General features: G+C 37.9%; 2 protein-coding genes across 14 annotated transcripts; both read left to right on the top strand.

The window, feature by feature from the left end:
* The first annotated feature begins 43,431 nt into the window (after nucleotides 1-43,431).
* CWC22 (CWC22 spliceosome associated protein homolog) lies at nucleotides 43,432-100,808 on the top strand. Of its 5 annotated transcripts, none has more exons than XM_046659156.1 (21): nucleotides 43,662-43,681; nucleotides 60,257-60,394; nucleotides 61,573-61,633; nucleotides 64,660-64,727; nucleotides 66,089-66,199; nucleotides 69,053-69,298; nucleotides 72,950-73,078; nucleotides 74,583-74,751; nucleotides 75,117-75,170; nucleotides 77,000-77,135; nucleotides 77,231-77,437; nucleotides 77,526-77,588; nucleotides 81,658-81,762; nucleotides 83,079-83,160; nucleotides 87,194-87,254; nucleotides 91,121-91,198; nucleotides 91,772-91,924; nucleotides 93,533-93,660; nucleotides 95,259-95,360; nucleotides 95,454-95,674; nucleotides 99,964-100,808. In XM_046659156.1, exons 3-21 carry the CDS (start codon nucleotides 61,589-61,591, stop codon nucleotides 100,548-100,550), a joined length of 2,745 nt encoding a protein of 914 aa, XP_046515112.1. In that variant the 5' UTR covers nucleotides 43,662-43,681; nucleotides 60,257-60,394; nucleotides 61,573-61,588; the 3' UTR covers nucleotides 100,551-100,808. The 5 variants fall into 5 exon arrangements, with proteins under 5 accessions (XP_046515115.1, XP_046515112.1, XP_046515111.1 ...); XM_046659155.1 differs by lacking the exon at nucleotides 43,662-43,681 and adding an exon at nucleotides 44,510-44,865; XM_046659157.1 differs by lacking the exon at nucleotides 43,662-43,681 and adding an exon at nucleotides 46,966-46,980.
* Nucleotides 100,809-168,554: 67,746 nt separating this feature from the next.
* ZNF385B (zinc finger protein 385B) lies at nucleotides 168,555-554,461 on the top strand. 9 transcript variants are annotated; one of them, XM_046659659.1, is made up of 11 exons: nucleotides 168,556-169,101; nucleotides 252,896-253,046; nucleotides 253,747-254,064; nucleotides 472,527-472,669; nucleotides 492,655-492,693; nucleotides 496,284-496,394; nucleotides 522,962-523,124; nucleotides 549,697-549,942; nucleotides 550,718-550,896; nucleotides 551,472-551,573; nucleotides 552,968-554,461. In XM_046659659.1, the coding sequence occupies exons 3-11, from the start codon at nucleotides 253,749-253,751 to the stop codon at nucleotides 553,184-553,186; spliced, it is 1,518 nt and encodes a 505-aa protein (XP_046515615.1). In that variant the 5' UTR covers nucleotides 168,556-169,101; nucleotides 252,896-253,046; nucleotides 253,747-253,748; the 3' UTR covers nucleotides 553,187-554,461. The 9 variants fall into 9 exon arrangements, with proteins under 9 accessions (XP_046515617.1, XP_046515615.1, XP_046515618.1 ...); XM_046659660.1 differs by lacking the exon at nucleotides 168,556-169,101 and adding an exon at nucleotides 203,697-203,861; XM_046659661.1 differs by lacking the exon at nucleotides 252,896-253,046 and having other exon boundaries at nucleotides 168,555-169,101.
* Nucleotides 554,462-576,716: the final 22,255 nt, after the last annotated feature.

Here is a 576,716-nt window from a genome sequence, read left to right as displayed (position 1 = left end):
TGATTTCTACGTTAATAAACTGTAAGACAAAATAATCTTATGCTTTGAAACTAAAGATTTGTTTTCCAGCATAATAACATTTTTTCTTTCATAATTAATATAGTCATTAAATAGGAAGAGTTGTTTCTTTTCATTTATCACCAAGAGGGCAAGATACTTACTTATAATTAATGATCAGAATGCTCTGAGGTGGGCAGCCTGCACTTTGCCTGAAGTGTCATTTCATCCGCAGGAATGCGACTCAGTTCATGAATCCACATTCAAACCATATGTTTCTTTCTTTAAAGACACCTGTTCCCAAAAGGCAATGCCAGGATAAAATTAAAATTCAAAAGAGATCAGGATGTATTACTAACGAAAGAGTGCTTCTGGATCATGGGTTTTTACAATATCCTAAACAAAGAAAATTCTCCCTGAAGCCTTCAGACTGGTCAAAGCACATCCCATGTCATAATATTTTCTTCCATAAATAATTCTTAAGCTAAACAACTAATTGTATGCTGCTCCTGTTTTCAGAAATTGTTCTATCTTTGGCATCCCAGTGTCAGTACAGTACAGTCTTAGATACTCCCTAACCTTCCTCAGCATTCTTGGCAGAGAGCACCTGTCAGTGTTTCCCCTTAGTGGCACTTGCACAATTTGGCTGGGGAAATTCTTTGTTATTCAGGACTGCTCCATCAACTGCTGTCCACTAGAGGTCTACAGCGTCCCTAGTCATAGAGACAACCAAAAATGTCCTCATTTTTTTGACTTAGAGAGTTCGTACACCAGGCTTCACCTGGGTTCCCCTCTAGCACACCGCGGCCTGGGTGTCTCTCACTGCCATATGTTGGGGCCATTGTAGGGCTCACCTCACTTGTTCCCTGTTTCTCAGGGATTGCTGTCCTTCACTCTCTGATGTCTTGAAGCCACTGTTTCATATATTTTGTTCAGTTTTTTGTTTGTTTCAGGCAAAGCAAAAGTCAGCAGTCAGTTATGTTTTAAGGTTAAGGTAGATATGATTCTGACTTCTTTTGAAAGAGATACAGCTTTGATGGAGATAAGAAAGAAAGGAGACCTAAGGTGCAGGGAGTGTCTGAGTGAGGGAGGGCATTGGGGGTGGAAACAAAGAACAGGAAGGCATTGGACACTAATCTACTCTACCTCCCATTTTTTTCTGGGGATGGCCTGGGAAAAAGAGTGCAGGAAACTCTAGACTCTAGGGTTTTGCCTATGATTCAGCATTTACAATAATAAAGAAGCAGTTCCTCACTCTCTAAGACTACCTGGCTTATGCCACACAAATAGGCAGCTTACGTAGAGCCACCTTCTTTATGACTGGTGCTCTGTAAATTGCCCTTAAGTCTACACCTGCTGATGGGTAGCTCTCTATAAGGCATCCGTATTCCAACATGGAGCTAAGGCCATCAATTCCCACAATAGACGGAATCCATAGGTACCCCTGTGTTCTACATCTTGACCCCCTACCATCTCCTCTCACCATCCTCCTCAGTCTTCTTCAGGTCACAGAATTTGTAACAGTTATCTGACCAAAACCAATCGCTGAAAAATGACTGTCATTCTAACCTACATAGTCTGTTACATTCCATCTTCTTGAAGAATGAGGGAGCTATGTGGATTAGTTTGGGCAAACCTGGCAATTTCAAAAGTAGACTCTTCCAGTGCAGTAAACAGAGGGGATACTTAATGAGATTTTTAACTAGTTCAGTGCAATTTCCCAATAATAAGAAATATAGTATTATTTCCACATCCAGTGATGTTTTCTTGATAAAGGTACCAGGACCCTGGACTAAATGGTTTGGCAGGCTAGATGGAATACCTTTGGTAAAATAACAGTCACTGATTCATTCATTTCAATGAGGAGATGTGAATCTATTCTAGTGCCTGCCTGCTCATGGTTAAAATGAACCAGTCCTTATCTCTATATTTGAATAAAAACTAGATGTCTGTCATCTGAATACTAATCCGTGCAAATCTCACAGATGTTATTTGAATGAATGGAAACTGTCAGCCTGGCTCCATTTAAACAGCATGTTGCTTGGACTTTTATGCATGACAGAGCAGGGCTGAAATGTGGCAGGTGTGGATATGCCAGATGACACACTGAGTCAGACCATGCTCGGGGGATGAGTCTGATGATGCAAGTCATTAAGAGGGAGGAAAAAATACCAAATAAATATGTTCTCCTTAAAGCACAGCCTCAATCACCGACTTAGAAGGAAAAAATAAGGTCATGCTTAAGAACTGGGTTGATACAGAAAGTCTGCTAGGAACCGGCATAATGAGTTCTAATCTGCCCTTCACCCAAGGAGAAGAGCAGTGCTTAAGATACTATTTCTATACCAAGTGACTTTATGTGTGGCTTTCTGTGTAAAAGGTAAATGCTACTCTCAAACCTTCTATATACTGTGGTCCAAGTTCATGTCCAGAAATAAAATGTACAGGTACCACTAACTCTTCCTCACATTTTCAGCCATCCTCAACTACAGTCTATGATACTCTTTATCCACAGGGTTCCACTCAGAAATTCCTAAGATAACTACAACCAGGGCATAAAGTACAAAAAAGAATCTCCTTGATGCTTGTAAATTTAGTTTGCTGCTAAAGGCATAGTGTTTGGCAAGCATAAGCCCTTAGTTCTCCAAGTAGCACATAGTATCCAAACCCTTACTGGGTTAGCCCAAGCTAGATTTGCCTCAATTGCTTGCTGAGTACTCTAGTCTGCTATGAGGGCTGCCCTTTTCAATAAGGAGTGTGAACCTGGTTAACTATTTGAAACTGCTCATTTATGGACAGATGGAGCCCTTTCCTCTCTACTCTTAGCTGCAGTCTGGAGCCTGGTTTGGAATAATGTGATGATCTGGAGAATTCTTTATGATGCCTCCCCAGCTTTGCAAGTCAGCACTGCCTAAATCCTCCTACTGCTGTCCACCATCTTCCAGACTGGACCACCATTGAGTCAAAGTTTACTCTGGGCATCAGATTGCTAGCTACCCAAACTTGAAGGCAGACTTTAAAGCAAAGGTCCACAGAACTCTGGATGATTCATGGATGAGTTTCAGACAACCTATGAACCCTCAACATTAATTTTATGTATAGATAGTTTGGGGTATATGCAAATGAATTTCCATTTCCATTTCAAAGGATTCGTAGCCCAAAAGAAGTTTAAGAACCATAATCCTGGAAGGAAACCTGTTTTTCCTGTCCAGCTTCCTCCTAGTCTTAGTTTCTTCTCTCTACTGACGAGCATGACTGAAATCCCGAAAAGTACAATAAATGAGCCAGAAAGAATAATAACAACTTCAGAGCAGGTTTTACAGGCCAACTACGTCATTCCAAAATGTCTCCTTTAGTCCAGTTTCTTCTTTACATTTCCCACTTGCAGCTAAGAAAAATCAGTAACTGCTATTACTTAATGATACAATATTCTGAGACAGCTCCTTAACGGATGTTTAATGGATTTTCATCCAATTAAAACACTTGTTTTCAAATTGCACAAGATACCCGTGGAAGGTATCAATTTCCAAGAATATTCTCTGCCACAAGTTTTTATGTTTCTTTTCCTTTGCTTTGCTGTTCCTGCTGTTTGGATTAACCTATCCTAGTTTAAAGGGGGAAAATAGCCGAACTTAATTGCAGTTGACAATAAAGAACTTGAACACATGCTAATTAGCTTCTTGCTTTGAACAGTCATTCTCATACTGACTCTGTGAGCTTCAGAAACTAAAGCTCTCCTCTCAAATCACAATTCGTAACTTGCCTCAGTTCTTACTGATTTTTTTCCAATTTTTTTTATTATGGCAAAATACACATAATATAAAACTTACGACCTTAACCATTTTTCAATTCTTACTGATTTCTATAAAATAACATTCACAGGTACAACGAAAAGCATACCATTTTTTTATTAAATTTCATTTTTACTTAGACAATAAACCTGTTCATTTCTTTTTATTAGACATTGTTCTTCAATCCATATCCAGCTCTCTCCCACTCCTCCCGGAAATGAAGTTAAGACAGCTCAGCGCTTGGTTGATTTTGCAGGGAAATTACAAAAAAGGAGAAAAACTCTTCTTAAACTGTTCTAAGTTCTTTTTTTTCCTTTCAGTGTTTGATTCTTTATAGTCAGATAGGCACACTATCCACAGAATTGCCAGTAGAAACCAGCAGTAAAAAGAAAATAGAATGCATTGCCAGTTACAATAAGAATGAGGTCAAGGTCTGAAATTCCTTAAAGTAATGCTTTTCGGTTTCATTATATTACAGATTACAGACAATGTATTAAGAAAAAAGATGTGTATCTGAAATCGTAATTAATAAACACTGTCTTTTCATTTACTAAGTAACACGTGAATAAATTAAACTTAAAACTACAACTTTCAACCAGCGAATTTCTTTTCAGTTGAGCTAGTTTTGCTGGAGAAAAAATCTCAAAGGTCAGGGTTATTTGGGTGCAAGTGTCAGACTTTCTTTTGCTCTATTTTGTTGTTAATGATTTTTCAAAAGAACAATAAATATATACATGTACATATATATTCTTGAAAGGAACTGCATTCAGCATTTTAGCATGAACACTGTCAGGACAGAGCAAAACGGGGGCTTGTGTGTGAAAGAAGGTAGACAGTGTTGGAGAATGTAGTCTATGGGACTAGCTTTAGAGGTGAGATTTTAAAAAATTAAAAAACAAAACAAACAAACAAAAATAGTTCTAGGGCATCAGATCAGCCTTTTCCCCTTTTCCCCGAGATCCAGCCATAAAAGGCCTCACCCTAAATAAGCCCTGGGAAGAAGTAAGAATACACCTCCCCATTCTCCATTTCCAGCCATGGAATTGTAATCAGGATCATAAATGTCTTCAAGATTGGGCAGCCAACAAAAATAACCGAAACTGTTCTGTATTTAATAACACTTGGTGATGCGGACTGTGGTAAACCGAAGACTCCACACCTGAAGGCCTTTAAATTTAAAGAAAAATAAGATACCATATTAGCCAAACAAAACACATCAACAGAGTAAACTCAGCTGTGATTCCATCCGTTTTTTCCTAAGACCTTCTCCTCACTCTCAGATCCAAGTTTCTGATGCAGTTCTCATGGCCTGGGGAGGGGCTCCAACAGAATATGGCTTGATGGGGATCTTGGGAACTGGAGTCAGGGCCTCCTGGGAGAAATGATAAATAAGACGACCATCATGGCCAGTGCCTTATCACCACCTTCCTGTCTCCTGAAAGCCTCGAGCATTAGCCAACCTGCTTCTACTCTTAGTACCACATCTTTTGCTTCTGTCTAGGGCTTTTCTCTGGCCAAATGAGAAACATAGCAATCTCACAGCATTTACCCTATTCTCTTGGCCTTAAAGCAAGCATGGAACTATTTTTGTGGGTTTTCTCACAGTTGCATTTTAAATAGTTAGAGATGAAATGTGATAAAGATAAAATGTGACTTACAGAATGTATATGTATAGCAAATCACTACAATGTACAATTTAAGTATCTTACAATTTTATTTGTCGATTATACCTCAATAAAGCTGAGAAGAAAATATATGAATGAATAAAAATGTGACAAAAGATTGCTTATGACATACCTAGTTTGTCTGTTTTCTCATTCTACCACTTCAACTCTAGCAGAAAAGATAAAGACGACATAGGCGATGAGGGCAGGTTTATGTAGTAAAATTGGCCTTGTGTTCAGAAGAATCCTGAAGCATAAGACCATATGGGGCATAGTCTCTTGAGAGGAAGCTGAATGGGGAAAGGGGTTTGTTTTGGGAGATGATGGAAAATAGTCTAAGAATCTGAGACTAGCCCTGGGGCTGTGAGAGAACAAGGTAGGAAAGAGAACAGCAGCTGCCTTAGTGGCTTATATGCTTACTCTCCCTGCACTTTTCTGTAAACTTTTCCCTCCTGTTTCCATAGAATCTACATTAAGAGATAGTGAGAGAATGAGCAATGGATGAGATGATTTTGAGAAAGCGCAAGCAGAAAGGAAAGACACAAGGGTGAGAAGATCTTAGACTAGAGTGGATAGAAGGAAGGGGGCAGCCTGAGCCTAGGGAGCTATGTCTGCGTGGCCATTCTCATGAATGGGAGATCCATCATCTGTTTGGGCCGAAGTCCACTGTTGCTGATGTCAACCAAGGAAATCTTTCATGGTCTCTTACCTGTATTCAAGGTGGGTACTCTGTAAACATCATAATAGTGATGTGAACTAAGCACTTCCAAAGAAATGTCCATGGTTAGCCACTATTTTAGCAATGGTTTCATCCTACTTCCTGCCTTAATAGCATAGCTCCAGTTGTCATATAATTCTAGACTCAAACAACTGAAAATAACATTTGAAATATTCATTTGGTTTCAAACACAAGGCTGTGTGTGTGTTTATTCTGGAAGGTTTATGTTACTGAATTCAAGCAGAGAATTTTTCTGTACTCCTTTAAAAAAACAACCAAATAACTGAGACTAACCAAAAGGTAAAACTCTGTTAACCCACAAACAAATGAATCCAGGAAAATAAAGAAAAAGAAGTAGCCGTTGGTCTGTAGTATTCATTTTTGTAAAACCAACCAAAAGTATTAACTGTCACCTGTGAGCTTCACTACTTCAACAGGAAAAAAGGAAGTCAACATCTCAGACTGACAATTTTTCCTGGACGCCTCTCTTAGCAATTTTTAACTTGGTTGGCACAAATGTTTTCTACCAATTAAAATTGTGCAATATTTGCACAGATTAAAATATTCCAAGAAACTACATATTTGTGGAAAAATAAAGTTAAGAGTTGGTTTTTCTAAGTGCTTAATTTAAGAATGTCTTAAGTAGGCCTAACCACTAAATACTCATTTTTAAAATATAATAAACATTCTAAATTATTATTTTGGGGCATTGATAATGAAGACCTAGGAATTTCTCCATTATCAAAACAAAACATATAAAACACTTCCTAATAGTTTACTACCTCATAATTTTACAAGCCTGAGACTTTCTAAAATTTATTAACGTCATTTCCTGTTGACTTACTACAAGTTGGTCTTTGGATCGTCTACAAGTTCAAGGCATTGGAAACACAAGAAGCATCACCCTGATTTAGGTAATGAAATTTCATTATCAAGTGGCTACGTAAATAAAACAAAGAGCAAAGGACATGAGAAATAGATCATTCACATAAGAAGAAATCCAAGTGGACAATTAACATATGAAAAAAAGTAACATAACTCATAATTCTTAAAAGCATGAGGCTCTAGACTCAGACTATCTAGATTCAAATCTAGGCTATCACTTCCTGGCTGTGTGACCATGGACAAGTCACTGATCTCTCTATGCCTTAGTTTCATGTGCAAAGCGATGATGATCTGATATCCTACCTCACAGAAGGAGAGAACTCATTGAAAGGATTTAGCAAATAATTGCCATGGTGTATGCACTCACTCTGTGTTGGCCATTATTACTATTATTAGAAAGTAGACAACCTCATTAGTCATCAGGAAACCACAAATTAAAGTAAGATTTCACTTTACCATATTAGAGTGGCAAGATTTTATAAAGGGATTGATAGTACCCAGTGTTGTCAAGAGAACAAAGAAAGTGGTACACATATATATACAATTAGTGGGAATACATATTGGTTTTGCCTTTCCGGATGGCAATTCAGGATGAAGGAGGGAAGCGGGTCGTAGGAGACAAGAGAGGCAAAATATGCAGATGAAGCACTCCCAAACTCCTCTGACGAGGTGACATTTTTTCATCTTCATCATCATCATTTGTGACACTCTAGTCTTTGCAAGGCATTTACTGAAGTTGCTCATTTAGGTATTTTATTTGACAAACCAAGATAAGATCAAAAGAAACTGAATACACAAAGATACTCCCTATTTGTGTGAATGCTCTTTTCTAATCCAATGACAGACAACACTTTGCTTTCACTAAGTCCCCATAGATGTTTAAATAGAGTCTCTATGTAATGAAACAACCATATGCGACCTATTGGCACTTTACTGTAAATAGTCTTTGATATATAATACTTAATCTACATTTTTTTCTTTTTCTCTTCCTCTCTTCTTTTTCTGTTAGGAAATGTTCCTAAGGCTTCATTCTTCTAACCTGAATCAGACTAACTTTATATATTATGGTGGGGAAATTTCCTCATCCACAGTCTTTAAAAAAAATAAAATAGAACATAAAATAAACTATTAAGTAGCAGCCATGGCATAATGGAAGAAAACTAGTGCAGTCAAAAAGCCTGAGTTGTGCCATTTTGAGACCTCAGGCAATTCTCTTAACCTGGCTGAGACTCAATTTTCTCATCTGCAAAGAATAAGAATACTGTGGTTTACTGAAAATTGTAATATGGGAAGAAACATAACACCCCCAAATTGCTCTTTCGTTAATTTTTGAAACAACTTTCTCCTCAGTTTCTATGACAATAGAGATAACGACCTTGCAAAGCCCTCCCTTGATCTCATCCCAGTCTAACAAGGACAAGACCTTCTCTGGATCAGTGCTAAAATGAGGTCCTCTGGTATTCAATATTATCATTATTGTAGGGGAGGACTAGGAGGAAAGAGAGGGTTGAAAGAGGGGAGAGGGTAGACTTTAAAGGGGATCAAAGTTCTTTCTCTCCATTTGACCTTTATTGAGAGAAACAAAGGGATTATAAATCAAGCCAGAGTTATCAGTTCTCTCTTTACTGCCTTCAGAAGAATAAAATCAAGAGAGACCTAAAAGGGACGATGAGATAAAAAGCCTGGAAGTGGAAGATGGAAGAAAGCTCAGGCCTACATCTACTTTAGACCTTAATGTAGCATAAAAATAATCCCTCAGATCTTGGATATGGGGAAACAGGAAGGGAGCGTGAGCAGGTGCAGTGATTGAGGATTTCCTGTGTCTTATTCTTGATGTTCTAAGCATGGTCCCAAGTGACTCAAAGGGCATTTGAGATTTTGAGATTGAGGATGTGGCTCTAACTTGCTCAATACAAAGGTTCAAGCTTTGAAGTCACACAACATCTGTAATTGGCTCCCTCCTTGCTTTCCTCTTTGCTTCTTCCTTCCAACACACACACACACAATACTACATTTCCACATGCACTTCCTGTGATAATCTTTAACTCCTTTGGTCTTAATGTAGGTTAGGACTCTGGGGACAATGCCTAGAGGCCTGGTCTTTCACTACTTGGGGTCTCCTAGATATGGGACAACCTGTTTTAGCAGAATTTGGGGCTTTAGGAACAGAGCTTTGGGTATTATTTTTACTTCTATGATCAATATCACCTCTCTGGTGATTTGGTGTGCAATTAGAGTCCCCAAAAGGACACTCCCTCCTAGAATTTTTGCTTCATTGGGTATTACAAGTGTCTATAAAGATTGCTAAGTTTCTAAAGGCTTATTTCTCAAACCAGGAAGTTCTACCAGCAACTCAAAGTAAGCGTTCTACAGAATCTCTGCATTCCCAAGGATTTATTCTGAGTAACCGTGGGGAACAGTATGGGAAGTACAGGGAGTGCTCATTTGGATCATTAAAAGTGACAAATGTCCATCATTACTTGCTGTCATGGGTTGATGCAATCTTAGAAAGTGTCCCAAAATAATAAATGGTGTTATTTAAAACTTAATTAGCTAATATATAACTTTTTGACTTTTATATGTCTTAAGATCCAGAAATTGGTGATGCCCAGATGCAAGTCAACAGGGCAGTATTAGCTATAGGCAAATTTATGAAAAAGTAAAAGTTTTCTTTGGCCCCCTCCAAATATCCTTTACTCTATACTCTGTCTCTCTGTGAAGACCCCTCAGCTCTCAAATGCCTCTAAATGCCTCCTGGTGAGCTGGCTACTCCCATGTAGTGTCCTCCTCTGACTGGCACACCCCAGGTAGGCCTCCACTATGTAGGTCCTTATATCACACTAACTTCTAATTAAAACTTAACTTGCCATACACTCTACTCTTACTAGACTTTTTTTTTGTAGTTTAAAAAATCATTTACTACTGAGAAGTTAAAGTCCATTAAGCATTATCATCACTGGTTCTAGTTATATTATTAAACACTAATATGTTAAAAACAAATTTATAAGGGGCCGGCCCGGTGGCGCAGCGGTTAAGTTCGCACGTTCCGCTTCTCGGCGGCCCGGGGTTCGCTGGTTCGGATCCCAGGTGCGGACATGGCACTGCTTGGCAGCCATGCTGTGGTAGGCGTCCCACGTATAAACTAGAGGAAGATGGGCACGGATGTTAGCTCAGAGCCAGGCTTCCTCAGCAAAAAGAGGAGGACTGGCAGTAGTTAGCTGAGGGCTAATCTTCCTCCAAAAAAAAAACAAAAAAAACCAAAAAACAAAAAAAACAAATTTATAAGATCCACAGTACTTTTCCACAGACCCCTTGCCAGAGTTAGTGGCAAAGCAATCTTCAGTAGCACCTCCACTTTAAATGCCTCCAGCAAAAGTTCTGTCACATATCAAGGCACAATGCCATGTTAAGGGCACATAGTAAGGCCAACAGGAAATGATGCCTCAAACTCACCCTGTTCCCCAGCATAAGCAGAGGAAACATTTTATAGACGGAATTAAAGGATCACAGAAATATGATGCAACATCCTGCATTTTTTCTTCTTTTTTGGTCAACATTTGGTAACCCAGCCTTTTTTGGGGACACTTTTGACTACAGTTAGCTAAAGGGTACTATCCCATAGAAAGAAAGGACTAAGCTTAATGCATAGACCTGTGACAATTTTTATGATATTTTTTAATATCATAATGATATTTTTAAGGGATTGTGATAAAAGAGATATCTATGTCTAATTTATCTGGGAAGAAAAGTGCAGAAAGATTCAGGATAGAAGCCCTGTTTAGGAACAAAGAGTGCCTTTGACCAGGGGCTTTTCGTTATTGCATCTCTTGAGAATCTAAAGACAGAAATAGCGACTAGAAGGTATATGGGTTTGACGCAAGTAAATACAGTTTTTGAGTGAATTACCTAAGGTTTTTTCCTTGAAAATAAATTACATTGTTCTGTCATTGTTTCTTGTTCGTTTCTTGTTTTGTCGCTTTCACACACAATACTTATGCAAGAAATCAGTCTCTCTTTTTACCCCTAGTTCACAAATGGAATTTCTCTTTGTTTTTAGCTTTTGGTAAGCTAAAAAACTTTTCTCTTTCTCTTCTTCTTGCAACCAGAATTTTTGATCATTGGAAATTAGACAACTAGAAATCCAGAGGTTTCGGTAGCAAATAATCTTCACAAAATAAATTCATATCTGTTGAAACAGACAGGCCTTGTCAGTGGAGACCTTTCAGCTTGTACCATTTTCTCATTGGGTTCCACAAGCACAGTGCTCTTGGCTTGTAATATCTGAGGGCCTTAGAAAACGAGATTATAAAAGACTTATTTACTGAAATTTATGAGGGGAAAAATAGATAATTCAATAATAATACATGGAGATTTCAATACTCAACTTTCAATAATGGATAGAACAACTATGCAGAAGATTAACAAGGAAATAGAAGACTGGAACAACACTATAAATCAGCTAGACTTAATAGATACGTAGATAATACTCTATCCAACAAAAACAGAATATACATTCTTCTCAAGTGTATAAGGAAGATTCCCTAGGATAGATTATATGCTAGTCAATAAAACAAATCTCAAAAAATTTAAAAGGGCAGAAATAATACAAGGTATGTTCTCCAATCAAAATGGAATGAAAGTAGAAATCAATAACAGAAAAAGATTGGGAAAATCACAAATATGTGGAAATTAAACAACACACTCCTAAATAACCAATGGGTCAATGAAGAAATCAAAAAAGAAAACAGAAAATATTTTGAGATGAACGAAAATGAAGACACAACATACCAAAACTTTTGAGATGTAGCTAAAGCAGTGCTTAAAGGAAAATTTGTATCTTCAAATGTCTATATGTAGAAAGAAGAAAGATTTCAAATTAAAAACCTAATCTTCCACCTTAAAACACTAGAAAAAGAAGAGCAAATTAAATCTAAAGAAAGCAGAAGGAAGAAAATAATAAAGATTAGGGCAGAAATAAATGAAATGGAGAATAATAAATAATAGAGAAAAGTCAATTAAAACAAAACCTAGTTCTTCGTAAAAATCAACAAAATTGACAAACTTTTAGATGGATCAACCAACAAAAAAGAGAGGAACTCAAATTACTAGAATCACAAATTAAAAGAAAAAACATTACTGCTGACTTTACAGAAATAGAAAGTATTATAAAGGAACACTGTGAACAACTGTATGTCAATAAATTAGATAATTTAGGTGAAATAACAAATTCCTAAAAAGATATAAACCACTGAATTAACTCAAGGAAATCGATAATCTGAATAGATCTATAACAAGTGAAAAGAATGAATTATTAACCAAAAAATACCCACAAAGGAAAGCCAAAGCCCAGATGGCTTCACTGGTGAATTATACCAAACACCTAAAGAATTAATATCAATTCTTCAAAAACTCTTCCAAAAAATAGAAGAGGAAGAAACACTTCCAACTCATTACTGTGTATTATCCTGATACTAAAACCAGACAAAGACATCACAAGAAAAAAACCCTACAGACCAGCATCTTTTATGAATATGGATGCAAATATCCCCAACAAAATACTAGCAAATTGAATCCAGAAACAAAAAATGTTATGCACAATGACCAAGTGGGATTTACCCCAGGAATGCCAGGTTGGTTTAACATCTGAAAATCAATTAATGTAATACATAATATCAATAGAATGAAAAACAAAAATCACATGATTATCTCAATAAATACAGAAAAAGCATTTGACAAAATTCAATACCTTTTCACGATAAAGACATATAGCAAACAAAGAATGCAAGGGAACTTCCTCAACCTGTTGAAAGACTAGGTGCCTTCCCCCTAAGAGTAGAGCAAGACAAAATGGCCACTTTCACCACTCTAGTCAATATTGTACTGGAGGTTAAAGCCAGGACAATTTAGGCAAGAAAAAGAAATAAAAGACATCCAGATTGGAAAGGAAGAAGTAAAACTATCTTTATTCACAGACAACATAATATTGTATATAGAAAACTCTAAGAAACCCACCAAAAAACTACTAGAACTAAAAAATGAATTCAGCAGGGTTGCAGAATACAAGGATGATATACAAAAATCAAACGTATTTCTATACACTAGCAATGAACAATCTAAAAATAAAAATTAAAAAAAAACTCCATTCACAATATCATCAAAAAGAATAAAATAGGAACAAATTTAACAAAAGAAGTGCAAAACTTGTACTTTGAAAACTACAAAACATTGTTGAAAGAAATTAAAGAAGATCTAAATAAACAGAAAAAACACCCATAGTCATGGATTGGAAGATTTAATATGGCAATATTCCCCAAATTGATCTGCAGATTCAAGACAATGTCTATGAGAATCTCAAGTGACTTCTTTGTAGAAATTGACAGACTGATCCTAAAATTTATACAGAATTGCATGGGACCCAGAATAGACAAAAACAAATCTTGAAAAACAACAACAAAGTAGGAGGACTTACACTTTCTGATTCCAAAACTTACTACAAAGCAATGGTAACCAAGACTGTGTGGTACTGGCAAAAGGAAAGACATATAAATGAATGGAATAGAATTGACAGTTAAGAAATAAGATCATGTGTCTACTGCCAACCGATTTTTGACAAGTGTGCCATGACCATTTAATGGGGAGTCTTTCAACAGATGGAGCTGGAATTACTGGATAGCTACATGCAGAAGATTGAAGCTGGACCCTTTCTCCACACCATATAAAAAAATTAACTCAAAATGGATCAAGGTCGTAATTGTAAAATTATAAAACCCTTAGAAGAAACAAAAGGTTAAGTCTCATGACCTTGGATTTGGCAAGAGTCTCAGAAATGACATCAAAGCATAAGCAACAAAAGAAAAATAGATACATTGAAGTTCCTCAAAATCAGAAACATTTGTGATTCAAAGGATACCAATGAAAGAGTGAAAAGGCAACTCACAAAAGGGGAAAAAAATATTTGCAAATCTGATTGCATCTATCTGATAAGGGACTTGTATCCCAAACATACAAAAAACTTTTACAACTCAACAATAAACAGACAAATAACCCAATTTTTTTTTAAATGGGTGAAAGATTTAAGTAGACATTTCTCCACGGAAGATATACAAATGGCCAATAAACCCATAAAAAGAAGCTCAACACCATTAATCAGCAGGAAAATATAAATTAAAACCATGAGCTACCACTTCATACCTAGTAGAGGTTAGGATCAAAAGCCAGATAATAACAAGTGTTGACAAGGATGTGAAGAAATCAGAACTCTCATATATTGCTGGTAAGAATGTAAAATGGCACAGCCACTTTAGAAATGAGTCTAGTCGTTCCTCAAACGTTTAAACATAGAGTTACCATATGATCCAGGAATTCCACTCCTTGTATATACCCAAAAGAATATACAATGGATATATAATTCAACCATGATAAGTAATGAACTACTGATACACGCTACAGCACAGATAAACCTTGAACACCTTTTTATCTACCATAAAAGAAGCCAGTGACAAAAGACTACATGTTGTATTATTCCATTCACATAAAATATCCAGAGTTGAAAAATCCATGGAGATAAAAAGTAGATTAAGGGTTGTCTAGGGCTGGAGAGGGAGTGAAGGGAAATGAGCTTGGAGGGTAACAGCTAAAGTGCATGAGGTTTCCTTGTGAGGCGATGAAAATGTTCTAAAATTGACTGTTGTGATGATAGCATATATCGGTGAATGTTCTAAAACTCACTGAATTGCACATTTTAAAAGGTGAATTTTAAGGTATGTGAATGATATCTCAATAAAACTGCTTTTAAAAAAGCATTGCTCTAGTTTGAAACACAGAACAAAATAGTTAAACGTCTAAAAAAGAAATGTTTATTTCATTGATCATTAAATTTAATATTAATAACAATTTTAATTGCCCTGGACAGCAATTTGTAGGTTAGATGTTCTCATTTCAAAATAATTCTCTATTAAGCATGATGACTCTTTAGAAGTTGGAGCTAAACATAAATTAAATAATTTCAAAGACAAGACTATAGGGCCGGCCGAGTGGCGCAGTGGTTAAGTTCACACATTCTGCTTCGCTGGCCCAGGGTTTGCCAGTTCAGATCTCGGGTGCAGACATGGCACCGCTTGGCAAGCCATGCTGTGGTAGGCGTCCCACACGTAAAGTGAGGAAGATAGGCACGGATGTTGGCTCAGGGACAGTCTTCCTCAGCAAAAAGAGGAGGATTGGCAGAAGATGTTAGCTCAGGGCTAATCTTCCTTAAAAAATATATAAATTAATTAAATTAAATAAAAAAACAAGACAATAAAAAGCATTTAAATTTTGTTCACCACACAGACATTACATTTAGTGTGACATGTGGGTACATTCAAGTGGTTTGATATGATATAAGATAGGATTTCAAAAAGTAAGTACTGGAGGCAAATAAAGACTTAAAATGTCCCTGTTTTTACCCTGACTTTCTCCACAGGCACATGCACAGGCATTGTCTGTGCCAGTAAAAAAGGCTTATTAATTTCAATGTCGTTCCTCTGGAGGCAACACATTTTGGTTTCCAGGGACTCAGCTCCAGCTTTCTCCTTCAGGTTTTTATCACTAATTCTTTGTCATCTTTCACACACTGAGGCTTATGCTTTCAGGTAAGGAATAAGGAAAATGTGAACAGATAAACCACTAAGATATTAGCTCATTTCATGCAGATGTCTTTATTAAGAGAAAATGTCTTTTTGTAAAGAAAGAAGAGTTAAAGTGCAAATCTCTGAATGCCTGAAGTGAAATTGGTGTGGTATATAAAATTATTCCTCCTTGAGAAACAATTGCAGTTATTTAGTATTTTAAGTTTGGCCATCATCAAGATGGAGAGCTAAGAGAAACTGGAGACAGAACGTCCTAGGTTTGGCTCATTGTCTTTAATTTACTGCTTGTGTGATCTTGAACAAAATACTCAAGTTCAGTTTTTGTATCTATATAAAACAGGATAATAAATCGTATATACAACATAACATTATATGAAGAAAAAAGACTATGCCTAGCAACAATGGTCACTCAAAAAAGCCTTCTACCTCAACAATCTGGAATCTCAACATAAAGTGCCATTATCAGTAATGGCACCCTTGGGCCATTCAAGAAACGTTGCTTGATGCTTAGTAACTAAGAAAAATTATTCTGTTTGTTCTAAACACCAGAGCAAATCAGAGACTACTGGTAGACTACACATGTAACCTTCCTACTCCCTCCTACTCTCTAACCTTTCATGATATCTAATGAAATAGTTCTAATACAGCTCCCTGTGCAAATTGAGAAGAACAGAGTCAAGAGCAGGACAATCACTGGCGTGTACCCATAATAAACAGGCAATAGGCCCTTGGGTTTGCTGACTGTAGAATAGCCCTGGGCATTCCTTTCTCTCTAGTGTAGCATTTCATCTAGAGACTGCCTTACATCACAGGGATGTTGTGAAGAATTAAAGACTTAATAGAAATTCATAAGGTGGTTGTAGGTGCCCAATGCCTACGGAATTAATGAATGAATAAATAAACCAGAAAATAACTAAAGGAAGGAAGAAGTTATCTTCAGTTGTAGAATAAAGAAAAAGCAACTTGAGCATGGTCAAGAAATATGTTAATAGAACAGTTGAGAGAAGTCTTCTAAACGTTTACATATCCCAGGTATATTTTGTTTCTCTCTCAACTTGCATTTCTTTCTAGTCCTCACTTTCTTTCACAAATCAACTCTTATGAAACCGTCCTGTACCTATAACGGAAGGGCACACACCTAGTGATAGAAATTTTCTAATGGGCATGGTGAGGAAGACAGATTCTGACCTTGTCATACACCTTCTCTGGGCCCTTTCAAAGTTAAGCTTAAAAGGACTAGAGTGAGGCAGAGCTGGGGCTTGATTTAGTTAAGTCCATTTCTAAAGCAGTCTGGAAATGGACCACATGGAAAAGAAAAGGATTTGATTGTTTGTTCCTTTGTGTTTATACTTTCCCTTCTGCAAAATTAAGGACTATATACTTCCTAGTAGTGGAATAAGGAATCAGATAAAGTTTTGAAATGTCTTTATGGCCACAATGATTTGTGAAATGACCTGTGGCATATCCTCAATCAATACATCAGAATCTCTAAGTAGGTTTTGAAAAACAACCTGATAGATTTTTTTTTAAGTTTTTTCTTAATTGTGATGAAAACACATAACATAAAATTTACCATCTTAACTATTTTTAAGTGTACAGTACAACAGGGTTAAGTATATTCATAATGTTGTGAAACAGATTTCCAGAATTTTATCATTTTGCAAATCTGAAATTCCATATCCATTAAACAACTTGATTCCCCCCCCCCCCCCCCAGCCCCTGGGAACCACCATTCTTTTCTGTTTCTATGAATTTGATTGCTTTAGATACCTCATATAAATGGAATCATATGGTATTTGTCTTTTTGTGACTGGCTAATCTCACTTAACATGATGTCCTTAGGGTCCACCCATGCTGTAGCACGTGACAACATGTAAAAAGGATTTCCTTCCTTTTTAAGGCTGAATAATATTCCATTGTATGTATATATCACATTGTGTTTATCCATTCAACCTTTGGGTTGCTTCCACTCTTGGCTATTGTGAATAGTGCTGCTATGAACATGGGTGTACAAATACCTCTTCGAGACCATGCTTTCAATTCTTTCAGATATACATCTAGAAGAGGGATTGCCAGATCACATGGTAGCTCTGTTTTTATTTTATGTTATTTTTTGGTGAGGAAGATTAGCCCTGAGCTAACATATGTGCCAATCTTTCTCTATTTTGTATGTGGGATACCTCCACAGAATGGCTTGATGAGTGGTGTGTAGGTCCACACCTGAGATCTGAACCCATGAACCCCGGGCCAGTGAAGTGGAGCACGCTAACTTAACCACTATGCCACCAGGCTGACCTCTATTTTAATTTTCTCAGGAATCTCAATACTGTTTTTCATAGCACTTGCATCATTTTACAATCCTACCAACAGTGCACAAGGCTTCCAATTTCTCCACATACTTGCCAATACTTCTTTTATTTTTTTTTTTAATAATAGGCATCCTAATGGGTGTGAGGTACTATCTCATTGTAGTTTTGATTTGCATCTTTCTGATAAATAGTGACATTGAGCATCTTTTCATATGCTTGTTGGTCACTTGAATATCTTCTTTGGGGGAATGTTATTCAAGACCTTTGCTTAATTTTTAATCAGACTATTTTTTGTTGTTGAGTTGTAGCAGTTATTTATTTATTCTGGATTTTAACCCCTTACCAGATACATGATTTGCAAATATTTTCTCTCATTTTGTAGGTTGCTGTTTCACTCTGTTGACTGTGCCCTTTGATGCACAAAAGTTTTGAAGTTTAATGTAGTCCTATTTGTCCTTTTTTTCTTTTGTTGCCTGTGCTTTTGGTACCATATTGCAAGAAATCATTGCCAAGTTCCACGTCATAAAGCTTTTCCTCTGTGTTTTCTTCTAGGAGTTTTATAGTCTTGAGCCTTACTTTTAGGTTTTTAATCCAGTTTGTATAATTTTTGTATATGGTGAAAGGAAAAAGTCCAACTTAATTCTCTTACATGTGGATATTCAGTTTTACCAAAAATATTTGTTGAAGAAACTGTTTTTTCCCCATTGAGTGATCTTGGCACCCTAGCCAAAGAACATCTTACTATATATGTAAGGGTTTACTTCTGGGTTCTCTATTCTATTCGATTGTTCTAGCCATCTGTCTTTATGTTTGTACCATACTGTTTTGACTACTGTAGCTTAGTAACACATTTTGAAATCAAGAAGTGTGAGTCTTCCAACTTTGTTCTTCTTTTTCAAAATTGTTTTGGCTATTCAAAGTCCCTTAAGAATCCATACAAATTTTAGGATAAATTTTTCTATTTCTGCAAAAAATGCTGTTGGAATTTTGATAGAGATTATATTGAATCTGTAGATCACTTTGAGTAGTATGGATATCTAAACAATATTAAGTCTTCCAATCCATGAATATGGGATGTCTTTCCTTTTATTTGTGTCTTCTCCAATTTCTTTTAGCAAGGTTTTCTAGTTTTCACTGTACAAGTCTTTCGCTTCCTTGGTTAGATTTATTCCTAAGAATTATTTTTTTCCTTAGGTGAGGAAGATTGGCCCTGAGCTAACATCTGTGGCTTATCTTCCTCTTTTTGCTTGAGGAAAATTGTTGCTGATCTAACATCTGTGCCAATCTTCCTCTATTTTGTATGTGGGATGCCTCCATAGCACGTCTTGATGAGCAGTGTGTAGGACCGCACCCAGGATCTGAACCCACAAATCCTAGGCCGCTGAAGCGGAGCACACAAACTTAACCACTATGCCACCAGGGCAACCCTAGAATTTTACTCTTTTTGATGCTATTGTAAATGGAATTCTTTTCTTAACTTCCTTTTTTGGGTTATTCATTGTTATATCTGATAGATTTTTAAATAATTTTCCATCAGCTGCCCTCCTCTTTGCCAAGATTCCCTTCTATGGTAGGTCCACATAATCATGAGGCAGAACAGGATGCCAGGGTGTGTGTTCCTCTGATGTGCACCCACTTCACTGTCAGCATTCTCTCTGCTTCCAACCATAGTGACTTCAACACTTCAGGATACCATAATCAAAATAGAGATGAACAAGATAGCGACATAGGAGGCTCCTGAGCACCCCTCATCCCACAGATGCACCAAATATACAGCTATATATGCAGCAATTCTTTTTGCAAAAGATCCAGAAACTAGCCGAGGTACCCTTACATATTGGGCAAATGAGAAGATACTCACACTGAAACAGGTAGGAAAGGTTGAGAAATTCTCACCAGAAATCCCACCCCCAGCACAGTGCTATACCATGAGGAAGGAACCCCTAACTGCCAGCTTCTCCCTGAGGAGTGAAGGGTTTGGACCCTGCATCTAGTGCTCCAACTTAAGACTTCCACTTGAAGGACAGGCCCCAAAACACTTAGCTCTGAAAGCCAATGGGGCTTACATTCACAAGACCCACAAAACTATAACAAAGAAGCAGTTCTTAATTGGCTACCCCCCAGGACTCAGAACAGAGGGAACATGCGCAAATGTCCATCTTCCAGTCTTTCCCTGAAAGGGGTTTAACTGCATACTTTAAAAGTGCTGCCTGAGGGTCAGGTTTCTAAGTTAGCATGTATCTATGGGCTGGCTGCATTCATCTCCAGAGACTGGGAAAATTGGCAGGCATGTTCCCCACCTTCTCCTTCCAGCCTGCTCCAAGTCACCAGTATCCCTCTGGAAGAAGCCTGTACAGATGTCTGCACTCTTGCTTTTACAGCTGCCACTCAAGGGATGGGTTCCCAGATCACATGGCTCTCACAGCCAGTGGGGCTTCCATTCATAAGTCCCACAGGACTGTAGCAAACAAAGAAGAGTTCTTCACTGGCTATTCTCCCAAGGGCTCAACATGGAAGGAGCAGGCAAAAAGCCTCATCTCCCCGTCTTTAAACTGCACCTACATACTTTAAGAGCTAATGCCTGAGGGTTAGGCTTCTAACTTTGGCACATATCTAGGGCCTGGCTGCAAGCATCCATGGAGACTGGGGAAGCCAGCGGACATCCCTTGCCTTCTTCTTCCAGCCTGCTCCAACAATAAATCCAAGTCGCTAGTACCTCCCTGGAAAGAGCTTGCACCCACCCAGCTTTTGTGGCTGCCCCCCGAGAGATGAGCCCCCAGATTGTTTGGCTCTGATAGCTAACAGGGCTTACATTCACAAGTCCCAAAGGACTGTAGCAAACAATCCCCTTTGGGACACTGATGGGTCTTGGTACATCCTCAACTACAGGGAGACAACAAGAACAGAGAAGGCAGTTTGGACAATCACAAAGGTTTGATAAATAAATGACAAGCAATAAGATATATTGGAGTATATAAAACTGATTCAGCCTGAACTTGTTTTTTCCAAAAGGGCCTGACATGGCTATTGAGCATGCATTGTACATCTGCTTTAAGTATTTACTATGTCCCAAACACAAGAACAATGCCCTTAAAGATAAGGATATAACTTCTCTCATATTGGCATTTCCTTAAGGATAAGCATCTCTCCCTAAACTAAGGATTGATTGCTGGCCTGCTGCACTCACCTTGTGACCACCCAGCTTGAGACCACAGACCTGCTATATGCTGTGTTCCTCAACTGCTGTGTGAAAGGCTGTGCCAGCAAAGCAATCTCGTGACTATTGTAAAAGGGACATTCCAATCATATGTGATAAATGCTCTGTGATGGCATATAGCCACTCTGTCAACCCCTACTTCTTTGGAGTGCTCTATTCCTTTGTGAAAGGACTCTCCTGGCCTATATGGTCCTCAGACCTGGCTCATAACAAAATCACCCCAATTTTGATTTATAGATTGGTTATGGATTATTTTCATTGGCAGGTTTGAGAGAAAACCAAGAGCTTGTCCGGGTTGATTAACAAGATTATCTCCTACATGACACCACTATGTCAAGACTGGAAGAGGTGGCTGTTTTACCTAATGTACAGAAACCAACACAGAGTGTCAAGGAAAATGAAGAAATAAAGGAATATGTTCCAAATAAAAGAATAAGATAAAACTTTAGAAATAGATCTTAATGATGTGGAGATAAGTGATTAACTAGATAAAGAGTTGAAAATACTGGTCATAAAGATGCACACTGAGGTCAGAAGAACAATTCAGTGAAAATTTCAGCAAACAGAAAATATAAGAGAGTACCAATCAGAAATCACAGAGCTGAAGAATACAATAACTGCATGGAAAATTTCAATAGAGGGGCTCAATGGCAAACTAAATAAAGCAAAAAGAAAGAACAGCAAAATAGAAGACAAGGCAGTGGAATTCATTCAATTAGAGAACCAAACAGAAAAAAGAACAAAAAAGAGTAAAGATAGCTTAAGGGGTTCATGGGACACTATCAAATGGACCAACATTCGCATAACAAGGGTCCCAGAAGGAAAAGAGAGAGAGAAAGGGGCAAAAGGATTATTCAAAGAAATAATGGCTGAAAACTTTCCTAACTTGGGAAAAGAAACAGACAGCTAGATCTAGAAAGCCCAGAAAGTTTAAAATAAGAGGAATTCAAAGAGACCCACACCAAGATGCACTATAAATAAGTTGTCAAAAGCTAAAGATAAGAAGAGAATCTTAAAAGCAGCTAGAAAAAAGCAAATTGTTACATATAGGGGAACCCCCATAAGACAACCAGCAGATTTATCAGCAGAAACTTTGCAGGCCAGAAAGGCGTAGAATGATATATTCAACGTTCTAGGGGAAAAAAATGCCAACCAAGAATACTCTGCCTGGCAAAGCCATCCCAAAGAATTGAAGGAGAGATAGCGTTCCCCAGACAAACAGAAGCAGATAAGAGTTTATCACCACTAGACCAGCCTTACAAGAAATGTTAAAGTGACTTCTTCAAGCTGAAACAAAAGTGACTTCTTCAAGCTGAAACAAAAGGATGCCAATTAGTTACATGAAAAAATATGAAAGATTAAACTCAGTAAAGGTAAATATATAGTTAAATTAAGAATATTCTAATCCTGTAACGGTGGTAGGTAAATCACTATTAACTCTAGTATGAAGGTTAAAAGACAAAAGTATTAAAAATAACTATAACTACAATAATTTGTTAATGGATATACAATGTAAAAAGACATAAGTTGTGATATCAAAAAGCAAACTGTGGGAAGGAGTGAAAAAATGTAGAGCTTTCATACGCATTAGAAGTTAAGCTGTTATCAGCTTAAAATAGATGGTTATGTAAGCCTTATGGTAACCACAAAGCAAAAGCAATAATAGATACAGAAAAGAGAAAGAGAAAGGAATCAAAGCATGCCACTACAAAAAATTATCAAATCAAAAAGGAAGAGCCTAAGAGAGAAAAAAAGATTTACAAAACAGCCAGAAAACAATCAACAATATGGCAAGAGCTAAAGTCTATACCTATCAACAATTACTTCAAATAAAAATGGACTAAAATTCTCCAATCAAAATACATACAGTGGCTGAATGGATAAAAAGTAAGATTCACCTGTATGCTGCCTGCGAGTGACTCACTTCAGCTTTGAGGACACATAGATACTGAAAGTGAAGGGATGGAAAAGATATTCCATGCAAATGGAAACAAAAACAAAGCAGGGGTAGCTATACTCATATCAGACAAAATAGACTTTAAGCCAATGACTGTAAGAAAAGACAAAGAAGGTCATTATATAATGATAAAGGGGTCAATTCTTCAAGAGGATATAACATTTATAAATATTTATGCACCCAACATAGAAGCATCTAAATATATAAAGCATATATTAACAGTTATGAAAAGAAAAATAGACAGTAATACAATAATACTAGGGAATGTCAATACTCCACTTTAACAGTGGATAGATCATCCAGACAGAAAATCAACAAGGAAATATTGGAGTTAAACTACACACTAGGTCAGATGGACCCAACAGACATATACAGAGCGTTCCAACCAAAGGCAGTAGAATACGCATTCTTCTCAAGCACAAAAGGAACATTCTCCAGGATAGATCATACGTTAATCCATAAAACCATCTTAATAAATTTAAGATTGAAATCATATCAAACATCTTTTCTCACCATAATGGTATGAAACTGAAAATCAATTACAAGAAGAAAACTGGAAAATTCACAAAAATACGGAGATTAAACAACACACTCCTGAACAACCAATGAGTCAAAGAAAAAAAGAAAAAAATATCTTGAGACAAATGAAAATGGAAACATAACACATCAAAGCTTATGGGATGCAGCAAAAGCAGTCCTAAGAGGGAATTTTATAGTATACATGCTTACATTAAGAAAAAAGAGATCTCTCAGGTAAACAACCTAACTCTACACCTCAAGGAACCTGAAAAAGAAGAACAAACTAAGCCCAAATTAGTAAAAGGAAGGAAATAGCAAAGGTCAGAGTGGAAATAAATGAAATAGAAACTAAAAAGAAAATAGAAAAGATCAATAAAACTAAGACCTAGTTTTTTTAAAAGATAAAATAGACAAACTTTTACTAGACTTACCAAGAAAAAAAGAGAAAGGACTCAACTATATAAAATTGGAAATAGGAGACATCACAACCATTATCAAGAAATACACAGAAACAAGAACTACTATGAACTAACAAATTTGACAATCTATAAGAAATGGATGAATTCCCAGAAACATACAACCTATCAAGACTGAATCATGAAGAAATAGAAAATCTGAACAGATGGATTACTAGTAACAAGACTGAATCAGTAATCAAAAACTTCCCAAGAAAGAAAAGTCCAGCACCAGATGGCTTCACTAGTGAATTCTACCAAATGTTTTTTTTAAAAAATAATACCAACTCCTTTCAAATTCTTCCAAAAAAACAGGAGAGGAGGGAACACTTTCAAGTTCATTTTATGAGGCCAGCATTACCCTGATACGAAAACCAGACAAGGACAGTACAAGAAAAGAAAATTACTGCCCAACATCCCTGATGAACATAGAGAAAAATCCTAGCAAAATATCAACAAAACAAATTCAAAGGATCATATACCATGATCAAGTGGGATTAATTCCAGGGATGTAAGGATGGTTCAACATCCACAAATCAATCAATGTGATACACCACATTAACAAAATGAAGGATAAAAATCATATAATTGTCTCAATAAATGCAGAATAAGCATTTGACAAAATTCAACATCCTTTCATGATAAACTCTCAACAAACTGGGTATAGAAGGAACATACCTCAACATAATAAAGGCGTATACAACAGGCCTACAGCTAACATCATATTCAACAGTAAAATTCTGAAAACTTTCCCTCTAAGATCAGGACCAAGATAAAGATGCCCACTCTCACCACTTTTGTTCAACATAGTACTGGAAGTACTAGCCAGAGCAATTAGGTAAGAAAAAGAAATAAAAGGCATCCAAATCCGAAAAGAAGAAGTAAAATTGTCTCTATTTGCAGATGACAGGAAATTATATAGAGAAAATCCTAAAGACTCCATCAAAAACCTGTTAGAACTATAAACAAATTTAGTAAAGTTACAGGCTACAAAATGAATATACAAAAATAAGTTTCATTTCTTTTTTTTTTTTTTTGAGGAAGATTAGCCCTGCACTAACATCTGCTGCCAATCCTCCTCTTTTTGCTGAGGAAGACTGGTCCTGAGCTAACATCCATGCCCATCTTCCTCTACTTTATATGTGGGAAGCCTACCACAGCATGGCATTTTGCCAAGCACTGTCAAGTCCACACCCGGGATCTGAACTGGTGTACCCCAGGCCATCGAAGCAGAATGTGCAAATTTAACTGTTGTGCCACTGGGCCGGCCCAAGTTTCATTTCTATACACCTCTGTCTGAAAGAGAAATTAAGAAAACATTCTAATTTACAATAGCATCAAAAAGAATAAAATATTTAGGAATAAATTTAACCAAAGAGGTGAAAGATCTATACACTGAAAATTTTAAGACACTGATGAAAGAAATTGAAGAAGACACAAATAAATGGAAAGATATTCAATGTTCATGGGCTGGAAGAGTTAATATTGTTAAAAAGTCAATACTACTCAAAGCAATCAAAAGATTCAATGCAATCCCTATCAAAATTCCAATGGAATTTTTCACAGAAATTGAAAAAAAATAATCCTAAAACTTGTGTGGAACCACCAAAGACCCTGAATAGCCAAAGCACCTTGAGGTATCACACTGTTGGAGGCATCACACTTCTTGACTTCAAACTATACTATAAAGCTACAGTAATCAAAACAGTATGGTATTGGCATAAAAAAGACATATAGATCAATAGAACAGAACAGAAAGTCCAGAAATAAACCACTGCATATATGGCCAATTAATTTAAGACAAAAAAGCCAAGAATATACAATGAGGAAAGGATAATTTATTCAATAAAAGGTGTTGGGAAAACTGGATAGCCACATGTAAATGAATGAACCTGGATCCCTATTTTACATCATACCCAAAAATCAACTCAAAATGAATTAAAGACTTGAATATAAGACCTGAAATCATAAAGCTCCTAGAAGGAAATATAGGCAGTAAGCTTCTCTACTTTGGACTTGACAAAGGCTTTTTGGATTTGACACCAAAAGCAAAAATAAACAAGTGGGACTAAATCAAACTAAAGAGCTTCTGCACAACAAAGGAAACCATCAACAAATCAAAAGGCAACCTACAGAATGGGAGAAAATATTTGCAAACAACATGGCCAATAAGGAGTTACAAGGAACTCATGCAACTCAACAGCAATACAACAAATAGCCCAATTAAAAAATGGGCAAAGGACCTGAATAAACATTTTTCCAAAGAAGATATAGAGATGGCCAAAAGGTATATGAAAAGATGCTCAACATCACTAATCATCAGGGGAATGCAAATTAAAACCAGAATGAGACATCATCTCACACTTGTTAGGATGCCATTATCAAAAGCACAAGAGATAACAAATGCTGACAAAGATGTGGAGAGAAGAGAACCCTTGTGCACTGTTGATAGGAATGAAAACTGGTACAGCCACTATGGAAAACAGCATGCAGGTTCCTCAAAAAATTAAAAATAGAACTACCATATGATCCAGCAAAGGAACAAAACCCTTATCTCAAAGAGATATCTTTACTTTCATGTTCATTGCAGCATTATTCATAACAGCCAAGGCATGGAAACAACCCAAATGTCCATCAACAGATGAATGATAAAGACAATGTGTCATAAGTATACAATGGAATATTATTCAACCTTAAAAAAGAAGGAAATCTTTCCATATGTGACAGTATAGATGAACCAGGAGGGCATTACACTAAGTGAAATAAGCCAGACAGAGAAAGACAAATACTACATAATATCACCTATATGTGGAATATAAAAAAGTCAAACTCACAGATAGAGATAGTAGAAAAGTGGTTGTCAGGGGCTGAGGGGTAGAGGAAATAGGGAGAGGGTGGTAAAAAGTACAAACTTTCAGTTATAAGATGAATAAGCTCTGAGGATCTAATGTATAACATTGTGACTACAGCTGATAAAATTGTCTTGTATAACGAATTTGCTAAGAGACTAGAACTTAGATGCTGTCATCAAAAAAAAAGTCAATATGTGAGGTGCTGGATGCGTTAATTAACTCGATGGGGAGAATCCTTTGACAGCGTATGTGTATATCAAATCATCAAGTTATATTTTAAATATAATAATTTTACTTGTTAATTATACCTCTATAAAGCTCAAAAAAATACTTTAGAATGAAAGCAACCCCTCCTCATCAAATATTTAGGAACCCCTCGTCCAGGGTCAAAATCAATATAAGAAGCTAATTTTAGTAACTATAAACAAAGTAAACCTCACCTCTTTTTCCTCCATTAATTTTTAAATGTAAATTCCTCTAACTGGATAATCGTCTTAAATCTTCAGTTCATAGTTTAATATACTACTAGCACCCATTACCACCCAAGAATCTCTTTGGTTCTTTCATCTCTGAAGAATAACACGATGATGATTACAGCTTGTAGAGGGCGGAAAGTCCTAGTTAATCCCTGAGGAGACTGTCATTACCCGGGAGGTTCAGACATGGTGAGGTGGAGACCGAAGAGGCAGGGTGACGCTGGAGTGAGGAGGAGTAAAGCGCACTGCAGGACTAGGTCTTCCAGTGGGAGGCAGTCAGCAGGCCAAATCCCAGTACCCAGAGGAGTTCCAGAAGCTTTCAGTCAGTCATGATAGCATTACCCAAGGGAGCTCAGCGGGTGGTTTGGCACAGCTGCAATAATGCCTTCTGTGAGCATTTTTGAGAGACAGGCAAAATGCAGTACTCCCTGGATGCCTGGTCAAAACAGTCCTCCAATTGTTGACATGACATCAGCGAGTGAGCTCCAGTTTCTGGGAAGAGGAAATTGCCAAGGGTCTAGGAAGGGCCTAGGAATCCCTGCCAAGGGGATGGAGTTCAAGCCAGTAATAAGAGTGGTTGGAGTGCAAAATCAGGAAACCAAGATAGAAGTGCCCTCATGTGGACTTTGCAGATACAATTAAGATTTGGGGAAGGGGGCATTGGAAATACTAAAGCTCAGCACTAAGACTCACCCCAGACATAGCAGACCTAGAGCAGAGATTTCTGGGTCTGGTGGCAGGGGTAATATGCAAAACATTTAACGACTGGGATAGAATGAGCCCTAACCATGAACACAGATGCTGGTTATAAATCCACTGTCCAGAGGTACCCATGCATACCCCCTGAATAGTATCCCTGCAAGGCAGAGAATCTTCAGTTCAAAATAAGTAAAAATTCCAATCCAAACCTAAAAAATTGAACATGTTTCTCACTTGGGGAAATGGTACTGCTACTGGCATTTTGGTAGGAACAATTCTTTATTATTCACAACTATTCTTTACACCACAAAATGTTTACCATCCCTAGCTTTAGGAAACATGCCTCGAGCAATAGCCTACCAACAAGAGCATCCCTCACAACTAAAGATCATCTTACATGTTTCCTCCCATAGCGGATAAGACAAACCTTGGTTTAGAAAAGCTGTTGAACAGTTCTTAAGTAGGCTTCAGGTCAGGCTTAATCTAGACATTTGTAAAGTCAATAGTGTATCTTTTCTCTTCAGTTTGTTCAACTGTTCCCTCCTTCACTGGCCAGCTTAGATCTCAGGTTGGCCCCCATAGAACAACGGCTGCAGTAATTTCAGACTTCACATTCCTGTCATGTTGTCCAGAAGGAAACAGCATCTTTGCCTCAGCATTCCCAACAGAAGTCTCAAGATTCACTATAATCAGACTGCCTTGGTCATACCCCATCCTTGTAACAATACTGACTCTAGAGGGATGCAATGCTTTTATTGACCTAAGCTTGATCATATGCTCCTCTGGTAGAGTGAGGGGATGGTGTTGGTTTCCCTAGGCTGAGGTGCAACCCCAAAATGAAAATGAAAGGCTATGTGACAGAGACAAGTTGAGAAATGGACACTGGGAATATAATCAACAAATGCATGCTACAAGCATGTGAACTGTTTGTTAGCAACTAAGGGCAATATAAAAAAAACTGCACCATAATGTAAATCAACTATGTCACTAGATAGATTTAGTTCAGCTGATATTTATTTCATAATAAGGTTTTCTCAATGAAATTGACATCATGTGCCTTCTGACATGATGCACTGAGAAAAAAATACATCATCACTATTGTGGCATTCCTACCAAAATGCACACATAACTTGAATCTAATCAAGACAAAACATCAGATAAATCCAAATTGAAAGGTATTCTACAAAATAACAGGCCTATACTCTCCCAAAATGTCAATGTTATAAAAGGAAAAAAAAAAAAATGAGGAACTGTTCTGGACTAAAAGAGACTAAAGACTTTACAAATGTCTAGATTAAGCCTGACCTGAAGCCTACTTAAGAACTGTTCAACAGCTTTTCTAAACCAAGGCTTGTCTTACGACTGAAAGCAACGTGTGATCTAGGTCTTCCTTTTGCCATCAAAGACTGGGAAATTGGCAACATTTGCATAAGGTCTGTAGATTAGATGGTAGTATTTTGTGAATGTTAATTTCCTGATTGTAACCGTGCTGTGGTTATATAAAAGAATGTCCTTATTGTTAGAAAATAAATGCTAAAGTATTTAAGGTAAAGAGGCATCATTTTTACAGCTTCCTCTCAAATGATTCTTATATATATGAGAAAGAGAGAAGGTGTGCGTGTGTGCACGTGTGCATGTATGCGGGGAGAGAAAGACAACGATAAAGTAAATGTGGCAAAACGTTAAATTTGAGAAATCTTGCTTAAGGGTATACAAGAATTTGTTGTACTACTCCTGAAAATTTTCTGTAAGCCTGAAAATATGTGTATTTAAAATTAAAGTAAAATAAAATAAAATATCACAATCTATAAATAGCAGCAATAACAAAGTTTCTATTAAAATATTCACTCAATTTGTTTAAAATTCATGCATTATTTGGCTACTGCCTCCAGGTGTTATTTTTGGAGTGTACAATTTCATATAAATATATGCATGTATAAAGAATATCAACTATTTGAGATATAAATGCTCTTTTTTTACAGGAAGCCAGAAAAACAGATACACCCTGGTGTGTGAAAAGGGAAAATTTTGTACTCATTTCATGAAACCTGGCATTCAAAAAGATCCTGCTCATACTTCCAAAAAATCTCCTGAAAGCTATTTAGAGATAACATTGACACTGTTAAATAACTAGTCCAGAAAAAAAAATGATTGTAAATTTATAGGAGTAAATTTGTACAGGAGTCTCGCCCAGAGCAATATCTCCAGGGAGGCCCCATCTGATCTTTGCTCCACACGGATCACGGCAGAGATGCACATCGGTACCTGACTCACGAGGACTGCCACTTCTGCGCCAGGCTTTTAAAGGCAATGAAATCTTTGCTAACTTGGGGTCCCATCACCTTAAGTGTAAAAGCAATCATTCTTCTTGCAGTCTTGCCATCTTACCTCTCCCCCACGCCAAGGCACAACCATTGAATGGGGCCCAAGTTCCCCCTGCTCACAGACTCACCCACCTTTGTCCCTGCAGCTTTCTCTCTGTCACTGTGTCAGTCTCTCTTCCCCTGCATTACAGCATACTCCCCTCCAGAGGCGCCTGCTTTCAGAAAACAAAAGAAAACAAAGTCTTAGGACAAGTGGCTTCTATTTCCAGACCTATCACCAACTTTCCAGAGGCAAGGGGGGTTCTCTATCTGCAGGCTTGATATGGGGGACATAGAAAATAGGGAAAACAAACTCAGTACATGACCATTTCACATATATGAGCAAAGAACTGCTTCTTTTTTTAGGAGAAAACAGAACATTTGTTTAGTAATTTTCCTGATACACTGTCCTAATTTCGTAACTAGTCTGCCCATTTTCAGCTAGTCTTGAATAGAATGGTGCCAGCTACTGTTTTAGGTGGTTGTAGTGAATGCTGTCGCTGCTCTGCCCATATCCCTTGGCCTCTACAGAGGTCACCTGCACCTTGGTGGACTGTTCCCCTAACGGCTTTGTAAGGTAAGCATTGGTATCTCTCTGCCTGAGGCCTTTCTCTGGCTGTAGGAGCAAGCTCAGCTGGAATGCCAGGCTTGCCAGAAGTGGTTAACTCCCCCAGGAGCCGCTCCCAGTCAATGAAGGACCATATCGTCCTGTGAGGGGCAGTTCCAAGGAATGTTCTCTATGTTGTCCAATATTAGCTACTAGCAAATGTAGCTACTGAGCACTTGAAATGTAGCTGGTCCAAACAGATATGCACTTTAAGTGTAGAATACACACTGGACTTCAAAGACGTACTATGAAAAACAAGGGTAAATATCTCATTAGTATTTTTTATTGATTATATGTTGAAAATATAATATTTTAGACATAGTTTGTTAAATGAAATATCAAAATTAATTTTATTTTCTTTTTTTACTTTACTTACTAGAAAATTTAAAATTACACATGTGGCTTGCATTACATTTCTGTTGGGCAGCCCTGTACATAGTTTATTAAAGCGTCTCCAGAAATGAACTGCAATTGCCCACACTAGCAACCTGATCATTTTGATTCAATATCTTCACTTTCCTCTGTACTGAAAATATTGAGTAATTGTGTTAGAGACTATGAACAGATTTTTTTGGATGGAGCTTAGCATAGATAAAGTCAGACTCAAATTTGTGCCTATCATTCTAGGGGTGGCAGAAAATTTATATTTGGGGAAAGATAGCTTTTCAGTAAAATAAATTTTTATGGGCCTTTTGTTTATGCAAAGCAAAGGAGAAAGTGGGAATGGAGATGCTTAAGACAATGAGAAAGGAGCCTGCTCTCTTTTCCTTGTGAGCATGTGATATCTCTGCAGAGATGATGACGATGTTGGACGGTTTTTGCTTTTTCTTGAGAAAGTTGGAGACAGAGTAGGTGGGGGCCCTGGACCCTGAGAGGGAGGGCCAGAGTGAGGGGACATTTATCTGGGGGAAATGAGTCAAGCCCTGGACCATGGCAGCAAGTCAGAGGCAAGGACGGAGATGGCCAGCCAAGGAGGCCCTCTGGAAGGGCATGACTAACAGAGTCTACAAGAAATGGCGCCTGATGCTTCGTCTCAGGTTTTCCTTCTCTGAATTGCAGCATCATCTTTTGTATGCTTCAGTAAAGTTTTATAAAATGCCACAGCTGTGCTTTGGGCAATTAAAGTTGGGAGCCATGTCTGTCTTTAGGGCATAACTAGAACGTGAAGGGAACAGCAACTAGATGGAATGTTTATAAGACAGTGATAAGCAGAAAAGGCTGAAGCAGTGATTTTGTGGAGAAAAGTGAGGTACAACTAGCTAATAATAATGCACATATTTATTAAGTCAGACACAGAACTAATAGGTTCTAAGCATTTTCACAGATTATCTCATTTCATTCTCACAACAACCATATAAGTAATATTATCATTCCTGCTTTACAGGTGGGAAAACTGAGGTACAGAAATGCTAAGTAACTTGATCAAGATCAAACAGCTAGTTAGTGGCAGAGTGAAGGCACAAATTCTGGCAGTCACTTTTGCCTTAGGGTCAGTCACCTTAACCGCTATGATATCCTGTCTCTTGGGACAAGTTTGTGGAACAAGGACCTGTGGATTTTCAGAAATCAAGAGGGAAATCTGATAAAAGACACTATGTCAAATCAGGCCTTTCACAGAAGCTCTCAGGTAGATAGGAAAAAAAAAAATCAGCTTTCACAAAAACTCTCAACTACACAGAAAATTTGAAAGGAGAGAACAATTTCCTAAACTTCATATTCCTCATGGTGCCTCTTACTGTGACCTGTGTTTAGTAATAATTCTTAGCTACTGATAAGACACACAAACATGAGAAATGGCCTTTATTTCTTTTATTCCTAAATGTCCCAATATATTGAACACTGACTCTTAAGCCATCCAGTCAGCATTTTTCCTGGCAAAGCTCTGAGTGTTTGACAGAATATTTGTAGTATTCTAAGATAACGTTAACTAATTTGCTGACTACGGATATGAGACTTTTAAAATACTACAAAGTGGTATTAAATTTTAACTCGATACAAACATAAACTTCAAGCAGTGGAGTACGCATCACTGCTTTTTCAGGGCACTTTCATTCTACTTAATGCCAGGATTACAAAACACACGCCCCAGGACTGAGAGACTGTGGCCCTTCCCTCTTCAGAATACAGTCCAGTCATTTTCTTCACCAAATTGTTTATTCAAATGTTCATAATTTTCACCAAATTGCTTATTCAAAAGAATTAGGAAACAAAGAATAATTTAAGCCTGATTTAATTGGGAGGCACTCTCCACTCTTCCTTCTGGGACCTGCTTTTTCCTTCCTGTTTTTCTCATATATTTGGTCCTCACTTCAAACTTTCCATTTCCATATGGATCTAGGCTTTTGGAAACCAAACCAGGAAGACCAGAAGGCCCTCAGCTTCTCATTCTGCCACATCTCTTTCCTGATAAAGGAGTCAAGGAAACAAACTGCTTGCATGGGGGAAAGGAAAAGAAGATCCCTAGGAGGAAAAAATGGTCAATATTTCAAAAATATTATTCTGTGGTACCATGTTCAGCATCCTGCATACAACATCTTAGTTCATCCGTAAACAACTAGAATTTGTTTATTGTGTTGCTTAATGTTGTAAAGGCTATTATTTATCCTCATTCTAGAGTGAAGGAAACAGGCCTGGCAGGTTGGGTTACCTAGGCGATGTGATAAAGCAGCCTCTGAGATGACCTCCTGGCATTCACAACCTTGGGCCTTCCCCTCCCCCTGAGTGTGGGATGACGCTAGTGACTTGATTTAACAAAAGGAATATGACAAAAAAAAAAATGAGACATCATTTTTGAGATTAGGCTGTGCCCTCTCTCACCCTTTCTCACTTGTTCACTCTGATGGAAGCCAGCCATCATATTGTGAGCTGCCATGGGGACAGGTCCACATCAGTGGCAAGGGACTGATGTCTCCAGCCAACAGACAGCGAGGTCCTGAGGCCTGCCACCAACCACATGAATGAGTCTGGAAGCGGATCCTCTCCCAGTTGAGCTTTGAGATGACTGCAGCCCTGGCTGACACCTTGATTGCAGCCTGTGAGAGACCCTGAGCCAGAGAACCTAACTAAGCTGCACCTGATTCCTGACTCATGGAAAATGTGAGGGAAAAAATATTGCTTTAAGTACCAAGCTTTAGAGTAATTTGTTATGTGACAATAAATAATACAGCTGGTAAATTTAAACTTAGATGATCTGGCTCTGGATACCTTGTTTTAGCCAGCATGCTCTACTGTTCCCTAGGACTTGGGATTCATCTCTCTGCTTCCCTCACTGAGGCCACTATTTGCAGCCAGGCCTAGCATGCTCCCTCCTGCCTCCCAATGACCTGGATGATGCTGAGATTCTAGCACACAGCACCCACCATCATCAAGTCCTTCTCTTGTAGTAAAGAAAGATTCTTTGTCCTCTTGCTTGTACCATAAGGTCATTATGGATAATTCCTGTTGGATTATGACTCAGAAATATCCATTCTTGTTACCATTTCATGTATTTCTCTGTTTCTCTACTTTCTCTTTTTTCACTAATTTATGCTCTTTTTTGCTCTTCTCTACTCTTAGACTCCATTTTCCTCTTCATCTCCACCTTCTTTCTCCTGTAAACTGTTGTTTCCTCCTTCTGCTTTTACTTACAGAAAAAGGCACCATTTGCCTTCTGGAAACTTTAACATTTGTCTGAAAAGAACAGCTTTCCGGAAATATCATCAGAAAGATAAACACAGGCAGGGGATGGGCTGGGGGGGTACAAGAGAACGTTCTTCTTCAGTGGATTTTTTGTTTTTGTTCCCACCCACCTGCCATATCAAAACATCCCTGGTGGCAGTTAAAAGCTGCTGGCCACCCCAATTACAGTGTTTTCACAGAAACTGTCAGAAATAGTTCCAAGAGCCCTTTTAAATTATTACATGTGGGTTACATAAGCACCGGAGGCTCATTAAAATGTTCAAAATATGATATGAATTGAGTCACACAACAGTGGGTCAAAGCTTTAGCTTTTCAGTGTGACTAACGTGATCATCTGAGATGTAGGCACCCACGACAAAAACTTATCTTAAGGAAAATCAATTAAAGAATACCTTTTGTTTTTTTCCAGGAATCTAGACTCCTAGCTTTTAAAAACATGGCTACAATTATTTTGCATTTGGATTAACTATGTTTTTAAGGATAGCTATAACAAGACCAATCACATTACAAATTGGATATGGGAAGCAAAAGTAATTTTTTATTTGATTTAAACTATGTCTTCCTCGAGAGCCATACCCACTGGGTTGTATGGGGGGGAAACAACAAAACGTTAAGCCACTCCTCCAAACCCAGATGGATAGTATGATTCAAACAACCCCTTTCTGTATTTCTCATGATAACTCAAGTGGCATGCTGAGTGGGACCGTTTTTCCCAGAGCTCTGCAGACATTTAGCACTCCCTGTCACTTCCTCATTCCTACCTCCTTCTTCTACAAAATACCAGTAGCAGCCTTTTTTGGCACAGTGACAACCTCATATGCCCTTATACATTTTAAAACATCCCCTTGCAGGTTAGTACTGCCCTTCTCCCCTAAAAAAAACAAACTTAAGTAACGCTCAGGTATTTAGGTAAAACTTCTAGCAAGCCAAATCCATCCCTCCCCAACCTCCTCTCCAAGATGGCGTCTGGCCTTTACAGGAGAAGGGATTGGTGAGGATCCTTAAATCAGCGCAGTGTTCTCAGGTCCTCTGATCTCCAAGGCAATGGTCATTACTCAGCTGGCTGGTCTTCACAGCTAAAGTCAACAGCTAGTACCATTCATGAGCTGCTCTCCAAATACAAATTGTTGACACATGATTAAATGAGTATTCTCAAACTGACACTTCAGGTACAACCTAGTTGCACAATTGTTTTGTCCAATTACACCCTGGTAAAAAAGGAGGAAATATTCTTATTGATAAAAAGTTACATTGCTTTGAAAGTAAGGAGACTCAGTAAAAATATTTCTCTCTCAATTCTTACATGTCAGTGAGAATCAGCTCCCAAAGGCAGAGTTTACTAAACTGAAGATCTGAAATAGCTTCAGAAGAAAAAGGAAGGGCTCTCTAACACATCTTTGAAAAACAGAACAGTAAAATATGCTGAATAAACGACCACATTAAAATTTCCCTCATTAGTTTATTAAATCCACTGTAACTAATACTTATTTCACTAGGCCTTGGATCAAGCAGTTAGCTTTGATGAAGTATGCCTGCTTTTGGACAGAAAAGAGTCCTGGAAATCCTGACTTGGTCCACTGGTACAATCTAAAAGTTTCCTAAGCAATGTTACTTTGGAAGATTGTACCCAAGACTATGTTCTCTGAACTACCCATAGTTCAGAGTAGCAGGTGCAGTCTTTTCCACAGGGCTCTGAGACTGGGTTTTGTTGAAGACACAATCACTAGCTTGTTGCCTATGCTAGAGCCTCAGGCAAGCTTCAGAGGGAAGCAGAAATCTGTTTAATAATGAGACTAAATTTCTGTGGTCAATTTATTACAGTACCATTAACATCAGAATGGCATACCAAACAAATCTAATTATTTCTAGTATCTCTTTAGTGCCAGTACCTACTGTGGCAGATAAAGAAATAAACCCTTCAGATGTTCAGATCCCTCTTCAAAAAAGGACTTGTGGCCTCCAGCTATCAACTCCTTCATGTTGGCCTCAACCTTTAAACTCAGGTCATGCTCTTCTTGGGGTGGCCCCAGCCAATGACCAAGCAAGACGTGCTACAAGGGTATAGACTTTCACCCAATGCAAGACTCTTCTAACAGGTCATCCTCACTCTGGACCTCTCTGTTGGGGTTTCAGAGACTTTGTCAGATCTGCATCGTGGTCTGTTGACTTCCTGCTCAATCTTGCTTCCCGCTTTTTCCTTTCACAGGTGTTACTCTCAAACAAACCTTTTATACTCCTGTCTCCATCTCAGTGTCCACTTCTCAGAGGACCCAACAGACAAAGTGGTACAAAGAATGACCCCAAAAAGCAAGTAGTAAGTTGGGATTTTGATACTGGATCTCTCACTGTCTGACCGTTGAAGAAGTCATACACTCATTGCATCCCAGGTGGTATACAGGGTACAATTAGTCCTTGACAAAATGTGGTAGAGCAATTACTAAAATTTTTCACTGGTAGAGAGCACTGGAACATAATACTAGATAAGAAGAGTCTACTGACTTTGGGGCACTCTCTTGGAATATAGGATTAAACACTCTGGAAAGGATCTGAGAGTGTGGATCAAATTTGCTGCTATGGTGACTCCCAGATACCTGCAGAAAGTGATGGCTCATGCTGAGGAAAATGAAATGCCTGAATTGTCATAGTTGACCCTGGAGAAAGGAAATAAAAACGCCAGGAAAGTGGACATGCTGGAGTGAATGTATTATGGAGGCCAGAAAACCTACCAGAAAATTGTTTTCCAGAGGAAGGCCCAGAGGACATATCATTCCCCAAGGCCAACAGGAATGTGCTAGTAAGAGGGGCACCAGCATCACAAAGATGTCCAGTGTTGGCTCCTCTTTACAGGTCAGGGCTGACTATAGGAGAGGCTGCCATGGAACTTGGCTCATTAATAGCAGTGAGGATAGTGGGGCCCTGAAGCACTAGACGCTGAAACAAAACTTAACCCTCAGATGCTAGGGGTTCACAATTATCATAGTGACCAGAATGTCAGAGCAGCAGCTCAGAGGGAGTTGTGAAGATGGTTAACAGAACATAGTGTCACTAGGGGCAAAATACACGGGGAAGCAATGAAATTGTTGCTTAACATACATAATTAAAAGACAGAATGGATGAGCAGAAGGTTAAGGGTGGCTGCTCCAATAAAAAATCACAATCTCTTGACCAGTTCCTGGACCTGTACCAGTTTTCAAACCAGGAACCGAAGATTTGGCTGAGTCTCAGGAAGAAGCACTCTGCAAGACCATGTCAAGTACATATTTTAATGATTCCCCTGGCCCTTCCCCAAAGGGACTCCTCACACTTGTCTGAATGATCGTACACTGGGAATGTATGGTCAAAGGGGAGTACCCACATATTCTGAGTACTATTAAATACAGGGTCAGAGTTGACATTGATACTTGAAGATCTGAAGCAACATCATGTCTCTCTTATTGGAATGAAGGCATATGGAGGCCAGGTAAGAAATGGAGTTACAACCAGAGTCTGGCTCACAACGGGTCCACTGGGTTCACAGATCAACTCGGCGGTCATTTACCAAGTCCTAAGTACATAAGCGGGTCTGACATACTTCACAGTTGGGGTACCCATATATTGTCCTTGGCCTTTGGAGTAAGAGCTATCATAGTAGGGGAAGGCCAACTAGAAGTCTTTGAAACTCTTCCTGGCTGAGAGAGTAAATCTAAAACAATATCACAATCCCAGGGAAATGGTGGAGATTAATGATACCCTTAAGGATATAAAAGACACAGGAGTAATATTTCCTATCACATCTCCACGTAGTTTGACCACCTGGCTCCTGCAGAAACCAGAATTAGCAGAATGATTGTAGGCTACCACAAATTCAACCAAGTAGCAGCCCCAATTGCAGCTGCCATGCCAAGGATAGTATCATTGCTAAAGCAGGATAATATGGCCTCAGATACATAGTAGGTGGCCAGTGACTTGGAGAATCCATTCTTTTCTATCCAATCAAGAAAGACAATTAGAAATTGTTAATGTCCACATGAAATAAACTGACAAGAATATGCGTGGCCACTTTAGCCCCAGGGCTATGTTAACTCTCTTATCTCTTTCATAATATAGTCCAAAGAGATGTAGATCATCTGGAAATTCTGTAGAACATCATATAGATCCATTATATCAATGACATCATGCAAGAAGTTGAGCGAGAAGTAGCTGAGCAAGGTGGCTAGCATGTTGGAGGTTTCTGCTCCAGAGCAGGAAATGAAGCCTAAGAAGAATCAGGGATCTGTCCCTTCATTAAAGGTTTTAAGGGCCCAGGGTTCTAGGTAGTGCTAGAACATCCTCTTCAAAGTGAAAGACAAACTGCTGCCTCTTGCATGCCCTACACGAAAGGAGATAGCACAGTGCCTAGGAGGCTGCTTTGGGTTCTGTAGGCAACATACCCCACACCTAGGAATATATTTCTGACCCATATACCAGGTGCCATAAAAACCTGCCAGCTTTGCAACCTGGCACAAGAAAGGGCTCTGCAGCAGGTCTGAGCTGTGGCACAAGCAGCCTTGCTTGACTCGTGGGCTAGTGGATCTGGCAAATCCTATGGTGTTAGAGTTGTCAGTTTCAGAAAAAGATGCAGGATGGAGTTTATGAAAATCTTTGTAGGAGGATCACATTTCAGGCTCCTGGGGTCCTGGATCAAGGATGCACAATTTTTGAAAAATAGTTCTTGGCATCCTACTGGTAAGGAGGAAATGCTTGACCATGGGGACACTAAGTGACACAAAATGAAATGTGTCTTGTTGAGCCTACCATGTCATAAATTTGGGGTAGGCCCAGTCACAATTCATCATAAGATGAAAGTATTACATTTGGGATGAAGCACAAGGAAGACCAGGGGGTACGAGTAATCTACACGAGCAGATAGTGCAGATCTTGATGTCACCCATCACAGTTGCATTGATATCCCTCTCTCAGCTCACACCGAAGACCAAATGGGGTAGGGAGTCGGGTATCGAACAACAAGCTGAAAGAATTAAAAACGGTTGAGCTCAGTTTACAGATGGGTTGGCTAAGTATGCGGATGAAAGCTGAAACTGGACAGTAGCTACATCAAAGCCTTACTCAGGAACAGTCATGAAGACAGAGGAAACGGACAATCTTTCTAATGGGCAGAGCTTTGGGTGGTGCACCTGGTCATCTACTTTGTGTGGAAGGAAAAGTGGCCTCACTTTAGAATATAAACCCTCTAGTAGGCAATGGCAAGTAGCCTAGCTTGCTAGTCAGATATCTGAAAAGAAAGAGATTTAGAAGATTACAGACAAGGAGGTCTCGAGGCTTAGAGGTATGCAGATATACACATCGATGTGGGCAAAAAGCGTGAAGATCTTTTCATCACATGTCAATGTCCACCAGAAGTACACATTATAGAAGAAGCACTAAACAATCAAGTAGAAAAAATTACTCAGCTAGTTGATGTTAACCTGTCTTTGTTAGTGGCCACCTCAGTGCTGGCATAATGGACACATGAATGAAGTGGTCATGGCAACAAAAATAGAGTCTATGCATGGGTCCATCAGCACAGAGCCCATTTACCACAGCTGACCTACTACTGCCTCATGTGAAGATTCAACCTGACAGTAAGAGAAACCAATGCTGAGCTCGCAATGTCATCACTCCTTTAGGAGATCAAGTCGTCACTTGGTGGAAAGTTGTCCACATTGGGACCTTTCCATCTTGGGAGGGGCAACAGTTCCATCTCATGGGAATAGATTACTTATTTTGGGTATGCATTTGCATTTCATACCCATCAATCTTCATCCAGCACCACTATCTGGGGACTCACACAATGCCTGATCCACAGGCATGGAATATAATACAATATAGCATCCAACGAGGAAAATCACTTCACAGCAAAGGTGGTGCAGGAGGGTTCCCATGATCATGGGTTCCACTGGTTGTATCACGTGCTGCATATCCCAAAAGCTGGTTGCCTAACAGAGCACTGGAATGGCCCACTGACAGTGAGGTTCAAGCACTTGCTAGGAGACAATACTCTGCAAGGAGGAGGAACTGTTCCCCAGAATGCAGGAGACTCTGATATGGCTCAGGGTCCCCAATAGGAACAACACATGGGTCCAGGAAACAATGGGTTAAAACAGGAATAGCAGCATTTACCATCATTCCCAGTGACCCACTGGGGACACAGCATTTGCCCATTCCTGCAACAACAAGCTTTGTGGATCCAGAGGTCCTAGTCCCCAGAGGTGGTAAATTCTTGCTAGGGGACACAGCAAGGGTCCCACTGAACTAAGCTTTATCTGCTTCCTGGGCACTTGGGATCTCTTGAGTTCAGTGACAAGTAGTCAAGAAGAGGAGCCAATGTCCTGGCAGGAGAAGCTAACTCTAACCATCTGGAGAAGGTAGGCTTCATGTTAAACAATGGGAGCAAGTAAGAATACAAGCGGTACTTGGGTGAGCCATTAGGGCACGTCTACCTTGCCCAATAGTGATTGTAAATGGAAAAGTGCAGCAACACCTGCCTGAGAAGATTATTACCAGGGGCTCAAATTTCTCAGGAATTAGGGGTTTTGACACCACCAGTTTAATCACAGAGACCAGCAGAGGTGGTAGCTGAGAGTAAAGGGGATTTAGAATAAATAGTAGACAGATGCAATGAATTCAGTTGTGGCTCAAGACCAACGGCAAAAATGGAAACTGTACTTCATCCCACTAATTTCTCTAAGTTTCTCTTCAGGAAGAGAGGCCACTGGAACCCTGGAGGAACTGTTCCCTGAATGCGTACAGACAGTGGATCTACATGGTACAAGGAGTGGACTATGACCAACACAGAGATGTGCTGCTCAGGTACCTCTTCAAGAAAAGGCTTTCTGTCTAGCTGTGAGGAGCGTGGTTAGGTGACAGCCTTCAACCATTAACATTTTCAGGTCCATCTCAGGTTTTGCGTCAAGGCCATACTCTTCTTGGGAAAGCTCCAGCTAATGACTGAGCAAGACTGTGTTACAAGGGCCTAGCCATTTTATCTCTGTGTGGGACTCTTCCTTCTTGCTCTGGAGCTACCCCTGCCCCATCCAGTTTCTTCCCTCTTCCTTTCACCTTTTCACACTTTTTTTTTTTTTTGAGGAAGATTAGCCCTGAGCTAACTACTGCCAGACTTCCTCTGTTTTGCTGAGGAAGCCTGGCCCTGAGCTAACATCCGTGCCCATCTTCCTCTACTTTATAGGTGGGACGCCTACCACAGCATGGCGTGCCAAGCGGTGCCATATCCATGGCACCTGGGATCCGAACCAGCGAACCCAGGGCCGCTGCAGCAGAACGTGGGAACTTAACCGCTGTGCCACCGAGGCGGCCCCGACCTTTTCACATTCTTAACTCTAGCTCACTGTTTGCTTCCTAGAGGCCCCAAATGGCAAACCTAGTCTTTTCCAGCTCCATCCAGCTCCCCTAGGTTCAGCTCTAACCTTTCTATTTCTACTGATAATTGTAGAGGTGGTATGGTACTTTCCTCAGATATGGATACAAATGTTTACCAGATTCACTTCTTGTGCCCTGTATTGGTACAAATGAAATTTATTCACTATCTATTCCTACCTAACAGATCAGGAAACAGGCACACAGTGTGCAGTAACCTGCCCAAGGTCCAACATCCATGAGTATATCAACAGATTCATGATTTAAACAAAAGTAGTCTGGCTCCACTGTCTTTATCTGTAATCCTTATACTCTTGCCACTAGGAAAGGGTTAGTAGCACCAGCATCCTAAAACTGTAATAGAGAAGTGTTTGGAGAAGCCAGGCCTGGTTCATACAAGGTTGGGGAACATAAAGATACAGTTGTTTTAGGAAAAGATAGTTCCCAAAACAGTAACAACTAGTATAAGTGTTAGGTTTTGTTACTATTGAAAAGTAAAGCTTAAGAAAACACTTTCATGATTACCTCTGACGTCTGTATAGACTGCTATTTCCCAGTTGGTCAGGCAATCTCCTTATCCTCACGATGTCTCGCCAGCTGGATCTTAACCTAAAAGAGGCATCATCTTCCCTACAGAATTAGCTTCTCTTCTTTACTTCACTCTGTTTATGTTTCAACATTCTCCCATTCACTTGGGCTTCATCTTGGAAATTAGTGGGCACTTTTTTTGCTTACAGGTTCTTGGTCTAACTATTGTAAAAAGTCTGAAAACCGTGTCTGCTCTTCTTAAGATTTTCACGAAAAAGCGACTACTAAGGTCTACTTTCTTGCAAACTGTAGAGAAATTATTTTAGATTAAAGTAAATTGTGGTAAATCCTAACCACTACCAGGTTTCCGTCGAACAGCCTGGATACACTCTCTGGCGCTTAACCAAAAGAACTACAATTGCCGTCGTACGTTGCGGCGTTCTCAGCCTAAAACTACAATTGCTCACGTCTTTTCCGTCCTCACATACGGTGGATGCTGGACTTTGTAGTTCCTATCTTTTGTCGCTGTCTTGAGAAGGGGAAAGCGTGGATGGATCGACTTCTCTGAATGTGCTATTAGCATACAGTACTTAAAACAAATTAACAGGATAACGTATCAAAGCCAGTGTAGGGTCAGGTTTTTATATTTCACGTTCCGCCTTCCTCCTACTGCCGGGGCCCGGAAAAGGGAAGTGACGTATTTCCGGTGTAATGGCGGTGCGGTGGCGCCTCAGGTAATTACCGACCTCCGTAGACTCGCGGCAGGCAGCGAACCAGAGTGGGGGTGGCGTGTTGCTGGGCCGGGTGGGAGGTGAAAGGGACCCAGGAGTGGGTGCGGGTTCGCTGGCACGGCCGTGGGCGGCGCCGGGGTGCGCGGGGCTCTCCGGCCGCGCGGCGGCCCGCGAGGTTGGAGTGTGAGAGCCGGTCGGGCGGAGCAGTCTGAGCAGGTGGGGAAGCGGCGACTCTGAACTCCCTTCCCGCCCGCGCGGACTGGCCAGCTTCCTGGAGAGGTTCTTGGGCTGTGTCTCCGCAGTGTCTTTGTTGCTTGAATCCGGCGTGGCTCATCTCTCTTTTCGTGTGCGGTGTGTTTCGGCCGCGGATCACTTAGAGCTTCTGGAGTCACTTGGGCTTCTTAAGGCCCCTTACTTAGTGCTCCGGCCCCAGGTCATGGGAGTGGGATTAATGAACTGTAGTTAATTAAAAAATAGTGCAAGTTCCGCTCTTATGCCTCTTTCCGACGTAATATCTCTCAGACTGCTTCTTTAAAATTTCCTTAGTCTTTTCTTTTTTCATTCATTTACTCTGTAAATAATGATGCTTCCTAGTGGTTACTCCTGGGGACTCGTCGTCCCTCTTTATGTGTGCTCATCATCTGTCATCCTTTATCCTTCCATAAGTTGACCTACCTCCGATAAGGTGATAATTTACAGACTTGGGTCTCCAGTCTCCGCCTCTGTGTCGAGCTCCGGGTTTTACAATACAGTTGCATATAACGATAGTGTATTAGTTAATTCACGGAGCCTGCGAAAACCGCTTTACCGCTTTTCACTTAATCCTCACAACAAATCTTTGAGATAAATAAAGAAGGAAAAAATTGAAGAAAGGCTATTCTAGATGCAAGAATTAGGTGATTGAAAGTGCAGTAGAGTTCCCTGTGCTTTTTTAGGTATCTACAGACTAAAAGTAGAAGATAGAAAATCAAGCGAACTTGGGATTTAGGAGTGCAGTTGCCCTGCCTCTTCTTTATCTGTTTAACCGTGTTTTGTTTTAGGATTGCCTGTGAACTCGGGAGTTAACTTCAATTATCATACTATGGAAAAGCGGATTTAGAATTGGCGTGAAAAGTGTGGGGTTTTTTTGGTGAGGAAGATTGGCCCTGAGCTAACATCTGTGCCAGTCTTCCCGTATTTTGCTTGTAGGATGCCTCCACAGCATGATTGATGAGTGGCATAGAGTCCACGCCCCAGATCCGAACCAGTAAAACCAGGCTGCGGAAGTGAATCCTACGGAGCTTTAACCACTTGGCTGTGGCCAGCCTGTAAAACTGTAGTTTTGGTCCCAAGAAGCGTTGCTCCAGGCAGCATCTGGAGGAGGAGGAGACCTTGTTGTGTTGATGCTGGGTGATGGACTGGTAAGCCAAAGATTCTAGTCTTGATTCAGCATTTATTAGGTATGTCACTTGGGGCGGGTTACTAACATCTCTAGTCTCAGCTTCCTCGTCTGAAAAATGTGGATAATAATAATACCTGCCTCAGTGGATTGTTTTCAGGATGAAGAAAAATAATGTATATAAGGCAGTGTGCACAGTGCCTGGCAGACAGTGTTAGCTATTACTATGTTACTATTACTACTGTGATATAGTTGGTGAATTCTCTCTGAGCCTCCGTTCTTTCTTTGGTTCTGAATGTTGCCCTTCCACTTTCAAGTGCCCATGACACTTTTACGGATCGTTTCCCACCTCATTTGCCTGGGGCTCTGAGACTTCAGTGGCCAAGAACCTTGATCTAATACTCTGGCCCAGTGGTTCTGAAAATGTCTCCTGAATCAGCAGCATCACTGTCTCCATGGAACTTGTTAACAATGTAAATTATTGGTCTTCACCCAAGTCCTGTTGAATCAGAAACTGGGTAATGGGGTGCCTCGAAGTTTCTTTTTTCCCAAACCATCCATGTGATTCTCATGGCAGTTAGTTTGAGAGCCACTGTTCTAGCCTGTCTCCGTGGGATCTGCTCTGGTTCACCCTCACCCCTGCCTCCAGCATCAGATTTGCTGCTTTCCTTGCTCCAAAGTATTTGATCTATGGCCAGCCAGTATTTCCTTGTTACCACGCTGCCACATCTTTCCTCCTTTTGGATAGTTTAGCTCCAGTCACTTCTGTAATTCTGATGCTTCCTAAACTACTTTTCTGTCTTTCCTCAACCAGCTTTTTTAGCTCGGTCAGCTTTCCTAGCTGCTAAATTGTTAGAGGTTGACTCTCCTCCTTGATGATTATACATTGCCAAGTGATCTACAGGGGCTTCTTGTACCTGAGACCACCTACGAGACACACAGTGACACACTGCGTATTTATAATGCCCATGCCTTAACTTGAACATTATTTTCTCTTTATTGCCCACTTGTCTTTAGACTGAATTTTGTACTACCTGGTGACTTGGTATAAGTCTTGGCTGGCCTAGAGCTCGTTTAAGAAAGAAGTAGTTATTGGTGATATAGTTGATCCCACTGATGACTTCGAAGGCTTCTTTGTTGCATTTTTCTGCTTTTCTGTTTAAGTCCGAGAATCCTAGCATGGGAGGGTGATGGTCAAAGAGGCCTCTGACATATTAGTTCCAGCATACTGCTAGACTTACTAAACCTGTAGCCTAAATATTTTATCTCAGTATATACATTTCCCAAGTGGACATTGGAAGAGACATTTCAATGCCTAAAACAAAGTGCAAACTTTCAAGGAATATTTCTTCAAAAATAATACATCAGGAGAGGAAGCAATGGATTAAAGCAAACCTTTGCTGTTTATAGCCAAGCTAATGAATCTTTCCCAGTGGACAGATATCAAAAAGATGGTATGGGCTTCCTTGGCCTCGGGACACAAGGGCTCCTGTTATTATGGAATAAGTTAGCTAATGGGAGAGAGAGACCCAGTGGAGATTTATGTTTAACTTGACTTTGAGCTTAACTCATAAATGGATCAGGCTAGACAGAGTTCAGCACTTCCACATGAAAAGTTACCCTGTGAGTCCTTCCCTGATAGTTTTTCTGGACAACTTTATTCTAGACTTGGTGACAGGAGCCTCTGTAGTGGAACGTAGTGCTGTTTCTAGAGACTACATAAATTTCTCTGTGAAGGCCAACACCTCTAAGTGTCTCTAAGACAGAATGTGGTTCACTAAGTGGCTAGAGAACTGATCTTTTTCATCTCAATAGGGAGTTTAATTCAAGCTGCTCTCCAGGTTAACCTGCGGTCAAGACAGGTAGGGGATGGTACTCTTGATACAGTTGATGACAAACAGCTTGGTCGTTCCTAGAAGTAAGCGTTGGTAGGTAGGACAAAGCTGTCTTGGTGAGCAAGTTGTCAAAATATCATTATAGGGAGTTCTATGTGGGAAGAAAGGAACAATCATCAAAAGTCCACACACACCCTTTTTAATTTAATTTTAGAATTGGAACCTAAGTGGCAGGCACTGTCCTAGGTTCTGGATGTGTAGCAGTGACCAAGAACTTCAAGGATCCAGTGTTCTCATCCAAGGTATTTCAGGCTCTAGCTTCATGGATCTCTCGTGTTTCATCTCATTTCTGCTCAGTTTTCTCTGTGTGCCCTTTACTCAACTTAGAATCCCCCAAATTCTTTTCTATCTTTGGGCCTTTTACATATTGATCCCATTGCCTGAGTGACCTTTTCCCCCTTTACGTATGGGAAATGACCTTTCTCCCCTTTCCTGCTTGTCCTTGAAGATTCAGCTTTAAGACCCACTTTCTGTATGCCCCAAACCAACTTAGTTGCACTGCTCTTTTCCAGTAGTGTTGTGTTTTTAACGTTGCTGTAGCACTTAGACTTTTCTTCCCTACCTGAGGATGGGAACTTCATCTCTCAGACCTCAGTGCCTTCTGTGCAGCTTAACATGTCTATCACCCCACCGTACACAGACACTGCCTTTAACCTCTATCCTTAATTTGTGTCCAAAGAATAGGGAGTAAAGTTAAAAAGTAGAAAGAGACTGTGACCATCCTGTTCATTCTCTTAACCTCATACTTTCTCATTTTCTCTGTAAGTACTTTTCAGAACCACTTCTTAATATAAGTATCAGTATGGTTTCAACCTCATCATTTTTTAGTTCTGTTTTCCTGTGCAAGATTTTTCAGTTTTTATAGCCTCACAAAGGAGACTTCTGCACAAACACAAACTTTAACACAAAATGATGGAGGAAGCATTCAGTGGGTGATTAGAAGCACTGAAACTATTTCTTTACCACAAGGCATGTATTAAGTTAGGTGACAGAGTTATATAGGTTTGAAATTTAAAGTTTTGCTTTCTCTTTGTTATTGTGAAAATGGGTTTAAATTTAGCTTAATCACTAGCCATAAGAAAACCCATAATGAAAATATTTATTCAATGAATGAAATGCTGGGTTTGGTGAGGAAAGTTAAATCTTGTTACCAGGCAGCTGAGCTGTGAACCAAGGGATGTATGGGGCAACTAAGGCAAGACAAAGTGGGCTGAGGAGGATTTGAGTACGAGTGATTGAGGGTATAGTAGCAGAGATGTCCCTTAGGACTTGTTTGTGTTCAGTAACTAGAGGGACTGCTACTGAACAACTTTTCTATTAAAGGATAATATATGGAGACAGATTGTTGATATAGTAGGCATTGAGACAAAATTTCCATTTAAAAACTTAAGGGAAATTTGGAAAGTATAAAATAGTATTGAATATATCGCAGTGGGATGTGCCTTTCATTTGAAGGCCTGGGTTTCCCTGTGGGCAGGTTTGCAGATATTTAAAGAATCCTTTTGCCCTGCATGGGTGGAATATAATGGAACCCTACCAGTTAGTAGTATTCATATGTAGTATGTATTTTTAGAGGCAAGTTGGGAAAGTTCTTATAGCCTAGAGATAAAGACCTTGTGAGAAATCTTGCTAGAAAGGTCAAAAACAATTTACCTTCTTCTAAAATGAAACTAAGTCTCTTTGTGGGATCTTCCCTAAACAGATCCTTCCCTCTACCTTCTCCTATATGTAATAGCAAAGAGAATGGGGGGGGGGGGGCGGGGGGGGGGGGGAAATGGGCAGATTTGATTCCGTCTCCTGTTAACTGAGAAGCTAGAATCAATAGGATTTGGTGACTGACTGGGAAGGAGGAAAAGGAAATTGACACCTGGCAAGCTTTATAGGTAATATCTTGGAGGAAGAGCTGGTTTGAGGTGGGGAGGAGGCAATGATGAGTTCCAGTTTGGACTTCCTAAGTTTGGAGGGCCTCTCGGACATCCACATGGAGGTTCCTATAGGCATTTAGACATAAAGATTTGGAACTCTGTAGAGAAGATTGGGCTGGATGAAAGTCTTTCTCTCATATATGTTGGTTGAAGCTGTAGGGGTGGAGATGGTCTTCCAGAGAGAATATGGAGAGAGAAAAGATAAGGACTATTCATTCCACCATTAACAAATATGTATTGAGAGCCTTCTGTTTTGTCAAGGTAGCAGTGCAAACAGACAAAAATCCATGAGCAAAGATTAAACTCTACAGGACACTAAATGTTAGAGAGATGAACAGAGGAAGAGAGATGGGAAAAAGCACATGAATGTGCTACCTGTGTAAGTCTAGAAGTGAGAACTTCAAGAAGAGAGGGTTAGCAGTACCAAATGCTAGAGCAATGTCAGATACAAGAAGGAAGTAACCCCTGGATTTAGCAACAAGGAGGTCATTGTGTAACCTTGATACTACTGTGGAGTAGTGGGAGTGGCAAACCCAATTGTGGTGGGTAAGAGGGGTTAACGGGGGTTAAGAATTGGAAGCATTGAGTGTAGACTCATCTATCAAAAAAATCTTGGCTGTGTAGGGCAAAAGAGTGAAAGTAAAGGAGGGACAGGATAAAGGGAATTTGCCCCATAAATGTTGTGATTTATTTTTAAATGAAGCAGTAAAGAAGTTCAACATGTAGAATTTTTCTCTAAAATCAGCTCAACTGGAAGTCACTATTGTAAATTTAAAAAAAGCTCATAGAAGGGCCAGCCCAGTGGTGCAGTGGTTAAGTTTGCTCATTCTGTTTTGGCAGCCTGGGGTTCATGGGTTTGGATCCCGGGTGCGGACATGGCACCGCCTGTCAAGCCCTGCTGTGGTAGACATCCCGCATAAAAAGTAGAGGAAGATAGGCACCGATGTTAGCTCAGGGCCAGTCTTCCTCAGCAGAAAGAGGATTGGCAGCAGGTGTTGGCTCAGGGCTAATCTTCCTCAAAAAAATCCCAAAAAACAAAAAAAAATAGCTGATAGAAATTGTAAAACAAATAAAACTTGACAAATTCTTGCTGTCATAGAGCCTGCATTCTGGTGAAAAGGAGCATATTAAAAGATCTTCCTATGTACCAGCAAAAGAATTAAAAAAAAAATTTAAGTAGCAGATCCAAAGGATCATAGCATTTTTTAATTTCTTTGGTTACCTAAATACAGACCAACATGGACTGACTTCATGATGTAGGAAATGAATGGGGGATAGTGCCTTCTCCCAATTTATAATGAGTAGTTTTTAGTATGGATGTTGGTATCACTGAATTCATTAAAATGATAAGAACTTTTAGATTTTGTCGTTTTTTTTCACTTATCTGAGCTTACTCTCTTAAGGTGTCCCAAAATTGTTGCTGTCTCTGAGGTGCAAAGAATCAGAGACATGTCAAAGGCTTTTATATTGTGCTTTTTCCTTATCACTTAAAAAACCCAAACAATATCCAGACAGTATCCGCACAGCTTCTAGCCCTGTGCTTGAACGTGGTAATCTTCATTCAAATGGTTCTGAGTCAAAGAGCTCGCCTGCTGTACAGTGGTTTACGAGGAACAACAGGGACAGGTCTGCACTTCTTTGTCATGTGTGGAGTCAGAACTGTTTTGACAGTCAGAATTTTTCAGATTTTAGAGAAGAAATACAGTGTAGGTATATTGATTAAAAATCCTCTAGTCAAATACATTAATATTTCTACACTGCATCAAATGAAGAGTCACATTGTCTCAAGCTGGTGTATGTCAAGTTTGGCTGCCAAATGAATTTACCATAAGCTTAAAAAAAATCTTTGTATTTTCACAGCTTTTCAGATTTCAGAACTGCAGATGAGGGATTGTCACTCTGTACCTGGTGACTTTTCCTGAAAGGGATAGGAGTGTTTTGGCCCTTTTATTTTCTTGAAATTGTGAGAACCTATGCTGAAATCAAATTACAACATCATTGTTCCTTATGTGACGTATCATGGGGCAAATTTCTCACCAGTATGTACGTATCCAAGAAAACAGCAAGATAAAAGTAAGAAAGCAGTTTTCTTAAACAAAGGGGTTTTCCTTCAGTACAAATAGGGAAACGCCATAGCACTCTTGTCATTAATGCTTAAGAACTGTGGCCAATCTGTCACTCCTCTCTGTTCCCTGGGAAGGACAATCACTATTTGGAAGGGTCAGGGGCTGCTTGGGTCCTGTTTGGGGATTTTCCAGAGGATCCCATTACCACCTCTCCCCATTACATTTTTGCATTTAGAACAGATTTAGCCTAGTTTTTGTTTCTGAAGACTGTTTAGTATTACCATTTTTCTCATTGGGCAACTAAGGGTTCTTTTTTTTTAAACTCTGTTATAATGTTTAAAGTTTGCCAAGCCTACTGTTAGTAGGTAGAATGCAGAGGAGCAAACTAAAGGGCATCCACTTTGTTAACTCCCTTTTAACAATTTCATGATAGTATGTTTTGGTGAGTTCCTCTAAGATAGGCTCAGGATACCTAAGGGTCAGTGGTAGAATTGTTCTACTGAAATAATTGAGAAAGCAGTATATGTCAGCCGTTAGTTGAATATTTTCTCATTTTCTGAATTTTTGAGATAATTGCAGAATTTACAATTTCATAGTTTCCAGTTAACAGTCTAAAGTGCTTCTTTCAAATTTTATTAAATATATTGTTTTCTGATGCTTGCTGAAACTGATGGAAAATCATCATTTTTAAACTACATCTCTTTATTATAAAATACTCTCCTTGCTCGGGAGAGCAGGTGCGGTTTTGCTGAGCTGCTTATTTGTGACAAGGAGAGAGAAATTTAATAATTCATCATAAAATCCACATAGTGATGCTAAGAAGAGCAGCGAGAGCTATAAACTCTAGATAAATTGCTCTCATTGCAGGAATTTCCAATTAGTCTAAGTGTCAAGCATGCACATGTTGAACTCTCAGAATTTCCCTACAGGCATATTCTGTATAAATCTGGACGATGATAGCACCTTGTGCATTTTTTTTAGAACTGCAGCAGCAATCTACTTTATGATATTGTCAATTTCACACTTACATTTTGGCACTTGGAAATGTAACAGATTGTACTTGATTGCCAGAAAATTATTTGGTGATGATGGTTGAAGGGTAGAAAAAGGAAAGATGACACTGATCAGAAAGAAAACTCATTAAATTTAAAAGTAAGGTAATTTGAAATAAAATACACTAAAAATTGCTTTGTGTGTTCGTGTGTGTGTGTGTGTGTGTGTGTGTAGGTTGGTAGGTAGGTTGAGAGGAGAAACCAGGTTTAAGACTCAGGAGGGATAGCTAAGGAAAATGCTAAATCTTGCACAGTAGAGTCAGGTGATTTGTTTGCTCCTGTTGTAGCTGGTCGCAGTGCATTCTAGGTATGCTGATTAAATAAAGGGATCCTTAAAATTGTTGTTAGGCACGTTTAAAAAGAAGTAGGGCCTCATTATATTAACATCAAAACCTTTGCTATCTGGATCTTTGGAAGAATGGATCAGTTTAGGATAGGAACTTTTGAGGGGTAGTAGAGACTATCTGTTTACCTTTTATAATTTACCATTTTGGCATCAGTTTTATAATTTACCACTTTGGCATCATTAGTAAATGTTGGCATTTTCATTGGGATGCCGTATCAGATCGTTTTGGCATCAGGTAAACCTTTTGAATTTTGGCTCTGCCGTTTACTAGCAGTAATTTACTTGGACACAGTGCTTTAACTCTTTGTACCTTAGTTCTCCCATTGAAAAGTCAGCCTTAAAAATCACCCAAATAGGGTAATTATGAGTATTGAATGAGAATAAATAAATGAAGTGCCTGGTATAGTGTCTTTGTGACTACAATAATTTATCATTTATTGTTGTTATTGTTATCTTATTCTAAACTACACATTTCTGACTTCTAAAACAGGAAGTGTCGTTAGTTTTTCTCTAGGTAGCTCAGGAACATCGTTACAATGTGCTGTAGAATCTATAGGTGTAGATGGTAAATTAGTTTGTTGGAGAGTAACTGTATACATTGACAGTCCTCCCATTGACTGTTTTGAACAGTGATGGTGAGCCTGTATTCACCGTTGCGCATCAGCTTTGGAACACTCGTTCTCTTATTTTAAAATGACTTGTCTCAGTGGAATACGTTATATAGTTGAGGAAAATGCTTTTTTGTTGTTTTAAAAAGATTGGCATCTGAGCTAACATCTATTGCCAATCTTCTTTATTTTTTTTCCTTCTTCTTCTCCCCAAAGCCACCCAGTACATAGTTGTATATTCTAGTTGTAGGTCCTTCTGGTTGTGCTATGTGGGACGCTGCCTCAGCATGGCTTGATGAGCAGTGCTAGGTCTGTGTCCAGGATCCAAACTGGTGAAACTCTGTGCTGCCGAAGCGGAGTGTGCAAACCTAACCACTTGGCCACGGGGCCAGCCCCAGAAAATGCTTTTAAAAAGTTTGTATATTACTGGCATTAGAGTTTATAATATCTCCTTCATTATCAACTTGGGCACACTATTTAGGTAACAGGTGATTTTATAATCTTATTTCAAGTACATACTAAGATAAGTTCTCTTGGGTAGAAAATATGTATCTATAAGGATTTAAGTAATTCCGAGAGTCCAAGTCCAACCCTGTTCTCATTCTTCTACCAGAAAACCAGACTGTGAATATGATAATTGTCAGCAAGTTCACAATCTTACTGGATTAGAAAGTGTTCTCTTCCATTATTTTGCCCCTCATGCAGAGATAAGAACTTCAGCCCACTTCCTTCTAGAAGGAAGGCTGGGTACAGGATGTTAGTCAATTGAATTAGTGTTGAATTCAACTTCACATAGGTTCTACTATATAAACACATCCCCTATTAGAGTTGGGCAGATTGTTCGACTCAGGATATAAAGAAGGTCCACACATTACACTTGTTAAGTCTGTTATTCTATAACAACTGTCCTCCCTTTTTTTTTTTTTTTTTTTTGTTCCCATGCCATTGAATTGTTGGGGAAACTGGTTCGTTTGTCTTGTGTTTTAAAGCCCACCAATGAAAAAATTACTAGTAACACAGCTAATTTGTAGTGAAAGTTAAGTTTATTATTTTGCTGCAGCAAGAGAGAAAGCATACTGTAGGGGATCGTGGGGTATTCTAAAAAGGGGGGTTAAGGAAGAGTGCTTAGAGAGTTTGTGAGACTCTAGATTTGTGAGAGTTTGTGAGACTAGAGGTAGACTGGCCAGAATTTGTAAACTAGAGAGTTGCAGGAACAGTAAATGGTCATATCTTTAGAATACATGAGTCCATGCAGACGTCATTTTGTGATCTTACTTTGGAACAGATGGATCTGAACTAACTGGAAATAAGAATTTGACCTCAGATAGTCCATAACATACATCATGACTTAGACTGGCATGATTTTTCTGTTTTGCAAATTATGGAATCCATTTTAGAAGTTGTGGTTTCTGTTTCAGTTGTTAATTCTCCCTTCATAGCTGCCATCAGGGCCATTTTTTCATTTTATTAGTACTTCTTCTGGTTACTCAGCCTAAGCTGAAGGATAGATTATCTTCAGGAGGTGTGACAGTCTGTAGCTGCTCTCTTCTTCAGTAAGTCATGATTGTCTGTCAAGTTTGTGATGGTAATAGTATCTCTAGTGCCAAGTTCTCTTGTTTATGTTAAATGATCATTTGGTATCATGGCAGCTGCATAGCAGCGTTTAAGACCCTGGAGATTACACACTGGTGATTACAACATAGGATGAGGATTATTATATTTTCCCTTATTTCCCATAATCTGAGTCTTCCACAGAAAATAACTAAATGACTTTTTCCATTAATTTGGATATGAGTTATTTTACTTTGCTCGTATCTGAAGAATTAATTAGTACCATATCCAGAGACTGTCAACGACAAGAGTCATGGGAGTACCGTGACAAAAAGGCCCGAGTGACTACATTTAGAATTGTGTTGTCCAATGAGGTAACCACTAGCCCCATGTAGCTATTTGTGTTTAAATGTAAACTTCATTAAAATGAAATAAGATTAATTTTCTCAGTTCCACTATGCACATTTGAAGTGCTCTATAGCCACCTATGGCCGGTGACTCTTGTATTGGTTTAGTGGCTACTGACAATACAGAACATGAACTTTTCCATCAATGCAGAAAGTTCTGTACAGTGCTGATTTAGAAGCGTCAACCAGCAGAGACAGGAAAAAATAACCAAGAGGATCAAGAACAAAAATATGCAAAGAAGTGCATGACAATCAGTGGCTTCTAGCATCGGGGGAAGGAGGGCCTTGTTCTGATGGTCTTGGTCAGAAATAGTCTTCAGTGTTTTCTGCTCCTGGACCAAAAAAGTCCCAGAAATCAGTCACAGGTGATGTGTGGTGGTGGTGATAGCAGCAGTATCCATCAGCTTATTCCCTGTAGATAGTAAAGAATACTAGCTAGAGTCTTTACTCAGATTCTTTTGATGTTCCTTCTGGATGATTCAGTTCCTCATGTTAGTTTATAGAAGGGGTCTTTAGCGAATATAAGAAGCACAAACTCCTGTGGACAGTAAGTGACTCTGATTACTTTATCTAATAACATTATTAGAATAGAGGAGAGTGGAATCCTCTGTTGAGGTGTAATACAGTGTCAGTTTGTAAGGACTTAGTCACTGATTATCCTGGGAGTAAGAACAAGTTATGGATAGTAACGGCATTAACATTTCTCTAGGCTTGTAATTTTCCATCAAGTATGTTTCAGATCTCACCAATTAATAAACGTATAGGCAGAAAATTTTTTATTGGAAGTTATTAAAATCTTTGTATATCAAAGTCCTTTTAACTTGAAAGGTATATAATCATTGATACATTTATTGTTATCAAATTTGTATCTAGTTTACCTAGGAAGGCTGAAGTCTCTGTTAATGTAGGTTTTTTTCTCTTCTTTCCCTCTCTCAATTTTTCATGTTTTATATTCACTTTAAAGATAATGAAAGCATTTTATGAACATATTTTGTCATCTGGACAGTCCATTTCTGAGCTTACATTTGTGTTTGTGATCATGTTGCAGTAGTATTATTTTAATTAGCATGGCATATGTCTTAAACACCAAAGAACCTGTGCTGTGCAGTCGGTGCATTACAAGTGAGAATTTGCTCCTTATAAACTGCACCCAGAATTTCTCAGATTTAAAAAGGACTGATACTGATAGTCTTGTACATGTGTGTATGTGGTTCTTACCAGTGAGTTACTAAGTATTAATACATTTGGAATTTTTATGTCCCTTTCCAAATAATTTATGACTAAGTTCTTCACTATTAAGTAGATGGACTGTGGAGTCTCTGTACTTTACCTGAGTGGCTCATGTTTTAAGACAAATTCAGAACCAAGATTTCTCATCTAGAATTGGAAAGCTGAGAAGACCTGGGGAAGAGCTGGATATTGGAATTAGCTTGGGGATGCTTTCATAAAACCAGCAATCCTAGGCATTTCCCCACCCCACACACGTCTCCTGATGTAGTCAGTCAGGTGGGCCCCGATATATGTACAAGTAATTCTCCTATCAGGCAAGTTTTCATAATTCAAATTATTTTTAACATAGTGACTTAGGGATCCAGTTTTACGCTATTAAGTAGTGCTCTGAAATTGGCATGTGCAAAAAAAGCCCAGCTAGCCACTGCTTGAGTGGCTTAGTGTTTTGCTTAGCATCGTAAAGTAACCTTTTATAACTAGAATGTAAGCTCCATGTGGGCAGGGGATTTTGTTAGGGGTTGTTCATTGCTGTCCACCCAGTGCCTAGAAAGATGCCTGGCAAAGCAATAGAAGTGCAGTAAATATTATTTGTTCTTGAATGCGTGTAGTATAAATAATATCGGGTGATAAAAGTGATAAAGATATATTGGAAATGATATAATGATTGTGCTAATAGTGATTTATAAAATACCATTACCTCTGAGCAATAGTTAGTTGAGTAAAGTTCTGAGTTTTGTGGCTCTGTATATTTAGAGCCATTAAAACAGAACTTTTGAAAAGGGTCGTGTAATTTGTTATGTCAGAGTCATCTTGCTGAGGAGGCAAGTGGGACCCGAAATCCAGCCAAGACAAGGTTGCGCCTTCAGAGTTGTATGACCTGAGCTGAGGGAGGAGTAGCTTCTGTTTTCAATCAGAGGTGTTTGTTCATTCATGTTTGATATACTTAACAGAGTTAGATTTATGTTTGCCATCTTATTTGTTTTCTATTTGTCCCCTCTGTTTTTTGTTCCTCTGTTTCTTCTTTCCTGCCTTTTTAAATTATTTAAATATTTTGTAAATTCCATTTAAATTTATCTATAGACTTTTTAGCTATATTTTTTTACATTTTTTTTAGTCATTGCTCTAGAGAACACAATGTATATCTTTAATTCTTCACAGGCTTTTTAGAGTTGATATTGTACGACCTCATAAAAAATTTAGAAGCCTTGCCTAATGTAGGTTCGTTTTGGTCACTCATCCTATATTCTATGCTTATCATATATATTCCTTCTGCATACACTGTATTCCCTCAAGATGTTACAATTTTTGCTTTAAACAAACCTATGTATTTCAGATAAAATAAAAAGTAGTTTTTTATGTTTCCCAAAAAAGTTACCATTTTCATTCACTGTTCCTCATTGCTTTCTGAAAATCCAGATTTCCATCTGGTATCGTTTCCCTTCAGCCTGGGGAACTTCCTTTAGCATTTCTTGTAGCACAGGTCTGCAGGTGATATGTTCTCTTAGTTTCTTGTTTGTTTGTTTAATCAGTAAATATATTTATTTTGACTTCATTCTTAAGATTCTTTTTGCTGGAACTCTAGGTTAACGGTCTTTCATCTTTTAGCACTTTAAAGATTGTTCCACTGTCTTCTGGTCTCCTTAGTTCCTGATGAGAAGTCAGCAGCAATTTGAATTGTTATTTTCCTGTATTAGTGCATTGGTTTTTTCCCTGCTACTCTCAGGATTTTCTCTTTATCTTTGGTTTTCAGCAGTTTGACTACTGATTACTGTATATGACTATGTGTGTAAGCGTGGTTTTCTTTATATTTATTCTGCCTGGGATTCTCTGTGCTTCATAAATCTGTAAATTTATACTTTCACCAAATTTGGGGAAAATTTGGCTGTTATTTCTTGAAATGTTTTTTCTATCCCATTCTCTCTTTCTTTCTTGGACTTTAATTATATATGTATATTAGACCGTTTGATATTTTTCCACATGTCCCTGATACTGTTCATTAAAACTTTTGTCTCTTTGTTCTTTAGATTGGATAATTTCTATCGATCTTACTTCAAGCTCACTCACTTGCCGTTATCTCCATTTTGCTCTTAAGTCTATCCAGTGAATTTTTCACTTCATATATTTTTCAGTTATAATTTGTTTGATTCTATTTTATTGTCTTTTTGTTTTGGGGGGATTGTGTGTGTGTGTGTGTGTGTGTGTGTGTGTGTGTGTGTGTTTGGCTGAAATTTCCTATGTTTTTATTCCTTGCAAGCATGTTTTCATTCGCACTTTTGAATATGTTTTAAAAACCTTGTATGAATATACTTTAAAACCCTAATTCCAACATCTGGGTCATCTTAGTGTTGGTTTCCTTTGATTGTCTTTTTTCTTAAGATTGGGCCAGTTAGTTTTCTGCTAAGTTGAGTTATTTTAATTGTGTCCTGGACGTTCTTACTATTATTTAGGACTTCGGATTCTGTTACATTCCTCTGAGGAGTGGTGACTTCTTAGGCAATTAACTTAATTGGACTTAAATTGCAAATTCTGTTTCTTGGGCAGCTGCTCACATCTCAGTTCAGTTCTTTGATCCTTAGCGGGACTCTGTTTTGTACGTGTGTTGGGTCAGAGGTGGTCAGATTTGGGAGAGTTTGTACTTAGCATTTGGGGCTCCCCTTCTCTGGCTTTCTCCCCTCTGGGACTCCCCCAGAGGCAGGTTAGTCTATTTTACTGCAGCTACAAATACATAAGTTGTGGGTTGTTTTAGGTTGCAGTTATATTTTATAGATTGATAAGTTTGTAAGGAATCTTGTGTATGTTGCTTTTACTGACCTTGACACCATGCTAGCTATTCTAATAGAAACTTTTCTTGACTTAGTGATTTGTGTGCATCCCAATCTGCATTAAATGATAGCAGCTCTACATCACTTTATAGTGTTAATTATTTGGTGTGTTGTCTAGTGAAAAGAATACTTAATTCAGTGTCTTTAGGCTAGGTTTCTAGTTATAGGTCTACCACCAACTGGTATTATAGTTTAGGACATCAAAGTGACTTATCTGACCTTCGGTATTCTTCTCTTTTTTTTTTTTTTTTTTTTTAAGATTGGCATCTGAGCTAACATCTCTTGCCAGTCTTCATTTTTTATCTTCTTCTTCTCCCCAAGACCCCCTAGTACATAGTTGTATATTCTAGTTGTAGGTCCTTCTGGCTCTGCTGTGGGGGACGCTGCCTCAACATGGCTTGATGAGTGGTGCTGTGTCTGCACCCAGGATCCAAACCAGGGAAACCCTGGGCTGCCAAAGCAGAGCTCACAAACTTGACCACTCTGCCATGGGACCGGCGTCCGGTATTCTTATCTTTAAAAAGAAGAAATGGGACCAGATAATCTGTAACGTTCTTTCTGACATTCAAATTAAAACTTCTTCCTAGTTGTATTCAATTATTTTAGTGCTGAGCACAGTTCTTTCTCTATATTCTCTACCTCTTTTAATTTTTTTATCTTCTATTTTATTTTTGTAATTTTTTTACCCTAACACCATATCATAAACCATTTAGATATGCAATCCCCATAAACCGTGAACCATTTAGATATGTAATTCCAGTAAAATACTTGAATGGCAGTTTCATGTGAACATACTATCAATTCAGCATTTTTCAAAAATTCACTTAATAGATAGATATTGAAAGACATGTTATTTCAGCGTTTAGTATTGATGACTAGGTTTATTCTGAGCCAAATACTTAGTTCTTGTACATACATATATCTGAGCCTTGTGTCTTTGATAGATCATGTTAAGACCTGATTATTTCAGTTTAGTACCTTGTATTTTCATGCAGAGTATGTCTGTTTCTGAGTGATTACTATTACAAGAATATTGGATATTTCATTCTTAGTTTATATAGAAACATTGGATATTTTATACTCAGTTTATATAGAATTTCTCTTATGTAATTTTTCCTCTGTTCACTTGTTCTTTATAATGTCACAATACTATTTTATGATACAGGTGTAGGTCTCCCTCACTGAGAACGATTTGAATAGTTATGTGGCATGAGTAACTAAATTAACTTTTGTTCCTCTAAGTCATTAGAATAAAATACTTTATGGTGCTTAATGAGCCCTTGTTATTATTTGCTTTCTTGTTCAGAGTCTTTTCTACTAATATATGTTCTTTATACATCATTATGTGGAACTATCTAAGGATTTACTGAATTTTTATTTAATTATTGATAGTATTTGTGCCTATTGATTAAGAAAAATGAGGTGGTCAGATGTTCAATATGTGGAAATAATATGTTATTTCACATACATTTTATCAGCGTTAACAAAGCTTTCTTTGGTATATTTTATAGGTGACATTTGCAGACAGAAAAAATAAGCTATCAAGGAATTCATACCATTTGGTACTTGTTATTTGGACCAGCTTAAGGAGTCTGATTTATTGGATCAACTGGCAATAGAAGATGAAAAGTAGTGTGGCACAGATAAAAGTAAGTGTTTGAAACTTATAATAAAGAACATAAATTTGTAGTCAATTAGCTGTCCTTTAAACAAGAATGCATGTGTATAATTAGGGCATTCGAACCAGACAATAGTGTGTACACACATCTAACTTACACAATTTCAAATGTAGATACTTGATCAGATGAGATTAATAGTGTGTAAGAGGGCAGTTGAGAGAACATAGAGATGTGTATGTTATACACATATATATGTGTGTGCACACACATGCATCAGTGCATGCGTGAATCAAGAAAGTGCATGTGAGTGAGCACATGCAAAAGAAAAATAAATAACAGGGCAGGAAATCTGCCATTCTTAAAGAACATGCTTTCCTGAGTAAGCATAAAGTAGGAGACAGGTATTTCCTTCCTCAGTTGGTCACAGTTCTTGCAGGTCTGTCTACAAGTGAGCCTTTTGTTGCGTGTTTCATATGCATAAATGAGCTCTTTATTCTATACTGTTCTTTACTTTAGACATTATACGTTCATTTCTTCATTTAATACTCACTGAATGGTTACTATGTCCTAGTGACTGCTCTGAGCACTTTGGGTAAAACAGTCAACAAAACAGAAATCCTTGCTCTCATGGAGTTTTCATTGTAGTGGTGGGAGACAGAAAATAAATCATAATACATAAGTAAATTATATAGTGTGTTAGAGTGTTAAGTGCTAGACTTGTGCTGTAGAGAAAAGAAATAGGGTAAGGTTGATCAGTAGCATTAGGGGTTGCAATTTTTAATAGAGAGGGCCCATTGAAAAGGTAGCCATTTGAGCAAGACTTGAAGGATGTGAGGAAGTTAGCTATGCAGATGTCTAGGGGAAGAATGTGCCAGGCAGAGAGAACAGTGAGTGCAGAGGCAGAGTCTAGTGTGGCTGGAGCAGGTTATGGGAAAGTCAGAAGAGTAGGAGATGAGGGCAGAGCAGTAACAGGAACCAGGCACTCCACGTATTTTCAAAACTGTTCCTCTGCGTACGAGTGGACTTAGTGGGAGAGCAAACCATTCCGGTTCCTTTTCTTTCAACTGCACGGACCTATAAGCAGGCACATCATTTCCTGGGTCCCCGAGTCAGTAAAGGGGAAGGTGTATTTTTATTTAATTATAAATCGAGGCACTTCTCCCTTCCTCTCTTTCACCAGCTCTGTATCCCTAAACCTCTTTCTTTAGAGAGAACCAGTAGACTATGAGCTCCTTAACAGCAGGCATCAGTTACAAGGCCTCGTGTGTGGTAAGTGCTTAATAAACTGAACCGATAGACTTACAGACTGAGGCAGGCTCTGCTGCCATCTTTTCTAAATTCTGTTGAGTTTGAGAAGACACTCTCCAGCCTCCCTGCTGGGTAGACATCCAGCCTGTGCTTGCATATCTCCTTTGGCAGGGGGCTCACTGTCTCCGAAGCTAGCCCCATCTGTCAGTGGATGTCTTCGTATATTGTTCTGCAGTCTGCCTCTTTGGGACTTACACTCATTGGTCCAGTGGCACTTAAACAGCTAAATTGTGGGCCCAGTAGTTGGCAGACTGTGTTAGCACCTGGGGACGTAAAGAAAAGGAGACGTGTGGAATTGGCTCTTGACTGAGCCACATTAGACAAGAGGGCTCAGATGTAGACTGATAACCTTTCACACAGAGGGAAAAGTGTTTACTATTTTTCAGAATCCTCTTCCTGCTCCTCTTAGACTATGCCTCTCCACCTTTCCCTCATTTAGTCCCGATGATGTCCTCCGTGACATCCTCCCAGCCTGGGAGTGGCTGTCTTCAGTCAACATGCCCTTCGTGCTTAGTGGTTCAGCCCTCCCAGCCAGTTCTCAGTTTAGTCCACTTCCCTCTCTCCATCCTGTTAGCCACAAGCAGGTCCACTCGCTGGGGGGTTGGGCCCATTCTGACCTCAAGTGAAGCCCAGCGCTTCCCTTGATGTTCTGAGGATGCATCTGTTAGGTTTAAGAGGCTTCAGTTGAGGATCCCTTGTTTTCTCATTGAGCCTTACTGTGGCTTCCTTAGCTAGCTAGAAGCAAGCTCCCCACCTCTTCCAGCCTTTTCTCTCCCTTGCTCTTTAACACTTGCTCTCTGAGCCTAATGATACCCAGAGCCTCTGGACTCCAGCTCCCTGTTCCACTCACCTCCTCATACAGCTCTTTCTGCATTGTTGGAGACTACTGGTGACTGCATGGTGTACCATATTTGTTTTGCTTAATGAGCAATTTAGAGAATTTTTAAAGATAATTTTGATAATCTGTTAGTCCCAACTACTGCTTTGATTTATAATCTAAACTCTATAATAAAGGAAATAGGGAAAGTCAGCTTATTATTATTTGGATCACACCTCAAAATGATTTTTCACGTAGTGAAATCTTACTCATCCACCAAGCCCAATTCAAGTCCCATGTTACCCAATGTCATCCCTCAGTACTCTGTACCACAGCGACTGTTCCCTACTCAAGATTTCCTATTAGCACATCCTGTGTGCCAGTCGTTTGCTAACTTGACCATATTTATGAAATCCTGATTCACAACTTCAGTATTTTTGGTTTCTCCCTCTTGATCACAACAGATGTTAGTGAGATGTGTTAAAATCATTAGCACAGAATTGAGGCCTTCCCTCTAATGTAATCAAAATAATTGCCATGCATTGTGAAAGTAAAGGTAGACGGTGCAGTTTTATTGTTCTCTCTCTCCTCCTCCTCCTCTTCCCTCTCATCTAATCTGGTATGTTTAATTGTGGAAATCTTTATAACCGTCTCTCTCCCACAAGAAAGTTCCTTAAAAGTTTGTCCTATGTTTTGTATCCTCCAGAGTGTCTACACAGGAGGGGCTTTGTCTTATAATAAATGATCAGTAAATACTCGGTTTATGTCGTCATGAGTTGAGCGACTCTTGTGTTTCATATTTGGCTTCGGATCTTGATGTCAAGTTTCACGGAAACCTGTATCATACATATTGAATAATTCTACTTCGTTGTATTGCTAAGTGAAATAACTTTTTAAACTTTCTTACACACATTAGAAAAGGGATTTTAAGATGATTGCGTTCATTGTAAAATAACAGCCAAACCATGGCTACTGTAAGTTATAAATTTGATCACATGCTTATTCACCTACGTAAATTAGTCTAGTTTGTGTATGCTATTCGAAAACTTCAGTAGTTAATGAGACTTTGGCAGTTTGCTTGTGATAATATTAGACTCAAACTGCTGTTAATTAGATAGTCATAAAGTAAGAGTAAATTGGAGCTTGTTTACATTTCTATACAGTATAATTTTCTGTTTTTAAATGTATCTTTTTCCCATTAATGAAGCAAGCATGTAAGTATGCCAAACAAGTTACTCATTATTTGATTTACTTTTTCTTAGATTTCAAGATGAAGGTACTTTAAAAAACTGTTTTTCCTTTCTTATAGTTATGTTAATTAAAATTATTTTAATTCTTAAAAAAAAGTTTGTCAATATGAATGTTGACCAGTGGTATAAAAAATTTATAGTGATAAATATTTTGGCTTCTTAAATATATTTGCATTTTTAAATTATCAAACTGGATAGTTCATATCTCTGTCTCATGTCACATGTCTCTTCGATCTCATGTTACACTGAAATTATGTATTTGTGTGTCTGTTATTTTTCAGAGGACCTGGCCTAGGAGCTATCTTACGAGTCATGTTTTTCAAATCCTTAGAGCCTAATTTAGTGCCATACTTATCAGACACTCAAATAATGTTTACTGAAAACAAAAGTGAATTTCGCTTCAGTTTCTTCTAGCTATTTATTTTATCTAGGTTTAGTAACCTAAAGTTGTGATTTTTACAAGCCAAAGGTGATAAGGAAGTATGAGCAGTATCATGACTTGAGCATAACCATAAAGGTGAGCTCTTGCTAGAAAACCTCTGGCCCTTGGTCTTGTTTTTCACCAGGAGAAGGCCTTTATAAAAATGGTATTCTATAATTTTAAAACTTACATAGGAATAAAATATCAATTGTGGCATCAAAAATCTGAGAATTATTTTCTTCTACCTTGAATTTTTTTGGTTAAAATATTTGGTTCATAGTGAAAACAGGTATCTGCCGTAGACATTTACCTTAGATGGCCTGCAAATTCTGTTTTATCTTCTGTACTGTTTAGGTAACATGAATTATTCTCATGATTAAAAAAAAGTTTTGAAATAATTTCTAAAGCTCTTCCAATTTTCCAAGATACATGTTTCATTGTCTATATGTTTTTTAACATAATTTTTAAATGCCCCCTCCCTCTTTTTTCCCTTTAAAAGCATTCTTCTGGTCATGACAGAAGGGAAAACTATACTTCATATCAGAGGACTTCCTCTCCAGAAGACAGGTAAACAGTTTTATGTGTTCCAAATGCAATTTAAATTTTTTATAGTAAGTTTGAAAAATTGTTTAGCTCTTAGGTTTCTAATTTTAGGATGAACAGCTTCTTTTTGATTTTATAAACAATATCACTTGAGTGGGCTTGGGGACGAATTGTCCTTCAATGACTGTTGTAGAATTTCTAATAAATAAATGTAGGTTTTATGTAATTTTTTAGATGAGAGGGCATAATTCTAATATCTCAAATCTAACTAGAATGACAGTTTATAAAATGGAAAACTGAGTCGAAATCACATTATTTTGAAGTGCTGCTTTTCCTGTTAGTGCTATGCTCTACATTTACATAACTCTATAGTTTTCAAAATATTTAGATATGTATTTATATCTTGACACAGTTGTATTAAGATGAATGATCTAGAAATGTTCCCGTTAATGTTCATTGTGCATTCAGTTGTTTCACTTAGTAAGCTGTGACCATTAAAAATAATTTTTGAAGGGAGAAGCATCCTCTAAACTTTCTTTCAGTTGTCTAATCTCTTCCTTATCCCCCCGTACTTTCTTCCAGTTCTACTCTGCTGTCTCTAAAAACCTTTGCTTTACGGACATTAAGTTAATTGTCCTGGTTTGCAACTACTTACTACCTTTCATCAATCACCTACTCCCTGTATATATATTAAAAAAAAAAATTCTCTCTCCACACACAGACACAGACATGAATGTGTGTGTCTATATAAATTAATCATAGATGTGTATATAAAATATGGATTGTTACTATATATATTTATTAGGTGTGTATGTATTTAACTTCTCTTAAGCTTCTCTGATTTTATTGACTTTTAAGATTCAAATAGCAGATCTTATGTTACCCATCTGTGTTTGCTAATAATTTCAACCCATAATCAGTGCTGTCCAGTACTGCAGTTTCAAGAATAACAGCTGATGAATGTAGTTTTTTGGAGTGAAGTTAAACTGGTTTTTATGGAGGCCAGCCAATGACATTGGTCTCATTTGTTCAGTGCTTTGATAAAATGAGCCAGCTAAGCAAAGGGAGTCGTTTGCAGGATAGCCTTTTTCATGCCAACTATAAAGGATATCCAGATACATATCTTTTACTAAAGACAGTGTGAGTCAAGATGAACATGTTTGGTTAAGTGAGTTTCAGGACTTGTTCTGTGCATAAGCTGAAAGCTTTTATAATCACAGCTGAATGAATGGATGTCAATAAAATAAGCTGTTTGTTAAAAGCAATTTGATAAAATATCGTTCAGTCATAGAGTTGCTTTAGCATTACTAATATATGATTTTCCTAAGTATTTATAACATAGTTGTTTTCGACTTATAACTTTGCTTTTCTTATTTATGTGTTAGATATGCAGAACAAGAAAGATCCCCTCGGGACAGAGATTACTTTGATTACAGCAAGTCAGACTATGAGCATTCAAGACGGGGGCGTTCTTATGACAGTAGCATGGAGTCACGGTTAGTATTGGACACTTTAACTATAGAAAAATTATATTTCTTTAAATTTTCTTTATGCCTTATAATAAAACAATAATGATTGCAGCTGGCGTTAAATGGATGTTCTTATGTGCCAGGCTGTCTAATAAGGACTTCATGTGAATTAACTCCTTGTAGTAAACATATGAGGTAGATACTGTTATGTCTGTTTTACAAATGTAGAAACTGAGACTTAGAGAAAGTAAGTCATTTGTTTGTGTTTTAGAACCATATCAGTGGCAAGTCCAGGTCTGTTTGACTGTAGAGCGCAAGCTCCTATTTGTTATCGTGTACTACGTGAGGAGCTGGCTTATGTGAGTTTCTGAGATGCTTTACCGAATGAAAGAAAGTAGTTTATATTATATGACATAGGGTGATCTAAATTTACTTTCCTGCATAATATCAGAGGGACATTGAGATTGAAGTTACCAATCTATAGTTTTTATTTAAATATAAATTATTCTTACTTGAGTCTTGGAGAACTTGACTACCCGCCTTAGTAGTGATCCAGTTTCAAAACCTTGTCTACCATGTTTTATCGTAGGCTAAGTTCTATATCCTTTTTAATGTCTCTCTCATATTATCCTCTCCATGACTACCAACATTAAACCCCTACTAGAATTTTGATCAAATTCCTCTGCAGTTTGGAGCTAAGCACATTATTTGAATCTGCTTCCAAACTTTCCTTCTCACTACTTACTTTCTAATGTGTACCCAATCCTAAAATGTCAGATTAAATTCACCTCCAAAAGCCAGGCTCATCTGCTGTCGCCTTAATGACACCTTAATAAGAACAACTGCTACCACCATAATTGGTGAGTGAGGCATTCTATATACTTTCTCAAATACTCCCAAAACTCTTACTACCTAGATATTATTTTTCCTAATTTACAAATAAGGAAATGGGTTTCAAGTGATTAACTTACCTGAGGTTTCAGTTGGCTGTCTGGTAGATGATGAAACTGGGATCTGAACTCAATTCTGACTCCAAAGCCCATGTTTTTTGCCATAACCCCTGACTCTATCACTTTACTGTAACTCTGGTTCAGTGTATGTATGTAAACTCTCATTTGATCCACACAGTCACATTGTGAAGTAAGCAGGCTATGTGTTACATAGAACATAAAGGCTAACAGTACAAAGCAGTTGAAGAGAAATGTTTTCTATTTAGACTCCAAGAAGACACTGGTACTTCTGTGCTCTAAAGGAACAAACACTATAATTATAAGGACATGATTTTATCAGGCAGCTAGCTGTCTTACCTGGTGTTTCTCAGAAGAATCATAACCAGTGTCAGTAAATCCCTGCTGTAGCTTCTGTCTTGGAACATGTTCCATTCACAATAACAAGCAGCTCACTTGCAAATCAGTGCCTAGATTTCAGAGCACCTGCCTTTGTGACTAATTGGAGTTTCTATTTGAAACCACTTTTTCCCGCTCTGTTCACTCTTAGTGTATGCAGACTGTCTATCATCATGGACAGTCACTTAGATCTCGTTATACTTCAGTTTCAAAACTGACTGCTTTTTTTCCTCCAGGTAGGTTTTATTACTATATATTAAGACAGACCATCTCGAGTATACCCTCTAGATTTAGTAAAATCTATCCAGCGGTTTCCTGGTAACACGGCACCTGCATTAGTATAATGATAATACAAAACTTGTTTTTATTTACTGTATATAACTCATGGTTATAATTCATATAACTCATGGTTGTACAAAGCCTGAGCAGAATGATCAGAGTTTCTAAGGCAGTATATGTAAAAATTAGTAAGTGGACAAAGTTCTCTTGGGAAAGATAGCAAAAAGCAAAGATTCACTCTTTCCTCTTAGTCCTTGATAGTTTCAGAGAAGAATACCCTGATTCTTTAAAAAGTGTCAGCTTAAGAAAGGATATTCACCTACATTAGAGAACAGTTATTGTGGCTAAAAATGGTTGATTTTTTTTACATTGTTTTAGATAACCAGAAGCTTCTGATATTCTGTGATTTCTAATAAAAATATCAGTTCTATCAAGAAAGAATTTCAAATATTATATTTTTTTATAACAGTCTTACTCCTAAACTACCTTTATTGGAGCTAAACTCTGGTTTCTCCTTTGTACAATTTATCGTGTACATCACAGGTCAGTTTGTCTTCTTAAAACACTATTTTCATGTCACTATCCCACTCAGAAACTATTAATGATTCCCCATTACTTCTACTATAAAAAACTTAAAAGTCTGGGGCCGGCCCCATGGCTGAGTGGTTAAAGTTCTGCATGCTCCGCTTCAGTGGCCTAGGTTCCTGGGTTCGGATCCCTGGCATGGACCTACTCCATCTGTCAGCCATGCTGTGGAGGCATCCTACATGCAGAGCGGAGGAAGATGGGCACTGATGTTAGCTCAGGGCAAATCTTCCTCATCAACAAAAAACAAACAAAAAAGAAGTTAAAGTCTGTTGCTTGTCTTTTGAGATTTTATAGTCTAACTTGAACTCATCTTTCCAACTACCATCATACATGATTCTTTGTTGTTTTCTGACTGTTGTACTCATTCTGCTCTGAACACCCTTGCTCAGTTTTTCAGTAGTTACTCTGTCTTCTGTTAGTTGTAGAATGCCATCCTCCCTTCCCCCTCCCCCCCCACCCCCCCCCCACTGTAAATCCTGTGAAGCTTTCAAGACCTAGTTTAAGTTACATTTTTTCTGTGAAGCACTTCCTCACCATTCCCAACCACTTTTCCTTGTCTGAATTTGTGGGACCCACCCACTCATGGACTTGCTCATTTGGTATGTAGTTTATTTTAAAAATGTCTTTTATGTTGTTTTTCTCCATTTTTAAAAAATTAATATTACAGAAGTAGGGACCGAGAAAAACGCAGAGAAAGAGAAAGAGATATGGATCGCAAAAGGTCCCGGAAATCCCCATCTCCTAGGAGAAGAAGCCCAGAACCGTCGGTAACCCAGAGCTCGCCTGCTCAGGATGAACCTACTGCAAAGAAGAAGAAAGATGAGCTGGATCCTCTCCTTACTCGCACTGGTGGAGCATATATTCCTCCTGCAAAGCTCAGAATGATGCAAGAACAGATTACAGATAAAAACAGGCATGTTGATATCACTGAGTATACAAGGCAATGATATCCTCATTGAAAAAAAATCAACTATGATCTAATTAACCTTGGTTGTTGGGAATATACTTTAGTCCACAGTGACAGAGATCTCAAATTAGACTTCTTTCCTTCCTTACTCCGTAAGCTCCTTTGGAGATCTGCGTACTATTTGCCCTGACATTACTCATAATTTTTTTTACTTTTTTGCATTAATGAATTAAAAAGTTTGAGGAAAGGTCACTTACTGTTTTATTACTATTTTCAAGCTATTCCTTTCATAGTTGCCTGCATGCCTATTAGTCATGTCCATTTTTCATAGATAATCAAGAGTACTATTGATACTTTAGACTTACAATGGATCTTTCCAGTTGCTCCAAAGCAGGAGTCAGCAAACTTTTTCTATGAAAGGCCAAATAGTAAATATTTTAGACTTTGTGCATTCTTCTCTCTCTGTTGCAGCTACTCAGCTCTGCTGTTAACAGTGCGAATATAGCCAAAGATAATATGTAAACACATGAGTATGGGTGCTTTCCAATAAAGCTTTATTTACAAAAACAGGCTGTGGGCTACATTTGGCCCATGGATATAGTATGATAACCGCTATACTAATGTATGAAACTAAGTTGACAATTTTCTCTTTTTCCTCCATTTCTTAGACTATAAGTTTTTGCTACAGTAAGGCAAACGATCACAATTCATATATGAACATTTACACTCAAAATACTTTCCTTCTGTTTTCAAAATAATTTTGATGGTGGGGCTGGCCCCGTGGCCGAGCGGTTAAGTTCCCGCGCTCCGCTGCAGGCGGCCCAGTGTTTCGTTGGTTCGAATCCTGGGTGCGGACATGACACTGCTCATCAAACCACGCTGAGGCAGCGCCCCACATGCCACAACTAGAAGGACCCACAACAAAGAATATACAACTATGTACTGGGGGGCTTTGGGGAGAAAAAGGAAAAAATAAAATCTTTAAAAAAAAATAAAAAATAAATAATTTTGATGGTAAGGAGCTATCTCGGAAAGTGCAACTAAGTTTTCAAGACCTTTTTCTCTCGTGGAATGAGATAATAACCAGGAAAAGTGCGTGCCAAGATTGAAATGGTCACTCAGTTGCCAGGTAGTTAGTAAAAAAGATTAGGATAGAGGGTAGCTACACTTTAAGAAGAACAGATTGTTGGTGAGCGAAGAAAGAGTATCCCCACGTCTTTCATGGGTATTTTAATGGCAACTTGAAAGTACTTAGGAACCTTATATAAATGAAATCTAAATTTGTTTCGAGAATTAGCTTGAAGTAGAAATGCCGTTTATATAAAATAAAGTATAAAGATTTAAAATAAATTAAAATTAAAAAATAATATGAACTAGAAAGGGACATTAGATGACATTACATTTAAAACTAATAAGTTTCTCTTTATGTGTCATATTCCAGCACTTGGTAGTAATGCCTGGTGTGTTGTGTTGAGAAGGGATTTGGGGGTGGCTTCTGTGGTTGTGGGAGCTTCATGATCGTGTAGGCATTCTTCTCCTTCGAAAGGCACTGGTGGGAACATCACTTTCACCAGTCTAGTCCAAAGCAAGCCTAATTGTAAAAGACTAGAAGCATTGTTAGTCCGAGTCTTATGTCCTTATAAATAAAGTAGGCAGAGGAGAGTCAGCAGTATATGGAATTTTAAGCCAGTTCCTGGAAGGTAATTTTATATACAATTGAAGTCTATTCGTAGGCTATATAGTGTGCAAGGAGGAGTAGATGTCTCCAAGAGAAGTTTATAGTCTTTGCTGTTAGTAGATACTTAATCAGGTGATCGTAGACTTCCTCATTAGGAGGTACAATTGTACTTGATAGAGTCTTTTGACCAAAGTTTAATAGGAGAGGTTGTGATTATGTATCAGCAGTATCTTATTCATCAGACTACTTGTTAAGCCATAGATCTCATTTCTCTAGCAATAGTGGCGTACTAAAGGGTTGGGGTTGGGGCAGTGAGCGTCGTCCACCTCAGGTGCAGGCCGTCACATGGCGCATGATCTGTAGAGAATTTAGAAACAATAACAAAATTAGCTGGACGTCAGTGTGCTTTTTATCTTCAGTGCCTGCCAAGGACGCTGTCAGTGATAAAATACTCTTCCCCACCAGGGCGGACTGTTCTTACAACCCCTCCTTGGTATGCTACTCTAGAACAGGGATTCTTAACCTACAGACCTGCAAGAGGTCTGTGAGTAGAATTCAGGCAATCTGTGAAGGTGAATGGGGAAAAAATTGAATCTTTATTTTTACTAATCTCTATAAAATTTAGCATTTCTTTCTACTGGGAATATAGTCGATAGATAATAGTATTAACAGAGTATTTCTTGCAAATATCTCAAGATTTTGTTTAAAGCCGTACTACTTGGAAATTAAAGAAGTTATTAGACCTACCACCAATTCTTGTTATTTAATATGTCAAGAAGCACATAAAATATTATGTGAAACTTTTGTTCTTTTCATGCTTTGGAAACTATATTTCAGTATGACTGGTATCCTTTGTAATCCTGTGTATTTGTGGCTCTTATTCCAAGAAGTCCATCAGCTTCACCAGACTGCCAGAGAGGTGTAAGGAAGGAAAAAAAGCTAAGACTTCCTGCAGCTTAAATCATATGCCGCAGGGAAATAATTATAAAAAACATAGACTTTTAGAGCTTTAAAAGATCTTAGATACTGGTAAGTTTAACCTAAAGAAACCCAATGAAGCTAAATATTGTACCTAAGATCTAAGTTAAAAAACAGTATAACCATCTAGCATTCAGCTGTGGGACTACTGTCTAAACACAGAAGTGTTCTTTAAAATACTTAGAACAGTCTTTCAACCCCATGATTTTATGTACTTTCCATTTTCATGTAATTATTACCATTTCTTTATAGTTTAAAACATTTAATTTTGTTTTCCTTGTCAAGCTTTTATAGGAAAGAACATAATAAAAATTTTCTTTTTATGGCTTATATTTGGGTATTTCATATTGTAATTTAAAATAAAGAATAATTAAGGCCAGCCCCATGGCCTCGTGGTTAAGTTCACGCTCTGCTTCAGTGGCCAGGGTTCGGTTCCCGGGTGCAGACCTCTCCCACTCCAGCAGTGGCCATGCTGTGGTGGCAACCCACATACAAAATAGAGGAAGGTTGGCACAGATGTTAGCTTGGGGCAAATCTTCCTCAAGCAAAAAGAAGATTGGCAACAGATGTTAGCTCAGGGCAAATCTTCCTCAGCAAAAATAAGTAAATAAATAATGGCTTTTATTTTAAAATACTTCCTTTAAAGACAAGTTTAAGTAAATGAAGTGTTATAATGTAAAATAAGCATGTGTTGAATCTGACTGAGTGTTGTAAATTGCAATATACATGGACATAAGAACAAAACATTATCCTTACATAATCTTATTATGTTATTAAAGGGAAGTGGTCTATAGATTAGCATCATATGTACAGAACATCAAATGTGGTTTAGGATGTAATCTGTGTATTCATATAGTTATATATTTTACTACACTATGGGGTCATTTTATGAAAAGTGTTAAAAATAAAGGAACACTAAGTATTTTTTTATGTTATTATAACCTCTTGTTATTTTAATTGTTGACTAAGTTTTCATCTTTATTAAAATCAATTCTTTTTAGCTTAGCATACCAGAGGATGAGCTGGGAGGCCTTAAAGAAGTCAATCAATGGTCTTATCAACAAAGTCAACATTTCTAATATAGGTATTATCATTCAAGAACTGCTTCAAGAAAATATAGTTAGAGGAAGGTAAGCAGTTATTTTATTTATAGTATCTCAGCAGTTTCTCAATGGAACATAATATCTACATGAACAACAATCATTTTTTGTGCTTTCTTTCAAAGATAATTGAGAATATTTATTTAAAATGCAGTTCTTGTAAAAATGTAAGCTACTAACAAATAACTATACTTCACTGTTAGAGGTTGTGTGAGTTTTTGATTTTTGAGAAGTTTTGATGTCATGTAATGATTTTTGCACAGACATTTGTTTACTGAATACTTTGTTAATTTAAACACATGAGGAATAATGGGTATTTTATTTATTTATGTATAGATAAAAGAGCTACCTCAAACCAGTTTAATTTCTAGTGAAAGCAAAGTGAGAATGTGAAAGAAATGAGAAAGATCAGTAAATTTTAGAAAAGCAGAAAGAAATGACTTACCCATTTTCTGTGTGGTTTTAAGTAATAGTGATATTATAAAGGGCCAGGAAATAGAAATATTCTGTATTCTATTTATTACTTTAAAATCTGAGGGCTGTTTTTCCATGTCATTTCACATGACCTTGAGTCATCATCTCAAAAACACTGGGACTATAAAGCAAGGTATAGTATGTTGTGGGGCTATAGAAAGTTGACCAGGAGGCAGCCATTGGCCTCAAAGATAGGTAGAGCTCCCCCACTTTACTCAGAGAGAAGCAGACTCAGAAGTTGTGTGGGTTGCTTAGGATCTTACAGTTTGTAAGCTGGGTTCTCTTTTCTCATTTTTATTCTAGTGATTCTGTTGTCATACCTAAACCTGATGACTACTAAGGCATTGTTTTCCTGCCTTTTGACACTCCAATAACTGTTTGTCGTTGCATTGTTAAAAATAGTTCTTCAATTAGCCCACTTCACTCTCTCCCCTTATCAACTGCATGTAGAAACATGGTCATTTCAAAATGAGTTAGAAGGGGAACCTTTTATCTTCCTGTCACTGTTTTAGCATTTTTCTTGTAGTGCTTTGATTGTGTCTTTATCTGTCATAGGAGTTTTTCACATCTTCATTTTTATTTCACTAAAAATAGGCTTAAAGATGGAAACCACCCAAATTTATCTTTAATCACAAAATTTTATATAGATGATGGACCCATAGCAGAAATTTTACATTGAGTCTAAGTTTAGTACTTTTGAAGGAGGTCATTTTTCCCTTCACTTTTTTGGAAATATTAAATATAAGGAATTTAAAAAGCTCAAATTCATGACTAGATATAACAAACAGGAGCAGGAAAAGAAGGATTATATTAAGAGAAAAAATTTGAAGAAAAAATTGTAAAATCTGTTTTAGAAAAACACAAATTGAAGTTTTGTTTTCTCAAAAGCAATTTTTATTGCCAAGACAAACTCTTCACCTGGCTAACGTGGTGAAAATTTAGTCCTGATTTAGCTTTTGTGATATTTACAGAGGAGTAATGTTGGATTTTAAATTAGGAGTTTTTTTCGTCTAATTAAATTGGTGATGATTGTTGACTCTTTGTTTTCTTTTTTAAACAGAGGCCTGCTGTCCAGATCTGTTTTGCAAGCACAGAGTGCTTCTCCAATCTTCACCCATGTTTATGCAGCATTAGTGGCGATTATCAACTCAAAATTTCCACAAATTGGAGAATTAATCCTCAAGAGGTTGATTCTTAACTTTCGAAAAGGCTACCGAAGAAATGATAAGGTATGTATGATGGGCTTGAAGTAAACTGCCACACAGGGGCACACTGCTAAACCAGTATCAGTGATAGTAAACAGTGTTGATTTCTACAGAGGAGTTCTTAAAAACTGTGTGTTTCATGGGAACTTTTTGTGTTCTTATGAAATATCCCTGCCTCTGACAATGAGCAACAAAAATGATGACTGTAAGTGTTGAATTATAACCATTTAGCCAGAAATGTATTAGTTTTCATCTTACTACTTTCTTAAAATATAAGAATTACCCTTGTACATATTTTAAATAGTATGTAAGTAAGCTGTAGATTCTAGAGAGAAATGAGAATTGGTTTTAGTTTATAGATTAACTTTGTCTCTGCCTTCACTTTTCAGCCACTTTGTCTGACTGCTTCAAAATTTGTTGCACATCTGATTAACCAAAATGTGGTAAGTAATTATCTTAAAACTTGGTGCCATTCAGTGGCATTAGACTGTGGACTTGATGCCACTTCAGTGACACTTCTCTATTTTTGTTTTGATTTAGTCCTTCAGAAACTATATGGGATAATATTTTCATCTTAAAGCTATAATAAATGCATTTAATGTTCTTTAATATAAAGAGGAACGCAAAATAATTTATCAAATTGATAACTTGGTTACTTAACTGCAAATTATTCCTTCAATGAATGTAATTTAATCATTTTTATTAAAAAATTAAGTTGCTATCTCTTCTACTCCTTTCCCCTGTACCTGATGTTTGTGAGAACCTAATAATATCTGATACTCTATAAAGAAATTCTATTCCCTGTAACTACATAGTATATATAGCCATATATTCTTAGAGTCAATTTATAAAATATAATAGATTACATAATTTTAATCTATTTTAAATGGAAATTTATCATTTTATTGGTTCAATTTGCATTTATTTTGTATTCATTTGCTATTTGAGAATTTTGATTTAGCTTCTGTTTAAATTTGAAAAAATTGCTCTTGTTCATACTCGAAGGTTTCTTTCACATATACATTTTATCATTTTTGACTGTGTCTATACATAAGAGGAAGTATTTTGAAATCACACAATCTTATTTCTCTAACATTAAATAATATTTTCATCCTTCCCTACACTGAATTCTTTCCAGTGTTCACTCATAGAAACCTTTTAGATTTTAGCCTAATTAGTTATATTATTACATTGATAACTTGCTACTTAAGACCATGGAAACTTAATTTCACGTGTCTATAGCAGCAGAGATGTTTCAGTTTTCAAATGTATATAACACTTACATTGGAGATGTTTTTGGCATTGCCACAGAACAGTTAAAATGATAAATATTTTACATCTTCCCCGTTGTGGAACAGGGCAGTATTATCTTGTCACTCATGCAAGACTATTAAACCTCCCCCCGACCCTCCAAAATAAGAGCAGTATGTATTTTTGATGTGCTCAATGTGAAGAGGGTATTTTCCTGAGTTGAGATTTATGTTTTTCTCTCCTCACCTCAAATAAGAGTCTGACTTTAAAAAGACATATGTAGAGTGTTGTGAATATGCTTCCTAAGTTCATTTTCTTTTACAGCAAAGCTTCTTGATAGAACTTTATTCCCGCTCTACCTGGCATTATTTATCAATATTAAATTTTGAACATAGCCAGTATACAGAGTTTGACTTAATAAAAAAAAAAAAAAATAGAGGGAGTATTCAAAACTGTCATTGCATACCAGAAACTACCAGAAAGATATTTCTCATAAAATTGGTACTCATGTAACTTAAGAACCATTTGTTTTCTAACAGAGTTGCTGATAGAATAAATTGGGAAATGGATATAAAGAGTTGTGGTCATGGGGAAGGGTATTATAAAAAGCATATTATTATTCTTCATATAGTGATTATGAAAATATCTCAGATTAAAAATTAGTACATGATTTTTTTAACACATTTTGAGGTTAATTTGCCTATAGATAATATATTTCCCATATATAAGTATAAGAAGAATATTTCTTCTGGAGATGAGTCAAATAATTATATTCAGTGGAGTAAATTAAGATTTTTGGAAAAGTCGTTGGGAAATTCTTAACAGATACATAATGAAAAGTGAGAGAAAAATTTTTTCCCGTGTTTGGAGTATTTCTATGTGTATTATAAACTTTGCACATCATATGTACAATATTATCACTGCAAAAACCAGATTTGCTACTTTTTAAAATTACTATCAATGGGAGGTTAGTACATGTACAAGCATTTTCTCTATTCTAAATGTCTTCATTCTGTTTAAGGCACATGAAGTTTTGTGCTTAGAGATGCTCACTTTACTCCTGGAAAGACCGACAGATGATAGTGTTGAAGTAGCCATTGGTTTTCTCAAGGAATGTGGCCTCAAATTAACCCAAGTGTCACCAAGAGGAATTAATGGTAAGTACGTATCCTTGGTTTGATATTGAGCTTTAACTTGCGTGTTATAACATTTATTGCTTATTTTATTGTCTTTTCTTTCTGTTTAACTTTAGCTATATTTGAACGCCTTCGAAACATCCTCCATGAGTCTGAAATTGACAAAAGAGTTCAGTATATGATTGAAGTGATGTTTGCAGTAAGGAAGGATGGATTCAAGGACCACCCTGTTATCCTAGAAGGACTTGACTTAGTGGAAGAAGATGATCAGTTCACCCATATGCTCCCTCTGGAGGATGACTATAATCCAGAAGATGTTCTTAGTAAGTCAGGAGGTGGGGGTTGGGAAGTGGGACACAAACAAATGTAAATATAGAAAATAAACACTTATTTAACTTTTATTTTTTTAAGATGTTTTCAAGATGGATCCTAATTTTATGGAGAATGAAGAGAAGTACAAAGCCATTAAGAAGGGTATGTAGGATTTTATAAAATAATTTATTTTTGATAAGTGGAAGCAATTTATATAGTTATATAATACTGAGAGAAAGATATAGATCACTGACCCCCACCTAATGAAATCTCTGGTCTTATGAAGCCGTTCTCTTCATTTTTTGCCCATGCATTATTTTTCTGTTTAGTGCTTGTCTGTGGTATTACTTCATTCTAAATTATTTACCTCATTGTCTCCCTCTTCTGTCTCTCTATTTAAATTATGCAACCCTTAAGTGTCGTCCCTCTTAGGAAATATTCATATATTACTAGTGGCCTTTGTTTTACTTCACTACTACTTAAGAATTACTGCCTAAATTGCCACCAATTTAATATTGAATTAAGTGCTATACTTTATTGTTAAGTGCTAGACTTTATTTCTTGAGAGCAGGTTGATACTCTTCTGGTACAGTGCTAGATACAGCATCAGTACTTAATAAATGGATAAATTACTATTATCATTTGTACGTCATTAAATATTGTAAGCACTAAATTTGGACATTGGTTTCTATTTTGTCTTTGCCATTTGTAGCTAAGTGACCTGAAACAAGTTACTCATTTGATCTAAGAGTAAATGTTACCTGTTTGTGTAGGATAAAGAAAACATAGTGCTTTGTATTGCCACAGAGCAAGTATTTAGACGCTGACACTATTTTTTTTTCACGTTTGTATCATTATTTTTCTTCCAAAGCCAATATTCAAGGCTACTTATGTGATTCTATTATAATTGTATTATACAACTATATAATAATTTTATGGGTTTATTTCCTTTGAGTTATGATTTTACCTGAGAAGTACTTTAGCTCTGCAAGCTCCTTAGGAGGAGAGAGCAGAGACGTAGAACTCTGCCATTGCCTGCATGCTGTGCTGTAGTCAGGCTTAGAAGTGGGATGTTGAAGTAGAAAGTAAAGGTGTAAGCAGTTTTCCATTTCTATACATTACCCTAAAAACCTGGTACAATAAGTAGGTTCTCTCCTTAGATGTTCATTTCCTAGGGGCATTTCACTGCAACAGATTCCTTTTTCTCTTTATAATTTAGTTTCCAAACATGGAGAACTCCTTGGACCCATTGTCTTTTTTTATGAACTTCTTTTTCTACAGTCTCCCTAAAAGATGCTAAATGATTTTGTGGAATTCTTCTTACACCTGATATGATGTTTTTTTAAAACTTGGGAATTCCCCATTCATTTCTTTAAGGTCTCGGCTGTTGGCCAATGGCAGAAAAGTAACACTCTCCCTTTTTACAGCACTTCTTAAACTCTTTGGCCTCAAGATCCCTTTGTACTCCTGAAAATTAGTGAAGACTCTGAAGAGTTTTTTGTTTATGTGGGTTATGTCTATTGATATTTACTTTATTAGAAATTAAAACTGAGAATATAAAAAATAGTCAATTATTTCAAAATAGCAATAATAGACCTAGTACATGTTAACATAAGTTACATATTTTTATAATACTAACTACAAAACACAGAAATTTAAGAAGAATGGCGTGGTTTATATATTTTGTACAGTTTAATGTCTGGCTTAATAGGCAACGGTTGAATTTTCATATTGTTTCTGATTTTAATCTATTGCAGTAGATTGTTTTGATTAAAGTATGTGAAGAAAATTTAGCCTCACACAGATATGTAGTTGGAAAAGGGAGGAATATTTTAATAGCCTTTTCATATAATTGTGTATATTTTGCTCCTTAATACTATGTTAATATTTAATAGCTAGTAGTTTCTTAAAGATTAAGTGTAATGTGAAACCTGAAACAACATCCATGAATTTTCATACTCTGTTACATTAAAATTCATTGGCCTATCACTGTGAATGGATCTTTTACCTCTGCATGACTTTGTAACATTTTATTGGTCATTTGGAAAATGCTGATTCACTGAGGTATGCACGTCTTCCAAGTGGTAACATGTTAACATTATCAAACTTAAATTAACGTGTTAATGCAATGTCAAGAAATAATGTTTATTAAATAACCACCTATCTTCTCAGAAAAGTCTAAGTATTGGGAAGCTATCAAGCTCACAGGAGTGGAATCAAGTTTTCCAAAATTCTAATTTTCTCTTAAAAACTCTTAATTTTATCATGTTGGCAAATACTGTTATTTTCCTTGAGATGACAATCTCACTTTGTTTATATTTGAGAAAATGTCTGCCAAATACCTAACAACTATAGTTTATCAACCATTCTTTCAAGTAAAAATGAAAAAAATAGCTAATTCATCATGTACCTTGAACAGTTGCACAAATGCTTTTCCTTGAGATAACCATCACCATTGTACATCTGTCTTTAACAGAAGTGCTATATATGAACTTCATATTTTGTTACTCAGATTATTATAAATGCCTATACTCAAGGGCTGAGATTTAATACAATTAATAATTTTCTACTTCTTCAAGGGTATTCTTAAGTGAAACTGGCTTATTTTCCTACTACAAGAGTGTGGCAGTAAAGAACACAATGACTGCTAGGTGCCTTGATTTGGCTCAGGTTGCAGCAATTCTAACCCCCATTGCTCTTGGACCATCAGTGCAGATGTCAGCACGGTGAAAAGACGGATAATGTTTTGGTATTATGATGAAAATAGTTTTGACCTCACGGACCACCTGAAAGGTCCACTGATCCCCTCAGGGACTCATAGACCATGTTTTGAAACCACTGGTTCATTCAGTTGATGAAATCCAATTGTCACTGCCTAAGTGATTTCAGTAAGTAGATTCTAAAGTGGAGAGATGAGGAGAGGATGATGTAAACGACTAGACAATTCATTTGACCTTCCTTCTTTCATAAAATGTTCTTCTAGAGTTGGCATAAAAAAATGGCCGCAGCAGGAAGTGGGCACAGCTTTAGTAATTAGCACCTTAGAGTGGCCCAGGTGTACCGGGCTTCAGGTCTTACAGCATTTGGGAAAACAGCAGGAGTGCCTGTCTTCCTACTTTTGAATACTAAATAGTTTCCTCTTTTAAAGGTCTAAGTCATGCTATGTAATAATAAACTAGACACTTCAGATTATTTCTTGAAGTCACATTTGTTAGAAATATTCTTGAGGAGATTCGTATGTCAGCTAAGGGCTGAATGACAGCTCTCCATTTTTATAAAACAATTTATTCCTCATGATATTAAGTTCTCTGCTAATATTAAATATTATAAATGACTCCTGACTTATACTTCTTGGTTAGATATAGAGAAATTAGAATTTTCCTAAAGAGGAGTTGGCCCCAAAACTTTGCATTAAAAGTTCCCTGATTATAATAGAGATGCAAAAGTAAAGTGTCGGCTGTGTTTGTAAAATCTTTTGTCAGGCTTAGAGCACAAACCATTGGGCAAAATATCAATTTCAGTTTTTGTCATTTGTTTACTATTAACGTGATGACTGGCTTTATGCAGTCTGTTTACATCACTGTGTTCATCCAGTTTTGAATGTGCGTTGTCCAGTGAGGTACTCATTTTACCAATTTTGTTAGAGGCTTCTGTTTCTCTTTTACGTATGGAAAGTCTTTGGGTTGATTATAATGTTCTATTTAATGGGTAAACATTTTAATAAAAATCTCATTTCTGTTTATTTAAAGTGAACACTAAATTATGCAAGTGTTTCTTCTCCCTGTTTAGTCTTTCAAAAAATGTTCTTAGCCTAAATTCTTATTTTCTCTGTCTAGCCTTAGCTTTTTATAATAGACTGTCTTCTTTCTGATGATGAACTAATATTTTTACTCCGATATGCTTGTTTCCATTCCTAATTTATTTTTCCATTGCTGTTGCTCTTTTGGAAAACCTTCATCTACTTTTTCTTTCTTCTTGTCATCCTTTCCTTGTTTCATAACCACTTTCTGTCTGGCAGAAGAATTACACGTGTGACTGTCTCTCTTCAAATTAATTATAATGTTATCTGACCACCTAGATCATAACAGGAGATCTCTGTGATTGTCTTTGTTGGTTGATAAACTATTACACCACTATGGATTTCAGTGAACTGAAAATTATCTTCTCAGAATGAGGTGCATGTCTATCACTTGCTTATTAATATTTTCCTAAATTTACTTTGTTCTTTTAGAAATTCTTGATGAAGGAGATAGTGACTCAAACACAGACCAAGATGCTGGAAGTAGTGAAGAGGAGGAGGAAGAAGAGGAGGAAGAGGGAGAAGAAGATGAAGAAGGTAAAAGTATAGCTTATTTAAATAATACTGTCAAATACTCTGAAATTAAATTAATTCTAATGTCATCCTCCAAAACAGTGTGAAATTAAATGAATTCTAATGTCATCCTCCAAAACAATGGTTCTCAATCTATGGGGAGTTGGGAAGGTTATTACTGGCATCTTGTGCGTGAAGGCTAGGGATGCTGTTAAACATCCTGTAAGTCACAAGACAGCCCCCCCTACCCCCACCCAGCATTATCTAGTGTTATTAAAGTATTATCCAGCCCAAAATGTCGGTATTGCCAAGGTTGAAAAACCCTGCTGTAACAGTATTAAACAAAGAAATACATTTTTTAACATCAACATAATTTTAATTGGACATAAACTATGAAAAATGTGCATTCATGTTGAGTGCACGTGATTTATGTAACCGTGGCATGAATGTGACAGATGAGAATGCCTAGATATTTGCTCTTCATTTTGGTGGAAATAGAGCAGAGTGGCCAAAAGCTATGTGCAGAAGCAGGCGTGATGTTCTTCCTCTTCAGCTTTGGTTACGTTATTTCACAGAAAAATAAGCTCAGAACTTTACTTTGATTAAGTCTCAGTTAAAACTGGTCATTATTTACTTGTATTATATATTTGAAAATATTAACAGTATATTTTTCCCTTTTAGGGCATAATGTATTTTAGTTCTGTCTTAGAGTGTATTGTTCTTTTGTAACATTTTATAAAAATTAATTTTTTTCCAGTGTCTTCCTTGTTTAAAACATCTTCTAACTATTCATGTACTACATTTAACTTTAGAATTTCTTTGTTTTATGTGAAAATAACTGTTCAAATAAAAACTATTAAATATTTATAAGGAAAGTTTTCATGCATTAGATAAAATTTTGACAAATACACATATTTGTATTGGACCCATCCAACCTGTCATGATGATCTATTGTTCTCTGAAACTGAATTTCTGCCCATAAGTTATAGTTCTTCTAAATTATCAAGATACTTTTTATAACTCTAGAAATAATGTTTTACCAAACAACAGCATGAGTGCAACCTTTTATAGTGTCTAACTGAGCAGATGACACAGAAACAAAAATAGTTTTTCTGATTTGGTTCTGGACTTCTTTGAGCTAACAAAACTTACTAAAATGAGATAGGGCAAAAGACTTGAAATAGTTTTGAATTCTCCAAATACTAATTTACACTGTAGAAAAGAATATTAAACTCATAGATTCTAAATGTATTTATGAAAATATTACTTTGAGATACATTTTCCGTTCTTCTCATTTATTTTTGTAGTTTCGTAATTTTGTTATATTTAATTTCTTTCAGGACAAAAAGTGACTATTCATGACAAAACAGAAATTAATCTAGTCTCATTTCGTCGTACAATTTATCTTGCTATTCAGTCAAGGTAAGATACTGTGGCTCAGTTGATCCTTAGTTCGGTAGGGAATGGGCAAGGAGGTGGGATTTTTAGAATCTAATGACAGAAAACTAGATACCGTTTCAAGGCTTCTCAAGCTACCTGCCTGTCTACCCCCATCGCAAACAAACTACTGTTGGCTCTTTGCTTCAAAAGCACATTGTCTTTACTTATTTGGAAGGTCTAATTGTGATATATAATGAAATGTTTTTTTATTGTTGTTGCTTTTAGCTATGTCATTTCTTAAAGTTAAATATCACTAATAAAAACCTGAAAACAACTCTATATAACAGAGCTAGCACAGTATTTAATTCTGTAGTGGAAATTTAATATTTTTTTTCTAATTTGGTTTCTCATTCTGGTTCTAAGCAGAGAAACACTGTTATGATAACTTTTGAACACTGATTCGTTCTGCAGATGGAAATGAATATAAATGGAAATAGGAATTAGGCTCAGGGAGGTTTTGAGGACTCTTTGAAGTAATGTTAAGAAGTGCTATGATGTCATGCAAACAAAACCTATTCCCTTTGAAGGCTGTGAGTTTGGTTTTGAAGAGAAATAAATGAAATTGTTAAATGCTTGGTACATCTGTTTTGTGTGCGAATCAACCTATTGATTTAGTGGGCACAGTGTTTACATTTCATAAGTGGAGGAGGAATGTTTTCTCAGTTTTGTTTTGTTACTAGGTTTTGTATATTTCCATTTAGTATGATGTAATAGCAATCATGATTCATAAGTGGGAGTCATCTTGTTTTCAGTCTGGCTGAAAACTTTTTGGCTTAGATTCATTTTCAGAAAGAGAAATATGAAACAGCAAAACATTGGTTAGAAATTTTTTTGGCTTGTTCTTACCTATTTTTTTGCCTTTCGCATGAAAGAATAAACTGTTAAATATTTTTTCATAACAAACATCAAGTGGAAGATGAGGAGTTTTTGTTATAGGTTACTTCTTAGAGTTTGGCCTTTCATTTGTTTGTCCTTTTTTAGCAATTCAACAGTAATTAGTTGTAAACAACAGATTCATTCTCTTAGCATTACTATTTAACATTAACTTGGAAGAGTTACAGTTGCAGCTCTTTGAAGAATTATTTAAAAGAAACCTTTTTTTTGTTAGTTGACCTAACATTGATAATCTCTGGATCACACAAAAGACTTGAAAAATTAAAGTCTTAAGAGATAAGTGACAGCCACTATTATATAGTGGTTCCAATCTTAATAGCAGTAACTACTGTCTTATGTGTTGGTATTTGTTAAGAGTTCTCAGCTTCTAAATGCCTGGTAAAAATAATTTGTATATGACAAAGATTACTTTACTTAAAAGCTGATACAAATTTTAGGAAAGAAGCATATATACTTTGCTAGAAAGGTATAAAGACATGGTTGGGGAATTCATGTAATGGGATTATAAAAAATAAAAACATGTTAGTTATCAAACAAATTTCACTCTAGATAAATAAATACTATTATTGGTCATTTAAATAGCTGAAATGGTTTACTTTATTTTTTTAAAGCAGTACTAATTTTTTCACTCAGTACCAGTGATGATTTTAGTGAGATACACATAAACATTATTGGTTGGAATTTAATTTGTTAGACTCTTTATGGAAAGCCTTTTGGTAATATGAATCAAGGGCTTAGTGTTCATTCCATTTGACCCTTTTTATTATATTTCTTAAAGATATACGTATTGACAGAGAATTATATACAGAATTGTTCAGTGCAAAAAATATAAAGGCAGTCTTCTTGTCGAACACAAACAGTCCAAATGTCCAGTTTATGCCACCACTGAAAATTAGGTTAATGGAGAATTGCTATTGATGTGGGCAAGTAGTCTGATAGGTGGGAAAAAAACGTACAGGAGCCAGCCCTGATGGCCTAGTCATCAAAGTTCGGCGCACTCCGCTTTAGCTGCCCAGGTTTGGTTCCCAGGCACACCACACCACTTGTCTGTCAGTGGCCATGCTGTGGCAGCAGCTCACATAGCAGAACTAGAAGGACTTACAACTAGACTATACAACTATATGCTGGGGCTTTAGTGAAGAAAAAAAAGAAGAAAAGGAAGATTGGCAACACATTAGCTCAGGGTGAATCTTTCCCAGCAAAAGAGAAAAAACTATATAGTACCGTGCCAGTAGTATTATCGTAATTATATAAATAGGTGGGCAGATTCTAGAAATAATACATATTAACTGGTTGTCTCAAGAGGAGGAGGATTACAGATTTTTTTAGTGTCTATTTTTTCCAGTGTTTTGTATTTTCCAAGTCTTGTGTTTATAGTATACCAAGCTAAAAATCAAGAATGGACTATAATCTTAAAATCAAGTGGCGGTTAGTGCACTTTATACAAACAGCTGACTTTTAGAGATCTTTTGAACAGAAACTAAGTTCTTGCAACTGAACTCTGGGGATTTTATTTTTTTAATTTCTTTCCCTTTAGACTTTTTGACTGATCTCACCAGTATTCTTTTCTTCTTACTGTTCTGGCTCCTTAAATGACCCTCTTTTACTTAAACAAAACATAAAACTACATAATTATCTTCGCTATTGAAAATTACAGATTTCTGTTTGTCTTGCTTTTAAATGATGTTGCAGTCTGATTTTGTGTTATTGAAGCTGTAGCATCAGAGGGAGGTGGGACTGTCATGTCCCCATCAATTTAAAGTGTCTTAGATTGGAGACATCAGCAAAGCCATTTGTAAACACAGCTTGAAAACCAACTTTACAAATCTTTTTTCTTTACCTTTCCCTTAGTCACTATTAATTTGTGTTAAACCTGAAATTCATTTGGTTTAGCAACCTAAGATAAGAACTAAAATCTCAATTAAATTTATTCATTTAATATTTACATTTAATGCAACTTCAAAACAATCTTGGTGTAGGGAATCACCAAATACTTTTAAATTAAAACAAGAACCAGGAAAATAGTCTGTTATACAGCTCACCTGATATTTCACTTATTACATAAAAGGAAAGTTGTAAAATTTCTCCATCAATTACTTAACTTGTTTTTCAGAAATTGCAGGTCTTTTTCCTAAGTACTATTTCTGTTTTAAAAAAATAAAAGCTATAAAAGAAAGTCACATCTTTTTAAATACTTTTTGGTATTGCTCTATTATCAAACTTTATCGAGTACAGTTTAGTGCTAGATATTGTTTAATATTACTTGTTATAAAAGCTCTTTCATTATATATTTCTTTCTTCATGTTAGTTTTTTTAATTCCATTATGCTATACCATCCTTACTCTGTTGTGCTTATGAAACCCAATAAGTAACAGAAGATGAGGAATACAGATGAGCTATAAAACTAAATTTATAAGCATTATATTTCAGTGGGTGATTATTTTATACTGCTGTTAGCAAAAGAATGAGGCTTTGAATATTGTACAAAAATGCAAATATGTTAGCATTATTCCTCACTCAAGTTCACATTGTGCTCGATAATTCTCTTAGGTGAAACATATTGAAGATATTTTTAATGCAACTTATATGAATGTTGTATAAAAACAAATTTTTTCCCTTGTAAGTGATTTTGGTTATTTACTATTTTTCTACTTAGTTTTTATAAAATGTAGAAGCCCTGTGTTTGGGTATGAATCAAGATAACTCGTAAAAGTGGTGATTAAGCGCTAGATGTCATGCTGGGCTCTTGGAGCATCTTTTACTGTGTCCTGACTTGGATCAGCGGAAAGTGGAAATACTTAGGAGTGCAATAAAAATTTGTGTACTTTCTGTGTCTATGGATTTGCCTATTATGGACATTTTATATAAATGGAATCATACTTCATGTGTCTTTTGTGTCTGTCTTCTTTCACTTAGCGTAATTCAAGTTTCATCCATGTTGTAATATGTATCAGTACTTCATTCTTTGTAGAGTTAAGAACTATGTCATTTTTATATACACAATACAATAATATGAAATTATGGTAAAAAATTATTTTAAGATTCTTGTATATAAAAGTGCTACAGTTTAACTATGCTGCATGTTTTTAACCTAACTGTTGTGATTATTTTATCTCTACAGTTTAGATTTTGAAGAATGTGCTCACAAATTGCTAAAAATGGAGTTTCCTGAAAGCCAAACAGTAAGTTAATACTTTTTTCTTCTATTAGGAAATATATATATTGGTTATAAAAACATTTAAGACAGTTAATAGGTTTCATGAATTGAAACCATAACTCAGTACTAAATATTCATTTTATAAATGTAAATTTTCCGAAATTTTAAAATAACTCAGAACTTAGGAGTCCTGGGGTACTTCATATATGCTGCTCATTCCAGTGAATTAAATCTGCTACTTGAATGGGATGTGGGAAAAGGAGGCAGTGTCTCTGAATCACCACACTTTATGTAAATTTCTGAGGGTTGCCTGCAAATCAAATTGTAACTTAAATACAATAGGAAGTTTTTTCTTTAGTGATTTACCTGGTCTGTCTACTTTATGCACTAAAGCGTTCTTTTGTGGTAGAAATTATAAAGATCACTATACAGGTTGTTACATTGCTTTAATTTGATATAGAGAATCTGTATCTTTTTTTCATTCATTAATTCATTCAGTAAAATGTATTCAGCCTATACTATGTGCCAGGCACTCTGAAAGGTGTTAGGGATTCAACAATCCATATAGTAGCTATTGCCTCCCTCTTAACCCATAGGACTCATAGTCTTATTAACTCAGTGTACTTCACTATTCAAAGTATCATAGAACCGTAATGCCAAGGATAATAAAGACTGGATTGAAGAGATTACCTTTGGTTTTTTTTCTAGTTGTATTCTTGTGTATATTGCTCCCTGCCCATCTGGATTTTAGATCCCAGGAACCTGAACAAGAGTTTCAGAGTTTTGTTTTTCACCCCTTGCTTTACATGTGGTAGACCCAGCACAGATGCTATAGTGAATGTGTCAGTTCTAACAGGCCGTTTGGTTTATAGTTCTTTTAAAAGATCTTGTTAACTATCTGAGCTAAGTTACCGTTAAGTCTGCTTCCTTTGTCTTAAGGCTTTCAAGATGATCTGTTACAGGTGTTGACCTTAAACACATAGACAACCAGTTATTTCTCCAGCAAAAATGGATTTATTCAGGATCAGCAAAGAATTGCAGTTTGAGGTCTGCAATCATGACGAGCTACTTACAAGTCCAAAGCAGCAAAGAGAGGAGAAGCTCTTTTATAGGGGGGAAGAGGACGTTGGGAGGGCTATGGTAAAAAAAAGAGTCTATTGGAGGAATTGAGAGTTCGAATACAGTGGCTTTTCATTGGGTTAGTTGTGACAGTCTCTCATTGGCTGAGCCGTTACTGGGCAAGAAGAAGAAATTTTTCTTCTTCTTGGGCTCTGCAATCAACATAGGATGTGAGAGTTCCCCCTTTTGGCCTTCCAACTCCATTTTAATGAGATTTCTGTTCATTAATTTCCACATAAAGATTGGCAGACTGTATTCCAGGCTCACCGCACATTTTTGTAAATAAAGTTTATTGAAATAGTCATGCCCCTTGGTTGATGTATTGTGTATGGCTGCTACAGCAACAGAATAGTCTAGATGCAACAGAGACTGTGTGACCTCCAAACCGAAAAGATTTATTGTTTAACCTTTTACAGAAAAAGTTTGCCAACCTTTGTTCTTCAATATAGATTTATTCTTGAAATGCCATGGTATGGGATTTTGAGGAAAAAATTATTCTTTTCAAATTTAAAAAATTCTTTTTTGCCGCTTAAAGTTGGTTTATTGGTATATTAGTAATAGTGTACCTTTGTGTACTCTGGGTTCACTTGATGTGTCATCATTGGAAGGAAATAAATTAGTGAATTAACCTTTATAATTGAAACTGAAATTAATGCATGATCTTGTCACATTATTTGAGGAGTATACTTTAGTCATTATAGATTTTATTAATATCCAAATGATAGTTGTTCTAGAACTAGTCTCAACGTGTTTTGATAATATTTGGAAGAGTGTCCTGGTGCATCTTTTTTCATGCGTTCAAAACACTCTCATAAAATCGCTGTAATATTTAATTAAAATGTTAAAATATTTAATTATTATAAGCCGCAGGGAATAACTCTTGTAATTGCATTTAGTCTAGGGAAGAAAGTAATTTGTTTTGCAAGTAGTGCTGACTTTATTAGCAATGCTATCAGCATATTACCACGTTATATTGTTTAAAACCTGATTAACTGTTATGTTATTATAAAATACAATGTTAGAAAAAGTTGAAATGCATTTTAATCTATCAAATTAACATAATATGGCAGAACTCAGAAAAACCTCATTTTAAGTTTTTAGTGCTATTAACAAAGTACATCTTTTCAGAACTTACACTTTTATAAATATTTTATTTAATAAGATAACTTGTGACTAATCTTAAAGAAAAATAATCTGGCGATATAATGACATCTAAAAGTAAACCTATATTGTGAAATGAGGCCATTGAGTAGATTGTTTTGTAAGTAGGTTATCAGCTTCTAGGACAGCTTTGTCCTATAGAACTTTCTGCAGTGGTGGAAATATTAATATTCTGCACTGTCGAGTACAATAGCAACTAGTCATATGTGGCTTTTGAGTACTTAAAATGTGGTTAGTGTTTCTGAAGCAGTAAAATTTTAACTTTATGTAATGTTAAGTAATTTAAGTCTAAATAGCCATGTGTGACTAGTGGCTATCATGCTGGACAGCATAGTTCTAGAGTGTCTGTTTTTTTGGTTCTGCAGGGTCCCCTTTCTCTCCCTTGCACATAGATAGATATATGCAGTGAATACTTAGTGACTTAATTATTAAAAATATTTACAATATTTGAGTTGCATCTCTTGTTAAATATGACAAAATGTCAAAATTGCTAATTGAAAATATAAAGGTAAAATTAAAGTAAAAATGAACTGAAAGAATGTATATTTTACTTTTATAGGCTTGCTTTCTATTTGCAGAAGGCAAATACGTTGCAGTTACTCTATTTGGCAAAACTAATTTTAAACTTTCCAATAAGAAATCTTGAGTACAAAAATATAGTCAGTTCTGCAGCAGTGGTCAGAGAATGAATTTATGCCTTTTTTCATTTTGTCTCCATTGATTTGTCTGTGCTGCCTGAGTTTCTTCATCTGTGAAATTGTCTAATCAATACATTTTCATTAGGATTATTTCAGGAATTAATAAATAATATTTGTTAATTATAAATCATTTGTGATGATGGTATTTCCTGACCCTGGATTTATTCATTCATTTATTTGAACAGAATTTTCGCAGAGGACTTTTAAAGGCATGTAAATAGCTGATTAGGCAATATATTATTCCAGCAATTATAGAATGATTCCATCTATTTGTATAGATCCATCTATAGACAGATCTATATGCATAACATTTATTTTGAAACTAGAAAATTCAGCCACAGAGGTGTTTTTTCTTTATTTCTTTAAATATATTTTTCTTTTAACAACCAGAGGGTCATTCAGGTTAATGTTGAACCTGTGCCCATTTATTTATGCTTCTGGAAAGACTTAGCATGTTTGCCTTTTCCATGCTAACTAAATGTATTCCTTAATAATTGAGTTTAAATCTTTGGAAGATATGTATACTGAATTGTTAGATGTTGTATTGGTGATCTGTATGTGAAAGAATTCTGCATAGAATCTCTTTAAAATACAATACATTCAGTCTCTCTTGGTGTATATTTCATATACTAGGTTTTGTTGCAGTGGTTCATACTTACATGAATTTAGAATTTTATCATCAATCTAATTAGCATAAATGACTATGGAAATTGTCAGCCAGACTAAAGGCTTTAAAAAACTAGGCTTAACATAGATTGAATTTTTTGTTTTGTCGTAATAACTGAAGTTCACAAAGTTTTGTGTTTTTAAAACCTTATTTAAAATTCAGCCTGTCTCTATCCTATTGCTAAATTAGCGTATAGCATGGATTCATTGTTTTTTGAATCATTAATGCAATTTTTTTTCCACATAGAAAGAACTCTGCAACATGATACTTGATTGCTGTGCCCAACAAAGGACATATGAGAAATTTTTTGGCTTACTAGCTGGGGTGAGTTCCAGCCTCATTTTTTTGGTTGGAATTTAATGGAATTACTAAGGGAATTCTTAACATGAATATTGTGAATTAATGTATCTGCTTGTGGTCTGATCTAATAGAATAACATATCTTTCTAAAAGCAAATTGTTCTCCCTTTCCTCAGGTTTCCCACCCTCTGCAGCTTCTTCCTTTCCCACATCATTTTTGGAGTCCCTTAACATTGCCTGTCACACTTCCAGAACTTGTTGAAATTCTGTGTTTTGTAATAGTTTCCCAAAAATAATTTTTTAAATCCAAACTCTTTCCACAGAGAAATGTATTTGTATAGTATACAAATATATGTGTCTGTGATTAGCTACCTGTGTAATTTTGTTTTAGCATTTAAATCCCAGGTGGATAGGGATGATACATATTAACTTCTTTTTTGAGTGTACCATTATACCACACAAAAAGGTTGAGTGATAGGATATCACTAAATAAGTTATTAATTTTTGATTTAGTAAGTTTAGGAGGATTTAATTTGCTTATAGTGGTTTTGACATCCAATTTTTAATAATATTGACGTTCAGTTCGTTTTATTTTTAGCGATTTTGCATGCTGAAAAAAGAATACATGGAATCCTTTGAAAGTATATTCAAAGAACAATATGATACCATCCATCGCTTGGAAACAAACAAATTGAGAAATGTTGCTAAGATGTTTGCTCACCTATTATACACTGATTCACTTCCCTGGAGTGTAAGTAGATGGGTCAATATTTATACTTCTTCCTAATCCCGTGTTATTCTCAAATAGATTTTAAGTATAGCATAGCCATGCTTTTCTTGTGTAGGAAATGTACTTTAAAATGAAATGTATTGCAAACTTTTATTGTAACAGCTATCTTTGAGGTTATGTTCATATAGCATAGGATCGAAAAGCTAAGTAAATAATACATGAGTGTAAGAAATACTATCCCAGATGATATTAACAGTCCAGAAATCACAGTGCTTTTTAATAGTGACGGCTAGGAGTGTTTTCAGGGAAAATATTACAGATTTTTTATCTTCTGTGTGTACACACATGTGCGTGCACACTCATATCCACATACACCAATGGTTTGATGGCTCACGCATCTCTGAGTTACTGCCCATTTCCTGAGGGAGTTAAGTTAGGTCATGAGAGAAATGATTGTCCTAGCAGGATGTTCTTTTTAGCAGACAGTGAATTTGGGTAAGCAATAGAGAGGAATTTCTATAGTCATAGTTAGAACAAGGAAAGATATTCTTGATGAGGAAATATACACTGGATTGGAATTTGAAATTGATTCGTTAACCTGGCATTTATTGTACAACTGCTGTTCATTCAACAGCCATTTATTTAGCCACCAACTATGTGCCCAGTCACTGAGAGAGATAGTGGGCATCCAAAGTGGATTATATATGGTCCCTGCTTTCAAGGAGCTTACTGTATAAGAGAAGAGGTAAGATATACCCATAGCAGTAATACAAAATAAAAAGTGGTAGGTTATAAGAAAAGCACAGTTGTTAAAGGAACTTTTAACGAAAGTAAGAAATTACATCCAGGAAGAAAGAAAGAAGAGGACATGTTGTAAAATAGCACAACCTAATGATAGAGTGAAGCAACAGCATTGAACTTATAAACAGTGGATAGATTTTTGTAATATTTTAAGTATTAAGTATGTCCATCTTGCGTTAAGAGGTATTTTGTAAGTTAACCTAAGAGCCTAATCATAATTTTTTGCTTCATTTTTCATCTCTTTGGGAATATAAAATCAAAATTTAAACAGGTAAGGCAAATGGGCTCTTGGAACACATAACTCATAAAAACTGGAGGTTACTTTTATTTGCCCTAAAACATCTCTCCATGAACTTCAGTTTTGAAGCCTAATCTTAGTATTCAGAACAAGCCATCACCCCTTCTGTCTTTCCCCTTATCGTGTACTGAATGTGCTATGCCAACTATAGTGTAATGTTGTAAGTGGCATTTTGCCCCAAACCCTCACAGACCCATATTTTGATGAGTGAAGATTAGGAGCTAGTAATCTTTGCTACAGCATTATATGCTCAAGACAGAATATATCCCTGCTATAAAAAGCACATTACTCAAGAAAGAAAGTGAACTCTATTTCTGTAGCATCTTAACATTTTGAAAATTAGCATAGAGAAGTAGTCTTAAACTTTGCCAAGAAATAATGCATATCAGCACAAGGGAAGATGTTCAGCAACAATTCTGATTGAAGATGAGAATACATCCTAATTTTATGAGACAGAGGTATAAACATTGGTCCCTTTGTCTTATCTTTCGAACAAAGTAAAATTGTCTTTTTTTTATTTTAATTTTCAGGTTCTCGAATGTATAAAGCTGAGTGAAGAAACTACTACATCATCCAGTAGAATTTTTGTTAAAATATTTTTCCAAGAGCTGTGTGAATACATGGGTCTTCCTAAACTTAATGCAAGATTAAAGGATGAGTAAGTTTATCATGAAGCACTTTTTAGTCTTACTGTCCTCAGAGGTTTTCTTCCACTTTAATGACATAAGTCCACCCCTGGTTGTAAAACCAAGAAGTAAACCTCTAGGACTTTCTTCATCATTAGTTACTACTCTGCATCTCATGTTCTGTGGCACAGGACAGCATGCAATTTTTAATGATGGTTTTTAGTTCAAGTAGAGGAAATAGAGAATTAATGCCTCTTTTGATTTAGTTAGAACACACAGAATTACTTTTGCATGTTTACTGGAGTTCTCCAGTGATGAATATTTGTAATTTTATTTTCATTTTTACCCTAATTTTGAGCCTTGGAATGATAATTAATATTTTTATTATCAATGGACAATTCGAATATATACAGCTGAATATCCATCATGTAATTGTTCAAATTATCACGCTGAACTAGGGTTTCATTCCAGGACTATTAGGTAATCCCTGTCCCCGCTTGCTTTCTTCTCGTTTATTCAGAGTGTCCTTTCCCACTGACTTTGGCTTCTACTCCATTCACACTACTGAAATCATCCTTTCAAGTTTGTTAGTGACTGCCTGCCAAATCAAGTAGTCTTTCTCAGTCCTCATGCCCCTTGACTTCTCTGCCTCACTTACACAGTTGACCACTGTCTCACTGTGGCTCCTCACTTTCTTCTCATTCTGCCTTACTTCTCTCAGTCTCTATCTTCTCCTCAGCCTGCCTCTCCCGTGTTCACCAAAAGACTATCCTGGCTTCTACTACACTCTCTGGGCAATTCCATCCACTTCCCTTGGCTTCATATACTTATTTATTGGTCCCTGTCTACTTTACCAGGCTCATCTACTCCCTCTCCAGCAAGCTGCACTCTAGCGACACCAACATTGCCCAGCTTGTTAAGCACATCTGTCCCGTTCATGCTGCCTTACCTCTCTTTCCAGAGCTAGGAATCCCCTCTCTGGTTCTGTCCAGCAAAAACTCTTAATCATTCTTCATATCTGTCACCTTTTTCTATGAAACAGTTTTTCCTGATTCTGCTGATTAGTCATTCAGTGTGGCACTCGAAAGCACTTGTCCAAAACCACATTGTATTGTTAATGTCTTTTGTTTGTTCCCCTTGCCCTAGAAATAGTAGTTATATGCAGTCTTCATCCATGATTGCTCTCTTTTGTTGATTATTTCCCCCACACCAGTGCCTCCACAGTGCTGTGTATGCATGCATGTAAAATATACAGCAGGTTTTTCCATTTTCTGTATATGCATTCACACACAATATATACATATGTATATAGATACATATGTTTGTATATGTTGTATTTGTATATCTGTTCTGCGTGTGTGTGTGTGTGGTGTGTGTATAAAACAGTTTAAAAACCTCCTCTGTTGAATGATTATGGAAATCAAGTTCAGTAAATTATGACTCAACCCTACTTATTTCATTTAGATAGCATGTAGCCTAGCCTAATAAATGATATAAATCACTTCCTTGGTTGTATTTCACTTATTAATTTAATACATATAGAAAATCTGAAAAATGACTGTATAAGAATTTTGCCTTTTTGTCTTTAAACAATCTGCTTTCTTTGGCTCATTTTTTTTTTCTTTTTTAGAACTCTACAGCCATTCTTTGAAGGCTTATTACCCCGAGATAATCCAAGAAACACTCGGTTTGCCATCAACTTCTTTACTTCTATAGGTCTCGGAGGTTTAACGTAAGGATTATTTTCAGAATTTTATTTTCAACTTACAGAATTATCTTACATTTGCCTTCAAAGCAGAATCTAACAGATAATATTTTTAATTAGGGATGAATTACGTGAGCATCTCAAAAATACACCAAAGGTCATCGTGGCACAGAAACCAGATGTTGAGCCGAATAAATCCTCCCCCTCCTCCTCCTCCTCCGAGTCCTCCTCTTCTGAGTCTGACTCCTCGGCCTCTGGGTCCGACAGCAGTGACAGCAGTTCAGAGTCGTCCAGTGAGGAGAGCGATTCTTCCTCCACCAGCAGTCAGAGCCCTGCCGCAGGTATTGAGACGCGTTTCTAATGGATCGTGCTCTCTCCTAACAAGTATATTGCCGGTGATGTTTACAATGAGAGAAGAAAATCATTTTACTGGTTATTTATTTTAGAGTTCAGTTGTTTAAAAGCCACAATTAATAATACAAATGATCATCTATCACTGCTGTAGTCGTAGTGAATTGCGACATTTATATTGCTAAGATTACCTTTGGAATCCTCCTTATAGAAATGAAGATATTTCATTGGCAAATATTTATTTGAGTGGTGATTGAAATACCATTCATAAGGGCTATAAACTAGTTTGCAGGAGCTCTCCTGAAGTTCATATTTTAAAGAAATTTTACTTTTTCACTTGTGGTAATGAAGCTTTATGTTGGTATTGAGATATACCACACATTCCACATTCTGCATACCTCGTAAGTGTACAGCTATATAAATTTTCATGAAGGGAACACAACCAGGTAGCTAACCCCCAGAACAAGAGCTACCAGTTACCCCAGAAGTCTTCCTTCTTCTCTCTTGCAGTTATTACCATTCCTCCCATCCACTGCCTCATGGCAGCCACTATTCCAATTTGTAATTCCATAAATTCGTTTTGCCTGTATTTAACTTCGTAATTATACATTATGAACTCCTTTATGTCTGTCTTATCTTTCAGAATTATTTTTGTGAGATTCATCTGTATAATTGCATTTAGTTATAGTTCATTCATCTTACTACTGTATCATTTTCCACTATATGAATATACTACAGTATACTTAGCATACTTATTACCCGATGGCAATTTAGATTTATAAATAGTGTTCCCATGAGTACTCTTGTATGTATCTTTTGGTGTCTGTACATTTCTGTTGGGTATGTACCTAGTGGTGGAATCATTGGGTTGTTGGTTGTGTGTATATTTATCTTTAGTAGATACAGCTATCAGTTTTCCAAGAGGTGATTCAAGTTTACACTCCCATCAACCATATAAGAGAGTTCCAGTAGCTCCTATCTTTGGTAACACTTTATAATTGACTGTCTTTTTCTTTTTAGCCATTCTGGTGGGTGTGTACTGGTATTGCACTATGGTTTTAATTTGCATTTTCTTGATCACTAATGAAGTTGAGCACCATTTTATATGTTATTGAGCATTTGGATATTTTATTTTTGTTAAGTGGCTGTTTAAGGCTTTTGCCCTTTTTCGTTTTCATTAAGTTGTCTTTTCTGTTGATTTGTAGGAGTTCTTTATGTATTCTGGATGTGTATCTCTTGCTGCATATATATATATTGCAAATAACTAGTCCCATTCTTGTCTCTCCAACCCTGTGTGGCCAGAGCTCTGCTGGTCTCTGTCCCTCAGCAGCAGCAGCTGAGTCAGCCGATGCTCGCAGGGAGAAACAGGCTGTAGAATGTCAGCTTACCTCTCCATGGTTCTGCCTTCTCTTGAATCTTGGCCCTTCTAGTCCTCATTTTTTTTTTTTTTTTTGCCAGCTTTCTGATGCCGTTCTTTTTTCACTTTTGAAATAATTTTCGACTTATAAAAAAGTTGCAAACATAGTACAGAGAATTCCCATAGAGCCCTCACCCAGCTTCCCCTGATGTTGGCATCTTACATAACCATAGTTCAGTTATCAAAATGAGGAAATTAACACTGGAACAATGCTGTTAACCGAACAACAGATCTTCACCAGTTTTTTCACTAATGTCCTTTTTCTTATTCCAGAATCCTACTTACACTTAATTGTAGTTTTCCTTCGTCTTCTACAACCTGTGATAGTTCCTTTCAGACTTACCTTTTTTTTTTAACAGCTTTGACACTTTTGAAGTCCTCTGGTCACTTATTTTATAGAATGTCCCTCAACATGGAGATCTGTCTGATGTTTTCCCATAATTAGAATGGAGTTAGGCATTTTTGACCAGAATACCATAGAAAAGATGTGTTCTTGGTGCATTTCATCAAGGAGTTGATAATATTGATACATCTTATTGTTGACATTAACTTTGATCGCTTGGTGAAGGCTATGGCTGCTGGATTTCTTCGTGGAAACTATTTTTCTCTGTAAATTACTATTTTATAGGGAAATGATTTGATGGTACGCAAATCTCCTCTTTCTCCTCTTTCACTGTCCAGTCTTAGCTTTCATCTTTGGGTCTTGTCTGCAGCACTTAGTACCATGGTGTTTGCCAAGTGTTGATTTTTCTATTTGTTTCTTTTCTTCTACTTTTAGTAATTGAATTTCTTCTTTAAGAAAGAGTGGTCCCTCTCCCCCCATTATTTATTAATTCAGCTGTATATTTATATCAGTGTGGACTGTGGATATGTATCTTATTCTGTCTGTTCAAGTCAAATACTATCATTTATTTTGTTCAAATCGTTTCAGCTTTGGCAATGAGTATTTCCTTCAGGTTGACTTCTGTGTTCTTTTGACCTACCCACATCCATTTTTTGAGCACTTCCTTTGGAGCATCTCAAGATTCCAGATCTTTAGTGCCTTTAAACAGAAAATTTTATATTTTTATCCAGCATTTCTAGTTGTTTTCAGCAGGACCACTGGTCTTTCACTGGTCTTCTCCATCCTACTTGAAGTGGAAGTGCTGTAGTAAAGGATTTTTTTTCAAATGTGTCATTTTCTGAAAAGGTCTGTGTTGTTTTCCCTAGGGTCAACTCTGCTGTCTTCCATCATAGTATCTTAGTCTGAATTACAGATAGTCTAATTGTCTAAAATGCATGTCATTTCTTGGTTTTTAGTGCATATTTCAAAGAGGCAGCACTTTTCCTGCAGCCTGAGTAAATTGGAAGGCTAGTCATTATACTCTTGTTCCCTGGCTTATTTCACTTCAATGTGTTACATAACTATGGCATCCAAAATTGTAGGACCCTCAGTGTTTTATATTATTAGAGTAAGATTCCATTTGCTCACAGGAAGTGTTATTCTTGAATTGAAACATACTAACATTGTTCATTTAACATTCACCTCTTTTAATTCTAAAGAATTTTTTATTTCATGATATCCGTTTTGAGAACAGATGATAACACAGCATGAATTGCTGCAATAAGGAAGCTTGCTGATTCAAAATTAATTTGCCTCATCATACAATTTCAGTAGAGAGCTTTCAATTTTATTAATAAAACATAATGTAAAAGCAGTACAAACTACCCCAAAATTAGAAAATGTTAAAGCAAACACCAAAGAGAGAGGAAACTGCATATTATTCTATGGCTCGGGTTTTAGAGTCAACACAGTGCTGAGGGTGGTGCAGAGTCGGGTCAGAGAGACGTTGATTTAGCACAGAGCCAGATGGTTTCTGCTTGGAGAGCTGCAGCTCAGCTGAGCTTCTTGAAAGGAACCAGAGAAACAAGTCCTAAGTGGCAAACCAACTGACTGTGCCAAGGGTAGGCATTTGGCAGGAGAAACACAGGTTGGTACAGTGAGATTCGGGTGGAGATGGGACGAGGGTAGGCAGTTTTCCACTATGTTTTCTTCTTTCCGTATACATATGAATTCAACAGAAATTTTGGTCATCTCAGCACCTTTGATTTATGTATTCAAGCTAAATAACACAGATAAAGTGATTTAATTTGTATTATAGCTTAAAATGGTAAGTTATTTCACTGCAGTTATTTAATAATTATATTCATGATTATATCAGTAAAATTAAATGTTCAAGGCCTTTTTAGAAGAGTTTTCTCAGAAATCAAGCCGTCATGACTCTCAGAGCCTATGATTGTCTATCTTAACATAGCTCCTCTTACTGGTGAGGCTAGTGCTTTTCTGGTAGCACTGGAGAGCACAGCAGTTGCTTTTGTAGGAAGAGGTTTTGATTTGAAACTGCATATTCATGCTGTTATGCAGACCCAGTCATCCCACTCCCCCCACCTTTAGGAAGTGGTGTTGCCGACACGTGTCGTCATCATATTTTGATTATGTACCAGATCTGACATAAAGTTCATATAACATAGTACATGCACATGGGCTGGAATTTCTGTTTTTGGATAAAATTTGTAACTGGAAACGTACCATTTTAGTCACTTCATTAAAAATTTAACGACATTTGCTATAGTGTAAAGTTACTGTTTATTGTTTTGAGTCTAAGGATCAAAATAGTACTTTGGTAACTAATGTTGATAGATTGTGATTCTTTAAAATTACACATTTTGTAAAATGTTCTGTCTTCAGACTTTCCATTCAGTCAATTTAACTTTGCATCCAGTTTATCTGAATTAGTAAACTTACAATGTTATCGATAAATGTTATTGTTAAATTATGAAATTAAAATTAAAAGCTCACTATATTTCATTTTACACGTGCAGCTAAAGATACAAGAAAGAAGGGACAAGGGAACACCAGACGTAAAGAAGTAGATAAATTGATCAGGAAACAACAAACAAATGATAGGAAACAAGAAGAAAGGAAACCAGAGCAAAGGCACCAGGAAACAAGGACCGAAAGAGAAAGAAGGTCAGAAAAACACAGAGATAAAAATTCAAGAGATCCAAATTGGAGGGACCCCATAACAAAATACACTTCAGACAGAGGGGTTCCTTCTGAACGAAATAGTTACAGTAGAGTCGTGAATGACAGAGACCAAGAAATGCACGTAGATTTGGAAAATAAGTATGGTGATCCCAGAAAGAAGAGAGAAGAGAGAAGAAATTCTTTTTCTGAAAATGAGCACAGACACCGAACTAAGGACAATGAAAATTTTAGAAGAAAAGATAGATCAAAGTCAAGAGAAAAGAATAAAAAACATTCTGGCTCGAGAAGCGATGAAGATAGGTATCAGAATGGTGCCGAGAGGCGATGGGAAAAATCTAGCAGATACTCTGAACAATCTAGAGAATCAAAGAAAAGTCAGGACCGGCGAAGAGAAAAGTCTCCAACAAAGCAAAAAAAATAATTCTACAAAATCACAGAAACTGAACATGCCTTATATTCAGTTGAAACAAATTATTTTTTACATTGACGAACTTTATAGAGAATTCTTGTATAAAGTACTGGTTTGTATTTGTACATTTAAAAAATGTTTTCATTTTAACATGTTTTGTAATTGATACATCTCAAGGCCCTCTACATAAAATTATTTGAAAAGTTTCACCAGAGAGGGATGTAATTCTTGCTTATATTTTGTTAATAAAATGATCAAATGCTCATTGAATCAGTGATTTTCTTCATTGACAATTTTTTTTGATAATGTCAATTGTTTATAAAACTATTACAATGAGTTATTAATGGCTTTTTATTTGTAACTAAAGACCAAAATGGATGGACCATTTCAGTTTAACAGTTCCGCTTTGTTAGTGAGATGCTATGAATCTTTTTTAGGAGTCACCCTCTTTTTAAAGTAGAGAAATTGTTCAAGTTTCATATTATGTCTTGAACAAAAAGGCATGTGTACTTTTTTTCACAAGTGTTTTGGTGAAGCTAGGTGTGTGTTAGTCTTTAAGCAGATACTCAGCTGTATTATTTACAATTAGGACTTCTCTCATTGATAACACTTCTCTCTGGACTGCAGTCTAGTTAATGTTGAATTCAAGTTCTTTGTGATTAGTGCTTTTTCTCAGCTTTGAAGTTGTATCACTGTTGGTGAGTTAATGTGTATTTAATTTTTAAATTGGATTAGTAGGTCGTTGAAAAACATACAGTCATGAGAAATATGAGCAGCATAACTGAAATAATTCTAATTTTTCATAAGAATTTTAAGGGTGTCCATCATTGTAATTCTCACCAATTAATATATGACCATATTATTTATTACTTTTGAAATAAAATATTGCTCTGAAATTTTAGATTTACTGACAGGCGTTTAACGTTACTAAATAGACTACTTGTGCTTGTTCACGTTCAAGTACATAAAATCCACCTTAGCTCCCATCTGGGTTCAAAATGATGGGACCACCATCTTAATGTTGGGCTTTCAGGCATACTCTGATTCAGATTGTCTTCTATTCTTGTGGTTTAAAAACTTGAGTATGAGTAACAATAAAATCCATGTAAATAAGTATTATCCTCTCTTCCTCCTATCCCTCTGTTCCCCCCACACACACACACACAAAAACGTGTTAATTGAATATGTCGGCTTAGAAAAGTTCTTTGAGCGTTTTCTCCTACTGTGGTGGTTAGAAGGTGGTGAGTTGTCGTTAGAAGGAACTATCATGGGCATTGTGCATTTCACAGGACTGTGAAGCTCAGCAAATTGGATGTAAGGAGCCCATAGGCCTCGAGCCCTAAAGGAAGTAAATGAGAATTTGTTTTTCTAACTGAACACTGATCTTCAGGAGTGGTAAAAAGGAAAAAACAGTGGACTCAAAATTTTAGTTTATTTTCTTCATTCTAATGTTAGTTCATAATTTCTCTCCTAAATGTAAAAATGGGCAACCATTCTTTTTATTTAGTACTTAAGACCTTAAAAAGTTATGAAAGTAGCTTACTTTTTTAAATGTAACTAATATGTATTGAGCTTCACTGTGCCCAGGCCTGTTCTAGGAACTAGGGATAAAACAATGAACAAAACAAAGTCTCACTTAGTGGGCTTATGTTGTGGTTGGAGAGAGAGTGCTGACAGACAATAAGCAAATGAATGGTTAATGTATCCGGGGTGATAAGTGCTGTGAAGAAGTTAAACAGTGAAAGGAGAAAGTGCCTGATATGGGGAGGGGGTAATTTTACATAGGAAGGTAGAGAAGCTCTGTGATGAGGTGATGTTTGCCAAGCTGGTTGAAGAAAGGAGGACTTGAGCCATATGGATTGCTGTGGGAAGAACTGAGGCAGAAGGAACTGCTGAGGCATAGACGTTTATTTATAGTCAATATAGCCTGGAAATTTGTTAACATTTCCTATTATACTTACTTGGATTTTTTTTTTTTTCTCCTCACTATTTCACTTTTAACAAAAGCACTTACTGGAAAACTAGACCAACTTCAAGCAGAAGCATTTGAGTGTCAGTGAGTTGTATCATGACCCAGAATAGGAACCTGGGTGAGGACCTGGACCGTCTGCCTTCACGATGCGTTCCTACAGCATCACATAGGATGCGTGCACATGCACTGTCTGCCACTCAGGCCTGTTTTTCACTTTCATTGTTTTAATATGTGGACAAGAAACATGTTGCCTCTGCTTGCTATTTCTAATTTGTTTACTTTCTAGGATTAGCGTTTCTTAAGGATCAGCTGAGTTCCAGATATTTTGCATGCATTACTCATTGTTTCCCCGTTTCTCCATTTCCTTGCCTCCGAGGTTTCTCCATCCCTACTACATCCCTGACCACCTGCTCCCGTGGTCATGCTCTTTGTCTTGACTTCAAAATCCATACCACTGAAAATTCTGCTTAAAGCATCACACTTTGACCACTGCCCGTCCTGCTCACCTGCTTTAGTACTGCTCTTCTAGGAATCTTTTCACTTCATCAAAACTTTGGATCTGTTGACTTTGTTATAATTAGTTATCCCCCTCACCCCATTTCTTCACTTCCCTCATTCTGTGGTCTCATTTGAATGGATGAATGAAAGAATAAACTAATTTTCATGAAACAATCCTGTGAAAATTGGTCTTGTCTCCCCGTATTACAGAAGAGGTGACTGAAGTCCGGAGAAGTTAATTAGGCTCAGGCCACAAAGCTGGTAAGTAACAGGACCAGGTTGTCACCCAGATCAGCTTCATTCCAAAGCACAGCTGGAGGATGGAAAGAAGCTCGAGATAAGTATTTGAGTACCAGCTCGGCTACCTAACAGCTGTGTGAACTTGGGCAAATTATTTCACCTTTCTGACCTTCACATTCATCTTTAAAATATTTATTGCGTCCACCTTACACAGTTATAGAGATGGTTAAATGAAATAATGCAGTCAAAGGCCCAAAGTAGTACGTAGCACAAAATGGGCATTCAATAAATTCTAGTTTTCTTTTTTCCCAGTATGCAGCAAAGACTTAGAAGAAAATTCAGGCTCACTGAGTGTCTGGTTATGATTGCTTTGTTTCTGTAGTAGCTCTTTGTAAAAATAATAATAATTGTGTTAAAATAGCTACACAGAAGACGAATGGATTTTTCTGGAGTCAAGGTGTGACAAAGAGTAATTCTCCATCACTTTTCTCATATCATAGTACTTCCCCAGATGTATATATTCTTTTAGCTCAAGCAGAGTGCTTCTTATACCCCTTATTTCACATTTCCCATATGTTGTCAGAAAGGAGAAAAGAAGTTTTTCTTATCTCTGATAGTTACGAGTGAATTTTTGATTCTTGACTTTAGTACTTGGTTTATGCCATTTTTATTTTGACTCGACTGATGTGGTTTTTTTTTCCTAATGCATGTCTGCCTCATAATTTTCTGCTTTCATACATCAAGATTTTTTACAACCCTGGTGCTGCCTTTCCCCAGTCCAACTCACTTTTTCCAATGTAATCAGGTGCCCTTTTTGATCTTTCATATTCTTTCATTCCGTTCCATATTTACTCCACTGAGTGTCTCTTTGGGCAAGCCAACTCTAACATCCACTGATAGTTTAGAGGAGAGCCCGAAGTGCCCAGTGAGACCTCTAGGAGACCTCTGTTCCCTTAACGTGGACATCTTCACACACACGCTCCCAGACCCTGACTCAAACACTTCCAAATGGTTTTCCTGGCTCTCCTTATTCTGATCTCATGTCCCCTCAGCCTGGAATATGTCCTACAACTTCTATTTATATCCACCCACATGTTCCTTTTCAAATATCCTTAAACACTTTGGGGTATGTTGCGTGTCTCCAGTTAGAACATAACATTTCTTGAAGTTAGTCCTGTCTACTTATTTTATATTTTTTGGAGATAAAAATGGGGACTAGTCTCTTCACCACCACCACCACCACTTGCCCTGCTCACCACCCAGAGGCCGTGTTTTATGGGGAGGGATCAAACTGTTTAGTTGAGCTTAGGCCGGCTCTGCACAGGTAGAAGAAGAGAGGAGATACCCAGCTACCCAAAGTCACATGGGGTGTGCGGGTCTGTGGGTACATTGCTGAGAAGAGCACAAGTCTTGGTGGCTGAAGTGGAAGTGCTTGCTTTTCGAAAAAGACTCAGGTTCATATTGAGTAATTTATTACCATTTAATTTGAACACTGTTTAGCTTACCACACATTTAAGTCTGTCTGGGCTTTTATCTCACCTGTACCTCTTGCTGGCTGTTAAACTGTGAGCAGGTCCTTTAACCTCTGTGTCTCAGTTCTTTTTCATCTGTAAAATGGTAGAAGACGACTAACTCCCTCATCAAATAGTGAGTGATCTCTGTGGCATGCTTAGAACGGGGCCTGACGTAAGTGCACTGCAGTGTTACTGTTTTTACTGTTATCATCATCATTAAAGCTGACATAGTACCGCTAGACCCGGAATTGCAAACTCAAATACCTACAGGGGCCAGATGGAGAGCACAAAGGAGACACATCGAATCGGGTAGTGCATTGGAGTCATTTAAAGGCAGCAACAGTTGCTCAATTCCGTCCAATCGTGCCTGTGGAAAACATGGCTGAAGTTGACCAATCTGCCTGGTTTTCAAGAGAATTAAAGAATAAGTATTTGCATATAGCTTCTGATTTTTAAATGTTGACAGTGATTTTTTTTTAGTTTAAAATGGCTGAAAGTTATTAAAAGTCCAAAAAGATCTCTACAGCTAAATTAACTTTTGAGTAGCTATTTTATGACTCCACTCTAGACCCTCAAAAACTGTTTATACTTAATTTTGAAATGATGCTATTTGTTATACAAAGAAGATTATTGTCTGAGTTTCTGCTCTTCGTAATAGTGAGAGGATTAAGCCTTGCATCCTCCTTTAGAAACCTCATTTGTTTTTCTAACCTCAGCCATCCTCGCTAGCTGAATTGCTCTAAAACTTTTGTCAAGTTTTAGTCCTGCGTTTCATTGCCCTACTCCCCATAATTTCGTGTGTCCGAAATACAATTCATTTTTTCTCAACTCTACACCATTTCTAACTTAACTGCAATTGATTCCACCAATCTACCATCACTTTTGAGTTTTCAAAGCTGATCACTAAATTCTATCAATGTTGCTTTTGAGAATCTTTGGTAAATATCCCTATCTTCCCACCCAAACTGCCACCACCATAATTCTGGCCCTTTTTGCTTTGTGGCTGGATTTCGACAATACTTTATTGATCATCTACTGTGTGTCAGGTACTGTTCCAAGGATACAGTGAAGAGCTGTAGACAGGGCACCTGCTTTTAATCGAACCTAACTTCTTGCAAGGGGAAACAGAAAATAAAGTTTAAGAAACAAAATCTTATACTTTGAAAAATATTAGCTATTCGGAAGAGCCAAAAGAATAGTGCAGTGACCACCTGTATACCATCTACCTAGATTCAGATTCATCTAAAGCATTATTTCATCCTGTCACTCCCTTCTGTGTTAAAGTCCAGTGACTACTCTAGCCTATAGGGTAAATGTAAATTTCTAGACTGTTAACTCTAGTTTCTTTAAGGTTCAAATTCAACCTTTCTTAATGTTTGTTCTAGGAACTGCCATCCTTTCAGCACTACTATGAGGCATGCATTTTAGAGTACCTAATTTTTACAGCAACAACTGTAAAGTAAGAGATGTCTCAAATGTACAGCTTGCATGATTGTGCAGCTACCCAGCTAAGATGTGGCAAAACCAGATCTACCACGTTATCCCACGTAACAGGTGAAAGTTTTTTTTTCTTAGGGTTGCCCTACTACACAAACCCTGCTGTAGCCAGGCTGGTGCTTGACTGCCCTGAAAAGATAATGCTCTTTCTCATCTCTGGATTTCTGCCTCCCTCCTACTTCACCTGAAATATCCTTTTCTGTTTGCCTATCCAAATCTTTCAAGATTCAACACACATCCACCTTGCTACTAACATGAAGGTTGCTCTGATGTAGAACCCAACAATGGCTTTTCCTTCTGTAGCGCTTAGGACAATTCAAGGCACACGTGGGAAAGGCCTTGTAGTTAACCCTTGTATATGGTACAGTGAGATCATTTTTGTTTTTTCTCTTACTCCCCTAAGTAGATTATACATTCATTAGGGGCAGGAATTTTGTCTTAAATATTGCCTTTCTCTCTGCACCTTGTATAGACCAGAGTATCTTAACCTCAGCACTATTGACCTTTGGGGTCAGTTAATCCTTTGTTGTGGGGGCTGTCCTATGCATTGTAGAATGTTTAGCAGCATTCCTGGCCTCGCTAGATGCCAGGAGCACCAGTCACCCATCATCTCTGGTTGACTATCAATGCCATAGACCTAGCACTTAGGGAATACTCTTTAGTTGGTCACAATGATAGTGCTTCTTCTGGGAGCATCACTGTGTCCACTCATGTGAAGTTGTGTCTACTTATACTGCCCTCTTATTTTTGTGAGGGCAAGATTTGTTTTAAATGAAGAACTCATCATTTAATAGAGTGGTGGACAGCAGTATTCCAACTGTTTTTGTTTGGCAAAATATTCTGATGTCTCATTCTAGGGAAGACATCTGGTTGACATTTTAAAAGGTAGGTTTTCTGCAAATGAAAGCGTGATTAGCCTGTTAATATAATTGTCTTGTATAGGTTCTGGTTTCTCACTGTAGCTGTTTATTATAACCAACACATTTAGGAATGGAAAACAACCAGCTATGACTATTGTATTATTCTTAATCCTATATTAGATGATTAGATTATCCAATATTCAAACACCTTGATTTTTGATCACACACTTCAGTGACAGTCAGATGGTTGTTAAAGTGAATTAGCTAGTCATTTAATCAGTAATTTCATGCATTATGAGATCTAAAAGATTGGATAAACAGGACTGAATCTCCTGCAAGTTAACTTCCCTCCTGGAAAAAATCCTGAAACAAGTTTCTGGTATAAATTAGGAGTCCTATGAGTCCCACACTTTTATAGCACCCTATTTTGCTTACCCAGAGATCTTCCCTTCCCTAACACTATTTTTATGACCAAGACATGTGAAGCCCGTATGAGGGCTGTACTGAACATTTACTGTTTTTGTCTGAGGATTATTCCTTCTCTCTGATCAAATTATTCTGATGAACCTGCCAATGAAAGAACTCCCTAACCAGCCATATGTAGTACCTGATACCCCTGGGCAATATAATTGGTTCAGAAGTGAGCATGTGACCTAAGCTGGGACACTCAGAGTCCTTCCCCAGTAGTTTTTCAACTTGGAGCATGACACACAGGACCGTGTCTAAGGGCACACAGAGCCAGAAGGGTGTTTATTGAAGCTGGAGCATCTGCTGCCCTGTGGAAAAAGTTGATCTGCAGTAGAGAGGATAGTGCAGCTCCAAAGCAAGCAGCGCCCAGATGGAGGAAGAGAGTCCTGATGACTTTGAGTCCCTAAATAAAGTGAACTGTGGCTGAAGTTACACTTCCCAGTTATAAGAGCCAATGAAGTCCCATCTCTATGTGATTTGGATTTGTACCACTTGCGCTAAAAGCATCCATATTAATTCAGGGTGATTGCTATTGATGGACAGATTGGAATCATTTGGATGGTAGGGACAGCTCCCCGTCTTGCTGTACTTTTGCTTGCAGCCCTTTCTTTTGAGTATAGATGGAAATAAGAATAGACCCAATAAAGATGACCTGTGAAAATACACAATTAAGGACGTTTGGGTGGCTCGTGATACTTTACAGAAACATCTAATGAGTGATTTTAAATGAGCTTAGTTTTATTACTAGTGATTTTTAATGAGTTAATTTTAAATGAGGCTAATTAGCAGTGATTTTAAATGAGGTTAATTTTATTACTAGTGCTCTATTTTTATAAATAGTAGAAGCTTATTTTTCCTACAGCACTTTTCTTGGGCTTTGAAATATATTGCACAGATGCAACAATTCAGTTCGCAAACAAGAACTGGTTTCATATTACCAGTGAAAAGGACTAACTGCAGCTGTTCTGGGAGCTATAATACCTCTTTTAAGCCACAAAGGTACTTGAACACGTTACCTTAACAACTGATGTATTTTACCGCTCATTTTACTATATAAAGTACCAAATAGTAAGAACACTGCGAACGTTTGCCGTCTTCTTACACAATATAAATGTAGTCTAAAAATCCCATTCTACACAAATACATGCCGAACCTCTTCCTCAAAACACAGAAAAAGCGTGTAAAGTAAATATTGCTACCATTCCTCAAGTTGTGAGGACAATTTTGCTCTTGTCCTTAATACTATTTTTTGTCCAAGAAGAGAGAAAACGAAACTCTGATGGATAATTATCCAAAGAGGGAAAAGAGAAGAGGGAAAATCGTGTTTGTGGTTGCTGAAAGGTCCTGCGTTGCTCACCTAGGCTGGAGGCAAGTACTGGAGAAGTAAGAGGACAGGTGGGAGGCCCTGGAGAGGAGCAGTCAGTTACCGATGACGAGTCATTTGCTGCTGTAGACACTTCTTGGAGGTCAGAAGTTCAGTTTTACATTCCTTTGTAGCCCCAGGTTCAAAGCTAAAACCTCTTCTAGGTGCTGAATAAGCATTTGATGAATGAATGGGGGACTGGTTAGATTATTTTGGCTTATTGCTAGGGAGAATGATACACTTTGGGATTCTCGGGATTTTATGAAATTTCAAGTGTAGGATCAATGACTACTAACCCAATTGGAGTCCAAATGCAAGTATTTTCTGGTAGAGCAAGAGAAAGTAGAAGGCAAGAAGGCATTAGCTTAAAACCTAGGACACCAAAATGAAGATAAAATGTATAAATAAAAGTGTGCTAAACGGGAAAATTGCATAGAAGTGGTAGGAGTATAAATGAATAAAATCAGTTTAGAAAATTGTGTGACAGTATCAGCTCAATTTGAACATACATGTTCCCTATGAGCCAGCAATTCCACTCCTAGGTGCTCAACAGAACAGTGGGCGCTGCATGTTGAATAGGGGGAGGTTGGTAAAGCCTACAAACTTTCAGTCATAAGACAAATAATGGCTGAGGACCTAATGTATAACATGGTGACTATAGTTGATAACACTGTATTGTATAATTGAAATTTGCTAAGAGAGTAGAACTTAAATGTTCTCACACACACACACAAAAGTAAATATGTGAGGTGATAGATGTGTTAAGCCAGACCTGATGGTTTTAGTGGTTAAGATCTGGTGCTGTCACTGCTGTGGCCCAGGTTTGTTTCCTGGTCAGGGAACCACACCACCCTTGTGTCAGTTGTCATATGTGGCAGCTGCATGTTGCTGTGATGCTGAAAGCTATGCCAGTATTTCAAATACCAGCAGGGTCACCCATGGTGACCAGGTTTCAGCAGAGCTTCCAGACTAATTCAGACTAGGACGAAGGACGTGGCCCCCCACTTCCAAAAAATTTGGCCATGAAAACCTTAAGAATAGCAGCAGAGCATTGTCTGATACAGCACCAGAAGATCGGAGGATAGCACAAGACCAGGCAAAAAGAACCAGAGTTCTGCTCTGCTGTACACGGGGTTGATGGGAGTCGAAATCCACTTGAAAAAATGCACTAACAACAGAGATGTGTTAATTACCTTGATGGAGGGAAATCCTTTCACTATGTACACATGCATCAAATCATCACTCTCTACATTTTAAATATCTTACAATTTTATTTGTCAATTATACCTCAGCAAAGCTGAACAAAAAAGAGCACTGCATGTTGGGTACTTAGGTACCTGAACAGTAAGAACACTGAGAACATCTTCAATCTTCTTCTTTCGTAACAGAAATGTGTACATTGTGCACTGAAAGATGTATACAAGAATGCTCAGAATAGCATTGTTCATAATAGCCAAAAATGGGAAACAACCCAAACATCCATCAAGAGTAGAATGGATAAATAAATTGGTGGTTTATTCATGCAATGGAATATACTGTAAAGAAATGAAAATGACAAAACAACAGCTATGTTCAATAACATGGATAAATGTAAAAAGCATAAATGTTGAACAAAGTAAGTCAGACTCAAAGGAACACACACTATGTGATCTCAACTATATGAAGTAGGAAAACAGACGAAACTAATCTAGTCTGAATAGTGGATTACCTTTGGGGAAGAGAGTGGGATGATGCTGGGAGAAGGGATAAATGGGACTACTAGGGTGCTGGTATTTTCCTATTTCCAGACATAGGTGTTAGTGACACAAGTGTCTTCACTTTGTGCTACTGCATTGACTTGTAAATCCTTAGGATTTGTGCACTTTCTGTTCAATAGCAAAGCAAATTAAAACAAATAAAAGTGTAAAATCTCCTACAGTAAACTGCTTTTGACCTCCTTTTCCATCTCAAAAACAGTGGGAATGATTGCCTCTTGTTAACTATAAATAAAGATGCATGATGTGAGAGATTGCATGATGGCCATGAATTTCTTTTTTGTTTTTTTTTTCTAAGATTTTATTTTTTCCTTTTTTCTCCCCAAAGCCCCCCGGTACATAGTTGTATATTCTTAGTTGTGGGTCCTTCTGATTGTGGCATGTGGGATGCTGCCTCAGCATGGCTTGATGAGCAGTGCCATGTCCGCTCCCAGGATTCGAACCAGCGAAACACTGGGCCGCCTACAGCAGAGCGTGTGAACTGGCCATGGATTTCTCTGATCTCTCTCTGCATGCCCCTTATCCTTAAGAGGTGTACTCTGTTTCTCCACTGTTGGAACCCAAGGAGATCCCCAATACTGAATCTGATTTTTTATCTGAACCCTAGTTAGAATTTCAGCACTTTACAATGGGAATATATTTTCACACCTTTGCAAGAGGTTTGAATGTGGATATATGACTTGCTTGGCCAATGGATCATTAGCAAATATGATGCCTGGGGAGGCTTGAATAGTTCTTGCGTGCTGGGGCTTGGCCTCTCCTGATACTGGAAATCCTTCCTCCACCAAGTGCATGAGTCCAGGCTAGCTTGCTGGATGATGAGAGGCCATGGTCATCTTCCTAGCCAACAGTGAGCCAACTGCCACACACATAAGTGAAGTCCTTCTAGACCAACCAACCTGCCAAGCACCAGACATGAGTGAACCCTGACCTAGCTAGTATAGATCAGAAGAACCACCCAGCCAACCCTCAGAACTTTAAGTACCAATGAATGTTTGTTCTTTCGAGCTACAGGTTTTGGAGTAGTTTGCTACACAGTGAAAGCTAACGGACGCACGCAATAAGGATCCCTGAAGCTTTTGCATAGCAGCTAGTATAACACCACATACTATTAAACACTTAACAAATATTTTTAATAATGATAGAGATTTCCTCTTGTTCTTCTAGTCTTTTCTCCTAAGTAGTCAGTGTTATAACAAAAACCCTCAATATTTAGCTTCACAAATGTTAAAATATTTAAAATACTTGTTGTATTGTTTTTGTCACTATCAGGTTTTTTTGTTCTGTTTTATTTTAATGTACTAGCCTTTTTGAAAGCTGCAGGAATGACCTTCAGATATGTTAAGATTTTCCCCACAAACCATGCTGATCGCAGTTTTCTGTTTAGAAGATAATAAAAAATGCGCTTCAGCAGCTACATGATTTTTTTTTTAAGGAATACCTTCCCTGTCAGAGAAATTGCACAAATTTACTATGAGGGTTATGGAATCTCCTTTCCCTTAAGCTTTGAAAGACCTCTCCCTTTTGGGCATGTGTAAAGGTCATCTCTCAAGTCCTTCCAAACCTATGATTTCAGCTTATGCCCCAAATGCACCGTAAAGAAGCAAGCCCAGGAAAAGTTGACATGCATCCCTTTGCAATGTAGTAGGACTGCCAATAATTTTTATAATGTTCCTAACTCTAAGAGATTTGTGGCTTGTAATCTTGTATTTTAGGAGAATCCTATATAATCAATTAGTTCTGTTGGCTGTACCATTGTAGGCCATACCCCTATCTCTTGACACCTGTCCTTCTGCTGTGCATTACTGATGGAGGTGCAGGATGATGGAGACTCTGGTGAATGATTGACACAACTATGTGGCCACAACAGGAAAACCTACCCAAGTCTATGCTCTACTGATAGAGGCTCAAAAGCACATCTTTAAACAACTCCTATGGATATGGCAGGGACGCTGCTATCTCTGTTCTCACTGTTTCTACTGGTCCCAATCACTTTAAATTTGAAAAGGACAAAAATGAGTTTATGTGGTGAATGTTTTGAAATATTAACTGATATTTTTCTCTCTTCACCTCCCTCCCATCACTTTCTTTTATCCAGTGCTCTCTTTTCAGCATTTAAGTCATTAGATAGGTGACCTATTGTCCTCAATGGGAGCTGCCCCAGTAGAAGCAGAGAACAGAGAGGTCAAGTATTGGCTTTTGAGTTTCAAAAGCTATAGTTGAAGAGTAAGGAAGAGATATTTGGAAGAATATGTGATGAGGAGAACTTAGTTTTTATCACCTCCATCTGAGATACAGATTCTTTGAACTTGTAGGGGAAGCAGAGGATCCCATATAAATTTTAAATTCTCAGAGTTAAGGAATCCTGTGCCCTGCTGCCCTTTTGGGTTCCCTGGGAAGATGACAAGCCCCAAAGAATTCTATATCACCACAGAACTGATGAGCACTCTAGAAATGTCTGAATACAATGAATAGACAAAAGAATCTTATGAAGCCTTATAGATTCCTTGAAAGACTCAAACAGGAGAGGAAAATATCCAAAAGATTTTTCTGTGAATATGACCCAGAACCTGTGGATTTGTGGTTTGGGACCTCAAATGAGGGAACAAGATGCCACAGCAACAGAGGCAGTGTGAAACTCACAATTAGAGGCTAGACAAGAACTCAGACATCACAGAATTTGCGAGGTGATTAGTGAAATGTTCCAAGATGGACCCATGACAATAAAGAATGAGAAACTCAATCTAAGGGAGAAAATGGGTAGCAAGAAAACCATGACTTCACTGGATTTACCCCAAATTGACTAGATTAACTTTTCTGCCAGTAAACAAAGTAGAGTTCAAAAGAGACATGGGATGAAAATAAAATTGCACATATTGTGATCTAGCATGGAGAGATTATAGACGTAGGCAGGGCCAGATCATAAAGAGTGTTGTCAACTGTGCTGAGGGGAGCCATTGCGGGGCTTAGAAGTTAGTTACACGATCAGCTCTGTGTTCCAGGAATTCTCTCTCAGCAGTGTGCTGAGTAGATTGGAGAACAAGCAAGATCAGAGGAGGGAACTTGGTGACAGAGAGGATGATTGAGAGGCACTGGGGGGAGAAGAGGATTCGCAGTTGAAGGACTTGCTTAGGGTAAGTTTCACTTATATTAGACATAATCCCTATGATAGTACATGAAATTTCTATTATATGGAAAGTAATTTCCTCAAGAAGATTGAGGCAGCTAAAGCTTTGCTTAAAGGTAAATTTATAGCTTCAAATGCTTATATTAGAAAAAAAGAGAAAGATGTAGATTAAATGACCTATGTTTCCAACTTAAGAAGCTAGAAAAATCAGAGCAAACTAAACCTGATATAAGTAAAGGAAGGTATCTAATGAAGTAGGAGTTGAAATCAGTGAAATAGAAAATGGACAAAAACAGAGAAATGAACAATGTCAAGAACTGGTTCTTTGAAAAGATTAATAAAATTGATAAGTATGTAACAGGACTTATCAAGAAGAGATATAAAGCACAAATAGCCTATATTAGGAATTATAGAGGGTACATCATTACAAATTCTGAAGACACTAAAGGACAAAAAGGGATATTATAAACAATTTTATACCAAACGTCAAACTACTTAGATGAAATGTCAAATTCAAAGTAGATACAAACTACAAAAACTGACATGACAATATACAGAAAACTTCGATAGCCTTATAACTGTTAAAGACCTCAAAATCTTGATTTAAAACATGAGTATAAAACTTCCCACAGTTCCAGAAAATACAGGAAGAGCAAACACTTCCCAGCTTGTCTTATGAGACCAGATTTCTCTGTTATCAAGACCAGATGAGAAGAACCACTTTGGAGAACTCTTTGGTAGTTTTTAAAAAAAGTTGAACATATTTTTACTCTATAACCCAGCAATTTCACACCTAAGTATTTAATCTAAGAGAAATTAAAACATATTTTTCACCAATGCCTTATACAAAAATATTAATAGCAGCTATATTTGTAATAGCTAAAAACCAAAATCAGCCCGGATAGACCATCAACAGGAAAATGAATAAACAAATTGTGGCATACGATAAAATAAAAAGCATGAAACAGTCTTTTAGAAATTATGCTGAATGAAAGAAGCCAGACACGAAAGAGTGAATGTTACATGATTCTTGAAAAATCAAATGCAATGAATGGTAATGGAAATCAGGACAGTGGTTGCATGGGGTTGTGGGTTGACAGGGTAGGGGCACAAGGGAAAGTGCTGGGGTGATGGAAATGGTCTATATCCTTATGTGTTTGGGTTACACAGATGTATGTATTCATTAAATTGGATTAAACTGTACATTTAATATCTGTGCATTTCATTGTATGTGATTATTTTCAAATATGGCTGGAAACCAAAAGAATACTTATGACAACTTAATTTAGGCCACTTAAAAATACTTAAAATAAAGGTTGCAAGCTAAGCTATCCTTTTCAAATAGGAAACAGTATTCACCCTTAAGCATATCATAAAATAACTTATTTTTTTATGTTAGAAAAACCGAAGCAAGTTTCAATGAGATTTTTAAACAATTTTATGTCATTGTTTCCCTTACATGATTTTGGAAACCGTAATTTTATAGTAAGTTAAATTCAGCACTTTAAAAAAGCCTTTTTCTTTTCTCTTTAGGATTTGGTTATTCAACTAGTTATTAAAAATGCTTTCAAGCCTAAGCAAATTCTCTATCTAAAAACCCACCAGTGTCATTGCTTCTCTTACCAATGGGCCTTATTCTAACCCTTTCTTTCTATAAACACATTAAATGAAAAATTAAATCTCTCTTATCTCTGCCACAGACTCTGTTTGAAACAAATTTAAATCTCAGCAGTCTTCTTATAATTTTACCAGTCCCAGATCTCTAATTAATTTGTCATTAAATATAATTAAGACACTGATGTAATTCAGTTTAAGAACCTGCATAAGTTCCAAAGAGTAATTAAAAAGCTTCCTTAATTCATTGGCAACTTGGTATTATGTTTTTTACTCTGGTGAGTAAAAAGGCTCCCAAAGGAGCCTTCCCACTTCCGTATATAGCATTTAAAAAATTTGCCTATTTATCTGTAAATAGAAGACAAGATCCTAGATAATAGGATCATCTGAGTTGCTATTTTATGCCAAAGATTTTATCATGTTGGGAAACCATATGCTTCCTTTTTTAGGTGTGTTTATTATTATATTTTTATTGTAAATTTAACACAGTTTCATGAAAGAAAATTTGAAAGTATCCAAAAAGATGGGAAAATAAAAATTCTCATAGTCTCATGACTCAAATGCAAATACAGTTAACACTGTGGAGTATTTCCTTTCAGGCTACTTTAAAAATGTCTTTTTATTAAATATTGACAACACAAAAAAGAATATTTATAATATATTTTAAGCCATAAAGAATAAAAATAAAAAGGAACACTTGTGTGTCCATCTCCAATTTTTTTCTTTTTTGCCACCATTACCACCTGTGCCCCAACAGACCAGCCCAAGTTAAGCCAGGCCACTGCCTCCCCAGTCCACTGCCACCACTGCTGCCCCTAGCAGCCACCACCACCATCCCCACTACCAATCTTAAGAAACAAAATGTTACCAGTATTTATAAAGCCTTATATGCCCCACATGAGCTGATGCTTTATTCCATCCCACAGGTAACTGGTATCCGAAATTTAATACTTAGCATGCTCATGCTTTTATTTATAGATTTACTACGTGTCCTCCCTAATCATTCTACCACATCTCTGAATCTCTCTTACATATTTGCCACTTTTTTAACAATTTTTGCTGCATTCTGGATACTTTCTTTAGATCTGCTTTCTGATTTTTCTAATGCTCTCTTCAGCTGTGTCTAATATTCTGTTGGACTTGTCCCTGAGTTTTTAATTTCCGTTGCTTCATTTTTTATTCCTAGAAGTTCTATTTGTTTCCTTCAAGTCTGTTTCTTTCTTCTATTTTAATAGATTCTCACTCAGTCCTCATATTTACAATTATTTCTTTTATTTCTTTAAATATATTAAACTTGTTTCTATTTTGTGCCTCACTTAAATATTTAAAACTTTTGCAGGTCTGATTTGCAATCTTGTTCCTTACTGTCCTATTTTCTTGGGTATTATTTTCATTATTTTAAATGTGAGCTAATATTTTTTACTTGTACTAATCTTTGAGACTGAGCTATAAGTATGTTTCCACAGAAAAGATTTGTATTTGGATCAGCCAGAAGCCTGGAAATACTACTAACTGGGACCACTTTTGAATTTTGGCTTAAAAGTTTGTGGGGCACATAGGTAGTATGAATTTTAGGTCCTAAAACTTTCATGAGGTTGATCTTTCAGGGAAGATATTTTGTCCCCAGCTTAGCACCAAGTTTGTTTCCTTGATGATTCCTTCTGTGGAGTAGGCTTATTTCTGCTTCTCTCTTGTTCTAAGTATGTAGCTCTTTGGGGTCCCAGCTTTTTGTGGGGTCTACAATTAGACTCTATCTTCTGTAGACCCTAGGATTTGTTTCCCAAACTTTGTGCTCAGTAATGTGTTGGTAAATGCTTAAGGACTGGCTCACTGGAAAAAAAAAATTCCTGATTTGTACCATTTTCCAGTTTCTGTGTTGTACATACTCACATGGCCGATTTCAGATGGCCTTTGAAAGGTGGTTGAACATGAAGTTGGGAAGAGATGTGTACAGTCAGCTCTTGGGGCTGGTGGTAGGCAGCTCCACCACTTTACTGCTTACACTCTACATGGCTCTGAAAACTGAAGCTCAATTCACCAGAATTTGGTATATCCCTCAGAGTAAAAGACAGTTGAGTACAGTCATACTCCACATAATGACATTTTGGTCAGTGATGGACCCAAAAGATTAATACCACATAGCCTAGGTGTGTAGTAGGCTATACCATCTAAGTTTGTGTAAGTACACTCTGTGATGTTCGTTCAATGATGAAATTGCTTAAAGACACATTTTTCAGAATGTATCCCCATCATTAAGTGATGCATGACTGTAATTGCCTGGGTCTCCTTTTTGATTTTGTTTTACGTTTGGTCTACCTCCATCAGCTTGACAATATGTTTTAAAAGGAAGGGTTTTATTTGTTTGCTTTATTTTTGTTTTAGCCCAAAAGTTCTTGGTTTCAGCAAAAGGCCTGTTGAGAGTGCCTGGACACCTCATTGCCAAAAATAGAAGTTCTCTTCATTTTCATCTTTTTTTTTTTTTTTGCTGAGGAAGATTATCCCTGAACTAACATCTATTGCCAATCTTCCTCCTTTTGCTTGAGGAAGATTGGCCCTGAGCTAACTTCTGTGCCAATCTCCCTCTATTTTGTATATGTGTCGCTACTACAGCATGGCTGCTGACGAGTGATATAGGTCGATGCCAAGGAACTGAACCTGGGCTGCTGAAGCACAGTGCACCAAACTTAACTACTAGGCCACAGGGCTGGTCCCTTCATCTTCTCTCTCTTTTTTTTTTTTTGAGGATGATTAGCCCTGAGCTAACATCTGCTGCTAATCCTTCTCTTTTTGCTGAGGAAGACTGGCCCTGAGCTGACATCTGTGCCCATCTTCCTCTACTTTATATGTGGGATGCCTACCACAGCATGGTGTGCCAAGCAATGCCATGTCCACAGCTGGGTTCCAAACTGGCGAACCCTAGGCCACTGAAGCGGAACGTGCGAACTTGACCACTGCGCCACCAGGCTGGGCCCTCCCTTCATCTTCTCTTTTAAAAATACAATGTATTGTTTTTATTTTGTAATTGTAAAGATCTTACGTGTTAATTATGGAAAATTAGAGAAACATACAAAAGTACAGGAAAGAATATTAAAATCATCCATAAGCTCATAACCTAGAGCCAAGTACTGATGACATTTTGGTACTTATCTTTCCCATCTTTATATTATGTCTGTGAAGTGAGTTTCTCTGTGTGTTTTTATCTAATTTCCATCATGCCATATCTACCATTTTGTAATCTGCTTTTTATTTCTTTATAATATTTAATGAATTTTTCTCATGTCATTAAATATTCCTCGGCATCCCATTTTTATGGCTGCATAGTGTTCTCTTACATGAGCGAACTGTAGTGGCTCATCATTTATATTGTTTCTAAGTCTTCGCCATTACAAATGATGCTGAAATGAACATAAAGATGTGCTTCTGGTCAGTTCCCTGGGGCAATGAAATTTTTTCTCCTATCTTGGAATTGAAACGGTCTTCCTCTATGGTATTAGACCATTTTTCTCTTCTCTTATTTCTGCCTTGCTCAGCTCTATCTCATTCTGCAGCAACTCACTTTTTCCTACTGTATCTCCAATTCTTCATCATTAATAATCCTGTATAGATCTATATTTTTATTTTGTCAGCTAAATATATTAACCATTTCAGAAATGGTACCTTGAAGGGAAATATAGTTAAATGCAGTTTTTATAAAAACCAAAGGAAAAATCTGCTAAGTTTTTTTTTTCCAGTTCTATATTCACCAAAGTCAATTTTACTCCTGGATATTGATGACTCTATTAATTATTGATATGGCCACCTTGTAAACTATCAAAAGTATTGCTTCCCAGCAGATAAAGATATTGCCAGTCCATTGTGGCCATCTTTGGCAAAGGTATAGAGACAGCAGAGCAGAAGTACTCAGTGAAGCCAGTGTTTGCAACAAAAGTGAGTCATCCGTTTATGAGAAAATACAATGTAGGTCAGTCCTTGCTCGCTGTACACTCTTCATCTCTCCTGCTGCCCTGTGACTTATTTTGATTGAATCTCTTGTGGGTGAATCATCTATCAGGAAAGGACAAAGTAAGAGGAAGTGAAGGATGGCTGCAGGTTGACCCCTGGGAAAGGATAAACTATTTAACATAATACAAACTTGAGGTAGGAAGAGTAGGTGATGTTTCCCAAGAGATTTCTGGTCAAAAAGAGTACATTTGAGATGTTATTTTTAATAATCCAATAACAATGGACTATGGGATATCTGAATATCTCTTATATTAAAGCTACTTCATCTCAAAAAATCAAGTTGTAAAAATAAAATAAAAGCAACTTCACTTCTCCAATAGAAATGGTTGACAATCTCATATGAAATCAGAAGCTATTTAAATGTCAGGCTTTAGTTCTAGAAGGATTACAGATAATATTTTTGACTGAATTCAATTTTCTCTCCTCCAGGTGAGTGCTACATCCAGAAAGACTCTCTTCTACCTATCTCTTTCTCTCCTACTCCACAGTAAGTATTAAATTATCAGTCAGCCATATCTCTGATATTCAGTCTCATGTACTCAGACACATGGTATATAATAATGATATATATTTTCTATTTGATCAATTCTTGTTCACCCTTTACCCAAAAGCAAAAATAATTTTGTTAATGTCACTTGCCCTTGCCTAGTGTAAGGACAATGTAACGGTGTAGTAGATAAGAACATAGATTTTTTTTTTTAGACAATTTGGATTTGAATTCCAGACTGCCACTAGTTGTCTTTGTGACCTTGGTCAAATATTTCAATATTTCTTCCATTTCTTCATTTGTAAATGGGCATAATGAATTCTACTTCACAGGTTACTGCCAGGATTAAATGGAATAATATATGTAAAGCACTTAGTACAATACTATGATAAATGTACCGAATACCTGATTAACCATCAACATCTATCTCAAATAGTCACACTCATTCCAATTCATCTGGTATTTATTGAGTACTTGTGTATGAGATAGTGGTTTAGTAAATTGGAAGAGTATGTGGTACATAATTGTATGGATTTATTTACTTTTTACAAAAATTATATATATATTTAAGGTGTGCAACATGATTTGTTATACATATATGTAGAGAAATGATTATTACAGTCAAGCTCAATAACATATTATCTCCTCACATATCATTTCCTCCTCTTTTTTTGTGACGAGAACACCTAAACTCTACTCTCTTAGCAAATTTCCATTGTTCAATATGACATTATTAACTATATTTATCATGTTGTTCATTAGATCTCTAGATTTATTCATCCTACATAACCGCAACTTTGTATCCTTTGACTAGCATCTCCCTATTTCCTTCACCTCCTGGTCCCTGGCAACCACCATTCTACTCTCTGCTTCTATGTATTTGACTTTAATTTAGATTCTACCTATTAGTGAGTGTTCAGCTTATTTCACTTAGTATAATGTCTTCCAGGTTCATTGCAAATGGCAGGATCCCTTTCTTTTTTAAGGCTGAATAATATTTCATCATATATATCACAATTTCTTTATCCATTCATCCATCAATGGACACTTTGGGTTGTTTCCATGTCTTGACTATTGTGAACAATGCTGCAATAACCATGGGAGTGCAGATGTCTCTTTGAGGGATTGATTTCATTTCCTTTGGATATATACCCAGAAGAGGGATTGCTGAATCATATGGCAGTTCTATTTTTAGTTTTTTGAAGATTTACCATGGTGTTTTTGTTAACAGCTGTACCTATTTACATTCCCACCAACAGTTTACAAGAATTTTCTTTTCTCTACATCCTCACCAATGCTTATCTTTTATTTTTTTGATAGTAGCATGGCACATATGAGACACAAGCCTACCTTCATGAAGTTTACAGTCTAATTGAAGCACAAAGTTTACACACTTGTACATAACAATAAAAGGCAGTATATAATCAAAACTTGATATACATGGAAAAAGCTTTGATTTAGAAAAGGGAACAAGATTTGTGTAGGCTGAGGAAGTGGGAAGATCTTTTGAAGGAGATTTAACACTTTTAATCACTCTCATAGTAGAATGAGTAAGAGCTCAGGCTTTTGAGTCAAATAAATATGATTTGGAGCCAGCCCTCATGGTCTAATGGTTAAAGTTTGGTGCACTCTGCTTTGGTGGCCTGGGTTTGGTTCCCAAACATGGAACCACACCACTCATCTGTCAGTAGCCATGCTGTGGTGGTGGCTCACATAGAAAAACTAGAAGGACCTACAACTAGAATATACTACTATGTGCTGGGGTTTTGGAGGCGAAATAAACAAAAGAGGAATATTGGCAACAGACGTTAGCTCAGGGTGAATCTTTCCCAGCCAAAAAAAAAAAAAAAAAAGATATGATTCAGATTCTGGCTCTGCCACCTCTAACTGTGTGATTTAGGACAAATTATTTGACTTCCTTATGCCTCAGTTTCCCCATCTGCAGCATACTGAGCACTTAACCATAGAGTTGTCTGGAATGCTAAGTGAGACTATGAAGTAGAGTGATTAGTGCAATTGTGCACCCGTGGAGGGTGCTGTGTAAATGTGGTGATGTGGTAAGAAATGCTGTAAATGAAGACAAGGATGAGAATGAATATGGAAGCTACACAAAGATCAATTTTTAATGCACTCCTATTTTGTTATTAATATACTTGATATGATTTTAAAGGAAGCAGACAGGAACTTAATAAATACCACTTGAAGATTGTAATGGTCCTGTTTTATTTCTTTGCTATTCATTATTGAACTTTTTAATAAAATACCAAAGATTTTTCAGGCTGAATTATTAAACTTATGTAAGTTTCAGAGCCAAAAGATACTCACGAATCATTTTAATTCTTTGTAGGGTATACAAATTTTTAAAAACCTTCTGTACCATTATTTTAATTTTAAAATCAATTTATTTCCTAAAGCTCTGTTTCTATTAATAATTTTTACTTTATTCCATTCCCTTTAGATATTCCACCTTATATAATTTGTCTGTTATAAAATTATATTTATTGTTCTCATAATAACAAATATACAGCTGAATACAAAACACAAAAGTCATCGACAGTGAAGTTATTAATGTACCTACAAGATACACATGACTGAATTAGAGGCATTTATATCTCTGATGGATAATCCAGAGGCAAATATGTTGAATAATAAAAACTTGCTTTGATCCCTACTAAACTATTGAAAATCTGAATGGTAAATGTTAGTATATTATAAGGCTTAAATATTCATTATATTCCCCCCACTTTTGTATTTTTCTCTCATTTGACAAAAATATTATCATTTCCAGAACCCTGACTATACCAAATATCATAAAGAAGTATCTTTGAAGAATAATTTCATCATCAGAACTCAGGCTGCTTTTTTCTAAAAAAATCAATTGATTCATTTTTTAAAAGTTTGAGTAATATCAGCATTTACTCCCCAATTAATAAAACTCCTACTTTGGAAACTGAGAATGAATTCATTAATCACAAGGTTATAAGTGGCACTTGAGCAGATAAAGGAAATTCAGCCAGGAGATGTAAACCAATGAGTCAAGGTTAAGACACAGCATGGATGAAGGAAAATGAAGAGAAATAAGCCACTCATAGGCAGGGCTTGAGCTAAAAGCTTTGAGTCCTAGAGGGTAAAAGTGACTCCTCGTTCAGAAGGGCAGCATCATGAGTAAGACGCATGGAGCCTCCTTGGTGAGCAGAGTCAACACTGGCCACAGAGCAGACCGTAGCTGGACCTTATAGGTGTTGCTTTCACAGGAATTCTCAGTGAAGAGCTCCCCTTTCACTGTGGCAGTTCAGATATTTCTTAGCCTGATCTCTAGTATTGGCTTTTAGGCTCTGACTGTTCCCTGACCTGGGATGGGATATTCACTCTCATAAAAGGAAATCTTTGATTTCAGGGTGAGTGTAGGGGTCAGAGGGAGTCCTTTACATCTAAGGAGTCTAGTTTTCTATAGACTAAGTACAGGCTGATTTCTTCAGCTCTTTATTATCTGTTGGGAATTATCTTTCTCTGAGGCAGGCCCTTTCTGGTGATAGCTGTGTCCTTGAGTTTGGCATTGACAATTGTTTCTAAAATCCTGGCTCTAAGATACTCCTTGGTAATCCATTAGACACACAAGGAGAAACATTACTCTTTCAGGTTACTGGGACAACATTTATTGAATTTCTGTTTTAAGGTATTAAATGCATAGTCAGTAGACCTTTACTGAGCACATATTGAGTATGCAGCACTATGTTAGATGCTGTGGGCAGGCAGAAAAGATACAATAGATGAGTTTCATGCCCCAATCAAATTTCAATATAGGAAAAATAAATTTAAAACACTAAAGAGCCCTTGAAATAAAACATAAAAATGTAAAAGTTAATATAGCGCACTGTGTATGTGCCACTGTCTACCAATGATCTCTGATATCATTCATTTAACAAATATTTATCACACACACATGATGTGTAAGACCCTAGGCTGATGCTATGATGTAAACTTTGAATATAGCACACATATAACTTTGAATTATATGATTGTAATATTTTTAGTGTACCAAGTAACTGGTACAGATCTGAGATTGGTGTAATAACTAAGAAAAACATTATTAGAATAGGTAATATTTTCTTGTGCCTTAAAAGGTGAGGAAGCTGCAATGGGAGACATATACAGAGGGATTTCACACAGAATAAAACTCATACTAGAAGACAAAAGCATAGCCTCTCTGTATTAGTTATCTAATGCGGTGTAACCAAGTCCCCTCCCCCTGCCCCCACAAACTTACTTTCTTAAATCTACGATAATCGTTCATTATCTAGTGTCCCTGGGTGAGGAATTCGGTATTGTCTTGGTTGGCAATTCTGCTGGAGATCTCTCATGAGGTTGTAGTCACATGCTGGCGAGGGCTGCACTCATCTGAAAGTCTGACTAGGGCTGGAGTATTTGCTTCCAAGGTGGTCAACTCATGTGCTGGTAAGTTGATGCTGGCTATGGCCAGAGGTTTCCATTCCTCTTCAAGTAGTCTTTCCATGAGCCACGTTAGTGTCCTTGTAGTATGGGGTTGGCTGGTGAGCAATCCAAGATACCAATGTGGAAGTTGAGATAACTTTTATGACCTCAGAAGTCACTTCTGCTGTATTTTATTGGTCATGCAGACCAGCACTGATTCAGTGTGGGAACGGGCCTTATAAGAGGATAACGATCAGGAGGTGAGGACATTGGAAGTCATCTCGGAGACTGGATACAACATCATTCAAAATGAGGATGATTTAAAAATAATATATAACATAGTTAGTTTTGGAAACATTTGTGACCTCTAACAGGGGTTTCTTTGTCTACTTTCTCAACTAGAATGTGAATACCTTGAAGGTAAAAATGGTGTCTCTTATCTCTGTTGTTTTCCTCAGTGCCTAGAACACCACTTGGTAAACAATAGACACTTCATACATGTGTCTTGAAGAAGTGAATTAATAATGATATGAATGAATATGATCTGATAAGTCAATTAAAAATATCGAAACCGTAGGGTGAAGTCTTGATTCAGGAGAATGTGAAAGCTACATAAATGAGTCAGGGTCTGCATGGAACCCAGAAAAGAAGGTAAGGCAGATAAAAAGAATTGTAGGTGTTAGCCCGTATGAACCAAGGCTTCGTCTGGCAGACATGGTTATTCCGGTTACTCAGAAAGTCTACTTTAGAGTGTACATGGGGGATTTGATGGATTAAATAGTCCTCAGAACAACCAGAGGGTTTAGATTATCAAGACAGATCTCTGAATCGCATCCCTGAATTAGCCATCAAACAAGCCTTGCCTCTAAATGTTGTCACAGGGGTAACTGCTCTGAGATGTTTATTGTGACAGATTGCTACTCTTCACCTTAGGATTTCTCTGGTGGAAATGACAAAGAATTTGGAGTCAGTATTCGTTCTCTTATTTGTTCTTCACAACCACAATAGGCCATGGCTGGGCCAGTTGCACTGAAGTCCCAAGTAAACCCTATAGCTCAACAAGAAGCAAAGGAGGACATGGGCAATAATGTAGTTGCACTGCAGCAAGATATCCTGAACCTGAAACCTGGGCATCAGGCCTGAGTGACTTAGGCTGCTCTGCCCCTGTAGCCCCTAACAATCCCATCCCTTTTATAAATGTGTAAAAGTCAATGAGCACACCTATGCGTCCTCTGACTTGGTGGATTCCTCACTCTGCATGGCTGCCAGGACTCAGATTTGGGGAATGCATCCTGAAGGACAGAGGAGCCCTGGGAGCCAAATCTACTCACACCATTGTGTATCCTTCATGTTGCACAGCGTGTTTGCTGGTTCCACACTAAAAACAAGAGAAAGCACCCTTAATGGGGCCTGAGTCAGCATCAGCCCAGCACTCAAATCTGGACCGACTAAATTAAACCCCATTCATGTACAAAGCGAACTGTAAAGCTTCCAGAAACAGGGAAGGCTATGTATTATCTTTTCTTTTTCCTTAGTTTACTTGAAGAAAGTGTTTACAGTAGTTCTTAATAACTCCATTAAAATGGGAGAGGTGAAATACTTGCCTTCTATGTATGAGCTGCTACTGGGAAGCTGGCCAGGATGGCATTTGACACACGAAACCGGGCTTCCCACTCATATGCCTCCCCCATAAGGTGTGCTAACGAGCCGCATCCGCTCACAGACGCAGCATAACCGAACAGAGGCAAGGCCAGAAAGAACGTGAATGCAGCTGTTCTGCTGGGTAGAGATGGGCCCAGGTTAGAGTAAATATGTGCAATCGTTAATACTAAAGCTCTATATTTTCTTCCATTGCTAACTGTTGAAATCTTTTCAAATAAAAGGGCTGAACTTTGGTTTTGACAGTATTATTACCACTTTTTAAAAGAAGGGAGTCCAAAAGCAGCGCTAGTAGTGTGCATTCCAAGGAGAGTGCATAACCAAACCTGGACGCAAGGTCAAAAATGGTTTCCTCTGAAACTGAAATGAACAGAATCAGCATCTGTTCCTCTACGCCCTCAGCCCGCGCCCACGCACCCTCGCTCAACTCTTCCCTGCAGCCCACTCCGCGCTGGAAATAGATCGATAGACTGCTCTGTCAGACTTATGCAAGCTTGCAGGCTCTCAAAGCTCTCTCACACTGATGTTCAGAGTGGGAGTTTACCCAAGGGGTTAAGAGTTGAGGTTTCACAGGGTTTCTCTGTACACGAAGAAAATCGATGGGGTTGAGACATTAACGAAACAAAGCAGATTCGGCACTGTTAACAGGCTTTGGGTTCTCCATTTCCTGAGTCACCTGTCAGGTGTGCGTCCCTAATCTCTCCCCCGACAAGTTCAGCTTTGTCCCAAATTTTATCCTGTACAGTGTTGGGAAAGAGCACCATTTAAATACCTCTGACTTAGCGCCGTGTCAGTGATGCTGTTGATCCTTCTCTGACTTTGGTGACCCAGCCTTGCAGTGACTAGGTTCCTGCCACTGCCTCTCAGCATCTCAGCCTCTGGCATGAGTTCCTGTCCTGGGTCTCCCGGAGTTTCCCGCCTGGCCATTGACAAGATGGTCTCTTCCGTGGCTTGCCTGACCCGCCTTAGCCTCCGGAACTTTCGCACTGGCTATCCCTGTCTCTCACCTTTATGGCATATCAGTATTGCCCAGGTTGTTTTTATGTTTATTTTTTGTATTTCCCCCTAATTTTATTGAGAAATAATTGACATACATCACTGTATAAGTTTAAGATAGACATCATAATGGTTTGATTTGCATATATTGTGAAATGATTACCACTATAGGTGTAGTGGATATCCATTTTTCATTTTTTATCATGGCAAAATATATACAACATAAAATTTACCATTTTAACCACTTTCAAGTGCATAATTCAGTGGCTTTAAATACATCATGGTGCAACCATCACCTATCATCTATCTCCAAAACATTTTCGTCTTCCCAAACTGAAATTCTGTACCCCTTAGACACTAAATCTTCCTTCCTTCCTCTCCCCAGACCCTGGAAACCACCATTTTGCTTTCTGTCTCTATGAATTTGACTATTGTAGGTACCACATATAAGTGGAATCATACAAAAATATTTGTCATTTTGTGTCTGGTGTTATTTCATTTAGAATAATATCTTCAAGTTTCATCTGTGTTGTGGCAAGTGTCAGAATTTCCTTGCTTTTTAAGGCTGTATAATATTCCATTCATTCCATTCTCTCTCTCTCTCTATATATATACACACACATATATATACATATACATATATATATATACACACACACACCAAATTTTGTCTATCTATTCATCCATTAATGGACGTTTGGGTTGTTTTCATCTTTTGGCTATTGTGACTAATTCTGCTATGAACATGCCTGTACAGATATCTGTTTGAATTCCTGCTTTCAATTCTTGCAAGTATATACCTAGAAGTGGCATTACTAGGTCATATGGTAATTCTACATTGTTATTGTTGTTTTAAGAAGGACCATGCTATTTTGCACAGTGGCTGTACCATTTTACATTCCCACTGGCAATGCACAAGGGTTACAATTTCTCCAATCCTTGCCAATACATATTTCTGTTTTTTTTGATAATAGCTATGCTAGTGGGGGTGAAGTGGTGCCCAGGGAGTTGAAAAAATTACCAGTGCCCATGGCTCGGTCCCAGAGACTCTGATTTAATTATTTGGAGGTGAGGCCTTGTCAACAATATTTTTTAAAGCTTCCCCAGGTGACATTAACATGCAGCCAGGGTTGATATCTCTAATATATTCTTGGCTTCTGCTACCTGACTTCTGTCCCATATTCCCAGGCTGCCTTCCTGATCTCATATGAAGAAACAAAAGCCTAGAGGGACTTGCCAAGTACTCACAGCTGTAACTAACAAGGTCTGTCTGACTCCAGACCCTGTGTTCTGTCCACTGTACCCCAACTGTGCCCTAAAGGGCGATTTTCACACGGTTCCCAATGCAGTCTGCCAGCACAGAGCACACTAACCCCTTGGATCTGGAAGGTGGGCTGTATTAGTTTCCAAGAGCTGCCATAACAAATTGTCATACACTGGATTGCTTAAAACTATAGAAATTTAGTCTTTCACATTTCTAGAAGCCAAAAGTCTGAAATAAAGGCATTTTCATGGTTGGTTCCTTCTGGAGACTCTGAGAATCCCTTCCATGACTCTCTCTTAGCTTCTGGTGGCAACCCTTGGACTTCTTGGCTTGTAGATGCATCACTCCAATCTCTGTCTCCATCTTCACATGGCCTTCCCTGTGTGTCTTTGTGTCTTCTCTCCTTCTGTCTCTTATAAGGACACTGGTCATTTAATTTAGGACCTACCCTAAATCCAGGAGGATCTCATCTTGAGATCTTTACCTTATCATATCTGCAAAGAACCTTTTGTCAAATAAGGTCACATTCACAGGTACCTAGGGTTAGGAATTGGACATATTTGGGGAGGTGGACACATAAAACCCACTAAAGGAAGTTTTCTGTTGGTCTTCCAAATTGTAATCAGTTCCATCATGAGTCAAAAGTTCAGCATTTACCACAGCTCAATCTGTTAGAAGCAAAGCTGGAACAGGACTTGCACTGGAATCAGAATACCAAAGTGGGCACATAAATCTTTTGCCTCAGGCCAAAGAGGCTGCCTGACATCTCTAATGGGCTCTGACAGCAAAGTCTAGTCCCTAAGATAGTTTCAAGACTGCCATGGAGCCAACAAAGTGGTGCCAAGACCCTAAGTTAAAATGCCTCAGAAATGCCCAGATGGAACACACAGCCTGCTTTCTCCCCAGCCTTGAAAAGACCTGCCAGGGCACAGGGCATTGAGAGTGCCCTAGGATGGAAGAGTCTGGGGCAAAAAGCTCAAATCATTGGAAGGGACTCTCCGGGTAGCATTTAACGCCTCCCTCATAGAGCTCGAAGTTGACCACGCTGCCATGATGTCCTCTCTCTCTGTCACCTTGCTCAAACTCACCCATCTATCCTTCAAGGTCCACACTGCCTCCTGAAGATTTCAAGCTTTCTTAGAAAGGAAAAAAAAACCAATGACAACAAAATAAACCTCCTTCTCACGGAAAGGCCAGTGCTGCTTGCTCTTTGGTGATTTGGGAGGGCTCCTTCCAGTGCTATCTCATGCTTCAGAGCATTTATTATCCTGTTTGGATCAGAAAGGTCCATCCCTAATGGCTAGTCTCTCCAGATCCTGTATAATCTGTAGGCAGTTTTGGGGAGAAGAAGTTGAATTTTGTCTCATAAACACTTCCACTGTGTGCCAGAATCAGGGCAGCCCCATTTTTCCAACTGTGCAGGCATATGGAACGTTGGGTGTAAAATGTTGGGTGAGCTGAATCATTTTCCGTTTTGGAACATTTGATAAGGTGTCTAAAGTGAGAGCATTTTGCTTCTCAGCTTTGCAGAGAATTGCATGCTTCTCACTCTCGTTTTCTTTTAATATTTGGAAGGATTTTATTACAAACTCTGACTCCTTTATGAGTGAATACATATGGGAAACCAAATGCAGTCTCCCAGTGGACTCAGCCATTTGTAAAACCATCAGAGAATCTACAGGCAGAGGTATTAAGAAGTGAGAGAGGCAATTCATCAACTATTCATGCATATTCTCCTGACTGCCAAGGAAATTAAATTTGTTTTCACCTACTGAAGCCTCAGCACATTTTTATTATATAAACCTAATATATGTTTAATGCTAACATGCAATCAATTTACCCATTATGGCAAAAATCTAGTGCTATGTTTTTTCTCATTGGAAGTTTTGCCTTAGCATATCCATTGATGATCTAACTTATGGGTCTGTATCCTAATGTTTTTGTAACTTTACAAATTTTTTATGGAGCTGCCAAGTTGGTCAGTTTTATATTTTAATTCTTCCTGTGAGGATGCTTCGCTAATTATACAGAAACACTACAAGTTCAGGGACAGGATCATATTACTCTTTGCCTCCAAGGGCTTAGAGGAGTCCATCGTTCATAGTAAGCATCCCATAGTTGCTTATTGAAATGCACATATGAAGTGGGTTTGTGCCTTATATACAACACAGAAGCTTAATCTCCCCCAAAGTTTCATTTTATCCAGTTTTAGTAGTTCTACCTGTGTTCTATTATAAACCCTCTCAAATCTTCATAGGGTATTTTTGTTTACATACACAAAACAACATGAGTATAAAAGTTGTCATTTACAAATGGCCAATGGATTCATGTAAAGATGTTCTATCTCATTAATAATTAAATAAACACAGGGCCAGCTCCAGCAGCCTAGTGGTTAAGTTTGGCATGCTCCACTTCAGTGGCCTGGATTCGGTTCCCAGGCATGGACCTACACCACTTGTCTGTCAGTGGCCATGCTGTGGTGGTGGCTCACATACAAAATAGAGGAAGATTGGCAATAGATGTTAGCTCAGGGCAAATCTTCCTCAGCACACACACACACACACAAAATTAAATAAATGCAAATTAAAATTGCAAGATAATTTTTGTCTATCAGTTTGGTGCAAATGTAAAGGTCTGATAATATTTTGAGAATTTTGAGCTGATGAGAGCAATGCCATACGTTGCTGATGGGAATTGAAATAGGTATATCAATTCAGGAATGAAAATGTTGATTTCACTTGAGAGTCATCTCAATATTGAGAATCTAGCCTACAAAAAATAATTGCACACACCTGTAAGTACACATGTACAAAGGACTTTGTAATAATAAATAATTTGAAATAATCTTGATACCATCTGTAGAGGCATGAATAAAGAAACTGTGATTAATACAATGGAATATAATGCACCCTTTAAAATAACAAGGTAAATCTACATAGCCCAGAAAGACTGGCCAGAGTATTTTGCTACGTGAGAAAATGAATTATGGACCAATATATATATAAAACGATCCTATTTTTTGTTATAAAAAAGTGGATGTTCATATACACATGTAAGTGTGTTTGTAAGTGTATATGTACAAAGAAGAAAAGTAGTGGAAGGTTGAGATAATATAACTCAAATTTTGTTTTCTTAGAAATTCTCTATTTCCCACCTTTCAACTTCAGTGTTAGAGAAATAGAAATAATTCAGAGCACATGGCTAAGTTGGTATAGTGATTATTTGATATTTGATATTTTAGGTAGTGATAAAACTTGTGAATAAAATAAAGCAGAGACGATGACAGAAGTGACTGAGGTTAATGGGATTTATGTGGCTACTTTAGACAGGTTGACCAGGGAAGGACTTTCTGGGAAGGGACATTTGCCCTGAAATCTGAATGCTGAAAAGGAGCTAGCCCTGAGAAGAAGGGAGAGAAGAGCATTCTAGGCAGAAGGAAAAACGTGAAAACCCTGAAAGTGTTGTGGTCAGATGCCATGAGCTGAACTGTGCCCCTCCCCCTCAAAAGTTCATATTTGAAGCCCTAACCCTCAATGTGACTGTAGTTGGAGATAAGGTCTAAAAGGAGATAATTAAGGTTAAATGAGGTCATAAGGGTGAAGCCCTCATATGCTAGGATCAACATCCTTATAAATGAGCTCTCTCTCTCTCTTTCCTGGCTATGTGAGGACACAGCTAGAAGGTGATTTTTTGTAAGCCAGGAAGAGAGTTCTCATCAGAAACCAAATTGGCCAGCACCTAGATCTTGGACTTCCTAGCCTCCAGAACTGTAAGAAAATAAACATCTGTTCCTTAAGCCACCCAGTCTATAGCATTTTGTTATGGCAGCTTGAGCTGACTAAGACATCAGGTTTAAGATATATTTAAATTAGAACTTACAGGACTTCCTGACAGATTCAATGTGCAGAGTTGGGAAAAAAGGATTAAAGATAACTTTGAGGGTTTTTGCCTGAGTGAGGGGGAAATGGCGATGCATTAATTAAGATGGGAAGATGGAGTAGGGTGGGGAGAGTACACAAAGGGAGGAAGCAGGATCAGGAGTTTCATTGCACACTTTAATTTTAAGATCTCTGCCTGTTAGACATTGTGATGGAGTTGGACATAAAAGTTGGGGCTCAGGAATGGGGATGCCAAGTTGGGTGTCATAAGCATTTAGATTGGGTTTAAAACTGTGAAACTGAGACGACCTAGCAAGATGTGTCAATAGGAAGCCCAGAGGCATTCCAACAGTTTGAGGGGAGTCGAAGATGGAGACGACAGTGAAATAAGAAGAAGCTTGTGAGACAGGTGGAGCACCAGAAACCAAGAATGGTCAAATTGCTGTCAAATGCTAGGAGGTTGAGAGAGATGAGAACAGAAATTGAAAGTTGGATTTGGCAGATAGAGGTCATAGGGCATCTGGATGGCAGAAGTTTCAGTGGAGTAGTGGGATGCAAAAAGCCTTATTGGAAAGGGTGAGAATGGGAGGTGAAGAAGTATAGACAAGTCTTATGTGAAATGTTGCACCAATGAGGAGCAGAGGAATGAGGCTGAACATAAAAAGAGATGCAGGTTCAAGAGACAATTTTTAAAAATATTTTTATGATGGAAAATTTAAAACATAAAAAAGTAGACCCGAGAATACAGTAGACCTCATATACCCATCAACAGCTTTAGGAATTAGCAATCTTGTTAATCTGTGCTGCTATGCATTTACCTACTCCTGTATTATTTTGAAGCAAATCCTAGATATCGTTATTTCATCTATAATATTGGAGAGTATATCTCTAAAGGATAATCTAGGACTCTTTGCAAAGAAATATAATCACAATGCTTTTATTACACCTAAAAACAACTGGTAATAATCCTTTAATATGAAATATCCAGAGTGTTCAAAATTCTAATTATCTCATAAATGTCATAATTTTGTAGATTTGTTTGAGTTAATTTTCAAAGAAGAGCCACACATTACGATGTTTTTTGGCTTGACATTGCTATGTATTTTAAATCTCTTTTAGTCTAAAGATTCTCTCTCCATCTTTTATCTCCATTGCAATTTATTTTTGAAGAAACCAGGTTGGTTGTTCTGTACAATTTCCTACAGTCTTGGTATTCCAGGTTGAACTTTTCTGGTTTGTTTAATATATTCCTCTTCTTTTGTATCTCCCCAAAATCAATAGTTGGATCTGAAAGCTTGTTTAGATTTAAGTGTAAATTTTTCAGAAAGATTATTTCGTAAGTGGTGGCATGTTTATCCATCAAGAAAGCATAATGTCTGGTTGTCTCTCTTCTTCTGATCCTAGCAGCCATTGATGCTCAATGCCTAGAAACATTAATTCATTAGAGATTGCCAAATGGTGACATTCTAATTCTATCCTTGCTTCTTTGTTTATTAGCTGGAATACTTCCCTCATCACTTACTTGGTTACTTACTTTACCATTGCTTTAGGAAATATAGAATAAAAGGTTGATTCTTTCTCTTTAACTGTTTTAAAGATAATCAGTTCTTTAGTATCCTCAAACAATGAATAATTTTTAAGATAATATTATGAACTCATAGATTTAAATATATTTAATATGTGTAGTTATTATCCTTACTGATGCTCTAATTGTCCCCATTTGTGTCCAGTGGAAGCTTCTTCAATTTGACCCCAGATTCCCTTTGACGTACCGTGGTAGTTTTTTATAGCTTATTTTGCTATCTGGTATAATATGGTATTCTGGGATCATCTTGTACAATCTCTACCTTACAATAAAATCAGCCACTTCTCCAAAGATGAAAATTTTTACTGTAAATGTGAGATATTGAAATATCTTTATACATTGATGGGGATAATCTGGATGGGAGGAGATAACTGCAGGAGCACAGTGATTGCGTAGGTAGGAGCGGATGGGGTAGAGGGAGGGGTTGGCCTTCAACTGGAACAGAGACAGTTAATTCACTGTACTGGTACACTGGGCAAAGCAGTATGCTGTAGAATAGAGGATCCAGAAGGGAGACCAGGAAATAAAACTTCACCTGTATGATTCTGGGTAAGTGGCCACATTTCCCACTTATAAATACTACACTTAGATGTAAAATTCAGCTAGTCATTTCTCCAATTGGTAGATATGTTGTACACTTTTGTTTTCCGGTAAGTAACTTCCACAATCAAGGAATCACAAAATATAAGACTAGCAATACACTAAACTTTTGAGATTTCCCATGGATTGTTAAGAATTATTTCAAACTCAAAAGAAAAATACTTAACTCTCAAGATTTGCAAATTGTTTATTTCCAATTATTTTTTCTTTTAATTTCCAAGCTGAGTATTCATTTACTCCCAATATATTTGAAATATTGAAAAATATTGATCTTGTGGTTTATTTGCTTTTGCTGGTTTGAATGATGACAATAGGAGGGTCTCACATTAAGTCACAATTTCCCAACTAATGAGAATTCCTGACGTGCAAACGGCTATCCCATCTTGTCTGACTTGGCTAGAGAGTTATCCCCCCTCTTTTCCTTCATAATCAGTGCTGCTGGCAGATCTATTCCATTCCTCTCTTTGCAGGGGCCATAGCATTGTCTCTTCTCCCCATTTCCTTGTCATATTTGTTTCACTACATTATTAATGCTGTCAAGAAATGTCCAGATATTGGGGGGGAAAAAAAGCGAACTCACTTCTGTCATCTTTAGGTCTGTTAGAGATGTGCTGCATGAGATTGGCAGTCGCTCCTCTTCCTCCCAGAGTCTATGCTCCCTACGTTCTCGGTTCAGCTGGATGGGAGAGCAATTTGGAAGAGAGAGGATGGTTTAAACCATCTTGAAGCCTAAAACACATCTTTGAATGCCATCCAAGCAAGACACTACAAAAAGAGAATCTTAGGGCAGGACCCTGAGGATGGAAGTGGATAGGAAAGAAAAAGAGAAAGGTAGGGAGTAGAAGATACTGATGGCAAATCCTACAGTTTTGAAATATTTCTTAGAACCACCCAGTAAAAATTGAAGAAGGAAACTGTTCTCCATTCTCTTCTTTCTTCCTATGACATCCAAGGCTCTCTGGTACCAGAATCGTGAAATTGATCTACTTATTAATGGTGCTAATGTGCTACAGGTCACCAGCATTAGTTTAAAAGTATCACTTTGAGGGAGCCAGCCCAGTGGTCCAGTGGTTAAGTTCACATGTTCTGCTTCAGTGGCCCGGGGTTCGCTGGCCCGGAACCTGGGTGTGGACCTATGCACCGCTTATCAGGCCATGCTGTGGCAAGCATCCCACATATAAAGTAGAGGGAGACAGGCACAGATGTTAGCTCAGGGCCAGTCTTCCTCAGTGAAAAAGGGGAGGATTGGTGGTAGATGTTGGCTCAGGCTAATCTTCCTCAAAAAAAAAAAAATATATATATATATATATATATTGCTTTGGGGAACTTGACTAAAATCACTTGGATGGAAAAATTTTATTCCAATTTTTCAGTAATCAATTTTCAAACTATCTTTGGAACCAAGTGTAATCATAAATTGCAAATACATACATGAGCTGTTTATGCAAAGTTGAATTTTCAAAGTACAAATTAGAATCTAATCCCCCAGTTTGCAGAAGTATTCACCCTAGGATTTCTTTATAACAGGAACTTTTTTAGTGTTTGTTTCTAGATCATTAATTACTTCATAGAGATTCTATGAATGGGTTAAGCAACCTAATGTTCAAAAGTTAGAAATTGTTAGACAAAGATGGATGAGAAATGAATGTTAAATAAATTATAGGGAGACAGGAAAATAGAATTGATTTATTGATCTACACATCTTACGAATAAATCTATTTGTAAAAGTGAGGTAGAGCCTTAATTGCTGCTCGCCAGGCCCATGGTATAATTTTGTTGGAGCTGTTACAGAGAGTAATCAAGTATTTTCTTCTTCCAAGTTGAAACACCTACCAATATTTTCTTATTCCATTCTATAGATTTATTTGCCTACTATTTTACACACTTAATTGAATTGTTTATATATCTGCATGTTGCTTGTGAAAGTGCAGTGTCGCTGTCACATATATCCCAGAGAGTTATTAGAATTTAATGAGCATCAGTTAGTGATAAATTCTAGAGTGATAATGTAGAACGAGATGGTAAAGTAAGGCAATTATCTAGGTAATTTGGGAAAATGCAGGGTTGTTTCATTTGATACTTCTAGATAGTTTTTAAACGTTCTTCTAGAATTTGATCTAATATTTATACCACTGAGTGATTTCAATGGGGCAGAATTTCAGCAACCCTGTCCACAGAGAGCTTTTGATCTAAGCTGACAACTGAATCACATGAATTGAAGGAAACCTCTCTCATTTTACATGACTCTTTGGCTAAAGGTTGCAAGCCATAAATACTTAGTATTATTAAATTCAACTCAACAATAGTGACCTCTTATCAACTGTGCTAAAGGCTGAGATTACTAAGTCTTTATAACTTATGATACGATATGCTCTAAAAGCAATGTCTAAATAAAATTTCATGGGTATGAATCAAGTGGAGTGACTTGCTCTAACTGAGAAGTCTTTGTGAAAGATGGAGCTTTTAAGGCTGGCCTTAAAGGATGAAGACATTTTCAACAGATGATGGAGAATAATTTTCTGAAGGAAGACTATGGAGGCAGGGAAACACGAGACATCTTTAGAGAATTCTGAAATATCCTCTGGGATTAAAATTTAGGCTATTGCAATTTGCTGCGTTATTTGGGAATATGGTTCAAGACCACAATTACAGGGTTTTCAAACTAAGACAAGAAGACTGAACTTTCCTAATTGGCAATAGTACTGGGGAAAGTTTTTGAGCATAGATTGTTCTGTTTAATGAAGGTAACTCCTGTACCATTTTGTAAGATTGGAAGGGGAAGAAACTGGAGGGTTGGAGATAACATAATGTGATGAGATCAGAAGCCAGATTGGAATGGGTTGAGGAGTAAACAAGAAGTGTTACCTTTGAGAAAAAGAGTAGAGAATTATTATTATTATCATTTTTTGCTGAGGCAGATTAGCCCTGAGCTAACATCTATGCCATTCTTCCTCTACTTTATATGCAGGTCAGTGCCACAGAGTGGCTGATGAGTGGTGTAGGTCCATGCCAGGAATCCAAACCAGCAAACCCAGGCCACTGAAACAGAGCACGACGAACTTAACCATTGTACCACGGGCCTGGCCCCGAGAATTATTTTTGAGAAGTGGTGATTAAGTATAAATGAGAAGGGGTTATAACTCTTTGAGGAGAATAAGATTGGAAAGAAAGTTTTATTAGGATAAGGCAAGCTGATTCTAAGGAGACAATAAAGAAGCGAGGTGGTCGTCTGTTAGTTTGGTGACCCCTCATTGAGCTATGTCTCCCAGTATTCATGTCCTTGTGTAGTCCCCTTCCCTTGAATCTGGGATGGCCCTGTGATCAACAGAATGTGATGTTCTTGGACAGGCTTCCAAGTCAAGGCATTCAGAAGACCTGGCAGCTTCTGTTTTTGTCCTCTAGATAAGCCAGCTGCTGTATAAGAGATCTGAACCTGACACCATCCATCCCCACATGGAAATGTCATATGGAGAGAAAGAGAGAGAGATTCCAGCCAGCTCTCAGCTGTTCTCAACATCCTAGCTGAGGCACCAGACGTGAGTGAAGAAGCCATTTTGGGCTATCTGAAGATGCCCTTGGATCACTGAGGAGCCCTGCTTTGGCCAAATTGCAGGCTTGTGAGCAAATAAATGATTGTTGTTGCTTTAAGCTCCTAAAGTTTTTGAGTGCTTGTTATGCAGCAATAGGTGACTGGAACAGGTGACTTTTTAAAAAAAATAATGTTAGACAGAGAGGTTTAATGGATGGAATAAGGCCCTAAGAAGATGAGGGGAGATAAGCTCAGTGGAAGAATTGGTCTTGAAAGTGAGTAGGGACACTTCTCTTTTTGAGGCAGAAAGAATGGAGGAAAGGATGGGTAAAAATTAAATTTAAAGTTAGATATGAATGAGAAGGAAATTGGACTGATTCAAGTTAGACAGAGAGGTGCTGTGTTGAGACTGAGGGCTGCACAAAGGACCTGAGAGCTAAAGAGGAGGATAAAAAAGTTTGATTGTGAATGGAATACCGATTCACCCTGGGAGGAATAAGTAAATGGCAGAGTGGCAGTAAGAGCTCCGCTGAATGTAGTGGTCAGGAATTTGTAACGAGGCCAGCAGCTCTGTGATTATTTGCACCCATCCTTGCTGAGATTGGCTTCCTTCAGCGATCAAAACTTACTGTTTAGATCAGTATTCTCATCTTTAAACTTACTGTTTAAACAGTCATTCCTATTTGGTTTAGGAGATTTGAACTCCAATATACAAACAATAGAAAAAAATGTAACCCAACCGGAATTTTCGAGTGTTTGAATTCTTTCAGAGACCCTTCCCACTTTTATAAAAGAATCCATGAAACTGCTGCTTGCCCATTTACGATACCGGAAATGATTTCTATTAGCAATTGCTGAATCGTATACCTGAGATTCCAGACAATGCTATTTATAGTAAAGAAAGTAAGTGTACATCTATTTTAGCTTCCTGTCCTATTTTCATACTTCCATCCAGTTGGATTTTTGTCCCATATGTTGTCCTCAGCACTCTGTCTTAAACTGCTGTCTAGTCACAGCTCAAAAAAGCTTCTGTTCTAAATAGGACTTTATTTCAGTAGGGGGCTATAGTTTCTTTTAGTGTATTACTTAACTGACAGACACTGTGAAGCTTAATTAGTCAATTTTTAAAAGCTCTCTGTGATGGAAAAAGAAAAAATTTGCTTTTTCATACCCTTGAATAGAACAGAGTGACACTTCTTTATGGCTCTTTATCTGAAAGGTAAACTACTGGTGGGGTTTGGAATGTGACTAGTGTGGAAAGCCAAAACTAAGCAACCTAATGACTTTGAGACACTAAAGGGAGTTAAGACACACCCGTGTCACTACTAAATAAAGTCCAGTTGCTTCCGCTTGGTCCCGTACCTTGTCTTGACCTCCAGGAGTCCCTGCTCCCTGACCTCTCATTTCTCTGAGCCTCAAATTATTGGTTGGCTTGAGGATTGACTTTGAACACCTGATTCTACTTATTTTTGTGCCAGGACTTCTTCTCTCTGTTCTGGCTGCTCAGTCTGACTCCGTGACACACTGCAATCAATGGGCTTGGAGTTTCACAATGTGACATACTTCCCACCAACTAGTATGTGGCCCCACAATAAGGAAAGAATTTGCCAACATGCAGTATCCATTGATCTGTGCCATTGCAATGCCTAGTGTTATGGCTGAACAGAGAGGGTACCCAAAGGCATTCAGGTAATTGTAGCAGCTACTAATTAGGTTTGTTCACCAGAAAGTTCCCAAAGGCCTTCAAAACATGATAAGACAGTATGGGTTGTCATGTCAGGGTTGATAAATAATGTTCCACTTGCTTTCAGTGAGAAGATCTGAGTTAGAATTCATTACTAGTTTTTCAATCTTTAGCTGGGAACTGATTTGGAACTGCCTTATATTCATACCTATGTGCTGGAATTTAGCACACATTAGGACAAGCACAGACTCACTACTAAGTTAAATGTATATCAGGCTGAAGGAAATGGAGGTTATATATCATGGGATGCACCATGGACAAGGAAACAACCGAAACAAAGCCACATTTTTGCTATCTCAGTCAAACTACACGCTAAATAGATTGGGAAGGAGAAAATAGAATCAAACAATGTATGGTTTGGAGACTGGATTGGCATCAACATAGCTGGGGAAATTCAAGTCAGGTTTGAGATGCGCTGAGAACTAAATTTCCTAAAGGCCCAGGAGACTGGCATGTCATGTTGAGCAGTTAAATTCTAGAGCTATTTCATTTGTGCCAGCTACTTACCACCACCAACATCAAACTTACATAACTACCCTGCAATTTTACTGCCGAAAATGAACTTTCCTTGGCTTGAAAATGTGCAGAGGGTAAATGGCAAGAAGAGATCCGAACTGATGTGCAAAAAGCTAAAGGGAAACATTCATAGGAAGAGGCTTGAGCATAAAGAACTCCTCAAAGACGTTTGCCAGAACGATTTCCATATAAAGGAGCACCATTACCTGGTTTAAAACAACAGGCTAAGCAAACTCACTCTGTGTGAGGTCTTCCAAAACAATAATTAGGAACAAAGATGTCCCAAAGTTCATAAAGTGAAGAGTGAGGATCATAGATAGCAACATGGGGACAGATAATTCCTGTTATCTGGTAGAAAAAGACCACTTTTAATGCCATGCTTGTAGTGGATGCTGTTACCTGCCACTAGATGCTCCTTCAGGGCCAAGGTTTCTTTCCCTCAGCTGCATGGGACACTGGCTGCTCTCAGATCATAGCTCATTTCCTAATCCTCTGCTGAAGAAAGCTGCCTTTCCCAAGGTCACGGCCCCTCCTGGGCAGCCCACATCCAGTGACTGTCAGTTAGGGGGTACAAAAACCTGGCCCCCTTGTCTTGGTTCTGGACCACTCTAAAGGGCCATCCCAGGTTCGTAGTTCCCTATAGGACTGTGGGGGGCCTCCATTATATCTGCCTCACATTCCTTCTCAGTCTCCCTTGTTGTCCCACCTTCCTCACTCTCTAACAGCTGTTGTTTCTGAGAGCTCTCCTCAATAAACATCTTGCAGGCAAATCTCTGTCTCAGAGTCTGTTTCCCCAGGAATCCAACCTAATACGATGCTAATCTGTTACGAACACTGTGTGATGGGACAAAAATGATCAACGTGCTTGTGCCCAGCCTTCGTTTCCCCTATTCCTCTACAGGGGAGTCAGACTGGACCTGTTTCATTTCTTGCCCCTTCAGTCTCCTCCAAACAGCATAAAGGGGGAAAAGTGGTGGGGAGAAGGATTAGAGGGCTGATGGGAAGAGAGGTAGGAGAAGCTGTGGCAAATAATGAAAGTATTGGGGATGCAAGAGGGATTTCAAGAAATATCATTGTGCTCAACATGGCCCCTTCACGGTATTTAAGCAATACAAGAAAAGAACTTGAATGGTTGGGAAATTAATTTTTGTGGCTTGACTGCCATTCCACTCTGAGGTTGGATTACGTGGGTCACAATTTTTAAGCTTTACATTTGAATACAGGCATCCTTATCTTTGGATGTCAATGATTATGCCAGTAAAATCCTATATTTTAGGCGTATTTTATGATGAGACATAGTCTGACTATAGTCCAATCCATATTCTTTAAATCCTATGAATTTAAATCAACAAAAATAGATTTATAGGGTCCTGGGCTTAAAGCAAAAGAATTTTTGATAATATAAAAATAATTAAACTATTGTTTCAGCCTTTGTCATGAGAGACATCTAAACAACTTTAAAACATTCTTCAAAAACATCTATGAAGTGTCATATATATCTACAACCTATCGTATGGGAGATAAAGACAGAAGACTCTAATGGTATAATGGTCTCTGGGAATTTGGGGCAGGAGGGTTGAGACACCCCACCAATAAGCATTTTAGATATTCTGTAAGTTGCAAGTTTTATTTTAATGCCCAGTATCAATAGCACATCAATAGAATTTATGAGCAATCTTGTTGGGCTGGGGCACCTGCAGAGATGACAAGCAGAGGTCCCTCTCCTGTTACACTCTCTCAGCCCAGACACTACGTCCTAACTAGACTCTCTTGAAGTGGTTTTGGGTTGGTCGTGAATCACAGCGCCTTGAGTTACAGGATGGATCTTCTATTTTCTTACTTTTTTCAATTAAGAATTGTCAGTAATTTTTCTCAAGGGTAAAAATTTCTCAAGAATAGGCCTTAAAAATATAAACAAGAGGAGCCGGCTCAGTGGTGCAGCGGTTAAGTGCACATGTTCCGCTTTGGTGGCCGGCGGTTCACCGCTTTGGATCCCAGGTGCGGACATGGCACCATTTGGCAAGCCATGCTGTGGTAGGCGTCCCACGTATAAGGTAGAGGAAGATGGGCATGGATGTTAGCTCAGGGCCAGTCTTCCTCAGCAACAAAAAGAGGAGGATTGGCAGCAGATGTTAGCTCAGGGCTAATCTTCCTCAAAAAAAAAAAAAATATATATATATATATAAATAAGTATCTTTAATGATAAACTTAGGACAAGTTTTCCAAATATATTTCCATTAGTATAGTTCAAAAAACTGGTGGTGATCATGAGCTGTTAGCAGTCTAGGAGTCAGATGTACTTATGCTCCAAATCTACCAAGATGCTCCAATCTGTCATCCTTGGACTTGTTCTCTCCAGACCTGATAGATAAGTTTTCCTCTTGAGGTTTTCTGTTTCTTAAGTTCAGTCAGTTGCGAATACTCTAAATCCAGGGACACAAGGCCATTTGGGGAAACTCAGGATGAGAAAATGAAACCTTCTTTAGAGAAAAGGAGAGAGTGTAGAGTGTGTGTTCAATTCCACATTGAAAGTTGTAGGTTGTTCTGAACCCAGTTGATCACATTTGTATCCTGTGCCCATGCCTCTGGCCACCTTTGAAGCTGATCTTCAGAAATAAATAACCTATGAGTTTTGATTTTATTTTTGTAATTTATTTTGGAATCCAAAATTTTAAAAAATCAGTCCAGAATCATTGACACATCATTTTTATAATGTTATTTGGTACACGATATGAGTTTGTGTTCCAGAACAGAAATATGTAGAGATTTGATCCTTTGAACCTTACTTTTCTTTACGAATTCTTTATATTGAAGTGTAACATATATAATGACAAGTAAAGATTTTGTAAGTGTATAGCTCAATGAACTTTCGCATGAAAATTGAAACACATCCAGTTCAAGAAACAGAACAAGACCAGCACCCAGAAGCTCCTCTTATGCTCCCTTCCAGTCACTGCCTTGAACCAAGGGTACTTGCTATCTTGACTTTTACTCCTTGGGTTGGTTTTGCCTGTTTTTGTATGTTGCAGGCAATTAGATGCGTGAAATATGTACTTTTTGTATCTGGCTTGTTTCAATCAATATTATGTTTACAAGACTCATCCTTATTGTTCCATGTAATTGTACATCATTCATTCTGATTGCCTAGTATTCCATCATATTATTAGACCACAACTTACATACCTTGTTCTAGAAAAATTGCCACTATGACCAGCTGCAAAAATTTAACTTCCATTGCTTTGTCTGAATCTCTGGGCCCAAACAATGCTCTATGGAGGGAGAGGCTGTCCTTTCTCAGTCTTTCTAATCCCTTCAGTGTCAAAAAGCCACTCTGGCCCTCTTTGATAGTCCAGAGCTGCACAGTTAATATAGTAGCTTCTGGCCATATATGACTACTGAGCATTTGAAATGTGGCTAGTACAAATTGAGATGTGCTACATGTGTCAAATACATATTGGATTTCAAAGACTTGGCATGAAAAATATCATGTAAAATAAGCCAATAATTTTATATTGATTACTTATTGGAACAATCATGATTTGGACTGAATGAAATATATTATTAGAATGAATTTCACCTGTTTGATTTTTTTACTTTTAAAAATGTGGCTACTAGAGAGTTTTAAATTATCTAAGTAGCTTTCAATTTATTTTTATTGGCTAGTGGTGATCTAGAACATTATCTTATACAGGTGGCTCAGTTATTCTTCTGTTAAAAGTCAGAATGTTAGACCAGGTGATCTCCCAAGTTTTTTGTCCAGAAAATTCTCCGAAGGTCCAGGTGTCCGTGGGAGCTGGTACCTGGACGCTCAATCCCGGGCAGTGCCCAGTTGCCACTTCAGCAATTTGAGGTTGGTCCAAGTGGGAACCAGTGCCTGCCTGCCCCGTGAAGAGAGTGTTGCACGTATGCCTCGGGTGGCCAACAAGCATGAGTATTGCATGAAGCGCTGACACCGCTTTCATTAAAAATGTGACAAGAGATGTTGGTTATGAAAGTATATGAGGCTAAAAATCATGAGAGATTTCACATTTCCAGCCGCCATAGGGAAACCACTTTTCACTTCACTTAGCACTGTTTATAGCTGCTGTTGGTTTATACGGAAAATGTGGCAGCTAAAGTTCAAAGGATTTATAGACGGCAATATCATTTATAGAGAGCCATTTTGGAGGCCAGCTGAATATTGAAAGTGTCAATTAATTTTAAAGCTTTTAACCACGTGTTAAGGTCTTATCATCCACAGACTACATTCTAGATCAATCCTAAGCATTTGAATTAACGTGGTCCTAGAAGTCCCAGAGCCGTAAAAAAAATTATGATGATCCCAGTGAAATAGGAATATAATATGTAAGAACTTTTTTAGTGGAGCTATGATTCCTAACAACTTTACTGAATCCCATATTCCACTCATATGTGAGATTTTATTCTGGCTGGAAGAATTCAGGACTGTTGAACATTTCATTGGATAGCTAGCTTTTTAAATTTCTCTGCACATCTAAGTTGTCATATTTTTTTACCCATGTCTTCCTATTCTTCTTCAATATCATTATTACTCATTGTTGGCAAATACACCCACATACCTCTTATCTTTAAAGTCATAAGAGTTTTAAATTATTAAAAACCTATAGAAATATGGCGTCTTGATTGTGTATTATATTATGTTTCTAAATCCCCCATTGCCATAATCCTTTAATTAAAACTGAAGCAATTTAAATCATTGCAATGATGTTTTTGGGATTATATTTTAATTGCATTTAAATGAAGAATATTTGATGCTGTATATTTGTCAGACAAATAGAAATAAGCACCCTAATTACCCAAAAGAAAGTTAACCATGATTTAAAGCTAGGAAAGCCTTGATTAAAAGAATTAGGAAATTAGACACACCTGTAAATGTGTCCAAGGGGCAAATTCAGGGACTTCATTCTAAACACCTTTATGGGAAAAAGAAAAACCATGCTGATTTCAGAAAGGATTAAAAATTGAACAGGCCCAGAGTTTTCATCAGGAAATGATCTGGTTTTAGAATCTCCATTATTTTTTAAGCTACTTTGGGGACTATTTTAGAAACAGCTCAGCTTCTGTAGAATGATCCTCTGAGTAAAGCACTGACTAGAATCTGTTTTTCTATCATTGGATCCTCACGTAAAATCAGCCCATTAAAGTCCTTCTCACATAATGCTGAAGAGGAATATAAAGCATTTCTTCAAAGCAAGAATGGGAGGCACGGAATAAATGTCCTGGGTGCCCCTTGGTACTTGTCACCCACAGAGCAGCCTGCTGTGCTAGTTAAGTTCACGCAAGGCCACTGAAGACAGAAAGCAAAGGATGCAGCCATTTGGCATTCTTCTGCAGGCATGAAAATGACTGTCCACATAGAATCCAGAAATGTTAGAGCTGGAAAGCGACCTTGAGGTCATCGAATCCAGCTCCCTCTTTTTATTAGGAAGCTGAGATCTAAAGGGGAGGTAGCACGCTCATTGCTGGCAGAGCATGGTCTGCTTAGAAAATACATTCAGACAAAGGTAGGAAAATGTGCATACACACACAGTCACACGCGCGTGCATACACACACACACTGTCACATGAGCATGCTCACACACTCCTGGCCCTCTGTCCTCAGTAAATTCTCCCTGGGTGATATGCTTGTGAGGAGAGGAGGGAGCTCTTTTTTCTTTGTATTTTTTCTTTGGTTTTTTCCCAGTTTTATTGAAGCATAATTGACAAACAAAAATTGTGTATATTTCTGGTATACAATGTGATGTTTTCTATACATATACATTGTCCAATGATTATTACAATCAAGCTAATTAACATATCCATCACCTCATGTAGTTACTTTTTTTGGTTATGAGAATACTTAAGGCGTACTATCTTAGCAAATTTCAAGTACACAATGCATTATTATTAACTATAGTCACTGCACCATACATTAGGTCTCCAGAACTTGTTCATCTTATAAACAAAATTTTGTACCTTTGACCAACATCTCCTCATTTCCCCCACCTCCCGGTAACCACTCTTGTACTCTTTGTTTCTATGAGTTGAACTTGTTTCTATGAGTTTGACTTTTTGAGACTCCACATATAAGTGACATCATACAAATACCGTCTTTCTGTGTCTGGCTTATTTCACTTAGCATACTATCCCCCAGCTTCACCCAAGTTGTCACAAATGGCATAATTCTCATGTTTCTAAGGGTAAATAATACTCAATTGTATATATATTATACACACACCCCCCCACATTGTTGGCAAGGATGTGGAGAAAAGAGAACCCTTATACTTTGTTGGTGGGAATGTAAACTGGTGTAGCCATTATGGAAAACAGTATAGAGATTCCTCAAAAACTTAAAAACAGAACCACCATATGATCCAGAAATCCCACTTCTGCATATATATCTGAAGGAAATGAGATCACTTGAAGAGATATGTGCACTCCCATGTTCATTGCAGCATCATTTACCATGGCCAAGGTGTGGGACAACCTAAGTGTCCACTGACGGAGGAGGAAGCTCTTCACATGGGTCTGGGCCTATCTTTGAAGAGTCACCCCTGAGAAATGCTTCAGGTCCACTGTGGCAGACTTGAGGGGCGGGAAACAGCTTATTTATCTTAAGCCCACGGTTGTGGACAAAGTGCTGTAAGCAAAGAAAGGATGTGTAACCTATTTAATCAACATTGTCTGTGGCACAGAGGACCCAGGTTTGCTTCATTTACAGCTTGTGCGTGGTCTCCTACCATATGGGCCGTGTGTTTGCATTTGTGTTGTCCTTCTCTTTACATACACACTACACACAGAAAAGGAAAGACTCACATAGAGGGTGAAGTCATTTACTCCAAGCAACCAGAGGAGAATACTCCAATTTTTACCAGCACTTTGATACTATTGTCTGATTCTGAAGTGAAATATTCGGTCAAAAATATCCTGCCCTATTCTGAAATCTTCAAAGCCTTTGAGGCTTGACCGAAAAGGCCAAACTTCTGCCACTATGGGGTCCTCTGCTGTACTTGGCTACCATGCAGTCCACTTCTCCTGTCTCCTAAATCTCCACAGCCTCGTTCCCTCCAGCACAGCGTTTCTCAGCCTTGGCACTATTGGCATGTGGGGTGGACCAGTCTTTGTTGGGGAGGGGGTTGGGCTGTCCTACGCATTGTAGGGCATCGAGCAGGATGCCTGGCCTCTACCCACTAGTTGCCAGCAGCACCCACTCTCTCAGTCATGCTAATCAAAACTGTCTCCAGACATCACCCCCAGTGGAGAACCACTGCTCTAGCGTGATCATTCTGTGGGGAGGGGCTGACTGTATAATCCATAATGTCTGCATACCTTTGCCCAGTGTCCAGGCGCAGCACCGCACACACCTGACAGGGGTCTGCAGCAACCCCAGACCTTCTAGATATGCCCACTAAGAAACTCGGCAAGTTTCTTTCCTGCTCTCTGTGGCTGCTGTGTTTTTCTGTAGCATGCTAAGGATTTCTGATTGGAGTTGCCCTCACTAAGGACAAGAAGAATCTCCTTCTTCTTCGAAGAGCTGGAGAGCATCGAAGGAACTGGAGCATTGGTGCCCTCCTCAGAGGACCTCCCTTCTCTTCTGCCACCGGCAGAGCACTTTTCAAGCAGGCTGAGCCCTGGCTCCCAATCAGAGGAGAGGAAGACTTCTTTTTGCCTAAGAGTCTAGTCCTTGATTCTCAGGGGGCGGCCCCACCTCCCTGATGGTGACACAGTTCAGTCCCATAAGGCACCGGGGACACATTTATAAAAACACAAGGTGTCCCCATATCCCCAATACCATGGATTAGAAATGTGTCACATACCAACATGTAAGGGCTGTGGATACTGCTTTGTTAAGGCAGCGTTGATTTCAATCATCCTGGGCAAATTACCGTTTCCTTCCTAACTAACTCCTTTGGTGAGAACAACCAGTTCAGAAACTGATGTGGCTAGAGAGGAGGGTGCGTGGGAACAGGAAAAGAGTGGGAGAGGCATTTTGCACTTTATTAAAATAAGGATGTCAGCACCTCTTTTTTTATAGACAAAAACAAAAAGCAATGTCTATACGCATACTTAAACTCTTCTTTCTCCTCAACCATTTCCCAGCAGTAAAGATGTATCATTTTATAGATTTTTTTCATCTCGGTGTTTATGTTCAAATTCATAGTGCTGTTGGTAGGTTAGCGGGTACACAGATGAGAAAAATATCAGCAGGCAGAATAGTTCTTTTTCTCTCTCTTTAATATCCTCCTTTACATGCTGGAACAGAGCTTAGTGCTTACAGAGAGATTCTAGACGCTATTCCAGGTGAAGAAATGGTAAGACAGAGGAACACCCACTGATACGAACAGGGAAAAGAAGCTTCTTTCTAAGACTGCTAAGCCTGTTTGCATAATTCAGTACTTCTCCTGGAACCAGGGCTCCTAGCAGGCTCACAGATATGCTGCCAAGGGGTCACAGAGCCTGTGCCCATGTTTGACAGTGGCATCTCCAAAGGCAGATGGTCTGAACAGGATGAACCCTCTCCTGATGCTGAATTGTGTCGCTAGCTCCCTTCCCCAGCTCCAGTCTCTGTCTGCTCTGATGTCAGGAGGAGATTAGATTCTGATTACTGAATTGTAAACTGTGGTGTGTTTATAGTAAATGAAGACGGTAGAGCTGTAACTCTGAAGTTTTAGGAACATTAGTGAATCTAAACATGAGATGTTTTTTGAAGAAGAAAGTTTTTTTTCTTTCATAGCAGATATTCGATGGGCTTCCTGGGGTTTATAAACCCCTGGAAATTGAAAACATATGCATTTTCCTGAGGCAGATTCCCTATGTTTCATCAGATTCCCCATCTTTCATCAGATTCCCCATCCTTCATCAGGTTCCCCAGAGGATCCATAATCGATGCAAAGTGAAGAATCACTGCCTCAGAGGCAGTCATGAAGGTGCTATTTTTCGTTTTGTCAATAATTTTTTTTTTTTTTTTGCTGAGAAAGATTAGCCCTGAGCTAACATCTGTGCCAATCTTCCCTCACTTTATATGTGGGTTGCCACCACAGCATGGCTGATGTGTGGTGTAGGTCTGCCCCTGGGATCCGAACTTGGGAACTCAGGCAACCAAAGTGGAGAGCACCAAACTTAACCACTATGCCATGAGACTGGCCCTTGTTTTGTTGAGAATTTTGACTTGTTTTTTAGTATGTATGTGTGCGTGTGTTTGGTTTTCAATTTTCTGAGCCCAGATAGTTTCATTGGTGTTTCTCTATAAGATGTTTTCCTAGATGGTGAGCCAAGTTGGGGTTGAAAGATCTCTGGAGACTCCATTCTTAACCGTAATTGGTGTAGGTCTTGTAGAAATTCAATGGTGACTTTCTGTGCGAGATGATGTCAGGCTGAGAAGAGATCTTGGGGGAAGAAAGGAATGGGGAAAACGAAATACTCAGGATGCACAATCACTTTGGTACCTTTCCTTAATTATGCCTATTGTTGTCTATTAAGATTACTGCCTCCATTCATCTTCCTGGAAGAAGTGTGTACATCAAATTCAACACTGAGAGCAAGGAGTGAGGACTGACGGTTACAAGGCTGAATCCAGACCTGGAAAACAGGGCTTTGCTCTCCCACACTGCTGTCCTTGATCACAGCATCAATACTTCCTTCTCTAAATGCCATGTCTTCCCATGCAGTCCTGAAACTCGGTTGGGAAGCTGGGTCATCTTCTCTTCTTTAAAATGAGAGTGATTTCTCATCACCCTGTTTTCTGATCTCAAGTCACAATGGCCTCATTACTGTTTTTAGACACCCCAGGCACTTCCCTGCCACAGGGCCTTTTGCCTTTGCTGCTCCCTTTGTGTAGAATGCTTTTCCCCCAGACAGCATCAGGGCTCACTCTATCACAGTCTTCAGATCAGTTTGTCACTTCTTCAGAAGTCACTTTCTCGGGGAGCCCTTCCCTAGTCACCTTGGTACATTGACCTCCCTCTATATTTCACATCCTTCTTCTGATTTATTTTTCTCTTTAGCACATACCGCTATCTTCCCTGTTCTATAGTTTACTTATTCATGTGTACCTACGGGAGATTGGGCTCCTGCAGAATGTAAGCTCCATGAGGGCAGGAATATTCCTCTGTTCCATTCGGTTCTAAAGGTATAGCATTTAGAACAGTGCCTGGCTCATTGTAGATACTCCATAAATATTCTTTAAATGAATAATCCCCAGAGATTTGGGGATAAAACTTGCTTATGAAAAGGAGTACTGTGTGACCTTTCAACACACTGATTTTGTGATCAGGCAGCCAAATTAATCAGAAAGGGTGGTTTAAGTGACCCAGTAGTCCCTATGTTTACATGTGTCAAAGCACTTGTCACCCCCATACTATAATCTATAAGGTGGATGTTCTCCTCAGCAGGTTAAGCTCTGCAGGGGAATAAGGACTATGTCTTTAACTCTGAGATGATGTCTGGAGCATAGAGCAGATGCTCTATAAATATGGAGAAAAATGAGTGAACAAAAGAAAATACAAAGACACTAAGACCACCCACGAGGCAAATGTGAATATCCAATCACAGGATCAAGCATTTCTTTGTGAAATTGTAAAGCACAGTCCCACTTGCTTTGATTTAAGAACTCTCTTGGAGAGTGGCTAGGCAGGGTAAGAAAGAAACTATGATCTCTGAAGAACTCTCTGGAAGTAAAATTAGCCACAACATATAAGCCACCTTGGATCAGGCTCAGACTCCAGGGAGCAGAAAGGGGCAGGGGCCTTCACAGGAGCCAGAGCAAGAGGTGGAAATGAAAGTGCTGGTGATTTGGTGGGTGTAGACCATCTCGGAGCAGAGTTCCTCGCTCTGGTAGGCAACAAGTTAGGCAAGAATCTTAAGAAAAACAGTGGCGGTGGGGGGGGACTCCCGTTTGGTTTTATGACAGTGGCTTCAACCTTTGACTTAGGGGTTTGGCTATTCCGTCTTTCTCATCCACATAGTGGTCTTTCAACCCCAGTGGAAACCACTGAGACCAGAGGGAGCAAAGCTGGTACATGTTCTCAAACCAATGTATTCTGTGACCTCAACCATCATCTAATTCAGCCTTACAGTCTTTTCAAACTGATTTTATTTAACCAAAATTTCTTGGTGATTTTGTTATAAATGTGCACCCATGATTAGCACATCCACTTTCCCCTACTCTCCTCAGCATTATTATTTATATCTTTGTAAATGACATTTCCTTTCGAAAGTATGAAGCTGTCTTTCACTTTCCTTCTATAAAATTGTCACTCGTGTTTAAAAAACTAACACCTTTTACTCTGCTCTCTTGGTAAAGAAAATATCCACCAGATGCAGAACCCTCCTAATCAAGATTTAGAAATCAGAAGGTGGGTATGTCAATCAAGAAGTTTCTGACCCAATACAGAAGGGTTTTTTTTCCTTCATAGTCTTCTTCCAAGCTTTCTCTTTTCATTAAATCACAATGCCAGGCAAAGTCAGGGGCATGCTGTGCCTGTCATTGTGGTTTATAGATCAAATGAAAGCCAGTATTAATCATCTTGCTTGATTTTGGAACCTATTAATTTTCCAAGAACAGTACCCCAATGACACAAGTCCTTTATTCTGTGATCTTATGCAGAGTCATTTGCCTTTCCTCCTCTGAGAGTAAACCTTAGAAATGTTAGTTACATAACAGCATTTTAAAGTAAATCTTTATCTTTTCACTGGCCAAGTAGATGAAAGTTCAGTTTAACAAAACTATACTGTGCTTCTTTTTTCATCAAGAATCTTTAAAATATAGTTGGTACTCTAGGACTAAGCCTACCAAGTAGAGATAAAATTGAGTCTCTTTTGTCCTTATTACAAAAGACTTTATGGCGAATGGACTAAGATCTATTCTCAGATCTGGGGTCTTCAACTTTTTGGCAATGAGAGTTCTTTTAAAGTTCTCCAAAGTCTTGAAGTTATGCACAGTAAATGAGGCTGACAGTGAAATCCTCAAGATATTAAAGTCCTTAGGAGAAACTCTGTATATGGTAGACACTCAATAAATATTGCTCAGTGAATCAGTGGAGTTAAGGGCAGGGCATACTCTCCATTCTCACCTTTATCCCCAGAGAGAAGAGGATGGTGAAAGAGCTGCGAATGCTACCAGGTAAGGCCTCAACATGTCCTGATCGGAACAATTGTATAACTAGATCAATACTAGCTCCTTCTGTTAAAGCTTATTTCTGGGTAGCATGTTCTCTGGTAACAAAATTTGTACCCTTTGACTTGACTCCAAATAATGTTATTAAATCAAATATTATATGGTGTGGCTTCAGAAAATATGAGTCAAATGTTTGTTCATTACATAGTTAATACAGCTCTTAAGTTAGACAGAGATTTAGATTAGAACCGCACAAACAGATCAGAGGCCTTCTACTTAAATATTTAACCTAAGGGCAATTCTTTATGCATTTGATACTGTATAAAGTCCAGTTTATTGAAAGAAGAGTCCATTTATCTTCCAGAGCTGTCTATGCAAGAAAAAAACTGTAGCTTTGGCTACGCTGCAAGTGTATTGTTTTGTTGAGGTGACCAAGTGGTAGAAGGACAAAATTATCTAATTATGCATCTGGTTTCCATTTTAGTTTTTCTGTCTCTTCATTTACTGTTATGTTTAATGCTAGGTTCCATTTTTAGCCTTGAGAGAGGGGAGAAGTGCAGAGGGTCCTTATAACATCTGCAGCAATGGACAGAAGAAGGAATAATAATGGGAAATGTCTACATACCATCTGGTATAAACACAGATGTGTGTTTTCTTTAAAAATCCTGTACTCTGAAAAGGGAAGATTTACAACACTCTACAGAAAGTCAAGAACCCGTTCTTGAGTGGCTCTTAATTAACAAGAAGCGATCCTCCCTGTTAGTTGCCAATTTATTTATAGAACTCCACTGGTAGGCGCTGCTCATTTCCCCTCCAAATTCTGAATGCAGAGGTCCTGGTGCTCTCCAGCCTCAATGGCAATACCAGATGAATTCTTTCAGGTCAAGTATTACATTTCTTTACCTCTTTATGCACCTAGGATGGGAAATCCAGAATTAAGATATTCTATGTTTCCTCCAAAACCTCATCCTGGAGTCTGAAGCCTTCAAAGAAAAAGGCCCAAGGTAGAATAAATGAGGAAGATGAGGCATATCTTATAAAGTTACATAATTTTAATTCTTAACTCCACAATAATCTGTACATAGTAAGAGAAGAGGATTCTGCAAAACCAACAAGCTACTCATAGGCAAGGTTGTCTTTCTTTAAGCATTTATACAGTTAGCACCAATAAAAAACTTACTAAACCTACTTCATTTTGTGGAGAAGAATTAAATTCTTGGTTTTAATTAGGCAACTCACACTGCTCAAATTCAGAGGGGTCCACAGTGTATCTTAACAGAATCAAAGTCTCTGAGGATGTGTTCTTGGGAGGTCATCAACAAGTCACATTATTCTAGAAATGAAAGTGTAGATATAGTTGTAACTATTGCTATGTTGAGACCATCCCAAGGGCAATCTGGAGGACTTCCATGGGCCGCTCTCTTTGAAAATCACAGTATGATGAAATGTCTGATGAGCATGGAAAACAACAAAAAAGAATTATGAAATGCTTTCTGCTGTGAATGTTTATAAGCTTCGCCCACCAAGGAAAGGGCAGGACCAGTCTTGTATGGATGGAATGTATGCTTAGGAAGGTGTCTCTGTTTTGAACCTCAAAAACTACCTTTCGGTGGGATGAATCCATTTGGCCAGGCCAAAATAAGTTTAACGTCATTTTCAAAGCCTCCTGATTTTCCTCCTCTCTTCCTATGAAAAATAAAAGATGAAATTGAAAAGCACATTCTAGTCACTCAGGTATATTAGCCTTAGCAAAGAGCTATATTCCTTGTACTATTTACTTCTAGCACTCTTCCCTGTAACAGATAATTGATATAATTGCAGCTTCATGTTCTGCTCGTTACCTACAGGAGCAGTTTCTCTGCTCACATGGGAGCACATGAAATCCAGTGGTACCTAGAATTCTCACTTAAGTTAGGAGATACTCGACAATGACAAAAATTGGGCACCCGTCTCTAACCTATTGGCCTGCTACTTTTTGTTGGCTCTGTATTCTAACTGATTCTTTTCTAGGTTGTTCTTCATTTGACAGATACCTGCTAACTATGTGCTCATTTAATGTATTCAGGATTGATCTGTAACACTGACCTTATCTTAGTTCTTGGATTGTCTTGTTTTGCTCTCACTAAAAAAAATGATGCAAGCAAACAAAACCAAATAAAGAACTAACCTAACCGGTCTCCATAGATAGAATTTGTTTATCCTGTTTCTTCAAAGATTTATTTTTCATTGTTTCAAGAACTTTTGATAAATGAGCATTAGAGGAAAAGTGCTGACAATTTCAACTTTATTAGTTCAAATATTATTTTCTCAATTCCAAAAACTTACAACACTTATCTAGAAAAGAAATGATGCAAGGCATTTGTTACAGAATAATTACAGATCGACTCTTAGAGGATGGCGTAATTGCCTATGCACCACATTAAATGAACATAAACTCCTTCTACATAGCGTGGTTAAAATAAACCACACACCTTTTGGAAATTATGAGATTCACTCATGTCTACAGGTTCATCTTGATATTCCTCTGCTAGACCAGGAACGCGAGAACAGGCAGGGGCAAGAGGATCCCCATATTACTGCTGAAGACCATTGCTCTAAGCTGAGTAGGCAGAATAAAGATTTGAAAGGTGGGACAACTTCTAAATTGATGGCAGAGCTATAAATATCTGGGAAGCCACCATCAGAATTCCCAGCCTTGCGAGTAGTTATAAGAAATGGGGGAAGTTCTTTCAAACACAGATTGCTGCCTGCCTGCAAATTTGCAAAGACTTCGCAACAAAGAGTGAGCCTATGAAAGAGTGACCAGAGCCTGGCCTTGAGGAGTTACCACTGTGTGTGTAAAGACAGAAGTGTGGCTGTGCTTGCACTGGCCTTTTCAGCTGGCCGCTCAATTTACTGTAGTATAAGAGCAGTGCTTTCAAATAATTTGGATCACTCCATAGTAAGAAATGTAGTTTATATTATGGCCCAGCACACAACTACACGTGTAAAACCATATAAAGTAACTGAAATAAAAATTTAATAAATGGACACATTTCCTAGTTTTAGTATATGCCATGCATGTACTCTATTTTGCACTTTATGAAACTATTCTCTTCTATTTATATATAGATGATAAATAAATAAATCTATCTAAATTATAGATAAAATTGAAGATATCTATCTATTTATCTATAGCTAGTATGTATATTTTCTATTTAAACAAATGTTGGTCATAACTCACCAATGGTCTGTGACCACAGTTTGACAAACAAGAAGTGGCAGTGAATCCTTCTGCAGGAGGAGAAAGCTCTGCCAGGAGCTCTACTGCTTCTCATCTTCCCAAGGGGCACCTGCTGCCCAGCCTGCGTCCTCTCAGCACCAATGCATACAGTTTGTGCAGAGGCAATTTATGCTTACTACTCCAAGCATTCTGACATTTTTCCTTCGGTTCATTTTGTATTCTCAGCTTGAATGAAAACTACAACAGCAGGGGCCATGACTGCTTGACTCGTCTATCTCCTTTCACAGCTCCTCTCCATATCTAGCACAGTGAGTCCATTCCCCTGGATGGCTGATAAATGCTGCTGACGGTTAACACATCTGCAGGGCAAAGCAGAAGGAATATAATTTGATTAGCTGCATGGAATTGCACATGCAGACATTTTTCTTAACTGAAGAATTTTAGTCTATAAAACTGTTTGAATTAAAGATTCAAATTTAAAAATATATACTTCGTCCATGACGCTCTCTACCATTCAGTCGTTCATCTGTTTATTCATTCACGACTCAAATATTTATCGACTGGCTGCTCTTTGTCAGATATTATTTTAGGTGTTGGGTGTACACAGTCCATGCCCTCAAAAAATGTGAGCTGTAAGACAGGTAACAGGTTTTTCTCATAATTGTGGTTTATTCAAACTACTAATTGAATTGTTTAATTTTGATTTGGTTGGTGCAGATTTCTTGTGTTACCTTTGTTTTCCTCAGTGTCATTCATTATATAATTTAATACATGATCTGACTTAAAAAAATGCTTTAACAAAAATTCACTCAGTAGCTTCCCATTTACTCCCTACCCACAGCAAACCTTGGACCTCAAGTGCGTAGAATTAGATTAATCATAATCCTAGGTTCATGAAAACTATCATCATTGGTCCATTCCACGCTAATCCATCAATCTACCTACCTGCCATATGCAAATTTATCTATAGATTTAATATTGTACCAAATATATCAATACATTATAATTATTGTAATTAAGATGGCATTTAAAAGTGTCAGTGGTCAGGGACATTACTTTTTAATTGGACAGAGGAACAGAACAGAGAACCCGAAACAAACTTGTGCAACTTTCAGTATATGTCAGCGGGGCTATGGCAGGTTACTGTGAAAAGGAAAGGTAACTGAATCAATTGAGCTAGGAAAAAGTGTGGATCACCAAGGTTGACTATAGATGGATTAAGAATTTAAATGTCAAGACCTAATCTTGAAAACTTTTAGAAGAACATATAGGGGAATACCTTTCTAACCTTGAAGTAGAGAAGGATTTCTTAAACAAGAAACAGGAATGCTAATCATAAAGGAGAAGATTGATAAATTTGACTACTCTAAAATTAAGAACTTGTACTCATCAAGCCATCTTTTAAAAAAGATAGAAGACAAGATAGAAACTAGAGGGAAATATTTGCAGCACACATAACTGACAAGGATCAGAATCTAAATTATGTGAAGAATTCCCACAAATTAAAAATGATAAACATCCCTCTTTCCTTCTACTTTCACCAACTTGCCCCCATGCTCATTTTGCACTGACTCTGATTCTTTCATCCAGCCAACAACAAATTAGATGTCGTCTGAATGAGTTGTTCATTTCTACCTCTGTGCCATTTCATCCAGGTGGAATCCTGCCACCACCAGCTGGACTGCTGACATCCTAAACACTTCCCTGAGCAAAGGCCATCTTGCCCAAGAACCTTTCTTGATGCCTCGACCTCATCACTGCTTATCCCCTCAGAATTCATAGAGTCTGTTTATACTTGGTTACTATATTTACATATTTTTTCTCTGATTTTTTATATATCCTATCTACCCTGTTACACTCTAATTTTCCCTGAATTTAGGGACTCTTGTATTCCATCCTTTTTTCATGGTCTTCCTTCTGCCTGGTTTTTCCATCCCACAGCTTAGCACAATGTTGTTCATGTAAGGGGTACCCAGCAAGTGGCTGACTGATTGCAAACATAAAGATTTTACTCAATTTCATCATAAGCTCTTCCAAAAACAGATGAAACACGATTAAGGTGGATTTATCCAAGGAAACAAAAAGAAAGAAAAATACAGAAGTTCAGACAAATAAATGCCTAACAAAGATCTTAGGCTAGTTATAGAGACATATGGAAGAGATTTAAAAATATCCATTTACGAAGAAATTGTGAAGGAGGAAGAAAGCTATGTAAACAAGCCAAATTAAGGAAAAATTACATATTGGAATAGAGAAAGACAGTAAGAGGCAAGTTTCAGAAAACATTTCAAATGGCAGTAAAATGTTCAAATAGGATGGCAACAAATACAAGTAAATGACTGGGCTAATTAGGACTAGAAGGAAGAGATTGTTTAGAAGATAAAAACCCAGATGTGTTTATATCTCTCACTTTAGAAAAAGCAGGTGGAAAGCTACTTTTATCAGACAACAATTTTCCTGGGACAACAGATGTAGGCAGTCAAAAAAACAGTTACCTGCGAACAAATTAGACGAGGCAGCAATTCTAGATAGTCTGTGTTCACAATTTTTATAGGAAAGAAGCATTGATTTAGACATTTTTAAATGCTACCAGGATCATAAGAGTTTCAGAGTGATTAGAATATAACAAGGTGGGAATTAATGCATTAATTAAAAGTTATGTTGCTTGGGAAATCAAAGTGAATTTATTTGGGTATTGAAGATGCTCCAATTTCTTTCATTACTCAAAACTACTTGAATGAAGGTGATTATTTGTAAATTAGAACCTCACTGAAACATTACTCTCTCGTAGTGAAATATGATAAAATGAGAGATCATCTGCTCTTGAGCCTAAGGCTGTTGAGTTACTCAGGCACTAATAGATCCTAATTATAAGCTGATTCACGTATAAGGTATGCTCGTGACAGGAATCCTGAGGACAGCATTTCAGTACAACTTGGTATCATCTTCCCCATCCAGGTGCCTAAGGTCGGCATGCGTTTTGTGTTGAAACCTACACAGCAACAATTACCGGACAGTAATTCCATGCCTAGAGCTGTCAGATTGGGTCAGAGAAACACAAATGTTTCCAACATTCTGCATCCTGTATGCATGCAGTTAATTAATATAGAAGCACCCAGTCATTCTTTAGTCAGTCATGGAAGGCTCCTGGGGATAAAGTAAGAAGCATAGAGGCTTTGGAATCTGAAAATATGAGATCAAGTCCAGGTTCTGTCATGCACTTGCTGGGTGACCTTAGGTAAATTACTTGCTTTTCCTGAACCTCGGCTGATAAATGAGGGTGGGAATTTGGGGTTGTGGTAGGTATCTCATTTACAGGGTTATTGTGAGAATTAACTTTGAGCATACATATGAAAAGACTTTGTCAATCACTAACGTCTTCTAAAATGAGAAAAGTTGAAGAGGATGAGAACTGAGAAGACTTGAGACTTAGGAATGCATAGATCATTGATTTTATTGGAAGTGGAAATTTGAGGAGATGATGGATCTGGTTGAGGAGAAAGTGAGAAAGTGCAAGCAGTGAGTGGAGGCAGTTTTTTCCAAGAAGTTTCTTCTGTATTTGCCTCCTGAAATAGACTGGGCTCTTAAATCAGAGATTGCATCTTATCTATTTTTATGTCTCTGGTTCCACCACAGCGCTACATAGCAGGGTATCGTGGACAAAGAGTCACTTAAAATATTCGTGAAGTAAATGTTGATGACAAAGCAAAAAATGAAAGAAGACAACAGCATTAGGTGAAGCAAAGTCAAGGGAAGTTTTTCTGTTTTTTGTTCTTATTTTGAAAATAGGAGACCCCTGAATATATTAATTATAAGAGGGCAGAGAGAGTAAAATAGGAGAGATTGAAGCTGTTTCAGAGATGCACGTGTTATCTCCAATGATGGAGCCAGGCAAGAGGAAATGAGATGAAGAATACAGAGGAGGGCTATACTGAAAAAAGCAAGAGAAATTGGCATCAAGTGTGCGTGGAGAGGGCCTCACCTTGGAGGGAGAAAAAGAAATTCTGAGGTGTTCCTTGTGGTGAGGAAGAAAGTTAACGATGCTCAAGTCAGATGGTTTCTGCCTTCCAGGAATGCAAGAGTTAAGCTTTTCCTGCTGGGTAACAGGGTGGGTTGGGGGGAGGGGGGTGTTCAGATGGTTGAATGTTCCATAAGAAGTTAATATGAGATGAGAAATGGATAGTTGAAAAGGACCTGGTGTAAGGATATCAGGATATCAGGAGTGATGAAAAGGAAGACTGAGTGTGAACTACAGGTTAGGAATACTAGAGAGGGAGGGCTCAATGGCTGGAGATTTAGTTGTTATTATTGGAGTACCCGCAGGGCAAGAAAGTGTGCCACTGCCTTGCCAAATTTTCATCTTGGATGGCCCAACCTGATGGTATTCTTTTTTTTTTTTTAACAGAAGGGGATAAGCAGGAAGCCTGGTATGCAACTTAAAAATTGCTTAGAGGAAACAATCTTTTGAAATAGAAATGAGAAAAATTAATATGTAAATTTGGAATTGCAATGAAGAAGAAACGCTTAATAATTGAACCTGTCTAGAGATGGCAGGGTTGCCTTGAGAAGGGTAAGTTCCCAGCAATAGAGAAGTTCATGCAGGTCAGGGAATACAATGATTGGGTGAGATTAAAACAAATGAAACTTAGTTTCATGATTCTTGGGATAAGCTTCAGTGGCATCCTATGCTAACCTAGATAGACTATGCCTCTTCAATCCTTGTCCAAATTGTGCTTAGCATTTATTATATTTTTATTAAGCAAAAGAAATACGTAGATTGGAACAGATGAACTTTAGGTTTCAAAAGCCCTCCTATTTCAGCAGATTTTGAGCTAGCTTGAGCATCACCACACTGCTAAAACTGAGTGTGCATTACTTCATCCTCTGCCAACTGCTTTTTGAAAAGCACTTACTACTTTTGTAACAAATGTTAATATCTGAAGACATTATGCCTATAAAACATTTACTTAATGGATAATAGGACAATTCATTTTACCATTCCTCTCTTGTTGGGCATTTAGTTTGCTTCCAGTTTTTTAAAATTCAAACTGTAATGTAATGAACATCTTTGTACATACTGCTTTGTTTAGGTGTGTCAATGTGTCTCTAGGATAACGTGGGGTTGCTGTGTTGAAGGATATGCACGCTAATAAGATAACTTCCTGAGAGATTATATCAATTTACAGTCTCATCAATAGTGCATGAGAGCATGCCCGATTCTTTAATAGTCTCATATAACATACAACTATGTCCTTAGTATGATAAAGAAAATAAAAGGTAAACGCTTTGTCTTCTTAGGCTTTTAAATTAGGAAAACTTAAGATATGTGAAAGAAATTTCAGATGGTATATGCCACAAAATGCAATCATGAAGATACAGCCACGTCTATATTATGTGACCCATATAGTGTGCTTCAAATGTTATGTGTCAATCAAAACTTTTGTAAATCAATTAATATGAATGGGTTTTGCATTTCCTTCAATCTTTTCCTGCATTAATTTATTTTGCTAAGTTTTGATCATGCTATATTACAGTTTCTCCTTTTCTCTCTCTGTTGCAATCAATAATTTACTGCAAAGTCCTAACAAACATCGTTAAAAATAGCTACATAATATTCCTTTAAATAGGTGTGTTTAATCATTCCCCTTCAGTCTTCGGTTTCTCCTCTCAGTAAAGCTAGGATAAACATTTTTTTGTGGCCCATTTTTTCCTCTACATTTCGCATTATTTTGATAAGATGTAGTCCTAGATGAAAATTACTGACTGAGTCAACAGGAATAATCATTTTAAGAGTTTGATAAATATGGCAAAACAGTGCTTGTAGAAAACGTTGCACCAATAAGATACCCATTTCACCACACCTTTGCCACATTGTTTTATTTTGTTAAAACTTTTTGAAAGTCTGCTAATTTGATGTTGTTGCGTACTGTTTTAAATAAATGTTTTTGATTTTTAGTGAGCACAAACATTACCTATACCTGTCCTTTGTCCACACAAAATTGTCCTGTAAATTCTCAATCTTGGCCATTGTTGGATAATTCTTTGTTGTGGGGGATGTCCTATGCATTGTAGATTGTTTAGCAGCATCCCTGCCCTCTACACATTAGGTGTGTGCAGCATCTGCAACTTGTGGCAGCCAAAAATTGTTCCAGACATTGCCACATTCCAGACATTGTCCAGAATGCCATCGGGGACAAAATCAGACTTTCTGAAGACTCTTATTTTTAGCAAATACACTTTCAATAATGTAGTATTTAGTCGCTCTGTTTGAGGTTTAGATGAGAAGTCTAACAGTCTTCTGTTGGAAGTTTAGATGTTTGTATCTAAAGTGAGAAACCTTCATTCATAAGTGCGAACTGAAGTGAGCACAGGCTGAAAAGTAGAGAGCTAACAGAGGCTCACTGAGGTCAACCCGAAAAGCTTCGGGTTGACCTCAGATATAATGCCAAAGCTGAACAAGTAGGGAAATAGAGATTCAGGGAATTTAATTCAACTGCTTAAGATAATTTTCTGAGTAGCTGGGGCTGGAATCAAGTCTCTGTCTCCCAGGCTTTGGTCTTTCCATAACCCCACACTATCGCTCATGCCATCTGTGTTCTCCATTACAATTCAGCTGGGTCTGTCTCCTTCAAGGTACCTTCTTTAGAAAACCACTTGAGCTACAATGATTTCAACACCGCCCTCCCCCACCGCACCCCATATGACTTTATTAGCATGGAGATCTTCAGCTAACGTTTGAGGTCTAAATGATTGTCACTTGTGCTCTAGGCTTGATCCCAACAGCTTGAAAATTTTGGTGGGTCTTTGGGTAAAGGACTCTGACCTCAAAGGCACTCACGAAATACTCTTAGCTAGGGCAGCTTCAGTAGCATCTTGGATTGTTTTCTAAGGATTATGATAGTCCCTCAAACTGGCCAAGTGGTCATGTCCCCTTCTAAAAAGGAGAAGAGTTTGGGCCAGTAGTAGGGAAGTGGAAAATGTGAATAGAAACTATTTTCGAATTGAGAAGGTTATTAGTAGATTATCTTTAATAAGAAGGAGAGATAGGAAAAAAGATTGACAAATTAGAAAATGAGGAGAGAAGTAGGGATCTGAGAGGCAAAGCAAAAAGGCAACACCCTAAAGGGAGAACAACAGGGGGTGAGTATTGGAGTGAAAGGAGAAGCAGCGACAGCCAGACCGCCGTTTGGTCTATAGGAAAACCATCTCATTTCTGTGGGTTGGAGAACTCCATGTTGTTCTCCGCTGCATCCCTGGTGGTGCCTTGAACATCAAATGCATAATATTTAGTGAAGAAATGACTGAGTGACTGCTTACACCTGGTTTCTTGAAAATCACTTCCCGTGCTGCAATAGAGTCAGGTCCCGCCCTTTGCACATGTGTAAATAAGAATGGAAAATCACTAGCTGCATTCAAGCTTGCATTGACTGCCTACAACTGGCTCAGTTCAGTCCTAGGCACTGCAGGTGGGGGATGAAGGCAAAATATAAGAAACGGTCTTTGGCTTTATTGGGAAGATAAGATATGAGACAGCTACCACCTATAAGGAGTTGTTTAGAAAGGTCCAGGTGGCTGTCCAAAATAGAAGGATATTGAGAGGTCAAAGGCTATGATATATTTGGAATTTGTTAAGAAATAGGCGTCTTCCTTCTCAGTCCTCTCAATCCCTTTCCCGAAACCCTGCCATAAGGTGACTAAGTTGAGAATGGTTTCAAATGCTATGGTGATAATAGTTGCAGCAAATGAAAAACAGAAAATTAGAAACAACTCATTCTGCAAACAGATATTGAGCTGCTCTTTGTACAGTACTAGATACTACGTATTACAAGCCACTAAAGAAAAAGTAGGATGTAATTTCTATTCTCAGTGGAACTTAACAGTGCAATCAATACTTTTGATTAACCTCAAGAAGCAGCATATAAAGAGCTGTTCAAAGATAAGATAAACTTGAATTAGAATTTTAGTTCTGTCAGTTTGTGACCTTGGGCATAACACAAACTTACTGATTCTCACTTTTCCCAACTGGGCAAATCTGGTGAAGGGGGTCAAGAAGTGCACACTTCCAGTTACAAAATAAACAAGTCCTAGGATGGAATGTACAGCATGGTAACTGTAGTCAAAAATACTGTATGGCGTATTTGAAAGTTGCTAACAGGGTAGATCTTAACAGTTCTTGTCCCAAGAAGAAACAATTTTTTTATAATTATGTAAGGTGATGGATGTTAACTAGACATTGTGGTGATCATTTCGCAATGTATACAAATATTGAATCTTTATGTTGTACACTTGAAACTAATATGATATTATATGTCAGTTATACCTCAGTTTATAAAAATAAAAAAATTAGAGTTTATCAGTAAAAAAACAATTTCTCTTTCATAGGATTCTTATGACAACAACCTGAGACAACGGATATACCGTATGTAGATCAAAACATTCTTCAATGAGGGCTAAGTGTTGGCTAGTCAGTCACTGAAGCTTTTAGAAAATTATTCAACACACTAAGTTCAACACTAGTAACTTATCTAAAGTTATGACATAAGTTAAAGTGGAAAACTTTTTTAAAAAATACAATTTTAAATCAAAAGCTTCTAACCATTGGAGAGCCTCCCCAGTTCCCAGGCAGTTGTGAGTTAAGAGCACAGGGAAAGAACTGAAGAACTGAGCCTCTGAAATAAATCAACATTTTTGAAAGGAGTATTACCACATGTTCAGATTTACAAAAAGTGGAAGGAAATCAAAATTGCAAATGCAGTTCAAAGAAGATTAATTATTTTATATCTATCTCAGAGCAAAGAGTCAAGCAGGGGAATACATGCGAACCAGGGTAATCACTTTGCAATCTAATCAGGAAAGGATTTGGGGGTATTGCGGAGTTGGTGCAACCTTCATCTTGGGGCCCAAGGCAGCACTGGATTAACTTTCAAAGGGACAGATGCATAAGAAGAGGCAGAGTTATTACTGCAAAGCCGTGGGTAGGTTCTAGAAGGAATACTTTTACAATATTGATCACCCCTAGACACAAAAGAGATTATTGCCATGGAGAGGGGGAACGATGTCACAGCAAAGCAAATTCCACTAGATCTCAAGAAAATAAATTTTTATGAGGAAACGGTGAAAACAAACAAATCTTGGTCACACTGGGGAAAAATACTTAAATAATTAATTTTAAAATATCAAGATAAAGAAATCATAATGTGCTCAGTGCAAAAAGGGAAGACACATATTAGTGACAGGGAATTTAAATACATGGCCATTCTCTGCTGAGAGTATTCAAATAAAAAAGGAAGATGAAAGGGAACTCAATCTCCAATTAAAAAATAATTGTAGGCAAGAGGACAATTCTTTTTCACGGAATACTAGTGATTCACATACAAACAATCCCCTAAGACAGGGAGGGAAAAAAAGACTAGCATAGCTCCTCAAGTAAGCTTGACACTTAGCAATGAGTTTTATATTCCTTCGCCTTCCAAATGCAAATGCTTCAGTTAGATTTAAAAGACAATACAGTTGGCTTAAAAATGCGACAAATGTAAAAAAGAAATTGACAGCTCAGAAATAGCCTTAAGATTTCCATTTAAAACAAACTTCCTATACTTTTTCATATTGATTTTTTTTAGATATAAATGTCTACGTCAAGTCTGGAATTTCTGCACAAAACCAACTCATTAGCCTCAAAGAGCTATCTATCCCATTATTTTTTCATCAAATGTATGAGAAAATGACAGTGGAAATTATGTGACCAAAAAACCCTTAATGTTTGTGTTTCATTTCATTGTTATCCATCTTGAGTAGACAGACATTCTTAAAATAATTAATATCAGTGGTTTTAAACAAATACAAAATTTTTTGCTGAACCTGAGTTGGGGCTTTTAAGAACAAATGTCACTGAAACACTCGTTCCATTAATTTCTCATAATATATGGACATCAATATAAAAGATATTCTGATATTTACAATATTCATGAAGCTTTGTAAACAAATATAATTTAATAGCCTATTGAAAAAATGTTGTACTGTATTCCATCTATTTCTAAGTTACTCTGAAAGTCCTAGATAGATTTTTTCTTTTGTATTTCTAAGACATTTCACATCTTATTGTTCAATATCGAGATAAACCTCCTATTTACTTCCAAGCAGTTGTTAAAGTAAATGACAATGAACATTTGTCAGGTATTTTATAGTTTGCAAAATATTTTCCCATTTGCTTCGGTCCTCAGGATAACTCTATGAAGACAGTATATTTACTTTTTCATATTACAGATGAGGAAACAAGTTTAAGAAGGAATGAAGAATATCACTCAGCTAATGAGTCAATGCCGAGTCAGGGCTCACGACCTGCTCATCCAACACTAGAGCTCATGCTTTCCCCATTATGCCACACTGGAACCATCCCAAAGTAGAGTTATTCGGAAGGATTCGTAGTGGAGATGATTTGAGGGAAAGTCTGCAGAATACCTCAAAAGCAAGGGAGGTAAAGCAAAATATGAGCAAGACAATTATCAACCAATGGTACGCGTATTCCTGTATAATTTCCAAAGTGTTTCATATACATTCTGTCTTTTGAGTATTACAGTAACCCATTGAGACAAGGCTGATACAATTAGTTCTGTCTTACAGATAAAGAAACAGAGTTTTCTAGGCTTGAAAGGGACAGCCGAAATTGGAATTCGAGTCTTCTATTCTTAGTTCAGTTTTCTTCCACCAGAATAGTGGTTTTCAAAGTATGACCTCCAGCCCTGAGACCAGAGTGTGGCTGATGGTCGCAGAGCAATCTAAAATGGCTACAGGACCTTGTTTTATAATATCTTTTTGTGTAAGCTCTTACCCATTTCTTATGGAGTAAAACTAAGTGACTTAAGAAGTCTTCAAATTTGTTGATGTTGTTCTTGTTATCTTCAAGTTCTTTATCCACTGGAAAGTGCGAATTTATGGAAATAGTTAAAAAGAGTTTGTTTAAGTTGATCAATGTTTAGGTACCAATGCGCCACACACCTCATAAACACAAATAGTAGAAAAAGGCTTAGATTAACCCCATTCTTCTACACTTCTCAATGTTTAGGGACCTCTTCTTGCTGCACAATCTGCCTGTGTTGCTGCTATCCTGACAACCCTCCCAGTGCTCCTTGCTTAGGGCGAATAGATCTCTGAGTTGGTTTACTCCTTTCTTGCCAGGAATGAGCAATAACGGTTCTAGGAAACCGAGGCGAGGTTTGAGGACAGGAGGACCCCCCTCCTGCCCCACAGCACCATATCAAACAGCACTGAAAGGCACAGGAGATGCCAAGTTATCCAATAGGCACAAATTTGCAATCAGAAAATCTAGAAAGAAGCTGTTGTTTTTATATGTTTAAATCTTGTGTTGTTTTAGTTTAACATTGTTTCCATGTTGAAGCGGATTTAGAAGGAAGGCACTGCAATGGTTTCAGTGCTTGTGCCTCTAGAGGCCTGAATCCTGCCTTGGCTAAGGACATGAAGGCACAGTTCTTAGTTATGTCGCAGGTGAAAAATTGGGAATTGTCTGCATGTATTTTATGCTTCTTTCAGCTGTTAGAAAATGCAGCCCTCAAATTATTCTCCACTGTAAGTCTTTGCTATAGGTGATTAAAAATAGACAGGGAGGAGAGAAGGACATAGTTGCAGTTTGCAGGACATAAAAATGCACATGCTGCTAAATTGTGCAAGCCACAGGGAACACTTCTCACAGGTGTTCCACTCTGCAGAGGTTACTTATTTGCCTCCAAGTGCAATCCAAGGTGTTGACTTGGGACTTTAAGGGCCCCTTCCCCTTTCCCTCCACCTTAGGTACCTGGAGATGCCAATACTTTGAGCTCAGTAGCAACCACGCTGTTCCCAACTCAGGAGGGCAGGGCACTGGGAGCTGGATGTTTTTCTCTTGAAAGACTTTGGCCTCTGGAATTTCCTGCCTGTCCCAGTCTGCCAGAGCCCCACCTTACTGACCTTCAAGGACTCATGAAAGACTTGTTTTCAATATAACCTGATGTTCTGGAAGAGACCTTAAGACCATAAATTTTTAAAAGACAGCTTAAAGCAACTGAAGCCATTACCATAGCTCATGTTCTTCCGGGTTATAATGATTTAATTTTGGTGCTTGCTTCCTATAGCTATTTCAGATAGGGTATGAAAAAAAACATACTGATAAGTGTCTATGCTTAGTGATGAGTAAGTGGGAATGCCTACCTGCATGTGAAGATATTTAGATTCTAAAAATACAAAATTATCTGACAGATTAATGCTCCTTCTCAGCTGGAACCTCAGGCACACCGGTACCTGCAATAACCCTAAATTCCAAGATAGGTAGTAGACACACCTGCTCCTTTAGGAAGCTTTAAGATGCTGTGCATGTGTGTTTGTCAAATCTCAAACCCACCGTGGAGAGCGGCACTGGCTTTGGCTGGGCGCTAAGATATTTAGTCTGGATGATTACGCCAGGACATTAACAGATGCTGGCTTAATTATTGATGGAGTCAGTGTCAATCTGAGAAGAGAACCAAAGAACAGTATTTTAAAATCATCTGGTCAAAAAAATCTCTGCTGTATAACGCAGCCCTCGGCTTGTCATTTATTACTCTGAACTTCTCCAGCCAAAGAAGTAATCTCAGAAAACTGCTCTTCTAAATTATTTTTCCCTTCCCCTTAAATGTCTTCTTTCCAAGTGCTCTCCCTTTCAGAACCCAGCACCCTGGGTCGGTGTGCAGTGTTTTCAGAAGATGCCCTACATGGGGGTCACCGATGACATCTTTTAGTTTTGCAAACTTAAACACGGAAAAGAAACCCGGAGGAGCCGGAGCCCCCACCCTCCAGCCTTCCAGATCCGCGGCGAGGCTGCGATGCCTTCAGCGCTGCGGGCCTCCCCGACACCGCCAAAAATGCCCAGGCTCTCGGTGTGGTCTTCGAGCCGAGAGCCGGTCAAAGAGGAAAAACAAATAGTTGGTCTGACGGTCTCCAAGAAGAGAGTTTCACTCTGGCTTGACCAATATTTGAAAGATCCGCCCCACCGCGCCGCTTGGCATCCCGGGTTCGGGACCTCTGCCGTTGCCAAGAATCTTTTAGGGACCGGAGCCCCGAGGACGAGGACCGCGAGGAACCCCCCGGGCGGCCGGAGCCTCCTCTCCCTCGCCGTGCGCGCACGCCTGGAAAGGCGGGATTTAAGGGCGGCGATGCTGCGGGAGACTCTGCAGTGGCAACGAGCCCCCGAGCGGTCCCGCCTCATTCGCCCCAGTGTGTGTGCCTCGCAGGTCCCTGCCTGGTAAACCGGCACCAGCCTCGGCGCGCGGGAGTGGCGTTGGCGTGTCCAAACCCCGGGGCGCTCGGCCAGGCCGGCGGGCCCGGCGGGCTCCGGGCACACCCCTCACCTGGGCGAGGCAGGGCGCGCAGGCGCTCAGCTCTGGGGCCGCGGCCGGGAGCCTCAGCCCCGCGCCCGCAAGAGTTGACAGTTCCGGGGCCGAGCTGTCGCCGGCGCAGCCGCCGCGGCCCCCGCCCGCCCGGGCTGCAGCCGATCGCCGGAGAGCGTCTGCGCCAAGCCCAGCGCAGCCCCGGCGGGACGCCGCAGCCGCCCGAGCGCGAGCCCCACGGCCCGGCCGGAGGAGCCGCTGCCCCGCGCGCCGAGGTAAGCTCCGGGCGCCCAGCCCGGCCCGGCCCGTCGCCTCCGACCCGGGCGCTGCCTGCCCGCCCGGCCCCCGCCCGCCTCCGCGGGGCGAGGAATGGCCCGGAGCCCCCTCCCCAGAGAGTTTGCACTTTGTCCGGCGGTCCCACTTGTAGAGGACGCCGCCCAGCCGCCGCCCGCCCGGGCTGTGCGGCGAGGCTCCGTGAGCCCTGGAGTTAGGAATAGGTCGTGGCAACCAGAGGAGTGGAGGAGTCCCCAGCGTGGGCTCCTGGGCTCGGATTCCCGAGCCCGGAGGGGAGAATGGAGAAGGGGAGAGGACAAAGAGAGTGCCCCTCTGTGGTTAGCCGCAGTGCCTCCGCCTCCTGGGCTGGGAAGTTTGAGGCTGGACGTCTCTGTGTTCCTTACAGAGAAATGGGTAGGTTGGGGTCGAAAGTGTGGGAGGAAGATAGTAGTCGAAGCTTGGGGTCCCCGGAGAGTTCTGCAGCTGAATGAAGGTGAAGCAGGGGCGGTGAGGCAGAAAGAAGGTCCCCAAAGTTTGCGCTTGCTGGGAGCCCTAAGGGGGTGCCTCGGCTACCAAGCGGTGGGTGAAGGTGTCGGCGCAGGATGTGAGGACACTGTGGGACTGCGGAAGGGACGAGGAGAAGGGGAGCGGGAGGACCATCTGCTTCGCCACTGTTATTTGCGGGGGCCCGTGGGGAGAAGGGAGAGCTGACAGGACAACGCTTCCCCGAATGCTTCCCCAGGCTCTGGAGGACAAACAGTTTTTATGGTGAACCTGGATGGGGAGTGTTGTGGTCCTTCAAGGAAAGCACATTGCCATCAAGCCCCCCGCCCCCATGAGTACAAAATAAACACAGTTTTGGAATGCTCTCAAAGTTCTTGGATTAGGGAACATCGTCTTCATTTTCATACAGAGATGTGGTTTGCAGTTTTTGGTTTTTGCTTTGCTTAGGAGCGTCACACCAAGGTGAATGCAAACTTTGTTAAGATGTAGCGAAAGATGCTCAAAGAAAAGAAATAAAATGTGTGTTCCAGGGTCCAGCCTAAAGCTTGGAAACTGGCAGCTTCCGAACAATGCGTAAAGGTTAGGAAATGCATTTATCAAATTAAAAAGACGCCTTTTCATGAAGTCAGTAAGCTACATCTTAGATAAAGTTATTTCGGGGCCTGATTTCACGGGTTTTCAGAGAGTCCTTTCATCTTATTTTGATACCATATGTGAATTAAGAATTTGCCACCCCTTTCCCTGTAATAAATACATGCCCTTAGAACGCCAATTCTACAAGTTCTGTTGTTACTTGAGGTTTTTAAGGTGGAAAAATTGTTCATTTGGTCAAAGTGTTGATTGTAGTTCAGGTTCTATATTCTTATTAATCAAATATTTGTGGCTTTATAATTTACGCTGCTACTCATCTCGGAAACTGATTTGAGCAAGCTTGGGATGAAAACCACAAATCAAATAGCTATGCTTGTAGATCTTGGCCTTTCTTGGATGGATTCGTAGTAAAATGCTTTTGAGAAGGTGAATTCTCCTAACAAAGGAAAAATTACCGTCCTTTCTGGAATCATCCTAGTGACATAAATGTCTTGCAGTATAGTTCCTTATGTACTTCATTTGCACTATAATATTTTACATTACATCAGTAATGATCTCTTTATAGAAGTTTAATGACCGCTAAGTAGCATCTATAGTAAAGAAAACAATGTTGATATTTTACCAACATACAGATTCACAGAGCAAAAAGAGCACAGTGAACTTAATGTATCCTCTTGAACTGAGGCAGAAAGGAAACCAAGGAAGGTGTCTCCTCTCCAGTCAAACCAGAGAAGAAACTGCCATTAATACTTGTCACACAAACGTGGCCAATTAGTGAGACCTGTCAGCATCTGGAGGATAACTTTACGAAGTCTAACCATTATTTGAGGCTCTATCAATGTATATCAGATGTCCTCAGCATTTTCTTTTTCAGACTAGTGACCTGGCTCAGAAAAAAAATCCTGCAAAACAAACACAGTTCCCAAAGGTGAATGTTTACATAAAATAAGGCTGTATGGAGCTTCCCCCATGGAAGACACAAGAATCTTAAACCCTTGGACACCCTCTCCCATTAGATTTTTTTTTCCAGCTGAGTTTGAAGATACCATTGCTTGATTTTTAACAGCAACAATTTATGTTTAAAAGAACAAGCAGTTACTTTATATCTCACAGGAGTGACTGCTTCATTTGTGAGAATCTTTGCTCATAGAAATAAAGAGCAAAATAGGCTTATGCTGCTCCTATAAGATCTGATGTCTTCGAAGATCTAAAGAACAATGAGCGTGTTTGTCCCAATTTCCCACTGCTTTTTATTTGCTTCTGGGTTTTTCTTGTGACGCCCCTCCTCCACTATCTCCCTGTCTCTATTTGGCCACCTACCCCACTCCTGTCTGTTTCCCATGTCTCAATATGGTCTTTTTATCCTACCACTTTTTTTTTTATTCTGCAGATTTCTCTTGAGGCTCTTTGCTTTATAGATGATCTCCTTTTTGCTCTTTTGCATGTTATTTTTTATCAGTGGTGTCCTTTTATTATTGCTAGATTATTTTCCTAAAATGACATTCGTATCTCTACTTTTCCTCCTAGATTTCATATTGACATTTTAACCACCTACAAGATGGCTTTATATTACTCTTAGGTGCTTCAAGTCTAACAGATCTAAACTCGAATCAACAGCTTTCTCCTTATGTGAACAGAGGTGATTCTGTCAGTTTCTGTATTTCTCCCAGTCACCCAGGCCCTCCCAATATATCTGCTTTCCACATGTAATTCACAGATAAGTCTCACAGACTCCATCTCCACGATGCCTCATGTTGCCTGCTTCTCCACTTTTTTATTCCCATGGTGACTGTTCAGACTTTTTCTCTCTTTTCAGAGGCTACTGTGATGTCTTCCTGACTAGTTTCCTGTCTCAAGTCTCCCGCATTTACAATCCCATTTTATACTTGGTTTGCAGAATAAGCTTCTTAAAGCAGAGCCAAGCCCAGTCACTGGCTAATAAACGTTTCCCCAGTGCCCTACCAAATTACGTACAGACCTCTCCTCGGACATTTAAGACCCTTTCAGTCCAGCCCCGAAGTAACTCCGCATTTTTCACTTTGATCTCATAGATAGATTGATTCACTCATTTATTAATTTATTCAGAGAACATTTGTCTGCTATATGCCAGGCACAGCTGTAGGTAATAATTTTAGAAGCACCTATGCATTGGCTCAGTATGTTTCAAATTTTATTTCTCAGTGGTGAAATCCACCATTAAGATATAATCTTACGTGGTGGAAATGGGGCCCCAGCAATGCCATCGGCCTCCCCTTCCTACCCTTAGCAGTCTCTGAGGCGTCATTGCAGAGTCATGAGTCGCCTTGAAACAATTCAAAAACCACTGCTCTAGGCTGAAGGCAGTGTTCCCTCAACACACAGCAGGCCTCTGAGTTCTGCATCTTTGCTTGCTTATGCTGTTCCCTCTGCCTGGAACAGGCCCTCCCACTTCGCCATAACCACTTCCACCTGTCAGAGCTGGTGCACTTGCTGCAAGCTTCCTGATCTCCTCTGAGCTCAGCTTTTGCTCCTCCAAACCCTGTCACATTTTGCTTGACCTCCTCTTGGAGCACAAGGCATCCTCTTCCTCATACATATGTGATTTCCACATTTTTCCCTACAGGCACCGCGCCAACCATGCCTAATGTCAGGCCTTCATTTCATCAAATACCCAGCTCAGGGCCTGGCATATCATGGGGCACCAACAAATAATTTAATTAGGCTGAATTCTACTTCATTTTGTAGTCCCAGCTTCCACCCGCAATAGCTGGGTTTTTTGTAACCCTGCAATTCGGTTCCTACAGTAGAGCCAGGGCTCCTCAAACTTGAAAAAGGATCTAAATCATGAGACCTTGTTAAAATGCAGCTTCTGGTTTGGCGGGTTGGGGACGGCCCAAGATCTTGCATTTCCAACAAGTTCCCAGGTCATTTGAAATAGCTGATACTCGAAGTAGCAAGGTAGTAGATGGTACTTCACCTCTGGCAGTTTGAAAGTTTCTGGCAGCCCCTGCCTCTCTACCAGGTGATTTTCCTACAGTTAATGTTTGCTTTAATATTACTTTCTCTTTTGCAAGTAGTTTAGGCCTGGACATGCTTCCCAAAGCTGAGGGGAAGGGGTGGTTATTCCCTTGCATTTTCCCCTTATTTTGCTGATGCAGTATTGCAATGGGCCAGTTCTGTAGCTTTATCTATTCCTTCTCATTTTCCTGTTATTTTCAGATTGTGGCTCTTCTCCTTTCTCGTTCTGCTATGACTTTTTTCCTTTCTTTTGCTCTCTCTGGTTCTTGCAGTTCTCTTCCGATGCCTTATGCCTTGGCTGACTCCTGCCCCAACTGTTTTCCTACTGCTTCCAAATTTTTCCTAGGAAAGGAGCACTGAAATAGGGCGCAGGAGACTCCAGCTCTCCTTCTGCCTTTACTGCTAGCAGGAGATGTCGGGCAAAGCTGCTTCTTTTCTGGGCTTGCCACTTCTAGATGGAGGATGTAGGTCACACAACATGCTGGGTCTACTCCCGCAGTAAGGCACCCAGTGGGATGCTCACCTGGGGTGGAAGGAAGGAGCAGGCTGGGGGAGGAGACAGGCCTCGGCTGGCGACACTGGTGGGGGTGGATGCCCCCATTCAGTGTTTCCGTTCTAATAAGCAATTTGAACTTTTGTTGTTCTCACACTACTCGGAGAAAGAGTCATATGTATGTTTTTTAATTAAAAAAAATTTTTTTTGAGGAAGATTAGCCCTGAGCTAACATCTACCACCAATCTTCCTCTTTCCTGCTGAGGAAGACTGGCCCTGAGCTAACATCTGTGGCCATCTTCCTCTGCTTTATATGTGGGATGCCTACTACAGCATGGCTTGACAAGCGGTGCCTATGTCTGCACCCGGGATCCGAACCGGCAAACCCCGGGCCGCAGAAGTGGAACATGCAAACTTAATCGCTGCACCACCAGGCCAGCCCCAAGAGTCATATTTTTTTATGAAAACACCTGTTCCTTGGCATTTGTTAATCCAGTTGTTTTCAACCCTGAATTTATGCTAAAATCACTTCAGGAGATTTTTAAAAATATATAGTGCCATTCTTGGCTCATCTGGAAGTCATGATGTAATTTATCAGTAGTTTTAAATTCTCCCCAAGTGATTCTAATTTCCAGGCTAGGTGGAGAACTGCAGTACCTGGTCTGTAAATGCCATGTGGGGTGCTGGTTAAGAACATAGCATTGTGCTGAGTCAAACCCTGACTTTGCTGCTCAGCAGCTTTGAGAACTTGGGAAGGTTGCTTAACTCTTTGGATCTCCATTTCTTCATCTGTGAAATGGGTTGACTTGGTTGTTGTGAGGAATATGTGAGAGCCAGCAGTGGAGAAGTGTGCACAGTGTGGTTGTTCAAGAAACAGTGGCAGTTGTTTATCATGACAATCCTCCTATTACAATTTCTACCCCCTGGATCACTTACGGATTATCTTGCCTCAGCAGAGTTAACACTCTCCTCACCCTCTGTTCGGCTTAAAGATGTTCAGCACAGTATCATCAGCTTGAAAAGAAATTTATGATTATATTTTTCAAAAGTCAAGGAAAAAAGACAGCAAATAACATATATATTAATAAAAACCAATCACCCTTTTATTTTTGATTCATTTGGTGCCACATCAACTCTATGATGTCGTAAGTAGCAGAGATGGATTAGAATGCATATAAACTGATACAAAAAGATGACCAGGATTTCTTACCTACCTCATGAAAGATGACTTAGGTTTTTAATGAAGACAATTCTATCATCAACAAATAGAAAGGATTAAAATTCATGGGTCTAAGAGACATTTTATTTTGGAAATAAATATGAATGTGCTAAGCATTTACATTTCTGAGTTTATAATGGGAAATGGAATTTAAAAATGAAAAAGCACACACAGAGACATATCCTGTCCTATGCAAGCTAAATGTAAATCAACTTTTTCTTCTCTTTTGGGCTGAGATTCTAGAATAGCCATTATTCTGTTATGCTATCATTCTATCAGCAAAGCAAAGTTTGGATGAATGGACATAACCAGTATTAACTGAGGGCCCACATCCCTTTTTTTTTTTTTCCTATACACATCTGAAAATAAATAAAAGGGGTGCTCAGTCATTCCAGTGGGCCTGGCGTAGGACCCAACCATGCTTATCATGGGTTTCTGTGCTGATGGCCTTCGCGTGTGAAAGAATTGCAAGTGGGCACTCTTTCTCACCTTTTTCTCTTGGAATAAATATTTCATTTCTGCATTATTTACTTTTTGATCAGAAAGGGTATTTTTCCATTATATCTTTGCTAATGTTTATTTTCCATATTGTGATGTGTACTCTTTTAAGGCAGTTAAGAAGATACTATGAAACTTTAAAAAAGAACTTTTGAGCTACACTAAGAAAAGGCCCATTGTGAGAGATGAGTAGCTAGTTCTTCTAAATCTTTGATTTAAAATACTCGTGTTAAGAGTGTATGAAATTCTGCAGGGAGCCGTGATTTTTGACGTGTCCTCGTTAAAGTGGTCAGTCTGATGGTTACTGGATTATGTAAGGTTTTCAGAGTCCAGAGGCCTGGACTCGTGGTCAGCTTATTCTGGTTGCAAACTGGGATTCAGATTCTAATTCATCTCAGGCTTAATAGATTGCTATTTTTGTGAAATATCAGTTAGGGAGAAAGAAATGACTACTATTCACTCAAGGAAAATCATTGTGTCTTTGGGGTTAAAAGGGATCTTTGTGCAAAATCCTCATTGATAAATTAGAAAAATGAAACCCAGAGAATTTGAAATTTGAGTCTAGGCAAGTTAAACATTACAAGTAAAGAGTAGAGACCTTCTACTGCTATTAACACTAGAATTTAAACTTTACATAGAAATTGGATGGACCCTCTGATGTCCTTAGATTTGATACTTTAGAGGTGGGAAAATTTTTCCTCATAGACCTGGGGAGAGGTATTACCTTATATGTTATGAAAAAATGTAATGCTGAGAATAAGAGTACAAAGCATAAAATGCCATTGTATGTAAATAAACATAGCTGTATATAAGCACAGGCATTTTGATTTTACATGTGTGAAATATTCATATATATATATATTTTTTTTTTTTGAGGAAGATTAACCCTGAACTAACATGTGCCACCAATCCTCCTCTTTTTGCTGAGGAAGACTGGCCCTGAGCTAACATCCGTGCCCATCTTCCTCTCCTTTATGTATGGGATGCCTGCCACAGCATGGCTTGACAAGTAATGCGTAGGTCCACACCTGGGATCCGAACTGGCGAACCCCAGGCCACCGTAGCAGAACGTGTGAACTTAACCGCTGGCCCACAAGGCCAGCCCCTGAAATATTTATATTTTAGTAAATTGGTCATTGTACATGGTCTTAAATAATTTCTGGAAATGATGGTGAATAAATGCATCTCATGCCCTGCATGTGTTGCTCTATTGAAGATGGGAAGTGGTACAGCCTAATGGTTGATTTCCTATTCCAGAGTCAGACTTTGTGAAGGCAAATTCCAGCTCTTCTACTTGTTAGCTGTGTGTCTTTGACCAAGTTACTCAATCTCTCTGTGCCTTAGTTTCCCAAGTCTAAGAGACAATGAGAGAACGATTCATAGGATTTTCAGGTAAAATGACTTAATACACATACTTAGCAAAGTTCTTGGTACCTACAGTACTAATAAATTTAGCCATTGTCATACGTTATACAGGTTAATAATTAATACCAAATACCTGATTTCTTTGCCAAGAGAACTTTTGCAACTCTGACTTTTGAACCTTCAGCTTGAAACTTACTTTGTACTTTTCAGTTATGTATTTTTATTTTCTCATCTACCTTTCCTTGTTTACTTTAGGAGAACAATAAAGTGAAAGGGAAAATAGAGGTGTGGAATTGTAAGCATTACAAGGACTCTTGAAAATTTGTAACCATGTGTAGCACAGACAAATTTTTAATAACAAAATATGTAACTTAGGCTCTAGGATTTTGGGGAAGACCAAGTGGCTTCCCATGTATCTCCTGCGTGAATGTGCTTTATGAACTCGGTATACATGTGTGAACCTGCGATGTCTGGAAGCTACCCAAATCAGAAAGCAATCCGGGTATAGCAACAGCTTATGTGACCAGGGCCCATGTAACCAGGGCCGACTCATTCAAGGACGGCCTCTTCTCAGGCAGCTGAATTAGAGTTGAATAGTCACCTTGATCCTCCTGGGTTCACGGGCATTTGATTTAACACCTGAATTGCATTCTCTACGTTGGAATTTAGACTACAAAATAATTAGCCAGAAAAAGACATAGTTGATTAGCTACATGCAATAGTACCACAGAGTTTAAGTCCAGATATACCTAATTACTACATGTATCGTTCTTAATGGTCAATCTCACTTCTAGAGGAGTAAAATCATCAAGACTCAGAATGTGGGGGTTAAAATCTTAGTCTTGTTCCTCTTTGCGTGCCCTTCTCCTTGTGTCCCATGCACATAGTCACCAGGCTGGTCCTAAAAACGTCTCTGGTACAGTGATTCTTGGACTTCAGCATGTAAAAGAATCCCCAGAGAGTGAGCAAAAAACTCAGATTTCTGGAATTCACCCTTGAAGTTTCTAACACCAGGTCTGAGGTAGGACCCAGTAATCTAAATATTTTATCTAAAATTTTATAAAGTATCCCAACTGAGTCACAGACCACACTTGGAAATTAGCACTAGCTCTCTAGAGTGGCACTAGCTCTCAACTCAGGGTGCATATCAGAATTACCGTAAAAGTTCAGTAAAACAGGCCAAGCTCAGTTCCTCCGTGCCACATTAACCACAGGACACTCCCTCTTTAAGCTGCTCTGAGTCACCCGTGTGGAGCCCGACGTGAGAATTCTAGAGAACCAGGCTGTCTTCTCTCATTGACAACCCACTGGCCCTTACCCACAGGTTTTAGTCCACCATGGTTCTCCATGACAGTGTGAACCACTGGCCGTCTGCCTCTGTATCCTTGTAAGCTCACTTGTGATGTTCGGATTCCAGGACCCAAACCTAACCCTGTAAAATCCAAAAGGAAGTGGCAGGAGGTGACGTCTTGGCTCCCCAGATGATGATTATGCCCTGATGAAGTTCTCTAGCCAGAGCTCTGTGGAGCTTCGCCTTTGTCTGCATGACTCACAGCTTCAGACAGGCCCAGTGGTTGTGGGAACCACATCGCCCGTAGTGGCCGTACGGCCGGTACGGAGACCACCATGACTGCTGAATGTCAGCAGTGTCTCTTCCCTCTCACGTCTCCAGGCTTCTCCTTTCTCTGCATCCCGGGAACAGCCATTTCTCCTGTCCTTGTGGTTTTTTGGTGGGAAACACAGGCTCCTTTCTCTCTTGTTTCTTCCCATCTTCCTTTTCCACAGCTGCCAAGCAGAGACCCAAATGACTGTGCCACATGTACAGATGTGATGGCGGACATTCAAATGCTGCTGTCCTGGCAGAGAGACCCCGTTAAGCCCTTTCACATCCTTGAAGTCCTCCTTGCCTCCCTGTGTATAGCTTACATAAGCAAGGTTTAAATTTGTCAGGAATTTCACAGATTCTCAGATCTGTTGTCTTCCTCATATTGCATTGGAAAAGGAATAGTATGTACTCTTGGCTGGTGTGAGGAAAAGGCCACTTGATCTTTAGAAATATTTGATTTCTTGAAATTGTGTTTCTGAATTATGGAGAACTACAGCAAGAAAAATTGTTTACTGTGTATGTGTGACGGTTCTAAGTGTTCAGGGTTTGTACTTCAAAAGACTTTTGAAAATGCAAATTATAGGATGTTTTAGTGTTGCTATATAAAATAATGAACAAAAAACATTAGAAATGATTATTATATTATGAACAACTCTATCACTGATTATTTTAAAATCCAGCAATAGTGTTCTACCTTGATCAATAGTGTTCTACCTTGTTAGATCACCCTTTGTTATCTATAAGACCTCAGAGAGTGATTGAGGGTAAGGTGGCATAAAAGTCAATAGTTTAGCGTCTCCTCATTGCGAGGTCGTGTCGGGATGGAACCCTGCATTCAGCCTGATTCAGCCCTCCTAGAAGTCAACTTCTTTCCTCAACTATAAGAAAGGCTTACTGACAACTGAAAGAGCAGGGGTTGGTGAAGGTAAGTGATTAGCAAAAAGATAGACCTCCCTGGAAAATGATATCACCAATCAAATTAGATGTGAGAGGGAATTATGCATATAGGACAGAGCAGTGTCAGACCTTACGGATCTTCCCAAGAGATAATTACTGGTCACAGGGCAAGTTTATTTTCTAACACTATGGAAAAAAATTGAAAAGGCAACATCTGAACTGTTCCATTGGGCTAATAACGGTGCTTGTTTGAGAGGCCCTCCATGGGATGGATTTTCAATAGTCTCTGGGGCCTGTGCTTAGTTGGGAAGGTCATACCGCTCCAAAGGCCTCTCAGACTAGCCCACTTCTTTGCTTCTGTCAAGCCTTATTATGAGAAAGTGCGCACTAGGAGCATGATTTCAGCACTGGTTGAAGCCACTCTAAACAGCCGGGCATGAAAAAAGACACAAAACAGAATCATTGTGAATCTCCCCAACCCCTGGAGCCATTGCTTAACCACCTTTTGCAACAGGTCGAGGCATGTGTCTCGCCTTCTGGTGTCAGATAAGACAGCTTTGAACAGACATGGCTACTGCCTGCAAACACTTGAAGGGATGACGTGTGGACAGAGAAGCGGATTCGTTTTGCTGAAGTTCCAGCAGGCACCGCCAGATTCAGTGGGTGGGATTGGAGGGAGGCAGCTCAATATGAGAGAGGACTTTCTAACAATTTGAACTATCCGATAATGGCCTTGAAGTTTCATGCTTGCTCCAGGTGAAAGTATGTGACAGATAAGAGGATCAGCCACCAGGACCAACATAGAAGGAAGTCTGACGTTGAGTGGGAGCTCGACTGGGCTGATCAATACAATCTGTCTTCTTCTTGGCATTATTGATTAAATAATTTGAAGGGTGACTGTAGGCAGGGGAGGGGGACAGATAAGAAAAAAGTTAGGTGAAGAGGTGTCCTAGACTCCTTACAAGATGGAAGAACAATGACTTCATCTTTTTTTCCTCAGCTTTTTAAGCACATTACACTTATTGAGCAACTACTATGTGGCAGAACATCGTCTCATTTAACAGCCAAAAAGCACAAAGCCCAGTCCATTCCCTCTTAGACAAAATTCTTCAGGTGTTTTCCTGCATCATCAATGACTTCCCACAGGCTGCCCAACGTCCCCCTCATACCTGAGTGAAACTCCCTGATAATCTTTGCTTTGTCTATCACTTTATCTGTTTCCCTTATGGTGCTTGCAGTATTAGATCATAATGATGTGTTTGTAATGATTGTATTGATTTTTCTCGCCAGACTGTAAGCTTTTTGAGAGCAGACCCCTTGATTCACTCATCTATTTAATGACTATTTGAATATCTGGCAAATAATGAAAGCTGCTGTTTGTGGCTGAATATGTGGTTGCCCTCCCATCACACTCCTACCTCAAAAGGAGTCCCTGGAATGGCTTTTTCCTCATGTTAAGGAACTAAAAGGAAAAATACTAGAATATTCTTTCTCCTACTGATCCTACCTTTCCAGTCCTGATCGCATCCTAATTACATTTGCCATTCATTCTATTTCAGGGGAAGGGGGGAAGGTAGTGAAGAGAATGAGAAAAAAAAAATCCTTGAAATTAGAAAAGGGAAAACTACCTCTCGTGTAACTCGTTCATCAACCTCACCAGCTGTGTACACTTCAGCAGCACTAGTGATAGGATGAGGAGGAAATCCTGCTCCTGATGTTAACCAGCTGAATGACCCAAAACTAGTCCTGTGACCACCTCATTATTTCTCTCAGTAAAATGAAGAGTTTGTCTAGATGATTTTCTGTGGCTCTTCAGGTCTGAAATACTGTAATTCATAATATCTTTTCCCTTTCGAGATTTTCTGAAGTCCCTTTCCTCTACGTAGTATTCTCCTGAATAACCAAGAATCCAGAATGATGATGAGAAACGAGGTTGGGAGGTGACATTAGGATAAAACTCTGTCCTTTGTGCTCTGACACATCTGGATCGAGTCCCTGCTATATGGCCTTCGGTAAATTGTAAACATCACCAACCTGATGATCCCGCTCCTGTAAAATGGGCATAATATTCTGTATCTCATAGGATTGCAAGAACTCAAAGAAATAATGTATATGAAGTGTTTATCCTGTGCCAGAAACATAATGAACGCTTGGAAGATGATAGCTACTGTTATTTAGAAGTAGTCCCTTCTCTCTTTCCTCTTTTCTTCAGCCCCTGAAAGACAGCCACAGACACGGAAGAAGTGTCCTGGGCGTGGGTTCTATTGTGCTCTTGACATCATTTCTCATCCGTCTAGAATTAGTATAGGGCAGTCGAGGTCCCTTCCTGCTGAGGCATTCTGCTCCTACATGTATAATGGCCAAAAGAACAATCCATTTCACAGTGATTCGGAATATATTTGTTTTAACATTTGCATAGAAGACGTGAATGTTACTGAGGAGACACTGGAAGTGGATGCGGGGTCGTCTGTCTTAATACCATATAATGTATCACACCCAGATCAAGATTCCTTTATTTGAAAAAGCTTTGAGTGAGTGACGGTGACACAGCAGCTCCCGAGTCTGACAATAAATAGACACCTTATAAAAATTTATGAAGTTCAGATTGTAAAGAACAGACTGCACATACCGAGTAGTAGCATTTCTTATTAAAATAATTTCATCTTGAAGTCTGTTGCCTCTACATTGCCTATAATAGAAGCTCGTGCTATGGCTAGATACCTCGACAGCCCGTAAACTTGTATATGGTCTTTTGAATAGGGATGATAGTTTTACAAGATGTGATTTTCTCATCTCACCAAATTAGATTATTTGAGATAGCGTCTCTGGATGTAAAATTTCAATCCTGAGTAAATCTGTGCCTCTGAGACTCTGTGCAGCCAGCTAGCAGAGTGGAAATGGAGCATAATAAATCTGCCCTGAGCCCATTTCTCTTCACACAACTCCATAATTCATTCTTTGCTTGGTACCCATGACCAGTTCTTCGCGGCTAATCAGTCTGCATCCAGGCTGCCTCCTTTCATGTGCAATAACTTCTCCTTGGTCCAGATCTCACCTCTTGGCATGCTCTACTGCTTACAGGCTTCTTTTTAGAGCTGTGTGCCATCGTGGACCCTGGATCCAAGCTGTTCCTGATCATATGGCAAGCAGTTACTCTAGTTACGTGGTGGCCTATTTGTTGCAGTATACTTTTAAAAAGATATTCTCTTTTAAATGGATTAAAATAGCTAACAGCATCTCTGGAGCACATCTGTAGACCCAGTGAGTATTTCAGTTTTTCTTTTCTGAGTCTCCTCTGAGGGGATAGAAAAGGAGTGACCTGCTACTAAAGCCACATGTTTCTTTATTCCAGTCCCTTCCACTTCATCTATGAGGAATGCTTCTCTGTTGCTCTGTTTCCTCGGGTTCAACATTGCTTTGGTCTAATGGCACCACCACTCTCTGCTGCCACAAAACCAAAAGTGGCTGCAGGTGACTTTCAAGGAGCTTAGAAAGAAAGAAGAGTTTAGGGATATTTCCTCCAAGGTGGAGTAGAGGCAATCATACTGAACTGGGAATTTAACACATGGTTTCCAGTCCTGTTTCCACCCTTAATTATTTTTGTGATATTGGGCAAGGAGTTTATTTTCGCCAGTCCTCACTTTTGTCGTGTGAAAAGCAAGCAGGTAGCAATGGAAAAGTTTTAAGAGAGAAAATTCTATAAATTCTGAATTATATAGACATGGAAAATTGTCCTCTCCTCCTCCCTACAATTTAAGTCAATAACTTAGTGTCTTGAGACTATGTTAATGGAACCTGGGACTTTGGAAGACGAGTTATCAAGAGGATTGTGTCATCTTGCAGGGTGTAGCGTAGGGGCCACTCGGAAATAACTTTGTGTGGATGGCCAGGTTATCAGCTGTACAGGGCAGGCACCTAGAGCAGCAGTGTGGTGCAAAATGTAAGAACTGAATGCTCACCGGGACACAAACTGGCAGCAGAAGCAATGGCATCCAGTGTGTTGATTTCAAGGGAAGAGTTATTGTTACGTCCACCAATGATTTTCAAGACTCTTAATTTAGTAGCTCCTTAAAATTTTTTTCAGAATGTTCTCACCTGAATTTATTCATTCACATTCTCTTCAACTCCCAGATCTTGCCTTGAGGAAACTGAAGCATGGAGAAGTTACCTAATGTGCCCCAAGTGGCACAGCTGAGTAGTGGCAGAACAGGACTGGGGTCTCACCGAGGGGAGTAGACTCCCAGCTGCTCAGCGTTGGTCCATCCATGGAGCGTCAGCAGGAACAGCATCTCTTGGAATCTTGTTAGAAATGCAGCATCTCAAGCCCTACCCCAGACCTACTGAATCTGAGTCCCGTTTTAAACCTCTAGATGTTTTGTTTGCACATTAAAGTCTGAGGAGGCCAGTCATGGAGTGGAGTCTCTGGGTTCACTGAGAGGCTGATCTGCAGAGGGAAACATGCCCGAGGCACCTCAGGACAGTTTGCTGGATTTTATATGTGAAATAAAAGATTTTTTCCCCCCAAAGAATTTGAGGGGTTATTTAGAACCACACAAATAGATAATCAGGAGATAGAATGCTTGCCTCAGTTAAAGGCTTTGAAAGTTATCTCCTGGACAAACTCCCTTCTAATATCACCACTTTATATCAGAAAATTCCTATTTGAAAATATGTAACTATAACAGGACAAGTGGGCAACATATCTGATTAGACATCTGAGTGATTAGGACAGTTTAAATTAAATCTTGTACCTCTGTTTCTGAAATGACATCAGGATTATAAGGCTGTTGGACACTGTAAGTTCCAAATACTGACAATAATCATTCTAGATATTTTACAAGAATATAGCTTTAAAATGTAAGCATAAGAGTAACTGGATAACAGTGAATTTGGGACATAAACATGCTCTAATTACTATTTTGATAGTCAGCAAGTCATTAACTCCTCCAAGAAAATGACTTTCCACAGTCAACTAGAAGTGTGTATTCAGTCACTACCATGTACAAATATGTCGTTGGAGAGAACATTGTATAAGAAGAGAATCTTTGACATGTTCCTTTTGTCTTGCATCATCTTGCAAAAGAACCAGTTGGCTTTGCAAAAGATCTGCCAGCCACACGACGTGACAACTCTTGATAGTGCCAAGATTATTGGATGGGAGAATAGCGACTCGTTTTGTTCTAAGATACTCAAGACCACCTTAACATACTGTGAATTCTGGGGCACCTGATATGAGGTTGCAAATATGGGATAATGGATGATTTAGTTCTTGCATTCCTTAGGAGGTTGCTAGGATCCCCAAAATAGGGAAACTCACGCCAGTTTCCTAGTGTGACCATCTGAAAGGGTCATTTGTGCACATGTTGCTTTGCACATACAAGCCCAGAAAATGGAACAAGAGCTGTAAATCTTTACAAATATGGTATGAAAATATGTTGCATGCGATCCAGATAGTTTTTTTATATGAGAGGCAGATGTGACATGCCCTTTGTATGATGACTTTATTTTTCATCCCTGACGCCATCAATTTTAGTGACATTTGCTTTCAGCTGTACAGGGAGAATGACATTTTTGTTCTGGCTACAGTACCCTGGGTGGACTGCCTTCACTAACTGGAGCCCATCTACTGCTGAGATTTTCCATCTCTTGAGGCTGGCATTATATTATGCCATATTATGCAGCACTGGTTCTTTTATTTTTTTCTCTCTCTTGCCTGTCTTACATTCTCTCACCTTCTTCAATTCATTGCATTGTACCCATCAGATCATGTGACTCACCAAAGAACTGAACTGTGATAAGGCTGAATATTTAAGTAAATCTATGTCAATATGTTGCTGCCAGAGCATATCATCTATGTAGAGAAAAATATTTTCTAATAGACATCCTAGGTTATTCTTCTGAGACTCTTAAGACATTACCACATTTAGGGGTGTTAGAATAGTTTCTAGATTGACAAAATCAATTAGATCTGAAATAATCAATCTTGTATGGTGTTGGAGTAGTGAGCATTATGTTCTTGACATAAGAAGGAAGGAATATCCTAGGTATATGGATATTGTACATGTCACCAAGACAAGCTTACAAAGAAAGATAATGGAAAAAATGTCTTCAACATGGTTCTTCAAGTTGAATAGTTTATGGACTTTAGCATTTACTAGTGAATTATGATTTTATCCAATGCTATTTGTATTTGGAGTACCCTTTGTTGTTAGATTTTTATTTAAGTTCTGAGAGTGATAGAGCTTGAGATAAATAGTGTTGCCTTCTATCCTTGGGCCACAATTAAACATAATGTACATTTTTACAGGATATTGGAGCATCATATTGATTCTTTTTTTTTTTCCTTTGGCTGAGAAACGTTAGCCCTGAGCTAACATCTGTTGCCAATCTTCCTCTTTTTTCACTTGAGGAAGATTAGCTCTGAGCTAACATCTGTGCCAGTCTTCCTCCACTTTGTATGTGGGCTGCCACCACAGCATGGCTGACAAGTGGTGTAGGACTGTGCCCAGGATCTGAACCTGCGAACCTGGGCTGCCAAAACAGAGAACATAGAACTTAACCACTACGCCACAGGGGCTGGTCCCATCATGTTGATTCTTTGTCCTGCCTCCCCCCCTACCTCTTTGCACTAATGATGAGCCAAATGGTTTGATCTTATTCAAATCATTCCTTTGACTGAACAATTGCAATGTTTCACCTTGGTTTCTTTGCTTTGTTTCTTCCTTCCTTCCTTCTTTTAAAATTATGTTTCATATAGAAATAACAACAATAACAATAGCAACCAGAGACTATAGGCTGCTTTACTGTGTCTGGTAGTGTTTTAAGCCCTTAACCCTTAATAACAAGGTATTCATCATCCCCATTTTACAGATGATGCAACTGATTCTTAGGAAGTTGAGGAACTTTTCTAGATCACAAGACTAGTGACTATCAGAACATGATCTTGAACCTAGGCCTCACTAATTCTAGAACACACTTTCATCATGAAAGCCACAAAGCAAGAGCAGAAAGGAAATTTAAACATCATCTAGTTCAGACTATTCCTTTTATACATGAAGAAATAGGTCAAGAGAGGTTAAATGCCTTACCCTAGGTCACATACCTAGCAAATGGAAGAGGCAATTTCGATTGCTGTCCATTTTTATGGAGTTTATGAAGGCATATTCCATTCCATCTAACTGGCTAGCTTGGATTAGATTTCCTCTCTGGACCGGTTATTGTAACAAGGAGTGTGAGCACACTGTACAAAATTGTTCAAAATGGCGGCTACCTCACTCAGCCATCTTGCTGGGGGTTAAGAGGAATCCTTGTAGCTGGAACAAAAGCTGTTCATTATATGGGGTTGTTATCTCCCAGGCTGGAAGCCCAGTTTTAGCCAGACTCTTGAAAAGCCAGGAAGCAAGTCCCTGCTTGGGAATTTTCCATGTTATTAGGACTCTTTCTTCCCTCAAAGTAGATCAAATCCGAGGTGAAACTTGTCTGCCTTCATTGTTCTTTGCTCAGTCCACTCTCCAGGCCCTGCCTCTGTGTTGAAGATAGATTGAGTTTGACAGATGGAAAACCAGCAGCAGTTCTGAGACTGACTGCCAAATGGGACAGAGGAGGAGGTGATGTGATGGCTTGTGGCATTGAACTGAAAGGGTATGAACACTGATGCACAAATGAAGACAATGAATGGTGACCCTCCTGAGGAAATAGCAGTATTTTTCTTAACTGAATGAAGTGAATTGAAGGTTTGGAAAAGGGAGAAGGCAGCTACTGGGCAAGGTACTACTTTCTGTCATATAACTATATTGTACTTTAACTTGGATAATAGGGCTTCAATATAGATGTATGTCTCAATTGGACTTTTTGTTATTGAGCTATAATTAACATATAGCATTATATTTGCTTCAGGTGTACAACATAATGATTCCATATTAGTAGATATTGCAAAATGATCACCACAATAAGTTCAGTTAAAATCCATCACCATACATAGTTACAAATTTTTTTCTTGTGATAAGATTTACTCCCTTAGCAACTTTCAAATGTACAATACAGTATTGTTAACTATAGTCACCATGTTGTATATTATATGTTTTTTAGTGTATTTCTCTGACTGTAAAACTAATCTAAACATATTCAAGAAAAGTATAAAGAAAGCAGTTGAGATTCACTGAGATGCGCATGCAGGTGGAACGGTGATTCACCGTGATACAGTTCTAGTTCCTTCTACATGTGCGTCTCCTTTTCCTTTCCATCAGGTAGCCAGGCCTCTGTGCTCCCCTTGCCTCAGGGGAGAGTTGTGTTGCACAGAAGTTGCTCGTACCAGAAGAAAGACTGGCTTTGGTGTTCTAGAGGTCCCTTGAGGGGATTATATCTTGGGAGGGAAGAGCAGCAGGGACCTTTGGGAAGGGTAAGCAGATATGCAAGAAGAGAAAGAGAGAGGTTGATTTCCTAAGGTTAGTAGATCCAGTGGTCTGCTCTTTAGCACCCCCGTGCTGTGGCAGGACTTTGTGGGCAGTGTGATACATCCAGGGAAGCTATGTATTATATCATAGGGATCCCCAGCCTTGGCAAAGAATCTTTTAGCGCATGAAGCAGGTCCCCCAGTCCCAGAGTCTGGAGAGGACTTCAGTCCGGGAGTTTTCTTTCAAAATGTAAATCTGAGCATGTTTCCAAGGAAAGATTCCTTCAATGACTTCCCATCTGTAGGAGACAGAGAAAGGTATTCCAGACAGATGAAATAGCATGTGCAAAACTAGGAAGTTAACAGCAAATGTGCTCTGTACCAGTGACTTTCTTCATCTGGATCATGAGGTTGTGTTGATGGATGAGCAGCTGGAGGGATGGGCGAGGGCTGCTCGTGAGCGGCCTTGACTGCCATCTAGTGGAATCTCTGTAGGCCAATGATTTTCAAACGTTTTTTAGGAGTATATATCATTTTTCGAATAAAATCTTACACAGAAACTCAATGGGCTCTGATGCCATGCTCTCCCCCATATAACCTCAGACTCTTGAGGCGTCTCTGTGTGACCATGGCTGTGGATAATGGGGAACACATTATCTGATCAGATTTGAGATTTAAGATGATGACTACAATAGTGGTGTGAAGATGCATTGAGGGGTGGGAATGGAGAATGTTAGACTGGATGCGAAGAGACCAACATAGTGAGGAGAAATTTCTGAACACAAACTGGTAATGTAAAAATAACTTCATTTTTCTGTGCATTTCAGTTTCTATTGTGAACCTTATTTGATTTGATGGTAGAAATTTCCTTATAATTCAGGGTTACACTCTGCTTCTCTGGCTTGGATCTAATTCCAGGGGGTGTTTATATACATTGTAAAGGCCACCAGTTATTCAAAACTTAATTATGTTAAGAGCAGGCACTTTACAAACTTTAGCTCATTCAATTACCATAGTAACCCTCTATGGTATTATTGCTATTTTACAGATGAGAAAACTGAGGCTCAGAAAGTTGAGTGATTTGCCAAGGTCAAACCGCTCTTAATAATTAGAGCTAGGATTGAACCCAGGCAGTCTGCCTCCTGGTATGCTCCAGTATCTTTGTTTTTAACCAATGCAGCCAGGATGTGGAGACATCCGTGGGGAGTGTACAATTTTGTCCTTGGGAATGATCAGTCCTCTCTGACATCCATTGCCATTGCATTTTCTTTTCTTTATCCCATCTGTTTCTAGACATCGTCCATGCAGGTTGCTCTGGATCCTCCAGAATGATTCACTTAGCTACTCACAACATTTACTACACCAGGAAGAAACTCTTTGAGAATGTCTAGGGCTCTACCTACCTAGACCAGTGGTTCTCAACTGGAATTTTGCCCCCAGGAGACTTTTGGCAATGTCTAGAAACTTTTTTGATTGTCCCAACTCGGGGTGGGGATTATGTTTCTGGCATCTAGTAGATAGAGGCCAGGGATGCTGCTAAACATCCTCCAATGCACAGGACAGTCCCCACAACAAAGAATTATTTGGACCAAGACGTTAATAGTGCCGAGGTTGAGAAACTCCAACATAGACATGAAATTACATTTCAACCATTTTAGTTACAAAGTCTTACTTTATTCCCAGGGCTCCATCTTCCCAGGAAAGCACAAATTCCCTTGGTTCTTAGCTCCACCACACCTCCTGGGGTTTCTGTTACCTTTCCCTCTATCAGGGGTCAGTGCAGGGCTGGTGAGTGGGCTGGGACCTGGGCCTTCCTTTCAGATGCTCACTTAAGCCTAAACTCTCTGCACCTACCCTTTGACTATTTCCTCTCTCTCTTTTACCTGGTGTGAATGTAGGAAACTTTGCTCTTACACGTCATATTCTTCCAAATCCATTGCCCATGAGTTCCCTTAATGTTTGAGACTCAAACTGCAAGAACTGATTACCTTTTTCTCTGCTTTATGCTATGTAATCTGTTTTCTGGAGACAATAAATGCAAAAAAGTCAGCAGACTGAATGAAGTTTTACAGAAATGCAAGGAAAACCTTAGTTTGTCATGTCAGCATTTTGTAATCTATACTCTGAGGTGCACCACTGTCCCTGGAGATGTCAATAGGCTTTCTATTAAAAGGAGGAAGTGCTGTATGTGGTCCCCCTTTCTGGGAATTCACAAGCCACATAAGCAAACTATTTAAATTTGTCTATTCCAGGACTTCCATGAAGCATTTGACTAGAAAACTTTTCTTTTTCATGGAATCCCCAAGAACAGTTTGTACATAATTTGAGAAATGCTAGTCTGTGTAAGAAATGCGGCCTTTATCAAAGAATTGCCAGAGATAAGAGGATAGGTTCTAGAGATGTTAAAAGTTAGACTCAATAGGACTTGATGAATGATTGGTCCTGGGAGGTAAAGAAGCGAGAGAAATCAATGAGAGAATATAGAAGCTTCAAAACTGAGGGAACAAATTTTGTATCATTCCTTATATATCACAAAGTATTAGGCACCAGGGATTTTTAAAAGTATAAACCAAACAATAACAGTACTGAATTTATCTCCTGGATTATTGTAATGGCTTTCTAGATAGTCTCCTAGCTTTCATTTGCTTTCTCTTCTAATTTTATCTCCACAGTGCCACCAAAGATATCTTTCTAAACAAAGATGTAATCATGGCATTGTTCTGATCAAAGAACTTCTGTGATTCAATTTTGCCCATACACAATCCAGGCTCCTTTGCATAGCGTTCAGAGGCCCTTGTCAAAATCTTCCTGAATATAGATTTCACTTGGTGTGGCAAAAAATGAGCAACTCTTCCTCAACAAGGTCTTCCCTTGCACTGCCGGTGCATACATGCTTGTGTGCCTTTTAGGGACCTTGGGGGACAAGACATGTTGTGCTGGGGGACCTTGTATCTGCTCCTGTCCTGTATGAATGACTTGATTCTGTAAGTTTTATAAATATGTCTGCAACTTAATCTACTAGAATGGGAGTGTGTGTGGTGTGTCTCTGCCTATGTGGCTATCTTCCATTTGTGTCTCTGGATCCACTCTCACCCTCATCCACTGGATTCCCTGCTCTTGGAGGCTGACCAGTGTGGAGTGAATGTGTGGAATCTCTTGCCCTCTGTGTGATGGTTGGGTTTGGTTAATGGAAAATGCTCGCAGGAGAGAGGAGGGAAGGAGAGTGAGATCAGAGTGTGTGTTTCCTAGATCCCTCCCTGGAAAGACACCACAGGCCGGCTGTGCCCTGTGCCGGTCACTTCTCCCCTAAACGTGGCCTCCTTCATAGTCTTTCCTCCGCTCCAGGTTCTGGTAACTGCCTTCTCCTCTGGGAGTGGTAACACCACTCCTGCTTTAACCCTTGGTTCCTGTGTATCCTTGTACGCTCTGATGCTATGCTTGTAAATAGTCCTTTAAAAATAAACCATCATCAAATTTTCCCAATTTGCATGTTGTATTTCTTTCCCACTGAAACCCTAACTGATACAGTTGGCCATCTGAAACCCTTAGATTTTTGAGTATCTGTGAATGGTAAAAATTTAAATAATAAAGAACTAAACAGAGATACATCACAAAATGTTCATTTTTGTGTTTTCCTTCATATCATTTCAAATGGTACTATAAATTTATGAAATAGAATATTAAATTTAAAAGTAACTGAATAAGGACAGTATTCATTTTCTGGTCAAGAAAAGCCATTCTTTTTGTGATCCATTGGCTGAAACATTTTCCAGTTCGTTGACTAATGATTGGCCATGACAATTAATGGAAGAGACATCTGAGTTGGTTTGGGTGGTGGGAGGGTAAGGTCCCCGGGGTTAGGGCTGTCTGGAGGTTAATGGGAGCAACAGACCCAGGGATCCCTGGATGGCTCAGGGGCTGCAGCTTTTGCAGCTGGTCTTTAACGAGTCCTGAAAGCATTTTCAAGTGTAAGTAAGAGGCTGTTAACTGACTACAGCTAAGCAATTCTCTTCTAGAGTCAGGCACAGATTTTCTTCAGGAAAAGAATTCTCCAGAAAGAATCTAGGTAGGAATGCCAATTCTAGATCGTTCTCCTCCTCCAGATGGTTTATAGTATCCTGTGTTCTTTGAATTAGGACAGAATATATAGCAGAAAGGGCTACACTTTTGCAAGGAACAGCAAAATGCCATTTATTTAGTCTATAGTAATAACTGATATTTAGCTCTTAGTCTATTTGTTATTGGTTCATATTATTTTTCTTTTAAGCAAAAAATATTTTAAGGTAGTTTTATATAAATTAATTTCACCTGCCATGATTCTAGCCAAGAAAAAAATTCAAATTACTGATTTTTCTTGAAGGAAGAGTGAATAGCACTCAAATATGACAGACTGGAGATATTGTGAAGCTTCCCTTATTCTCGTTTGCTAGTTTTTGCTTGCAGATCTAGCCATATAGATATTTATCTATCTATCTATATACAGATATATACATCCCATAGAAGTGTGTGCTCTCCTTTTCCTGAGGAATCCTTTGGAGATGGCGATGCAGCCAGCGTTTCCTTTGGAGTTGCAGAAGGCATGGAACCCTGGGTACTGTGACAGTGGTGTCGGAGTGAGGTGCAGCAAAGGAAAATAACCACACTTTCCGTGTGGTCAGAAGTGAGGCACTCCATGTGCATGAAGATTTTGGTATGGGGGTAAAAAGACAAATCTATTGTATAAGCAGGATTTGTGTGTACGTTTTCTTGTTTTGTATACACTGATGAACCAGTGTTGTTGTAATCAGTGGTTCATGCTTGGGATATATGATTAGGAAAGTCCCAGGTAATCTTTTGAATATGTTGTCCTCAAGCTGTGATTTCCTGCACCTCTTGTAGTTACTTTATCAGAGAGTGAAATGTGTACCATTTTATTTGGAGAGAGGATTTAAAACCAGGCACAGCTTTGGAACCCTGGTCTCTATAACCCATTAATTCCCACCTTGTTCACCTCTGTATTCAAAGAAGGAAACATTTTTTTTTCAACCCTGGGACTTGGACAGGAAACATTGGAGATTTATATTTTTCAGGAATTAATACATAAACTGTGGGTATATTTAAAATTTTAGTTTTTCTTAGCTGTGATTCTGAAGTACTATTAAAATTGATAAAATTCTAATCATAATGCAAGAACTCTGAAAATGCACCTTATTTTTGGGGGCTATTAAATTATAGTAATGATGCAAAGTTAGTACCTTTCTTCTGTTAAAAACCGTAACCTAATATTTATATCTGACTGTGCTCTCTCAAGGTGTTAGATCTCAAGCTTTATTTTATAACTATAAAGATCTTTAAAAGAAGGAAAATAGTCTTGCTATTTATGACAGTGTCTTAGTAAGATAGTGAGATTTTTTTCTAATGTGAAAGCTCTTTGTCATGAGGATACAAACATAAAATGCGTAAACTCGAATACCCTCAAAATACCTTTTAGATGAGGCAGTGTTTTTTGAGGAGGGAAAACCACGGAGAGTCAGCTGTCTCATCAGGTTTTGCTCTCAGAACAGTTACTGACTTGTTTAGTGACCTTGGCCATCTTAGTCCAACTCCATTTTAGTTTCCCCTCTTGATAAATGGGATTTCTTTCTGCTAACCTGCTTTCCCTGAACGTACTTCGGAAGAAAGATGTTAAGTGAATACCAATTAACAATAAGATTTCCTATCTCAAGAGTGAACTCCAACCTGAAAAGAGAACACAATTCACTGGTATTTTTTAACCTTGTACTCCTTACCCAAAAATAAAATTAAAATATAAGTATATTTTAATGAAGTACTCTGGGATAAATGACTGAAAGTTCATTACCATATAAGAATTATATTCAATATAGATGCTTTTAAATATGAAAATGTGGCTTAGCAGGTTGGCAGCTTGCAAAGCCTTGCTTTATTAGTTAGCAAATGATTCTGGGTTTTATCACATTTATTGTCAATCTCAGTTTTTGGGTGCCTAGGAATTCAAAATTATATGCTCAGCTGACCCTTAAATGAGCTCTCATTCTGTCTCACATGATTTATAGCCTGGCGGCTCACATGTAGAAATGATGTATGATTTAATGAAGTGGAAAGGCAGAAGAGGTTCCCACCTTCGGTTGTTTAATGCTCTCTTTTGGCTGGTGTCTGGAGCACCGGGGACAAACAGGCAGCAGTTCCATCCCCTCATTCATTTACCGTCACGGTGACAGGAAGGTCCAGTTGCTATGATTTGTGATTGTTTGCACGTATAGTTTTGTTTTACTAGAAAACACGAGAACATTGATTCAGGTATCTTGAAATTGTCTTTTAAAAGAAACATGAGAAAGTCCATTGTCTCAAATTCTCTTATTTTGCGTTTTTGCTTTATTGCTCTGAAGGCAAATATTGCAAGGGAAGCAATACGGCATTTAATCCTCAGGGCTGTGCAGGGTTTCAGCACCGCTGGTCCATGGAGTCCGTAAGTGTTTGTGGAGTACACCAGGAACTGATCGAGGCCCTGTGTTACAGCGGTGGCCAAGAGAGACAAGGCCCCTTCAAGGGAGGGCAGATAACAATGCATAAATAAATAAATGCATAAATATGATGCTTTCTGTCTTGTGCCACAGAGTAAGTACATAAAGAACAACTCTAAACAAGATGTGCTGAGGGAGCGTGCAGGGCATGAAGGCCACTCTAGAGCTGCTGCTGTCGGGGAAGGACGCCCCCGCCCAGGGGGAGCCCCAGCCAAGACCGACATGATGCGAAGGCTGCAGCGCACAGGGGTCTGGGATCAGAGCTCCCTCAGCAGAGGATGCAGAGAACACAAAGTTCAAGGAGGAAGGAGCTTGATGGTCATGAAGAATACAAGAGGAAAGTGGGGACAAGGAGTAAGATGTAAGGGCAAAAGAGGTAGGAATTGAGAACTGAGGGTGGCAGATAGTGCAGGGCCTTGAAAACCACAGTAAGGGAGGGGCAGTTCTAGCAAAGCTACATTCCAAAGATGTTTGTTGAGACTCTCCCAGCTGCCCCCCACCAGCACCCCTAGAAGCTGTGGCGCACCTGTTTAAGTTATACATCCCCCTTTAGGTCTAGGCCCCACCTCAATAATGTGGAGTATAGAGTTCTGGGGCCAAAGCACGCACAAAAATGTCCCATTACCTCAAGGGTCATCACCTTCCTCCACAATTTGTTATTTTGAAAAATTACAGAAACCCAGAAAAGTTACAAAAACTCTTCATGTGGAGTCACCAGTTGGTAGCAATTTGCTATCTTTGCTTTATTTCTTTTCTTTCTCTACATATTTGGTTTATGTTTTGTTTTGCTAAAGCATTTCAAGGTTAATTGCAGATGTCATGACATTTCACCCTTGAACACTTCAGCATCTCTCTGATCATGTCCTGGAAACAACAATGTGATGCTTTTATCTACTATACACCGTACACTGAAATTTCCCAAATTGTACCAAGCATGTCCTTTACAGCTGGTTTTTTGATGGTCATATTTCTTTGTCTCCTCTAATTCAGAAGAGTCCCTCAGCCTTCTTTATTTTTTAGATGTTGACATCTTTGAAGAGTACAAGTCAGTTGCTCTGTGGAATTTCTCTCAGTTTGGATTTGTCTGATGTTTCCTCATGATCAGATTTAGGTTAAATATATTTGACAAGAATGCTCCATAGGTGGTGTCGTGTCCTTCATAGTGCATAATATCAGGTGCCTTATGTGTTAGTGTGTCCTAATATTGGTGATATTAAACGTGATCAGTTGGTAAGGGTATATCTGCCAGATTTTCCCATTGTAAAGGTATCATTTCCCCTTTGTAATCAATAAATAATCTGTGGGGAGATACTCTGAGACTCTGTGAATATCTTGTTTCCTAATAGCCTTTCACCTAATGATATTAGCATCCACACATGCATCTTTCCAGAATTGGTTATTACTATGGTGGTTGTGAAAATGATGATTTTCTCCTTCTCTGGTTCCTTCTATACTCATGAATTGGCTTACTTAGGTAAAGAAAATTTTTCCTCTCTCTCCCCCCTTTTAACAAATCAGTATGGACTCAAGGATTTAAAAAAATTCAATATGTTATAATCCATTCCTGCCATTATACATTTTGATGCTGTCATTGTCCCAAATTTGGCTAGTGAGAGCCCTGTCAAGCTGACATTTTCAATCAGTTTTTGAGCACTTCCTTTTTTTCTGCCATAGAAAGAAGTTTCAGACTTACTTTGTACTTTTCCTTTTCCAGACCAGGAATCAGTGATTTCTCCAAAATGTCCTGGTTTCTTTTAGTGGAGAAGGATATTTAGAAACCAACATCTTGGAACTAGATGTGTTTTTTGCTACCAGGGTATCATTATTTTCAGAATGGGGGTATCTTTGCTTCTAGAATCTTTCAGTGTCCAGAGCTAGTAAATAAATACAAAGACACACACATGCAGAATTATGAATTCTTACTAATACCTCTAATTCTTTTTTTTTAGGGCATGCTTTTTGGTAAGGAAGGTTGGCCCTGAGTTAACATCTGTTGCCAATCTTTCTCTCTTTTTTTTTTTTCTCCCCAAAGCCGCGGTACACAGTTGTACATCCTAGTTGTGTGTCCTTCTAGTTCTTCTGTGTGGGATGCCACTGCAGCGTGACTTGATGAGCAGTGGGTAGGTCTGCACTCAGGATTTGAACCAGTGAACCCTGGGCCGCCCAAGCGGTATGGTGTGAAGTTAACCACCATACCTCTAATTCTGATCCGGTACCACAGCGTTCTGTTTCTCCTTCCCTCATTCGAGATCTGTATCTCCCTTCTCCCACAGAGAAAACCTTGCTTCCCAACAACATATTAATATTTACTCATTTATTCACTCTCTCCCCAAATTTTAGACTTGCTATACTAATACCGTTACCAACAACAGACTCATGAAATTCAAGATCTCTCCACACTTTTTATTCTTAGAATGCATTTCTATGGCAGCTTTATCAACAGGTCATGATGGAATCAATCCGCTTGTAGAACTTTACCTGCGAATAATAATATTCCTCTTTGTTTTGATTCTGGGATTAATACTTTCTCCTCTTAATTGTCAATCTTTTAACGTTACATCTGAGAATTTTATACTATTTTTTTTTAAGCAGGATGCTGTGTGTGTATGTGTGTTTCCACCGGGTGTTTTCATTCTTTTGTGTAGGTGTGCATCTTCTGTAGAGCAGTGTTTCTCATGTGTACTGCATCTTATTTGTGAGGTCTGAAATAGTTTCAAAGAAAAATAAAAAGATCTTTTTGTCTATATGATCTCCCTCTGTAGTCTCCTGAAATAGTCAAAATATGAGCACATTTGGGGAAACAAAAAACTGAAAAAATGAAAACTGTCTTCAAATATTCAATTGTGTCTAAATAAAATTGCACAAAGCATCTGAATGTTTGAAAAAATATATAAACTTCAATGTATCCAGGGTGGTACCAAGAGAAATGTACAATAATGAGTTGTGCGGCCTTTAGAGAAGGCATAAAATAACTTTGAAAAACTCTTTACATAAAACATTGTTATTTTAGGCCCAAACCAGAGAAGTTTCAAATGAAAAAAATGTTTCTTATTGAAGGTAATGTCAGCAGAATCACTTCTGCTCTTAGAGTGGTTCATTTACTCACGTAACAAAAATTATTTGCAGTTCTATCTTGAATATTTTCTCTAAGCATGTTACTTTAATTCTGAGATGCTTTGATTATTAGTGTGGAATGTGATAATTATAAAGTGGATACTTGACAGTTTAGGCTGGTAGATTAAGTTGTCAGCCTGGAGAACCCGCGGGCCTTGGCATCATGCAGGTGGCTCCGATTTGGATCGGCAATCTTTCAGAAGGGGGCAGTGGCTTGTTTGGTGTCTGGTTTTGTTTTTCTGATTTGATGGGCTAAGGTGGGGTGGGTAATATAGGCAGGGTGTCCGAGAACGGGGTGGGTAATATAGGCAGGGTGTCCGAGAACAGTGTTCTTTCCTTTCCTAAAAACTAGTCGGTTTTTTAAAAGCCCACAAAACTTCCTCTGACTTACCCAAATTCCACTTTTGAAAGGTTTGTGTATATTAGCATTTGAAAAATGCAAATACTGACTCCGGAAGAGTTAAGCTCCTTTCGGCTATTTATGCTATAGTCAGATTCATTTTAATCTGTTTGCTTTTAAATCCTACAGGAGCTGGAATGAGACTCATTTTTAAAAGAAGAGGTGAATATTTTGTAGCATACAGAGAACTTGAAGGAACATTTTGGGGTGGATGCCCAGTGAGGTGGGGAAGCAAGGGAGTAGGCGGCAGAGGAGCGCCTCGCTAGGAGGGAGATTCCTCTGCAAGCATAGCACGAGGTAGACTTTTTCTGTTTTTCAGTTTTGCATAGGGCCTTGGTTATGCAGCATCACCCAAGATACCCACTGGAACTCATCTTCCTCATTCTAACACAGTTTCATTCATCTGACTGCTACTCTGAGACATGTCTGTGGAAAGAGGCTCTGGCATGGAACTTCAAACCCACAGCTGGATGTTATACCACGGCAGTCTTGCCTAACTTGAAATGAAACTCCACACCCTCTTACAATTTGCTCATGTCTTATGACTAAGTTATTTTTCTCTGTTACAAGAATTAATAATCTGCAAGGTTCCAAGTGCATGAATCAGAGAACTAGAAGGTACTCAGATTTTCTCTATCAGTCTCTTTAAATCAAGATCCCAAGAAACAGGCATGCTTGGCACAGGAGTGGCAGGGCTTGGACCACAACTCTGGCCTCCTGACTCCAGACCCAGGGCTGGGCCCCTTTGCCTGCATACCTATTACTTGCTATAACCCAACAGACCTCTCTTTTTCTCTTGGAAAGAACGTTTGAGCAAACTTCTGGGCCATGAAAGCATTGGTACCTGCTAGCAAGGAAATCTAATTCTGGAAAATTAGAGATTATACTTCCATTTTATGCAAATATAGCCAAGTGTATGTAGGTCACAGATAGGTTTTGTTTTTTTTAAAATATAATAATTTAGATGATAGGCCCATTTTTACCTATTTTTTTCAAGTGACCTAATCTGATAAATTTGGAATCCTTGAGAGAGTTTCATGTAATTTTACTGGATCGTCACTTTGCAATACAATGCAATGTAGCTCTGTGGTTAAGAGTGTGGGGTGGGGCCAGTTAACCTGCTGACCATTTCCTAGCTCAGTGAATTGGGAAAGTTCCTGTTTCCTTATTTGAAAAACAAGGATAACAATACCTACCTCACAAGGTTATGTGAGGATTAAATTAGCTAATGCATAGAATCTGTAGCATAGTGCCTGGCACTTTGTAAATGCACAGTAACTATTATCCATTATCATTATTATTACGGTTACTGCCTGGAAAAGGAAGTCTATATAGACCAGGCATCTTAAGTTCAGGATTCAAATGCAATTTCTCTTGTTTTCCATTTCATGAGCATTATAGTGTGTTTTCAGATATTTTATAAAAATCAGTTTATTTTAATTAATAGACTTTATTTTTTAGAGCAGTTTTAGGTTTACAGAAAAATTCGAGGAGAAAGTACAGAGTTCCCTATGCTCCCCCTTCCATCCCCTTTCCCTGTTGTTACCATTTTGCCTTGGTGTGGTACATTTGTTACAATCGATGAACCTGTGTTGCTACATTACTACTAACTAAAGTCCATAGTTTACATTAGCGTTTACTCTTTGTGTTGTATGTTCTATGAGTTTTTCCAAATGCATATTGTTATCCACCATTACAGTACCATGCAAAATAGTTTCACTGCCCTAAAAACCCCTGTGCTCCATCCATCTCCCTCCCCTTTCTTCCCCAGCCCCTGGAAACCACTGATCTTTTTACTATCTCCTTAGTTTTACCTTTTCCAGACTGTCATATAGTTGGAATCATATGGTATATGGCCTTTTCAGATTGACTTCTTTCACTTAGCAATATGCATTTAAGGTTCCTCCATGTCTTTTTGTGGCTTGATAGCTCATTTATTTTTGTTGCTGCATAATATTCCATTGTCAGGATGTAACACCCTTTCTTTATCCATCCAACTCTTGAGGGACATCTTGGTTGCTTCCAAGTTTGGGCAATTATGAACAAAACTGCTATAATCATATGTGTGCAGGTTTTTGTCTCAACATAAGTTCTCAGCCAATTTGGGTGTATACCTAGGAGTGTGATTCCTGGATCATATGGTGAGACTGTTTCGCTTCATAAGAAACTACCTGTTCCAATATATTTGTACCGTTCTACATTCCTACCAGCAATAAATGAGAATTCCTGTTGCTCCTCATCCTCACTGGCCTTTGGTATTGTCAGTGTTTTAGCCATTCTAACAAGATTTTAGCCATTCTCATGGATATGTAGTGGCATCTCTCTGTTTTAATTTGCATATCCTTAAAGAAAGATGACATTGATCATCTTTTCATATGCTTGTTTGCCATTTGTATATCTTCTTTGGTCAGGTGTCTATTCAGATGTTTTGCCCTTTTTAAATTGGGTTGTTTCTTTTCTTATTGTTGAGTTTTGAGAGTTCTTTGTATATTTTGGACATGAGATATGTTTTGCAAAGATTTTCTCCCAATCTGTGGCTGGTCTTTTTATTTTCTTAACGCTGTCTTTACAGAGCTGAAGTTTTTAATTTCAATGAAGCTCCACTTAATAAATTTTTCTTCCATGGATCATGCTCTGCGTGTGGTATCAAAAAACTCACTGTCCAATCCAAGGTCATTGAGATTTTCTCCTGTGTTATCTTCTAGAAGTTTTATAGTTTTCTGTTTTACATTTATGTCTATGATCCATTTTGAGTTAGTTTTTGTGAAAGATGTAAAGTTACTGTCTAGATTCATTTTTTTGCATGTGGATGTCCAGCTGTCAGTTTATTTAATTTTCCTCTAGTAAATGAATTAACGTTATTCCTGAAGGCAATTATAAAGAGATATTTTAATCACTGAAGATCTGGGAGAATATTTAATGCTTTTTCAGTGAACAAAGTCTCTTCAACTATGTGGAGAAATATTAGGAGGAACATGGAATTGTTTATCAGTGAAGCATTTTGACATTTGTTCTTTTATTATATTTTAGAATGATTTGGAAAGACTGTAGAATGGTGTGTAGGATTTAGATCTGGTTGTATTTCTTAACTAAAACCTAGTCACTCGATAAAATGTTTTGTGTAGTATTGTTCAAGCGCTTCCACTCCTTTACGAGTTCTCCTTTATCTATCCTATCCTTTGAGTTACCGTTTGGAGGATTGTTAAAATGCTTGACTCCCTTCCTTCCTTCTTTCCTTTCTTTCTGTCTGTATCTGTCTGTTTGTCTGTCTCCCTCCCTCTCTCTCTTTTTAAATCACTATATTTGGCTAACAAGCCTTAACATCTGCCAACATTGTTGATCTTAGGAATAAAAACGTGAGATGATCCCTGGGAGAATTTCCAGGCACAGAGCCCAGGCAATCCATAAAACCCATGTATTTCAAATCATGCAAGTCTTATTAAATATTTTCAGAAATACAGTTGCCAGTGATTTGGTTACGTAGGTTTGTTTAAAGGAAAGTTCTTCCTGAAGTGATTTGTATTTTTAAAACTCTCAAGCTTCATGAAAACCAAGAGCTGTTTCTTCTCTAAATGTTTCCTTTTAGATACTCTTGGTACATTCTTGTTAGCAGTAATGTAGCCACTCACAGTATGATGGTTTGCTTAATGTTGAAGCAAATTATCTGAAGGATAAAATTGAATAAAAGATTTATTCTTTTTTAAGTTTTATTTAATCAAGGTACAAAGCAGAAATGGGTTCATGTTGTACTTTCAATAAAGAGTTTCTGAAAAAAAAAAGCCATTATCCCTAAATGATATGTGATATGGTGGACTCATGGTGAAAGAATTAATAAACAATTTAATAAACAGTGTTTAAATTTTGGTCCAGCTGTTCTTTGCAAGATGTATTTTTACCTCCTGTATTCTTCTGTGGCTTCCCACATATTCCTGTGTTACATTTGCTCTCTCTTTGAAAGTATCAATGCTACAAAGAAACAGTAAATAAGGCAGACCTAGCAGTTCCACAAGTAAGTATAGCTATGTCCTCAAACACAGGATGTTCATAGCAGCATCATTTGTAATGGACTTAACTGGAAAATACTTAAATGTCAATTTACAGGAGACATGATAAATGAATTGTTATATATTCATACAATAGAATACTATAGAGAAATGAAAATGAATGATTCACAAACACATACAACAACGTGGATAAAACTCACAAAAGGATAAATACTGCATAACTCCTCTTTTAGGAAGTTTAAAAACAGGCAAATCTAATTCATGGTGTTAGAAGCCAGATCGTGGTTACCCTAGAGGTGGGAAATGATTAGAAGGGGGCTTGAGTTTGTTTCTGGGGTTTGGATAAGATTCTGTTTCTTGATTTAATGCTGGTCACATGGGGTATGTTCACTTTATGACAATTCATAGATTGCCTACTTATGATTTTTGCTTGTATGTGTATATGTTGTGTTTTAATAACATGCTATGAGAAAGGCAATATTTACATCCACTTCAGCCCCAATAAAGGCAGCATTTAATAGGCAGCAGTTAATTTATAGGAGGCTAGGTAATGTGGAGCCATTCTGGTTATAAGATGTGTTTAGGGTTCGTTTTTAAAGAATATTTAATATTATTTAATACTCTGAATTATTGTTTATCTTTTGCATGTCAAAATTGTATATTTCAATAAATTATTTATATTTACAAAAATATAAATATGAAACACTCATATCCCACTGAATTATCATTTTCTTAAAATGACATACGTGCCGTTATGTATATTTACGCATTTTGACTGCCGTATCCGCAGTGCTTAACACAGTATCTGGCACACGGTGAGTTGTTAGTAAACTGAGGGCAGCTTGAAGAATTTATGCATCTCTTATAGTATGCTATATCATTTTATCTCCTTAAATAATTATATTTCTTTCTGTTTGGTTTTCACATCATTAAAGGTATTTGTCTTCGGTCTGCTGGAGTACTTAGAACACGGTAGGAACTTACTAAGTGTTGAATGCATGAAGGATTTGAATGTTTTGAATTGACACATAAACCCGAAGTCAACTAAATTTGTCTTTGATATATGCCTTATGAATTTTTAGCTTCAAATTTACCTTTCTTATACATTACTTATAGATGCAAGAGCAGTTGATATTTATTTTTAGTGTATATTTTGTGGGTAGATGCTAGGCAGTGAGAAGAATCTAGGCAAGAATTTTATCCTGGATAATTTACAAAGCAAATTTAAAAAAAACCCCACACCAGTTCATTTTGGATGCAGATGCATTGTGTGCATTGTGGAGGCATATTTTGCCACCGAGCCCCTGCTTTAAGGGAGGGTGCTAAATGTTTTCAAGGCACCTCTCAGGCATATTTTTACTTCTCAGCAGAACTATCAATAGAGTCCTTTGCTTCATAGAGATGGATGGGGCCGGGGAAAGTGGCCTCTGAGTATTTTAACAGGAATGAAATCAGTCATCGAGTTAGAGTAGAAGTGTCATCTTTTTGTTGTTGTTAACAAGCCCGCCTTCCACATCCTTCCCTGAAGAAAACCCATGAGTGCATCAAAGCCCTTGCTTGTTTTGTTGTTGTTTTATTTGTGGCTTTACAGAGCTGTCTTTATCAGTCTTTACGGATATGCTCTTTCCCTTCCTAATGCCTTTAGAAAAATTTCTCCCTTATTCATTTGAACATTGAACTTCATTTCTGCTTGACAATTCCAAACCCCAAACTCTGTCACATGTGAGGGTGGTAGCTACATTTTGGATAGCTGTTTTTCGTACTTCAGTTATTTCTTTATCTATCTATTCTCTTCTAATTTTAGACTCCCATTTCCGGGTCATGTGGCTCAAAGAGATGATGTAAACTTTAAAAAGGAGGATCCTCCAAATTTAGTCTCACTGAAGCCTGCAGAGCTGAGGAAGGAGATGACATCAGAATACTGACAGTGAATTCTAGGGTCCTGGGAGGACGGGGATGGCAATGAAAGAGAAGAAAGTTGGGGCTGGCGGGTGGTGAAGGCCATGAGCTAAGGAGGGGAGGAAGTGTTGCCACCAACCATACTTCACCCCCTCACGTCCTTGAAAATGGCACCCAATCTCAAAGGCTCATGGTGAAGCAGGACTTGACAACAGTGTAAGGAAATGGCAAAAGGCAGGAAGGCTCATTCCAGAATGGTTTGGTGAGTCGTCTTGTGGGGACTTTTGCTTTAAAATATTATTACAGCTTAACTGATAAAGTATAGGCACAGCTAACTAATCTGAGCTTCAAGATAAACTCTCAAGTAATTTAGAAAACAGGAAATGAGATGCTTTTAAAGCTTGACTTTATTCTTTTAGAATAGTGCGAGTAGTTTATTTTGTCAACCTGTATTCTTTAGAAGGAAAAGAATTGTGTTTTTGTAATAACGTATTTTAAACTATCAAAAAAGTGCTTTACCCACAGCTCAAAACCTCCAAATAGTTATTTTTACACTAAATTTAGACTGAGTGAATTTAAAATTTATTTTAATGTCTGTTACTTAAAAATTTTGAAAAAAAAGATAGCCATCAGAGACTGGACTGTCTTTGCTTTTGTAAATGGGGGATTAGGATTTGTCTGTTCTATAAAGGACATGCTGCATTTAGATTAGACATAATCTGATTATATTGCAATATAAAGGCCATTCAGGTCAGCTCAGTGTCCAGGGTCTGTAAATACCATCCAACCACTGATTGGTCCAGGGAAGGGTATTAACAGAAAGATAATGATGAGCTTTAATCCACATCCCTAAAGCACAACAGCTGGGGCTTCAAATGAGTTTTCTTTCAGACTTTAGAAGTGATGCTCTCCGTTTTACAACATGATAAATTGAACTATTTTTTTTTACTCATGAAAAAGTATGCCTATTTAACTTTACTTTTATTTAATTAGGTAGTATTCATGTCTCAAATTTCTTTTAGAATATAATATAGGTGTTTGACATTTATTTAAATTAGACTGACCATATTATTTATTGTCCAAAGAAGGACTCTCTTGAGAGTGAAAGTGAGTGTTATTAATAGTTAACCTAGAGACAACAGGCACAAACCAGGAATCTTCTGGGTATACCAGTATGTATGGCTACCTTATTTAAAAGTCATATTTTTAACTTTTATTTTTATCCTCCAGGAAATTTATAAAATCACAATTAAAATATTAGAGAAGCAAATGTTCTTTCCAAGTGTAATTCAAAATGTATGGTGCTTTAGAAGTGAAAAAACAATAATGCAAAAAGCAAAACATGGGTCTGTGGTCACAATGAGTTTTTTGAATGACAAATTTGTTTAAATATGATTCATAAATTTTATTTTCTTCTCATCTTGTGATTCCCAAATGTGTTGAGTTGGTCCAGCAAGCATATATTCAGCATGTATTCTCTGTATGTTTGTGTTTTACTAATATCATCGTTCAGATTGCACCTGCTATATAGAGAATGCTACGATATTCTGTGTGGGAGGTTATAAGGAAGAGAAAGTGCAGACGAATCATAACCTGATAAATATCAAGGATTTAGTTTTGTAGTCAACCTTTGTTGGTTGACTCCCAAGCATCCCTTCTCTCTTTCAAATACTGTATTCCAAATTTCCTGATCATGAAGCTCAGGTAACAAAGACCTCTCCTTCAGCTCCGAAAGAGCCCTGATTGGCTTAAGCAATCAGTGTTTCCCATCCCCTTAGCCTCAGTGATCTTTTTTAGTGATGGTCACGTGGTCCAGACGTATACAACTAGACTGGATACTGGCATTTTAATTAAGCTACTGAGAAAATAGGTCATGACTTTCCTATTGAAAGTAATTGAAGCTGTAGCTTGAGAAGGTACTGCAGATCATCTGAAGATCGAAACAAGCCTTAGGGCGAATACAACACCTAAAGTCCAAGGGATGGTGTAAAGATAGTCTTGGTGACATTGTTCAGCTGCTGGATCAAGCCAATCTTGTCACTGGAGTTTTTGGATACATGAACCAATAACTTCTCTTGCTTTTTCTAAAACTAACTTTTATTGTTTAAGCCTTTGAGTTGGTGTTTCGGTTACTTGCAGCCAAAGACTTCCTAACTCAAACAAGATTTAAAAATAATTGCAAACCATTTGATATGCAAATATTTGAGAACCATTATTTGAGAAGAGGAATGTCTTGCTATTTCTATGATTGATATAGGAAGGTCTTCAAGCCTGGGTGTTGGGTTAGGGAGATAGAGACAGGATGAACAGTAAAAATGCAAGAAAAACTGTCCAAGTCAGAATGCTCTGTACAAAGAGAAACATGGGAACACAGAGAAAGGAGTGTTAAGGAAAATGTTACAGACACACTTGATAGTGAACCAAATTTTGACAAAAAGCCAAGAAGTAGTTAAAAATGAACTCAGCTTTGTGGCCTTGGGTGGCCTGGAAGAGATAAGCGGATATAAAAGTAAACTTGCCTTGTTAAAGCAAGCATCTTTTTATGTATACTTAAAATTCACCAGTTGTGAGACTTGCCCTGCACCTGTGTAATAGAGCATAGCAATTCTATGCAGCATTTTATGGAAACTGAAGAACTTATGTGTGGGGACAAGATCCAAGCAGAAGAGTGAGTCTCCCTCTCATTACCTCAACCACTTCATCTCGCTTATGGAATCGAGGTTAGTAAATGGGAATATCTCTCTGGCTAGGACTGTATGACCAAGTGCAAAGTGACCTTTTGATTCATTATGAATTTTGAGCTCTTGAACACTAGATATTTGTATTGCTTTTTTTATTTCCTTCCCAAATTGAGAGAACCCATCTGTAGAGGAAATTTTCCATACACAGGCTGAAACCTGCTTTTTTCCCCTCACAGTCTCCAAGGTTATATAATCACTAACAGAACTTTAATATCTTCATAGCCCATTTTTCAGAATATTTTTACAAAAAGTCTAAGACTGGAATTATGCCTTATATGTAATGGATGGCGTACTCCCATAAGCCAAGAATTCCTGTTTTGATGTGTTCATTTTTGCGTGCAAGAGAATAATTCTTTAGAATGGAAAAGATATTCAAATGACTTAATTTTTTAAGCCTTGATGATCTGAGATCTTAGCTTTTCGCTTCAAGAGGAGACATCTAGATTCGCTCTGTCCTATTTTTATAGCCAAATGGTATTCACATGCCAGCCTTGGGGACAGATTTAAGTTCTAAAGTCTAGGGAAGTTAGGTTCAGGATGTGGAGATGGGATGCAGGGCACAAATGTCCTTCGTGGCTTGGGAGTGGCACCTTCCATGAGTGCAGGACTCCACCAAGCTCTCCTGATCACTGGTCTAAGTTGCTGCTGCTGCTGATTAGGATTGTACTGAGTCAGAGAGAATAGTACAGTTTTCATCATTATTACCTGTATGCTATTGTTGAACTTTAAAGTACTTTGCCAGAAGAAATTGGTTTTACATGTTAGTCTATTACGTTTAGTTAAAAGCTAGTTTTGAGAAAAGGGGTGCACTAAACTCTGTTAATTTAACTATAAACTGTGGAATGGCCTCACACTTGCAAAATGCGTGGTTAATGGGAGTGACAGGCATATGCCTATCTTTGAAGAGGAGGCATAAGAAATCAGGAGGAGGACAAAAAGCCAGTAACCACCCTTTCCCACGGTGCTTTGTAAGTCACTGTGCTCGCTCGGCTTTTCTTTACCTCATTACCTCAGGACAATATGTTTTAGAAATCTATCACGTAGGAAATTTTCTTTCATGGAAAACCAAGAATTTTAATTACTCCATAAGAATTCTGTAGGCTTCTTTGGAGGTAACCATTTTCCTCAAAAAAGGGGAATATAATGTATGTGTTGCTGTTACTTTTTTACAGGAAACCTTGTATGATTCAGCAACACAGTGAATTTTAAGCATATGTTCTCGCTAATGAATTATCTCAGCTTTGTCTTTTTGGACGTGATAGAGGCACTTTTTATTTTGCTTGCAGCCTATTTTGTCACTCCAGACAGATTAATGAATGATGAGCTATACCATTTCATTAGAATAATAAGAATTAAGAGAAGATGTTTTCCTTGGGGACTTCTGCTTGGAATATGTCATTAATCATTTCTGAAAGAACTCTAGTCAAGGCCGAACTGGGAATGCTAGTTTATCTGACACTTACCAAGGGGGAAAACAGGTTGTCATTTAGTCTATCTTGGGTAAAGTACATCTTAGTAAAATGGCTAGATAAGGAATGACATCTTAAGATTGCTTCTTGTTTTGAGCTCTGTCAGAGGTCTGAAGAATCGCTTGTGAAACTGTGAAATGTTCTCACGAAAAGTAGAAGTCATTTAGCAAGAGTATTGTTTTTAGTTTCATGTGTGGTTTTTAAACAAAGGGGTATAAAGTGTAAAAATAGCTGAAGTCTGAGTTGGAGGCTTTACTTATTTTCTCAGCAGCCCTTTCCCTGTTCCCAGCCTCCTGAACTCCTTCATCTTCCTTAGTTGGAGGAAACCCAAATGTCTAACAGGATATTTTAAATGATTAACATGAGCATTTCTGATACTAAATGAGTTTAAAGAATTTCAATTATAAGGATCTTCTTGGTTGCCCAAATGACTCAGTTTGCAATTACTGCCTAAAAAATGGTGTGGATGGGTGTAAAGAGAGGGAGGGCGTGCCAGAGGGAGAGGGAATGAGCTACGCTCTGACCACTGGGGATTTGTGCCCACTCACCAGCCCCGTGCAAGGACTTCCCGGAGAGAACCAGTCTTTCCTTCAAGAAGTACTTTTGAGTAGAAAAAGTAAAAAAATGTTTTGTAGAAAACTTTTGCTAAACGTTCCATTTGAAATCTTCTGTTAGTTTTGATAGGTTGGACTGGAGTGAGTGAGTAGGAGGTGTTGTATTTGTGTCTAGGATAGAAATACGGAAAAGAGGCGTGCAGTGATAAACTGAGAGTTACCAATAGCTAGTAACATCGTTAGGGTTTTAATGACTTAGATAGAGCCCCCATACACAAAATTCTTTTCCAGGCTTACGATCTTCACAGGAAAAAACAGACATTCCCCCCAGGTCAAAGAGGAAATAAAAAATACCACGAAAGACTTTTAAGAAAGCAATTAAAGAAGAAAATTGCAATCAAAGTTATACTTTGCAGCCAAAAATGTATTTATAGATAACTTCATAACCCTAAGAGATTTTATTTTTTAAAAATAAAGTTTGAAAATAAATGAGTGAAACATTCAACTCTTGGTATTTGGGAGGAAAAAAAAAATCCTGAAACAGAATAACAAAAATAAACGGAACTTAAGGAGTAAAAATAAGTTAATAATAAAAACAAAACAGGAATTTAATGTTAGAAAACAGGAAAACAGTAGAACTGATGAATAAAGTATAGTTTAAAACCAAACAATGAAATAAACGTTTGGTAAATGGAATAAAAAGAGAAAGAGAGAGAGAAATGCAAATAAGTACATTTTAGAGTGAGAAAAGGACTATGGCCACAGTCAGAAGAGATTAAAAGTTATGCCAATACCCTGTATAACTTGAGGCAGATATACTTGAAAATCTTGATGAAATCTGCATGTCAGTTCTCATTAACAAAACCAAAGCCACAGAGTAAACTGGAAAAGAGATTTTTAAATAACTATTATAAAAAAGTTTGAAACTTTTATTTAAAAAAAGCTGTTACAGCTCAGGAAAACACATCAATGGAAAATTTTGAATGATATATAGACTTAGCTACACACACACACACATACATACACATACGTGTACATATATACACACTCTCAGGACATTTGGAAAGTCTGGAAACATCAGATAAACTTATTTTCAACAATATGCTAGTTACATTTTTAAAAAATATTCTAAGTACATTTTTTTAACCTCTAGACACCTTTTCTAGAGACATACCTGGAGCAATATGTCCAATTGTTAGTCTGAAAAAAGGACAATTCATATACTACAGAGTCTCCAGAAAGTCTTTAAACACAGGCAGAAATAGTGTATTAATAGAATCTCAGCAATTTTGCCTGCTGTTGACTAAAGTGTACCTATTTTCCATTCCACCCAGGAAGAAGAGGCCAATTACTTTTTGAGTCTGAGCATCTTGCATTTCACTCCCCTCTCCAAGGAGAAAACTAAAGAACTTTTGGGTTTTATTCTCTGGGGGGGGGGGCATTAGATTGGGTTGCCCAAGAGAGAACGGGGTTTCAAGACTTGAAAAAGGTGGAAAAGTCCCACCTAGAGTTGCAGGGTTATTAAACAGAGCAGAGTGGCAGGGGCTCACCTCCACTCCCATGGGGGATCCTGGGAGGTGACAGGACCTGTGAGCGATGGATGGATGATATGGCGGAGGGGGAGGTGATGTCACAAGGGAGACCACTGTGTTCTAGGCACTTAAAGATTCCAGTGGCAAATGGATACTCAGAGATAGACTTGGATTTAGAAAAATAAAGCAAGGTGGCATTAGATTGTGGAACAAATTTTGGTGTGTGTATGTGTGTGTGTGTGTTTATAAATGTACATATATTTAGGCACGCGTATCTAGGAGATGCTGACAGCAAACACACTGAAATATTAGCTGAGTTCTAAAAAGAGAACCTGCCTTTGTTACTTTCCACCTGATGAAGAGGCTTTTGGAACTGGAACTTTGGGGAAGAGCAGCTCCCTTGGATGAATTTTATCCTCTCCCAGGTTTATCTTGGGGTTTGTGAAATCTGATGAGCATTGGGGCCGGCGTTGAAGATGAGAACATTTCTGTCCTTTCCGTTGACCTGTTCGTGATGCATTCCCACCCAGTCAGCTCCGGAGAGCAAGGCAGAGTGTGTTATAAAAATTAAAATGAAGTTATAATCCAGCATGCTGTGTCAATGCTTCATGGTAATTAGTTTTAAAAGTTGAAACATTTCTGGCAAGGGTGTATTTCATGTTTATGTATAACACTAACACACTAGCAAGAGATTTAATTGTGACCAGAAATTATCTGTTAAACCCTAATTTAAAATAAAGTGATGTTTAATCAAGAGACATTAATCAATTGCAATACTGATTTAGAGAGCCATTTAGTGAAGGAAAAAATAATTCATTATATCAGGTTATTTTAAACTGGAAGAAAAATCGCATTCTGCTAACATAAAGCGGTAACGTTAAATCGACTGAATTCTCCATGCCCTGCTGCTAAATCGTTTTAGGATATTTTTCACACCTAATTTCTATTGAGTTTAATTAAGACATTTAGAGGTACGTGCTCTTCTGTAGGAAAGGCAAGTTTTAATAAACTGTCGCTGTTTTCATAATTTTTTAGAAAACATTCCCATTTCACAGTATGCAGGGAAATGAAAAGCTCTAGTTCTTCCTGCCTGTTACATGCTCACACACACACATGCGCAATGCACATTCACACTCACGCTCATTTTGTCTGCCACACACCTATACAATCCTCTCCTTTCCTCCCACACACATTTGCTTACTCAAACACAAACACAAACACGCACTTTTTCTTGCTCTGGTGAATACACATACACACACACTCTCTTTTTAGCTCAGGCCAAAACACACACACACACACACACACTCTTGATCAGGCTAACATGTCCACATACCAATGCTGGCACACACACACATGACATGTGACCCATTCATGTCAACGCACACGTGCACACATGCACACACACACAGCGTAATGCCTACACATACACAGTTAAACTTTCTTTTTCTCACCACTCTTTTGTAGCCAACTTCTGACTTTTTTATCTTTGGTGTATATTCTCTTGATCTTTGACTTAGAGGTGGATGACTCAGACCAATTATTTTACGTGATTGCATTTGGAGTGAGGTTGCTTTTGATACTGACTCATTTTTATTATTTGCATGTAGTTTAAGAGAAAGAACTTCATGAACTTATTCTGCTTTCATATGCGAAAGTGAATGTTGAGGAGATTATGTAAGTAGATGAGAAAATTGCCTTTCATACGTTTGTTGAATCAACAGGGTCAGATGAGAAGTTGGCAAAGAATATATCATGAGATTCAAGAAACACTATTTTGCCATATTGCAGATAAATGTTCTTTCTGTGTTTCTTTGTGCCACTTGTTATTATTTGCTCTATTGATTATGATAATTGACTAATTAAGAAATAATACACAACAGAAGATTAATAAAATTTAGTATTTTACTAGAAGACTGAATATGAAGGTGGGCAGTTGACTTGCCATTTTGAAATTGAGAGTTTTGGCTTGTGAATGTATAAGGACAGATATGTGTCATTCTAGTGCTTTCCACAGAGTTGAAAATGCCCACTGTTCTTCACAGTGAAAGCTTCCTTTTTGTGTGTAAAAGATTGGAAAGCACCATCTGGGACACATCGTATGCTCATGTTTCTTAGGAGAATCTGGAAATCATACTTTTGGGATTTTGTTGCTAATAAAGAAGAGAAAGGAAAAAGAATCTTCCATAAATTACACCACATCTATTGGTGGCTTTCTTGTAAAAATTGAAATGAAATGAGAGAATGGCAATTAGAATATACTATATTATATCCAGAAGAGTACCATTAATATTTCTGAAACTTCATATTTAAAACTTTTTGGCTTTTACAGGCCCGCCCCCGTGGCCTGGTGATTAAGTTCAGTGTGCTCTGCTCCGGCAGCCTGGCTTCAGTTCCTGATCGTGGACCTACACCACTCGCCTGTTGGTGGCCATGCTGTGGTCACAGATCACATACAAAAAGAGGAAGATTGGCAGCAGATGTTAGCTCAAGACAAATCTTCCTCAGCAAAAAAAAAAAAAAAAAAGAAAACGATTGTGGGCCTTTATTTAGATAGATATTTTGTTTGGTCGCTTTCTTGGTCTTGCTACTTAGAGAAGAAACATTTGGAAAATGCGCCTAGGACAAACACTGAACTTCTATTTGGTGAGGCCCCTACTTAGTAGAGTCTTTAGAGACCTTCTTTGTCTCCCATATGGAAACCTAAGCAGAAGAAAGATCCTCTTGCTCTCTGCCTCCCTCCTTCCCTAATCAGACTGGGAAATCCCCATTGACTGTACCAATAACTTCCTTTTTAAAATAGATAGTCCAGATTAGTTTCTATTATTTATGGTTAAGAACCCCAAGCTACATAGACATTTTCAGAGCAAAATGCTTAATTTCCTATTCCAACACCCAGTACAGTAACCTGGTACGTAATTGGTACTGAAAAATATTTCATTCACTCTTCATTCAGCAGATATTTATGAGCATTTACTACATAGCAGGCAGATGCCGAGGTCCTGGGACTATCAAAGTGAACAAAACAGAAAAGTGTCTGGCTGTGGGGCTTATATTTGGGTGGGAAAATTTACAAATATACAAACATATTAATATATGAGATGAGGATATATGCTATGGAAAAATACATTAAAATAAATAAATAAAGGCCTTCCTTCTCAGAGCTGATGTAGGACTCCTGAGTTAATCTGGGGAAAGAGTGCTCTAAACAGAAGGAAGAGCAAGTGCAAATGCCCTGAAGCTGAGAAGCAGAAAGATGCTTGTTGTATTGAGTGAAGGGGAGAAATGTGGAAGACTCAAGGTTGAGCAATGCAGGGGCCAGACCCTTTGGGCTTTATGGATGCATAAGGACTTTGGATTTTACTCTGAGTGAAATGGGAAGTTATTAGAATGTTATGCGCAGGCAAGTAATCTGATTTGACTTTTTTAAATAAATGAATCCCTCTGGTTTCTGTGGGGAGAACAGACTGTGGGGAGTAAGAAATGAGGGAGGAGGCTCCTTGGGGGACCACAACATTCCAGGTGAGAGATGACTGTGGCTTGAACTGGAAGGAAAGTGGTGAGAAGAGATCAGATCCCGGTGTGTTTTGAAAATAGAGTAAACAGGATTTGCAGCTGTATTAGAAGAGGATAGGAGAGATGGAGACCTATTAATGATGACTTCTAGGTTTTCAGCCTAAAAACTAGATGAATGGAGTTTCCATTTAGTTAAATAGGATAAGTAATTTGGGGATGAGGAGCAGTTTAAGGTTTGCTTGTGGACAATTTGATAAACATTTAAGTAGAGTAGGCAGTTCTATATGAGTTTGGAGTTCAGGTGAAAGATGGAGACTACGACTGTGTGAGTGTGTGTAATATATATGTAAATTGTCAGTGTACAAAAGGTATTTGAAGCCAAGAGCCTCAATGAAATCACCTTGTGAATGAGTCTAGGGAAGAAGCACAAAGACTGAGCCTTGGAGCACTTTAATATTTATAATCTGATAGATGAAGGGGCACCAGCGAAGAAGTCTATAACGTTTACCCAGCGCAGTAGGAGAAGTATCAAGGGAGAGTGGTGTTCTAGAAAGAAATGAATTATAATTTTTAAGAATAAGGGATTCCTAAATGTATCGTATACTGATAAAGTGTCAAATAATATGAGGACTGTGAATTGACTGCTGGATTTGCAAATGTGGATGGCATTAGTGACCTGGTTATGGGCTTAAATGGTGTTAAATGAATCAAAAAAATCTCAATCAATTACTCAAGCAATCAATCAAGATATGGCACCGACATGTTAATAGGATTGTTCTCTGATAAACAAGATGGTGACTGCATTTGGTCCCCAGAACTAAATGATTTCATGATCCCATATGTATTTACAGAAATACCAGGACAGTTCTCTGTGCTACTTTTAATGAGCTCCCTCTCCCATCCCCTTTTCATAATCGTTATCATTCTTCTCAAGTTCCCTCATCACTCTCCACCCATTTCAGTCTCAGCTTATGAGCTTGACTTATGCTTGACTTAGGTAGTGAAAGTGAATATTTGTGAACTCCATGAATGTTCCATCCCCATTTCCTGCTTGTAAGTCTATCTGTGTTTGCCCCATCTGGTACTTCCTCCTCACAAGTCTCAGAGGGGAGCTATCCTCCTGGGCAAGCCTGTCCACGTGCTGCTCATGCCCTTTCCCCTCAGGCTCTGGAAGAAAGCATTCCTTTATTTTAAGCCTTCATCCTCCCCTCTCTCTTTTGCTTCTTACAGCTCATAAATGTGTTTGTTTATAATTTTCCCATCTTAAAAACACGGGCTATTCTCAAATTTATATTCCCATCTAGCTCATAAAAACAACGGAGACATGTTGTAATGTACTTTGGAAATAAGGAAATGAAGGATGAAGAAAATGATAATCACCCATAATCCCATTTCTCAGAGATGATCGTTATGTGTTTATTTTCAGTTTTTTTCTACATGTGTTTTGACTGATTAGGATGCAACTATATATAGACTTTTTAAATCTTCCTTGTTTTTTTTGCCAAACGTTATATCATAAGACTTTCTACATGCCATTAAACAGTTTTGGAAATAGCTATTTTAAATAGCTAGAATATTCCATACTGTAGTTGTGCTATGATTTATATATTCATGATTTTATTGGATTTTTACCTAGCTTCTATTTTGTGTATAAATAAAACTAGGGTAAATACCTTCGTACATAAATCTTTTACTACATTTCAGATTATTTTCTAGGCTGGAGTCTAAAGGAAACTGCTGAATCAAAAGATAGACACGACTTTATGATTCTTGTTAGATACTGCCAAGTCGTTTTAAAAAATGATTCTGTCCATTTACTGGGAAGTGTAAGAGTGCCTCTTAGATCCTTTTCAACTTTGAGAACTTTTTAAGAACTATTATTTTATGAAACAATCTTTGCTAATTGGGCAGTTTAATAAGTGTTATCTCATTTCTTAAACTTAGATTTATTTGATTACTAGAGAGATGAAAATCACTTTTTAATGTTTACATTAGACATATTTTTTCTTCTTTATGATTTTTCTGCTCATGTCCTGGCCCATTTTCCCTGCCCTCCATTGGAGTTTTGGTAGTTTCTTGTTGACTTGTATGATTTATCATCTTAATGCTATCAACCATTTGTCTTTCATATTTGCTGTAATGAATTTTTCTAATTAGTTGCCTTTTACTTTTATGCTTTTATTGCTTCAAAAGTTTTAGGTAGTCAAATGACCAGTTTATAATCTAATTAATTAAATAAATGGCAGAATGGTAAGCCCAAAACAACCCGAGAAGGTCTAAGAATTTGGTGTATATTCAAGGTATTTCATTCACTGGGGACATGTCCAAATTTGGGGGCAAACATTGTTAGAATTCTGTCTCATACCTCACACCAAACTAAATTTCAAGTAGGCTGACCACTCGAATATGCAAAAAACAAACAAAGCATAGGATCATATGAAAGTGCTTAATTGGATATTTACATAATCATGGGATAGTGATGATCTTTCTAAGCATGACAATAAAGGTAGAAACCATAAAGGTAACTGTTTAAAAATGTGACTAAATTTGAAACCTTCCCCACAGGAGAAAATTAATAAAGTTAAAACACAAATGACAAGCAGGTACAATTATTTATAACATATATGAAAACTATTAGATTTGTAAACATTATAGTGGAGATCTCTTACAAATCAATAAAGAAAATATTTCCAAGTCGGATTTTGATCAAAGAACATGAAGGGATAACTTAGAAAAGAAGAAACACCAATGACGAATAAATACTTAAAAAATCCAACTTCACTAGTTTTCAAAGAAAGTAAAATAAATGCATAGAGATAATATATGGAAATATATAAATGTTCTTTGCTTCTCAGCACTTTTTAGTACATGAGTGACTCTACTGAGCCAGAGTCACCCATTAATCTAAGGAGTTTTTAAATTATTAAATCTAAAAGAAAAACCAAAGAAGACTTCCAAAATTGGCTTTTGAAGTCAGGTAGTTGAAAGAGAAAGTTTTTGTTTGTTTTTAATTCCAAAAGGTACCTTTTCATGAAATAAGATATAGTTCAGTCATTGAATGATGATGATAGCAATGTCCATCAGTATCATTGACATGGAAACTTCTGCTTAATAAAGAAATTGAAAATTTTAGATTACAAAGCAACCATGATCCCATTTATGTAATAATAAAAGAGAAAAGCTCATATATATATATGAGCTTAGTTTTAGCATAACAAAAAATGAAGAATATACTCTAAAATGTAACAAAATCAGCAAGCTTTCTTATTTCATTTTCATGCATTTTAAGATTTCTGAATTTCACAAATATTACTTTTATAATTATTTTTAAAAAGATATTTACATTTTGAAAAAATATGCTTTTCTTTTTTTGAACATTTTTCTTTTTACTTCAAGTCCCCCCTCCATTAAATAAATGGAGACCTTTTGTTAAAGTTTTTTTTAAGTCTTCCTTTCTGAAATTGATTGAGTATATAGTTTGAGTTGGGAATATAAATTCCCCTCAATGGCTAGCATTCCAAATAGGTGACCAAGTGTTTCAGTACGGTTTATTAGATAATTATTTATTGATTGCTGATGCTGCCCTTCTCTAAGATCACTAACTTCTATTTCCTAGTATGTGTTTGGAGACAATTCTGTTCCATTAGTCTGATTGTCTCTTCTTGTCACGTTATCTCACTCTTTTAATTATTATTTCATTACACTGTGTCTTAATACTGATAGGACAAATCCCCTTCTTATTTTTTTCAGAAATTCCTACATACTTGTTTTTTCCAGATGAATTTTAGAATCAGGAGCTTAAAATTCATTTCTTACACTTCTAAATCAATGTATACTGAATAAATGTCATGTACTTTTTTCTTGAAAATTCCAGGCCATGGCTATGAATCATCGTAAACACTATAGCATTCTTGTGAGTTACTCAGATATGATGGATTCTTTGCTCATGTTGTAAATGGCTCTTGATTATTAGGTTTTCCAAACTTTCTGTAACAAATTTGTATTTTCCCCCCACATCTTCCTTTACTGATACTTCCAGATTTTATGTCTATGCTTTTTTAAACAACTTCCATCTGTACTAGTCTGGGATATAATATAATTAAATTTTTTAGCCTTCAGTGTAAAATAAGACTAAATTGAACTCTGTGCTTTGCAGTTTGATTGTTCTTCGGTTTTTTATGTATGTTTTTTGTGTTGGCCACATTTCATGTAGTTTAGATTGCCACTAATGACTTAGCTTAAGTATGGTGTTACTGTGTCAGCATGTGAACACAAAGACATATGATTTTGAATAAACTATAAAGGGAATGGGGATAATTCAATGGCAAGAAATGCAAAGATAGAAAAGAGAGTTTTTCCGAAATCTTGAGCTGTCTTCATGACATACTTCTTGATCTGTTCTTCCCTATCCCTGAGTCTTGGAATTTGTAACTAGATCACTGTTTATTCTGGAACTTAGGTGGCGGGATAAGAGTGCGCAGAGTAACGGACCGGAGAACTCATAGTCGGACACGAAGTGACTTTTCTTGTCCCTGAGCTTTTATCTTTTGATATTCCAGAGGCTTTAATCATAGCTTGAAGTTATCCAGCTGAATCAAAATCATTAACCCTGAGTGTTTTCTCTTCTGCATAGAGTAGAAACTACCAACTCTCTCTAATAAGGTGGTAAAAACATATTTTATTTTTGTATTTCACCTGCTGTTAACTGTCCTGCAGCATATTTTGCCAGATGAGGACAAACATATTGCTGATATTTTCATAAACATTTGGCCCCTAATTTTATTTTCCTGTTAATCATAATTTGTGTTTTGAGATTTCTCTTACTTTGTTGTTTTATGTAAAACCGTAAATGTCATTACTGTGGGAAAAACAATTTATTTTGTTAAATCTCTAAAGTGAGGGAGGGCCCATCAAAATTAAAGACGTAGACTCAGAGCAACAGATGCTCCTGTAAAGCAATGCATTTCTCAGAAAAGGATTTTGATGAAAGATATGTAAATCGCCTCTTTTGTTGTTTATTTTTAGAATATTCTCTGGCACGCCACATTTCATTTGTTTTTATATTTTTATTATGAGATACTTTAAGTGTAGAGACAAGTATACAAACTAGCTTACCACCATGCACCTGCCACCCAGTTTCATTAAATTTCAACATATTTGCCTTAGTTATGTTTTTTTGAAAGCCAGCACTACTTTACAGATACAGTTAAAGTTCCCATGTCCCCTTGCTTCATGCCTTTCTCTCTAGAGGTGGCCATGCCTTGGAATATGGTGTTTATCATCTCCATGATTGTGCACTTTACTATACACTCACATATCATTGAAGAATATATATGCTATTTTTTCATGTTGTTTAACTTTACATAAATGGTAGCCAGTTGTGTCATCCTTCAACTCACTTCTTAATTTGATGCTATTGTTTTAGGATTCATCTATTATGAAGCTAGTTGTTCCAATTTATTCATATCAACTGCTGAATAGTATTCCATTTTATGACTATACCAGATTTATATAGCTTTTCATTTATGGGAATTTATCTATGGTATTAAATACATATTTTTTACTATTGCAAACATGGTTGAAATCAATATTTCTCTGCTTATTTTCTTGGCAAATATTTTCTCTACCTATTTATTTAAAAGTGAAACTGCTGCAGCATGGAGAATATACATCTTCCATTTTACTAGATATTAGCAAATGCCCCTGAAAGTGTTTGTAGCAATTTCTAAGCCCTCGAGAAGATTATAGGTTACCACTGCTCCACATTCTCATAGTGCTTGTTGTTGTCAGTCTAGTAAATGTTTGTCATTCTGTATATGGTGTGAAATGGTATGTTGTAGTTTTGGAGTTCCCTGATTATTAGTGAGATTGAGCATCTTTTCCTATGTCATATGTTTAGAGTCAATAATAACATATGGTTAAGAGCCAGATGTTGGATTCTGACTCTTCTAGGTGACCTTGGGCTCATCACCATTTTGTAGCTCATTGGCAAAATGGGGATAATAATCAAACCTACCTCAAGGGGCTGTTCTAATATGTAAGAATCTCGTATAGCTATGTCCAGCCTTTACTAAGATGATGATGTTTTTCTTCTTGTTCCTGTTGTTGTAAAACATCAGCAACACATGGTATTCCCATATAACAAGTGGGATTCAAAGAATTCAATTATTATAAGAATGTTAGGTTACCCTACTGAAAAGTTAATGGCTCTAATCAGCCTGGTCTTGAAAGATTGGGATGGAAAAATTCTAGAGATTGGGGGACCTAACTTTCTCCTCTCATCTCCCTGATTCACTCACATCCTCCTCTTCCTATTCAGAAGATAACTTTAGCTCAGGGTCCAGGCAGAGGACTAGGAGCCAATTACAAAGCAGGTAATGTCCTATTTTTTTAAATTAAGGGGCATATTATCCTGGAGTTTTGTTGAATTATGTTATTAACCATTTGCATTTCCATTGTGTAAGCTTGTTTATCATCTTGCCCATTTTGTATCGGGTTATTTGCTTTTTATTATTGATTAGTAGGAGTTCTTTGTATTTTTTGGGCACTAATCCTGACAAATTTCTTTTCCCAGTGCCTGGCTTGTCCTTTAACTTTGTTTATGGTATTTTTTGTTTGTTTGTTTCCACAGAATTTTAAAAATTTAGTGTGGTCAAATTTAACAATCATTTCCTTAATGATTTGTCCTTTTTGTATCTGCTTTATGGCTTTTTCCCCTCACAAACCAAGCTATTAAAGACATTCTCCTATATATTTTTTCTTTAAAATGTTATGAAGTTTTTGTGCTTTATACACAAAATTTTCTGAGGAATTTATTTTGTGTCTAGCATAGGTTAGAGAGGTGATTGTCAAGTACTATTTACTGTCTAGTTCCAGTGGCCTCTTTGTCTTTCTGTGCTCTAAAATGACACTGTCTTCATTACTATGTCTTTATGATAGTAAAAGGAGGAGGCGGAGCAGGAGGAAGAGCAGCATCAGCTAACCAGTCTTGCTGATTGTCAGGCACCATTCTATGAGCTTTACATATATTGACTCATTTAATCCTTCACAGGGGCCTGTGCAATGGGTACTCTCATTATCTCCCTTTTATCCATAAGGAGACTGAGGCACAGGCAAGTTAAGTGAGTTGCCACCCAAATGTGTAGGTGAGATGCAAGCCCACACTGTGAAGCTGAAATTAAGACCCAGGCTTCCTGACTCCAGAGTCCACATTTATAACCACTCTGTGAGGCAGCCTCTAAAAAATTGTGCTGGCTAATAGAAGAAATTCTATCTCTGTCTTGATCTTCTTATAGAAATAAACAAGCAAAACAATCTTGGCTAACTTTGGGCACTTTCTCTGTTTCGTTTGTTTTTATCTTCTCTCTTTCTCTCAATTATCAGAAGAAGGTGGCATGTAAATAGAGATCTAGATAGAAATGATAATATTAATTCATCCGATCATTGTTTTGGGGTGACAAATCCTACCCTTTCTATAACTTACTTCAAATCTACAAAGGGTTAGGGATTGCCAAGATCATGGGCTGAAGGTGATTTCTGAATTTTTCTAGTTTGTTACACCTTTGTTCTACCTATTCTTGGAATTTATTCTGAATTTTTTTTTCCTTAAGTGCATAGTTATTAGTCTTGAGACTCTCAGTAAAGGAGACAGACATAAAAATAAATAATTACAATACAATTTGTTAAATTACAGAACAGAATTGTGAGAGCTTAGCCCAAGAAAGACTTAAGCTGTTCGAGAGTCTTGTGTATGATGTTTTGGTATTGCTGTAATAGACAACCTGCATTACTGCTGTAATAAAACAACCAAAACATAGCGGCTTGCGACCATTTTATTATCATTTCAAGCCAGTATCATTTTATTATTTTATTATCTCTTATGTTTCTACGGGCTGACTAAGCTCAACTGGGTACCTGGTGATGCCTAGGGCTGCAGTCATCTGGAGCTTGACTGTGCTGGACCATCCAAGATGGCTCATTTATGTGGCTGAGGGTTTGCACTGGCGTCAGCAGGGAGCTCAACTTAGGCTGTCAACCAGTGCGCCTTGGTTCCCCCCTATGTAATGGCTCTGTGTGGCATGGGCTTCTTATAGCATGGTGACTGGGTTCCAAGAGCAGGAAGTAAAGGCCTGGGTTTGAGAGTTCCAGAATGCACTTCTACCACATTCTGTGGCCCAAGCCAGTCCCAAAGCCAGCCCAGATTCAGTGGGAGGGCATTGCATTGCCCACCCTTGGCGTGAGGAGTTGTATAAGCATAAAGGGCCAGAGAAATTGTTGGACACCCTCTCTGGAGACTATCAACCAGAGAGGGCATTGCTGAAAAAAGAAAATTTATGCAGAACTTCGAGGGATGAGAAGCCTTTGCTGGAGGGAATTAGGGGAAAGATGATCCAGGCAGAGGGTAACAATAGAGATATGAAAGAGCATAATATGTATGGATAGAAGTTTTGTGCTGTGCAGTTATAAGAGATAAAATTGATAGGGTGTGTTAGAACTAATAAGAAAATAATAGCTAAAATTCATCAAGTGTTCACTCTGCGCCAGGCACATCTTGGAGCTCTTTGCGTGAATTATTTCTTTTCCTCATAACAACCCTATGAAGTAGGGACTACTATTATCTCAATTTTCTGGACAAGGAAACTGAGGTACAGATAGGTTAAGTAACTTGCACATGGTCACACACCTTGTATCGTGTGTACCATGTGAGGTATACTCTTGTATACCTCACGAAAGTGTTCTAAAAATTGAGTGAGTTAGCATGTGTAAAGTATTTATAATAGTACCAGCACGTAGTGAGTGCATGGGTTAGCTATTGTACTGTTGTCGTTGTTATTTACCATTAATTTCTAAGGCTAAAGAAGGCATTTTCATTTTAGCTCTATTTTACCACTAGGTTTATCTGTCAAAACTTGGGTAGTAGTGAATGAAAGTAGTATAACAAACGTTATAATAAGCAGCATTGTATTGTGGAAAACACTCTTGCTGGACTCTTTTCCCAGAACCAGTCACTTCACCTCCCAGAAGTGTTTCCCAGATTTGTAAGTTGTAAGCAGGGTTGTTAGAATTGGTATCATTCTGCTTCAGAACGGCTCTACCATTCCCAAGTATCAGAGGTGACATGATGGCAGAACACACTATGGAACACTTGTAGAAACAATTAAGGAATGATTTTGTGAGGTTTAATTTGTGCTAAAAATTCATCAGCACATCTTCAGGAAGACGAATCTTCCCAAGACATATGGAGGCTGTTTTAAGGTTGGTTTCATGATTTTGATTGGGACTGTTTTAATTTTATCATTGGACACTTCAAAACAAGAAATGAAATATAAGGTAAATTATTATTCTAAAATAAGCCCTTCTGTTAAGATGTGGAAAGCAGAATGTCAATTTGAGAGGGGATGAAGTTAATGTAGTAAATTGAACTGGAGACGTTAACAGAAGAGGCTTGGGGAGAGGTGAAGTTAAGGAATGTAGCAAAAATGGATGATTTAAAATGATGAATTACATAAAGCAGCATTCCTAACAGGATGCATAAGGAAGGGTGTGAAGAGAGCTGCATATTTTAAAGATTGGAATAAGCAGTGCGTATTTGGAGGGTCTCAGAGTATATAAAGAGATCTGCTTAGCATGGCAGCCAGCTGCTCACCTCTCATAATGGAATAAGAAGAAATGTACTAAAGCCGAAGTGTAAAGGATTTGTGTTTGACTTTCTAAACAATAAAGACTGTTAAACATTGATTTGAATTGTGTTATCTCAACCCTGGTAATACTGAAAAATGGCTTAACCATGAATCAGCCAGAGATGTCCCTGTGCAAAGACAAAGCAGAGGATCCGTGGCCTCTTATTAACTACAGTTTGGGTTGCTTTATGTTTTAGTATTTCAGAGACATTTCTTCTGTGAAAGTATAAAATTTTCCCTTCGACTCTTTCTCCCCACCACCCTTTCCCTTTGTTTCCTTCATATGCTCTATAATTTTGTGTATCCCCGCTTTCCATGCCTCCGTTCCTCTCTAATGCTGTGATTTTGTCGCGAATGCATTAGAGGGCTTCCTCTCGGATAAATGGTACACCTGCCTCTTAAACATATTCTAAAAGTGGGATGTGTAACCAATTCATTTCATTTCTTTTCTTTCCAAAAATTGTTATATACTAGGCACTGTGCTAAAGCCTGGAGATTCAAAGTTGAATAAGGGAGATTTTCTAGCCTGTTGGAATTTACCATGTAGTGGGTTGAAGGCAGATATGATTACAATTAAATTATGAGAAGTGATATAACAGAAATGTGACACAGCATCTTAGCAGAGAGAAGGGAGTTAGGAACTTTGTCTTGGGAGGATGTATCTATCAACCAATATGCCCAAAAATTCCCTTGCAGGGAGCACATCCTTAGGTGAGGGGACGTTACTGAGGGCATTTTTTCATTGGGCCCAATCTCTAGTCCAGGCCAAGAGAAACTTGGTCTAAAGCTCTGGGAAATGCTAAAACTAAAGACTTGACCCACCTGGCTCAGATGATCACTCCTTGGTAAGGCATCTGTGGGAAGCTGCTTCCCAGCAACAATTTCATACCATGGAGAGAAAGCTCAGATTTTGGTAGACAAGTCCCCGTATCTGCCACATTACCTCCTGAGGATATTTGGAGGTTAAATTAGATAATAAATACAAAAGCACCTAGCAAGAAATAGGCACTTAAGGAATGTGTATTTTAAAGAAAGGGAGGGTTTCTCCCACAAGAGAAACCCCATGTCAGTGGGATGGAGGAAAGCAGAGGAGGCACATTTCTGGATGAAAACAGGCTTTGGAGATGTGATGGAATGTGTAGACTTTGTTTGGATCCTAATCTGAACATACCAACAGGTGACTATTTTGAAGCAATTGGGAAATTTTGATTATGAACTGGGTAAGAGATGAAATCAAGGAACCATTGGCAATTTTGTTATGGCGAAATGACTTTGTGGTTGTGTAAGAAAACGTGTGTCCATTTTAGAATGCGTGTTGAAGTGTGCCTCAAGTCTGAAATTTGCTTTAAAAAGCAATAAAGGGAAGACGATGTAACTGTGGCAAGTTTTAGATATTGTTAAATCTGGGTAATGGAAATGTGGAAGCTCGTTGACCTGTTCTCACTGCTTTTGGGTGTATTTGAAAACTTACATAACTAGAATCCCCTGGCCTCCCTCCTGCAGTGAGCCGTTCATGGTTCATAAGTGGATTGGTGAAATAGACATGTAACTCTTGGCAGCGTGCAGGATTTAAGTAGAAAGAAGAAAATAATGGGCAACTATGAAATTTAGAGCTAAAAAATTTGTATACGGTATTGCTTTTTATTTTTACACATGAACTTAGATATATCCCTTCAACGTGCACTCTCTAAAGCAGATTTCTGTTTAAAAGCAAGCAGAGAAGCAGATTTCTTAAGCTTCAATTACAAACAGGAACCATACTCAGAGTTCATTGGCAAGAATGAACAATTTTAGTGAGTATGGTTTGAATGGCCAAAAAAGGCAACCATGAACATAGTTGATTTTTAATGCAGTGACATAAATCTCTTATTTATTCCTGTTGCTTTATTATTTGTTGAATCACATTTAAAAGGTTACATAGTATAATATTCTTTCTTTAATGAAATTTATATCAGTTTAAAAAGTTTCAAGAGAAAAAGTGATAAATTTCAGTGTTTTATTTTCCCTTAACATAAAATATAGATGCATTTTTCTCTCCAACTTAGATTATGTAAAAGCTTTCGAGGTGAATTTTCAGAAATGAATTTCTATCTGAAGATGTATTTTCTACATTGAATAATCAGAGTTGGAATTAAAAGTCACTTGAGATTAACAGGTTGCCTTTTTTTCCAAAATGTTTTATGTACTTTCAGAGTTTTAGCTCTTGGATGTCAGATTAACATTCTGAAGCATGTTCGATTCATCTCAGAATTGAATGTCAAATCCAAAGACAGATATTTATAACTGAGTTCTGTTCATGCAAAAAGTCAGCTTCCAGACGGCAGCTTGGATGATTGTAAAGCTCTCATTCATAGTCGGCTGTTGCCATCGTTTTAAACAAACAAATTAAAGCTTTAAGATTGGATTTGAGTAAACCAGCCATTTAATTCCCTGTTTATTATGCCTTACATTTGCAGAGTGCTGTGGGGTTTATATGTTGCATTCAAATAACTGTTTCTTTCTCACAACACACTCTGGCTTTGGCAATATTATCTCCTCTTGACTGATGAGAAAATTGAAGTTCTAAGAAGTGAAGTGACTTGTCTAAAGTCATCATGCTAGTTAGCCGCTTTGCTAAGATTTCTATTTAGTTCTTCTGACTCCAAATTTTTCCATTATAAAGTTTCTACAAACAAGAGCCTGGTAAAAAGAAAAATAACTTAGGTGCACTCTAGAGCTCTTTACAGATATATCAGGATTTTAATTAGTGGGATATTTGCTCTTACAAATGCCTAAAGGGGAGAAGAAAAATCATATACAGATTTTCAGCAGATTTTCACATAAAAGAATACAACATTGACTCTAAAAGAAACAGCCAACTTTTAAGAGAAAGAGCTTTATGATTGCTCCTTTTTAACACTGACACCTTAAATAAAAGTGTAAGGTATGCTTTAAAACTAATCATTAGGGGGCTGGCTCCGTGGCTGAGTGGTTAAGTTCGTGCGCTCCACTGCTGCGGCCCAGGGTTCGGATCCTGGGCATGGATATGGCACCACTCATCAGGCCACGTTGAGGCGGCGTCCCACATCCCACAACTAGAAAGACCTGCAACTAAGATATGCAACTGTGTACGGGGGGGGGGGGGAGGGGAGGTTGGGGAGATAAAGCAGAAAAAGAAATTAAAAAAAAAAAACAACTAATCATTAGTGGGTCTTTTGACATGAAGTGGGATCTTTCTTCATTAGACTACATTGCTGAATGTTGCATGGGTAACAGCAATGTCTGATAATCATTGCACCGTCTTAGGCAGCATAAGCAATTGTTGTAGTATAATATATGAAAGTTATATGAGGCAGGAACTATTGAGTGAAATAAAGAGGATGGACAAATGTACGTACAGCCTACTACCATTGTCATTCTTCTAAGGAGGCGTATTTGCTTATATTAAAAATAGAATGGGTAAACTATTAAATATAAAATATGATTCTTATAAGGGAAGATGAAGACAAGTAGATAAATTAGAATTCCCTGAATGTACCTTTTTTGTAGATATGAATTTGGAGCAAGTAAATATTTTAAATAATTATAAAACAGAATTAAATGTAAAAAGCAATCCCTAAAGGTCAAAAGCAAGTGAAACAAGAAACCTAACTATGTAACAAATTGGTGATATAACCACATAGAAAAGAACTTAAAACTTTAAACCATGGTGATTTCACTATATATATACTTAGAGGCATACACCCTAAGAACAAAAGAAATACAAAAAGAATTTAAGTTATTTACTATAAATATATTGTTGGAGGTAGTAATCATATTGTGATCCTGAGACTGGTATATGAGATATGGGAGAAGAAAAATAAAGATGAAGAACAGTGAAGATGAATGTGGTTAATAGAAACCCTGTAGTCCTGGAACTGAATTACAATATCCTTATGAATCTGTGATGTGTTTTATTTTAAAAAAAATTATTTCCCAGCTCTGTCCACTGAAAAGGCTTAACAATGCATAGCCATGAACACCCCTAGCAAGCAGACTGTGGTATCTAAATGACATTTCCCCCAAAAGGAGCTAGAGTCCTTGGAGAAATGGTTGATTCTCTAACCTGGGCTGAGGCAGAAAATAAAAGATGAGGTGGAGAGCAAGGAACCTATAAAGATGGCTAGGTTTGTGTAAAAAGGATTTAGGAGTCAATTTGAACAGCTTTTACTAACCAAAGATAGAATAATTTGATCATCAATTAAAATAGTATCTGTAATTGATTGAAACACATCAGATATGTTAAAATACACAAGTTAATAATGATACTTAGGAAAATAGACCCCTCAATGGCTGCCGTGCAAGATGCTAGTGAACCAACTCAGTATTTTGAAATAAATAAAGGAAAGCAACGAAGAAATTTTCCTGCCTTTTCTGTATGAGCTGTACCTCAGGATAATCAAGAATTCAATAACGTCCCTTATTCAGATCCTGATTCAACAAACCAGTAGGAAAAAAACCATGCATATGACAGTTGAGGAAATTTGAATTTCTACTAGATATTTGATGATATTAAGGAATTACTATTAATTTTAAAAGTATGATAACAGTATTATGTCTTTTTTTAAAAATCCACATCTTTTAAAGATATACTGAAATATTATGGATGAAATGATATTATTTCTGGGATTTGCTTCAAAATAATCTTGGGAGAGGAGAAGTGGCAGGGAGTACAGGTGAAACATGAGATGACAGTTGCCAAAACTGAGGATGAACTGTATAGTTCTCTCTACGTTTGTGTAGGCTTTAAATTTTTTAAAATAAGACAAAAGAAAGGAGTGTCACTTAAGATCGGTCTCAGAGATCATATTGTGGATATAAGTAGTTATTTCTGTGAAATAATTATTATATGAAGAAGGGCTTCAGCTAATCATCAGGGAAATGTAAATCAAAACCAAGATGAGATATCACCTCACACCTGTCAGAATGTTTGTTACCAAAAAGACAAGAAGTAACAAGTGTTGACAAGGAAGTAGAGAAAAGGGAACCCTCATGCACCGTTGGTGGGAATGTAAATTGGTACAACCACTATGGAAAACAGTACAGCGATTCCTCAAAAAATTAAAAATGGAACTACCATATGAGCCAGCAATTCCACTTCTGGGTATTTATTCAAAGAAAATGAAAACTAACTCAAAAGGATACCTGCACCCTCATATTCATTCCAGCATTATTTACAATAGCCAAGATATGGAAACAACCTAAGTGTCCATTGATGGACGAATGGTTAAAGACAATGTAGTGTGTGTATATATATACACATACGCACGTATACACAGTGGAATATTACTCAGCCATAAAAAAGAAGGAAATCTTGCCATTTGTGACAACACTGATGGACCTTGAGGGGATTATGCTAAGTGAAATAATTATTGTCAGACAGAGAAAGACAAAATACCGTATGATCTCACTTGTATGTGGAATCTTAAAAAAATAAAACCCCCAAAAATGGAACTCATAGATACAGAGAACAGATTGGTGGTTGCCAGAGGTGAGGGTTGGGGGATGGGTGAAATGAGTGAAAGGGATCAAAAGATACAAACTTCCAGTTATAAAATAAATAAGACATGGGGCTGTAATATACAGCATAGTAACTATAGTTAATAATACTGTACTGCATATTTGAAAGTTGCTAAGAGAGTAGATCTTAGAAGTTCTCATCACAAGAAAAAATTTTTAACTATGTATAGTGATGGATCTTAAGTAGACTTATGGTGATCATTTTGTAACACACACAAATGTTGAATCATTATGTTGTACACTTGAAACTAATATACTTTTATATATCAATTATACCTCAATAAAAAAATTATCGTATTAAAAAAAAGAAGAGCTTCAAGTTAGGGATTTTTTCACCCAATTCCCCAAAGCACATTCCTAATAGGATGTAGTTAACATTTATTAAATATCAAGTTGTGTGCCAGACAGTTGTTCTAGTTGTTTTACATGTGTTATCTTGCTTCAAATTTACCAGAATCCTATGAAGAAATTCTACTATCTTCACTTTTGAGATCATGCTGAGAGATTAAATATCTTAAATCAAGCCACAGCTAGTAGAGGGTGGAGCCAGACTTCAATGCATCCTTTTGGCTTTCAATGCTGGCATGTTCCCCCTGCTGTGTTTAGTCAGAACATTTAAGAGGAGTCAAGATTTTGAGTGACAATGTCTGCTGTTATATAGTTTTTTCCATTTTCTTGATCAGCATTCTTTGCCCAAATTCCAGCCTTTTGGGCGAGATTGTAATTTGCATTTTGGCTAGATAAGAGACTCCAAAACTAGTCAGCCTGCTCCAAGGCAATACTAGCCACTATTTGAATCTTTAATGAAGCAAGCTGTTTCCCTTCCTCACAAGATTGGGGGGTGGGGGGGAAGCAAGATTTTGTTTTAATATTCTCCTTAATCAGTTGTTCCAAGGCGGTTTTCCCTGGGGTAGTGTATTTGCATGGAGTGCTGCTGGTAGGAAGGGGAGGGGCGGCGCCTGCTAGGGTGAGACCTTCTCGTTGTCATGCATGTGCGCCAGGGAGAGGGGAAACCTAGGGCAAATAAGAAATGGCATTTTCAGTACTGAGAAATGAAAACAGTCCTTGCATCAAACTCTGATGTGCCCCCAGGGGAATAGCTCCCTCATCTAGGATCCAGGGCAATTTATAAAGTCTTTGAAAAGGTGAACGCTCAAGTCGTCTGGGGACTGTCAGAACGTTTTGCATAAGTAATCGCCAGGCGAGTAAATTATAAACCTCAAGTCAGTAGAATGTTTTGTAAGTGATCCTCTCCCTTTCTTGGAGCAACTAGAATTTGTGATAAGTGAAGCTTTCTTGGTGAAGTAGCAGCTTAGGAGGATGACTAGTTTTTGTGCTTCAGGGAGTTCGATAACTGATTCTAAACACATAAAACTGGAGATTTGAGAAGCCTCGGCTGAGCACGGCATCTTTTATCTCCCTCTTCATTGAAATGGAGGCAATTGGGACACTTTTCCCTGAAATTAACAATACTTTTAGAGCATAATGAAGCAATTCTTTAAGGAAAGTAAAAAGAAAAAGAAACAGGAAGTTCAGTTCCTAGTTGGCCAATTATTATTTAGAAATTTGCTACAAATTTCCCCAAGATTGGTATAAGAGTACATGCCCTTTAAACTTAAAATTAGTTGTTTCTCTCCCTTCTCTGTGGGTGGATTTTCCTGTAGCCCCAGCAAGGGTAACTAAGTTAAACCTTTCATAGTTTCTGTCTCCCGTGGAAAAGAGGGAAATAAGCTGTCCTAGTCTTTAGTAACCTGTCCTTTGGCTTAAATCCAAAAGTTACATTTATGCCCGGAGGTGCTTCTCCTCATTACGTAGTTGATGAACAGCTTCCTGATATATGGGAGGCCATAGAGATTTTCAATTAAACTACAGGTTGCTCCATACTTTAAAATATGGTTACTTTTAAGAAGTTAATGTTAGCTCTCTGTTATTATTTGTGAAATTTATATGTCATTTATTAAGCTCTGCCAACCCAACTCACCAACATCACTGGCTTTTCATTTCAAAACATTGTGTAATGACAACCCAAATTAGCAAATTTTTTTTAAAAAGTTGGTTGACTCATAGAATATAAAAGATTATAAAAGAATGAAAACTGGGATTTCTTGATCTTTAAATATACCTAGACTTTATTTTATTTACACTTATGATCTTGAAGGGGAGGCTGTTGCTATTTCTTTATATAAAATTTATAATCTCACTATGTAAGAATAATTTATGTAGGATTTAACACACATAGCATAGTGCAGCCATAGGCGATGAAGATGGCACTGACACCCTGTAAAACTCGCCACCACAGTTAACCAGAACATTCCCATCTACCCCCACTCCTTTGTTGCCTTCAGGAGCTGATCTCACCTCCCACACAATGAAAATGATGGGAACCATCTGGGGTAAGTTTCCTCCTGTGCCTCCAACTTTTCCCAACAGATCTCTGCATCCATATCCTCCTTCTAAGGCTTTTTCTGCCCTCTAAAGCTTTCTCGACCACTATGTTCTATGGCCCACCCCTGCCTCCTTCCTCTGGGAACGCACTGCCCTAGTTTCCCTTCTCTTCCTTAACTACTGACTCTTCGTATTCTATCTTCAAAGTCATTCAAGTCACTTCTCTCTAGAAAACATTTATCAATTGCCGGCAATGGCCTTTTCCTTTCTTAGCCAGAATCCTGGGATGTGAGATCTGTAACTATAATCTCCTCTTCCCTATTCTCTCATTCATTTTCTTTTTAAACTCCCCTCCACGCATAGTTTCCCCATTACATCCTGTCATGACTTTAAGTCCTGTCTAGGCTGATGAACCCCTGGCTCTATGTCCAGCCTTCACTTCTCTCTGTGTTTTAGCCCAGTTTCTTCTCTTTTAACCTCAATCAGATCCTGCCTAGCAGTGTTCCCATCTCATCCAAGATGACTTCTGAGGTCTCATTGATGCCTCTTTCCTCTATCCTGATTGCAGATTCAATGTAACTAGGCTTGAAATTATGGGCATTGGTTTTTATTTCCTCAATAAGACTTTAAATTTCTCAAGACTATATCTTATACTTCTCTCCTCCAACCCTACTCCCAACCAGATCAAGAGGAATAGCAAGAATCTATTGGTTATTGATTATTAGAAGTCTATAAATATATTCCTTGGGGAGAAAAACTCACTTCAGTGACAGGTGAGTGATGGCATTTCAGACACATTGTCCTACAAAATTGTAGCCATTTTATTATATTCTCTTCAGTAAGTGCTCATTGACCTTTTTCATGACATATAGCATTTTATAGGTGATAGAATTTCTGTAGTTAAGTTTTAGAATATTTAGACACCTCCAGAAACGGAAAGTCTGTTTACAAATCCAGCTATGATCTATATACATTATTAGGCCAAACAACACAGGCATGGGTACATAAATGATAAATATGCTATGTATTAAATGTATAAAGACAAGTGAAGGTTGGGTGGGCATATGGGATGGCACTGAGTTAACCAGAGCGATTTCCCTGGGGGAGCTGGATTTCAAGCAGGTTCTGACTTAAGAATATAAAAACAGAAGACTGGCCCAGTGAGAACAGCTTGAGTTCAGGATCAGAGACAGACGGCACAGAAAGGCAGAATGGGGATAAATCCAGAGATGCAGGTTTAAACTAGAAAACAGGCTCATTCCAAGATTTTGTTCTTCTCTCATCAAACTAAATTATTGTTATATCTATAAATACGTCTTTTGCTCATGTAATAGCTAGCATTGACATAATGGTTACACTTATTTTCAATTTTAAACTACAAAGTAAAACCATTACATGTGCAAAACCTTACTTTCTGCCCATCTCCTGAACTGTTCTGCACCCCACTCCAACGTTTCTGTTACTTTTTCCTTCACCTGTGCACACCTCACATGTGCACACTGCTGACGTCTGCCCTAGCTGCCTGTCACTGCAGCTGCTGACCACTCACATTTCAGCTGATTTAGATTCCTTGATACAATCAAGTGTCCCTGGTATGTGGTAGCGCTCATGGTCAAATGTGTCCCTTTCCTTTTTCATGAAAGTACAGTGGAAAGAGGCTGAAATTTGGAATTGGACAGATCTGGGTCGAATTCTCAGTTTTCCACTCACTCAACATGTAAGTTTGCAATGTTCTTACCATCTTGGACTTCTCCTCACATGTAAAGGAAGGAACATTAATTCTTACCCTTAAGGTTATTTAGTGGGGATTATGATAAAATACGTTCCAGATATGCAGCCCGGTTTCTACCAAAATGGGTGCTTCTCATCAATGTTTCTCAATGTGTGGTCCCTGGAACACCTGGATCAGAATCACCTAAAACGCAAATTCTGGTAATTGCCCTAGGCCTTATTTAATTCCAGTCTGTAGGGACCAGCCTGAGAGTCTACATTTTAAGCAAATTTACCAGATGAGTCTTTTGTACTCTGAGTTTGAAAATCCCTGGGGTATGTATTTATCCTCCTCTCTTTTTCCATGTCTTTCTCTCTCCTTCTTCTCTTTCTTTTCTTTTGTTCCCCTTTATCTCATTTAACAATACAATGTGCATGAAGTATATCCCTTGTCAGGTTATTTTCATCTTTCAGAGATTCCTTTTTCTCTTATGTAAAAAGAAAATTGCCGACTTCTCCAGTCACTGCCTAGAATAAATTATTAAAATGGTATCAATCACTTAGAAAAGGCACACACTGGGGCCGGCCTGGTGGCCCAGTGGTTAAGTGCGTACATTCTGCTTCTTGGCGGCCCGGGGTTCGCTGGTTCGGATCCTGGGTGCGGACATGGCACCGCTTGGCAAGCCATGCTGTGGCAGGCGTCCCACATATAAAGTAGAGGAAGATGGGCACAGATATTAGCTCAGGGCCAGGCTTCCTCAGCAAAAAGAGGAGGACTGGCAGTAGATAGCTCAGGGCCAATCTTCCTCGGAAAACAAAACAAAAGAAAAGAAAAGGCACACACACAAATGATAACTATAATAGAAATAATTAAAGTTGTTGTAGGGGGCCCCTGTTTATGAAAAACAAGATGCAGTACTGTTCATATATGGCTTGTAACAGAAGGTAAGTTATTCCAGGGCCGGTACTGAGGTGAAGTGAAGAAGGCACTTACCTCGGTGCAAATCTTAAGGCTTTAAGGGGATGTCCAAAATTCAATGATCAATATAAATAATGTTTTATTTCAATAATTCAAAAAAGTCAAAATCAATTAAAAAATACGTGATAAATAAAATATAAAATTTTTAATAAAGATAAGATCAGTATTAAAAAAGATTTTCCTTTTGTGTCAGATTCCAATAAGGCTTGCCATGGCACTGTTATTGATCTAAAATATTACATTAACATATTGTTTATCTTGATTATTGAGATTTTTGGTGCTCCCTTAAATTCCATACCTGAGCAAGTGCCCCACCCATCTCACTGTAGTCCTGGTCCTGGCTGCTCTCCTTGCTGAATCATTTCAGTGTTTAATCAGCTAAAACAGAGCAGTCCATTTCCATCCACTTTTTGCCAGAATCTCCACTTAATCTTTTAAGTGACATTTGTACATATACTCTATTTTTGATATAGATATTGGGAAATATCCACATTTTGAGAATGCCAATATGAATGTCCGGGATTCAGATAAGTCTCAGAAGGAAACATCATTTTACAAATGACAAGTGTCTCCTAAAGATTCTATTAGGTAGAAGAAGTAGTAAGACTATAAATCTACTGTTTGAGGCTTCGTTCCAATTGTTCTCGATAAGAATTGAAAAACTAGGAATCAACAAAAACAGAAAACTGTTCAAGTCGATCAGAATTAGCCTGGCAAGAGAAGTGATCGTGGAAAGAGATTTCTGTGTAATTAAATGTCAGTTTGCATTTTGAAATATTGCCTGCTGCATCCCACTCAATCATCAAGTGAGATGAGGAAATATTGTCTATGCAAACCCAGAACTGACAGCAGCGCTTGTGAGATTCTCCACGAAGGATGAGCTGCAGATCAGAAGGATCAGAGCAGATCATTTTCCCAAGGCAATAAAATGTTGCCAATAAATTAAGTTAGACGTTGTAATTTCCCCCATAAGAAAAGCAAATACACAACAGACAAAATGAAACCGTATAAACTTTTGGAATTTTAGAACAGGAGGAATTTTAGAGGTCATCTAGTTCATTCTCCTCCTTTACTGAAGAGGAATTTGATGCCCAGACAGATGAGTGGTTTCTCAGGGTCACTTAACTGTCAAGTGACTTACAGAGCTGTCACTTTCTTCCACATGATGCGCTGGGGGCGTGTGTAAGGTTGACAGGCAGGTGAGTGGGGCAATAGGAAGTAGTATTGGTCTCCTCTTCCTTGTAGGCAAATGTCTTGGAAGTCTTTAGATCTGGTGTGGTGGGACTGAGAAGTGGAGGGCCACCCTTGGATAAATGCCCAGGAGAAACTGAATACATAGGTTTCTTAGCATTTCAAGAAATATTTTACTTCTTTCTTCCCCATTCTACCAATTACACAAATGCCAAATTTAGAATCAGAGTCTATAGGAGTAGAGCTTAGACATGGATTTTGGTAAAAGCTGCCTGGGTATTTTTGCTGTGCACCTGTATTAAACAGCTCCATTGGAGATTCATTTCTTTCTGACAAATGGATCTTTATCAATTAATAACAACTTAATGTGGATTAATTCAAGGGTAGGCTTGAGTGGGGCTGCAGAATGAAGCATAAGAGTCCTAGAAAAGCAATCTCTCAAAAGGCAAAAGAGGGAGATTCTTCAAAATTGAATATTTCCTCTTTTCAATTTTGTCCAGTCAGTGTAAGAATGGGAGGAGCTTAGACCCATAGTTAGCAACCTACAGGGGATTTTCTTTCTTTCTCTACTCATAACCAGACTAATGTCTTGAATGCCCCTCTTGGAGCTACTCAAAAATATTATTTATATGAGCCTGTTGTCTTGAAACATATTACATTGTTTATCATCAAGGAGTGGTTTCAAAACAAAATTGTTTTTTCATCTTTTTTGCCAACCTTAGATGTAGAGAGTTGAGTTAATCACCCGTGTCAAGTCATAGTGCGTTAACACTCATCACTGGTTTATGAGAGGCTCCTTTCTTATATTTATTTATTTTCTTTTATTCCCATTTCTCCCCCTCCCATCTCTAAATAGGTAAACATTCTTGTGTGTTTGGCATGAGTCCTTTTTAAAATTATTCCACCGTACTATGAATATGTCTACTCTATTAGGCTAGTTTACATTCCTCATCTGGGTCACTGAGGTGAGAAAAGAGAGAAAGAAGAGAGAGCGCGATAGATGCTTCAATGCATCTTTCAACAGACAGACATTCATGAAGATTGAAGGATGTTCCCTTTCGAAATGCTTACAGGTCTCCCTGAATTTATCTTGTTGGTGTGAACGTGAATACCACATGAATTTCACTTGTTGATGTGAACGTAGTAAACTAAGAATTCAAACTGGCAAATCCAGTCTAGCCCAGGTAGTTAGTCTCCACCATGCCTTGCCCCATCCTGCCTGTGGCTTTCTCTGCAATCCGTAGGTTCATAGGGTGGTTGATGGCCAGCTACCTATAAACTGAAAACACCCTGTACCCATTTATGTATTTGAAAAACATGAAATTGGTCTACAGCCCTATGTAGTCACCAGTAAAGATCTATTTAAGTGGCTGAAGAAATTGTACACAGACTGTTCTTTTTCTGTGTCTTTTCTGAGTTTAAGTCAGAGTGATTTTAACAACTTCATAACTTTGAAATTAAGAATCTTTCTAAAAATAGTTGGGGGAATGTACTTCATCAACATTTTACAGAGTAAATTTAGCAATTACTCTTAGAAGAAACACATAAATTTGGTTTTCCCAATTTTTCCAGTTTTTTTCCTATAATAGAATTAAGTCAGAGTCAGGCGTTTCTTTCAAGAGGAAAGTGAGAAAATAAAGACTTTAAATGTCATCAAATGTAGCATCAGAAGCAGTGGAGATATTTGGCAAAGAAACATTTTTTAAAGATCAATTTTAAAAGGACAAAAGACCATTTAAAAGAAAATCAATTTGCAAAGAACAGGTGGCAATAATTAAAATTTCAAGCAAAATCAACTTTCTTGTCATCAGACTCTTATCCTGCTCATCCCTTTTCTAAGTCATCTTTACCTGCCTTCTCTATTTCATATTAATTCCAACAGCAGTGGGGTGATGACATAATGAACCTGGAGGTTCGTCTTTCGTTTGAAACCTGGAGGGTTGGTCTTTGCCCCCAGGAACATCAGAACACTGATTTTGAACAAGGCATTTTCTCCTTTTCTCTTCTGAGCAGTTTCTGATTTTGGCTCTTACAATCAAAATCCGACAATCTCAATTGCTCTGATATTTGAGTCTTTGTGGCCTGTTCTTCTCATCATTGTCCCTTATATACCTGACCTTCTCAGTAATTGGGTCATCTTCTGCCTGGAGTGCCTTTGGGATTAATTTCTCCAACAGAGCCAGCCGTGTCATTTCCTAGCAGCCATATCATACCTACCAAAGCTGTCAGCTTTGAGTCTTGACCGGGTGTTCTAAATTCTTAAGGGAGCCTTGGGAATTGCTATTGTATTCTCATGTTACTCTTGAGTATATTATACTTGCTGTGTGCTTTGACCCTCTAGAACACAATCCTTTGTCTAAATCTATCTTTGTTTCCTATTAGTGGCAGTGGCTTGTAATAGGGTAACTACAAGAGGAAGATAAGACCATGCCAAAGGACCAGATAAAGTTACTCATGGAAGCTCCTGGCTTCAAACTCACTGATCTCTCCATATTAACTATTACCTAAGAGTATGCGTATGTGTCTACACATACAGCATTGCATTTTCAATTATTCCAGACCAAGTTTTAAAACATAATAGAAGAAAAGAATGAAAATCACATTATTGCAGAAAGTTACACTTTCTGATATGAAAAAGTATTCATCAGGGCCGGAATATTTATAGGAAAGCTTATATTCTATTTTTGAATATGCACAGATGTTAAAACTTTGCATCTACTGCACAATTAATATAACTTCTTTGACTTTTGAAAGAACAAATGATAAATGATACCTAAGCTTTGTTCCAGTGAATTAATTACAGCACCATTCCTTTATCTGACAGTTGCATTCATTTGTTAGCCTTCAGAATGGTGATATAGACAAACCTGCAGTATCCAAAGTTTGTAGGTGGAGTAAAGAGAGAAGTTGGCTGAAAAGCTGAAAGGAAGTTATTTACTGAACGTGTGTTCTGCTCCTCTAGAATCAGAGCCCCAGAAGGGAAGCTGGGTAGTCCCATCCTCCTGCCTCTGATAAGATTAAACTGGAATGCTCTACAAGACACAGCCAGTCCCTTTCAACAAGTTGAAGAGGAAGACGTTCATCACCACAGTTTTTAGGAAGGAATATTTTACTAGTGTCTAACAAGAACCCTTCCTGCTTTATCTCATCTCGTCTTCCTTGATTTTCAAGGGAACCATCTAATAGTGGCCACAGCCACTCACCCAATTGTCACATCTGCCCTTAACCACATTAAGAGTGATTGTATTGGGTTTTAGGCTTCTATTCTTCTTCTATGTTTAAAACCATAATGACAATTATGAAATTATTTTTTACAATTAAGAATTTCTATAACGTAGGGCAGGAAAGGATTTTTCTAAGCTCAAGACAGCAGTCACAAATGAAAAGGTGGATAGATTTGATGACATAAAAAATTAAAAGTACCTCTGAAAATCATCATGAATAAAATGAAAAAGTAAATAAAATGGAAAAATATTTGCAATGTATGAGACAGAGTTAATGTGTTTAATACACACAAAAAATCTATGAAAATCAATGAGAGAGACAAGCTCTAAGTGAAAAAAGAAAAAAGCAAAGATAGTGAGTGGGAAATTCGCAAATAAAGGCTGTGCTACCTGGTCAATATGCATTTGAAAAACGGCACAATTACATTAGTAATCACGTAAGTGCATTTTAAAACATGCCCTGCTTGTCGGGTGGACTCGGAGTTCTTAAAGCAGCCTTCTCAGTGCTGTTGGGGCTGCGGGGAAATTAACATTCTCATACACAGCTGATTGAAGTGTCGATTGATCTAGAAGTCAAATTATCAATATGTATCAAAAGTGGACCTAGGAATTCTACTTTCAAGAGTTTATTCTAAGGGAGTAATCATGGATATGCATAAAGACACAGATAAAAAAAAAATCTTTTCCAGGAATATTTAAAATAGTTAAAAAGTGAAAAAAATAAAAACACAAAACCCGCAACAACCAACCATCCTCAGGTTCCAGCAGAATGAAACGGTTTTTGGTGGTCCTTGATCCCTTCAAATTTTAAGGTGTTTGGGAGAAATGGCTACCAAGGCCTTACAGTTCACTAAGATTCCTGACCTTGCCCTTGTCCACCTGGGGTCCTCATATCCCAGGAATGAGACTTCTGTTTGGCTAAATTCTCTCTGTAGGGTGAATATTTTTCTATCATTAGGACTAACATTGAAGATAAATATTTAATGTATGGAAAGATGTTCATGATATGTTAAGTGAGAAAGCAAGATACAAAATTGTGTGTATAGTAATCAGATTTTTATAAATATATAGTCACATTTTTAAAAACCCCCAAAAATATACTTTAAATTAAAAGGCATATCACTGGTAGTGGGTTAGAGGGGGCATTAATTTTTTTCCTTTTTTATGGTATTTCTCAAATTTTCTATGTTGAACACGTCACTTTTTAAACATTTTAAACATACTTTTATTGAAGTATAATATGCATCTAGAAAAGTATGTCTGTTATAAATGTACAGCCTGAGGAATTTCTGCAAACTGAGCACACCTGTGTAACCAGCACCCAGCTCAGGGCACAGAACACAATCCGTCCATTTTGTGCTCACTTTTAAGTCAGTACCAACCCCTCACCACTACCACCGCCTCCGGGATGATGACTAGGTTGACGTCTAACAGCATGGATTAGATAGATTCGTTTACATGGTTTTGTAGTTCATATAAATAGAGGAAATCATATGATTTGTAATCTTTTGGTCTCACTTCTTTTGCTCAATATTGTTGTTGAGATTCATCCATATTTTTGCATGTAATTATAAATCATTCATTCTTATTGCTATACATTATTCTCTTGTGGGAATTAATATATTACAATGTATTTGCCCATTTTACTGTTGATGGACATTTGCATACTCTTCAGTTTGGGTCCATTATGAGTAGTGCTTCTATGAACATTCTGGTGAATATTGTACATTTGGTGAACATATCTTCATATTTCTGTTGGACATATACCTAAGAGTAGAATTGAGTCTTAGGCTATGCATATGCCCAAATTTAGTAGATATTGCCAGTTTTCCAAAGTAGTTGTACTATTTTGTCCCTCACCAGCCACGTTTGTGTTTTCATTGCTCCGTGTTCTCATCAAACACTTTGTATTTTCTGTCATTTTCATCTTAACCATTCTGATGCCAGTAGTGGTGTTACAATGTGGCTTCAATTTGCATTCCTCTAATGACTAATAAGTTGAGTGCCTTTCCACATGTTTATTGACCATTTGAAGATAGTTTTTTGTGAATTCAGGGCTTTTGTTCATTTTGCTGTTGGGTGTCTTTCTTATTGATTTAAAGGAGTTTTCATATATATTCTAGATGTGAGCCATTTGTTGCATATAAGTATTACAAATATATCTTCCCACTCTGTGAATTGCCTCTTAAATGTCTTAATGATGTCTTTTGATGAAAAACATTTTTAATTTTAATATATTCCAATTCATAATTTTCCCTGTTATGGTTAATACTTTTTATATCTATGCTTACCCCAAAGTCATGAAAATATTCTTGTATCTTTTTCTTTAAAGGCTTTATTATTTTTCTAGTACTGTTTAGATTTGCAATCCTTCTAGAATTGTTATGTGGTGTGAGGTAGGGATCAAGATACATTTTTCCAATATAGATTTCCAATCAACGCATTCCATTTATTGAAGTGACTATCTTTTCACCACTACACTATCATCTTTATCATAAATCAGGTGACAGTATATATTTGGACTCTCCTTTCTGTTCCATTGGTTGTTTTTCTTGAACCCAAACCAGATTGTCCTAATTACTAGAGGCTCTTAATAGTCTATAATAGCTGGTAATGTAAATCCTCCAGCTTTGTTGTTCTTCAGAATTGCCTTGGCTATCCTTGGCTCTTTGAATTTCCATATCCATTTTAAAATCATGCTGTACGTTTCCAAAACATAATCCTGCTGGTATTTTGGTTAAGATTTCATTGAATCTACAGATTAATTGGGGAGAATAAACACAATTTTGTAATAATAAAATGCAAAGTAATTTTTAAAAATAAAATACTAAAATGCTACTAGGTCAAGATTTTTGATCAGTTTTGTTTTCCAAAAAGATGTCTCTTTTATATTTTCAATTATAGCTGTATTCAAGGCTTATATATTTTTTAGATGTACTATAGTAGATGTGAAACTAACAGTACAATCCAATTAGTCCTTTAGAGAAATCATCAGATTTCAAGGTTTATTTCTTCGTGTAAAAAATGTGGAGAAGGAACATTTGAGCAGCCTATGATGAATTTTTGTTTTCCTAGATTTGACTCGTCTTAAAGGCCTCACGTCATAAAATAGTCCATTAGAAGCATAGGGCAACCATATGCTCCATTTTCCCTGGGAAGCCCCACCTTACATCTGTTAACTGGGCATCCTGTCTGATTTAGCCTTTGTCCTGTGCAAAAGTGTCCTGGTTTGGCTAAGTAATCATACGATCAGCCTATCTAAGTTTGTTACTTTTACTACAAATGCCATGCCAATACATCACTTAAGAAAACAGTTTTCTTTGGGAATAAATTATCCTAAATTAAAATATCTCTAATATTTCTAAATCTCCATTTTAGAAAAATTATCTTTGCATATGCTTGGTTTTCCAAATATGTATTATTATGTAAGTTCCCAGGAAAGGTAAGGAAGGATATCCTATTGTGATGCTTAGAGTAAAAAGCTTTCCTAACTTGGCAAAAAGGGAATTAGTGGGGACGTTTCCTACGGTCAAGGATGAGGTCTAAATGAGGTTATAGCACACTCAGTTCAGTTCCAGGTAGGTGTTGGGAACCAAGTGAAGACTGCTCCAGGATGGAGGTGTGTAAGCCAAAGTAGAGGAGGAAGTAGAAGCAACGTGAGGTCATTCAAGGAAATTCTACAAAGTAGGGAATGAGAGCTAGGCTAGCTCCCAAGAATTGGATATGGGGCTCTAGCTTCCTGGCTGTGATGTGAGTTCAGAAAGCTCCATCCTGCTGGTCCTCTGAGACACTCATGCCCTGAAGCTGAGAGGGAATCATCCATGACCTGAGTAGAAGGTTCTGGGGCAGGAAGCCTGGACTTGTGTATCTATTCTGGGAGTTGCAGTCTAATGGGGCCACAGAAGTGCTAGTGCTTGCTCTCAGGAATGGAACAATCAAATGCTCTTTCCACCCTAGCTGCTGTCAGGGTAAAATCTACTGACAGCTGTGCAGCAGGTCCCCAGACTAGGGCAGAAACTACTTTCAAATAGCTGCTATCTTTAGAGCAGTGGTTCTCAACACTGGCTGCCTGTTAGAATCATCTGGAGAGGTTTACACTTTGGCCTGGACCCTACCCCAGATCAATTACATCCGAATCTCTAGGGGTAGGGCTCTAGCATCAGTATTTTTTTAAACTGCACCAGGTACTTTTTTTTTTTTTTTTTTTTGCTGAAGAAGATTCGCTCTGAGCTAACATCTGTGCCAGTCTTCCTCTATTTTGTATGTGGGTCATCACCACAGCTCCACTGACAAGTGATGTAGGTCCACACCCAGGATCTGAACCCATGATCCTGGGACACCAAAGCAGCGTGCGCCTAACTTAACCACCATGCCATAGGGCCAGCACCCCCAAGAACTTTTAATATATGATCAGAGTTTAGAACCATGGAGTCATCCTTGACACCAATCTCTCCCTCTGTTCTCAGTCCCATTTAACCCATCGCCATGTCCTGTTGATTTTTCTTCTCAAGTTTTTTGAATGTATCCACTTTTGTTCTCTGCTGTCACCATCACCTACCCAGGCCCATCTACCATTTTCTCTTCCTTGGATAACTAATAGTTTCTGGATTTGTCCATATTCACATGGTAACCTCTTTACTCTGCATCCCATCTTTTATCCACTCAGAAGGCCAGTGATCTTTTCACAAGTCAAATCTGATCATATCAGTCCTCCAGTTTAAAATGCTTCTGCACCTTCCCTAGACTGACACCTCACAGTGGCCTGCAAGGGCCCTCATTACCTGGCCTCTACTTAGCTCTCCAGACTTATTTCGTGTCTCATTCCCCCTTGCTCTCTCTGCTGTAGACACACTGGGCTGCTTTCCGTTTGTCACTTCTGCCAACTTTCCTCCTGCTTCTCGATCTTTGCAGATCTCCTTGGCCTGGAATGTTCTTCCCTTCCCTCCTATTCATTCTCTGTCTCTTAGTTTGAACATCACCTCCTCTCAGACTGCCTTGACGAGGCAGCCCCCTATTAAAGGAATTCATGGCACTGTTCCTCTTCGTCAGAACATTTGTTACAGGTGCATTTGAACCATACCAAAAGAAAAAAATACTGACTTACTGTTAATCAAATTGTAGATAAATATAAACAATCGAAGAGCTCAGCTTTAATATATTTGTATATTTGAAGTCTTAGCAAGTATCTCTTGTCTAACCAGAATTCTGTGAAAACAATATATGCATTTTAAAAGGCTGGAAATAAACGACAACATGTAGTTAACTTTGAATGTTAGGAATATGGAGGATTTTCTCCCAATCTTTTTCTGCTTTTTGTATTTTCCAAAATTTCCAGAATGACATAAATTACTTTTATAATGAGTAAAGAAATTGTAATAAATGTAAAAATGTGTCTAGATGATATAGAGAGAGACTATGATTGGAAATTTAAACTAGGCTGTGTAACATGGTCTCTTTCCTTTACTCTTGCTACGCTTTCCCACATAACAAAAGTCAGAAAATGCCGTTGTTATTTGTGAACTTTTTAAGATGACCTGAGAATTCAATGAACTGAGAGCATTACTTCCTTGAGGGCCGGGTCTGACTTGTGTGCAGCGATGTATCAAATCGCTCGCATTCCCTCTGGTGCCCGGAAGGTGCCATGGCAGGTACCTCAAGGAGCCAGGAAAGCTTGTTCCCACTCACACAAAGGCTCAGCTGTGGACCTGCTGGAGTGGCTCCAGGGCCTGCTCAGGACAGCGTTCAGGGTTGTACCTGCACCCTGGCAATGCCGTGGGAGGAACGGGGCTGCAGCATCTGCCCTTTCCAGGTCTTCACGCTCCGTTATGATGTGAAGGTCACTCTCCTGGGTTCTGCAGCTGTCTCATGCTGCACAGCTGTGCCAAGCAGGCCGGAGGGAAAGTGGAATCGAGACTTCCTCAGTGAGGAAGACGGTGTAGCCCAGTCAATAAGTATTGCTCCTTCTTATAGCTAGAGATGTGTAATACGTAGCTCGTGGTACAACACCAACAGCCAGTGTGAAAATCAATATTTGCCTAAGGCTAAAGCCTAATACCATCATTAAAAATAACTTTTGTGATATAGAAACAGAAAATTCTATCATATTATGAGTTTGAGGGTTACTTAACTATTATCTCCTTGAGGTAATAATTTTGAGGTCGCAAAGCCAGGCTTTTGCTTTTACTTCATCCTCAGAGGATGAGAAGAATTTCCAAATAGGTTTTTCCTAGAAATGTTCATGTCCTAATGGAATTAAATACATAAAAGCTATAATACTTAAAGGTTATTTGTTTAATGTCATGAAAGCTAGTACACTATATAATTCTACAAAGATTAGAATTATGATATAATCTAATTTCTATCCTAATATTATTGACTATTTATAAACATTTGTATCTCAAATAAGTATATGTTCTCTCTGTAGTTATTTAGCTAGTGCTAGATTTAGTTGTCTATCTATTCTCTAACTGATTGGAAATTTTTACTGGCTTTACACAAAATTAACAGCTTTTATAATTAATATTAATCATTGTAATTTTTATTCTTGCAACAAGAAACATACATTTTTCTTTCTACTGATTGAATCTCAATGTATTAAACATCTAATGATATTTTCAATCCCAGTTTTTTCTGAAATGCACATACATATTTGAAATTGATATTCTGGCATTAAGAATAAAATACACTCCTTGTTCTCATTATTGACATTGTTATTCTATTTGTATATGATGGTAATGTGGACTACTCAGAAGGTGAGGGGTACCAGAAAAAGACATTGATCTACATAGACATGCAACTATTGGGCCTTTTAAAAGCCAAGGTCAAATTAACTAGCAGCTGTGGGCTGAAGCTGACCTTCAGCTGAATTAGTTATAACAATTATTTCATTTTACCAAAAGTTTATGGAGCACCTTCTAAGTGCTAGGCATCTGGTTGGCTTAGGGTATATAATAATCAGTGAGAATAAAATAACCTTGTTTTACTTGTATTTAGGTAACTCAAATGCCCTAGCCTATTTACCCATCATATTACCTCATTTAAAATAATTCAGATCCCTCCTGTACTTTTTTTTAATCTTCTTTCTAAAATTTATTTATTTTTAAATTTTTATTGAGATATAATTGACATATAACATTATATTAATTTCAGGTGTACAACATGACTCAATGTTTGTATAAATTGTGAAAAAATCACCACAATAAGTCTAGTTCACATCTATCACCATAAATAGTTATATTTTCCTTGTGATGGGAACTTTTAAGATCCACTCTCTTAGCAACTTTCAATTATACAATAAAATATCATTAACTATAGTCACCATGCTGTACATTCCATCCCTCGGGCTTATTTATTTTATAACTGGAAGTCTATACCTTTGATATCTTTCACCGATTTTGCCCACCCTCCAACTCCACCTCCACCTCTGGCAACCACCAATCTATTCTCTGTATCTAAGAGGTTTTTAAAAAATATTTAGATTCCACATATAAGTGAGATCATAAGGTATTTATATTTCTCTGTCTGACTTATTTTACTTAGCATAATGCCCTCATGATCCATCCATGTTGTCACAAATGGCAGGATTTACTTCTTTTTGTGGCTGAATAATATTCCATCTACCCTACTTGATGCAAGAATTCTACTACTTTACCAGCTTGCCTTTCTTGCTCACTTTTTTGAATCTCTGAAATATCCCAAGTCTGTTGTTATTCGACATTTTAACCAGTTGTCTGGTTCTGGACCACTGTGTCTTTCTTTTGTGGGTCACTAACATCCCTCAGTCCCCTACTGCTGCTCCTCCATGTACGACTTTAACCCCAGGTGCCATTCTAGACTCCTTATAACATTATAGACTTCCTATAACCACAGTTATAGGAAGCTCAGTGTGATGTTTGCATGACTTCACTGATGGCTTTGGGATTAAAAAATAAAAAGGAGCTGTAAGTGGCAAACTCCACAGTTGTTATTAGACATAGAGTTTCTCTGAGTTTGCAAATCAAAGCTCTCTGCGGGTGTTCTCTGTTGTGCAAAGTCTTCTCTGCCCTGTCTCAGGCCTGTCTCCATGTTTCAGGGATCGATTTACCTTTCCACGATGGGAATGCCGGGAACAAGTCTCTCAGATCTGGATCACGGGTCCCCTGTCCCCCAGGCCTAGAGACAATCACAGGCTCATCCCTTGAAGAGTCTGTTTCCTGCCCCCTCAGTCTTTTAAGACTGACAGTGGAAAAATCTCTTCCTTTTGTGGCAATCCTGCACCCATCCACAGAGGGGTGGTCTTTCCCTTTAGTTCCTAAGATAATTTAGGACAACTTCAGAACTTTCTCCAAAGTTGGGTTTATTCCATCTGGAATGACGTCAAATATGGGACTTACACAGTAAAGTCCAGTTTGAGTTTCAGCAATCCCAGGCCATTCTTTGTAAGGCAAGATGTGTTCACATCCTTACTTATGGCTTCTAGGCTCTCCTGATCTCCTGTGGTTAACTGATTGAACAAGAAAACACACTCATCTCCCATTATCTAACAGAACTTTCAGGGACAATACAATTTAAATCCTCTTACAGGAAAGAAATGTTTTGTGAAAGAAAAGATAATTTGCAGAGATGCAACTGTGCCACAGCGAAGACTTTTTATATGATTATGAAAAGCAGATAAAGCTGTTGGAGCCGTATTATCTCCAAAGTCTCCATTATGGAAGAATCCATGTGTTACCTCCCCATCTTCACATGACCGAAAGGTCCTATAAGATGTTTTCCCCAAACAAAGGAGCAGTAGGCCCCCAAAGCTGAATGCAGATCTTTTCCTCAAGGGGAACAAACTGCTAGAGGCATTAAAATGTCAGTTTTTCTTATTCAGCAATTAGTGTCAAGATCTCTTGGGATTCACATTAGAACCCAGCACCCCATTTACAATCTATGTCACCAGCACTCAGCAAAGTGCCAGTAGGTGATGAGAAGAAAAAATCTGAGACGGATGAACGTCTAGTGAAATCAAATACTAAGCAGTAATTTCAATGCAATATAATAAAGCTAATATGCGGCAGAAGTACCCTCATAGCACTTTGGGGACCATTGTGCAAAGGATTCTCCACTGTCCCTCTCCTGAACAAGGAGCGGCAGAATGAGTGCTTCATCTAGTTTATTTTAAGCTCTTTATTTTTTTACGTTCTTTATTTTATTCATTTCTTTAGCCACCATTGGGCCAAGGATAGTGTGTTGTATATAGTCAGTGTTTAATAAATGATCATCTAATTGAATTGAACCAAATATAGCCTCCCATATTTGGATCCTGTTATGAAATAAATGTTGAAACATACAACAAAATGAATATGCGCTACTGACCTCTTAATTTTCCCCCAAATTCTGTATTTTAGGGAAGGATGTTGTTTGTAGTCTGGTACCCAAGAACTCACCTTTTTTGTGTGTTTTTGCTGAGGAAGCTTAGCCCTAAGCTAACATGTGTTGCCAATCTTCCTCTTTTTCTTCTTTTTGCTTGAGGAAGATTAGCCCTGAACTAACATCTGTGCCAATCTTCCTCCATTTTATATATGGGTCACCACCACGGCATGCCTGACCAATGCTGTATGTTGTGCCTGGGATCTGAACCTGCGAACCTGGGCCACCAGAGTTGAGCATGCCGAACTTAACCATTACATCACAGGGCCAGCCCCAAGAAGTCAAGAAGACCCCAAACTTTTTACGCTCCTTTGAAGTAGAAGTTTAGGAGTCAGGACCAGACATTGGCAGCATAGTGAAGTGAGCAAGAATCACTGTCAGAGTCCTGAATCTTTTCCATATGTCTGTTTGTATCTTGCCCAACCATTTCCACTACACCCAGTGCTCCATTCCCTGTGAAAGCTGATTGCTGCAAAGAGCGGATGTCACACAGATGTTGGCAAAAGTGTGCCCATGTTAGTGTGTGACCCACCCCAACAGAATTTGAACTTCAAGTTTTTTCTTCAATTAGAGGATGTAGGACTTTGTCCTTAATAACTGAGATTCTACTTTACAAATGAGTGGTGGTATTTTTTCCTTTGGGGAGCACACTACTATTATCATTCCTGAAATCTTAAGATGCAAACAGCTGTGTACTCAGCCTATCTGTAGGCTGAAATTATTGACCTTGGTTACTGAGTTCACAACCAGTGCTACACCCAACACACATAAACACACACAAGGCATTCATTTATTCAGCAATTATTTATTAAGTGCCTAGTTTGTACTAAACACAATCTTAAAAGCTGGAGATACAAAGACAAATAAAGCATAGTTCTTATCCTCAAGGGACTTGAAATCTAGCAAGGGAGGAAAATATAGACTTTTCCACAGCGTTTATCACACTCTGTTATAATTTCCTGTTTTCTCCTCTGTATTTCTCATTAGACTCCAGGGTCCCCTCAGGCTGGCATCTCATCCATCCTGTTCACTATTGTTTCCATAGCATCCAGCCCTCTGCCTAATGTCAATAAACATTTACTGAAATGAGTGAGTAAATAAATAAAATTACTTAAATAATTAAAACGATAATATGAGAGTTGGGTGCCAGGCTTCCCATAGGAATAAAAAGCTTCAGGAGTGCAGAGGTAGGAAGAGACCCTGGCAAGAGTAACATCATGAGGACTTCAAGAAAAATGAGGAGTGTGGAGAGGGCCGTCTTGGATTTGGCAGTTAGGAAGTGTTTATGATGACTTTTCAAAGAGAAGCACTAAATTTGGAAAGCAGTTGTGATCCAGCTTGTTAGGGGTTAAGGAATGAATGAGAAGTGGATAAAACTGATGGAGCTGAGCTGGAGAATGAGATAATAAATCCATGGAGTGGGGGCAGAGCCTGTCACACTTATATAGACGTGGGGAGATCTCCTCCCATGTTCTCCATCTGACGTGGCAACTCTGTCAAAGAATGTCTCTCTCCAAACGTGGAACAGAGATGTCTTTACCTCTGAATCATCTTCCTGTTATTTTCAATTTATTATAAAAAGACAATTGGATAACTATGCAGGTCAGGGCCAGTCCTAGAGAAAGTTGTTAAGTATAAATGTTTCCTGATGTGTTGTGTCCTGGTCATTTAAAAATCACTCCTTAGATAGTCACTGGCTACCCCATCAGTTTCTCAAAACCAGCAACTCAAGGGGCCAGCCCCGGTGGCTTAGTGGTTAAGTTTGGTGTGCTCTGCTTCAGTGGCCCAGGTTTGGTTCCCGGGCGTGGACCTACACCACTCATCAGTGGCAATGCTGTGGAGATGGCTCACATACAAAAAGAGGAAGATCGGCAACAGATGTTAGCTCAGGGTGAATCTTCCTCAGCTAACAAAGAAACAAACAAAACCCAGTAACTCAAGGACTAACTTTCTGATTCTTTGACCTGTACCAAAATATCTTATTCTCTCATGGATGTTGAATAGTTGTTCATCTACTCTGATAAAAATAACACAAAAAAGCATGAAGTACTTGGTCTAGTTGTCCTGACTTGTCTTCCCCTCAGAGAAGCCTGCATGACAATCAAGGCAGAACACTGCGTACCGCTCTGTTTAAAATTGGATACCCGTGAAGGCCCCTCTGTCGTATGCAAGTAAAACATGTAATTTAAGATAGTCTGATAAAAAGCCTTTAAGATAGAAAGTGATATTTTTCTCTCTACTTTCACTTTAGCTCACTGTTGCTTTCTCCTTAGCCAGAAAGTTGACATTATAAACATTATTGCTGCCATACATATTATAAGCCTAGAAATTATGTCACCTCAGGCCAAAAGTGGACGTTGAGACTCTATCTTGCCTCTCTACCACTTCTAGGTCCTTTTCCCAAGACCTCTGGAACTAAATATATTCTGGTTGCAAGTGGCAGGAGCGGAACTTATTTTTCCCCTGAGAGAGGAGGAAGTGTGGTGAAGCTGGAACTAGGACTGACAAATTGGGACCTGGTAGACAGAATCACCCCACCCCCGGGCGTTGCATCCGCCCTAGAATGCCCAGGAATGTGGTTTTGGAGGTGTGGGGGATCGTCTGTAAGTGAGAGGAACTCTGGGAGAAAATAGAATAGGGATAAGGGTTATGACGGGTGCTGGTATTCAGAGGAGGTTACAGGAGAATCCTAGAACAGCCATTCATTTCATTTTAAATATTTCTGTCTTACCACTTAAAATATGTATATTTAAATAAATCTAAACATAATTTATTTCTAGGACAAATGCCAATCAGAAAAGCACAAGTAAGCTGGCTTTATCTTTTATATGAAAATACAAAGAATTCCGTTTTTAGATTTCAAATTTAAAATGGAGCATTATGATGTATGGCCTGTTTCTGTGAAATACCATGTGTTAATTAGCAACATGGGGAAGGCCAGCCACCTCCAAAGAGGTTAAATTTTCAGATGAAAGTGTCATCATTCCTCAGCTTGGTTGTTTGAGTTGAAATATCACACTTAGATTTAAATGATTCTGTGAGATGGTATCTGACATAGCCTTGCAATGTTAAAAGTTATTGGTTTTCCTTATGTTTTTCAATGGATTAGTTTTCTAGACAGGACATAAGATATTAATGATAAGCTCATTTTAAAAATTATTTATCTCTTTATTTATCAATTAGTTCTGTTAATTCTGACAAATTTTAATATTTTAAGAGAGGACACAAAGTAATATATTTGAATATAACTTTTAAATGGCATTGATATTTTCTGAAGTTTTATGAGAAAAATGGCTTTGTGACACTGTGGTAATTTGGATTTAGGGAATAAAGGCAAAAATATTGATATATGTACAGTTAAATCACATTTCAATTATAACTGAATTATTTTCTGCAACTCACCTATAGGAATTGCTTAAACCTGACTTATGTATAGTTTGAATAAATTTCAAGGAAGAAAACTGCCTTTGTGAAGAGCTGAAAGGAATAGATTCATATGGAAAATTTTATGAAATAGAGTTCCTTAAAATGGTGGCATCAAGGTAAATTATTTATGGGACAAATAGGTTTTACATATCAAACTAGCAATTTTCTAACAACTCTCTGAAGGTTATGATTTAGCCTATGATACAATGCATAAAGGCACTTTGCAACAGGATATATGAGTGTAAATAATGAGTTCTTTTTGACATGTCGTACACATGGAATCAATATCTATCTTCATGGTCATACCGTCTACTATAACTCATTTTGTGATCAAAATTTTAAAGATTCAGCTGGTGAACACTCCAAATATGGACTGGTCTCTAGTTTCTCCTTCCTTTCCTTAGAGTCCAAGCCAACTTGGATCAACAGAATTGCTCAAAGCCAATATCTTTCAACCCCCTGAGTTTTTCTCATAGGCAGAAATCCCTCACAAGCCGTGATCCTTTCTTTATCTGAATTCTTCATTCCTCATGGCATAGTATTGGCCACTCAACCAATTCTTACTCATGCATATCCCTTTTCCCTTAGTTTTTGCCCAATTATTCCCTGAATATCATTCTCCTCTTTCTCCTCTGAGGGTGTCTTTTTCTTTATTCTGGTTGAGAACCAAAAGCATTGTCATAATCATATGGGTAAGTGTGTGTGAGATATTAGAAAGTACGTATTGGTCTTTGCCCCCGGTTTCTGGCACAGAGCTCCGAAAACCTTTGCAATTTCCTAAGTGATAAGAAGACTAGGAGCATCTTTTGTTGTAATATTTGGTCTTTGACTCCAGTTCCTGACACAGGGCTCCTGAAACCCTTGTAATTTCCTTGGCGATAGGAGTGTCTTTTGTTTTAATAAGGCAACTCTGGGTTCTTGGATGAGGACTAGTTACTGGCAAGACCAAGCCGTGATTAGGCGCTTGGAATTTTCAGCACTGCCCCCATTCTCTTGAGAGGGGAGAAGGGCTAAAAACGGAGTTAATGACTGATGATGCCTACATGATGAAGCCTCCATAAAATCCCAAAAGTATGGGCTTTGGAGAGCTTCCAGGTTGGTGAACACGTGGAGGTCTGGGACAGTGGAGTGCCCAGAGAGGCATGGAGCTCCACACCCTTTCCTACAAATCTTGCCCTACACATCTCTTCATCTGATGTTCATCTGCATCCTTAGTGTTTCCTTTAATAAATTGGTAAATGTAAAGTAAGTGCTTCCCTGAGTTCTGTGAGCCGCTCTAGTAAATTAATCAAAGCCAAGGAGGGGCACATTGGAATCTCCAATATATAGCTGGTTGGTCAGAAGCACAGGTGACAACATGGGCTGGTGACTGGCATCTGAATTGGTTGGGGGGCAGTCCTGTGGGATTGAGCCCTTAGCCTGTGAGATCTGATGCCATCTTCAGGTAGATAGTGTCAGAATTGAGTTAAAGTGTAGGACACCCAGCTGGTGTGGCAGAGAATTGCCTAGTGTGGGGAAAACCTCCACACATTTGATGACCAGAGTGTCATAAATGAAGTGTTCTGTGTGAGCAGTAAAGGAGACACACAGGAAAGAATCACACAATAGGGAAGAATCACATTTTTCCCTACACAGAAAGGAAAATTCTGAGTTTTTCCAATCCATTATGAAAATGCTGGTAATATTTGTATTAACTAAAGAAAAAAATTACATATGATAAAGTAGAACTGAACAAAATAGAAAGCCAAGTCCATCTTCATCATCCAAGGTTCTTGAGGTACTGAAAAGTCTCATTTAAAATATTCACTTGGGTTATAATCTATCATATACACATATCTAAATAAATGAAAAAAATCAGCGCTTAAAAATAAACAAAATTATATCTTAGTCTGTTTTACTCTTTTTATATTTTTCAATGACTAGTTTACTGTATGTTGTACTTCCATTATTTTTTATTTCAGATGTTCTGCATTGCAACTTCATCAAAGATTAAACTGATGTTTATGGGCTAATCTGGAAACCTAAATACAATTTGTTTTGCTACATCTATAAAAAATATGTTCAAATTCCCACTGGTCAACTTATAAAGGGGCCTTTGGAACACAACCCAATGTAAGTTGCAGACATACTGTGTCTTAGTCTTTGTTTCCCACCTCCTCTCCAGGTTAGCACGTGTCTCTGTTTGCAGGTGTGCAGGTGTGTGTGTATTATATTTACCTTTATGGCTACACATAAGCTTTTTCACAGTTTGGAGTTCATAACATCATTTCTTCCTTCTTTCTTCAATAGCTATTTGAATAGCTATTATGTAACAGGTGCAGTTCTAGGCCAAGGGGATATCCAGAAATGAGGCTACTTCCCCACAGAGCTCACTGTCTGTTGGGGAAACAGACATAAACCAAATAATTGCACAAATACATACAAAATGCACATGGTGATAGGTGCTGTGAAGGAAGGTCACACAGAGCTGTGTGAGCATGTAACCAGGGATCTGCCTTATCTCCAGGGTCAGACGCGTTCCCTGGACAGGGTGGTACTCCAGCTAAGATCTAAGGGGTGGGCGGGAGTTAAAAAGGGAAAGGACTTGAGAGGTGATGAGAAGAGGGGAGAGGATAGAGCAGAAAGTCCTCCAGACAGAGAGAACACATGTGCAACGACCATAATGCTCAGGTACTTTTGTTGGCTTTTTCCAAGAGTGACCACTGAGGAACTGGGAGACTTTCAGATTAAATCACACTATGAAAATGAATTGGAGTCATACTAGCAAATAAGAAGACACGCATTTCACAAGCACTTGTACTTTTTTCCCCAGGTATGAAGTACTCCTTAAGTCCTGACAACTACCCTAAAGATGGAATTATGAATATGGCAACTTTTCTACGGGGCTTTGAAGAAAAGGGGATAAAGAACGACAGACCTGAGGACCAGTTGAGTAAAGAGAAAAAGAAAATTCTGTTCTCCTTCTGTGAGGTGTGCAACATCCAGCTGAACTCTGCAGCCCAGGCCCAGGTCCATTACAATGGCAAATCCCACCGCAAACGTGTCAAGCAGCTGAGTGATGGGCAGCCCCCGCCCCCAGCCCAGGGCTCAGGGCCACTGCTGGCCAGCCCTAGCACCAACAACAGCGCAGGTAGGTGGGAGCGCTGGGGCTCCGTTTACCTGGGAGAAATGCTTCTGTTCTAGAAAATGGAGGATTTAGAGCAAGGCTTATCTTTTACCTTTAAACTACCACCACAGTAATATGTATACTTTCCCTACAGGTAAAATCCAAGATCTGTTTGTTACTTCTCAGTATACATTTTTTATTATTATTTATACATATCAGATTAGACAAATGTATGTATTTATATGTATTTTTGTTGGTGGTGCCGTCGAGTCAATTCTGACTGCTGGTGACCCTGTATACATCAGGGCGGAACGCTGCCTGGTCTTTTTGCACCATCCTCCCATCTTCTGGTGCTGTATCAGACAAGGCTCCGCTTCTCTTCACAAGGTAGTCATGGCCAGGTTTTTTGGAAGTTGGTGGCTGGGTCCTTCTCCCTAGTCTGTCTTAGTCTGGAAGCTCCGCTGAAACCTGTCCACCATAGGTGACCCTGCTGGTATTTGAAATACTGGTGGCATAGCTTTCAGCATCACAGCAACACGCAGCTGCCACAATGTGACAACCAACAGATAGGAGTTGCGGTTCCCTGACCAGGAAACAAAACTGGGTTTGTTTGATGGTGAGAGCACCAAATCTTAATCACTAGCCCACTAAGGCTGACTATATGTATATATAAACACACAAAATTTTATATATTATGCCATCGACTTGGTCCTGTATCCCTACAGTGCGTGAACATTTCCTAATGTATTTTAAAATGGATTAGTGATGTCACGTTTTTCCCCTCTCTGCAAAATGAAGCTTTCTTGGATTTCCTTCGTCTGCTTTCTGTTGGGTAGCGTATTACTTGATAGTATGTAAAAAGCTACAGCTTTATTTGTAACATCCCATGATGCAGGAAAGGAGCATTCATCTTGGATGTTAGAGTTGTTACACTCTTTCAGGGAGTTGGCAGTAGCCTGCCCCTGCCGGTGGTGTTCTAACGATAGGAACAGGCATTGCCACAACCAGCGAGACTTGCCTCTGGGCTCTGGCACCTCCACAAGCACTTTCTCTCGCCTCTCACCGCTTCCTGTGGGCTGAGTAGAGCCAGAGGCTTAGGAATTTCCACGTTCCTGTTTCTGCCCTAAATTCTAAACAGTCTTTCAAATCCTTTATCTTATCCTTAGGCAGCCCTTCCTCCACATTACTGGTCATTGGGTATCTTCACTGTGACACAACTAAAGAAAAATGTGAAGTTGACTGTTAGCCATGGTGAAGAATTCTGCAGAAAGGAGGCCTCCTGCCCAGGTTTACCTGGGAGGACAAGATAAACCTCCTCCTAAACATGGTGGGAGAGCTCCAGATTCCACTCTTGCAAGTGTTGGCTCTGGTCATGTGGCTTCAACCTGAAGGGTGATGAGGCAGGGCAGCCATTTGTGGGAATTTCACTGTGTGCTGTTACATATTTTTTGATTTTGTAAAGTTATACCATGATCCATCTTAAGCTCCAGCGAAAATTGTTTGCGCGTGCTGTAAATAAATAATTTTTATATTTCAAGCTAAACTTAACTACTTTTTACCCAGTATATAGTTTCATTTCATTATTTTCCCTCAAGCAATACTTATTCTGTGCAAGAACTCAAAGGAACCTATAGGAGATAAGATACATACTTATTATAATAATGAAAAATTACTTTTCCATTTTGTATTTGTTTATTGTGAAAATAGTTACAGATGCATTAATGTACTGTATTTACATATTAAATATATAGCTGGTGTTAGGTTAAAAACTAATTACTGTTTTATGTCTAAATCAGAGCGTAAACAACCCTAAGTAAAGGTTTGAATGGCATCTGTTAGAATCCAAATATCTGTGCCTAAATTGAGGTTAACCTGTGGCTTCTAATAAGTAGTACAATTAGTAGCTAACATTAATAGAACATTTTCTATGGGCCATATTCTGGTCCTAAGAACTTCATAGGAAGTTTCTCGTTTAATTCTCTCATCACCCCTGAGGTGGGTACTATGATTATCCGTAATTTACAGACTAGGAATGGAAACACACAGAGAGAAAATAATTTGTCCAGGTTTATACAGCATGGAAATGGCAGATCCAGAGTCCCAACCATATTTAATAGTGAAGCCATTATTCTTCATCACTACTTTGCTGCTGTCACCTCTCATGTAATAATAGCCCTCGAGTTAAATTCAGACCTATGTGCTGTAATGGATTTGTGGTCACGAATGGTTGTTTTTATGGTGAATTATCTCACTTTGATGGTTTTGGAAACAGACAGGTCTAGCTCCAATTCATGAATTTCTCCATTGTTCTCCCATGCTAATGAAATGAGCTGGCTGACATAAAATAAATTTAGCTAAGACATACACAGAATAGTATGGATATATGCTATATGTAACACAAGGCTCATCATTTAGTATAACACAATGTATTAATATATAGGAAAATGGGTAAGAAAACAAGACAGCTTTTCAAGTTGTACATTAGGCATAAAGGACAATTTTCATATACTGATAATATAGTCAGTGACCTATTCTCAGAAGACTTGGAGTTAGCACATGATGAAGGCAAGTCACTTAACCTCTGAAAGTGGTTAGCATTAATCCTCTCATCGGAAAACAAAAGTAGGTATAATAATGTCTCCTTCTCTTTGAAACAGAAATTAAAACATAGATGTATGTACAAAGATGATTATGGTGTGATTTATAATTCCAAAATATTAGATGTATCCTGAATGTCCAATAGGAGAAAGGTTAAATAAATTATAGTACGTTTATAAGATGAATGATAGAAACTGTAGTCATTAAAAATTATATTTCTGAAGAATACCTAATGGCAGGGAAACTCTCCATGATCTCATGCTAATGAAACAGCGGGAACTAAAGTGGAATAGACCTTAGTGCTGCTGCGTGTGCATGTGCACAGCGTCTACCGTGTAGCATCTCTGCTTAGCGAGGAGTGAGCCTGACGTGGTTTTATTTTTTCTAGTCCCTTTCTTCAGTTTTGATGTATCAAACGTCTGTTTCCTGCAGGGTAGCAGCTCCCTTTACACCTTCTCAGCCCATAACTTCTCACTTTTGTATATTCAGAGGGACTCTTTGATTTAGAGGATTCAGTTCTATTTATAAAAACATCCATCTCATAGAAGAATTAAGATTTGGCTAGAAGGATGCTTAGAGTGGAGGATGGGGCACAGTCAGCTCTCAGGCTACTACCCCTCCCTTGGTCTGCACTTCTGCCCAGGTAGTGGAGAATCATGGAGGGATGGAGGTGTGCTTACCTCACAGCCTTGGCAAGTGGCAATGCTATTCTTAGTAGGTGATTACTACACTGGTTGTCTCTGTGGGCCACAGGTGCTCCTAACAGACCCCGTGGATGAAGAGCCTGAAATGGTCTCTTACACATTGAGGGTCCCTCAGATTTAGCTATGTCTTCCAGCTTACCCTCAGTTGGTGGCAAAAGGCCCCATTCCAGAACCGTGTGTAGCAGTCCTTTCAAGATTGTGTCTTCTGTTCTCATCTGTGTACCAATTCTTTGGGCTTGAGGGCATGTACAGAGTCTATCTGACAACTAACATTCCTCTTGAAAACCTGGAGCTGCTGGGAGCTCAGGCAGGTAGACATGGAGCAGGGTATGTGGGCTTCTCCACATTTCTTTTCCCTGCTTAGTTACCACAGGTGACACTGGCAGGTCCACTGACAAAGCAGCTACCTAATCAGGGAGCAAAATGCCAGTCTCCCTTTTTCACCCCTTGCTTGGCTTTAAGGAGTGTTATTGGCTGAATTGTGTCCCTCCAAAAAAACATATGTTGGAGTCCTAATCCCCAATACCTCAGAATGTGACCTTATATTGAGACAGAGTCTTGATAGAGGAAATTAAGTTAAAATGAGGTCATTAGGGTTGACCCTAATCCAATATGACTGGTGTCCTTATAAACAGGGGAAATTTGGACAGAGATGCACATAGAGGGAAAATGATATGAAGAGACAGTTGGGAAAAAGGGCCATCTACATGCCAAGGAGAGAGTTTCAGAACAGATCCTTCTCTCACAGTCCTCAGAAGGAACCAACCCTATCACCACCTTGATTTCGGAATTCTAGCTCCAGAACTGTGAGGTGACAAATTTCTGTTTTAGACACCCAGTTTGTGGGACTTTGTTACAACAGTCTTAGCAAACTAATACAGGGAGGAAAAGAGTAGCTCATTTCCTCCCCAAAGGGGGAAAGATGGGTAGTAGAGTCAGCCATCCAATAACTGCTAATTGAAGAGGTAACTCCCCTCCTCTCTGTCAGTCTTAAAGTGTTGGGGTTGGCAAGGGTGGGAGTGGGGTGCACAGGGTAGTGGTTGAGACTTGAGCTGTTCCTCTGAGTAAGAAGTGACTGAGCCCTAACCACTGTCGGTTCTTCCACTAACCTCAGACTTCAGGGTAGCTAGAGGACCTTTAGATCTCAGTTCTGTAATAACAGGAAGATTCTTAGAGGGCACCTTAAAACTATTCTGCTGTGTGTGTGTGTGTGTGTGTGTGTGTGTGTGTGTGTGTGTCTCAAAGTACATCAGTCCCCTTGTTTGTGGGGGATACGTTCCAAGACCCCAGGGGATGCCTGAAACCATGGATAGTACTGAACCCTATATATACATATATATATATATACAGACATACCTATGATGAAGTTTCATTTGTAAATTAGACACCATAAGAGATTAACAATAACTAATAATAAAATAGAACAATTATAACAAAACACTGTAATAAAAGTTACCATAGATCTTAGCAACCTTAGCATATGATTTTTTTCCCTTCCTCATTAAGTCAAGAATTTTCAACTTTTCACTTAAAGGAAGCACTGTATGGATTCTCTTTGGCTTATCTGAATGGCCAACATCACTACTCTCGTGCTTTGGGCCATTATTAAGTAAAATAAGGGTTACTTGAACACAAGCACTGCCATCCCATGACAGTTGATCTGATAACTGAGATGGCTACTCAGTGATTAATGGGCAGGTGAGCAGCACATACAGCATGGATAGGCTGGACGAAGGGATGATTCATGTTCTGGGTGGGACAGAGAGGGACAGCATGAGTTTCATCAGACTACTCAGAACGGCATGCAATTTAAAACTTATGAATTATTTCTGGAATTTTCCATTTAATATTTTTGGACTGTGGTGGATCATGGGTAACTGAAACCACAGAAAGTGAAGCTGCAGATAAGGGGGGACTACCGTACCAATGTAATTTTTTTCCTGCGAGAGGGAGTTGTGATGAGTAGCAGCAAGATCCCTTTCCCAGCACTCTCCCTTGCTAAACATCGTAAGAACCCTCTCGGCTGCAAAATGAGACTCAGAGGGAAAGCAGCAGAGCTTAGATAACTCGCTCTGTGTGTGGAGGATCACCACTCCTTTCCCCATCCAATCCCAAGGGGTGGGTGGAAATAACAGGAACCACAAATGAGTCTTGGCTTCAGACAAAGTGGTGGCATGCTTCCATCCCTCCAAGGATCTACAAAGACAGTAAGATCCCAGTGTTCCTGGCCCCTAGCAAGGGTGGGCAGATGGATCCGAGACAGCCTCCTGATTTCCTGTGGGCTTAGTGAGCACTGAAGCTGCTGTGTGAGCCTGGTTACCTCCTAGGGGCATCTGAGAGGAACAGGAAGCGGCTTTTCCTGCAGCCTGGATTAGAGCAGTGGCAGGAAAATGTTCCCATGTGTCGTGAATGAAGTGCACACCTCCCTAAAGATCCCTCATAGTCGGGAACAAGGGAACACTCCATAGTATGGGCATGAGCTGATAACCAAATACCAGACAGAAATAGGAATATCTCAGCAGATACTTGTGTGTAGAAATGACAGCCAGGCCATAAACTCTCCTATCTGGGCCTTGGCACCACATAAGCTCATGAGCCCCCTCTGCGCCCCAGGCCAAATCTGGATGCAATTCTGGGGAAAGAGTAGGTTTCCATTACCACGTGGGGTGGAGTTTGTATGAGACAAAGGAATTTATCGTTAGCAGGTTTGCCTTTAAAGATTGGCTAAAGTTTTTCAAATAGAAAGGAAATAATAAAAGAATGAAACTTGGCGCTTTAGAGAGGAAGAGAAAAATGGAAAAAGCAGAAATATAGGTATATACAATAACCTATCTGTATTAGTCAAGGTTCTCCAGAGAAACACAATCAATAGAATGTATATGTGTATGTGTGTATTTATGTGTGTGTGTATACATATATAATAAAAAATATTTATTATGAGGAATTGGCCCACACATTTGTGGAGGCTGACAAGTTCTAAGGTCTCTACTCAGAAAGCTAGAGACCCAGGAGAGCTGATGGTGTAGTTCCCATCTAAAGGTTGGTAGGCTCAAGACCCAGGAAGAGCCAATGTTTCAGTTCAAGTCAGAAAGCAGGGAAAAATTGATGTCCCAGATCGAAGGCAGTCAGGCAGGAGGAATTCCTTCTTATTCAGAGGGGTCGGCCTTTTGTTCTATTCAGGCCTGTAACTGATTGGATGAAGCCCACCCACATTAGGAAGAGCAATCTGCTTTACTCAGTCAATAGATTTAAATGTGAAACTCATCCAAAAACAAACTCACAGAAACACCCAGAATGATGTCTGACTAAATATCAGGGCACCCTGTGGTCCAGTCAAGTTGACACATAAAATTAATCCTCACACTATCCTTTTCTGCATGCATTTTATAAATCATATTTGATGATTGAAACAAAAATTATAACCATCTGATACTCAAGACAATGATATTTAAAAGTAAGGAAGTTAAAGAGAACTTAATGGAAGTAATGTTTCTGTACTTCACTTGAAGTAGCTAAATGGTGATGCCAGTAGATTGTCATAAGTCACATGTGTAGATTGTAATGCCCATAGCAACCACTCTGAAAATTATACAAAGAGAGACAATCAAAAAGAATATAAATATATCAAGATGGAGTCCTAAGAAAGCGTTCAAGTAACCCAGAGAATGGCAAGAGAAGAGGAACAGAGAAAGGAGAACCAGAGGAAACAAATGAGGAAATGGAAGATATAAGCACTAACATGTTAATAATTACCTTAAATGACCCAAATATACCAATCAAAGGACAGGGATTTTTAGAGTGGATTAAAAAAATTACCCAACTATATACTGCCTACAAGAAACTCACTTTATAGTCAATGACATAAGTGGGTTGAAAGTAAAATGATAACAAGGAATGTCCCAGGGGCCAGCCTGGTGACACAGCAGTTAAGATCACACGTTCCTCTTTGGTGGCCTGGGGTTCACCAGTGCAGACCTAGGCACCACTTGGCAAGCCATGCTGTGGCAGGCATCCCACATGTAAAATAGAGGAAGATGGGCATGGATGTTAGCTCAGGGCCAGTCTTCCTCAGCAAAAAGAGGAGGATTGGAGGCAGATGTTAGCTCAGGGCTAATCTTCCTCCAAAAAAAAAAAAAGACTATGCCATGCAAACAGTAATCAACAACAAAAAAAAGGGCAAGAGTACCTATATTAATATCTGATGAGGTAGACTTCAGAGTGAAGACAATTACCAGAGACAAAGAGAGATATTACATTGTGATAAAAGGTTCAATCCACAAGGAACACATAATGATCCTAAATGTTCATGCGCCAAACAACAGAGTCTCAAAATATATGAAGCAAAAACAGATACAGCTGAAAGAAGAAATAGGTAAATCCACAATTACAGTTGAAGACTTCAACATCCCCATCTCAGAAACTGATAGAATTACTAGACAGAAAATCAGCAAGGATTTAGAAGATCTGAAAGCACAATCAATCAATAGGATTTAATTAATTTACGTAAAACTCCACCTAACAACAGTAGAACACATGGTTTTTTTCAAGAGTCCGTGGAACACTAACCAAGAAAAACCGTATTTGAGACCATGAAACAAACCTAAACACATTTAAAAGAATTATAATCATACACAGTATGTTCTCTGACCATAACAAAATTAAACTAGAAGCCAATAATAGAAAAATGACAGGAAAATTAAACAGCATATCTCTTAATCCAAGAATCAAGGGGTAAGTCTCAAAGGAAATAAAAAAGACATAGAACTTAATGAAAATGAAAACACAACATATCAAAAGATGTGGGATGTAACTAAAATAGTGCTGAGAAAGAAATTTATAGCACTAAAGGTCTCCAATAAATAAGTCCCTATGTCAAGAAGCTGGAAAAACAAAAGTAAATCCAAAGCAAGCAGAAAGAAAGAAATGATAAAAATTGAGAGCTTCTGCTATGAAAATAGGAAACAATAGAGAAAAATCAATGAAACAAAAAGCTGATTCTTTGAAACAAATCAATGGAAATTTATAAGCCTCTAGCAAGAGGTGAAAAGAAAGAAGACACAAATGGAATAGGTAATATTACTACAGAACTTGCAGCAATTAAAAATATAATAAGCAAATACTACAAACTTATATTCATAAATTTGATAACTTAGAAGAATGAACCAGTTCCTCAGAAGCCAGAAAATACTAAAGTTCTACCAAGATAAAATAGACAATCTGAATAAGCTTATAGCCATCAAATAAATTGAATTCATAATTGCAAAAGTCCCCAAAAATAAATTTCTGGATCCATATGGTTTACTAGAGAATTGTACCAAGCATTTAAAGAAAAATTAACATCAGTTTTACGTAATTCCTTCCAGAAAATAGAAGAGGAAGAAATACTTCTCAACTTATTTTATGAGTCAGTATTACCCTGATACCAAAACCAGACAAAGACAATATAAAAAAAGGAAAACTACAGACTAATCTCTCTCATGAACTTAGACTCAAAAATTCTCAATAAAATACAAACAAACTGATTCCAGTGATGTATGAAACAAATTATACACCATGACAAAGTTGAATTTACTTCAGATTTGCAAAACTGGTTCAACAATTGAAAATCAATAATTATAATCTACCATACAAATAGCTAAAGAAGGAAAATCATATGATCATATCACTTGATCTAGGAAAAGCATTTGAGAAAACCCAACACTCACTTATGATAAAAGCTCTCAGCAAGGTAGAAATAGAGAATTACCTAGATTTAGTAAAGAGCACCCACAAGAAGTCTACAGCTATCATCACACTTAATGGTGAAAGAATACTTTTCTCCAACAGCAAAGTAAGGATGTTCACTCTCACCTCTCTTATTCAGCATTGTACCGGTAGCTCTAGCCACTGTGATAAGGCAAGAATAAATAAATAAAAGACATACAAATTGGAAAAGAGGAAATAAAAGTCTCTCTCTTTGCAGATGACATGGTCTACGTATAAATCCCAAAGAATCTACAAAAGAAGTCATAGAACTAATGTGTAAGTTTACCAAGTTTGCAGGATAGAGAATGAACACACATAAATCAGTTTTATATCTATATGCTAAAAATGAACACATGGAAACCAAAATTTTAAAACAGTATCATTTACAATCACTCCCAATAAAATGAAATACCTAGAATATACACTTAAAAAAACATGTACAGGATCTGCATGCTGAAAAATTACAAAATGCTAAGGAAAGAAACCAAAGAAGACCTAAATAAATGGAGAGACATCTCATATTCATGCAATGGAAAATTCAACGTAGTTAAGATGTCGATTCTCTGTAGACTGATCTATAAACTCCAGGCAATTCCTATCAAAACCCCAGTGAGATTTTTTGTAGAAATAGACAAGCTTGTTCTAAAATTATATGAAAAAGCACAGGCCTTAGAAGAACTAAAACAGTCTTGACAAAGAAGAATAAAGTGGGAAGACTCTCTACCCAATGTCAGATCTTACTATATAGCTAACTTAACTGAGACAGTGCTGTTTTAGTGGAGGTATAGACACATAAATCAATGGAAAAAAGTAGAGAATCCAGAAACAGACCCACACACATATGCTCAGTTGATTTTTGACAAAGGTGCAAAGTAATTCTACGGAAGAAAGATAGCCTTTTCAACAAATGGTGCTGAAGATATTGGACATCTATAGGCCAAAAAAAAAACCCACAGAGAACTTTGAACTAGACCTCATACCATACACAAAAATTAACCCAAAATAGATTACAGATTTAAATGGAAAACATAAAAATATAGAAGAAAATGTCTAGGACCTAGGGCAAGTCAAAGAGTTCTAACTTGATACCAAAAGCATGATCCATAAAAGGAAAATTGATAAATTGGACCTCATTCAAAATTAAAAACTTTTCCTTTGTGAAATATCATGTGAAGAGAATGAAAATAAATATAAGCTACGAATGATGGAAAATATTTGCAAACCACATGTCCAACAAGGACTAGTGTGTAGAATATATAAAGAACTCTAAAAACTCAAGAGTAAAAATGAAATCCAACAATCCAATTATCAAATGGCCCAAAATAGGAAGAGATATTTCACTGAGGAGGATGTACAGGTGACAAATAAGCGCATAAAAAGATATTCGACATCGTTAGTCATCAGGAAAATGAAAAAGAAAACCACAATGAGATTTCACTATATACCTATCGAATAACTAAAGTAAGAAATAGTGACAACACCAAATGTTGGCTAGAATGATGAGAAAATGTATTATGGATACGTTGTTGATGGGAATGTAAAATGGTACAACCACTGTAGAAAATATTTGGGCTATTTCTTATAAAACTAAACATGTAATTACCATTTGACCCAGCAATTATACTCTCGGGAATTTATTCCAGAGAAATGAAAACATGTTCCCACAAAAATTTGTGCGTGAATGTTCATTGCAGCATTATTTGTAATAGCCAAAAACTATACACAACTCTGTATTCGTTTCCTAAGTCTGCTGTGACAAATTACCACAAACTTGGTGGCCTGAAACAACAGAGATGTATTCTCTCGAAGCCTAGAAGTCTGCAGTTTGGCAGGGCTGCGCTCCCTCCCGGGGCACCGTTCCTTGCCTCCTTCACCTTCTGGTGGCCGCCCTGGCACTCCTGGGCTGTGGCTGCATCACTCCCATCTCTGCCTCCACCTTCAGACCACCTTCTCCCACGTCTGTGTCTTTTCCTCTTCTGTCTTGTTTCCGACCTCCTTCTGCTTCTCTCTTGTAAGGACGCTTGGCTTTGGATTTAGGGGCCCCCCCTAGATAATCCAAGATTATCTCCTCATCTCAAGATCTTTAACTTAGTCTCATCTGCAAAGATCCTTTTTCCAAATAAGGTCACATTCACAGGTTCCCAGGATTTGACATGGATATCCTTTTTTTTGAGGAAGATTAGGCCCGAGCTAACATCCATGCCTATCTTCCTCTACTTTATATGTGGGACGCCTGCAATAGCATAGCTTGATAAGGGGTGTGTAGGTCTGCGCCTGGGATCCAAACCAGCGAACCCCGGGCTGCCAAAGAAGAGCATGCAAACTTAAGCTCTATGCCAGTGGGCCGGCCCTGACATGGATATCTTTTGAGGGTGAATTCTTAAACTAACTGTGGTACATCGATACCCTTAGAATACTAGTCAAATAATAAAAATGAATGAACTACTGACACTCTTAACAAGTTGGTTGATTCTCTAAGGAATTATGCTAAGTGAAAAAAGTCAGTCCCACAAGGTTGCATGCTGTCTGTTTCCATTTGTATAACACTTTTGAAATGATAAAATTTTAGAACTGGAGGACAAATTAGTGGTTGCAAGGGGCTAGGGATGGGGGCAGATGCCAGGAGGGAAGTTGGTGTGGTTATGAAAGGTCCACATGAGGGATCCTGTAGCAGCAGATACACAAACCTGCACAGGTCACACACACACACATACAAATGAATACAAGTAAAACTGGGGAAATGTTCTGAATAAGATTGGTGGCTTATATCAATGTCAATATCTTGACAGTGGTATTATTCTATAGTTTTAAAAAATGTTGCCATCATTGAAAGCTGGCTACAGGGATTCAAGGGAACTCTCTGTATTATTTGTTACAATCGCCTGTGAATCTCTAATTAATCTCAATAAAAATTTCAATTAAAAAATCATAGTAGAGCCCAGCCGCCTGGCGTACTAGTTAAAGTTCTGTGCTCTCAGCTTTGGCAGCCTGGGTTCGCGGGTTCAGATCTTGGGCACGGACCTATTCCACTCACCAGCCATGCTGTGGAGGTGTCCTACTTCCAAAAAAAAAATAGAGGAAGATAGGCACAGATGTTAGCTCAGGGCTAATCTTCCTCAGGAAAAAAAAAAAAAATCAAAATAAAGGTGACCACTTAAAATGCCCATCTTCTAATAGCATTATCAGAGATGATAAAGAACACAAATTTCAGGGTTTTGCTTCTTAAAAATTATCAAGTATCTACTTTACAGAGATTAATAAAACACATTCTATTTTCTTAAGTGTCAAGAGAAGAGAGATATCTAAATAAATGAATGACAATATGGTATGCTAAAAACAATGATTGATCCACATATAAGGTATATGTGGCAGAGAGAAAAGGATGGTTAACTTTACAAAGGTCAGGGAAGGCTTCCTAGAGGAGGTGATATTTGAGGTGAATATTCAAAGATGAGTTTCAAGTTATTCAAGGAAAAACAACATTTCAGGCAGAGGGGAGAGCAGTGCACATGCATGGAGGAATCAATTATAGTTTATTATTACTGGAGTGAAGGATGATTGGGGAAAAGGAGGAAGATTCCTCTGGCAAAGTAGAAAGGAGCTAGGACAGAAAGAAGAGTCTTCCTTGCCCTTTGGCAACAGAAGTGTAAGAAAAATACAGCTGCCCAAACATACATGTAAAAAAATATCAGCGACAGCTGCTGGAATTCACAGCTCTCACAAGTTCTCTTTCTATCCACTCTGGTTTATGTCAACCAGCAGCCTCCCTGTCAAGTCCAGACATCCCAGCTTAGGTGTTGCTTCCCAGGATATCACATGACTGCACAGAGATGATTTTCCATGGCCTACATACAGCTTCTCAAGTCCAGATAAAATTGGCCACAGTTATTCTCTATGTAGGGTGGCTAATGACCCTCATCCTGCCGTCTGCTATCAAAGGCTGAGACCTATTCTTTATCCTGGCTGCCCACTGCTGTAATATTTCCCCTCCAGCCCTATGCCATTCACCATTCTCATTTTCTGAGGTGGATCTGTACTCAAGAAATTTAAAGCAATTGATGTGTGATGACTGATAATCGAACCGAGTGGTCCTCAACATTTAGCATGCATCAGAATCACCTGGAGGATGTGTTCAAATACAGATTGCTGGGCTCCATCCCCCGACTTTCTGATTCAGTAGGCCTGGGGGGGGGGGGGGGGTGAGGGGCTGAGAATTTACATTTCTAACAAGTTCCCAGAGGATGTGGAAGTTCCTGGTCTTTGAGAACACCAAGCTAACCGATTGAGGAGGATTTATACCCAGAAAAGGAGCTTCTTACCTTAAATAAATTTGTAATTGGGAATTGGCCAGGAAGGAGAAACGTGGCCTTCTCGGGCTCCTTGTCTTCCCCTAGGGCATTCACTCACTCGTGGACAGAGAGGGATGATGTCATGGGAATAGAGTGACAGCCCCCCATCCCCGTCAACCAATCCCTACCCCTAATCCCAGCATCCCTGGGAACTTTACAAGCAACTCTGCACCTCCTACAGTATTATAAAGACAGTGAAGGCAGACCGAAAGGCTGTGGTTAAGTGGATGACTGATGCCTTAGTTTGTGCCAATATTGTGCTAAGAGGGTCATCTCATTTGAATCCTCACAACAGATTGACGAGGAAGGTACTGCTATTATGTACAATGAGAATGAGGAAGAAAGAGGTGAGATAACAGCTGGAAGAGGCAAGGCTGGGATTTGGAGCAAGTCAGTCTAACCTGTGGCCTGATTCCTCACCATGGTGTTATTGCCTTCCATCTATGGATATAAGTTGGGTGGGGGAGAAATTGCCTGGTTTATGCTTATTGATTCCTGCTCCATCAGTGTACCTGATGTGGAAGTTGAGTCAGAAACAGAGACTTAAGTTCTCTCTGGATGCAGCCTGTTTGTGTGGTCAGACTGGCTTTTTCTGTTCAGAGGCTTTCCCCACATATCAGTCAGTGATACGTGATGCTCTGTACCCTTCCCTTCCCATCAGAAGCAGGTAGCTCACCAGATAGAGTAATAAATGTTAATTTTACATCTTATTCTCCTTATATCCTCAAGGAACGTTTGTGCCTATCATGGAGAATCAAGTCGCCCCAAGTATGATGATGGGGAGGACTGATTTTATTCTGGAGATTTTGAGATCCATATTTCCTCAGAATGAGGAGGGCTGTCTCATAGGGGGTGACCTCTGATCCTGCCCTTGGCAGTGGTTTGGCACAAATAATGTTTAGAACTATGAAAGGTAAGGGCAAGAGCTTGGAGGTTCTGCTGAATTGTCGTAAGGGAGACACATCTGTACTTGATTTGAGGAGTCAAAAACCCCCTCCTTGATTGGAGGTTATCATGAAAGACTGAAATAATGACTTTAGGCCTCAAATCCCAACAAGATAAGTATGATTATCCTCACATTGTAGATAAGGAAGGAGAATGAGAGTGATTGAGAGGCCTTTCCGAAGGCCACACAGAGATTCCAAGTTCAGGATCTGTCTCACAGTCTACATTATCTCTCATTACCTCTCATAGCTTTTTACAACAAATTCTTCACAAAGTAAAAATGAAAAGAATTCAGGACTATTTCCTTATTATCAGTGTTTGGTTTTTCCAGTTACATACTGACTAACATGCCCATTTTCTCTCTCACCTTCAATTAATTCCAGAAGAATTTCTAATCTCATTGAGGTTAAGCTTTTAAGACTAAACAGCAGTTAGTCAAGCAAAGAAAGTGGAGAAAAGTGATTCGAAGGGAGTAAAGAGAAGGTGTAATATCTGAAACTGAGAAAGAGCTTGACATGTACAAAAAGCTGAGATGTCTGTGGCTGAAACTGAGTGAGAGAATTAGAAAGACGGACAGGAGAATTTGGGAAGGAAGCAGAAGCCTTTAGAAATTTTTTAAAAATTTTATTTTAATCATGATTCTGTGGGTCAGACGTTGGGGCTGGGCTCAGCTAGGTGGTTTTTGTCCTGGACTCACACAGCTGCAGGCAGCAGGCACATCAACTGGGTTGGAAGTTCTAAGTTGGCCTTACACACGTGTCTGGCATTTGGTGGTGGCTGTAGGCTGAACTGCTCTTGCCAGTAGACTGTCCTCTTCAAGGAGGTTACAGAGGTCATAGAACAGCAAGAGGGGAATCTGCAACCACTTGGTTCCGTTGGTCAGAACTAGTCACAAGACCAGTCCAAATTCAAGTGGTGGAAAAATAGGCTCTGCCTCTTGATGCGAGAAGTGGCATCTTTTATTTGACCTTAGGAATTTTGAACTGAGTTTGAGTAGATTGTGAGTTGAGGACACTTTAGGGGCAGAGTGGAGAGGATAAGGATGATAAAACCAGGGGATTTTGCAGCAGGAAGTAGAGGTAATGGTTTGGAGGTGTGAATGGAGAGCAAGATTGTAACATGGGTTGTCAGTTGGAGCATCATGTAGCATGTTCTTTTCTCTATTGCCATTTTCTGTCCTTCTCTTTGATGCCTCTTGGATCCTTCAGGATTCTCAGCTTTTTATTTTCCCCGTCACTTCTGAGGAGAGTCTTATTTTCATTCCTATTATCCATTCAAGGAACAGCTTCTAGGGTCAGCACCGTGATAGATAGGTAGTATGACTATTGAAATATGTGTGTGTGTTTTTAAATACATAGGCCAGATTTCTCATATTCCATCTCATTTATATTTAAAATGTAAAATTTGTGCTCAAAGACATTTTCTCAGACATGTTTGAACTTTAGAAATTAAACTTGAAACTGCAACACTATAGCATGGCCACGAGATGGTGCCACAAGCATATTGAAAGTAAGATATTTCCCTCATTCCAAATCCCACATTTTGCTGGAATTTATTAGTGAGAATGGAAAGCAAAGAAATACTCATAAAGGGGTGAGGATATGTGTGGTGGGTAAGAGTGTGTAGGCAGGAGCATGCTTGTTCGACAGACTTTTTAAGCATCTTCTATGCATTAAGCACAATCTATAGGGAAGATATTGGGATGTATGTGTGTGTGTGTGAGCATGTGAAAGAGAGAGAAAGGACTATGGGGAAAATTTTTCTCCAGTTTTCAGGAACAAAAATGACTATTTAAGTATTTTAATATTGCCCCCATTTGTGAAAAATTGTAGTCCATTTAAGAGATATTAGATATGAACATAAATAGTTAATGAACAAACAGGTTGGTGTGATAGATACTGAGAAAGGGCTAGAATTCATCAATATGATAATGTCTTTTACTTTTTCAGTAAAAACATATGGTTTTAAATGCTTGCTTTTTCTTCATTTTTGATGAGTCAGTTTGCCATTTATCATCTAACCGGGAAACATTTTGTAAAGTACAAGTACCACTGTGAAAGCATAACAACTCATTGATAAAGGACCAGTGAGTTTCTACCAGTAAGGGCTCTAGGTAAATAAAGCATTTCATTGTAGAGGCTGGTGGGTTAAGTTATTTAAAATTCACTTATTTCCTTAATTATTAGTCCATAAAAATCTTTTCATGGAATGATACTTATATAGACCATTCATTAGATAGTGCCCATATGACTTCCTATAGTTTTCCACGAGGGGACAGACACAGACGGGGAAAATGTCTTGGTCAGAATATGCCAGATTGGTCCTTGAAAAGAGGGCATGTGATTTCCTTGGTATAAATCTCAGATCCCTATGAAAGAGTCCAGGAATTGTCTTTTACTTGGAATAATTCAGACCCAGTGATGATACAGTAGAAGGATATTGATATACATTTCCAACTCTGTAAGTTTCCAAGTAGTTTTCAAAATCCTATTTTTATGCTTCCAAATGAGAATAGAGTTAGTGCCCCACATCCATATTCCCTAGGCTAATTTAATTGAGGTTTATCTTGTAGAGCTTATTGAGGTTGAGGTTTCTTATGAATGAGGGTAGAACAATTTGGAAATAGGATAGAGGCTGAAGTTCTAACTCCAACTCCCCAAAATGCTTGGATATAGAGCCCCAGCCATTTTGGATGCTGTCAGAAATCTAGAACTACACCAAAGGTACAACTGAAAAAGTCATTCTAGAACAACTACATATTCTGTGCATGTGGTTTAAAAATGTTAAACAGGAGTGTCAATTATATAAACACAGATCTCAAAGGAATCGATATATAAAGGAGTTTGAATGGAACTTTCAAAAAACAAAAGAATTAGGGGCTGGCCCCGTGGCCTAGTGGTTAAGTTCGCGCGCTCCGCTGCAGGCGGCCCAGTGTTTGGTTGGTTCGAATCCTAGGCGTGGACATGGCACTGCTCATCAAACCACGCTGAGGCAGCGTCCCACATGCCACAACTAGAAGGACCCACAATGAAGAATATACAACTGTGTACCGGGGGGCTTTGGGGAGAAAAAGGATAAAATAAAAAATCTTTAAAAAAACAAAAAAAACACAAAAGAATTAAAAGGAGTGTTTGGCCCTTTTCTGGTGAAGGACAAATAGACTTTGGATTTAAGAATGCTTTGGACTATGAACTTTTACATAAATCCTATGTATTAACAGATAAATGTTCCTTCATATCAAGTCTTGGTGTTTTTTCTTGAGGAAGATTAGCCCTGAGCTAGCATCTGCCACTAATCCTCCTCTTTTTTCCTGAGGAAGACTAGCCCTCAGCTAACATCCGTGCCCATCTCTACTTTATATGTGGGATGCCTGCCACATCATGGCTTGCCAAGCGGTGCATAGGTCTGCACCCAGTATCCGAACGGGTGGACCCTGGGCTGCCGAAGAGGAATGTGCGAACTTAACGGCTGCACCACCAGGCCAGCCCCTCAAGTCTTGGTGTTTAAAAACCAAGTACTGACACCTTTCAGTGTGGAAACTGAATCTTAGGCAATTATAGTAAGTGTTTGGGTGGCTGAGTGATTTGAATCATCAAAGGCACACTTAAAATCTTGGTGTTTTTTTTTTAGAAGTGTTACCTATTTTAAACTCATCTAGGGAAAAAGGCTTTTGGTAGCTGGCTCAATAGGAATTTAAAATTAGTGAATTTAGTTTCTCCCTATGAGATGAATGTGTTGTCTTCCTGACTGACCAACTTTCTTCTCACAGAAATTCTACTCTCATACCTTGACAGCATCACAGCCAAGGAGACTGCTAAACATTGTTCCAAGTTAGGCATTGCTGTGTGGAATGTTACAACTGACCAGGGGATTGGTGTTCATCCTTGGCACTTATGGTTTTTCTGGAGCTGGTTCTTCAGGTAGCTGTGAATCATGGTGGGCTGGTTATTGTAGTTTGTTTATGGGCTGTGTGTGATGGCATTCATCTCTTGTTGACCTACTTCATTTCAAGAGGCTGTCCTCTGGTAAGCCTGCCTTGTAACCCAGAGATCCTGGCCTGTAGATGCTGGAAGTTAATCTGTTCTTATGTAGACATGACGTAAAAGCTATGAGGAGATGTGGATTTTGATCCTGGGGAGTTATCCACTCTATGGGATAGTCAGTTACTTTTAGAAGCTGCCATAATTCTGTCAAACCACCAGGGCACTGGTGGTTTTCAGTTGTTAAAGAAAGTATTCACCAAATTGTGTTGTACTGTCAAAGTGAATTAATGTAGTTTCCTTCTTCACCTGGAAAATGACTTCATGATCATATTCTAGATACTAAGATTAAAGCCACACGTTCCACTATACTTTGTACAGAGAATAAGAAGACCAGTGTTCTCATAAACGCCTCTGGGAGGCCTCCCCATTGCAGTCTGGGCCCCAAAAAGCACTCAAGAAACACTTTTATTTTGGAGGAGAGTGCTTATAGTTTTTAATTTTTTAAAGAAAAAATGTGTATATTTAAGGTGATGCTTTGATATACAGAGTTAATGATTACAGTCAAGCTAATTAACACACCCATCTCATCATATAATCACCATTTTTGTCTGTATGTGTGGTAAGAGTACCTGAAATCTACTTTATTCGCAAATTTCCAGCATTCAATGCAGTATTGTTTACTCTAGACATCATGCTGTACCTTAGATCGCTAGACTTATTCATCCTGCATAACTGCAACTTTGTAGCCTTTGACCAACATCTCTTAGAAGATGGTGAATGTTTATAGGCCCAAAGTCTTAAGTCTCATATCAACACTTTTCTATGTTAACGTTCTTTAATGTACTTACTTCAAAAAGCATTTACTTGGGAAATACATTCATAGGAAAACTCCAAGTAAACACAACATAATATTCATGTTTCTTGGGAATAATCTTTTTAAAAATTGGTTTTAAAGTTAAACAGTTTGAATATCAATGGTAAAGAACATAACTACATTTTTTTTCTACAAGTGATTTTGAAGAATTCCTACATCAAATAGTATACAGCATATAAAAATAAAATACAGCCCTTTACTTTATAAGGTAGTTTATTTTTTTGTTTCTGCCATTCTCACATGTGATGTTTAACATCATTGATGTTTTGTTTTGGGGTACAATGAGAAGAGGGTGAGATAGCTCAATGTTTTATGCCTCATTCTGAAAATACATTTTTCCTTTTAAAATTTCCTTTTGAAAATTATCAAGTGGTTGCTAAAAGAAATATTTATGTCAAGTGCCTTTTACATTACTGGGTATAAAGTAGGTGATCAATGAGTGGTTGATATTATTATCATTATGTTTTATTTTCCTGATGCAATAATTCTGAATGGCTTCTTCTTGCCTTCCATTCCCATGCCCTAGTTTTGCCATCTTGCATTATCGCCACATCTCTGCTCTACTGTGTGTCTCAGTCTTCATAGCACCTTCTTTCGTACTTTTTGCCCATCCTATAAAGCAATGTTAATCTCCAAATCTCTTACCCAAGCAAGAGAACACTTCCTTAGGTACCATTTTCCAATCCATAGCCTTGTAACATTTAGGTAAACCTTTCTACAGGTCCACAATCTCTTACCTACAATTCCTGAAATCCATGAAAATAAGAAGGTTTTGTAATGCATATTGATGGCAAAATCTGACCTGAACTGATGTGAAGTTAATAATAGTCTTCATTTATCCCATCAAGTATGAATATGCACATGTTTTACTGCAGAAGTATTAGCGTGTCTAGTTATAGAGTGTTGCCCCAGACGCCACTGGAGGCATTATATAACTCATGGTGTATGCAGAGTTCTCCTTCTAAAATCTGAAAACATTTGAATTCTGAAGTGCATCTGGCACCACAGGTTTTAGATAAGTGATTGAGGACTTATAATCAAATATTACGGTTTCTTTTTAAACTTTTATCTTATTAGTAGGGAGCTGCCTATATGGGAAGAGTTTTAGGTACGTAATCTCTCATGGACGATTTTCTAAGACAAGAAAAGTACAGAGAGAGAGAACACTGAGCAATTGCTGAATCAGTCAGTAATGGCCAAAGCCAATGTTCGTAATACATTCAAATGTCGTCCTAGGGGCTTCATGAGGCACAAAACGAACGGAGTTCAGGCAGCGAAGGTAACTACAAAGGATAAGTGCATTTTTCTGTGACGTCGGTATACATACACACACACACACACACTTGCCTGTGTGTATATCCACTCATGCATTTCTATAACTGTCTCCAAGGAAAGGTGTCTAATTAGCAGACTGTAAGGTGTCAACTCTACACATAGGGACATGATGAGGATACCCATGGGAGTGCCATGTTTAACGTTGCTCTAGAATGCTGTGTTATGTGAACGTATGTTGTTGCATATTGCTTTCTTTTATACAGATGTTTTAGACTGTAGACTCTACTAAATGTGGCACCTAAGAGATAGCAGTGTTACTAGAACTGAACACGGTCATTTACAGAAGATCCTCAAATCAGGAATTGCCTTTCAATAAAGGCAATTTGCTCTGCCTTTAGAGTTTCACTGAGAACCTAAAACCCATTAAAAAAATCTGCATAGTACCTTAAATGTGTGCTTTATTAATGCTGCCTACTAGGAATTTCTTCCACTTATTTTTGTGATTTTTTGATAAATGTTTTATGTCCTTTTTGCTTTGCACTTTGCATCCACACATCAAAGCTCTACATCTTGTGATCTCAAATCATTGCTGCAACTTTCTGGGCTATAGCTACCTTGTGCCTTTTTAAGACTATGTCAACTGGCTCTTGCCTCTTATATTTCAGTAACAAAAGAGGAAAATTGGTGAAAGGTAAAGGTAGAAATCTGGGGGTGGCTGGGATGGGGATATATGGATCTAATGAGCTATAGACTTTTTAAAAATAATAAACAGTCAAAGACTATGATGTTAAATATATTCTCTACCTTGTATGTTTATTTTCTTGTGACACAGAATACATTTAAATCTTTATTGTTTAAGAATTTGTCTTAGAGTAAAATTGGTAATATTTTGCCCTGGTGCTAGCATAGCCCTGCACATTTTTACTGTCATTATTATTTTAATTTAAAAACAGGCACTTAGGGGTTAAAGGATATTTAACTTGCTCTTTAATGGACATCTGTGTCAAATATATGGAAATTTTGGGCTTATAATTATAACAGCCTCTAGTGATTTCATTTGTCTATGGAGAGGTCCCAGGAACCTACAGCTATTTTGATTTTTGCAGCTTTTATCATAAGTCCTTATAATATAGACTGCTGATTTCTTCTCTGTATCCTGCTCATTGTTGAAAAGCCAGAGCTATTTTTAACATTAACACAATTTCAATAGATGATTCTTCATTCCATAAGGTTTGGTGCTAAATCTGTGGAGCCTTTCATAATCATATCCTTTTTGTGGTTTGCTTGAATTTGATCACAGTGGCTGATTTCATGCATTGATAATGAAGGCTTAGGTTGCCTGTTTCTCGGCATAAATCCACCTCAGACTTGTAGGTTGACAGTGCTTCTGGTTTCAGCACACATGGAGATGTAGAATTGAAATTGCTCTGCTTTCTTTACAAATGACTCAGAGTGTGCTTGTCCTTCCCTAAAATGTTGCCAGCGTGTAAAGGATTTTCAATGAGCAGTGCAATAAGCCAGCATCTGGGAAGGTTCGGAGCTGCACTGATATAGCGTGCACTGTCACACACATAATCAGAGCCGAAGCCAAGTCTCGGTAGCACCGTGCTTTACACTGGTCACATCCTGGAAGTTTTGTTTATCCAACTTGGTTGCTCTTGAAGCTGGTGAAAGCCCTGCCAGGATGTGGAGTGGACTTCCTAGCAGAGGTGAGCATTTTTATTCTGAAACTTGGATGTTGGGATCTGGGCTGGCAGTAACACATTCTTTTGTATGCTGTGTTGAACCCTGTAGAGTTATCAATTGTGTGTATCACGTTGCGCTGACAGATCCAAAGGGACAACACTGAAGAGCAAGATATATGATTCTTTAATTTTATTGGGAAGTGAACTCCTTCAGTGGGTTTGATAGCATTCTTTTCTTTCTGTGCTAGCTGTTTGCCGAGGACATCTTACCAGTAGGTGACTTCCTTTGCATTTTAAACATTCAGAACAAGTCAGTGATATTATGTGATTTGCTATCATTACTGAAAGTAGGAAATTAGCAGTGTTATTATGTGCTTCAAGTATATAAAAAAGGCTATGAACTAAATATACTTTGTAGAATCTTTGACATGAAAAATATATAGAAGGAAATAAGTGGTGTTTATGAGATAACTAAGAAAGTAAGGAAATGGATTACATACTGGAGTTGACACCTTGTTAAGCTTGATTTAATTGTTAACAATTAAAAGTTATGACCTGTCGTGCACTGGACAACCTATAATAATTGCTTTCTAGAGATGGTAGACTGCATGAGAGAAGGAGAAAATTAGCAGCATTTCTTCATAAAGCGTTTTAATTAGACGTGACGTTTTAAATGTAGCAGACTTCATCATTTAAATGTAAATAAAGTACTGACACTCACCTGGGATGTTAAATTACTAGATCATCATGCCCAGAAAGATCTGATGTGGCATTATAAGTGTAGAGTATTTGAAAGCCAACTAGATAAGGGCAAGCTCAAAGTTAGCCTCCGAGTAGATGGAGTCCTATTGCTCAGGCTTGCTTATGCTCTTCTAAACTCTAATTCCTGCACGATGAGAAGCTGTTTCTAAAGAAGAAAGGACTGTGAGAGTTATGATGTATTCAAATAGCAGTGTGCGTATTAAGTGCATGTTTAGTATGTTAGGTCTGCAGAGAAATCTATTTTTATTTGATTGGAAGCTCACATGGCACATGGGGTGTGTATATATATATATATATATGTGCATGTGTGTGTGTATGTATGTGTTTTTCCTGCTAAATTTATTTGAGGCAGCTGTTTTATAGCTTTCAGCTCTAAAGTTATAGATAAGTGTGTATTTTCTTGACAGAAGATTCGAGAACCCCGTTTACTGCCGGTACATGTAAAGCTTGGCTAAGCAGACGCATCAGGAGTGAGCCATTTGTGTTCGCCAATCTGTCTCAGCAAGTCCCAGGGCCACTATCTTGCTAGAAGCCACTGTGTGCTTTTGAAAGCATGAAATTAGTTTTATACTGAGCACATGGTTTCTCATTTAGCAGCTCTTTTTATGGTAATGGTCAATTTATGGTTCACTGCCAGAATTTCGGTGTTCTGTCAAAGCTGATAGCTTGTGCTAAGGTGTCTCCATGAGATAAATTTTTTAAAAGTGGAGGTGGGGGAACCTAATTAGACCCTCAAGAAGAGATTCTTGCCTTTTACCTAGTCTACTTTCTGAATGCATTATCATTTGTCCAAAGTTCCTTTATATTGTTTAGTCTAGGACCTACAGGCTTAAAGTTGCTAACATTTACCACTCTAGACCTTACTTGATGTTGATGTAGGACATCAAAGAGCTATTTTCTTAAATGTAAAGTATCTGTTCGTCTTTTTGCAATGCATTTGTAGAAAACTACTCTATTAGTGCTGATCATATTGTGCAATTCATCATTAGGCTTATCTACTTGTTTGGTGATATATCCTAGAGCGCCCACTGTAGGAGAGAGTGCAAGGCTTTTGTAGATTTTATAGTTGATATAAACTAACCATACTTTATAATATATATATGTGCTATGAGGAGAGTTGGTTAAGGAATAAAATTAAACAGTCTGAAGATGGATTAAAAATGTTGAAAAATGTCTTCTTTCATACGACTGTCTCATCTTGAAAAGTAAAAGCTCTCAAATGCTAAAATTATAGAAATATTAAAAATAGTTTTTATTTGTTTCCACACAGTGATAATAGATGAAATGCAGTTGTAAATGTTGTAAGAATGATTTCCTTAGCTTTCTCTTTCCATCAGAAAATAACCCTTGTTGAAAATTTTGCTGGTCATAATGCATTTTGAAATAGAGGTGATCAAAATTAACTACCAGGACGTTTGATGAAGTATTTACTCATGTGTTTATTCTTTGCATGGTAATAATGGATATATACAGGTGGATTAGGGTGCATGTTGGAATGGTGCTATTATACTTTTTCTTTCATGTGGCTTTGACAATGGAACTGAAAACACTTCTGAAATCTTGAATTTCCTGATTGTTTTTTCTTGTTAATCCTTGGATCTTTGCCTAGGTTAAGTGATTTCGTATGATCGAGGATTCCAGGTAAAATGGTATTTATTGAAATGCAAGGATATAATATGTGCCATTATAATTAGAAGATTTTTCTGTTTTTAGATGAAGCATAATTTAAAAAAATCTTTTTTCAGTTCTTTTGGGAATGTCATGTCACAAGTCATCATCAGATTGTCTGGGGAATTTTGTTTTAGATTTTGCCTTACAAATAAGTATCTCATATTTCTCACTTTCCCAAAGCCCATGAAACAAATTGGGTTTATGGGTTGAGAATTAGAAGGTTAGAAGGTCATTGAGATTTTCTCTTTGAAATTTCTGAGGATGTGCTGTTTAGTAACTGAAACCTTTAAAGAAGTTTTAGAATGTCAGAATTCTCTTAGAATAGTGAGACTTGTCATATTACGTAGATCATAGAAAATTCACAAGAGGAAGCAAGGGGTAATTTAGTGTATCTGCCTGAAGTCTTAGCAGCAATTTCTCTTTCACAAGAAGAAGGATTTAGAAAGTTTTTATGAAGATGAGAGATTGATGAATCTCAGTGATTAACCTGTGTCTTTTCACTTTTATATTGAGATAGGAATCCTGAGTTTCCTTCAGCAGATTTTAAAAATGATTAGTTATGAAATGTAGCAGATGCAGTAAACCTGCTTTAACTGAGAAACATGATTGCCAAATCAAAGTACTCGCCAAGTTCATTGGGCTTTCCACTGTCTACTTTCGATGATCAGTGTGCGCTATTTGTATAGTTTGTAGTTTGTTTTGAGGTATGTTGCTGTAGTGATGAATAATTTTTAGCGTAAGTATGTCCTATGCACAAAATTCGAATTCAAGAATGTCCCAGCTGAAATGCAAATTTGACTGGATGTCCTGTATTTAATATGGAAACCCTACCTGGTTTCTAAGTAAGAAGGTGAGCCTCCAATAATTACCTGGGAAATTGGGTCTGCCAAAGCCAAAATGGAGGCTTCACATTCCTGTAAAAGCAATCAGTTTCTACTGTTAGAGTTTATGCCTGGAAACTCCTATGATAAGAAAGTTTCCATTTGAGAAACAAAATGGCATAAAAAAATAGGATTGATGGAGCAGAAATTATGAGTAAGGATATGAAAGCTTTCTGTAATTACTGAGATAAAACAATAAAGGCAGCACCTTAAATAATAGCTGTCAGTAACATTTTAAATAAATAATAAAGAGAATTATATAATTAATTTCCAATTGTTATCTCTTGCCAACTAGATCATTTTCAGGATTGTCCTCCCTCAACATGTTTGAGATGCTTATAAATTAATTTGTTTTGTTGTAGTTAACACGCATAATGAGAGGTCCTTCCCTCAATGCCCTGCTCTACCTCTCCATGTGGACTTTATTAAAATATTCATTGTCTTTTTGATCTTAAGACTCACATTTTTGACTCCCACTTCCTAGGTTTCTCAGAGAGGCAGAGTAACTGGCAAACTTGACTTAGAAGAAAATTTATGGAATCCTTTAATTATTCAATGCAACATAGTTGAGTAAAATAGAATAGAAACAATATTTATTGTTTACCTACTAAGCACCTCATACAAAATCAAAATATTTATAAGCAGGTTTTGTTGAATTCTCAAAACTTTATAATATATTAATGTAATACCCATTGTATAGATCTTAAGCTATCTATCAAAAACCTCTCCCCAGCCCAGAGTTACTCCAAGTTTACTCTCACTAGAAGAGAGTAGAACATTCTATCTTGGCTCTGAATGTCACTCTTACACGTCTGGGCAACCTTCCCACACGAGAATAAAGGAATAAAAGTTCATTTTTCTTCATTTCCCCTAAGGCTGTATTGTAAAATCCTCTTTGCTCACACAGCCTTCTGCGTTAGCTTTCTTCTCTCCTCTTACTTCCTAACATGTCCCTCCACACGCTATTTTTGTAAATATTCCCAACAGGAATGACTAGACATCAGTGTATAATTTGATTCTCAAAATGAGAAAAAATATATAGTGATGAACTACATTTACTGCAACAGAATTTTGAGTTAGGCAACCTTGCAGTTGATAGTGAATAATGTAGAGGAGATGTTTGGAGTAATTTATTCAAGCCAACTTTTTTGTACCCAGTCTAAAATGCCACCTCAGTTCTCTCTCTGTCAGTCATGTGACATGTCAAACCAGGAAACCTGTTTTTAACCCAAATTGATCAGTTGAATGTGAGAGCAATTAACCCAAGCTTTAGAAATAGATTAACTCTACCAACCCAATAAAGAACTGTTTAATAAGCCATTCTTTCAATTAAACAGTACCTTCCCAATCATCTAATTTATTTCTCAATGTCTATTGTTCTTTAGGACAATTCTAATTTACTTCCAATTTTTTCATGTCTATTAATGATGTACTGCTATTTCAATCTGATTATTTTGGATCTCAAAAGATATTATTTTTTGCCTCCCCTCATCAATCTGTTGTCCACTTTTGCTATTTACTATTTGTAAAATAAATATTACTGCGTTATGCTTTATTTCTTGTAACTGTTTAAAATTATATTGGTAGCCTTTTCTAGTATCTAAACTATGTTCTTTGGGAAAGGACTCTGATTCCTCTTTACATTAAGTATCACTCTATTCTAGTCTCCATGTCAGCTCCAATGTCCTCCTACTTACATCAATCCTATTTGGCTGTGTGATCTATTTGTTATGGCAAAATACCAATGTGAATCCATAATCTAAATTTCAATCACTAAATATCCTCAAAAAACATTTTTTTTTCTTTGAAATTGTCCTCAAATTTTTAGAAAAAGCACTGGTGGGTAAGTTAACATTGCTAGTAGTTTGAGGGACTCTATTTCTTTTAATTTCCCCAAAGACAAGATTGCTCAATAGCTATATTTTCTTGGCAAATGGCAATTGAATGATAAATAGATGCCTCCCACAGGGAACGCCTATTCTGTCAGAGTGAGAAGACGTCTGTCTTCTAATTCCGTCTGGGGAGTCTACCACACCACTGGGGCATTTACCCAAATGTCTTTTTGCTGACATTTCAAAATTGGTGTGTGAATTTCACTTGGAAATCTACGGTAATTCTAATTCTAATTATTTTTTCCTGTCTTATTCTCTCTTTGGTAGTGTTTGTTTTTAGAAGATAATAGAGGAAATGATTTTACATATAGAAACCTTCTGTTACTTTTAGTAAGTTAAGGTGGTATTTCTTTGTTCAAGGTTTATTGGGCGATACTGGAAAGGGGATCCCAAATTTTGAAGAAATTTCGAAATGTTAAGGAGTAAGCAGATTCTGAAATGAATCCACAGGGATTCTTTTCCTGGCACTTTTCTACATTTTATGTATTTTTATTGTTACACATTGATTAATACTGTATTCACGATAAATTAGTCAGTTCTTGCTTAACTGGAGCTTTCCGATTTTGTGTAATTTAGGTACACAACCACTTGTATGTAAATCAAGGGAGCAAGCAGTGGATGTCACTCTGCGTACACAGTAGTTAGAAATCCGGTAATGGGGTAAGGAGAAAATAGGGATGCCTTGGAAATGATTTCTAACACGTATGTCTTGCTTCACTTACAACTGATTTAACCAGCATTGGATCCCTATCTGCAAATTTTATCATCGTTCTTCTTTAATCAAGTGAATGCAGTAAATAGTGTATAATAGGCTTAGTAATAATAGCAGTGATAGCTAACACTTTCAGACTAACTGCTATACCAGACCCTTTACATGTAGAAACTCATTTAATCCATATAACAACCCAATGAGTAAGCAATATTATACCTATGTTAGAAGTAGAGAAACTGAAGTACAAAGAAGTTAGGTTACCTGCCTAACATCATCCAGGTAACTCAGCTGGGATTTGAATGCAGGCAGTCAGGCTCCAGAATCCATGCTTTTAACCACTGCCCAAGACTAGCTCTCTGTAAGACATTTAACAAAATCTTTGTTGATATCATTTTGTGAACAAAATAGAAAACTGTTGACTGAAAGATAATGTAATTTAGTAGATTTGTAACTGGTGGAGTGCCTATACCCAAGTGTACCTGGCCAATATTAAGTTAAGGTAAGGGTCTAGGACTCTGCAGTGACTTGGTGAGAACATTGATGACCTGGTCATTAAAGCTGTAGATGATATGAAGTTGAGATAATAAATACATAGGAAAATACAATTAATATAAATCTTGATACCTAGGCCACACTTTGTATTAAATACATCAGAATCTCTGGGAATGCAACCCAGGAATCAATATTTTTAAAGCTCCCAAGGTGGTTCCAATGTGTAGCCCCAGTTAGAAACTCTGTTTTTAAAAGGATGGACCAACTCCAACATGGTCAATTTCAACTACAGTAAATGGAAGAGAAAGCGAGAAAAGATGTAGGAGTATTGATGAACTATAAACTCATATATGAGTCAAAAGCATGACACGATTGCTCCCCTCAATCTTAATGGTATGTTAAATGAGATTAGAAGAAATAGAGTATCTGTAACAATTAAGTTTGCTCAACTTGTTAGAGCATGCCTGGAGTTTGGGAGAAATGCAGACCTTTAGGTGCTTTCATTTGAGAATGACCACCATGGGCAAAGTGCACTGAGTACTTTGTAAAAGAGAAGAGATCATTGGAGGATTTATTATAACATTTGAATATAGTTTTTCAATAAAGCTTTCAGGTAAAATTAAGATCAGTGTATAGGCTTTTCGAGAAGAAAGATTTGTGCTTGATATAAAGAATTTCCCAATAGAGCTGTCTGAATATGAAGGGATTCCTTCTTTGGACATAATGCATGTCCCCCATTGGTGGTCCTGAAGCAAAAGACAGAATGTGACTAAGGTATGTGATAAAAGAGGATAAACATTGTGTGGATGGTTAAAGCAGATGATCTTCCAACTTCAGACTCTAGGATTGGATGAACATGTTAAATTAATAAGGTAATACATCAGTGGCCATTCATTTGTTACATTAGTCCTGCAACTGGAAGAAGCAGCAGAGCACAGTGATTGTGGGAAGAGATTCTATGAGGTTCCAAGTCCATCTCCGCCACAACTCAGCTGCATGACCATGGGCAAATTACTTCATTTCCCAAGTCTCAGCTTCCTCATCTTGTAAAACAAGAATAATAATAGACTGCACTGGATTTGTTGTAAAGATTAAGTGAGAATAGTGTATTTAAAGTTCTTTACTTGGCAAGTTGAGGCAAAATGGGAGGAATATGATATAATCAGAAGTTATCATAGTAAAAACTGTAAGGTTGCCAATGATGCCTTTATGGTTTGGCATGCGGTGAGTACTCAATAAATGTAACCCATTATTATTTCCAAATTATTCTTTCTTCTTTTATAGCTGTCTTCTAGTAATACAGAATCTGAGAGACAAAACATAAAACAGATAAATATTGGAGGAAGATATGAGGGCGGAGCACGGGAGACCTCAATGAAGTGACACAGCATGGGAGGTTTTGGGTAGGTGGAGGCCACATAAAGAATTGGGCCTGGGTGGGAAAGAAAGGGAGGATCTGAAAGGGAATCAGAGAACCTTATTGCTTATAAGTCTTCATCCATTTCCAACTATTATTTCTTTTGATCCTTCCCATAATACTTGGAAGTAGATAGAGAAAGTAGTATTTTCTCATTATACTGGTAATCAATCAGCATCAACAAAAAGGTAAGCAACTGTCCAAAGAGAGCAGAACTGGAAATCGAACCTAGATCTCTTGAACCATGACTCAACAGCATCCATACATCTTCCATACTAGCCTCTTCTGCCTAGTTCTTTGCAGCCCAGCTTGAATGTTTACATTTGAGTGAGGACTTCCCAGTAGGCTACAAACAATGTGATGAAGTTTGGAAATAAAGGAAAGATGTTGAAAAGGGAGTGTGATCAGCGAGTTGCATTTAATCCAGGAATAAAGTTTTAAAGCTTTCCTGTTGGTTGGAAGACAGTTTTTAAAGAAGGTTGGAATGATCATTAAAAGCTCAAGTAGTAGCCTTACCAGTCAATTATGTTAACAGTATTATCACATTTTGTAGGTTCTGAATACTTAAAGGGCTTTCTGTGTAATATAATGAACTATCCTTGACTCTCCTCATACTAAAGGGCAAGCGTCTTCAGTGTGGTATAACAAATCCAACAGTTAATAAGAATCACTGTATATTAAAAGTTTAATGGTTCATTGAGTTGGGGGTGGAGGAAGGGCAAGAAACTAAAGTTTGTGCTTTGATTTTGTTAATCAAAAGAGGAGCTAAAAAATGTCTGCAAAATAGATGGAGAAAAGATATGCTGTAATTTATTTTTTAGACAAAGTTGTAAGTCCCCAAAACAAGTATCAAACAAGATGGAGAATTTTATACATTATTCTGTGTACTCGTATTTCAATGACTATAGATTTTAAGTATAGATGAGTCAGTAAAAATAGCTTTTCACCTAATCAAGACTTCTAATTATTAGCTGTAATTACCACAAACATGCTTCTTGCTCATCTAGGTATTGCATTTCTTTACATATCACACTTGAATGTGTTTTAAAAATGTTAAAAAATAAATTATTTAGATAAGTAAGGTATACTTAAGGAACAAACATTTTACCCAGAGTTAACCATTGCTACATCTAAACAGTATACATATTCTATTATTGTACTTATCTCAATATATATGAATTACTTTAAAAATATCTCTCTCTCCTACTAGACTGTGAGTACCTCGAGGATATGGACTGTGTCCCAATTCTTTTAAATATATGTATCTCAGTATAACAGCTGGCACACAATAAATGATATTCTTAAAACATTGACTAAAGGATAGCACACTTGAATACAGGATCTGTGATACTTATGCAGAACTCAATAAATTATTTGATATTACTGCTCATAAAAGATTAATTATTTAATTAAAGCTGCAGGAAGACACTATTTTTCTTACCTATCAGATGGGCAAGATAAAACTTTATGATAATACAGTGAGTTAGCAAATGTGCGGGCATGCAGGCACTCTCATACACTGTTGGGTGGAATGTAAATTGGTTCATGTATTTGCAAGACAATGTGGCAATAACTATCAAAACTTAAAATATGCATATCTTTTGACCCAGCAATTGTACTACCCCAGATTTAGTCAACATGTATGCTTGCATATGTATACAAAGATACATACACTAATAATTTTTTTGCATGTATCCATATACACATACACACAGGATTTTATTGTAACATTATTTGTAGTAGGAAAAAAAAATACCCAGCAGTAGGTGATGATAATAACTATGATTCATCCATGCTGCGTGATATTGTCTTACCTGTTCGGGCTGTTATGACTAAATACCACAGACGGGGTAACTTATAAATAAGAGAAATTTATTCCTCACAGTTCTGGAGGCTGGAACTCTGAGATCAGAATGCTAGCAATGTCAGGTAAGTGTCCTTTTCCAAGTCACAGAGTTTTTGTTGTATCCTCACATGGAGGAAGGGGCAAGGGATCTCTGTGAGTTCTCTTCTGTAAGAACGTGAATCTCATTCAGGAGGACTCTACCCTCAAGACCTAAGCACTCCCAAAGGCCCCATCTTCTAACACAATCACATTGGGCATTGGGATTTCAACATGTGAATTTGGGGGGCACGCAAAGATTCAAATCATAGCAGATATTATGCAGTAATTTAAAACGATAAGGTACTTCTATAAGAATTGATATGGAATAATTTATAAGATATTAGCAAAACAAACAATATGCAGGACAAAGTATATACTGTTTGTATATAAGATGTATATTTGTGTATTTGTATATGTGTGTAAATATGTACACAGAGAGAGAGAGAGGGAGGAGGAGAGGTGGAAGAGAAAGAAAGAGAGCAAGAAAGGATGAATGAACTTGATAGGGGGCCTGGGGACTGAGTCCAAAGTGGAATTACTTTTAGCTACGTACTCTTTGTACTGTTTGAAGTAGACTTTTAACTACTAGACTGTACTTTTGAATTTTTTAACATACACATGGTTTACTTTTGAGAAAACAGATATATTCATATAAAAAATAAAATGAAAGATGAAAGAAGTGGAGGGAAAATGGAAGGAATGTGATGTGATCAAAAGTTATCACAGTAAAGCTCACAGGGTTCCCAGATGATGACTTCGTGGTGTCTAGCCATGGTTAATGGATGGGAAAAGAGGTAAAGCAGAAGCCGTTGTGTCAGGTAATTGGATGATGATCCAGCCTGTTGCCCTTTGTCCTCCCAAGTGTCTATTCCCTACAAGTTCAAGGTGAAAAGCTGGTGTTTGGTCAAGTCCTGAGCAGGTGTTACATTGACCTTCTATGACCACTCCTGGTGTCCAGCCTTGGCCTGCCTGATGGTGGGTGTTTTTCCTTCCAGAACTTTCTGGAAATATAGTCCTCAAGTATTCATGCTTATACGCAGTCACTTGAGAGTTCCTCCCATAAAAGACTTCCACTTGTCTTACTCTGGAGTGTCCACATAAAACACCAGGGCTTGAGGGGACTTCAGCTTTGTGAAATGAAAACTCCCAGAGTACCTCAATGCAAGTCACACTACCGTATTAAAAGGAAAGAAAGACCAAAAACTACATTAAAATAATAGTAAGGCACGCCTTAAATCCATAAACATGACAGCATTCAGTGCCGTGCTGAGCTCACCCCGTTGTGCAGTGGGTTTGTTTTTCAGTCTCATACGTTTAGTTCTCTGTTTGAGAAACTCACAACACTGGGTGATCTTACCTTTAGGGTTGTAATACAAAGTCGTGATGAGATGATGGACGTTTTAGCATGAATTCCCTTGCTTCTAGGGTTTTAATGCTGAGTGTGAATATTAATTTAACTCATTATTTCTGTTTAATAAGCTCAGTATCCCAGATGGGCTTAAGTGGGAGTGATTTTATCTTGTATCAACTTGCAGAACTGTGGCATGAAGGACTTGATTAATGATATTATGATCAACTGACTGTTGATTAGACATTTTCCTTCTAACTGTCTTCTAATTGGTCTAAATTCGCTGTACTGCTGCTCTTAAAATACGTTCTTCTTTGCATTTGAAGATGATACTATTGGATTTTCACTGAGCCATATATATGTATGTATGTATATCCTTACCTATTGTGATCAGCTACATAATTGCTGGCATTTACGCATTGCCTACCCAGGACTAAGGGCAGAGTTTGTGTTTGTGAGTCCAGATAGAGCCAACTAGATGACGGGAAAGCCATGAAATTAGTCTCATTAACACAGTCCTCTAATTGGCTGAGCTAACTGGACATAGTCACTGTTGACCTAATGCTAACATCTTATGAATTTTCTGTCTTTCTGTGACTCATAAAAATGACCACAGAAAAAGAGCAGGGAAAGATGTTTCACAAACTTTCCCTGTGAGACAGTTTCAATATTTCAAAGAAGTGGCCAAGAATCAGGGATTATAATACCCAAACTACAAATGCTGAACATTTGTACAAGAAAGAGAGAGATCCTAATCCAAATAAGCAAGTTTCTTTCCTTTGATAGGCGTTCCTTCTTTGTGTAAAGATTAGTGCCAAGTGGTGCTCTGTTTGTGGTGTATCTGGCGGGGAGGGTGGCTGTGAAGAACTGTCAGGAAACAGGGTTTTGGTGAAGCTGACAAGCTGGTTGCCGAGGGCCCGGTATGCAAGTCTCCAGGGGCCCTCTCACCCCTGGCTGATCGTTAGAATCAGCTGGGGAACTTTTAAATAGTGCGGATGCCCAGGCTTCGCCCTGATCAGTTAAATCAGAATCACTGGCCATGGGTATTTTTAAAAGCTTTTCAGTATGTTCGAAAGCCACCTTTGAGAATCGCTGCTTAAAGGGGTTTGTGCTCTACTGTGCAGGTAACGGAGAGTCTTTGAAAGAAGCTCCACAGCTGAATTGATGTGAAGGAACTATTAAGAGTGAGATAATAGAGTACAGCGGCAAAGAGTTTGTAATCTGGCATCAGGCAGACACAGGTTCCACTCTGACCTGACTTTTATTAATCATGGGAAAGTTCTCTAATCTCTCTAAACTCAAGTGTTCTCATCTGTAAAATATACCTCATCGAGTAGGAGCAATGATCAAATAAATTTATGTGTGCTACAGAACCTGGTCCGACGCTTAAAAACATGCTAAGTGTGAAAAAATAAAAGCAGAGGTCCACCTTTCCAAGTTCGCAGTCTTGGCTAACTTTTTTGTGCAAAATGGGAACAATACTATCCAGATCTGAACATTACAGGTTGAAAGCCAATGTATGCATATTTTGCTTGAAGAAATAGATGCATTTCATTTTGCTAAGTGCATATTTCTAAAAACTTATTCCATTTTAAGTAGTGATTTCCTTCACAAAGTCTGTTACATTTTTACAGTAAAAATTTAAAAATGTCCCAGTAGACTGAGTTTATAATTTTTGGTGCCTTGGGACATGCTGGTCATTGTGGAAAACCAGTGCATGGCAGGGATTTTTTCAAACTTAATTATACTTTTGATTTTATGCTTCTTCTTTATCTTATTGCCACCCTGTCTCTTTCTCTTTGTAGCATAAGAATTTTTCTATTACTTCACACTTAATCCCCTGTCTATAAATTTTTTTCCTAACCATTCATTTAGGTGTTTATTCAATAGTATTTATTAAGTATAAATTTTGTTCTAAATTCTTTTATCAATACAGAAGCTGTACCTAATTTACAAATGAACTGTGTTGCAATAATTGATTCATAAGTTACTTAGTGGTTTTGAAGCATTTTCCTATAGATCTAATATTTTAAATCAGGTCTATGCTTCCAGGCCAGCTAAGCCCTCGGGGGGAAATGAGAAGAATAACCCACAAATTTCCATTGAAGAAGCAAAATTTGTATTAGTAATAGAAAGTATTAAAGAAAAGGGACAGGAGGTAGGAACTAAAAAGTCAAGGTGTATATTGAAATGTTTCTGTTATGGTGAGGTCAACACTTTACTCCTTGTCCAGCACTAAGTTACGTGGAAGGACGTCTTGGGGCCTAGGAGAGTAAGGGAAGAGGCTATTTAAAGTTCTTTATAGGTGGTGGTCATATGATTTATCATTAAAATAGGACCCTTTAAAGAATTATTAATGCCAAAGCCAGGACCCAGGCATGAACTCAGGTTGCTCTAATGGAATATGTGTTCGCTCTAACTAGGGGTGTGGTCAGTCTTGGAATTTTCCCAATGCAAGTGTAAATAGATCGAACAAGAATCCAGATATAGTTAGATTTAACAATTTAGAATTAGTAGTTAAAGCAATCTTAGCCTTGGAACACTGTGGTGTTCAATGCCCTATTTCCTGATTGCTAATAGTTACGTGACCCTTGGAATATTCAGGAAACTGGAGAAGACAAGTATTTCATATAAGCATAACGCAACCTAAAAAATAAGAATGAAATTGGGTAAGAAGCTGTACTAGTTAATAAGATATCTCTAAACTTGAAAATGTAAGGGTTACTCTTTTGGTTTTTACTCAGATTTTGTCCCTGTAGTCTTGAAACTGCTGGGGTTTACAACTGTTTACAAAATTCAGTTTTCTAAAACCTCTTTGCATTCATAAGAGTCTGTTCCCATGGACTTTCCGACTAGATCGGGTCCACCTCCAGCTGTCTCAAAATGTGCTTAATCACCAGGAACGTTCTGTTGATTGTCAATGATATTTGCTTGATTAATTCAGCTCTAGCTGTGTTACCTTTTTACCTATGTCTTTCAGCTTGTCCTAGAAAATTAAATGTTTCCTTTTGGGATTTTTAGGAAACAAACTAAAAAGAAAGTTAATTTCCCTTTTTGTTTTGAGTACAGAATGATATTTTCATTAGTTTTCTTTAACTCAAGTATAAATATTTTATGTGAACTAAATTTTCTTTGAAGTCCTGTTTTAACTCTACTATGTTGTTCGAACTTAGTCCATTCTCTATCTAATACTCTAAAGTGTAAAGTATTTGCATCTTTTTAGAAGGTATTACTTTAGGGATTGGATTTAAGAAAAATTTAAAAACTATTTGTGCTACCCCTGTTGTAATAATTTTTAACCGTTTCCTGACTTGATCTTTTATCAAGAACTCATAAATGGGCTTTAAAATTATATATACATAAAATGACAGGGCTGTTTTTGCAGAGTATTTTCACATGGATTTCTAACACTCATACATTAAACTAGGGTTGATTTTTGTTCTGTCCCAAAGTCTTCCCAACTGAGAGTCAGATATTATCTTTCACAATTAAGACTGTAGTCTGCTAACCAATATTAAGGATTTCTGATGACATCAGTTCTCTGGGAAGAAAGTGCAACATATTGAGACAGATAATAGTAAACTTAAAACAAAAGTTATTTTTTTAAATATTTACACATATGATAATGCTATTTTGTTTTGCTCCCCCCCCAAAATAACTATAAGAAAGATAAATTTTTAAGACCAAAACTTCACAAATGTGGATATTTCACACTGACTGCTCCCTTCTTTATAAAAGAGGTTGTGCTATGTGGGAAAACACACCAGATGAGAGTTGCATTTTCTGGAGTCTCATCTTGAGGCTGCCACTAATTGACTCTGAGACCTTGAATAAGTCACAGAACCCTCTGGGCTTCAAAGTCCTTATCTTCAAAATGAGAGATTCAGACTAGCTTTTAGTACTCTTTAAGAACCACCTACACTGGACAATTCCAGGGTTATTTTTCATGTGACTTCATTTCATAGCTGCTTTTTCACCTGTTCTCATAGAGTTTTGAAGATTGACTGCATTCATAGTTTTAAAAAAGAGAAGAAAATTTGTAATGTGTTTTGAGTGTTTCCAGAACTGGCTGCCCTAAGAACGTGAAGGATTCAATGAGAGAGTATTATTGAGATAACTATGCTGCAAGAGTTTAATCATGGGCGTTTTATTCAGGCCAATTTCTCATTGACTTTTGTCTGAAAGAGTCAAACCCGACGAAAGGGCAGTTGCTTTCTGTGAATGGGGATGAGCAGCATTTGTCTTAAGATTCAGGGCATTTATTGTGACTGTGATTCTCTTCAGAGTTGCTTGAAGTGCCCATATTGTTTGTTATCATCAATATGCATGCATTTTACTACTAAATATTCTTTTTATAGACTTCACAAAAATGCTCCAGTGATGTGATTACTCACCTAATGAAAACCTGCTGCCTCCAAGCTAGTCTAGGCATCTGCTCACAAGATTTCCTCAATGTTCAAAATAAATCTTTTCAGTCACTTTATGGTAGCTTTGATGTGCTCCATATGGCTTAAATACATAGAATTTAGGTGTGATATGTTTTCCATGGTGGTTATTCAAAACAGGTTTTATTTGGACATGTTCATTGGTTACATTTTTAATCATATAATTCTCAGTTTATCCTTGTTTTGTATATAATTCTAAGCTTATAAAAACAGAAACTGTATCTAAGCAGAAAGACTAAGTATAGTCTACTTAAATAGATTATAAATATTTTGAGCATTATTGCTGTTTCTCATGGTGTATCCTTAAAAAGCCAGAAGTAGTCATTTATAACTGTAGCAATCATATACTTTTCAGATATTATTTTCCCAATTATATAGGACTTTTCTCATGTGTTTCATTATACAAAAGTTCATGACGTAGGATCCTCATGTTCATTAGCTAACACAACTCCCCTCGAAAGTTCTGTGGACCAGAAAATAGATCAGTTGTATTTTACATTGTTTGGAGTATGACTTTTTGGAAAGGTAAAACTGATGGATATTTTAAGTAGAATAATTCAAGTTAGAGTCTATTTTAATATATTTTGAATTTATGAAAATAATAGTCATAGAAATTAAAGGATTATCTGGTAAATTATCTTTCTTCTGCTGCACTCGAACCATCTTTCAAGGCAGCTGTGATCTATTTTGGATGTCAAGTATTTGTTCATCTCATCTGAACTGACCACTATCATTCAGGTGTTCCATGAAGCACGCACATCAAACTCTACTTGCACCAAAGGACTAGTATTTCAAGATGGAATGGCATGCTTGTTTATATCACCCTTTGTGGTGTACTTGGGTTACTTCACACACAACTTGGGTTGAAGTAGTGTGGATTCTGGTCTCCATTTTGCATTAACTGACTCACTGTCCAGTCAATGTCCAGTTGGGCTACTTATTCAACCTCTCTGTGGTTTAATTTCCTCATCCTTAAAATAGGGAACATGATATCTGCTCTACAAAACTTACAGAGATGCTATGCGTGTTACATGAGATGATGTCTATGAAAAATGTTTGTAAAGCACAAAGGCACCATTATTACTGATATTATTTCCTCCTCCTCATTATCATCTTTATAATCACTTACTAAACGAACAGAAGTATCCCAGAATTTTCTGGCTACCTTTGTGCTATTTATATTGCACTTTGCCATCATGAAATAATGTAGAAAGTCTAGAAGAGGAGCACTAAAGAGTGACATAATAAAAATACTAAGCCACCACCAACCACAGTTTATTGAGGACTTACCATGTGTCAACTACTACGCTAAATGCTTTACATATAAAATCACATTTAATGTTTAAAAAAATTGCTGCAAGACAAGTGCTAACACTCCCATATTCTAGTGATCAACAGAGGTCCAGAGAGTAACTGCCTTAAATCACACAGCTGGTAAGTGGAAGAGTTGGGAATGTGATTCCAGGCTTGAGTTGTTAAAACAGTGCCTTGAATGGGACAGGAGGGAATCGAAGGAAACACAGAAAGGTTATGCAGAAGTACAGGACATGTATCTATTAAGAAGATGAAAGGAGGTATGAAGTGGTGACCTAACTCTGAGAACCCAAATAATGATAACTGATTTATGAGGGCAATGAATATTCAAGAGATTTTAATGAAGAGAAAGACACAGAATATCAAAGGTGACCTTCCACACCATTCCTTTTTTTAACTGTTATTTCATATTTGTTGTAAAGGAAGTTGAAAAGGTTGCTGTGGAGAAAGGGTTTGAAATGGCCATTATCTCATCCACACGACTGCAAAAGTGGGAACTGCAGCTTAAATCTAGGGAGACAAGCAGAGGCTGTGGCTGTAAGATTTAATTCTAGAAACACTGCACATCTTTCCCTGTAAAGCAGTGAAGATAGTGTGCTACTGCCCAGACCATCCTACTTCTGTTTTTTAAAAGTTTATACGTATATAAATGTTCATACATTTAGAAGAATCTGGGGTTCTTTGTCTGAAACATCTCATCAAATTAGAATATAGTCAATTGCTATCAAATATTTATTTTTTAACCTCTCTCAAACAATTTGCATAGTAATTTCTTGTTAAATTTCTGAGCTTCCAGTTGTCAGTTTTGCACCATTTCTTTCAATTTCACACTGTAGTGCAGTGTGAAACTGACAGTCAGAGCTAGAGAAATAGAGAAATTTATGACTACATACCAAAAATATATTATGTAAAAACCCAACACCTTAATTTATAGCATACAGAAAAAAATGTCTAAAATGACCTTTTTATGAATGTATAATCTCAAAAGAAAAAGGAAAAATATATATACTTACATACACATATATATAAATATGTATATATACATGCACACACACTCATATATGTGGCGGGTAATTTTAATGTAATTGAATCTTGCTTTTGTTATCGACTATACAGAGTATATCGTAGGGAAATGTAGTTAAAGGAGTATTTCATTTATGACTAACCTTTCACTGAAAATCTACAACTCTCCTAAACTAGAGTAATTTCACTTGACATTTCTAAATACTTAGGTGTTTAGAAATTAGATTATTTGATTGAACAGTGTACACTGAACCTTTAATCACAGAAGCCTTTTTTCTTTCTATCCTGAAGTTTTGAAAAATATGTCTGTGCAGTTCCCGATCTGATGAGTGAAATTAAATTTTTATTCTATAATTTAACTAATGTTTCATAGTTTCCTATAGATATATAGTAGTGATATTAATTCATTGTAATGAGCATTTGTTTACATGTATTGTGAAAATTCCCCCAAATTATCTATGTGTATATGCCTACCAATAGTGGCATAGATTTAGAACTTATTTTCAAAATACATATTGACCATTAAATGAGTTTATTTTCTAGCAAAATTATTAATTGTTTAAATTACAGAATCTCTCGTTAAGAATTTTCTGTAAAAATAGTTCATTCATGGGTGCAAGCACTGGTCTATGCATCAAGGGCGCTAGATGCGCTCCCTCGTCCCTAACTTCCCAGCTACAGTCTAATGAGGAGTTATTTATTAGAGTTTGGTTTAAAGGGTCAAAATAATTATCGACCTTTATAAAGGAGGCCCCAGTTCAATATTTCTATTCTGAAAAGCATTACCTTAGCCTCATCTGCAAGTCTGAAACTGAAGTTATGTTTGAATAATATGTTCACTAATTATGATTTCTAGCTTTATAAGCACAATGCTGAATCAATTTAGATGAATGGTTTTCTATTTTATAAATCCCTAAAAATCATTTCCTAACATGTTTGTGAACTATTTTCAAGGTTTATTTCTTAACGGGGCAAATTATAGAGTGATTCTACCACGGCAGGTATGTCTCTGGAAGAATTTGCATATATAAATATTTTTCGAGTACTAACTCAATTGAACCTTTAAACAATTTCGTACAGTATTATAGATTTTGCTCTTGATAACTACATTATCATATGTCCTTTATTCAGTATTCTGATGATTTTAAATTATTTTTCACTGAGACAAGATTACACTATTATAGGATATACTATTTTTTATATGATGTAAATATATACAGTGACATTTGTGAATCCTTGATTTTACTACTTTATTGTTTTGGTCCAAAATGATATCAAGCAAAGAAACTTAGCCTAATTAGTATGTTAAGGATATAGAGGATTTTTTAAAATAAAATATAAAATATTTTCAAAATGTATATAAAACATAGAAGTAGTTTTGAAAAAACAAACCAAACTCCCATATACCTGCCACGTAATTCAAAAATAAAACCCTACCTTAGATGCCCCGTATTTCTTTCTTACTGGCTAGAAGTAATTCATTTCTGGAATTGTATTCACTTGTTTTTCTTTACAGTTTACCACTAAAATATGCATGTGTCTTTAGAATAAGCTTAGTTTTTACCATTGTTACATAATCTTCCACTATCATAATTTTTGAGATTCATATTTTTTTGATATGTAGCTGTAATTCATTCAGTTTCAATGTTGTTTTATATTCTTTGGTATCCCATACTCCAATTTATTTATCCATTCAACTGATGGTACACATTTTGATTATCTTATTTCTTAGTTTGATTAGAGGAAGTACTGTTTGGAACATTTGCATATGTACATATGTGCAGATTTCTTTAGGTTATACACTTATCTTCTATAGAGCATATCCTCTTCAGAAAGTGAAGTTTAGATCATAAGAGATGTGGGTGTTCAACTTAAAATGATAACTTAGTATCTGTTTTGTTCATGCTGTAGCCCCAGAATAGTACTAGATGCGTAGTAGATAGTCAATTAATATATACTGAATGAATGAATGAATGAATGCCAAATATGTCCCTGAGTTGAGGTATCAATTTACACTTTGACCAACAGCAGATGAGCCTTCTATTGCACCACATCCTCGGCAATACTTGAGACTGACTTTTAAAAATTGTTGACAATCTGGTGGTTGTGAAATGCTATCTCATTGGGGATTTAATTTGCATATCTCTGATAACTAATGAGGTTGAGCATCTTTTCATGTTTATCAGCCATTTGTGTTTTCTCTTCTGTGAAATTCCTATTCATATCCAACGACTATTTTTGAGTCATTAATTTTTTTAAAAAATTTATTTCCAGCAGTTATTTATATGGTATGGATACTAATTTCTTTTCAGTTTTCTATGTTGCAGATATATTCTCAGTTTATATCTTGAGTTTTCACTGTTTCTGATGTCTCTTGATTAAAATTCATCCTTAGTTTTAGTGTAATTACATTTTTCTATTGCTTTTATGATTTTTGCTTTTGTATTGTTTAAGAATTCTTTCTCTCCCCCAAAGTGATACAGATCCTAAATATATTAATCTTCTACAAAGTGTTATCATGTAGCTTTAAATCTTTTATTTACCTGGGATTGTTTTTATGCAGTCCTTTTTATGCAGTTTTCTTTCTTCTGTCTAGATAACCAATTGTTCTAGAGTCATTTACTGAATATTTTCTTCTTCCCTACTGGTTTTCAATGCCCATTGTGGTAAAAATCCAGCTTCTGTATATGTCCAAGTTTGTTTCTGGACTCTCTGTTCTGTTCTGTTGGTTTATTTATCTTCCAACACCAATCACATGTGTCTTAATGTCTACAGACTTATAACAAGTCTTTATAGCTGGTTGTGCCAAACACTCCTCCTTGTTTTTCTTCTTCAGGAATTCTATCTTGGCCATTTGTTCTTCTGTACAAATATTGAGTCTTCTTATCTAAGAGTATGGTCTACTTCTCTATAAATTTATATCTTCTTTAAAGTCTTTATATAAAGTCTTATAATTTCCTTAAAAATGGCTGAAACATCTTTTGTTAGATACACTTCTGAGCATTGTACATGTTCTGTTGCTGTTTAAAGTGATATCTTTTTTATAAATTAGGTTTATTAATTGATATTTCTAGTATATAGAAATGCAATTGACTTTGTATGTTTATTTGTATCCATTCATCTTGCCATATTGTCTATTAATTCTAATAATTTATCTTTAGATTATTTCATATTTACATATAATCATATCATCTTCAAATAATATCTGTTTTTTTTCTACCTTGTACTTCTTTTTTTGTCTTATACTACTGGCTAGAAACGATTATTTAAACAAACAAACAAATTGGTAACTTAAATAGAGTGGTCAAAGTATGCTTTCTTGCCTTTATTCCTTCTTTTATTATAAATTGTTTAATACTCTAAATATTTTTTCAGCTTTACTGAGGTATAATTAACAAATAAAATTGTAATATATTTAAATTGTATGATGATTATATATTAGACACATTGGGAAAGGATTCCCACCACTGAGTTAATTAATACATCCATAACCTCACATATTTACCTTTCTTTTCTTTAATTTTTTTTGGTGAGGAAGATTGGCCCTTAGCTAAGACCTGTTGCCAATCTTCCTCTATTTTGTATGTGAGATGCCTCCACAGCATGACCTGATGAGTAGTGTGTAGGTCCATGTCCAGGATCTGAACCTGCAAACCCTGGGACACTGAAGCAGAGTCTGTGAACTTAACCACTATGCCACTGGGCAGGCTCCTACTTTTTTTTCTTTTGATGAGAACACAAGTTCTACTCTCTTAGCAAATTTCAATTATGCAATACAGTATTATAAACTATAGTCACCACGTTATACTTAGATCCTCAGACCTTATTCATCTTGTAAGTGAAAGTTTGGACACTTTAATTAGTCTCTCCTTATTTCCCCCAACACCAGCCCCTGGCAATCACCACTCTGCTGTCTTTTTCTGTGAGTTTGACTTTTTTTTTTAGATTCCACATATAAGTGGTATCATGCAGTATTTGTCTTTCTCTGTCCTGCTTATTTCACTTAGCATAATGCTTTAATGCCCTTCAGGTTTATCCATGTTGTCACAAATGTCAAGATTTCCTTCTTTTTTAAGGCTGAATAATATTCCATTCTGTGTATGTGTATAGACATAGACAGATAGATATAAATCTACCTATTGATCGATCCATCTATCTTAAACCTTCGTGATTGCCAAGCCACCATCTTTGTTCTTACTGTCTCCCAGTAGATGAGGGCGTACCAAGACTTGTCAATGTCTCAAAGAGGAGGATTGCAGTCACTACCTAGATGCAGGCTGTTTTAATGTGAATATTTTCTCAGGTGCCTGATGAGTAGGAATCACTCAGCTAGTTTCTGGATTTCTCTCAGAGGAATTTGCCTTCTGTGTAGCTGTGTATTCAGTACACCTGTGAGAGGGAGGGAACTTCAGCAGCCTCCTTTGTCGTCATCTTGGTCCAGACTCTCCTTTTACTGGTAGATGTAAAGAGGCAGAAGAAAGCAAATGCTGTAGAAATATTCCTTGCCTTTATTCCTGATCTTAAAGAAGATACTTTTAAATTTTATCAATAAGTGTGGTTTTTAATCTACATCCTATAAAATATTATGAAATTTCCCTTTCATAACTGGCATGCTAACATTTTATTATAAATGGTATTGCATCTTATGAAATACTTTTTTGTGTTTATTGAAATGATCATCTGCTTTTACTTTTATTTTTATGTATGCAATTAATTACATTAATTTTCTAATTAAACCAATTGTTATTTCTGTGTAAATCTGCCTAGCTTATAATGTTTAACTTGCTGAATTCAGCGTGCTAATAATTTTTGTGATTGTTTAATGTGTCTTCGTGAGTGAGAATGGACTAAATTTTTTTCTTGTATTATCCTCATGTGGTTTTGTTACAGGATGTATTAGCCTCATAAACAGAGTTGGAGTATATCTTCCTTTTTTTTTCTTTTGTAAGAGTTTGTGAGATTGAGTTTATCTGTTCCTTAAATGATTGGCACAACTTACTTTTAAAACCAGTCTTACACAAACTATTTGGTTTTTATATTTCTTCTTGAGTCAATTTTGGCTAAGATGTATTTTTCTAGGAATGTTCCCATTTCATCTGTGCTTTCCAAATGTGGTATAAACTTATAATTATAGCCCTTGAATAATAAGTTTAAATCTTTGAAACATGTCTAATTGTTGTTTTCATTACTAACATTGTTCGTTTGTGTATTCCTTCATAGTGTATTGAATTTTTTTTTATTGTGTACCTTTTCATCTTTACTAATTCTTTTTGCCTTGAAGTCTATTTTTTTCTGATATCAATATAATTACTGGGGGTTCTTTAGCATTTTCTCCTATGTCTCTTGTAAAGAGCATAAAGCTTGAATTTATGTTTTTATGTTTTATTTTTAATCTAATCTCTTTTGAACCTAATCTGGAGAGTTTAGTCCATTTGTGTTTATAGCAATAACTGATATGCTTGGATTTCTCTTCTACCATCTTAAAATGTGCTATATATTTCCTTTTTTGCCTCCTTTCCATTTGTTTTTTGTGCTTTTGGATGGAATGTGCTTTGTCTTTTCTTAAAATCTCATTTCAGTTTTCTACATATTTGGAAGTTTTAAATTCTGTATTTCCTCTTTTAGTGATCACTCCAGATAGTTTTAACATGATACTTAAAGTCTGAAATTAATCAATATCTTTACCATTTATCCTTAAATATACAATCACTCTGAAACTTATAGTCTGTTGTTGAACATATTTTAATTTCAGGCTATTTTCTTCCCACAAATTAAGGTATTATTTTTGTTTTAAATTGTTGATATATTTTTAGACTTACCCTTTCAGAAGAGTTATCAAGTCTAAATCTGTTTCACACGTCATGATAACCTTGGATTTACCCCATGTCAATGTTGTTTCCTTGGAAACATACTTAGTTAAGGTAAAGGTGGAATGTCATCTGTGTTCAATATTGTTTATTGTAAAGTCAACTCCTTATCAGGACTAAGAGAACTACAATGTATATTAGTTGACATACAAACCCAAGGCACTATGTGATCACAAGTATATGAAAATCTGTTGGAGAAAATAGAGCCTCAGCTTTCCTGGATGGTTTCCTCATAACTAAGTGTCTATCTTGTTGAAACTTGGAAAACACGCTCACAGTCAATTATAAGATGTGGTTCCTTCCTTGTGTAAGGCTTCCTTATGTCAGAGGAGCCTGCATTCACTTGGGAGATTTCATTTCTTACAACAGAGTTGAGCCTAATCTTAATGGGATCTGGGAAGCAATGCCTGGACTTCTGTAAGAACTTGTATTGAAGGTATGTTTGAGGCTATCACGCAGATGTGCTGTGTTTCCTCTTCTGTGTCTTTGTAATTAAACCTGTGTTGGTTAAAACTTTTTATATCCTGTAAGTGTGAAAGTCAGTCTGAACCCAAACCACTGCTGGTCATACGGAGTGGACACTTCAGCCCACATATTTACCAATAGCTTTGCTCGTCCCTTCTTGAAGCTTAGATGTCAGTAAGCTAGTATTTCCTTGTACTTCATCTGCCATTTGGCCTCTAGGGAAAAGGCAGTACAACATGCCACTTCAAGGAGAGGATGTCATGTATTTATAAGGGATGTATAATGAAAAAGGAAGTGGAAAGCCTGCTCCTTTCATTTGGGTGCAGTGAGTGGTGAAAGAGACAGACAAAGTTAAAGGAAGTGAGAGGTTCATGAATATAATGGTTTCTCCTTCACCATCTTGGTTGACTCATGGAATGGGAGTGGTAGTGTTGAATAGGTTAACAGGAAAGCCAAAACAAGGGGCATTATCCTTGATCCCCTTTGAAACCTGAGGTCAGATTATGGTTGGGGGCAGGAAGAGGTGATCCACCAGACGAGGCTGTCCATAGGCAATATAGAGAAGCCCAAGAAGGTAGAAATGCTGGCATGGTGTGGTTAGGAGTGAGAGACACACAGGAGTTCCTGATAGCTCATGATAAGCTGGTTAGTGAGGATTCCTGAGAAAGATCAGATCAGTTTAAAAAAACAAAAAAGCTACACTTTTCTTAACGCATTGACTTGTAAAGTGTGAGTAAATTTGTAACTTTCCCACGTCATCTCTCAGTTCTGTTATTGTGCGATTCTGTGATTGATTACCTTTAAAATGAAAACAGTGATTTTTAAAGAAACAACATACAGAACAGCCATAAAAGCCAGGCATTCATAATCCTCAATGTTTGCTTTGATGATTTAGTGTGTAATGAAATGTAAAAGCGCATTTAAGTCAGGCTCAATGTACAGATGTTAGAATTGCCCTACAATGGAAGAAATATGTATTTATCTTTGATCATGAAGTAGGAAAATACTTTTAAGACCTGCTATTCAAAACAAGTGCAGCTAAACCTCTCATTATTTTAGAGTTAACATGCTGTGGATAAATAAAATTTTAGATAAATGCCGTCTACATTAAATAACAATACCCTTTGTGTTAGTAAAGATCATTCTTTAGAAATGCTTACACTTTGGATCATATTCTATTTAAAATATTGCTAGAATAATGAAGTCTCACTAATTCAGCCTTTACTAATTAAGACATTATGAATGCCACTGGCTCAGCATAATGTAAGCATTAGACTACCTGTTAAGAAAACTATTTGCCCAGTAATTTGGTAGCAAAACTAAGTCTTCAAATGACAATATTAATCTGTGTAAGGGAAAGTTGCTTTCAAGGATTTTGATACATTTATGCAAATAATAACTAATGACAAATTAGACGTTTTAAAAAACATGTCCAGTAAACTTCCTTTTGGAAGCAGTTTGTTAAGTGGAGGTTCTCAATATTTGTGAAAGTTAAGTTTATAATTTAATATAATCAAAGATTTGTACTGGTTTCATTTGGAAATTCTCTTAGTCTGAATTACTGTTGACCATGGTTTTACGAAAGTAAATACCTAGGAAAAATTTTAATTCTTTTATGATTTTTTTTTTCTGTAGACATCGTTTGTTTCCATAAACATTAAATGACTAAAATCTCACAGTCTCCTCGTTTCTATTTTGGGTATGTGAACCTTTTTGAAAATGAATGGAAAATATAAGTGACTTGAAGCAAATTAGTCCATGAGCTTCCATGAAAATACTTGACCGTTAAGGGACTACAGAGTAACTAACTGACTGGTTTACCATCTCTTGCTGGAAAGATTTCGTAATCATGGTTCAGTTCAGGTGGACTAATAGCTATTGAGCACTCCCATGATCTGGCGCTGGGCTGGGCCCTGGGCCTGCAGAGATGAGCCGGGCACTCTTGAGGCAATGGCTGTCAGAGGAGATAGGTCATCTCAACCTATCATGGCGTGCTGAGAGAACAGTCTATACCGGACTCTATGACACCACGGATAAAGGATGTGGGTTCATTTAATTTAACAAAATAGTTAGATTGTACAAGTTTTCATGTTTGATTAGTTTTGTTTCTAAAGCATAATATGAGACAGGAACAGGTAACTAGTGCCTAAGGGTCCACAGAAAGAGACAACTTGGTTAGGATTGGGCCTCACTCTCTGCAGTAAATTTTCTGTAGATTATTTTTTCTTTAAGGTTTATTGTAAGCTTTTAGGTTACATAAACATTATTTGTTTTTTCTCATTACAAAAAGAATCCATGTTCAATCTTGAAAAACACAAAATAGCAAACTAAATTCACCTGTTATTCCACTATCCAGATATAGCCAACATTTTGATGCATATGGTATGTCTTTTCTAGTATTGAGGGGGAGAATTCCTCTCCTTTTTCCTTATTGATTTGCAAGAGTTCTTTATGTATTCCCTTTATTCTGTCAGACATGTTTAAAATATAATTTTCCAGCTTGTCATTTTTTTTCTAATTTTATATTTTGCCTTTTATATTTTTATATTAAATTTATATTTTGATATTTTTGATTTCATATAAGACATAGGAATCTCTGTTTTCATTTATGCAATTCTATCCTGATGTTATACTTCACCACTCCATAACCACATAAATATTTACCTGTATTTTCTTCTAGTCTTATTAGTTTTGACATTTAAAGGTTTAAATCATATGGAATTTAATTTCACTTCAAGTTTGAGTTTGCTTTCTCTTTTTTCCCTTACTTAATTACCCCGGCACCATTGTTCAAGTAATCTTTGGTTTTCTCACTGATCTTAAGTGCCACCTCCATCATGTAATTTTATGTGATTGATTCTATTTGGGGGTTTCTAATTACTTTTCTTTGATCTTTTGTCTGGTACTGATATCACATATTTTAAAACTATTATGCTTTTATGTTACTTTTTCTTTGATCAGATGATACAAATACCCTATAAAAATGACTTGGAGTTAATAAGATTTGTATTTTAAGTCTACCAGATCTATTTTAGCACAAATTATTCTGTGTTTTGTCTTATTTAAAACTTATTAGTTTAACACAATTACTAGTTTTTGTTTGTGTGTTTAACTTTTTTCCCTCTCCCATGTGCATGATATTTTCATGTTGGTTGTGTTGCCAGATCTGAGAAATTCTCAAAATGATGGAGATGTTTGTTAATTTATTTTTTATTAAAAGTTAAATTTTGTAGGACCAACCTCGGTGGCCTAGTGGGTAAGTTCAGGACATTCTGCTTCAGCAGCCTGGGTTCGGTTCCTGGGCACGGACCCACACTGCTTGTCAGTGGCGATGCTGTGGCAGTGACTCGCATACAAAAAGAGGAAGATTGGCAATAGACGTTAGCTCAGGGCAAATCTTCCTCAGCAAATTAAAAAAAAAAATACATTTTGTATAATTGCCACATAATACCTGAAGCAAAAAACTCTAATAGAGCAAAAGAAAGGATACATTACTCAAATCTATTTGGATTGTAAATGCTCGGAATCCAACTCAATTACCTGAAGTAAGAAGAGACTATATTGTCTATAACAACAGGCAGGAATTAGGGAGGGTGCGCAGCTAGCTCTAGAGGCTCAAATAATGCTGTTAGCTTCCATCTCACAGTAATGCCACAGTCCAGCTTTCTTCTCAGACGAGGTCTTTTCACGTAGGAAAAAGTTGGTCCTCAGCAGGCCCCAAATCCTTTACCGTTTGGCAACCCCAGTAGAAAGAGGATTTCGCTCCTTAAACAGCCTTACGTCAATCCTAGAAAATTCTCATTGGCCTTTTCTGGGTTACATGAATTAATTGATAAGGGCTGGGAATGGGTTAATCTGTGTAGCCAACCTGGATAGGACTGCCTTCTCTGTGGTGAAAGATAGGCATCAATGATACCCCAATGACTTGACCTGGAATGGGGAACTCCCCTAAGGGATCTGAAAACTCTCCATCAGGGATGGAGAAATATAAGAGGCATAGATAAGGTAGAGTTATGAGGAACCCAGTGAAACCTAAGCTTTAGAGAATTTTATGTGCATGGGCATCTTCAAAACTCGGGACAGCCTTTCAGTATGTTCATGTGAGCATGTATGTGGTGGATATTTTAACCATAATTGGTTAAGAACACTGTTTCCCTCAGCTCCAACTTCCCCTCCATCACATTTCCCCTTATGACGTGAGGCACTGGAGTGGCCATGGCATGTTTGGGGTCTAGGTAAGGAGAAGTTGTGTTGGGGATACTTTAGTTTCAGTTTAGGGGGATATCTTTGTGTGGTTCTTAGTCGCTTCCTTGCATAGCTAAATTATTATGAGCTATCCTGGTGTAGCAATGACTTCTGGGAATATTCATATTACCTACTGGGCCAAATCACTCTGTGAAGGGATATTACAATATGAATATATCTTATAGCAACAAACTATGTGTAAAATAGATGAAAGTAAGTTTTAAGTGTACAAAGTCAGAAGCTCCTCAGTAGAAAAGCCTTGTAGTCATCTAAAGTGCCAAATTTTAAGGGGAGGATTTGGTTTTCGCTATATATGAATAGACATATACAGACATAAGTATGCATATATATATTCAGTGATGCAGCATGTATGATTTTAAACATATCATATGACTTTTATAAACTATTGATCATAAAAAACTAATTTCAATCAACTATGCTAGAGGAAAGACATCTTTTTTTATCTATAGGAAATATTTTATAATTGTTGTCATATGAAGAAATAATCAATATGTAAATACAGCCAAAAAAATGTAGTTAAAAATATTACAGATTTGTGTTAACTGTAAATTGGCAGTTAATAATACAAATATATCTTTCCTGTATATTATGATGTTGGTAGTGTTTGTCAGATTTTCAAAATTTCTTTTTTGTTGTTGTGATTTCTTTTCTCAGTCTAAAGAAATATTTTCGTAGTTAGTCTTGTATTTATAATTTTAGGTTCCTTTTCTTAAAGAGAACCTCCAACTTCATGTAAGCATTTGTCTCCACAAAACTTGGATCTGCCCCCAACCATAGCTACAACACTCCACCACCGAGGGTGTGATTTGAAATTATACAGCATCCGTAAACACAACAGATATCTGCTGTCCCATGCTCTTCCCTTTCCTCACGCTCACAATTATTTTTGTAAGCATAATGAGAGTTAGGAAATGATTCAGCCTAAGCTGAAGCAGACAACCTGTTCATATCATAGTAGATAACACAATTCCTTTCAAATTTATGTCAATTATGCCATTCCCCTATCCATTCCCTCTCCCTATCCATCTATTTTTCTATTTTGGCAGAACAACATAGAAGTGGTGTCCTTAGGCAAAGGATAATATTTAATGAAAATCTTAAGAAAATTGATCGTTATCTCATCAAAAGTTTAAGCTTTAAACTTTGTAAAGATTCTTTTAACTCCATTCTCTTTCATGGCAGCCAAAAATGGAAACTTTCTTGCTTTGAAAAAATAGGTGAAAAACCACTTGGAAATAATCTTTTCTTATTTTATATGAAGAGTCCTGCTACTAGTCTATTTTTTTAAATATTAATTTTGAGAGCCTAAAACTTTAAACAGTTTGTTCCTATTACTATTGCTACATTTTAAATCACCCTCAAAGTTAGTAGCTTAATGTGTAACATCATTTAATTGTATCTCAGAGTTTCTGTGGATCAGTAATTCAGGAAAAGCTCAGCTGGGCAGTTCACACTCATCAGCTCTCATATGGTCATAGTTAGGCAGTGGCTGGAGCTGGAACAACCTAGAGATTGGCTGGGCATCTATGTCCATCAATGTAGTTTCAGGGATTCTCTATGTGGTCTCTCCATGAGGGCTGGTTTGGACTGCCTCACTGCATGGCGGCATTAGTGGAATCTCACTGTTTACACGCTGGCTCAGGGCCCAAGTATAAGTGTTTCAGCTTCTATTTCAGCTGCCTCACCTTTTAAGATCTGGCCTTAGAAAGATATTCACTGCCACTTCCACCACAGTCTATTGGTTAAAAGCGAGTCACAAACTCACCCATAATCAAAAAGAGGGAAATTAGACCCTACCTTGTGATGGGGGAATGTGAAGATTCTAGAAGAGCATGTGAGAGAGGAGGTAAAAGACATCTTTGGAATATACAATTTGCTACACAATATCTAAGTAAATCAGATCCATAACTTGTAGGCAATATTCTGATGTCATGAACATAATCTAACTCAAAAAAATTTTTAATGCTCCTAAAGTATTTTCTCAATGAAATTTGGAGATTCTCTAGGTTATCCTGTAATAGAACTTCAACATAAAATAGAAAAAAGATCAAGGCTTACACATAGTTTTATAAGCATATGAGATTTTTTGAGACATAGTTCCTCATAACTGAGATTTCAAGAATGGAAAAATATGACCCCTCAATTATTAAAACCATTATGCAGGCCAAAATGATGCTTTCAGAAAGCCTATCATCACACCTAAACCTTCTCCATTGGTGTGTTGTCACTAGAACGTTGACTGGTACAGTTCTTTAGATTAATTCGATTAAGGTAAAAGAAAATAGTGACTGATCTCTCCAAATATAGCCCCTAAAAAGCAAGACAATAAATATATGTTCACAACTTAGCAAAATCCCACTGAACTTAGCAAAATCAAGTATCTATTGGATTGATGTGGTGTTAGACAAAAATTCTGAGGTGGTTCTTACAACTTGCACTGCATCGTGTAGCTATTATGGGCCATGGAATTCAACAATATTGAAAAGCAGACAAAACGTGGGTGTAAATTATTTAAATGTGCATACCACTCCGACATTTTTAGTGAAAGAAAGAATAAAAGCAAAACTGAATAATAATTAACTCATTATTTACCCATCATAAACTAAAAGAGATTTTGCATATATCAACTTCAATTTAATATTTTATCATGCAGAGGGAAGAGAATTTGTTTGAGAATTTGTGTTCTAGCTTTTGTGATATGTAACTGCAATAGGCTCTGAACTAAATTATTTTGGTAAGTTTTAGGTGCCAGGAATACATTAGTGTGCATTCCCAACTCAAGGAACCAGCTATAAATGTATTTGTGATCCCAAGTATTCTTAGTAAATCCCTCTATCTAGAGGCACCTACAGTTCTCAGGCAAACTCTTCTAAACCTTATGATTGTGAATAAAGCTATCCATTTGTCGTTGTTTACTCTGTATGTGATATCTCAGACAGATAATCAGGCTAAAGAAGATAAACAGCTGGAAGTCAGAAGTGAAGTAATGATTCTGGGATTACCAGGTTAGAAGTGAGGTATGAATTTGGAAGTTATCAGTTACAATGGTGGGATGTGGCCAGTTTGGTGGAGTGATTGGTACACAATTGGTACACAAGAAGGGCAGGAATTTGGTATGAAGTGTTATTGGGTAAAAGTGATCCTTAAATAAACAAACACATGGATAAGGAGAACAGATCAGTGGTTACCATAGGGGAATGGGATGGGGGGAGGGTGAAAGGGGAAAGGGGCACATATGTATGGTGATGGAGGAAAACTAGACTCTTGGTGGTGAGAATGATGCAGTCTGTACAGAAACTGAAATATAATAAGGTACACCTGCAATTTACACAATGTTGTAAGCCAATATGACCTCAATAAAATAAAAATATAAATATGCATGGAAACAGGCTTAGTTGAGAGCCACTGCTGTACAGCAAAGTTTTTGGGGAAAAAAGTGATCCTTATTCTTCTGAATGATGTTATTTGTCTTCATGATTTGTATGTGTGTATGTGTTAATTATGTCAGTGATGATAACTGATGGCTTGGGTATGCATGGTTTGGGCAGTAGGTATACACAGAAAGGTTATAACAGATGTTGGAGATGAAGAAAACTGTTAGCATTAGACCATTTGTACATTCACAGAGCTCTAACTTTTCGAAGAACAAGAAGCTTTACAGTTTGTGGAGACCATAGATGTGGAGACCATAGACTTTCTAACTTCAATCTTCAGCAGGTTGGTCTGACTAGGCCTGGCTCCCTAGTCAAATGACAAGGCAGAGTACAGTACCTGTCATTTTGCTTGACTTTCTATAGTCATGTGCTCATCACTCTATCCCCTTTGCTTAGAATTTTCCTGGCATGACAAATATTTATCAAGAAATGTTATTTTATGATGTCTATTCTGGAGGCTAGCTTGTGAAGAAAATTAATATGTCCTAATCTCACCTAAGGCAGGTAGGAGGGACTAGGATTATAAAAGATTCTTATATTGTGAGTGGGCCAAAGTAAAAATTTGTGAATCAAACAAGAAACAGAGAAACATAGCTCAACCTTTTAGGTAACCATTAGGGGTCATCTAATCCCATCTTTCCACCCAAATAGAGGCATTCCTTTTATAATATTTATGTATTCAGCCAACAGTCACTAATATTTTTTGAGCACCTATTCTGTGCCAAGACCTATGTTAGGCACTGAAGATACATGGTAAGTAAAGCTAATTTGTACTCTACCCTCATAGAGCTTACAGTGAAATGAGTAAGATCAATATTAATTGAATAAGCTCATAAATATGGACATTTTACTGTGAAGGAAACATCTAAGTATAAATGAGAGTAAATAGCAGGTAGAATAGTTCTACATGATGGGGGGCAGTTATGGTGGTCAGAACGGAAGTTAGCTGAGGTTGAAGATTAAATAGGAGTTAACTGGTTGAAGAAAAAAAATGCATTTCAAGCAAAGACAGACAATGTGATGATGCATTTGAAGAACTAAAAGAAGCCCATTATGGCTGGAGCCAAGAGAAAAAGGGAGAGGAATTAGAACTGATGTTGAAAAGGAAGATACAGTTAAGGAAATAGTTCCATTTCTTCCAAGCCAGTCATCCTTTTTCCTACTTCTGAAAATGCAGTGGATTGGAAGGAGGGCACGAGGAGTATATAGGGAGACCATTAGGAGTATGATGTTTTCCAAACTTAATCTCTGGTTCACTATGTCTGGGGTGGGGCCTGAGGGTCTACATTTCTAACAAACTCCCAGTGATGCTGGTGCTTCTTGTCCGGAGATCTCACTCTGAGTAGTGAAAGCCCAGATGAAACTATGGTGGTGGTGGAAATAGAGGAAAAAGGACAGTCAAGAGAGATTAGGGAAGCAAAAGCAAAAGGACATGGTGAAGAATTAGATGAGAAGGATGGTGAAGGGGGAGACACCAAGGATGGCTTCTAGGTTTCTGCTTGTGTAACTAGCTGTGGGTGGGGCTAATCACTGTGGAGACATTGGAGGAGTGCCCCGGGTTGGAGAAAACATCATGAGTTTTGTTTTGGTGCTTAGAAGCTGAAGTTCTTTTGAAAATTCCAAGTGGAGAAGTCAGTTAGCAGTGAGATATACGGGTCTAGAGCTCAGAGGAGAAAATAACAACCCCCTGTGTCTCCACCACACAGCTTCGTTGTATCTTACCATTTGCCATATTCCTTCAAATATTCAAGAAATACAACATTACAGGTGAAACTCTTTGTAGACTTCTCTCTAGAGACAACCACTATCTTGAATTTGTTGTTTATTATTTTATGTATATTTTTACACTTGAGATGTGTGTTTGTGTATCTCCATCCATCCATGCAACCATAAAAACACAGTATTGTTTTCATGTTGTCCAATTTTATAATTGATATTTGTTATGCACTGGATATTTGTGTCCCCTCAACCTCTTCCCCAAATTTCTATGTTGAAGCCCTAATGCCTAGTGTGATGGTATTAGAAGGTGGGACCTCTGAGAAGGTATTTATGTTTAGCTTAGCTCATGAAGGTAGACCCCCCATGATGGAATTAGTGTCCTTATAAGAAGAGGAAGAGAGATCAGAGCTCTCTCTCAATGCACACAGAAAGAAGAGCACGTGTGAGCACACATCAATATGATGGTCATCTGCAAGCCAGGAAGAGGACCCCCACCAAGAATTGAATCCGCCAACACCTTGGACTTGCCCGCCTCCAGGACTGTGAGAAATAAACTTCTGTTGTTTAAGCCACCTAGTCTATGGCATTTTGTTACAGCAGCCCAAGCTGATTAAGACAGTTATTGATACCAAGAAGTGAGGTTCTGCTGTTACAAATACCTGAAAATGTGGAAGCAGCTTTGGAACTGGGTAATGAATAGAGGCTGGAAGAGTTTTGAGATACATGCTAGACAAAGTAGAGGTTGTCGTGAAGGGACTGCTAAAGGCAAGTCTGGTGAGAGCACAGAAAGAAAGGAGAGCTGGAGACAAAGCCTCCACCTTCTTAGAAAATACATAAATAATCATGAACAGAATGTTGGTAGAAATATGGATGATAAAATCTGACTTCATCTTTTGATGAAGTCTCAAATGCAAATGAGGAACATGTTATTGGACAACGGAGGAAAGACGATGCTTTGGGAGGTTTTAAGACAGTATTACATCATAGTTTTGCTTCTGCAAATTGATCCTATCAATCAGTGTTTTACCTTGGAGGTGTATCCACATTTGATACATGTAACTCCAGTTATTATTTGCCATGTAGTATTTCATTTGAGGAGCAAACAATGACTTATATATCCATTCTTGTGTCGATGAACATTTAGGTTCTTCTTTTTTGCTGCTATAAGGAAGGCGGCAATGTAAACTCTTATAAATCTCCTTTTGCACATATGCAAGTTTTTCTCAGGCAGACCCATTAATTGGATGTGAAATCAATTGAGTGGGTCTTGGCCAGCATAAGGAAAAATGAAATATTACAGAGTAGATAATATGAGAGTACGTCACATGTAGTAAGGATAAGTACTGTTTCATGAAACTTCGGTTTGAATTATATGTATAATATATAAATACACCCACACATCAAGATCTTTTCTGAGAAATCTGAGCACGTTAAAATGCTGGTGCGATGGAGCCAGTGCAGAAGAAGAAGAAAGCTGATGCACGGGTGAGTGGTGAGAAGGAGGCAAACGTCTTCCAGTAAGATAGGAGGGAAGAAAGTAGGGGTTCGGATGATTGCACATTTGGAGGTGGCAGAGCAAAACATTTAGGGAGTTTTCTTCTGACATATTCTGTCTTCTCTATGAAATAAGATAAGTAATAATACACTAGGAACTGGGATGCTGGTAGGGTAAATTTCTTGAGAAAAATGGAAAAGGTTTGAAGTTGCTACTGGAGAGAATAGAAGAAAAAACGGATTAAGGAAGTGTAAAAGTTTACTATGACGTGTTGAAAGTTGGGCATTGAAGACTAGGAATTATAGTACTAGCAGTGGGAGAAAGAATGATTTTCTCCATTAGCATGTAGCAACTGAGGAGTAGAGAATGCAGATGGTTAGATTAACCTAAGATTTGAGTTTTTCTGGGCAAGATGACCAAAGATAGTGTATCACTGGAGGTGTCAATGTTAATGAAAGAATGGTGGGATTGGAGACTAAAATGAGGATTAAGAACTAATCGGTAGATCGGGAGAAAGGAGAAAGAGAAGAGAAAGAAGGTCTGTTTCAGGGTCAGCAAACTATGGCTGTGGGCCGAACTTAACCCACTGCTTGTTTTTGTACGTAAACCTTTACGGGAACACAGACTCACCTGTTCATCTACTATTTGTTACTGTTTGTCCTCTGTGGCTGCTTTCGTGCTACAATGACAGAGTTGAGTAGTTTTGACAGTAGATCTGCAAAGCTTAAAATATTTACTATCTGGCCCTTTATGGACGAAGTTTGCTAAACCCTAGTTCATTCTGCTTTCTTCACTGATATCAAAGAATAGCCATAGTGTCCAAGAGAAGGGAGGCGGGGAAGATGAAGTAAAAGAGGACAGAGAAAGACAGTTTCCAGGGTTTGCTACGGCCCAGGGTGATCTTGAGGGAGTGGAGAGGTGAAAAGAAGTTGAGTGTCTGAAGTTCCTCAACTTTTTCTTCAAAAAAAGTCCTGAGTGTATCAAATGGGTTTCCCATATGGATGCTGAAATTACAAGGGATGATGACAGGTTTGGAGGTGGAGAGAAAGATGGCGAATCCAACACCAAATTCTTGGAAACAAAGAAAGAAACAGATGTTTGGTAAGGCTTTGGAATCCAGAAGCAAAGAAGGATAGAAGGAAATATGGCCTATTCGTATGAACTTTAAAGAAAGTGGGAAGTTGTGGTCTGAAGGTGGAACTGAGGAGCAAGGAGGATGGTGACCCGCTCCCAACCCTGAGAGAATGAACAGTGATCATTGAGAGGATTCAGGGGAGTGACGTCTTCAGAGGAGAGCTAAGTTTCATTTGGGGCAAGAGGTAGAGGAAGCATTTAGGATAGAGATTGATGGTAGCAGGGAGCTGTTTTCTTTCTTTCTTCATTTTAACTACGACATGGGAATTCTGGAATGAAAAATAGAATGATTTTAGAGTGAGAGAACTCTGGATTTAGGTCAGAGCAGAAGGGGAACAGACTAGTACAGGGATGAGAGTAAAGGAAAGAATAGGTAAGCTCACTGTAATAATAATTCATAATACAGAATGTATAATAAAGAATGTAAAATTATCTCAAATCCCAGAACCTAGAGATTACTATTATTAACATTTTGCTACATGTCTTCCTAGACTTTCTCTCCACAGAAATACATTTTTTTTTAATTTAGTGGGACCATATTATAGGTGCTCTCTTAAAATATGTTATTTTCTAAGTGTATCACTGAACTCTTTCTATCAGTAAATTCTTATCTAAATCCTTTTTTAATGCAGACTGAGTATTGTGTTACATGTGTTTATCATGGTTTATTATCCAATTCCATATTGTTGGATAGCTTTTATTTTTATTTGCTACTATATATAACAATATAATGAGCATCCTTATGTGAATGACTCTCATAAAACAAAAATCTGATCATGTCATAACTTTGTGCTTGAAATTCTTCAGTGGCTCTCCAACGTGTGACCTTCAGGATTAAATCCAGTCATTTAGCATGACAAATGAGGTCATTTGGAACCTGGTTTAGGTCTGGTTCCTCTCTATGTTGATTTCTCAATAGCCCCGCCCCTGCCACTCTGGTCAGGAGTCCTGCTTGGTGCCCCCAGAAGCCCTCCCTCACCGTGTGTTATCAATGAGTGCTGACTTGTTCATCTTCCCAGCTGCACTGCAAACTCTGTGAGGGACTCTCTGCTTTATCTTCCAGGAAGAGTTTACATGTGGGCACTCAATACTTGTTTGTTTGCATGAAAGACTGAATGACTGCACGCATACTTGCGTATTTTCTTCTTTATCTTTCATTCCCCTTCACTCTAAGTATTTTAAGGAGGATTCTCTTTTCTTTGTCACAGTTTATGTTTTCTGTTGATCTTGAGTTCATTCATTTATCCATTCATTCCATTTCACAAAAGCTGATTGAGCTCCCACTATATGCTGGTTATTGTTGTAAGTGCTGGGAAGTAGCGAACAAAACCACCTGGGCCTCACATTCTAATGAGGAGACAGACAATAAATAAGGTAAGTAAGTGACATGTATACTGTGTTACAGTGATAAGTGCTAAGAAGAAAGAATGAAGTAGGGAAGGGAGTTTTGACATGTGTGTATGTGGGGGGAGTAAGGGGGGGATATTGATATTGTGGTCAGGGTGGGAGGGAGATCCTGTCTCCTTAAGAAGGGAGGGAGCTAGTCATGCAGTTTCTGGGGAAGAGCATTCTAGACTGAGAAAAGAGCAAGTGCAAAGGCCCTGAGGTAGGAACATGCCAGACATTTTTGAGGAAGAGCAAGGAGGCCAGTGTTCCTGCCCCAGGGAGAACTAGAGGGAGAGTAGATGAGGTCAGAGTGGGGATAGCAAAAAAGATGGCCATGAAGTTGTCAGAACTTTGGCATTTGCCCTGACTGAAAAGAAGCCATTGGCAAGAGTGGAGGAGAGGTGATATAATATGACTTGTTTTAACAGAATCTCCCTGGCTACCATGTTGAGAAGAGGCTGAAGGTGAATAGTCAGGTGGCTACTATTTCAGACAAGAAATTATTGTTGTTTTGACCAGGATGGTGGCAGTGAGAGTGACAGTAAATGACTGAATTGTGGGTTTCTTCTGAAGGTAGTTTGCTCATGGACCAGATATGGGATGAGAGAGAAAGAGCAGAACCGCAGATAACACCAAGGTTCTCAGTCTCTCAAAACATAAAAATTCTATTCTCTTTGCCCAATAATTACTTACTTTTGCCCCACTGGCCTAATTTAAGACCGACACTTAACCCATCTGAGCTATATTTAATGGAAATTGTCGCAGAGAGAATTCTCTGTATTTGAACATTTTTGAGTTTGTTTACATGGTGTCACTATATTAAGGAGACTCGTTTGTGTATGTGGGTCCTGTAGGAATCAGTCTCATTATTTGATAAGCATATCATGTACAATACCCAAATCCAGTTTTAATATCTGTCATAAAATTTCTTGGACCATAGTGCTCTAGTAATAAAATTTCCCTGAATTTTGCAAGTGCATTTGCTGAGCACCTGGATCGCTCTTCAGCAAATGAGACCAGATGACTCTAAATGAATTAATAACTAAAGCAAGCCTGCCTCTTATTCGCAAGCTTTCTAGTGACTACATTAATAGCTATATTATATAATATAAATAAAGTTCTTCCAGTAATCTGATTGTTTTCTATTTTGATTAAATTATTCAGGACAGTCATATAGAGTTACAAATCTTAAACTATAGGGTAATATCAATAGATTTGCACTAGCTAGCATGAATTTTAAAATAATTTGAATGATATATTTAAAAATTAATGACAAAAATAATCTTAATGCAGGGAGCATCACTTTTTTTTTTTTTAATGAAAATGTAAAGAGTCTCTTGAGGCGGCAGACCGGCCTCGTGGAGGACTGAGAGCCACAACTGTTGTCTGTGCCCTTCCGCTCCCATTTATGAATAGAGGATTCATCTCTGGGAAGCTGACGATGAAAGGATCCATTTTTATTTGGTGCAGTGCCCCTTCTTTTCCATGGGATACTTTTATAATGACACATGGAGGAGTCAGAGGTGCACCCGTTTTCCAGGTATTTTCCAGAGGATTCTCCAATTTTCGCTTTAAACCGTTATTTAGGCAGGACTATACCTACAACTGTATAAGTTGTGGCACTTTTATGAGGTTCAGCAGGGAATTGCTTATAAAATGTGTGCCAAAAAACTGTTGAGATACCAGTTATGGAATTGAAATGTCCCCGGTGCCTAGCAAAGGCAGTCAGTGCCCTGAGATGGCAGAAACCTCTGGCATGACCAGCAAATGCAAGGGCTTTCAGAGAAATGATTCACACTGTCAATGACCTCTTTAAAGTCTTTTTATAAACAGGTAAAACTGGAAAATGGAAACAAGTTACATGTAGAAAAAAAATATTGACATTTAAAACAAGTGATTAGGAGTGCAATCTGGCATCTCTAGTGACCTTGGTTTAGGTGACTTTGGCTGAATTTCGTAATCTCTCTTTTACTTTCTTGACACAGTCTATTAAATGGAGCTGATAACTATTGCTACCCAATGGGATTGTTGTAAGAATTAAATGAACAGTTTAATGTAAAACTGTTGGGACGGCCCCTATCATATTGCAAACTCTCAATAATTGTTAGCAGTTATTATTTTCTAAGCGTATAATGGAACTCTTGAGTTTACATATAAATTGCATATTGAGAAGAGACTGTGTTAAAGTGAAGGAAGAAAATAATTCCAGAGGAATCCTTACCCTGGCTATGCTTGTACCATTTTATTTTCATCAGTGTGTGAGTAATATTCTTTCCAGAAGCCTGTTGGGGATGATTTCTAAACTGCATGTGAGATTTTCAAAGTTTGTGAGGCATAAGATCTTGTATCAATATTAATAACATACTAGAAAGTTAAGAAGGTGGCCAGTATTGTAATCATTTTTAGTTTGTTCTGAAAAATGAGGTAAACGTGATGCAGTATTGGATGATACCAAGAGGAGCATTCATGATCACCAGGAAAATTGGGCCACATTGTCTCTGCTTCCTCAGTCCCACTGTTCTTCAAACTGAAGTCATTCAGCATCCCACGAAAACTGACCATCTTCCTTTGCTAGCATCCTCCACTATCTACCATCATCGCTGAGTGTTTCTGGATTTTGTAGGCACACATATATAATCTGAAGATCCGGAGCTCAGGTTGGAAAAGAGCAGAATTTGCATGGGGGCAGGTAGTGCATGGCACTTGGCGTATTGATGTTGTAGTTTGAATTTGAGAGTAAGAATGGAAAAGCTAGGGTGAATGAATATGGACCATTCTAGCATCAGAAAATTTGGGTGGAAAGGGCTCCACAGCATGCCAGCAATGGAATGTGGATTGGGTGGAACAAATGTGCCCTGTGAAAATATTTGTTCATTATACAAGGCTACATTTTGGAGTCATGTGCTGCAGAATTTGAGGAGGAAGTGAAAACCGAGCAGGGTCATTTATGACAGACAGACCTGCAGCTGCTTCCTTCCCGTCAGGTCAGGTCATTGCAATCAGGTCCTTTTGAAAGTTTCTTTGCCTAAAATGGTAACTATTTTTTCAAGATCTGGTTTAATTTCCCCTCATTGACCTTTACAGGCATTTCTTTCTTCCTCATTTATTTTTTAAATTAATTTTAATGCTAATTATAGAATTTCCCTGTTTATACACCATTTCATGTATTCATCTACTCACAAATATATACCATTACCTGCCCACATACAGTATATGAAAACATAGATGGGTCTGGCCCTGTGGCCGAGTGGTTAAGTTTGTGTGCTCTGCTTCGGCGGCCCAGGGTTTCGCAGGTTCAGATCCTGGGCACGGACATGGCACTGCTCATCAGGCCACGCTGAGGCAGTGTCCCACATGCCACAACTAGAAGGACCCACAACTAAAATATACAACTATGTACGGGGGAGATTTGGGGAGAAAAAGCGTTAAAAAAAAAAAAACCATAGATGAATCCTTATAAATGCATAGCCATCCTTAGGAAAATTACACAAAACACTTCGCTGTTCAAGCTGATCAAGGTTGTCATGTGGGTGTACAAACGTAACATACTATTTGATATCCACGTCCCCTGTACATATTCTGAATCTTTTGTTAAAAGCCGGAATTATTAAATCATGTGAGAACTTATTATTCTATAATATTTACAGTATTTCCATTGACTTTTTAAAATAATTGCATAGCCAAAATCCAAAATATATGACTGCTCTATAGCATCAACAGATCTGCCTGCATTGTCATGTGTCACCCATGCTAGCAATATTTCAATAAATGACGATGTTCAATCATTATTTTCTAAAGTGCAAAATAGAACCTAGAGCCTTTTAATTAAGGGTTTCTGCCTAAGACTGCAATTCCAATTTATAAATATATGTTTTTGAAAAACATATTATTTAAAATTGTCTCCTCCATGGGGGAAGGTGGGGATAGGAGTTTAATGGATCCTGAGTTTCAGTTCGGGAAGATGAACAAGTTCTGGAGATTTATAGTAGTGATGGTTGCACAACAATTGTGGATATTAATGCCACTGAACTATATATTTAAAAATGGTTAAAATGGTAAATTTTATGTGTATTTTACCACAATAAAAAAAAATTGTCTCTTCCAGACCTAAAGGGCTTTCCAGCATATTTATAATGTTACTTGATAGTATTATTTTCCTTGAAATAACTCTAAATCAAATTAGAATATGCAAGTAAAAATTCATTAACATAAAACATTGGTCAAACTTCAATCCAGTGAAAATATTTCAGTAAACTGGTATTGGGATGAGAAGCAAAACACTAAAGCATTGGCTCGCAGTGATCTGAAGGATGTGTCTTGAGTTTATTCTTAACTTGATGACCTTGTAGTTTAATGTAGTGGTTTCTAGCTTCACTGAAAAGTTTAGAGATGACTTTTTATTGACTTTAGTCAAAGAAAGAGAAGATTATTCAATAAAGACCATAAACATTAAACTTCTGGTATTTGGAAGTTGTATTAGATTGAATTTCAGGTATTATGTGCAGAATAAAGTGCTTTTATTATGATCACTCCTCTTTTCAACTCTGTATATTTCCAGTTTAATGGCATAATAATAGTATGACTGGGATTTACCAGCCCGAGTTATAAATATGTAACATTCATTTCCAGGTAATAGATTACACTGTTCTTTTATGAAGAAGTAGTTGCCCTTGATGTAAAAATGGATATTTGATTTGAATAAATGATTCTAGAATTTATGTGATACTCTAAGTTATTCTGCCCTCTCAGATGCTGAAATGCTTTTGTGAGATGTCAAAGTTAAATAACAATTGCTGTCAAGAGTCTTTATATATATGGTGGTTATTTTTAAACCCAGTTTAAAACCTTCGTGACATAAATCCTTTAATTTTTACCATACCTATTACCTTAGCCTTGATTTCTTGAAAAATAGCTGTGTATTCTAATAACAAACTGTTTCCTTCTTAAAATGCTAACTGAAAACTCCATCTGTCTAAATGGTTCTCTGGTTAGCAAGTTCTTTTTAATGATTCCATTTCTTACAGAATTCAGCTGTACAGTTCACACATTTACAAGTATTGCTTCAATGTCCTGAACAAAGAAAAGAACACATAAATTCTTGTGATTATAATCATCTTAAAACCATAGCACTGGTAGGGACCTTACATTCTAATCTCCAGTTGGACTGTAGAGAAGCCAAAAGGCTTGGCTCAAAGTCATGGTTAAATGGACATAGGCAGTGAAGTGAGTATGAATTTTACCCCACAAAATCGGTTGTGCAAAAAAATGGCATATATGTTTATTTTCATAAACAAAGTTAAATCTAACTCCAAGGTGGTGGGGCCTTTAATCTCAGTTAATTGGGGGCTCCCCTATCCCAAGAGTCATTTTAAAGTACCAAGTTCTTACACTGACGGGAGCGGTGGGGATGGCAATGCTGCTTGAGTCTTTGGTTCTCCCTGGTCTTTGTTGTGACCCTCCTGTCTGTGCCTATGCAAATCTTGGACATTGTTCTTTGACTATTGCTGTCCACATATCCTTCTTCATGGGGCTGGATTAGGACCTGTAGATGTTCCCAGCACTGAGAATATTATAATTCAAAGTAAAAGTCATACTAAACTTTCAAAACCTGATATTTGGATGTTGAGTTTCATTGGATTTCGGGTACTATATGCACAATATGCATGCTGAGATGAAAACAGCTTCTTTCTATAGTTTTTTAAATGCAACGTGCTTGAAACGTTCATTGCAGCTCAACTTTTTTGGGGCGAGGGCCCTAGCTTTGTGGGTATCCTAAGCACGTGCATAATACACCTGTTAGATGGCACAGTGCTGCTGATTCAGGCTTACTGAGAAGTAGCCTAGAGCCCACCAGGCACAAGAATATCTCTAAATGAGCCAAGATTTTTTCTTCCTATCTGAAAATTCTTTGCCAGCCACTTCATTAGGATGCATTTTTTGACTTGTGTTTTCAAACAGTGTCCATGTAAGTGCAGAATTGATCAAACTTTTTCAGCAGCCCTTCTCCAGAAAGTGAGTTGGTCAGATACTTGATGAGATGAGAGGTAGGCAACAATGCATCAAAATTCTGCCAGGAGAGTCCCAGCTTGTACTTATTATCCCACTGCAATTTTTTTCTTTTTTTCTCTTTCAACAGATTTAGTGAGACATAATTTATATACCATATAATTCACCCATTTAAAGTATACAATTCAATGATTTTTATTCACAGGTAGATGCAGCCATCACCACAGTCAGTTTTTGAACATTTTCGTAATCTCAAAAAGAAACCCTGTACCCTTTAGCTACCACCCCTCTGTTCCTCCATCTGCCTTCCCCATGCCACATCCAGCCTTAAGGAACTACTAATCAACTTTCTACTTCTCTAAATTTCCCTATTCTAGACTTTAATATGAATGAAATCATATAGTACTTTTTTTTTTACTGTCTTCTTTCACTTGGCATAATGTTTTCAGAGTTCAACCATGTAGCAACATATATCAGAATTTCATTTCTTTGTGTGGCCAAATCCTATCCCATTGTATAGACATACCACATTTTGCTTATCCATTCATATATTAATTGACATTTGGGTATTTCCTCCGACTGAGTCTTATGAACAATGCTGCCATAAACATTCATGTATAAGTTTCTATGTAAACCTACGTTTTTACTTCTCTTGAATATATACCTAAGAGTGGAATTGCTGAGTCATATTGTAACTCTATATTTAATAATTGGAGGAACTCCCAGACTGCTTTCCAAAGTAGCTACACTATTTTACATTTCTATAAGCAACATATGAGGGTTCCACTTCTCTACATCCTTGCCAACATTTATTGTTATTCAGCTTTTTTATTTTGGCCATCCTAGTGGGTTTGAAGTGGTATCTCATTGTGGTTTTGATTTGCATTCCTCTGATGGCTAATGGTGTCAAATTTTTCATGTACTTATTGACCATTTGTATACTTTCCTTGTAGAAACATCTACTAAAATCTTTTGCCCATTTTTAAATTGAGATTTTTGTCTCTTTTATTATTGAGTAGTAAGAGTTCTTTATATATTCTAAACACAACTCCATTATTAGATATATAATTTGCAAATATTTTCTCTGATTCTGTGGATTGTCTTTTCACTTTCTTAATGATATCCTTTGAAGCATAATTTTTAAAAATTTTGATGAAGTCCAATTTATCTATTTTTTCTTTTGTTGCTCAGGCTTTTGGTGTCATAGCTAAGAATCCTTTACCAAAACCAAAATCATGAAGATTTCCCCGTTTTCTTTTAATAGTTTTTTAGATTTGGCTCTTACATTTAGACTTTTGATCTATTGTGTTAATTTTTGCATATGATGTAAGCTGGCATAAATATTAATTGCATCTCCTTTCACTGTCAAAAGTGTTCCTGGCTGAGGGACACAGGGGTAGTTCAACATCTACAAATCAATCAACATGATACACCACATTAACAAAATGAGGAATAAGAATCACATGATCATCTCAATAGATGCAGAGAAAGCATTTGACAAGATCCAACATCCATTTATAAAAATTCTCAATAAAATAGGCATAGAAGGAAAGTACCTCAACATAATAAAGGCCATATACAACAAACCCACAGCCAACATCATACTTAATGGTGAAAAACAGAAAGCCGTTCCTCTGAGAACAGGAATGAGACTAGGGTGCCCACTCTTGTCACTCCTACTCAACATATTACTAGAGGTGTTGGCCAGAGCAATTAGGCAAGAAAAAGAAATAAAAGGACTCCAAATAGGAAAGGAAGAAGTGAAACTTTTGCTACTTGCAGATGACATGATTCTATATATAGGAAACTCTAAAGAATCCACCAGGAAATTGCTAGAAATAGTCAACAACTATAACAAAGTTTCAGGGTACAAAATCAATTTTAAAAAATCACTTGTATTCCTATACACCAACAATGAACTAGCAGAAAGAGAAATCAAGAATACAATCCCATTCATAATCACAACAAAAAGAATAAAATACCTAGGAATAAACCTCACCAAAGGGGTGAAAGACCTGTACACTGAAAACTATAAGACATTATTGAAAGAAATTGAAGAAGATGTAAAGAAATGGAAAGATATTCCATGTTCATGGGTTAGAAGAATAAACATCGTTAAAATGTCCATACCACCAAAAGTGATTTACAGATTCAATGCAATCTCAATCAGAATGCCAATGACATTCTTCACAGAAATAGAACAAAGAATCCAAAAATTTGTATGAAACAACAAAAGACCCTGAATAGCCAAAGCAATCCTTAGAAAAAAGAACAAAGCTGGAGGCATCACAATCCCTGACTTCAAAACATACTACAAAGCTATAGTAATCAAAACAGCATGGTACTGGCACAAAAACAGACAAACAGATCTATGGATCAGAGTCAAAAGCCCAGAAATCAAACCACACATCTATGGACATTTAATCTTTGACAAAAGAGTCAAGAACATACAATGGAGAAAGGAAGTGTCTTCAATAAATGGTGTTGGGAAAACTGGACAGCCACGTGCAAAAGAATGAAAGTAGACCATTATCTTGCACCATACACAAAATTTAACTCAAAATGGATTAAAGACTTGAAAGCAAGACCTGAAATCATAAAACTCCTAGAAGAAAATAAAGGCAGTACACTCTTTGACATTGGTCTTAGCAACATCTTTTCGAATGCCATGTTTACTCAGGCAAGGGAAACAAAAGAAAAAGTTAAATTGGACTTCATCAGGCTTAAAAGCTTTTGCAAAGCAAAGGAAACCATGAAAAAAACAGAAAGACAGCCCACCAACTGGGAGAAAATATTTGCAAATCATTTATCAGACAAACGGTTGATCTCCAAAAAATATAAAGAACTCATACAATTCAACAAAAAAAACCCAAACAACCCAATCAAAAAATGGGCAGAGGATGTGAACAGACATTTTTTCAAAGAAGATATACAGATGACCAACAGACACATGAAATGATGCTCAACATCACTAATTATTAGGGAAATGAAAATCAAAACTATAATGAGATATCATCTTACACCGGTCAGAATAGCTATAATTACCAAGAAAAAAAACAACAAATGTTGGAGAGAAAAGGGAACACTCATACACAGCTTGTGGGAATGCAAACTGGTATAGCCACTATGGAAAACAGTATGGAGATTTCTCAAAAAATTAAAAATAGAAATACCATATGATCCAGCTATCCCACTACTGGGTATTTATCCAAAGAACCGGAAATCAATGATCTGAAGAGATTTATGCACCCCTATGTTCATTGCAGCATTATTCACAACAGCCAAGATATGGAAGCAACCCAAGTGCCCTTCTACACATGAATGGATAAAGGTCTGGTATATATATACAATGGAATACTACTCAGCTATAAAAAAGGCAAAATTGTCCCATTTGCAACAACATGGATGGACCTTGAGGGTATGATGTTAAGTGAAATAAGCCAGACAGGGAAAGACAAATACTGCATGATTTCACTCATATGTGGAAGATAAAAAATATATGGATAATGAGAGTAGATTAGTGATTACCAGAGGGGAAGGGGGTTTGGCGGTGGGTGAAAGGGACAAAGGGGCACATATGTATGGTGATGAATAAAAATTAGACTACTGGGGGTGAGCACAATAAAGTGTATTCAGGAATTGATGAACAATAATGTACACCCCAAATCACACAATGTTATAAACCATTATAAATCCCAATAAGGGGCCAGCTCTGTGGCCGAGTCGTTAAGTTCACGCACTCTGCTGCAGCTGCCCAGGGTTCCGATCCTGGGCGCGGACATGCGGACATGGCACCGCTTGTCAGGCCATGTTGAGCCAGCGTCCCACATCCCACACTAGAAGGACCTGCAACTAACACATACAACTGTGTACAGGGGCGGGGGGTGGGGGGAGGTTGGGGAGATAAAACAGGGGGGAAAAAAAAAAAGACCCCTCGGAGGAGAATTTAAAAATAAATAAATAAATCCCAATAAAATTACTTAAAAAAATCTTCAAAACAATGACATGCAATATTAAATGTTATTGAGAAGTAGAAATGTAGAATAAAATAAAAATATTCCTGGTTGGATGATAAATTATGTGGTCACCCAAGTTAGAGGTGCAGCCAATAAAATAAAGTAAATCTCCCTGACCTATGAGAATATCATAACTCTAGTTGTGATCTCAGTAGCATCATATTCTAACAGCAGCCAACCCAAATTAACCTCCTATAAAAGCAAGAGTCATATGGCCATAAGGAAATATAGAAAAAACAATTTTTTAAAAAAGATAGAATGAGTCAAAGGGTAAAAAATAAGCCAAAGCTCACACACGTCTTCTTCCAAAAGTCTACAGCTGCTGCACCTTAAAGGCCCAAAGTCCAATTCCTTTTCCATTCCCAAAATATTTTATTCAATTCCTACTGTTAAAACAGTGTCTCTAGGGGCTGGCCCGGTGGCACAGCGGTTAAGTTCGCACGTTCCGCTTCTCGGTGGCCGGGGGATTCATGGGTTCGGATCCTGGGTGCGTACATGGCACTGCTTGGCGTCCCACATATAAAGTAGAGGAAGATGCGCACGATGTTAGCTCAGGGCCAGTTTTCCTCAGCAAAAAGAGGAGGATTGGCAGTAGTTAGCTCAGGGCTAATCTTCCTCAAACAAAAAAGTGTCTCTATATGCCAACATGCTCAGTAGGGTGACTATTAATGTTAAAATACCAATTCATGGGCCATTTTGTCTTTTCTCTTACATAATTTAAATATGTATTTTACAAGTGAATTTCTTAACTTGCTGGAATTATTGGTTAATATTTACACAGCTACTTTAGTGATGCAAATCCAGGCTTTAAAAAAAACTGTTAATGCAGCTAAGTTGAGGGCTATTCCAAATACTCTATAGTCTAGCAATAGACTTGTCATCTCATCCTTTCTAAGGATACCAATTTAATTATCCTAACTGTGTAACTCTTTTTCAATGAAGGACAGTAGTGAACTTTAGATCTGATAAAAGATCTACATGGCTATAAGTTGGCTATCAGATCAGCTTAGTTATGAGTTGACAATGATGCATAGTAAACTCTTGCATAGAATTTAATAATAATGAAATTTGGATCTTTAAGAAATATTTTCTCATTTATCTCTTTTAACAATAATTGGATATTTCTTTGAGTTTTAATCCTTGAAGGTGATACTAAAAGGGATAAACTTTTATACTTGGATGTAAACAAGTCCACTAATCATTCTATTGATATTTTTAGCCTTCATATCTATTTGAACCACTGGATACTTTTTTGACATTATTCTTATAAGGGAAAAAGCAATGTGTTTTTATTTTCTAAAGATTAATATTACAGTCAGAAAAAAACCTAGATTCTTCACATTTGTTTGGCTTTGTCCCTTGGGGCTGAAGGAGATGTAATGAGCAAATATTTATTTACCAAGACAGGCACTTATGGCTTCGTTGGTTCTGTCAATCTTTTTGTACTGGTGATTATTTCATGGAAAGTTTTGAATGATGTTACACATTTATCAGTTTCAGGAACAGCTCTGTGGAGCAGAGCACAAACATACGAAATTTAGCCAGTGGAACTCTGGATTGTTTTTATTAGTTATCAAGCTCTGAGAATTTTGAAATTGTAAAGTGCTTTTAAATTATTCATTAAGCATCTGTGTATCAGAAATAATTCATTATTGCATTATTCTCTCCATTTTCAAAATGAGTCATTTATTTGGTCATATCTGACAGCCAGTAAGGGATGGGAGATCATAATTCATATTTCCCTGTTGCTCATATTCTTAGGGAACAGTGTTACAGATATTAAGATACTGAGGGGGTGTTTCTCCCCACCTCTCCCTGCAGTAATTCAGCATCCTCGCTAACGCTAAAGAGTGACTCACAAAAGGAGTGTGCAGGGTGAGTGGGATGAGAATCACTGTAGAGGTAAGCCTCTCATCTTTATGGGAGTTTGTGTCATCCTGTGGGTGGACCTTGGCAGAAACAAGGTTAGGAACCATTGCTCTTGGGATAGTCTAGTAAATATGGACCAAATTGAGCACTTCAGATATCCTGGGAAAATATGGAAAAATTTTGCCTGACTAGAGGTGTTCTAAACTAATGCTTCTCAAACTCAAAAAGGCAAGTTCTGGGGGCCGGCCCCTTGGCTGAGTGGTTAAGTTTGTGCACTCTGCTTCAGTGGCCCAGTGTTTGCTGGTTCAGATCCTGGGCATGGACCTACACAGCGTTCATCAAGCCATGCTGTGGCAGCATCCCACATAGAAGAACTAGAATGACTTACAACTAGGATACACAACTATGTGCTGGGGCTTTGGGGAGGAAAAAAACAAAAAAGAGGAAGATTGGCAACAGATGTCAGCTCAGGGCCAATCTTCCTCACCAAAAGAAAAAGTATACCTTAAAAAAAAAAAGGCGAGTTCTGGTTCAGTACTCTCAGATAGAGTCCAAGACTATTTTTAACAAGCTCATAGGAGATGGGATGCTACTGGTGCAGGGACCATACTGAATAGCCAGGGCCTTTGTGGTCCAGGCTTGCAGTGGGTCCCTCAGGGTACTTGAGGTGGAAGGTGAAGGAACAAGACCTGTCACAGGAGGAGGCAAGTATTGCTCCTGTGAACAGATGGGGCAAGGAGGAAGCTCCAGTGAATACAGAGGGAGAGGCACTAAAGATGGAAGATTGATACAGCCAGGATCCCTGGAACATCTTCAGAGATGACTGAGAGAAGTTCTCTCAGAAGGTTGCTAAGGTTCTCAGAGATAGTTGAGAAAGATTGTTTATGCAGTGGCATGAAGGACAACTTCAGCAAAACTTTTTGAATGGAACATAGGAGAGAAATTAATGTATCAAAATACAGTAATGTGTGTGACAGCACTTTGTGAGACGTAAAATGCTACTCAAATGTAGGGCATTTGGCATTAATACTAACAGCCTTAGTCAAGTCACTGAACAAGGGGCTGGGGTAAGATAAATGTTCTTACCGAGAGATACCGAGGAGAGCAGAGACTGGAGCAGTAGTGCCAGAGAATGGACAGCCCGTTTTAAGTCAATGAATAGAGGCGAGGGAGTGGATGAATATGATGACAAGATCTTTTGCTTAGGGAAGAAATGGAACCAGGGAGTTGGAAGGGACCTTAAATGTCCTTGGACCAGGTCCCTCATTTTATGTATAAGCAAACCGAGGTACAGAAAACCTAAAATACGTGCACAAAATCGCTCAGACCAGAGTGGGGACCAGAGCAATGACCCCTTAGGATTGCCAGATTTAGCCTATGAAAAGACAGGACGTCCAGTTAAACTTGAATTTCAGGTCAACAAAAATAATTTTTAGTATAAATATGTCTAATTAACACCTCTAGTTAGGCACGGTATTTGTGACATAATTATAATAAAAAGATTATTTGTTGATCTGAAATTCAAGTTTCAGTGGACATCCTATATTTTATCTGGAAACACTATATTTCTTGAAAATTCAATACTTTTTGGTAATGGTAAATAGAGGTATAGGAAAGATGAGGAAAATACATTAACTTTGTGTTTAGAATGTAAGCCCCATCAGGGTGTGAGTTTCTCTGTTGTATTTCCTGGAGATTCCCTAGAATCTAGGTCAGTGCATAGCACTCAGTAAATATTTATTGAATGAGTGAGTGAACGTATGGTAATGTTAAAAATACTGTGTCATGTAGGATGCTTAACGTACAAAAGAACAGAGTTAAGATTTAGACATTCGTTCATAAAGATATTCTCTGTGGCTGATATTTCTTTTTTTGGCAAAGCAGATCTTGAGCAAACTTCCCAAGAACGTTCATTATGGCAAATATGGTACAAAGGAAAGATAAGGTTTGAAAATGAATTTTTGAGTCATATTAGGGTTTGAAAGTTCTGTATCACTAGTTTATTAGAATTTTCTAGAGTAATTCTGAGGATTTTGATTAATAACTTGAGGATTTAAAGGGTGACATGTAGCACAGATTGACTTGATTTGGAATGCATTTCCGAAAAAATAAATACTTCAGGGCTCATTTTTCACGAAAGGGAAATATGACAGAGGTGCTGATTGCTGGAGCCTGGCCACAGCTTCCCTGCCAGCAAGGTGGGTGCAGGTGGAGCTGAGCAGAGTCATCTTCATCCTGATCCAAATCAGTGCTGAGGGAGCTGATTGGTTTCGTCCAGATTTAAGCACCTTTGATAAAACCACAGTCTTGTTAGATTTCTTAGACTGAGACTTGTGGTAGAAAAAGATTTGATGAAATACAAGAATAATAAGTACAGCTGTCATTTCTTAAGGATTTACTGTGAGCGAGCATGCATCCAGCAGGATTCCATTTAATCTCATAAGAACCCTGTGAAGAAGCAATTTTGACCCCCATTTTTCAGATTAGAAAATTGAGGTATAGAAAGAAGTAACTTGACACAATAAGTAGTGAAAATGGGATTTTAACCTAAGTCTCTTTATATTGTGCAACAATGCACATCAACTCATTCTAAGAATAACAGAATCCTGAAAATATTGCCTTATTATACCAAAAGATCATCAGTGAAAATAATTACAAATAGCTCATCTTGCTATGAATCTAGCTTTGGATTCAAACGAAGTTGATAACTTCCTCTAACCCAAAGTCATCACTCCAGGGTTTTGGTTCTACTCTCATGTCTGCTCCCCTCCTCTGCCTTCGTCAGGAGGGCGATGCGCTCCCTCTGCATTTTCTCACTGTGCAGTTATCATCCTACCTGGGTCTATCAGTTGGTGTCTGGGCAGGTAGCAGATGGTACACTCAAGTAGGGTCAATGAAGAGAGTCTAATGAAGGGACTATTTTCAAAGGTATGGGCAGGGTTAAGAGAACCAGTGGGAGAAAATGAAGGGCCAGGAACTAGCAACAGCTGGAATCAGTTACTGTCCCGAGACCCTGAAGCAGCAAGGGAAGGGAGCAGTCCCCAGAAGGTGGAGAGAGTTGCAGCTACAGGAGGGGGACCACAAAAAGTTAAGGAACTGCAGTCTTCCAGGAAGGGTATGGCCAGTTTGTTGTCACCAGGAAGGAGTAGAACGAAACAAAATCTAGGGTTAAAACAAACGAAGCAGCAAACAAACCCCTGCCTTCCCTCTTGTCTTGCAGTCCAGGCTCCTGCTGGTCCACAAAGGTCAGCCTCCCAGGGCACAGAGCAGGGTGAAGAACGGGGCATATTGGCTCTGGAAGGGCAGATGGAAAATATCCATTGCTCAGTGCCTTACTGCCATGGATGCACAAGCCGATAAGCTTACTTTCCCTTCTCCTGCATTCTTGTTTTCCATATTCTCTTCCTTTTCTCTCCCAAGTTCTCTCTCCTATAGCTGTCCCCTCCATGCACTGCTCTGCCCTTAGGTGATGTTATCCCAGTGCCAGGCCCAATTTCTGTGGATCTCCTGGTGCTTCCCAGCTCTATCTCCAGGTCCTCTGAGGGATGCATCTGGGGCAGGTCTCACTAAATGGCCCCTCCCTGGTCACCTGATTCCTTGGTTCTCTGAGTTTACTTGTGAAGCCTTTCTTCCTTGTCACATCATTGGGGAAACTCTTTATCTGCCTCCAGAAGCTCCAGAGTGTTATGAGTTCTAAAGGCGGTTCCCTCAAGTGGCCACCCTCCTAGGAAATCAGGTAGCCCCTGTCTCCACACAGCCTGATTGCCTGTGGAATTTCTGTCCTCAGGAGCAGCGGAAGTCCCTCAGCCCCCAGTATTATTACCCAGTAGAAGCCGTGACTCACTTGGCACAGCCTCGGAACACTGGCATTTAAAGAACATAGTCCAACAATGAGAGGCTTTTCTTTATTTCTTTTTCTTCTTCTCTCTCTCTCTTTTTTTTTTATTAAAATGAAGGCTTTTACTTTCCTTGAATATTCAGAAGAGGATACATACAACGGTATTTTGGGAAATTCCCCTCTCCGTTCAGCTAACTTCCACACCGTCCCTGGGCTCCTCAAGCATCTTTTCTCTAAGGTCTTTCTCAAACCCTTCCCCCAACTCTAACCCGCATATCTCCATTTTTTCTACTCTTCCCCCTTTCTTTCATTTCTAAACCACAGAAGTCCCAGAAAACTAGCCTGGAAGCAGCACCTTCCTCTGAGGCAGAGAAGGGAGGGATATAAGCTAGCAGAGGCACGACCTTTGTGAGTAGAGAATGAGGAAGGCTGGGTGCACGCCTGCCTGCGCAATTTTTCCTGCGCAGCCCTAGGATCGTGATAGAATGAGAACAGCAACACCAAAAGTATCAAAAGGCTTTTAAACTTTTAACAGTTTGATATTCATGGTACATGGATTACAGTCTTTTAACCAAAGGCACTTTTTATGTATAATTATTACAATGACTGCCATTCACTGAGTGCATTTTACCAAGGATTTTAATATTTTCATGTCTAATGTTGACACCAAATCTGTAAGGTGGTTGGTACCAGCTCCACTTTACAAATGAAGACGTTGAAATGCAGAACCGTGATTTGAACTAGTAATGGCTCTAAAGCATGTTCCCTTTTCGTTCATGGTAGCACTAATATAGTAGCTCCCAGCAGTTGAATAACTACTTTCACCAGTCCTTGTACTAAGTATCATGCACGCAGTATTTTTAATCTTCGCATAAACCCAATGAGGTAGTAGTGTTGTTAGCACCACTCTATGGTTGAGGACACTGGGGGTCAGAGAGGCTTGACACCTTCTTGGCCACACAGCTGGTATTCATCAGAGTCACGACTTGAACCCAGGTCCATAGGACTCCAGATGTGTTCCTCAAATCACTGATCTGTACTCCCATCATGCCTGTTTTATAATATTATATACCAGGAACATTGTGGTAATATTAATATGGTAGCTTCTTATTTAGCAATTTTCTGAGTAATTCAGTGGTGAGGGTATTATTTCTAAGAGATGAGAAAGAATCAACATGGCAGGAGCTGCTGAGATATGGCTTGAAGTGGGGTACATCAGTTAGTGAACGCTGCGGGGAGCAGCACAGTCAATGCCAATCATTTTGAAATAGAGAAATTTGGGATTCATGAGCTGAATCAAGGGGATCACAAATAGCAACTGACCCTGGGAAACAGCAACCAAGGGACAGATTACAATATGCAGGTCCCTCAAGTTGATGTTTACTAGTTAACTCATTCCTTTAAAGGTAATATAGTAATAGTCATCTTTCCCCAGGGAGTCTCCCAATAGTTTGGATCACTTCCGTTGTGATTAGCTCCCATCTAGTACAGGACTCAACTCAAGCACTCATGGTTATTTTTGATAGCTCTTAATCACGCCACATCATATCGGAGTGGGATGTGAGGGTAGTATGCTGCACCTAGTTGAGAATATGATTGGGATAGTTTTGTGGAAGATGCATCCTGACACTGAAACTAGCCTACGAATTCTTAAATGAGTAAAATATGAAGATGTTTTGATGAAACAATACAAATTTTGGCTTGACTAGTTGCCTCATGAGAGAATTGACCAAAAAGAAAAAATACTTGTGAAGTAATTCTTAGAAGCCCACAGATGAACTGGTCCAAGTAATTTTCCATAGGCGTCAGGTAATGTTCTAAGATGTATATTTTTAAACAAAATTTCAATTTTGTTAGATAAAAGCCATTCAGTTTTTAGGAGATTAAGATAATTTTTAATGTTAAGATTTAAATATTATACTTGCTTGGTGATTTCTGACATGGTTTCATGGAGTGTTTTTTTTTTCTTTCCTGATTTTAGGGGAGGGCAAGTTGAAGGGAGTATACTTTTTCTTCTTTTTGGTGAGGAAAATTGACCCTGAGCAAACATCTGTTGCCAATCTTCCTCTTTTTGCTTGAGGAAGATTGTCCCTGAGCTAATATCTGTGCCAATCTTCCTATATGTTTTCTATGTGGGATGCCCCCACAGTGTGGCTTGATGAGCAGTGTGTAGGTCCATGCCCGGGATCCAAACCTGTGAACTTCTGGCCATGAGGGCAGAGTGTGCGAACTTAAACATTATGCCACCAGACTGGCCTTGGGACTACACTTTTAGGATCAAGGAAAGTTGTCCTAAATCATACACTCAAAACATTGTCCTCTCTACCAGCCTATCAGCCACATTGTTTACCTTCTGATTCTCCTACAGCTGAGCTTTACAGGTGAAGAATTTGAGACTCAGAGACACAAGTGTGGAAAATAGCACTTAATAGGACCCAAATCTTGAGGCTTCCTTTCCCCAAGCCGATTTCTAATGTAAATCCTACTTTTTCCAAGCTAATGTTTCTTCAGTGTTATTTTTCTTGATTTTTTTATCAATCTGAGGCACTGTGCCAAGCGCTCAGAATACCGAGAACTTGAAGTACTGTGGAAGCTCACCATATAGGGCAGTTTTTTCTTGAAAAGTTGCCCTAAAATGACACCTCTCATCACTGCTGTGGCTGCTTGTGAAAAATTTAGATTCCTGGGTCCGAGTGGAGGCCTGAGGACTCTGAACCTCTGTGGCGGGCAGGGGAGTGGAGGCATCTCTGGCTAGAGCCATTAAGGGGAACACCAACACGAAGAGAACTGATGTAAGGAGATGAAGGCAGCAGTAGTGCCGAAAGGGAGGAGAAGGGAATGTGAAGAAGTGGCCCCTACTCCCTTTCTGATTATTAGAAGGCAGCTAGGCACTGTGTCCTGCTGGCTGGTGATATCAACCACAGTAGAATGTACATATGGTGATGCTAAGGGTGCTTCACCCTGGTTATCTTCATTTGGTTCGGTCTACCAGACCTATTTCTTGCTAAATATAATTTGCTATTCAAAAACATGTTTAACATCTAATGTTTAACATTAGAGGATGGATTAAGTTTTAGCTATATAGGCTAAGCCTAGCACTTTAAATGATTCATTTATAGGTAGTCAAATATTGTGCTGTCCATACAGTCAGGATGATTGCAATTATTACTCTCGAATTACACAGTCCATGAATGGATATTGACTTCCATTTCTCCTTTTGCAAGATTATATAACTATTGCGCTTTTAATTAGGAGGGCAATGATGCTAATACCAAGAAATTCGATGCAATGAACTTTTTACTATTAGAGATAAAAATTAATCCTCAATTCCTTTGGCCTTTTAATTGTTAACTGTGGAATCAGTCAAATGTAGAGGCTGAAGAAGCACCAAGGGATAATGTAATTGCAACTCTTCAAACAATTGTATCTGTCTGGAGAATGAAGATTGATGATCTGAAAAATAGATCTCATTGTTTCAGTAGTAGAATTATGGGCTTTGCCAGTGGCTATTAAGAGAGATTCTCTGGGAAACTTTTTACCAAAAGAAAAAAAAATGATACTTGTTAGATGAAGAAAATTTAATTCAGCCACTTTTCATTAGGCAAGGCCAGAAACTCTAATTCCCAAGTTCATAGTTGACGAGAGGCCCCAGAGCAGTAATTACCCATTTTTCAAGTTTCCTGATAGAAAGCTCTTCAATTAGATATAGACAAGGGGAAAATTATGGTAAAAGGAAGGATATTTTGTCCTTTCTAAAGAGCACTAGGAAGATAGACACTATATAACAATGTTAAGAGATAATTATATTAAATGAGTTAAGCACTTTGAATTCTCTTAGAAGACGTTAAATTACTTTGGATATTGCTATTTCACTTAAAGTGCCTAAAATTTTAGTTCAGAAAATAAGCTTGCATTAAGTATTCATTTACGTTTCCTAAATTCTCAGGGAGAGTAGGTTGCCTGAGGCATCTTTGGTCGTCCCTTTGGGAAATAGGTTATCCTGTGGATGGACTAGTTAGTATTTTTTGTTCAAAATGCCAATGAATGTTTGGAATATGATTTGGTATATTTGTCATGCTCTTAGGAAGGCTGGTTAGTTATCACTTGTTGATTCCAATGTTATTGGACAAGCATCATTTGCATGACCAGTATTTTTTTTTCTACCTTCCTCATTTGTATACAAAGTAGATGTGGATGTAAATGATTCACTGGCTATGGGGCTATGGGCAATCATGGATTATTATAAGCAAGAGGAAATGCCTCCCTCTTTGTTCAACCACATAATGGTAGCACATTAATATTTTATTTTACCATTTTAAAGTGAGGAAGCTTAGAAGGTGAGTTGAAGTGACCTCAGTCTCTCTCATTTTTGTTTTTGATATAGTGTTTCTTGTTATTTGCTGCTAAGCAGAGAGTGAAGATGTAACTGTTTACCTCAACAGGGTAAATGGAAGCAGCCCCACAACCGTGGTCCACCAACAAGCTGAACTCTGAGTATGTATCTGTCCAGGAACTATTTCTAATCTGAGCACAAAGGTGATACAGAACATACATGTAGAGTGGTTAGAAATAGTCACTGGCATTTTGCATGATTTTGGTCTGCTAATGGAGACTCCCGCTAGCAGACAGTGAACGTAAATGGAAAGTTTCAGAAACCTAGGGATTGGAAACCAGATTATATGTGCTCGTTGTTATTATTCTTAGAAAATTGTAAGGGCCATCTTCTAGAAATGTGAAAAACCATTCTTTCTTAACTCTATAACATTTCTGATCTTAGAGTTAAAAATAAGAGATTGTCATATGAGAATGGTACTAAAAGATGAAGTTGGGGAATCAGGGAAAATTGAACACAGAAAAAAACTTAGACCCTTAACATAGTTTGTTCCTGGTATTCAAGATAAAGTAGCCACATTTAAGGAAAGAAGTGAACATTAATGTTGTCTAATAGTAAAGCAATAAATGTTTTGGAAACCACTTCGAAAATGTAGACATGAAAAGATAAGAGAAATCAAGCCCCAGGACTGCCCACACTATGCTGCTTCCACCAGTCAGAGAGCTATGATGAGCCACGATGAGCCACTGGCTTGTCCCTTCTTAATTCTAAGTGTGGCTCTGGGGGACTTGTTTTTAAGCAAACTGGGATGCTTTTGCACCTACTAAAGGGTACTTGGAGGGTACTTTTTGTCTCGATTATTTGTCATTATTCGTTTGCTTTATAAGTCATTAAGACATTCAAAAAGAGAGAAGGGGAGAGAAGGAAGCTGAAATTCTGCTTACCGGGCTGCTTCTCCACCAACCAGTTGCTCTCCATCCCTTTAGGGATGACTTTCCTTCCTGATCAGGGACCTTAGCCTGTAGGACATGAGCTCTGATCTCAGCTATGACCTTCAGAGACCCAGAGTATTGATTTAGTCTCATGGGGCAGTGGAGTTAATAGTAACAGTAATACAAAAAAATAGATGATAGGATCAGGGCCTCTACTAAATGGGGGGGGGGGGGTTATATTTTCTTTTTTGGATTGAGGAGGAATAGAAACTCAGTGAAACTGTCACAAACCCAAGGCTAAGAAGGAGATTACACAGGCCTGTGCCATAATCAGTCTAAATTCTAGTAAATAGGTTTGTTCAGAGACAGTTAAACCATAGAGAGAAGGCAAAAAGGCTTCAGAATGTGGTAGATGAACAAGGAAACTATTGCTAGCATTTAGAATCACAGCATAAGGAAGCAGAAGTAAGGGATAAAAGAGATCAGTTTTAAAGATAAAAGGATATTTACTTTGTAGTTACAACAAGAACAGTAGGAAATGGAAAGAAACCAAGAGAAGGACACATAGACCCAACAGATCATGTTAGCCATGCACATGGAAATAGAGGGGAAAGAAATCATCAAATACAGCAGGACAGAAATTCAAAAGTTGTTCTGAACCTGCTTAAAGGGAGTAGTGTCACAAAAGTGGGAGAGGGTGAGGAAGTGGATGCTGTAATAAGTGTCAGACAGAAGCGTTTCTGCTGTCATTGAAATATTAGAAGTTACGGGAGCCTCAGCATAATGGATGCCTATGTGTGACCCTGCCACATGTGCATGTATGTCCTTTGATAGCATCACAGGTGAAAGGTGGCAGGTTGAGAACAGGATTTGAACATTACTGGTTTGCTCAGCCAAATACCATCTCACAACAATTCTTCTTTCACAATGTTATTTTTAATGGCTCCAAACTGTCCCCATTTTATGAATATGCCATGGGTAACTTAATAATTTTTTATTATTTGACATTTATGCCACAGTAAATTTTTTACTATTATAAATTATACTACAGCAAATATCCTTGTAAATAAATCTTTGTGTGTCATTAGTTGTTTCCTTTGAATAATTACCATAAATTGAGTTACAGGGCCTTAGGGAATGCCCGTTTTAGGCTGCTGATACAGCTTCCTTTGTACCAATGTATATTACCATCAACAAGGGAACAGCAGCCATTTCCCACATTCAAGGGCGAGACTCCGAACACATCATCAGCTTTATAAACCTCTGAGTTATGTTTTTTCTAACAGTGTAAGTGATGTCAATTAAGTCCTTTGAACTCTTTTTCCTAGTACCCATTGTAATCAAAGGCATGCAATTTTAAAATACCTCGTGGAAGTTAGAGCTGTATTCTATAGTGATCAAAGAATATTTAAGCTATGTAGAGTGATCATACTCATTTTATTAGCAAAGTATTCTAACCTATTTCTCTAACCACAGTCTAAAATATTTCTTTGTCTTTCCTCCTTGTAATTGTATAACCCCTAAAAGGAAACTAATAATTCTTCCTTTCCCTAAGATAACAAAAATCAACTGGAGAACTTCAGAATGTGAGAACCCTGAACAGAATATTGCTGTAGTTTAGTGTTAAAAGAGCTTCCAAAACAGAATATTACTTATTTTTGAATTTTTTTGCTATATTTAAGAAGGTATTGAAACATTGTTCACACACGTTATTTGATAGGGAAAAAATATAAATAAGTGGAAAATGTTGTCCTTCTGTTCTTGACCTCAGTAAATACGTTTATTTTTAAAAACAAAGAGGTTTGGGAGAAAATAGCAATGGCAGTTTTGAAGACTCACAACGAGTTTAGTTAAAATCAAATAGAAAACCCAATTATCTGAGTCATACATCATTTATTCTAGTTACGTAGTATTTTAGATGGCTACATGTACAGTAGAAAGAGCAACAATCTAGAGCTCAAGAATTGAAGTCTTAGACTGAATTCTGCGGCTTTCTAGATGTGTGAACTTGGGAAACAAAATTTAACCACCTCTGAGTTTCAGTTTAGACATCTATTTAAAAAAAAGTCTTTCCTTGCTTCTTATCTCTCACAAGGTTATTATGAATATTGAGATAATGGATGTGAAAATTTCTGAAGTGCTATATAGTTGTAACATTACTTACTACTTTCAATAATTATAGCAATATATTTTCTCTCAAGATCTTTGCTCTTAATATTTAGCACTCTAAGGTGAAAAACTAGATAGGTGGGGACATAAAAGAAGAATTGACAAAAGATGAATATTTCAAATAAAACATATTGAAGTATAACATAGCTCAAAAGAATTCATAATCATAAGCGTTTCCTTTAATGAATTGAAACAAAGTTAATACACTTACCTAACTAGTATCCAGGTCAAGAAATAGAACGTTACCAATAACCCAGAGGGCTTCCTTGTGCCCCGTCTTAAACCAATAGTCACCACCCTCCTTCCCAAAGACAAACACCATCCTGCCTTCTAATATTATAGTTTAATGTTGCCTCTTCTTAAATTTTATAAATGGAATCAAATAGTATGTAATTTTTTGTATCGGGCTTCTTTAGAGATGTTGTATATAGCTATAGTTGAGTCATCTTTATTACTGAATAATATTCCATATTCCAAATATACCATAATATATTTATCTATTGAAAAACATTTGAGTTGTTTTCACTTTGAAGCTATCACAAATAATACTACTATAAGTAAATATATATCCAATAGAATATATATCTCTCGTGTATGTATATCTATATCCACACATATGTACACATACATACACATATATATACATACATACATATACACATGTACACCCCTAGGAGTAGAATTATTTGATCAAAACCTATGTGTATGTTCAGCAATAAGAGATTTCTTCAAAAGTTTTTCCAGATTGGAAAATTCATAGTGTGTGAGAGTCCTCATTTTTCCATATCCTCATCAACATTTGGTACTGTTATATTTTTTAGTCACTTTTGTAGGTATGTTGTAGCATCTCATTTTGATTTTAATTTGCATTTCCGTGATGATTAATAAGGTTGAGCAACTTTTTATAGTTTCGTAAATATGTGGATATTTTCTTTTATGAAGCGCTTATTTAAGTCTCTTGCCCATTTTCTATTGGTTTATCTGTACTTTTTTATGATTTACAGAGTTGTTTATTCTCAATATGAGTCCTTTGTCAGATATATGAATTGCAAATATCTCACACTCTCTGGGTTTCCTTTTTACTTTCTTAATGGTGTACTATAATAAATAGAAGTCTTTAATTTAACGTACTCCAATTTATTAGTCTTTTTTTGTGGTTAGAACATTTTGTTCTTACTTAAGCTATCCTTGCCTACCCAAGGGACGTGAAAACATTCTCCTTTACTGTGTTACAGAAACCTTATTATTTTTCCTTTCGTGTGTAGAGCTACAATCCAGCTGGATTCAGTTTTATTTATGATGTGAGGCAGGATTCAAGAATCAATTTTGGGTTTTTTCCCCATATGCATGTACAATGAATTCAGCACTATTTATTAAAAAGACAGCTCTTTCCCCACTGCTTTGCTACCATGAATCCAGTGTCCATATATGTTAGACCTACTGTAACTATTTGTTTCATTGATTTATTTGTTTAGCCTGAAGCCAAAACCATACTGTGTTATTTACTGTAACTTTGTAATCAATGTCGATATGCAGTTGTGTGCTTCCTCCCACTTTGTTCTTCTTCAAGTTTGTCTTGCCTATCCTTTGTCCTTTGTTTTTCCATATAAATTTTAGAATGATATTGTCCACTAAAAAAAAAAAAAAAGAAAACTTATTGAATTTTTATTGCGATTGCATCAAATCTGTAGGTCAATTTGGGTAAATTGACATCTTCACAATATTGAGTTTTTCCAATCCACAAACACGATACATCCACGCTATTTGAGTTTTCTTTATTTCAGTAATATTTTAAAGTTTTTTGTATGGAGGTCTGGGATATTATTCTTGAGATTTATTCCTAAGAGTTTGATGTTTTATGCTATCGTAAATAGTTTAATTTTTTTGTTTCACTTTCCAACTGTTTTATAGACATTGACTTGATATTATGACTGACTTTATATTTAGTATCCTTGTTAAATTGACTTTATATATTTATTATTTATTTGAAAGTTTTATACATTCACAAATAACATCATCAGCTAATAATTACAGCATTATTTTTTTCTTCCCATTCTTAAAACCTTTCTTTTTCTTTTCCTTGTCTGTTGCATTAGCTAGAACCTACAGCACAGCATTAATTGGAAGTATAAAGTATGTTCCTGTTTCATTCCCAATCTCAGAGAGAATTTTTTCAATATTTAAGCTTTAATTATGATATTTGCCTTTTAAATTTTGTTGATATCATTTTTCTGTTATTTCCCTACTTCTGGCAAGGTATAGAGGTATTTGACAAATAAAAATTATATATATTTAAGGCATATGACATGATGGTTTGATATATATGTATTCACTGTGAAATGATTACCACAATAAAGTTAATTTATTAACATATCCATCATCTCACATAGTTAACTTTTTTTTTTTGGTGTGGTGAGAACGCTTCACATCTACTCTCTTAGCGAATTTCAAGTATGCAATGCAGTTTTAGTAACTAGAGTCACAATGCTGTACATTAGATCCCCAGAAGTTACTCATCTTATAACTGCAAGCTTGTACCCTCTGACCCACACGACTCCATTTTCCCCACCCCCTTCCCCTGGTAATCACCATTCTATTCTCTGGTTCTTGACTTTGACTTTTTTAGATTCCACATATAAGTGAGATCATACAGTTATTTGTCATTCTCTGTCTGGCTTATTTCACTTAGCACAATGTACTCCAGGTTCATTATGTTGTCACAAATAGCAGGATTTCCTTCTTTTTTGTGGATGAGTGATATTCTGTTGTATGTATATACTACATTTTCTTTATCCATGCATCCGTCGATGGACACTTAGGTTGTTTCCATATCTTAGCTATTGTGAATAATCCTGTAATGAACATGGGAGTGCAAATGTCTCTTCAAGATCCTGATTTCATTCCCTTTGGATATATACCCAGAAGTGGGATTGCTGGGTCATATGGTAAGTTCTATTTTTAATTTTTTGAGGAAACTCCATACTGTTTTCCATAATGGTTGTACCAACTTACATTCTTACCAACAGTGTACAAGGATTCCCTTTTGTCCACACCCTCACCAATGCTTCTCCCGTCTTTCTGGTGACAGCCCTCCTAACAGTGTGGGGCCATATCTTATTGTGGTTTTAATTTGTATTTACCTGATGATAAGTGATGTTGAGCTCCTTTTCGTGTACCTCTTGGCCATTTGTGTGTTTTCTTTGGAAAATGTCTATTCAGCTTCTTTGCTCATATTTAAATTAGTTATTTCTTTCCTTGCTATTGAGTTGTATGAGTTCCTTTTGTATTTTGGATATTAACTCCTTATCACATAAATGGTTTGCAAATATTTGCTGTCATTTTGTAGGTTGCCTTTTTATTTTGTTGATTGTTTCCTTTGCCGTGTAGGAGTTTTTTAGTTTGATATAATCCCACTTGTTCATTTTTGCTTTTGTTGTCTGTACTTTTGGTGTCATCCAAAAATTCATTGCCAAGACCAATGTCAAGGAACTTTTTCCTGATGTTTCTTCTAGGAGTTTTACAGTTTCAGCTCTTACATTTATGTCTTTAACCCATTTTGAGTTGATTTTTGTGTATGGTGTAAGATAGGGTCCAATGTCATTCTTTTGGATGTGGATATTCAGTTTTTCCAACATCGTTTATTGAAGAGACTATCCTTTCCCCATTGTGTATTCTTGGCCCTCTTCTCATAGATTAGTTGACTGTGTATGTGTGGGTTTATTTCTGTGCTCTCTATTCTGTTCTATTGGTCTATATGTCTGTTTTTATGCCAATACTATATTGTTTTGATTATAGATAACTTTTTCAAATTAAGGAACTTTTATTCTATGTATATTTTAGTAAAGTCTTTTGGTCAAGAATGGATGTTTTATTTTTTCAAATGCTTTTTCCACTTATTTAGATGGTTGCATGATTTTTTTTCCTTCTGTTAAAGAAGTAAGAGTTAGATTGATTTTAGAATGCTTAACCAACCTTGCATTCCTAGAATAAATACAACTTCATTATCAAAAGTAAATGGAATAAATCTAAAAGTAATGCAAAGTAAAAAATTTATTTTTTATTTGTTTTAATTTTTTTATTGAGGTAACATTAGTTTATAACATTATATACATTTCAGATGTACATCATTACATTTCAATTTCTATATAGACTACATCATGTTCACCACCCAAAGACTAATTGCCTTCTGTCACTGTACACATGTGCCCTTTTACTCCGGTCGCCCTCCTTCCTCCCCGCTTCCCCTCTGGTAACCACCAATCTAATCTCTGTATCTGTGAGTTTGTTTGTTGTTGTTGTTGTCGTTTTATCTTCCACTTATGAGTGAAATCATATGGTATTTGACTTCCTCCATCTGTCTTATTTCGCTTAGCATAATACTCTCAAGCATAAAACGACATGCATCCAAGTCGTTGCAAAAGGCAAGATTTTCATCTTTTCTTATGGCTGAGTGGTATTCAAAAGCTTATTTTCTAAAAAGAAAGGAAATGAGAAAGAAGGTGGAGCCATTTCTTGTCAGCCAGGGCTAATTGTAGTTAAAATTCACTTTTAAAAATCATCAGTTTCAAATAAAATTAAGGCAAAATGGAGAGAAATCAGGAATCAGGTTTAGACTGATGGGGTGGCTAAAAGCGTAAATAAGAAACATGCACAGTCAAAACTGTCAAGACTCAGAAGTTCAAAATCAATTAATAAGCCAGGATTAAGAAAGCTGTATACATAAGGCAGTGTAGAACTGACTTTGTTTCAAGCAGTTACGAGAACATACTTCTAATCTGGCAAATTCCATAAGAAGACTGAGCTGCTTAATCTCTGTCAACACCAATGAGAGACTATGTCCCAATTGAACCCTCGCTCATGGACGTCCCCTTGGATTGGTTTCTTGCTTTTCTTCAGATTCAGGAGACAGTTTCAGAACATAATCACTCTGAGCTTCCAGCAAAATTCTAAGCCTTTTTCAATTTTATTTCTTATCAACAGTTATTATTATTATTATTATTTTAGCAAAGAAGAACAGCGAAATGATTTGAGGAGGTTCTTATTCTCTAGATTCATGGGAAGTTATTATTTCAGGTTGAGTCACTTCCCACCCCTAAAGATTTCCACCCAATTATGCTTTCCAGAGTACTGTTCAGGAATGTTTTTTTAATTTATTTTTTATTGTTTTTAATTTTTTTTTTTTTGAGGAAGATTAGCCCTGAGCTAACTGCTGCCAATCCTCCTCTTTTCACTGAGGAAGACTGGCCCTGAGCTAACATCCATGCCCATCTTCCTCTACTTTATATGTGGGACGCCTACCACAGCATGGCGTGCCAAGCGGTGCCATGTCCACACCCAGGATCCAAACCAGCAAACCCCAGGATGCCGAAGTGGAACAGGCACACTGAACTGCTGTACCACCGGGCTGGCCCCTGTTCAGGAATGTTTAACCAGTAGGTGCTTAAATTGATCCTGTAATGTCCCATTGATGCCCACAGGTGTGGAAATGCAAAAGTTTTTATTAAATATATTTTGAGGCAAAACATCATTACTACATTGCTTTTAATCATTTGTGAGACTTTTTCTCTTTTTGACCCTCTCTGTTGCTTTCTCCTTTTCTATCTCTCCCCCCTCCTCTCTCTCCCTCCTTTCTTTTCTTTTCTTCCCCTTCCTGTATATTAAACTACTAGCAGATATCTGAGCATCCACTAACTCTTGCAAAGTATTTGGAATACAAAGAGATAGAAAGCACATTTCCTAGGCTTAAGGAATTTATCATCTAGTTGTGGGGCATAGAGTAAATTCAAATTAATAAATTTTTATACAGAAGGTTGTTAAAGCTCAAAATCAGGTGAAAACATGTAAACAAGTCCTAGTTCAATGTAGAGAAAAATTTCTGTGAGAACGGCAGTTGGAAGTGTTCCTAAAAAACACATAATCTGAACTACATTAAGACTGTATAAAAATTAGAATCACAGAGAATGACAGAAGATACAGCTGGCCTTTAACGTGGGGCTGCAAAGGCATTGCATTAGTTTGGATTAAAGTCATCGATAGTGACAGAAAAACCAAAATAACAGTGATTTAAGAAAAATAGAAATGTATTTCTTGTTCATTTAAACACAGTTTGTAGGCCATCCACTTCTGCTGGTATGCCATGGTGTCAGGGACCCAGGCTTCTACTTTCTTTTGCTCTGACATCCTCAGCACACAGCTTTCACCTCAAGGTCCTGTGCAGCATCTTGGGCATCAGTCATATCGACATCCCAGGCAACAGGAAGAAAGAAGCATGGTGGCTTCTTTTCCCTTTAAGGAAATACCCAGAAATCTTACTTGGCCTGAGTTTTGTCACATGGCCACATCTAGCTGCAAGAGAGTCTGGGAAATGAAGACTTTATTCTAGGTAACCATGTACCTAGCTAAGAATCTATTGATAGTCATCAGCACGGGAGCACAGCGTGAAGAGTGTGACACAAGTGTGAGGAGACAGTGACTGAAGCAAAGACTTTTTGCATCTCATGTGTCTAACACAGGAAAAGAACCTGGCCATGAGTGGAGGCAGTAATACGTATTTCTGTTAAAAGAAAAATCTAAGATTGCTTAATTTGACTTTAACTGTGAAGCTGCTGATTTTTTTTTCTTTTTGGTTCATGGCCCCCTGATAGAAAAAAACTATTTATGATCCTTGCTGTAGGACATTAATTCTGAATTCTTTCTGAGTTTGTTCTTCTGGTGGTAGGTATCTGCTTAGGTGATTGCTGAATGCAACAATTGAGAGTGCTTTACTAGAAGGAATATAACTTGAACTGAAATTTCAGACAAGAAAGCCATTTTAAAAATCTCAAACTTCGGGGACTGGCCCGTGGCCGAGTGGTTAAGTTTACATGCTCTGCTTTGGTGGCCCAGGGTTTCACCAGTTCAAATCCTGGGCGTGGACATGGCACCACTTGTCAGGCCATGCTGAGGTGGCATCCCGCATGCCACAACTAGAAGGACCCACAACTAAAACTATACAACTATGTACCGGGGGGCTTTGGGGAGAAAAAGGAAAATAAAATCTTTTAAAAAAAAATCTCAAAGTGCATTTTAGGTCTTGTGAAATGAAGTGAAAAAATGAATCTCTTTGAGTTAGTCCATCTGGATTTTTTTTTTTTTTTTTTTACTAAAAGAGAGATTAAACAGATAAGGTAGCGAGGCACAATCTTAATCTTTTCCCATTTTCAGTAAGAGGCCTGGCTCAGCCCTTCCCCAATTCAACTTTTATCCAAGTCACATTACAGGCAATTAGTAAATCTCTATTCAAGTAAAAGTGTTTATTTGCTTTTCTAATTGACCATTGTGACACTGGAACTCTGAGAGAAAGCATTTTAGCTTTTATAGTAAACAGTAAAAAACACTCGTAAAGCTTCTCACAAAACTTTGGAAGTTAAGATATATTCCTTATAAATGCCTCATTGTACTATTTGTGTTGCCAATTATTTTATCTAGAATCATTTGTTTAATTCCATTTCCTATTTTTTGGGACAACTTTGGAGAGGACATGTTTTTAGCAGACTATAATCACATGGGCAACAGGGATCTGGGCAAGTAGTTATTAACAGTACAGACAGAAACTTGGAGTGTGATGGTTTTAGACTTCCTGAGCTTCTTGACGCTATTTTAATGCACTAAGAGTATAAACTAAATTTAGATCCTGCTGACTGTTACCGGAGTGAAATGTGTGCCTCTTTTGCAGACTATGCTAGATTTAGTCACTGTGTATTTCTGTCAAGCTGGGAATGCAGTTTATAGCTCCCATCCCTTCTAAGCATTTTAATAACTCTACGTATGTATATAATGACTGCTTTGATTTGCACCTGTTCATTTAAATTTTGTTGTCTCTAAAGCAGTTAGGGACACTTGTGTTGTTTTTCTTGTGGTCATTCCATTTTATTTTGATAAATCTGGAATTAAAGTTAATTTGTGACACAAAGTCTTTGTTACTCCCTAAGTATTTCTCTGGTCCATGGTTTCTCAGCCTGGGCACGATTGGCATTTTGGGTGGGATAATTCTTTGTTATGGGGGACTATGCTGTACACTGTAGGATGGTTAGCAGCATCTATAGTCTCAACGCATTAGATGCCAGTAGCACTTCCCTCCATCCCAGTTGTATCAACCAAAACTGTCTTCACACATCTCCAAATGACCCCTGTGGAGCACAATCACCCTTAGTTGAGGATCGCTACTCTAATCTGTCTACTGTTCTCCATCTCCTTCACTCCTACCCCAGTCTAGGCTACTCATCTCTCAGCAAACCATTGCAATGGTTTTCTGGTGGATCATCCGCCATATGCCTCAACTGTTCTCCAGTTCATTCTCCATACTGTGGCCAGGGTGATCTTTTCAAAACCCAAATCTCATCATGTTACTTCATCTTTAAAACACCATCACTGCTTCCCAATGACTTAGGACAAAGATAGAACTCCTAAAAATAGCCTGCAGCATTCATCCTAGTCGGACTTGCAGTCCCACTTGGTTTCATCTCAACCCAGTTTCTCTTGCCAGTTCAGGCCCTTCTACCTGCCCTTCTCCCTGCTTTCACTTTGCTCTACCCCTCTCTGCCCACCTGGTCCACTCATACTCACCTATCAGTTCTGGCTTCAGTCTAGCCTCAAGCTGCCAGGATATTCTTATCTGATGACTTAGGACCAAGTCAGATTGACTTGCTATAGGTAATTCTAGGCCAAATGGACTAAAGCCAATCATCTAAAAACCAATTTACTAAAGGATCAAATTACTAAACTTAGTCACCAAACATACGGATTTAACAAATCCTTGTGTTTTTTTTTTAAACTATTTATAGTGTTTCCTATTATTAGTTTTTCATGAGTAGAGTTCAGAGAGCTATGAGGGCTGCAGAGAGTCAGTACTTGGGGATTCTGGCATCTTTGGGTTTCTCCCTATCTGAGAGCCCTGTCCCCCCATTCAGTTTTCCTCTCTGGGACTGGCAAACCAGCCCACACAATTTGTTGGCCTGTGTCTCCATCTTTTCTCTAGTAGACAGTTGAAGTTGAATCAAATTAAATATTTCCTAAAATGTAGTTATGATAACACATTGAAAAGCAGAAATTTTCAAAATCTATGAAAATATCCCATCCAATCTGTATTGCTTTAAAGTTTGTAAGTAAAGAAACAAAATTTGGTAAAATGTTGAAATTGATAAACTCAGCAATTTGTCATTTGGGGTTATAAGGAAAAGATCCTAAAAGTTTTAGAATACTGGCAAAATTGATAATGACTTTAAAAGGACTCAATAGGTATCAGTATTAAGTGAATATTTCCCATAGGAAATTTGGGTTATATTTATAAGAAAAATGTATCTACAATAACACCAAACTGCTCATTGGTGTTTAACTTTTGACAAATTAAATATTCTTTAAAAGAGTCTTAAGACCAATGTGTTTGTTTACTATAATCAAGAAGAATATGTCATAGTTGTCCGATTGCCATTCCCCATGTATTTGGTGATTACTCTAATAATAATTTGTGTCTCTTGCTTGATTCTAGGTTCCAGGAGAGCAGGAGCTGTGACCATGTTTGTTCATTGATTTTCTATAGAGCATATCCAAGTACCAAGCTCAAAGCAGCTGTTCATTTAAATGTTGTTGACTAGATAAATACTTTGTTTTAAAAATACAGTGTTAGCCTTCTAATATATAATAATGACATTGCAAGGAACTCCTGGCCTTAAGAAAGCTATTGATAATTCTGGACCTAATTCTGGGAAAGCAAAAAGAATATATAACAGAGTTTGTATATAGCATTTGCTGAAACACTGTGCATGTAAGACCAAGCCATTTAACTTAGTCTTTTGATAGTTATATCAAACAACATTTCATTTTTCAGATAAAAGTCTGTGTGGTTTTCACTTGTATAAAAAGCATAGTTCTTTGTTAAGTTTAAGAAATGTGCCATAATGAGAGTGTTTTAAAATTAATATTGTAAAATAATATTTTCAAATAAAACTAGAACATGAATATTGTCTCTAGATTATAAAGATTCCAGTTAATTGTTGGCAGCAATGCTTATGTAGTTAGGGTTGGCCTATATCTAAAGTTGGTCAGGGTGAACATTGCACCCTCTCCAAAGGGGATGGAGAAGAGGGAAGGCAAGCGGAGGTTGCAGAAGGAATGGGAGCAACAGGTGGACTTGAAGGAAAAATTGCCTTTTGAATTCTATTCAGTGTCTCCTTTGAAAACTTCCATAATTCGAAACACGTGTTCTCAAATTCTCTCTATATCCAACCTTCTTATGGAACATAAATACCACTCATCTGAATCACTTACTTACCATTATGGAATCCACTATCCACAATTCTTCAAATATTTCAGATATATTCTAACTCCAAGAGATCCGTGAAGAAGTTTAAAGTATGCTGTTTGTATCTGTCTCTTGTTCATGGTGGCTTACTTCGTTGTGTGTTCTGTAATTTCTGTTTGTTAGCTCATGTTTCCCTGGACTTTCTCTGTGGGCGCTCTGCAATGCCTGGGTTGAGGATGCACCCCTCTAGAAAGAATTATTTTACTTTCTTCTAGGTGCCCTAGGCTGCAACCAATCCTGGACCATGTATGCTACTTGTCTTGGTTTGAGGTTTCCTGGACCAGGCAAGGAGAGACTGTCTAAATCCTGAACCATGTAAGGGGAGGACTAAGGTTATAAATTCTCAGAAAGCCACCCCCTCTCCCTAATCTCTGGCCAGAACCGACAATTTTCCTTGCCACCCCCCTTTGCTGGTGAGCAGAATTTCTGCAGGGCTATTCTTCAAAGGCCTTGGCTTTGAGTTTCATTTTCCACTCCCCACCTTGAAGAGGAGCAAAGCCTTGATTTCTGCTCCCACTCAGTTGTCAGAACCCAAGACACTAGGATACCCACGCTGTCAAATGCCCTCAGGGCAGCCATGGCCGTAGGGGCATCTTCTGAAGCTGATTTTCCATTTTTGGCCTCTGGGGATTCTTCTCAGTTTCTTTCCTAAGAAAGGAACTTTCTTTCTTAAATCTCTTATGCATCTAAAAGGATTCTAAGAATAATTTTATCCATTTTGCAAGTGGAAGGTTTTTTAGGATATCTAATTAATTCATTATATTGCTTGATATAGAATGCAACAATGATTCTATGTTTAAAGAAGTATTTCTTTTAAGGAAAAGAAACAATTTTCCTTCCTTCTTTCCTTTTTTTCTCTCCTCTTCCTCCTTCCCTCCCTCCATTCCTCTCTCCTCTGCTTTCTTTCTTCCTTCCTCCTTCCCTTACATCTGTCTATATAAAATAATTGATAATTTAAATAGAATTGCAGAGCTACTCTTGGAAGGAAAAGGGAATTTATAGTCATATAGCTTCCTTCATTATACAAACAATATTGAATTGACAGGAGACACCAAAGGTATTCTTTTGCTGAACTTTGGATTTTTTAAATAATTATAGCAACTAGTTAAATGAAATTAAATACAACCAACATTTATGTGTCACGTAGTATGTAGCTGTATGCTATGCAGATACAAATATGTTGAAAAGCAATGCCTTTAAGGCTCTTCCAGAAGGAAACAGTGAAGACATAGAACTATGGTGGCTCTTAAGTTTAATAATTTTAACTTTAATACAAATTTCATTTTTGCACATAATACTTAGATGTCCCAAAACTTGAAGAACAAGGACTTTCATGTACTGAACAGATTTTTAATATATTGGTGGTCAAGGAGGATTTGACTGTCATCTGAGGAAGCTGCTCAGGTGTGTGCAGGTTCTGGCGAAGGGTGGTTGGCCCTTGAGGAAAAAGGATGCCAGGAAACAGAAACCCTCCCCTACCTCATGACATGCGTGCCTCTATTTTGCCTTCAACTCTTTGAACTTAGAACATGTTTTCAGGAACATATTAAGTACAAATTAAAAATAAATTAAGCATGTCCTTACAAAGGGCTACTGAATCATCCATGATGCAGGCTAATCAGAGAAAGTTAAGAGAAATAATACTTTTAAGCTGAGCTTAAAAAGACATGGCAAAAGCTCATCATATCATGTGGAAGGAAGCGCGTGAGAAAAGGCAAGTATGCTTGAAAGCTCTTTGTGTGTCCAGGGAACTTTAAGTAGCTAACTTTAAGTAGCCTTTTCAAATAGACGTAGTTTACATATTTGAAGGCACTTTCATGTGATGATGGTAGCTAACATTCACTAGGCATTTGCATTTTGTCAGGCACTGTTATAAGTACTTTACACATAACTCACTTAATTCTGTCCTTGATCCTTTGAGGTGGGTACTATTATCAACCCATCTTACACATGACCAAACTTTTTAAATAACTTTCCTGAGGTCATAGAGTTACATGAGGGTGAGCCTGGACTCCCAGGCATTCTGACCCCAGAGCCCACATTCTTAACCTTTATCTTCTATTGCTCACATGAAGGCTGGCTTTACTCTGAAGGATTTAATCAAAAGTTCTCATTCCTGAAAAAGTCAAATAAATGAAGAATGTTTTTCTCCCTTATAGACTCTGTGTTTCATAAAAATTGACTTATTCGTGTTCATTTTATTTAATTACATATTGCCTTTCTCTAAAAAAGAATGTGTAATTGAATGGCTGCCTTCTCCGTGGTGTGCTGGACCAGCTTGCAAGAGTTGATTATTAAATTTTCAGGAATTTTACAAGCCAGTTATTAAGAACAGTGCTGTTAAAAATTAAATTATGTAAATGTACATTAAATGAATTATATTTAAAACAAAGGTAAAAAATATTCAAAACCCAGTACTTCCTAATTATTTAACTACATTTTACTATTATCTATGCTCTTGAGTTTGTTTATGTCTATTGTACATTTCTGGTGGAAATACTATATAATGGTGTGCAACTGAGCATCTCTTCCTAGCTCCACATTCAGTAACATCTGTCACATTGGTAGCTCGAAATTGACAATGGTGGGAGTAGTTATACCATGATTTGGTAAATGCTACAAGCCAGGGCTTTTTCCCCAGAGAGCTGGTTGTTCAACATTTACCACACCATCTCTTTCATCCCTGCTTTAGAACATTTTGCCTTAAGTTGATTCTCAGGAGGCATCTGATTGTATATAGAGTTTAAATGGTGTAGCAGAGACTTCTGATGTCTAAATTATATTAGTGCTACAATACTTAATAAAGGGAGTTTGGAAATATTCATCAGTTTTTCATTAACACACATTTCCGAAAATTGAGGATCCATCTTAGTTTTAATAACCACCAAAAGAAATATCATCTTTCTTCCATGATCCCCAGTTAACTAATGCTTTTTGGTTTAAGAAACTCAAATTCATCACTCCAGAGTAAAACTTTATTTTGTTTTCTCCCTCAATTTGCTGAAAGTGGGAGCCACTCTGACACAGAAGAAAAGTCAAGATACCTAGATTCTGCTCTTGGCTCGACCACTAAATAGCCAGGTGACCTGGGCTTAGTAGTCTTGCCTCCCTGCACTTTAGAATCACCTGGCCCCTTTAAAAATATATAGATGACAGACCCCACCCTGATCCATTATATCAGAATCTCTGGGGGTGGAGCCTAGGTGATGGTATGCTTTGAAATGCTCTTGAGTTGGTTCTAATGTACAACCTATTTGAGGACTATTGGTCAAAGTATTTACCAAGAGGGTGAACAGCCTATGATTTAGGGTTCCAGCCACAGGGCCAGAACTCCTGCTTTCAATGCCCACTCTTGAACTTCCCAGCTATGTTACCTCAGATAAGTTACTTACTGTCTCTATGCTTCAGTTTCCTTGTGTATAAAGTTAGAAGAATAATAGGATATTAGGGGCTGGCCGATGGTGCAGTGGTTAAGTGCGCATGTTCCACTTTGGTGGCCTGGGGTTCGCCGGTTTGGATCCTGGGTGTGGACTTGGCACCGCTCAGCGAGCCATGCTGTGGTAGGAGTCCCACATATAAAGTGGAGGAAGGTGCGCATGGATGTTAGCTTAGGGCCAGTCTTCCTCAGCAAGAAAGAGGAGGATTGGCAGCAGATGTTAGCTCAGGGATAATCTTCCTCAAAAATAATAATAATAATAATAATAATGTAACATTAGTTAATACAGGTAAACATTGAGAAAAGGATCTGGCACTGAACACTGAAGTGTTTGTTGCTAATATTATTATTACTAAGGATACTCTTAGTAGTTCTATATGTCATCTCCATACTTTGTAACATGTAACCATTTACATACTTAAAGGCTGCATCTTTTTTTTTTTTAAAAGGTTGGCACCTGAGCTAACATCTGTGGCCAATCTTTTTTCTTCTTCCTCTCCTCCTCCTCCTCCCCCTCCCCCTCTCCTCTCCCTCCTCCTCCTCATCCTCTTCCTCCTCCTTCTTCTTTCTTCTTCTCTGCAAAGCCTCCAGTACATAGTTGTAGATTCTAGTTGTGAGTGCTTCTAGTTGTGGCACGTGGGACGCTGCCTCAGCATGGCCTGATGAGCGGTGCCATGTTCGTGCCCAGGATGCAAACTGGTGAAAGCCTGGCCGTCTGAAGCACAGCACACGAACTTAACCACTCAGCCACAGGGCCAGCCCCCTGACGGCTGCATCTTGATGTTCTTTTTACTATACTTTTTGTCTTTCCTACTGTTTTATAGCCTATAATCATATCAATATTGCCCCTTTGAACTGTCAACATTTTTCATTTTCCCTTAAGTTGGAAAACTCCGGACAATGTGAAGTGCTTCAGATGGCTCAAAGCCATAGCTGAACAATATCTGCTGTATCATTTTCATAAATCTCTTGAATTAAGGCATTTTCATTGACTGAAAATGATATTTTCTTTGCATTATAAAGAATAAAACTTTTTTCTTCTGGTATACGAGGTGGCAAAAATAATTTTTATAGACCCTGTTCCCAACCAAGCAAAACGAAAACAGGAGAGAAAGATGTGATAAAGATGAGCAAGAAGAGCAAAATCTTTGATCAAATCTTTAAAAGCAAAACAAAGGAGAAAAATGTGTTTTCTCATCCATCCAGTTTGAGGGGGCTCGATGACTAACTAGATGGTGAACAAAGGAGAAGATCCTTATGAATATGCTACTTTAGGAGCAAAATTCATCGGGAAAAATAGCCAGAAAGGACTTTGATAAAGAAGAATTCAGAACTCTGGCAAACCAAAGACTATTACTTACTGTGGTTTCCTTCGGTGCCTGTTTTCCAATGCCTTTGATAGAGGAAAGGAAAGAGGTGAGGTGAGTAGATATGATGAGTACAATCAAAAACTATTTTGAAATTGAAAGTTGGACAATATTAATCAGTACTGTGGTTTTCTGTAACCCTCATTTGATTTTATATTTAGAAGGTTATAGAAATTAACTTATTAAATATCACCATGTCATTAAATATTGATGACATAGTAACCAGTGCCCAAAATTGACTTATGGATGGCATGATCCTTCAGAGATTTAAGAGGAATGGAGCACCATCACTTGGGATTGACTTTTGCTCTTTTCTTCTTGTGATAAAAACTAAGTGTATTTACATGAAAGACCATTTCCCTTGGCTAGATTTGTCTGGTTGCAGGCAATGGACTCAGGCTAACTCAGGAAGGAGGAGGTTTGTTGTGAGGATATAACAGCGAATCTCAGGAAACCCAAGGCCAATAATTGCAGCAGCCTGGGCATTGTGGAAACTGGTGTCAATGAAGTGGAAAACTGTGGGGAACTGTCTTCTCTCAGAGGCAGTCTCTGCCTCTCATGGTCTCCTGCCTTCTCAGCTCTTTATGCTCTGTTCTTCTCTCGCTAGTGACCTGTCCTTCTTCTGCATAAACTTTGGCTTGAACCTGACCCCTAGTGAAGCTAGTGAGGGCTCGGCAGTCTCCACCGCTTACGTCACTGGTTTCTCATCTTCCTGATTCTGAAAGGATTGATTGGCACATTGTTTTGAACCAGGCCACCAATCATGTCTGTGATGATTAGCTGCCCCTAAATCAGTCATCTGCACCTGGTCCTGGTCCAACCAGCCGTGGCTAGAATGGGATAGAGTCATATAGTACAAAGAGGGGTCACACCAGACAGAAGAGACTGGGAGCTGGCAAGCCCTACAGGCATGTTTTGTATTCTGCCTTAATTACAAAATGGGGTTATCTAAGGCTTTTCCTGCTAAAAGTTGCAGTACATGTGCAGTACATAATTTCTGCAGAATATTAGTGAATAAAACCACAAGTTAGAATTCTTCCTGATCTACTGCTGCAGTTGCAGACTATTAAAAGGTCACTTGATATTATATAGATATTTCTCTGAATCATAACACAATGACTACTGAATGTTAATGGAGGAAGCTAATATTAAGTTGGGAAAGAAACAGCAAATCGTTATCTCTGAATCTCAGGATTTTTCCCTTTTTGGGGAGCACAGAGATAGAAAGTCGAAATCTCTCCAATTGTTATGCCATTACATCCCAAATATGTAACATAGATGTAATAAAAACTATAATACAGATGTCATTATGCACGCTGTTCATTGAAAGACACATAACATAATTATCTGGGGTTTTCTTTTTAATATGGATAAATGTGATCATTTTCAAGAAAACAACTGTGACAGATGAATCTAGGTGGAAAAAACAACATCAAAAGACCACAGGCATTTTTCTCAGACATTGAAGCCTCTTCGTAAGTTGTATAGATTAGCCCTTTCGGTGAGAGAAGTATGTGAGTGAATGAAAAGAGCTTGGTGATCAGAATGAGGAAACATGAGTCTAATGTAAACGCCCTGAGATCACAGCTCCTATAGCCTCAGCACTCAGAACAGTGCCTGGTGCGGAATGGGACTCAATCAAGATTTGGAGAATGAATAAATGTTCTCATGATTTTTCCTTCCACCAGCTGGGTGACATTAAGCAAAGTAATTTGTCCCTCTGGGTCTCATTGTCTCCATTAATAAAATGAGATGGTTTTGGAATAGTTTTAAATATTGAGATCCTATGATTGTATGACATGGATTCAAAATTTTAAAACATCTGTTTGTTAAATCTTTTCTTAAAACTGCATTTTAAAGCAAGTAAACTTATTCCCTGGACAAAGCAAAATCCTTTATCTTTTCCTTATTAATATGGTTTAGGGTTGATATATGTGAACTATCTTGGAAAAGTATATTACTGATAAAAATATTTTTATAGCTAATTCAACAATATAGATCAGATGTGGGGAAGCTGTACCGATACGCCTTTAAAACTATATTTCAGCAGTTTTGACTCCAGTGAATTCACCTTTTACAGAATATTTTAAATGATTTCTACTGTTGTTTTCAAACATCTACTGTACCCAGCTCTTTAAAGAATACAAAGCTGGTTGGTAATTTATTTACTTTAGATTTTATGTTAATGGAGAGCAAACCTTACAATCCCTTTGGGTTTCATCTCCCAGAATGAGAGGCACCTAAACACTTTTGTTTGCAGAATGCCATCTCGCTTCTAAATTGTCCAACTTGTCCAAGGTTTTGTGGTCTTGTCCATCTCCCTCCAAATAAACGCCGCAGGCAAGTTAGAAGCAGCACATCCCTCCAGGTGATGATCACTCACACGGGGTAAACAGTTGCAGAGCATTTTGCTGCCCTAGGCAAACTCTGTCTGAGAGGACAAGCTGGCTTTGCATAAAAATAAGCAAGGTAGGGTGGATGCCTATTAGGCAGGTAGAGATTTTTTAAAAAATTGGTAGCATTTCTGATTTAACTCTGTTGAAATACTTGATGCATCTGAGCATCTATCTTAAGAAAACTGACATTGCGTTATTTGAACATCTGTTATCCAGTGTAGGAGGGGAGCAGGCGCTCTCTCTGGTAGCATCGTTGATGACATAATAAGTCTTTTGATGTGTCCTGTTGTGAATAGATCTGATGTGTCTGAACCATGTTAATTGTATGTCACAAAGTCGTCATGGAAATCTTCTGATGACATTGATAGAGAATAAACAGTTTAATGAGGGCTGCATTATAAAAGGTTTCTAGGGAGACATATCTTTCCAGCATATAAATTATTTCCTTCGTGTAAGTTGAACACTAGGGTAGAAATGGCAATGCTACCATAGTGGTTAAAAAGATTTAATGCCTTGAAAGAAATGCAGGTAAGCCTATCCACAGGCTGGATCCCGCCATCACCTTTCCACAGCCTCTTGACGCTCATCTATATGGATGCAGATACTACAGGTGAGGAGATTGGGTCCCTGAGGAGTTGTGAGAATTGATGGCTGAAGCTCACTATAAATATTGTATTACCATTATCCTCATTCCCTTTTATCTTGTTTATTTCACATCACTTACTGTACATTTGCACTGTGACAGTGATCAATGCGAGCTTCCTGCATCTTTAGTCCGCTGGCTTGCCCAGGTCTATAACCTTACTCCAGTCGAATCAGAGGATCGTTAGAGCCCAAAAGAAATTTGAGAACTTGACAAATTCTCAACGTTTACTTACTTAAGGTTTCTAAGCGAGATTATCTAAATTAGCTAGTTCTGCCTCCGGGTTTTTGTAAATTGTCTTTTAAATGCCAAATCCCTTCCACTGCAATTTGTAAGATGAGTTTTTTCAGTACAAATTTTTAAGCTCAAATTTGGTACAATTTTTAAGATGAGTTTTTTAGTACAAAAAAATGTAACACTACAGAAAAGAGTAAAGTAAAATTTCCCATGCACTGGCAATGTTAACGTATTTTGTTCCAAACATGTTTCTGTAGATATGAACATATATGAAGATTCACATAGATATTGGATATGCTTCTTTTACATAGATGACCTGTGTAGTTTACCTACTTCTACATAGTTTTCCCCCACTTGTTATACAGAGAACATTTTCCTATATCACTAAATATATTTTATAATATTTCATAACATCAACATACCCATTCCTCTGCTATTGAGCATTTAGGATATTTCTATACAGTTATGACTATACATAATATAGTGAACATCTTCACTCATACAACAATTTTAAATCTTTTTATTCTTTATCTCTCTTTTCTGGGTGCGTTCTGGATTCTCAAACTCAGAACTCATGTAACTCCCTATCTGTTCACGGTATTCAAATAAGTGGCAGCCTAGTTAATCGTAATTATCTTTCGTCTACAGAGAGCTGTACTTGTGGAAAATTGAAAAGCTCATTAGGTTATAATTTTTCCTCAGTTAAGCCCATCTCACCGGAAATAATAGTAGTTAACGCCTTTAGGTGGTCTTAAGTAAAAACTAAGCACTAAGTGTTAAAAATGAATGCTGCTAAAGTATTTTACATATATTTTAGACGCTAATATAAGGACTCTTGAATTGATACATAGGATGTGTTAAACTTAATATTTAGCATGATAGAAAAATCTGAAATAATGATATAGTTCAAAGTAAAGCGATTACTCTCAGATGCTTCCATTCTCCCCTGAAGGAAAAAAAAAAAAAAATCAAAAAGAAACAAAAGGACCACTTGGTTTTTTGGAACAAATTTCCTTTGACTTAAAAATGATCTGGATTTTCAATTCCAAAAAATGTTAAATATTTTACGTTCTCTGGAAATCCTTAGAGAAAAGCTTTAGTTCAAGCCTGCTGTCTCAATTCACTGGTTTGTATAAGGAAGGAGCTCGGAAGGAGCACTGGGTGGGAAGACTTGTGACCTTGGGCGATTTGCTTATTCTCTCTTAGCCTGCACGTCTTCATCAGGACAAGGGTTGTTATGAGAATTGAATGTAAAGCACTGAAGAGTGAGCGCCGGCACAGAACTGGCTCTCAGCAAGTGCTCGCTCCTGATTTTCAATGATAATGACAGATTATTTCAAGAGAGGGGTTTTTAAAATAACTTCTCTCCTTTAATGAAAGTTATCAACTGAAACTGTGCTAGTAGGCTACTTTGCCATAGAATTATAAATATGTAGACAATTTGAGAGATGATTAATAGGACACCAAACAGAAATGAAAAGTTAAAACTCCAAAGTTAAGCAATTCTGATGTCCCCAGGCGCACTCTAATTTCTTTATGTATCGCTAATTGGTCAAAAATAATTAAAACAATGACTTAAATTTGTATAGCAATTTAGGATTTCAAATACTGTCATATTTAATTGGTTTGATCCTCACACAGCCAATATCACAGAAGCTGTTGAAAGACGAGCGATTGGCCTGAGGCCAAACTACCTAATTAATACTAAAACAGAATAAAAGATATCTTATTTCTATCTCTGTTAGTTCTTTTAACCATCAAGTAAAGGAAAAGAGAAAAATCAAAACGAAAATGATAGATTATCTAAATCTTAATGGAACAGGAAACGTCTTACCAAATCCGTGCTCTTGAGGCCAGCCCTGTGACCTGGTGGTTTAAGTTCGGCGTGTTCTGTTTCAGCTGCCCAGGTTTAGTTCCTGGGCACAGACCTATACCACTTGTCAGTGGCCATGCTGTGGTGGTGACCTACATACAAAATAGAGGAAGATTGGCACAGATGTTAGCTCAGGGCGAATCTTCCTCAAGCAAAAAAAGAGGAAGACTGGCAATGGATGTTAGCTCAGGGTGAATCTTCCTCAGCAAAATAAAAAAAAGAAGAAGAAGAAGAAGAAGAAGAAGCAGCTGTACTCTTCAGAGGTTTTAGTATCAAAAACCAAAAATTGAAAATAAATGAGCTGTGTATGCATTTTAAAAACTAGAAAAAAATGTATTAAAATCAAAGTAAGTTAGGGGGCCGGCCCAGTGGTATAAGTTCGCAAGCTCTGCTTTGGCAGCCCAGGGTTTGTGGGTCCAGATCCTCAGTGCAGACCTACACACAGCTCATCAAGCCATGCTGTGGCAGCATCCCACATACAAAAAAAAATAAAGCAAGTATGAAAAAAACAACAGCTAGTTCTTCTGTGGGGGACGGGGGAGTGGAATCTACTTAGACAAATACAAGACCAACTTGATTAAGGAAAAATTAAAGTACAAATATAAAACATCTGAGTTTTAACTAACTTTCCCAAAATAACTAGTCCTACTGCCGTTCAAAGGGAGTGAGTTGTAGTCATCTCTCCAATTCTGTTTATGGAGTTACATATACTTAATATCCACCACCTGGTAAAGATGCTATGTTAGTTTGCTAGAACTGCCGTAACAAAGTACCACAAACTGGGTGCCTAACCACAAATTTATTCTCACAGTTGTGGAGTCTAGATATCTGAAATCAAGGTGTTGGCAGGACTGGTTCCTTCTGAGAACTCTAAGGATCTCTTCCACACCTCTGTCCTTGGCTTGTAGATGGCCATCTTCTCCCTGTGTCTCTATGTGGTTTTTCCTCAGTATCGATCTGTACCCAAATTTCTCACTTATTTATAAATACACCAGTCATATTGGATTAGGGTCCACCCTAATAACCTCATTTGGGACCAGCCCAGTGGCTGAGTGGTTAAGTTCACATGCTCCACTTTGATGGCCCAGGTTTTCACCGGTTCGGATCCTGGACACAGACGTGGCACCGCTCATCAGGCCATGCTGAGGTGGCGTCCCACATAGCACAACTAGAAGGCCCTACAACTAGAATATACAACTATGTACTGGGGGGCTTTGGGGAGAAGAATCAAAAAAAGGAAAAAGGTTGGCAACAGATGTTAGCTCAGGTGCCAATCTTTAAAACAAAAACCCTCATTTTAACTTGATTACCTCTATACAGACCCAATCTCCAAATAAGGTCACATTCTGAGATACTGGGGGTTAGTATCTTCAACATTTGAATTTTGAGGGGGACACAGTTCAAACCATAACAGATGTCCTTTTTCTTTGATTGATCAGTCATTTACTTTCATGAGGTTTTTCCTAATAAAACTTTGAAAAAGGCCACACCCTTTTGTAAAAGCTTCTAAACATTACGTAATTTTAGAGCTGGAATGGACCATAGAAATCTACTCTAACAATACCTTTATCCGATTACTCAGAAAACAAGCTGAGCGATATCCGGGAACTTTATATCTTGGCTTTCTGGTATCACCTCTTGCAAATTTCTCACACCACTGGAGGGCTGCGCAGGGACTCCAGTCAGCTGTGGGCCTGTGTTGGAGTCTCTAATAGGAGAAGTCTTGCTCCTGTCTTCTTGTTCTTCCCGGTATCCTGCCTTGCTATCAACCACTGCTGGCTTTGGGCCTGGTCAAGTGAGCATCCACTGTTGCCTCTGACTTTTTTCCCTCTGCTTTCACAGAGCTCCACTGGAATATTTATGCAGTTTGGTGTTTTGGTTTTTAAAACTTCCTTTGGAGATAAACTGTCACAGAACTGTCTTCATATAGTTTTAATCATTGAGGCAACGACAAAGGTTTACTGTAATTGATTTGGAATCAAAAGTAGTTTTTTCAGAAACGTATTACACCACTGGCATTTAGGTGTCCTCCAGTGGTGCTATTCTTATTAAGTTGCTATTTACTTGAAGGTGAAATAGTCAATGGTTCTCAAACCAAAGATACTGCGTCAGTAGATCTCTGGTAGTCCCAGACATCTCCATTTTTAGCAGACATCCCGGTGATTTTTAGGTAGTCTTCACACCTCACTTTGAATAATAACAAAAACCTACTTTAAATCAACATGTTGATCATCAATTTTTAAATCACTGCTACTAGGAACGATTGTTTTATTTCCCAATAATGTATTTTATCAAACCTAAGATTTTTTTGTCACATTACTTTATATATCACTAAGAAAGAAAAAAACTGTCAATAAACTATGACACAGAGCCTTAAAGAGAGCCCCTTTGGACCTGTGAATTATTCACACCGACACCTCATCACTTTGAAATTTCTGTGCAGAGGAATTTGCCCACTTAGTTTCCCTTCAGTTGCGTTACTGGGCCTGTGATAGGCAAAACCTTTACCACAAGCACCACAGCTTCTTCCACTTGTGGTTACCTTTCTTCTATCCTCTAACACAGTGGAATGCTGCTTTCCAAGAAAATCTGAGATTGCTGTCATTCCTCCTCCACATCTGCTTCACTAATAAGAAATATAGACCCCATACCTGTTTATATGCCATCATTGTATACAATGGCTTTTATTTTTAGAGCCAAATCATGGTGTGGCTTTAAAAAAAAAAGTGTCAGTTTAAAAAAACATTGTTATATGGCAGTTAAACTCAGCACATGATATCACTCAAAAATATCAAAAAATATAAAAAATATGACCAAGTCCGTGCACACACTGACATGGACCGGTCCCGAGTGCTGCCTTTTGTATCGTTATCATAAGGTGTGATTAGTTGTAGACACAGTCTGTGAAAATGGTGGGGGGGGACAATCTTACAATCTACGTAATATGGTGATACAACAATTTACAATGGAAACTGTCCTCATGCTAACTGATGGAGTAACATAATGAGCCAGAGCAATGGTTCTCCAAGCGTAGTCCCAGGACTAGCAGCATCAGCATCACCTGGGAATTTGCTATAAATATAAATTCTCAGGCCTGCCCTAGACTGAATCGGAAACTCTGGGGAGTGGGCCCAGCAGTCTGTTTTAACAAGCCCTCCAGAGGATTGTGATGCTCAGTCGAGTGTGCAAACTGCTAGGTTAAAGTGAATGGGCAGTCCAGGGCAGGGAAAGAGGCCTCCTTCCACAATAGAGAGGAATGTTTGTTGATATGAACACACACGTCCCTCTAGTTCTATTGAGTTTACCCGATATAAGAATTTATGTATGTCATCCTTGAGACCACTACATTCAAATATATGGTTGTTATATAAAAGGCCTACATTTTCTAATGGCCAAAAATAAACAGACCTTGATATGTTTTACTGTTATCATCCTTAGCCGTCTCTCTCTCTTTGTTCTCTTTGCTCCAAACCATCCTTTCTTCCTAGTCTCTCCCCGCTTTCCTTTTATCATCTAGATTCATTTCCATTTTAGACTTTTCTTAGACTCTCCTTCACTTTTTCTGTTTTTAGCTTTTCAAACTTACTTTGAGCAAAATAAAAGTAGCTAGTCATATAAAAGTTGAATCCCCAAATTAAGGAATGGAGAAATACAGAACCATGAGCAAATGCCTATAAAACGTCACTGCTCAAGGATTTGGACCCAGGAACATACAGTTTAACTGCTGCCCTCTGTCATGTGAAAGGTAATGTTTGTTGCAGGGTAATATTAAAATAATTATTAAAATATGTAATATTTGGAAGTGTCATTTTATTTTCTATTTTAAAAAACATAGTCTCAGAAATCACATTAAACTTATTGGCTTTAGTGTTGGCTGGCATGCTGTGTGTTCTTCCTTTGGGCTCAGATAGGTTTTTCTTTTTAAATTGTTAATACACATCCAGTAGAAAAATAAAAAGAAATGAGATGTTCCTTTGCTAAATGTTCACTGCAGTATCCTCATTGCTTTAAAACTGTAAGGTTTGTTCTCTCCGGAGAAACCTATTTCAGAATAATTATCTTTGTATTGGAGTCAAACAAACAATCCATTGTGAAGCTGAAATCTCATTGGAGGTTCAAGCTCATAACACCGAATAATAAATAGATTTTTATTCTCTGATCCTTGATGAGTGATATAATTTTAATGTTCAGTCTTCCCTTAAAACATGCATATTATGCAGAGTTTATTTTGTGGCAGCGTTTCTTTCTAGTTTATAGTGAAATGGATTTTAAATTCTTAAAGAGGAAAAAAACATTGGGGAAAAAGAGGGGACTTATGTTTTTTTAAATATGATTTTATAAGCTTATTTACGTAAGTTAAAATTTTTTTTTTCATTGTGAACTTAGTAGAAAATCTTACTGGGAATTTTAGAGAAACAACATGATCGATTCAGAATTTATGTCTCCAACTCCAGTGAAGTAACCTACTTTTCCATCATTTTTTTTGGCTCTGTAGGCTGAGGAGGCAGCATCTACTGACAGTCACTGTATTGTTTGTTAGTTTCAACAAGGTACACAGTGAGCAAGTGGCGTTGGTCCAGTACTCCAGTAGCCTTAAGGTACAAGGAAGAGTTTGTGAAGGCTCACGCTGTATCTGTAATAAAACGTGTGGCAGGTTAGCGTACTTCTCGGCTCTTTATACCTTTGTTGTACAGAAATTACAGACTGGCTGGATTGACTATTGCAAAGAAACATGCTTCTCGGTAAGTAACATAACTTACAAATGGTAGATTTGTCCTAAAGTGATAGGAATAGAGAGAGAGAGGTATCCTTGGCTTTGGCTGTAGTTTTCCAGATTTATATAGGTTGCATATAGTGCTGAGCAACGCTGTGACTAGTATTATTTGACCTATGAAGCTTTTAGGTGATGTGGTTTGGCGACTCAGAATGATCTTGGAAATGTGTGTGTAAGTTAAAGAGGCAGTCATGACTAGAATAACTATACTTTTTTCCTTCTGTTAAGAGGAGTGTAATATTTTGGGATTTAATCAGTAGTTGTTATAGACAACAGAGTCTTCAAGATTTAAATGTTAGCATGACTTCTGGTTTAAAACGGTATGTTGGACTTCCGTGTGCTGTTAAAATGCTATGGTATATTTTCTAAAAAGCGCCGGTTCTACATGATTATTTTATTAATAGTTAAAATATATGAAAATGCCTAGATTGTCAGTTTTAAAATGAATTTCAAATAGTAGAACATTGAAAAGGTAAATTATTAGTATGCTGCATATTTTTAGTAATATTCACAATTATATCTTATACAATATAAAATATTTTTAAATACAGTGTTTGCATGCATTAGTCTTAATAGAAATTTGGCAAAACCATTCACAGAAGATCTGATATAGGAAGCTTTCTCACTTTATAGAGAAGCGTAATTAAATAAGAATTTCATTGGAAGCTATATAAACATTTTTAAACTGCTTCATTTACTGTCAAGTTAATATTGTGAATCACTGGCTGAATTTTATGCCTTGGATTATTTATTTGGAAAAGAACATTTTCCTAATAGGATATGTCAGTAAGTGCATGATGAGTTGAGGAATTTTCCAGTTAATAAGGGCTAAACAAACATCTGAAACCTCCAGGAAATTAAGTGAAAACATCTTTTATTGCAATGGTTATACTTTGACCAGTTGTACACATTACTTCACATGTGAGAACAATTTCAGCCTTTATTTTGGAGTTATTTATAATGTTACTATTTAAGGATGTTTGATAATCCATTTGGGACATAGTGAACATAGCTATGTTGGTAATTTAAAATGTAAATTATATTTTTACTTTGTTGTCAGTGCATCTAAATGTTAGGTTAGTCTGCACAGAGAAAATCTATTGTTGATGAGGTATCTTGGGGGTCAATTTTTGCTGTAATTTCAGATCTATTTATTATTCTACTTGGTAGCAGTGTACTGTTATGAAGAAAATACTGGTCTAGGAATTAGGAGACTCAGGTTTGGGCCCTGGCTCCTCAACACTGCTCCTAACCATTGGGTTACCTCCTCTATAGAATGACTTCTTAGAGTTTTACTTTGTTTTTGCTATTCCACTTCTAACGTCTTAGTTTTCATTATCCTGTCATGTCAGAGGTGATATATTCATATACAAAATACACTGGAAATTTTGAACAAGGGCCATCCTTTCACATGAGAGCTCCCTTCAAATCACAAGGCTCAATGCCATTGGTAGGGAATGAGTGATATAGACAATTTAGGACAGTGGTCCTGGCCTCTGGAAAGTGCACCTATGCTTGTGTGAAGTAGACACCATTTTGTTTATCCTAATACACACGCATATGTTTCACAACCTTCAAAGTCAGAAAATTCTGACCAACACCCATCTTGACAATCTTTATAAAGAAAAAAGTGATCCTTCAATTGAAATCATCCACACAGTAGCTTCTTACATGCAAAATCTCAAAATATTTACACGCCATATCCACTACCTCTCCATTTGCTCAAGATTTCTGCATTTGATTAGAAATGAAAAGTTTTCAGTCTTGAGTCTTTCTGTTATTTCACTGAGATAATTCACTGTGGCTGAGGTGGTAAGCAGGAGCTTCAGATGACAGTTTGAAATTCTCTTCCTCCACTTCTGAGCAGTTTAAGGAAGAACGCCTGTCCTTTCTGAACTCATCTCTGTAAATGAGGATACAAATATTTATCACATAGGATTGCTGTAAGGATTAAATAGATAATATTTATAAATGTCAACTGTGCTACTCGAGACTTTAAGTTGGTGATCAATAAAAGGTAGACAATTATTGTTTTGTTAAATTATTGACTATTGACTTCTGTTTGGATTCACCATACTTTCTAGGATTGCTGAAACAGTTATTTACTCCAGTGTTCCAATAAGATGAGTGAATTATTTCCCTGTGCGAATTTAGAGTCAACCAGAGCTAACTCTAAATTATAGTTGTGAGCTATAATTACTTCAATGGTTAAGACCATTTTGGCCCCTGGGAGTTAAAAGTTATATTTTACGGTGCATGTGAAAGAAGTATTTGTGAATTCATCTCTGTCTTCTATTCATACGTAGGTTAAAATGAGCCATGGTGTCAAGAAGTTTCTTTGGAACATTACATAAACTTGTTCTCGGCCACATAGCAAATGGGAATATGCAAACAGGACTCAAAGGAACCAAACAGAAAATCCTTCACAGGCAGGAAACCTAATATTTACACACTAATCAATAGGGTGATGGTCACTAAGGTGGAGTATGACTAAGATTTCTTGTTCATCATGAATGGGAGCTAGCATCTTAAAGGACTTTCTTCATGTTGGCATGTTCAACAGGACTAGATTGACAGGTATTTCGGCACCAGAGGCTCTTTGTTCTCCCCACTGCCCTGCTCCCTCACATTCTCCTTCCTTCCCCTGCTAAATCGGCTCTCCGCTCTTCTATTCACACTCAGATATAAATGGCCTCTAGTGGTTCACCAACATTTTCTATGTATTTGCATTTTAACACACTGAAAAACTTTAAGCTAAAAAGCTAACGCCCTAATCCCATGCAATTTTAAGTAATAGCCAGTGGATTGAGAGGTTTTAAAATAAGGAAGAAAAACAAAGAGGTACTTCCTCTAGATTATACATTCTTATTGCCCACTATGAGACAAAACTTCATTCTAGGAGGCAAAAAATTTTAACTCTTTTTATGTGTAAAGCACAGATAGATGTATAGTATATAAACAGACATAGGGTGTATCTGTGGTATTACAATTTTATGGAGAGTGATTAAGAAAAAGACATCAAGAAGACCCTTTAGGGATGCAATGATGAAAAAAGAAAGTTGAGAAACATGGTTCTAGATGAGGATCTCTAAGGGCTCTATAAGCCTATAGAGTACTGATTTTACTGAAATGTTTCTAAACGTTTGCAGTATGAAGTAGCTTATGTCTGACTTAGTACTTATATTTGAAGCCAGTATTTATGTTCTAATAAGTGAATTATGGTCATTTGTTGTAACTTTTGCTCTTTTTAGTTATAAGAGGAAATAGGAGAGATTTGAGAAGAAGACATCCTTGGATTTGAATTCCAGCTCCCTCTCTTTGTTCTGTGATCCTTGGCAGATCACTTACCCTCTTAAGCCTCAGTTTCCTTGTCTTTAGTTTACTTGGGGATCATAATGTCCACCTTGTAGAATTCCAGTATCGTAAAGATTAATCAAAATAATGTACATCAAACCTTCTGCACATTGCCTAGTACATGACAAGTCCATGCCAACTGGTAGCTATAATTTTATGTGTTGTGCCTTTTTATGTTGATTACTGTCTTTTAAAATTATTATAGAAAAACAGATTTAAATTTGGGAGACAAAAGTATTATTATCCACAAAATACAGAAGTCTCTCTAGGACAATGTTAATCCTATCCATAAAAAGAAAGATAAACTTCTAGTTTTTCTTTGAACCAGTGACTACACCTATTGACATAAACCAAAAACAGAATAAAATCTAAATTTAACTTTTTTCTTTTTTGCTCAGAGGCAACCCTTGGCTAAATTAGACATTTAACATCTCTAGATGCTAATGTAGTCTATTAAATGTAGAATGATTAATCCTTCTGGCAGTTCTATGGAAATGTATTTTCTTTGACTACTACATTGAACTTACTCAGCTGTAAAGTCATTGTTTTATTTTCCCCAGTACCATGAGAACTCAGTATCATTTGGAATTCGTATCTGTTTGTGACATCACTTTCGCCTACAATGTCACCATTCCCTTTGTCTATATAGATGATGTTTGCTTTTAGATATTTACCAACCTGCATGGAATTATAGGCTAAAGAAGTTGACTGAGAGGACATAATGAGGATCAGACAGTATTTCAAACTTATGAATTCCTGTGGAGTTGAGTGAATTTCAGCATTGATACATCTCTGTGGAAGATTTTGTTTCCTTGAAAGGAGCGTGCACAATTCATTCTCTCTCTCTTATTCTCTACCCCTCAAATGATTGTCCTGCTTTTGTGATATACTATTAAAACTCTAACCTGCCAACCTCATTCTCAGGTTATTTTGCTTTCTTTTACTTTGTAAGATTAATACTCACCTCTACAGGAGAAAACCTGATGGAGAAGGAGGAGTGCTTTCACTGTAAAGATTGTGATGTGGCAAAGTAGAATAGATGAGCGACTCTGAAGTATATGATGCGTTCCCCTTTGCCTTTTCGACTTATCTTCTTTTTAGGTAATCTATCTTGTCAACAATGTTTCCACTCTTCTGTGATAGAAGTCCTTTAATAACAAATAACTGTGGAGATGTGTTCTCTGTTCCCGGGCCTGCTTTGTAATTTATGGCTGTAACAGCAGAAAAAGGAGTTTGAGGAGCAGAGTTAAAAGAACGCTATAGGTTTCTTTCCTCTGTATGTAGGCAACACATTTCTCCAGCAGAAACAGTCCGCAAGTAGTGGAATTCAGAAAGCACCAATGATTCAGTAATTTAAGACTCTTCCTAGCTTTCCAGGGACCTGGGAGAACAGAATTTCACAATCTAGATGAACATCACATTTCAAAAGCATATGAGAAACCAAAGATCCTCACTTGGAATAAAATATATTGGCTCAGATTCGGTCTCCATATGCTTTAAAAATCATACTCTGAGATGATGTTGGAAGAAGATTTGATTTTCAGAAGGCATTGGGCTGCAAAGTTGGATTAAGAATAAATATGTGCTAAATGACACCCTGGAAGTTCTGATGTACAATAGGTATTCTCTAGTCCATACAGAATTGTCTCAAGTCCACTTGCTGCCATTCCAGTAGAAGAATAGGAGTGTTTTCTAGATAGTAGGAAGCAAATGTTTCAGTGCGAATAATAAGATTTGTAAAATAGACCCTTTGAGGGCTAACCAGTGAGATAATTTCCCCAAACCTGGAAATCTAAAAGTGTCATCCCTAAGAGGTTAGAATAATCTTCACATTCTTGGAACCATAGTTTCATGAAGAATTAATATGGTATTTTTCATCACCCTTATTTATTTTGCTTAAGACAGCCAAAGTGACTTAACCAAGATGTCTCATCTAGGAAAGATGGAATTAGAATCTAATCCAGTATTTCTTTCCGTTCATTCGCTATGCTTCCCTCTGTTCCAGTGAGATGGGCAAGAGCCCTGGCCCAGACGACAGGCTTCTGTCCACCTGTGCTAGAAGGTCATGTAATGCCTCCCACTCCATCCCTTAATTCTAGTTGCATCTTTAGGTCACCAAATACAAGGTCTTCCTCTGTAGTCTGCTTGAAAATTAGTGGAGCCAGGCCCATGACCTTTCTCCGTTAAAACTTTTTTTTTGCCTCCTCTCACTCACGCATTTCTCTGTTTCTTTCTACAGAAATATTTCAAAATAATTTGGAGAAGTATCACCAATTATTTTTCATCCCTTTAGAAAGCTTAAAGTGGCCTTGGCTGCTGTGAGGAAAGCACTGGCCAGTCCAGACTTCTTCACTAGTTGGGGTATTGTTGAAACGAGAGGATGCTTGCCACTATTGATCACATAATATCTTTGTCTTTTCCTTCTTTGCAAGTCCCTTGAGCCTTTTAGGGTACTTTCATGTGGTAGGAAGAAATAGAGATGGTTTGGTTTGATAATTAACTTGTACCTAATGTATTGGTTCTGAGTCTCAAACAAACTAAGAAGGACCCCACTGTATTCTATGGTATATCAGTCAAAGAGTTCTGATTGAACATAGAAAGGATAATCAGCTGGGATTTACAAAGAGAATTTAATGAAGGACCTGTTTGCAGAGGCGTGGTAAGGTTTAGGGGAGTCAACAATAGATGTTGAGGTTCCTATTGACCGACCGTTAGCTCCCCTATTCCTGAGGGAGAAGGGAGGTAATGGAAGTGTGTAAGTTTGGTGAGAGCTGAAATTGGAGGCTGAAAGGGAGACTACTCAACAGGAGCTGTTATCATGGAAAGATGCCACTTGCCAGAAGGGCAAGGAAGGAGACCAAAAGAAATACTTCAACTTCTCACTTCTTCCTACACAGAATGGGCAAAGAGTAGAGAAAAGATCTGGGAGCAGAGAACAAGCAGCACACATGATCTCCTGAACTTATTTCAGAACATCTTCCCCACCCAACATTTAATGTGAACAATAATTGATGGAAGTGTTCCTTTAGCTCATCATGTTCCTCTGTGCATTCTTTAATGTTCTAGACACTGAATGGCTTTTACAATTTTATTTTTGGGCCAGCGCCATGGCCTAGCAGTTAAGTTCATGCACTCCACTTCTGGAGGCCCAGGTTTGGTTCCTGGGCACAGACCTACACCACTTATTGACGGCCATACTATGGTGGCAACCCACATACAAAATGGAGGAAAACTGGCACAGAAGTCAGCTCAGGGAGAATCTTCCTCAAGCAAAAATAGAGGAAGATTGGCAATGGATGTTGGCTCAGGGCAAATCTTCCTTAGCCAAAAAGGAAAAAAAAGCTGTGCTCTTAAGTGGTTTTTAGTATTAAAAACAAAAGTTGAAAATAAATGAGCCATGTATGTCTTAAAAATTAGAATAAAATGTATTAAAATTAATCAAAATAAGTTAGGGGGCTGGCCCGGTGGCAAAGTGGTTAAGTTCACAAGCTCTGCTTTAGCAGCCTGGGGTTTGCAGGTTCAGATCCCAGACGTGGACCTAAACGCTACTCATCAAGCCATGCTGTGGAGGCATCCCACATACAAAATAGAGGAAGACTGGCACAGATGTTAGCTGAGGGACAGTCTTCCTCAAGCCAAAAGAGAAAGATTGGCAACAGATGTTAGCTCAGAAGGGTCAATATTCCTCAGCGAAAAAAAGAAAAGTTACTTTAGGGGCATAGTGGTTAAGTTCAGTGCATTGTGCTTCACCATTCCAGGTTCACAGGTTCAGATCCCAAGTGCAGCCCTACACCGCTTGTCAGCCATGCTGTGGTGGCAACCCACACATAAAGTAGAGGAAGATTGGCACAAATGTTAAGTCAGGGCTAATCTTCCTCAAGCAAAAAAAGAGGAAGATTAGCAACAGATGTTAGCTCAAGGCTAATCTTCCTCAGAAAAAAAACTTATTTTAACTCGGGATCCTTAATGCAAATATTAGTTTCTAATGGTTGTGCTCTGCAGTGGTAGTGCACAGGATGTAGTGCAGGATTGAGATCTGTTTGCTCCTAAAAGAAATGGTCCCAGCTTGTCATGCTTTGGCATTTTTGACCATGCTTTTTATGGTCTGCTGGTGTTCTACAATGTCAGCTGGCATGTGTCACAGCTGTCCATGTCTATAGCAGCTCCAGCTCCTAGTTCTGAATTCAGCTATTTTCATTCCTGTATGTACTCAGAAAAGAGATAACACTACTGTAGTCATTTGTCTGACACATTTTTATTGAGCATCTCTTATGCTCACAAAAGGCCCTGAAGATATCAAGGTGAGCAAAGCAGAAAAGGCTCCTCTCCTTAAGGAGATTATGTCTAATTTTTTTTTTTTTCTAAACTAAGTCTGAGACCTTGGGGACTTTCCTAAGAATCTTTAATCTTCTGATGCTTTTTGGGGGGTGGGGGAGAGGAGGCACATTTTCCAGTGCTTTGCTGAATTTTGAACTGTTGAAGTTACCAAATAAATAGGTGAGGTATGTGTGGTACTCTATTTAGTATCACTGTTGTTCATTCATTCAAAAAATAATTTCTGAGAATCTACTATATGCTAGTATATGTAGTGATTGAGAAATTAATAAGATACTTAGTGTCCAAGGTACTGCTCATCTAGTTGGGAATCAGATACGCAAATAACTACAAGGACAGAGTGTCAAGGGCTATGGGACTACCGAATGGTTCCATTGTTTTGGATGAGGGTGACCATGAGAGTTGAGTTAATATCCATAACGCCCAATTTCCTGGCTGCTCAGGCGAGCAGTTTAAAGCCTCACTGTTAGTAATGTGTGCTTTTATTTAGTGGGAGTCCTGTAAGTACTCACTTGTAAAAGCAGCATTTCCCAGAATCCATTGGCACAAACTGTTCAATTCTTTGAAACACACATGAAATAGTTCCAAGCACAGTGTTAACACTGTTTGGGGATAAACTACATGAATTATGGTTTTAGAGATCATTGAACATTTATTTACTACTATACTACTAGACTATATTTATATACAAATATACTACTTTATACTAGTAGTATAGACCTGTACTCTGGGAAAAATACTCATTGAAACTAAAAAATGGAACCACATAATCATGAAAAAGTTGTCCTAATAGTGGTTGACATTATTTATATATCTCAACAGTTGTGACTGCGGAGTCTAGAACTACTTAGGAGGTCAGAGCCCCTTGTCATGTTTCCAAATCTACACCTTAAAATGCTTTGTCTAGAGTTAGCTGATTCTCTGACCTGTTGAAAAGGAAGCTCGGAAGTTCTATTTTTCATCTAACTAAGACTAAGTCTTTTCGCTGACAATATAGGTTTGGCATGCTAAATAAGGCTCTTTCTATTTTTCTAAAACAATAGAAAGAAACACTCCTATGGAATGTATTTTTCATTTCTTCCTGACTCTCTTTTTCCTTAATGTTTTTTTTTTTTGAGAAGAGGTGTCCCTGATAAATAAAAGGGAGCCTAATCTTAGCCACTTTCCATGAGGGCTCCAGTCTTCTTTAGGTGTACCACCGTGCTCCCAGTGACGACGTTAACACCAGCCCCATACTTGTGGTGCCATGCTGATGGTTTAGCACTCAAAGACCTGGGGGGCTCTACAGAGCAATAGTCACATCCTCCTTTATCAACTTATAGATCATATTTGGAGTTCTCATAAAAACTTAGTCTCAAGGAGCATCTTACTGTACTTTTGTTTTTGTGTTTATTCGTTCATCCATTTATTTATTTATTTGTGGTAAAAGACGTTAAGCAGTTTATGTACTGTATAATGTAGTGTGTTCATGAGACTGGGAAAAAGAATAAGCTTATTTTTTATATTGTATGTTAGCTATATTTTAAAATTTAATGCTCAGTGTACTTTCTTCAGCCTCCGGACACGTTTTTAGGTGAAGGACCTCTAAATATAGAGCATTATGTCCAATTATTAACGTAAAAAACACAACAAAAATCTGATTTTCCCTGTGTTTCTAGACTTTTTGGACACTGTTAGTATATTTGTTGAGTAACTTTTTTTTTTCGGATGAACCGTTAAATGCGTTGCTTTGTACCTAGAGGTCCTTCACCTGAAAACACATTATTGAACTAATTGCTTCAAAATGTAGTTTACACACTTTTAAAAATGTTTATCCCTACAAATATTAAATCCACCTGAAACTTATATAATATTATACATCAATAATATCTCAATAAAAAATAACGATAATAAATAAGTTTATCCAATGTTAGTTACCTAACTTTGTAGACAACCTGTATAATTTGACCTTTTTGCCAGATTTTTCTCAAATGCTAAAAAATTTGGGAGAAAACATGCACTCTGAAGATACTAAACTCAGAATTATTTAAATGAGCCTATATCTTTCTTCTACATTATGCAGTTAAATTAATGTATGTCTTTGTTTTTCCATCCTTGCATATTGCCAATGGCAAAGGGAAAACAGTAGGCATTTTCTCCAAATATTTGCCATTTTGATGCTGAAGATAACTATCATGCTGTTATTTTGCCTGAATCACTTCTTACTTTGCACCAGGGTATGACTATATCAATTGTCTAGTGGATTTAATGCTTCTTAGTTAGTAAGACGGAAAGGTTTGGCTATCAGTCAACTGAGTCTTGTGCTATGACACGTCAATTCAAAGAAAGTTCATAACATTATATAGATAACCATAAAAGGCTTTGTGTCTTGGTTTCTCACCTTCCTACCTTATTGATTTTCTTTTCTTCTACTTCTGATAAAGGCAATGAAATATCCACTATGTGTGGAATAAATGTGAGTTACTGGTACAGCCAAATGACTGAAGAAGGCACAGTGCCACTCTCAAAATGACAGCTTGATACAGGATTCCTCTTTCAACAATAAAACCCGCAGGTCTGTGCACCAAGTTCAAGCATGAAGGATATCATGTTATCCTTTCAGCATTTAGCAATATCTATTACTTGGGCTTTCATTTGTCTTCTAGCATCCTTTGTCTTGAATAATGTATGTCACCTTCCCTCATTTATGCCCATTGTTTGTGATTGCCCCTGATTATATAAATGCTGTTTATCAAGCCAAATTCTCCGTGGACCAGTGTCCTAAACATAGGGCTTTGGTATAATGGAGCAAAATGTGAATTAGAATTTATTTCCTTTTCTCATGCTTCAAACACACTACCTTCTTTCAAAACATTACAGACACACGATCTTTCCGAGTGAAATCACTCACTTGCTTCTTTAGTCTTCTAGAATCTTCATCCAGAGGAACTTTGTTACTTTGAGTGTAGTCTACATGTTACAGACATGACAATAAACACAGGTCTTCTATGCCTCAAAAAAAAAAAACCACAATGAAATCACGTATTTGTGAAATGGCTATGTATATGAGTTACTGGCTCATGCATTTATGGAGCAGCATGTCATTATTGCTTACAATGTACCAGGCTCTGTGCTAAGCACAGAGTCTCTGGTGGTGATATTTCTTTTCACTTAGCCCAGCAAAGTGGAAAGGAAGGATACTAGCATTAAGAAATGCAAATAGATATTATGATCAGAATTACCTTTTAAAATTTTATTTTGTACTGACTTTATTTTATTAAGCTGAATATTTTAATTTTTAAGTTAAAGTAAAACATAACAAGGTAAAACTTAAGAATATAGAAAGGTAGATAAGATAATGAAAAGTAAATTTTTTTTCCTCTTTCCTAAACCCCTAATCCTCATTCCTCCAAACAAACTTTGCTAATGAATTTTTTGCTTTGTTCCAGAGTAAAACAAACAAAAAAACTAAAACAAACATACATACATATGTGTATGTGTTTGCATGCACACATGTAGTCATATGATATGTTCCATACCTTAATATTTTTCTCAGTACTGTATCTGGTGTATCTTGTAGTTTTTCCATAGAAAGACATGTTTACCTCGTTCTCTTTTTGGAGACATTTAAAAAATTTTTAAACAAGATCAAACTTACAGAAAATTTGTAATATAGTACCAAGAACATTTTTTTTCTGAGTTACCCAATTACCCTGGAATATCTTAGCATCTATTTTCTATAAACAGAACAATCTCCTACACAACTATAAGCCGATCACCTGAATTCGGAAATTAGACATTCCTGCATCTCCTCCTCAGACAACATTCAGGTTTTAGCAGTTGTCCTAATAATGTGCTTTAGAGTTACGGGATCTATTTCAAAACCACTCATCTCATTTAGTTGCCATGTCTATTTAGTTTCCTGTTGTCTGGAATAGTTCCTCACTGTTTTTTGTTTTCTTAATATTCATGATTTTGGCTCTTTTGAAGATCACAGGCCAATTTGGATTTTCTGATGTTTCTTCTTGATTAGCTTCAGGTTGTGAATCTTGGGCACGAATATCATGGGATGAATGCTCTGTTCCTCTCATTGGATCCTATTGTGCCTCAGGTGATTTTAATTTCTCTCATTAGTGATGATGTTCACTTTGATCTCTTGAGAAAGTTGGTGTTGGCCAGGCTCTTCTACACAGAGTTACTCTTTTCTTTCCCCTTTACAAGTAATAAACAGTTTGTGGAAGGTACTTTGAAACCATAAAAATATGCCATTCCTCATCAGACTTGCCGTTTGTTTACTTCCATCCACTTGGATCATGGTTTCCTATTTAATTTAATGAGTTATAATCCCTTATAATCATCATTTCTTTTGATGCACAAATTATCCCAGATTAGGCCAGAGATGTTCTTTCAAGCCAAATCCTATGTCCTTTTGACTCAGGAGACTTGTCATTTTTGAACACCTTCTTACTCTCTGGCACAGTAAGATATTTCAGGCTCGTCTTGTATTTTTCTTAGCCCAGCCCTGACTTGAGCATTTTCTTCAAGGAGTCTTGGTTCTCTTTAGTGGAGAACGGTCTTTGGAAACCACCATCTGGGTACTAGCCGTGCTCCTTGCCTTTGGGGATGCTGCTGCTATCAAGCCCTCTCAGTGGACAGTGCTAGGGAGCTTATACATGGATGTACATGTGCACACAACCACACATACACATATGTACATATGTCTACATTTATTTCTATATCTCCTTTTCCCTACTTGTGACTCACTTCTCCAGCAGTGAGAAACTGGCTCTCATTATCCTTAATATATTTACACATTTGATCAATTCCTCCATATGTAACCAACCTCCCATTGCTGCTACCATCTTTCCCCCAAGCAGATGCCTTCCTCACCCCACCTGGGTTCTGACACACCACAAGGGGCTGCCAGCACCCCCACCCCTACTCCCATGCTGCCTCCCCAGGTGGAAGTTGTCCTCACCCCACCCATCCCCAAGACCCCACTGCAGGCTGAGCCTCATGTCCCAGTGTAGACACCCTCCTCGCCACACTCAGGCTGCAACACTTCGTGCTGGGCTGCTGCCATGTGGGGACACCTTCTTTACCCTCCTGGGGCTCTGACTCCCCATGCTGGACGATCCTGGGCCACAGATACCTTGTTCGCCTATTCTGTTCTGACACTTTGTACTGAGTCACCAAGGCTCCCTCACTCCCACTCTGATGCAGACTATACCTTGCTCTGCTCCATCTAATAACTTTAGAATAAATTATCCAAGAAGGTGTAGGGTGAGTTGTTTTTAAAAAAATTATTATCTGCCAATATTTTAACTTGAATAACCATAGAGAAGGAATAAAAATATAATCACTAAATGTTTTTTAATACCACAGCTTAGACTACTTCACCTCTTTTCTGAATCTCTCCCTATCCCCTAACCTGTGATTACTGATGCTGTTATTAGCACATGTTTTGGCTTTTTAACATAGGTAATCCTTGACTTAGGAGCCTTGTATGAACACTGTGAGTACCTGAACATCTTTGTCTGGTTTCCCCCATCCGTAGGATCTCCTCAGTCACATGCCTGCTATTTTTTGTCCTCGGTATAGCTGCTATGGAAGGAAACCTCACTTCAATACTACTGCCACTACAGCAGGAGATTATGGGCCTCTTTGATCACTTCTTTTTGATTTAGAGCACAGTTATTTTCTGGGCCAGACTTGAGATTTGGCAATATGGGATGCAGGCCTGGGGCCCGGGAAGGCTGGCCAGCTCTCAGGAGCTCCAGGCTGGGAGCTTCAGGTTGGACAAGGCTTGGCTTGGCTTCCAGATTAAAGGAACGTTATGGCTCAGGGAACTTGAGGATTCTAGGCTACTATAGGGACAACTTCAGCCACCTTAGGGTTTCTTAGGCTCTTTTGTGCTAGTTAGGGAGCCTAGTTGATTTTCTCTGGGGAATGTTCCAGACCATAGTAGAAGTTTGCAGCTGTTTAGTTTTCTATACACACATAGATAAAACATAACATGGGGAGTTTGTATTTCTGGACTCTAAGACGAGCTTGTATCAGCTTGGCCTGGAGGGCAGACAGTCTGTTTCTGTCTAAAAGTCAAAGCTGTGACATCTGACACTGATAATTGAAAAAAATGTTTGTATGCAATGTTAATCCCTAAAAGTTTTCTATTCCTAGGTTGTAGCTTTGCTTATATCCATGATTGCATGTTAAAATAGTATGTTAAATAGTATATTCATCTAGGTAACAGCTCTTTGAAATCTTCTCCCCAAAGGAAGATATTCCTGGTCATTCTAAACAAACTCAATACCACATACCTACTGACCTGATTGTATTCTGTCTATCTGTGACAGTTAAACTAGGGGCGTGTTTTTGAAATGTACTCATTTCACAAGTTGAAGCTTGCGATTTTAATTTGGCACATTAGAGTGTATTTCATTATACCGAATATAGTGCCAAGCCCATAGGCTTAAAGCTCTTAGGGTGTCACAGAGAGCAAGTCAAGGTTTATTTTTGGGTCCTGAGCTGAAGACTCGTGGACTGTCAGCAGGAGTTTATTTATGCAATCATTTATTCAGTGGATATTTATTGACCAACTCTTGTGTTCAACGTACTGTTCAGGACGTAACAGGATACAGAGTTGAATATGACCTCAGGTTTATGTTTTCGAAAGATCACTCTGGCAGCATTGTGGGGGGTGGAATGCCGGAGTGGGAGACAAAGGCGAGCAGGCCAGAAAACATTGCAGTAGCCAGGGAGAAGATGCTGACGTGAGGCGAAGACAGCGGGATGGAAAGGAAGGAAGAGATTAGACCCAACGTGGTTCTTAAACTTCCAAGGTTTAGGTTCCCCTTTAATAACAAAATGAAAATCTTTGATCTTCTCCACAGAAAGAAAAATGCACTTAGGCATGTATATAAGTACAGTTTCACGAGCCCACCCTTCATGATCTGCTTCAGGAAGGTGGGGACAGGCCTGGGGCCCTAGAGGTCTCAAGGGACACTTGTCCATGAGCCCTACTCTGTAGGACTTCAAGAAGGAAGAACACGTGTTAGGCTGGGCTGATGAGGGAAGGCTCCACAGAGGAGGTGGTACGCAATTGGGACTTAAAGGAAGAGAGAGTTTCAACAGGCAGGGCAGGAAGCCATTTCAGATGGCATAAGCAGTCTGCAGGCTTTTGGCATTTTACCAGTTTTCATGAACTGTGTTTAGGGAACCATAAAGCTTGAGTCTCAAGAGTAGCTGCTACTCAGGGGCCATCTTAAAACTCTTCCTCTTATCTTATGTGATGGTGCATATGAAACCCCGAGCATATTGCCTGATATATAGATTTCAATCAATATCGGTTCTTCTTCTTCTTAAGTACATCAAAATACATAAAAGACAGTGAGATATGTTAACGTCTCTCCAGATTGATGGAGGGTTATTTGACTGTGATGCGTTACTTGTATCAGCAGTCCAAGAAGTAGCAATAAAAACTGGATCAGAACCAGTCCAAAAATTTCAGCATTTCTCAACCACGCTGTCAGAATTTCTCCTTTGTAAGATTGGGTGTCACAACACGTGTGGCCAAAGTCATTCCAGCCGCCATGCTGAGCCATCCTCAAGTCGGGTGGTTCTCCCAGTTCTTCCATGTGCTTTGTAAATCTAATAAAGTGGTAATGTGGGGTACAGCCATGGTATTTTAGTGTTTTCCGCAAACTTCTCTACCATTCAAATTCTGACATCTCATCTCTGACACAAATTATACAGAAGGATGACACTGCCTCAGGTGAAAACCATCCTCTTGCTAATAAATAATAATGGGAAATTATGGTACTTTACATTTTTTAAAAATGTCCCAAAAATGGGACGTTAAGTCAGGAAGTTTAGATAGTGAGATCCTAAATTACCATTTCGAGCACACTACCACAGGAAAGAGGCCAAAAGAAATGACTTTTAGGAAAATAAGGCGGAGGACATGTAGAGTATGATGGAGTCTATGAGTAACGAGCAGATTTGTTTGAGCAGTTGATGAGCTTAGACTTTCTTCATGTTTTATTTTAGACTAATGTTCCAATCCCGTCACCCCTAATCCAGGAAATGCTAGAAATACAAAGTTGCCAAAATTATCTGTGGATAATTTGACATCTTGATTTGAATTTTCACAATGAAAGTAAATCTTTCACCAGAAATTGTTTGGAATAGAAATCTCTCTTAAAGTAGGTTTTAAAAGATTTGTGACTTAGAGGATATAGGATAAAAGACAGCTTTCCTGTCACATCTATTTTTGGTAAATATTGGGCCTTGATGACCGAGGGGCAGAGCTTGCTTCACACAGTTGCTGCATGCGTGCATTTTGTGGTCTGACTGTGAGCTCTGTGATCTTGAAACGATATGACCTAGCTGGTAGGATTGTTCTGAGGTTTAAATGAGAGGACTGGGTATAAGTCTTGGCACAAGGCCTGGAGATAGCAATCGCTCAATAACTGTTAACAGCTATCATTACCTTTATCCAATGCTGGCAGCAGTAACAAATAGAGCTTTACAATATCTGGGACAGTGATGATAGAATGCATTATATCTGCTTTCCTCGAGTTAGAAGCAGAACTGGAAGAAAACTCCAGGATGTGAGCTTCCTTATTATTTTCACAAGAGTAGCAGTTCCCAAATCTGACTGAGTATGAGTATCACCAGGGGAAATATTTTGGGATTTGTTTTATTTATAAGTGTAGAATCTTCTCAAAGAATCAAATTAAGTAAATAGATTAAGAGTAGTGCTCAGGATTTTGAATCTCATATGTTTTTATAAAGCTGACATTTATTGAGTATCTTCCGTCAGCAAATGTGCTATAAGATTTTTTCTTTTTTTAAATTTTATTTTTAGTTAACATAAAATAAAATTGACTTTTTTTTGTTCTTGAAGTTTTAGTACCTATGTAGATTTATGTAACTACCACCATAATCACAATTCAAGCAGCTCCATCACCCTGAAAATTTCTTTTGCGGGGCTGGCCCCGTGGCCAAGTGATTAAGTTCATGCGCTCTGCTCTGGTAGCCCAGGGTTTGCCAGTTGGGATCCTAGGTGGGGACCTCGCTCCTCTTATCAGGCCACGCTGAGGTGGCGTATCACATAGAAGAGCTAGAAGGACCTACAACTAGGATGTACAACCAGGTACTAGGGGCCTTTGGGGAGAAAAAAAAACAAAGAGGACGATTGGCAACAGATGTTGGCTCAGGGCCAATCTTCCCCCTAAAAAAATTATCTTTTGTGCTGCACCCTGTAGTCACACCCTCTCTCTATCCCTAACTTTCAGCAGCCAGTGAGGTATTCTCTATCACTATAGGTTTGCCTTCTCCGGAATGTTATATAAATGGAATCATACAGTGCATAGACTTTTGAAACTGGTCTCTTCCACTCAGTGTAAAGTCTTTGAGATTCATCCTTCTCATTGCATGTGTCAAAAATTCATTTGTTTTTATTGCGGAGTTGTATTCCATTCCATTTGATATCACACCAGAATTGGACAAGTGGTAGTTTTTTAAACATTAGTAGCAACATAGAGTCTAAAACTGTATCAGTGAACTTTTCATACTATGTTGTAAGAAATGCATTGATTTCTCTGTACTTTGAATGGATCTTATAACTATGTATGATTCTGTAACATCCTGCGTTAGTCTTTGAAAAATATTGGTTTCCTGAGATAAGCACATCTTCCAAATATTGATACATTTGCTTATACAATATCAAAAAATCATATTTATTAGTATCATTATCAATCTCTCAGAAAAGTTTCTAAATATTAGGAAGCTATCAAGCTGACAGTGCTGAATACTAGTTTTCCAAAATCTTAACTTTTACTTAAAATCTTGAATTTTATTATTGCCAAAAATAATACCGTGAATTCCCTTTGAAGTGATAGATTCACTCATTTGTTTTTAAGAAAATGTCTTCCAAATTGCCAAGTCTGAATAACCAGTTTGTCTGCCAGTCACTCTTTCAAGTGAAAATGGTGTTCCATTAAAAAAAGTGGCTAGTTCAACTCACAACTCAATTACTCAGAGGCTTTTTTTCAAGACAACCGTGATATTTCAATACACAGCAGATGTGTTTTATGAATCCTTCCCATTTTGTCACACAGAATATTCAAAAGATGTTTACTGAAGGGTTGACTTAATGAAGTTAATCATTTTTACTGCTTTACCAAGGACGCTCTTAAGATAAATTCCTGTTTTTCTTTTAACTGTGCGTGTATAGTGGTGAAGTCAAGGACTAATAGTATAGTTGGTGTCACAACCTTTAGTCTTCTAAGGCACCAGTAAATTTACACACTATTGCTTTTGTACCATCAATGCAAACATCAACAAAGTGAAAAAGGAAAACAAAAAAGTCTTAGTGTCACTACAAAAATAATTTTGACCTCCCAGACTCCTTCAAGGTATCTCAAGACCCTTAGGGGTCTATAGACCACACTTGAAGAATCACTAGTTAGATTGTACTTCATATTGATTCAAAGAAGAATAACTAAGATCATTATGGGATGTACGTCCTATGAGAAAAAAAAAAGGAATGGGCTTGTTTAGGCACGAGAAGATGTGGGTGATGGGGAGGAACATTTTTGACCATTGGGAGCGAGGATGATGTGTCTTCTACCCTACAGGTATTCAAAGTAGGATCCTATTTACTGTCTTAAAACATTTACTGTTTCAAATTTCTGAAGGTAGAAAACCAGATCAAATGATTTCTTGACATTCCTCCAAGTTCTAATATTATGATTTTGTGGTCCCAAAGGATGTGTGGCTTATAATATCTCTAAATATAGTTGTCTTTGTTTCAAATATTTTTTTCAGACTAAAGTTTTCAATATCTCTGAAAACTCAATTTCATTCTAAATCAGTCTTCAGTTTTATATGGTTTCTTAGAGTCCCTTGCAAGATGCTGTTCTTAATAACCTGCAGGTTAGAATTGGATCAAATTCTTTGAGACTGTCAGTGCTGCTAAGGGAGCCACATGTTGCTTACACACATGCCAAGGATGAATGGGGGCAGATAAGCATTGACTGTTATGCATTCTTCCCGTCTACACTGACAGCATCCCAGGCCACCAGAGCCTCTGATCACTGTCCATTCTACACTGTGGCTCCTGGGATGAAAGGGCTTGGCCTTCATTTGGCTCACCAACTGTGAGGTTGAGCAAGCTTTGCTCTGGTTGGCAAGATTTCTCTACAGGGACAAGCTGGCTGTAAATTGATGGTTTTGACCCCCTCTCTACTTTTGAGTCTGGGGATTACAGATGGAATTAAAAGTATCAAAAGTAGATTCTGGGTGGCTGGCCTGGTGCATAGTGGTTAAGTTCGTGTGTTACACTTCAGCAGCCCAGGGTTCACAGGTTTGGATCCCAGGCACAGCCCTACATACCACTTGTCAAGCGGTGCTGTGGCAGCATCCCACATACAAAACAGAGGAAGACCGGCACAGATGTTAGCTCAGGGACAATCTTCCTCACCAGGAAAAAAAAAAGATTCTGAATATTTAATGTTTAGAGACCACAGAAGTTCAATTTTGTTGTGTACATGTGTAACAATGTTTTCAGGGGAGAAAATCTAAATTATATTTTATATTTATAAAATGGTAATTTCCAAGAGTCCGTGTCTGCTTCAAGAAAAGCCCTACAATTTGTCCCTTGAAGTTATAAGCCAAGGTACAGTTGCAAACAAAAGTTATCATTCATTAAAAAAATAAATAATTGCTGGACTTCATCAAAGTCTCAGAAATGAAACCATAAATTTACCTTAGTCTGTGTAAAGAGGTTTAGAGAAGTATATTCTCTTCCACTTGTTTTGCTTCTAGAAAAATATAACTAACTGCATGGGGAAGACAGAAGAAGGGCAATTAAAAGTGAGTGAGGTGACATCAAAGTGGCAGTAGCTAGACTGATTAAAAGAGTTAAGATGTCATTTCTTCAGGCTAGACAAACAAACGAATATGATGGCAGACTATAAAATTTTGTTGCATATGGTTAGTGTTGAACACACTTGTTTAAGAAATCCCTGAAAAGTACCACAAAGGGAAATCTTTGGAGTGCTAAAGAAGCAAATAAAATGTAATAAAAAGAATCACTTTTTCGTGCAGTAGTCACATTATAGAAATCACCGCCAAAGCAGGTGGTCAGACCTCTAAAAAAAAAGAAAAGATTCAAAGAGGACTTAGGAAAATTCATGTTTAATAGAGCTATAATAAAAGTTAAGGGAAAATATATCTTTTGAGGGATAAAATGCATTCATAACTTTTGAACTAGAAAATAGAGAAGAGAATTTTGGTCTAAGGTGATGGCTGTCATACCATTGTGTTCACAAAGAAAAAACTAAAAATTTGAATCCTAATCAAGCTCATATTAAAAAACATTATTTGAAATTTTTTTTCCAGTTTCCATTTTTTTCTCAGTTTACCAATTATAACACCAAATAGCACCTCCTGAGTTCACTTGGTCTATTCCACTGCTCACTCTAAGCTGTTTCAGAGAGGTGCTTGTCTTCCCTCCCATCATCTCCCTAGCAATATATTCCCCCCAGTTAGTAATTTGCTCATCATTTTTTTTTTTCTGAGGAAGATTAATCCTGAGCTAACTACCGCCAATCCTCCTCTTTTTGCTGAGGAAGACTGGCCCTGAGCTAACATCCATGATGCCCATCTTCCTCTACTTTCTACGTGGGACGCCTACCACAGCATGGGGGTTTTTTTGCCAAGCAGTGCTATGGCTGCACCCAGGATCTGGACCAGTGAACCCCAGGCCACCAAGAAGCGGAATGTGCGAACTTAACCGCTGCGCCACCAGGCCGGCCCCTCATCATTCTTTTCTAATTGAACCTAAATATCTCCCACTGCAATTTCCCCTAACTTTTTATTCTGATCAATTTCAAACCATATCAAACTGAAAAAATAGTACAAGAAACACCTATATACCCCCTCACCTTTTACTAAATATTAACTTTTCCACACTTGCATTAGCTCTCTTACTCTCTAAAGTATATAGAATGTTTCACATATTTATGTTCGTACGCTTAAACATCACTAAGATGCATATATATGTATATATACTCATGTTGAACTATTTGAGAGTTATTACAGACATCAAGACACTTCAACCCTAAATGCTTCAGCATGGATATTCTAAGAACCAGAACATTCTCTGCAAAATACCTGTGACTACTGATAGAGCAGTACTATTGATAGAGTGCTATAATATAACACATTCTACTCATGTTTCCCCAGTTGTCCCAATAATATCCTTTACAGTCATTTTCTTCTTTTTCCAATCTGGGATCCAATCCAGGATTATATGTTGCATTTGCTGTCATATCTCTTTAGTCTTCTTTAAACTAAACGGGTCTCCAGCTTTGTTTGGTGGTGTTGCTATTCTACATAATGTTGATATTTTTGAAAAGTCCAGTCTAGCTGTTTTGCAGAATGTGCTTCATTTTGGTTTTGTTTGATTGTTTCCTCATGATTAGATTCAGTCTCAGCGTTCTGGGCAGGATATCTACACAGGTGATGCTGTGTCCTTCTCAGGAGACAGGTTGTCCATGTGTTCCATTACTGGTGATGTTATGGTAAAGGTAGTGTCTGCATGATTTTTCCATTGTAAAGCAACTATTTTCCCCCTTTTACTTCAAATATAATCTACACAGTGATACCTTGAGATTGTGTGAATATCCTCTTCCCTAGTTTTTTGACCTAGTGGTCTTGGTATCCATTGATGATTGTTACCTTAATTGGTTATTACTATGTGGTTGTAAAATTCTGGTTTTCCATTTCTATCATTACTTTTACATTTATTAGTTGATCTGCCTTGCTTTTCCTTTCTCCTCCCTCTCCCCTTAAAAAAAATTTTTTAGCATCACTATGTACTTATGAATAGACTTTTTCAACTCAACATTGTTATAATCTATTCTTCTCATTATCCATTTGATGCTCAAATTGTACCAAATTTGATTAGTGGGAGCACTTCAAAGTTGGCTTCTGTTTCTTTTTGATGAGTCCTCATCAGTTTGAGCACATTCTCTGTGGCACATCCAGATACTTGAGGCTCAACTTGTGCTTTCCTGTCCTGAGAGGCCTAGTTCCTTTTAGAACTATGCCTAGTTCTAAAACCCAGATCTGAACACTAGATTTTCTCGTTGCTACTAGAGTGCCATTGCTTCTGGGTCCTTTCAGTGGATCCTAAAATACATACACATGCTCAAATATATATATATATATATATATACACACACATACATATACCTATATATATATATATATATATAGTACTGTTATAGCCATATAGTGTAGTACTGCTATGCTGCTACCATCAATTTCATTCCAGCATCACAGGATCCTTCCTTTCCTTTCCCAATTCCATATTTGTATTTCTCTTCTCCCAAGTGAGAATCCTTGTACCCCACAATATCAGTATATTTACTTATTTCCTCAGTCCTACAATGCATACAAAATAGTTTTCAGATCTGCTACACCAGTACCACTACCAACCACCATGTTACTGTGTCAGGTTCAAGATGCCCTACAATTCTTTTCAGCCTTAGAATATATGTCTCTGTATACATAGTCAGATTATTTTTTAAAAACAGCTTATATGTGGATTAACTCTTTTTTTCTTCTCTTCTCAGCTTGATATAGGTTTGGGTTTACTTGTTTTTTAATGTAATGGATGTAAAAATTTATTTTCCAATGTTGTTAGTCTATTTTTGAATATGCAAAAACTGCTGTTTTTAAATGCTAAGAAACCTAAATGTTACATTACTAATTATATGCAAAATCTGGTGTCATCATCATATGCAAGATCTGTTGAGAAACTAAGAGAGAGAAAACATAAACACTTTTCTTATGCTAATAAAGATTTAAGTTTTTATTATTACTCTAAACTCGGGATCAAGAGAGGTTTTGTCAAGCATACTAACAGGGCCAGGCAGAAGACAGCAGGAGTTGATGTATTGTCTCTGGACAATATTTGAGTGCCTGAGGGCAGATCCTAGTCCCCTCCACCCGCCACCCCCTACACTTCCTGGTTACAACCAGGTGGAGTTTATGGTCCTTCACTGTATCGTCCCCCTCAGGGGTAAAATCCGGATACTGCAGAGTTTAACGTAAGGCACTTAGCTCAGCACCCGATGCATAGTGCGTGCAAAATAGATCTTACCTGTGATTTTTGGTGGAGCTGATGGTGTTGCTGCTGTTAAATTTGAAACGGTGTCTTCAGAATATCCAGAGTTCCTAATACTAAATTTAAAGTATCTGGGTTCACTGGGTCTTTTGCAGGTTTTGTTGTTTTTGTTTTTGTATTCCATTTTTTTTCTCTCAGTACTTTTGATACCCAAGGAAAAGTTATGGCTTAGCTAGAAGTTCTGGCATTGGGAATGACCTTGTCCTTGTTTTGAAGTATCTGACAAATAAAAATAAAAATTCCTCCTGCAAAACCCCGGTCAGTTGCTGCTGCTGGTCCCCGGGCAGGCTGGCTGTCGGGATGCCGAGCATTATTGCGGCTGTAATCACCAAGGCATCTGCCAGAGAGCTCAGAGCTGAAAACTAGGTAGGAAAGTCTGTATTATATCTAATAATAGCTCTGGACATTTTCCTGAAATGCTAGCCAGCAACTCCAAGGCTTGACAGGCGCAGCATACTGTAACTAAAGCAAGTACGTTGTTCTCACCCTTGCTGGTGAGTGTGCTATAGCACTGACCAAAATAAGAGCTAGAAATCATTTGCTACCACTTTATGTTTTCACTTGTAGTACTCTTGGATTCCTGCCAAGAGTGGCCAGCTATATTTATATAGATGTCCTGGGTTTTTTTAATCCACAAACAGCTTCTTATAAACTATAGACTCTTATCGATTCTACCAGTGAAGAGTCTGGATAAGAGAAAAATTATATCTGACCCTGTTACTCTCATTACACATAGGGATTCCTTTCAAGACAATGCAAAATTATGATGCTTTTGAGTTCATGTGGAGGGTTTAGTGAAGAATATGTGATGAGCATAGAAAGCATTGACTTCTGTCTGTGTGCACTGAGGTCACCTGAGGATGTGGCCAGAGAGTCAAAGGATAGCTCCATAAATCCTCAAGGAACAGGGAAAAGTTTCTACACAGGAAGGTTAAAATGTTTTGCTTAATAGTTAGGAAAGAAAAGACTGAGCAGGGGGGTGATGAATTTCTCGGGACAGAGAATGACTGTGAAACCAATAAAGCTTAAACTTCAGGCTCCTCCCTTGTGTAGGCCCTCTCAAGGCCCTGGGAAGGTCTGAGGAGTGTGTTCAACCCGGGGTGTTTTTGTAATATTTGCTAAAGTAAGGTATTTTAACCGCAATTAGTTAAGACCACTGTTTCTTTCTGCTCCAACTTGTCCTCCACCTCACTTTTCCTCATGCTGAGTGGAATTGGAGATAGCTTGGGGCATAGAGGACAAAGGGGTGGAGCTATATTTACTCAGAGTTTAGTGGGCTCTATACAGGGTCTACAATCGCTTCTGTGTATAATTAAGTTATTGTCAGCCATGCCAGGGAAGGAATGGCTTCTGGGTCCTACACATACTCAACGGATTCACCCAGCAGGGTCAGAGGCTACGTTGTGTTATTAATGTGTCCTACAGTCCCCAGCCCTGGAAGCATATAGGCAGTAGAGGAGAAACAATGACTGAAATGTACAGAGCCAGAAGCTAATGCGTGTAAACGTATAGCTGGATGGTTTAGTTCTAATTGATACCTAGTCACAATACAATTTCTCTCATATCAAAAACATACTAAATAATATACTGGTGTGTAGAATTATAAATGTATCGTACCTTTTTCCATTTTTTAAGGGCAGTTGATTAAAATAGAATTTATCAAAATTCCTGAGTAAGGCACAAATCATAGTAGTCCTACAGATGAGAGTATGTTTTTGTGTTAAGTTTTTAAATACCCCAACTATTGAAAATGAAAAGAAAGTTTGGTCAATCAAACTAGAGAAGAGACTGAATTATCTTTCTGATGTCTCTATAGAATGATAATCACAAAATCATTATCATAGGGAAAGGTGATCAAAGAGTACGCAACCAAAAAATGTAGGAGTAAATTAATAAAAATATGTTATTTTTCATATTTTGTGATTTTCGTGGGGTTTTTTTTAGCTTTTTTGCATTTATAATTCGCAGTGATTTTTTTTCCCTCAACCTAAATATTCGCTTTCGTGTCTAATTTTGTATTTGTAACTTCATATTCATTTTCCCAAACAGAGGCCCCTCCCAATTGTTTAGACTTCAGGTCCTACAAAATCTGGATCTGCCCAGTCCTCTGCTAATGTGTGAAGCGTGTGTACAGTGTAGTCTTGTGTGGCTAGTCATTCATTCATATGCTTGAAGCAATCAATAATGAGTTAGGAGATGGTAAAGATTATATTGTATACATTTAACCTGATGGATCCTGTTATAAGATGGCAAATTTTGTTCTATGAAGTAAAATTTGAGATGCTGGCTGCCAGTTCTTCACACTTCATCTGTATCCTGTGAGTGTTCAGAGTATTCAGGTCGAGAATCTCTCCTGCGTGAGACAATCAGTTTTAATAGTGGGCAGACCCACTCCCCACAGCAAGAAATCAGGCTCCTCAGAAAAACGTCTATTTCTAGGACTGGGGCAGGAAATGTACAAGAGCCTGGAATAAACCAGAAAGCAAGGAAGCGATCAAAAACTACTGGTGTCATGTTGAAAAGATTAAAAAGCCAATTTGAAAGAATAAAAATAAAATTATGACTGAAATTTATTGAAACATCAAATATATTAAAGTCTGTGAGTGCATAATGATAGGAAAAAGTAAAACCCCAAATCCTCTTTGATCACTTTTGAAGGATATGAGGGCATAAACTCATTCAAAACACTGGTTGATAAAGGGAAAGAAATACACATTTATCCTGCCTTTCCTGACAAACTGTAATTCAGGTTAACCAAATAGTTGATAAGAAAAATGTCTGCTTTATGAAAGAATTCCAGCCAATACATGCAGAAAGAATGAAAGAACTAAGCGATCACTGTTTTGCAACCCCTAGTGAAATAATAAATCTAGGAAATGATCATCAACACTGCCCAAACCATTTGGTGAAATGTCGATGGGGCATCTTTATAAGAGATGGATTAGGCTGGGACACCAAAACTCACTAATTGCAAAAATAGAGACAACAGGCATTATGTATCTTCTAATGTGGTGCCGTAGCAGAGACACAATCCCACCCACGAAATATACTTGGCAAAAAAGGAGAACACAAACCCGTTCAAACCTCTAGGTCTAACTATCAATTTTCAAGAAATACAGAAGAGAGGAACATGTTATATGATACCATGGAATCAGAAAAATCCAAAATATAAGACATTCTACAGGACAAATGACTCAATTTCTTCTACAAATAACGGTAAGAGAAAAAATGGGAGGATAAGACCATAAAAATTTTAATTAATTAACCTCTTAAGATAAACTAAAATTTAAGAGACATTTCATCGAAATATAAGATGTGGACTTTGGTTCTTGATTGAACAAAGCAACTTTGTAGGAGACAGCTTTGAGGCAATCTGGGAAAGTTGAACATGGACAGACTATTAGATGATATTAAGGAATACTGTTAATTTTAAAGTGTGGTAATGGTATTATAATGTTTTAAAAGGAGCTTGTCTCTTAGAGATACAAAGTGACATATTTACAAATAAAATGATATACTATCTGAGATTTGTTTAAAAATAATCTAGCTGGGGAGAAAAAAGTGTTTGGGAAGTATAAATGAAATAAGGTTGGCATATGTCAATAATTATTAAATCTGAATGATGGAGACCTGGGGACTTATCTTATTGCAACTACTTTTAGATAACTCTAAAGTTTTTTTTAATGGTAGGCAAAGGTGCATAGGAAGTAAATGTGGGGAACATACTGAAAGATACTATACCTCTACTCTTATTATTTGTTTTCGAAAATAAAAAAAAAATTGACCAATAAAAACATCCAATCGTGACATTTGTGAAATATTAAATACAAACGTTATAGGTGGCTGTGTGCTGGTCAACGACTTTCCAAAGAGAAAGCCCTGATTTGTCGTGTTTGCCATTTGCACTGTATATATAGTCCCACTATTGATGTGCCATCACTGAATGTGGAGTTGGGATGAGATGTGCTCCCTCAGCTCTCGCGAGACTGTTCGCTCTGCTGCAGCCCACTGCTGGGAGAGAAAACAGAGAAGCGTTAGTTTCTGGAGTCGGACTCTCAGTGAGATCCCAGCTCTAACGTCCACTGTCTGTCCTTGATCAGCTTACTTTTTCTGAGCCTTAGCTTCCGCTCTGTGAAATGGAGATAATAATTCCTACTACATTAAGATGTGAGGATTAAATGAGATCACAGGTGTAATGGACCTAGTATGGTTCCAGTTACATAGTGAGCGATCTGTCATGCTAATATCCTTTCTTCTCTTCAAGTTAAAAAGAAGAGAGAACTCTTGGTTTGGAGTGATTTCAAAGTTTCAAAAGAAAGGAATGAAGCTGATCATCTTTTCAGAGGGCTTCCTGCCCAGAATTTCTATAATTAGTTAAAATTGCACGTTTCAGGCCCAGTGTCACAAACCTGCCAGAAGCTCACCAAGCTCTAATTTGGTCGGATATTAATAGGTAGGCTGGGAAGTTAATGTGATCTGATTGTGGCTAGAACAGAAGTATCTGTTAAAGGTAGGGATTTCTGTCCAATGTGATCCAGCACTGCAAATACACGATAAGAATTAAGTATTATCCTAGAGTTGACATGGTAAAAAGCCTATAACTTACTTAATCTTCTAGGGGATCTTAAGACCCAGGTGAGATGTTTCTGGCATGAATAAGCCTAAGGGTTATGTTGGCAAATTGGAGATGTTTCCATTCACAATTTTGACTATTGTTTGAGCAGTTATTAATAATAGTAACATTTTACTTTCCAAATTCTTTATTTAAGTTGGGTGATTAACCGTGATATCAGTTAATGAAAGAGGGTTTTTTTTCGTTTGGATCCTGAACAATTTATTTTTTCTCTGTAGAAATCTAAGATTAAGGTCATCACTGATTAGTCAGTAGTGATGCAGTTTTCAGAATTACTGAATTATATGCACATATAAAAATCTTCTTTAAGTTCATTATAACCAAGGCTAGAGAGAAGCTGGATTATAAGTCAAGCCCATATTTAGAATCTGGAGACACTAATACTAAAGGCATTTGAAATTTGATTTGCCTGTGTGGGTTGATGTGTTCCTACTGGGAATACAACGTGGGGACGTGTTTTCGTCCCTGAGGGAGAATTGCATGAATCATAACTCTACATATTTTGCATTTCTGAGCAAATACTTATGAGATAAGAAGCAGTATGCTGTATCATCCAACTGAAGTTGACTCAATCTCCTTTGATCTTTAAAAGAATAATTTTCCTTCAGAAAATTAAAACATTTGCCCCTTGAAAATTTGAACTTCCTTTTTCTTTAAAACAATGCTATTTATACTAAATTGAATTTAACAGGTCATAATAAGAATTTTTTAAGAAATAAAGTGGAACAAAATGGAGTAGAAAATGGGCTGTCGCACAGAAAGGATTGATAGTGTTTTCTGAAACATGTTTCAGTTGTGTGAGTGTGTGGACATTCTAAGTTGTGAAGTCAAATTTATTTCTTACTGTCACAGTAAAAAAAAAAACTTAAAATTTTAAAATGTTTTAAAATGTGTAATAAAAAAGTCCCTGAAAATAAAATAACTCTCCCTTTTGTGGTACATATCAAAATGATAGCTAGATTAGCAATCTTGAAATGTTGTTGTTGTTTTAAACAAACTCATCCTGGATTTAGAGGGGGCTGGGGAAAGTCTGAGTCTGCCTAGGCCTCACTGGGGACAGCAGAGATCAATAAGGAGGGGGGAGTTGCATTCTTGGGGGACATGGTTGTGGAGATGACCTTCTGTCTGTTTTAATTTCTTCCTCTCTTAAGCAGGAAGGATACTACTACTTGGCCTGTCCATATACACACACGCACATCTATATGTGTGTATATCTATATAATTTCTTATAGTATAGTATATTTATTATATTGTATTCTTATGTAGCAGCCCTATTATCTCAATTAGATCCCAAGACTCCTGAGGTCAGGAGCTTTGCCTTAGGCTCTGTTATCTTCTCAGCCGTCACATGCCTTGCACACATAGTAGTATATGCTTACTAAGTAATTACTGTTAATAGTGATAATGGCTAAAGTCCTCCCTAACATACTATTTGGCCACATTTTTAATGCTTATATATTTATTCATATTCTACCTTTCACAAAAGGTTTGCTGCAGCTTATAGCATGAATAAATCACAAAATAATGGCTGAATTAAAAGGAAAGAACCAAAATATATGTATAAATACACACATTTGTAAATGTATATTTATACACATAAACACATCTATCGTCAAGATGAGTAAGGCTAGAGGAAAAAAATACAAATACTTAGGCAATAAGATCCTTCATAGTTCTTTCTTTGAGTCCCATTATTGCATCTTAACTTCCCAGTAGGCAAAGGCAAAAGGCATATATGTCAGTTACAAATTCTTATTATTAAAGAGAAGAAACACCTTCTGGGAAAGCAAAGGTTTCTTTGTATACATGAGTACGTGGCTAAAAGGCATTTCTCACGTGAAGTTTCTTTTTTTTTAAATCAAGGTAATATGGTTTATAACATTATATAAACTTCAGGTATGCATCATTATATTTCAGTTTCTATACAGACTACATCATGTTCACCACCCAAAGTCTAACTGCCGTCTGTCACTGTACACATGTGCCCTTTTACTCCTTTCACCCCGCTCCCTCCCCACTTCCTTTCTGGTAACCACTAATTTATTCTCTATATCTATGTGTTTGTTTGTTGTTATGGCTTTTTATCTTCTACATATGAGTGAAATCATACAGTACTTGACTTTCTCCATCTGATTTATTTCACTTAGCATAATGCCCTCAAGGTCCATTCATGTTGTCACACATGGTAAGGTTCTGTCTTTTTTATGGCTGAGTAGTATTCCATTACATATATGTGTGTGTGTGTGTGTGTGTGTGCGTATACTGCATCTTCTTTATCCATTCATCCATTGAGGGACACTTAGGTTGTTTCCAAGCCTTGGCTGTTGTGAATAATGCTGCAATGAACATAGGGGTGCAAATATCCTTTCAAAATAGTGTTTTGATGTTCTTTGGATAAATACCCAGAAGTGGAATGGCTGAATCATATGGTAGTTCTATTCTTAATTTTTTGAGGAATCTCTACACTGTTTTCCATAGTGGCTGCAACAATTTAAGTTCCCACCAGTAGTGCACAAGGGTTCCCTTTCATCCACATCTTCTCCAACCCTTGTTATTTCTTGTCTTTTTAATAATAGCCATCCTGATGGGCATGAAGTGATATCTCAGTGTAGTTCTGATTTTCATTTCCCTAACAATTAGTGATGTTGAACATCTTTTCATGTGCCTGTTGGCCATCTGTATATCTTCTTTGGAAAAATGTCTGTTCAGATCCTTTGCCCATTTTTTTTAATTGAGTTGTTCATTTTTGTGTTGTTGAGTTCACATGAAGTTTCATTAGGAAGGAATGAGCATCTGAACCAGAAAATATCGACACCACCACTCCTGAAGAAACTGTGGTGATGGATTTTATTTCTGTTACTTTCGCCCCTCCATAAAGGCTGAAGTCTTTATGAAGCCAAAAGTAAATCTGTAAGAAGACAGAAAACTATGGTCCAATAAGGTAATTTTTTGCTTGTTCTAAAGATATCACTTAGAATATTTGGAAGAAATTGTTTAAACAATCCTCCCCAAATATCACCTGTCTCAACCAGATTTTTAACTAAACTGGATGGTAGAGGATGTAAGATTATATTCCCTGGCAAGGACCTAGATGGCAGGCATTTAGGAATGTTGGTTGGAAACAAATCCATTTGGTTTAGAAAAGTTTTGATTAGGGAATAAGTCAATATTCTTTGATGGAAATTGGCAACTTTACAAAATTTCCTATCTGATGAGCCATTCCACCTCCACACAAAGATGGGTTACTCTGTGACAAATGTTTTGAAGTCTTGAATCCACAGTATCATACCAGAACAGTTTCAAAATATAGGGGAATAATTTTTGTCTATACTTTTAATGTGTTTTTTCTCTATTTTACAGCTAATCAATTACCAGCTTTTGTTCAATCTAGTAGTACTATTCTTGTTTTGTGTATGTCAGAGGGTCCTATTAGTCTTCATGCTAAAATCAATAAGCGATTTGGGAGTGAACTGGAAAGACAGAGGATCCAATGTTTGGGCCACCAAACCAGAACCATCAGAATGTTCAGGTCTTTATGAAACGTCCTCTTCATGCAGTGGTAGAAGAACCGCTTCTACAAGGTGAAAATTCATAGTACGCAGTATCCCAGGTAGAGATGGGCCACAAAAATGGCAGTAACAAGGGAGGATCCAGACGCCTCTGGGAGGAATCACTGTAGGAGGCCTGTGATTAAACACAGGTGATGGGATGGAGGGTGTTGGACTGGGGCCTCAGACTAGGTTGGGGCAGCAGAAGAATGGCAAATACCTAGAGAAAAGGAATCAAGGAAGCCATACAGGAAGGATCAGGCGAATTTTACTCTTCACTTACTTGGAGGGAAAGTAGATTCTTAAAAATGAGAGGCGGGGAGAGTCAGGGAGAGATGAGGACATAGACGATCCTTGAGCTGATTTTAGTGAACCTAAGAGAGGTCATCTTCAGGAAAGCATAGAAAACACTACCAGGCGGCCATTTATTTTTAAAATATGGTTGCATATGAAAGCCCATTTAGAAGAAAGCAGAAGTTATCTAATTTGGGGGAGGAATCTAACAACTGTTTTGAGAAATAAATTTTTTGACTTTATTTTGTAATAATCAAGGAGTTTAGTTGCTAGTGGTAAAAGTGACTGGCTGTTTACAGCAGAAAAGAAATTTGTTGAAGAGGCATGGGGAGCTCAAAGAACCACCAGATAGCTAGTTTCAGGACATTGGAAGAAGCTAGAAACAGAGCCTAGATTCATGCCATGGAATCCATCTGGTAAAAGCAGAGCTACTGGTGCTGCTTAAGCACTGGGCACCAGAGCTGCACCCAACCGCTGGACACCCTGCTGGCCCCACCTGCTCCTGGAGATTGGATATAGCTGCTGCTCCTGCTACTGTCTCCAAAGTGGCTTCTCCCCTGTTCCTGCCTCTTGACATCACTAGTCTAAGATGTGGAGGCGAGGAGCAGGGAGGGGAGGTGGGATATGTCTGATCGGCTGAGTCTAAGCCATGTGCTCGTGTCTTAGCCTCAAGGAAGTTTAGAAAATGAGCATTTGGCAATCTTGGCTCTGTCGTAGTCCATTTGGGCTGCTAAAACAGAAATACTGTAGACTGGGTGGCTTATAAACAACCGAAATTTCTTTCTCAATGTTCTGGAGGCTGGAAGTCTGAGATCAAGGCGCAAACATTGGCAGGGTTCTGGAGAGAGCTCTCTTCTGGGTTGCAGACAGCCAGCTTCTTGTATCCTCACATGGTAGAGAGCAGAGAGAGGAAGCAAGCTCTCCTGTGGTCTTTTCAAGGACTCTCATCCCATTCATGAGGATTCTACTGTCATGATCTCTTCTAATCCTGATTACTTCCCAAAGGCCTCATCTAGTAATACCGTCACGCTGAGGCGTAGGGTTTTAGCATATGAATTTTGGAGGAACACAAACATTCAGTCCATAACAGGCTTTTCAAGTGACGAGTGGTCTTTGCCTCCCACCAAGACGAGTAAGATGTGAATTCGTCAGAGAGATATAAGGTTGAGATTCTGGGCACCCCTTGCCCCCCTAAAAAGTTTAGTGGACTGTCCACTAAACTTTCCTTTCAAATTTTTATCTACTCTTGAGTTCTTGAATGGTTTTAAAGCTAAATTCTCAGGGCACCCTACAAAAGACAATCCAACGAGTCTTCATTTTCTGTTCCAGTTTAAATGATGAAATTCAAACCTGCCCGGAGCCATGCCTGTCTGAAGAGCTAGCAAGCCTTGTGCATCACTTCTTAGTGCTGAGCGCCAACATTTTAAGTTTTCACGTCAAATTCATTTTGTTGTTGGTGCTTATATTTTAAATGGAATTATTGAACATAAATCTAAATGTTTGGGATTTTACCATGTGTATGCCTTCTGAGGGCTCCCAGGAAAGCCTCTGTAATGATAGTAGTGCACAAAGAGGCCCTGGCAGGAGCCAGCTGTGTAGACATGTCCCTCTCTTCACCAGTTGCTCTGCCAGCCACCTCAGTACCAGACTATAGGCCAGTCTCCTTTCTGTCTCTTGCTGGTTGATGATGCCAGTTACAGAGGATCATGCCAGCCCACACTCGGTGTGGCAGTTGTACAAGTGGGAACACGGAAAGATTATCCAACTGGGTTGTGATTAAAAATTCTTATTCTTATATATGTAGCTTAAAATGATACCAGATTCTGAAAATGCAAACTAGGAACATAAATCATTCCTCTAAGGTTCTAAAATATAGAGTTGGAACCAAAATAACTTTTATAACCCTTGCTGGGAGGGTGCTCTCCCAAGCCATTCTAGCTAAACTTAGAAAATAAGGTTTATTTTAAACTTTAGTACCTCTCTATTTCAGGAAGGTTTTCTTAGGGATTTTTCAGTGTTATTAAATGCCACAGGCAGAGTATGTGCTGCAAAAAGCTGGATTTCATCTGCATATCCTTGAAGATAAATCCAGGAAACTCCATGGGCTTATTGTTTATACCAGCCCAAGCAAGGCTGAAAGATGTCAGGGTGATGATGCATCCGATGGTGATGACCCTGAACAAGTTCCGGGCCTGGGCTGCTATATTACATTTTTATTAATAGTTGCACGTCTTGAGATCTGATTCATTCCTAGCCATGGGTCTTTGAGCCCTCACTAATTTGCATAAGTGCTCAGAACCATGCTAATTTTTTCATTTTATTTCAGCATATTTTGTGTTAAGAGAAAACAAGCACATAGATTTTTTATAAGCAAATGTTGGCTCAACTGATGAGCTGTAACTTGTAGCTGGAAAGTTACAGCTTAGTATAATAGTGGAGAAACTAAAATTCCTGACAATTCAGCGGCTTCAGTCTTTCTCATGTATAACTTTATAGTTTCTGTAAGATTCAGAGAAGCTAAACTCATGTCGTTTTCTTAAATTGAGAGGAACATTTATCTCGAAGCAAATCTTCCTAACATTTTCATCAGTGGCTTAAAAGAAGATGGTAGATTTTCATTTTATTTCTAAAGTGATTCTTGGATTTTCAGGTTGCACTGAAAAGTGATATGGAGCGTATGAATTGGAAGTAATCCATTGTCTCCAAAAGTCAATCCCAAAGGGAAACTGAGGAACAAAACTCCACATGGAGCCCTGCTCCTTGGCTGCCCTTTCCTCTGGACCTGCTATAGCTTCGTTCCTCCTTGTTGGAAGGAAGGTCAGGAGAGAGGGAACTGGCAGTCGTGTGATGGAACCAGCTCTCACTGGTTTGGGAGAGCCGATTGTGTGCATCTCTTCCCAAACTGACATTGAGTGTCATGTTGATAGCTTAAAATCAGCCGTGGTGGGAATATTTACCCCATAGAAGTTGGCAGTGCTATAAACCAGGGCTCCCTCTCCCCTGAGAGTAGGTTGTTAACATTTACTAGCATTCCACTGGTGACCTGCTCTTGAAAGGAACACTGTGTCTCACAACCTTACCATTATTATCACTTCCTGATTCTGACTTGTCAGTGTAGGTAAGATTTCTAAAGACCTTGATTATAATCTACCTTATCCAAACCTTCGTGTACTAAAGATATGTAGACTTGAAATAATATGTTCTCTATTTGAAAGTTATTCAGGATGCATTTGTTTCCTCTGTAATTTTGCCGTGTTAGATTTCTCAAAGCTTTGTTAGTTATCTTTTACCCCCTACCCTTTTTTTTACCCCATTCTCTATTATCCTGTCTTGATTACTTAGTCTTCTCAGTGGTGACTTTAACATTTTATGAAGAAGTATTCATATGCACACTGCCTGGTTAGTATGATCCAAGGCATCAAAGAGTACTAAAGGATCAACATCATGCCAGAGAAAATAAGGCTCAGTACCTAGTCTCAAGCAACATAAAATCTAGGGAGAAAATCAGACACGTACACAACTAAGACTGATGTAGAGCATATAGTGAAAGATGGTATTAGAAAAGTAAAGAGGGGCTGGCCCAGTGGCGCAGCAGTTAAGCGTGAATTCCGCTTCTCGGTGGCCCGGGGTTCATCGGTTCAGATGCAGGGTGCAGACAAGGCACCACTTGACAAGCCATGCTGTGGTAGGCGTCCCATGTATAAAATAGAGGAAGATGGGCATGGATGTTAGCTCAGGGCCAGTCTTCCTCAGCAAAAAGAGGAAGATTGGCAGTAGTTAGCTCAGGGCTGATCTTCCTCAAAAAAAAAAAAAAAGTAAAGAAAAATGCAAGCTGGACCACACAGATGAAATTATTTCTGACTGCAGAAATTAGAGAAGGTTCATGCAGACAGAGCCTTCTCAACTACGTCTTAAAGAATCGGTGTGCATATCAAGCTCAACTCTATTTATAGTTTTTATGAATAGATGACTATAAAGTTCATGTTAAAATAGTTTGTGAGTTAATTCATACTGTTTGCTGAACTACCAAAATTAGCTTATCGTCATGGGAGTCAGGAAAACTGAACAAAAATAAGATTTGAGCATCATAAATATATGGAATTGTTACTGGGTTCAGCAGATGCCAGTGCAGAAGATGTGTTCTGCTCATCCTTGTGCCCTCCATAGGTTATACTCAGAGCACTGTTTATAGAAGGTTCTTAACAAACGCTTCCAGTTACTGAGGGCCAATTCTGTGTTAGGCACTTTACATATATAATATCATCAGAGACAAAACCCAGAAAAGTAAGAAAATTGATTTTATTTGGGCTATTGGAGTAGGGAGAGCACCCCAGATCCAAATATCAGAGTGTGTCTCTACAGAATGGTTTTGCAATAGTCATGAAAGACTAAGGAAGGAGTAGACAAGTTCCAAATGGAGGATTTCTAGTGGGGATTTTGCAACAGGGAAAATCTCACATGAACAGGAAATGTTTATTTCTCTGTCTCGATAGTTTCAAGGGGAAAGCAGTTCTAATCTTAGCTAATCACTCATGAGACACGGAACAGGAAGTTGGATGACTAGTTAATATCTAAACCTTGCAGTTAACTCTAAAATATACTATTATCAGCATTCCTTTTTTAAATTCTTTTCTAAAACTCAGAAACTGACATGCAGAGACATTGAAAGACTTGCCAAGGCCACTAGCTGGTAAATAACAGAATTGGAATTTCATCCCATGTCTTTCTGGTTCCAACTCTCTTTTTATTATGCTGCAAATACCCACACTGTGCTGAATGAATGCTTTAATAGTAATTTTTTGTTTGTTTGTTTTTGGTTTTTTTGTGAGGAAGATTGGCCCTGAGCTAATATCTGTTGCCAATCTTCCTCTTTTTGCTTGAAGAAGATGGTCCCTCAGCTAACATCTGTGCCAGTCTTCCTCCATTCTGTATGTGGGACAGCACCACAGCATGGCTTGTTGACCAGTGCACAGGTCCATACCCGGGATCCAAATCCACAAACCTCAGCCACAGTAGCAGAGTATGCAAATCTAAATACTACACCACCCGACAGGCCCCAACAGTAATTTTTAAGGTTAATGGAACTTTATTTTCTATATATATATTTTCATACACACTACCTAGTTTGGACAGAATAGGCTTCAAGGAACCAAGTCTAAATGTTTAGAATTGATAGAAATCTGTTCACAGACTGGTTTATAATAAGTGTGCCTTCTTCCCCATAAATAAATCTAGCTTTCAAGTGAATGAATAGCGAAAAATTTGGGATTGTATCCCAGTGTCTTCATATTTAGTGATTTGCTCTTGCTGTTAATCGATAAGGTATCAGTGTTGCTTTTTAATCTCTGCTCTGTGGGGGCCATAGAGATTTGCAAGAGGTGCTTCGAGATCCTCACAGAGGTTCTTGGCTGGATGGGGAGAACAGGCCAGAAATCAGGCAGAGCTTGGTTACCCAGCTTCTGCCAGAGCTTTTGAGTACACAGGTTGAACATCAAAGGAAAAAAAAAAGGTTACTAGAGAAGGTAGTAAAAACGTAAACACCACGATCTAATAGAATAAATCATTCCCATAAAACAAATGCAGAATGTACTTTGCTCTTGGAAGCCTGTGAGCCCCTGAGTTTATTGGCTGCTGCCAGCTTCACGAGGACCCTTGCTGTGCTTTCGATCCTCAGAGCAATACAGTGTTAAGATGCACCCGACAGGTTCATCCGCGCAGCGGGGGACTCTAACCTGGCTGGCCTGAACCATTTGGCATCTATTCCACACTCAGATTATTGTGGTAATTATGAGTGTGAGGTGATAATTTGTGGTTGAGTTTTGTCTTGGGGCTCAGTCATCCAGTTCTTTTTTCTTTTTTAATTATGTTTTACTTTTATAATATTGTGTTAGTAAACAGACCAGGTGCTGTCTCACAGTAGCTGCATAATATGTTCTCTGAACGTGGAAGCAGAAATTAAGCACAATACGAAAGCAACTACCCTCTGGCTCTGCTACCTTCTTAAGCATGGTAATTGCGCTTGTTCTAAGTGGAACGGAAGAGAGAACAGGTTACTTTTGGGATCTGGGGGCCGCTGAAGCCAAGATATTTAGAGGTGTTCAGTCACTGCCGGAAATGGGAGTGTGGATGCTGTCCTGCTTCCCCTTGGTCTCTCATTCAAGGATAACCTGCTGTCTGCCACCTCCTGCATCCTTTGCCGAGAACCTTAGGCAATGAAAGGAGATGCTATCATTAGCTTTGATTCCCTGTAATTTGCTGGTTTTAGGGGAAGAGGGCTGCGGTCAGAGGAAGATGGCAAAATGAAAAACAAGACAAATTGGCCAGAAGATACTAGAAAATAATGGAAAATGAAGTAAAAGAACTATGAAATCTATTTACCCACCGGAAAGCAAAGCAAGTGAATTATTTGTATGAGTGAAAGTTTCTAAAGAAAGGCATTTTGGAGACATCGAATCCTAGAAAACTATGTTTTGAAAGAAGTTACGGACATGGATAGAGAGGGAACGGAGTGATGTTCAGGCCAGAGGAAGCTACAAGTGTGAAAGCCGAAAGTAGGGATGAACCATGGACACTGACCGTAGAAAGGTATGTGGGGATGAGAAATAAGTAGGCGAAAATACAGAGGTTGGGATCAGTAGAGCTAAATTTTACATTTTGCTGCTACGATTATAATCATTGGTAAACTAGTAATCAGTCTTTCTAGGGCAACAGAAATTTCTTTGATTCTTTGATGAGGTTCTCTGAAATTTACTGGGAATGGGAACGAACAGTTTCTCCGGCTGGAATTGGCAAATCTGAGTAATAATAAGCAGGAGAAGAAAAGAGAGAGAAAGAGAAACAGAGAAAAGAGTGACTGGAGGGCTCCTAGCATACCTAACACTGGCTTTCCTTCCCTTTTAGGGAAACCAAGTTCTCAAGATTCTCACAAATCGGTTCTCTAAGAGAGTAGTTCTCCGAATGAGGTTCCTGAGCCGGCAGCATCAGCGTCACCTGGGGACTTGTTACAAACGGCAATTCTCAGGCCTCATCCTAGGCCAACTGAATGAGAAACTCGGAGGTGGGGCCCAGCAGCCTGTATTTTAATAAGCCCTTGTCTTAGTCCAGTTGGGCTGCTGTAACAAAGACACCATAAACTCGGTGGCTTTTAAACAACAGAAATTTATTTCTCACAATTCTGGAGGCTGGGAAGTCTAAGGTCACTGGTAGATTTCGTGTCTGACGAGGGCCCACATCCTCATCGACTGTAACCTCCCGAGGCGAAGGGGCAGAGGGAGCGCTGGGGGGTCTCCTTTATAAGGGTACCAATCCCATTCATGAGGGCCCTGCCACCATGACCTAACCACCTCCTGAAGGCCCCACCTCCTAATACCATCACTTAGGGGCTAGGATTTCAAAATATGAGTTTGGGGGGGACACAGCATTCAATCTCTAGCAGCCCTCCAGGTGATTCTCATGCATGGAAAAATCTGAAAACTGCTGCCTTAAAGTATTTGTTTTCAATATAAAAGTGTTCCAGAAGTAGAAAGTTGATAAATCTTTCTCCTAAGCTCCTTTTCTCGATACTTTACAATTTTCTGATTAAATCAGGAGGAAAAATCCCAATTAGGTGCTAAGCCTTTGACACATACAAATCTCTCTTTGAAAAAGAGAAGTGTAGCTGGGTACCTACAAACAGCAGCTGCAGGAGCACCCCGCGGGGCTGCAGCAGGCACAGCATCGGTCCCTGCCCTGGATGTACAAACCCAGGAATGATTTTTTTCAAAAATCCTTTCTTAATCTGAGACTCGGACGTGTTCTATTTGATAGAGCTTCAGAAGCCCAAATCATTAATTATGTCCAAGATGAAAAAAGAAAACAACTGATGATGCTGAACTTTAGATCTAAGAGAATTTAGCAAAGCTTTTTTAAATGCACAGAAGTAAATGGCAGTTGCAATGTTTGGGAGTCAAAGAAATATGGTAAAGGTAACTGACATCACACTAAAAGGGGAGAAGTGGAAAAATGAAAGCATTGGTCACTGGATGGACAAAGGGCTAAGATATGGCTTTTTGTCAAGAGGAGGGAAAGTGAGAGTCGTGGCAGGGACAAGAGTCAGAGGAGAGGGGTGGGAGGCCAGGTGAGGCAGAAGAGTTACTATCCATGAAGAGGGACATCTTCCATCTAGAATTATGGCCAGTTTTTTTTAAGCGTTACAATAAAAATGGATTGATTGATTAGTATATGCTCCTACAGAAAATAGAGCTAAGAATAGCCATAAAACATAGTGCCATAAATATCCATAAAAGATAGATGTCCTTGTATTACTGATAGCTAATGGTTTGAGTTGCCACTATGTGCGAAGCACTGTAGTACATAATCTCATTTGATTCTCACAGCAACCCTATGAAATAGACACTATTATTACTCTTTCTGCTTAAGAGATGAGGAAACTGAGGCTTTAGGGAGAGAGATACACAAATAGTAATAAGGCCTCTAGGATTTGAACTCAGGCAATCCTACTCCAGAATCTAAGCTCCTCACCACTCTGACATTAGTAATAGAAGGAAAATACGTAAATCCCTCAAGTTCTCAGAACTTCAAGACAATTTAATGCTATTCAGTCTGCTTTTACCCTTTTAAAATGATTGCCTTGTTATTTTCTGATTATAAACGTAATATACGATCCTTGCATCCAACTCAGAAAATTCAAAAGTATATAGAAAATAAATATAATTCTTGGTCCCATCACCCAGAGATAACTGATGTTAATATGAGTTATACTTTATTCTATGGTCATCATACTTGGTGCCTCAGAACTGCCTGGAGTGCCCTTTAAGAGGCAGTCAGCACTGACCCAAACACTCTAGTTCACTAGGTGTGAGTGGAGTCAAGGCTTATGAATTTTTAATGAGTACCTCTCCATGGTACTATATATAGTTGAAGCTCAGTTCTGAAAATGCTGTTCTATACCTTAAATCTTCAATTATCCCTATGTAGACCATTCTGTACTCAGTTTATCTCTGGATTCTAGAGTACCTTAATATTTCTCATCAAAACCATCTTTTAGAGACAGGAAGATATCCAATAGAGAAGTGGTTCTCAAACTTTAGCATGCATCACAATTGCCTGGAGGACTTGTTAAATCAGCCTGCAGAGTTTCTGACTTAATGAGCCTGGGATGGGGCCTCTATTAGGGTTCTCCAGAGAAACAGAACCAATGGGATATATATAGATCTATATGAGGAGATCTATTATAGGAATTGGCTCACATGGTTATGGAGGCTACGAGGTCCCACAATCTGCCATCTGCAAGTTGGAGACCCAGGAAAGCTGGTTGGATAATTCAGTCCAGGTCTGAAGGCCTGAGAATCTCCACAGTGTCTGAGGGCAGGAGAAGATGAACATCTCAGCTCAAGAGGAGAGAGAGAATTCACCCCTCCTCTATCTTTTGCTCTATTTGGGCCTTCAGTGGACTGGCCTATGCCTGCCCGCTTTGGTGAGGGCACATCTTCTTTCCTCAGTCTACTGATTCAAATGCTAATCTCTTCTGGAAACACCCTCACAGATACACTCAGAAATAGTGTTTTATCAGCTAACTAGGTGGGTAAACCACCACAGAACCCCCAAATTTGCATTTCTAACAAGTTCCAGGGTGACGTAGATACTGCTATTACAGGGACCACACTTTGGGAACCACTGTAATAGGGAGTACTTCCAAATGAGAATTCTGGCTGGAAACTCTTCTTGTAGTCTTTGGAAATTCCATAAAATTCAAAGGCAAGAGCTTGACCTTGATGCTGTCATCTAGAAAAAATTTCAGTGACATATAGTAGCATAGTTACTATCAGCCCTTCAACAGGAACTCTATGTGAAAACACTATTCAACTGTTTCTGTGTCTCTATAATAGTAAAAGTGTAACAAGAAAAGAATAGCTGCTGACACTGTCAGCTAAAACGTCTTAAATGTCCAAATGATTGTTGGTAGCAATGGAAGGGACAGTAGGACAAGGTCAGTTATATCCAATAACAGGCATAACACCTATCACAAAAGTCTAACGTGTAACATCTCTTAAGTAGGACGAATACCAGAGGAGGATGTTGATGCCACTGGCAGTTTTTATGAATTATACATGATGCACTATTTTAAAATTCAGCAGAAAACTGCCATTTACCCTCTATAATAAAAGGTATTATATGAAAAGTGAAGTTCTGGATGAGTAAACATGAGATGCTACCAATATAATGGATCTTAAGCACGCTTCTCTTTGTTCTCTAGCACCTGACAGAAGACAACCAGGCTTTTAAAGGGAAGGTTGGCCTCTGGAAACCTAACAGAAGCTTTCCTGAACTAGACACCTCAGTACTATCCAACAGTGCTTCCAAACCAGCAACCATCTTCTGAAATGTAACTCTTACATTTAATTGGCTTTTGGCCTTAAACCCTTGATGCTGGGGTACTATAAATGCCTAGCTGTATTTGGCATTCAGCATTGCCTTAGTCCATTCAGGCTGCTATAACAGAATACCATAGACTGGGTAGCTTATAAATAACAGAAATTTATTTCTCATGGTTCTGGAAGCCAGAAAGTCCAAGATCAAGGTGCCAGCAGATTTGGTGTCTGGTAAGAGCCAGCTTTCTAGATGGCTATCTTTTTGCTATAACCTCGCATGACAGAAGGGGCAAGGGATCTCTCTGGGGTCCCTTTAATAAGGGTACTAATCCCATTCATGGGGACTCCACCCTCATAACCTAATCACCTCCCAAACCCGCCGCATCATGCCATTACCTTGGAGGTTAGGAAATCAACATACACATGTTGGAGGGATAGAAACATTCAATCCACTGCAAGCATTCATTTATCAGTCACCAGAAATACAGAAAACCCACTGCCAGACAGTGTAATTCACCCTATAATTTTGAATGTCCGAATTAGAAATTTTCATCAATACTGGGAGTTACTGAAGTCATCTGGAGAATTTATTCATTTATTATTCAGTCAACAAATACCTACTGAGCACTTCCTATGTTCCAAGCTCTGTTCTAGATTCAGGTGAAAGAACAGTGAAATATCTGTTTATAGATAAAGCTGTCTATCTATCTATCTATCTATCTATCTATCTAGGCAAAGTCTTGACCCTCTAGGAGCTTACATTGTAGTGATGATGAGTTCTGTCTTACTCTGTCTTCTAGAACCTTCCTATGTAAAGGACCAACAGTATGGGTGTCACTTGGAAAGTTGTTAGAAATGTAGCATCTCAGGGTTCATCCTAGATCTGCTGACACAGAATCTGTATTTTATTTTACAAGATCCTCAAGTGATTTGTACCCACATTAAAATTTGAGAATTGCTGCTCTAGAAAACAGAGCCTGAGGCAAGGATTAAAGTTCTGATTTTATTTGCGAATGCAAGCCCAGGAGAGTACAAATAAGGGGAAAAGGGAAGTCAGGCAAAGGAAGTTGCAAAGCAAAGAGATCTGTGCTGGCTGCCAAGTCAGAATGAATCTGCAAGGGACACAGCAGCTCACTCGGCAGGTGGATTTGCTGGGCGCGTGGGACTCCTTCTCCAGGCAGTTTGCAAGGAAGACTCACACCTGGCTCCTGCTGATTCCTGCTTTCTGCTGATTGAGGTTCACACCTGTGGCAGGTGCCGCCCCTGCAGTTCTGGGTTGCAGTGTCCACGTCTGAAAGCGGAGGAGTGGATGCAGATCAAGAAAGAGAAAAAGAAGGGAGCAGTTAAGTGTTTCTGAGAAGACACACAAAGTTCGTGTCTCAAAACACTATATATGGAAAATTCCATCCAGATAAGTTCGTAGAAGTGAATGGAAATGGCATTTATTTGTCAGTCACCAGGTACACAGAAACTCCTCTGCCAGACAAGGTAATTCACCCCATCATTTTGAATGTTAAATTTTGTCATCATGACTAGGAGTTACTGAAGTTTTCTTTTAACATTCACAAGTCACTCCCTGACTCTTTGATTGATGACTTACATCTCCTTTGAGAGCACTCAGGATTTCCATGTAGCTATTATTTTATTAGTTCCTCCCAATCCCTAGATTTCTAACCCTTCTTCTGAACATTTATTGATACCTGTGGTGTATTTATCAACACCTCCTGACTCTCAAATATTCAAATCCATCCTTTCATCCAATATACTGGCCTATACCACATCACATACATCTCAGCTTTGACATCATTGTGCCCACATCCTTGTCTTTGGACAAGCCAGAAACCAAGTCCACATAGAACCAAACAATCTGGGTCAGTAAATCTAGATAAGCAAAAGGTAAGAAGTATCAAAGAAATCACAGGTCCCAGAGTGAGATGGATCCGAGACCCAGCAGATACCACTGCACGTACTGTCCCAGGTGTGTGCCCTCCAAAATGCTCCCAGCAGGAGAAATTCTCATTTGGGTCATCCAGACCTCACTCTGTCTGGAACCCATGGAAATTATGAAAATGTGACCAGTATCGAAATGTCATAAGTAGTTATCCCCAAGCAATGGAAATATAAATTTTCATTTTTATTTTTATCACTTCCTGTGCTTTTCAAAATTTCTGTGATAAAGTTATACTGCTTTTATAATGAGAAAGAAACTCTTCAATTATTTTTATAAAATAATGTATTTTGTCAAGGCGACTCTTTTAAGAATAGAATAACGAAAAGCCAGAATGACATGGCAGCCATTAAATATGAAATTATTTGCATATTTTATAGACACTCAATATATCTTCCTAAACTGCAGTCTGGAGTTTAGAAAACTCTAGATTTCCACAGCTTCCAAAGCCTCAAGGAGAAAGTCTTTTTCCCAGAGCAAAAGAGAAGAAATGTATGAAGAATCAGAAAGCAGAAATTGTGCTTTCTGAAGGCAATGCTGTGCTGCCGAATGTCTAATGAGGCATTTCAAAAATGTCGGTAGCTCCCGTGTACCAGTGAAGCAAGACACTGTCCTGTCCAGTCCCGCAGTAATGAGAAGGGCCTTTACAAATGTCAGTGTGGGGTGGTGGCCAGCCCTAAACTCTAGACACCTTTTAGGGGGGTGCTCAGTGTCGCAGGGTACTCTTAGCCTTTTTAATTTTTCTCTGAACAAGGAGAGTCCTTTTCAACTTCGCACAACTGGCAAAAACATTTTGCACTATTTGATCAACTCTAATCAGCATGCCAGAGGTAATTTTGTATAAATGTTAACAGATACGGTTGCTTTATTCCTACGAATTTGTTGACTATCAGCTACTACTTATATTTCCTGTGCTATTACAAAAAAGTAATTGTGTCTATTCTGACTTGTGAAATAATGGCTCCTTGCTTTCCGAAGGTGGTTTGCAAATCAGTTCAGCGTTCCTTGGTACGGAAAAGCACTCCTCACTAGATATTAACGTTCAGAAGATTTCCTGGGTCTTGGGCTAACATCCCTGTGAGGAAGAAGGAAAATTTGATTTTCTCGTTGTATTTGCTGCCCTGGTTTCCTCTAATACCGTTGATGTTTGCTAGCTAGAACCAGTTAGTTCATTTGAGAATATTACACTTGAGGACGTGAATTCTTAATGGCCATTGGACTCTCTGTCGTTATTAAGGTCATCTGATGTTTGAAAATAAATGCATTTTAAGGGATAAGAATTCCTGACTGTTCACTTTTCATGTTGAACTGAATCACTTGGTAAGTATCACCCTAGGTGCCTGCCGGCACACATAGTTTACAAGCATTGGGACCTGCTGTCGCCCTGTTTGTTAGACAGTGGGCTATGTGTTCACTTTGGTAATACAAGGTGAGTGACTGCTTTCAGCTCCCACCTTCATGACTAACTATCCAGAAATACACTCCAAATCCAAGACCACTTCTTGGTCTCTTTCACTTTAAAAAAAAAAAAAAAGACTGCTTATTAACAATTGGTGATTCTAATGAAATTTTCAGTTGTTTCATGCTTAGAAAATGATTTTTCAAATGATAGATAACTTGGGTTGGTTTATAAACCAAAGCATGTGACACAGATGAATTAGCACAGGAAGCAGTGTGTCTTAAGGTCTTCTTTTAATCAGAAAGTAGACATCCCAGAAAGAAGAATCATAAAGTGTTTCTACTCAGCCTAAGAGTGGTAGGTAAAGTGGCATGTGGTGGAATTAAAAGATTGGTAGATTTAAAAAGAAAACCCATTACTAACATTTAACATGTCAAAATACAGCGTATTTTAAAAAATCATACTGTGTGTTTTAAACATGCTTCTATTAGGCCCTTGAAATCTTTGAGACGGGGAAAGGGGCTTTGTTATCTGAAAGATATAAGATACACTGTTTCAACAGATATGGAGCCACAAACAAAATAACATCATATGAGTACTTCTTAAAATATGCAATATGGAAAACAAATCACTTCACAATTATGTACCTTGTATGAGAAGAAAATACTTACTATTCCCTTGTGCTTCTGAACATGAAATGTTTTCGGATTCAGTTAAAAAGTGTGTGTAGGCACAGTAACATTTTACATTTTAAATGTTATAGTACTCTCTGGAAATATAGTTTGAGACATTTCCTCCAGAAACCACTTTGACAGGATGGCATTTATAAGCAGGCAAGAAAGTTTCCTCAAAAACAATCTTGCTGTTTCACTTTGCAACAAATTAAAATCCCCATAGAATAAGCCCTACAGGATAGTTATGAATATTTACAAGAAATAAAAATAGTTACCTCAGAAAAACTTCTCTAGATTTAAGACCTACTGGTATATTATTTGCATCTGAATTTATATAATGAACAGAATTCAATAAAGATTGCCCATATAAATATTTTTAAATTGTAGGAAAGGTTGATGGAAATTCTGGGTTCAAACTACAATTATCTTTTGTGAATTAATGTAGAAGTTCTAGAGAATACGACAATTATTGGGACAGAATTATTTTTATTGTTATTTCTTGTCAGTTCCACCCCTTCTTGAGATCACTTCTTTTTCCTGCTCATCCTTAGCCCTTTCTTAGGTTCCACTTTCTAAAAATTTTACTTCTGGGGCCGGCCCGGTGGCTCAGAGGTTAAGTTTGCACGTTCCGCTTCAGCAGCCCAGGGTTTGCCGGTTCTGATCCCAGGTGCGGACATGAGGCCTCTTGGCAAAAGCCATGCAGTGGTAAGCATCCCATATACAAAGTAGAGGAAGATGGGCATGGATGTTAGCTCAGGACCAGTCTTCCTCAGCAAAAAGAGAGGGATTGGCAGCAGATGTTAGCTCAGGGCTAATCTTCCTCAAAAAAAATTTTTTTACTTCTTTTTTATAGTCTGCGCTACACTTTTAGGGTTGGTTTTTTGTCAGTTTTTTTTTTTTTTGGTTTGCTTTTTGGCAATTTTTCCAGTTGGCTTTTAAACTTACTGAGAGTAGAGTCTCTGGGAACTCACTTTGCTCTCTCCCACGGTGCCAATCCTTAGAGAAGGCTTTTGATAAAAGTGTTCTAAATGGACTTGGCTTTAAAACGGATCACATATTACCACACAGGCGTTTTCTGAAGGGAGACTTGTGTTTAACTTCCAATAAATATTGGTGTATGAGGTAGCATTTTTTTAACTCTCCTATAAATAGAGAATTATTGTAGTTCATGTGGGGAGGGAGTGTGGAGGAAGTAAAGGACCCAGAAGAAGAACTGAATTTTAATCACAGCTCCATCAGGGACTAACCTTCTGGGCTTTTCAAGTCACTAGGCACTGTCAACCTCTCTTTACAGGGGTCAAGTGGAGATACCGTTTACTTGGCCTGCTGCATAGAATTGTGGCTACAATCACATGAAATAATGTATGAGAGAGCACTCCGAGTAGTAGAGAGTACCATAAAAATGCACAGTATGATTATACTGTGTCTTTACCGTGATACGCTGAACATTAGAAAATAATATTGTTTATTCCAAGGTCCTTGGCCATTGAGGTGTCATTGGGATTGAAAAGAATTATTTTGAAAATTTGAGATCCTGGAAATCCCATTTTAGAAGATCCAGGCTTTACCAATGCTTATACTCTGTACCAGACTCCAACACAACCAACCTATCATTTTGGGCTGCCTTGAAAGATTGTACTACCACCAGCTAACAGGTATTGAGTGTGTGTACTTTACTAAGCACGAGGCACACGGTCTCATTTAATCCTCCACACGGCCCTACAAAGGTGGGCAGCATTATTATCCTGACTTTGTAGGTGAGGAAATTGTGGCTTGGATAGATGAATGTGTCTAAGGCCATACAGATCAAAAGGGCAGAGCCAGACTTGAATCCACATTTGTCTAACTCCAGCACCAAAGCTCATTTCTTCTTTCCTGTCCTGGCAATACGACTAGCTAAGGCCCAATCAATTTTCTAGAAATGCAGACCTTTGAGGAAGAAAATTAAGTAGTAAGAATCACATTGTTTAATCTCAAATTGGTTTGAAGATACCTGTGGAATCAGGTTGATCTTTAGAGGTAGTTAAGGAAAACATTAGCATCTTTGCACATAAAGAATTTTTAAAATACTCATGGACAATGAGAGATAAATATCAAAGCATACTTCCTTAACGAGCTGTTGCTTAAGACATGCCTGTTGGCAATGCATGAATTTTCCAAATATGTAATTCACGTTATAATGTCAGGATTTTGTTCTCTGATGTAACATTTGAATTATGATAACTTCCATTTTAAAAAGTATTATTGCTCCAGTTGAAAAATCATACTGGTTTCCCAGACTCTCATTTTTTGGCAATATATATGATATTTTATCTTTAAAAATTACCCTTGTAGAAGGCAAAAAAAAAAAAGTTCACATATTTATAACTAGATGAGCTAATAGAGAAACAAACTCAGAAATATTTAAAAATGCAATTCCAATTTGGCAGTCTTACGTGATTTGCTGAGTAGAGTGTTTATAATTATTGTAACACTTTTAAAAAAGAAAAGAAAGCTTGCATGTTGTACTTTGGTTAATGAGACTCTGAACCTATAATTTTTCAGTGTCTTAAAAATAAGCTCATAAAAATAGTCTGATCTTAATTGCGCATTTTATTAGTGGACAGTTGCAAGTCTTCTCAGGGTATTTTCTAATGAAGTATCATACAGTTTATAGAATAAAATAACTACTTCTAGAAGGAGTCTAAGCAATAAGCCAGTGGTCAATAATCCTGAAAGTCCTGATATACCATACGGTTGTTATATTCCTTCTTTGTGGTAGAATCTACTATCAAGGAGGCATTTAATTTCATTTGATGCTACAGACGTTACGTGCCTCTCTCATCAATGTGATGAGAATTGTGGGTTAATCACTAAGTAGTAAAAATGAAGTCATTTTGATCCTGCCCAGGAAATCTCCTTCTTGCTGATTCTTTGGGTCTTGTCATAGTAAAAGGTACAGCAGATCACAGCTTTAAATGGAGGAAGAGAGAATGAAAAAGCAAATTGTCCTATGGCATATTTGGGGGAAAAGATGTTTAAAAACTGAAACTTTCTCTTTTGATCATGACATTTTAATGTAACAATATCACCAGCTCTGTTGATTCTAAGGGACCTTTTAACTATTGACTTCAAGGAATATTTGCAATGGGTGTATTACAGTTCAAACAAAATTTCAAGTAACTCGCAAATATGCTCATCGGTCATAACTGTGTCCCAGATTCAAGTGGTAAATGTGAGTTTTAAAGTAGAAAATTCTTCAGATCACTTGGGCACAAGACAAAATTAGTTTTTTATATCAGGTTCTATTTTTTACATAATGCCAGAGCAAAAATAGGATCAGCAACACAAAACTGCCAAACTGTTACCATACTTAGATGTAGAAACTTTTTACAGGTTACTGTTATGTTAAAAGTCAGAAAAATTGTTTACTCTGTACCTGTTATCCAGTTCCATAAGGCATTAAAGTGACAATCTTAGATTATAACCAAAAATTTTATACATAAAATTAATATTTTATTATTGCTTTGAGATATTTTCAGAATTTGCTTAGGAACTTCAAAATCTCTTGCTTTACCTAGCCCAAAACTCTTACTCCTCCTCCCTCAGCATAAAGTTTTCAAATGAGCTGGCAGCATCCCCAAAGCTAGATGCACTTTCTAGATGTTGCTGAAGAAATATACCCAGAGTCCCTAATGCTTTCAAAGGATTGCAAGAATATGCGGTTTTGTCTTGCATATTAAAGAAAACGGTGCTGACTGGGATACTCTAGTGGGTTATCTGCTCTCATTCATCCAAGAATGAAATGGCCTATGTGTTTATGATGTCACTTTCACCTTATCTTTTATTTTTTTCTATCCACATGTATTCATAAAATTTTTGAGAAACTCGGCTGCACTTCACCATTTCCTTCTCCCGTGGGAGTTTAAATGCTGCTATTATGTAGAGAAAGTGGGAGTTGGAAATGTTTTTCCTAAACAGAATGTGGGTCTCTCTAGAGAGTGATATAATTCTGGGAACTTTTGCCAGGCACTCACCATGCACTGGTTCCTGTGATGGGGAAAGAAAAATAAATAATACAGGATTGGGTCGTCCCTTTAAGGATTTCACAGTGTAGTAGTCAAGACTGCTGTGTAAATAAGCAGCATCGTCCAAAACAAGAATGCAGGACAGTCACTTTAGTTTTGTTAAGGAATTTAAACAGCTATACCCTCTGTAGAACCAAGATAAAGAATTACGTTAATTATTCTGTCAATATAAAGAAGTGTACCTGCTTAAAGATTTGAGAGAGAAAATATTTGACCCAAAAGATGTAGAAATGAGATGAGAACTTTCCCAGACTTATGTATTCAAATAAATATTTTCTCATTTGGTCCAGCCACCTTAGTAAGCTATGCAACACTCCTTTGATTAGATCATTATTATATTTCCTTTGGTTGACTTGCCTGAAGAAGTAATTTACCATATTGTCCAACTTGGAAGTGTCCAATTTACATTTGTGGTTTTTCAGTCAAAATGCTAAACTCCTTTATTTAATTGCATTTAATGGTATTTTAAAGAAATACCACGTTGTTTTTGATTGGTGTCTTTGGTGCCCAGTGCTGGATTAATTTCGTTCTTAAGACCATTATTAGAATTCAGATTGGATTTGTTATTCTATAACACTTATGGATGCAGACATTCACTAGTGATGATCGTTGGGCCTTACACTGAGACAGATCACTAAATCTGGTCTGGGCTGGAAGATTGGCACAAATGAAGACTCAGATTCCAATTAGAATTGTTTTCACTTAGGCTTTCTAATAAACCAACAAACAGCACAACAAATGTGATAACAAGCTATAGGCTAGTGAACACATTTCCTGACACCTCCCTTGTGCCTTTGGGGAGGCATATTCAAAGTGGTCAATGCGGTCCAAGCACCATGAGCAACCACCTGGACAGAGCAGCCCAGAACCAGCAGCTTTATCTCATAGTCCTTTAGGCTGGGGGAGAGGCGTTTACCTGTCACCATGAAAGAAATTTCTTCATGAATCCCGGTTGTATACTCTTATTTAGCGTCATCAAACCCAGCCACCACCAGGCTTCAGAATGGTAATTGAGTTTCCAGGAGCCTGATTTACTCTCCTATGTCTGTTCTACAGAATCCCTTGGTTGATCTAATCACTACTGATACACTTATTTGTGGTTTAAGAAATGCCCATGAATTGGTTTTATCATCCAAAGTATTTACTGGTTACCCACTTTGGGAAAAACACTGTACTGACATGTAACGCCATAACATTTAAGTCATACAGAATCTCCTTTAATGCAGATATTTTAACAGAGAAAAAGTTTAGGGAGAAAATAGTTCCACATAAAACTATGAAAGTATTCTTATTTTTAAATTATTTGGGTGGAAGTATTAAGGAAGTTTTAAAAGAAGTTTCTCTACATTTTGCCCATTAATTCAATTGTGCCTGAGAAATTTTGGCAATTAGTTGAAATGAAACATTCGGCTGTTCTTTCTTTGATTTGACAGTATGCAATATATGTTTATAAAGAATTCTCACTTTGTTTCTATTAATTTTCATTGTTTTAAATACTTTCCATCTACGTGAACTTAGCACTAAGTTGTATAAGAGGAGTGAATACCTCAGGTTTTTGGAATCAGAAAATCTGGGTGAGTCTCAGCTTTGGAACTCAAACAGCATAGTTTTGAGCAAATCTCTTAGCCTTCCTGGAATTCAGTTTCTAAATCCATAAAGTGGGTATGTTTTGAACCACAAACAAGCGAACTGGTAATTAGATCACTCAAGAGAATCTATAGAAGTGTAACAGCAAGGCAGTCTGTTAGAAAAGCCAAATGCCATCTGCTACTCAGAAGGGTCTACATACTTACTTATTCCTGCAGAAGTGTTCCGTTATCTACACACTTACACACACACAATTTTTACTAATACCATTATTTAAATATTCTTTTAGTCATTTATTTTCTACCTTTTGTCAAATAATGTGCTTTCCCTATATATGGATTAAACCATGATTCCTCACATATCTTAGAATTCTTCACCATAAATGTCCTCAGTTAGGAATCATTTCCTTCTTTACACTGTATATATCTAAAGCATTCAACGTAAAAATCTGTTGCTTATAGCAAAGTGTTCCACTAATTTATTTTAAAAAATGAGTACAAAATGCTTTTTTTTCAAATAAAGTTTCTCAACCATAGGGGTTTTCGTAAATTCTTCTTAGAAGGATAAGCACTAATTCTGAGGCTAATTTTTCGAGGTGCCAAATAATAGGTATTAGAAGACATCAGAATTTATGAAAGTTGTTATGCAGACAACCCCTCATTACAAGGAATTCATTATGGTATTTATTACAACTTTCTAATATGTTCAGAATCCAAATCCCAAACTGTGCTAGCGTATATGATTCATGCTGTTGATGCATCGTGCGCATTCCCACACCCTCCCCCGTGCGTACTTGTTCTGTTTTTTAATAAATACACACTAGAACTTTTCAGATTATGTAGATTGTAAATGGACTTCATCTTTGACACATTCAAATATATCAAATGATTTCCTCCTCAAAAGGCCCTAACATGTTTTGGACACTTAAAAGCAAAGTACATTAGAACCATGCCATGATGAGAGTATAGAACAAGGAAAATTCTGTGGTGAGCTCCATAATATAACTATTAGCATCACTCATGGAGAAGCCCAGTCCATACTCTACCCAAAGTGGTATCTCTCCCCACAGTGGAGCAGGATGCAGACTACAAAGCGCAGGAACTAGAGCTCCAGAAACAGCCATGTCGGGAGACGCAGTTGAGCAGTCTCAGTCATATCAAGAAAACAAGCTCATCTTAATGGATTTTAGGTTTGACTATATTTTAAATATATCTTCTTGAAAGCATTTCAAGATTTACTAATATTATTTTTGAGTTCTCCAAACTTCATGTTTACAGAATGTCCTTCATTCTAAAGAATCTAACACAGAAGCACTTTACTAACCACAGACTAGTTTGCAACAGGGTATATTGCAGTTACCATGGCAACTATATTATAAACCTTTCTTTGTGCTAAGTTGGAATTTTTTCAAGACTCTTTCTTTGGACTGACGTTTTTAATGCTTGAGTTTTCATGAGGATGATTTTTTGCTTCTTCACATTGTGAAAAGTTGAATTAATCTTTTCAAAGAGTTTTGTGTGTGTTGAATTTTTGTATTAGGACACTTCAACTTGGAACTTGAAGTTCAAACCAAGAAAATAAAAGGCCTCTGAAGCAATAATATTATCCAATTTTTCCCTAACTGTAAGACATAAATATGACACATACTTCATATCTATGTCATGAAATACTCCAGTGTTCCCAAGCCACATTAAAATGCAAAATAAAATGGTATTAGGATGTAGCTGGCATCAATGGGACCCATGAATGATTGGCACAAAGACATCTTTGTATCAATTGTTTGATAAGCTCAGATGAGTGACCACAGGAAAGGTGGATGGAAGGAACATAAAAGACTAAAGGAAGCTTAATTTCAAGAGTGAATCTACTGACTTCTGGGAGATAACTGTGAGGGATACAGATCAGCTTTGCATTTGCAATCATTGACATCATATTAAGCTATGTACGTATCCAAACATAGGGGCTAATATAGTACATCTTACCTGTAAAATGCACTCAAAGCAATATATACTTCATAGACTTTGGCTACTACTGAATTGTGTCAAAGTGTTTCTGTGCCTTTTAGGATAAGATGGTGTACTAAACCCCCCATAAAAATATAAACACAAAATTTGTGGTTAAAAACACAAGAACCAAGAAAAGAACAAGAACCAAAGGAAATAAGATCTCTCTGAAGAAGTAAATTAGGTACCTGGAAGTGGTGTGCTGTCATAACAAATAATTAAATAGGTAAGAATAGCTTTGGAATCAAGAAGTGGATGGAGGCTGAAAGAATTTTGAGGGGTGTGATAGAAAAAAATTCTAGATTGCCTTGAACAGACTCTTAACAGAAAATTTGTCATTAAAGATGCTGCTTGTTGGGGCTCAGTAGGAAGTGAGGAACTAGAAGAACAGAGGTCTTTGTTACATAGTGGCAAAGTTTAGTGGGATTGTGCCCTTCAGTTATGTGGAAAATAGATCTTGTGAAAGATGGACCGGGATATCTAGCTAAGGAGATTTCCAAGCAAAGTGTTGAAGATGTGGCCTGTTTCTTGCTACTTAGAGTAAAATGAAAGGGAAGAGATATATATTGTTAACAGTTAAACAAACAAACAAAACCACAGCATGATAATTTGGGAAATAGCTGATTCAATGACAAAAGATGCTAAAACTTTTCAGAGACTGCTTCTGAAAGCGTGGCCTGGAAAAAAAAAGGAAAAAAAAAAGCCAAAGGTGGCTGTACAACTTTTTGCTTTGAAAGATCAAAAGATCAGAGTGTTTAGTCACAAAAGATTAAGATTGTGCCTCATAGATCTTCTCAATTAAATCAGAGGGCTTCTAGGAATCTGTTGCCCTCAGCCATCTCAACAGGAACAGAAGATAGAGAAGGAATTATCTCACAAAGATTTGTGGATGTGGTTTCTGTCTAATGCAGAGCATTGCTGTGCCATCCACAAGAGACTCACAACGTTCTTAAGAAAATTATATTAGTAGAAACACTGCCAGCTTGGACTGAAGAGAACAAAGAAAGTACAGTGTAAAAGGAGACTTTGAACCCCAAAATTCTACTTACAGGAAGCAGGCTAATAAAAGTACTTAGTTGCAAACATATGTTACTGCTCATGAAAAAGAAAAGATGACTCAGAGGACAGAACTGAGAGCCTCTGCATAAGAGTCCAGCCCATTCAACACCTTGATTTTGGCTGTATGAGACCCTAAGCAGAGAATCCAGTCAAGCCCACTCAAACTTCTGACTATGGAACTGAGAGATAATAAATGAGTGTTGTTCTAAACCAGCAAATTTGTTGATAATTTGTTATGCAGCAATAGAAGTCTAACACAGGTGTTTATAACTAGAGCCACTAAAAGATTCTAAAGAATTTAGCTTATACAGTTTAAAAGAACAAAGGGGTTCCTTGAGATTTGTATATACCTTTACTCCTAAACTGTTTACAAAATGAGTGCTCTGAAAACAGTTTTTTAAATGCTTCATTCTCTATGTGGTTTCTGTTAAGTTATGAATGCATGTATTTCTGGCTCCAGGAACTCACCAGTTATTTTCTACTTCATACTCATCTCAGTGTACACTTACAGAAGTAGATTTTAAGTCTCGCCTTCAGAGCCATAGTTGTTCACAGAGCATTGTGGAATCTTCCATCTCTTACCTTTCTTGCATATCCATTAATATCATTCATTGAATTGTTTACTCTATATAGAAACCTGATACATCAACCTGAACTTGAAGTATCACTTCAAAGAGAAAGTCCATTTGGGAAAACTTTGTTTTTCTATTCTAGCTTTCATCGCATAAGAACATAATTAAATCTCCAAATGGAAGTAAATGGTGTGGCCCATATTTAGGTGTTTGAAACATATATGGGTAGAGGTGGGGGACTGGAAGAATGGCCAGGTCAACGTCCCAAAACATGCCAACTTGAATTATTTTGTTTTCTTTAATAGTGGCAAAGAAGGTACAGGGAGGTGGGAGAGGGAATTGTATGGTATGCTGAGAATTTGCTAAAATACTGGAGAAAGATAAGAGGCCAAGGTGAGAAGACTAAAACTCTATCCTAAGAAGAAATTTATGCTTACTGTTTTTTAAAGCTTTAAGTAAGGAAACTAGTAATTTTGTGTTCTCACTTTAAGGAATAATGCATTTGTCAGGGTTCAACTGCAAAGATCAAATCCACATTAGCTAATTTAATAAGAAAAAGATTTATTAGAACATATTAAATGACTTCTAGCATATTTGGAACAGCTGAAAAGCAAATAACCTTTAGCTTGACTTTCTGGATGTGACTCCTAAAACCCTAACACAGAACTGGGCTTCAAAAGGAGGCATCACCACCCTGAACCTCAGCTACGACCCATAGCATCACAACCAAAGGCCTTAGGCCCCGACTCTCTCCGTGTGACCTAACTGAGCATTCCGAATTGGTGGAACCTAAATCACATCTGTAACCCCGTCAGCAAGAGCATATGGGACATGTAGTTTTTCAGCTTTCCAGGAAGGAATATTAGAAGAAGTTTGACACAGCCCTTAAACAACCCACAGTGTCCCCCACAGGGCTCTAATATTTAAGCTAACAAAACTCTCTGTTTGGGAGGTAGTAATAAAAAGATCAGACACTTAAAGGATGATTTTTTTCTTTGAATCTTCCTAGTTTTAGGTCTTACTAAAATTTTTTAAATTATAGTTTTCACTTTTTACAGTACAAGTTTGATATTCAGTGATTAACCTTAAGTAAATGAAGATAAAAATCAGATTATTTTTCACTGGCATTTATTTTATGCTTATACAAAATATACTTTATCATGTTATCATAGATCTGCAAAGTCTGCCAGTCATTTCTAACTTATAGTAAGAGTTCACCTACATCACCTGAGACAGTGGCTTTGTATCATGGTTTGTATAAGATATTGTTGTCCTGAAATGAGAGTCCTACTTATCAAGCGTTTTTTGGCGTTGTGCCTCCTCTTTATCTGAACTAGCTTCAAAAATACTAGCGTCAAAAATAACATCAGCTTACAATGGGCTTACAGCAGTGGTCGTAGTTTTAGTAACTGAGTCAGCCTTCGGCCAAGGGCCAATAGCTGGCTCAAGTCATATGTTAGGGTATTATTTTCTGTGTCTTACACTCAGAACACTGGGGCTTAGATATAGGCAGTTACCAAGAAGACTAGAAACCAGTAGTGGTGAACAGTCTCTTCCCTGCTGTAACATACGCAAAAAAGTAGGTATTATAAAGTGTATGCTGATGAGTTGACGATGACTAAATGAGCATAGCTGTCATTTGAGAGCTCTGGACCCTTTACAACAGCTTTGAGCATTGTTCATAAATGAAACCTGATGGAATTAACCACTTCTTATTCTAATATTTATGTAAGACTTGTGTGACTGCCAAATTAAGTTGAAATTAGAGCTGCTTCATAATAATAACAAATTAATCTAAACAAACTACTAACCTGTACTAGTGGCTTAAGAGCCCAAAGGAAAGCGAGAAGCGAGTAACTAGGGCAGTGGACTGAAATTTTTTGAACCTTTGCCCTCTCCTGGTAACTGATTTTATTTTCTTTGGTCTTTTCTTCCTTTTGCCTGCTTTTCCTTTTCGAAGTTGAAGAAATCTGTCTGGTTGTTTTACTCCCACCCCTCCCTTTCTCTTCATTACTTACGTGTCCTGGAAGTGGAAATTGTAATTTAGAGAAGGTGGCTACTCCACACGTGCTTTTTTAACTTAATGACAGCAGAAAGATTGTGAAGGAAGAATGCTGTAACTAAGGTGACTATCTCTCCCAGTTTGCTTGGGATAGTCTCAGTCTATGCCTATTAATATCATCCTGTTTCATTCTCAAAACTGTCCAGGTTTGGTTGGTAAGTTACGTGGTCACCCTAGTTAAAACTAAGATGGGCTACAGGATGGTACAGAAAAATGTAGGAACTTTAAAAAAAGATGGTGACAGTAGTTTGAAATTTTGGTAGAACCAGGTTAATTTAGCATGCTAATTAATAATAGCAAGGACAGAATTGCCTTTCCTGACTCTGGGATCTCTGTGGACTCTTCAGATCTGTGTTATCTTTTGGGAGTGTTTTCAAATATATAAGCAATTATTCTTGTTTATATGCAGGAAAATTGAACTACCAAGATTCTTATAAAATTCTAGTAAATGAGAGAATATTTTCCATTTAATAATTTTTTAAATATTCCTAATAAAAATTCTTATTAAAATTATATTTTAGAAATATAAATGGAGATTTAATAAAAGGTATTCATGATGGATTTGTGAAAAATTCTTTTGAGGATACTGTTGTTGCTGATAATTTTGGGTAAAGAAAAAGTATTTAAATGGAAAATATTTGAAAGGCCCAGCAAACAGAACAAAATTAATACAGGGTGTCTTTTTCAGACACTTCAATATTCTTTTTCATCTATAACTTCTGAAAGCTATCTTCTGTTATGTTTCAGTGTTTATTATAGTTTAAAGAAAAGTTTCTTGCCCCAAACCAGGTTTTCATTCCCATTGATAACAAGTGATTCATTTTTATCATCATTGAAAGTGGTATTAATATTTGGGAGAAATTTAATTGAATCCCAGACAAGTTATTTCCTTTGTCTGCCCTATAACAGTAACATTTTCTGGTGAGTTGAGTAAATAAAGCTCATTGCAAAGATCTAAGTTTCAGAATCCCCAAGTAGGTTGTAACAGACAGTATTGCCATGTGAAAATTCGCAGTGTTCACTTATAATGTACTTAACATAAGATGGTAGGGATTTTCAAGAAGCAGTTAGAGCCTGCGACCAATAAAAAAAAGACACAGAGGAGTAAAACATCTAATGATTAGAGCTGCCAAATACCTTCCATAAGCAGGTTAGACATACGACTTGCAATTAGAGCTAATATCCTTTCAGTTTAATATTTTCTTACCTTCTTAATAATTAACGTAATGCAACAACCCCATCTGGACCATGAAATAGTAGCACAAAATTCCAAAAGAGTCTTTATTGTACACTTTTTTCTGTAAAAACATTGTCCAAAGATCTTCCAGTGTACTTTTGTTCAGTATTCTTTTTACCAATGCCTAAATATTAGCACTTTTACAGGGTGAAATTGGCTGTAGTGTTCTGCTACTGTAAAGATAACCTGAGGTTAATCACAATGTCATGCTTTCATTCTCAGTTTTTTCATGAGGTATACTTATGCCAGAGGAAAGCATTCTGTGAAAAAAGTGGAGCCCACATTATGATTGTTATGACGGAATTGATTTGTCTTCCCTATAACAGTAACTTTTTCTGGTGAGTTGAATAAATAAAGCTCACCACAAAGACCTAAGTTTCAGAATCCCCAAGTAGGTAGTAATAGACGGAACTAGCCATCCAGCTTACTGACGCCATCGTAGTGGTCAGTGCTATACTTATGAGTTAATAAAAATGGCAGTTAAGTTATGTAAGGAAACAGTTTTTTCTCGAGTAGACGTTATGTTTGCCTGTGTGAACAACTAGAGGAAGCGGGTGTGAAGAGCTCTTAACTGCATCACTGCTGGGACATCCACATGTTTTCTAGAAGACAATGAAAAATGGAGGAAGAGCAGAGAGAGACAGATCTGCCAGTCTCAGATTTGTCTCATTTTTAAGGGGATTCATGATTGTCTATTCTTTATAAATGAAATATATTCAAATTTCAATAGTTTAATTTTTGAAAATGTATTGTTCCTGCCCAATTTGTAATCACAAGACACCTAAGCACATTACTGCTAACACCACTGCATTTTCTCATTACGGACCACTGTGCAGGCTGGAGGCCTTGTTTTCTACTAAGAAAAAAGATAATAAGCTGATAATTAGAGTTACTGGAACAGAAGTGATTTTAGGATTCAAGAAACTTTATGGAATGGGCCCTGGAGGGAGACCTGAGGTTCAACCTACAGCTGCAACACTAGATAAATCGCTGAAAGGCTCTGCCTGTGCCTCAGTTTATCTATTAACGAGAACAATCCACACATTCCATCAGAACCAATTTATGAGGACGAGAGAGAATCTAAGTGAACCCCCAAGGAGAAACCATTCTTAGTGTTACAGAGGCAGGCAAAGTATAAGCCAAAGCAGAGAGAGAAGGGCCAGTTGCTTTACTCTCCACCCTAAAGCCCCACGAGGTGCTGAGGTCACACCATTTGGGTAGAACAGTGTTCAGGTGCTTTTGCAATTAGCCCTGTTTACAAGGGATTGAGTTAAAGTTTCACTAGGGGAGCAACTTTCTAGGGCTGGTTATTAGACAGAGTCTTTTTAAAAAGTATGTATGAAAAGAAGTAGTAGCCAGGACAATCCCCTGCCTCCCCCTGGGTTCTGATTGTCTGCTTGGGAGTCACATGCCCCAAAACCCTTCAATTGCTGTATTTTCCTAGTCAACAAAGGATATATTTTACTCAAAGCAAAACACCTTCTAATAAAAATGTTCACATTTTCCCTTAATCAAAGAACCACTGGGAAGCTGAAAAATTTCGTTGTGAAGCCACGCTATACAGATAATGTGGAAAGGACTGACTGAGCATTTTTAATTGTGTGCAACAAATAGGAAATGTACAACGAAAAGAATAAAAATTACTAGGATGAAAGAATTTCATATGATTACAAAGAGAGTTTCTATGAATTTGAACATATATGTATATGTATATGTATGTATATGCATACAAATATATGCAAAGTATAATTATATACTTTATATAAAAATTTTATATATATATATGAATGATACATTTATATTTTGTTTCTTGGAGGAAATGAACTACTCCAGGACTGAGATACTTTATCTCTGTAATAAGTAGCTACATAATTAGAGAATCTCTAAGGTCTCATTAAAACAACTTTCTACAACTGTTACTACCATGAGTCGTGATAAGTAAGTGTGAGTCAGGTAAAACATTTATCTAAAGGGAAAGCTGAAATAATCAAATAATATTTATGTAGTATTAAACATGTAAAATTTTCAGAATGGGGCAGGGAGAAATGAAGCCACTATATTTTGAGCACTGTCGCATTCTCAGTGGTAAAATAAAGGTAATAATAATAACAACAACAATAACAGCAGTCACAGAAAAACAGATCAAGTTGGTACAGGTAAAAGTCCTAGATGCCAGGCTTTGGGCTTAAACCCCATGCACACATTGTCTCGTGTAATCCTATGAAACAAATTTTAGCATGATCTCTGTCTTACAAATGAGAGATCTGAGACACAGAGAAGTTCACTCACTTGCCCGAGGTCTACTGAGCTGGTGGAACCTGAGTTCAAACCCCGGACGTCTGTCTCCAGGATCTGCTCCTTCTCTCACTCAGTCCTGACAACCTCATAAAATAGGCATCATCCGCTGATGTGGATAATAGTTTCCCCATTATAGAGGTTAGGTGACCTCTCTAGGGTTACACACAGACTCTACACAACAGCAAGGATGTTAACCCAGCCCTTTTTATACATGTACTTTCTAATATACTATGCTAAATTTTCCCCTTTATAGTTATTGTCCTTGTAGTGACAGTTTAATGAACGTTGTATTGGATGTCTGAACTATAATTAGATCTGCCTCAAAAAAGAAAAATCAGCAAATCAACACTACGTTTCACAGTAGCAATAACTATTCACATTACACTAGCATCCTTTTTTTCACATTGTCCTGTTGTATGGCTTTCCATGAGAATCCGTTCCTATTACCAAAGTGGGACAGTTTCACAATTCTAAATTCGCTTGGATTCCAGTGACTAAACTGATGGTGTCTCCGTGACATTCTTCCTTGTATTCAGGGAGCCAGCAAGGTAAAGTGAGGCTTGATTAATTATTTCTAAATTCTGGGATGCTATGTAAAACACTCTTCGTGATCAGGTTCACTGTCAATGGATATACACAAATAGGAAATAGACATGTAATCTGGGCTTTGACTAGGATGGGAAAGAACCACCATTTCTCTCCCCGTCTCTGGGGGGCAGGAAATTGCTCTGGATTAAAGAAATGCCAATCCACCTTCCCAATTAGCCCACTTTAGAAATATTCTCATGCTCTCCCATTCCCCAACTTTCTATTGTTCTCTTCTTTGCTGCTCTCCTTTCTCTATGGAATGTGTGTCTGGGCAGCTCTACCTGGCTTGGATTTGATGGGAGAATGGACAGGAAGCTGAATAATTTAGTCCCCAGCTCTCTGCTGATACAAGCAGAAATTGAGACAGTTAGACCAGAGTTAAGACCCCTCCTCATTTCATGTATGCCATTGAGCAGCTGGAGAGTAACGATGATTTTTATTCCCTCCTGGCATTAAGCCTGAGAGGCAAACTGACAAGTAACAAGAAAATTCAAAATTAAAGCTGACAAGTCTTCCTTAATTCTTCCCAAGATGCTTGAGTATGATTATTATTTAATGTTTCTTTGTCCCTATAAATAAATGAAGTGTCAGTCAATATACGAAATTGCTCCAGACAATAGAAATCTGCCTGAAAACTAAAACCAAAATATGAAAAAATACCAGAAAGACTAGAGGTGTGGGTTTGGATGGGAGCAGGTTTCTGAAAGCATAGGATACAGACTAATGCAGAGCTCTCTCTGTAGTGCTGGGCAGGGTTTTTCAAGAGTTCCTGTCATTTTGTGACATTTCCTTCTGTGTATAGCCCTTAACCTCAGTTCTACTGTATTGTCACATTTTGCTTTTCAGATTCACCACCATTGATGGTGGATCAGGAACATCACCCATGTACACAAAGGATAGTGCATTATGATGTTTGAAGATGGAAAAGAAAAGATTCTTCAGTCACTAGGCAGGCTGAGCTCAGGGCTGTCAAGCAAATTATGCTAGCCCAGGATGTCTGCTCAGAGAATCACTGTGGTGTGGCAGGTGATGAATGAGTGGTTTTCATGGCCTTGGGCTCCTTCCCAAGAGAGAGAGACTAAGTTGGAAGATGATTTTAGCAATCATGGTGGATAAATCTGACAGACCTCAAATACCACCCCCTTCCTCTCTGCTTATATGAGGAATGATGGTAGGACTGGGTCTTGACTTGAGAGACTTTCAATATAAAGATGACAGAAATCATCCTCCCTATTCATTCCCTCTCTTTGAAATGAAAATTTACCCAAGCAAAACAGGATTTCTTTATATCAGGAATTTTTCTGATCCAGAGATAAGGGCCTGCAAAATGCTGGCCTTTCCAATGGAGGTTAGAAACTAGCGTTGACAAAATGGCACTCAGTTTTCACCTCTCCTTGGTATGTCAAGTCTTTTTATATTCAAACACCATCAACTCCTAAAGGAATATGAAAGACCACTGTATCTTTTGAGAGAAACTAAACATAGGGCAAGTTTGCTTTACTTCATAGATTTAGAAATGGAATTTATTATTAGAAGAAACTAGAAGTTGAATATTCATTAGTACCCTTGATCATCTTCTGAGCAGAAGACTTGAAAGAAGCCTGGGTATGGAGGGAATTTTTTTAGTGTTTTCTTTTTCCTGTGCTTTTGAGCTGATGTTAAGTTCTGCCATCTGTAGGACATGTGCATTTTAAACCTCTTTTACTTATAAGCTCCAGCTCTTTCAGGAAATTGTTTTTTGCTTATGTTACCTAAACTGCAGAAATTGGCTTCCATCTCACATAGTCTCTGCATTATTAAAATGCAGCTTGTTGTGCAGAGTTTTAATGGACTCTTTAGGGCCTTTACATATTAATGTTATATACTAAGAACTATTAAAGCATTCCAAATAAAACATATTCACCAGTTAAATGTTCTGTTTTATTTGTCATCATGAATGAAAAGGACAAGCTAGTTATCTGCATGGTCATTTAGAAAAAAAATTGTAACTAATACAAATTTAGTCTCCTCATACCAGGCAACTTAGTCACATAATTCCAAGGGAGCCTAGAATTTATTACGCTCTCTTTTTGATTCTTATCTTTAAATCTTGAAAACTGGCAAAAAAAGAAAACCAATTTCAACCTACTATTGATTATTTAAATATGAAATACTTATAGTAAATTCTTATCCGAGACAGGTTTTTTTCCTTCTGTCAACAAGAAGAACCTGGTAAAAGTTTGTCTTTGGCTGGTATGTACTTAGGGATCTTTAACTCTTTGAAAATATCCAAGTAAATGCTAATTGGTGAGGTCAACCAGGTAGAGGGGGTGGAGACTAGAGAAGAAGGTGAGAATAAATCAAGTAATACATCATTTTTAAATTATCTAGCCCACTTCTTCCTCTCAACCAGAAAAAGATACTTGTCCCTTATCAAATATTCACTGAAACATTTGATATTAAAACGTTGCTCAACCAAGTTAGAACCTACAAATGTGGGCCCTCGGTGCCCTCTTTTCAAACATGTGATGTGGAGTCCCAGTATAGTGCTAAGAGCCCTAGTTTAACATCAGACAACATCTACAGCTTTCTATTCCCCACTCTGCCTGCCACTCATTAGATGGGTGACCTTGAGTAAGTCATTTAATTTCTCTGGGCTTGTTTCCTCGTTAGTATTAATAGAGGCTTGGACTGGATTCATTCAACACATATTTACTGAGCTCCTGATAGGTACCATGTTTCAGTGAGATATAAGAGAATAAAAATCAGCCCCCAGTCTTCAAGGAGCTGATGGTTTAATAGAAGAGACACTCATAAAAGCTAATGCATGCAATAAAGAAGTCTGGATGCTATTACAGAAATTTGTTAAGTTACATGAGGGGCACCAAAAGATGAGTGGTCAGTCCTATCTGGGTTGAGGTAGCAGAAAGGAGATTGACAAAGACTTGAACAGAGAAGATGCTTGAACTGAGTTTAAATAGCACTCTCCAGATGAACAGGGGATGAAAGGTGTAGGAACACAGGCTTGTAGGAGTAAATCAACATAAAAGCTCACAACCTAATAGAGGTTATGTACAGTTGGAAGGTAAGTATGAGATGAAATATGCACGGAATGGCTGGAACAAATGGAAAAGGCTTTATATGACATGAGGATTCTGTATTTTGGAAAGCCATGGCACAGTTCCAAGTAGAGCTTGTAAATTGTTCATATATGTGTGTTCTAGAAAGATCCCTCTAGAAAAAATATAGCAAAGACTTGGAGAGGGCAAAGATTAGAGGCAAGGAAGCCAGTTAGGAAGCTATAACAGAGGTACATGGGAGAGATGACGAAGGTGACAGCAGTGGAGAGATGATGAAGGTGACAGCAGTAGCTATGGGGTGGAAGCGAAAGAACTATAAGACATGAGGAAAGTGATTCCTCTAAAATCACTGAAGGGCTGAGGGGTGAGGAAAGAAGATGAAGGTCTCTAGCATCCCTTTCAGCTTTCAGCTCCCATGAGTTGATTATTCCAAGACTGCTAGATCAAAACTTCACGATTCAAGGAAAGATTTTCGTAAACACACTTTAAGGAAATATATTTTTAGCACTTCATAAAACGGCTTATTGTTTTGAATTCTTGCTTTTAGACTATTGGAATCACTGTGTTTTTAAAGGGAGCTCTATAATGCTGGTATAGAATGAGTGAGGTATTAAAATTGATCCTTTATTCAGAAGACATAGCGTAGACAATTAAATAGGTACTATAAAGTTACCCTGAATCACGAGGTGCACTGTGAAGAGGCAAAAACAATCCAGTTGTGCTGGATTCAGAAATTCCATGAGGGAGTTTAATATAAATACCCAGGAGACTCAGAGAGCTGGAAACAGGAAGCGAGCCTGTAAGCAGCATCCACAGCCAACAGGTAGTCAGAACTCATGCTTTAAAATCCTCCTACCCATCCCCACCCACCTTCAGTTTAATTTTTGTGACTCTGAGTGTGTTTGTCATTTATCCTACCATGAGCACCATCTTTACATCATTCTACTACTTTCTGAAAACTTCTTGAAAGTGTCTGTCCTTGATCTCATCCTATTCACTCCGGCCCACTGTAAGTTGGCTACCACCCAGAACACACCAATAAGGTGGCTTTTGCAAAGGCCACTATGTCTTTCTAATTGCCAACTCCAGTGGATGTGTCTCAAACCTCATCTTACTTGACCTTTATGTCATATTCATGAAAGACTCTCCTCATTTGCCCTTATGACATCAGGATCACCCTCGTTTACCCTCACCTCTGCCGACTTTGTCACTGTCAGGTCCATGAGCTCCTCCTTCCCATTCTATACTCTCCCTGGGTCATTTCATCCACATGTATGGCTTCTATATGTAAATAGTGTTCATTCTCTGGCCTGAGTCGTGCCTTTATGTTCCAGAAACAAAAATCTAACTTTCCACTGGACATCTTCACCTGATTATCCCTCAGGTGACTCAAACTCAACAATTCAAAACTAAACTCTTTCTTCCCCAAATGTTTGCCTTTTCTGACCACAATCTCTTACCTTGTCATGACTGGACTGTGCATTCCTCTGTAGGCACATGTCCCTTTTCATACTTCCCTCTCATGTGTAACTTCCCACTCCAAGCATGCTAAGCCACCATTATTATCCCAGATATGTTGTGCTCGTTATAAAGTCTGAGTCTTTGCACATTCTTAGAAGGCCTTCTTGATACACAGATCAAAACAGATATACACATACAATCATTTTTTAATCTGGCTGAATTTTATTTAACTTTCAGGCCTTTGTGAAGGAGTTACCTCCTCCAGAAAGCTTTTCTGACCCCAGGCCTCTGCTGTTAGATGCCCATCTTTTGTAGTTTTATGGTGGTTTGTACTCTATTGCAGCAGTTCTCAATGGGGTCGGGGGGAGAGAGGGAATAGGAGGTAAGAGGATGGTTTTCCCCACAGGGGACATTTAGCAATGTCTGGAAATACTTCATTATAACAAAGGGTTAGGGTGGCACTGGCATCTAGTGAGTAGAGGCAAGGGATGCTGCTAAATATCCTACAATGCACAGCACCCCCCCCAACAAAGAATCCAAAATATCATTAGTACTGAGGCTGAAAAACCCTATTCTGCTGTAATTGCATATTTATTTTTCTGCTTCTCCTACTAGACTATAAGCCTTTGGAGAACAGGAACTGTGTCTTACTCAACATTGTGTATGCAAGAAGTAACAGGTTGCTTGGCATACAGTAGATGCTCAATAAAAATGAAGGCACAAATGGGTGGGTATATTGATGGATGATGTGAATGGTTTCTCATCCTAGCTCAGAGAGAAACTGGTTGTATGTGGACTGAGGGCAATAAGTTCTGAGGTTTCACTCCTGAAGTGGCCCTGATGCCACTTCTACTTTTGAGGTACTTATCATAGAGGGAAGCAGGAGGACTCAAACTGTGGATGCATGTTTCTGTTTTGTTGCATATTTAAATATATAATATTTTATTTGTTTAGATATTATCCTATATTACTTGTTGAGCGAGGTATAACAATGTATGTATTTGTACCCATTGCTAGTTTTCTACTATGTTATAAGTTATACTATACAAGACATTAGAGCATGTTGTGATGAGAAAACAGAATCTGGTTTAAGTTCTGGCTTGAGTTTCAATACTGAGCGTGTAAACCTAAGAAAGACTCTTAGTGTCACTAATTTTTAATTTTCTCAACTATAAGCATATTATAGTTTTGATGATTGTATGAACTAAAGTATATAAAGTACTTGATATATAGTAGATTCTCAATAAATGTTACTTCTCTTGTCTCTTCTCCAAACTTCTCATATTACTTAGGAATTGCATTTGACTCAGAAACAAAACCTACATAATAATTGCTTAAACAGTTAGTTTAATTTTTCTCCCATACAAAAGAAGTCTGGATGTCTACAACCCAGGGTTTGTATGATGCCTCCACAAAGTTGTTAAGGAAGCCAGACTCTTTTTAGCTCAACACTTTACCCATCCTAAAGCATGGCCCTGATACTCAGAATGCCTGCTGGAACACCAGTCAGCACTTCTGTGTGCCAAGCAGCAGATTAGAGGTCAAGGTGAAGACGGTCATGCCCTCTCTCTTATAAGGAGCCTTTCAAAATGACTTTATGCTACAGTGAGCGTGCTCATGTGTAAATTCCTTAAGATTTAGCATCTCAGAATATAAAGGACAGAAGCATTGTAGTACTTCAGAATTCATTTTACCATTCCAGACCTAACATCATTTTACCACCTCTAAGTTCATGTGTGCATGTGTATGTATATGTATGTATTCCCAAATAAATTTACTATATTTTAATGCAGACTTATAGAAATGGTGCTCATTAGTTCTGACATTCAAAAATTATATAATTTTTAAAATCACATTACTTACTGAGAGGGCATGGAAACAATGACATCCCAGTAGCAACGAGTACACCCAGTGCCCAGATCTGGGTTTCTAAATAGAACTCTACAATAAACCAAACCAGCAATCCTTGGAGACTAGGGTGAACATCACCAGTGATAAGTCATATTGCTATCACTTATCCATTGGTATGAAGTTATGAAAAGGGTACTTCACCTCTATGGTATCCTTTCAGAAAACTCATAAATCCAATCCAATCATGAGAAAAACATTAAGCAACCCCAAACTGAGGGTCATTTACAAAATACCTGACCAATACTCCTCAAACTTGTCAAGGTTGTTATAAAAAAAGGAACAACTGAGAAAATATCACAAACTGGAGGAGACTAAGGGAGCGTGATGAGCCAATGTAATGCGGTGTTCTGGGAGTGGATTCTGGATAGAGAAAGGACATTAGTGAAATCCGACTAAAGTCTGGAATTTAACTAAGAGAAGTGAACCAATATTGGTTCTTAATTTTGACGAATGTACCATCGTAATATAAAATGTTAACATTAGAGGAAACTGGTGAGGAGTATATGGGATCTCTCTGTATTATGTTTATAATTTTTCTGTAAATTTAAGATTATTCCAAAAACATAAAGTTTATTTTAAAATACAAATTATTGGCCCACATTGAAAGCCCGTGTTCATCTGTATAGCATATTATCTATACAGTAAATGCGTTTGAGTGTAATCTCCACGCGTACAGGGTCTTTGTCTAGTTTGTTTCCTGCTGGTTCCCCAGTATCTAAAGAAGCGCATGACATAGAGTAGGCACCCAGTAAGTATTTGTTAAATGTTGAATGAATGCACATATGGTGCCATCTCAGACCAAATTTATGTGTTAACCTAAGGATAATACTAGGAAAGAAAATGTCCACACAAAAAACCTTCTGGCCTGTTTCTGAGATATTGTCGTTTTCCAGAGTAGTATCTTGTAAATTGTTAGGGCATTCTGACTAGCCCTCTGTTTTGTAGTCCAGGAAAATCAGCATACTTTTTCTCCATAATTTTCCTAATGGGACATTTTATAAGGGCTAGATCCTGGGGGAGTTGGTAACTATCAGGTACTTTATTAGAAAAATAGGAGTTTGTAGCACTGATTCTAACTCGAGGAAATTGAAGCCTTTTTATAATCCTATGAGATTAATAGATCAGGGATTAGAAAGCTGCATGGTGCTAATTTTCTATAAATTAGTAATTTTCTATTAGCATAAGAAAGATCTAATGGGAACGACACTTGATTAAAATCACAGCCTCACTCCTTACTGCCTATGTGGTTATAAGAAAGTTCTTAGTCTCTCTAAGTCTCAAGTCTCTGGTAAAACTGGGAGATTAATACCTCACAAAGTATACGTACAATCCTCTATTAATGAAAATATGAGATCGATTGCTACAGCAAGAGCTCAAGAATGCAGAGGCTCTCACAAAACAGAGGCTTGTTTCTGTCTCCTCTCACGATCCAGGAATGGTATAACAGCTGTTGGGGAGCCCAGGCTACTCCATCTTGTTGCTTAGCTGCCTCTGGTCTACATGCCTTTTTTTTTTTTCCATGTTCAACTCACCACTACTTCCACATTCCAGGACACAGGAAGGAGGAGTCTAGAGGAAACACACCTTTCCTTCTAAGGGCACAACCCAGAAGTTATTACTTCTGCTCATGTCTCGTTGGTCAGAACCCAGTCGTGTGGCCCCAGCTAGCTGCAAGGGAAGCTGGGAAATATTTTGTTTAGCTGGGAAGCAATTTGCTTAGCTAATACTTCTGGTATCATGGCGATTGGCAAGAAAATTAGCAGAGCCTGCCATAAGAACCTGGAGTAGTACCTCACAGGGAATAAATGCTCCTCAAATGATGTTCTCTTTAAATCATCTGGATGGTGATTAGTGTGGAAAGAGAAGGTAAGTAGAAACATTTTATCAACTGTGACTTTCCCATTACTCAGAATTTAGGATAGACGTTCCTGGGAAGCTATGTTTGCATTTGAAAACTTGTTTATCTTCTTGTAACAACTCACAAGAAATAAGGTTTATATTCATCCTAAGGAAAAGAGGCTACAGAAGTAATGTTTCAAAATGTACTTGTTTTTATAGGTAATGACATCAGCTAGCTTCCCTTCTAGCTCAGTAGATTAATTTAGAAGGAACTGTGCTCTGGTGAAAAAGGGAAGATATGAAATGAACTTTGTTACGTATTTTCAATGTAGAAATTCTTTTGTTTCCTCAGCTGTAATTTTTTTAATCAGAATTTTTCTACTATCAACACTTTGCGTTCAGTTTCAAGCTTTTAGCAATGATTGTACTTCAGACATCTTTAGGAACTTTTTTCATTTTTCTTGTTTTGGTTTGATTATTTTCCTGAGGATATTTGACACCAATATGCTGAACTTGGACAGGTTTGTTCCAGGCAAAGCAGTTTATACTGAGCCCCATTCATGCTAAGCTTGCCTAGGACATTCTTACATTCATGGGCCTTAACTGCAGGTTGTCAGCCCCTCATGTGACCTATCAGACCACACTGCTAACCAGCTGGCAGCTGGACAGGGCTCAATTGGCCCTGCTCTTTGGGTGACAGTGACAACATGAGGGGTGAACATGATACTTGTTGTATTAGTCGGCTTGGGCTGCTGTAACAAAATACCAGAGACCGAGTTGCTTAAACGACATTTATTTCTCACAATTCTGGAGACTGAGAAGTCCAAGATCAAGGTTCAGGCTGATTCAGTTTCTAGTGAGAATTCTCTTCCTGGCTTATAGGAGGTTGCCTTCTCTCTGTGTCCTCACATGGCAGAGAGAGAGTGCTCTGGTATGTCTTCCCCTTTTTATAAGGGCATCAGCCCTATTGGATTACGGTCCCATCCTTATGACCTCATTTAACTCCTCCTCATAGTCCCTCTCTCCAACTACAGTTACATTGGGGGTGAATATGAATATGAATATGAACTTGGGGAGACTACAAATATTCAGTCTATGACACTAATCTCCCTTTCACTTATAACATAAATAGTGCCTGTAAAGGGTGAATATTTTTTCTAGTGCTTGCCCTGTGCCATCCTGGGCAACCTGCCTGAAATTTCCCATAGTAGAAGAAAGATTGCTCCAGTGGCTTCCTATAGTCTCTTTCTCTAATGAGATACCTGGTTTAATGTTGTTGTTTAGCCCCACAAAATACCTTGGGAGTTATAAATGTTAAATAAGATATTACAATGTAATAAAGTGGTATTTGTGGAGCACTGCCCAGTTTTCTTGCTTACGTTCTCTCTTGAATCCTCATGGTAACTCCATAGTGGGGATATTTTACTGGCTCTGTTTTATAGATGGAAAATTGAAGTTTGGAGAACTTCAGTGATTTCGCTAAGGTCTCAGGGCTAATAATTGATTGACACTGAGACTGCATTCCAGGCCTTCTAATTTCTAATCCACAGTAGACCAAATATGAGCTGGAATTTGGCTCTGGAGTCACTAAGGTTTGGTTTCAATCCAAATTCTGTCACTTATTAACAGTAAGTGGGCAAGTTAGTTAACTCACTGAAATTCCTCAATCTTCTCTGTGACATGGAATTAATAGAGTCCACTTCATATGGTTCTAATGAAAATTAAATTATATAAGACATAGAAATTACTTAGCGTAGGACCTGCTGCATAGAAGATTGTTCAAAATTGTTGGTTATTATTTTTAAGCACATATCGAAGTCTATTGCATTGAATTTAACTCTGAAGCCAAATTTATACATTTTATTGGATTTTATTGAGATATGGACTTTATAACAGGGATTTTGTTGAGATATGAGCATTTTAATTGTCACCTAAACATCCATCTCTGTATGTGTATATTTATTCTTACCTAGTCAAATAACAGATTAAAATAGTTAACAATTAGCAGGTATTTTAAACTCTGCCAGTTATACTTTAAGCAAGCAAGTCAGATTTTTTAGTTATCTGGCTTTGACTTTGATTTGAGGTCATTTAGTGCTCATTAATAAAGGAAACTGAGTTTGGGATTCTCAGTTTTCATTTCATACCAGTAAGCCAATAACAGCCAACATACAATAATAATTGTGATCCAAAAAACATTAAGGGGGGCTGGCCCCGTGGCCGAGTGGTTAAGTTCGCGCACTCCACTGCAGGCTGCCCAGTGTTTCATCGGTTCAAATCCTGGGTGCAGACACGGCACCACTCATCAGGCCATGCTGAGGCAGCACCCCACATGCCACAACTAGAAGGACCCACAACTAAGAATATACAGCTATGTACCAGGGGGCTTTGGGGGGAAAAAAATGAAAAAATAAAATCCTTAAAAAAAAAAAAATTAAGGAGGCAAGGATTTAGCTGCTTGAAATTTAGTATATCTCTATTGAAATACATATTTTTTTATTAACTTGATTCGAAAAACCTAATGTAAGAGGTCATTGTCACATAGGCTCATGTCAACCATAATGACTGGAAGGTGCTCTCCTAATGTGCCCAGATTTGTCAGATAATTTAATCTGTATGCCAGGGTAAATTAATAACACATACTTTAATTTGTTTTGCACGTCAGTCCTGATTCTCATCTGGGATAGGTAATTAGAGAATTTCATACATTTCTAGAGTTAATATGTGCACATGTTTGTGGGTGTGTGAGTAAGGGAATTTTCTTATTCAGATAATTAGTTCTAGTTAAAGTTTCATGCAAGAGGTCAAATAATCTTTTCTCAGGTAAGAGAAACTACACCAAACCAGGAGTTAACACATTTGGAGCAAAGTCGATTAGCATTGTAAATGTCATAACCTCTGATCTGTGATCAGCTGAACAAACAATGAAAGGCCAGTGTGACTTTCAGGCTTCAGGAACAAAGTCTGATGACATACATAGGTAAAAGAACTGCTTCCCACTAGGTACATAGGTTAGTCAATTCTGAACTGCCTTGATTGGGAATTAATAAGACTAATGACTTGAGTTGATCCTAAATAGTTCTTAGTATCCGGGCAGGGCAAGTATGAATACACAGATGAGAAAGGTGGATGGTGACATTAAATTATTTCCTTTGAATACCCCATAGATAGTCTCAGAATGACTATACGCACATAGATACACACACACACACACACACACACACCCTCTGATGATTTTGACTTTAGAAGGCAAGATGAATAACTTACTATATCAGTTTGGTTTTGTGTATAATTGTTATAGTTTTAAGATATGGTTTAACTTATCGTATGTACTCAGAAAAGAGAGTTATGCATTAACTTGTTTATAACTCACTCATTGTCCTTGTCACATATGTTTGTTTTGTTTTCCCTGATAGCTTCTTAAGAGCAGGGACCATGTCTTACTCAGGATGAACACAGGGCCTGGCACATAGTAGAATAAGAAATATTTGAATGAATGCATAAGTGGATTTGAGCTTATGAATGGAAGTCTATGGTATTCAAATATGCAACATACATAAATATGAACATGATATGATGAATCTATCAATGTGTGCATGGATGAACACATGCACACACACACTTGCACACATCCCACATTCAGAGTACTGCTACTAGTTAAGGAAAGTAATTCATGTCTAAGCTGTCTAGCTAACAATAATAGCATATAAATATGTAGTTAAATGATGTGTAATTGCTGAAACAGAAAATAATTTTAAAACTTTATAAATAATTTTAAAACATTGATTTCTTAATGTGAAAAATGGGCATATGTCAGTTTAAAAACATTATGAGAGTTAAATACATCAGCCCAAGAAAACTTAGAGACATGCAAGCACATAGACATTTATTCATGGCCACCATGATTTTTTTTTTCAATGAAGACAGATTGTAAGTACAAACCACAAAGCAATTATTTTAGTCCTTGTTTTCCTTACTGTGGACATAACTAGTATCCATCTTAGTAATGTGTTAAAAATGTTCATCTTAGTAATTTACAAAAATATTGAATTATAACTATCCAAACTTTTGATAAGAAGCAATTGTAGCTTTTTTCAAATAAGAATAAGATGTTATGCAACTTAAAAGATTTTAATAAACCCTTAAATTAACCTGATTTTTCCCCCTGAGATTAGTCGTTATAAAAGAGCACAGGTCCAGTTGCCACATTTTCTACCAGAAATGTGCTGTCATACATAGGCAAAGCTTCTATTTAAAGTAGATACCAGCTCTCTATAATTGGAGGATTATGGTAATAGATCTTACAGATGGAAAGGAGCTATATTCACGTATACTTTTTGGCATATGTTATTAGAGAAACTTTATGTTTCACTGTAAGATTATACATCTGCTATATAATCAACTTTATATTAGCTACTCTAATTAGAACTAGAAAGATCTTAAAATGGGAAAAAATTATTCCAAGTTCTCATCTGAGGAGGTAACTTTGGCTTACTCCCACCTAATCTTGGCCTTAAAAAACAAGAGCCTTTCAAGCCAGCCCTGATGGTCTGGTGGTTAATCTTCAGGGCACTCTGCTTCAGAGGCCCAAGCTTGGTTCTCATGTTTGGAACCACACCACTCGTCTGTCAGTAGCCATGCTGTGGCAGCGGCTCACATAGAAGAACCAGAAGGACTTACAACTAGAATATACAATTATGTGCTGGGGCTTTGAGGAAGGAAAAAAAAAACAAAGAGAGAGGAAGATTGGCAACAGATGTTAACTCAGAGCAAATTTTCCCCAGAAAAAAAAATTGCCTTTACAAAAAAACCCAAAAAACAAGATCCCTTCAATGCAAGTAGACCTGAGTAGCCTGCTTTTTGTCTCATGGAGTGTTCCGAAGGCCTTGGAGAAAGTATGAGTTTTACCCTACTGACCCAATGGTGCAGGGCCTCATCTCCATGTCAGAATTGTCCTTTCACAGGTAATGATTACTTTCTACTGCCTCAGTATATTTTCATGTTCATTTTTCTTCTGGATTCCTTATGTCCCATATGAAGAATGCTTGAAGCCATCTGTTAAGAGTTTCTCCTCAAACCCTCTTCTCTAGTAAAAGGACCAGCCTTTATCATAACACACAATTGTTAATACCTCGATCAGGAAGGCAGGCATGCTAGTGCAGCAGACATCACTGGAACAAGACAGTCAGTTGGATTGCTCCACATTTGTTGAACTGCCTGAATTTTTTAAGCCCATCATGGATATGGGATTAGAGCTGGGATACAAGCACCTCCTGTCTCCTGCCCTCTTCCCTGAATTATAACTCTCTATCATATCAGTACCTCTCTGCCTCCAAAATTATTATAGAATATGTGAATCATTATGTTTGAATTCGGTAGTTGTGAAATAAATGTTTGTCTAGAACTGAGTGTACATAAAACGATTGTACACACATACGGAGAGTGATATTTACAACACAGTGTGGTAGGTATGTGATGTGGAATATAGGTATCATAGGAACACAGTGCGGGGAGACGTCTCCCAGCCTGAGTTGGTCAAAGAGAGACTTCCTCTCTTAAGGGTCAGTAGGAGAAAATCACAGAGGTGAGAAATAGCATGATGTACACGGGGAGCTAGAAACAGATGTGTATTGTTGATGCAATGTTTGAGACTGGGATGGTGAGAAATGAAGCTCAGGTGATAGTTAGGGGTCTCAGCGTGGAGGACCATATGAGCCACATTAGTGTAAATCGCATAGTGAAGGTGAAGTTCCAGGGGCATGGAGACCCTGTCAGTCTTTCTCATGCCACATTCCCGACATTGTGCATTGATCTGAGACACAGGTCCTGGCTTTCAGCAAATATTTGTTGAATAGATGAATGAAAAAAGATTTTAATCAGAAGAGTCATGTGTTTCAATTTTATTTTTGATATATTGTTCTGGCAGCCGCTTGGGAGATGGATCTAAGGAGAATAAAACTGGAGTGAAGGAGAGCGGCAATGATGGGAAGAGATGAGGGTCTGCACTAGGGCAGTGGGCGGTCACAGGGAGGAATCTGAGACGTATTAGAAGGCTAAACACCTAGCACCTGGTAGTTGTGTGGCTCTGATAAGAAAAGGAAAGGTAGGAGGTATGTTATGGTAGAGTTGCCGTCATTTAACTTAAAGAATACAAGGAAAGGAGTTATCTAAGGAAAGAATCAAGTTCAAGTTTTCTTGCAAATATACTGGAATTTAAATTTGTTTCAACTTTTACTTTAAAAATGAACCCATGAAGACATTTTTACAGATTTTCAGTGAAAATCTTGTAGATTTATACTTTTTAAAAATACTGTGATGTAGGCATTACATTAGCGTTAGGTTGAGAACATAACCTAAATACATGGACATCTTACCTTTAAAAAAAACATTCTTTTTTATTTTAATGATACAAAAACATTTTGACATAACTAATTACCACTTATTCTTCACACAGAAATTTTGGTAAGGAGAGAAATATAATAATTGCTAATTCTTTCCTGCCTTTTGCTCCTTTCTTTTGGTGTTCTTCCCGAGTCTAGTTTTCTGCAGTGAAAAAGTGGGGCAGAATCAGCTACCATATGGAGCCACACTCCCAGACGAGTGGCCTTTGAAAGCATTTCCACTTTGCATGGGAAAGGAGCAATGCATGGAGGCCAAGGAGAAATCCAAATAAACAGCATTTCTACTTCTGTTTCTCAATCTGGTTTGAACATTTGGTGTGGGGCAAAACATACCCAATAGAATTAAGGGCCATCCTTCATTTGAGCTTAAAGTTCACATAATGTTAAATTTAATTTGTATTCAGATGGTTAAAAGTATTGTTAAAATATCTAATTCTTGTATGCTGAAGATTTATAAGAAATATTGTTCATGTTTTTCCTTTCTACTCTTTGGCACTGGCTCTCTTCCTCTTCTAAATATATCTTTTATTATCTCAAGATCTTCCTTTAGAATGAGTAACTTCATTCTCTTACATTTCAGAGTAAAATCTCTCAGCCCAAATAAGTTCGGTTCAGGACGTGGTCATGGGCATCCAGTTGGCTATACCCAGCAGGTATCTGGATAGACGGAGCTGCGGCTTGGGGCAGAGGCCAGGCTCTGAGCAGCAGTTGTTGTCAGAGATGGTGCCCTGAGAGGCAGGGATCATCCAGGGAGTGGGTATAGTGACCCACCAGCAGAAAACCAATGTCGAAACCTGAATATCCACACACACAGAACAGAAGAGAGAGAGCAGGCCTCAAAGACACAGAGCAACTTGATCCAAGAGGCCAGGGGAGGGCGTGGAGAGACCTATCCCAAAAGGCAGGGCCAGAGAGAAATTCAAGAAGGAAGGAGGCAGAGAGCAAGTGAAGCAAAGAGCTCCTCACACAAAACCCACTTGTCTCTCATACTCCTTAACCCGCCTCCCGCACAGCCCTGCGTCCTTCCCCAACTCTTCTGAACCATAAGGGAAGATAGTAGTTAATCACTTTTTTCTGTACTTGTGAATGTTGATGATTTATGCCATGTGAAGAATATAATTTCCTGTGTGTGCAAGTATGACTTTAGCTTCTTTTAGTATCACTTCCATCTAGTTTGTGTATAGGTTTTGTGGTTTTTAATGGTCTTTTCCTGTAAGTAGCTACAATTAATTTGACTATAATGCAAGTGTTTCAATAGTCATTATTTTCATGGTTACCCAGAAGATTTTACCATTGTTTTCTCAGGAATATTTTTTAGTCTACTCTGCTCTTTGTTCAGGATAAACAGATAAATACCTTGCTCAGAGCCACACAGAAATAGTTTCAATTCTGCTTCCATGCGCTCTCTCCTTTGTTGATACACTAAGAGAACTCCTAACAATTTTGAGAAGAGGAAACAGAAAAGTTCATTTCATTGTACAGTGTTCTGAGCAAGGACAGCGCTGCCTGTGCGATTTGCATCAGTTCTTGTCTGTATTTTATCCACAGAAAGGTGCGGTTGTGTTTTTCTGGAGTAGATTGTTTTCTAGCTATGTCTCCTCCGCTGTAAAATGCAGTCAGGGGTTGGTTTCAGACCTCTTCATCTGAGCATGAGTAGTACTTCTACTAAAGCACCCTCATTTTGTTAATTTTTATTTCCCCATTCCTCCTAGGGACAGATTTTGTTATCAATCTTAAAGATCATTGCAGTAAAGAAGTGGTTTCAAAAATCATTCCCTTTGGGTCACTGGGATATGGGTCTGTGTAAAGATAAAATAAGATGGATCTAATAATAATGCTGTACTTTTTGTCAGGCGAATGTCAGAGCTCATTATAAACCCTATCTTCCGTGGCATTTGGTGAGTCTGTTTTGATTCTATTTCTTTTATTCACGAAGAAACTGAGATATAAAGAAGTTAAGAATTTTATCTGAAGCCACATAGGCATTAGATCTGAGTAACCTTGGCATCACTGACACAACAATTTAACTTTTTCCTCTAAGCTTGCCTAAAATATTGATGGAGCCTTTGAAAGCTTTCTCATCCATTTTTTTTTCATTACATAGTATTGATTTCTATTTTTCTAACTTCAAAAAAATCACATAGCACAATTGTTAAAAAATTCAAAAGTAACTTTCTTAAATTTGGCTTTTGGCCTAAATTTTAGATTTTTTTGAAAGACCCAGCATACTGCATGTGATATAGCTAATGAATAATGCAGACTACTATTCATCAATATTGAGCAAAATAATATACTTTACTTTAGAAAAGTTTGTTTTTAAGAGCTAAACCCATCCTTGAGGGGTTTTTTCGGTTTTGTTTTTGTTTTTCCCTGGTACCTGCTAACTTCGCAAAAGATTGTTAGCATGTCTGTGATGTTTAGTCTGGTAAAATAAAAAACAGAAATTTTATTATTCTTTTTATCTGAAACTAAGTGCTGTTACTTAAAATTTCCCTTTTGGTGTTAATAACCCCTGTGAAATTCTTAGAGATTGAAAAAAGATGATGACTCAGATATATTGATAAGGATTAATTTCTGCTGTAGATGAACTATGAAACACATGTGTAAAGTCTGAGAAAATACGTTAAGGAGGAGTATGAACTAGCCTTTCTTTAAGTAACTTTCTTAATCTTTAAAGGATCAGCATTTATCAGGATAACATTAAATAATTGAGAGCAAAATCATGACATATTGACTAAATCTGAATCCTGGCTGTAATATTTAAGACACTGGAAAATCAAATATAATTGTGGAACTTCAGACACTTTGTTGTTTATTAAATAGGCTTGGTAACTTTTATGATAACCAAATATTTTAAACAAATGATTATCTTTTACAGAGAAATTATAAATGACAGCCTCATGCAAGAATCCCCTTTTTCATGGCTGTTGTTTGTCCGCCCTTCCTCCTGGTGGTGGAGAAGAAGCAGGACAGAGTAGGAAGAGGAGGCCCCTACAGTCTGGCATTTAGGCCCTGGACCCTCGGTCACAGTGTGTGGTATTGAGAAATGAAAACCAAAAGCCCTCGCTTGGAATGGTTCTGAGGTCAAGACTCAGAAACCAAATTTCCCGTCCAGCTTACCCCTCCCTCTGTGTTCCTTCTCTGTGATTGACCCCTCCATCTACGGAGGCTGGGAACTTTGCTTTAGTCCACTGGGTATCAGCCCAACATCCAATCAGTTATCATGTCCACTTGATTCTATTTCTTTATCTCTCTTCTCTTCTCACTACAGCCTAACGGTCAGTTCAGGCCCAAATCATCTCTTGCCTGGATTACTATAATGCCTCTTACTTGGACTCCTTAGCTCTATCAGCCTCTGCCTCTCCCTCCCACCCCATCCCCACGAGCTCCTCTTGGACACACACACAATTCATTCTCCAACGACCGATGTTCCTTTCATTGGAAGTCTCATCATGTCATGCCCTTGTTTAAAAGCTGCTTTTGACTCTCTGCCACCTTTAGGTAAAGTCTGAACACATTAACATGACTTATAAGAGCTGCATTGCACTATTCCCAGTTTACCACTCCAGGAACATTTCTTAGCCCTGAGACATACTTTAGTCAATACTGAAATTCTTTCCGTTCATGGCACCACGCTTGCTTCAGCTCCAGGCATGGCCTTATGTGTAGTTCCCTCTACTTAAAACAAGCCTGAAACCAGCTCTTCCTCTTCTCCTACCTCATTCTCTTTTGCCTAGGTAAATCCTAAGTCTTCAAGTTTTCAGTTTAGACCTCACTTTTTCAAGAAAGCCTTACTGGACACCTATGAAAGGGTTATAGTCGCTCAGCATACCCAGGATTACTCCTATCATCACACTTATCACCCCATATTTTAAATGCCTGTAGATTCAGGTGGATCCTTCCCAAGGTAGTTAGCCCCATGAGGGCAGGGACCCAGGGTTTCTTGTCCATCATTATATCCATAGCACCTAGTACAGTGTGTGGCTTATGGTCGGCCATCATTAAATGTCAGATGATATTTGGATAGATAGATTTCATACCAGGTCACCAGTAAAGGCAGAGCAAGGAAACAGGAACCTAGGCACGTACAGAACCACGCCAAAGGGATCAAAGGACCAGGATAGACACGCGAAAGAAGCACTGGGATGTAGAAAGGAGGCAGGCCAGCACTGCATTGTCCTACCATCTGCAAGTCCTGAGACAGGATAGAAATTGAGGCCCACATATATCTAACTATTATAAAGTTAAGACTCAAGCCACTAAGCTGCTAAATAAAGTATATTTTATCCCCCTACCTTGACAAATATATATTCATAAAAACCTGAGAAGGCCAGACACCTCAAAGCTCTGTGCCAAAACTTGGGGGCACAAAGTGGCTCCTGTTCCACCCTCTTTTCTTCCCACTCCAGCCTGGTCCTGTACTGCAGGAACGTGGATGCCTCAGTGCCCACTGCCAAGCTCCATCTACACCTCCTAAAAGTAGTCATCCCGAGGCCACTCCCAGGCCCATATGGGTGTTGTCCATCCCAGAGGGAAAGAGCTAGAAGAGAGACCTACTCAGGCCCTGGAAGTAGTTCCAGGGTCATTAGGGCATGGATATAGGGAATCTCAGGTATAGAAGTGGGAGAGGGAGAGCATAGACTCTGTGTGGGCTCATCCCCTTGGCCTGCAGGCTGGGGAGAGGCCTGGCTAGAGAGGGTTGTGTCACTGCAAGCAGGAGATGACCTGCATTTATTCTAGAGCTCGTACTCCTGGTGTACTCCTAGTGTATATCTCTGAGGATGTGGCATTAGCAAGGACTGTCTAATATGTATTTTTAAATTTCAAAAACCCATCTTAAAAAAATCCATTCAGGGACTGGCCGAGTGGCATAATGGTTAAATTTATACACTCTGCTTCTGTGGCCCAGTGTTCCCTGGTTTTGATCCTGGGTGCGCTCATCAAGCCATGCTGTGGCAGCATCCCACATACAAAAAATAGAGGCAGATTGGCACAGATCAGCTCAGTGGCAATCTTCCCACCAAAAAAAAAACAGAAAGAAAGAAAAAATCCTTTCAAATATATGAGTATACCTTAAAGGTTGTAGATACATCTTTCCCAGCTAACCTCTTAATGGTTCATACTTCCAGACCATGTGACTCTCTGTTCTCTTGTATTCTGGCAAGCGATTTAAACTGGTGCCTAACGGCATACTCTTTCAAGCTAAAGCAGGGTTCTGAGCTGTGAATTGGTTTGAATTCTGAGTTGTTCCCTTAGTAGCTGCAGAGCCCTGGGCAGGATGCTTCATCTGCTGAGTGGAGGTAATAAAATCTTCCTCCAGGGTTGTAGTGAAAGTACATGAGGTTAAAGTCTTTAAAAGGCTTAGCTCAAGTAAAAGCTCAATAGATCATAGTGCTGTCATCATCATCATAATCACTGTCATTATTTTTACAGCTGTTATTCCTTATTGTCTGTAACTATTGCAATGACCTTGGGCAAGTCATGTAACCTCTCAGAACCTCAATTTCTTCATCCATAAAATGAGGTCCTTGGAGCCAGAGGATAACTAAGGTTCTGTCCACTTAAAAGCAGCAGCTTTTTGGAGTTCCTTCTTTTTCAGTTTGTATTAAACCTGAGCTTGACCCCCAGGCTACGTTGTAAATTGTTAATGGAGGTTAGCTACCATGCATATAGTGTCACCATGTGTTCTATTTTAAGCAAAGCTGAACTTGAAAATATGAATCTTTGTAAAAAGTTAAAACCTCTGGATTAAATAAGCAGTTTATGACACAAGTATTTGCTTTACAGAAATATTCATTTTAGAGTTCCTTTATTCACCTGATCTTCTACTACTTTAAAAATCAAATTGGATTTACAAAAGGATACTCAGTTTGCCTACACCTTTTCAGAAAAACGTGCAGAGACTTTTAATCTCTTTGAATCAGAGTCCTTTGAGAATTGATTAAATCTGATTCCATTCCCCCCAAAATGAACACTTGTTTGGGGGCTTTGTTTTTGGTTTGGCTGTATGCCAGGGATTCTTAAATTAGGATCCATGCACCCATTCTCTCAAAGAATTGTATGCAAATGTTTGCCCACTTGAGCTGACAGTTAGTCCTTCTCTGCCGTGTTCTGTGCCACCTCATGGAACTGGGCTCACTTACAGGAGTCTGTGCTGCTGTTGGGCTGGGCCGGGGCAGGCCGGGAGCTGAGAGGTGATGGATTCTCTTGGCTGGATGTGGTTCAAAAGTTCTGATCCCCTACGTGCCCCAGTAAAGGTTTCAGCTGACGTCTGAGTGAAAGAGTTGTCAGCTGAGGAGCAGAGGAGTGGCCTGTCAGACTCAGAATGTCCCATTTGCCAAGTCTCACATGAGAAAAGTGAAGACAGGCCCCACTGGAAAAGAAGACCTGCTTTCCAAAAGATTTATTACATAAAGGTCATGTTGCATAACATGCGCCGTGCTCAGTAGACTGGACTCCTCCTTGATTCATTCACACTTCACAAGATAGCTAATTGATCTCTTTAAAAAGGAGGGAATAGACCGTGGAATAAATGGAGGGCCTTATATGAATGACAAAACAACCTGAGTCTTATTGGAATTCTGTCTTAGTTCTACAAGCCAATATTAAACTTTCTTCATAACCAGCCTGACCCAATAGTGTGCAGAAATCACTGAGGTTTGCACACCTAAAGACCTTATATATTAAAGTGAGGTCTGTATCCTCGTGTTCTAACCTGTCAAAATAGAACATTCTTGGTGGGTTGTGAAATAACACTTGCAAATCCATTTTTGGTTTCAAGTCATTTTAAGATATCTATCTTATTGCCTCAGACTTCACAGTGTGTCCTAGAAAATCGTGCTGTTTTCACAGTGATATTAAAGGCGCAGTGAGATTTGGTAGTTGATTTAGATTTTCCTTGTGATTTCCCACGTGATATAGAACCTCTTCATGAAGTCACTTGCTGCTAAGCATTTCAGACCTTTATTTGGCAGTAATGAGAAAAACAACTACTTGAAAATGTTTGGGAGTGAAACATGCGTATTTAGATGTAGCTGACATCTGATGTGTAGTTTTTCTTGTATGCTGTGTAGGTGCAAGAGACTCTCTACCAGTGTAAGGATGGTACCCTGTTCTTCTTTCCACAAGGCAGGATAGTGGTTAACGTACAGACTCTAGAGCCAGCCAATGTATGTTTGAATCCCAGCTCTGCCACCTACCTGCTTTTTGACCTTGAGAAGGTACTTATCTTTGTGTGTCCTGTTTCCTCATCTATAAAATGCAGATAATAGCAGGTCCCTCCCTTACTGTGTTAATTTGAAGATTGAGTGAATTAATATGTGCATAAAGTGCTTAGAACAGTGTTGGCATACAAAAACAAGTTGTATGTTAGCCATTGTTATACAAATGTGTAAAGATGACCAATAAAATTTATTTTAATGTTAGAGGGTTCAAAAAATAAGTTAGTTTATCCTTAGTTTATGATAAGGCTTTACTTTGAGTTTATTCTTATCTCTGTCTTGAGAAAGCTCTAACTAGGATGGCTGCCATTTCTTCTTTCTCTCTTTCTTTTTTTTTTTTTTTTTTTGGTGAGGAAGATTGGCCCTGAGGTACCATCTGTGCCAATCTTCCTCCATTTTTTGTATGTGGGACACTGCCACAGCATGGCTTGATGAGCAGTATTGTGGGTCCATGCCTGGGATCCAAACCCACGAATTCTGGGCTGCTGTAGCAGAGTGCACGAACTAAACCACTATGCCACCAGGCTTGCCCCCACCCCTTCTGCTTTCTTATATCAAGTCTGTGTATCAATCAGTGGATCCCATAACATCTGTGGGCTGAGGATCCTTGTGTACCTATAAATGGAAATGTGTACCAAGTATTTTGGTAGACTGAATACCAGGTCTCACATGTACCAAACACACTCTTGCTAAATTTATGTCAGCCCTACTATGATAATGAAATGTCTCTATTTTAAATGTTACTGACTTCATAACAACATTGTATATAATCAGTGAATACTAAGGAGAAGAAAACCAGTAATATGTGAGGAGTTCTTCAGGCCACTTCCTGTGTAAAAAGTGTCTTTATACTTGAAAAGGCTGAGGGACTATGGTCATTCATTCATTTCAGAGTCTGTATTAAGTGCCTACCACAAGTGTGACCCTGTTCTAGAAGCTGGGAATGGAGCACCTAGAACACAGTTGTTGCTGTCATAGACATTATATTCTAGTGAGAGGAGACATTGAACAAGTAAGATAAAACATGATAATTTTAGAGGTAAAGAAGTGGACGAGTAAATAAAATGGAGCAACGTAGTGGAGGGAAGGCCTTGCTGAAGGCCTCTACTGTGCCTCAACCGAGCTGAGACACACTGAATTGGGGGAAGAGAGTTCCATGCTGAGGGAACAGCAAAGGCAAAAGCCTTGAGATAAGAATGAATTTGACGTGTTTGGGAAAGAGAACGGAAGCTTGGATTTGGGTTGGGGGCGGGGAGCCACAGGGAGGCAGTACAAGGGGAGGCTTTGGAAATAAGTGGGGGCTACCTTGTGGGATAACTGTGGGCCATGGTCAGGTGTTTGATTTTATTCAAAGTGCACTGGAATAACATGATAAGATTTGTATTTTTAAACAGTTTGCTTGGCTGCTGTGCGGAGAACCAAGTGTAGGGGGCCATAAGTGCTCCCAGAAAGCTCAGTTAAGAGCCATTAGCTGTCGTCCAGATAGGTGTTGATGGCTTGGACTAGAATGTGGCCGTGACATGCAGAGAAGCGGAAAGATTTGCAGTGTATGTTGGAAGTCGAAACAACAGGACTTGCTAAGAGTCCGGATGTAGGTGGTGAGTGAAAGGAGAAACCAAGGAATCACATATTTTAAGGTCTCAGTCAAGCGCTGCCTCCACAGTGAAACTGCCCCCAGCCGTTTTAACCCACTTCCATCTCTCCTTTTGATGAAGCGGTTGTGTTTTGAGGCCATCATACGGGCGAGGCACGGTTCCAGGTGCTCGGGATACATTAGCGAACAAACCGGAGATCCCTGCCTTGTGGCAGTTGTATTCTCCGCTGTACTTCCTCTCTCTGTGCCTGGAATTCACATGGAATTTTATCTATCTTAGTATTAGTCTCTAATCGTTTCAAACAGACAGTTATCTTCTTAAGGACCGGGGACTCCAGTTTTCAGTTTACCATAACGTCCAGCTCAGTGCTGGGGGAGCAAAAGTACCAGTGAAAATATGTCTTTTTCATAGATAACTTCTTATTTGTATGCTTGCCTATTTTAAATAAGTACATTTATGAAAATCTAAAATTGTAATTCACGTCATTGGAAAGGCGATCATTTTTCCATTAAAAAAGGATTATTTACTCACTCAAGAGTTATTTTAAAATAACGGGCTCCCCTAATGAATGTAATTAAATGTTTGTTAACAGGTCGTTGTGTATTTGTCAGGGGATGCTGGAAAGGAACTGAAGCTAGAGTATCGGGGCCATATTCAATTGTAAATTACCCAAAATGAAGACAAAAGAGCTGAAATTTAGAATTGGAAGTGAAAAAGAAAATAAATTCTGATTTCAAAAAATTCAAACATAGACACAACTTTATAGAGGACTTCCGTTTTCTAAATTTGCAATTTATAATCGACAGTTATAAACTGATTCCTTAACCAGACCACATTCATCTTGGCAATGAAAAGTAATCATTTGAATACACAAGAAAATTGGTTTCTGGTTGTGGCTTTCTGAGCATGTCTTAAAATATAAAGAAGAAAACAAAATTCGTGGTTTTATGTTTTGCAAGGAAGACTGAGCATCTTCATAAACATTCATAGGATACTGGCTCCTTTTCAAGACCCCTTATCATAATGCTGGCATTGAGGTGCTATTGCTAGTGTAAGGTTCTATCCAATACATGTATTCTGTGGGTTAAGTTTTTGAGGACCATCCCAGGAATCCATGACCATTTATGACTTTGTTTCTATGAAAAATGCTTCTGAGTTCTAGAACACTAACTTCAAACCCAAGATTAGGAACACACTCTGTTCATAAAGGGTCCTCTTAAACTTGTTTCAGTAATTCTCATAATCCATTCAATCTTTGAAGACCATCATAGTTATCAACGGGAAAGAAAACTTTTAATCGGGTGGTATGCAGCAGCACAATTCTTATAATAAGAATATAGATGCCTTTCCCTTTACCTCGTTTATTCCTTCAACACTTTCATTAAGTGCTTTCTCTGAGCAAGGCACTAGGCAAACAGCAGTAACCCAGAAGAGCTTATAGCTCCTTGGGGAAAAAACACGTATACAATAGAATGTCTGTCTTAAGTACTGTAAGAGAGGTGTAAATGAAATGTATTGCGGGTTCAGAGGAGTGCAAGATACTGTCTTCTGATGGAAGTGGGAAGTCTTCCTGGGAGAGATGGCATTTAAAATGCCACTTGAAAATGGAGAGAATTTAAAAGGGGACAGAAAGGGAAGGCATCCTGGGAGAACAACAGCATGAACAAAGTGGTAGATCTAAGAAAGTGTGTATGTGCAAGCACCAGCCAGTGCTTCATGCAGTGAACACGTTTGGAGCAACTACTAGGTGTAAGGCGTGCCCTACGGAGCCAGAGACAGAAAGAAAAATAGGATTTGGCCCTTAACCTTAAGGAATAATTCAGTTTAGTATATCTTAGAAAGTGTAAGAAAACAGTTTTCAGTTAAGTTTGAAGATGGTGATGGGTGCTAAACTGAGGCGTTGGAACCGTATTCTACGGCCATGGGTTTGGTCATGGTGATAACAATGCTTATCATTTACTAAATCCTCCAATGTTCTATGCACTTTAGTAAGAATTTACACACATTAGTTCCTTCAGGTCTCCTTATGAGATATGGCTACTGTTTTATCCCTACTTGTCAACCGAGAAAACTGAGGCTTAACAATTCAATTAATTCATTTAATGTTGCCCAGCTGCTAAGTGGTAGAGTAGGCATTTGATCAGGCGTATTGGATTTCAGAGCCCGTAACACACTTAGGGGAGCCATGGAAGATATTTGAATAGGAAAATGATCGATTCAAGCTGTCCTCCTTAAGAATTCACTTGACTACAGGGAGAATACGGTGATTAAAGAATTATGCTAGTGAACAGCTAATGAGGACCTAAATGAAGGTAATGGTAATGGATGAGAAAAAGGAAAGGCCCATTCTCCTACTGCTCTCAGTACATGCATGCACCATGGACCCATGGTTCTCAAACATCGGTGTGCTCTAAGTCACCTGGAGGGCTGGGTGAAACACAGATTGCTGGGTTCTCCCCCTGGAGTTTGTAATTTTGCAGGTCGGGGATGGAGCCTGGGAATTTGCTTTGCTAACAAGTTCTCAGGTGATGCTGATGCTGCTGGTCTGGGGACCACACTTCGTGTACTGCTGAACTAAACTAAAGACCTTTGAGAGGTACCAATAAAGGATTTGGGAGTTTGAGGATGGACTAGTGTGCCAGACCTGGAAATCTTCTGGAAAAATACTCTAAGAATCAGGCATGATTTAAGGGCAGGCAAAAAAAGAATGGAATATTTTGCCTAGTTCCATGAAAGAAAAATACTTTGAGGGAAGCATTGACATTATCTGAGACTTTTCTTGGGAGAGTTCTATCATAGGTGTAGATTTTAAAAAATAAAATAAAAAAGTGAAAACCACGGCAGTGACTATAATTTTATTCTAATCATGAAGAGCTAAATATTATGAACAAGAGGCATGCAATTATTATTTGGCAAAAGTAAGTATAGAGCTGGCATCCTATGTTCCATTTAGAGTGCTATTTTGTTATTATTCATAACAACTGAGGTCATTGGGCCTGGAGATATGCACCATTTCTAAGAGCTGGTTTTATAATTACCATTTTGATTGCTGCATCTAATTATTCCCATAGGTTTACCTGTCCGTGATAGTTACCGTGCAAATCATAAGCAGAGATACGCAAACTCTGAATCTGAGTGGAGGTTAATTTGTTCTCTACGTCGCTAAAGTGTTGCCTGTGGTTAGCAAATGTGCTAAGTTGCACAACCAAAGGTGCAAAATCCTTCCTGACATTTGCAAACATCAGTCCTTTCAAGTTTCTTTCGTTCAGTCAAATGTCCACTAAGCTAACTCATCAGTATCAATGACAACGAGCTTAGCATAAGCAAAACAGCCATTCAGGCATAGCCACACTGTGTAACATGGGTACATCAGAAGCCTTATTTTGATCACACGGTCAGAAGCCACTAGATGGAGAGTGAAATTAGTTAGATATATGAGTAAATATTGTATCATTTTGGTTCCAAGCCTACACAACTGCTAATTTTACCATGATAATTCTTCCATATAACTTAAATTAGGTTTTTGAATCAAAATACATAAACAGCTCTATTAATGTTATCAACATCACATTGTTGTCTGCTTTAGTCTTTTGGGTTATATACTGTGAATCTTTATTTAAAAACCTAAAAGTCTACAGGAAAGGAAACGAATTTTTCTGGCCTAATGGTATGCAAATAAATTATTCTAGACAAACAGAATGTAAATAAAGTTCATATTTCAGGAACACATTCCCATTTAAAATAAAAATCAATTTTAAAGTAAAGGTTTAGTTGCCCAACTAGAAAAGAAATAAACAATCCCCTTAAGTCTAAGTGATACCAAAAATTCCAAATTGTCATAATAAATAAATATTTTTGAGAGACTAGAATTGCTTCATTGCGAAGGAGAGGTGTGTGTCAGATGATTGATTTCATTTTTACCATGGAGGATTGGTAGTTTCTGAGTAGCTAGAAGATACTCAGAAAAACTACATGAAAGAAAGTACCCTGTCAGTCTTTTAGGATATATTTGGCTCAGTGTCGTCAGAAGGTAGCCTGTCCTCGCCCTGGAATCAAGTTGCAAACACTATCCTCAATAGTAATTAGAGCTAAGCGGCAATTACAGGACGTATGATTTGTTCAGCCGCACTGCCTGCCGGCTGTTTCCTAGCACCACATTTCACAGGAGCACCAGGTTGAAATGATGGAATTGTTTCTCTCTCGGTGTAACACCTCGTCCGGTGTTCGAATGCAGCAGTGAACGTGGTCTGAAATCTTAAAAACGAAGGTAAGCGTTGCTGGCTGATTAGCATTTACACCTCAGGGAACTTTTTCATGAAGTATGTGACAAAAATGTGAAACAGTTCAAATCAATTTCAGAAAAGAGAAAAAGTATCAGAATTAGAGCAAATAGAATTTGCTAATTTCAGGACTCCCTTGCCCAATATCATCTTGGTTTTCCTAACTTGTTTTTCTTTGAATTGTCATGTTGAGTTACTTTGCTGAATATAATGGAGATGTGATTTGAGTTCCCACATTTCCATTATTTTTATGAACTATAGTTCCTTTTTCTTTTGAAGTTTGTCTCAGAATAACCACTAGTTAAAAATGAAGTTCATATTTAAACCAAGTATGGTAGAACTCTCTCTCTTCTCTTCAGGAAGTATATGTAAGCTGATGATTGTGCATCTTCAAAATCCACATTCAGGCTGACAGAATAGTGGCTGGTAGCCTGTAATAAAATTGAGTGACGTGGTGAGTGATTTGCACTCTTGTCACATGATTTTTATGATAGACAACGTTTCAGGTTTTTAGTGTTCCATCTAGTTCCAGTCAAAACTCAATGGCTCAATGTTTATTTAGACCCTTGGGCATAGAAATCTCTCTGGAAACCAGGTAAGTGCAGCTCCTCAAGGGGGAGTATTGTTTGTCAAGAAGACAGATATATTTTGTATGTGTACAATAGATATTTGTGAAATTCTCATTTTGATTTTGATATTATCGCTTTAGTTTTCCCCACTTAAAAAATCCTTTTTCTTTCAATTTTGCCACTTTTAAAACATGGATAAATATTGCTGTTAGGAAAGAGCTTAGAAACTCTTGGCACTAGGAAGACGTTTTATCTCATAGTCCCCAGCGGGATTTCAGGTGGTTTGGAAAATATTGAAAGAGTGGTGACTTCTTTTATTCTGCCTCTCTGGTGCGTTAGAGGTGTAAACACTGCAGGTTCAGTAGACTGTTGCAAAAAATGAGGAAAGCCAATGTGCGTTAATCTTTACAAGGTCCAAAAGACTCTGTGATGTGAGATCTCTTATCAGACGCTGTCCGCAGAGTAGTTATCACAATTAGCCTAGTACCTGATTTTGGAAGAAATCTTTTTTCTAGCCCTGGGTCCATCATTGGCTTCATTTCATATGTTTGCTTTCTCATGGGATTATTTATCCCTGAGCATCATTTTCTTCATCAGAAAACTGTGGGGTGATCGTTAGCCATGTAACAGTTTAGAAGTCTGCTTAATATATGTAAAAGCACCTTGTGCTCCCCAATGAAAATTTACAGTGTTTGTATAACCCAGGATACTGATGATGAACCTCTATAAAAATATACCATTAAATTCTATGGTGGATTTAAGTTCTTAACTTTTCCCACTACGTCACGCGTATGGCAGATACTATTGTGTAAGCACACGTAAAAACAATCCTCAGTTGTTGCAACTGACATGACTACTTGAGACATAACCAGACATAAGGCGTTAATTTGTTTTATCTTGCCACAGGCACAAACTTGTCCTGATATTAGCTAAATCTTCCTATTAATCTTTTGATTTATAGAAGCAAGTATTGAAAACAAAATTAATACAATATAGCTGCAAAACAAGGCAAATGACAAATTTTATGAGTGCTTTCTAGTTCCCTGGAAATATTATAGTGTGAGAGAGAGACAGAGACAGAGACAAAGAGATGAGAGAGACAGAGGGACAGGCACATACACATACAGAGATAGGAAGACACAGAGACAGAGAGATGCCAGAGTCATGAGACAGACAAGAGAGATGAGAGGCAGCAAAGACAATAGAGAGAGATAAGAGAGAGACAGAGAAAGTGGGTATTAGAGAAAAAAAGTCAATCAAAGTATGGAAACAAAGATTATGCAATTTTGGAACTTTGGATTCTTTTTGCATTTTCTTTCACTGGAAACATACTTTGTCAAATTAAATGCATTGAGCACCAGGTCCATTTTTATGAATTATTTTATGAATTGTTTTATGTTTTATGAATTGTTTACTTTCCATTTGTGTCCTTTAAAGCAAAGGGAGCTTAAAAGGCTGTTTGAAGTTTAGAAGAGACCAAGAGTCAAAAAAAATGTTCTTCTAAAAGAAAATATTTCCATTCCTTTGTTGCCTTATAAAGCAAACCATTGAAAAGGAAAATGATGAGTGCTGTGATTAAATTCTCTACTCTCCATGTGGCTCCTTATTAAAAAATCATTATGTCTTTGACTTTTCGTGTTCATTGGGAGAGTGAGAAGGAGTTATTTGGGAAGCCAACAAGAAATTCCACAGAAGAAAAACTGGGACAAAGTTAGTATCATTGTATAAGGATAAACATGAGACAGGGGGCACAGGGGACAGGGGCAATCGTTTATGATGAATCACTTCTAATGCAGAATGTCCTTGAGCATTCACTGGAGGGCCTTATCTGATGCTATTTTGCATATCACTAGTGCCCCAGAAGTTGTCTGCATGATTAAAGCAAGTAGCATCAATTTCTAGGATATCAGGACAATGGCAGAGTTCCAAGAAGCCAGGCCAGGGATTGGCCTTTGTGTTCAATACTGACTAAAGACCCTTTGGAGTCCAAGCATCCGCTGGATCACAGGATACTCCGTGTTTCTCAGGATAAGGGTGATATCACGTTGTATCCTGGTGGCTCAGCTTCTTTGTTTGAGGGAGTTACATGCTCTGCTTAACTAAGTTCTTCCTGCTTATATAGTTTGCTCTGCTCTACTTCATTCTATACAGCTTTCTGCCATACAATCGAAAGATAGAAGGGAAGGAAATTATTTTAGGAGTGAACTCTTAGGAAATTCCAAATAAGGAATTGGTGCATTCGTCCACTCTGCAAAGTTAAGCTAAAATCACCTCTCTTGTCCTTCCCTCTCTGGATCCCCCGCACCCTTTTCCCCATCCTAACCCTGCTCTCTTCCCATGACTCACAGTTGCTGCTCACCCCATCCCTGGCATGGCCAGGTTAGTCACCTCCTACCAGGTTTCCACGGGGGTAGAATGGCTGCTTTCATGTGGCTTACACAGCAGCCCTGACTGCCAATTGGGAGCCATCTCTACTGCTCCTGGGTGAAAATTGTTTCTTGGCTGATGGAGAACCAAGAGTGGCCTCTTCTATGATGCTCACCATGATTACAATACTCCACTAGAATTTTCCCCGAACACTCTATAATGCATTAAAATTATAGTGGCCATGGGATACGTGTGCAAAAAGGAAAAAGGGTTACAGCACAGTTTTTACTGTTTCTATCTCTTCCCAGCTTGTGCTTTCTAGAAGCCTATTGCTTTTCTTCTTTTTTCAGACTGGACAATAGTTTTTGAATAGCTTTGAAATGTTTGGTTAATATTTAAGCAAAAGAAATCTCTTTTCTCTCCCAGGGTGGGAGTACAGAGCACTAGCAGAGCAAATATGAACTCTGTTTCTTTAAATTGAGCAAGCTTGCAGGGAAAAATGTCTTTTTAAAAAAACCATTAAGTAAACCACTATTCCTTCTTTTTCTTTTTTTTCCTTTTGGTTCTTAAATGCAAATAGCCAAAACACTGAATACAAGAATTGAAATTTTCTGAAACCAGAGGGCAAAAAACATTCTGTGTCCCGGAGCTAGAATTTCTAGCAGCAGCTGGGTGCCTTGACCTCCGGAGTTACTGTATGTGGCCCCTTCAGCCCGGCCGTTTGTGTGAGCCGCAGAGGAGAGGCCTAAAGACAGAGCCAGAGGCCTCAATGGCCCTGCGGCTTTGATCTGCCCCAATGGAAGGTCAGTTGTCGTTGCTTGGAAAAATGTGTCTTCAGATAGCATTTTTACTGCAGTCCTGATAGTACCTCAGTATAAAAACCACCAACAGAAATGTGAGTGTGCCTCCTGCTAGGAGGCTGTTTGAATTAGTTGTATTGATCCAAACAGTATGGCTAAAAGCATAGTTTTAATGGGGTTCATCATTCTCTTTTTTTCCCGTTGAGAATATTAAAAGAATTATTTAAAATGAGGTGTTGCAATCAATCCTCTGCTGTTCTTTAAAATGGAAAGAAATGTTGGCTCTTGGCCACACGGGCTTTTCTCTTTCATTTAATTTTTCTTCCATTATTCATATTAATAAAACTCTAAAATTAAAATCTCATTTAAAAATGAATACTTCTAAATTTCAGTCAAAATATAAAAAGAAAACGGACCAAATACTAGCCTACTTAAATTTCTAAAGAAGATAACAATTACAATATATGACTCTTACACATCTTTGGTTGTACAGACTTGACTACTGGAAACGGTGTCCCTGGGCAAGAAGCTCCAGGCTTGATCCCTGCGTCAGTCAGGTACCATGCTGGATGAAGTTCTCCTCATCCCATTTTTCTCACATAAAATGAAGGGTAGATTCCTAAATTATGTTTACCTCTAAAATTTTATGAAATATAATTCCTCTAGAAATATTCAGTGGCTTGAGAAACATAGTCGTTGCCTTTCTTAGGAAAGTCTGTACTTTTGGGAAGGTTTCTAAGATAAGTCGTAGGTCTGTGCCGCCATTAGGACCTACGTCCCTAGAGCACTAAGGGGACAACAAATAGGTCCTCCGTTTGTAACAGAAACAGACCTCATGGAAGCATCTTGATGCCACAGACAGGAGTCACTGGGCAAGTGTAGCTCAAGACCATCTCCCTGGGTCTTTTTGCCAGAAACTTTCGTCAGGTTACCGTGACCTTCCAGTCCATTCTCGACCTCAGACAATTTTAGTAAAGCTCTGTCTGGAGATAATTTTGGCTTCTCTAAAGACTTAGTAATTCAGGAACTAAGCACATGACATTCCCTTTTGATAAGTCAGGTGTATTAAAAACTATTTCAAAAAGCTTGACAAAGCATTTGTCAGAACCCTGTTTTCCCTTCTTTGAGTTTTCTTTCTTGCAGGGTCATGCTTAACACTATCAGGTTACAGGAGGAAAAACTATAACAAAGCAAAAATGTTTTAAATTCAGCTTAAAAGAAGACAAGTAGTCCTCAAGCCTTTGTGTGTGTGTGTGTGAGAACCCATTGTCTTCTTTACTTAAATTCTGAAATTCTCAGATTTTTCAATGCTGCTTTAAAAAAGAATGCCACTAATGAAGTATGTCACATGTTTAACCAAACTATGTTTTGTACTGTATAGTAAATAAATCTTACCCGTTTTTTTCAACATTTAAATATAAGAAACTCAGTGCATGGGCAAGATATTCAGATATAAGTGAATTTCCACTTGGCTGTATGTATTCTATTGTCACACTTCCAAAAAGCCATCCATTGCATCTTAGTGAAAGACTCATGGTTTTGTGTAAAAGCTGGCATATTACTACTAAACCCAAAGGACGTTGTGGCTTAAAAATCATCACGATGTGGCTCCACTGCTGTGTTTGGACGCGGCACTTCATTATTGCTTATAAACTTTAGTGTGGTACTCAGAAGGATTTATTTTTAAATGCAGCATTCTGCCAGGATCCTGCTGTTGGAGTTTTTGGAGGGAACCCTAAGTGCCCCAAGGGAGATTTAGGCACAGACCCGCCAACTGTTAAGATTTTATAGACTCAGATTTCTAGATACACATTTTTCTCTTTGGCATCACCAGATTCTATGTCAGTCTCCTCTGCCCACTTCCAAAATTCAGCAAGGAAGTATTAGCATTAAAGGGAACTTTTATTTTCTCATGAATCATTTTGAGCAAAATCAAGCTGGCAGTGGAAAAAAGAACTCAAAAAACATCATATTCATCCTAAAAATATACAAACTTGACAGTATTTGAAGATGCCCTTCTTATTGGAGAATTTCGCCTGTAATTGTCAAAATAGTTTACTAAAATTAATAGCGTTGAACGCATTACTTTTAAAAAATTTCTATTAAAATATACAGGAAAGTGCAAAGTGTACAGTTGAATGAATGTCCACAAACGTTATACCTGTGTAACTGATACTAAGATCAAGTAAAAGAAAACTCCAGCACTCTAGAAGCCTTCCCATGCTCCCCTCCAGTCACTGCACCCCACCCCACCCCACCTTTCCTACAAGCACAGCCACGATCCTAACAGCACAGATTAGTTTCACCTGATTTTGTACTGTATCCTTTATTTTAGTTCTTTTACTCAAAATTACATTTGCAAGGTCTATTTGTTGCATGTAATTATGTATCATTTATTATCATTGCTGTATTCTATTATGTGAATGTTTTATTGTATGAGGATACCAAAATTATTTATTCTTTCTACATTGATGGGTTAATTAGCTAATTTCCAGTTTGGGGCTATTATAAAGAGTATTGCAATGAACATTCTAATGCATCTATTCCTGTTAGGTATATACTTAGAAGTGGAATTGCTGAGTCATAGGGTATGTATATATTCAGTTTTAGTAGATATTACTAAATAGTTTTTCAAAGTAGTTATAACAATTTACACTTCAGATAAGAGTTCTAATTGCTCCATATCCTTGTCAACACTTGTTAATCTTCATCTTTCTTCATTGTAACCATTCTGGTGGGTATGTGGTAATAGCTCGTTGTAGTTTTAACTTGCATATCCCTAATCACTAATGAAGTCAAGCACTTTTTCAAATGTTTACAGGCCACTTTAGTATCTCCTTTTGTGAAGTGTCCATTAAAGTTTTTTGTCCAATTTTTCTACCGTGTTAATCTTTTTCTTGTTGATCTGTAGGAGTTCTTTATACTAGATTCAAGTACTTTGTCAGTATATATATATTACGAATATCATCTCCCACTCCATGGATGCCCTTTTCATTTCCTTGATAGTGTCTTATTCTTGCATTCTTATTCTTCATAGAGTATATTTATGAATTTTTTTTCTTTTATGTTTGGTACTTTTGTTTCCCATTTAAGAAATCTTTGCATACTCCAAGGCCACAAAGATGTGCTGCTTTCTCTTTATTGTTTTACCTTCTAATCCAGAAACACTGAGTACTTTCAATGACTTAAAAAGTTTAGAATTTTAACACCTTCTGTCTTCCTACGCTTTTTGTTTATGCAGTTCTCGTCACCATTCTCCGAAACCCACCTCTCAAAATACAACCATTCCTCAAGGCTTATGAGAGAGCTGCTTTATTAAAATATTTATGAGCCTAACTCCTAACCATATGCAATTTCTCTCTCTTTTGAACCTCCTTAACATTTTTTGATAGTATATGATCCCTGACACATCCTGTCTTTTATAAGCGTTACTGGATCTAACTATCTCTGCCCTCAGGGATATGGCATAGTGTAAGAGGAGTAGGAATAGTTCACAACTACAGCAACTGAACTTTATTGAACACTTGCTCGGTGTCAGGCACGGGCTTAAAGCACTTTGCATAGAAAAATCTCAATTAAATTCTCCTACCAGTCCTGTGATGTAGATACTCTTATTTTGCCCAACTTATAGACAAGAAAATAGCTATATAAAGAGGTAAAATCACTTGTTCAAGGTTACACAACAAGAAAATGTTGGACCCGGAATTCATCAGCTTTCTCCTGAACTGATGCTTTTAATGTGTGTAGAACACCATTGCCTAAAGTCATGGCCGTCCCAGAAGCTGTGCGATGAAAATAGAAAAGACGATTCATGCTCAAGAAGTTGAGAGTAGAAATTATATCTGCCTAGACATTCCTAGCACCCATTAGTATATTAAAAGCTCCAAGATGTCTGCAGAAAAGACCCATTTTAAACTTCATTGAAGCCAGCATTTTCTATACGTATTTGATGACAGAATCTTTTTCATGTAGCAACTTTACGTGCAACCTACTTTTTGAAATGGTAACAAGGGCTTTAGAATCAGATGAAGAGGAGTTTGGACCCAGGCCCCACCACATACTAAGTGACCTTAATCTCTCTAAGCCTCATCTTTCTCATCTCTAAAATGGGGATAATAATATAAACCTCATAGATTTGTATTATAATTTAATAAAATAAGGGACACAAATCACTTAGCACAGTAGCTGGCATAAATAATATTCTCATTAAATGGTACTAGTAGTTGTTATTATTTTCTTATCTTTTCTTAGTAAGCAAAATAAATTCTTTCTGACTCATTTGTAATCCCTATAGCTGTCAGCACTGTGCCTTATACAGTTGGTGCCCCACAATTATTCATTGAATTAAATAATACTATTATTTGGGGAGGATTATTCATAGATAAATACACTCTAGAAGCAGGTCTTATAGAGCATTAAAACTCTTACATATTTTAGTTATTTTAGTATCAGATACTACATTAAGGTCAAATAAAAGTTTCCTCTAATTCCCAGCTACAAAGGAGATCCAACATTTTCAATCTTTTAGTTTGATGGTAAAATGCTTCTGTCTGCGGCTAGAGAATGTATCTATGTAACTGAAGTGTTTTCAGGTGTGCAATTTGGTGACCCCAGCACCATAGTAAAGAAGAGAGTTCAGTAGTCAAATTGACCGAGTTTGAATCCTGGCTCCTCCATGTACAAGCTGTATCAAGTTGGGCTTAACCTCTTTGTGCCTCAGTTTCTCATCTGTAAATGGGGCTAGTAACAGCACCTTGTTTATTTGGTTAGTATGTATAAAATGAGTATATATACAAATAAGTATGTATATTTATATGTGTATATACGTGGGTACACATGTATGTAATATACTTAGGATAGTGTCTGGAACATAATACGCACTATAAAAATCTTATCTCTGTTATTATTATTGTGTGACCTTTTCAGAATCAAAACCCTTTATCAGTCACATCCCCTATTCACATAGCCCCCTCTCACTGACCATACTTGATGATCTCTTGGTAAATTTGTTTTCCTCACGTGGCAGACTGTTAAAAGAATGGAAATGATGAGGTAGGGGTGTCAACCTACAAGAAAAGAAACCAGTTTAAGAGGTAAAGTGTTCATTTGGAATCAAAGAACTGCAATTTGGGAAGCACAGATTCAGGTAGAAACCCAAATAGTGTTCTGATTACAGGAAAGAGGCTTAGGGTTTTTGTGAGGAGAAGGGAGGATGAAGTGAGTTGTATCAAAGAAGAGTTTGGTGCTAGGTTTGTACTTCATAGATTGGCCTGAGGTTCGATCATCAGGCAAAAGGCTAGATTTGTACTTCATTAATTGGTTAGCAGTCAGGTCATCAGCAAAGTCCAATTTCATCAGTCTTTACAGACAGGATATTCTTGTCCCTACTGACTTCTTGGAGTGTTGGCGGTTTGGTCCAGTTTGGAAAATAAAGAAAACAAGACATGCAAGGCAATTCCTCTGGAATGGCAGCTCTGGCTCCATTTTCATATGGCTCCACTCATGTCATCTTTCACATTTTTGCCCTTTTGACCAAGATCTTTCTCTAAACGCATTGCTGATAAAACACTGGAAAGCATTGCTGATCAGCCATCAAAGAATCATTGGGCCCTTGTCACCAGGAAGGTCATTCCTGGTATGTTGTGTCCCACGTAGGAGGGAAAATGGTTTCCTTAGGAGCCTTCAGGCCACATTTGAGCAACAAGAGTTATAGAGCAGAAAAAGGCACTACTGTCAAGTTCTTTTGAAGGCAAGCATCTTCTGCAGTTCCTTGAAGTTTCTCATGCGAAGTTTCATAAGCCTTAGTAATCATTTCAAAGTGCTGTGTGACCATTATCCAAGTGGTATTTTTATAATGTCCAGCTATGTAAAGGAGACAAAGTTTTACAACAATGAGAATTCCTATAATAACAAACAAAACGCTAAGTCCAAATTGGAGAATAGGTCAGAACCAGGCAATGCGTGAGGGCAGCTAGCTAAAGAGATCAAAGAACCACAGGATGTCAGTGGGCACTGCATTTAACCATTTGGCTTGTGCCCAAATTCTGTCTAGTTCTGTCTACCTTGCCAGAGGTGTTTACTCGAGTAAAACAAGAGGCATTTAGAAGAGTTACAAATGTTACCCCTTAAATCTCTGGAAGTTTGATTGGTTAGGTGAAAAGTTCTAGACACTTAGCACAATGAATTAGGGGAGGAATGGAGTAGAGATTGGTAATTAAGTGTACTAAATGATTTTCTAGACTCATGTACACTATGAGGCTTCTGATGACAAACCTGACAGAAAGATTTCCCCCTTTTTTAATAGATTTGGAGATGCAGATAAGAGTATTGTCTTCCCAAGAAAGAGAGGGAAAAAGTAAATTAAGAAGCAACAGCAAGTGAAAGGTATATAGGCCTGGTCCAGCTATCTTGAGAAAGCTGTTTGCCTCAGATGTCAGTTGCTTCTCTTCCTAGTCAATTTGATTTGGAAGCCTCCAGTATTTGTACAGGACTGGATGTCAGGTGGAACCTTCTTTAGCTGTGAGATGTATCTCCAAGGTTAAATGCCTTCTAGTTCTGCAGCAGTGTCAGTGGTCCGGAGCACTTGGTAAGGTCCTTTATGATAGGGGTAGAGGGCTGTCTTCTTATAATGTCACTTCCAGAATACCCAGTCACCAGTCTCTAGACTGTGACCAACAGGATCCTTTAAATTGGAACTCAGGAAAGCTCCTTTAACCCGTTGATGATAGGCTCAAGCACAAGATATGACCGTAGCTTGTCATACTAGCGTAAGACAACAAGGGATCAGCAGAAGGTTATATACCAACAGACACTGATCTGTCAGTGACCATCCCATGTGAAGTCAGTTCCTGTTTTCCCAACAGGCCACCGTGAGCTGTCAGCTAGATCAAAGGCAGTAACTTAGGCCCAGGGAGCCCAGTCCAAACCTCAAAGGCAACAGGACTAGAATCCAACATCTACAAAAGTGCAATATAATTTTTCCCTCCACAATTACCTTCATTTTTTTTACCAAAGATAATTATAGTAAAACTAATTTGTTTATATTAAAAACTTGGACTGATTGTATAAGTGAAAATAAAAATATTCACCGAGAGTTTCTGAATTTTGGAGAGATCAGGTGGGGAGAAAAAGTAAATGTCTCATCTTTGTTCAGAAAAGTATATCTTACCAGATTGTTGATAGCTTAAGAGAAAATGTTTCTTTAAATCTGGAAAAATAAAACATTAGAGCATCCTCTTTGGTTCATGTAGTCCTGTGTATTATCAATTCTTGATCTTGATCTTTTGTTAGCAGTTTTATGAAGCCATCAGTTTCTGCATTAGAGTTCTGTAATTTCTTACCCAGTTCTGTTTTATGATCTGAAAGTTTATCATAAAACTGATTTCTAGAGTGAGTGTCAGAGGCCTTGCCATGAATCTCTCTGAAGAGTAAACACATTTGCAAAAACATCAGAGTAAAATAATAACTATCTGTAAATGGCAAAAAGCTTAAAATGGCATGGTTAAAGATCTGATCACAATGCAAGTGACAAAGAAATTTATTCATTTATTTCTATAACCAACATTTTAAGATAATGACTAGAATTATACCAGGACATATCAGATTTTTAAGAATTTTATATAATTTTTAGAACACATCAATAACATATATGTGTGCAAGGATATCCAAAAAGGAAGTCTTAGAATCACTTATTTGACAATGCTTCCCATGCAGTTTAACATACCAAATAAACCTTATTAGTTTAATATTTCCCTTTTTGTAAAACATCAAATTCTTTGAGAAGTTCCAGGGGCCCACTGGAAAATCTGCTACTTTCAGGTCAAAAGAAAAACTTTATTTAGGATTTGAATTTTGGGAAGTTTGTCAAAAATATCAAAAAGTTTGGACACTTGACTAAATAGGATCACAGATCACTGTGAAACAAGGCTTAGCTATCCATTTAACCATGGTGACAAGTAAAGATTTTTGGCAAATACAGAAATTTGTATATTTGTAAGAAAAACCTCATCTCTTATGATTAAAAACCTTTTAAAAGCAATACAGGAAACTTATTTTGATAAAATATAAAATCTTGCATTTTTGGTAGACTACTCAAAGGTGAAGAAAAAATCTTTCATAATCTCTTTATCAAGAGCAGACTAAATGCCCAAGAAAACTATCCTTTTAAGAGAGAGGGAAAACCAAGTTCTAATTTTGTACCAGCTTACTCTTGATATTAAAACTCATTTAGAGAAATGGAAAGATATTCCATGCTATGGATTGGAAGGATTAACATAGTTAAAATGTCCATACTGCCTAAATCAATCTACAAATTCAATGCAATCCCTATCAAAGTCCCAATGACATTTTTCACAGAGGTGGAACAAAGAATCCTAAAATTTATATGGAACAACAAAAGACTGCAAATAGCCAAAGGAATCCTGAGAAAAAAGAACAAAGATGGAGGTATCACACTCCCTGATTTCAAATACACTACAAACCTGTAGTAATCAAAACAGCATGGTACTGGCACAAAAACAGACCCACAGGTCAATGGAACAGAATTGAGAGCCCAGAAATAAACCCACACATCCATGGACAGCTAATTTTCAACAAGGGAGCTATGAACATACAATGGAGAAAGGAAAGTCTCTTCAATAAATGCTGTCGAGAAAACTGGACAGCCACATGCAAAAGAATGAAAGCAGACCATTATCTTACACCATACACAAAAATTAACTCAAAGTGGATTAAAGACTCAAACGTAAGACCTGAAACCATAAAACTTCTAGAAGAAAACATAGATAGTCTTAGCAGTATCTTTTTGAATACCATGTCTCACCAGGCAAGGGAAACAAAAGAAAAAATTAAACAAATGGGACTACACCAAACTAAAAACCTTCTGCAGAGCAAAGGAAACCATCAACAAAACCAAAAGACAACCTAACAATTCAGTGAAGATATTTGCAAATCATACCTCTGATAAGGAGCTGATATCCAAAATATATAAAGAACTCATACAACTGAACAACAACAACAACAAAAACCCAATTCAAAAATGGGTGAAAGATCTGAACAGACATTTCCCTAAAGAACATACACAAATAGCCAACAGGCACATGAAAAGATGTTCAACATCGCTAATTAATAAGGAAATGCAAATCAAAACTACAATGAGATATTACCACATGCCCATCAGAATGGCTATAATTAACAAGACAAGAAATAACAAGTGTTGGAGAGGATGTGGAGAAAAGGGAACCCTCATACACTGCTGATGGGAATGTAAACTGGTGCAAGTACTATGGAAAACAGTATGGAGATCCCTCAAAAAATTAAGGATAGAACTACCATATGATCTGGGTATTTATCCAAAGAACTTGAAAATATGAATGTGAAAAGATACTTACACCCCTATGTTCATTGCAGCATTACTCACAATAGCCAAGACTTGGAAACAACCTAAGTGCCCATCAATGGATGGATGAATAAAGAAGATGTTTATTACACACAATGGAATACCACTCAACCATAAAAAAGATAAAATCTTGCTATTTGCGACATGGATGGACCTTAAGGGTATTATGCTAAGTGAAATAAGTCATATGGAGAAAGTCAAATAGTATGTGACTTCACTCATAATTGAAAGATAAAAACAACAACAATAACAAGCAAATACATAGACACAGAGAATAGATTGGTGGTTACCAGAGGGAAAGGGGGCAGGGAGGAGGGTGAAAGGGGTAATAGGGCACATGTGTATGGTGATGGATGGTAATTAGCCTTTGGGTGGTGAACATAGTGTAATCTACACAGAAATCAAAATATAGTGATGTACACCTGAAATTTATATAATGTTATAAACCAATGTTACCTCAGTTAAAAAAAAAAAAAGACAACCTCATTTACTTAATTAATTTCAATCTTAACCGACTTGACCAAGCTCAAAACTCTTTTCTCAGGGTTCTTCTTCCACAAACTTTCTATAATTTTCCTTTTGACATTCAGAATTTGTCCCATGCCTTCTCTCTTTCCTAGTACTTTAGGACAATTTACTTTCTTAACAAAACAAACAAACAAAAATATCTCCATTCCTTATCCTTGTTTACCGAAAACACACATCTTACTTTTCTTGTATGTAGAGATGTTTCCTTTATTAATTTTTAGTAGCTTTAATCACATATATTAATTAGAATTCTTAACTCTTAGAAGCCTTAATTTTTAGTGAAAACTAAGAAATAATTATGAATTGTCTTTTATTTTAGCATGCTGTGGATTGGCAGACTTGTAAACACTTCTAAGAAATGTGCTTTCTCGTAAAATATTTTTCAGCATGGAACAAAGCATGTTTATTAATAAACCCAAATATTTTAACTTTTTGTAAAAGGAAGCAAAAAGTAGATAAACCTAGGTTTAGTAATAATGTCTAAAATTTTATCTTGTTGGAAATGATTTAGCTACTGAATGAATTTCCATCATTTAACTTAATTTAGCAAAACTCTAAGGTTTCAAGTTACCTAAAGATTTTCAAGTTATTTTTAAATACATATACCATAACATGTACTTATTGTTAAAATGTTCATCTAAAAACTCTTTAGTCTTATGTCTTAGTTTTACTGTTTCCAATAATTATATTTAGATTACCTACAAAAACTTTATGAGTCATTAGACAAAGTCAGCCATCAATTTTTTTTTGCTGCCAAATTTTGTAACAGAGATAACATAAATTTGTTTGGGTTTTGGTAAACCTAGGTAGAACCGAAGTTTTATATATAATGCTTATAACTCTAAAGATAACAAACTTAAATTAGCTTTAATACCAAATATTTTCCTAAATCACATGGTCATGAAATTCATTTGGGTTCATTTCTATTATATTTAGAAACAATTTATATAACTGCCTATTTTAAGGCAATTAAATAGAGCTCTTTTAGAAATTATACCATTCAGAGGTAGAAAAATATCACATATATATATAGTATACACTATACACATATATAGACATGCATACATAGAGACCCCATTACTAATGTTTTAAAATTACTGCCATGAATCAGGTACAGTAACACAAAGTTCACTAGTTGTAATTGAATCCAAATTTTGTTTCTGGCAGATGGAACAAATTCAGGTTATCTGCTTAGATGGCTAAAGCTTTTTTTCTACTAATATTCGTGGAGAAGACACTTAAGATGCTAGATTTGGGGCAAGGGCTCTTCTACAGCCATTTTTTTCTTTTTTCCTTTTTTTCTCCTTCAGTCTTAGGAATTGGTGATGGTCTGAATTACAGTTCCCCTGGAGAGGTTACAAGCTATAGGGGAGGTTTTGGGAATTTGTGAAAGAGAATGGGTGAAATGTGAACTGCCTCTAGAGTTGCATATCCAGTTTTGCAAAGATTTGTAAGATAAGGACAGTTACTCTCAATTCTTCAGAAATTGGGTTCTAACTATCATCTTTGATCTACCTGTCCAACTACATCATCCCTAATTTGCTTCTTTTCCTCTGGGTACACAGTTTTATTTTAACTTAGGGAAGAAGGCTTATAAAAAAATTCCTATCAGGCTCTGAATATCAGCTTCAAATTTGGCCAAATTTCTGATCATAAGTTATTAAATCCTTTCAAATGTCTCGTCAGGTTTCAGCTGGAACAAACAGTAAATATTTCTGGCAGTATTAAACAACTCCATTAATTTTTAATTTTGTTTTCTCCTTGACTGTTTAAGGGAATAATGTCGCAGTTTACCAGAAAATGTCTCAAAATCTCGTTAACTCTGGGAAGGGCTCATACAGAGCTCTTCTTCAAAGGTTGATATAGTGGTGTCTATAAAGCCACTAACTTAACAGACTTTTATATAGTCTTTTCTTTTAGGTATGTTTTATATCTGTTTTTTCATTAGCTTTTTGCAATGAAGCTTTCAATAAAGTTATTTTGGAACTTTGAAGACTTTACTTTTTTTTGGTGAGAAAGATTCACTCTGAGGTAACATCTGTTGCCAATCTTCCTCTTTTTTTGCTTGAAGAAGATTAGCCATGAGTTAACATCTGTACCAGTCTTCCTCTATTTTGTATGTGGGTCACCACCACAGCATGGCTTGACGAGTGGTCTAGGTACACATCCGAGATCCGAACCTGGGAGCCATTGTCCACTGGAGTGGAGCACAACTCCACTCCACTGGTTGAGCCAGACTCAACCACTACACCAAGGGGCAGGCCGCTGAAGCCTTTACTTTTAAGTGCATTTCTTAAGTGATCTTATCTAATTGGAATGTTCCTTCTAATGGCCAATGTAATTCCCCTGAGGCTGGTGGCAGTTTGGTAGGACCCTAGCTGCAAATGGAGTTAACTCACATTTCCGTCCAGCTGTAACTGACCACAAATGGGGTGCAACCCGCATTTCTATCCAACCCTATTTTGCAGTCCCCAAACTGATGGTTACCAAGCCAAGCTCTCAGGACACAAAAAAAGCTTATTAAGATTTTGCTGTTCTTTGTAAATATTTACAGCTTCCGAGACCATAGTTTTAAGCAAGTGTGCTGGAAGGAGGTGTGCCTGACTCTTTAGAAATTAAAGATTGCATGTAATTTGTCTGCTCCATAGTTCTCAAATCTAGTGCACAAAAAGACAAGTTTTGGAAACTCAAAGGAGCCTCAAAATGGCCACTGTAATTTTAAATTATCTTTAGTATTACTGGTCTACTGGGACAGAAATTTACAAGAAGAAGGACCATAGTTTTAAATATAAAACCAGCTGGAGTTCCCGTGCGAGGAACTTCTGGAGGAATTTTAGAAAATGGAAGTCACCTGGTAAAGAAAAGCACACAAACAAAAATGACAATAGGGAAATCTCTTAATTTGGTTAGAGCACTCACTGGCCAGGGAAAACTGCTAAGGGAGATCCCCACCACCACCACCAAGGTAAGGGCCATCATGTGGGCACTGAGACAGTAGTCTCCTGGGCACTCACCTCCCCCATCCCCCAAAAAAAGGCACTGACCTCAACCAAAGAGAGGGAGATCAAGCCTGAACAGGTCCCAGAATCGGAGGAGTTGGCTGTCTGTGGAAGCGTCTAAGCACACAAGGGGGCTCGTGTTTGTACTGAATCCGTTTCCAGGGGACGCCCGTCTGGGAAGGTGAGATCGCTTCAGGTCCCACTTTCTGAAGGCCCCACATGTCAGCCTACAAAAACAGAAACTAGTTTAAGAAACAAAGCATTTATTTGGGATCAAAGAATTTGCAATTCGGGACACACAGATTCAGGTAGAAACCCAAATAGCATCCTGATTACAAGAGAAGGGCTTAGGTTTTTCTTGGGGAAAAGGGAGGATGAAGCAAGTTGCATTAAAGAAGAGTTCATTGGTGCTAGATATGGTAAGGCTAGGTTCGTACTTCATAGATTGGCCTGATGTTTGGTCATCAGGCAAAAGGCTAGACTTGTACTTCATCAATTGGTTAGGAATCAGGTCATCAGCAAAGTCCAAGTTCATTGGTCCTTGCAGATGGGATATTCTTGTTCTTACTGACTTCTTGAAATGGTGGCGGTTTGGTCCAGTTTGGAAAATAAAGAAAACAAGATGTGCAAGGCAATTCCTCTGGAATGGCAGCTCTGGCTCTGTTTTAATATGGCTTCACTCATGTCATCTTGCACAAGGAGTGAAGGAGATGCTGCTTGACAATTGTCATGGCAAGAGGGAAAGTTAGTCAGTATAAGGGGAAGCAAAGATGGGAAAGCAATAAAAAGAGAAACCTGAGTTTGGAAAATCCGAAATGCCACTCATTTTAATTTCTTTAAAGAAATCTTCGTGAGTTGTATAATTGATATTGTCTCCATCTAATAGATTTTTATAATACGTTAAGTTTTTTATTTCAATACTCACTAAAGCAGACATACATAATAATGGCATAAGAAGAAACTACTTCCTCAAGATATAGGATATATAGATATTTTATCTCCTTCTGCAAATGCTTCTCCATGCAGATTTTCCGTGACTTTGGCATACTCTCCTTTTAAAGAATAAGGTGTTTTGTTTGTTTGTGTTATCGGACATAAAGAAGAGCCACTAGAACGCCTCAAAGCTATAACCTAAATAGGCCAGCAAGCTTATATTTCTAAAGGTCAAAAACTAAGGCAATAATTTCAAGTGTCACCTGGTCCTTAAATGAGGTTTTATTGTGAAGGATTATGACATAATCCATTGACATAATAAAGCACCTATTATGTTACAGAGGCAGTTGGCTGAAATAACAGTTTTCTTGATGATCATAGTGGTGAGTTGTCTTTCACATTTTATTGCTTTCATAACTCCAGATGAATACAATTTGGTTTTTACCATCAAAATGAAATTTGTGGGAGAGGGTTAATTGCTTTCTTATGGGAGACTGTATGTAGATATGGAATTTCCATGGTAAGAATGGTGCCTGTTAGATCGTTGGGGGCATGCGTGCTTGTGTGTGTGTATTTAATTTTAGTACAGGGAGTTTGATAAATATATACATATCAAGTGATATAAAAAGCCTTATTATCAAATAAGGTGGAGCCCTATTATGACTTGGTTGCTTATGATATATGCAAGATTATATCCTATGTTTGAAACTGAACTACGTATGGGAGGTGTCTTACATAATATTGCCAGATAGTTCATACAAAAGACAAAAGTTGGTCCCGTCCTATGAGAATAGCAATGTAAAGCATATATTACATATGTATTTAACATGCTTTGTGTTGAAATACCTGCTTGTTACATTTTCAACCTTTTTTTTCCTCAGCGAGTCCTTGGGTTTTAGAGAAATTAAGCATTTACTTGCAGGCTCAATGCATTTTGGCCAAATTTCTGCTTGTATCTCCCACTGACTTTCAGGCATCCCTAGGTGAGGAGAAATGCTTCCCAGCAGCAGCAAAATCTGAAGTAAGGTGACAGAGGGATCAAAGCAAGAACCAACCTGCGCAAAAAATGCACTTTATCCGTCTTCATTTCCCGTTTGCAAAAACTTCCTTTGAAGCAATCAGTCTTGGTGAAGCAATATTCAAAATCAGGTTTTAAAAGTGAAAACAGGAAGGTTGAGGTGAGGAAATTGTTGAAAGCCTAGTTTATATTTATTCAGAAGATCTACCAGTACTTTAAAACAATCTGTGTTTAACATGGCAAATTGTCTGTCATTAAAATGCTAATGAAATGGTAAGCAGCTGCTAAGTTTTTTATGCTAATGAATTGTGGCAGCTAAGTAGTTCTCCAGCCTTGTCTTTATTAGCGTGGAGATTTGATTGGATAAGGTTAGATCGTTGTGCATTCTGACCTTTGTCGATGGAGCAATCTGTTTGTTAAGTTCCATGTTGCATTCTATTTGATTTGAGTTTGTTAGTACAAAGTGACTCTCACCAGGCCTTCTGGGGCCATGTATTACACAGTGTTATCAGAACCACCACTCTGGGGTTAGAGAAAGAATTTTGCTTCCCTTTGGGAGACCCACAATGGCAAAATAAGTATACATTTGTTTATCAGGCAGCTTTAAGTAGACTAATTCTGTATACTTTTTATACTCTAGATTTTTAACAATAATAATTGTAAATTGTAAAAGACCATTGGTCTAATATAAGAACTACCTGAAACTAAAATTTTAAAGTAAACTTTTAAAATAAATATTTCAATGAGTGCCTCTGCACTGTTGGACACATTGATATAATACGTCATCTTGGATCTACAAGCTCTGAAGTTAGCAGTGAATGTAATGTTACCTAATTAGAAGAATAATGTGTAATTCAATACAGGGTGGTTATGTGAATGCTAGCCTGAGAGCAGAGTGTTTACTTTGGCATGAGAAAAAACTGGCTGTTTGATCTATACTTTTGGCTGATTCTCTTTTTGCTGAGTCCTTCTCTATGTGTATCTCTAACGGATGGGGCTGACCTGAAGACTTGCCATTACAGACAAACGCTTCAGACCCTTTCTCTATTTTTCTGGTTTTAGGATCAATGTAAATGAGGTACGACAGTTCATTAAACACTATTGCCAATAATGTTCTGGAATGTTTTGAAATATGATGTAAAGTTTATTAAGGAAATTCATTACCAAAAAAATATCATTGAAATAGGAATTTTAATTATTCTAGGACACCAAGTAAGAACATCTGTGGAAAATTTGAAAGTTGGAGCATTTTCCCATACTGTTCATTCCTCCTTGAAGTCAGAAGGAGATTTTAGGCCTATAATTATGTGTGGTCCTATATTGGCATGCCAGGAAAAATTGGAACGCTCACACACTGCTAGTGGTAATGTAAAATAGTTCGGCTGTTTTGGAAAACAGTCTGGAAGTTCTCAAGAGGTTAAACCATATGATTACCATAGGAACCAACAATCCCCAATACCACTCTTCGGGATACAGCTAAGAGAACCGAAAATGTAAATACACACAAAAACTTATGAAGAAATCTTCATAGCAGCATTATTCATAATAGCCAAAAAAGTAGAAACAACTCAAATGCCCAGCAACTGATGAATGAATAAGCAAAAACTGGTACGTCTACAATGGAATATTACTCAGCTTTAAAAAGGAATAAAGTTCTGATACGTGCTACAACATGGATGAACTTTGAAAACATTGGGCTGAGTGAAAGAAGACAGTCACAAAAGACTTCATACTGTATGATTTCATTTAAACGAAATGTCCAGAATAGACAATTTATAGAGAGGGAAAGTGAATTAGTGGTTTCCAGGAGCTGAGGGTGTTGGGAGGAAATGGGGAGTGATTGCTAATGATTTGGAGTTTCTTTTAGGCATCATGAAAATCTTCTAAAGTTGATTGTGGTGATGGTTGTATGACTCTGTGACTATGTTATAAATCATTGAATTGTACTCTTTAACTGGGTGAATTGTTGATATGTGAATTATGTCTCAATAAAGCTGTTATATTAAAAAATAAAAAAAGGCACACCAGAGCCTGCCTTCCAGAGAGCCACCTGTGCCAGCAGTTACTTATCTGCAGTCCGTGGGGGCAACAGGCTAACGAAGAATGCTCGCTCCTGCAGAGGAGTGCTGTACTCGCCTACACATGGAGTAAACCAGCTCTCTAAAGAGATGACAGCTCATATGATTATTAAAAGGGAGAGCTGCTAAAATAACACAAGGCTCATTAGAAATAAAAGTTGAAGACAAAAGTTTGAGTTTCGGTCCCAGCTCCTCCCTGTCCCCCAAAACCTTACCCCCACCCAGGCTGTAATCACCCCTTTTGATTCTTTTACTATCCAATGTCTGGATTGCCTTTTTCCCTCCAAGTAAGGGCAACTCTCAGTTTGTTTTTTCAGAGTACAACTTGTTTGAATCATAACTTTCATGGGAGCAGACAGTAACTATAAGAGTTCAAGTTTTCTTCTCCTTGTAAAAACCCTATAATTATCTCTGATTTGCATAAACCATGCCTACTAGCCATTCAATGCCTCTGAATAGTAAAGAACATCTGGCTTCAAGAGGCTCCTCCCTTCCTCTCTCCTATATGTTTGGCTAGTGAGAGGCAATATTTGGACAACAGGATGATCTCATTCTGCCAACAGGATCTGTGTCCTATGTATCCAGGCCGAGTCTGAGCAGCCCTTGGCCCTTGCCATACGTAGGGAAGCATTCTGCATCACGGTCTTGGACAATGAGAAAGAACACCGTTTATAACTGTATTTTCTCCTCCTGTGCCATTTGCTTACTTCCAGTGTAACACTCTTGCTTGCAGATTGCAGCTCAGCCATCTTGTTTTTGCCCCACAGGTTGGGGAGGGAGATGGATGTGAGTGAGAGATTGAATTCATTTTTGTTTTGTTCTTGGCAGGCAGTACATGCCACACCACTACCCTTCCTGCTCTTGTGCGCACACCTACCCTGATGATGCAGCCTTCACTGGACATCAAACCATTTATGTCTTTTCCAGTGGACAGTAGTTCTGCTGTTGGGCTCTTTCCAAATTTTAACACAGTGAGTAAATGCATTTTTGTTTTATTTGTGTCCTCCTCAATCTCTTTTTTCATTACAGTTGTGGATAGGCAATCGATGTAGTCTGTTTTCAAAGTATGTAATTTTACACTGTATATTGGTTACACTGCTTAGCTGTGTTGTGGAAGATAATGCCTCACCCACGGGAGTTAGTCCAAACAATAGCCAGCATGTTTACTTTACAAATATTTCCACAGGTGACTTCTCGCCTGTTGCTTTGTACAGTTTTGATAGACTTTTCAGTGGCTTGAGAACCCACGCCATTTCCGGGGTGCTGTTCACATGCTCAAGAACACAATTTAGAGGCATCAAGTCACCTTGATTTTCCCCTACTACTAGAAAGTAAAAAGTATCCACTTTATCTCCCTGGTACAGTTTTCTTTGGGAGATATTTTAGATAAAGACTCCTACACAAACAGAATTTTTATTTGGAGGCTATTGTGGATTATGTGAATCTGACTCTATTAGTTAAAAAAAAAAAAAACCTTATTTTAAAATCTACATATGAATTGTCTGCATGATACTTTGACATTCCCTTTAAAACATAGGGCAAATATTAGTGAATTACCTATAATTACCAATGTTCTTCATTCAGGTCAGCTGACCTTCTTTTATCTGAATGAAAGACATTTTTTAGGTGGGCCAAGTGGAGCGTGACATCTTTCAACAATAGAATTCAGCATAAAATCAGTCCGTAGCCAAATTCTAAGCTTATAGCAAGAGAAAAGGATAAACAGTTCAGGTGATTGCATAAATTATCTGTTCAGTCAATAAATACAGTCAGTTGGGGCATGCTGGTCTGCATGAATGGTACAGCATTATAGAAGCTGCCATAATCAAGAAAAATAGTTGCATTATTAACACCGTCAGACAATGAGCATCTGAAGGACTGCCAAATGTTTCCTTTTGCAAACTTCTCTTCTGTATGAAATGAAAACAGCAAGAGGATTTTCCCTCAAGGATTGTGAATAAAATACGCTGACAGGCCTTCTGCTGTGGCTGAGCATTGTAAGGTAATTAGGGATAGGGGATCAGGCAACTTTTTAAAGAGCACTGGTCTTAGTGAGCAAACAATCGAGTGTTTTTGTCTTCTTTGGGTTTTTCAGAGACAAGTCAGATAGCTGAAAAAAAAAAAAAAAGTCTCAAAAGGTGAGCATCCTTTCTAGTGTGGTGGAGCAGCTCAGTAAGATAAATCACACCTGTCCTGGTCACATGAATCCATCAGCAGTGACCGCCCCAAAGCACCACATTATGCCACATCCGGGAGCTTGAACTCAAGTCTATAGTATCCTCTATTGAAACACGGGTGATACATTTCAAACATAATTGAATTAAGACATACTCCGTAAAACATTTACTAGATATTTGTATTTTGATTAATGTGCATTTGGAAGACAGCGTTTGTAGCCACTGCAGAAGTCTAGGCACAGTCGGGAAGTAGCATTGATGATGTGGGTAGGCATAAATGGCTCCTACTGTGGTTCACCTCTCTGTATTTTCTTTTAACACCAGTAATACATAGATACTTATTTCAAAGATTCAAATAAAACGTTAACATTCAAAGCAAAATGTGAAAGTTACTGTTCCCTTCCCCTGCATCGTGCCTATTCCCTTTGCAAGAGGAAAGTGTCCTCAGCACCTGGTATGCATCCTTCCTGCCCCCTTCTAGAAGTATACAGACCTAATAGGAACCCGATCACACTTGTCTTTTCACAACTGCATCACCTGATTAGCACTAGTCTCTAAGTTACTTTTTTCAATTATCAAACTATCCTACATATACCTCTCTGTTCTTAAAGGCTGTAAAACAAAAAAAGAAAGATTATTTTTATAAGGATTTTTTAAGATAAAAATATGGTTTCATAATGGCTTATTAATGTGTCGAGCTGACAGACATACTAACTTACCTTTTTGTTTATTATACATAGCAGTTAACGTTATGACATATTTGAGAAAACCCAAAGAATAATTCTAATAATGAACTTCATTTTTTTTCCTTCTTGGAAGAAAATAAACTTGTAATTTTCAAATGAAAACAGTTTTTGGTTAAGGTGAAGAATATAGCAAAGAACTACATTAAAAAATAATCATTTACTCTCTCTCTGTTATTGCCAAGGCACTTATTGGACAGAGAGCCTTTCTGGTAGTGTGTTAAAAATTAAAGTCATTGCAAGTGGGCTCCTCTTTCATCTATAAATTTACAGGTAAAAGTCTATGTAAACCAAAACAGGCACCTCTTCTGTTTTGGAATATGACATTTCATTTCATTGGAATCCCATTTCATTTGTGCTATGTTTCTGATGTAACATTATCATAGTCCAATATAAAAACAAGAGGAAACCATTACTTTATTTATATATATATTTTTAAATCCACTTAAAGAAAATAGCAAAACTTTGAACTTCTAACACTTTCAAGATGAATTCATTTATCTTGTAAACAAACGAGTTTGTAGGATCCTGGGGTTACCTATGGTTTTTCACTGAGTTGCAGTTATAATTGCTCTAATCCTTTTCCCTTAGGCTTTGCCATTCAAGTGTCCAACTCACCCAATGGATTTCCTAGGGCGATTTCAAAAAGGTCGTTGTTCACATTTTCCTGCGAAAACATTTTTATATCACTAATAATAATTACACTATATGATTGTATATTTGTGATGTTTTACGTCCTTCAAAGGACTCAGACCTTGAACATTTTAGTAGACCATAATTATTATTCCTATTGTCTAGGGGAAGAAAGAGAGTAAAAGAAGAACTGAGACTTGAATTAGAATCTTCTGACTTCGAAGCTGATGTTCTGGCTCATCTGTGTCCTTGTCTCTTTTGGTCCACGTCACCTCCCACCTCATTTAGTGTGAACAAAGCTCAATCAGAAATCTTTTGTGCTTTTTTCTGGAAGCACGGTAGACAATTTTCAGCAGAATCATTAACTAGAAAGAGGAAAGGATTTTTTGAATGTGTAAAATAGGCCTCTACAAACAATATTTATGAAGCAGAATATATTGTAAAAACAGTTATAATTCTTGTTAGCAAATTTTAAAAGTATATTCTACTCAGTAGCCCTCTTGTTCTTTGAAAACCAAGGTGAATGCTACTGTAATCACTTTTTTTTTTTTTTTTGGTGAGGAAGATTGGCCATGAGCTAACATCTGTTGCCAATATTCCTCTTTTTTTGCTTGAGGAAGATTGTCCCTGAGCCAACATCTGTGCCAATCTTTCTCTATTTTGTGTGTGAGATGCCACCAGAGCATGACTTGGTGAGTGGTGTGTAGGTCCACACACAGGATCTGAACCCACTAACCTGGGCTGCCAAAGCAGAGCACGCAAACCCAACCACTACACCACCAGGCCAGCCCCTATAATCACTTTTTATTTTTAACCAGGGATGTTATTAGTAAATATAAGAAATATTTCAACTCATAATTGTTATGAGAAGAATGATAGCACTATACATGGAGACCATAGCTGAAAGTTTCCGAAGTTCGAAGTTTTGCTATTTTCTTTAAGTGGATTTAAAAACACATATATAAATTAATAGTTTCCTCTTGTTTTTATAGTGGACTATGATAACGTTATGTCAAAAACATAGCAAGAATGAAATGGGATTCTGTCTTATTGCAAAATAGAATAGGTGCCTGTTCTATACCAAATTGATGCAAGGAAGAGACAGGCCTCACAGCATTCATTTAGTGGCTGTCTTGCCTTATACTCCACAAGTGACAAAATCTCTCTCCATGTTTACATGTGAAGAATAAGCAAATAATTTGAGATACAGTACAAGCAGAGTTATGGAGAGACATGCTAAGGAAGATGGAGTTTGGATCCTGATAATTTATGGTGAGCTCTTTGTCAAGGATGCGTGTCTGGAGAACGATGATGTTAACTCTGTACTTTAGCAGTTGTACTTTACAGAGGGGCTGTTCTGAGCCACTTGCAGGTGAAAGACTGTGCAAACCAAAACGTAAATTTTTAAAGATCTCAATCTTTATATCTAACGCTTAACAGGCTTCTCTGACTGGCTACCCACTAATGCTCACTTCCCCACCTTCAACTATTTGTCATTCAGGGCTCAACATACATGTCATCTCCTTCACAGGAAGTCTTCTGTGACTCTTCAAGTCTGAATTAAGAGGCTGTCCTCTATATTTCCAAAGTGCTCCAAGATTACCTCCATTATAGCAGTTGTCACACCACAGTCTAATTACTGGTTTATTGGTCTTCATTAGAATGTCAGACCCTTGAGGACAGAGGCTATATATTGTTCATCTTTGTATGCTTGGTGTCTGGCACAGGTGCTTAATAAAACTTTTTTGAAGGAAGGAAGGGAGGAAGGGAAAAGAGACAGAGGAAAGGGCTCCAGTTCCTTGGTTTGCAATGTTCATGCTCCTCTATCCCACCAAGGGAATATCAACATTTCTGAGCCCCTTCTGTGTACGAGGTGATGAGCCCGGGTGTTTACTTTTATATTTATTTTCCAAAAAACCATCATCCTTTTTTAATCTAAAGGTAATAATTAGTTATAAGCTTTCCTCTATAGTTCCGTCTTTCTCTGGGTGGGCAGTGTGGAAACTTTGCAAGTGTCTGCTACATTCCTTGTCCTCGGCTCTAGTCTTAAGAAGATTTAGTTAAAAGACAAAGTCACTAGTTACTGAATTTTATTGAAAACATAATATATGCGCTAAAGAGTACTGGGTTTGGAGAAGAGGATAAACAAAATAAATAAAACAAAATTACCCTACTGCCCAAGAAACATAGAGGAAATAGAATAAATAGATTAGAAAAGACAAGATAATAAAAAACATAGGCAAAGTGGAAATAGTTACTGAACTTTATAGTGTTCAAGAAAGGACAAAAAGAGTGAATATTTTTGTATCCCAGTAGAGCTATTTTCATTATTTTGTTATTCACTTTATTTAAATTTGTCAAATGCTCCATGATCATCCTTTAATTATTGTACATAATGTTTTGGTAGCTGCCAAAATATACACAATTGTTTCTCCAATTTTTATCTTTGTTCAACCCAAATAATACTTGGTGTTTAATTCTTCTTAAGAAGAGACTTCTTCAGAAATTGACAATTGTTCAGAATTGAAATAAATTGCATACTTATCATGATGGTTAGTATCAACTTAATATGATAAAATAAGTTCAATTAGAAGACATATCCACACGTATACTGTTATGGACTGAAAGTCTGTGTCCTCCTCCCCACATTCAGGTATTGAAGCCCTGATACCGGTGTGATGGTATTTAGAGATGGGGCCTTTGAGAGGTAATTAGGGTTAAATGAGGTCATGAGGGTGGGGTCCTAATAATGAGATTGGTACCTTTATAAGAAGAGACCCTGGGGAGCTTTCCTTCTCTCCACCATGTGAAGACAGGGTGAGAAGGGAGCCACTAGCAAGCCAGGAAGAGCTCTCAGCAGACCCTGACCATGCTGGCACCCTGATCTCAAACTCCTGGCCTCCAGGACTTTGATAAAATAAAGTTCTGTTGTTGAAGCCACCCAGTCTATGGCATTTTGTTATAGCTGCCTGAGTTGACTAAGACACATAAGCACCTATATGTTGTATGTGATGATAAATAGGTCAGGTTTCTTTTTACAGACACAGTTTGGGTACATGCACAGATCTATTTGTGTGCCTCTCCAGAGCTAACGTTCCAATCAAGAGCTGCCTGAAGACCGAAGTCACCTGTTGGTTTCTTTGCTGATTGACAGGTGTTTTCCATGCTTATTTATTCCAAATGTCTTTATGAGTCCTGCCATTTTTTGCAGCTGCTCCAGGAAAGCATAAATACAATGGAAGTCACTGCTGCTTTATGGCAAGAGGCTTAAAGATCTTATTTTCATGGAAAATAATCTGATTTTTACTGCTTACCTTGAAATTATTTTTTTCCTGACACTTGAACAAATATGTGGAATGGAATAAAGATTATTTCTAAAATATGAAGTCCCAAATCCCTGCATGATTCTTTGAGTCATCCAGACGAAATGTGAAATGATCTATATATTTACCATTTATTTTATGATTCTCTGCTCTTTGAGATTCTGGGTCATGCATAATTTGGCAATATCAATGAATATTTCTTGTAGAAGAAATAATACATTTATCAAGGAGGTCCAAAATAAAGAAATTAGGAATCAAAATCATGTTTATTTTGCTGTTAATTCATGGCATATTTCTCATGAGGTGCTATTTTAAGGAAATCTGAAGGAAGGAAGCTAGAACATTTCAGTTTTTTCCTGCCTTTAATACCTTTACCTCTTTAATGAAGTCTTTATTTAAATATTTGGATACATACTTTTCTTTTATTTGAATTTTTCGTTGATTTAAATAAAACACTTTACCTCTTCCGATGCAACTCAAATGTGAATTTTTGCCATTTGAGTCTTCTTTTTTCTCTAGTAAAGCTTTGCTGTCATTAAAAAATTATACATTCCAGGGGCTGGCTCAGTGGCGCAGCAGTTAAATTCACACATTCCGCTTCTCGTTGGCCAGGGGATCGCCAGTTCAGATCTCGGGTGTGGATGTGGCAACGCTTGGCAAAAAAAAACCATGCTGTGGTAGTCATCCCATATATAAAGAGGAGGAAGATGGGCACGGATGTTAGCTCAGGGCCAGTCTTCCTCAGCAAAAAGAGGAGGATTGGCAGCAGTTAGCTCAGGGCTAATCTTCCTTAAAAAAAAAAATTATACATTCCATATTTCCTAGGATACTAGTATGTCCAGCTACTTGAAATGACACATTTATCCCAGTCAAATAAAAAAGAGAAAATTGTTGAATTTTTATTTTTGTGATATGCTTAAAATATATTGATACGTCATATTGTTTTGTTGTTCTAGAGAAATGTATAGTACTGAAATATGCCAAATTGAAATTTTCCATGGTTACTCAAATTTACTCGAAGAGGAAGAGGAGGATGGCCTTCTATCAGACTTAGATAAGTCAACAGAACATTCCTTAGATCATTAGAAAAAGTGATTATAGGAAATCTTTGAAATGTGGTTCAAAACTAAAGAAGATTCTGTACAAATATTTAAGCATAGCTTCCTGCCTAGAAGTTTTTACATCTCTGTTAAATATGACACAGAGAAAAATTATGTTAACATGACCACTGGGAGGAAAAAACTACATAGTGACTATTGTCTCCATCTCCTCTTCAAACTACAAACATGTCCTTTTCAAATTTAACTCATGTCCCTTGCCTCATTCTAAAGTCTTAAGATGTATCTGCTAAAGACTTTGTGTTCAAATCTCCCCTTTTCTCTACTCACTCTTGAAACCCCTTTAGAAGATGTAGATATTATTTGTATGATATATATATATATATATATGTATACATGCACATTGATATAATGTGTGGTCATATGTGTTCGCTCTCCCTAATGAAACTTTGTTCAGGGTGTCTAGGAAAAGGCATTTATTCACAACCACTTTCTGAACGTCTACATGTGCCAGTCAGTGTGCTAAGGAGGGGTTATAGTGAAAAAGACAGAAGCTCCTCACTGTCTGATAGAAATTACTTCCGCCTCTTGTATAATTCACCATAACATGATAGAGGATTCTGCTCATAGTGAATAGTAATTCAGTTGATAAAAGCTGCCAAGAAACATCAGATTAAGACTTGATGGGCCCTTATGGGATAAGAGAACACAAGGTTTCAGGAGCCTGTGAAAAGAGGCATTGAAGTCCCATCATGCTATGTCCTCTTGCTTGTCCCTTTCATTATCCTGGTCTCAACCTCACATGGCTCTGGGACCTCATTTTCAGTGCTAGAATTTCAAGGATTATGTGTACTTGGAGGGCACATCAAATTTTCTGGCAAGATAGGTCTTCAGTCTTGGCGCTGTCCCAGGTCAGCATTTTTTAAGAGTAGAGTCAACTTGGAAAAAGTGTCCCTGTCACTTCTTAAACAAATTTATCTTATTCTTAACAAATCTCTGGTTAATTAAAAGAAGAAGGAACCAGCAACAACCTTGTTCTTTGCTTCTCTCAGTGACCAAGACTGTATCTGCCTGTGATAAAGTGGGAGAGCTTAATAAATTTAAAAAAGTAGAAAATATTATGGTACAGAACATTCCCCCCAGCCCAGAAAAGGTATTTCTAAATTGGTTGCTCTATAAATATTAATTGATGGTGGAGTTCCCTGTAACATTTTATCAAAAACTTGGGAACCTATCCAGCAGCACAGACCGTTGTTTTTTTTACTTCCTCCTAGATTCTTGTATTCAGAATTAGGTCTCAAATCTCTTTTGGGGAGGGAAGAACATGTTTTGGAATATTCCAGTCTCTCTACTTTTATAGTTGCTGTCGAGGGTGCGAACGATGAATGGGAGTGCTATTGAGCAATCTGTGAACTTTCAACATCTTTGCGCAGCTCAGCAGGAATCTTGGAAAAATACTTTTTTCACAGATTTAGCTGTCAATTTAGGTTTTCTTACCTTCCTTTTTATATTCTGATGCTTGAAATAGATAAAAAACATAAAGTATATGAACAATACCTTATTTTCATGGAATTCTAGTATCAGAGATCTATAGTATATTTTAAAGACATTTTACAAGTAATTCTTTTAACACACCCACATATGAAATTGGCTACATGTGTCATTGCTGTACCCTTTTTGCAAAGCACAAGGTTGAAGAATATAACCTAGTCTTCTCCTTTCTTCCAATAGACAGCTCTGACACTGAAATGGAAAAAAGTTAAATATCAGACAAGCAAGAGCTGTCTCCACCTGCCATATCTTGAATTTAAATGTGTGGATTTCTCAGAGGTTATTCAAGTGGGACATATTTTTTTAAGTATCCAATAAATCCTTGTGGCTCCTAAAGTCAGGTTAAAAAACTCTCCTTTGCAGTATGTTCTATGTAGAAGATAGAATTGTCTTGTCAGTCTCTTACTTGCTTTCTCTTATTGTGAAGTTCCCAGAGCCAAGTAAAGATCTGAGTGGTATAGTAGAAAATATATCTGATCTCTTTCACAGGTTATGATTTACAAATAATCAGAGGTATACAGAAAGTCTCCAATAATTAAAGACATGTGTCTGGGTCTAATTTCTTTACTTTCCTTATGTAGACACCAAACTTCCATAATATGTAAGATGGCTCATTATCATAATAATATAATCAAACTCACAAAATCTCCATTTCTCAAAATGAGCTGAAGCTATTAGATGCTAAAATGATTACTAATAGCCACTATCACATGGGATATACTTAAGTGTCAACTTTTTAAGTATCCCCCTTCTGAAGGAGGTGGGGGCATTCATTTATTTACAGTTGTATCCCAGCTCCTCTCAAAAGCCTCGTGGAGCGCTCTCTCTGATCTCAGAGAAGTAACTCTGCTTGACTTGTTCCAAAGTAAGCCTCTAACAGTCCCATCTAGCCGTGACTCTGCTTCATGCCGCCTGGGAAAGCAGGAGCCAGAGTGGAGGGGAGAAGCGAGGAGAGCGATCTACTTCGTTGCATAAGGAAAGAGCACTGGATTAGGATTCAGCAGACCCATATCTGGACTCTTAAGAAAGTCATTTTTCTCATCTTAGCTTCACTTTTTCCCATTTTAAAACTACGGGTGATAATAACTTCTTGGTCCATAGCATTACACCATGACAATCTGAGATGATTATCTTTATGGAGACTTGAGGATATGGCTGAATATTTAGAAATTTTTGGAATTTAGTGAGAATCTGTGAGAAAATCGTAACTATATAACATATCGCCATACTATTTTTAATAATTTAAAATACCAATGAATATCAAATGAGAGAATGTTTATGAAAGGACTCTTAAAACAGCAAAGCTCTAGTCTTATAATTATTAATACTTTTATTAGTATTCCTCTCCCTTTGATCTCTTCTTCCTAATCAATTACCTTAAATAAACCAAGTTTTGTTTATCATTGGGCCTGGCTTTGTGCATTAGAGTAATCCTAATTAAGGTAAACGATAAGGATATACGTATGGCTAAGACCTGGATCTTGAGTTTCAGAAATTTACACTCAGTTGAAAGTAGTCATGTCTGGTAGTAAGCAGGCACTCAATTTATGTTGGCTGACTCAGATAATAGTAGGACATCCTTAAAAATCAGAATCACTTGACTGCCTGAAAGCAATGGAGAGAGGCTGCAGCTGAATTTGGAGCAGGGCTGGGGAGAAAGTCTACTGAGTGGAGGTTGGGAATAACTACAACCGGTTTGGTTGGATTCCATTTTTCCCTGTTTACCTTCAATGATATTTGGACTTTAAAGGCTACGTATAAAGGTATTTTGAACCTGAGAGCTGTGTACCTTTGACACATTGCCATTGACTCCTAAGACATGACAATGTTTTCTGTTATATTTTTAAAATACTGTTGACTTCCAAACATAGAACCTTCATTCTGGCATTATTCATTAACCAAACTGACATTAGTTAAAATAGAAATTTTAAAAAATATTTTCAACTCAGTCACAGTAGCCAATACATTGAATTATCCTTCATGTATTGATAATGCATATTTATTCTAAAAATTCTTTGCCCTTCTTACTTTTACAGATCTCCCTTTACCCTGCCTCCTCCTCGCCCCTTTTTTTTAAAATTTGAATTGCTAATCATATGAAAAGGCCCACTTAACCTGTACTCTGAGCAGTGACATCTAACTGTAAGTTTGATAATTATTCAAAAAAGATTAGTGATTTTACATTCTATACCAAAATAGTATATAGACCTTAAGGGTATGCACATACATATGAAAATTATTTTTTCTCAGAAAACAAATAGCCTAAATAAAACTTTAAAAATTATACAAGCCAAGATTTCATAACTCCATAGTCATTAGAAACAGCAGAGAAATGGGTCAATCTTTAGACTTCTGTGAGGGGAATAAAAGGTTTAAAACAGATACATTTTAAATCCCTTCCTTCATAAAAGAACTTTCTAGAAAGACAGCCTGTATCAAATAGCTCATCACTCCTTATGCAATCAGACCCTCCATTGTCTTCAGAGAAAGAGCTGCTGCCTGGCAAGCCTGGCCCCTTTAAAGGGTGAGTAGCTTCTGAAGAAGCATTGTGACACCCAGATGTGGAGGTCTTTGAAGCTCCACTTCTGGGGAACCATCATTTTGTTACAGAGCAAAAGTAATATCAGAATTTCCTGGGAATCAGTCATCACAGGAAATTATCAGCAATTCATAGACTTTCCCTTTTGCGTTTGCTTCGCCCTCAAGGGTAATCACAAAAGATTATAGTCTCCATTTCAGCTTTCATATCACTGAAATATTCTTCTCTGCCTGGAGCATGATTGATTTCCAGAGGCTGGCTTTTAACCTTGGCGTTGGGAGGCCAATCGGACTGCAGTGGTTTGAGAACTGCCAGCAATCGTTATTATGATATTGTTCTGTTGTGAGGCAGAAATTTGGTGATGCCTGACTAATTATACGAAATCTTTTAAATAAAGTGACATATCAACTTCTGGTGTTGTTAGTTATGGGTGTTTGTCTGATTTCAGTAAAAGTGTTAGAGGTTGGGAGACAGAAGGGTGAAAACAACCATCAAATGATTGTTGTGAAGACTTTGACATGCCAAGCACCCTGATAGGCTGAATTTCAGAATGGAAAACAGAATAATTCAGAAACGTTTCTGAAAATCTTCAAAGGGAGTAGATGGATTATAAATAAAAATGATTTTTGCTTCAAAACATTAAAACTTTTCTGGAACGTTCCTGAGGGATTTTGTGATTCACAATAACTGGCACTGTGGTTCATGTAGGTTTTCCTCCATTGCTTGATCGGGAAATCTTGATGCCATATTTATGGCCCAAATATAAGCAAACTGGTTACATTTTTAACTTGATGATTTCATTTTCTATATTCATTTTCCTCATATAGGTGTCGCTTTATTCAGAACACATAGGAACAGAAAGGGCTTTGTGTATATTTGAAATAAATTTGATGAATAAAATAGTTTTGCCAAGTGACTACGTTTCCTTACAAATTCAAAAGAAAAGGAAAACATTTCAGTTTAAACTACTTTTGGTTTGAACTATAGCCTTCTTGCAATCATGTAAAAATAATTGTAAATCAAATGGATAAATGTTAAATGTCAAGCTGCACCATTAACAGAGCCTTATTCAACACAGCAGTTATCACTGCAGCCAGCAGAGTAAGGCGCTTTATGAAAGCTCTTTATTTTGCTTTACCAGTCTGGTATATTTTGTATACTATAAACACGGAGTTGAACCAAAAATGTTTTTTGTTGAGAAGAGTATACACATATCCATCCATACAAAAAGGCAATAGCAAGATGAATATATGACATAAAATATTTTTGATATCACCTGTCCACAAAGTCCCTCAGGGACCACTTTCCTTATCAAAATCCTAAAATGCTAAGTGTGACAAGGTAAGCCTGCAAGGAGCAGGAGGGCTGGAGAACCCATATTGGTATAGCCCTGCTGGGAATCAGGAAAGGGGAGACAGATAAAATGCAAGACGCCCAGTTAAAGTTGCATTTCTGATAAACAACAAGTCATTTTTAGTATAAGAATATCCTATGCAGGGTTTAGCACATATTTATACTAAAAAAAAAAATGATTTTTGTTTGCAAATCTGGCAACAATAGCAGGAATCTGGGTTCTAGTCTTAACTGAAGAGGCTCAAGCAAGTTACTAGAACTCTCCAAACCTTTCCTCATTTTCACATGAGGAAGTAGGACTAAAATCAGGCTGGTGGGTATGGGGCCTGACCTACGTGCTTTAATCAGAACTGTTTTCAGTGTTTTATTATATTAAATTTCCAGTTAGGATTCTGTTTTGGGATAGGGTGGAGGGAAATTTCTGGGGCTCAAACTAAAACAATTAAAAAACCAGTTTGAAGAGGCCAGCCTGGTGGCATAGTGGTTAAGTCCACATGCTCCACTTTGGTGGCCTGGGGTTCACGGGTTCAGATCCCAGGTGGGGACCTACACACCGCTCATCCAGCCATGCTTTGGTGGCCTCCCACATACCAAATAGAGGAAGACTGGCACAGATGTTAGCTCAGTGACAATCTTCCTCAAGTAAAAAGAGGAGAATTGGCAACAGATGTTAGCTCAGGGCCAATCATCCTCACCAAAAAAAAAACCCAGTTTGAAAATGTAGATGATCTCAGACATTTTACCATGTATAACAAGAGTGTGTTACGGGGAGTCAGAGCCCAAAATGCTTAGGATTGGAGCCCTGCACACTTGTGGCCCTGCATCAGGCTTCGTCGGGCCTTCACTGTCAGGTTTCTTCTTAGAGCAAGAGTAAGAAATGTGCTGTCCTCCTTTTGGGGAAAAGACACTTCATTTCCACTTTGCTTTGCAGAATGAAAAAAACATTCAAACAGGCCCAGGTGTTCAATTTTGCTCTTCGTCCTGCCTGGTGGGGTTTTCTTTTCATCTCGTACCTTTTTAATTCGTGTCACAGACCTGTTTTGCCTCATCATCAGGATGTATCTGATTAGTTACTGAACAGCCTTTCAAACTTAGCTTTGACAGAACAGTTTTGAAAGGATGTCAGTTAATGCATTTGGCTGTTCAGGAGGTGTATTGATTTTTAAATCAAGAAAGCTCATTACTTCCCTAGTCTCTTAGAAAGCCCTTGCAACATTTTTTAGCCCATTTACCAGAAAACAGGCAAACATTTCCTTACTTGCTCAGATTTGGAGACTTAGCACCGATAATTTTTAAAAGTACATTCATAAGTGTCATCAAGTAGTCTTCAGTTACTTGCACACTATTTTTTTTTCTCCTAAAGAATAAAAATTTCTATTTTTTTAAAGATATTTCTCAGACTCTTTTTGGCACTAAATTTTATGTTATAGAAATTTAATCTTGGAGACAAGTGTTGGGGGTTGTTTTCAAGTCACTATTTTAAAAAAGAACAAAAGGAAAGGCCGAGAACTAGGTTACTATCTTCTATCTCAGCTATCAGCCTGTCCTTCTAAACTCCAGAGTGGACGGCTTCTTCCAATGTGCCGTAGAATAACCGCTTCCCGCGACCGGGCCTCAAATGAGTCGCTATCGTATTCAGCATTTTGCACATCTATTGAAAAGCTATTCTTCAGTCTATATTCCTGAAATGATTTATTTCTTGTTTTATTTCACCCTGAGGAAACACAATACTAAATAACAAAAGAAACACCCGAGTCATTTATTTTCTATTCTCTTGGTGAATCCAGTTCCTACTCCCATCACTCTGAATAGAGTTTTCAGACTAGCTTTGTCGGTGTTTTTCTTTGGGTGATATAGTTCATTGTCACTATGTGTGCCTTGGGCTGTTTGTTTTTTTGAAATATGAATATACTTCATTGAGAACTATGAAATATAAGTACTTTGAGGGTATTAACTTCCACAGACAGAAAAAATTAATACTATTTGTTACCATTCTACTTTTTCTTTTGTTGCTGAAAAAAATTCACAATAGAGCTACATTCTTATTAATTCCCTAAAAGATTCCAGGTAGCTTTTCATTTCTTAAAAACTTTGTATCTTTCCTCACATTCCCTGAAAAGAACATCTAACAATTTCATGTTAATTTTTTTGTTACCTTGTTTTTGACAGATGTTACAGATCTTTCAAATCTGTATGCAACCATTGACCAAAATTTATTTTAGTGATATGAACATCAAATCTTGAAGATAAAATAAAAACCCCTTCAGGAACTTTCTTTGTGTTCTGATGGAAAAACATCTCTCTTTCTTAATGGTTTCCAGTCACATCTAAGCATTTGCTTGTTCAAAAATGGAAGCAAAGAAAATCACTGAGTTTCCTTAGGAGGCATAATTCAGCTCGTTACCTTAATGCTTTCTCCCTCCAATAAAAGAAGCAGTTGCAGTTGGGGTTGAGGGTGGTCTGGGCTCCCATAATACGTCCCATTAACCAGTTAGACCTTTCAAAATGCAGTTTTTAACCTGAATATGAGGACACATGCAATTGAATTTAAATTCTTTAGCTTACTCATCTAATGTTTGAATAGGAACATCAACACCCAAAACATCGCTGGGTAGGTGTGGGTCCACGCAGTGAGGTGTGAGCGAACCTTCAGTGAAGTCTCACGCCCACTGCAGACGTAAGCTGAAAGTCTTACTTGTTAAACTGAACTTTTTGGAATGCTCTTTGATGTGGCTTCTTAAATTACCCAGCGGCATAACTACAGCTTTGCTGCATCACTCTTGATCCCTGGCAGCATGGAAAATCACCAGGCATGTGGAGCCAGCCAGGAAAATGGAACATTTTACATGCGTACTCACCATATTTATTACCTACAAGGATCTACTGTCAGAGTTAGACATTCAGCTTTGGTAAAGCGCACAGCTCTAATCTTATGGCATCTCTCATTAACAAAATAACTACTGTTCGAAAAAGAACTTAAAAATTATTCCTTCTACTTGGAGCAATTTAATTATCTGTGAAAAACGTTAAACTGTTTTTCCACTAAAGAGGGAGAGAGGGTGAAACTACCCATTCATTGCTTTTAGCTTTTCTGCTTTTACCATTTGGTAACTCTTTAAATTCTAAAGGTGTTAAAATGAAAACATTATTTCCTCATAATATCTTCACAAATAACTGTTAGGTCTTAGACAAAATGTGTACGTATTTGAAAAACGATAAAAGTTAACTCATGGTCACTTCACTAGTCGCTGAGCACTAGGCCAACCACACTGTACAGAAACCCACTAGGAAGGTCCCTGGGTGAGAGGCATCGAGCACTTAGCACTCATCCTTGGAGAACTTTCAAAACGCGGAGCACTTTCGTTTCCCCTTCTCCCTGGGGGTGTGATGATAGTGGCAGCTCTGAGATCCAGTGTTGTCCGGGGACTTGGCAGTTGGAGAATTCGTCTGCAGAGATCTCACAGACCACTTTGACAGCTGGAGAATGTGCCCCTCACTCTACAGTTTTTACAAGTTGTATGATTCTGAATTCTGTATGAACTTCTCTAAATTATGGAATAATGTCCTTATTATTACCATTTAGTATGATTTTATATGTAAAAGTATTTGAATCATAGTTGTATCAAGACAACCAAAATGTGTTTAGGAATTATTCATGGTAAAATATTGTTTCTTTCCCATTCTCCTGTTTTATTTTTTCATGGTACTTAAAACTCTCTGAAAATACCTTCTTTATTAGTTTAAATATATAGGTCTCCTCAACTAGAATATGGTATTTTTAAAGGTGTGTTCTCCACTGTATGTCCAGCTCCGAAAGCAGTGTATGATAGCCATTTAATAAACTTTTGTTAAATGAATCCATTTTCAGGAAAATATAGTGTTTGTGCAAATTGAAAATCACGCATATATAAAAGTGTGGTGTTGGAAAGGAACAAAAATTCCCAAGGACAGAACTAAGTTTAATAAGAAACATTTAACTTCTTAAAAGATTGCATCTTTTACTATCAGAGTGATCTAGAAAGAGGATATTATTCTATGGCAGAAACACAAATCTCTTAGCATCCTGTATATGTTTCTTTTTATTCTTCTAAAAATAAAACCAAAGTGGAATTTCTCCAAAAAAAAACTACTGGAAAATTCAGCTTAGTTTTCTGTTCAAAATAGATCACATAGTCTCTTCCTTACCCTAGCCATCCTGTTTGTCAATGGATATAAAACTCTTGTTTGACGAACCCCAGAGTTTTTTTCAAAGGGGGCCTGACAACATGGAATTTGAGTGAAAGATATCAAGCTTTCTGAATTCATTTAAACAAACAAAAAAAAAAAAAAAGGGAAAAAAAGGAAATGCTAACCTGTGCTCTCCTCTGATTGGCTGATTTAGATCTTTGGGCTGACTCCACTTATGTTTTCTATAGGAAAGACTAACCACCACTAGAAAGCCTCTGGAAAGGGATCCTGGGATCCCACTTAATTTCTGCAGCAATCACATCCTGCTAATTGTCAACCAGCCTCAAAATACTTAAAAGCCTACAACATTTTGATGAAAAAGTAATACTAGTACTAATAATAGCTTTATTGGGTCTGAGCCTTAGATATAATGTGCCCTATTATTTTCTTAAGGCTATGTTGTGTTATTTTAGCCTTTATCCCAGTTCTGAATGACTGGCTAACTTTCTGGTGGGGTAATTGTATCCCACAGGGGCACAGTTGATTTTGTTTGCAAGGCACAGGCAGTGTGTGGTTTTAGCAGAAGAATTGGGGGTTCGTGGAGGAAGCACCTTTCCAGACATATGACTCTTGGTTGAATCAACAGTCTTTGCAACACACCACTTGTCTTCCTTTCAGCAACAATGACGGTGTTCAGGTGGCCCCTCTCAGGGTGTTCTGGGTAGGAGAAGCAGTGTCAGTATGACGAGTCTCAGCTTTTACATATTCCAGTTACAAAAATGCAGGTCTCACGGTAGCGTGTAATCCGGGTATAATGTTCCATGTGGTTTATTTTTATTGAGACTTCTGATTTGAAATCTGAAACAGTACAAAATTGTATGGTTGAGTTAATGTTGCCAACAATATGCAGTTGTTTGTATTTCTTGATCTTTGAGAAGAGAAATTTGTCTTTGTGATAGTTGTGTCTGTTTTGTTTCTATTTAAGTTTGCAAGGATTTGAAAAAAGTAGAACAATAATATAAAGGCATGTGGTCAAAGTATTTAAATACAAAAGGCAAAACTTTTATAAACTAACTTCAGAGAGATATTCCTCTTCAATGACCTAGCTATCACTTTTAATGTGTCACGTCATGAACATTTGAAGTTCTAATAAGACCCTATTGTCACATTCTTTTCCATAAATCCAATATTAAAAAAAGGAAGGGATGAAAAATAGTTATTCTTTTCGTACTACAGTAATTCGATAATACCACAGTTAAAAAACTGACACTTAGCCAAACTTCCAGAAAGCCCTAAATCACAAGGCTTTAGTAGCTGAGGTCCTCTTTGCAGTAAATTGAGGACAGGTGCAAATGATGACCGTCACCTGCTATGTGTAATCTCTAAGTGTTCCTGGAACTTTCTTTTTTTTCTGTGTGCAAGCCCAGCAGTTACAATGGGGAAAGAGGACAGGACAGCCTCAGTTTTTACTTATGGCTTTTCTGAAGTTGCACAAGGAGAAATAGGCTTATTCTAAGAAGGGCAGAAATGCTTCAGAAAGGGGAAAACCGAGACTCACTTCTCCAGGAAACTTTTACTTAAGCACCAAGTAGGCCTTCTGTGTAGTTTGACTAAGCAGCTGCCCGCCATGCTGCAGAAATTCTAAAGACGCTTGTCCTTTCTTCCCAAAAGTCACACCCTACAGCAGGGCCACACACCATGCCATTCATCCCTGTTCAGTGCGCCGTTAGCAGGGAACAATGTGGGCGAGACTCCTGCCTGAGTTTGAATCCGGGCTTCAGACTTACAAACTCAAGGGTAACAAGTTATTACACCTCTCAAAGCCTCAGACGCCTCATTTGTAAAAGGAGGATGATAATTGCGTCTTGTCCCGTGTGACGGTGGAGGGTGGAGATGACATGAGAGAATCCCTTAGCATAGTTCCTGGCCCATGGTAAGAGCTCTGTAAATCTAAGCTGCTCTTAGTATGATGTTTATTATTTTTATTACACTGCTAGAAAAAGGAATTAAAAGGCCAATACTCCTGGGAGGATAACACATTGATATTGCTGTAAAGGGAGGATCCTGGATGATAAGTGTGAGAAAATCAGAAAAGGGGAAAGAAGTCCAAAGTAGGGGTGGGGCAGAGGAGACAGACCTTTGTGTGCCTTTTTGTGCCCTGTTATTCTGCTTAATGGTGACTTCTTTTCCCCACCTCCAATTACATAGAGTTTATGCTATCTTTCTTACTTTTTAACGTTTACAATTATGTCCATTCTTATGTTTGACTCCTTCTTCACCAGCCAATCTGGGACAACATATGAAACTTATTAGGCCTCCAGAAATGCTTGTTGGGTGATTGATTTTTACATTTTAAGTTCAAAAAACTGATTTCTACTTCTTTTTACTAGAAAAGCTAGTATTTCCTACTATCTTTTATAAGTGATTACCAAATGCTTTTTAGAGCATTGGTTAAGGTAGATGGCTAAGTTTAAGATGAAATTTCCCCATCTTTAAGAATAGTACGCTACTCAATCACTTAACCACATAGAACAAAGCCTTTTCTAATTCTTGAGCAGTCTTTTTTGCCTTTTAATTGGGTGGTGCTCAGTTTACTCCCATACTCATCCCCACTTGATGGCTGGTGAAATTGTTTTATGATACTTATAAGGATACAATTCAAATTTCAGGCCTCTTGAAAATTATCAATAGTTGAAAAGTTTGTAATTCTATTTTTTTTTGCCTTAAGTTCCATCCAGCAAAATTATCTGGAATCTAGATATCATGGAGTATTGAGTCATTTGATCATGCATCCCCTACCTTACAGACTCTCCCCGCCCACAGCGTTCATCCTGGCCTTTGGTGAGGTGCTGCATTGTGTTTCTTTACCCCAGGGCTAGGTTTGATTTGCGGCTGCATATTTTTACACAGTTGCCCACACTGTGCAGATGTAAATTACTTTTTGGTATCCTCAGTAATTTTCAAAAAATGACACATATTTGTGGTTACATAATCTTAGTGAATACACCAAAAATACCTGTTTGTTCTTGTTTTGATATTGAAAATCTGAGAGATGGCGTGATAAGCCCAGCATCATTAATTCCTTTTACAAGTACTATAATATAGTAGTTAATTTGTCCATACATAGCCTCCAATTATCTCCTCACTTCCTGGCAACAGCCACAACCCATCTTTCATTTTTATTACCCACCAGTTAATTGCACTAATAGGTTCTGCTTTTCATTTCTACATGATTTTTGTTAGAAAAAATGGCAAGTGTTAACTCTTGCTGCTGCTTTTTAGTTAGTAGGCATTTCGGGCTTTGTAATCAGAGATGAGCAAAAAAAAAAAAAATGGATTTCTAAAAATTTCATGTAAATATACTTGCTAGCCTCAAAATTCCAGATGACTACTTCTAACTTTTACTTTTTAGAAAAGAAGAGGCTTATTTGGGACCAATAAATTCTGCCAGGTAAGGAATATTGGTAGCTAGAGCTATGTGGTAGTTTTTTCCTTAAAAAAAGCTTTTAAGCATTCTTCACCAATACATCACAGTCTTAATCCACAGATGGCTTTCTGTGCAATGTGAACTAACATGAGCTAATTTAATAAGAATGTTTAACAAGGCATTCGTTCATTTAAAAGTGATATAAATATTTTAATAAAGATGTTTGAAAGCATTTGTTCCTTTTTAACAATCAAATGTCTATAAAATGCCAATTGAATCTTTAAAAATAAAGTTTGTTAGATAATTGCAATAACTCCAATAATGTTCCTGAGTATTCTACATGTGAAATCGTTATGATATAGGTATATAGTTTTGACTATACTAAATTGAATCGCTTGCATTTATCATGTTTTAGGATTTATGAGAATGTTTTTATTTTTCCTGAATGTTTTATTCATCTTGAAAATTGGTGATTGAATAAAATAATTACCATTGATTTAGTTTTACATATGTCATGATTACAGAGAACTGACATTGCATTAGTGAAAGAAAAAATGTAAGTTGTTAACAACAAAGCTATTATTTTCTGCTAACTTTTAGAGTATTATAAGAATGCTAAGAAGAAAATTTAGGATTTTACACTTTATACCTTAAAAAAAAGATATCTGAAAACCTTTTCTATGTCATTGCCAAGTCTGGATCCCACCAAAATGACTCAGGTATTTGCAGTTATTACATCAGATGGCAAATAAAATATCAGCTAGACCACGTCTGTTTCAAGATTTCAGATGAATTGGCAAGTGGAACATTCTTTTTTATACCATTTAAAGTCTTCTTTCAACTAAATCATGTTCCCCAAAATGACATTTGAATAAGAAATATAATTACAGAATTCTACAATAAACAACAAAGGAAGATAAAAGAAAGTTAGGAAAAAACCAAGTGGATCTTTCCCCAAAATACCTGTAAGAAAGTAGAGAATCAAGTGGGACATAGAGGAAATCTGTTCCAAGTGAGAAACACGGAGGATAAAATTTTCTTGTGATAGTGGTAAGTCATTCAAAGGACAGAAAGGCAGTAAGAATTAATGACAGGCGACAAGAATGGGGTAAAAGGGCTGTGTTTATTTAGTTGATTTTCTGAGGATGAATAGGATATGTATACAAAGTAGGGAAGCCAATTCTGGCAAGAGTTTCTTGAAGGATCCTCCTTAGTTTGCTTTTCAGGGAGCAGATGAGTGGGAACTCAGCTGCCTTGGTATCTGGAGTGCTCAGCTGCAAATCACCTTTCAGAACAGAGAGCTCTCAGCCTTGGCAATATAAACAGATATTTTCAGGCTGATGTGGTGCAAATTTGAGATTTGAGTAGAATAAATTTGTGTCGAGTTATTTGAAAAATTATGTAGGTAGATAATTTCAAAAATTCAAAGGGAATGTTTATATTCAAGGGTTGTGTTGAAGCTGTCAACAGATACCTTGGTTTATGAAAAACTTGGAACTAAATTTTTGTAGATGTATCTTTTGTCTATGTTTCTATGTTGTGGTATGGGAACAACTAGGATATGTGCATTTATTCTAGATGGTGAAAGTTTCAATTTTTAATGTTAATTTTCAATATATTTTTTGAAATGAGTAATAAGAAAGTGTACATTAAAACTATGATGTGAATATTATTGCTATGTTTTTTAAAAAGTTGATTTATTAAGAAAATAATAACACAATAGTATATGGTTATGGCAAAAATAACGAAAGTGGCATGCAGTAAACTGGTATTTGGGAAATATTAATATAATTTTATCCCATGTAGCTCACACATCACCAGGTATATTTTCCAGAGCCTGACAACAGAACATCTCAATAAAATGCTTCTATTTTATAACTTTGAAAAGCAGTGTATTTATTTCATTCTGCAAATATAGTTCGGCTGTTTTGTTTTGAAGCCTGTCCATACTGATTTGCCATCTCTAGTAACAATCAAAAACTATACTTTCTTGTTTTGCAAACGGATAAACAAGACTTAAGCGTGTGTGCTTATGAGGAAACTAAGACAGTGAACTAGGGCTTTATTTTCTGACCTTTTGAGATTTTCTTTGCCCATGGAGGGTTGTGGTTTTTTAATTCTCATTAAAGAAAATTTACTACAATCAACTATGACCTTGAACAAAATAAATCCCCAGATTTTCCAAGAATGCTATTTTACATTTAGTAGTTAAATACAATACTCTTACCAATTTCTTTTTGACTTTTTAAATTATCATACATAAAATTGACTTTTGGGGAGTGTGTATAGGTCTATGAATTTTAACACGTGTATAAATTTGTGTAACCACCACTACAGTCAGAATATAGAATAGTTCTAGCACTCCAGAAAACTCCCCTCTTCGCATTTTTTAAGCATCCAATACCCCTTATAGTGGGAATACATTGTTCTATAATCTCTCTTAAACTTATTGCAAAAAATAGGCTACTTTGATATTCAATAATTCTGTAATCCACTCTCCTTTCTGAAGTATTTAAGTTCTTGTAATTCCTAACTTTGCACTGTGTTGATTTCCACACATGATCAGGGATAGTATTCATTTCTCCTGTCTCCCAAATATCATCAACTAATCCAGTCTTAAACTCTAACCTCAGGAGATTTCCTAGACGATGGTGTCGTGTCAGTGGATCTGTCCTTGTTCGTGTTACATGTGTTTATAAGTAACCCTTTGTTCATCATCCGCATTGTTTTTTGACCTGCCAGTTGTCTGATGTTAATGCTGGAGATTATTATCTGGAGTACACAAGAGAATCACTGCTGTCTCTCTTTTTATAGGCTCTGCAGATAGAGCTCTTTCTTTTCCCAAGTGTTTTAATGGCTTTGTGCCGTGTTTTTTCTATGGTTAAAGACTTTTATCACTGTACATTTCTCTGAATATGTATGGTACATGCAAACCACAGGGAGGAAAATCACAGATTATAAGTCAAAATTTCACTTGACCAATATTTAAACAAGAGTTGCATATTAACTAATCTGATGCATTTGAGTGTATCATTGTGACGTGCATTTCCAGTAGAATGAATTTCAATCTACAGCACATGAAAAGTAATAAATTATTTAAAAATTAGTTCAATATTTTCTGTTCTGTGATATAAGCCTGTCATTTATGACTTTGCCATAAATCAAAAATTTAAAAACTTAAATATATCTGTAATAATTGTCATTGAGGTCCTTTGAGACCATCTTAAGTATCGTCACATGATACAGGGAAAACATTAACAAGTTAATTTCAACCCTGACTTTTCGGTCTTAAGTTTTCTTGTTTTATTATCCTTTTAAGGTTTTTCAAAGCTCCTTACATGGAACCTTATAAGATTCCTTGGGATATGGTGATTTTCTTGTTTTGTGTGTGTGTGTGTGTGTGTGTGTGTGTTATGATTTCACACAGTTGTTTTTTGTTTTGATTTTAGTTTTGAATTCCTGGAGACAGGTACATTACTATTGAATGAGATTATTATCCTTGTTTGGGAACTAAAAGTTAAAACCTTAAGAAATAATACAGCTACTTTTACTTGTTCACACTATTGCCTATCCTTTGAAGTTATAAATTGACTATTTTATCGTTTACTCTTTAGATGGATCCTGTGCAAAAAGCAGTCATTAACCACACATTTGGAGTGTCCATTCCCCCAAAGAAGAAACAAGTTATTTCTTGTAATGTCTGTCAGCTTCGCTTTAACTCGGATGTGAGTACTATCTTTTCATTGTTCTCTGTAGTCTGTCAAGTTGAAAGTCTGATTGTTCTGAATCTGCACATCTCTTCATATTTACATATTTGCCCACTTCTTTCAGTGAGCCAGATTTTCAAAGGATTTGGATTCAACACTAGAAACTCAAGCAATAGAGTAGCTAATATCAAAAATCAAAGATTTCTCCTTGGAATCAGTCTTACCTATACCGTTTTACACGTAATTCTACCACTTATATTTAGTTTTCAAAAATACTTGAATAGCAGAAAATATTTTTTAAAAGTTTAAAATGCAATGAAAACAAGAAAATAAAATGCAATGAATGCTGAAGAAAAACATTGCTATTACTCTTGATAACAAGTGTCATATTTCATGTTGTACTAAATCATATTAAATGTGTGCCAAATCATATCAAATACCTGAGAGAATAATGTACTATACAATTTATGTTTTCCCATATCAAATACCTGAGAGAATAATGTACTATACAATTTATGTTTTCCCAGAACATGGAAATACAGGGAAAGCTTTATAAATTATTTTATCCGGCCAGCATAACTGTCCTGCTAAAAAAAGATAACAAGAAAAAGGTACAAATCAATCTTATGTGAAAGTAGATTTTAAAAATGTAGAAATAAAATAGCATGAAATCAAAATAAATAATATTGGAATGTTTACAACACCCAATTACCAAGTAAAGCCAATGACCAATACAAATCTGAATATGGAGGCTGTATATTATATGTGGTATTTCCTGACTTACTCCACCCCAGAAGCCATTTTGTGAAGAAGATGTTATAGGATTCGTGTATTTTTGAAATACTAAAATAACTCTATATTTAAGAATTAAAATGTATCTAAAGAAATCGAGGAATATAGGGTATCAATTCATTCAAAGTCTCAATATTGTTAAGATGTCAGTTCTCCAAACTGAGCTATAGACCCAGCACAATCTCAATCAAAATTCCGGAAGCCTTTTTTATAGAAAATGCTAAGCTATTTCTTAAGTGTACATGGAAAAGAAAAGCCCTAGAATAGCCAAAACATTTTTTTTAAGAAAAAACAAATTTCGAGGACTTATACTTCTTGATTTCAATACTTACTATAAAACCTACAGCAATCAAGATTGTAATATTGGTGAAAGAATAGTAGACACACTGATCAGTGGAACAGAATAGAGAGTCTAGAAATAGACCCACTACCTGTATGGTCAGTTGATCTTCAGCTAAGTCGCAGAGACAATTCGAAGGAGAAAGGCTAATCTTTTCAACAAATAGTGAAATTGGATATCCATAGGTAAACAACAAAAAGGAATCTTGACTGCTGTCTCATGCAAAATACAAAACCAATTCAAATGAATTACGTATATAACTATAAACTTAAAACTATAAATCTTCTAGAAGAAAACATAGGAGAAAATTTACGTGACCTTGAGTTAGGCAAAGGTTTCATGGGAAACAAGAAGTATGAATTATAAAAATATTGATATATTGGACTTCATCAAAATTAAAAACTTGTACTCTTCAAATGAGCCTGTTACACTGTTAAGAAAATAAAAGGAAAAGCTACACACTGAGAAAAAATATTTGTAAAACACAAGACTTGTATAAAATATATAAATAACTTACAACTCAATAATAAATAATAAATGGGCAAAATATTTGAACAAGTACTTTACTAAAGAGGAAATATGAATGATAAACAAGCATGTAAAAAGATGCTCAACATCATTATACATTAAGGATATGCAAACCACAATCATATACCATGACACCTATCAGAATGGTGAAAATTAAACAAATTGATAGTACCAAGTGGCAAGGAGAAGGAGCATCTGGGACTCTCATACAGTAAGTACATTATTAACAGGAATACAAAATGGTACAGGAAAAGAATTTAGTAGTTATTAATAAGAAATTTTATAAAGTTACAGATACACTTCCCATACAACTCAGTAATCCCACTTCTAGGTATTTACCCAAGAGAAATAAAAACATATGTTCATACATATGTGCCATTTATAGTAGCTTTATTCGTAATCACCCAAAACTGGAATTGACCCAAATGTCCATCAACTGATAATGAGTAAACAAAATGTGGTATAGCCAGAAAATAGACTACAGCTCAGCAATAAAAAGAAATACATGCTACAATGTGGGTGACTCTCAAAGGCAGTATACTAATGAAAGAAGTTGGACACAAAAACTATATGCTGTATGATTGCACTTATATAACTTTCTGCCAAAGACAAAGCTACAGGGACAGAAATCAGATCAGTAGTTAACACGGACTGAGGGTGAGGTTAGACAATTGGCTCCAAAAGGGCATGAGGGAACTTTTTAAGGATGGAAATAGTCTAAATCTTCATTGTCGTAGTGCTCACACTACTGTTTTTGTTTTTCAAAACTCATAGAACTCAATAACTGAAAAAGGAATTTTACTGTATGTAAAGTAAATCTGACTAGAAAAAATCAATATGATATGAGTCATGAAATATTTTATAAATAGAAGACTAATTAATGGTAGAGACGTAACTACAGTCATAACTTAAACGACAATATTATTACTAGATTTAAGGCTTAATCATTAAAGGAATTTTGCAAGAAAAGACAGAATAATAAAGACCAAAATAGATCCAAGTATATTTAACAGTTTTACACAGTTATTATCCAAATTTCTACAGTCACATAGGGAAATTAAAGTTTCTGTAACTTTTTAAATATAAAATGAAAGTGTTTACTACTTAACTGACCAATTACAAAATGAATGCCCACCTGAAGACATGTGATCCCCTTAGTTCTAGCATTCCCAGCGCAGCAATGCTAGGTGTTGCAAACATAATAGAATGTAAATAGATTGCAAAGTGAAATTGCAAAAATCTTGCAAAAGATGCGGAATTTCATGAAGTCCATGAATGGAATGGTAGAGAACTGCTTGATACCAAGCCACTGACCAATGAGGATCTGCCTGTTAGAAGAGTTAATTTAAGAAGAGAAAGAGTAACAAGATTGATGACAGATAGTCTCTTCAAAACAAAAGGTTTTGACTGTAAGTGAATAATAGAGGCTCTGGGGGCAATTACAAATCCCTTAAGTTAAAAAAAAAAAAAAAACTAGTGTATATGTACGTGGTTCAAAAAGCAAATTAATTTTAGAAGATACTTTGAAAAATCTTATTCCATCGTATTCCCCATCCTCCCACCCTCCATGCCATCCCCTGTCTATCTGTAACCACCATAATATTTCTTGCATATCTTTTCTGGGTTTGTTGATGTATATATAACCAAGTATAATAAATATTCTTATTCTCTCCCTTTTCTACATAAAAGGTAGAGTACTATTCACATTTTTCTTTGCCTTGCATTTTTTGCATTACAATACATCCTGGATGATTTTCCCTGTTAGAACATAGAGAGCTCCCTCACTATTTTTTGTAGATGTGCTAGGCAAAGATGTCCACATCCTACTCTCTAGAACCTTTTACTACATTATCTTATGTGGCAAAGGATAATTAAGCTGGTAGATGGAATAGGGTGCTAATCAGCCAACCTTAAAATAAATTATCTTGGATTATCCTGCGGGCCCAAAGTTCCTTAAAAGTAGAAGAAGGAGGCAAAAGAGAAGGTTCGAGTGACATGATGTGAAAACAACTCAACTGGCCATTGTTGGCTTTGAAGGTGAAAGAAGGCGCCACAAGCCAAGGAATGTGGGCAGCCTCTAGATGCTGGAAAGTCAAGGAAATTGATTTTCCCCTAGGGCCTCCAAAAGAGGTCACACCTGGGCGGACACTTTGCTTTTAACCCAATGACACCCATGTCAAACTTCTGACCTCCAGAACTGTAAGATAAATGTGTCTCGTTTTAAGCCACTAAATTTGTGGTAATTTGAAGACTCACACAGTCAGTCCTCCATATCTTTGTATGTGAAACCCATGGATAGAGAAGGCAACTAAAGGACTTGAGCATCCCTGAATTTTGGTATCCGAGAGGATTCCTGGAACCAATCCCTTACAGATACCGAGAGGTGACTGTACAATAGTCTATGTGTGGATGTTCCACAGTTTAACTAGTCCCTCTTTGGTGGACACTTAGGTTGTTTCTGATCTTTTAGAATTACATAGATTTTCACAGTCAACAGAGCTAGGACATAAATTCTGGTCTCTTGCCTCTAAATCCACAGCTCTTCCTATTATATTGTGTTGCCTCATATAATAACTTTACTTACTTTCCTAGCATTTATTGCACTCCTATTTTATGCCAAGAACTGTGCTAGGCTCCAGCCCAGCAGCGACTTTTTCTAGCAGACAGTGTACCTGAAAGCATCTAAAGATTAACCTTATTAGATCCTCTTAGAACATGTTCCAGATCTTCTGCTCTGTATTTTTATTATCCCATGGGTAGAGAGCCCTCACAGTATAGAACAGTAGAGTGAGAGTCCTTGAACAAGAATTAAGTCCTAATTCTGAACCTGATAAATCACTTCACCATTGTAGGCCTCAATTTCTTCTTCTGTGATATAACCTAAAATTGACTGCATGATCTTTGGGAGGACCATCCCAGCTCTATGACTAAAACTCATTTCCATGGCATTTCTGCTAGAAGGATGGGGTATAAACACCTCCATCTTACAGGTGGAACAGCTAAGACTCAGAAAGAATGACTATGAGTTTGTGTTTTATTTGTGTTATGGGTTGGGAGTGAAAAGGTGTGCCAACCTTCTTTCTCCACCCAGAATTGCTCTGGGAGTAGGTTTGCCTTTGACTTGAGCTTCATTCAAAGTTAGTAATTTTCTGTGTATTTAGTAATGAGGACACGGACAAATGTACACATGTGAGCATGTGACCACCAGCTTCCTGTCACCACTCAAAAGTTCTGTTGATAATGCAGAAAGAAATTAAATTTCTAAGTCATGTTTAGACTCTGGGAAGTCAAGCCACAAAGTCTGGATGGCAAGTTCACAAGTGTGACATATACATGTTCCAGAGTTTAGTAATGGTGCTATAATCTGCATAAGTGAACTCTGAAACTGAGCATTTTTTATTCGGGGAGAGTTTATTATTTTATAATTACCCCATTTACATTTTAATGTAAGAATTAAGAAGATGCTCATCCTTATTTTCTTTAATAACATTTTTAAATCAGCCCTAGACTGAATTGGCTTCACTCTTCAGTGTAGAAAATATGTTTATTGAAAAATCTGGAAGGCAGATTTGCAGTAAACAGACTGCATTCTGCAGTACTCCATTACCCATATAAAATGAACCAGGGCAGGCTCATGCGTTAAAATTCAATGTGACCTCCTTTAAGTGTCCCATAGCCCCCTTTGTCCAGTTTTTATCATCTCAGTAGAGCTTCACTATTGGAAAGCAAAAGCCCATAGCTTTATTTACACAATACAGTGTTATGCAAATGAGCAAGTATTAATCACAAACATTTCCCAAATGAACCTTTACAAATTAACACCATTAACTTCGCCAGGGGGCAGGCATTGGAGTCCAGGAATAATATGACTTTCCAACTGAGTCCTAGACATTTGCACAAGTCTGTGCAGCACCCGAATCCCCAGTTTCTTCTTGGCCACCTTTTTTTTGACTGACATGGTTTAAGCTGAGCATCCAATGAGGTTTTCCCTAGCCTGAATGCCCCTTTCTTCTCCAATGAATGAGTGCACTGCAACTTAGGATGGTCATAAATTGATAAGCCTAAATCTGAATCTTCACCCTTTAGCTTGGAAATACTGCTTCTAGAGTTAAACCTTGCCAGGGAAGTAGGCCCTCTATACTGTTCTGTAGTTGGTTTTAAATAAGACTCCCCAACTTATTGGGCTTTCAGTTCTCATACTAAAAGACCAGAAACCGAATCTAACATACGCTTTTAAAATATTTTTGAGGCTAACATTTCTCTTTTTGGCTAGGTTGAAAGTTGGCAGATCACAAATAAGTTCTAATTTGCATATTAATTTCAATTCCTTGGAGAATGATAGCAGAAGGATGAAGGAAACTGATCTTTAAACAGATTCTTACACAAAATCAGGGCAACTTGATTCTGTTAAGTGTTCAAAAATAGTGATGATCTTCTTTTATTATTGTTGTCTCAGAACACAGTTAATCATAAATACCGTTAATATATGACTGAGTCCTTTATGATTTATAGGCAAATCAAAATGAGAGCATAATGATCTTTTTAATAAAGTGTTATATACTCTAATTCAGGAATTGACCTTGAAATTTTGATACTCAGCATTAATACTATAATTGATTAAGCATGAGATGCCGTGTCCCTAATTGCTGACCCCATAGGCTTTCATACTCATTTGGAGCTAACCCATTTGATTTTTTGAATTTACAGTACAGTCGTGTGCTGCATAATGACATTTCGGTCAACAATGAACTGTATATAGATGGTGGTCTCATAAGATGAGTACCACATAGGCTAGGTGTGTTGTAGGCTATACTATCCAGATTTGCGTAAATACACTCTATGATGTTCACACAATGCACAATCACCTAACAATGCATTTCTTGGACTGTATCCCCTTCATTAAGCGACGCATAACTGTATTACCTTTTGAATAGCAACCATAAATTTTGAATCACTTATCGTTCACAATTTCTTTATTTGATCTGACTTTGTGGTTCCTCCTGGTTTTTAAGTTTGTTGTATTATTCTTTGTCTTTGTTTTGGTTTTTGGCTATCTAATATCTCTATCTCTCATTTTAGGCCACTGTTCTTTTTGCTATGTTCTCTTTCCTCATGTCTCAAGACATAAGAAGATGACCTCATTTCATTGATTTACATTAGACTGATTAAGTACAAATGGACAGGAAATTAAGGGTTTACTTAGAAATTAAAATGGCAGGGTGACCAACCATTTGTGTAAACATTTCTGTGGGTGACTTGACTCTCCTATTCTTCACTACAAAGCCCTTAAGATTGCAGAAAATGCAACAGAAAGACCGTTCAACAATCCCCTTCAATTCCCATATGACTGCAACTAGTGTTAATTGATACTACCACTGTGCCACTTCCCTCTGCATTTTGTGTCTTTGTCATTTTAGCAGTTTTCATCAGGATAAGGTCATTCAACTATGCCTTCCTGGGTCTTTCTGCCTATATCTCTTTTCTTCAGTTTTAATTTTATGCCTACTTGCTGATTTCTTTAGCAGTTCATATAATACAATACAAATTTTCTGTCTTGCATAAACAAACTGCCCCCACCCACTATCTGCCACTTTAAGAGGCTTTAGTGCTGTTTCTGCTAGAGACCCTGGCATTCTCTGTCATCCTGCAGAGATCTCAGCAGTCATGAGATTAGGGAGAAAGCCACAACTTTGGGTCCCACATAAATGTCCTTTCCCCGTGCTGCTGGATGACCCTCCATCTCCTTTGGCCACTAGGCCTAACTCCACCTCTCCACCAGCTGCCATGGGGCAGCGAGTCCCTCCAGCAGCTGTGGTTCCTTCCCTGGGAAGCAAGAGTGGCCGGGAAACAGGAACCCACCAGACACCACCTTCGAAGATGTCCCTTGCAGCAAAAGCAGAAGAGGCACTTGGCTGTAAGGACACCTGCTTGCATTTTCTAAGGGATCAAACTTTTTATTCATCACTATACGACACTCTTCTGAGGGACTGCACATTTTGCTATGGCTGCCTTGTGCTTGCTTTTAACTGCAGCAATTCTGCCCACAAGTTATCAGTGTTTCTCTTCCCTGTCAAAACATATTCTCTTCTAAACCATCACGTTCCTCTTTCCTTGTTCCCTGGTCTATCTTCTCTCTCCCTCTCCTCTAACTCTTCTCTTTTCCCCTTCTTCTTTCTCTGGCACAAAAGCACAACAAATACACTATTTTTCCTATCTTTCTTGGACACTCATAGTGTCTTTCTTAAGCTTATTTCAGGTGAATAACTGGATCCATTGCTTTAAATTCAGAGCGCTTCACTTGAAAAGGGCTCTAGGTTAAAAAATGTTGAGTATATTATTTGAAACTCTAACCAACATACTGTCCAAAAAAAAATGGTTTATCCTATATTTCCTGAATTTTCAGACATCACATTTGATGGTACATTACCCTAACAGATATGTCAAGGAAAACTTTGAACATTCATCTTCCAGTATTTGACCCCCCTACATAACCACTGCCAGATCCACCCAGCAAATATCTGCCCACGTTAATTCTACAGATTAACCATTGCCTCTCTTCACATATACATGTACAATCACTGCCTGCCACTCAGACACATCTACTCTATTTCTCTGGAAAGCCTTTGAGATAGATAGCAGGTACTTTAGTCTATTAATTGACATTTCTATTTATATAATCATATGTAAATTATACACATACAATTACGTGTAAGTATATATATGTGTGTGTATATAGATATAATTTGTTGAGTTTTTTTAAAGAATCGGTGCCGATAAACCTAGCCTGTTAGGTTTCATCTATGCTAACAGTGGCCTCCCATTCAGAAAGGAAATAAGCTAAGGAAGTTGGTCCTCACTGAAAAGTGAGTCTATGATGATGGAGTTTGAAGAAAGCCACACTTAAACTGAATTCTGCAGCTGATGATTAACTAAAGAGATACCATAGTGATAATAATCTCATTGCTGAGTTGGGAACTGAAAAGCTAGTTGTAAAGTTTACATCTGCTATTAAGCAGTACAAATTATTAGATAAATGAATAATTTTGTAAGTTTGGAAAACCAACTAATCTGTCAAGAAAAAAGGTACTGAAGATAGAAGGAATCAATAGCATCAAATAGAAATCTAGAAAATGATAGCCTGCTTTTGTCAAACATTTTACATTTTTCCCATAAATAAGACTATTTATATTGATTCTTAGGTTTGGAGGGTAGTGAAGCAGACAGGAGGTAATTAAAAGCATAAATCTCAGGAGCTTGGGAAGGTAATTCTCTGCTTTGCAGACACAGCTGACAAAATGATGAACATTTTTTGCTTCAACATGACAGAAATACAATGTGGTTGTAGGGACAAGGAACATACAATGCTAAAAGTTTTCTTCAATAGCTGCTGTTTAACAAAGCTCTTAACAAAGTTTAGTCAGCTTTTTTGAAGGATATAGTAGTTACTTATTAAATTTAAAAAAAAATGCCTCCAAAGTAGCACTACAATATTACAAAATATCACAGTCTTTCCTAGTACTGTCTTATTTTAAATAGCATTTGGATAATTTAGGATTGATTTTAAATTCATCGTTGAAAGAAAGAAAAGACTAGGATAAAAGTGAAGTTAAATTTAGCATTGTGACTTCTAAAGACTCGTCAGATCCTATGTTTAACAAATGGGTAAATTATGTAACAAACATAATTCAGTGTTTTTCTGGCTTTTCTTAAAACACATAGATGCCTCACATGACATGTTGCTTTATTTATATGTGTTCATTAACACTCAAAATTAGTATGATTAGCCTAATACGATGTTGTGAAGAACAGTAAATATGAAGGTTACCAGGAAACTACCAAAACCCATGCCCACGTATCAGAATACATTCTCAACAGAAAACCATTTAGAATCTATGATTCACCATCAATATCGCAAGCTTTGGTACATTTCCATCGAACATTGGGTACTGACCAAACATAAATAACATCTTTAAAAAATACTATGAGTCTTCTTTTGTTCCTGTGTAAAATTCCTGTCTTAATAACTCTTTAGACAAAGGTAAAAGATTCCTCAATTCATTTTATTGGCGATTTTTCTCATCTAAAACTTGTCTTGCCACTTGGGGGTTGGGGAGAGACTGTTGAAGTCTTGTGTATTTTTCTTCTTTACTTGGTATGGATTTCTTTAGTCAAGATTGGTTGTGGAATCTATAACAATAAGATAATGTTTCACTTGATTTTTGTGGTTTGGGATTCTTCAGCTAAAATTTATTCAACATATAATTAGAAATCAGGTAGAATTTCTAGGCTGAACACCTGCAGGTGTCCTAAATGGTTAGTTGCTGGTTTAAAGTCTATAGTCAGGCTTTATTTAGTACATGTTTGATTTTCCATAGCTTGTCTTTTATTTTGTATGCTCGGATAGGCAATTGGCTATAATTTTCACAACATTTACGACAAGAAAAAAAGTATTACTTATGTAGACAAAAGCAAAACAAAACAAAAGCTGTATGCAACAAGAAGTAATCTTGTCTATTCCATTGCTTTCAAGCAAGTGGCTGATTTAAGACAGTTCAGAACATCCTGCAAAAGAGATAATTTTTAGTTTCTTTCATCTCTCAAGCAGGTCTTTGAATAAAGTGACAGCATTTGCCCTGGAAGCCAGAGAACTTTAGATATGGTGGGTCAGCATAAAGATGAGTTTTTTGGGTAAAACCTGACTGGCCATAAGGTAGTTTTTGATACATGGCTGGGGTGGAGGTGGGGGAGAGGACAGCATATAGGATGTATTGCTTTAGCCAATTTCTAAAATTTCAAGCTAGGAATATTTGTTGGAAAAATAGTCTTGCTGGTTAATGGGAGAGCTTCAAGGAAAGAAAGTAAAGAAGCAGTGAACTTAGCCAGAGATAAAAGAGCGTCAAAACAGTTCTTGCCTAGAAAGGAAGATTCGAGAAATATACGACAGGTTCCCTACCCTCATAGACCTGATTATCTACCTGAGGAAATAAAACTAACATGCTTAGAAACACTGCTGAACTTATGATGTTAACTGTAGAATAATATAAATTTAGGAAAGGAGACAGCATGTGGGCTGGAATAATCACAAGTGGAAAGCTGGCATTTGATGGATGCCTTTTCTTCTGCCAGGCTCTATACTAGCTACTCGACACATAATATTATCTCTGTATTTATGCAGAGGTTCAAGGGGGAGGTGAAACCATGAAAGCTTGAGAGATGGTTAGGATTTGAGGGAAGGAGAATTAGAGAATGATAAAATACTAAAATAGATAGGGTTTCTTACGGATGTAGCTTATGGGCAGACCGCAGGGGTTCCAAGAACCCCCTAAAATTATGCAAAATTTTCCTTGTCTGCATACCTGAAACCACAGTCACTTAAGATGATGGTTAAAGTGATTAAATCTTCCATTCTCACAGAGTGAATCTTCCACAGCTTCCTTTGGCAACATGTTCCAGAATTTAATCATTTTTAGTGGCTAGTATTTCATCTTACCTGAATCTTTAAACTAAAAAAAGAAGAAAGAAAAGAAACTTTGGTCTTTTTTTTTCTCACTTTAGTTCTGTCTTCTAGGGCACATGGAAAATAAATGTTGTACTCACGACTCAGAAAACAGATCTGATGATCAAGGACTCCCAAAAATACATCATTCTGTTAAGGTTCTGAGTTTTGGGGCCTGAGAACACGATTCGACTCTTATTAATCTGCATTTCCTTCACATAGAAGTAGATTTTAGCTCTCATAAATGATAATTGTATTATTTTAACAGTGGTAAACCTAACATATTTGACACCAAAAGCAGATCATTTTTAAAATCCCCTCTATGGGACAAAGTCATTTTCAGAAATAATTGTGAAATTTCATGAATAATAAGAAAAACCAGAAGAGAAACTCAGAGACTTTTTATTAACATTTTAATATATTACTATGCCACTTATTATAGTACAAAAAAGGCAGAAAAGTAAAGGATTAGCCCTTTTTAGTTACATTAATGTGTTTTTTAAGTGAGAAAAAAACTTAAACCCACGTATTATTCTGTTGCAGCAATGAATAATAACGGTACAGTAACAAATAAGTGAATTTTAATAAAATCAAAATGACACAAAAGATATAATTTATGTACCTACTAAGTTGTACCACCGATATTTTATTTTCTTCTGTTTCTTAGTTTTAAAGTACATAATAACTTAAAAAGCATAAATTTCAATTTTAAAGATATTAGCCCAAGTCAGTAAAATATGTCATGTATACACTAAAATTTATATTTACCAAACAAGAATAATACTTCTCATAGTTGACACCGTCTCACTTTTAAACACAAATAAAACTTCTAAGCACTCACGTAAAATGAGAGAATTGAAGTTTCTCAAATTCTGTTTCTTTGTCTTTACAATCACTGTGCTATCTATCGTTGTTTATTTCAAATCAACTATTGAAATGTTAGAATATGAGTGGCAAAGGGTTTGCAAATTTGAACTTCCTCTGAAATGAACTTAGATGATTTTTAACCATTAGGAACTTACTCTCAAGATGAAGAGGTGTAGCAGTCATGATGCGTTAAGAGTCTGATGATATAACTGCAAGTTCTCTGTGTTAATTTCCATGCAGTTAATTCAAAGATAAGTAACAAAAATGTGCTAATTACATGTCTATTATTAAAATTCAATTGTAACCACAGCAATTGTTTAGAGCTTAGACCAACAGCTTTTGTTTCCAGGGAGGAGTGTTTTATTACTAAGTTTAGAATTTGCCAGCGTGCAATGAAAATAAAAGGCCGACTGATTATTAGTAAATTTTGTGATTATTTTTAAATTATCTACAGACAATGCAACTCCTTACCTCCCACACCTGAAGTATACCACAGACGTTTATTATTCAATTAATAGGAATTCTAGCTCTGTTTTAAACACATGTTATATTCAGCATGGAGATACGTAGTGCTGACTTATACTCAGGATCACCAATAGTTTCTTTTTTATTTTTGATAATGCCCACTGAGTGTTCTCTGAAACATAGCTTTCATTCTCTCTAAACTTTTTGTTCTCTCTAAAATTATCTGGTTTGTGCTCTAGAAAGAAATAACATTCTATCTTATTTGAAAGACACCTATGGAATCGTTTGATGTGATGACTTATTTGTTTATATCATGAGTTTTTACTGGCTTTTTCTTATATCATTTGAAAGTAATGGAAAAGGATAAATTCACTAAAGGAATAGTTATTTGTTACAGTTTTGTCATTTAAATTGTTTGAATCAACAAAATGTCCTATTTGCAATTTTAAACTAAAAATACCAACATTCTCTTTTTAAGATTTATACATTTACACAGATGGTCATAGAAGGGGGTATTCATTAATAGCTGTAAATGTTGGGAAAATGATAAATGTCTTTGTCTGTAAAATGGCAGAATAGAATTACTGAATTTGCAGATGTAGATTAAAAAATACAAAATTTGAATATCTGAGACATTGTCTTCAAGCTAGTTTTCTAAAGATCTAGACATTGAATAACTGTCTTTTGCATAAATTTCCATTTTTATAAACACAATAAATTCTTATTAATTTGGACGACATTAATTAGGGATTTGTGATAATTCAGGTATGAGCTGAATTGTACTTTTGTTTGGTCCAAATTCTTTCTTCAAAGATAATGCAAATGAGTCTTGCAAAGGAGGTTGAAGGATAGAGGTTTAGAATACCAAAGGAACCCATTGTTTCCAGCTTGCTTCAGCACTTTCAGGACAGTCATTAAAACACAAGCAATGACATGATTTAAAATAATTCTTATATATTTTAACAAATCACCTAAGAATCTCTGGTAGGTAACAGTTATCAACTAACAGCATTTCTTCAAAAATGTTCTACTTTATTTATTTGAAAGACACCTTTTTTTCTCAAATTATAACCATTTAGTAATATCTAATACTATTCTGTTTTTTTAAAGCAAATGAATACGTTTGTGACTTGGTTAACATTTCTCTGAAAGTCATTGGAGTCAAGTGTTTTAACTTAGATAATATCCAGGTTTTATATTCCGGGCCAAACAGATATTGTTTTGAGGCGTGATTTGCCCAATTTAGTTATCTACACTGATTAGATTGAATGATCAATAAATCACTGATTCTGTGTTCTGACCTGGGACTATCTTGATAGACAAGTCAATGAAACATTGTATTTAATAATTGTTTTTCCAATAACCGAGCAATTGATCTATTATGAATCTGTTCAACCCACGCCGAGACTAATCAAGCAGCCAGACCCCAAAAATCACACCAACTGGTCACCCCCGCTTCGATCCGCTGCTTCTACTTATAAGCAGAAGTCAGTCAGGAATCTGGAGGGAGTAGGAGGTACTCATTTTATTATGGCCACTTTTGATACCAAAATCTTCTCTCTCTTAGTCACCTATATTCCTCAAAATTCAGGTTTCTAACCAGTTACGAACATCTCTAGGCCAGTTCCTGCCACTGGCCCCATTGTTTGCCAGGCTTCGGCCGCAACGGCTTTGCTTTATTTCTGTGAGTCTGCCAAGCTACTTCTGCCCCTCACCCTTTTGGTCTAGTCCATACTCCTCACCTACTCTCACCTTAAATGTCTCTTCCTCAGAGCTTTTCTAGACTTCCTAGTCTAAACTAGCCCAACTCCCAATAATAATTTTATACCATCCAATAATTTTCCTCTGTGAAATATATCACAGTTTGTAAAGCTATCTTTCTTTATGTAACTGTTTGATATCTGTTTCCAATACACACACACACACACACACACACACACGATTGGATTGTCAATTCCAAAACGACAAGGACTGAGTATATTTTGTGCATTGCTTTTTCTGTGGTGCCTACCACAGTACATAAATATTTCTTGAATGAATAAATGGTCCCAAAGGGGATTTTTTTCATCTTTAATCTATGACAACCCAAGGATTGGTTGAGAATTACTGAGTCCATTCTCTACAATGAAAACTATATCTTATATGACCTTAAAGGTCACATCCCCAGACCTATTTCCACCTCCAGATCATCTCCTCTAAGGAAATTAAGATCATTTTTTTATCAAAGTGGCTAAGGGAGAGAGACTATTCTGTTTTGGATCTTTCCCTGTGAAGGCTTCTTGGACCCTGGGCTTGGGGCTTTCTTCAATGGTGTCCTGGTTAAGAGCTTAATCCTTTAATCCTGGGTTTGAATCCAGGGTCTTCCATTTCTCACAATGTGATATTGGACAATTACTTAACTTTTCAGAGTCTCTATAAACTCTGGCTATTACTTGATCCAATTCGCATTTTGAAAATGTCACTCTGGCTGTTGTGTGGAGAACAAACTGTAAGAGAGCCAGAGAGGCCTTTGGGTGATCACTAAAGAGCTGTTGCAGTAGTCCAGGCAGAAGACGATGGCAGTTTAGACCAAGGTGGTTGTGACTGAGATGTAAAGAATCAGCTGGATTAGAGAAACATTCAGGAGGTAATCTATAGGACTTAGTCATTGATTGAATGTGGTGGTGGAGGTAGTGTGTGACAATGAGGATGATACCTGGATTTGGCTCTTGAAACAGATGTGGAGTGATGCTATTAGCAGGAAATGACTACTGGAAGAGGACTACGCAGTTCAGGCAGCAAAGCAGAGACAAGTGATACCAGGAGTTTTGGTTCGGAACTTATGTTTAAGGTATTTTGAGATATCCAAGTGGATAGTCTGAGTCTGAAGCTCAGAAAAGAGATCTGAACTAGAGAGGTAGAAACCAGGAAATTATTGGTGTAGAGGAGGTTGGGGAAGTTGTAGTGTGGGTGAGATCGAATGGGGAGTAGACTGGAAAGTTTGGAGTAAGAAGACAAGAAGGCCTAATACTGAGCCTTGGAATATATCAACATTCAGTGACTGGGCAGGGGAGGATGAATCTACAAATGGTTCTGAAATGAAGGTGGGGCAACACCAACCTCAGAAAGAACCTGAGAAAGAGTGCCTTCCAAAGAGGAAGCAAGAGGTCAGCAGGGTCTGGTGCACTGAACACCTCATCAAGCAAGATGAGGAATAAAAGATGTTCTTAGTTTTAGGATATAGGGCATTGGTGTCTTGGTGATGTATGTTTCGGGGCATTGGGGTGGACCAGATTAGAGAAGACAAAATGGAGATGTGCACACAATTAACTTAAATTAGACTGTGAAAGAGAGAGAGAGTGAAAAGCTAGGGGTAGGTTGAGGGATGTTTTATTTTGGTTGGGGAGATCTGAGCTTGTTTAAACACTGATGCGAAGGATTTTTTCGTGGGGGTTAAATATAAATGTAAAAAAGAGAAGAGATAATAGACACTGGAGAAGGCAAAAAGGAACAGCATCTCTGGATTGAGAGACTTGCCTTAATGAGAGGAATAGCTCCTTTTCTATAAAAGCTCTGGATTTTGGTTTATAGTATCCCTAAAATTTGAAATCTGCGTATTTGAGAACCCCATTACTCCCTGACTTGCTGTGGCAAGAACCTTCTGGTTACTCTCCAGTCTTTTCTTTCCTTCTAGTTGGCCTTTGCTACTAACAGATTGTGCTAGTAAAAAAGCCCTCAGTGGCTTCTCATTACCTACCTAAGTATGCTATCTGTTAACTGCCTTCCCACTACCTAGCATTTAAGGCTTCAACAATAGGGTATTTGCCTTTCTAATCTTTTCTTCCACTCTACTCTACCTACACCTGCATTTCACTCAAACTGGATTATTCATATTTCCCTAAACAAAAATTTGTTTTTTCAGACATTTTTTCCTTATCAGAGTCTTCTCCTTATTGGGAGTATGTATCTCTTGCCTTTGGAATCCTTTCTGTTATTGAAGACTCATCTCAAGGCCCTTTCTTTCCTCCAGTTTGCATACCATTTTCTTAAGCCCAGGGCAGGGGTGCACATTTTGTTGCCTGATTCCCAGAAATACGCTTAGGAGAACATATAGCTACAATATATACAAATTAGGGTATGGAAACTAATTAGGAAAATTTAAAATGTCTGCTTTAATTCAATTAAAGTACTTTTAAAAATCATTTCTAGTTGTAAAAGAAGAAAAATAACCATTTTAAGCATCTAATGCCTATTTTTGCATCATGGGTGACAGCACAACTCTGGAAACAACTTATATATCTTTCAATAAGATGCCGTTGAAATAAATTTGGTTCAGTCATATAGTGGAATATATATACACAACCATTTAAAAAATTAGAAAACTTTCTAATTACTCATTTTAAAAATGTCTAAGATCTATTGCTAAGTAGAAAAGCAAAAGCTGAACAGCAGAACAGCATATGTGGTATTTAGGTGTTTGTCTAAAAACAGAAGAATGGAAAAATACATATATACATATATATTTGCTTGATAGGCGTGCAAATTATCTCTGGCAGGCTATATGGAAAGTGACAACTAGTTGCTGAGTCTGAAAGGTAGACTTTTCACAGTAGATACTTTTTTCCAATACTTTTGGACTGTGGGATTGGATTGCCTAGACAAAAATAAAAACAATTTTAAACCTTAAAAGAAACAAAAGTAATGGTTAGCTAATTAGACACAAGTAAAATTGTATAGAAATCGTGGATGATTCAAGTCCAAAGATTGCAGATCTGCCAAATATTATAACTGCTGGTTAAGAAAATCCTTCCTTTGAAGGCTTTCTGATCCTTCAGTGGGATTTGACTTTGAACCTTTTCATCTCTTGTCTGGATAATGTAATGGCCTCCTCTTCTAGTTCGCCTCACCCCCAACCTCCCCACCGTATACTCGTAGCTTATTCTCCACACAGTAACTAGAGTGATCATTTTATAAACAGAAATCAAACAAGGCTACTGCTCTGTTCAAACCACTGCTGGGATTTCCCATCTACGTAGAATAAAAGGCAAAATCCTTACAACGGCCAGTTGCTGTTCCCTGGACCTGAAATGCTCTTCTCCCAGATATCTACCTGATTAACTCCTTCACTTCATTCAGGTCTCTGTACAAATGCCCCCTCAACAGAAAGACTTTCCTTATACCTAAAATGGCACCCCATCCCATCATAGTCTACCCTCCCTACCTTTCCTTATTTGTTTGTAGCACCATCTAATGTATTATAAATGTATCACATCACTTAACACTTAGTATCTAAAATATATGTAAATTTATATTTCATTGTTGATTTCCCCATACTAGAATGTAAGTTTCACTAGACCTGCATTCCACAGCACTTAGAATGATGCCTGGAACATAATAGGTAATCAGTAAATATTTGTCGAATGAAAGAATAAATGAAACTTAAGTGTTAAATTCCTGCTTTTTAAGACTTTTCTTATTCTGTCCAATATATTTTGTGTTCAATTCAACAACTCTTTGTTGAGTGTGTACCATGTAATAGGTGCTTCAGAAGACTCAAAGATGAGTCAGACAGTGCTCACATTGATCATATCATATATTATATGAACAACCTTTGTTGTGACTATTATTGGTGAGTAGACCTTTTAGACAATATCACACAGAATCAGAAACTGGAAGCTCACTTAGCATTCGCTGATTATATCCAGATATTTTGGTATTTATGGGTGAGTCAAAGTTACAGGCATTTTTATTTATTTTTGCCTCCAGTAGACCAATCTTTTATACGTAAAGAAGGTTGACCAGATTAATCTGGGATGAAAACTTCTAGTTCAATCTGGTACTTTAATGTAGAGACAGCCTTAACATGTCCCAGGTTGGCTAAGTGACTACTACAGATGTACAGTTTCTTTATTTTCTTTTAGTTAAATTTGTATGTTTTGAAAGGAGATAGTATTAATCTTCACATTTACATATTTCACTTAATTTTGAATTATAAAATGTCTGCTGGGTTTTAAAAATTGGTTTATGGCTTTGAGGTATGAGTTTTACAAAAATCTATTTTGTAAAAGAGGTTTTCAAATGAGTAATGATAAATAAATAATATATTAAACATATATAAAATATTAGTAAAGCCATTTTTCAACCAATTTTCTGAGCATTGCATTTTCAAAGTTACTTTGCCACTTTTGTCTACATTAAGCATATTATATATCAAACGTAAGGAGACACAATGCAAATTCTAATTTTAGATTTATTTTGTATCATTTATGTAAATTTCTTTAATATGGAAATGGAAGTAAATGTAATACCTTCTAGACTGATTAAAAATTAATGTGTGGAAGCCTGGGAGCCTAATTTAAAAGACCATCAGAAGACTTGAATTAGTTAGCTGTAGAGTCACGACTTCAATGCATAGACTTGAATTATATTGCATTACTTATCACTGAGTAACGAAAATGGCTCTTAGAAAGCACACAATGGCAATCCATTTCCCTACTGAAAGGGCTGCACCCTCAAACATGGTAGAAAGAAATCTGGGATGTAACTGTGAAATCACTATAAACTCTGAGCTACCCTTCTTTATAGTGCAAGGTAGCTGAGAATCACTAAGTAAAATTTGCTAGTTTATTATAAAATATGAAATTAATTTGAGAGGTGGATAATTTCCACTTTTGAATACTTTGGGAAAATCACAAATGACTCAAGAATATTAAGTAATTATTAACAAACCCTTAATGTTTTGTAATGTATTATAAAAATAAAAGATGTTCATGTGTTTCATAAAAATTCTAAGATTTAGACATTCTAACAGGTTAGGTCCCCATATGCATAATTCTTTGAGAAAGTTAGATATTTTTATAAATTATAAATGTTCCCATCATTTCATATTCAAGGTTATGTTAGTGTACAGAGCACTAATTTTCCCACTTTGGCATAACTTAGAGAATATGGCTTATCAAGTGCATTCTGTGTGACTTCATGGTTTACTCCCCCTTATAATTTGGAAGGGAGATTAAGGGCATATTTCACCAGGGTTCATTTACTTCATTTTGCCTCATTTAAACTCTAGTGCACATAGTAGGAGTTTACACATACATTTATCATTAAGTTGACTCAAATATTGGCCCCCAACCTAGAAGACAAAGTAAATATACCTTTCAAAAGTTGTAATGTAGGGGTCAGTCTGGTGGCACAGCGGTTAAGTTCACACGTTCTGCTTCAGTGGCCCAGGGCTCACCAGTTCGGATCCCAGGTGTGGACCTATGCATCATTTGGCAAGCCATGCTGTGGCAGGCATCCCACATAGAAAGTAGAGGAAGATGGGCATGGCTGTTAGCTCAGAGCCAGTCTTCCTCAGCAAAAAAGAGGAGGATTGGTGGCAGATGTTAGCTCAGGGCTAATCTTCTTCAAAAGAAAAAAAAAGAAAAATATTGTAATGTAATTAAAATGGAGAAGTAAACAGTCTGTTGTTTTTTTTAAAGATTGGCACCAGAGCTAACATCTGTTGCCAATCTTCTTTTGTTTTTTTCTTCTTCTTCTCCCCAAAGCCCCCAATACATAGTTGTGGATTCTAGTTGTAGGCCCTTCCAGTTGTGCTGTGGGATGCCGCCTCAGCATGGCCCGATGAGCTATGCCATGTCCATGCCCAGGCTCCAAACTGGCGAAACCCCAGGCCACCAAAGTGGAGCACTCAAACTTAACCACTCAGCCACAGGGCCAGCCCCGTGGACATAAATTTTAATTGTGGCCTAATTTGAAAATAAGCAGAGGACAGGAGGGGAGAGCAGGATTGAACAAATCAAAGGCTTTGGGGCTCAGATCACAGTTGTTATAGCCAAGCTCAAATAACTGTCTCTTACACCCTGCTCTCTACTCAACCTTAAACTAGAAACAGGGTATGTGTTTGGATATTCAGAGAAAGAATCTTAGATTTTGGGAAATCATCTAAAATTAATAATCCACCTTCACATAATTAAAATATAACCTCATTGGGAAAATGAGGCAAACTTTTGTTCACTTGGAACTCTATAAGAAAAAATTTAAAAAAAAAAAATCACTTTACTGGGGCCAGCCCAGTGGTGCAGTGGTTAAATTCAGTGTGCTCCACTTTGGCAGCCCAGGTTCGCGGGTTTGGATTCCAGGCACAGACCTACACTCATCAAGCCATGCTGTGGCAGCATCGTACATGCAAAATAGAGGAAGATTGGCGCAGATGTCAGCTCAGGGAGAATCTTCCTCACCAAAAAAAAAAACTCTCTTTATTAAAAAAGCCACTTTTTGCTATATTCCAGATGATTTTAAACTCAAATGTCAGTGTTTTTCTAATTCATCATGTAAATTCTGTCATAGTTCTTAGGTTCATTTATAGCTTCTCCATGTTTCAATATGTAAAGTAATTCCACCAATGAATCATGCACCAGAAACATGAGCATCGACTCTCTTAGCTGACTAATAAGCTACATTTGAAAAATTAACTTGAAGCCCACTAAATATCTTAACATTTTAAGAAATTAGTTAATTTGCCTACGTGGAACTTTTTCTATAATGTGAACGAATATGTATGTAATGCTCTTTTATTCAAATAGTGGCAATTGAAAGCAGCTGCAACCCAGGAATTCTGCTTCTGTCTTGTGATCTTTGATAGAATCTAAATTAGACCCAAAGAGAATTAGCAGTCTAGAGTGTGCCTCATTTTCTTCCTAGAGAGCCACCACATTCTTCTTTAGTAACAAAGAAATATTTGGAGTTGATGGCTTTTTTTTATATATACCTTAAAAACAGTAAATGTGAAACATCATAGCCAGAAATCTGGCCCTGCAGGACACCATTTGCATTGAATTAGATATGAATAGTGCTCCACTCCGCCTGGAGTTAAGCCAGGTGGTGACCCTGGACAGGCCACAGCAACCTGGAGTGTTTCACTTAGCTGTAAATTAGAAATTAGCAAAGACTTTGTGTCTTTTTAAGCTAAAAATCTCACAATGGTTATAATTTTATCTGGACTTTGTTTTCAACAGATCCCAGTAGATGAGGATTGAATGAAGTGAATATCAAAGCCAGTAGTATGTCATTACTGATATTGCAGGCCTTACAATTGCAAATATCAGCAGAAAGACTTACTAGCAATCTTTGGATTACGTAAGCCTTTCTCTTGGGTGCATCTTATGTTTCCTAAGTTGTAGCTTTGTCTCTGTGAGTGTATGATTTTGTCAATGCAATAAGTATGTGCAAAAAGTATTTTAATAGGTAAAAATAGTCTTATGTTAAAGCAAAGATTCAAGTAATTATTTAGCTATTACTCTAATTTTGGTTTGTTTCTTAATATGTTTGTCTATAATAATATTAAGCGCTATGTTTTTATCTCAAATAATTATTAAAGCTTCAACATAAATAATTTAGTTGTTCTTTTAATATGGGATTATGGTTTGAAGCTAGTTAAAATCTATGATGTAAAAGCAACATCTTACTTCCTAACCATCTGTACAAGATACCTACCAATACAGCATTTGCTTTTTTAATTGTAGGACACTATTATCTCTTTTCTGCTCCACAGGGGATAATAGTTTTCAAGGTACCATGATGCGGCGGCCTTGCCCTGTTGTTCCTTTTCTTTCTGTGTGTTCTAGAGATGCCGAAAAGCGAATGTGCCCGGGAGCACTGCATCGTTCACAGGACTTCACTGCCCTGGCGTGTACTGGCCCCTTTGCTGAAACCCTCCCCTGCACGCTGCCACTTCAGAACCCTGCCCCAAGAGCAGGGCCCTCTCTGATGTCCCTTTTTCACGAAGCTTCCATGATCCCCTCCAATCCGACAAGATTTACCTCTGCTCTGACTCCCAGACTTCCTTGTTGTTCTTGACCTCCCGTTTTCCACTCTCTGCTTTGGGTTATAGTTATTTGCATGCATGTCTTTTCTTCCAAGTACCATTCTTGCGAGTAGGGGTCTTTGTTTTTAATCCTTCATTATGTCTAGCACATGGCAGGTGCTAAATAATTCTTTGTGGAATAAATAATCATGTTTCCCCTTGTTAGTTTAGCCTGGTAGTTCATTTGACATCTGTTTTATTTGGCATTTTAGTGTATGGAGTTTTTCTGAAAATTAACTGACCTCTGTTATTTCCCATATAACACTGCTTAACAAATTGAAATCTAAGGTCTCAGAAAAAACAGATGCCAATAGTTTTAATGATGTACTTTTCTTTAATTATGAGAACAGTTCTAATTACTTTTTTAAATGCAACAAGATTGGTTCTTTTGGTGAATACGTAGTTGAGGACTTTCTCCAGCAACATTGCCCTTCCCAGGCCTCTTTGTGATTCTGTGTTTGGACTTTCTTTCTACACAAAGTGAACACAGTTTAATATCATGTTTCAAAATCCTAGCCACGTCTCTGAAATCCAAATTAGAAATAAAGTAAAAAACAGAAATGGGAGCACAGTGAATTTTACAATTTCTCATTATTACATTTTTATTTTTCAAGTAATACATTATCTCATTCTTTATCTTTTTTGTTTGGACTAGTAGAGTCCTGAGAGATGTAGAGGATTTGGAAAAGTGAAGGGCTTTAATAACAAAGATGGAGATGAATGGAAGGAAAACATTCCAGGATCTCATTTCCTGTCAAAGCTACACCTCTACTGGTGGGTATTCAGATAGCTGCTGGAGTGACCGCTGAGAGAAGAACCTAGATAACCACGAATTCTTGTGTGGAGGTCACTATGGTGGCTTAGGCAACTCTCATTCTGGCAACTCTTGGCAAGTGATTTCTATGATCACTGCCAGCTGGGGGCACAGCAGCCCTTTTGGCGGAGAAGCAGAAAGCAAACCATTAGTGCTAGACAAACATGAGTCTACTGATTAGTCATCGAGGTGTAAAGTCAGTCGGTTTGGTCAACCAAGTCTCTTAGAAGTGACACAAGAGCCATTGTTGATTGGACTTGATTGTGTTTCCTAGTTCATGGGTTTTCTGGCTCTTGTCCTTGTGTCTTTCACTCCTCAATTAAGGAAATTCCTAGATAATGAAGTCAGGTTAATCGTGTTACTGTTTAACAGTGTCTCATTTCACTTGAAGATTTGCCCAGGATTTAGAAGGTGTTGACACTCTCAGATACAGTCCTGAGGATAGCAAAGTGCTACTACTAAGAATACCACATGGGAATGGGAAAGATGCCCACTGTGAGTGAGTGCCTGCCACTGTGTTTATTCCACAATCTCTCCCAAACAACAGTCAGTAGAAGCTACGAGCCCTTGTTGCACCTCTCTCCATGCCCCAGAGCTCAAAAGGAAAACGGGCCATGGCTAGGGGCACTGGATTCCATCTTGGCATCCACTGAGGTGTCGCTTAGCTGGATCTTTAACCCAAGTGCTAACTGATGCTGTTAACTTTCTGCAGTGATGCCAGGAAATAATAAGGAGGAAATGACACTCTGCTTATCTTGTGCTAGCTGGTTTTATTCAGGGAACCATGTTTCTTTTGCCAAAAGGCACCAAAGTAACATCACGCTATTTAGTATACTTGGAAAGATGAATTATTAGGAGGTCTTCTGATGTCTTGTAGGAACTGTTATATACCTAAAAAGCGAGACTTTCTTAGCTGCTCACCAGAAGGATCAGGCCTGGTATTATGCTAGTAAATTTCCCATGAATTAAGCAGATATTCCCTAGGTTTATAAACTTGTGTTAAAATATAATCCTTCACTGAGTCATTAAAAGCAGTGTGCTTTTTGTGTGTGTAATTTTTCACTTCTAGTAAAGTTATAATGTTAACCTAGTGTGAGTATGTGTATGTAAATGTGTGAACATGTCGTTAAATAGGGGTGCACATGGAAGCATTTCAGACCTACAAAGTGCCTTCTACATCTACCTGTGTGACTTTTGATAAGTCATTTAACTTTTCTAGGCTTGGTTTTCTGTTTGTAAAATGCTGACTAATGGTACTACCTCACAGGGTATTATGAGGATGAAATGAGCCGACACATTTTGAACTGTGCTTGGCAGAGGCTCCATAATATTAGTCATTTGTCTCAATGATATTAGTCATTATTAATATTACTTCACATGATCAATTTTTAAGATGTTGTGTATTTTCTTAATTTATAGCTACCCAACTATATGAGCTGATTTAACCATTCTTGGTTGGTAATAAATAAAGGACTTAAAATAATGTTACACTTTTCCCCTCCCTCGAGATTTTTTTTTTCAATTTGACGGAGAACAAGAAGAGAAGTCCTTGGGCAAACCAACTGTGAGCAGTGATAAGTCAATGATGATCTAAAGCGATATTTATGAAAAGCTATTCAGGAGGTTAGGGATTGTGTACAGTCAATACAGGGCTATTGACCTCGGGCGCCTGGGGTTATATGCTAGGGAAAACACTGACTTTTTTTTTTTTTTTTGAGGAAGATTAGCCCTGAGCTAACTGCTGCCAATCCTCCGCTTTTTGCTGAGGAAGACTGGCCCTGAGCTAACATCGTGCCCATCTTCTTCCACTTTATATGTGGGACGCCTGCCACAGCATGGCATGTCAAGTGGTGCCATGTCTGCACCTGGGATCCGAAATGGTGAACCCCGGGCCGCCTAAGCAGAACCTGTGCACTTAACCGCTGCGCCACCGGGCCAGCCCCAAAACTGATATACCTTTAGTTGAAATATAGAATTAAAACCTGGCTCGTTCTGGGGCTGGCCCCGTGGCCGAGTGGTTAAGTTCACGCGCTCTGCTGCAGGCGGCCCAGTGTTTCGTTGGTTCGAATCCTGGGCGCGGACATGACACTGCTCATCAGGCCACGCTGAGGTGGCGTCCCACATGCCACAACTAGAAGGACCCACAACGAAGAATATACAACTATGTACCGGGGGGGCTTTGGGGAGAAAAAGGAAAAAAATAAAATCTTTAAAAAAAAAAAAAAACCTGGCTCGTTCTGTCCATTGTCACTTCTACCTACCTACTTACACACACACACACTCTCCACCTGTATTCCGCTTGCTGAGGAAAATGAATAAAAATGTTAGCATAATCACCTTCAAACACACAAGGGTATATAAGGAAAACTGATGTAAACAAAGTTATTACTTTAGAAATCCTCTAATCAAACTCATTTTATATGATAGGTTTATCATCCATTTCACTTTTATAACTAAGCTAATATAGAAAATATGTTTCAGTTTGTTTTGTTTTTTTTAACCAAATGCATGTTTACATTTTCAGGGTCTATTCAAAATAAAATTGAAGTGAATATACTTAGATTCCTTTGTTAATATGTACATTAGCATGACATGCCAAAAAGATACAATCCTTGTTCTTTAGGCAGAGGGGAATTTTCCAAATGTCAATAAATTGACGAAATGTTTTTCTCGTTTTGCTGTACTTTGTTTTTGTCTTTTGAAGATTTTTAGTCATCGCTTGTCTTGATCTCTTTCTTCCTTTTGATCTAGTATTGAAGTCGCGGTTCCACCTGTGCTCTGTGCACGAGTGAATGTAAGGCTAACTGCTTTGACTTCAGAATCACATGTGAGATCACAAACAAGAATTGTCCCTCCCTGCTTTGTGGCTTGTATCATCTGTTCTTGGAACTGGAATCATCAAAATGACGCACGAAGCGCATGTAGATGACTCCAAATTGTAGTGCCATTTCCACTCACTAGCAGGCTACTTTGTCCCACCAGTTGCTCTCAGAGCAGAGCCCAGAAGAAAGTAGATGCAGACGGACAGGTTTGCAGCTGAAAGGAAACAAAATGGAATGGTTGTGGAAGGACATGCCTGGGTAGGATGCTCAAAGGAAGCAGCTTGCTGCCGGCCCAATGTTTGAGAAGTGACCGCAACGGGCAGTGGTGAGAGGGCACTGGTGACAAAGCTCACCTTCATCCCAGTTTTGCCCTGACCCTGTTGTCCACTCACGTAGCGTCTGGTTTGTAAAGACGCAGATCCTCTGTGTTGTGTAGAAGGTTTCAATATACAAAAACCTCTTAGATCCTGGTATACCATTAAATGCCAAAAACGTAGTGGAGGGCTGAGTTGTAAATGTCTGTGGTTCCTATGATTGAATGTATTTTCTCCTGCATGATCATCCATTGTGGTGTTTGTAAGTAGCAGAAAATGAGCCTGATTTGTTCTCCTTTGTAGAGCCAGGCCGAGGCCCACTACAAAGGAAGTAAACATGCCAAGAAGGTCAAAGCACTAGAGGCAACGAAAAATAAACCCAAAATGGTTTCTTCCAAGGACAGCGCAAAGGCTAATCCCAGCTGCTCCATCACTCCAATCACAGGCAACAGCTCTGACAAATCAGGTCAATGCCACTTTTTGTTCTTTACATTCTTTGTGTTCCTCCTGGTCCCCTGCCCCAACCCCATTCTCCTCCCCTCAGCTGTTGCATGTTACTCTCCATGGTTTGTTCTTATAATATGAATATGTTTCCTTCACAGGAAGGGTTATGTGTTTGCCCGGAATCTAAGCATTTGATGTTACCATTCCATATTGTTAAATATATACATTGAAGTATATATGTGTGTGTGTAAATATATCTATATAAGTATCTATGCATGAAAATAAGTAGAGGCAGCTTAGTCAAAATGTGTTTAGACAAAAATCAAGAAATGCATCTAAAATACCGAGTTTATTATTCCTTTCTATTCATTTTATGTTTGGTTTTTACTACAGACTTTTTTTAAAACTTGTTTTTAAATAAAATAGACGTTTTTATATTCTCTCACCCCAGTAAAGGTGAGTGGAAGGGCAGAAAGGGGAAGTTTTCTGAGTGGCATCATTAAATGGATCTGGAAATGTGTTCCATAATAAAAGATTTTGATTTTTGAAGATCTTCACAGAGTTCCCCTCAGAGCTGCAAACGAATTTGAGGATTTGAAGGGAACTATTTACAAAGTTATGAACTGACTACAAAAGAACTTTCTATAATTGGAAATGGGTTACTAGTGGACGTGCCTCTTAAGAAGAGTCTGTATTTCATAATCCCAATGAATCAGCAGATTTTCTGATTAGCTTCAAACTGAATGATTCAGAGAGAAGGGAAGAAATTCATTTTTCTAGCATGTATACCATGAAATTGGATGTTAAACAGGCTTTCACACACTCACATCTGCCCCTGGAGGCCACAATGGCTAAGTCATCTTGTTTCCGTGATTAATTGAGGAACAGTGTCTATCAAAGGAGATTAAGAAAATATGTCCTTTTCTCTTATGTTTGACTCTTTCTTTAGGGACCTCTCTGTTGTTAGAAACACAAACACACAGGCACACACACCCTTACCCTTCTCTTCTGCTTCTCTTCTGCTCTTCAAATCATTGTAGAATTTGAGGAGGAGGCTTAAGAAGGCTTTCCTGTGGCTGCCCAGGGCCTTTGGAAAAGAGCAAATCCATTACTGTGAGAGGAAGTTTCAGAAAAGCCTAGTCAGACAGAGAGACGATGTAGGAAGGAACCATTATTGATTAGGTCCCGTAGATGCTGGTTCCAAAACTTGGCAGCCTGGAAGGTTATTTGGGTTAGTGAGCTAACCCAAATTTGGTTAATAAAGACTTTTTGTTCTTTGTATAACAGAATCACTAAATCATGTCGTGTGATCAACAGACAATAAATATTAGATTATTACATTGCACTTCTCCCCTTCTAAAGTTACAAAGCCTTTTTATGTATGTTATCTAATTAATCTTTAACCCAGATCTATCAGATATTAGAGTCAAACATTATCTCCAGTTTACAAAATAGCAAACCCAGGCGAGGTCCACCTTGGGGCTGTTATTTGCTGGAGGTTACTCAGTATTTGGAAGAACAGGATCTATCATTGCTTGGCTTCCTGCTTGGTTTCATTTTCCACACAATATTGTTGCCTCTATGAAACAGAACTCTGTCAAAGGTTTTATTGCCTGAATTATATTCTTTACCTGCAGCAATACTCATAAGCAAAATGATGGAACAATGGAGGTTAGTGTCACTCCATTCTTTCAGCTTATTTTGTGTCTTGAGCTAGTAGCACGGTTCGTAGGTACTGTAAATGTTCCAATGTTGCTATTGCGTGTGCTCACTGCTCCCCTTAAGTTATATTATTTTTTGGGAATTGGGTTTGCTCTAGGGATAGTAATAAAAGTAATGAGCAGAAGAAAGTGTTAAAAATGGAAATAGAGAAGTCTCAATGACAGAAGAATCAATAAAAGAATAGAAAGCAATTAGAGAAGGAAAGGTGTGGAAGAAGAGGAAAGGAAGTAGGAAAGAAAGTCAAAGATTAGGGGATAGACCTAAGGAAAGAGTGCTATGGAAAAAGAAAATCCACATAAAGGGGCCTGGGTCACAATCACGACACGCCTTATACCTGCAAGGTGCCCAATGAGCTTATGTTAAAAGAAAGTTTAACAATTCAAGGCTTTTATTTCAACCCTCGAATGCTGGCGAATGCTCTGTGAAACAGAGAGACTTCCTGAGCAGCTGGGTTTGCCTAGTGAGCAACAGGAACGCACCAGGGTCAAGTACAGCAACCAGGGTCAAGTACAGCAGAGTTCCAAACAAGGAAAGAGAAGTGGGATCTAGAAGAACCCCAGGGGCTGAGAGTGGAGTGAGGAGGAGACAGATAACCACAGAATCACTTCCTCGGGAGCTATGAGGCAGTCTTCAGTCCTGCACGCTCTGCTTCCTCTGCCACTTCCCTATCCACCCGCAGAGTACCTGTGGTCCAACAGTACTGGCCTCCCTTACCATGCCACTGTGCAGAATTGGACTAGATGTAATGGAAACCACCTATTATTTAGGGTTACCTCATTTTCCATGTTTCCTTACTCAAAAGTTGTATAAATTATTTGGTAATTCATTGGTTGGGTCATTCAAATTACTTTTTTGTTTCTCCATATTTTATATAAATGTTAATACTAATGAAATATTTTATTTGTTCTATTATCTCCACAAAAGCAATACCAAAGTTGTTGAAAGATGGCACTGTTTTAAAAATAAAGTGGGTTGTATTTGCTAAATAGAGACATATTCTTTTGTCACCTTTAACTGAATGTTGGCTACTAAGCAAGAATTTCCACATATGTTTTGTAGAATTTTCAAGTTGGGAAATTAGAAGTTTTGCCCAGATGGGAAATCGGGTCTAAATAGTGTAATACATAACCTTTGTTAACTACCTTTCTAAATCCTTAAAAAGCTTCCACAGCTTTGTCAGAATCATAGATTTTTTTGGTAGTGGGTTCTTATTTCATTTAAAACCTGTCTTAGAAGAAAAGAAGACATGAAAACTTCATAAATGGTCTAGGTGAGACGTAGAGGGGTGGGGGAGGGAAGAAGAATGGTGACTGTGGCACTTAATTGGATGAAATCTTTTATTTCTGACAACATTGCCTCTGAGTCAGCCAAAAATTAAAGTAAAAGTCACAGTGAAAAGTCATGGTTGACTAGCAAATCTTAGGAGACTGAAATTCCCTAGCATTGGTCTTTTTCTTCTTAATGAAGAGCTCCTGTCAAGTGGGCTTAGGCAGTATCTATGTGATTGTTAGTTATTTGAATGAAAAGTAAAAATGTTAGTTACTTGAGGTCTCAGCTGCCAGATTTCAGCTATCCAGGCATTCACAATATCTATAGAACTGATTAATTCAATTTCCATTTTCATGTTTTAGCATCAGTAACCTAGCAGTAGAATGTTGTTCAATGAAGGCGAATCATGAGGGAGAGGAAATAGCCAGTTGTTGAGGGAAGAAGCTTCTGGGAGAACAGATCCTGAAATTCCCTGAACATCAGTCAGGAAAAGGGTGATTTCAGAGTATCTGACAAGGTGCATGAGACCCACAGATGACCTCTCTCTGCTCCTTGAGAATACAGAGTATTTCTTCTAAGAAGTGGCCTAACCATCTTCCAAGAGCTAGAAAAGCCTTCTTACCTGCTATTTTGGCACGTGGGACAACCATTTTTTTCTCTTATGTTACGTCTGGAAACGTAATTTGCTTCATAGATTCTGGTATCTGGATCTGTGCAATACGAAGAGATTTGTCATAATGGAGCTATCAGATAACAAATGCCGGGGTGTCATGGCAAGCTTTCTTTTTTTCTTTCTTTCTCAGGTCAGTAAACAAAATGAGTTTAAACTACAATAGCAAGAATTTCGTTGATTATAAAAATCTCTGACCACATGATTGGGAAAAAAAATAAATATGTTTCATTAAAGGCAGTTAAGTAAGAATAGCTGTCCCGTTTACTTTTGAGAAGTTGGGGTAGAATTAAATGTAAAATCCAGAGAAATGGCCTTTTGGTCTCCTAGGATCTATCCCAACTTTTAATGATGTATCAACGGGAGTTCAAAACATGGTAGGAGGGAGGAGAAATGTGCTTTGGGAGAATTGGGGTCAAAACACAGCAAGCATTAGGCAGCTTCAGGAAGATGGCTAGAACATATTGGACACTCTACCCAAATTTCTCCCTGGAGTTCAAGTGTCATAATGCCATATGACAGTACATTTCCCTGCGATAATATGGCCTATATATCAAATTGAATGCTCTTTTGTGACAGCATTTTACCACCCATAACAGGTCCAAAAACCCAGAGCCTTTGAAAAATCTTATTTCTTGAAAATAATAAAATATTGTGAGAATCAATCTAATGATAAAATATTGTGATAGTCAACCTAATGGTCCATATGTCTAGTCTTTAGCACGAGATGTTTTTTTAAAATTAATTAGATATTAAGATGGGGAAAAATACATTTCTAGTTCAAAGTATATAAAGCTATTTAGAGCTAAACAGCCTTTAATCAGTTGCTGTCTAAACAGATGAAACAGATGGAATGACTCAAAATGCTATAGATATATTTATAAATGCAATTAAGAGCAAAGATGATGGAACCAGCATATTCTGCTTGAAATACAACAATAGGAACACCTTAAATTTGTTCAGTTTATAAAATCCAGTCACATATATGTTTTTGTATGACCCTCTCAACAACCCTGTGACAGGGAGGGCTGAAATTAGTATCCATTTTTCATTCATTCATGCAACAAGCTTTATATCCATTTATTCACTCAACAAATATTTATTGTCTATACTAAATAGTATAGTATTAATGTATATTTTACCAGATACTAGGGTGCAATAATGAACAGAAAGACATTTTCTTGCCCTCAAAGAGCTTCCAAGCTTTTTCTTTTCACTGTGTTGGATATTAGGGTTGCAAAGGAAATTAATATATAGTCATCACTTTCAAGCTGCTCCCAAAAATATGGTTACAACAAAGAACCCGAGTCTTGAAAAGGTTAAATGACTTGTGTAAGTTTGCACAACTCATACCCCAATAGCATCAGAGCAGGAGCTCAGGGCTTGTTGTCCCATGCATATTCCATTATTCCCATTACTTCTAAACTTCTCTGATTGGAGAAGTAAAAACAAGTATCCCAATGGGCAAAGTCAGAAATCACTAAACCACTGTTTTAAAGAATTAGTAGTAGGACCATATATTACTTTTTAAATTGCTTGCTGACTATTGATATTTTTTAGTAGGAGCTATGGCAATGAAAGAGTCATTAAGGCTTTGTTTTATTGATAATCCTTAATTCCCCTGCAGTATGTTGTCTGTAGCGTTTAACTGTAATAGAACAAAGCTTTAGAAGTTACAGATCTTTTCAAGGGCAAGTTTGAATGAAAACACTCATTTCAGGTAAATGACAAATGTTCTCAAAGCTCCAGCTTGACAATTGTTGACTTTACGTGTCTAGAGACAAATATACTTACTGAGATAGAGGTCACACTCGGAAGGGTATCGCCAATATGGCAGAAGCCTTGAACTGCCTCCTACAGAGCCCAGTTGGGTTGTCCTGAACGCTGTCCATGTTTCCAGTAGAATTTTGAATCAGTCCATCTTAAAGATTTCCACTGGGGACAAGGAGATGGTTTTGTTTATCCTATACCCATGACCATACCGTGGAGACTGTGAGAAGATAGTCTCAGAAAAAGATGTAAGAAGAAAGGAAATAAGATAGGCTACCTCAGAATAGCTCACTTTAGTTTTCAGCATGTTGCCTTTTGCATGGTGTCAATTCCTCAGGTGTGAATCCAGAGCAGTTATTAACTAGTAGATCAGTCTGATTCACCTGGAAAGGCAGCAGTGCATCTTTTTATGGTCACCCTGTTGCCTTATGAAAGTGCATTTTCAATTTTGTCAAAGAGTTTTTCTGCCAAGAATACAAATGGAGACCCTTGTCTCGTCATTTTTATGGGTTCCCCTGTGTGTTTCACAATTTTTATGTGTTGTTACAAATGGGGCCAAGTTTTGCAAATGACAACTTCTCATTTCCGCTGACTGCCGCAGGACTCCATCCATTAGCCAGCAAGGTCTTCCTAACTGCCTCTTCCCCCATTTCTGTCTCTAGCAACAGGACCTTGTGCTGTTGAGTAGAAGAAAATGATAGTTTTCCGCTTTAGCAGCATCTGTCATTTATAGGCAAGGGCCGTCATAAATTTGACATACATCTATCTAAATCCAGGAGGCTGAGATTTAGTGTCCCTCATAAAATAATAGATTAACTATATTTATGACAAACATCTTAAGCCTAAAATTCTTGGGTACAATCATGTAGAACATAAATTGAGTCCCATCTGTCTAAAGAAGCCATTATACTAAGGCTCATATTTTCATGAAATGTACATATATTATTAAGACTTTCTAAGTCAATTTAAAAAATGAAACTACCTCCAACTTTGCCCATGCGCCTTGAATTTGACAACAGCATCCTGCCAGGAAAGGCTGAAGATTCTTATGTAGTTAAGTGTTTGTCATCCTCTGGAAACTAACATCTGAAACTTTTGAGCATTTTCTGTCTCTTCGAAACAATACAGGGTATTTACTGTTAGGTTCTCCACTTTGAAAGATATTTCCTAGTGTTGCCCTAAGAAAGTGAACCAAAAGCTGAGATTGACTTACTGAGGATCTGTTAACTTATGATTTACTAGGGATATGTTATAAACCATTTCAAAAAGCAAAACCTTGGCTATCTCCTTGTTAAGGCTTATATCACTATTAAAAACTTTCCTTGTCTTCAGACATATTCATTTTAACTGGCATTCACCTCTTTTGATTACATTTATTTACAACCTTCTGTACTGAAAAGATACTGGAGTATAAAAGGACTTTGTATGTACATTGAATAATTTTTAAATACACAACCATAAATGCCCTTGAGATTTTAACAAAGGTTATTACTTACATTTTTATGACACGCCACTTATTTGCTTCAGGGAGAATTCTCTTACAGTGATATATTTTTCTGAAATGAGTGGATGATCAAATGGAACTACTCAGTAAATCTTTGTAGATTCTGTGGGCAGAGCACTGGTACCAGGCCCTCTGGGGGATTCTGGGCCCAATTCTCATGATGCTCATGGGCTATTGACACACCAATTTAGCTGTAGAGTACACAGCTTAAAGTGTTCTTCATAGAAATACTTCTGAAGTATTTTCCTCTTTCCTGACTTCTTTCTCGAGAATTAGGTTCAATATCACAGACTCCAGGCATAGTATTATGTAGTAATGGTTTGGTGCTCTCATCTCTATAGACCAGTGCTATCCAATGAAACACTCTAAAGTGATGAAAATGGTCTATAATCTGTGTTGACCAACATGAGTGCCACGAGCCACACATAGCTAGTCAGCACCTGAAATGTGGCTGTGCTACTGAGGAACAGAATATTTATTTTATTTAATTTTAAGTAGCCACACATGGCTACTGTATCGAACAGCACATCTATAGACTGCGGTACTCTTTGCTCTTTTGACTAGCTATGACTCCAAAGAAGGCATTAAATTCTCCGAACCTCCCTTTTCTCATCTGCAAAATGGAATAATGCCCTCCCTATGTCACAGCAGTGTTGTATGGATCAAATGAGATGATTGGGAAACAGCTTTGCAAAGTGTGAAGCATAATAAAAATGCCTATTATTGATGTTCTTACAGTTTTTTGGTTTTTTGTTTTTTGGTCCTCCTGGGGCATCTTATTTCAGCTGTCCCTTCTTGCTGCTGTCAGTGAGAGGTGACAGCTGCCCCTTGTGATGGTCAGCTGTCCCATCTTCCATTATACTGCACCTAACATAGTATATTCTTGAATACCAGATCCAAGCTTATTAGACTTATATGCAAAGAATAATTTTTACAGTTTTACTACTAATAATTAATGTTTAACTGAATGATCATTATGTGCCTGGTACTAATATGCTAAACATTTTATTTATACTATCTTATTTAATGATTATAACAATCATCTGATGGATACTAGAAAATGAGACCTAGAGAGGGAAATAATAGCTCAGAGTCATTCAGATAGAAAGGAGTTTCAAGGCCAGAGTCTCACCCAGGCAGTACTTCAAGTTTACTACCATGATATGCTGCCTTTGGATGAAGGTTTATGGACTTTACTGCACATCCTTTTGAAGGCTGTTTGAGATTGTTTGTCACTAGGTCACACTTCAAGAAGTCTGACATCTCAGAAAGATGTGTTATTTCTTTCCCCACCCTATTTTACAATTGGTTTTGTTAAAAAAAAAAATCAAGTTTTGAGTGGCTTTGAATAAGGATATATTAACCAAGATATGATTCTTAAGTGCCATTTACCTACTTCGCATGTATAGCTTAGTAAAAAGAGCATGAGCTTGAAGTCAGACAACTTAGCTCCACCTCACACTGACCATATAACCTTGGCCAAGTCATGCTCACTGACTTTCTATATCCCCATCTATAAAATGGGAGGGCTAATAGCTACCTCCAGGGTTGTTGTAAGGACTAATGAACTAATAAATGTGCCTGGCTCGGTGCCTATCACCTAACAGACACTTAGTAAGTGATAGCCATAAAAAGCAATTGTTTGTTCAAGGAAACTTCCAGACCCTGTCCTTATCTTGATTTCTGCAATCATTTCATGCCAGGCTGCCGTGCAACAGTGGCCTGCACTTACATTCCTCTTTATGTGCCTGCTTTATTCCCTTGTCGTAATTATTTGGACTTGTGTTTTCATTCCAGGATACTAAGGCTTGATGAGCCTGACTCTCCCAGTGGGGCATTTAAAGATGGAAAGACCTTGTTGATCTTCCTCCATTTTTGTGTAGTGGAGGAAATGTCTTTCTACCCATGCTCCCACTAGTTAATGTACTTCATCCATTATGTCTCCTGCAGCTCCTGGTACTTCATCCTGCACATGGTAGTCATATGGTTAGCATATATTAAATTAATATCAATAAGTAGAAGTTAATAGGGGACGCTCTGGTGTATTCCCTAGAATGTGGTCAGGGTAAGAACATGCTGGTTAGCTCTTTTTCTTCTTAATCAATAAGGTGGATGCCCCACCTCACAGCTCAACCGTCTGCTCTATGTACAACTACAGAATCAAAAGAAGAGACAAACCATCCATTTGTTGAGGGAGAAAATTGGGTGTTACATGTGCAGAAGCAGCCGTCTGGAGCCAGCATGGCTCCTGAGATCAAAGGAGTCGGGAGGAGGGTGTAATCAGAATGAGAAACATGCCCCTGCCTGACAAGTCCCTGCTGGCATTTATGTCTGTAAATACAGAGAAATTTGTCAGCCCATATATTTTATTTCTAGCTTCTTGCAAAAAAATTTTCTTAGTGTACAGTTTTTTAGTATTTCTTGTGTACTATTAATTAGTTAGCCTCTAGAAAAGATGTGCTTTGTTTTCTTTCAGATATGAAATTACATAAATACTAGAATTTCTTGTCACAATAGAGATTACTTTATTCCTTGCTTTCAAAGATCTGAACTGCTGTCAGAATCTTATGATGATTTTTGCCTATTTAACTAGCATAACGGCCATATCTAAGTCAAAATAATTTGTCTTCTCTAGCACAATATCTTTGTTTTTAGTTATCTAATAACAAATAAAATCTTTTTATGCAATGTGGAAATTAATTAGTGTACTGCATTTTGAGTTTAGGAAAAGTTATTTGTTTTATTCTTTTTGACCAAAATTTTACCCAATCCCTTGACTAATCCATAAGACATAATGAGTAATATCCAGTAAGTACTTTGAGAGTACTTTTTTTAAGTATTTTGAAAGTCATTAGCAGATGTTCTGTTTATATTACTTATGGCATTTTAAATTGAGAGAACCTTTTGGAAAGCAATGTCATAGAATAAATCAAGAACCATAAAAATGTTCATTCCATTAGACCAGTTAATTCTTCTTCTTATAATTTATACCAAGGAAATAATCCTAAATGCAAAGCAAGAAAAATCAAACGTTATGCATGAAGATACCCATCATAGTATTATTTGTATTAATGAAAAATGGAAACAAGATGATCAGTACTAGGGAAATTATTTAAATAAAGTATTTGTACCCAATAGAATATTATGCAGCTTTAAAATAAATAAAAATAGCAACATGAAAAATGCATGTAATATGTTAAATCAAAACTTACCAAATGGTTTATTCATGCATTATATTTGCTTATATTTATTGAACCTCCACTGAATACCTGGCACCATGCTAAGCACTGGGTAAACGACAGTGAATCAGGCAGACTTGTGCCTTGTCCTCGTGAGAAAATGTCTGGAAGGGAAGATACTGAACAAGTGATGACAAGCCTGATGAGTGAAAAGCAAGGGCCACTGACCTAGTCTGGGAAGGAAGGGAAGGCCTAGGCAGGGGATTTAAGCTTTCTATATCTGATGGGTGAGAAGAAGTTAGCCAGGCAAACAGCGGCCCCGGTTTGGGGGTGAAGGAGAAGAGTATTCTCATCAGAGGGACCAGTAGGTACCTCATAGACTTGAGATGTGAAAGACTACGCTGTTTAAATAACTGAAGGAATGAAAAGACACTTGGGGACAAGGAAGGGAATTTAGGATGTTGGTAAGAAAGTGGTTGAAGTGATAGCTAAGGAGAGAAATGAAGGCAGAATGAAATGATGAGCATCAACACGCAAATTCTTAACCTATATTTGTACATGGGTCCCTGTGAGTGACTAGTGAAGCCTATTCTCAGAATAATGTTTTTAAATCATAAAATGAAATGTATAGTTTTACAAAGAAAACCAATTATATTGAAATTCCATTGTCAATTTTTTGTTGTGATATAGTGATATAGAAACAATGTGCTAAACAAGATCTAGCAACAAGTCTAAGATCTACCACAATTTTGAAGTGGTAATGCGCATAAATGGTATTTCAGGCTTTCCATGAAAACTGTAATGTCTGATGAAAATATCTGACTTCCATTGTAACAAAGTTACAGATCCTGCTAAGACTGCTCTAGTTTGTTGCCTTCCTTTATAAATTTAAGGAAATGCCAAATTTCAAGTAGAGATAAATGAAAATAAAGATACATTTTTTGCCATCCAAGTTCATGGATCCCGTGAACTCACGGGCCCCTTGGAAGTCCACAGACCCCAGATTAAAAACTCCTGTTTGCTATGATAGGGTTATGGTTGCTTTTTTCTTTTTTCCTCTACTCTCCACACGCTATGTTATTTGCATTATAACCTCTTCTAATGACTTGGTGTGGTTTATACATCTCGGGGCACAGGTAGGATGGGAAAGAAACAGCCATTTGTTTTGCATTACAGTTGGGAGATTCACAGTCCGTACTGCAATGTCATGTCTCTTCTTTGCTCAGTTCTCTTATGGTCACAGTCATAAGCTCCCATGTTGCAACATTCCTAAGGGACCTAGCATGACGAGGAAGCCAGACAAACCCCTTTGGAGGCCCAGGACTCTTGGATTAGTATCACTTTTTAAAGGAGACTTTCTATGGTCAACAGACTTTCTCCTGCAATCTGTAGGTCTTAAATATAAAGCTGGCTTTGACACCTTTGTAATAAAGCAGCAGATTGAATTTAGGCACAAATGCTAGACTCAAAATATGAAAGTATGATTGGCTTCTAGCGTATATTTTTAAAGGATTGATAGCTTTCTTAGGCCTGGGCAGTCCGGCCCCTGAAGGTTTCCATAGTCTCCTTAGGGCAGGCAGGACCCAGTTGGGTCCGTAAAGAGAGAGAGAGCCTATACGTGTCTCACTGGAGCAGCTGGAGCCAATAAGCTTGTTTGCTGACAGTAGTATCTTTTTGTATTTTCTCTATTAAATAAAGATACATTTTTTAGATGAAGAAAGACTCAGTTTCCCCAACATCTCTCAGGCTAACCTTTCTATTATGAGTGTGTACCTCTCCCTGAGTAGAGCATCATTAACCCTAACCTCTGCATCTAGAGAAGAAGGAGGTGGGAGGAACAGCTTCAAATGTTTTCCTTGCACCATATGAATCATGTTTCCTCTGTAAAGGGCTATTCATTTAGAAGAGAAAGAATCTGCTCCTTATTCCGCCTAGAAAATCAGTTTTTAATTTTATTCCTGGTTTTTGAATTGTTACTGGACCTACTCCCTGAGGGACTTGATTTGAGTGACATGAGTTACTTATTCTATTTTCCATAATAAAGCTGCCTCAGAAATAGCTGTTTCACATCTCTCGGTGACAAATTGGAAAAGGGGCAATTTTTCAACCTGAAAAAGTTGAAATATGATTTGTCTATTGTATAAGTCAAATGGCTGGAAAACTACACAAAATAGGAAAAAGCTGTTCATTAGATTCAAACTCTAGCAAACAAGCCCTCTTTTGTGCTCCCTTAGAAAAGTGGCAAGTTGACTAGTGTCAGTGCCAGCTCCTCGAGACAGAATGTAGGCTGCCAGCTTTCAACAGGGTGATATTTGGAGATGCCACAGTTTTATCTGAATGTGAGATTGACAGCTTCTGCTCCCCAACAAAGTGGCACGAGGGACAACAGGTCAGTTGTCGTGTGGTGCTCAGACAAGGAGGGCAATGACTGTCATTTCATTGGACTACAAAATCACTGTAGGGTTTAGCCCAATGGCCAGACTCCGATTGACGTAGGCTTTCAAATGGAAAGAGCAGGGATGTCCTAAGTCAGGGGATTTCTGTAGCCTGGCAGGAAATTACAGTACAGGAACTGTTTTAACCTTTCAAAATTAGTCGCCTACTTTCATGGGTTCTAACATAAATCAGCTTTTTTGTTTTTTTAAGGTAAAACAATGATTCAGTGAAGAGTCACTTTAATTTATAGACAATTTTTCCGGCTTCCAGGATTAGTCTAAAGGCCAAGATATGAAAATTAGACATAAACACACTTAATTAGGAATCAGCAAGCTTCACAGTGATCAACAGTTCTGGAGGAGAGAGGGTTTCTGGAATTTAGCTGGAGGCATGGTAACATGGCATTGGATGTGAAGGGCCCGCCAGCATCAGACTGGCACAATGTATGATATTTTAGTGCTCTGAGAATTTCACAAACTGGCTTTAATTTCTGTGTCTTCCCTTGGCTACTTGATGTTTCCAGGCTTGTCACTTAAGTACTCTGTTTTGTTTTTCACATCTGCAAAATAGCATAAACTATATAGAGCTCTTTCAGTTTCCAAACATGGCCCAGCAGTTCACCCTTAAGTGGGGCATTGAGATCAGACATTTTCCAACAAGAAGTCCTATGACTAATAAAGTAAGTCAGCTAATGAGTAGTTGTTGTGAGATAAACTAGCCCATACTATACTATGCTGGGTAACCCTTGGGAACACTTGGAATCAGATCTAGTTGAAAGGAAGCGTCTAGTTGAAGGAAGCCTAAATGGGTGTCCTGGGTACTGGATGTACCCAGTGTACTGGGACAGTCTCCAGCCACCTAGTGTAAAGGTTATGTGCCTTAGGGTTTAGGTTGGTCATGAGTGGTATCATCACTTAAGACACAAAGCCTGCATAATGACACCTTCAGTGATGGACATCTCTTACCCAAAATGATGGGGGAAATTAAATAATGTCACAAGACATAGTGCTTGGAATTTCTTAAAGGGCATCATTGCACAAATATATCAACCATGCAATTGTTGATAACGCAGATGGATATAGTATGATGTAATTTGTTACCGACTGCTTACAACATTGCCAGGATGGGTCTTTGGGATACAAGCCTGTGATGAATCTCCCAACAGGACAGCTATAGTTCCACGAGAAAACTTGCCAGAGAACAGGACAGCAGTTTAGTTGCAAAGAGGACTGGCTATACTCTGGTGACATTTTGTTTCCATGTGTACTTTAGAATTTTTAGCAGCGGTACGTGCTTATTGTTTATATGTAAGTTTGTGTGGGATTTTTAATAAAGGAGATAAAGAAATCCACAGATTTGTTCATTTTATCAAACATCAAAATGTTGGACCTGGCACAAAGGAAGGTGTTTGTTATTATGACTGTCCTAGTACATCTCAAGGAGATTCAGTCTTAAGAGCATTGTTTCATTCTCAAATTACATTAATTTATTGCTCAAATATATCTCTGGCAACAATGATAAAAGTATTTTACATAATCAACAGCTGAAATGTATTTGTCTGTTCTATCTATATTTATTTCACTAGTTATGATTCAGTTATTAACAGTGAATTTTTCTTGTATTTTTATTTGTGAGGCTAGAAAACACTGCATTGAATTGAACATTCCTTATTTCAACAAATTTATTGCCCACTTACAGTTTTCTGTACACTGGGTACAAAGGTAAATTAAGACATTATTCCAGAACTTAAGAATCTCTTTCCTGGTAATAATTTTAAGTGCAAAAAAATTATTATAGTCAATGTAAGATCATAATATAATTATATTAAAAGGACTATGAGCATATAAAGAGAGAAGGCAGGAGAAGGTGGGTTCAGAGACTCAAAGTAGCAAGATCTGTAAACAAGTTTTATGGTAATCCAGAGAGAATAGATGAGGGCCAAAATGAGGCCATGGCACATAGTAGATGCTGATGAATGTCTGCTGGATCGGAGGGGGAATAAGGCTGATGGAAGAGATATTTAGAAGATAGTGTCAATAAACTTTGGTCATTCATTAAATGTAGAAGATGAGAGGGAAGAATTTAAGAATCATTATTGGCAGTTCCAACATACAATTGATAATGTCATTAATTGATATGGGGACCACTTGGAGAGGCCCTTGTTTGAAGCAGCTCACCCATTTGATATCAGGAATGTTGAGTTTGAAATATCCATGAAACATCTAGAAATAGATATCCCATAGACTGTTATGGAAAAAAGGGTCAGGAACTTATGGTGAAGGCAGTGATTTCACCTGTGGATTTAGGAATTTATGTCAATGAAGTGGAAGAAGTCACTGGAGTAAATTAGATCATATAATGCCCAAGAAGAGGATAAGAATGTGACCTTGAGGAATGCCAACACTTAGGGGCAGGCAGAAGAATGGGAGCTGGTGAAGGGGGCCTAGAATGAGCTGTTGTCGAGGGTGAAGGAGGACCAGGCAAAGACAGTGTTGTGGACATCAAAGGGAAAGGCATTTCCAGAAGGAACTTGTGCCCAATGCAAGAGAAGGTTGAAGAGAGACCATTGGCTTTTGCAGGAGGGTAAAGATGGACAGGAAGAGAGGAAGTGGAAAGAGCCACTTCACACAACCACTTTGAGTTCATCACCATAGAGAAGGTGGGTGGAAAGTTCCAGGAGCAAACCAACTCGGAGAATGACTTTTGGAACATGTAAGTTTCAGCATTTTGTAAACATATAGAACCCAGTGCAAAGAAAGTAGTTGAAGCTATAGGAAAGAGAGAAGAGATTTAAAAGATAGAGAGTCTGGGAGGAAGCATATACCTTTTCCTCAGAGAAGTAAAGAAAATAGGTGCTGATGGAAGAAATTGTAACATCAGGGGTAAACTCATCCAGCATCGCTATTTCTCTAAGAAATAGGAGAGCAGACATTTGCTCATGAGAGGTTTGCAGTATTGGTAGGGATCTTAAGAAGAAGGATAAAGATTCCATTGGGAAGTTGACTGACTAGTTATTCCTCTTATAGAATCACTTTTTTCCCATTTGTTTGTCTGTTTTATTGACCTGTTTTCCACATATATGACTTGTCACTATATATGTTCCTAATTTAAGCAAATCTAATCTATAAGATTACAGAATTTTAAAATGAATGTGTTTATTGCATTGCCAAGGGAGTTCTGCTTTCAAAAAAAAAATCTTTAAATAGTGCATTCAAATTATTCCAAGATTTTCCAAGCTCTTTTTGTACCTCATCTTTCTAATAAATAAAGGGAGGCAAACTGACTGTTGTATCTGATCGATATCTGCAACATTAGTCTTAAACCTGTTCATTTAGACACGTGTAGTCCTGTCAGACTAAAAGTGAATACCACTGATACAGTGATGATGCTCAAGCATCTGTATATCTCTTACTAGATTTTGTTTTGCAAAGAGCTCCAAGGTGCCCAATTGGCTTGTTCATCTTGCAGCTTGCATGCTGCTTTTTCTTTTGCAAACCCATTAACTACCTTAATGGAATTCTACTTTAAACTTTAAAATATCTGTCATCAGTTGGTGGTTTCTATCACTTGTCCTATGTCAAATGTGTAGATAAGGAGGGGACAAATGAGGCAAGGCTTGAGAAGTCTTCTACAACACACCAAGGGACATACATACAGCTTTGCAGTGTATTTTCATCTGCTGCAGAGCCCCATGGGCCTCTCAGCTTCATTTCTCACAAGAATGCACAACTGGTAAGGAAGTAGGTACTCTGACTGACACTCATTAATTTCTCATTATTCAGAAAATGGGAAGATAAAGAGAAGAGAATGATTTCAGAATTCCTTATCGAAGTGAGCTAACTTGGTTTAATGAGTGTTAAGCAGTAATATGGGCATTGCTTTGTTTTTCAGAAGAATAATGAGATGTTGGACAAGGTGCTTGTGAATACAGGAAAGAATATGACCCACAGTCCTTTCATTGCATGCCTCTGTTGCTTAATTCTTTTTAGTACAATATTAAGTATAAAAAGGAAAATTTAATTGTAAAAAGTGACAAGCAGTATCCTTCGCTGACCTCAAAAAGCACAAAGTATGATCTGTTGAAATTGTGGCCTTGCTTTCCCGAGCACTTTTCTCAAGTTTTGGGGCTCCTTCACTGTTCTGGAAGGACTGTCTTGGAAAGACATTGGTAGATATCAACGGGCAGGGCTTATGGTTTTTCAACGATTCTTTTTGACAAATGGCAAATGACTACACAATAAGCAGAGAACCTGTTACATTTTCATTGAAAGAAAAATACACACATTAAAACTCTATCTAAAATTTTAGTCTTTTAAAATCATGATAAAAAATAATATGCAAATAGATGAATAATATTGGCCCCCCAAATTAAGATTATTGCTTTAGGGCATGGGGTATGAGCTGGAGTTGTCCACTTGTGGTGATTTGCTTATAAAGACTGGACCACTATTTCTTTTAGTCCTTAGTGACAAATGGCATGGATTTAAATATCCACAGCCCCTGAGTAAGGAACAGATCTCATGACCTTGATCTCATTAACATTGGCTGTGTGTTGCTTGAGCGTAGGCCCCAGAACTATTAACTTTTCGTTGCGTCTTGCACCTGAAGCCCTTGCCTTTCCTCTACAATCTTCTTCGTTCTTAAAGCTCAATGAGAAAATGGTAGTATTTTGCACATGTATGATTAAGGTACCAATCACCTAAGTCACTTGCTTGAGATTAATCAGTGAGGGATGGACTAGGAATAACCAAGTTTTCCTGGCAGAGAGACCAGGAAGTTTGGCTAGCATCCTAAATACCATTTTCTCTAATTCCAGTAAATGGCATTACCCACCATTCACCGAGTGTTCATGCCAAAACTGTAGTAGTGATCCTTGATTCCTCTCTTTCTCCGATATCCCACACCTAATCAATCAATAAGTCTAGTCATTTGTACCTACAAATATATTCAGAAAGTACTGCTCAATTCTCTATTAACCATCCTGGCCCAAGCAAGTGTCAGCTCTTGTGGACAACTACAGTAGTCTCCTAACTGATCTCCTCGTGTTTATCCTTTCACAGTCGATTCTGCACATAGCAGGCAAACGATCTTATGAAAACATGGCTCAGATCACCTCTCTCCCCTGCTCAGTAGCCACACTTAGATTACATCCAAATTTCTCTCATGCTCTACCAGACTGTACGTGATCTGGCCCCTCGTCAGCTCCTCCACCACTCAGCCAGCATTCACCCCCTCTTCCCTCACCTTCTTCATCTTGTTTCACTACAAGGTTTTTGTCCTTGCTATTCTTTCTTCCTGGAATGCTCTTCTTCCCAGAATTCCTACCATTTCATTCAGTGTCTGTCAAACATCACCTCTTTAGACAGGCTTGAACTGACTCTGTTACCGTGCCCTGCCTTATTTTTCTTCTTAGCACACTTATTACTAAGAGAATATATATATGTGTGTATATAATATATATATATTATATATACAGATACTTTATATGCTCATATAGAAAATATTTTATCTATTACATATATATTTCTTATATTACATATATATTTTATAAATACATATATAAGCATACGTGTGTGTGTGTGTTTATACACATGCATGCTTTTCTGTCTCCCCCACTAGATAATTAATTTCATTGAGTCAAAGATTTGGTCTTTTTCACCTCTAACTTTAGTTCCTAAAATAGTGTATATCACATAATAGGTACTCAATAATTATTTGTTGGCTTTGTTGGACTGATGGATGGTTATTTGCTTGGGATATGTTCCTAGAGGGGACTTACTTGGTGAAACGGTATGAACTGCATATACGTTTCAGGATGGTTATACTATTTTACACCCCCACCAAGCAGTATATATGGGTATTATATCTTATTTTCCCCTCCCTTACTGTAATTTTTAAATCTTTGCCATTTCTCAGAGGCAGGAAATGATACCTCTTAGTAGTTTTAATTTGTACAACTTGATAAATCAAGATACATGTTATCAAAAGCAACAATGCAAGGAAATCTTTACTTCATATAGGGAATCAGAGACCTTCTTTGGGTGTTCATTAATCCTGCTGAGAAATTAGCCAGGAAGCGAAAACTCAGGGATAATGACACCTACGTAAATTTTTGCTTGAAATGGACTTTTTAAAGGCTGTTGTCATTTGCTTTCCTAAGTTACATGCAATGTCGGAACCTTTGAAGAAACTATTAAAACACTTACCTGGTTCTCAGCAAGTTTTTCCTATAATGTGCTATTCTTTGTATGGCATCATTTAACTAAGTACAAAGATACTACCATCCACTTACCTTTATTCAACAGTGTCAGGCCTTCAAGAAGGTATTACTGAGATTGAGCATTTTTAGTCTATTCTCCCTCAAAGCAGAAGAGCAGTAAGAGGCACTTGCTCAGGATTCAGAAGCCTGTATTTGAATCCATGCTTTCCCACTTATTAATTGAATGACTATGGGCAAGTTACTTAACCTATCTAAGCCTTGGCTGTTTTTTTCTTTTTAAACAATTGTAGTTATCATAAGACAACATTTAGAGAGAGGAAAGCATGCCACCACCTGGGAGATGCTTTGTCATACATATATCTGACAAAGAACTCTCGTTTGGACTATATAAATAATTCCTATAAGTTGATAAGAAAAAAGCTGAGAATCCAGTTTAAACAAAAAAGGAAAACATTTGACCAAGCACTTCACAAAAGAAGATACACAATTAGCCCATAAAAATATGCAAAAGTATTCAATATCATTAGTTATTAGAGAAATACAAATTAAAACCACAATAAGATACCACCACAACTCCACTGGAATGGCTAAAACCAAAAGGACTGATAATACTGATCCCATGTGTTAGAGAGGATGTGGAACGATTGGAATTCTCATACATTGCTGACAGGAAAATAAATCAGTACAACCATTTTGGAAAACTGTCTTCAGAATCTACTAAAAAGATAGATAGATAGCTCTTTAAAGCCCAGCAATTCCATTCCCATGTATATATATTTAATATAAACGAGTATTTATGTCTACCAAAAACATGTATAAGAATGGCTATAGTAGCATTATTCAAAATAGCCAAAAACTGAAAACATTCTAAATGTTCATCAATAGTAAAAGAAGTAAATTGTGGCACAGTCATACAATGGAATACTACCCAGCTGTGAGAAAAAAAACAAACTTCTTCTATGTGCGACAACATGGATGAATCTCATAGACATAATGTTGAGTGAGAGAAGGCAGAAACGAAAGAATACATATTGTCTGATTCTACTTATATGGAATTCAAAAATAAGCAAAACCGATCTAAGTTGATAGAGATGAGAACGGTGCTTACCTTTGTGGGGAGAGGGAGTATCAACTGATTGGGGGTTCAAGGGAGCCTTCTGGGGCGGAAGAAACATTCCGTATCTTTATATCTCATATATCAATATCTTACATTTTCTATATATATTATCTTGTGTTTACATAGATGTATACATATGTATAAATTTGTTAAATTTTATGTGCCTTACAGTATATCTTATACCTCAATCAAAAAGAAATTAAAAGATACAGATAGTAATAGTATCTACCTCATTAGAGCGTATGAAAAATAAATGAGATAATGAATGTAAGTTCTTAAGATACTGCTTGGTTTATAGCGAGTAGTCAATTAGTGTCAGCTATAGATTTGTGATTATGATCGTTACTTTTACTATCACCGGAAGATCTAACTGCCGAGAGCAGCCATTAGGCCATTTTTTTTGCTCTGCATAGAAGCAAACTTCCCTAAATAGTAATTCTGCATTCAGCTTCTAAGAATCATGCTCCAAACAACTTAACATTACTAGTTATGCATAAAAGGAAGCTTGTTATTATAGTAAAGTTTACTTCCTGGTGAGTGTAAAATTTTTTAACTCCCAAAAATGTACTAGTTCCCTTTCAGTATTAAGAATTTTTTTAAATTACTTTGAAGCGCAAATCATCATTAATCTCATGAAAAGATATTCAACTCCTTTAATATTAAAAGAAATGCAAATCAAATTAACAATGATATATTGTATTTCACCTGTTGGATTGGCAAAAACAATGGATGATTAGGCTGGTAAAGGTACAGGGAAGCCGGCAGTCTCTTACAAAGCTCTAAGGGTACTAATTTGTATAACTACCTAGAGGACAATTTGCCATTGTGCATCACAAGCTCAAAAATGTACAGGCTCTTTGTCTCAGCAATTCCTCTTTAGGAAAAGTGTAGGTCCTAAGGAAATTATCAGACAAGTATACAGAGATGTCTATGCACAATGCTGTTTATATAACTGGTCTATTGAATACATATATGAATTCAGTGGAGTACAAACATGATTGCCTATATATTCTGTTGAATCTCCCTTTCTCATTCCTCAAAGACATTGTCAGATGTCAAAATGTCTGGTCTTATTTGAAATTTTAGGCTCTTATCCAGTTGAACACATCCTTCCTCCTGGCTCAGGTTGGATTATGGGAAGGGACATAGTCTACTCTTTTTTCTTTCCCATCATATCATTTCTGATTCTTGCCCTTTCCAATTGTCAGGGGTAGAAGGAATTAGAGGGGGGGAGGAAAAGCAAATATTTTTGTACTTAACACAGTCATTGATGCCCTCTGCATAGCAGGTGTCCAAATGCTTCTTGAGGACCATGTGCAAGGTCTTCATGTGGTGCTTCTAATCCTTCCCCAGCCCCCGCCACCAGAGGTCCATTCCTCAGCCTCTTGCTGCCAGGGTCCTGGTGATCAACCTTCTTGTGTTGGTACTAACAACATGGCTCAAGCCTGGCCACCTTTCAAGATGTCCTATTGACCCAAAGAAAACGCATTCAATCTTGACATGCCAAATTGAGACTGCAGGTTCTTCTACTTCTGGCCCTTTCTTGGTCCAGTCCAATCTCTCTCTAACCTTCCCTCCTCTTACTTGGTCTAGTATGAGGCACAGATCACTAACATCAGAAGTTGTCTGACTGGAGAATGAAATACCTGTATCCCGTCCTATCTGCACTTCTAGCTTTCCTTGTTGAGCTGGATTCAGAAGCTCCCAACCAGGCCAGAAGCTCATGCCAATGAGTCTTCCCATCTTTATATAGTTCAGGCATGTGGGTATAGCATGTTGGTAGCAGGATAAGTTCGACTCCCTCTTATAAATGCTACAGGTATGTGTCTGGGGGTTCCTTGGGGACCTTCTCTAAGATGCTGAATTCAGTGGAGTACAAACATGATTGATGAACATTGCTGAGATACTTCTGACAACTGCTTTCAGTTTTAGGTCATGTCCTTCATTCTGAAGCAACAGAAGGTCCCATTCAGTATTTTTTTAACCTTTGTAAACGTGCAAACCAGGAATAACCCAAATGTCAAAAGAAGAGAAGTTGAATAAATTATACTACATCCACATAAGTAAATATCATTTAGTGTTATAAATCATGATACAATTCTACATTTATTGATACAGAAAGATATTCTTGATTTATTGCTAGGTGAGAAATGTTAGTTATAGGATAATATGTTTCTGTCTACTCATATTTACTGTTGTATAAAAACTGGTTTGGAGTAATAGATATCAAAACAGAATCATTCTAAGTCAAGGGTCGGCAAACTATTACCTGTGGGCGAAATCTACCCTGTTGCCTGTTTTTGTAATGAAGTTTTATTGAATCACAGCCAGGCTGGTGGCTGCTTTCCTGCTATAATAGCAAAGTTTAGTGGCTGCAACAGAGACAGAACGGCTTGCAAAGCCTAATATATGTACCATCTGGTACTTTACAGAAAAAGTTTGCCCACATTTATTTTAGGGAATGGAATCATGGGTAATTTTAATTTTTAAAAAATTTTTATCTGACTTTATTTTCTACATTGAGCATAAATTTATTGGGTAAAATATATATCTGTTATTAAACCATTGAAACTTAGGTTAGAAAAACTTACTATTTGAGGGCCGGTCCCGTGTTGTGATTGTTAAGTTTGGTGTGCTCTGCTTTGGCGGCCCAGGTTTGCAGGTTCAGATCCTGGGTGTGGATGTACACCATTTGTCAGCCATGTTGTGGTGGCGACCCATGTATAAAGTGGAGGAGGATTGGCACAGATGTTAGCTCAGGGCTAATCTTCTTCAAGCAAAAAAAGAGGAGGATTGGCAATGGATGTTAGCTCAAGGTAAATCTTCCTCAGGAAAAAAAAAGAAAAAAGAAAAGAAAATCTTACTATATTAATAAGATTAAACTCAAGAGTAAACCTTTTAAGTGGAATCGGAAAAATTTGATTATAGTTTCCAAAGTTCTACTTCAAAATATAAGAACTACAATGTGGAATATTAATTGCATTTAAAAGTAAGCCCTATATCTAGGCATGGCTCTTTTAGTTACCAACAGGATTAGTTTCTGAAAACTGCTATCAGAACTTCTGGCATGTTCTTTTCATCTTCTGGGTTAGCATATTAGTCCTCTGAGGCTGTGTTTGAGTAATATAGTGCTAAGTTTGATGAATAGGTGGGTTAATTTGAGTAAAGTTTTTGGAGTAAAAAATAAAGGTGATAACTGAATATTGAAGACTGATTTCCTTCACATGTTATATATGAGATATGAAAACATTTCCAAAAAGAGAGGTTTTCAGAATGTTTAGAGCTTTGGAAAATAAGTGAATCAATACGGAACCTCCCAAGAAGGCTGCTTTGAAGAACTAAATTCACTTGGATGCATAAATTATGGATATTTATTACAAAGGGCAATTCTGATGTAGCTAAGTAAATTTTGCTTCAAAATCCTGTAGGGTAAAGCCTTAAAAAAGGTGTGTGAATAATCAGGAAATAATTAAGACAGTCAGAAGACCGGCTAATTAACATTAGGTGAGGGAATACTTGAAAATGGAATTTGTATTAACCAGAAGTTCCAGATGACATGCATCTTTATTAAAAGAAGCAGAAGTAAACAGTACATTAATTAAACTTTCAAATACACAAAATAAGGAGGCTTTAAAAATGCCAATAATGAAGGCGAAATAATATAGTGGATTTGGATGAAAATATCAAGCAATTAAAATGAGATATAATAAAATAAGGCTTTGAAGCTTATAAATTTACACATCCAGAAAGGATGCCACAATTTAAATATATTACTGCATCAGTGAATTTCCTGCTTTTAGGATCTGTCTTATTGACTAGCTAGTATTAATCCAATGGAACAATTCTCTGAATATTTCCAGAGTCAAAATATATCCCTAATATCCTCAAAGATTAAGACTCTGGCTTATCTAGGGATAAAAACTAACTAAATATTAGTCATGTAAATGTTAAACACACCATACCTCTTAGTATTTTTTAAAAGGGAAATGGCTACCCTTCCTATCTATTTTAATAGTTTTAAGATATCCTCTGCCTTTTGACTCAATCCACCTTTACAATTATATCTCCCATTACATCTGTTGCAGTCATCTGTGTTCAACTACCAGGTCTTCACCAAGCAAACCCCGAGCTTTCTAACAGCATGTCCTCATGTTTCCACTTCTAACCATTCATTTCCCACTCCTTTTCACCCCATTCCACGCTTATCTAAATCTGACCTTCAAAACCCAGCCTAAACACCACTTCCTTTATGAAAAAGTCTCTTTCTTCCTAGCTAGAAGCAATCCTTTCCTGCTGTACGCTCTCATGCCTCTTACCAGTTTCTATCATAAACTGGAGATCTCTGAATGACTGTCTCATTTCCCCTGCTAAACTGTTACTTTCTTAAACTCTAAACCTACTCTATTTACTATTCTCTTCAATGTCTAGCACATTGTCAGCAATTAGCATATTGTTAATATGCATTTGTTAATGAATAAATAATCTTTTGAAAATGAGATATGAAAAGGAAATCTGTTTAATTTTTCTTAAAGAAATAGGGATATAGAGAAAAAGATGTAATTTCCTCCATCTTTTCAATGTAACCCAAATCAGATGATTGAGTATGAAAGATATTTTCACTTAAGGCAAATATGCTTTAAAACTAAACAGTAATTGTAAAACAAAGCAACAGCTTTTTCACAGCTTCAGGTGACTATTGTACACCTGTTATACTGTTAATGCCATATGAAGTCCTCCCTTTGTGCAGGAAGATTAACGCACCACACAGTGAACGGTTAGAGAAAAGATCATGTTCATTTATGCTACCCACTAATCTGTGGAACATTATTTAATTTTGATGAGCCTCAGTTTTCTCATCTTTAAGACAAGAATAATCATTTTGGATCTTACCTATTTCACAGGTTTGTTGTGAGAGATACTAAGACAATGTAAGTGACAGCATTTTGTAAATTATAAAGTTCTGTGTACATGTAAGAGTGTATGAGGGAGATCAATATAAGGGACATTAAAATAGTAACATGAAAACATGAGAGAATGAATGAGTAAATGACTAAAACAGGTGAGATTATTTAGGCCAAATTTATATGAAATATCTTATGAAATGCTTGAAGCAAGGAAAGATTTTGCTGTGCAATAAGTTTCCATCACAAGAAACTGAGTAATTTCATAGGGGCAAATGTTAAGGTTACTGAATTATTTTGCTGCTTTGTGAGTTCTATAAAATTGCAAATTCAGAGAGACCCTTAGATGAGAGAGTTCCAGACCTGAAATAATCTTCAATCTAATTTACTTACCATGGCCACTTAGGAAGAATGATTTTCTTTCCTTCTCTCATACTATTGAGGTCAGTTTGGTAAAAGCCTAAGATCTTTTCCGTCATATTTCATGTCATCCTGAAGTTTTAATAAAGCTGCTGAAGAGGAAGTTTAGATTGTGGAACCCAAAGATAAAAAGGGATCTGAGCATTCATTTATTCCAAACACCACCAAGACCTGAATTCATCTGTAGAATCCCTGCTATGCCTAGATTTGAGCTGGATGGATCCAATGCAGGAAAAGGGATGGAAATCAACTGCTGATCCCTAAATCAATTAAGTAGAAATATGATCTCCTGTCATTTTTGATGTGTGAAAGTTGTAGCTGGCCCCATGTGAGGAACAGACAGACACTACCATGTTGCTCTTCCCCTAGTCACGCCTTCCCTCTTGGTCACCTAGGCCAAGGTACACAGTTCCAAATTAGCTAGAGCAATTAACAAATGAATTTTCAGTTTTAATTCCCTTTCTCTCTTAATGAGAGTTTATCAGCATATCTATAGACATTTTCTAAGAGCACCAGCTCTACTAGAATTAAACATGTAATGGATTTTGCTATTTCCTAAGAAGTTCCCGTTCCTTTCCCAAAGGAGCCATTGAACAGAGCCTGTCTTGAATAGCAAATGAACCCCGAAATGTTAGATTCCATTAAAGTCACTCTGACCGCTCTTATAGCCTGCACATGGGCTTTGGGGATCATAAGCATTTAGCAGCTACATGTTCAAAATGCCAAGATGTCTGTAAATGATTTGGCTAATCCTCCTATTGTGCTTATGGTTAATGTCATTATTTCAAACTTATGATTTAGACTGGCAGTAACTAATAAGTATAACGAATGGAATCTTCGCATGTTGCATTTTGGATAAATTGCATTGCCATTCAATGAGCAGCAAAAACTTAACTAATCATAATCAAAATTAACCATGTTTCTTCCCTCCCCTTTACCCCAAAGTTAAAATTTTAACCTTGGTGTAAAAATTGAATTTTAACTTTATATTCATGTCATAATTAAAACACGAATAGTCAAATGAAACCACCATTGCATGACTTATTTCATGTTACCATCATATGATGTAATCAAATTGGAAGGTAGCTGGTTTTCCCATATATTACAGACTTCCCTGGAGCAACATTTACAAGTCAAGGACATCAGACAGAAAGTTACCTGCTGCAAGTGGGAGAACAAAGTCATTTTTCATAAGTCATCATGCTTTGATAACCTGATATGGAAACTGATGGCAGGGAGTTCTTTTTCAATAAAGTTCAATGAACTGGTCTGTGCTGGAGTAAAAACTACACATGAAAATCAAATTTCTATTTTGAATTCCTGTAAGTTTATCTGTGTTTATATGATATATGAGGCTTTAATACTATCTCTCTGTATCTCTCTTAGAAGATAAAGGGAAGTTAAAGGTCACCACTTCCAGTCAGCCGTCAAGCTCTGAAGGCGGCTCATTTCTCCTCAAATCTGGCCCAACACCTCTGCCCCCTGGAGCAGCCACTTCTCCCTCCAAGAGTACCAACGGAGCTCCTGGTACTGTTTCTGAATCAGAAGAAGAAAAAGCCAAAAAATTACTTTATTGTTCACTATGCAAAGTGGCTGTGAACTCACTGTCTCAGCTGGAGGCACACAACACAGGTCAGCAGGGATTTAAATAATGTTCATAACAAAACCCAACTCTGCCCATCAGAACACCATCTCTTTTGTTGTTCAAACATTAGGTTTGTTCAATGTCTTCTCTAGTTTTCTAATTCAAAGGAGTGATTCTCAGAAAAGTCTGATATAATCACTTTGGAAACAGCAAGGCAAAAGCAGGCTAGAGATAAAACTTGTTCCTTCTTTATTTTCTCAAAAGCATCTAATACTTCCCAAAACTCATTATGATGAAGTGACAGAAATGAAGACAAATATCTATGCCCAATGTTCACCGCAACACACTTATAAGAGAAAAAAATGGAAACAACCTAAAAGTCCCTCAGTAGGGAAATGTTGAATAAATCATAGTAACCCAATATGATGGATGATATTACTCAGCCATTAAAATGTAATTATAGGAAAATATGTGTATGATTTGATATGTAAAATTTTCAGGATATTTAATTACCATGATCCCAATTTTGAAAATTTTTTCAGTACACCAGAAAAAGAACCTGAAAAGAAATACACTAAAATGATAACAGTGGTTATCTCTAGATGGTAAAAATATAGGTAATCTTTATTTTCTTTTTTATATAGTCATGTTTTCCCACTTTTTACAACGAAACTGTGTTAAACTTATAATCAGCATTAAAATGGTCATTAGCAAAAAGTATTGGGAAATTCAGCCTGAAGATAAACTTGTCAAGGATAAGAAAACAAAGAGCTTCATTTAGTTCTTAAATAGCTATTTAACGTATGTCTCTTTCTATGTTAGGATCTAAACACAAGACCATGGTGGAAGCTCGTAATGGGGCTGGTCCAATTAAGTCCTATCCTAGACCCGGGTCAAGATTAAAGATGCAGAATGGCAGTAAGGGGTCAGGACTACAGAACAAGACATTTCATTGTGAGATCTGTGATGTTCACGTTAATTCAGAAATTCAGCTCAAACAGGTAGTGTATCTTCAATTGGTCATCATTGTTGTTTGGGGTCACCACTTGACTGTGAATCTTCTAATCTATATAATGATTCTCAACTGTGCTCGCAGTTAAATTTATTAACCTTTCTAGGATGCATACAGTATACAACATGCAGGTGCTATGCGGAAGAAAAAGTACGAAATATTTGCGCACCTACTATTACTGTATGTCAGATTCCAGGCTAGGTGTTAGAGATAGATGAGCACAGTGGTCACCTGGACCTTACAGTAGAGCAGGAACTTTTGGAAGATAAGTAAGATGTTCACCCTGTCTTCCAAGGACCCAAAATCTGGGTAGGGCATAGACTCATCAGTCAGGGCGCAGGCAAAATCGGCTAAGTGCTACGGAGGAAGGGAAGGGCAAGAGGCATGACAATTGAGTGGGGAGCAAGTCCTAATTTAGAGAGTGTGCTGATTTTACCCACGCCACCTTGGAACTAGGGACCTAGAACTGGAAATGGAGAAACCAGCTACCTCTCCCTAGGAAATACATTTTACATGGAATGAAACTCACATTTAGCTTCAGCTAATGCATCAAACTCTTTTCAGCACATTTCTAGCCGAAGGCATAAGGATCGAGTTGCAGGGAAACCACTGAAGCCGAAATACAGTCCTTACAACAAACTCCAGCGGAGCCCGAGCATTTTAGCAGTAAGTTCACCTCACCCACTCACCTGTTTGGGGGGCTGCCTTGCTGGCTTGCGCGGTGAGTGTAGGTAAGGAGAGCCTAGGGACTGACTGGTCCTGAAAGGTTTTGAATTTAAATAGCCCTCATAGAAGTTTTAATGAATTGCTTGTTTCCTGCTGTAGGACACTTGAGGGATGCTTCCTTAGAGAAGAGAAACTGAACCTCTTTAAGAGCTAATGCCTTACTCTTTACCAGGGCCTTTTGAATAAACTATATTCTTTAGCCTATAAAGAAAAGGCTCAGGAACAAGGACAAGTGGTGTCTGAGGCATCCTGGAATGTGTTGAACCTGGGAAGAGGGATTGCTTTCTTGAAACAAAAATCCATCTATTTAATATCCTCCTCCTCTCTGGCTCGCTTGCGCTCTCTCTTTCTGCTGCCAGAAAGTGAAGTGGGTGTTTGTATTGCTCTCTCTTTCCAAGTCTAGCAGGCATGTTGGTAATCAGCCTGTCTTACCTGTTCTCAATATATGTGCTGTTTTCAGTTTCTTTGCTAAAATACCCAAGAGCTCCAGCCAAAGAGGCCATATAAACACCCAGATGGATGGATTTCATAATCGGCCCAGTGTGGCATTCTGTCTGAGGTTGAAGCTGGGATTGGCCAGCTGGAGGCGATGGCAAGACTACCTTCCAGTTTCTCCGAACCCTCCATCTGACGCTGCAAGCAGGTGTTACCTGTATTAAGCAAATCCAGCTTGCAAAATTCCTCCTGATTGCGAAAGAGAGAAATCAAGGACTGATTCCACCTGGGATTCCTTTAAATGGAGAATGTTTCTAGTCCACTTACAATCATTCCCAACAACAGATAATTGTGAGCTGCAATTTTTCAGGGAATACTCTTTAAGTGGCCAGAGGGAGAGGTGTCAACTGACTTTGTTTTCTTGACTCTCCATGGGTCCCTTACATCCCGAACCCGGTTACCTAACCCAGTGCTCAAAGAAGTCACATGGAGGTCATGCACATTCTCCAAAGCAGCCGCTCTCAAGGCTGCCTTGTTGTTTAAGCAAGTCAGAATTTTGAAGTGAGCTCCATTGTCTATGCAGGAAATCTTCTGGGTCTGTTTGTTTTTCCCTTGAGGGCAGCAGCATAAAATAGCTTTAGCATCTCTCCAAAGAGGTCTTCCTGTGTCCTAGTCCCCGGGGGCAAAGACCCCCAGAAAAGGGTTGAAATGGAAACAAATCAAAGTAAAGGTATGCCAAGAGCCTTTGAAACCAGCTTTGAGAAAATAATCATTTCTGAGAGTAAAGATTTTTAAAATCTGACTTCTTAATGTTGATGTTTTACTTATGAAAATCTATCTGTGGTGCTGTTGTTTAAAACAATATCCCCACTCCATTACCGGTTTTCTCCCTCTCTTAGGCAAAACTTGCATTCCAGAAAGATATGATGAAGCCTTTGGCCCCGGCCTTCCTGTCCTCGCCCCTGGCGGCGGCGGCGGCAGTGTCCTCGGCGCTGTCGCTGCCGCCCCGGCCGTCCGCCTCCCTCTTCCAGGCTCCAGCCATCCCGCCAGCTCTCCTGAGGCCGGGCCACGGGCCCATCCGCGCCACTCCTGCCTCCATCCTCTTCGCTCCCTACTGACGTCTACGAGCCCCAGGCGCTTGAGGCCAGTAGGAGAGCTGAGTAGGCAAGCCAAAAGGATTCAGCGATGTCAGCATTTCGTGTTCAGTGCCCCCACGCAGCCACAAAATGCAGCGAGCATACCACCCCGAGCCCGACTCCAAAGAACAGATCACTAGACTCAAGAGTGCTTTTAGGGACCGCGCCTATCATTTAGGAATCTGAGCAGCACAGGCTTTATTTCCCTAGTCCCTCTCCCTGCCCGCCGTCGTCCCCCCACCCCCATTCAATTTGTATATCTGAGATATTTGGTTTCTTGCAAACGTATTGGTCAGAAAAATATATACATAAAAATATATCATTCTCTGACTATTTTTCCATGGGTGTGATCTGGCTTAGAAACAATATGGAATATTTTCCTGACAGACTTGAAAACTAGGGTCTTCCTCACATGTCTGTAAATAACTCTGGAATCCAACTGGGCACATTCTAGTGTGGAACAAAAACAGATGAACACAAGTGCTGCCTTGTGGACACCATCTCCCCAACGGATCGCAGCGTTTTCTTTCTGGTGTACTCTTGTTGACAGGGATTGTGTACTGTTGCAGACCCGAGTACTGTCGTATCCTGTGTAGTGCTAGAGGTGTATCTCTTGTCTGAATTAAACATTTTTAGTTGCTGTGTAAATGTTAGGAAGCAAAGTAGCTTTGAATTTTCTCTTTAAGAGAACAAAAGATAAAGTAATGTATTTTCTTTATTTCACATTTTATTTGGTGATATTTAAACGAAATAGAAAGCCATATAACATAGCTATAATTACTACCTGTTTGCTCTTTTTGTTTAACTTATTTCGTAGCTTCCACACCGTTGGAGTTGCTAAGCAAATGTACACAAACAGAACAAGAGCTTCCTAAATTGCACATGTTTGCACCTCTTGCGCATTCTGCAAGAAGACAATGAATCCATGTATTTCTACGTAATTATCTTCTTCATTTTTAACCTGTTTTCATTTGTAATGATGCTACATAATTTTGTGGCTCCCTAATGCAATAATGTACAGAAGATAAAAAATTTATAATTGAACAATTTGTCTTTCTGTTCACTGAATACGTTGCAGGTCTCGCTCCTGTGCCCCCCCCCTTCTAAGCTGATGTCAACGAGACTGGAATGTTTGTGATATCGGGGGGCAAGAGGTATCATAAATCAACAAAATAGAGTGAACTCTTTTAGAGCATCTATATCTGCAATCTGTAAATGGTAAAATGTCTGTGTATTTTTTTAAATGTATCTTTTCAATAAAAGTACAAAAAATAAAAATCTGTGTTTTCAAAGTTATTTTCTCCTGAGACATCTCAAATTTGAAATCATCTGATGAAAGATTTTTCAGTAGGTGCAAAGATTGCTTCTTACATATTTAACATTTTCAGCTCTTATTTGCAGCATGTTTATTTGTCATGTTTATTCATTACTGTTCGCAGCATCTGCATGAGGCAAGACTGTACTGCTGTTTTCCTTCTGAATCTCTAAGAAGTTGGGTCCAAGTTGTGAGTGTGGCCCCAAATCACAGTAGCAGCCTGCTAAAAATTTGTGACTCTGATTTTTTTAATCTTCTGTGAGGCTTCTAAATCCCTAGCCCATCTTTCATTCGTGTCCACGGCAATTATGATATCTTTTTAGAGAATTTTATTCCCCCCTTCCTCTTTCACCTTCTCTAACAGCCCACACTTCTTTTTTTCCACCTTGTTCTGTTTTTAAGTGTAAAGATCAATACATCACTGTTTGGTCTGGTTATCTATTGCTGCTTAATGAACTACTCCAAAACTTAGTGGCCTAAAATAAAACCGTTTTATTATATCACAATTTCAGGGATCAGGAATTCCAGGAGGACCTGGCTGGGCTGTTCTTCTGTTCTACGAGGCATCTATAAGAGGTCCCGTGGTGTGGTATTCAGGTGGTGGGTGGGCTGGCCTGGAGGCCCAAGATAGCTTCACTCATATGTCTGCCTGGATGGAGATGGCTGGAAGGTTGAACTCTACTGGAACAGCCTACCAGAGGGCCTACCTGTGGTCTCCCCAGCTACATGGTCTTAGGTAGTTACAAACTAACTCAGGGGTCCCAGAGAGAGCATTTCAAGAGGCCTAGATAGAAGTCAAAAGGCTTCTTATAAAATTGTCTCAAAACTCCCAGCATGTCACTTATGCTACATTCTATTGATCAAGCAAGTCACTAAGGCCAATCTAGATTCAAGGAGAAGGAAATAATTCACTTTTCAATGTGAAGAAAAGCAAAGAATTTGCGTCCATCTTTAATCTACTATCTTGTTGTAGATTTTTGAGGGGAGTGGTAACAAAGCTATTACGGATCCCCTTTTCCCCACCTTAAGCCCAAACCATGTCAATTTTTCAAAACGAGAAGAATTGAGGTGGGAATAGGACCTAAATTCTCATTTCTAAACCATCAAGGCCAGTGGATGGCAGTGCAGCTCTGACTTATGACAATAGACGTCGTCCTCTATCAAAGAGTTTATCCAGCTGTTTGAAAATTCACCTTAATATTCTAGACTTATAATCAGGTTAGTTTTAGAGTCTAAGATTCCAGTTTGACATTCAGAATTTGGGTTTCTTGAATATGACTCATTTGAGCTCTAACCAGTACTGGTTATACCAAACCTTGGTTAGACCTTCAGACACAGCTTATAGACATCATTCTCTGAAGTAATTGTGTTTCAGTTTAACAGTTTAGAGTTTTCCATTTTTATGGATTCCAATGGAAATTATATTTCATTTCTCTTACAGCATCTTGTATCTCATGAAAGCTTATTGCACTCCTCAAAAATTTTTAAATGTCAATATTTAAATACACCCAGGAATTTACTGATTAGATTTATAGAGTTTAAGATTTTTAAAAATCACCTCAGGGAGGATGTATAAAAGAATAGCAATTAATTAAAATGCATGCCTCCAAAAGAAGCCGCGAGTAGCTTCAAGTAAAGATTTATGAAACACTATTAAACAGATATATCTTATCATCCACCATGATCCTGAGGTGGCAGAGTGGGTCAATCCTGAGGGGAGAGACATATTTCAGCTAACACCCCTTCCTATGCCATTTCTAGTGGGGAAGGAACACTACTCTACCCCTCCACTTACTGGGAAAGTTAAAAAATGTGCTGCTTACTCTGACATAACCCAGGTCTGGTCTCTGTAGAATCTGAAAATTGATCTCAGGTAGGATGCCAGATAAAATATAAAACACCCAGTTACATTTGAATTTCAGATAAATAATGAATAATTTTTAGTATAATATTTTAATAAATTTTAGTATGACATTGCACATAGCATAAGTATGTCCCACAAGTAAGTATACAAAATTTGGGACATACTTATACTAAATATTTGTTGTCTATCTGAAATTCAAATTTCCATGAACAGCCTGTATTTTTCTCTTTCTTTTTAAGGAATATTAGCCCTAAGCTAACATCTGCTGCCAATCCTCCTCTTTTTGCTGAGGAAGACTGGCTCTGAGCTAACATCCGTGCCCATCTTCCTCCACTTTATATGTGGGATGCCTGCCACAGCATGGCCTGACAAGCCCAGCGTAGGTCCGCACCTGGGATCTGAACTGGCAAACCCCAGGCCGCCAAAGCAGAAGGTACAAACGTAACTGCTGCACCACCCGGCCAGCCCTGACAGCCTGTATTTTTATTTGCTAAATCTGGCAACCCTCATCTCAGGAGCATTCCTATTCATCTCAAGTATCATGATTCTTTGGGAGATAAGTGACCTCTTGGGTGCACATTGTGAAATGCACTCACAAACAGGCAGAGGAAGGAACTTGCAGTAAGTGAAAGTCGATGATATATCGACATTGGATAGGACCAGGACAGGGGAAAATGTAGCTACTGAAAGTTGTACTCGTACCTGTTTAACAAAATTAAACTATTATAAAAGCAAAGAAACAAAATTTTCATTTGTGTTATGCACCAAACACATCATCCCTGATTTGTTCCTTCTCTGCCCTAAGAGAATTCTTATTCTCTGGAGCAGAAATGGTTACGGTCATGTAGAATTTTTCTTCCAGAAAGTGCTTCAAGGAAAATACACTACAATTAACGTAGCTGAGAAAGAGAACCGAGGGATTGCCGCTGTAAAAAAACAAAGGAGAAAGAGCTGAGAGCACAACAGGATTTCCACCTGATGCTCTAAAGACTCCCCTTGGGAGTCTCAAGAGACTCACTGAGGAGAATGAATTTGAAGATGTTTTGAGAAATGGGTGCCCACTGCCTGGGGTGTCATCAGAGAGAGGGATCATGGCAGAAGGGGAGAGATGGCCAGGAACTCTTTGACGGGAAGATTAAGTCAGCATCAAGACATGTACTCTTGATGAGCACAGCGTCTTCAAGCAATAGGTAGAAGGATTTCATTTCACCTCTGCAGGTCTGCTGCGTGGATTCTGGCCTCTCTTTACAGTGTTCCTTCCAACAGATGTTCCTCCCAACATTGTTTTGTTAATATGATAGCCCTCAATTAATATTAGAAGTGATATGGCTTCCTTGGGAAAATACCAGTTTCCAGTACCTTGGTGGGTTGAGAAGAAGCTGTGTGTACAAGAGCAAATTCCACAGGGGATGCTCATCTTTGCCTCCTTCCTTCCTCCAAGTAATTACCTCCATGGGGGAATTCATCAGGGACGTGATGCATGTTCTCAGCAACCACGCAGTGTGACTGTAGGGAATTGCCCTGACTTCTTTGGCTAAAATTTCTAAAGGCAGAGTGTCACTATAATGTACTCTTCCACTCCTCACTAAGTGCCCAAACCACATCGAACCTCTTGTTGTCAGATCCCTTCTGTGGATGCAATGAAAATATCTTCATGTCGTGTTATTCATTTTAAAGAAGTCAGTTATCTACAGATGACCGCACAAGCTTGTCACCAAGCGCCTGCTTTTCATTTTTAGTATAGTGAAAAAATTAGGATAGAGGAGAATTAAAGAAGAATAACCCATAATTTGCACTCAAAAACCCTGAATTCAAACCCTGGTCATGTCATACACTCATTAGTTCTGTGAGTTTATGTCAGATAATGATTTTATGTAATTTTCTCAGAGTCTCAGTTTTTCACTTATATAAAACAGATATAATGGTACCGACTCACAGGGCAAGTTCTGAGAAGCAAATAAGATTAAACATGTAAAAATGTTTCTGTAAACTATAGCTTGCTATACAAATCTTCACAATTAGTGGATAAATAAAATCAATTTTTCTCACTTTAAATTTCTAAATTTTAAGTAGGATTCTCTCAAATTAGCCAATTTTGAGTCTTTACCATTAACCTAGGCTCAGAGAAAAATACATCTGTAATGGAGAAGAAATAATAAATTCATTAATTATAAGTTTGTGTTCCTATTCATGAAGGTATAACTCAAACAGAAGTAACCCTAAGATAATTGAGCCAAAGTAAACGCAAAGTGTTTGCATATCACAAATATGTTTGAATTTTATGTCTCAAATTCCATATAATAAAAACAGCATTTCAGGTTCTAAACAAATCAAGAACTTCATTATGTTGTAAAAAAATTACAACTATTATAAAAAAATTTAAAAACTCCTTTTGATGCAAAAAATTTAAAAACAATATAAAGAGGATTTAAACATATAAGAGAAACTAAGAAAGATATTTACAACCCATGTGACATAAAAATTTTCTCGTCCTTATTATACAGAGAACTCATATAAAATGAGGTGGGGCAACTTTTTCAGAAAAGAAATACAATCCAATACAAAAAGAGGCAAAAAGGCAATCCAGAAAAGACAAAATATATACAAATGCTTAACAAATGTGAAAATAATACAAATGAAATGAACATTTCTTGATATAGCATATGGACAAAAAATTATAAATTTTCTAAACCTTGTATTGGTGAGAGCGGGGCAATGGACACATTCCTGTGCTGTTGGTAGTAATGAAACTTGCTTCAACTTTTCTGGAATGATGGTTGGTCATACATATTATCATGTCAATTACCATAACCTTTGGCCCAGGAATTCAACGTCCAGGATTTTATCCTAAGATATTAATCTGGTAAATTTAAAACAATTTATGCACAAGTATGTTTCAAAATATTGAAAAAATGTACATTCAAAGGGAATGAGTAAATAAATTATGGAACCCATATGGAAACAGCACAACTATTTAAAATGTTGAGATAATTCTGTAATTATTGTCATGAAAGGATGTCCATGATATGTGTCCAAGTGAGGGAAATAAAAAGTTACAGAACATGTTGAGTATGACCACATTCATATCAAATTTTAAAACCATATCTGTAAGTTTCTATATATACATGGAGAGATGTCTGATAAAACTAGTTATCCAGACTGATGGAGGTTACCCTGAGTTGTAGATTTTCATGGGGCTTTATATTTTTTTTGTAATGTTTGATAGAGTTTGATTTTTTTACAGTGAACACATGTAACTGTTTCAGAATCATGTAAATATAACCAGTTGTCTCATTATAACTGAAACAAATCACCTCCACTATATAATGACAGAGAGATAATTTCAAAAGTCCAAGAAATTATAACTGGAAAATAACTATATAATAAATATCAAACAAGAATAGTTAATTATAAAAATAAAAAGCAAGGAAAGAGTTTGTGTTATTTCAGATTTTTTTTCCTGCCTTGAGAAAAACTATTCTCCTGACATGTCGAGAAACTGTAATAAGGTTACTTTGGAAAAGCGAAACACCCAATTGCTTAAATAACGTGAACAGCATCTTGAGGTCTATGATTCTCAGCGCCCCTCGCACAGATTCGGCCCACCTCGCTCCTGGGTTCTGGCCTCTTCGATTGCACAACCAATTCTGTGTCTTTTACTAACAAACACCAATTCTTTGGGAATTGCATAACCAATGCCTAGATTCATATGGCTCTATGTTTCTAAAACTGAAAACATGGTGCCTATTTGTTCTAGTAAAGACATATTATAAGATCAAAACACATTTGTCTTTCACTGTTGATTGGAAGAGCATTTTTACTACCAAGTACACAGTTTGGTGACCAGGCCACCAGCTGAAAGGAAAGGTAGGCTTCCTTTTTCCCACCATGAGGTGAGCACCGCCTTAGGCATGTTTGTCTGAGGTTGTCTTCTCTGCAGTTTAGGCAGCGGGGGAGAATCACGTGTGACAGAGCACACACTGTATAAATATGAAGAGCTGGTAAAATTTCCTTGAAGAGCAACTGACAGCATTTAACCTATAAGGCTCAGAAGTTTCAAACGATAAAAGGATAATGCGAAACACAAACTCGCTCTCCTGGCAGAGTCAGAATGCCATCCAGACACCCTCCCTAAGAGAATTCATTATTTGGACGCCAATAACTGTTTCACTTTCTACTAAATATGAACACATGGCACGTATAGGACTGAACACTACAGTCGAAGCTTGCATGATAAATAGGAAAACCCTGTAGTGAAAAAACACTTTACATGTTGATTTCTGGCTCTCCAAGATAAAGATCAGTAGGCTCCTCGCTGTGGCTTCTGATAATAGGAGGCTCCCCTGAGACACAGGATCATTAGAGATAGCTGGTAGTCAAGTCCACACCTTTGTAAAAACAAAAGGCTAGCTTGAACTCTTACTCCCAGTTTGCAACATGGCTGAGCCCATTTTAAATCAAAATACTGAGCAGTTAAGCGCTGAAATTGGGTTGGAAGGAGAACGCCAAGCAAGAGTGGAAAAGCACCACTGGTCTCAAGCCAGAAAGGAGGTTTTGCTCCCAGGGTGGTTGCTTTGCTTTGCTTTGTCTACGGGCGAAAAACTTGAGCTGTCTGCTGTGTCTTCACTGAGCTGCAAAGTACAACCTGGGCCACAGATTCTCAAAAGGTAAAGTGGAGAAGAATCCCCTGGAAAGTTTGTTAAATTGCAGATTCCTGGGCCCCCCCCCCAGAAATTAGTATTCAAGAAGCCAGGAGGGATACCCAGAGATTTGCATCCTCACACGTCTCCCCTCCCCTCCCCCCCCTCCCTCCTCCCCCGGCCCAGTGTAACATGGAGAAGACAGAGAACAATCTGGCTCATAAAACTGAAGAAAGCAGTATTGGCCTCGGGATGCCTATTAGCCTCCTGGGTCTAGGCAGTGCTGCATATCAAATCCAGATTGAAGCAATAAACATTTCCAAAGATTATATTGAATAGACCCAACTTCAAACTAAGAGACCAAGGACGTCCATCTCCAAATAACCAAATACTTTTAGGCAAACAATAACGATTTGTAAATGCCTTAGGAATTAATTCACTCGTGCTTCCCCTTGCAAACAAAATCCTACACATAACCCTTACTTCAAAGCAAAACAGAAATAGTTCGTAAATATGGGCGAGGATCTGGTGATTCAAGACAAGGAGAGGAACAGATTACATCTACTTTAAGAAGAGAAATAAGAGAAAAGAGGTTTTAGGTGTTTAGGAAAGATTGCTACCTGGTTCCTAGGTAGCAATTCTAGAAAAGTAAGAGGATCACTGAGGGTGGGTTTCAAAGCAAAGTCTCTAAAATGTGTCTGTTATTATTGTGGACTAGGAAAAGCATGGCTTTATACAAACGTAGGCGAATACTCCGGAATACATCTCAAGGAATCTCCCTATCCTATGATTCTAATTGTTAATAAACCCAGTATTATATTAAAATGTGTCCACAGAGCCATGCCTGATGGCCTAGTAGTTAAAGTTTGGTGCTCACCACTTCAGTGGCCTGGGTTCACTTTCCAGTCGTGGAACCACACCGCTCGTCTGTCAGTTGCCACGCAGTGGCCCACATAGAAGAACTAGAACAATTTACAACTAGAATATACAACTATGTACTGGGGCTTTGGGGAGGGGAAAAAAAAAAGAGGAAGATTGGCAACAGATGTTAGCTCAGAGAGAATCTTTCCCTGCAAAAAAAAGCTTTAAAAAAAAAATGTGGGTTCAGCCCAGTGGCGTAGTGGTTAAGTTCGCATGTTCCACTTCAGCAGGCCAGGGTTCATGGCTTTGCATCCCAGGCACAGACCTACACACTGCTTGTCAAGCCATGCTGTGGCAGCATCCCACATACAAAATAGAGGAAGACTGGCACAGATGTTAGCTCAGGGCCAATCTTCCTCACCAAAAAAAAAAAAAAAAAGTGTCTACAATGATACTTGATTTATAAATCAGGGGAATAAGATGTTTATTTTTCACATACATGAATCTTAGTCCCTTCAGAACCACATTTTCTTGATTTTATTTAAACTTTTGGATGGAATCCTTTCTAAAAGTTATTACTATTGTCCTGCTTTCTTAAGCATGATATACTGGCTATAATTTTTTGTTGATGATTCAAGTTCATCATTAAAACCACCATTTGTGGTACATGTATAGAAGATGTATATAGTTATGGGAAGAAAAATGGACCAAAAATCAGAATTCCCAAATTCTAGTCCCCAGAGCCTACACTTACTGGGCAAGTTACCTTGAGCAAGTTTGAAACTCAATATCCTCATCTCCAAAAGGCGAATTTACTACTTATCTTGCATATACCAAAACGTATTGTGAGGATCAAATGAAAACAATTATAAGTGCTCAATAAATTTTCAGCTATAGTGTTATTGGCATGACAGACACTGCATATACCAGAGAAACAAATGAGGAACCAAGGCTCACAGATTAGAAACCTCACAAATTCCTCCCAGACAGCCTCCTGCCAGCTCTCCACGCTCTCCATGGCTGCTGCACCACTGTCAGAGCATCAGATTCCACGTCCACACCCTGGGAACCATTTGCAGAAACACAGAGCTTGTGAACTACTCACATTGTTTCCTGCTGAGACATGACACCTGAGTAACAAAAATGGGAAAATGAAGGGGAAAGAGCTTTCGATTCAGCCCCATTTAACAGCCACTTGTTGTTGATGTCAGACACCAGAAAGACAGTGAGCAGATAGGAATGGTCCCTGCCTTCGGGTTGCCTAAAATTCTGAGGACAGGAGTGGTGGAGGGAGGAAGTGTTTCAAAGACCACACAAGTGAACAATCTTTCAACATATAATAAGAGCAAAGGAAAGACAAGTAGTCCAAGTGGTAGGGGCGGCACATGGGTGGGGAGAGTAGATGCCAAGGAAAAACTTCCTGGAGAACACGGTAGCTAAGATGGCAAGAAGAGGAAGCTTTCCAAGGAGAAGAAATGGCATGAGGAACAGCACAGAAGTATGAAATACAGTGTGGAGGGACCCGAGATCAGTTTATAGAGCCTGAAATGAGAAGCAAGGGGCGTCAGAGCAGGCTGGGAGGTAGCTGTGGATCAGTCCTGGAGACCCGCACATAGAAATCCTGTAGCTTGTGGGATCATGTGAGGGTCTTCCCTGGGAGTAATATGATCAGATTTGCATTAGGAAGATCTTTTTGGTAGAAATATAAAGGAGGATTTGGAGAGGGTTATGTGGACCAAAGAGACAGTTATGAGACCACAAGGATGACCTGCACTAGGGCCTCAGTAAGAAAAAATTTGAAATATCATGGACAGCAAAATCCACTCTACAGAAACCAAGCCACAGCTGCAGCATGCTGGTGCTGCCCTTTAAGAACTCAGGAGCAAGAACAAGGTAGGGTCTCTCTGGATACTCGCTAAAAGAGTCCTCCTTTGTAATCTCCACGCGTCCAGCAGGGCACCTTGTGAATCCTAATAAATGAATGAATGATGAACACAGGGTCAGAGATGCTGGGTGTGTAGAACTGTTTGCCCGCATCCTAAGTAGGCCCAGACTATAATATCCTCTAAGTTCCACTGTGTACTTTTTGATGTGTCATTCTCCTTAGTGTCCAATTGGAAAGCAGTCACCGCTCACCCTCTCAGTTTCTGTGAACGGAGAACCAGAGAAGCAAGACTGGTAGAACTTTGTGTAAAATAAGAACAGGGCTCCCAGAGCAGCCTGAGGGATGCTCGCAGGAGGAAAGTAGACTAGGCTCATTCTAAGCCTTTTTGACATCTATTTTAGCTGCTCAATTGCAGCATTTTTTTTCCTTTCTTACTTTCAGGCATCCCATAGTGTCTGTCAGTTGAGGATGTCATAGAAATGACTTCTGGACTTGTATTATGAATCTCTATTGTACCATGAGAGTAAATAATCATCTTCTTCATTCATTCTACAAACTACAATGTGCCAGACACTGTGCTGAGATATTGAAATGAGACTCCCACGTGGTCCTGAAGGAGATTATTAAGACTTTGGAAGAAAGTCAAGTCTCGAGTAGTAGATCTAGTTTCACACGTGTCTGTCTGTTTTAACTTAAATTGATTTATTCCATTTCTGATAATGCTGAGAAGAGTTTAATCCAGAGGACTTCAATATGGCTGAGGATCACCTGAGGAGCTTTCAAAAAACATCAAAGCCATGGCCTCAACATCATAGCAACTGAATCAGAATCTCAGGTGGTGAGCCCCAGGCATCGAGAGGAAAACAAATAAACAAATGAACTCTCCAGGTGATCTTAACGAGAAGCCAGGTTTGAGATCCACTAATTATTTAGAGTTGAAGAGGGACCACAGATAAGAAGGCAAGAGGAATTTGCTGCCCTTGGTCACTATTATTTGAGGGCAAAATACATTTCCCAAACCCGAGGATCTAAACAAACAAATTTTCTAAGTGTGTGAGTGGTGGGGGAGGGGAGGATATTTCGGTTAAGTGATGCCTTTTCTTTTCTCAATCAAATCATTGCCTAATCCACCCATGTGTGGACCTCCAGACCATCTGAACTGTCATCTGACACTACGTTCATGGAGATCTGGGGAGAAGAATGTTATCACTTATTGCTAAACTTCTGATGGAAAGGAATAAACTTTGAAAGTAAGTCTCCTAAAATTATTTATCTAAATATGAAATTCCCAAAGTGACACAGAGTAGTCTGGCACAGAGTTAGACCATTGATGCTACAGCAAAACAATTTTGATTATTTAACTGCCAACAATCTATACACGTTCTGGTATAGTTGGCCCCCAAAATTGCCATAGGAAAATAGCAAATCAAATAGCAGTATGTGGATGCATTAGACACATTTGCTATATCTTGACAATGATGAGGGTGGGGAAAGAGGAGCCACATACTTAGTAAATAATAATAATAATGATGATGGCTATGGGCCCCATGGCACAGTGGTTAAGTTTGGTGCACTCCACTTCAGCAGGTTCGGGTCCCAGGCATGGACCTACACCACTCAGCCACGATGTGACAGCAATCCACATATATATATGGCAGAGAAAGATTGGCACCCATGTTAGCTCAGGGCTAATCTTCCTCAAACCAAAAAAAAAAAAAAGAAGAGGAAGATTGACAACAGATGTTATCTCAGGGCTAATCTTCCTCAGTAAAAAAAGAAATAATAATAATGATGGCTAGAGACACTAATGCTAAGAATTCATGGATGCTTCTGAACCATGACATATGTTGAACAGTTTCAAGCAGGTTATGAATTATCTTTATCTGCTTTCAGTATGAATTTTACCAGCCTCCATGTGACAATGTCATCTGATTTCTGCTTTGAGACCTCATATTATTGTCATCAGATTCTATAAAGTGAGCTACACAGAGCCACACACACTAGTGCTGGAGACAACGGCAGAACTGGAATCCTATTTTTTGTGACAGAAAGAGATCATATTTTATGAGAAAGAGAAAAGGAGGGCTCTCCCTACTTTCTTTTTCCTTCTTTTGAGTTTTACTCCATTTTGCTAGCCAAACACAAATCCTTCGGCCAAGGGCTTTCTCACATGAGGGTGCCACTGATGACTAAGATCTCATGCCCCAACCATGAACATCTCTGAGAAAGGAGGGTGACTCCCTTTTCTGCACCTGTTACAACCCTTCCTAAAACAAAGTTGAAAAGCATGCATCACAGGCAGAAAAGCAGTCCTGTTCCCCAAGGACTCTGGATCTTGACTCTCCCACTACACAGCTCTGCCCAAATTAGCCGCTGAAGAGAGAAACAACAGGTCGTGGAAGGCCTCCTGCTCGTGTTTCATTCCCTCACACCTGGAAGACCAGTCACCTGTGAGGGGGAACACATGAAGGTGATGAGCAGGGTTTGCACAACTAACAAAGCCAGGGGGTGTGCCGGCCTCGGTGTCCCAGAGCAGGTGGCGCTGCAGCTGTGGGCCTGACCCCGGGACTCTGAGCTCTGAGGCCATCACTGCAGGCTTCCCTGCTCAGCCTTGGATTCCCAGGGCCTGCTGGCCCACTCTCACTGTCTCGAAAAGTAAGTAAAATAGTGATTGTTACAAGTAAACACAGGTGGGGGAGCTCAGCACTTAGGCAGTGCTGGAACTCGACAGTTTAGGATGCGACAGAATCCTCGGGGGCAGGAGGGATCTGGCATGTAGGAAGACCAGAGGTCAGGTGAACGAGCAGGGCACGCTTCAGCTGCAAGGGCGCTGAGGCTGGGAAGCCCGCCTGGCCGCACATTTCCCTCCTCAGCACAGTTGAGTCCGTAAAGGGAACAGTCTGGAGCGATTGCAAATGTGTTTGGCTCTATTCACAGTAGCAGTGGGAAACCTTGATCCAGCACGTGTCGAATGCCATGCAGTTTTCATTTCCTTCTCTGGGGAGCAGATGGGAAGCATTACAACAAAAGGAGCCAAGGGAAGAAGAAAGCCTGCGGTTTTGCTGCCCCCACCAGTAAGTGGGGAGCAGTTTCCCGCTGTCCCCAAAGATGCTTGGAAGGAAATGGGATGTTCTAGGAAAAGGTAAACAGGCCATTTGTTAATTAATTAAACCACTTTGGAGCAAAAAACAACAAGAAAAGGATGGAATTAAGTATGAATCGATATAAATTAAAGAAGTATGGGGCTCCTATGGAGATAATGCCTCCTCCCCATTTCATACTGGCCCCCCTCCCCCTCCCACCAACACCTCTACCCTTGGGGTGCCCTCTCCCAGTTACCCACAGGCCCACTGGAGCTCCATTTCAGGGGTCCCGCGGTAGGTGTGCCTCTGAATCCGGGGACCTCAAACTCTCGTTAGTGTTCTTTGATCTGTGCCTTGCAATCGTGGCTTCCCCAGTCTAGCAAATTCCTCCTGGCTTGATTGTGGGGCTCACGAACATGAAATGTCACCATTTTACTAGGCTATTTTTCCTGTGCCCAGGCAATGCAGATAGGCAGTCAAACTAATTAAATCTACACTCTCCATTACCACTCCTACTATTTCCCCAGAATAAGTTGTCACTCTCTCTAAGAAAGAGGATTTTTTTGTCCCCAAGGCTGTTTTAAAATGATAATGCAACCTCTGCTACAAACGCAGGAGGACTGGCAATAAAATGTGCAAACTTACCTTTTCTAAATTTAATTAAACTCGCGTAGCAAGGATGACCTTGGGAGCCATAGTCTTCTACGGGGTTCAGCCCTATGTGAGCACACATGAGAGCTTTGGAGGTGGGGTGGGAGAAAGTCTATGTGAAGAGGGGAGCGCACAGACTTCTCTGCCGCCACCTGCCCCCACGTGGGGCGCCTAACGAGCCTCTGGGGAGGGAGGAAAGCGCTACGATGAGAGCTGAACTTGAAGGCAATGCCTTGGTCGGGGAGACAGTTCTTAATCTTTACAGCTCGTGGACCCCTTTGAGAATCTGCTGGAAGTTTTGGACCCTCTCTACAGAAAGATATACACGTCCCCTTACAACACTCAACTCTTACCCCATCCCAAGGGCATTCTCTGACTCCTGGAAGACTATCCATGGATCACCACCTATGGCTCTGAGGACTCAGGGAGGCACTTTCCTTACAGTTCCTGCTCCTCCAGACTTGACTGAGCACAGCATGGCAGCCCCTACCCAGTGCCCTGGATGCAGGCTGCTCCTGGGCAGACAGGTGGCTGCTTTGCTCAGTTCTGTAACACCCTGGCCATCAAGGGACACTACTTTGACACCTCGTGTCTGGGTTTCATTCCAGGGGGGAAGATAGTCTCACCAGCTCCACCCCAGGCACTCGAAGAACAACCACCAGCACTCGACGGCTGTGCCCAGCAGAGCACGGATGCCACAGAAGTGCCACACGTGGAACACTCATGGGAGAGGGCAGCAAAGCCTTGGGAGCTGCGAACTTGACCAGGCAAGGGCAGCGGCCCGGGGCCAGCACAAATGGGTACAAACGCTTCTGTGAGCTCATTTATTCTCACAGGCTGGGGAGGCCCAGGGGCATTCAACTTACACCTAATAATCACCTCTTTAAATCATTACTTGGGATTAGGTACTGGAAAGTGTTAGTCCGATCTACAGGGGCATTTCTGGAGTAAAGGAGGGAGGCTTCCAAAACCTCAGGTTATCAAACTAATTTTTTAAAATGCATCCTCATTTAATCTTGTCATGATGGTTAAAGTAAGTACTGAAGACAGTCCTTGAAGCAGACGTCTCTGAACACAGCGACTCTCAGAAAGGAGGTGTGAGCAGGCCGGCCTGATGGGTTTCCGGCCTGAGAGTTCTGCACCAGCTGGGCTTGGTTGGTGGGGGGGGGGGGGGGTTATTTCACATGCAAATGTCTCCCAAGCCCACAGTGTCAGGAAGCCACGTGAATTTGCCTAATCTTAGGAATAAATCTGCCCCAAAAGCAGGCTCAGGAATTGAGAGACTGTTGTCTTTTTGCTACTATATTAACTTATCGATCTCCCCACTCCAGTTTACCACCATTTCCCCTCTTTCAATGCACTGAACTGTCTTACAATGGCATTGGCAAGAAAGAGAATTTCAAAACAATTGTTATTAGAATCTCTGTTCTCAATATTCTGGGGGGGACGGACGGTGGTGCAGGGGTGCTGATAATATTGATGCCTAAAACAGAGCAAATTTAGATTCTGCTTGAGCTCACCTGTAATCTTGGGCAGGCTGGTTAACCAGTCCTGTCCCCTTGGGTGCAAGACGAGGGATTCTGATAGATTATCTCTAATGCACCTTCTAATCATGATCATGACGATAATACCTTGATTTTGTATGGATCTTCAATATTCACAAAGCACTTCCTCTCATTTAATCTGGTCTCCTGGTTCAGAGCACAGGCTCTAGAGTCAGACTGCCTGCCTGGGTTCAACTTCTGGCTCCACCACTTCCTGTGTGACCTAGGGCAAAGTATTAACCTCTCTGTGCCTCTATTTCCTCATCTATAAAATGGAAATGATAATTCCTTCCTCATATGATTGCTATGGGGATTAAAAGAGTTGTCACATATAGTGAACTTAGAACCATATTTGGTACAGCATAGCTGCTCAATAAATATAGACGTTAATTGTAGTTATTTTTAAATGTAATCCGTATCTGGGTCAGTGCGTCCTTTTAATTTTTAATTTGATTTCTCTCCTTCGCTATTTTCTTAGACATCCTTTTTTGGCTCTATTTCATCTCTTGTGGAATTATTTAATATGGTTAACAAATTTGAGTTTGTGATGGCCAACGTAAGTGCATCATTCACTGTGGGCTAAGGATACTGTTTGAAGCTGATACTCATTGTGATTTCATTTGTAATTATTCTTTTATCCCATTTGTACCAGTCAAATGTCCATAGCCTCTTAAGTAGTTTACTTTATTCAAAAATAGAATCCAGTCACTAGGTCAACGTATACATGGAACATAGACACTCTTCCGGGAGGTGAAGCGGCTGAGCACCTATAAGGTGACATTTGAGACGCACTAAGAGCCCTCTCTACCACAAATGGCTCCCTCTAACCACCTCGTCCTCCGACCAGTGTCAGTGTTTCTGTCTCCTACATGGTCTGAAATAGCCACCGTGACTGTTTTGGTGACCAAGATATAAGTCACTGCTTTGGAGCCATAGGGAAGGCACTGCTTCTAGAAAATACAGCTGTCACACACACACACAGACACACACACACACACACACTCACACTCACACACTGTAAGTTTACTTTCTGAGGCATTTTAATATGAATGTCTTGTGTATACCTCCCAATTTATAGAACCAGGTGATATTATCACAATTTTACAGATAAGGAAACAGAGAGAGAAGCTAAAAGGGTTGGCCAAAGTTATAAACACACTCAATTTGCTGAGCAACCAATAAGTGCCTGGCGTGGTCTCTGGGGAGCTTAAAATGGAAGGCCTGAATTTAAGAGAGTTAACAGTTTAGCTTTGCTTCCTTTGTTCCCTCGGAAGTTAGGAATTGTGTTCAGAATGGCTAGATTTCTTGGATTAGTCACATGGAGAGGCAGGGAAAACCAACCATAGAGGACAGGAAACCAAAACCAGGTGAGTTTCAGAGGGGAGGTCAAACCAAGGAGGGTGCCAGCACCTGCCTCAGATGACTGAGAAGGCCCTTAGTAACCCAGAGCTAAGACGAAAGACCAGCTGAGGGGAGACGGACGCTGACTGCAGGGTCAGATCCCTGACAGTGCACTCGAGATCAGCAAAGCAAGAGCAGACAGTGCGTCCTGGGGCCAGCCTGGGTCTCCCACAGCCCGCGAGGCTGTAAGGCAAGGCTCTCGGGGGCAAGTTACACACAGAAACTGGAACTTCTGCCTCCTTCTGACTGGACGATCAGATGAGTGCTTACTAATCGTCAGGAAAACCACTCCCTGATATTGTCTGATCACGATGCTTAATTTTATGTGTCAACTTGGCTGGGCCACAGTGCCCAGATATCGGGTCAAACATTATCCTGGATGTTTCTGTGAAGGTGTTTTTGGGAGGAGACCAACATTTCAATCAGTAGACTTTGAGTAAAGCAGATTACCCTCCATTATGTGGATGGGCCTCATCCAATCAGCTGAAGGCCTTAATAGAACAAAGACTGACCTCCCTGGAGCAAGAAGGAATTCTGCCAACAGACTGCTTTTGGACACAGACTCTTCCATGGGTCTCCAGCCTGCCAGCCTACCCTGAAGATTTCAGATTTACCAAAGACCAGAAGCCTCTGCAATCATGGAAGCCAGTTACTTAGAATCAATCTCTCTCTCTCTCTGTGTCTCTCTCTACATATATATACATATATTTTTAATTTATGTTTATATGCACATACTTCCTGTTGGTTCCATTTCTCTGGAGAACCCTAATACACAGCTTTATGCACTTAAGAGCACAATGACCACTTTCTCTGGATCCACTAAGCTGAGGCAACGTCAGCCAAGGAGCGAAATGAGGAAGAACATGGGCTCCGCCTGGTTTGAATCCGGCCGCATCACTTACCGTTAACTGACAGTGAGGAATTTAACCTCTCTGGTCCTCAGTTGTTCCATCTGATAATGATAGTTTCTACCTCACCGAATCCTTAAAGGTATAAATGAGCTAATGCATCTGAAGCGTTTAGTATAGAGACTAGAACTTAAAAAAATCACAGTAAGACTAGCTATTATGTTCCTTGCTCCCCATATCTGGTGAATGCACATTAAGTCCGGAATGAACAGCCTGAATGCTCAGAATCTGAAGAATTCCCTATGAGGCGACTGCACCAACATATTGTGTGATTTCCGTGGTGCCTCCACTTCTCTGCTATAAAATGAAGTCAAACAGATGGATTGTGAGTTAATGAGTGTATAAAGCACTATGAAATCCTTAGATAAAGGTGCCCCTGAGCACTGTTATCACATGACAGGCAATTGAGTGTTATTACTGGGCAGGTTTTATATTTTTAATATATTTTAAATGTTTTTTTGGTCAACATGTGGGGCGAGGTAAATAAAGTGGTGTTAGAACAGAAACTCATAAACAGCCGTATAATTGCCTCTTGGCTTGCGCCGCCTTATTACACTCGACTCACTGCACAAAGGGTTTGAAAGATAAATATTCCAATTTTTCCGGGGTTTACATTTTCTGGAACCTAGTTCTGATAAACAAGGTCATGCCAAGTCTACTTCTGTGACTTGGACGAGCTCAAGCATTTGTAAGTAAATTATAGAACATTCAGCTATTCGTTTTTTAATAAGCATCAAGCCAGAATCAGCATCCTTTCTCAACGGGGTTGTTTTTAGAGTATTTCAAAATTCCGTCATACTTCCAAGGATACCAAAGTCTAATCTGTGAACTGCAAAGATGATCTCCTTTCAGTCATTAAAGGGAATATAATAAAAATAACCATAATTATGCCCAATGCAAAATAGACATTCCCAGAGGAGGCATGGCTTAGAATTCAAACTGGATTTTAGTTCTGTTTCTGGCACGTGTTAGCTATGTGACCTTGACAAATTACTAAGCTTTTTTTTTTTTAAGTCAAACAAAGTAATACGCAACTTATAAGCTACTGTGTGAAAATTATCTAACTCGATGTCTAGCACATAATAAATATTTCCTCTCCTCTGGCCCTATGGTGAAAGATTCTATCACCTTGGGGTGATCCTAGAGCCCTCAGTTTTTCAGGTCATTCTCTGGAGGGTTAAGCTGAGTTCACAGGATATAAAGGAGTTACAATTTTGCTTACTGCTCCCAGGCCTCCTAGCAGAGTTAACAGGAGCACCTGAAATTGTTTCCTTCCTCAAATTCTCCAACTAAGAATTCTGTGCAGTATTGAGAATCAACGGGACTGGAAACATGACCCAAGTAAGCTGCTATTTCTAAACCTACTACCAAAGGCTGTAGGCCAGGGCCTGAGGCAAACGAACCCACAGCCTTCTGAGCTCCCTGGAGGTTGCCAGCACCGTACCCCTTTATGCAAGGCACTCCAGTCTCAAAAAGGCTGTAAAGGGAGATTCAGAACCTCACCCTTATATGTGTTAAAGTTAAAAAATATATATCTCAAGTTTTCACCATTGGACACCAACATCTGTTTCTTTCTATGCTCATTAACTTTCTGTCTTGAGATATCTCACTCTTTTAGAAGAAATAATAACAAAAATTGGAAAGAAGCTCATAAAAACCAAAATACCACGGAAATGTAAATCAAAACCACAATGAGACACAACTTCACACTCTTAGGATGGCTATTATCAATAAGACAGAAAATAACAAGTGTTAGCAAAGATGTGGAGAAATTGAAATCCTTGTGTATTGTTGGTGGGAATGTAAAATGGTGCAGCTGCCATGGAAAATAGTTTGGCTGTTCCTCAAAAAATTAAGAATAGACTTATATGATCCAGCCATTACAGTTTTGGGTATATATCCAAAAGAACTGAAAGCAAGGACTTGAACAGATATTTGTACGTTCATGTTTACAGCAGCATTGTTCACAAGAGCCAAAAGTGTCCACTGATGAATGAATGGATAAACACAGCATGGGATATCCATACAATGGAATATTACTCAGCCTTGAAATGGAAGGAAACTCTGATACATGCTACAACATGGATGAAACTTGAAGACATTATGCTAAGCGAAATAAGCCAGTCACAAAAGGACAAATATTATATGACGCCACTCATATGAGGTATTTAGAGTAATCAAATTCATAGAGACAGAAAATAGAAGGGTGGTTGGAGGGGTGGAGGCAGGGAAATGGGGAATTATTGTAAAATGGGTACACAGCTTCAGTTTTACAAGATCAAAAAAGTTCTAGAGATGGCTGGTGCTGATGGTTGCACAATAACGTGAATGTACTTAATGCCACTGAACTGTACACTTAAAAATGGTCAAAGAGGTAAATTTTATGTATTTTACCACAACTTCTAAAAATTAATTCGCTTAAAATAATTTTTTAAAAACCAACACACAAAGAAGAAATATATATCCTTTTTGAAAAAGTATAAAGAGTACTTTTTAACAAAATAATAGATTTTAAACTCTAGGATAAATGAATATTCTGTCCTTTGTTTGGGCAGAAATGTGGGCATAGGGAGTGTGACAATATACACTGTCTTTCTATCTCCTCTTCCCTGTTTCATTTTTAACAAGAGGACCAGGACCAGTCCCTTAGCTCAACTGTAGGTAGGCAATGATCATCTTTAGCAGCAACCTTCACACTCTAAGATTTCCTCTACCTCTTTTTTCCATTGAAACAAGCTCTCTGGAAAGCTATGAAACCTATCCATTGAATGAGATAATTCATCACAGCTTAAAGTGACACTCTCCCCTTTGGAACGGAGAGGTATATTTTGGCCAGCCTCGATTCCTCAGCTGATGGAATAGCATACTTACATTGAAATTTGAGACTTCAGCCAGAGGATGAGAAAGAATACTCAGGGTTTTATTTCATAAGGCACTCGAAATCCATGTCACTATTTAGTTACGGGTGGTCAAGGATTGAGTTGTGGAAAATTTATTTTAATGCTGTTATCAATTGTGTACCCTTAGTAAACTGAGATTAGGAACAATGTGACTTACATGTTTTTCACACTAGACCACATTAAGTTTATTCACCAATTACATGCCAAGTACGTACACAAAGCCATACAAGGCTGTGGACATTCAAAAATGATGAGATATAGGCACTCATTCAAAAGGAACAGGAGAGTTGATCAAACACAAGATTATGGATAACTCATAGTGTTGTGCATGCTTTTGTTCTAGTATTTATTGAATCACATTTAAATTATATGTGTCTGTCTTTTTTACTGCACTGTAGATAAGAGATGTGTCAAAGACATAATATGTTAGATTTGCAAATTAGAAAGATCCTTTATGTTTTCTGGCAAGTAGCACTGTCTCATTATCTGTTTTTGTGAAACAAATCAACTTAAAATTAAAGGCCTAAAACAACAATTTGTTATTTCCCATGATCCTGTGGGTGGAGAATTTGGCATGGCTTAGCTGGTTTGTTCTGCTTCACATGACAACAGTTAGGGTTGCTATGTACCTGCATTTAGCTGGGAGCTGGGCTTGGATTGCAATGTCCAAAGATGCACTCCCAGCCCCCAGCGCTTCTCTCCCTGTGATCATTAATTATCTATTAGCCCAGCCTAGATTTCCTTATAACATGGTGGCTAAACTCCAAGGGAAAGAAAGCAGAAGTTTCCAGAACTCTTAAGACCTTGGTTCAGAGGTCCCAGAATATTATTGCACCACGTCCTATTAGTAAGACTCGAGGGGAGGGGACATAGACTCAGCTTCTTGGGATGAGGATCAGCATGAGCATGCAGGAACAGAAAGAACATTGAGTGCTATATTTGGAGATTATGTACCACTATAACATTTTTTTAAACCCTCCTAATTACCATAAACATCTAGAAATACAGAGTAAGACATAATAAACATCTATCTAAATGAAGATCTGAGCTCTCAACAAAGTACTGAAAACCCTAGAGGCCAAAAACTGAAGAAGATATTGAAAACTAGTGTAACAATTCTGTGGCTACCATAGCAGAAGGTGAATAATCAGTCCCAGCAACATGGAGCTTGGATCTAATGACAGCATGAACACAGGAGATGATGCTGGGTTCCATCAAGGTGGGATGGTTGCACGTGTGATCCCACATAAAGCCATGATTCTTGATGGGCTTCACCCTCAGAGGATAGACTGGAAAACACCAATCCAGGAGGATGACAGAGCAGGTTTGCTGTCTCTTCCTAGGCTCTGCAAAGAACAAAATCTCTCCCAAGAATTTTTAACTTCAGGCTAGCCATAATGGGAAACTGGAGTTAAATACATGCTCTCTGTAATGTCCAAAGACTCCATGACAGGAAACTGAAATAAAAAGTGGTCTCTACTCAGTGACATCCTGGGTAATCTAGCATAAAAATTCCCAAACCTCTATGAAAGGAAAAGTAAACAAGCCAAACTATATAGAATTCCCACAGATAAGGTTTTGCTGATGATAAGATCAAGATCCAAACCTATAAACAACAAAACAACTGACTGAGTGAGAGTCAGCAAACAAAACAATTATGATAGGTAGAGACTTAAAAATAAATACACTTTGAAAGGTAGATTTTAGAATAGAAAAAGTCAGAGGAAAAGGAGTCAAAACAAGAGAAAATTCAATGGACAGGTTAAACAACAAATTAGACACAGTTGAATAAAAAGTAAACTGAAAGATCTGAGGACGTTTTCTGGAATGCAATATATATATAAGGAGTTGGAAAATGTGAAAGAACATTTATACACGTGGAAAGAGTGAAGAATTTCAACATACATCTAGTAGAAGTTCTAAAGGAAAGCTATGGAGAATGAGAAAGAAGCAATGTTTGCAGAGCTGATGACAGAATTTGCAGAACTGATGTAAGGCTTGTCCTCAGAATGAAAAAGCACAGCAAGTTCTGAACAGGATAAAATAAATATAAAATCCCACTCGATCACAACTCCCAGAATGGCTAAAATTAAAAAGACTAACAATACCAAATGTGGACAAGGATGTAGAGCAACTCAGAGTCTCATATGTTTGTTGACAGAATATAAAATCATGTGATAACTTTGGACAAAAAGTCTGGAAATGTCATTAGAAATTAAATATGGCCACCGTATGACCCATCAATGCCACTCCAAGGTACTTAAGGAAGAGAAATTAAAGCACATGTCCACAAAAAGATCATCACAAGAATGCTCATAGCAATTTTATTCCTAAGAATTAGGAATTCCCATCTCAGGTTCCCATCAATAGGACAATAGATCAATTATGGAATATCCATACAACTGAATTGCACTCAGCAATAAAAAGAAACGAACTACTGATACTCTCAACAACATGGAT

This window comes from Equus quagga, chromosome 4 (assembly GCF_021613505.1).
Source record: "Equus quagga isolate Etosha38 chromosome 4, UCLA_HA_Equagga_1.0, whole genome shotgun sequence".
In the NCBI taxonomy this organism is placed as follows: Eukaryota; Metazoa; Chordata; class Mammalia; order Perissodactyla; family Equidae; genus Equus; species Equus quagga.
Note: the sequence above shows the minus strand (reverse complement) of the source record. Positions and strands in the feature narration are given on the sequence as shown.

Excerpts from the sequence above, each read along its gene's own strand:
- CWC22 (XM_046659156.1), top strand. The coding sequence starts at position 61,589 with ATGAGCTCCTTAACAGCAGGCATCAGTTACAAGGCCTCGTGTGTG. Across the intron at positions 75,171-76,999 it reads ATCTGATTAACCAAAATGTG|GCACATGAAGTTTTGTGCTT; the intron begins GTAAGTAATTAT and ends ATTCTGTTTAAG. Across the intron at positions 77,136-77,230 it reads GTCACCAAGAGGAATTAATG|CTATATTTGAACGCCTTCGA; the intron begins GTAAGTACGTAT and ends GTTTAACTTTAG.
- ZNF385B (XM_046659661.1), top strand. The coding sequence starts at position 253,749 with ATGAAGTACTCCTTAAGTCCTGACAACTACCCTAAAGATGGAATTATG. Across the intron at positions 496,395-522,961 it reads AGCTTCGCTTTAACTCGGAT|AGCCAGGCCGAGGCCCACTA; the intron begins GTGAGTACTATC and ends TCTCCTTTGTAG. Across the intron at positions 551,574-552,967 it reads GGAGCCCGAGCATTTTAGCA|GCAAAACTTGCATTCCAGAA; the intron begins GTAAGTTCACCT and ends TCCCTCTCTTAG.